Raw genomic sequence first — 502,902 nt, forward strand, 5'->3', positions numbered from 1 at the left:
TTCTGGCAGAAACCAGTGGTCTCTCTTCTGCTGGTTGATTAGAAATGGGACTCTGAGGCTGCACCTCTTAGCTAATGTCTTATGACCACGAGGAAAATAACCTGGAGCTGCTGGGGTGACACCACATGGAGCTTGTGGATAAAGCAGGCAGAGAGATGGCAAGGAATTGGGCCTGGCTTCCCTGGTGGCTCAGTGGTAAAGAACCCGCCTGCAATGCAGGAGCCTCAGGAGACCTGTGTTCAGTCAGGAAATTCCCCTGGGGAAGGGTACGGAAACACACTGGTATTCTCGCCTGGAGAATCCCATGGACAGAGGAGCCTGGCAGAGTACAGTCCATAAGGTCACAAAGAGTCGGACACCACTGAAGAGACTTGGCAGGCATGCGTGACACTGACTCAGCAATTTCCCTGCAAAGTCAGTCCTACCCGTCTAGACTTTTTTCAGTTTGATGAAAATGGGTTCATGCCAATTTGAATTGGCTTTATTACTTGCCACTGAAAGAATTCCAACTGATGCAAACTTGAACCATGCTAAAGGGTCTGACAGTTAAGATAACCGAGTAGGAATCATCACAGGTTTCTAAGCTGGGGAGTGTTAACCTGGGAAGTTCAGATGTGTTAACCTCTGGGGGCTGCCGGGAAGTGGGGGGTATGAGGGTGGTGGTGAAAGACTAGAGACCAGTTGGAAAGCCACTAAAATGAACTATCAAGTATGAGGTACTGTAGTGCCAGTGCTTGGGTAGCAGTGATATGGAGAAAATCCTTAAATATTCAGGAGGTAGAAGTGATAAGAGTTGGTAAGATTGAATGTGGGGTGTGAGGAACAGAAAAGTCAAGGTTCACTCTGATTTTAACTCAGCAAAAGGTGATGTTCTTAACTAAAACAAAATAAGAAAAGACAGACTTAGGAGTGGAGAGGAAGATCACATGTTTATTTTGGGCATGTGTTTGCAGAAACTATACTTGACCCTTGAACAATGGGGATAAGGGAGTTAAGAGGACTAACCCTCCATGCATTCAAAACTTCATATAGAACTTTATACTCAGGTCTCAGCTCTCTGTATCTGTGGTTCAACCAACCTCAGATGGTGTACTGCAATATGCATTTACTGGGGGAAAAAAAAAAAAAAGACAAGTATAGGTGGAGCCATGCAGTTCAAACCCAAACTGTTCAAAGGTCAAATGTATAGGAAAATAGTCTAGAAGTCATTTGGCACTGTGGTTAGAACTATAGAATTATGAAGAGAACACAGCTGAAAATAATAGAGTTATGAATACTCAGGTGATAGTTGGAGACACACAGTAAATGAAATCATCTAGGAAGAAAATGTCTATCAAAAAGTGAAGACGGCTGAAACCACATCAAAAGTTCTGAAAAGACAGGTAGACAGAGGAAGTTACCAAAGAGACAAGTAGAAGTCAGAGAGATGTAGATGGAGGAATTTACCAAAGGGACAAGTAGAAGTCAGAGAGAGTAATCCATAGGTTCATTTAAGATGATAATACATTTCTCATTGGCGAATAAAAGGAGAATAAAGAATTAAGAAGGATGGTGTATTCAATATTAAATATTACAAAAAGGGTAAGGAGCATGAGGATTAATGAGAAGCTACTAAATATGGATACCAGTAACTCTCTGATCATTAAGATCAACAGAGATGGGTCAGTGAGATAATTAAAAGATCACTTTCTTAGTATGTTTTAAGCATCTAAGGTATACATTCATCAGTATATATTCATTATATATGATGAATATATATATTCATACTTCCACTCATCAGTGTGCTGTGGCATTTGATTAACTTTACTGTGCCATTTCTATTTGAAAGGACACTAAGCTGTTCCAAGCTCAAGCATAAAAGACAAACATTAAAAGACTGCCATTTGTTGTTTTTTTTAAATTCAACTAACAAACAATGAATCACTCTAAATTAAACTTATATGATGTAGCAAGAGCAGTTCTTAGAGGGATATTCATGGCAATAAATGCCTATCTTAATAAAAAAGAAGTCTCAAGTAACTTCATTTCACACCTCAAGGAACTAGAAAAAGAAGAACAAATGAAGCCCAAATTTAGTAGAAGAAAGAAAAAAAAAAAATAGAGCACAGATAAAGGAAACAGAGGCTAAAAAAATAAAACTATAGGAAAGGTGAATGAAACTAATAGCTGATTCTTTGAAAAGACAAACTAAATTAACAAACCTTTACCTAGACTCACCTCCCAAAAAAAGAGACAGAGAAAACACAAATAAATAAGATCAGAAATGAAATAGGGAATGTTACAATTGATATCACAGAAATAAAAAAGGATCACAAGAGACTACTATGAACAACACCAACAACTGGATAATCTAGAATAAATAAATTCCTAGAAATGTACAAAGCCCCAAGACTGAATAATGAAGAAATAGAAAATCTGAACAGACCCATTATTAGTAAGGAGGTTGAATTAATATTCAAAAACCTCCCAACAAAAAATATCCAGGACCAGACAGCTTCACAGTGAATTCTACCAAACACTCCATGGAGAATTTATATCAATCCTTCTAAAACTCCTCCAAAATTAGAAGAGGAAGAAACTCTTCCAAACTCATTTTACAAAGCCAGCATGACCCTGACACTAAACCAGACAAGAATGACACTAGAAAATTACAGATCTATATCACTGATAAACATAGATACAAAAATCATCAACAAAATATTAGCAAACCAAACTCAGTAATACATTAAAAGGATTACATGCCACAACTGAGTGGGATTTATCCCAGGCATTCAAGGATGGTTCAACATCTACAAATTAGTCTACGTGATACACCATACATCAACAAAATGTATGGATAAAAACTGGATGATCATCTCAATAGATGCAGAAAAGCATCTGACAAAATTCAACATCCACTTACGATAATAACTCTCAACAAAGTGGATATAAAGGGATCATACCTCAATGTAATAACATATATGACAATACAGAGCTAACATCATATGCAACGGTAGAAAGCTGTAAAGCTTTTCCTATAAGACTAGGAACAAGACAAGGATGCCCACTCTTTCCACTTTTAATCAGCACAGTGTTAAAATTACTAACCAAAGTAATTAGGCAATAAAATAAGTAAAAGTCATCCAAATTAGAAAGGAAGATATAAAACTGTCACTATTTTCAGAGGCTGTTATTGTTGTCCAGTTGCTAGGTCATGTCTGACTCTTTGCAACCCCATGGACGGTAGCACGCCTGGCTCCTCTGTCCTCCACTATCTCCCAGAGTTGGGCTCAAATTTATGCCCACTGAATCAGGGATGCTAGCTAACCACGTCATCCTCTGCTACTCCCTTCTCCTTTTGCCTTCAATGCCAAGGACATGATATTATATTTAGAAAACCCTGAAGACTCTATACAAAAACATTAGAACTAATAAATGAATTCAGCAAGATAACAGGATACAAGATTAATATACATAAATCTGTGCATTTCTTCACAGTAACAATGAAATATCAGAAAGAGAAAGTAAAAAAAAAAAATCTCATTTAAAAATCACTTTAAACAAAAAATCTATGAATAAACCTAACCAGGGTGGTGGAAAGAACTATACAATGAGAACTTAAAAAACACTGATAAAGGAAATTGAAGATGATACAAAGAAATGGCAAGATAATCCATGCTCTTGGAGTGGAAGAATTAATATTGTTAAAATGAATATACAATGCAAAGCAATCTGCAGATTCAACGTGATCCCTTGCAAATTGTCCATGACATTTTTTTTTAACAGAGTTAGAACATATAATGCAAAAATATACATAGAATCACAATAAAAAGACCCAGAACTGCCAAAGCAACCCTGAGGAAAAAGAGCAATGCTTGAGGAATAACCCTCCCAGACTTCAGATCATACTACAAAGCCACAGTAATCAAAATGGCATGGGATTAGCACAAAAACAGATACACAGAGCAATGGAACAGAACAGACAGCCCAGAAATAAACCCACACACCTATGGTCAATTAATCTTCAACAAAAGAGGCAAGAATATACAATGGAGAAAAGATAGTCTCTTCAGTAAGTGGTATTACAAAAGCTAGACAGATGCATGTAAATCAATGAAGTTAGAGACTCCCTCATACCATACACAAAAATCAACTCAAAAAAGCTTAAAGGTTTAAATATAAGACAAAAAACCACAAAGCTCCTAGAAGAGAACACAGGCAAACATCCTCAGACATAAATCACAATGATATCTTCTTAGCCCAAACTCCCAGGGCAATAGAAATAAAAGCAAAAATAAATAAGTGGAACCTAATCAAATTTATAAGCCTATGCACAGCAAAGGAAACCATAAACAAAACAAGAAGACAACCTATGGACTGGGAGAAAATATTTGCAAACAATGCAAACAACAAGGTTTACTTTCCAAAATATATAAATAGCTCATATAACTCAATATCAAAAAAACAAAAACAAACAATCCAATAAAAAAATGGAGAGAAGACCTAAATAGACATCTCTCCAGAGAAGAAATATAAATGGTCAATAAGCACATGAAATGATACTCAACATCACTAATTACTAAAGAAATGAAAATCAAAATGACAATGAGGTATCACTTCACACCAGTCTGCATGGCCAACATCAAAAAGTCTACAAATAATAAATGCTGGAGAGGGTGTGGAGAAAAGAGAACTCTCATAAACTACTGGAAGGTAAATTGGTGCAGCCACTATGGAAAATAGTATGGAGGTTCCTTTAAAAACTAAAAATAGAGTTTCCATATGATTGAGCAATACCATTCCTGGGGATATATATGGGAAAGATGAAAACTCTAATTGGAAAAGATACATACACCCCCAACATTCATAGCAGCACTATTTACAATAGCCAAGACAAGGCAGTGACCTAAATGTCAATCAACAGATTAATGGATAAAGAAGCTGTGGAGCACACACACACACAGTGGAATACTACACAGTCATAGAAAAGAATGAAATATTGTCATTTGCAGCAACATGTATGGACTCAGAGATTATCATACTAAGTGAAGGAAGACAAACATTATATAATATCATTTACATGTAGAATCTAAAAAATACTACAAATCAGCTTATTTATAAACTAGAAATAGACTCACAGACACAGAAAATAAACTTATGGTTACCAAAGGGGGAAGGGGAGGGAGAGAGAAATTAGGAGTATGGGATTAACAGACATACACTACTATATATAGAATAGACCAACAACAAGGATTTACCATATAGCATAGGGAACTGTGGGGTTCTCTGGTAAAGAGAACTTGTTCTCTGAACAAGTGGTTCAGTGGTAAAGAATCCACCTGCCAATGCAGGTGATACAGGTTTGATCCCTGGATCAGGAAGATTTCCTGGAGGAGGAAATGGCAACCCATGCCAGTATTCTTATTTGCAAAATCCCATGGAAAGAAGAGCCTGGTGGGCTACAGTCCATGGGGTCACAGAGTCAGACACGACTGACCAACTGAGAACACAAACGGAACTATATTCAATATATTGTAAAAGCCCATAAAGAAAAAGAATCTAAAGCTGTACACCTAAAACTAAATCAATATTGTACATCAGTTCAGTTCAGTTCAGTCATTCAGTTGTGTCTGACTCTTTGCAAACCCATGGACTGCAGCACGCCAGGCCTCCCTGTCCATCACCAACTCCCAGAGTCTACCCAAACTCATGTCCATTGAGTCGTCAATGCCATCCAATCATCTCATCCTCTGTCGTCCCCTTCTCCTCCTGTCCTCAATCTTTCCCAGCATCAGGGTCTTCTCAAATGAGTCAGCCCTTTCCATCAAGTGGCCAAAGTATTGGAGTTTCAGCTTCAACATCAGTCCTTCCAATGAACACCAGGACTGATCTCCTTTAGAATGGACTAGGTGGATCTCCTTGCAGTCCAAGGGACTCTCAACAGTTTTCACCAACAGCACAGTTCAAAAGCATCAATTCTTCAGCACTCAGCTTTCTTTATAGTCCAATTCTCACATCCATACATGACCACTGGAAAAACCATAGCCTTGACTAGACGGACCTTTGTTGGCAAAGTAATGTCTCTGCTTTTTAATATGCTGTCTAGGTTGGTCATAACTTTCTTTCCAAGGAGTAAGCATTTTTTTCATGGCTGCAGTCACCATAAGCAGTGATTTTGGAGCCCCCCAAAATAAAGTGAGCCACTGTTTCCCCATCTATTTGCAATGAAGTGATGGGACTGGATGCCATGATCTTAGTTTTCTGAATGTTGAGCTTTAGGCCAACTTTTTCACTATCCTCTTTCACTTTCATTAAGAGCCTCTTTAGTTCTTCACTTTCTGCCATAAGGGTGGTGTCATCTGCATATCTGAGGTTATTGATATTTATCCCAGCAATCTTGATTCCAGCTTGTGCTTCATCCAGCCAAGCGTTTCTCATGATGTACTCTGCATGTAAATTAAATAAGCAGAATTAAATACTTGACACACTCCTTTTCTAATTGGGAACCAGTCTGTTGTTCCATGTCCAGTTCTAACTGTTGCTTCCTGACCTGCATATAGCTTTCTCAAGAGGCAGGTCAGGTATTCTGGCATTCCCATCTCTTTCAGAATTTTCCACAGTTTATTGTGATCCACACAGTCAAAGACTTTGGCATAGTCAATAAAGCAGAAGTAGATGTTTTTCTGGAACTCTCTTGCTTTTCTGATGATCCAGCAGATGTTGACAATTTGATCTCTGGTTCCTCTGACTTTACTAAAACCAGCTTGAACAACTGGAAGTTCACGTATTGCTGAAGCCTGGCTTGGAGAATTTTGAGCATTACTTTACTAGCGTGTGAGATGAGTGCAATTGTGTGGTAGTTTGAGCATTCTTTGGCATTGCCTTTCTTTGGGACTGGAATGAAAACTTACCATTTCCAGTCCTGTGGTCACTGCTGAATTTTCCAAATTTGCTGACATATTGAGTGTAGCACTTTCACAGCATCATTTTTTGAATATGAAATAGTTCAACTGGAATTCCATCACCTCTACCAGCTTTGTTCGTAGTGATGCTACCTAAGGCCCACTTGACTTCACATTCCAGGATGTCTGGCTCTAGGTGAGTGATCACACCATCATGATTATCTGAGTCATGAAGATCTTTTTTGTACAGTTCTTCTGTGTATTCTTGCCACCTCTTCTTAATATCTTCTGCTTCTGTTAGGTCCATACCATTTCTGTCCTTTATTGAGCTGAGCCTATCTTTGCATGAAATGGTCCCTTGGTATCTTTAATTTTCTTGAAGAGATCTCTAGTCTTTCTCATTCTATTGTTTTCCTCTATTTCTTTGCATTGATCACTGAGGAAGGCTTTCTTATCTCTCCTTGCTATTTTTGGAACTCTGCACTCAAATGGGTATATATCTTTCCTTTTCTCCTTTGCTTTTTGCTTCTCTTCTTTTCACAGTTATCTGTAAGGCCTCCTCAGACAGCCATTTTGCTTTCTTGCATTTGTTTTTCTTGGGGATGGTCTTGATTCATGTCTCCTGTACAATGTCATGAACCTCTGTCCACAGTTTGCGAATGGTTTGCCTTGGAAACGAACAGAGATCATTCTGTCGTTTTTGAGATTGCATCCAAGTACTGTATTTTGGACTCTTTTGACTATGATGGTTACTCCATTTCTTCTAAGGGATTCCTGCCCACAGTGGTAAATTCACCCATTCCAGTCCATTTTAGTTCACTGATTCCTAGAATATCTACGTTCACTCTTGCCATCTCCTGTTTGACCACTTCCAATTTGCCTTGATTCATGGACCTAACATTCCAGGTTCCTATGCAATATTGCTCTTTACAGCATCAGACCTTGCTTCTAACACCAGTCACATCCACAACTGGGTGTTGTTTTTGCTTTGGCTCCATCCCTTCATTCTTTCTGGAGTTATTTCTCCACTGATCTCCAGTAGCATATTAGGCACCTACCAACCTAGGGAGTTCATCTTTCAGTGTCCTATCTTTTTGCCTTTTCATACTGTTCATGGGGTTCTCAAGGCAAGAATACTGAAGTGGTTTGCCATTCCCTTCTCCAGTGGACCACATTTTGTCAGAACTCTCCACTATGATGCATCCATCTTGGGTGACCCTACACAGCATGGCTTATTTTCTCTGAGTTAGACAAGGCTGTGGTCCATGTGATCAGATTGGCTAGCTTTCTGTGATTCAGGTTTCAGTCTGTCTGCCCTCTGATACCCTCTCTCAGAGCCTGCCGTCTTACTGTTTTGTAAGTAGTTGATACTGTAAATCAACTACTGCTAAATTTTTAAAGAAAATCTGTAAACACACAAAGACCTTTATCTTGCCTTAAAATGGAACTCTATTATATAGCAAAGTATGAAAATGAGTATAAATATGAAAATTCATGTTAAAATTGGGGTATCAATAAATCAGAGAAGAAAACAATACAGTGTAAAAGACACCAAAGTAGCCTCTACTCATTTAATTTTCCTTACAACTTATAAATGCTATCACAATTCTAAAGAGACTGGACTTGGGTGAAAATTTTTTATTATGAAGACATCGGTCTAAGGACAGAAGGATAAACATGTGCCCAGCTTACAATTCCTTGTAAAAATAATAACAAGAAAAATTAGTAGAAAATAAAAATCTGAAAGTTATCTGGATTCTGAAAATGTTAAGCAATTCTCCCTGTACCTTAATTTTGATCATTTTTGCTGGATTATTTCTGCATATTTAGGCTAAGAGAGTATTTAATTTTTCTGTTGTAATTAATAACGTAGCACATCCTTCAGAGCTTGGCATAGTCTTTAAGAATCATCTGGAGCTTCTGGCTCAGCAAGATATTCCCTCTGGCCTTCAGCCTGCCACTAAAGAACGCCTGGAAAGGAGAAAGGGAAAGAATACCAACCTTTGTTACATCACAGTTTCTATCTTTTTAAAAAAGATCATTGTTAAGACTGACTACAATTGAGTTAATAACTCTGGACAACAAAGGCAACTTTTATCTAGCAATGATAGTTTAATGATTATAAATAGCACCCAATTTTTAGATATCTAAGAAAAAATAAAGATGGCTTGTATATTTTAGAAAACCATAGAATAGAAAGATTTGGTGCCTCTGCTTCAACCTATGCTTCTGGCTTTAATCCATGTTCTTAAATGTGAATTTGAGACCATATGAATAAAAAGGCTTTACTGTATTACTAACAATAAAAACATTCAATTCAGAACTTTTAAAAATAGATTTAAAATATTTATTATATCTTCATGAAACAGAAGGCCATATATTGGCAAAATAAGATAGTCCAACAAAGCGGTACATAGATCCTAAGCTGTAGCATCAGAATGCCTGGGTTAAAATTTAGGCTCTGCCACTAAATGGAAGGTGAGCGTGGACAAGTGACTTAACCTCTCTGAGCTCTGGCATCCTTATCTATAAAGAATATGACAATAGCACCTAAATAGCAGCTTTGTTGTATGAGTTAAATGAAACAGTGTGCAAAGTTCTTTGCTTAGCGCCTGACATACAGAAGTAGGTATTAAGCTCATTATTACAAGTAAAAGGCTGTCATGTTACAACACTAAGAGCTCCAGTTCTTTTCTGACCTGACAAAAGAAATGTGTGCAATTTCTCCCCCACTGTCAAGTTCTCTAACAGTAAAATAAAACTGATAAAACACATACAGCTTACTAAGAAAACAAGATATGGAATATGAAGTGAAAAGAAGTCTCTAGATTTTTAGCTAGATTGAAAAAAATAGTAATATCCACGTATACTTAACATTACAAAGAAGCCCCGCAAATAAAATTTCACTTGGGAAGCACAGCCATCAACCTGGACTGGGCATACTAGCAAAAGAGATGTTCAGAAAGCTTGAAAACATGCTCGAGACCATAGTGCCAATTCGGGTACTCTCTGCTTAACAGTCTCTCCTGATCATTAACTAGCAGCAACTTAATCTCAGCACCAAATCCTCACCACCTGGAGGAAAAGCAAAAACTAGTCAAACTTTTCATCCCAAAATTAATACAAGATAATTTCATTCAATCAGGATCAAGTGCTAAGCTTTCAAACTGGACACTGGAATTTTAAAACTAAGACTGCTTTCACTGAGCAGCTACAGACGTGATGGTCTGCAACTCCCGCAGAGAGTAACTACTGAGACCTGCTTGCCAGGAGCTACGATCTGAGAGGGACTTAACAAGCAATAAGAACACCTATTTCCTTGAAGTAAATACACCAATATGTGGTGGTTGTTATCGAGTAGAAGAATTTTGTAAAGAAATCTCTGTTCCTATTTAACTGTTTTCTTAGGACAGGTTCCTAGAAGAAGAATTACTGAATCACGGCATTTAGATTTTCTTGACCATACTTCCATTATTATGGTTTTCAAACTTTGTTCCTCACTGCACTAGGGCACTGCAGTGAACTCAAACACACTTTGGAGTATTTAAAGTTTTTGAAGAAAATACAGTGACATTGGTCAAAGACAACACAAAAAACTACTCTTGTTTAGATCTAACTGTTTAACAAACTGAACCATTAGATATTTCTTTTGGCTGAGCAATGCCATACAAACTTTTTTTTATTGAACTGTAAGTTGCCATAAAAGAAGTCAGTGAAACTCTCACAGTGCTTTCCAGAAAGACTGTATCAAATGAAGACTCCTTCTAGCTACGTGTGAATTCTCTTATCCCAACCTTAATAATACTATTTCTCCAATCTTTGAAAATCTGAGGCAAAAATGACATGCTTTAATTTGCATGTTTTAGATACTGGGGAAAAATTAGTAATTGTTCTTATGTATGTTAGTCATTTCCCTCTCTCATTAATTATTGTTTTATGTCTTTTGCTCATTTTTTTTACACTGAGGTCTTATTGTTGCCCATAGTTTTTTTAGGTTATTGACCCCAATATACTATGTACCATCATTTCCCCCCATCCCAGGTTTATGGAATGTCTTATAGAGGGAGCCTGACAAGCAGAAGTTTTACATTTCTACACAGCCTAAACTACTATTATTGAACTTACATTCCTTATTTCTATCCTTGCTTTAATCTATTCTAGTATTAATTAAGCATCTAAAGTACCCTAGGCAATATATTATGCTAGAAAAGAAACATCTCTCCCTGTTCTCAGGGTGCTAACATTACAATAGTTAAGTCAAAAAACAAAATGTGAACAAGTAATTAAAGACATAAATGCTATTAAGGAGGTTATGAAAAAATGTAACAGGAGGGAACTACTCTTGATAAAACAAAGCCAGTCCTGCAAAAAGATAGGGATTGAAATTCCAGAAAAGGCAAATAAATAGACATTGAAGGAATAAAAATTGATGGGAAGGAACTAAGAGGAAAGGCAATGTAAACTTATTTAGTATAAGGGATGCGGCAAGCAGGGAAGATGGGCAAGGGAAGCGTCACAAACAATATGATAACAGGTAGTTTAGATTTTATCTAAGTGCAAAAGAAAATCTTGGAGGTTTTTATCAAGAGGAATAACCGATAATCTGATTTCATTCTTAAGAGATTATTCTGGCTCCTGTGTGAACAGATTGGTGGAAAGGCAAGACTAAATGTAGTAAGACCAGTCAGGAAGCCAGGTGAGAGATGATGGAAACTTAGGTCATGATGATATTCCTAGTAATGAAGAGAAGAAAATGAATACTAAAGACAGATTTTGGAGAAATAACAAACAGGATTAAGGATAGAAAGGATACAAAGGTAACAAAAGACGCCAAGACAATTCTTGTATTATTGAGCATACTAATTTCAGTAGACAGATCATTGTGCCATTTCCTGAAAAAAGACTTGGGGGAGAAAATTAAATCACAAGTTCTAAATGGGACATAATAAAGTATCCCATCAGAGATGCAAGTAGAGAGATGGTTATATCACTGTGGAACTCAGAGAAGATGACTGAGTGAGACAATTAAATCTGTAAGATGACAACATATAGATGGCTCTAAGTACCACAGGATAAATGGACTCACTTAAGAAGAGTATTATTTAGAGAAGAGTCCTGAAATGAGCTCTCAGAAATACCAAAACCCAATGGCTGGGGGTAAAAGAAGAAGACACCACGGGAGATTAAGAACAGCCAAAGGTGGAAAAAGCAAAATAGGAGAATAAGGTGTCATAAAAGCCAATGGATGAAATTATCTCAAAAAGTTGGTGGTTAACTGAGTTAAATGCTACTAAAAGGCTGAGAAAGACCTAGACAGAGAAATATTCACTGGATTTATGAGTTTTATGGTGTCATGTCTTATGTTTAAGTCTTCAAGTCCTTTAGAGTTTATTTTTAACCTTTTTTTAAAATGTATCCGCTAGATAATTTCTGATTACATGTGTGGCTCATATTATTATATGGGGCTTCACCTCTTGGCTCAGATGGTAAAGAATCTGCCTGCAATGCAGGAGACCCAGGTTCAATCCTTGAGTCGGGAAGATCTCCTGAAGAAGGGAAGGGCTACCCACTCCAGTATTCTTGCCTGGAGAATCCCATGGTTTTAATCACATATGTAGCTCACACTGTATGTCTAACATGTGTCTAATATTAAAACCAGGACAGCACTGGTTTAGACAATTCTTTTGTGAAAAGGAAAAAGATTTGATACGGCATGCTGGATGGGGATTGCTTTAAGATCAGTGTTAGCTTGCCTCTGTGCCATCATGAAATGAGAGAGAATGATGTAGAAAAAAGCAGAAGGAGAGCAGCAATGACTTTGAGTAGATACCTGGATGAGAAATGAAGATGTCTTTGACAGAAAGAGGGAGACTTCCTTCAACATAATATACAGGAAGTAAAGAAGATGGACGCAGATGCTGATGGGACTCTCTGCCGGCTCAGATGGTAAAGAATCCGCCTGTGATGTGGGAGACCCAGGTTTGATCCCTGGGTTGGGAAGATCCCCTGGAGAAGGGATGGCTACCCATTCCAGTATTCTTGCCTGGAGAATTCCATGGATAGAAGAGACTGGCAAGCTATAGTTCATGGGGTCACAAAGAGTCAGATACGACTGAGCAACTAATACACACACATGCAGATGCCAATAGAATAGATCTAGTGATGGGAAGGCAAGTATTTTCATCTGAGGTCTTTCTTTTCTCCCCAAAGAAGCATGAAGAAAGGTCATCAGCTGAAGACAAATATGAAAAACACATCTCAGACAACAGGAATGGAAGCTTAGTGGAAAATCATGGTAAGACTGCTAGACAGTGCTTAAAGACCATTTGAGATTTGTAATCAAAATCTGAGACTTCCCTGGTGGCTCAGTGATAAAGAACCCACTGGCCAATGCAGGAGACGCAGGTCCAATTCCTGGGTCATAAAGATTCCCCTGAAGAAGGAAATGGCAACCCACTCGAGTATTCTTGCCTGGACAATCCCATGGACAAAGGAACCTGGTGGGTTACAGTCCATGGAGTCGCAAAGGAGTTGGACATGGCTTAGCAAATAAACAACAAAAATCAAAATTTTAAAGGGAATCCAACTTGTCTAGTGGTACAGTTTTCCTCCTAACTCCTTCATGTATTCTGGTACAGATAGAAAGATGGCAGAGAGTAGAGTTAAAATAGGGTGGAATTTTCCACACAAGTAAGATGAGAGACATACAGGGAGATGATATTTTCAAGGGAGCTATTATGATGGACCACAAAATCTAAGCTAAACAAGAAGAGATGAAAAGATAGAAGGGCGTTGACAGACAGAAAGTGGTGGTGTCAACAAACTGGAGGCCTCTCAAGTTCAACAGCAGTAGTAAGAATCACAAAACAAAAACAAGCAAGGGATGGTAATGGGAAATGGTGATGTTTTGAAACAGATATTTGAATTTATACATTTTATGCTTCCAATAAAGACAAAAGCTGATACAGAATGGACTGAAAGACAATTTGAAACAATATCAATAAACTAAAGAGTCATCTGGTTAGAGAAGTCGTTTTTATGAATGCTGAAGGAAGCCACCAAGGTTGACAAGAGTTGGTGCAGAGAGAGACTGTACGCTAGGATATACGGTGTTTGACAGCTGAAGAACCGGGGTGAGAGCACCAAGGTGGGGCAGAACATAATTGAGCCCAATAAGTTTAGAAAACCTCTAGTATTAATTAGAACTTCTCTAAGGACTAGATCTTTGAGAATAATAAACAGCTACGTTTGCATCAAGTTTTGCCTCTGCTTTAATTTTTTCACACTTAATTCCATTCTGTCTGGTATTGACAGAATGGTACACAGAATGACACAAACCACTATCGTTTACTATGCAGCTTCCCAGTATCATTTACCCCCAAAGACCTGATATTCCTAATGATTGTATAAATGTTACATAAAGGTTTCCCTAAATCCTACATTTAATCCTTTAAAGGCATCTCAAGTAAATCTTACAAAAGAACTCTTAGTTACTCACTCAGCAGCCATAATGACCTTTAAAAATCAGATGTCAATCCAGAGCTCAACAGTTTCCTATCATATACAAGATCTAAACTCCTCACCAACATCTGCAAGGTCCAGTATGATTAACCCGTGCCTACTTCTCCCTTTTCCCCTCCTGTCTCTCTCCCCACTGCTCATTTTGTTGGCCTCCTCACAGTTATATCCAATAAGCAGAGCTACTGGTGCCTCCAGCCTTTGCACTGGTTGTTTCTTTAGCCTTACGGTTCATTCCCTCATCCTCACTTTGCTCAGGTCTCTATCAAGTCGTTTTGGACAACCCTATCTAAAATAGTGCCTCTAGACTGTCACACTCTAATCCAGGGGTTGGCAAACTGCAGCCCAAAGGCCAAAACCAGTCTGCTGCATATTTTCATTCATAAACACATTTGAGTGGAAGTCAGTCACACCCAGTGGTATATATATTATCCATGGCTACTTTATAAATGGCAGAACCAAGTAGGTGCATCAGAGACCATCTGACCTGCAACAGAGACCATCTGACCTGCAAAGTTTACGGGACGCTTTACAGAAAAAGTTTGCCAACCACTACTGTAACCCGTAACTCTGACTTATTTTTCTCCATACCTGAAATTATATTTCTTTTCCATTTCCCTCCAGAAATAAGCTCTGCCCAGAAGGGGCACTGTCTTCTTTAGCCACATCAGGCACCCAAATAAAAGGAGGTACTAAATAAATTCCTGGGAAAGAATTAACTGAGAGCTCACTCAGTACCTCACATTATAGTAACACTTCATGTGTATTAGTGAATTTAGTTATCGTCCATTTAGTTCTTTGGGACTATCATTATTCATTTTACAATGACAAAATTAAGGTTTAGAGAGTAGGTGGCAGAGCTAAGATTCAAACTCAGGTTTATCTGGTGCCAAAGGAATGTATTTTTAACCACGATACAACTTTATAATTCTTTTTAGTCTTTCTATCCAGGGAAATTGAACATTTTCTCCTTTATTCAAATTGTTCTGTAACTTGTAAAGTTGTATTGTTTTCTGCAAATAAGCACTGTGCCTTTCTTATTTTGGTAGTCATTGGTTCTTGGAAGTTTGGGCAGTTATTATAAACAAATTTTTTAAATTACATCTTCTAGTTGGTGTTGCTGCTATGTGAAAGCTATTTTTAAATTATTACTGTGCATTCAACCATTTGTTTGAACTCCTCTGATCTAAGAATCATCTGATCTTCTTGGGATTTCTAGCTACATAATCATGATTCAAAAATTACAAAATTTCCTCCTCTCTTCTAGTTGCTACATCAGTTACTTTAATTTTGTGTGTCTGTGGTTACCCACAGGTTTCAGAACAATATTAACTTATAATGGCCAGTGAAGGTACTCCTGTTTTAATCATAATTTTCTACTGAAATGTCTCTACCCTCAGAAAGATACTGGCTATTATATTCCATCTTTCTATTTCCAGTTTACAGTGATGATTAAGACAAATTCTTAATCTTATATATCAGGGAAGAATGTCTAATTTTATGAAATATCATATGTTTTTTACCTCTGAACTAATGATGATAAATTAAAAGGTCTAGATATGAGTTTTATATTGTTTATCTGCTGAAGAAGCATTTCACTCAAAACTTTATTTTTAACAAGTTATTGGCTGAAAAACTCTATTAGAAAAATATATGATGTGTCAACTTGAAAACTGCTATCAACTCTGCCTTTCTTCAGAGTTGTATGAAATCTGTCAAAACTAGAATTTTGGAGTCAGCCAAAAACTGCAACTGTAAAATAGGAAGCAACAATGACAAATAAATAAACATTTTAAGAACTTTACCTTCTGAGGATCAAGCTTGCCCAAGACTACTTCCATGAAATCATCATCTGAAAGTGTGATGGTTACATCAGCAGAGCCTTTTGCAGGGCCTTGATATACTTTTCCAGAACCAGTTTTCAGGTCAATAGCTGGGAAAAACAGGAAGAAACCAATATCAGTCGTTTATATCTTTACAACATGAAAATAAAATGAACCAAATAAATGCAGATTTTTTTCATAGTTTCAGAGTTACTGTGGTGTTTATTATACATTATATATTACCTATCACTTAGGAAAAAAAATGTAAATCCTTTATTTTTTGAGATGTCCTTTTTATAAAGAATATGATTTTCAAAAGAATCAAATCAATAAATTTTTCTTCATTGAAGAAGTTTACACAATAGAGAGATTTGAAAAGTGAATCAATGTAGAATAACATAATAAAGTTAAGAGGTTGGAAGTTATATGGTTAAGGTCTTTAGATTCAAATAAAGACTCTACAGTCAACAAAGGTAAAAGAGAATTTTAAAACAATTGCATATTGGTTGGGGTCGGGGAAGGGAATGCACACTCATCACCTTTCAATAACTTGAATTCATCAAAGGTTCTGCCATATGAATTAAATGATAGTAAAATTAAATTTTTAAAAGTATTTCAATTAGTCATTTATTTATAAAATGCTTATTGCCCTAACTGTTGTGAATAAAGGTTAAAATTAAAATCTTTTCCTTTAACTGTTTTGGACAGCAGGATTAAGTGTTCCAGAAACAGGCTGGGTAACTGGAAAAGCTATTAAAAATTTACCTATAGCACAGAGCTTTATGTTAACGTTACATTTCAGAAAGTTTTCACTGTCACACATGTGACCAAGACCACTCATCCAGGAAGGCCAATTCCACACATCCAGCTTTAGCCTCTTGAATGTGCTTTCTCTACTACTGCAAAGAAGCTATGATCACATCACTCTCCCTAAGAGTATGTAGGGAACTCCCAACTTAGGATCAAGAAAAGACACACACATGTAAGAAAAATTATATAGACTTGTTAGCCAAGTTCTTCTGCAAAAACAGAATTAAATCACGTACACTGTCCACAGAAGATAAATTTGCCAACTAAATTAAAAAAATATAAATAAATGACATGACTACCTACGGTTACCTTGGGGAAGAGAAAGACTAAGAAAGGAAACTTTTTGCTTTGTTTCATTCACTCATTTCATTGTTTCATTTCTTCTATGGTTCTCAGACATTATGCAAGATACTAGGAATAAGGCATGAAGAACAAAGGCTCTGTTCTTCCTGGTACATACATTATTACAAACATGTTTTTCCGTGTTATTTGCGTAGTTAAAAACAAGAGTAGAATAAGAGAAGGAGGAAGGCAGGCAGGGAGGGAGCCGGGAGAGAATATTGGGAGGGGGTCAGAGGGTAGAAAGGAAAGACTAAAGAAAAGCAAACCTCTGACATTCAACACATACTGTTTTAATTCTTCACAAGTGAGTCTAAGGCCCGCTGTATGCACTAGTCTTGCTCGGGAATAAAACTGGACTCACACACACACAAAAAAAACTGGACTCACACAATCTTAATACTTCAGTGTGGAGTAAGTCTCTCAGCTAATGAAGGCCCTTCTAATGAAGTGCTATCGACCTGCCGTCTCACTCACTCGGTTTTACCTGCTGCTTCACAGCCAGATTCTTATAAAGCAATACAACTTTTTTCTGTGGAAAGCTAATAACTAGTGCTGATAAACGAAAAGAGGGCTAAAAAGGGGAAAGTTCTTAGCAAGAAGACTAGCCCCATCAGACCACGTCAGCCCAACAGGGCAGAGACCACACTGGTCCTCGCTCAGGCAGCCGTCCAGCTCCTACGTGACCAAGCACCACAGGCCTCAGAGCGGCCGAACCTTGAAAGACACAACGAAGATGCCTCCTACTCCACGGCCAAAGCCAAGCCTGATGCCAGAACTCTCCTCGTTCTCTTTAGACTCACACTAACTTGATTGTTAAAAATCCCAACACACACACACCTCTGCCCAGCGATTCACTGTTGGTGTGTCTGGATGGAGAGATACAGGAAGGAGCAGGGAAGATGGGCGCAGTGCACGATCTCCAGGTTGGAATGCATCTTTCAGGCCACTGAGCCCAAATCCCTTGGCTCCGAGACTTGCTCAAGGGTAGGCACTCTGTATAACCCCAGTTCCACAGGTGAACAAAGTAGCTGAGCTTGTTCTCTCTAAACAGGTTTGCGTCTGCCATAATGTGAACAAGGCTGGGCCAACTAAAATGTTTAGAAGAACGTTTTTAAAACAGCTTGCAAAAAAAAAAAAATATTAGGTATTCCCTAAGTCAAGGTACTGAATCACCTATTTTATGTCATTACGCACCAAGATGCAAAAAAGAGATGCCAATGTGGAATCATCTTCTAAAAAACATCATAAGCCAAAAATCTTAGGTACTTTCTACTGGTGCCAGCTCTGATTTAGCTCAGGGACACAGACGGTGAGAAACAATTAGAATTGAAAAAAGATACACACAGCTTAGAATCAAATCAAACAAGAGACACACAGATAACTAAAGAGAATAATGAACACTTTCAGAGAAAGTATTCAAGCTTCAAGATTCAATTTGATTGTTAGCCCTGATAAATTAGGACCTGTGGAAGATACAGTAAAACAAACAAAAACCACAGGCATCAATTATAAGTAAGTATTAACAGGATTCAAATATTCCCATTTTGGAGTGGAAATATAAGAAAAAACCCTTTGCCTAGGTTAATAAAAGGCAATTACTAAATGTAAGCACATTTTCTAATACTGTCTACAAGGCAAGTGACACTAAGATAAGGTGAAAATATTAGTTGGTTATTGACACTATATTGAAGAAAATTATCCTATTTGTCAGAATGAATCACTTGTATATTTTATAAATCTCTACAGAGTTCTATTCTACCAACTGTGAGACACACAATTCCAGCAACTTTTCTCACTGATCTCATTCCTTTCCATGACCAGTATCTTCAAAAATTCCGTGCTTTATATTTATAACTCAACTTCTAATATAGTTTCATCTATAGGGAAAAGGTAGAATTCCATCATTCATAGACAGAAGTAAGGACAGAACAAAGAAAGAATGGCGAGTGATGATACCTACATTTCACTGTTAATCGATAAAGATTTTTAGAAAAAAAAATAGACACTGAAATTTGGGGAACTAAATACATATTACATGTTTAGCTTCCTTTATCCCCTTCTGAATTAACTTCCTATGAGCACAAATGTCTTCCAGAAGGACAAACACCAAAAATGTTAACTGTGAGTAGTGGGATTATACATCAGTATTTTCCACTTTATACTTATATACACCAAAATTTATATAATGAAAATACAGTCCCTTAAAGAAATAGCAATTGTCATGTTAAAAAGAAACTTGTATGAAACCAAAATCAATTGAATTCAAAATGTTTTCTAGGAATATGTAATAGAAGATGGTCTCAAAAAGTTTCAGCTGATTTAGAGATACATTTTAAATGTTTTAGTATTAACAAGCATTTACAGTGATCTTTGGTTGTAATAAGGAATAAAACAATCTGATTTACATGGTACTTAAACAGGCACTCTAAAACAGTAATCTTAGAATAAAAACAATAAAAATCTACGAAAGAGTACTTCCTGCTGTGCAAGTAAAATGCTAAACCTAAAGATTTTTTCCTTAAAAAAAAGTCTGTATAGACACATTATCTGCATGATATGTAGTGTACAAATAATGAATGAAGATGGTTCATGACATCAGCTGTGGGACTTGCAGAAGCACCGCCTACAATCCTTGCTTTCAGGTACCACCATGGTATACTACTATGAGTATATATTATAGTATGCTATGAGGAGGATTACAACCAGGCTTGAGATGGGCCTGAAAGTTCACATGGTCCTAGAGCATAAATAAGCCAATCACAGGCCACTTCGTGGAGCTCCTCAGCATTCCAGGGGCTCTTAGCCCATCTTAACTACACGAGATCTCACTGTAATAGTTCACGATTATGAAGGAAGCAGAAAATCCTTGAGCTAGAAACTATTCTGAATGCTCCCTATACCACATCAGAAGATAGATGCTTGACTACAAATGAAAGGATCCTGTCACTTGGGACTTCAAGACAAAAAACATGAAAATCCAAAAATTTTCAGGGAACATTCACTGGGATACCATATTTCTCCAGCATCTCTAGAGATTAGAATATTCTACAAAATAAACATATAGTTAGAATATAAAGAAAGAACGCTCTACAGATCAAAGTAGGGCTAGAGTACTCTATAATATAAAGGTAAAGAAACGATGGTGAAAGTTCATTAATAGCATGTTTCATGACTCAAAATATGAATGGCTGTCAGCTATGGAATGAATATTCGTATTCCTCCAAAATTCATATGTTGAAGCCCTAATCTCCAAACAATGATGATATTTAGAAACAGAAAAAAAAAAGAAAGAAAGAAACAGAGCCTTTGGGAGGTGATTAGGTTTATATGAGGTGGTGAGAGTAGAGCCTCCATAATGGGATTAGTGTCTCTCTCTTGAAGAGACATGAGGGAGATGATCCTTCTCTCTGCCTTGTGGGGAAACAGTGGGGAGGCAACCATCTGCAAACAGGAAGAGGGTTCTCACCAGAACCCAACCCTGCTGGGACCCTCACACTGGACCTTCCAGCCTCCTCACTGCGAGAAAATAAGTTTCTGCTGTTTAACCTACCCAGTCGATAGTATATTTGTTACAGCAGCCTGAACTAAGATACTCTCATTGTTAGAAGCAGTGGCTTCTCAGTCTGTATGATTGATGATGAGAAACAGAATGGATGTATACTCACTTCACTGTCCTTTCGCCTATAGAGAAACACAGGGAAATCTGAAAAAGTTACGCATTTTTCTGTCACAACATACAGACACTGGATACTTAAAAACGTGCTAACAGATCTGGCTGACTAGCAAAGTCAGTCCACAAAGGTGTTAGTGCTTTTATTATGTTGACATAAAAAAAGAGAAAATTTTCTAATCTAGAAAAAAATTTTTACTCATCTTTAGTAATTTCATCTTACCTTCCCCAACTTTAAGAATTAAATTAAAATTTGACCCTGCAGTCTCTTAATAGGCCACAGAACAGAAAATCTGTGCTATGATTAAGAATGCAGTTACACAACAGATACAAAAGATATGGTAAAAAAAATTTCTTCTCCCTTTCTCTTTTTATCACCTAATTCTTCTTTCTTCATAAAATGGTAGTAAGGTTCTTTTGGAGCTCCATGTAAGTGAATGGAAGCATGACTGCTTTCTCGCTGCAGAAAGAGAGAAAGAGCCAACTTGGCTCATATTGGATACCTTGCCAGGTTGCTAATGGCACTCTGATAGATAATTTTCCTAGATTAAATAAAATTAGTACCTTTGATTGCCAGTTTTATACACTGAGAAAATAATTATGATTTTTTTTCATTTATTTTTATTAGATAATTATGATTTTATACTGATAAATAAGGTGATAATCCAAAATGTTAATTTGGGGGGGAGGAGGAAAAGTGATTTTAAATCTGTTAAAATATAATGATAATTACTCAACACTTTAAAATATTTCATTTAATTTGATGTACTTTCTTTATGTTTAAGAGGAATTTGAAGATTAAAGAAGCATAGAGCTAAGGCAACCGTTTAAAATACTAATTTCAAGTGTTACAATGAAATCTTCAAAACAGATTATTTTCATTTTAATTGATTCTTTTCATCTCTAAAAAACATACATGTCTGCGTGCCATTAAACCCGTTGAACGTGAAAGTCGCTCAGTCATGTCCGATTCTTTGCAACCCCATGGACTATACAGTCCACGGAATTCTCCAGGGCAGAATACTGGAGTGGGTAGCCTTTCCCTCTTCCAGGGGATCTTTCCAACCCAGGGATCAAACCCAGGTTTCCCACATTGCAGGCGGATTTGTTTTACCAGCTGAGCCACAAGGGAAGCCCATGAAACCCATTATTTCCCATTAAAAACAAAAAACAACACCTTACTGAAGAAGGTAAGATTTACCTACCTTCAAAGAGACAGGCTTTAGTTATAACAAGGATACTTTATTTCTATTGACTAAGAGTTATCTTAGAATATTATAGGGACAGGACTTACTCCACTTGGCTGCAATATTTTCACCTTTAGTGATATGCCACTCAAACACAGCACCGACTTTCTTTACCACCTCTTGCCCAATATTCTGAAGGCGGCGACCTATTTCCTCAAACACAAGGGTACTCTGAAGCCCCGCACCCTAGCAAAACAGAAAAGATAATCATTTCATTTTAAAAGATATGTAAAAATGACTCAAGGGGAAAAACTAGCACAAAATCAATGTGCAATAGGGTAATTTTTTTAAAAACCTGCACATAAATAAGGCAAACTAGTTTTTGTTACACTAGTCTTCTTTCACACCTTTCTATTTATTTATGTCATCCAGAACCTCGATCCCCTAATAAAAGAATTTTACTTTTATCAGAATTCAGAAATAATATTTTACAAGTAGACTAGGAACTAACTTAACAACTTATATCCTAACAGACTTCAGCAGGAAGATACTCGACAAATTAATCAACTTCTGTCATCTCATTTCTTCATTTGTAAAATGAGACTAAATTACATGAAACTTGAATTTCTTTCTAGCTCTAAAATTTCTTAAGTTTTTGATCTTAGATTCTTTTTAAAGAGATTTTAATTTTCATTCAGTTATGTGATAATATGGCTAAACACAAATATCATGGATTTGAAAACTTCAACATTACAAAGTTAATATTCTGGAGACAGAATATAAATACTTTTATTAATTTCAGCATGTTAATAGACAGTAATACAAATATTTTAATAAATAATATATGCTACTGCTTTTATATATGCACTGAATGCTTTATACAAATTTTTAAATCAAGAAAAAGGTACATGATATTTAACTTTTTAACCTTTCTCCAAAATACTATTTACTTAAGATTTCTTATTAAACAAGTGATTTATTTACTTTAAAACTAGAAAATTAATTATATTCTCTTAAAAGATACCCTAGTATCACCACAAAAAAAGTTTTCTAGAAATTCATAATTTTCAAAATATTCCTTTTCTTCCAGGCAGTTTTGAATTCATGGTCTCTAGTTCAAGAATTCAGAATCCTTCATAGCTCTGAATTTTCTAAAGTAGACTGGACACTCTTAAAGTGATCTCAACTGAAATTCATAAACCAGGCTATTACTTGGATGCTGTGCTGTGCTTCCTCAGTCCTGCCAGACTCTTTGTGACCCCGCGGACTGTAGCCTGCCAGGCTCCTCTGTCCATGCGGATTCTCGAGGGCTGCCATGCCCTCCTCCAGGGGATCTTCCCAACCCAAGGGATCACACCCAGGTGTCCTGCGCTGGAGGTGGATTCTTTCTGTCTGGGCCACGAGTGAAGCCCAAGAATACTGGAGTGAGCAGCCTATCCCTTCTCCAGGGGATCCTTCCTAACCCCAGAATCAAACCAGGGCCTCCTGCGTTGCAGGTGGATTCCTTACCAGCTGAGCTACCAGAGAAGGCCATGACTTGGATATCAGTGGTTATAACCTACCTCAGATGGTGTCTTCGCTGGAGCAGCAGACACTGGCACAAGATCCACATATGCATTTGAAATGACGATGTCTCCAGTTCCTTGGACCTTATAAACCGTATGAGAGGGGGGAAAAAAACCAGCTCACTCTATAAGACCAATGAAAATGAAATTTTATTGTGAAACGCTATAAAGTCTTTTAAAAGAAATTTACCTTTTTCTTCATATGAAAGAAAATCATCCAAATTAAATAAATAGTTCATAAGTTAAATGTCAACAGGAATAAACATGAAAGTTTATGACTTACTAAAATTGTAATTAACCCTAACCATAGAATCAACTGAAGCCTTTCTCAAAAATACTTATGACCAGGTCCCATCTCCAAAGATTCCTATTTAAATGGTCTGAGTCTGAGCATTGGTATTTAGAGGATTTATTTTGCAATATAAATATGTCTAGTGGGGAGCCAGGATGAGAATTGCTTAATTCTTATAAATAGTAAAAGGCATGGCACAAAATCCACATGAGGCAGGGTACTCAAAGTATTATTTGCTTGGTTAATATACAACAAAACTGGATAGGAACAGACCTTCTATTTCAAGTAGGAACTATACACAGTACAAAGTAAACACTTGAATAGCCTTTTTTCAGAATATTCATTAAAAGAACTCAATTCTAATTCCTAATATGGCACCTAAAATTATTTCAATAGTATTCTTTTGTAAAATTATGGTATTGCTACAAATGTATAGGATAATGTCTAAAACTTAAGGGTAGCATTTATTAAAACTGATTTTTAAGAATCAGGAAGATCATTCTCCCTTGACTATTTTCCATTATACTTCAGAAAAATAGATCTTCCAAACAATTTCTTCATTTTATTTCAAATTATATACAGTAGAAAGAATGAAAGGAAACAATTAATGAGCAAAATGCACTTTAGAAAATTACTCTCTTGTAACTAAGGAAGGGAAAGGATTCCCACAAATAGCTAATAGAAAAAGAATACCTCTAATAACTGGGGGGAATAATAGCAAATATACTGAATAGATAAGAAGATGTGCTTAGAATTTATCAAAATGACAAGAATGTATTATATTTAGACATTAAACTATTACTCAACTCTTTTTTTATTTATATGAATTATTTCTATACTGTTCATGATGAGAAAATAGAGCCCATAATTGTTTTCATGGTCCTTAATTCTTTCAGAGTTCATAATTTTATTCAAAACATAAACTTACATGAAATAGTTAGAAAATAAGAGGGTTTGGGAATATGTGGTACAAACATTTATTCCAAGAGGATTTCAGAGGAAAGCCAGGATGTGTGTTTGTATGAATGGGGGAAAGGGGAGTAGTAAGGGAATGCCTCTGAGAACAAAGCAGAGCTTCAACTGATGCTGAAAAGACAAAGGAAATTTGAAAAGTGAAATAAACTGTGCATAAATGAATCAGGAAAATGATACTGAGAGCAGCAGGAAGTAATAAGAAGTAAGGCAGCCATACAAAGAACAGTTCTGGAAAGTTATTTATGTATGAAAGAAATCATGGTACAGTTTTTAAAAGAAAAGTTAGGACCTAGGAATTGAGTGCTGAGCCAGGCAGACCAAGGTGTATATCCCAGCTCTACCACTTTCTATGCAACCATGAGCAAATTATTTAAAAGATCTGAAACTAGATTTTCCCAAATTAAATGTAGAGTTGTTATGCATTGTAGAGATAATGAGATAGGCTGCTCATAGGTACTCAGTAAATATAAGCTGCTATTACTGTTGGTAGTGTTATTTAAATTGCTCAACACAAGACATTTAAGTAGTACAAATGATCAGGCCAAAAGGTAGCAGCCTGGTAGATGTGTTAACAAAAATTATCTATAAAAAACCTACAAACGGAGGATTGTATGTCCTTTTAGTATTTTACTGGAGCACTGCTAACAGCCTCACCCCCAAAAGCACTTAACTCTATAGGGAGATATAATTTAATTTGTCTTGTTACTTACTATGGATTAAGCTCAGATTCTGTGACATAAAATGTTAATTTGTGGGTTTTTGTGTGATCAAGATGTATATGATTTCTGTCTAGTAGAAAATATAACCATAAAGGATATGGTTTTATTGTTCTACAGAACAATTAACTTGTTTTGTCTCTTAACTCAGTAAAATTACTTTAGAATGCTTTCCCCATTGGACTACATAAACCCTATTGTTCTACTTCTCCTTTGAACCAGATTTATCATCTTGCTAGACCCTCATTAAGGAATTAAAGTTTCATCACATTTTCATTTTATATCTATCTATGAATCATTCCTTCAATTTTCTGAAGACTATATTCTGACAACTTGAATGCTAAGTTGAGCCAAAAAGATATGGCTGATTGGATTTTCAGAAATGTTATGTTAACAGGCAACAATTTAGTTGAGAATAAAACCTAAAATAAAAAACAAAGTACAGAGTCATCTTATTTTCAATTGAAAATTACCACTGTATAAACGTGAACCCCAAACAACAAACTAAATGGCAACGGGACCATACCTATCAATAATTACCTTAAATGTAAATGGGTTGAATGCCCCAACCAAAAGACAAAGGCTGGCTGAATGGATACAAAAACAAGACCCCTATATATGCTGTCTATAAGAGACCCACCTCAAAACAAGGGACACATACAGACTAAAAGTGAAGGGCTGGAAAAAAATATTCCACGCAAACGGAGACCAAAAGAAAGCAGGAGTCGCAATACTCATATCAGATAAAACTTTCAAATAAAGGCTGTGAAAAGAGACAAAGATGGACACTACATAATGATCAAAGAATCAATCCAAGAAGAAGATATAACAATTATAAATATATATACACCCAACATAGGAGCACCGCAATATGTAAGGCAAACGCTAACAAGTATGAAAGAGGAAATTAATAGTAACACAATAATAGTGGGAGACTTTAATACCCCACTCACAACTATGGATAGATCAACTAAACAGAAAATGAACAAGGAAACACAAACTTTAAAGGACACAATGGACCAGCTAGACCTAATTGACATCTATAGGACATTTTACCCCAAAACAATCAACTTCACCTTTTTCTCAAGTGCACACGGAACCTTCTCCAGAATAGATCACATCCTGGGCCATAAATCTAGTCTTGGTAAATTCAAAAAATTTGAAATCATTCCAGTCATCTTTTCTGACCACAGTGCAGTAAGATTAGATCTCAATTACAGGAAAAAAATTATTAAAAATTCAAACATATGGAGGCTAAACAACACGCTTCTGAATAACCAACAAATCATAGAAGAAATCAAAATATGCATAGAAATGAATGAAAATGAAAACACAACAACCCAAAACCTATGGGACACTGTAAAAGCAGTGCTAAGGGGAAGATTCATAGCATTACAGGCCTACCTCAAGAAACAAGAAAAAAGTCAAATAAATAACCTAACTCTACACCTAGAGCAACTAGAGAAGGAAGAAATGAAGAACCCCAGGGTTAGTAGAAGGAAAGAAATCTTAAAAATTAGGGCAGAAATAAATGCAAAAGAAACTAAAGAGACCACAGCAAAAATCAACAAAGCTAAAAGCTGGTTTTTTGAAAAAATCAACAAAATTGACAAACCATTAGCAAGACTCATTAAGAAACAAAGGGAGAAGAACCAAATTAACAAAATTAGAAACGAAAATGGAGAGATGACAACAGACAACACTGAAATACAAAGGATCATAAGAGACTACTACCGGCAGCTCCATGCCAATAAAAAGGACAACTTGGAAGAAATGGACAAGTTCTTAGAGAAGTATAACTTTCCAAAACTGAACCAGGAAGAAATAGAAGATCTTAACAAACCCATCACAAGCAAGGAAATCGAAACTGTAATCAGAAATCTTCCAGCAAACAAAAGCCCAGGACAGGATGGTTTCATAGCTGAATTCTACCAAAAATTTAGAGAAGAGCTAACACCTATCTTACTCAAACTCTTCCAGAAAATTGCAGAAGATGGTAAACTTCCAAACTCATTCTATGAGGCCACCATCACCCTAATTCCAAAACCAGACAAAGATGCCACAAAAAAAGAAAACTACAGGCCAATATCACTGAGGAACATAGATGCAAAAATCCTTAACAAAATTCTAGCAAACAGAATCCAACAACATATTAAAAAAATCATACACCATGACCAAGTGGGCTTTATCCCAGGAATGCAAGGATTCTTTAATATCCGCAAATCAATCAATGTCATACACCACATTAACAAATTGAAAGATAAAAACCATATGATTATCTCAATAGATGCAGAAAAAGCCTTTGACAAAATTCAACATCAAATTATGATTAAAACTCTCCAGAAAGTAGGAATAGAAGGAATATACCTCAACATAATAAAAGCTATATATGACAAACCCACAGAAAGCAGGAATAGAAGGAACATACCTCAACATAATAAGAGCTATATATGACAAACCCATAGCAAGCATCACCCTCAATGGTGAAAAATTGAACGCATTTCCCCTGAAATCAGGAACAAGACAAGGGTGCCCACTCTCACCACTACTATTCAACATAGTTTTGGAAGTGTTGGCCACAGCAATCAGAGCAGAAAAAGAAGTAAAAGGAATCCAGATAGGAAAAGAAGAAGTGAAACTCTCTCTGTTTGCAGATGACATGATCCTCTACATAGAAAACCCTAAAGACTCTACCAGAAAATTACTAGAGCTAATCAACAAATACAGTAAAGTTGCAGGATATAAAATTAACACACAGAAATCTCTTGCATTCCTATACACTAACAATGAGAAAACAGAGAGAGAAATTAAGGAAACAACACCATTCACCATTGCAACAAAAAGAATAAAATACTTAGGAGTATATCTACCTAAAGAAACAAAAGACCTACACATAGAAAACTATAAAACACTGATGAAAGAAATCAAAGAGGACACAAACAGATGGAGAAATATACCGTGTTCATGGACTGGAAGAATCAATATTGTCAAAATGGCTATACTACCCAAAGCAATCTATAGATTCAATGCAATCCCTATCAAGCTACCAACGGTATTTTTCATAGAACTAGAACAAATAATTTCACAATTTGTATGGAAATACAAAAAACCTCAAATAGCCAAAGTAATCTTGAGAAAGAAGAATGGAACTGGAGGAATCAACCTGCCTGACTTCAGACTATACTACAAAGCCACAGTCATTAAGACAGTATGATATTGGCACAAAGACAGAAATATAGATCAATGGAACAGAATAGAAAGCCCAGAGATAAATCCACGAACCTATGGTCACCTTATCTTCGACAAAGGAGGCAAGGATATACAATGCAAAAAAGACAACCTCTTTAACAAGTGGTGCTGGGAAAACTGGTCAACTACCTATAAAAGAATGAAACTAGAACACTTTCTAACACCATACACAAAAATAAACTCAAAATGGATTAAAGATCTAAATGTAAGACCAGAAACTATAAAACTCCTAGAGGAGAACATAGGCAAAACACTCTCCGACATAAATCACAGCAGGATCCTCTATGACCCACATCCCAGAATTTTAGAAACAAAAGCAAAAATAAACAAATGGGACCTAATGAAACTTAAAAGCTTTTGCACAACAAAGGAAACTATAAGCAAGGTGAAAAGACAGCCCTCAGATTGGGAGAAAATAATAGCAAACGAAGCAACAGACAAAGGATTAATCTCAAAAATATACAAGCAACTCCTCCAGCTCAACTCCAGAAAAATAAATGACCCAATCAAAAAATGGGCCAAAGAACTAAACAGACATTTCTCTAAGGAAGACATACAGATGGCTAACAAACACATGAAAAGATGCTCAACATCACTCATTATCAGAGAAATGCAAATCAAAACCACAATGAGGTACCATTATACGCCAGTCAGGATGGCTGCTATCCAAAAGTCTACAAGCAATAAATGCTGGAGAGGGTGTGGAGAAAAGGGAACCCTCTTACACTGTTGGTGGGAATGCAAATTAGTACAGCCACTATGGAAAACAGTGTGGAGATTTCTTAAAAAGCTGGAAATAGAACTGCCATATGACCCAGCAATCCCACTTTTGGGCATACACACCGAGGAAACCAGATCTGAAAGAGACACGTGCACCCCAATGTTCATTGCAGCCCTGTTTATAATAGCCAGGACATGGAAGCAACCCAGATGCCCATCAGCAGACGAATGGATGAGGAAGCTGTGGTACATATACACCATGGAATATTACTCAGCCATTAAAAAGAATTCATTTGAATCAGTTCTAATGAGATGGATGAAACTGGAGCCCATTGTACAGAGTGAAATAAGCCAGAAAGATAAAGACCATTACAGTATACTAACACATATATATGGAATTTAGAAAGATGGTAACGATAACCCTATATGCAAAACAGAAAAAGAGACTCAGATGTATAGAACAGACTTTTGGACTCTGTGGGAGAAGGCGAGGGTGGGATGTTTCAAGAGAACAGCATCGAAACATGTATATTATCTAGGGTGAAACAGATCACCAGCCCAGGTTGGATGTATGAGACAAGTGCTCGGGCCTGGTGCACTGGGAAGACCCAGAGGGATCGGGTGGAGAGGGAGGTGGGAGGGGGGACCGGGATGGGGAATACATGTAAATCCATGGCTAATTCATTTCAATGTATGACAAAAACCACTGCAATATTATAAAGTAATTAACCTCCAACTAATAAAAATAAATGAAAAAAAAAAAAAAAGAAAATTACCACTGATTTTTTTTAATCCCTAAGTTTTATTTCATATCCATACTTATTAACCAAACGAATGCTAGGACAGAACATAAATTACAGGATATGGTGAAGAAGGTAACGAAACAATATACCTCTAACCACCTCACTCATACCTTGGTTTGGAAATGGATTCTATTTCCTTCCTTCCACATCTCAGTCTGCAAAGTCTGTCCCGGGTATACTGGTTTAGCAAAACGAACCTTTAAAAGAACATGTGTTTAAGGGTTAAAAATGTTTTAATATAAAGTTTTTCCATTTGGGGAGGGGGGTAGTTTCGGGTGGAGGTTGGAGAGCATAAAAGGAAGAAATAGGCTTGACCATACTTAAATTCACAAAAACAGTAATATGATAAAATTAGTAAAGAAAGGTTATAGTTAGTATAAGTTAATTGTCTTTCTAAGCATAGAATCAATAAATAGTTCACTCTTGACAAATCAAGACATAGAAGAATAACCATATTAAGCAAAGTTATACGGGCAACCATTAGTACAACTAAAAAAAAAGCAATTAAAAGTGGTACTAATTAAGTCTGGGGAATAAGACCTGGGGTTGGCATATAGGAAAGAATAATTCTACCTTTTATTTCCTAATTTTCTATACGATTTTATTTGTTCTGTGTACATATTATTGGAAAATAATAAAAACTATTTATAATAATCACTATAAAATAGTTTTAATAATGAGAATAATCAGTGTTACCAAAGACAAGACATCAGAAAATAAATTTCCACTGCTGCATGGAGCACAAACTGATAAAAGTTTTTAGAGTTTTTTGACACTGTCTTAATGACTTTTTTTTAAAGTGTATGTCTTGATACTGTGCAGATACTGTGCAGGGGGAGTTTTTTTGTAATTTATAATGGATTAAAACTTGAAGCTAACATACTGATATAGGTTTATGTTTGCTGCTGCTGCTGCTAAATCACTTCAGTCTGTCCGACTCTGTGCAACCCCACAGACGTCAGCTCACCAGGCTCCCCCATCCCTGGGAAACTCCAGGCAAGAACACTGGAGTGAGTTGCCATTTCCTTCTCCAATGCATGAAAGTGAAAAGTGAAAGTGAAGTCGCTCAGTCGTGTCCGACTCCTAGCGACCCCATGGACTGCAGCCTACCAGGCTCCTCCGTCCATGGGATTTTCCAGAGTACTAGAGTGGGTTGCCATTGCCTTCTCCAGGTTTATGTTTATTAAAGTTCAAATGCAGCCAGTTAACATTTTTAACTAAATTAAGGTAAATTATAAAATATTAAAACAAAATAATAACAATAATTTCTTAAAGGTATACCATAAGTTTTCGTTAAGGCATACACACTGACATATGTATGCTCTTAACTATTTGATAACTTATAAAATAATCAATCTGCTAAAAATATAATTGTATATAATAGTCTTTATGATACATGTGTATTAGAGGTATTTATAGCTATGAAAAGAAAACTTGAATACCAAGTCAATGAAATAATAAAAATAATAATTTCAGTACAGTACTTCCTTTAAATGAAGTCACTAAGACTCCTTCTTAGTTACATATAATATATATTTATATATATATATAATTAATGTAGACTAAGCATTATTATAAAAAACAGAGACATTACTTTGTCAACAAAGGTCCGTCTAGTTAAGGCTATGGTTTTTCCAGTGGTCATGTATGGATGTGAGAGTTGGACTATAAAGAAAGCTGAGCGCAGAAGAATTGATGCTTTTGAACTGTGGTGTTGGAGAAGACTCTTGAGAGTCCCTTGGACTGCAAGGAGATCCAACCAGTCCATCCTAAAGGAGATCAGTCCTGGGTGTTCATTGGAAGGACTGATGCTGAAGCTGAAACTCCAATACTTTGGCCACCTGATGCAAAGAGCTGACTCATTTGAAAAGACCCTGATGCTGGGAAAGATTGAGGGAAGGAGGAGAAGGGGACGACAGAGGATGAGATGGTTGGATAGCATCACCGACTCGATGGACATGGGTTTGGGTGGACTCCAGGAAATGGTGATGGACAGGGAGGCCTGGAGTGCTGCGGTTCATGGGGTCACAAAGAGTCAGACATGACTGAGCGACTGAACTGAACTGAACTGAAGACTGCTTCTCTTCTCTAACACTAAAAAGGAACAAATATTTAAATTAATAATTTACATATACCTTAATTGCCTTGAATCTCGACACGTCATTATCTGCAAACTGCTGTAAAACATGCCTGGCAGAAAATCCAAATGTACATAATCCATGTAATATAGGCTTATCAAAACCTAAAAATAAGAGAGATAATTTAAAGACACAGTTCATGTTTAAAAACCAACAACAGTTAATTCAGAACTTCCAAAGATAATTTTTAAACTTCATTAACCTGAATCATACCATGTATTTTAAGAAACATGAAAACTATTCTATAAATAATGCTACCTGGGGAAAAAATTATGAAATAAACAAAGAAAGAAAAAAAAAATCCAAGAAAGGAGTGTCAGAGATCTGGGGACACAAAGAATTATTTTATTAGGTTTGCCTGTAACCATGAAATCATCCATGGTGATTTCAACATCCATGCATGCAGACGGTTCTTCCTCAACCTGTCAGTTCTCTGCTTTCCCCTCCAATTACCTTGCCCTTCATACTCTGTCCTTCACGATAACTCAGATCTTCATCCCCATGGTCCTATCACAGACCTTGCACTAGCAGGAGCTACCTTCCACCATAATCTGAATTTCAAGAACACCATTTTCTGAACACTACTTCCTACCTTTCCACTGCCTTTGCATAAACATATTAGGAAAGGGCTATTTTTTAAATGTCACCAGTTAAACTGCCAGTCAGAAGTAGCAATGTCTTTATTGTTTAGATAACTGAGCTAATATTTTCATTGGCACATATTACTAGCAACTCACCTGCTAAGCTAGCAAAGTTAGAATCAATGTGTAAGGGATTCCAGTCTCCACTGAGCCGGTACAAAGCAGCCTGTGGAGAGAGAATTATAAAAGTAACTAGCATATCAGTGCTTTCTGTGAATACATTAAAATAAAAACAGAAAATATGACTGGTTATTGCACGAGAAATGCATCATAATATACCCAACTCTGCTGCTGCTAAGTCACTTCAGTCGTGTCCAACTCTGTGCAACCCCATAGACGTCAGCCCACCAGGCTCCCCCATCCCTGGGATTCTCCAGGCAAGAACACTGGAGTGGGTTGCCATTTCTTTCTCCAATGCATGAAAGTGAAAAGTGAACAAGAAGTCGCTCAGTCGTGTCTGACTCTTAGCGACCCCATGGACCACAACCTACCAGGCTCCTCCATCCATGGGATTTTCCAGGCAAGAGTACTGGTGTGGGGTGCCACTGCCTTCTCTGTACCCAACTCTAGCTTTGATTAAAAAATAACTATTTCGAACAAAAAAAAGGTTAAGCGTAAATCAAATGCTTTTTGTAACACCTGCCGCTGAAATCAGTTGGGAAGGGATGAGGACTATGCAAAAATAGCAATGGGAACCAAAAACTACATCTGGGAATAACACTGGTTACCACTGCCTAAGGAGAAATTCACAAAGAGGAATTAATCAATCTACTCTCATTAAAACACAATGAAGACAAGGTGTAAATGAAAGCCTCTTCTAAGCAAGCAAAATTTATGCCAACTTTCTTGTGGGGTGTTTTAAATTGAAGCCTATAACCCAATACTAGACACATAAACATCACACACTTCTAATAAACTTTCAATCGACTGAGTGCACTAAATTCTGAGATCAGCTCATCCTACAAAAAAAAAAAAAAGAGAGAGAGAGAGACTAGTAGCTTGCCTTTAAGATTACATTTCTGCTTAGTCCAGATCCTCACATCACTTCCACACTTAGACAAGGCAGGGTTAGCAAAAAGAGTTAACAATAGGGCCTCCCAGGTGGCACAGTGAAAAAGACCCCGCTGGCAACACAGAAGATGAGGGTTCCATCCCTGGGTCAGGAGGATTCCCCTGGAGGAGGGCATGGCAACCTGTTCCTGCGTTCTTGCCTGGAGAAGCCCACGGACTGAGGAGCCTGGAGGGCCACAGGCCACAGAGAAGCAGAGTCAGACGTGACTGAAGCGGCCGCAGATATGCACAAAGGTAACAGCAGGATCAGAAATTCACTATACTTGTCAGCATTTCAGTTGTGCACCGGTCAAACGAAAAAAAAGTACTTCTCAGTACTGAAAGAAAATTCAAAAAAAAGCTAAGAGTAAGTATTTTAATGTATCTGTGTATTAACTTTGAGTCTGCTTCAAGAACTTTATCAATTGCTATGCTAAGCTTTCCAAGACTATTAAAATGTTGTGCAAAGGCTAGCCATGTCAGCATACCTGATTTTCTTAAGTGTTTTGTGTTATTTTTAATTATTGATTATTCTTTTTAAATAAACTTTATGTACAGAAAATAACATTTCCTACAATTCACAGGAAAATATCATTTACTTTTTAATATGTTTTATATAATTTCAAAAAACTTTTTTCTTTCCCATCACTCCATATGCTGGATTTCTAAATTATTCACTTTTTCAATGAATCAGTGTTTTTTCCCTTTATGTCGCTTCTAAAATAATTAAATCAAATCAACAATTATCAAATAGATGTGATTTACAAGATTCTGTATAAGCTGTAGAGGGTTAAATGATAAATTTTAGAAAGCATTTAAAAAAAACAAAACACTAGGCAAATATACATCATCATGTTACATACAAACAGAAAAAATTACAAACTTCAAACCCTAAATCCAGAGCTGGATTTGAACCTCAGTCTGTTTGATGCCAAAACCAATAATCTGTTCAGTGTCTGACACCCTCTCCTTTGGTAATTTAATAAAGAATTACATTTTAATGGATAGTATAACCAATATTCCAAAGATTAACTTTATTTAACAAAGATGATAGCTAAAATTCTAATTGTTAGAATAAGTAGTATAAGATATATAACTGGGGAAACTAAAGATATTTGTTTTCTTTCTTCCCAAATACAAAGTCTGACATCTGTTACCTTCCTATTCTTTGGTCTTTCTAGGTTATTGGGGATGAATTTTCTCTTTATTAATTAAGACAAACCATGAACCATACTTGTAATATCATACCAATTTGAAGATCAAGAAATTCTCCTAAAGAAATGAAAAACAAAATATTCCAGAAGTGACACTGGTACAGCTAAAACTATGATTGCCAGTTTTCTTACTGACTAAAAAACGACTCATTTAATTTAAATACCTGGAAAAAAGTTTATGCTATAGTGGCATAATCCATTCCATTCCCACTTCTCCTTAAAGATCTGTTCATCCATAATCACCTCCCGCCACTCTCCAATGTGAATTCTCTAATTCTTACTCCTTGTACATATATCAAGCTCTTATCTGTTATCATTATTAAGTTCTTATCCCCGTCCAGGCCATACTGCAAGCTTTACATCTCTGGTAAGGGAATACACCAGTTTAGTTCAGAAGTCACATTTTTCCTACCAAACTCTTGTGTATCATTCTCTAATAAGTAACACTTCTCTGAATGTCTTACAGCACTTATTCTATAATTTGAAACTTTGTCTTTAATCATTCATTGCTTAGAATAGATGCTCTAGTTATTAAGACATCTACACATTATTTCTAAGAGTACTTTCAGTTCCTTGTCAATAGATCACACTTCTTGATTTGTGTCTCCTACAGTACAGATCTAATTTAAAACAGCTCACAAATCCCCTGAACTTTATGTAAAATTTCATGCAAAATGTTTTGAAAGAAATTGTACATAGTTTTTCATCACATTCTCAAATGACCATGTGATACAAATGGCCAGGAACCTCTGTGAAATGATGGGTGCCCATTATTCATACAAAAAAGATCTGTTAACTTATAAACTCTTCTTTGTCACACAGCAAAGTACTCAAGTTGGCTAAAGGCCAAGGAAAAGTTCTATTCGCCTGAAAAGCCAGAAAAAGAAAATCTTTCTGCTTACTGTATAAAGAAACTCAAGTTATGGGAACTATTCGGCTTTCCTTATCTACAGCAGATACATTTTATTATTTCAGAAACCCAAGAATAATAATGGAGCATTGCCGGGCTTTCTGAACCATGAAACCACAGTCTTTTCTGTTCTTCAGTGCCATAATAAAATTAATTTCACTATGAAGCTTTAAACATAAATATGAGTGTTTTCTTAAGAAATTGATAAGAAATAGGGATGGGAAGAACATTTAAAGGCAAAAACTAATCTGAGATGAAAAGTATTATTCTATCACCCAATTATATAGCATTGAAAAAAACACGATCACTATGTTTCAAACTTAATTCTTTCTCACTCATGAAATTATATTTCTATTTGTTAGCAAACATAAATCCTGCAGAAGTTCTCATATCAATATGTCAAAATTAGTATCAAAAAATAAGTGAATTTTATAATCTGCTGTCATTACCTGTTTATTCACTGCATTACTTCACAGCTTTATGTATTCTGTTCTATATCTGCACGATTAGTATTCTGGCCATCTTAGAGAAGAACCTTCATAACTCTCAAAAACAAAGTTGCTTTTTTCATCTTCAAGGTCACCTTTTGTTTATTAAATAAATCTTTGCATGCTTACAGAATCTGTTAACTGACAGGGTAATTTTATCTTCTTCATCAGAAAACATACTATTCATGCCAAACAGAACAGATTAAATCACCTGCTCCTTCTAAGATGCTTTATTGTACCTGTCCACTAAAGTTGGCATAAAATAATCTGTCTCTACGCAGTGCAGCTCAGCTTTCTTTTCCAACAGAAGAGAGGATAACTGAAATCTACCCTTTACTTTATCCTGTTCTCTAAAGTTTTAATGAAATTCTTCACAAAGCTAGGCAATCTTTTTAAGGCAAGCAATCCGCGCCAACAAAATATGATGCTGTCTCAACTGACTTGTGAAAACCACTTTATATTTTCTTTTGATATCTAGTGGAGAAAAACAACCACTAAGTAAAAATTCACAAAGAACAAATTTCAACTACAGAAATATGCCGTTATTTCTATTATGTAGAATTCTTTTGAATTCTTAGGACTACTGTTGAATTCATAGGATTTACAGGGTATCAAGGGTTACAAGTTAAAGTGCCAGGAGCCAGATGGCTTTACCACTTTTCAAAAACACCTTGTTACCTGATTAAGTGAGGTGGTATCTGTAAGTACAGCATCAGGAGGTCTATCAGGTATGGCTACAGCTGCCTGAATTTAAAAAAAAAAAAAAAAGAAACACGACATGTTAAATAGTTAACAAAATAATTGCTAGTCTCTTTACTGAAATTGGTATTTGACAAACAACCATGTTTCAATGTACAGTTATTTCTCGGTATCCAGGACACCAAAGTTTGCAGATGCTCAAGTCCCTTATACAAAATGGGGCAGTATTTGCATATAACCTATGCACATCCTCCCATACACTTTAAATCATCTCAAGATTACTTGTAATACCCAAATACAATGTAAATACTGTGCATATAGTCTGAAAACTTTCTAGAAATTTTTTATGGGTATTTTTGATCCACGGTTAGTTTAATCTGCAGATGCAAAACCCGTGGATGCGGAACCCATGGATATGGAGGCTGACTGTAATGAAATCTGTAAGCTGGATAAAAAGAAGCTTTTTTTAATACATTCAGCACATAATGACCTTTAAAATTCTGTAACTGTGAGCTCTGTCTACATTAAGAGTTCACTGAAATGACTCTGTATAATGAAAGGAATTACATAACCAGGTCTATTCTCTAGGCAACAAACATAGATAGGGACTGTTCCCAATGCAAAAGAATACTTCTTTCCAGGGGAGGTCTTTGAGGTCAGTCTTTGAGATTTGACCAACTCAGTGGACATGAATTTGAGCAAACTCCAGGAGAGAGTGGAAGACAGAAGAGCCTGGCATCCTGCAGTCCGTGGAATTTCAAGAGTCGGACATGATTTAACAACTGAACAACAACAAAAATGATCCCATGACAACGCTTCTTAGCTGTTTCCTTGCATGGTTCTCTAGCAAACTTCGAGTTGGACTAGTTTACTTACTGCTTCCATGGAGCTACCAGACTCCTCATGAGTATCACTAAAGTAACTTTGTTTTTAAAACCATCCTTACTTTTGGTTCCAATTATTTGGTTCCAAAATGAGTCCGTTTCCTTGGGAAGAGCTTCAGAGCTCTCTATTTTTAGAGCCTGCCTTGGCCCCAGGCAAAACCTCTGCGCTACTGCAACAGAGATGAGGGCAAGGACACTGGCCCACTTCTCTCCAAGTGACATCCTCATTTACAAGAAGGGTACTGAGCAGGAGTAGGAGCTTCTGGTCTTCTCGGCTTATCTCTAGCAGCAGGGAGCCCTCACCCTATGAGCAGGCTGGGGCCAGAGTTATCTCAGCCCTAGTATTCTTAACATGCCATCGCAGAACAGAACTCTCCACACTACAAGTGGGGGCTAGGTGGGGGAAGAGAACCCCATAACTCTCGGCCACTTTCACCTGGAATAGAGCTTCTGCCACACAAGTTAGGGAAGGTAGGAGTGGGAAATAAGAAAAATGAGTGGCCTGCTCTGCCCAGGAAGATAGCGTGGCCCTATTCTGAGAGCTGAGGGCAGAAGTGAAGGTCGGGTTAAACTGGAATAAAATCCAAATTACAAAATATTTTTAGGAAAAATATGGTTTGGGGCAGATTTTGAGAACCCAACAGTAATTTGAATTGTTTTATATATAAGAAATATTCTAGACATTTAATGAGTGAAGATTTTCATTTACATCAGGATCTCTTGTACATGTTAGGTTTTTCTAAAGAGTTTTGGGTGCAGGCAAAGTTTGTATAAGTAAAGATATTCTAGTAATTATCTCATGTACATTACACTTACCTCAGCTTGTAACACATATAACATGTTATATATTAAAATATACAAATATAAACAGTACTTCAAATCCAAGAACATATTCTGATTCAAGGAAGTTTAGATTACTAAAGCCCTACTCTGTGAAATTATACATATAGTAACTTCAAAATACAGATAAGCATCCTTAATGACACACGTGTGTCGTTTATGAAGTCATAGCCTACCTTGGCTTTGTCTGATGTCCGTTTTCCACCAAAGCCTCCAGAACCAACAACAAAGACGGAGAACTGATTGTAACATATAAGTTCCTCCCCAGAGTAAGAGTAGACTGAAAAGTAAATGAAAGAAGAAAGAAAAGAATTTATCATCAAAAGATATAACCAGTTAACCAATACATGATCAGCAATCCCTGTAAATGTTTCAGAAACAGATCGCCAGTCCAGGTTGGATGCATGAGACAAGTGCTCGGGGCTGGTGCACTGGGATGACCCAGAGGGATGGGATGGGGACTCAGGATGGGGAACACATAAATTCATGGCTGATTCATGTCAACGTACGGCAAAAACCACAATACTGTAAAGTAATTAGCCTCCAACTAATAAAAATAAATGAAAAAAAAAAATCCAATTACTAAAAGGTTTTGCAATTTAAAGACACCCAAGTTTGGGTTACAGAGCACTCATTTTAATCATACACACTACCAGTCTCTAGAAGGCAGAGAAAGGAAGATCTTGACAAATCCTTTCATAACTATGAAACAGCGGTTCTTCTACCTTCTTCTAAAACTCCCCAACTGCCCTTCATATTTCAGTTTTCTCCTTCTCAAACTTTTCGGACAATTCCACTATAAAAAGCAAACTAACACACATGAAAAGACTTTTTTTATCACTACTAATTATCAGAGAAATGCAAATCTAAACTATGAGGGAGTACCTCACACTGGTCAAAATGGCCATCACTAAAAAGCCTACAAATAACAAATGCTAGACCGGGAGCAGAGAAAGGGGAACCCTCCTACACTGTTGGTAGGAATGTAAATTGGTACAGCCACTATGGAAAACAGTATAGAGGTTCCTCAAAAAACTAAAAATAGAATTGCCATATAATCCAGCAACCCTACTCCTGGGCATATATCCAGACAAAACTATAATTCAAAAATACACACGGACCCCTATGTTCACAGCAGCACTATTTACAATAGCCGTAACATGGAAACAACCAAAATATCCACCAACAGATAAATCGATGAAGAAGATGTGAGATACACACACATATACACAAAATGTGTGTGTACACACAAAACGGAATGCCACACAGCCATAACAAAAATGAAATAATGCCATCTGAGCAACAGGGACGCACCCAGAGATTATCATACAAAGCGAAGTTAAGTCAGAGAGAGACAAACAAATGTCATATGGTATCACTTATATGTGGAATCTGAAATACAAAACAAATGAATGTATCTACAAAACAGAAACACATTCAGAGATACAGAGAACAGACTTGTGGTTGCCTAGGGAGACAGGGGGTGGTGAAGGGAGGGATTAGGAGTTTGGGATTAGCAGATGCTTCCTATATACAGGATGGATAAACAAGGTCATACTGTATAGCACAGGGAACCATATTCAACATCTTGTGATAAACCATAATGGAAAAGAAGATGAAAAAGAATGTATATATGTATAACTGAATCACTTTTCTGTACAAGAGAAATTAACACAACATTGCAAACCCACTAAAATTCAGTACGATTAAAAATTAAAATGCAGATAACCACACTCTGAAATTTTCAAACATTCTGCTGAAGCCCTCAATAGAGCCTGAAATATAAAAGAGGAAATAGCAAGAATGAAGGTATAAGCTTCTGGAAGGCAGGATCATGACTCTTTTGCTCATATCATACTCTCAGCAATTAGAATAGTACCTGGGACAGAAAAAGCACCTAATAAATATGTATTAATTAATAAATCAATGAACAAACAACATGAGTGAGCACGTTAATGAATAAGTAAGCAAGTAATAAATGAAAGATAGCTGTTCCTCTTTCTACTGACTACTATCCTTGTGGGAGTTTGAGCAGCATCTAAATCTCCAGCTCTGTAAAATTAGAAATATGCTTCTGAATAACATAAGGAAAAATATAATTATGACAAAAATAAGAAAAGCCATGGTTATTTATACTTAAAATAAGACATTCATCTTTATTACACAGAAAATTGGATACCTAATGTCATCTATGTTTTATCTACAAATTCTAATACATTATTATCCATTGTCAAGCTATAGGTAAATAAATGGAGGAGATCAAGAAACAGAGTAAAAACTAAAGCTAAAATTACAACAAAACTTCAGAGTGGTACGTTACTTTTGGTAGAATGGTGAGAAGATTAAAAGAAAACTGGGAGAACTGTAGCCAAATGTTAGCCAACATTTGAAATGACAAGAAAATACAAATATCTAAAAAAAAAGAGGGAGAAGGAAGAGGAAAAGGATAAAGAAAAGATTCATGTTCTATGTGCCTATGGTGAAATTTTTAAAAAACGTGTAATAGAAAAATACTTAAAAGCATTAAAAATGTTCTAAATATATTATTAAGTAAAAACAAGGCAAGTTCCAAAACAACATATTCAGTATAACCTCAGGTATATATTAGAACAAAATGATAAAACCTACATTCCAAATACCAGATTAATATTAAACCTTCCACTGATACTTCCAAAATTTTTGATACTCTTTCTTGTTTTTGTTCTTAAACTTTATAAGATAAATTTTAAGCAAGGTGTCTTTGGCTTATGTTTAATTATTAGTATTTCAATATCTATTAAACTACTATAATCTTTTTTTCCACCGCAAATAAAATGTGGCTATGGTGTTAGAACCATATTATGAGTTCAATACGTCTGAATGTGCAAGGTTAAAAACCTAACTACCACTTATAAGAATGATTCAGGGGTCAAATAGGTTCCCAGTACCAAAGAGCTAACATACGAAAGAATATTTACAACATAGCCTAATTATCAACTGAGGGTTGTCTTTGTATTCATTCCTGCTAAAACACACCCCAGGAAGCATAATTCCCCACTGTGTTCACTAGACCAGCCACAATTCCCATCTCTGCTTTGGTTATGTTGTCACAAATCCCCTGAAATGTCCCACTCTCCTAACCCCTTATTTTCTAAAAGAGTTCGTAAATTTTTAGAATGCTAATCTTGCTTTCTCACAAATTGGAAGGTAAATAGAAACTTATTGATCAACTTCTATGTAAAGTATTATGCTGCATACAAAGGCTATCGATTTAACAATAGTATTATAAGAACTGGAAATCAGTTACCATCCAGGAGAACCACTAAACCGGATCCTTTATCCATGATATCAGCAACAACTGTTTCGCATCTTAATTTTCCTAAAATGTAAAGTAAAAATAATAAATGCATAACAAATAAATGAGACAGTTTAAAAGCCATGAATAATATATTATATGAAGACATGAGAGAATTTAACGTAACTTCCACTGGAAGTTCAGCAAAACTAAAAAAAGGCATGGTTTAGAACAATTTTCAATATGATGCTGAGTCATAAACATGAAAAGCAATCATAATGCCTGAGTTAGCAAATTTGATATATTAGTAATTCTGATAAATTAGGTGGTAAAAAGTTAACAATTTTCAATCATTCAATGAACATTTCTTAAGCAAACAATCAACACCATTTACTCCATTCCTTATGGAACCTCTATTGGCTTCAATGAGACAATGTCTCCTTCTAACCACTTTGTTCTTTCAGGGACTCTTCTTCCCATCATTTAATTGGTGACCTTTTGATGGATTATCCTTTTTTTCCAACCTGTTTCTCTCTTTTGTTCCCTACATGAATGAATGGTACTATCCACCCAATTGCCATGGCAGAAACTTCAGCATGATGCCTGCCTCATAAATTAGTGTCTAAATATATGACAAGACTTGAGTAGGCAGACATTAAGAGAAGTCCGAAGATACAAAAAGTTTTTCACTTCATCCTGAAGTCTACCAATAGCCATCTGAGCTTTTTAATAGGTAAGTGACAAATACACTTACATTTCAGAAATAATATTCTGGCTATGGTGAGATGAACAGATCTGAGGGGAGCAAGAATGGAGGCAGAGTATCTATCTCACTTGGATAGTGAGAGATAATGGTGATCGAAATGTGGTAGACAGAAATAGGATCCTAAGTGCACCGAAGGGAGAAAATCAAAGATCTTGGTACCTGCCTGGGTATGAAAGATGATTGAAAAAAATAAAATAATGCTGATGTTAACTAGGTTGCTGTCACTTTCATCTCCTAAGCTGCTTCTGATTCTTCCACTTCTATCTCTCCACCGCCACCTTTGCCTAAGCTACCATCATTTTATTTCAACTACCACAACAGACTTCTAACTAGTTACCTGCACATTCACTCTGACCAACTTTAACACATGCTCCATATTATGTCTGAAGCTATTTTTTCCCAGAGGCAACCTGATTATGCCAAATCCTTCTATTTTAAGTCCTAATGGTATCAAGTATGTTTCATCTGTAATTTTTATCACATATAGTTGTAATTATACATTTATTTGTGTGCGGTTTTTTTTTTTATTATAGGCTGCCCTCCCCAACAACTAGGTTATATGCTCTAAAAGGACACAGTCCAGATTTGTTTCATTTTCCATTTATTTGTAACCCTAACAGAAAGCCTTAGATGTTAGGAAGCAACTGATAAATAATTGTCAAATTGCAGATGATAACCCAAGATAATCAACTCCACATTTAAACAAATACCAAGCCTACTTCTTTTATATCCCTACAGTTTCTCCACTTATATCCCTACTGATGCCTACAATCCTCGTCAATCAACCACATTCTCTAACCTAGATTATTACAAAAGTCTCTTACAAAAATCTCCTTCCCTCTGTCTCATTCCCTTATCAATCCAAGCACTACAAACAGGAACCAGAGCTGATGCTTTCTAAAACCCAACATTTGATCATATAATTCTCTCCTTACAGTCCTTCAGTAGTTATCTATTGTCTTTAAAATAAAAGTCAAACTTCCTCACATAACCACACACTGCACACTGCCTCAGATAAAAGGAACTGTGTAAAAACAGGCTGATTTTTAATACCAAACTGAAGACTCAAATTGAGATGGCAGAGTAGGAGGACACAGAATCCACCTCCCGCACAAACTCATCAAAAATACGCCTCCACTGAAAATTAAGTGGAGACCAACAGAAAGACTCCTATACAACCAAGACTACAAAAAAGACCCACAGGTAATCAGGTAGGAACTGAAGAAAAGCAATCAGGTAAGGACCGGTGGGAGAGGATCAAAGGAAAAGGGAGATGGTGGAGGGTGAGACCTTCCTGGGGGACTGAGCAATTTAAGCCACATATTGGGTGTCCAACAAAGGAGGACAAGCTCCCATGGCTGGCTGGAAGGCCACTGGGACAAGAGCGTTATGGGAAGCCTAGACTCCAGGAGTGAGTGAATACTCACTTACTCTCAAGGCAGGGCAGAGAGGGCAGGCAGGGCAGAGAGGGTGTACTGAAACCACCTGGGTGGCTGACTGCTTTTCTACAAAAAGTAAAATTCTCTGGTTCCCAGCCTGAGCCGAGGGAACACTCCATCACCACACATCACATCACAGCTCCACAGTCTAGGCTGCCATGATCAAGGAAAAGCCTCAGCTATAAGATGCTAAGGAGGTCCAAGCCCTAAGCGGCATCTGAACAGGGAGGGGACAGCCATTACTGGCGACTGTGCAGAGGGCCCAGATCTCTGATGGCGGCCAGGCCAACAAAGCCCATGCTCCACCCCTCACTGAAATACCCATACCAGCCACTCCTCTACTGAACCACTCGGGGGCAAGGGTGTCGGTGCTTGAAGTGGGAAGAGCACACACCTAAAGGGAACTGAACCAGCTCAGACCCAACCCTCAGGGCTTCTGCCCCAGCAATTAGAGAGCTGCCCCTGCCCCTAATTGGGGGGGTGGGGGTGGGGGTGGGTGGGGGGGACAGCAACTAAGCTGAGAAGCCCCACCTAACATCTGACTCTACTCTTCCATCTCCAGCCCCACCTCCTACAAAGGTGATAGCTGTCAGCACACCCTGAGGAAAGACCTAAACTGTGCTCACATCAAATCCAGCCCTCCCATCAAAGCCACTGGGCACCTGCAGACTGTACAGGGGCACACCCACAAAAGAAAAACCGTAATAATTGTTTCACCTGATTTCAATAGATAAAGAAATAGATAAGCAAAGTGAAAATACAGAGGAGTCTGTTTCAATTGAAAGAGCAAGAGAAAATTCCTGAAAAAAACAACAAACGAAACAGAAACAAATAATTTACCAGATAAAGAATTCAAAGCATTAGTAATAAGAACACTAACTGAATTAGGAAAAAGAATAGACAAATACAATGAGAGCTTTAACAGGGAACTAGAAATTTTTAAAAAAGAACCAATCAGAGCTGAAGAATATAGACTAACTGAAAAGAAAAATGTACTAAAAGGGATTAACAGCACACCACCCTTATGGCAGAAAGCAAAGAAGAACTAAACAGTCTCTTGATGAAAGTTAAAGAGGAGAGTGAAAAAGTTGGCTTAAAACTCAACATTTAGAAAACTAAGATCATGGCATCTGGTCCCATCACTTCATGGCAAATAAATGGGGAAACAATGGAAACAGTGACAGACTTTATTTTGGGGGGCTCCAAAATCACTGCAAATGGTGAGTACAGTCATGAAATTAAAAGATGCTTGCTCCTTGGAAGAAAAGCTATGACAAATCTAGACAGCATATTAAAAAGCAGAGACATCACTTTGCCAACAAAAGGTCCATCTAGTCAAAGCTATGGTTTTTCCAGTAGTCATGTATGGATGTGAGAGTTGGACTATAAAGAAAGCTGAGAGCCAAAGAATTGATGCTTTTGAGCTATGGTGTTGGAGAAGACTCTTGAAAGTCCCTTGGACTGCAAGGAGATCCAACCAGTCCATCCTAAAGGCAATCAGTCCTGAATATTCACTGGAAGGACTGATGCTGAAGCTGGACCTCTAAGACTTTGGCCACCTGATGCAAAGAACTGACTCACTGGAAAAGACTCTGATGCTGGGAAAGACAGAAGGCAGGAGGAGAAGGGGACAACAGAGGATGAGATGGTTGGATGGCATCACTGACTCAGTGGACATGAGTCCAGGCAAGCTCTGGGAGTTGGTGATGGACAGGGAAGCCTGGCATGCTGCAGTCCCTGGAGTTGCAAAGAGTCAGACACGACTGAGTGACTGAAGGGAGCTGAACTCAGGTGATACAGAAAAACACGTACATGATCTAGAAGATAGAATACTGGAACTCACTTAATCAGAACAGTGAAAAGTAAAAAGTAGAGAACATTTTAAGGGATCTTTGGGTAATATCATACACATCAACATTCCATTATAGGGGTCCCAGAAGAAAAACAGAGTAAAAATTTATTTGATGAAATTTGGCTGAAAACTTCCCAAGCCTAAAGAAGGAAACAGATGTCTAGGTACAGGAAGCACAGAAGATCCTAAAGAAGATAAATACAAACAGACCCACACCAAGACATACCATAATTAAAATGGAAAAAGCTAAAGAGAGAATTTTAAAGGTAGCAAAAAGAAAAAGAGAGGGTCATATACAAAAGAATCTCCCCAAGGCTATCAGCTGATTTTTCTGCAGAAACTTTGCAGGCCAGAAAGGAGTGGCATAATGTATTTACAGTGCCAAAAGGGAAATCTACAACCTAGGCTACTCTTTCCAGCAAGATTATCCTTCAGAATTGTAGGAGATATGAAGAACTTTTTGGATAAGCAAAAATTATGAGTTCATCAATACTAACCAACCCTAAAATAAATGTTAAAGGGTTTTCTCTAAATAGAAAAGGAAAGGATATAACAAGAATTAAGTATAGAAAAGGAAAAATCCCACTAGTAAAAGCAAATATATAGGAAAGACAGAGGCTCAAATACTTAAATAAGCTAGTACAAAGATTAAGAAATAAAAACCTGTAAAATCAAGTATGACTACAACAATAAGTAAAGAGATAAACATGAAGATGTAAACTATGACATCAAAAACACGAAGTGTGGGGGAAGGGAGCAAAAAGTGTAGCTCTTTTAGAATGTGTCTGAACTTAAAAGGACTACTTGGAAAAAAAAAAAAGGACTACCTGGCTTAAAACAAATATAGTTATAGATCAACGTATATGAATTCCATGGTAACTGCAAATCAAAAACCTACCACAGATACCCAAAAACAAAACAGAAAGGAACACAAGCAAAAGAAAAGAACAAAACCACAAAGTAAGAAACTAAAAAGAAAAACAAAAACAGGGACGACTACAAGAATAACCAGAAACAAGTAACGCCAACACTGAAATAGAACTAGTCAGAAAAAAAAAAAAAAAAAAAAAGAACTAGTCGGCCTTAAGCAATCAGAATCTTATAATGTTTAATAAAATAATGTTGTTTAGTCGCTAAGTCACATTCGACTCTTTGTGACCCCGTGGACTATAGGCCACCAGGCTCCTCTGTCCGTGGGATTCTACAGGCAAGAATACTGGAGTGGGTTGCCATTTCCTTCTCCAAAATAAAATACAAAGATTTAGAAAAAAATTAAAGTACAATTCTAGCTACTGGCTAACCTCTACATTACATAATATGACAGACTTTTTTTGTGTTTTACCACCTTTTACGGTCAGCATATAAATATTCTGACATCAGAGTAGCAACACAAAACAAATACATCAAATTAAAGTGAAAAAATGAGAAGCTCTACTGAACAAGTAAGATATTACTGAGAAAAATAAACTGATTATTAAGACAGACGTGATTTTACTTACTCTAAAAGAAAATAGGAAAAAGTTAATTACAAGACATTCTAAAAAAAAAAAAAAAAGACATCCTGTATCTTTTAGCATTCTTTGCTTTATGAAAATCAGTACCAACACAAATACCTGAGAAAAGAACAAAGAATCACATCCATGGGACTGATTATACACAATCACTAAGTTTAAGATATACACAGAAAATGCTCCTTTCAGTTGTTGATCAGATTTTAAGTAGTTTGTTGAAGTAATTTATTAAATAAAACTATTCGAATAGGATGATATTTAAGTAACCAAAATAAGGACTAGTCAAAATCGACATGGGGATTCCTGGTGGCTCAGCAGGAGAGAATCCACCTGCTAATGCAGGAGACGCAGGTTCAATCCCTGGGTCAGGAAGATCCCTGAGAGAAGGAAATGGCAACCCACTCCAGTATTCTTGCCTGGGAAACCCCATGACACAGGAGCCTGGGGGGCTAAAGTCCTTGTGGTTGCAAAGAATTAGACATAGTGACTAAACAAAAAACATCAATATACACTAATGGCTGACATGCACACAAATAACTTACAATAGAATTTATTTAGTCACTTCTCTGCCAGTTTAACACACTGACACAGTTTGGAAGGTTAGTCAGAACATAAAATTACATATGATCAAGAACTCACCTGCTCTGGGAATTGGTTTATATAACTCCAAGTACTGCTCCCCATGAAGAATCTACATTAAGGTAAGCAAAATTTGGTCAGTAGACTTCCTTTCTCCATAGGCTCTTCTGTGAATACTGCTAATCCTAAGTGGCATTTCACTGCCCACTTGTTCACATGACTACTTCCCCCAATCTATCTATCTCAGTTTGGCTCTTATTCCTTAACTATATTATTCAGAAATCATCAGTCCCCCAATTTAAAGACTATTGGCTCTCTGGAACAGAGAAGATACACTGTCTTCTTTCTTGACATTCTTAATCCTTGCTGAGTGATAATCGTGTATTATTTGCCATGGAGACACTAAACTCAGTATATTCCCAGGGCTTATCACCATGCTTGGAACACACTGGGTATCCACTACATATCTACTGTATAAAAATAAACAAACTAGTCAGTACTAGTAATTTCAGGTGATACCTGGCAAATACAAATGACTCAACCAAAACACAAAGATAAATATTAAAGCCATGGTTAGAGTAAAAGCACTATCAATGTCAACATTTCCTTAGTGTTATATCTTACAAATTACCTACAAAGAGTAAATACCAAAGACCTTGTGTAATTTCACAGCCACATTAACCTCAATTTATCAAAACAATATAAGAATATAATACAGGAAAACAAGTGAACAATAATAAAAAAAAAAAAAAAAACCTGACCACATATCCGAATGACCACATTCCACTGCTATGGGACAGTTTAATTCCCAGTCTTCCTCAGAACCCAGAAAGGAAACAGAATGGGGAGGAGGATAGTGACGAGAGGACAAATGAAGGATGGCCTCAATATCATGTCTTGAAACTCAAGGCTGGGAAGACTGGGATTCAAATCCCAAGATGGCTATCATTTCCAGTCACAGATTTTGAATACCACTCATGATGTCCAATCCCTTTCAACTCCAAGGAAGAATTCTGAAATATCAGCTTTAATTGTTTACAAGGACATTATCCAAACAGGAAAACTGTATGCAACAAATGCCATGGGAGAATGACTGAAACAACAAACTTCTTGGCATCTATTTCTTGCCTCCCTCCCAACTTCATCAAATAATAAAATAAGTGTAGATTCTCATGGACTCAGAGAAGCAATGAACTAACGATTCTCTAGTAAATGGGTTCTCCAATCAATCAAAATCACAGAAATCAGTTTAAGGGTTTACAATTCAACAGTTATCAACTGGGTCTATGACCTGAACCTTACTTCAAGAAATAAAATATATCCTACCTCAGAAACCTTCTCACAATTGTTTGCTCCTTCCTTCTTGAAACACCTTATTCATTCTGCTTCTCAAATACCACATTCTCCTGACATTCCTCATATTTCACCCAGTCTCTGTCTTCCCAGTCTCTCCTTCTTCCCAGTCTCATTCCTCCCATACCTTCCTTTTCATTCATTCCTTCCATCTCATTCCTTCCCAGTCTCCCTTATTAACTTCTCCTCATCTTGTAAACCTCAATTCACCACAGGATTCCCAAATTCAGGGTTTTCGTTACCTATATTCATATACTGGTGATTTCACATAGTATCATGTCTTTAAATCTCACTTAAATGCTAAGAATCCCAGGAGGACCATCCCCCAACCTCTAAACTCATATATTCAACTGCCCACTTTGTATCTCCACCAAAACCAACTCCTGATCATCCCCACCTTAAAGTAACTGCACACATCTATTTTATTATACATAATAATATGTCATATGTAACTACCATACATATTAAATATATTGTGTATAATTAATTATAAATCATACATAGATATATATGCATATACATCATCCCAGTTAACCAGACCAAAAACCTTCATCCTTGACTCCTCTTTCTTTCCATGTACATCAAGCCTTGTGCTAGAATTACTATAATAGACTCCAAACTGGTTTCCCTGCTTCCATGCTTGGCCCCCATATAATCTATTCTCTATAGAGAAGCAAAAATGAGACTGTGAGTGAACACAGCCGGATCATATCACTCCTCTGTTCAAAGCACTACAAATGGCCTCCCATATTAATCAGAGTGAGCTGAAATTCTCAAGTAACTACAAGGCCCTGTTCTCCTATCACTGCCCCCTTGCTCATTTATGGCTAGCTGTATTGACCTCCCTGCTGTTCTAAAAATAAGCTAAGTATGCACCTGCCTTGGGCCTTTTTCACCTGTTCTCTCTGTTTCATATACTCTTTCCTCTTGCTCCTTCATCACTATGATCAGGTAACAATTATCATATGGAACTTACATATAAGGAAACTGAAGCTTAGAGAAGCTATTTACTCTTGGTCAAATAGCAACTAATGACACAGAGAGAATTAATAACATTATGCCAAGGTTGCAGGACTGTACATAATTGTTGTTTTCTTCTTTTTGCTTGCCTTTTCAGCTGCCTACCCTTCTGTTCTTAAAAAGAAAAATCAAAAGACATGTTAAATCTTTATTCCTGAATCAACCAGTACATACTGTTGCATTAATTCACCACACACACACTAATGTGACATTTACCAATCATATTTAAAGAAACAGAAAAACAAAGATTTCTTATTATGCATACCTTTGCTAAGTTGATTGAAAGCCCAGGAATCTCTGCTAATCCTCCACCCATTATAGATTTCTGAGCAAGAATAACTCCGAAGGTTGGCAAACAGGAGAAATCAGAACTCCCTTCATAAATAAACTTCATATCTTTTGGCTCCTTGACTGATGCTCCCACTCCAAGGGCATACATAATAGTGTCCAGTTCCGCATAAGAAGCATGAAATGGAGGAAGTTTATGACCAATAGCTCCAGCCTGTGGACCAATTGTAGAAAATTATTTTTTCACTGATATTCTTATCAAATCTTTAAATTGTTAACTTTTCAAAACTATTAACTGTTACATATTTAGTTTCATAAACAGAATGGTATTTTAGTGAATTTGAATGGAATATGTTTCATTACATTTGATTTTTAAATAAAGACAATTAAAAACGTGGAAAAAGACTTCATTTACAAATAAGTACTTTTTTATTGCCTGCTTCTTGCTAACAGATAGGATATTTCATTTTCAACCTTCCTGTCTCTGACGATGGAAGACCCTATTAATTCAGTGATTGTGAGCTACTCAAAATTATTAATAATAAATTTATTATAAATAGGATAGTGAATGGCTCTGTAAGCTCTATTATATAAAAGTCAGTATAAACAGATGAGCAAAACGCTGCTAGTGCTTATTATAAATTAGACTCCCTCATAATAGTTTGAGTTAAAATTAGATTTTTACCTTAAGATGTTACCCAGAACTGTTCTTTATCTAACTGGATATTGTATTTTTCTACTTAGTGATGACCTGCCTAGCTAATTTGTGAAGCATATTAGGTTATAAAAGAATGATGTCCATTTTGGATCACTTTCATTTTAAGCAGGAGTCAACAAACAACAGCCGAGACTTAAGAATGATTTTTTACATCTTCTAAGAGTGGTCTAACAAAAGAAAAATAAGATTATGTGTCAGAAACAGTGTGTGGTCCATCTAGCCTAAAATATTTTCTATCTGGCCCTTAACCAAAAAGTGGGCCAACAGAGTAAAATCACATTTATAAACTGATCATATTCTCAGGGTTAAAATTAGATTATTTATTTTATCACTATGTCTGCCGTGACTCACAAAACACCACAACTGAATGTGTCAAATGATTTATTTTTTATTTATGCACTACAATTAAAAAAAAAAAAGGAGACACACCAGAGGTAGTTAATCAGCAAACTTCACAAGAGCTATAACCAGACTTCTATTAGACTTTCTGACACAGTGGGAGACTTTTTACTTGCAGCCATGTTGACATATTTCCAAAATACAATCTGTCAATGCTTTCTCTTAAAAGACATGACTCAAAAGAGGCACTAAACTAAATATCCTTTTCTAAAAAGTTAGAAAGTGACCAAAGTATGATAATCAAAATGCTCCAAAAAACAGAAGACACACTGAAGAAGAATAAAAGTTACATTTAATATTTTAACCTTAATTCCATTCAAATTTTATACATATTTAGTGCATGTTTTATAAAGTTTTACAGTCATTTATCTTTCCTATTTAACAATAAATTAATAGCTTGGAAAACCACTTTTTGTATGAAAGAAATTTAGAGAAAGGAAAAAAGGAAAGAAAAGAAGAAATCTTTAGAGAAGGCAGAGTTTTAGGTTTTCTCCTCCACTTACAAATCCAGATGTGTCTGCTGATGTTGCATGACTGGTCTGATTTGCTGAAACTCCTTCACCTGAATTTATTTTATTTAGAGCTTCAACTATACTGCCAATGGACTCTAGAAAAAAAAAAGAAAAGGATAATAAATAATAATAATAATGCTTTTTATCCATTGATGGATGAATGGATAAAGATGTGGTACACATATATAATAGAACATTACTCAGCCATAAAAAGAACTGAAATAATGTTAAATAAAGACATGGGTGGACCCAGAGATTGTCATACTGAGTGAAGTAAGTCAGAAAGAGAAAGACAAATACCTGTGATATCACTTATATATAGAATCTAAAAAAATGGTACAAATGAACTTATTTATAAAACAGAGTTAGAGGTGTAGCAAGCAAACCTGTGTGACCAAGGGAGGAGAGGAGAGGGGAAGGGATAAACTGGGAAACTGTAACTGATATATATACACGGCTACACAGAAAACACATATCTAATAAGTACCTACTGTTAGCACAGGGAATTCTACGCAGTACTCCATAATGACTAAATGGGAGATGAACCCAAAAAAGAGTGGATACATGTATATGTATAACTGATTCACTTTGCTGTACACTAACACAACATTGTAAATCAACTATACTCCAATAAAAATTAATTTTTAAAAAATCACTCCAAGGTCGATGAACCTAGAGCCTGTTATGCAGTGAGGTAAGTCAGAAAGAGAAAAGTAAATATCGTATGTGTTGTGCTAAGTCACTTCAGTCATGTCTGACTCTTTGCGACCCTATGAACTGGAGCCCACCAGGCTTCTCTGTCCATGGGATTCTCCAAGCAAGAGCATTGAAGAGGTTTGCCATGGCATCCTCCAGGGGATCTTCCCAACTCAGGGATCAAACCCACGTCTCTTACATCTCCTGCACTGGCAGACAGGTTCTTTACCACTAGCACCACCTGGGAAGCCCAAATATCATATATGAATGCATATATGATATATATGCATATATATCCGTATATATGCATATACGGAATCTAGGAAAACAGTACTGATGAACCTATTTGCAGGACAGGAATGGAGATGGAGACATAGAGAATGGACTTGTGGACACAACAGGGGAAGGCCAGGGGACGAAACAGGAGAGTAGCATCAACATATATACGCTAGCCATGTGTGAAATAGACAGTTAGTGGGAAGCTGCTACATAGCACAAGGAACTCAGCTTGCTTCTCTGTGATGACAGGGAGGGAAGGGGTCCAGGGAGAGGGAAGGTGGAAGAGAGGCTCAAGAGAGAAGGGATATATGTATACTTAGAGCTGATTCACGTTGTTGTATAGCAGAAACCAATACATTATAAAGCAATTGTCCTCCAATTAAAAATAAATTTAAAAACACCACTCCCTCTAAGGTATGGGAAAAACATTTGCACATGTGAAACACCTAGCCAATTATTGCACACTGCCATTTAAATAGTGGTATACCGAAAAAAAAAAACAGTGACATACATGACAAACTTCCAGATTTTTCTTATATAGAACTATATTTCATTTATACTGAAAAAAATTTTCAGTCATGAAATTCAAGTCCCTCAATGCAGGATAACTAAAGCACAAACTGAATTTTCTCTTTAGGATTACTGGAATTTAAATAAGACAGGGTGCTTTGGTAAACCTATTACATAAAGATCACAAAAGCATCATCTTTCAAGAGTCATAAAGAGCTAATGTTCCCCTGGTAAAATCCAAATAAATGTAAGCTATTTCCACATACACACACACACACACACACACACACACGCACAAAATGCTTTTGTTACAGATGTGACTGAGAAAAAATACAATGCTTTAGATAATCATGCCTGTAATATCCAGCAAACCTACTACAGAAACTTCACTTGTGTTCATGAACTGACTATATGATGTCAGGCTATTATTACAGGAAAAAAATGTGAAAGATTGAGCAGATGAAAGATAACTGGGTGTTTCCATAGACTCTTCAGGTTAAGATTCTAAGCAGGCTCGGAGTTTTGCAAAGTCTCTGAGAAATTTTACAATTCTGTAAAGTGGGACCCTTGTACATCCACAGACGTACAATTCCAAGATAGTGGAGGGAAAGCTAATTTCCCTTCTTTCCCCACCATCACCACCCCCGCTCCAGGATGCAACAATGTCAAGATTACCCCCCCGGGCCTCTATACAGGTAACCTCAGAAAATATTACTGAAAATTCTTCCACAGAAAACCACCCATTATGACCAATGACTCCAGAGAGAGTTCAGAAGCTGCTATTCTGAGGTCTAAAAGGTTAATAAAAGAGACTCATGGAGCATCATGAGTAACATGTGCCCTAAGATTTATCAGGGCTTCCCTGGTGGCACAGTGGTAAAGAACCCATAAGATCCCTGAGTCAGGAAATGGAGAAGGAAATGGCAACGCACTTCAGTGTTCTTGCCTGGGAAATCCCATGGACAGAGGAGCCTCTCCTGGAGCTGGATACAACTCCGTGACTAAACAACAACCACCACCTTGGTATAGACTTGACAGTACTGAACTCACAGACAGACCATCTGAATTAACTCTTGGCTCAAACACTGAGAAAGTATGGCCCACTTATTCAACTTTTCTGGAATTCAGTTCCATCATCTGTAAAATGAGAACACTGATATGGGTGCTTGGAAAGTCTCGATTTTACAAACAATGTAAGGTTTTTTTCCCTAACTGTACTTCAAATACTAGGGGTATCTTTTCATTTATAAATATATAATTCATTAGTTAGCTTTTTCTTTATATTAGTCTAATACTTTTTAAAATTAATTTATCTATTTTAATTGGAGGCTAATTACTGTACAATATTGTACAATACTGTACAATATTGTGATTTTTGCCATACATTGACATGAATCAGCCACAGGTGTACATGTGTCCGCCATCCCGAACCTCCCTCCCACCTCCCCCCATCCCATCCCTCTGGGTTGTCCCAGGGCACCAGCTTTGAGTGCCCTGTTTCATGCATCAAACTTGGACTGGTGATCTATTTCACATATGGTAATATACATGTTTCAATGCTATTCTCTCAAATCAACCTACCCTCACCTTCTCCCACAGAGCTCAAAAGTCTGTTCTTTATGTCTCTTTTGTTGTCTCGCATATAGAGTTGTCATTACTATCTTTCTAAATTCCATATATATGTGCTAATATACTATATTGGTGTTTTTCTTTCTGACTTACTTCACTCTGTATAATAGGCTCCGTTTCATCTACCTCATTAGAACTGATCCAAATGTGTTCTTTTTAATAGATGAATAATATTCCATGGTGTATATGTACCACAGCCTTCTTATCCATTCGTCTGCTGATGGACATCTAGGTTGCTTCCATGTCCTGGCTATTATAAACAGTGCTGCGATGAACATTGGGGTGCACGTGTCTCTTTCAGATCTGGTTTCCTCAGTGTGTATGCCTAGCAGTGGGATTGCTGGGTCATATGGCAGTTCTATTTCCAGTTTTTTAAGGAATCTCCACACTGTTCTCCATAGTGGCTGTACTAGTTTGCATTCCCACCAACAGTGTAAGAGGGTTCCCTCTTCTCCACACCCTCTCCTGCATTTATTGCTTGTAGACTTTTGGATAGCAGCCATCCTGACCGGCGTGACATGGTACCTCATTGTAGTTTTGATTTGCATTTCTCTGATTATGAGTGATGTTGAGCATCTTTTCATGTGTTTGGTAGCCATCTGTATATATTCTTTGGAGAAATGTCTGTTTAGTTCTTTGGCCCATTTTTTGATTGGGTCGTTTATTTTTCTGGTAATGAGCTGCATGAGTTGTTTGTATATTTTTGAGATTAACTATAAAACTCCTAGAGGAAAACATAGGCAAAACACTCTCTGACATAAATCACAGTAAGATCCTCTATGACCCACCTTCCAGAGTAACGGAAATAAAAGCAAAAATAAACAAATGGGACCTAATTAAACTTAAAAACTTTTGTACAATGAAAGAAACTATAAGCAAGGTGAAAAGACAGCCTTCAGAGTGGGAGAAAATAATAGCAAACGAAGCAACTGGCAAAGAATTAGTCTAATACTTTTAAGGCAATGAAGTGGAATTCTGACATCTGAGAAAAATTTTTTTAAGATATTTCTTCCTTTTTCCTTTTCTTCATTTTCATTGATAGGTGACTGCTATTCATAGACTAAACTTACCTCAAATACTAAAAAAAAAAAAAAGAATACAGAAAATGATACTTCTAATGACATAATAATCATACCCTGATTGAGAAAAGTATAAGAAAAATTTCAGCAAGTGTACCAGCAGACAGGGAAGCATCATTAGGATAAAAAGAAAAATAGCAGGCTAGTCATTTTTCAGATATATTCTTCTATTGAACATTAAATATAATGCTGGGGGGAAAATAATTTTCCTGCAAAATAATTTCAATTCATTATCTTTCCTAGACAGGCCTTTAAATTTCATGTACTATAAACATATGTGAATTATACTAGAAAAAAACAATATAATTTTTATTGGTCATTTCCTGTGGCATATCATAGACGATTCAATAACTCACAATAACAAGCATTTACTAAATGCTTTCTATGAGTTCAGCACTACCCTAGCACCAAATACAAAAGAAGGACACACAAGATACAGTCTCTACCTCCAAAGGAACTCTCCAGTTAAGAAACCACCTTATGAAAAAAAGTAGTGGAAAGCAGTCGTGATTAGATGCTCAAGCGGAAGAGTTCAGCTAAGAGAGAGATCCATGAAACCCAGAATATCTGGGAAGATTTTGTTGAACATCTAGGGCTTGAGTTTTTCTGAAGAAGCATTGAGATTAGCAGAGGCGATAAAAGGAGTAAGGAATATCTTAGAAAGGCAGAGAAACAGTAACAAGGACAAAGTGCTAAAACAAAGCAAAATCTATTCACTAGATAGAAAAGCCCTAAGCCTAAATAAAATAGACCTAAATAAACTTTTGAGGAAATTTAAAAAAAAAAAATCAAGTCAGATAAGGAGCATGTGATTAGATACGGCAAGACTGAAATCAACCATCAGATGGGGAACAGATGCATTGAGCACAAATGGGTAAACACTTTCTACCATCCCCCAATCACACACACATGTACTGAAAAACTAGGATCATAAGAAAACTGGAAAAACTAGACTTCCCTGGTGGCGCAGGTGATAAGAATCTGCCAGCTAATGCAGGTGACATGGGTTTGGTACTTGATCCAGGAAGATTCCACATACCAAGGGGCAACTAAGTTCGCATGCCACAACTCCTGAAGCCCTTGTGCTCTAGGGCCCACAAGCTGCAACTACTGGGCCTGTGTGCTGCAACTACTGAAACCCACCTGCTCTAGAGCCTGTGTTCTGAAACAAAAGAAGCCACTGCAATAAGAAGGCCCCGCAATGCAACAAAGAGTAGCCAGTCCCAGCTCTCTGCAGCTAGAGAAAGCCCATGCAAAAGCAAGAAGATCCAACGCAATTATAAATAAATAAAAAGACCCACTGGATGCTCATATTTTTAAAATAAATAAAAAGAGGCTTGAAAAAAAAAATGTAACAAGACAAAAAAAAAGAAAATTGATAAACTGACAGTGGGAGTAACATACATATCTGAAATTGGAGAGTTCTAATACCTACTGGAGCAGAAAATGTACTGTGGATGACTCGAGCATCTAAGTTAGCACAGTTAAGAAGACAGTTCCATAAGAGAAGAGAACGCTTTATTGCCTCTGATCCCCCAGGCAGGACTGAACTCACTTCTCTTTACCTTGAATACTCCGAGGCTTGGTGGCATTATCGAAATCACAGATCTTTGTCCAGTTAGCCTTCACTGCCTCAGGAGTCATTGGCTGAGTCTTCTGTCTCACAAGGGCTCCAAGGCTCCGCTCCCATCGTACTGGTTATAGAAACAAAACTGAGATGCTGAACACATAGACAGAAAGTAGAATTCATGAGTCTGATGAATTTTTTTTTTTTAACTTCAAGAAAGATGGAATTTGGAAAAAAGATTCTAACTTCTAAAGACTTTTACTACAAGCCTTAAATGGCATTTTATTCTTCAAACCCACTAAGATAGTATTAAATTTTTTTTTAAATATTTAAAGCTGAAGCAAAAAACCTCTTTCTCCTCTGCCTATGCCAGATACTACTAAAGGTAGGATGAATTACTGAATCAGAAGTTAAATTATATATAATCACACAGAAAAACTGACTTCATCACCACAGATCACTTAGATACTCCACTTTAAGGTAACAGAACAGAATAGAGCGTTGCTGGATAGGAAACTGAAATGGTAACAGGTCAAAGACTCCATATAATCAAATTAATGTATCGGACAGCCCCAAATAATTCTCCCTTTTCCTCCTTTTGCTCTTCCTCTCTATCCAGGGGAAGTCAACTTGATTGCCCAGATTCACAAAAATCATTGCTGCATAAGTTCCAAGATTTTTAACATTGTTTCTTTTTTAAAAGGCCTCAGAAATAAATAATCACTAGTAACCTTATTTAAACATAATGGTCAGATTTTGACAATGACTAAAGTGAAGATTTGTCTTGGGGAATGACAGAAGCCTCTAGAGATTTCCTGCTGATGAAGTTCCACATATGGCTTTTATTGCAATACCTACCCTTTCTTTCTTAAAGATATCACAAGATACTTAAAAAAGTTTGAATGTTACTTCATAACTAGAGAGATCATTAATATTACTCTATTGTAACAATGTCATCCACTCATGGCAGACTATTAAATAATTCAATTAATTTTGATACCAACATCCAACTGAAAACTTGAACTGGGATACTGGTATGTTCACAACATTTTTTTAAATGCCGTAAAGTAATTATCCAGTTTGGAGCTCACAGCATTTAAGAACTGGGGGAAGAAAGGGTTGAAGCCAGACGAATTTACTATTGGGCTGAAGAAGAATAGCGCCAAGGAAGAAAAGAGTCCATGAGAGAAGTAGAGAACCTGCCAGTCGCGCCATCTAGGACACAGCTTCTCCCAACTTTCCAACAGACGCCCTCCCTCCCACTCACTCCTCTGCTGAACAGCCACGTGGGGTGTGTCAGAGACATGGACAGACGGACATCGATATAGGTACTGTGCTGTCTGAAGAAACAGCCAGCTCTGAAGAAGACAGGACAAATGCTGAGTAAGGACTGCCAACAGGAAAAAAACTGAAAAGATCCCAGAACATGGCACAGGTGTGCACGACAACTTCCTTTATTTAGAAGACGTCTTTGCTATAACAATGTTTGAGTTTGATTATGCGTGCACTAGATCCCACGGTTAGACATTTGACAGCTCTAACTGGATATACAGGTTTAAAAAAATGGAAATAATGTACAGCAAAACAAAAATCAAAAGACACTTACATTTTCCAATCCATCCTGCTCCAACCTACCAAAAAGAGGGGGGGAAAAGTTATACCATCTAATGTGGAACTACTAATAGAATTTTCAAAGTTTAAAAAAAAAAACAGCTATTTAAGAGTATCGGAATGCTAGATGACAAAGGATGAAAAAAATGCTAAATCTACTAAAAACACTAAATCTACTAAACCTACAGATCTACTAAAGCCCACTGGCCCACATGACTTTGCACTATTTATGCTATCAAAGCAGAAAACTTAAGCAGCACCTACAGTAGCAACATACATAGTAAGCATGACTCTATAAGGTGATACCAGTTCTTCTATTGACTAGCTGTGCAATCCTGGTCAAACTATTTGACTTCCCTATACCCAAGATTCCACTTATGTAAAATTAGGATAATAATACACTCTTGATGAGGCAACCATGAAGGTTAAACAATATAAAAACCAAATGTGCCCAGCATATCACTTGAAATACATAACCCTCTACAAAGACTTAATGAACAAAAATAAACAAATAAAATAACAAAAGACAAAACCAGCATTTGACTTAATGAACTACATAGTCATTTTAATGAAACACCTTTATATATAGATAAGACAAATGACCAAATACATTAATCACCATGCAGAAAGATGATATTTTTTCCAAAAGTCATTCAAGGAAATCCTCAGAAGAAAATGTCTGATGGAAGAAAACCTTTTTGTCCTATCTTCAAACACCACAACTACAGTGTTCCAATGCATATAAGAGAAGAAGATATATCAACAAACAACACACTTTTCAGTGGCTCTAGGTTCAAGAGTGTGACTTTTAATCACCCTTTCCTTTATATATATCTTAATAGGCCAATCAGCCTTGATGCTGTCAGTGGCATGGCATTGATGGCAAGAAAAACATCATCTTTTAACATATTTGGGGAGTGAAGCCACAAGCTGCAAACTCGTCTCAGATGCTAAGAAACAATAGCTCCAATTGACCCAAAAATCTCTGCCATTCTAGATATTTATCAAAGCTTTATAAACAAAGTGGCAACTTATGTTCGAGGTTTAAGTCAGGATATTACACACCTCTCTTACTGCATTTTGTACTCAATTTTGCATACCCAGTGTCCCTTGCTAAAAATGTCCACAATGTAGTGAAATAAAGCAATAACATACGAAACTTCACTTAGCATTATCCTAATTATCTGTGTATGAATAAGTGTGTGTGTACATATCTAAAAAGAGAGACTACTCGTGTAAAATGCACATTTAATAAAAGACTGGGAGAGAATACACATAAAAATATGAATAGGAATAATCTCTGGATAGTAGTAATGTGGAAGATTTTATTTTCTTCTATATATTCCCCTGCATATTTGAAGTTTTCTAAAAAAAAAAAGCAGACATTATTTTTGTTCACAGAATTAATAACAAATGTAAACGTAAAAGACAAATAGATTTTTAAAACTCCCTTAATAAGATATTAAGACATGCAGGCCAAATCTGGAGCGCCACATGGCTTCATATTATTAAATCTCATCTTCTATAAACCTAGAGTCATAAGGTTCTTTCCACCTTTAATTTTCACAATTCACAATCAATTGTGACTGTGATTAAGAGAGTAGATGTACCTACCTCTGCTTAGGCCTGTATAGACTGCTTTTCACTAGTAAGTGAAACAGCTTTTTATTCAAATAAATCAGACTAATATATCATTAATTTCAAACTGAGCCAGGTTATTCTTCTACCAAGAAATAGCTCTGAAGTCATGTATTTCCATATACAATAGGTTTATTATTATATTACCACAGAGAATCAAACAAAGGAGGATGACCGAAAACATAACAGTTCATGCTAGAAAAGAAAAAAGATCAAACTCAAACGAGGACTCAAAAATACAGGGACTTCTCTGACAGACCAGTGGTTAAGACATTGCACTCCCAATGCAGGGGGCATGGGGTCAATCCCTGGTCAGGGAACTAAGATCCTATACACTGCAAGAACAGCCAAAAAAAAAAAAAAAAATATATATATATATATATATATACACACACACATATATACACACACACATATATATATTTATTTATTTACGTAGCAGCATAAAGAAATCTGAAGGGATTTTGACTATAAAATGAAAACTGGATCTCACTGGATGGTGTGGTTATGTGTGGTTTTTATTTCTATAACATTTATAAAGCTTTGCAACAGGGAAAAACAGAAAAGTTTCTTTTTAAAGTCAATACAACTAATAAGTTGTGTTTACTGATCTATCATACCCAGACTGAATTCCTGCTATACTGATATAATAGTTAAAATTAAAGAGTGACTGCTATGTATACTAAGAGTTTAAAAATATGATTTCCAGTTCTCACAGCAAAACCCCAAGAAAACTAAACTCAGGGAGATTAATCTGTACACTACTCCAGAGAGTCAGCAATTACCAGAGCAAGAAACCAAAATACAACCTGGCTGACCTTAAACCATCAGTTCTACCCTTTCACTTTACTACTCAATATCTCAATATCAAAATTACTCAATATCTCAGTATCAAAAAAAATAAGATTTTCTGTATGACTAAATGCATCATACCAATCACAATCTTTCATCTGACAATAATATCAGAAATAAATAACTAGGGAAAAACAGAATTTACAAGTTGCTGTTACTTTCTCAAAAAAGGATATGTCATACTTGTTCCTTAATTATAACATAGACATAATATTAAAAAAACACATAAGTGATATCAACTGATACAGATTTTTACAGGCATAAACAATTGAAAAATATGAATTTTTGAATTTTTTTATATTTTATTAAACAAATATTGCTTTGGGAGAAAACAGAAAGGTACAGAATACCTCAAACAAGCCACCATTTTCTTCACAACTCTCATGGCAAAGCCAAAGGACCAGGGGTGCCACGTAATCCGGCTTTAGGGATTCCAGAAGATCTGAAATACATAGCAAAAAAGACCCTTACAAACAAGAATATATACATACTCAATCAATTACTTTACTTTCCAAAAATTCCTTACTTATAGATTCAGAGACTTTTTAAGTAAGAAAAAAATCAAATATACAAAATTAATTAGTATTAACATCCAAGGCTTTTAGAAGAATCTTTTCATCCCAATGGAGACTTTCAGCTTTCTAACACAGAAAGCATCAGACATACCTTTCCAAGGTCAGTAACGTTCTGTTTAGAAGACAAGTTAAAGCTGTCTCAGCAAAGACTGGTGAACAAAGGCATACACAACATAAGGAATTTAGATGCCAGCTGTTCACAAAACTATTTTGCTCTCCCAGGAGCTAGACAACTATAAAAGAGCCTTGACAAGTGTCATGACAGTAAGATAATGATATAAAATGGACCATGCAGCCATTACTGATGAGCCACAGAGTGTAGGAAATATCTTCCTGTTGCATACCTTCTGTGAGCAACTTAACAGGCAGAAATGTACTACACAGGGAGCATGAACACCTGTACGTTACTGCCAGCCCTGCCACACAGGCAACTCAGGGCACTGAGAACATCACTCAGCTCTCAAGGGCGTGTGTCTGCATCTGTGAGATGGCAGTCAAAATGCTCTGCCTGCCCATTCTACCAAGTTGTCCCAAGGTTCAAAGGAGATGTAATTTGTTAACACAGCTTATAAACTTTAAAGAATCAAATAAATGTAAATTTTAATTGTGAAATGACAAAATACAGTTTTATATTCTGAAGTGACACAGATGACATTTACAGTCCCTGTAAATGAAAGAGCAGCTCTAAAAACCTTTCACTTTATGGTATTCCTGATCTCAGAAACTGTGAGATAATATATACTTGTTTTAATCCACAAAACTTGAAGTAATGTATTACAAAGCAGTAAATAAATAATACAACTTGAAAGTTCATAGGTATTCATCCTAAGATTATGTCTCATTTCATGCAACAAACATGTAAGTTTCATATATGACTTTCCATTGATCAAATATATCTCAAAGGGGAAAATGAAATTACAGATGTCTCCACACACTACTCAGAACACCTGGTTCTCTAACAAATAATTCCTTTGATAGCCTGTAAGTGAATATTTCAGAAGAAGAGAAGAAAAACACTGAGGCAAAATAAATTTTTGGCTTTTTTTAAACTATAAAAAAGTAATCAATATCAAAATTTGAAATAACAAAAATTGAGAATCTAAAGTGTCTTTTTAAAATGACCTACAATAATTCTCTTCTTTTACAGAAGAGAAAACAGCTCTAGAAAGATTAAGCTATTTGTCTAAAGTAGATCTTATTCTCCCAATATCTTTCAGTAGAGTTTGGTGGAGGTAAAGACACTACATTAGACATTGACTTAACTTCTCCAGAGGCACAGACCTGTCCAAATTAATGCAAATTACATTCGCAAAGGAAAGCAAATTTAAAAGCTATATTTTTCAATATTTTCTTGAAGACTTGCTGCTTTCCCAAGATCTACAGATGATGGCAAAAAGTGACCAAGGTAGAAATCTAGCAAAGAAATGATAAGCATAAAAATCTAAATAGTGGTTATCTCTTGGCATGAAGCAGAGGAATAGAAGGTATAAAGTTAGATGCAAGTAATGCTTCAGTTCTTGGGTTGAGCAGCAAGTTCATGACTGTGATTACATTTTGATGCTTTATTTCTTACCAGTAACCTAAGCTGTTATGCATATGTATGTAGCTGTTGTGTGTATATGCATACACACACACACACACACACACTTAAAAGGGAGAAAAAAGTGAATTATATCTCTTCTTCATATAATCTAGTTCTTTAACAAGAATTCCTTCAATAAGATATGAGAGTATAGAGTCTTTAAAATAAGGGACTTTTTTAAATGGCCATGTTGACAAGAAAAAGGAAAAAAATTAGATCTCAGGTACAAATAACTATTCAACACTAAAGCAAACTGGTTAGGCACAGCTCTTAGAAAAATCCAGCAAGTTCTAAAACAAATGGTAGCTCAAATGCAGAAAGTAAAATGGTACTGTGAATAAGCATTTGTATTCCATGAAGGGATAGGCTACCCATTCCAGTATTCTTGGGCTTCCCTTATGGTTCAGCTGGTAAAGAATCCACCTGCAATGCGGGAGACTTGGGTTTGATCCCTGGGTTGGGAAGATCCCCTGGAGAAGGGAAAGGCTACCCACTCCAGTATTCTGGCCTGGAGAATTCCATGGACTGTATAATCCATGGGGTGGCAAAGAGTCGGACACAACCAAGCAACTTTCACTTTCACTTTCATTCCATGAAGCAGCTAATTTTAAAATAATTTCACTCATCAATTGTTTTGTACTGTTTCACAGAATCTACTTTTAAAGTATTATAGATACTTTCTTTTTAAACATATGTTAAAGCCAGGAGTATCAGAAACTAAACACAGTTTTGTACCAGTCAAGTATTCTCTTTATTATATAACCAAATAAATCAGCATTTATTGAAGATTGAAGGTGGGAGGTGGAAAGATTGAAGGTGGGAAAGATTGAAGGCAGGATAAGAAAGGGATGACAGAGGATGAGATGGTTGGATGGCATCACTGACTCAATGGACATGAGTTTGGGTAAACTCCAGGAGTTGGTGATGGACAGGGATACCTGGCATGCTGCAGTCCATGGAGGTGCAAAGAGTCAGACACAACTGAACGACTGAACTGAACTGAACTGAACTGACTGAAATCAGCATTGGCTCTTGATCATACATTTAAATTTTTTAATTTAAAACAGAAAAAGAGACTCAGATGTATAGAACAGACTTATGGACTCTGGGAGAAGGCGAGGGTGGGATGTTTCAAGAGAACAGCATTGAAACATGTATATTGTTTCAAGAGAACAGCATTGAAACATGTATATTATCTAGGGTGAAACAGATCACCAGCCCAGGTTGGGTGCATGAGACAAATGCTCGGGCCTGGTGCACTGGGAAGACCCAGAGGGATCGGGTGGAGAGGGAGGTGGGAGAGGGGGACCGGGATGGGGAATACATGTAAATCCATGGCTAATTCATTTCAATGTATGACAAAAACTACTGTAATGATGTAAAGTAATTAGCCTCCAACTAATAAAAATAAATGGAAAAAAAAAAAAAAAATAAAAAATAAAAAAATAAAAAATAAAAATTTATGTTTCATGTTTTCAAAAAATAAAGTTGGCAGACTCCCATTACCTGATTTCAAGACTTACTCTAAAACTATAGTAATCAAAACATCATGGTATTAGTAAAAGGATAGGCCCAGAGATCAACACAGCAGAGCAGAGAATCCAGAAATAGACTTACACATTTGTGATCAGCTGATTTTTGAGAGAAGAGCAAAGGCAATTCATAATCAAGAATGAGGAACAGTCTATAGAATAGGTGAACTGGTAGTTCCTTCAACAAAAAATTGGCACTTTTTTAAAAAGGAGAATGAACTATTATGTTATTATGTTAAATGAAACTTAAGAGATACAGTAACAAAATGCCTATGGGCTCTGTTTAGATCCTTTGGATCTAAACTAACTCTAAAAAGATCTGCCTGCCAATGCTAGAGACACAAGAGATGTGGGCTCTATCCTTGGGTCAGGAAGATTCCCTGGAATAAGAAATGGCAACCCACTCCAGGACTCTTGCCTAGAAAACTCCAAGGACAGAGGAGCCTGGTGGGCTACAGTCCATGGGGTCACAAAGGGTCAGACAGGACTGAGTGACTGAACGCACACACACACACAGACACTCACAGTAACCAAATGCCTGTGGGCTTTGTTTAGGTTCTTGGAAAATGAACCAACTCTACAAAGATACTTTTTAGGTAACTAGGAAGCTTTAATACAAACTTAGTATTAGACAATGTTAATGAATTATTTTAGTGTGTTATTGGCATTGTGGTTATAATGTCCGTATCTGTTGGAGAGACACATTTCCAAGCATATATTAGGTGAGAAGTAATGCCTGAGATTTGCTTTGAAATATCACAGAGAAAATGGGAGAGGGTAACAAAATAAGTCAATAAAATAAAATCATTTTGAAATATGCCCAGAGCATTCTGTTCTCCTTAACAAAGGCCTATCCTTAAGAGAAATTACCAGAGCTTCAATTAGACAAGTGAAGCCCCTCTAGTCTCCTGTCTCAAATAAGGGGGGTGGGGGAAAGGCTAAGAAACTCTTCTAAAAGTCAGCGTAAAGGGGCTCTGATCTTCTAAAAAAGTGGAGATGTAATTACCATATTAGAGAGCACACTCCCTTCCATTAACTTACAGTCACTTCAACAGGGCTCCAGTGTAACAACAGCAGATTACAACTGAGAGTGCTGCAACATACACGCTCTGTAACAAAGAGTATCTAAGGAAACCCAAAGACAGCAGGGTACCCAAAAGCAAGGACAGAGAGGAAAATGTCATTTCTGACACCAACATCTGCAGCAACCAGTAAACACAATCTAACTCCTGGCCAGACAAACATAAAACCTCACAATCAAGTTCAATACACCACAGTTTCTATCTACTCCCTCAACACATCATGCTCAGTTTTCAACAACAATTTCAAAGCCTGCTAAAAGACAAGAAAAGCACAGGCTGAAGAGACAAAGCAAGCATGAGAACCAGCCACAACAGACTTCCTTGGCAGTTCAGTGGTTAAGACTCTGCACTTTCATGATAGAAGGCATGAGTTCAGTCCCTGATTAGGGAACCAAGATCCCACACGCCACACAGTGCAGCCAAAAAACAAAGCAAAACAGAACAACAAACCCGAGATATAGCCTCAAATATAGCAGAGATTTTGGAATTATCAAACCAGGAATTTAAAATAACTGTAATTAACATGTTGAGGGCTCTAAGGGAAAAAAGTAGGCAATTTATAAGGGACAGATGACTTATTAGAAACAGACAGAAGGAAATGCTTTGGGAAAAAAAATCAAAAGGAAAGGCTAAAAAACAATGTAACATTCTAAAATGAAAAGAAGAATCAGTAAGCCTGAATGTATGTTAACAGAAACTTCCCAAACTGAAATGAAACACAAAGAGAAAAAAGAAGGAAAAAAAGAAGGGTAACAGAATATCAAAGAACTGTGGCATTGTATAATTATGATAAAAAGGCACATAATGAGAATACCAGAAATGGAAGGAAAAATGAAAAAAAAAGGAAGAAGAAATAGTTGAACCACTGATGTTTGAGAATTTTCCAAAGTTAATGACAGATACTAACCATATATCCAGGAAGCTCAGAGGATATCAAGTAGCATATAGCCAAAAATCTACACCTATTATTATGCATACTATATTCAAACTGCAGAAAAACAAGGAGAAAATCTTGGAGGAATAGAGGGGAAAAAATAGACTTTATGCATAAAGAAACAAGGAAAGAATTATGTCAAACTCTCCTTCAAAAACAATGTTAGCAATAGAAGAGTGGAGTGAAATATTTCAAGGGCTGAAAGAAAAAAATTACCAACCCAGAATTCTGTAGCAGTGAAATTATGCTTCAAAAGTGAAAGAGATTAAGAGAATTTAAAAAACATGTTAGAGATTGGGAAAAAATATTTTGCAAAACACTTACATGATTAAGAACTTGTTTCCAAAATCTGCAGGGAACTCTCACAACTCAACAATAAGAAAACAAAGAGTCCAATTTAAAAATGAGCAAAAGATATGAACAGATACATCACCAAAAAAGACAAACAAATGGCAAAGAAGCACAGGAAAAAATGTACATCGTGTGTCATTAGGGAACTGAAAATTAAAACAATGAAATACCATACATACCTATTAGAAGAACTAAAATGCAAAAGACTAACAATAATAAATGCTGGCCAAGATGTGGAGCAACAAGATCTCTCACAGACAGTCAGTGGCAATGAAGCATGATACAGTCATTTTGGAAGACGCTTGAAAATTTCTTACTAAGCGAGACTTACCATACAATCCAGCAATTATCCTCCTTAATATTTAACAAAATGAGTTGAAAACTTCACCCACACAAAAACCTGCACATGAATGTTCACAGAAGCTTTACTCATAATTGTCAAAAATTGGAAATAATCAAAATATTCCTTGACAGGTGAATGAATAAACAAACTGAGGCACCTCCATACCATGTAATATTATTTAGTGATAAAAAGAAACTAGCTTCAATCATCTCAGACATTGGGGAGAAAGAGGAGAGGGATGAAGAGATGGAACACAGGGGATTTTCCAGGAAGTGAAACCATTCTATATGATCTGTGATGGTGGGTGCATAACATTACACATTTGTGAAAACCCATGTGATTGGACAACCTAAAGAATGAGCCCTAAAAAAAAAAAAAAAAAAAAAAAGAATGAGCCCTAAACTATGAACTGTAGGTAACATTGCGTTGGCCAAGAAGTTCACTCTGGTTTCTCCATCAGATGGTATAGAAAAACCGAAACAATTACTTTTTGGCCAACCCAGTAAGAAGGGATAAGTACTGGTTCATCAGTTGTTAACAAACGTAGCACACTGAAGTAGGATGTTAAAAATACAGGTAACTGTGTGGGAGAAGGAGTACATGAGCACTCTTTACTATCTGATCAATTCTTCTACAAATCCTTTTAAAAAACAATCTGTTAATTTTTACATTAATTTTTAAAAATAATTATTACAGAACAGTAAGAATGCTTTTACCTCATTCTGTTAAAAAAATACGTATGTCTACCTACACAAAGAAAAAGTTTACCTCAGTGTGTTAGAATTATGGGTCATTTTTTTTACTTTTCCTGTTTGTGCTTTCCTAAATTGTACATAATGAATGTAAATTACACATCATGCTTTTTTAAACTGTAAGGAAATTTTTTAGTTACTCAAAAAATTAAACACTTTGGCAAAGTTCACTCCACACAGATATGTGGAGAGCAGCACTGAAAAATTTAAACTTACCTTCAGGCAAAATGTTTTGGGTCATCCGTGATCCAGCAGTAGGGGCAATAGTGTTACAGTGAATGTTGTTTTTCTTGCCTTCCACTGCAAGACAATTTGAAAGGCCCAGAAGACCCAGTTTTGCAGCACAATAATTTGCTTGGCCAAAGTTGCCATATATCCCTGAAGCTGATGAAGTCATGATGATTCTAAAAAGAAAAATCAATCTCTCAATCTTTTCTGTTTTAATAATGTTGCGGCTCTAAGCACTTTTTTTTCTTTTTCATTACTATTATACCTGTCAAAAGAAACTCTGTATACCAGCATTAGGTTCTTAAAGTCATAATTCATATACCTAAATTAATAACAAAAGTAATCTCTCAAAATTCAACTATAAGATTTTATTGTTTTAAAAAGAATCCCTGGAGGGGAAAAAAAAAAAGATCCCTGGTTAGGAACAAATGAATTCAAGTGTAAAAATATATATTCATTATCTACTGAAAACAACAATAAGTATTTACAAACAAAAAATAAACTGCCAATTGACAAGTCAAAATCTTAGTAAGAAATATTAGATCCTGAAATCCTAATTCTTTAGTCCTCATCACTTTGCTCCTTTCCCTGTCTGGATAATATTAAACGCCTCATATTAAAACAATACCATCTGAAAATCTTACCTAATCTTACTTACTCTACGTAGTAGAACAAGTAAAGTAAATCATATCATCTACTTTCAGAAACTGCTAATATCAGGATACACCAGAACTCTCCAATAAGAAAATACATCACAAGCAATTTACTTCTAGTAGATGTATGTGAACCCTAAGTTAATAAGAACAGCCTTAAAAAAAAAATAAGAATAGCCTTTACATTAGAGTACATGCAGCCACTTACTAGGTCTGCCACATCTGAGTCACACAGATGCAACTGTAAGGGTCCTACTATTCCTGGTCAATAAAGACTAACTCATGTCTGAGCAGAGCCAGCTGGTAGAAAACAACATTCATCTCTCCCCAGGTGGTCACTGGACACACAAAATGATATTTTAGTTAGAGAATAAAGCAGAGCTGAATCCTCAATGCTTGTACTGCTAAAATATCTGAGAATGGCAGGAAAATCATTAATAATGAAAAGTAGGAGGTAAAAAGAAATACAAAGTTGTCCAGCTCGGCTGATCCATGACTGATGCCAATTTAATGGGGAAGCTTGTGCCAAAACTATATTTAAAAAGCCTGTGCATATCTGGAGGTGTATTTTTCCATATCAAAGCAATTCTTCTCCTCTATACACAAGAACACACATACAACATCTCTAATCTCCCTTGACACCCACATACAACTCTACCTTCCAAAGTTCTGTTTCTTCATGTGATCCCATGCTGCCCGGGTCACCAGGAATGAGCCCCGCAAATGAACTCTCTGGATTATATCTAAAACAAGAAATCTTTATCATGAATGTTGTAAAAAATTAGATAGACTTATATCAGAATCAACATTAGCAATGATTTACTTATACAAAGATGTTCTTTTTTATACCTAGCATTCCAACTACTGTTACATTATACTCGGAGTAATCATTTTTGCTTTAGTTCCAATTATATATCCAATCAATAATTCATATCTATTTTGCCTATAAATTATGATTATTGCAACTTTATAACAAATACAATGCCATCTAAATATGATGCTTGTACACACATCTAAATACAATGTCATCTTTAATATATGCCTATTTTATATAAAAATTCATTAATACAAATACCCAAGAAATCTACATGTGTAATTGGGACTCAACACAAACATCAATTAGAGCATAATCAAAAATCATTCACATTATCATCAAGAAATGTTTATAAAATGTTCATAATATCCCTTAATCCCTATTTTTACCAGGGTTTACTAAATGAGTTAAGAGTTGGGGAGAGGAGTAGAAGAAATGGAGGAAATAGGGGGAGGCAAAGTGGGAAAAAGAGAAACAGATGCCTGCTTTTAGAAATGGCAATCTAATGAACAGAAAACTTGGAGGATGATTCAGAGAGACAACTCTAGATTTAATTTTATCCTGATGAAGCCACTGCAGCCCCATCAGAGCTCAAAGCAAAGCACCAAGGTAAGTCTCCTTTGCCAACAAAGCTTATCTTTCTCAGCTTCTCTTTTACTCAGTTATTACAAGGGAAGAGAAAACTAAAAGCCTGTCTTTGCTTAATTCTATGTCACAGAGATGGCTTGCTTCTTCCAAAAGGACTTTTGATAATCTTTCCCAGAAACACACTCTATAAACAACAACATAATTCATCTCAGTTACTACGTCTGCCACTGTCTCTGATTGTTTTAGTTCTGGTAGCTAATGAAGTAAGGGCAAAAAAGAGCAAATATGGAAAAACATTTTCATAACAGTGACTGTTCACTATCTAAACTCAATTTTTCCAACATGACATTCCTAACAAAAAATTTTCCTACTTATTAGAAGTTTCAAAATTATATCTAGACTTTTCTCACACAGTTCTCAGATTTCCATCCTTTTTAGTGCCTTAGACACTCTTCCACAGCCTCTCATGCTGTTGAAATAACAATTATACAGCCAGACAAACACATAAAAAGCTGTTAAAAATACTGCAAGAAAATGCTGACAATCTCTCAGAAACAAACAAAAAAAAAGATGAAAAGCACAAAAACCTTTTAGATAACTTTCACCAACAGATTTTAATTTTTTTTAAATTTTTCGAAGGTTTAAAAAAAGGTTACTCCCAAAATGTTCATCATTTTCAGTCATAAAGCTTATTCATCACTTACATTAGTAGAAAGAAGAATAGGTAGAAGCAAGATTTTCCTTAAGTGTGTAAGTACATCAAGTATCAGACAGCTAAATAGATAAGTATGTTCCATAGAGAATATTAAAACATCTTACCCCAGTCTCCATCACTTATTCTACTAAATGAACGGTCCCTCAGAATCCTAAAAATTGACATTATATTTGTTGAGATGAGAAACATGAGAGATACAAAAAAAAAAAAAAAAAACTTTGCAAATACATTACTTTATTGGAAATGAAAAAAGAAATACTCACCCAGCATTGTTGATCACAATATCTACAATATAAAAACATCCAAGTCACATATATAAAAGCAACCACATTAATTTGCATTTGCTTAAAACTCATATTTCTTTCAAAAGTGTTTTTCTCCCCATGGAATAGTAGATATAATAAGCAACAAGTGCTAGCAAAACAAAATTTTATACCTATAGCAAAAAAAACCTGATTCACAAAAGCATAAGAATCACATTATATTAGTGCTTTCTTTCAAACCTGCATATCTAAAAATTTTTTACATTTTTCCATCTCTACCTTCTGCCAAAATTCTATGAACTTATTTACAGAATTAGCAGTCACATAACTTAAGTTCTTAGAACTCAGCAGTAGCCGTAAGCCATCCCTCAGGCAACTTCAAAATTCACAGGGAAAGTTAAAAGTTTAAAAAAATTTTCCTTGCCAATGAAAAGTCAAAAGCCCAGAAAGGAAACCATTAGAATCAGAAACTGACAGTCTATATGAATACACAATTGCCTCCTCACTATAAAAAGAACGGGATTGTTTTTAAGGTTCAACCACCATCTTGTGGCTATCTTCATTTTATGACTTCAAACCTTTAGGGCTTCCATCCCTGTGTCAGACAATATGTGAACATGTCTCTCACAAACTCAACCAAATATAGCTAGAAAAAATACACATGGTAGACCAGAAAAAAGGGAGTGTGAACACATTAAAACTATAAAAATCAACATTTTTCTGACTAGAAACATGTTGGGCTTTTCCTCCAGTAATGCAGTAACCTGTTACAATGTATGGGATTAAATTAGGACGATTAAAAAATATATCGAAATACTTCTCAAAAATGAACTTTTATATAATTCATCTTAATCTGCAAGATACGGAATCACTTTAACCTGGATAATTATAATTATCCAAAATATTCCACTGAGTCCTCTATTGCCAAAATACTGATTTTTTATTTTTCTAAATATAAAATTTAGGATTTAACTTTATAAAAGTATATGAATTTTATAATTTATAAATTTGGAACACAGGAGACGTCTGTTCAACAGGAGAGCCCCTCTCCATGGTGCCGCGGCCCGAGATGCGCGAGCAGGGAGTGGAGACCCACAGGGACGCGCAGGGTCACGCTGGGCCGGCAGCCTGGAGGGGAACCCGGGTACCAGCTCAGGAAGCAGCTCGGCGCCCAAGGGCACATCCGGGGCCCCGCACGCCCCCTAGCGCCGGGTCCACGGGTGGGCGGGGCAACGGGGGCGGAGCTGCGGAGCCGGGGAAGAGTCCCCGGTGCCCGTGGCCCGCCTTCCCCCGACGTCTGTCCCACCCGGGCGCCTGTCTGAGCACTTGCAATGCAGGAAGCACTCACTGCAACTGAGAAGTCCACATGCCACAAGGAAGACCCCATGAGCCACATCTAACATCCAATGCAGCCAAAAATAATAAATATACACATATTATTTTATATAATTATTAATTATAATTATTTAATAACTATTAATAAATAGTGTTAGTTGACCAGTCGTGTCTGACCCTTTGTGACCCCATGGACTGTAGCCCACCAGGCTCCTCTGTCCATGGAATTCTCCAGGCAAGAGTACTGTACTGGTTGCCATTCCCTTCTCCAGGGCATCTTTCTGACTCAGGGATTAAACCCAATCTGCATTGCAGGCAGATGCTTTACCATCTGAATCACCAGGGAAGCCCATAGTTATAATTACTTAGTAACTATTAAATAAGCATTATAATAATTTAATCATACCTCTGCTATACATGCCTGGAAAATCCCATGGATGGAGGAGCCTGGTAGGCTATAGTCCATGGGGTCACAAAGAGTTGGACACAACTGAGCGACTTCTCTTTCATTCTTTCGTTCTTTCTTTCTGATATACATATATAATCATACCCCCAATATGTATATTGGGGGTATGATTAAATTATATAATATCTTTAATAGTTATTAAATAATTATAACTATATAATCATGTAAATTATCATATATTATATATGTCTTTTTATATATTGGGGATATGATTAAATTACTATAAAAAGGAAACTTAGAGAAATGCTTTTAAGTTTTTCTAAAGACCCTTAAAATACAAAAAACAACCAACCAATTCAACACATACATGCATACAAACTGTCACCTCAAGCCCTTTGTGGAATAAGATTAGGGTTTGTTAAAAAAATTAAATTTTAAAATAAATCTAAAAATTTGATTACCAAGAGTTTTTAGCAAACAAATTAAAATAAGAAATAATTCATTAGAAAGGTAGAAGCTGCTCTGTAAGTACCATAAATGCAAAGAAACATTACCTATTCTTCCAAAAGCATCCAGTGCTGTCTTCACAATCTTCTCTCCTTCTTCCACTGAATCTGAAGGAAACGGAAATTAGGGCAAAACTTCAGTAATAATCCTCACAAATGACTTCTAAATTCTGTGGATCAGAGTACATGACAGATACAATTCATTCAACAGAATTCATTTCCAGGAAAAATACATTTACATTGTAGGCACCTAACAAACTAAAATATAGATGATCTATGTTACAAAAGAAATTTAGTCCCTAAGACAATTCTTTAACCTACAAAAAAAAAAAAAAAAAAAAAAAGGAGCTGGGTAAATAACAAGCATTTGACAAATAATATCAAAGATAGCACTGTCTAATAGAATTTTGTCTTATGAAAATGAAAATGTCCCTATTTCTGTACTGTCTAATTCAGTAGCCATGAACCACATGTGGCTACTGGGCACTTGAAATGTGGCTAGGATGACAAATTGATTATTATTTCATTTCTATTGAATTTTAAGTTGTCACATAGGACTTCTCCTTAAGGGTGCAAATGAGAATTTGAGAGGGAGGGAAAGAGGAGTGTATTTAATTTGAAAAAACATGGTCAAGTCTATATAACTACATTTGGAAAACAAACCTATTGTTTTTATAATGTTGTTGCTTAGAGGCTAAGTTGTGTCTCACTCTTGAGACCCCATGGACTGCAGCCTACTAGGCTCCTCTGTCCATGAGATTTCCCAGCCAAGAAAACTGGAGTAGGTTGCCATTTCCTCCTCCATGGGATCTTCCCGACCCAGGTATCAATCCCATGTCTCATGCATTGCAGGTGGATTCTTTAACACTGAGCCACCAAGGAAGTCCATTTTTATAATATACTAACCATAAAAAGCAAAGCTCAATGAAATATTATGGCCTTGTTATTTCCTGCTAATCAGCCTAGGAGAAGGGCTGATATCACCACAGCTGTGTGTCAAATGGTCAGCTGTCAACTCAACATCTCTCTTTCTACTTTCTCTGCAGTCACAGGAGGAGCCAGGGCCCTTCTCTGAGGCCCATACAGTCCTGAGTTAGGTCTTCCAAAAAGAGATACTCACTTAAAAGGCAGAAAAGTAGGAGACTGCAGGGGCAGGCAGTCTCATGAGCAGGCTGCAGCCATGACCTGGCAGCACATGCAGGCAGGCTCTTGAGAACCACCTGCCACAGGCTGGGATGGCCTCCTACAGTCTCACTGACATGCGCCAGCCCAGACCTTCCAATGCTAAGTCTCTATCTCTGTATAAACCCCCTCACTCTGGGAAAACCAAGAGGGGCTTCTGTTTTCCTGACTGAATCCTGACTAATGTACTTTGCATATCAAAACTGAGGGGCAGAGAGGAGAGTCTGAAATTTTCATCTTTAAAAATTAGGTTCTAAAACCCAAGAATTTTTTTCTAAAGATGAAAACACTTTTCTAGACTCTCAAAGAAGAAATAAGATACTAAAATATCTGTCTCATTATTCCTTTGAGTACGCAAAACAAATCATATCCTATCTTCTTCCCTCTAAAATTTCAAAATAAAGTCACAGGCAATTTAATTTTCTCCCTGGCCCACAAAAGCAATCTCATTTGCAGAAAAGTCACTAGCTTTTTAAAAGTAAATCTATTCAAGAAGATACCTTACAAATACTATTAGAATCAGGCGGTCCTAAGATGGCAGAGGAATAGGACAGGGAGACCACTTTCTCCCCCACAAATTCATCAAAAAAAATAATTTGAACGCTGAGCAAATTCCACAAAACAACTTCTGAACGCTGGCAGAGGACATCAGGTACCCAGAAAGGCAGCCCACTGTCTTCAAAAGGAGGTAGGACAAAATATAAAAGAGAAAAAAAGAGACAAAAGAGTAGGGACATAGAACCGTCCCAGGGAGGGAGTCGTGAAAGAGGAGAAGTTTCCAAACACCAGGAAACCCTCTCATTGGCGGGTCTGTGGGGAGTTCTGGAATCTCAGAGGGCAACATAATCAGGAGGTAAAATAAATAAACAAATAAAACCCACAGATTACGTGCCTAACTGCAACTCCCAGCAGAGAAGTAGCCCAGAGGCTCGCATCCGCCACCAGCAAGCGGGTACTGAACAGGGGGCACAGGCTGCATTGCTTAGGGTCAGGACCGGGCCTGAATGCCCTGAGGACAGTCTGAGGGGAGCTAACGTGAGAAAGCAACCCAAACTGTGGGATAGCCAGAGAGAGAGGCAAAAACAGAGAGAGAACTTTTCCGCGAAAAGCTCTAACCTAAGGCACTGCCAGCCCGCTCACAGAACAAAGGACGGAGAGAATACCAGAGGAGGGCTAGCCTGCTGCAGACAGGCCCATTCCCCGCCAGAGGCAGAGAGGCAGGTGACAGCCAGAGCCTTAAAAGGGCAATCTTGGCCCCAGAGACGGCATCCGCTACCAAACTGCGAGCAGGCTCCCAGTTGTTAACCAAGTCTTCCTGGGCTCCTGGACAGCTGACATCCATCAGGAGGGTCACAGCCGAGATCGGCTCCCCAGAGGAGACACACGGCACACCTGCTGAGATTCCTGCTGCGCACCTGGGACACCGAGCGGCTGGAACGGGACGTGATAAGATGCACCGCACACCCGGGGAGAGTGCACTTCCCAAGCACCTGGTCGCCTGCGCTGCTCGGACCTGTGAGGGCACAAAACGCAGGCCCAACCGAGTCTGCGCCTTCGTGGAGCACCCGAGAACCTGAACCTGAGCGGCTTAGACCTGGGAAGGGCCCGCTATAGACAGTTCCTGGCAGAGCAACCTGGAGCCTGAGCAGTGTGTAGACCAGGAAGGCACACACGCCCTGAGCGGGGGCAAACCCAGTGTGGCCGAGACGCTGCGAGCACTCCCCACACACGCCAGTGATGTTTGTTTACACTGTCCCTCCCTCCCCGCAGCACAACTGAACAAGTGAGCCTATAAGTGATCACCATCGCCCCCCTGTGTCAGGGAAGAAATTAGACACTGAAGAGACTTGCAAACAGAGGAAGCCAAAATAAACAGAGGTAACCGCTTTGGAAGCGACAGGTGCAATAGATTAACACCCTGTAGTTAGCACTGACTACATTAGAAGGGGCCTATAGACCTTGAGAAGTGTAAGCTGGAACAAGGAACTATCTGAAACTGAACTGACCCCACACTGCCTGCAACAGCTCCAGGGAAATTTCTAGATATATTTTACTATTATCATTTTTTAAATTAAAATGACTTTTTATCTTTAACTCCTTTATTACTCATTTAATTTTCATTTTTATAACCTATTACCCTGCAAAAAAAAAAAAAACTATTTTTAAAGCAAATTTTATATATTTTTTTTATAATTTTTGTGATTTTGGTTTTTTTTTAATATTGTATTTTTGAGAGTCTAACCTCTACTCTAGATTTTTAATCTTTGCTTTCTGGTATTTTTATCAAGTTTGTACCTTTAACAGTCCAATTTTCAGTACCCATTTTTACTTAGGACTGTGATTACTGGCTGGATTGCCCTCTCCCTTTGACTCTCCTTTTTCTCCCCCAGGTCACCTCTGTCTCCTCCTTCCCCTTTCTCTTCTCTACCCAACTCTGTGAACCTCTTTGGGTATTCTGGGCTGTGAAGAACACAGGGAAATGATTACTGGCTAGATCTGTCTCTCTCCTTTTGACTCCCCCTATTCTCTTCCTGGTCACCTCTATCTCCTTCCTCCATCTTCTCTTCTCAATGTAACTCCATGAACCTCTCTGGGTGTTCCAGGCTGTGAAGAGCACATAGGGATTTGATTACTGGCTAGATTGCTCTTTCCCCTTTTGATTCCCCCTCTTCTCCTCCTGGTCACCTCTATCTCCCTCCTCCCTCTTCTCTTCTCCATGTAACTTTCTGAACCTCTCTGGGTGTCCCTCACTGTGGAGAATCTTTTCTCCATTAACCTAGATGTTTTATCATCAGTGCTGTATGGATGGAGAAGTCTTGAGGCTACTGTAAGAATAAGACTGAAAACAAGAGGCAGGAGGCTTAAATCTAAAACCTGAGAACACCAGAAAACTCCTGACTCCGGGGAACATTAATCAATAAGAGTTCAGCAAAAAGCCTCCATACCTATACTGAAACCAAGCCCCACCCAAAAGCCAACAAGTTCCAGAGCAAGACATACCACGCTAATTCTCTAGCAACACAGGGACATAGCCCTGAGCTTTAATAGACAGGCTGCAAAAAGTCACACCAAACCCATAGATACCTCAAAACTCACTACTGGACACTTCACTGCACTCAGAGAGAAAAGATCCAGCTCCACCCACCAGAACACCAATGCAAGCTTCCCTAACCAGGAAACACCAATGCAAGCTTCCCTAACCAGGAAACCTTTACAAGCCACTCATCCAACCCCACCCACATGGGGGAACCTCCACAATAAAGAGGAACCACAAACTTCCAGCATACAGAAAGGCCACCCCAAATACAGCAATCTAAACAAGATGAAAAGGCAGAGAACTACTCAGCAGGTAAAGGAACATGATAGATGCCTGCTAAACCAAACAAAAGAGGAGGAGATAAGGAGTCTACCTAAAAAAGAATTCAGAATAATGATAGTAAAAATGATCCAAAATCTTGAAAACAAAATGGAGTTACAGATAAATAGCCTGGAGACAAGGATTGAGAAGATGCAAGAAATGTTTAACAAGGACCTAGAAGTAATAAAAAAAAAACAGTCAATCAATAATGTATAATGCAATAACAGATCAAAAACACTCTGGAGGGAACCAACAGTAGAATAACTGAGGCAGAAGTAGGATAAGTGAGGTGGAAGATAGAATGGTGGAAATAAATGAAGCAGAGAGGAAAAAAGAAAAAATAATTAAAAGAAATGAGGACAACCTCAGAGACCTCTGGGACAATGTCAAACGCCCCAACATTCGAATCACAGGAGTCCCAGAAGAAGAAGACAAAAAGAAAAGGCCATGAGAAAATACTTGAGATAATAGTTGAAAATTTTCCTAAAATGCAGAAGGAAATAGCCACCCAAATCCAAGAAACTCAGAGAGTCCCAAACGGGATAAGCCCAAGGCAAAAAACCACAAGATAATTTCTTAATCAAATTAACAAAGATCAAACACAAGGAACAAATATTAAAAGCAGCAAGGGAAAAAAAAAAACACCACACAAGGGGATTCCCATAAGAATTACAGCTGATCTTTCAATAGAAACTCTTCAGGCCAGAAGGGAATGGCAGGACATGCTTAAAGTGATAAAAGAGAAAAACCTACAACTCAGATTACTGTACCCAGCAAGGATCTCATTCAGATATGAAGGAGAATTCCAAAGCTTTAGAGACAAGCAAAAGCTGAGAAAAATCAGCACCACCAAACCAGCTCTTCAACAAATGCTAAAGGATCTTCTCTAGACAGGAAACACAGAAAAGGTTTATAAACTCAAACCCAAAACAAAAAAGTAAATGGCAATAGGATCATACTTATCAATAATTACTTTAAATGTAAATGGGTTGAATGCCCCAACCAAAAGACAAAGACTGGCTGAATAGATACAAAAACAAGACCCCTATATTTGCTGTCTACATGAGACCCACCTCAAAACAAGGGACACATACAGACTGAAAGTGAAGGGCTGGAAAAAAGATATTTCATGCAAATGGAGACCAAAAGCAGGAGTAGCAATACTCACATCAGATAAAATAGACTTTGAAATAAAGGCTGTGAAAAGAGGCAAAGAAGGACACTACATAATGATTGAAGGATCAATCCAAGAAGAAGATAGCACCCAACACAGGAGTACCACAATATGTAAGGCAAATGCTAACATGTACAAAAGGGGAAACTAACAGTAACACAATAATAGTGGAAGACTTTAATACCCCACTCACACCTATGGATAGATCAACTAAACAGAAAATTAGCAAGGAAACACAAACTTTAAATGAAACAATGGACCAGTTAGACCTAATTGATATCTATAGGACATTTCACCCCAAAACAATGAATTTCACCTTTTTCTCAAGTGCACACGAAACCTTCTCCAGGATAGATCACATCCTGGGCTGTAAGTCTAGCCTTGGTAAATTCAAGAAAATTGAAATCATTCCAAGCATCTTTTCTGATCACCATGCAGTTAAAATCAGATGTCAACTACAGGGAAAAAAAACTATTAAAAATACCAACATATGGAGGTTAAACAACATGCTTCTGAATAACCAACAAATCACAGAAGAAATAAAAATATGCATAGAAACGAATGAAAATGAAAACAACAACCCAAAACCTATGGGACTCAGTAAAAGCAGTGCTAAGGGGAAGGTTCATAGCAATACAAGCTTACCTCAAGAAACAAGAGAAAAATCAAACAAATAACCTAACTCTACACCTAAAGCAACTAGAAAAGGAAAAAATGAAGAACCCCAGGGTTATTAGAAGGAAAGAAATCTTGAAAATTAGGGCAGAAGTAAATGCAAAAGAAACAAAGGAGACCATAGCAAAAATCAACAAAGCTAAAAGCTGGTTATTTGAGAAGATAAAAAAAATAGACAAACCATTAGCCAGGCTCACCAAGAAAAAAAGGGAGAAGAATCAAATCAGCAAAACTAGAAGTGAAAATGGAGAAATCACAACAGACAACACAGAAATACAAAGGATCATAGGAGACTACTATCAGCAACTATATGCCAATAAAATGACAACTTGGAAAATGGACAAATTCTTAGAAAAGTATAACTTTCCAAACTGAACCAGGAAGACATAGAAAATCTTAACAGACCCATCACAAGCACAAAAATAGAAACTGTAATCAGAAATCTTCCAGCAAACAAAAGCCCAGGACCAGACGGCTTCACAGCTGAATTCCACCAAAAGTTTAGAGAAGAGCTAACACCTATCCTACTCAAACTTTTCCACAAAATTTCAGAGGAAGGTAAACTTCCAAACTCATTCTATGAGGCCACCATCACCCTAATACCAAAACCAGAGATGCCACAAAAAAAGAAAACTACAGGCCAATATCACTGATGAACACAGATGCAAAAATCCTTAACAAAATTCTAGCAAACAGAATCCAACAACATATTAAAAAGATCATACATCATGACCAAGTGGGCTTTATCCCAGGATTCTTTAATATCCACAAATCAATCAATGTGATATAATACACACTAACAAACTGAAAGATAAAAACCATATGACTATCTCAACAGATGCAGAGAAAGCCTTTGACAAAATTCAAATATCAAAATCCATTTATGATAAAGCAAGAATAGAAGGAACATACCTCAACATAATAAAAGCCATATATGATAAACCCACAGCAAACATTATCCTCAATGGTAAAAAATTGAAAGCATTTCCCCTAAAGTAAGGAACAAGACAAGGCTGCCCACTCTCACCACTACTATTCAACATAGTTTTGGAAGTTTTAGCCACAGTAATCAGAGAAGAAAAAAAATAAAAGGAATCCAGATTGGAAAAGAAGTACAGCTATTGCTGTTTGCAGATGACATGATCCTCTACATAGAAAACCCTAAAGACTCCACCAGAAAATTACTAGAGCTAGTCAAGGAATATAGTAAAGTTGCAGGATATAAAATTAATACACAGAAATCCCTTGCATTCCTATACATTAACAATGAGAAAACAGAAAGAGAAATTAAGGAAACAATTCCATTCACCATTGCAACAAAAAGAATAAAATACTTAGGAATAAATCTACCTAAAGAAACAAAAGACCTATATATAGAAAACTATAAAACACTGAGGAAAGAAATAAAAAATGACACAATAGATGGAGAAATATACCATGTTCCTGAATCGGAAGAATCAATATTGTGAAAATGAGTATACTACCCAAAGCAATCTATAGATTCAATGCAATCCCTATCAAGCTACCAATGGTATTTTTCAGAGAACTAGAACAAATAATTTCACAATTTGTATGGAAATACAAAAAACCTCAAATAGCCAAAGCAATCTTGAGAAAGAAGAATGGAACTGAAAGAATCAACCTGCCTGACTTCAGACTATACTACAAAGCTACAGTCATCAAGACAGTATGGTATTGGCACAAAGACAGAAATATAGATCAATGGAACAAAATAGAAAGTCCAGATATAAATCCATGCACCTATGGACACCTTATCTTTGACAAAGGAGGCAAGAATACACAATGGAGAAAAGTCAATCTCGTTAACAAGTGGTTCTGGGAAAACTGGTCAACCACTTGTAAAAAAATGAAACTAGAACACTTTCTAACACCATACACAAAAATAAACTCAAAATGAATTAAAGGTCTAAATGTAAGACCAGAAACTATAAAACTCCTAGAGGAGAACATAGGCAAGACACTCTCCGACATAAATCACTGCAGGATCCTCTAAGAACCACCTCCCAGAGTAATGGAAATAAAAGCAAAACTAAACAAATGGGACATAATTAAACTTAAAAGCTTTTGTACAACAAAGGAAACTATAAGCAAGGTGAAGACAGCCTTCAGAATGGGAGAAAATAATAGCAAACGAAGCAATTGACAATTAATCTCAAAAATATACAAGCAGCTCCTGCAGCTCAATTCCAGAAAAATAAACGACCCAATCAAAAAATGGGCCAAAGAACTAAACAGATATCTCTCCAAAGAAGACATACAGATGGCTAACAAACACATGAAAAGATGCTCAACATGACTCATTATCAGAGAAATTCAAATCAAAATCACAATGAGGTACCATCTCATGTCAGTCAAAATGGCTGCTATCAAAAAGTCTACATGCTGGAGAGGGTGTGGAGAAAAGGGAACCCTCTTACACTGTTGGTGGGAATACAAACTGGTACAGCCACTATGGAGAACAGTGTGGAGAATCCTTACAAAACTGGAAATAGAACTGCCATATGACCCAGCAATCCCACTGCTGGGCATACACACTGAGGAAACCAGAACTGAAAGAGACACGTGTACCCCAGTGTTCATCACAACACTGTTTATAATAGCCAGGACATGGAAGCAACCTAGATGTCCATCAGCAGACGAATGGATAAGAAATCTGTGGTACATATACACAATGGAATATTACTCAGCCATTAAAGAGAATGCATTTGAATCCATTCCAGTGAGGTGGATGAAACTGGAGCCTATTATACAGAGTGAAGTAAGTCAGAAAGAAAAACACCAATACAGTATACTAACACATATATATGGAATTTAGAAAGATGGTAACAATGACCCTATATGCGAGACGGCAAGAGAGACAGATGTATAGAAAAGTCTTTTGGACTCTGGGAGAAGGCGAGGGTGAGAGGATTTGAGAGAATAGCATTGAAACATGTATATTATCATATGTGAAACAGATCACCAGTCCAGGTTCAATGCATGAGACAGGGTGCTCAGGGCTGGTGCATCAGGATGACCCTAAGGGATGGGATGGGGAGGGAGGTGGAAGGGGGGGTTCAGGATGGGGAATACATGTACACCTGTGGTTGATTCAATGTATGGCAATGGTTGTCATATGTTTGGCATATGTCATATGTATGACAACCATTCGTGGTTATCAATGTATGGCAAAAACCACTACAATACTGTAAAGTAATTAGCCTCCAATTAAAATAAATAAATTAATTTAAAAACAAAACAAATGCTATTAGAATCAATGTATCAAAGATAAAGGCTGTATTGGCTGTTTTTCATTATTTTTGCTTTATTCTTAATGCCTACTTTTGACTTTTACATTTTTACAAAGATAAGAAAGTTACATATAGCAATGATTTCCTATGCAGAATGAAATATGAAAGCTGGGTACAGAAATGGGGCATTTCACTTCTTACACTATATTACTTTAAGAAATATAAAGAAAAAATTTTTTAAGAATTTAATGTAATTCTGTAGAAGTATAAGAGATCTTTTAGCTTTTAAGAACAAGAGTAAGGACTTCCCTAGGGGTCCAGTGGCTAAGACTCCGAGCTCCCAATGCAGGAGACCCAGGTTCAATCCCTGGTCAGGAAACAAGGTCCCACAAGTTGCAACTAAGACCCAGTGCAGTCACAAGAGCATATTCATATCCACATTTACAGTAAGGTACTGGTTATATCACATGCTCATTACTAAAAACACTAAATAAACAACTGAATAAAATTTAGACCTATGAAATAATCTACATCAAAAAAAAATCTCACATATAAAACCTGTTGCTAAACATCTTTGGCAGCCTTAGATAAAATCTAATTTCACAATTACACTGGAATGCTGAGATATTTGCTCAGTGGTTTATTAACATGAGAAATAGCATTAGTTGAGGAAAAATAAAAGAAACAGTATAATTTTCTCAAATACTGTACCATAGTTAGCCACTGCTTTTCCACCTTTCCTCCTTATTTCTTCAACAACCTTATCAGCAGCTAAGGAGCTTTTGCCAACTCCTGTGGAGTCCCCTCCTAGGTCATTCACTGCAATGCAAAAATAAACAAAAAAGAATTCAGTTCTAGACCTCAAAAGTACAAGGTGAAATGAAATTACATTATTAGCATATGTTTTCAGTCATCTTCCTAATTCCCTCCTACTGTATTTCTATACTACTGAAGACACCATGATACATGTACTTTCAAAACACGTCTCTTTGTTTTTAAATATAGATATGAAGCAGTGAAAATATTTAAACACAGGTTCATGCCATGAAATTTTCAACTGTGCAATGCTTCCTTTTTAGAAAGCAAAAGATTGATTCAACCCATTTTTAGGAAAAAAAAAAAAGGAAAAGAAAAAAAATCACTTTTAAGAGTAAACACAAAGGAAAACAGTATGGACATCCTTCACAAAAAATTAAAAATAAAACTGTCATATGATCTGGCAATCCCACTTCCATGTATTTATTCAAAAGAACTGAAACCAAGAACTAAAGAGATAACAGAACTCCAGTGTTCAATGCAGCACTATTCACGATAGCCAAGATGTGCAAACAATCTACATATTAATTGACAGACAAAATGGATAAAGAAAAAGTGGCCAATGCGCTATTATTTAGGCTTTAAAAAAAAGAAGGAAATTTTGCAATATGTAACAACATGGATAAACCCTGAAGATAATAAGGTAACCCAGTCACAGAAGGCCAAATACTACATGATTGTATCTAAAATGGTCAAATTCATAGAATCAGAGAGTAGAATAGTGGTTGCAGAGATTAGCAGGAGGAGAAAATGGGAAGTTGCTAATCGGTGGGCATAAAATTTCAATAATGCAAGATGAAAATGTTCTAGAGATCTTATCTGCTGTACAACATAATGCCTGTAGTTAATAATACTCTATTGTACATTTAAAAATTTGTTAAAAGGGTAGATCTCATATTAAGAGTTTTTATCACAACTGAAAAAAGAAAAGAAAGGTTAAATAACATAATGTGACATCTTCTCCATGTCAAGAAAGCCATTTACAGCAACGGTGATAAAGAACAAGCATATTAAATTCACAGTGGTGAATTTTTGTAAAACATAATATGTCATGGTCTACCAAAAAAGAAATAAAACTATTTATTGAAAAAGGTCAAAAACTACACACACGACTAACATGTGTTCAGTCACTAATTTATACTAAAATATATGTAATTTATGTTTCCCTAGTGGCTCAGATGGTAAAGAATCTGCCTGCAATGCAGGAGAACAGTTTCAATCCCAGGGTTGGAAAGATCTCCTGGAGAAGAGAATGGCTACCCACTCCAGTATTCTTGCCTGGAGAATTCCATGGACAGAGGAGCCTAGCCAGCTACAGTCCATGGAGTCACGAAGAGTTGGACACAATTAAGTGACTTTCATTACATTTTTACATCTTCCTATGTATATAGATACAAACATTAACTGAACATTTACTATTTGCAAGGAAATCTACAGATGTATAAGAATGGTGCCTATCCTCAAAGAGTTTATAATATACTGAAAGTTAAGTATGTGGTAATGTCTGGATGTGAGAATTGGACTGTGAGGAAAGCTGAGCACCGAAACATTGATGCTTTTGAACTTTGGTGTTGGAGAAGACTCTTGAGAGTCCCTTGGACTGCAAGGAGATCCAACCAGTCCATCCTAAAGGAGATCAGTCCTGGTTGTTCATTGGAAGGACTGATGCTGAAGCTGAAACTCCAATACTTTGGCTACCTCATGTGAAGAGTTGACTCATTAGAAAAGACCCTGATGCTGGGAGGGACTGAGGGCAGGAGAAGGGGATGACAGAGGATGAGATAGCTGGATGGCATCACTGATTCGATGGGCATGAGTTTGAGTGAACTCCAGGAGTTGGTGATGGACAGTGAGGCCTGGCGTGCTGCGATTCATGGAGTCAGAAATAGTCAGACATGGCTAAGCGACTGAACTGAACTATACTAATGCATTAATTGTATCATAAAGTATATAAAGGCAACACAACTAAATAATATGATAACAAAGGTAATTTACACAATCATTCAAGGTTGAATTTACAAAATAACAGGCAAAAACAAATGAAAAGATAAATAATGTGTCAGTCACTCAGTCATGTCCGACTCTTTGCGACTCCATGGACTGTAGCCTACCAGGCTCCTCTGTCCATGGAATTCTCCAGCCAAGAATACTGGAGTGGGTTGCCATTCCCTTCTCCAGCGGGTCTTCCTGACCCAGGGATAAAACCTGGGTCTCCCTCACTGCAGGCAGATTCTCTACCATCTGAGCCACAATAGATCGATGCCAAACATCTTGGTAAAAACAGAATTTAAGGCAAATACTGAGGACAAAGAATTAACTTGCATTGCAAAGTGATCATTTCTGTTGGGTTACTGCATAAACTGTGAGGAATATAATAATTTAAAAATTACTAATTAAAAAAGGCATAGAGATATATGCTAAAATTTAAACCCTCTTAATATGATCAAATTGATGATTATCATACCTGAAAAAAAATGCACAAGATCTTTTTTTATTTTGAAGTATAACTCTCTTATGGGGGAATGGGGGTGAGGGTTGCAACTGGGATAGAGTAGTAAAAGGAGATAAAGGGATGACTCAGAGAAAAACTAGTCAAATGTATTTTTGTGCTTAAAGGAAATTAGTTTTTCAAAATGTGGACTGAGGTATATTTTTTCTAACAATATAGTCTTATCAGTCTTATTGCAAATAAAAAAAGCTACAAAGACAAAAAATAATGGGGGAAAGGCTGACATTATCCCTCAGAGACTTTTTTTTTAATGTTAAGATTCTCAAGACTAAACTCCTATTAACTATTCATTATTTGAGTACAGTTACTTAAATAACAGGAAATAAACAATAAAAAAAAAATCAAGATTTTGAAACACATAACTGACAGTCTTCTAAGACTCTTTTTACCCAAGCAAGGGAAAGTTCAAAAGCAAATTGACAAAGACAATACTGAAGTAAAGAAAGAAATGTTCAATTGTGAAATGAAACACTACCGCAGGTGCAAACTATTCCAAGTGCAATCAAAGGTAAACATTGAAGCCTGAATAAATAATTACTGAGATCAATGATAAATGCAGTGAAACAGTATCAAAACAGTATCAAAACAGTATCAAGACAAGTATTCACCTCAGAGAGGACAAATTTAACACTGACCTTACTCAGTTACCCTTCCAGAGCTAATTCACAGGGGTTACAATCTTAACTAGAAAAGCACTGATTATACACTGACGGGCTTAGCCAGCAGCAACATTAAAAGATTGTTTGTAAACAAAGAGCAATGTATTTATACTATGTGACCCTGTCATCACTTTATATATATATGACTAATATTCCATTTATAACAATATTTTAAAATATCCCTACCGCCTACTGTTAAAGACACATCTGGAGGAGAAGGGGACGACAGAGGATGAGATGGTTGGATGACATCATTGACTCAATTAGACATGAGTTTGAGTAAACTCCAGGAGTTGGCAATGGATAGGGAGGCCTGGCATGCTAAAGTCCATGGGGTTGCAAAGAGTCAGACATGACTGAGCAACTGAACTGAACTGACTGAATATTCCAATTATAACAATATTTTAAAATATCCCTACCACCTACTGTTAAAGACACAACTTTGTACATTACTGCATTTGAGCTCCATACAGTTTTCTAGGAGTTTGGCAGGAACACTTGTTCCTATTTTTACAGAAGAGGAAAGAGTTTAGGAAAAGTTAGGTAACTTATTCCAGGCTCCAAGGCTGTATGAAATAGCAAAATTCAGACAAGAACCTGGACCCACCACAATATCACTCTGCTCCTCTAATGCTGTGAACAAGTTTCTTTTATTCTAATTATTTCCACTTTAAAAAAAAAAGTCATGTTTGCTTGGAGAGAATACAGAAGAAACAACCTCTCTCAAACAAACAGCTTCAAAATACAGTATTTTTACTACCTATTGGTAAGATTATGATAGTTAAGGGATAGAGTCTTTTCAGCTTAAACCATCAAAATATCCCCAAAAGTGATATATTTGTAAATCCTCCATATAAAATCCAGCTTATAGCTCTGAAGAGCTTCTTTTTTTTTAAGATGTAAAATCTTTTGCCTATTTCCATAATTTTAAATAAATTAATGACTTGGATAGTCTATTAAAGACTATGTAAGTTTTTTTAATTAAAAATGCACTCTGAGTTTTTATTAAACACCTACTTACTATACACTAACCACTAGAGTAGGGACATAAGGATCCAGAGAATTATAAACACACTTGGAGCCTATAAAAGTATCCTATAAATAGGAAAACGGATACCTAAACACAAAGCCTGAAAACAGAACCAGTTTGTGAGAACGGCTGTTTCCCCATATCCTCCCAACACAAGACATTATCATTCTTTTCAGTATAACAGTTAAATGATTATAAATTGTAGCCCGTTATTTTAGCACTAGTAAGGTTATATTATTTTCACAGGCTTGTCACTTATATTTCTGTTGACTGTTTTGTCTGCTTAAATAACATTTCATTTGGGGTGCCTTTTTTTCATACAGATGTGTACATGTTGCAAGCATGCATGCTTGTCACTTCAGTCATGTCCGACTCTACGGAACCCTGGGGACTGTAGCCCACACGGCTCCTCTGTCCATGGGAGTCTCCAGGCAAGAATACTGGAGTGGGTTGTCATGCCCTCCTGCAGGGGATCTTCCCAACCCAGGGATCTAACCCTGGTCTCCTGTGTCTTCTGCATAGCAGGTGGATTCTGAGCCACCAGGGAAGCCCCATGTACATGTCACTTATTTCTATAGATTTTAATTTTTTATCATATACAAATTATAAATTCTTTTATTGAAATGTTGAAAGAGAAACAGCAGAGCATTAATATTATTTGATAGTATTACATACATTGTTTTTTAACATTTTGTTACATAAACCAGATTGAGAAATCTGGATGTGTCTTTAGCAATCCTATTTGTGTACAGGGCTTGGCTCTCAGAAATTGGTTTTCCTGTTCTCTCATGCTGTTCTTCAGCCCTGATTACTGGCCCCAAAGACTAGAGCAAGAAACATGTTTTGGGTCTCCTGATATCAGGGCTGCTAAACCAACTGAGGCAACATATATCACTTTTAGTGTGTTGGGGAAAAAAAAAAAGTGAATCAAACTGATTATCATCTTCCTCAAACTGTCCCACCCTCTCAGCAGCACTTTGCTGGCTAAGTCATTTCCCAGGTATTCTCTCTTTACTCCCATTTCTGAACAGAACATGCCACCAAGCTATCAAGGCGTGACATCCATTTCATTATGATTCTTCAAATACTCACCCTGTTCATACTCTGTATCCAGCACTGGGCTTGGTGCTTTGAGCTTGGGAGGTAGACAGTTTGTGTGCTGAGGAGTTTCCAGTTCTTCTGAGGAACCAATTATTGCCACTTCTTTCCTGTTCTATCATTTCATGCCCAGACTACTCTAAGTGCCCCCCTAGTGGCCTTTTCCCTCCCATCTTAATCATTCCAGGCTGCTAGCAGCCAGTGGCTGGGTAATGGCCCTACAACAGCCTTAAACTAAGTCATTCCCCCACTGAAAACCTGCAGTAGAACCCTACTATTCACTGCCTAACTTCCAAGATCCCTTAAAGTCAGACCTCACTTTACTGTTTCACCTTAGTATAATTAGTTTCTCCTCTCTGGGAAATTGCTTATATAGCAATTTCTAAGTTCCCACTTAATTATCAGGAGTAATAATGTTACAATGCTCTGTATCTGAAGAGTGCTCTATAACTGTGCTTACACATATTCCTGTTCACATATTTATTCAATCCAAGGATTTGACACTAGCTAAGTCATATCTATGACCAAAGACATATCTATAAACTACTTTTATTTCCAAAGTAAAATGGTGCTTCCAAATCTACAAAATTGAAATAACTTTTATATGCATTGATTTTGCACGTGACATGCTTTACAATGAGCAATCTGAGAAGTGTATAAAAAGATGACAAAGGCAATATTATACTACAAGTGTACTTATTTTTTGGAGAGGTTATTTACTTTTTTTTAATGCTTTTAAGAAATTCAAACACTACAGATTCAAAAAGCCCTTTCTAACCCGTGTCTTATCCCAGAGGTAACTGCTATTAACCATTTTTGAGATGTCCTTCCAGGCATTTCTGTTTCCTATGTTGATGCCTTTTCTCCCATTCTGAAAAGTTTCTGATAGCAAACAATAGCGTTAAGAATCATTTCATTGATATAGTGGGCCCAGTGGGGATTTCCTCCTGTATTCTGTTTATGTCTTGACTGCTACCAAAAAGTATTTAAAGTGCCTTAAATATAAAAGGCATGTGCAAGAACTATTAAAAAATGGAAAAATTAAGAAAATGTCACATCAGAGAAACAGAAGCCTACTCAAAGCATAGGCTAATGGTTGTTACCCTAGTTGAAGACAGTGTCAGGTTTACCCTTAAGCTTCCTGACAGTCAAAGAAAAAGTGCAAAACACAGAGCTGCCGTTATATTTTCATTGCTTGGCAGAAAGATACCATCACCCTAGTTCATCAGGAGTCTTTTCCAGAATGGCCATAAATGTATCTAAATATTTGAAGGCCTCCAAAATGTGGTAACAGTTTAGAAAGCAGTATATTAAGTGAGGCCCCCTTAATTTAAGGGACTTAATCTGTCTCAACAACAAGAAGGCATCAAGGGTCTCTTTAAAGGAAGAAGTTGAAAATGAGCAGCTGAATCCTCCTGGGACTCCATCTCCTGTCTATCTGCACTCACCACCTAGGTAATCTGATCCAGTCTCCTGGCTTTAAATCCCACCTGGGAACTGAAAATAGATTTATATAGCTTCAATGTTCCCCCAACTATAGAGTCCTATGTCCCACTGCCTACTTACTATCCTCATCTGAAAGTCTACAGGAATGTCCCCTCTCTGGGAATCTGGCCCTCCTCCAGTCTTTTCCATCTCACTCTATCCTCTCTCCTTTTCAACCCACATCGGCAAATAACCAAATCCTGCCATACCTACCTTCCAAATATATCCAGAATTTAACCTCCTTGTACCGCCTCCATCCCTACCAACTGTCTGAATCAACCCCTTCTCTTTTACAGATTATTGCAATAACCTGACAGATCTCTCTGCTTCCACTTCTTTTTTTAATGAAAAATTGTAAGTACAGACAATAAGAGTTCATATGACAATAAACCCCAACAGGCTCAACATCCTCCTCCACTTCTATCCTTACTCCTCCAGAACTTATTCCTCAGATAGCAAGCAGAATGATCAATTTAAACCTTAAAGCGGGTCAGGAAAGTAGGTTCTCATTAGAAATCTAGAAAAATAGTATACACGATCTTATTTGCAAAACAGAAATAGAGACACAGATGTAGAACACAAACATATGAACACCAAGTAGGTAAAGATGGTGACATAGGAATTGGGGTGTTGGTATTGACGTATATACACTATTGATACTATGTATGAAACAGATAACTAATGAGAACCTACTGTATAGCTCAGGGAACTTTACCGAGTGCTCTGTGGTGACCTAAAGTGGCAGGAAATCAAAAAAAGAGGGGCTACATGAACACAGACAGCTGACTCAGGTTGCTGTACCGCAGAAACCAACACGACACTGTAAAGCAACTATACTCCAATAAAAATTAATTTAAAAAAGAAAAACAATCCGGCTAAAAGCCAGTCCTTCTGAACTAAATGGTCCTACATGATCTGACCTCCTGTCCCCTCTCATCTCTCATCTTCATTCCCCTAGATGACATTACTCCAACCTGGGATGCCCCCGAAGCTCACTTTGATATAATCCTGAGCACGCCCAGGACATGGTAGGCAGTCACTAATACTGTTTTTTCCCCCTTTACAAAAGAACTTAATGCTTGGTGTCATTTAATCCCCACCATAATCCTGGCAGTTATTAGGTAAGGTGGCTACTAATATTCAGACAAGTCATGTAGCTGGACAGCACAGCCAGGATTCAAAGCCTGACCTAACTTCAGAGACAGTTCACTTTCCCACACTGAAGTTCACCTTCTGGCTGTCAGAATCACACAACAGCTAAAAACACAGGCTCTGGCATCTGACAACAGGAACTTAGTAAACTCATCTTTACCAGTTGTCATGTGACTTCAGCACAGAAAAGAAATCGTGCCGATCTTTAAAAGACTTCAACTTAAATTAACCCTAAGTGCTACTCCTCCAGTTGAAGAACAGAAAGCGTTTTGCCTTTCTTACTGTCAAAGAAGAGGTTCTGCTTGCTGGAACACTTCAATCTTCTTTGTGTTCAAGCCCTCAGGATAAAAGTTACTATTCAGAGAACTTGATATGGCTCACCAACTGAGGAAACCTCAGACCTATTCCATTCCCAACATTTTCTTCAGATATGCACACACATTTCTTCAAAGATGTAATCTGTACAAAAACAAATGTCCCTTATTGTAATTATCAGCCAAAGGCTTAGCAGTTCTTACACTCAGACTTAAATCTCCCATAATGGTTGATATTATGGAACATAAAACATAGCAATCATATTAACAGGAAGCTAGAGAATATCTTAAGTGATACCCTTAACTTTGGGCTTGGCCAGGTGATTTCCTGTGGCCAGTGAAATGTGGGGAGAAGTGCCATGCCACTTCTAAACAGAAGCTTTAAGTAGCACCGTGGGGAACAGCGATGATGAGAGTCACGCCTTCAGCTGGGATCCTGAAATTATTAAGACACACAGAGCAGACAGACAACTGACCAGAAGGTGAAGCATCAGGTAAGTGTGAAACTACCCTTTATTATCATAAATCAAGAGATTTGTTTGCTGACTCAGCATAACCAAGCAAAAGCTCTCTCACATGAGAAACAAGCTACTCCATGTCTTAAGGTATTACTTCTTACTGGCCTCTGAGCTAGTCATAAGGTTAACGGGTCAGTAATTTTACCACGAACAAGCTCAGTTCAGTTCAGTCGCTCAGTCGTGTCCGATTCTTTGTGACCCCATGAATCGCAGCACACCAGGCCTCACTGTCCATCACCAACTCCTGGAGTTTACTCAAACTCATGTCCATCGAGTCAGTGATGCCATCCAGCCATCTCATCCTCTGTCGTCCCCTTCCTCTCCTGCCCCCAATCCCTCCCAGCATCAGGGTCTTTTCCAATGAGTCAACTCTGCATGAGGTGGCCAAAGTATTGGAGTTTCAGCTTCAGCATCAGTCCTTCCAATGAACACCCAGGACTTATCTGCCTTAGGATGGACTGGGTGGATCTCCTTGCAGTCCAAGGGACTCTCAAGAGTCTTCTCCAACACCACAGTTCAAAAGCATCAATTCTTTAGCGCTTAGCTTTCTTCACAGTCCAACTCTCACATCCATACACGACCACTGGAAAAACCATAGCCTTGACTAGACGGACTTTTGTTGGCAAAGTAATGTCTCTGCTTTTTAATGTGCTATCTAGGTTGGTCATAACTTTCCTTCCAAGGAGTAAGCGTCTTTTAGTTTCATGGCTGCAATCACCATTTGCACTGATTTTGGAGCCCCCAAAAATAAAGTCTGACACTGTTTCCACTGTTTCCCCATCTATTTCCCATAAAGTGATGAGACCAGATGCCATGATCTTAGTTTTCTGAATGTTGAGCTTTAAGCCAATTTTTTCACTCTCCTCTTTCACTTTCATCAAGAGGCTTTCTAGTTGCTCTTCACTTTCTGCCATAAGGGTGGTGTCATCTGCATATCTGAGATTACTGATATTTCTCCTGGCAATCTTGATTCCAGCTTGTGTTTCATCTAACCCAGCGTTTCTCATGATGTACTCTGCATATAAGTTAAATAAGCAGGGTGACAATATACAGCCTTGACGTACTCCTTTTCCTATCTGGAACCAATCTGCTGTTTCATGTCCAATTCTAACTGTTGCTTCCTGACCTGCATACAGGTTTCTCAAGAGGCAGGTCAGGTGGTCTGGTATTCCCATCTCTTTCAGAATTTTGATCCACACAGTCAAAGGCTTTGGCATAGTCAGTAAAGCAGAAATATATGTTTTTCTGGACTATCTTGCTTTTTCGATGATCCAGCAAATGTTGGCAATTTGATCTCTGTTTCCTCTGCCATTTCGAAAACCAGCTTGAACATCTGGAAGTTCACGGTTCACGTATTGCTAAAGCCTGGCTTGGAGAATTTTGAGCATTACTTTACTAGCGTGTGAGATGAGTGCAATTGTGCGGTAGTTTGAGCATTCTTTGGGGTTGCCTTTCTTTGGGATTGGAATGAAAACTGACCTTTTCCAGTCCTGTGGCCACTGCTGAGTTTTCCAAATTTGCTACTCTGTCGTAAATCCTACATGTGCTTACTCCTGTTTCCTATTTTTTGATTCTTGGGTAAAAATATGCTGAGCAGAACAAAACAAAACAAAACAAAAAAATATGCTGAGCAGAACAAAATTAACTCAGGAGAAAGCAGTGCACATAAGACAGTCTGGAAGCAGGGCATCTATGTTTTAAAAAGTTACAGCACAGGGTAGTGTCGGTTAGAACGAAAACCATTGGTAGCCTAGAGAATTCATAGCCAGGTCACAGGCTAACAAGTGGTAGAAAAATTCTGCACTTTCACATAAACTAAACTATATCTGGTTCTCCAGCCAAGTTTGGTAAATAATTTTCCAAAAACACGAACTTTCTACCTTTTTAGACTTTAACAAGCACCTGGTGCAATACCATCCCTGGGTCAATGACAAGAGACACATCATCCCTGTTTATCATTTCCTTAGAATTGAAAAAGTCCAACCTGAGTTCAACAAACTCAAAAGTAATAGATACAGGAATTCTGATCCAGACAAACACATATTGCTGCAAAGGTTTTACAAAATAAATTTATAAACTAAGATTATAACTCAGCCACAACCAAAAAAGTAGAAATTTACTCAACTAATCTCAAAGGCACACCAACCACTCCCCACCCCACCCCATCCCCAAAAAAGGGCTACAACAATAAAAGAACCAATGAATAAAGTCCTTTCTTTACAAAAGGCAATATTTTAGGTCCTTTTTGAGATACAAAAGATAAAAAGAGACCCTAGCATTTATGGAACTGAGTGCAAAGATGTAAATAAAAAGTTAGGAGTAAAAATATTAATAAATGAATAGCAATATCTTTTTAAAGAAAGTAAAGAAAAAACAGGCCGTGACATGACACATTCTTGGGACAATCTAGCAGAAAAAAAAAAGGTCTGAACTATACACACCTGACAAAATATCACAGTGTTAAAATGTGTTGACATACTGTTCTTCTTCTTGCTGCAAGAAGCAGACTGGATTAACACACTGTGGTTATGACCTTAAACAACATCCAAGATTTCTGTGTACCTTCCATAAAGATAAGCTACACATCCACACTGAGGTAAAAAGAATCAATATCCTGCTTAGGTCTTCTCGATTTAGAGAAACTTTCTGCTTGTTAAGTCTTCTGTTACACACATCTTCATAAACAAATTGGGAGAAATCTCTCTCTGTATTCCCTAGTAAGACGTAAGAAAACTGCGATTGGGAGGCCAAAGCCCAGGAAAGATATTAATAAATATTGGGGCATACAACTGCCCTACCTGGCACCGAAAATCCATTTAGTTACTCCCCACAAAGACGTGGCTGTAGACAAACCCACTTCTATGACCACACCAACTGCCAATCACACCAGGAAAACCACTGAGTGACTAAAACCTCCCACATTGAGTATGTTCTCAAATACCCCATCCTCCAACTGAATCCCCACAGTAAAATTCATGTAAATGTCCCTTCAATTAAAATTTTTTTAACTGTTATAAAAGCTCCCGTTTGAAACATTTTGATGAAAGAAATTAAAAAACAAACAAAAAAAAATCATACTTTGGATTTCCTGATTTCAAACTTCCAGTTATGAAAATGCACTTACTTCTTTCCTTACCAATATATTTACACTTACAGGGATTCATCTTCTACCAGTCTGCTACAAGAAAAAATTACAGCCCACAATATACCAAACTCAAGAATTTTACAATGAACACCTGCTTATCTTTCTCAATTCTATTGAGTTGCAAATTCTAGTCTACTTTAAAAAGTAAGTTACAGGGGGTCGAGGGTTTCGATTAGTTGTTGCTGCCGCTGGGGAAGGTAGAGCGGTGACGGCGGCCTCAGGAGCTGTGGGGTCCCCGACTGGAGACCACCAGGTTCCGGTTCATTAAAAGAGCAACAAGTGGCTCCTGAAAAGGGACTTGGTACACGTGGCTTCAGATGGAGTGACCCCCAGGGCCTATTGAAGCCGGTCATAAAATGGACGGAGAAAAGACCCAGCGAATCAACCAATGATTCCACCCATATGCCCCCTCCCTGGAACCCACACACCCTGGGGAGGAGGGAAAACTAATTAACATTTCTTTAGGTTATTAAGTCCTTCCTTTGTGTATGGGCCCAGCAAAATTATGCATAAATGTCGGCGGACAAACTTGGGCTTTCGTCCTACCTCCAAAAGAAGACTTGCGCGGACATTGCTGCCCTTTTTCTGTCTGTGAACCGTGTTTTCTACTAAAACTTTAGGGAAAGAGTTAGGGAAAGAACAAAAAAGATTATGTAAAAGGTTACTAACACTATGTTGAAACATTACCATGACAAAGAACTTCTTGGCTGGCTTGACTGTGGAATGACACCCTCCTCCTCCACCCTCAATAAACAAATTGGGCCTGAACTATAGGCATATAAAACATATGGAAACTTGCTGCCAGCACCAGAGAACTTGGGACTCGGACCGGACATTTCACAGGGGCCAGTCGTGGTCATAGTAACTATTTCTTGTGCTATAATCAGTCGTACAGGCCTGTGTCCCACTTGCTTTTGTGATAGCCATAAGGAATTTACAATTTAATAAGACTTTATGTGCTGTAACTTGTATTAATTGCCAATTTTGTGTTACTCCTGTTCAATTCAATCATAGTACCTACAGCTGGGAACAAATCAAATTTCATTTACATGATAATGACTCTCTGAATGTACAATTACTGCAAAAGAAAATCTTTGAAACTTTTTCTAAACATCTGCCCTCTTCCACTAATTTGGAAACTTTAGCTGAACAAATTATCCGGGCTAGACCCACAAGGATGGTTTCAAAGTATTACCCACAGCATCGGATCTAAAACTGTAACTTTGATTTGCATTTCTCTGATGGTGAGTGATGTTGAGCATCTTTTCATGTGTTTGTTGGCCATCTGTATGTCTTCTTTGGAGAGGTGTCTGTTTGGTTCTTTGGCCCATTTTTTGATTGGGTCATTGGAGCCCATTATACAGAGTGAAGTAAGCCAGAAAGATAAAGAACATTACAGCATACTAACACATATATATGGAATTTAGAAAGATGGTAATGATAACCCTATATGCAAAACAGAAAAAGAGACACAGATGTACAGAACAGACTTTTGGACTCTGTGGGAGACGGTGAGGGTGGGATGTTTTGAGAGAACAGCATGTATATTATCTAGGGTGAAACAGATCACCAGCCCAGGTGGTATGCATGAGACAAGTGCTCGGGCCTGGTGCACTGGGAAGACCCAGAGGAATCGGGTGGAGAAGGAGGTGGGAGGGGGGATCGGGATGGGGAATACATGTAACTCCACGGCTGATTCATGTCAATGTATGACAAAACCCACTGCAATGTTGTGAAATAATTAGCCTCCAACTAATAAAAATAAATGAAAAAAAAAAAAAAGTAAGTTACAAAATGAATAAATAAATAAATAAAAAGTAAGTTACAAAATCAGCCTCAATGGGGAAACGATTTTGCTGGCAGAAGAAAAAAAACTGGTGATAAAATTTGACCTTGACAAGTTATTTGATGTAAATACAAAGGTGTCTGTCTTGTGAAGACTGTATTTTAGTTCCTAGGTACTAAATGAAAAGAAAAATTTATCAACTTACCAACAACTGATGCACCTCTTTCTGCAAAAGCCAGGGCATAGGCTCGGCCCAGTCCTATTGAATAAAAAGAAAAAAAAATCATAAAGTTGAGCAAATATTAGAATAATTTTTTTGGTCTACTCAATCCAATCCCTATTGAAAAGCAACTGATGTGCAATTAATTACAAGAGTAGGCTTCACTGGTACTCTCAGCCTCTACTGTACCTATTTCTACTTTTAGGAGTTGGAAAACTCAAAACTATACTTTACACCCATTTCACCTACCATATCCTATTCTACCTAGCTTCTAGGATACTAGAGGTGATCTGTGTTCCACCGTTAAACGCATGTGCATGAAAATGCACGCGAAATGAAATTTGGAAGGAGGTAATGAGGAAGAAGTCACAGTACGGTGACAACTGGCCAGTGCTGCTGGTTAGAAAGCCAACTTCTTGAAGCTTTCTAGGTATTAAGTGGATATACTGGCAGCTTCTAGATCAAGCTCCCTAATCTCTGGATGGCAACTGCCATTCTCTAGGTTGTTAGAGCCAGAGAGTATTTTGGCAGTGGCAGTTCCAAGGGCAGCCTCAGAGATAGTGGCTCCACTAATGGACCAGTTTTAGAAAAGCCAACTGCCTCTACTGAGTCCTCTCCTGTTTCAAATATCGAACAGTTTCTACATTCTGCTTTGAACCTTGACTAAATAATCACCACATACACAAACAAAATACTTAATTCAGATTCAAAGCTATAGGGCATAAATTTATACATCCAAAAATGGATACATGCCTATGTAAACTTTATAGGCAGAAAATATCCTAGGAAGACTATAAGAGACTGGGAATTAGTGGTTCACCTCTGAGTAACAGAACTGTGTGATTAGCAACAAAGAGTGGAAAGCTTACTTCTGTATTTTTTCAATCATTTTAACATGTACATATTTTTAAAAATTGAACTGATAAACGTACTGGTAGTTTATCTTGCCTTGAGAAGCCCATGAACAATATGAAAAGGCAAAAAGATAGAACACTGAAGGATGAACTCCCCAGACTGGTAGGTGCCAAATATGTTACTGGAGATCAGTGGAGAAATAACTCCAGAAAGAATGAAGGAATGGAGCCAAAGCATAAGCAACACCCAGTTGCGGATGTGACTGGTGATAGAAGCAAGGTCCGATGCTGTAAAGAGCAATATTGCATAGGAACCTGGAATGTTAGGTCCATGAATCAAGGCAAATTGGAAGTGGTCAAACAGGAGATGGCAAGAGTGAACGTCAACATTCTAGGAATCAGCGAACTAAAATGGACTGGAATGGGTGAATTTAACTCAGATGACCATTATATCTACTACTGTGGGCAAGAATCCCTTAGAAGAAATGGAGTAGCCATAATAGTCAACAAAAGAGTTCAAAATGCAGTACTTGGATGCAATCTCAAAAATGACAGAATGATCTCTGTTCATTTCCAAGGCAAACCATTCAATATCACGGTAATTCAAGTCTATGCCCCAACCAGTAACGCTGAAGAAGCTGAAGCTGAACGGTTCTATGAAGACCTGCAAGACCTTTTAGAACTAACACCCAAAAGAGATGTCCTTTTCATTATGGGGGGCTGAAATGCAAAAGTATGAAATCAAGAAATACCTGGAGTAACATGCAAATTTGGCCTTGGAGTATGGAATGAAGCAGGGCAAAGGCTAATAGAGTTTTGCTAAGAGAACACACTGGTCATAGCAAACACCCTCTTCCAACAACACAAGAGAAGACTCTACACATGGACATCACCAGATAGCCAACACAGAAATCAGATGGACTATATTCTTTGCAGCCAAAGATGGAGAAGCTCTATACAGTCAGCAAAAACAAGACCGGGAGCTGACTGGCTCAGATCACGAACTCCTTATTGCCAAATTCAGACTTAAATTGAAGAAAGTGAAGAAAACCAACAGATTATTCAGGTATAACCTAAATCAAATCCCTTATGATTATACAGTGGAAGTGAGAAATAGATTTAAGGGATTAGATCTGATAGAGTGCCTGATGACCTATGGACGGAGGTTTGTGACATTGTACAGGAGACAGGGATCGAGACCATCTCCAAGAAAAAGAAATGCAAAAAGGCAAAATGGCTGTCTGAGGAGGCCTTACAGATAACTGTGAAAAGAAGAGAAGCAAAAAGCAAAGGAAAAAAGGAAAGATATAACCATCTGAATGCAGAGTTCCAAAGAGTAGCAAGGAGAGGTAAGAAAGCCTTCCTCAGCAATCAATGCAAAGAAATAGAGGAAAACAACAGAATGGGAAAGACTAGAGATCTCTTCAAGAAAATTAGAGATACCAAGGGAACATGTCATGCAAAGATAGGCTCAAAAAAGGACAAAAATGGTATGGACCTAACAGAAGCAGAAGATATTAAGAATATGTGGCAAAAATACATAGAACTGTACAAAAAAGATCTTCATGACCAAGATAATCATGATGGTATGATCACTCACCTAGAGCCAGACATCCTGGAATGCAAAGTCAAGTGGACCTTAGAAAGCATCACTATGAACAAAGCTAGTGGAGGTGACGGAATTCCAGTTGAGCTATTTCAAATCCTGAAAGATGATGCTCTGAAAGTGCTGTACTCAATATGCCAGCAAATTTGGAAAGCTCAGCAGTGACCACAGGACTGGAAAAGGTCAATTCTGTCCAATCCCAAAGAAAGGCAATGCCACAGACTGCTCAAACTACCACACAATTGCACTCACCTCACACGCTAGTAAAGTAATGCTCAAAATTCTCCAAGCCAGTCTTCAGCAATATGTGAACCATGAATTTCCAGATGTTCAAGCTAGTTTTCAAAAAGGCAGAGGAAGCAGAGATTAAATTGCCAACATCTGCTGGATCATCGAAAAAGCAAGATAGTCCAGAAAAACATATATTTCTGCCTTATTGACTATGCCAAAGCCTTTGACTACGTGGATCAAAATAAACTGTGGAAAATTCTGAAAGAGATGGAAATACCAGACCATCTGACCTGCCTCTTGAGAAACCTATATGCAGGTCAGGAAGCAACAGTTAGAACTGGACATGGAACAGCAGACTGGTTCCAAATAGGAAAAGGAGTATGTCAAGGCGGCATATTGTCTCCCTGCTTATTTAACTTATTTGCAGAGTATATCATGTGAAACCCGGGGCTGGATGAGGCACAAGCTGGAATCAAAATTGCCAGGAGAAATATCAGTAATTTCAGATATGCAGATGACACCACTCTTACAGCAGAAAGTGAAGAAGAACTAAAGAGCTTCTTGATGAAAGTGAAAGAGTAGAGTGAAAAAGTTGGCTTAAAGCTCAACATTCAGAAAACTTAAGATCATGGCATCTGGTCCCATCACTTCAAGGCAAATAGATGGGAAACAGTGGCTGACTTTATTTTTTGGGGCTCCAAAATCAGTGCAGATGGTGATTGCAGCCATGAAACTAAAAGACACTTACTCCTTGGAAGGAAAGTTATGACCAACCTAGACAGCATATTAAAAAGCAGAGACATTACTTTGTCAACAAAAGTCCATCTAGTCAAGGCTATGGTTTTTCCACTAGTCATGTATGGATGTGAGAGTTGGACTATAAAGAAAGCTGAGTGCTGAAGAATTGATGCTTTTGAACTATGGTGTTGGAGAAGACTCTTGAGAGCCCCTTGGACTGCAAGGAGATCCAACCAGTCCATCCTAAAGGAGACCAGTCCCGGGTGTTCATTGGAAGGACTGATGTTGAAGCTGAAACTCCAACACTTTGGCCACCTGATGCGAAGAGCCGACTCATTGGAAAAGACCCTGATGCTGGGAAAGATTGAGGACAGAAAGAGAAGGGGACAACAAAGCATGAGATGGTTGGATGGCATCACTGACTCACTGGACATGAGTTTGGGTAAACTCCAGGAGTTGGTGATGGACAGGGAGGCCTGTCATGCTGCAGTTCATGGGGTCGCAAAGAGTCAGACACGACTGAGCGACTGAACTGAACTGAATTTAATTTAAATTAATTCATAAACAAGTAAACAGATAACAAAAGGAAACAGCTAAATTATCAAGCTCTTCTATAAAGAACCCAAATTATAAATTTTTCCAAAACTAAAAGATCACCAAATAATTTACTTTAAAATTTAATCTACTCTAAATGGATGAACAAGAACCCAGCCAATACAGTAACTGAAGCCTCTTCATATTTTATCAGATCAAGGCTGAAGCACTAGATTTAAACATGAGGTTTTCAACGAAATCAGTACTCATGACCAGAATGCAAAAAATGCTAACAAAGTAGAAAATCATCAGATGAAAGGAATGGGACACATCTCTAGTAGAGACTGATCTCAGTTAATCAGAGTATTATCTCAAAACCAAGCTATAGCATTCTCTGAAAAGGTATGTGAGTAATCTACTTTTATTATAATGGCCCAAGCAAACTGTACACAAATCTGTACATAAAGTTAAAAGTGGAATTCTCTTTCCTGTTTCTAACACCACCACTAGTCCATTAACAGATTCACTCTGTCCTCCCATGTTTGTATATCTATGCCTATATAAACATCATTTAAATACTTTATGTGTTAGTCTGTCTCCCCAAATAAACTAGGGGGTTCTTAAAGGATGAGATTTATGTCATTCTTTCACATTTCCCACAATGACCAGCACAACTGTAGAGTCAAAATGCAAAAAAAAATTAAATTCAAGAGCCTCTCTTTTCTCTTAATCCTCTTTCAAAGCCTCTCTTAACTTTCTCCTGCACCTAAGTTCACTGTCAACCATCCTCTCTTCCCTATTTCTCTTCTGACCTTAACTTCTTTCACAGTGTCAAAAATCAGTTGATTCTTTTCTCACAGTGCTTGTTCAGTGCTCCTCTCAGTGGGTTTGACTGCCCTCTGCTTCAAGTTAACAGAGTCTCTGAGACTAGCTTCCTGGACTATTTCACTTTCTAGGTTTACCCAAAGGAAGTCAAACAGCTTCAAAGTCCCTCCTGACTTCAGAATTTCCAACTACTCACACACTTCTTACTATCTCCAGGTCTACAGCTTGCTATTTTATAACCATCTCAAATTCACAATGGCCAGACTCCCTCTTCCACCCAATTCCACCACTCTCACATTTCCATCCCCAGCAACCGCTACTACCATCTGCTAATAAATACAACTTCCTGTTACACCACCCATCGTGCCAAAATTGTTTACCGGCTAGACAATTCTGACAGAGAAGGCAATGGCACCCCACTCCAGTACTCTTGCCTGGAAAAATCCCATGGATGGAGGAGCCTGGTAGGCTGGGGTCCATGGGGTCACGAAGAGTCCGACACGACTGAGCGACTTCACTTTCACTTTCATGCACTGGAGGAGGAAATGGCAATCCACTCCAGTGTTCTTGCCTGGAGAATCCCAGGGACGGCGGAGCCTGGTGGGCTGCCGTCTATGGGGTGGCACAGAGTTGGACATGACTGAAGCGACTTAGCAGCAACAGCAGCAGACAATTCTGAAACTTCTTCCAAGTCACCCAATAAACTCTTCAATATTCCAAGCTAAACAACAGCACCTCAATAGTGCCAAGATATTTCTTTTCATTTCAGAATATGAGTGAGCTGGAGTCAGACTAATTCCCAGACACAGGCCTGGCAAGCATTCACAGCCATCCTCCTGGGATGTTCGGCAGAGACGCAGTTCTACAGATTCATATCCTTAAAGGAGAATGCCAAGGCCTCAAGGGCAACAGTCCATGTTCTGGGACTGCAATTAGATCTCAATCTTTCTTTTCTAACAACCGAATGTAAGTCTCAACTTTCCCACATGTATCTGCTCCAGATCAGTATTCAAATTTAATGACTAGTAACTGTAACATAATCTAGGTTCTTTAAGATATGGATCAGTTTATAAACAAGAGGCGCTAAATCCAGAATTGTCTAGTAACAACTCATTAGTTCAGTTGTTATTCAGTCGTGTCCAACTCTTTGCAACCCATGGACTCAGCACACCAGGCTTCCTGTCCATCACCAACTCCTGGAGCTTGCTCAGCCTCATGTCCACCAAGTCGGTGATTTCTCCACTCTTCTCCAGTAGTATATTGGACACCTACCAACCTAGGGAGTTCATCTTTCAGTGTCGTATCTTTTTTCCTTTTCATACTGTTCATAGGGTTCTCAAGGCAAGAATACTGAAGTGGTTTGCCATTCCCTTCTCCAGTGGACCACGTTTCATCAAAATTCTCCACCATGACCTGTTCGTTTTGGGTGGCCCTACATAGCATGGCTCATAGTTTCCCTGAGTTAGACAAGGCTGTGGTCCATGTGAACAACTCATTAATACTTCACAAAATCAATTTAGTGTGTTGTAATCTGTATTTACTTAATGAAACAGAATAGAAAAGTTTAAAGTGCACTGCATGTATTATGTTTCAAATACAGACTGTGTGTGTGTGTGTCTGTCTGTGTGTGTATACTGGGTATTGGCAAATAACTGTTACTTCATACTGTGAATCACTCACTGTCAAAAAATGGCTTCAAATATGAGTCATTATTTATTTTCAACAAAAACTAAGTGTAAACAAAATGTTTTCCCCGAAACATATGATCATTTCAGAATGAAAATAGCTATGGATATAAAACATTTGGCCACTAATTAATACTAAAGACATTTCCTAAAAGGAAGCATGAGAATCCATTTTATAAATGAAAATATGAAAATATGTATGATTTAACCCTGGTGGCGCAGAGCGTAAAGAGTCTGCCTTCAAGGCAGGAGACCCAGCTTTAATCCCTGAGTGGGGAAGATCCCCTGGAGAAGAAAATGGAAACCCACTCCAGTATTCTTGTCTGGGAAATCCCATGGACAGAGGAGCCTGGCAAGACCAGGTTAATGGGGTCACAAAGAGTTGGACATGACTGAGCGACTGACTTCACTTCAACTGTCAGAACTCCATTGTGACTTTTACTATATAATTTAAATTAATTCTGCATTAGGTCCATTCTTGGTATAAGGCACTACCAGTGGGTAATCAAAGGCCCATAAGGTCAAGATTCTTGCACTTCAGTTCACTTCAATTCAGTCACTCAGTCGTGTCAGACTCTTTGAGACCCCATGGACTGACGCATGACAGGCTTCCCTGTCCATCACCAACTCTGGGAGCTTACTCAAACTCACGTCCATGGAGTCGGTGATGCCATCCAACCATCTCAAATAAGTCAGTTCACATTAGGTGGCCAAAATATTGGAGTTTCAGCTTCAGCAGCAGTCCCTCCAATGAACATTCAGGACTGATTTCCTTTAAGATTCACTGGTTGGATCTCCTTGCAGTTCAAGGGACTCTCAAGAGTCTTCTCCAACACCACAGTTCAAAAGCACCAATTCTTCAGCACCCAGCTTTCTTTATAGTCCAATTCTCACATCCATACATGACTAGTGGAAAAATCATAGCTTTGACTAAACTGACCTCTGCACTTGGAATCGTGTAAATCTCACTGCAAAGAATCCATGTAGGTATAAGTAGTTTGTCTTAATTTTTGTCCTTTAAAAATAGAGCTATTTCACATAACAAATCTACACTTTGCTTCTGAAATACAGGAAGGTCGGGCCCACTTCAGAAAGACCTTTGCTCTCCAGTTCCTAATGCCCCACCCCACACTCACTTTACTCCTCTATCTCCTGCCTGAGTCCAGCAGTCACTTGAGTTTGCAACTCCATGCCAAGACTCCAGTGGACTTGACAGTACTGTGCTTGGCTTGATGCGCATACAAAGTCCAAAAAGGAGAACTCTAACCAGATGCCTTTTTTAAAAAGAAGGCCCTCTTAAGAGCATAAAAATCATACGACAGCGGAAGAGACAACTGACTTTTCAAAAGCAAGGGGCTGACATCTCTACTACTGGGGACAAGGGGTGGGAAGCGATTCCAATCACCAGATGGCTTTTCTGCCATGTTTAAAAGGCTAGACAGAGGCCTAGAGAGTCTATTGACAGGAAGAGTTGCAATTGATACGCACAGATGAGCGCCGGAATGAACTTTCACCTAGTCACGCAGCCCAGCCTGGCCTCTGTCCTCTCCAGATCCGAAGCCTTGAGGGGCGGGGGTAGAGGTGGGGAGAGCTGCACCAGGAGTTTCTGGGTCCCCACTCAAGGCTGGCCAGCCCCACCTCTCCACCCTCAGGAGATTCGGCGACCTGAGAAGAGTCATTGTCTGTCCTCCACTCCCACCCCCACGCCCACCAAGTCCAATCAGTCGCTCCCCAAGCCGCCTAATCACCGCGGCCCGCAGCCCAGATGCTGGGACCGCAGCTATAGCTGCTTGCGTAACCCCGACCAAAGGAAAAAAACAAACAAAAAAAGTTGGGGCGGGGGGTTCCCAGCAGGACAGTGAGCAGGACACCCGCCCTCCAGCCTTCACATACTCACCTCCCCCCGCGCCGGTAACCAGTACCACCCTCCCGTTGAACCTCAACATCGAGGCCATAAGTCCAGTCTGCAGCGGCACACACGCACACTAGCAGAAGTAGTGCGGAGTGGAGTTCAGACTGCGAGGCAGGCAAGACGGAGGCAGTGACGGGGGCAGGATGGTAGCGACCTGCCAGCTTCTGAGACGGAGAGGGACGCCGTAGTTTTCCAAGCGCGCCTGCGCGGAGATCTCTTGGAACTCTGGGAAATGTAGTCCAACATGACTGCAGTCGCGGCCCTGGTCAAGAGACTTTGCTCAAAAGGACCAGCTCTGCGTAGCAAGTAATGGGAGCTCGTTAGATCTATTTGGTAAAATGGCTGACTCTGCTCAGTTTATTTATCCTCTAATCCATGGTTTTGTCATTCACTCAGCAAGTGTTTCCTAGATTTAGGCGAGATTGCAGCTCCTCTCTGGTGACAGCTTTCAGAAATAGCCCCTTAGAAGTAAAGGCACACTCACCAATAGATAAAAGATTTCTGGAAATCTAATCCCTGGACCTCTAGGGAAGCAAGTACAGTCAATTGACACTATTGAAATTTGGGGACAGATAATTTTTTGTTCATTGGAAGGACTAAAGCTGAAGCTTAAGTTCCAACACTTTGGCCACCTGATGCAAAGAGCCAAGTTATTGGAAAAGACACTGATGCTGGGAAAGATTGAAGGTTGAAGGCAAAAGGAGAAGAGGGCAGCGGAGGGTGAGATGGTTAAATAGTATCACCCACTCAATAGACATGAGCTTGAGCAAACTCTTGGAGACAGTGAAGGACAGGGAAGGCTGGCGTGCTGGAATCCATGGGGTCACAAAGAGTCGGACACGGCTCACCAACTGAACAACAATTTTTGCCATGTGGGGTTGTTCCATGGATTGTAAGATGTCTAGCAACATCCCTGACTTCTGCCCACTAGTAGTACCCCCCAATTCAAAAAAATCAAAATTTCCTCTAGACTGCCAAATGTCCTCAGTTGGAGCGGGGTGGGGATAACCCCGGAATAAGAGCACTAGTTTATACTAAGGTAAAGTAAGCTTCAGAACTAACACTTTTGAAAACATAATTTTACTAGGAAAATTAAACTTTATATTTGCCAAGGTGTAAACAATGCTTTCTAAATAGTTACTAAATAGCTTCAATATTGTCCAATTATCAAGCATCAAATTTCATTTGGGGTATTTTCATGCACCTTAACATAGCTGAATTGAACACATGAATCCTCATGTACTGTCTCATAAGCCAATATCTTAGGGAAAGAGGAATTTGAACCCTTTTAAATAATGGCTATGTCGGGTTTCTGATTAAGGGGTCTCCATTTGTTCACTCTCAACACATTATCTCTGTCTGAAACACAGTGAAAATAAATAAAATATAAAAAGAGAATTATAAAGCTAGGATCAAACATAAGATAAAAATCTTTGTATTCTCAGAGAGAATGTGGCTATACTCTCAGATCTGTCCTCACGACTCACTGGAATCCAAATGCAGAAGCAGAAAAAGTATAGCTGAAAGTTAACTGTGATAAGAGAAATTGGAGCTTGGCTCAGTGAGAAGTCATCAGGTAGCGTCCTTCTGTTTAATACTTTTTTTTTTTTTAGATAGCCATTCTGAAACTCTGTCTGGGGCTCAGAGTATGTATATTACAGAAAGAAACTTCTCCTGTGAATGTCAGACATTCCTTATGAGATCATTTACTTCTTCCTAAAATTTATCCTTTGGAAAAGAGCTTCCCAGATGAAGTGTCAGGAATGAGTTACAGATGTGCATACATATTGATACCTTCAACCCTTACAGTTGCTATGGGGAACAGAATAGCTCGAACCCCTTAGCTGATCTCTGGCCCATGACCATTTTTATCTAGAGTTGACCCTTGAACAACATGGGTTTGAACTGTGCTAGTAAACTTATGGGTGAATTTTTTATCAATAGTAAATACAACAATATTATAAGATCTGAGGTAAGCTAAACCCATGGTGTGGCACCACAGATATGAAGGACCAACTATAAATTATATTTGTGAGAGAGTCAGTTCCTAGGCAGGTTGATAAGAAGTCTAGGGGTCCCCAAGGAGAGAGAAGTATGGAATATTCAAGGAGGAAGAAAGGACAAACTTTTTTTACTTTTTTTCCTCTACATTCCTTAGGATTATATAACAATAATGTATCCTGCCTGAGGACAGTCCCTGGCTAATTCTGTTATCTTAAAACATAAATTATGGGAGTAGGTCTGGTCTTTACAAGGATGTATCCTGCCTGAGGACAATCTTTGGATTAAACCTTCTAGCCAACTCTGTTATCTTAAAATGAAAATATGGGAGTGGGTCTGGTGAGGTCTTTGCAACCTCCAGACATTCTTTGGATTCATTGGAGAGTATATAACTCCATTGCTAATACTAGCAAAAGGGGTACTCTTTTGCCCCCTTCTGATGCCTATGTCAGAAGCTTTCCCTATCTCCTTTATACTTTAATAAAACTTTATTACACAAAAGCTCTGAGCGATCCAGCCTCGTCTCTGGCCCCGGATTGAATTCGTCTCCTCTGGAGGCCAAGAATCCCGCGTCTAATCGTTCAGCAACAACCTTTCATCTTGGGGGCTCGTCCGGGATCCTTCAAGACAAGGTAAGGATGCTTGGAGCTCTAGTTCTTTGTTCTCCTAGCAAACATGTTTTCTGCTGTACTTTACTAACTCTTCAGTGTGCTTGTGTGAATGAATGAAACGCCCTCGCGAAGCAAATGAGGAGCCCTGCTCTGCGGTTCCGCGGCGACCTCATAAGGCTTATGGCAAAAACCTGTCGGGGTTTATACTGACCTGCCAATTCCAAGAGGCAACCAATGTCTTTTTCAAGAACCAACCAGAAACGGGCAAAGCGTGTGGACCGAACTCTCCTTTCTCGGTCAACTTTTCGGTCTCTTTGACCATTTCATAACTCCTTGGGAATTAAAAGTACTAACCTAATCTATCGGATCATAGGTTTTCAAGGGACTTGTAATCTATGTTGCTACTGTACTGTGGCCTAGGTCTCAAACTTGGATTGGTGGTCAGGAAGCGCCTAGCCTCGCTAGGCATGGAAAGTTCGGAAGCTAGATGGAGCTCTAACTCCCAGAGCATCTCTGAGGTTAAAGGTGACTCAGATTGGAGCTGCAGTGGCTTTCTTTCCTTTGGCTCTTAGTGGACCAGAGGAGGCTCTTATACCGGTGTGGTAACACTTGGAAGGAACCTCTCAGTTTCATGTTTGTATCGGTCTTGCTGTGGTCAAGAATATACTTAGGGTCGTGCACAGGCACTCAGGTGACAAATGTTTCCCCCAGAGGTCTTAGCTTGGGAAGCATTCTGGAAAGTTACTCTGATTGCACCCCGGGTGGCATCAGAGGCAAGCGAGGTGAAGGGCTAGACGTCAGTCAGGGATGCCGTCAGGTCTACCCCTGGTGCATCCCCACCCCGTCTCGGTGGTAGAACCGGGAGGGACGAGTGTGACGCCTGCGTCGGTAAGGGACAGACTAAGTCCGACCAGGAAGGAAAAGCTTTTGGTGTAAAGTCTGTCTACACCCCCATCTAGAGCAGGGAGGGACGCCTCCGGTAGAAAAAATGGCGCTGGTCGCTTTTTTTCTCTCTTACAGATGGGAGCTAATAATTCCAGCCTCACTCCTTTGAACTGTATCCTGAAAAACTGGGATAGATTTGATCCCCAGGGCTTAAAGTAAAAACACCTGGTCTTCCTATGTGATACTGCATGGCCACGGTACCCACTGGAGGACGGCGAACGGTGGCCAGTTGGAGGGTCTCTTAAGTATAATACTGTTTTACAATTAGACCGGTTCTGTAAAAAGCAAGGGAAATGGGTAGAAGTAGCGTATGTGTTGCCCTTTTTCTCTCTGCGAAATATGCCAGACTTATGTCCTAAGGGTGTAGATTTGGGTGTAAAACCTTCCGCTCCCCCCTGTCCTCCTACTTTGCCCCCGTATCCGGGGCTCCAAACTGAGACTCAAACTGCTTTGGTCTCAGTGAAAACACAAACTGAGACTCAAACTGCTTTGGTCTCAGTGGAAGCACAAACTGAGACTCAAACTGTTTTGGTCTCAGTAGAAACCCAAATTGAGATTCGAACTGCTCACTTAGAGGTCCAAACAACTCCTGTCTCAGTACGACTTCAGACTACTCTGATTTCAGTAGAAACTCAGACCATTAAAGTAAGAGATAAAGAAAGGCAGGTTTCTCCAATCTATCCCTGGGATATGTGCAGGGCAGCCAGAGAGACTGAGGGACAGCCACTCATGCTGTTGCCCCTTCATGAAATACCCACTGGGAAAAATTATCAGTCTATGAGAGTTAATAAGCCTTTCTCTTATCAAGAGATACAAAGAATCAAGGAGGATCTGAGAGACTATTTAGAGGACCCAGAAAAATACATTAAAGCTTTTAAAGGTGTTACTCTGCATTATGACCTTACTTGGAAAGATGTGATGTATATCTTGGGACAAACGTTGACTCCCGACTCAAAAGCTCGAGTTTTGGGAAAAGCGGTTGCTTATAGAGATAAATGGCTTGGTAATAAATCAGTGAGAAAGAGAGAGGACGAGATAACTGCCCTCCCCACTGGGAGTCAGGCGGTCCCAGCTACAGAACCAGACTGAGACTATAACACTGCTAAAGAAAGATGAGATCAGAGTCATTTTGTCAGATGTATTCTTGAAGGACTCAAACAGGCGCGTTCTAAGCCTTTAAACTATGGCAAACTGACAAACATAAAACAGGGGGAAAAGGAAGCTCCTGGTAAATTCCTAGACAGATTGAGAGAAGCCCTTCGCAGATTCACTGAGATTGATCCCGAAAGTGAAGAGGGAAAAGTGATCTTAAAGGATAGATTTCTCATTCAGTCGGCTCCAGATATTCGCCGTAAGTTAGCAAAACGGGCGCATGGACCAAATCAGTCTTTAGATAATCTGTTACAACTGGCTCAGACAGTCTATTATAAAAGAGAATATAAAAAAAAGAAAGAAAGACAGAGAAAGACGAAGAAAAAGGCGGAAGCTCTCGCAATGGCCATGAAAACCGTTCTTAAGCAGCCTGAAAAAAATGCCCAGAGGGACTCAGGTGAAAAGGGATGGGCTTGCTATTGCTGTGGAAAGGAGGGGCATCTCAAGCGAGATTGCCCTCAGGCATCTAAGCCGCCCCCGGCTCCCTGTCCGGTCTGCAAGGGACCACACTGGAGGAGAGACTGCCCCCAGAGGCGTAGGTCTCAGGGGTCTGACTCTCAAGACCACCAGGACTGAAGGTGCCCGGGGGTCCCCACACAAGCCCCCGTCCTAATTACACCTGAGGAGCCCCGGGTATTGATAACGGTGGGAGGCCAATCCGTCAATTTCCTTTTAGATACTGGGGCAACTTACTCCGTGCTTAATGAAGCCCCTGGCCCACTTTCTTCCCGATCCGCTTCCGTAATGAGACTGTCTGGACGAGCCAAAAGGTATTATTTCAGTTATTCTTTATCGTGCAACTGGGATTCTGTGCTATTTTCACACGAGTTTCTTATCATGCCAGAATCACCCTCACCCCTTTTGGGAAGGGATATACTGAGCAAAGTCCATGCCTCTGTTTTCATGAATATGGAGCCCTCCCTTTCTCTCCCTTTAGTTGAACAAAATGTAAATCTTAGAGTATGGGCTGATGGAAAATCTGTGGGTCGAGCACAGAATGCTATTCCTGTAGTTGTCAAGCTCAAAGACCCACACTTATTCCCACATAAGAAGCAGTATCCACTGAAACCTGAGGTTAAAAAAGGGTTAAAACCCATCATTGAAAATTTAAAAGAGCAGGGACTGTTAGTTCCCTGTAACAGTCCATGCAACACTCCTATTTTGGGTATAAAAAAATCAAACGGTAAATGGAGACTAGTTCAAGATTTGCAAATAATAAATGAGGCTGTGGTTCCTTTACACCCTGTGGTGCCTAATCCTTATACTCTATTGTCTGAAATTCCTGAACGAGCCAAATATTTCTCAGTAATTGATTTGAAAGATGCCTTCTATTCAGTGCCTTTGGCGGAAGAAAGTCAATTTCTATTTGCCTTTGAAGACCCCACACAGCCAGCTTCTCAGTTAACCTGGACAGTTTTGCCCCAGGGATTTCGTGACAGTCCTCACTTATTTGGACAAAGTTTGTCACGGGATCTACAAAACTTTAATAGCTCTGAAGCGGTAGTGTTACAATATGTAGATGATATTTTGCTCTGTGCTGAAGCAGAGGAAGCTTGTTCACGAGCCTCAGAAGATTTCTTAAACTTTCTGGCAGGCTGCGGTTACAAGGCTTCAAGAGAAAAGGCTCAGCTTTGTCAACAATCTGTTAGATATCTGGGCCTAATCATATCAGAAGGGACTAGGGCCATAGGTCCTGAGAGAATTAAACCTATACTAAACCATCCCCTACCTATGACTTTAAGGCAATTGAGAAGATTTTTGGGAATCACAGGCTACTGTCGTATTTGGATTCCGGGCTATGGGGAACTTGCCCGGCCTTTATATAAACTTATAGCTAAAACTCAGCAGGCCCAAACCGACAAACTGGTTTGGTCTCCAGATACTCAAAAGGCTTTTAAGGTTCTTCAGACTGCCCTCCTACAAGCTCCGGCTTTGAGTTTGCCCACAGGGTCAGAATTTAACTTGTTTGTCACTGAAAGAAAAGGTATGGCCTTGGGAGTTTTGACACAACCCCGAGGGCCTCATCAGCAACCTATTGCTTATCTAAGCAAAGAATTAGATGTAATTGCACGTGGGTGGCCCCACTGCCTAAGAGTAATTGGGGCCACGGCTTTATTAGCACCTAAAGCTTTAAAAATAATTAATGGACGAAACCTTACTGTACTGACTTCTCATGATGTGAGTGGAATCTTGAATTCTAAAGTTAATATTTGGATGACAGACAGTAGGCTTCTTAAATATCAGTCACTATTGTTAGAAGGACCAGTAACTAAGCTTAAAGTTTGTGGAAATTTAAATCCTGCTACTTTCCTTCCTGAGAAAGAAAATGAAAAACCTGATCATGATTGCTCTCAATTTTTAACTTTAAACTATGCAGCTCGGGAAGATCTAATGGATACCCCATTAGACAATCCTGACATGGAAATATTTACAGATGGCAGTTCTTTTGTTCTGGATAGAAAGCGTAAAGCAGGTTATGCTGTGGTGACTGCTGAACAGGTTTTAAAAGCAAAATCTCTCCCCCAGGGAACCAGTGCCCAGCTAGCAGAGCTTGTGGCCCTGACCCGAGCTCTAGAGTTAAGCAAAGGACAACGTGTGTTGGGTAGATACTTTTACTGGATGGATTGAGGCTTTCCCCTGTCGTAGTGAACAAGCTAAGGAGGTTATAAAGATTTTAATCCATAAAATTATCCCCAGGTTTGGATTGCCACAGAGGTTTCAGAGTGACAATGGTTCTGCCTTTGAAGCTGCTGTAACTCAGGGGCTGTCTAAAGCTCTAGGAATAGAATATCACTTACACTGTTCCTGGAGACCCCAATCCTCAGGGAAGGTTAAAAAAGCTAATGACATTATCAAAAGACATCTGCGCAAATTAACTCAAGAAACGCAGGACAACTGGATTAAAGTCCTACCCATAGCTTTAATGAGGGCTCGAACTGCCCCCAAAAAGGAGGGGCTGTCCCCCTTTGAATGTATTTATGGAAGGCCTTTCTTACGCACAGACATTGTTATAGATCCTGAAGCCTTAGAGTTAACTAATTATGTAACTCAGCTCTCAGCTTTTCAACAGGCATTAACAGAACTCCAGCAGACGACTCCTGACCCAGCCTCTGAATCCAGCAAGCCTCTATTTGAGCCAGGAACTGAGGTCCTTATAAAAACATTGGGATCTGGGGGCTCATCCCTCGAGCCCCTCTGGGAAGGCCCTTACCAGGTTATTCTTTCTTCTCCCACAGCTGTCAAAGTGCCAGGAATTGATTCATGGGTGCATCACACTCGAGTCAAGAGATGGCACCCTGACCAAAACTAAGTGATGTCATTTTACGTCTTTACTTTCTATGCTCTGGCTTTATACGTTTCAGATGGGCCTGATAATCTATGTGAGCCTACTTCTGCTGACTCCAAAAATCCTGAGTCTGCCATTTGATCCTCAAGACAATGCCTTCCTGTCCTGGGCTCACTCCTATGCTGCATTCCACAATCGGTCTAACTGCTGGGTCTGCGGAGCACTCCCCACTTCATCAGTGGAAGGCTTCCCGTGGTGGACATCTCCACTTCAAGGAAAAGACTTTCTCCAAGTCTGCGAATACCTTCAACAACAATCACGTGTGATGCCTCTTCTTCGTCTGGTGACATCTAACAACCCTAGAATGGACTGGTGTAATACTCTATACCTTAACTATGGACATAATGTGACTTTTAATTTTGATTATACACTGTCTCAGTTTAATGACTATTTTGCTGCACATAAGACCAACAGGTCTAGATCTGATGGTTTTTTACCTGATGTTTATCAAATATGAGATGAGGTTATTTGGTTAACTCCTGAAAAAGGACGTCTAATATCTACTGCCCCTATATGCTGGGAACAAACTGAGCCATCCCCTAAGGTTAGCCAACAACTTAATTACAATGATTAGAAACAATTGGGATTTTTGCCTCAAGAAATATGTAACGTAATCATTCCCGTGTTTTCCAACCCCAGTTCAGGACCTCCCTTTGCCTGGCCAGGCACTAATTGAGACTGGATATCTCAGTCACGCTGGCTTGCTCCAAACGGGACTTATTAGATATGTGGCTCTTACCTATGGGCTTGGCTTCCCCCTGGCTGGATAGGGAGATGCACCCTGGGTCTAGCATTTACTCATGGCTTTATATTTTCAGAGCTTCCAAAAAAGCCTGCTAATTTACCTCACCTTAAAACTCGGTGGGCAAGGTCTGTATTTCACTGGTATGATTATTTGGCTGCAGTGTTTGTCCCCTCTTTGGGAACTACAGATGTTATGCTACGAGTAGATGCTTTGACTAATTTTACTCAACAGACATTACAAGATTCTCAAAAAGCTATTTCAGCTCTTAATGCTAAACAAACACAAATTAGAAAGGTGGTTTTACAAAATAGATTGGCTTTAGATATTCTGACAGCTGCACAAAGAAAAACTTGTGCCATTATTCATACCCACATATAATGAACATATATACCTGCTGTACATATATACCTGATATGAACACTAATGTTACTCATTTTACTAAACACATGAACAAGATGATTAGGGCCATAGATACTCCTGAAGCCTCTATTGCCTCACTTTGAGATATGTTAACTAGTTCCCCATGGTGGAAAACTAACTTAGTTCCTATAATTCTGATTGTTTTGTTTTTGTTGTTTGCTCCCTGCATCTGTAACTGTGTAACTGGATTTGTTTCTAGTCGCATGAAAGCTTTTAAGTTACAAATGGTTGCTCAAATTCCTGCTATCACTGTAGCTTCTCCCGACTACTATTTGGGGCCCCTGGATCAGACATCCTCACTATGAGGATTAGGAGAATATGTTGCCTCACCAATTTAGGGACAACGCCCCTTGTCAGCTCTGAAACAGTTATGGAATGAGAACGACGCCCCTTTTCCCTAGGCAACATAATTCTCCTAAAAGGAAAGGGGGGAATGAGAGAGTCAGTTCCTAGGCAGGTTGATAAGAAGTCTAGGGGTCCCCAAGGAGAGAGAAGTATGGAATATTCAAGGAGGAAGAAAGGACAAACTTTTTTTACTTTTTTTCCTCTACATTCCTTAGGATTATATAACAATAATGTATCCTGCCTGAGGACAGTCCCTGGCTAATTCTGTTATCTTAAAACATAAATTATGGGAGTAGGTCTGGTCTTTACAAGGATGTATCCTGCCTGAGGACAATCTTTGGATTAAACCTTCTAGCCAACTCTGTTATCTTAAAACGAAAATATGGGAGTGGGTCTGGTGAGGTCTTTGCAACCTCCAGACAGTCTTTGGATTCATTGGAGAGTATATAACTCCATTGCTAATACTAGCAAAAGGGGTACTCTTTTGCCCCCTTCTGATGCCTATGTCAGAAGCTTTCCCTATCTCCTTTATACTTTAATAAAACTTTATTACACAAAAGCTCTGAGCGATCCAGCCTCGTCTCTGGCCCCGGATTAAATTCGTCTCCTCCGGAGGCCAAGAATCCCGCGTCTAATCGTTCAGCAACAACCTTTCATTTGGACTTTCAGCTACACAGAGGGTCAGTTCCCTTAAGCCCTGTGTTGTTCAAGGGCCAACTGTACTTCAGTCAGCATACTGCAGAAATATTTCATACCTTTGCTCTGACTTGAAAATATTTGGGAATTAAAGTATCAGTACTTTTCTTTTTTTAATTTGGCTGCACTGGGTCTTAGTTGCAGCACATAGGATCTTTGATCTTCATTGCAGCGTTCAGGATCTTTAGTTGTGGAATACAAATTCTTAGTTATGGTATAAGAACCCTTAGTTGCAGCATGTGGGATCCAGTTCTCCAAGCAGGGGTTGAACCCAGTCCCCCTGCATTGAGAGCACAGAGTCTTAGCCACTGGACCATGAGGGAAGTCCCCAGTAATTGCTACAAGAGGCTTCATTAGCTTGCTAGAGATGCCATAACAAAGACCACAGACTAATGGCTTAAAAAACAGAAATTTATTTTCTCACAGTTGCAGAGGTTGGAAGTTTAAGGTCAAGGTGTCAACTGGTTGAGGACGAGATGGTTGGATGGCATCACCAACTCAATGGACATGAGTGTGAGCAAGCTCTGGGAGTTGGTGATGGACAGGGAAGCCCTGGCATGCTGCAGTCCATGGGGTTGCAGAGAGTCGGACACAACTGAGTGACTGAAATGTCAAATGGTTTGGTTTCTTCTGCAGCCTTTCCTAATGGCTGCAGATGACTGTCTTTTCATTGTGTCTTCACGTGGTCTTCTCTTGCAGCAGATACTTCTGGTGTCCCTTTGTATTTCCAAATTTCCTCTTCTCACACAGTCACCAGTGACATTATTAGGGCCCACTCTTAGAGCCTCATTTTAACTTAATCTTCCTTTTCAAGGCTCTATTGATACAAATACAAAGGATAGTTACACGGGCAGCTGTAGAAGTCCCAGTAAGGGACTACAGCTAGAGAGGGAAACTCTGGGAGGCCACTGTAAGTTAAGGATCTCTCAAGAAATCAGTTGAAATGTTGTGGAATGAAGCAGGTTTGCTTAACTATAAACCTGTAAATTAAAGCCTGAGTTATGCCCCAGGCCATTAGGTGAAAGAAAAATGTCACAAGGCTTCTACTGATTTGAATAAGTGCCATAATATTTGTGTGTTATTTGCTCAGTCATGTCCAACTATGTGATCTCATGGTCTGTAGCCTGCCAGGCTCATCTGTCCAGTAAATTCTCTAGGCAAAAATACTGGAGTGAGTGCCCATTCACTTCTCCAGGGGATCTTCCCAATTCAGGGGTTGAACCCTGATCTCCTGCATTACAAGCAAATTCTTTACTGTCTGAGCCACCAGAAAAGCCAAAGCATTATGACAATCCTAGTTTAGCCTCATGGGGTCAGACACTCTCCTGCCTGGTAGGAAGGCAGGGCTGGTGATATAAGCCTGACATCTACTCAAGACAGGCAATCGTTTCCCCTCCCCCACTTTACTTTGACCATGAAATTGTAGCCCACTTAATCCTCAAGCAGAGCTTCCTTGCCAGGCTACTTGCATTGTTGTAGCCATGGGTTTCGGGAAGCACTCACTCAGAAGGACAATGCAGATAGTGGAGTGCAGTTTATTACACCGGTGGGCCCAAGGCAGAGTCTCTTCTTAGCCAAGGACCCAGACCAGTTTTTGTGAAAACCTTATATACCCTAAGTGTACGTGCTCAAACCCATCTCCCCAAATTCTCTGAAACTAGTCTGAACAAAGGAAAAAAAAAGATACAATCCAAGTTAACCCGTGATTTGTATGCTTTAAGCCTAGGTAGTTAACAGTGGACAATTATCAATAGGCCTGTGGTCATACCCCAATAAGCATAATAGAATTTATGATTCTATTTGGTTACACAGTAATTAGGGTATTCTTCAGGTGTCAGAGGGTCTAGATGTGGGCCCTGGGGCTCTTCCATCCTGGGAGTCTGGTTTTCCAGTTGGTATGAAGTTTCCATAGATACTGGCATAGAGCTCAAAGTCCACAGTCCAGCCCAAGATGGAGTCCTGCTTTCAAGGTGGAGCCTGTTCTGTCTGTTTCCTCCTTTATTTCCCACTCTTGATGCTCTTGACTCATAGTATGGGCATCACTCAGGGATACATTGCACCCTGGCTCTCCGACCACCAATTTGAGAGAACGACACCAACCTTTGGGCTACAAAGTTCATAATACATTATAAAATGCAGGGTCCACCAAGCAGAACTATCAAGGCAACTGTAACAATGGTAAATATAGTTTTCCACCAATCACCCCTCACCCAGGATAGGACCGAAGTCCAGAAAGGAATCTTTTCATTTGACATTGCTTTTACCTGGTTTTTCATGTCATCTAAACAGCTGATACCTTGCCACAACATTCAACCTTAATTATAGCACAGGTCCCTCCTTGAGCAGCTGTGAGCATGTCCAAAGCCATTCTATTTTGAATTACTGCTTTTATCATTTGGATTTTTCTTCATTTAAGGTTTGGATGGCTTTAGCACCATCTAGGAGGGCTTGTTTTGTGAAACTAGTCAAGGCCTCTACTTTAATCATATCTGTTGTCCCTATAGAAGGTACAAATAAGGCAGCAATATACTCATACCATTGGAACACAGTCCTTGTCCACCTAGCATGTAAATAAGGTAGATTTACCAGGGCTTGTGGTAGGTTAGGCTTTATGCTGCCGTGGGCAAAAGTGAATCCCAGTGTGCAGCGGCCTGCCCAGCCGTTTGGTAACCAAGGCCAAAGGTTAGGCCCACAAAGTCAATGGGTTACATTGGGCACCATCCAGCAGATTCCAGGGTTATATTTCCAATCAGAGCGTGGCCAATGGATGGACTGGTTGGGGTGGTATGTGACCTCGAATGTTCATTTACATTGTTCGGGGGGTAGGTACCCAATATATTTTAGTTCTTTGGGGCCTAATGGAGGTCACCAAACCCTACCCTTTGTTTCCTTTAGTTCCCAGCATATAGAGGCACGAGTAATTAATTGACCCTTTTCTGGAGTCATCCAGAAATATTCATCCCAGACTTGGTAGAATTGTTCCACATACCTAGAGGACTGTCCTCCCTTGCTAGTCAGGGAGCTTTTTTCCTTTTTGTTCTTTAAATATGAGGTATAGGCTTTTGTTACTCCTATGAAACTGGTGTTTACCTCAAATGTAACCCCATGACCTGAGTCTATTGACTGTAGGTCTGGCTTACACCAAGAGAGCAGGGAGAGATTATGATTGACAAGAGAAAGGAAAGTCTCTTTTTGTTGTTCAGAGAAGAGCAGAGTGGTTTAAAATCTCCTTGGCGGAGCAGTGACACCCACCAAGCAAGTCTATCCATCACAGACAGAGGCATAGCCCCACATAGCCAGCAGCTGGAGGTGTTGTGGAAGTCCGCAAAGATATGTGCCTATGAGATGGAAACATTGTCTTGAGTTGAAACGAAGTTAAATTCAAAATCCCATTGATGAAGCCCAGCAGCAGGAGTTGATTATGCGGCTTCATCCTGAAGGGGCTCATCCCAGATCTTCTTCTCCTTCTTCTTCTTAAGGATGATCTTAGTCTCTTGAGGGTCAGTGGGGTCCCTCTGCGCATCCCACTCAGCGCTTTCTGGGTCTGCGTGGTATGTTCTCTTCATCCTCATGTGGATCCAGGGAGTGACACCTGCAACTTTAACTGTCGCAGGGGTGGTTAGAACAACAGTGTATGGACCCTTCCAATGTGGGGCCAAGGAGTCGTGTTTCCAGTCCTTGACACAAATCCCTGGTCACACATTTGTGAATCTGTTCCCCTAGGGGGAACGGCACCCTTTCTTGTACAAAGTTAGTTATGGATTTATTACCTTACCAGTTGTTCCATCTGCAGTGAAATCTCACCTCCCCTTACCTGAGGCAGATTTGTTGACACCTGTTTTATTATGGGAGGGGGGCCCCATACACAGTTTCATACGGAGAATAGCCTTGGGACCGTGGGGTCATCCTGAGTCCGAGCAGAGCCGTCGGAAACAGGTCCACCCAGGAGCAGTTAGTCTCTGTGACCCCCTTAGAGAGTCTCTTTAAGTGTCCACTTGGGTCCTTCCACCATCCCAGAACTCTGGGGCCTATATGCTGTATATAATTTCCACATGATGTTTAAAGTTTTGCTTACTTGTTGTACTAAATCAACTATGAAAGCTGGGCCACTGTCCAATCCGATGCAGGTAGAAAATCCAAATCTGGGAACTATCTCCCTAAACAGGCACCAGGCTATTTCTGATGCTCTTTCAGTCCAGGTAGGAAAAGCTTCTACCCATCCTGAGAACGTACATACCATGACCAGCAGGTAACGGTAGTGTCGGTGAGGTTTCATTTCAGTGAAGCCCACTTCCAGGTGTCCAAAGGGCATCGTGCTTTGTAGCTGAATCCCCGGAGGTTTCTGTCTGTGCTGGGAGGCAGCACTGGCCTGGGAGCAGGCCGTGAGTTCTGAGATTCTGTCCTGCATAGGGAAGAGAGGCAGGGAACCAAGAAACATTTTCGAATTAGCCCTTCCAGGTTATCATGGTGGGTCGCTTGGTGTGTTTGGCTTACCAGAGTGGGTGCCAGCTCCTCTGGTACCAATAATTTGCCACTTGGCAATCCCCACCACCCGTTTTCAGTCTCGATGGCCCCTTCCACTTTGGCTAGGTGGTTTTGGGCTTCAGTGTATTTTGGAGAGTCCAGCGTTAGCTCAGGCAGCTCCACCAACATGAGAGCTTTAATAGGGGCTTCACTTGTCACCCCAAGCCCTCTGCTGCTTGTTTAGTGGTCTTATCTGCCAGTCTGTTTCCCCGAGCCCAGGGGGTATCCTCTTTTTGATGTCCTCAGCAGTGTATGACTGCAACCCTTTCTGGTTCCCAGGCAGCATCTAATAGGTCTTAATTTCTTCCTTATGTCTAATATCTTTTTCACTAGCTGTCAAAGGCCTCTCTCCTTACACAGAGCCCCATATACATGTATTGTGGCAGAAGCATGCCTGGAGTCTGTGTAAATGTTTGTCTTCTTACCTTTTGACAGCTGGAGGGCCCGGATTAGAGCATAGAGTTCAGCCCGTTGAGCGGACCAGTGTGAAGGCAGAGAGCTAGCCTCAACGATGGTTTCTTCCACGACTACTGCATATCCCGACAGTCGTTGTCCTTGTTTCACCAGGCTGGTGCCATTTGCCCAGACCAGATCTGGGTCTGGGATTGGCTGGTCTCTCAAGTCAGGTCTGCTGGCATATTTCCTTGCAACCATGTGAGGGCCCACCTTCTCCCACAGGAAAGAGAGTGGCCGGATTCAGGGCCTGACGAGGTTCAATGGTAACATGGGGTTCTCACATAACAGTCCCTGGTACTGAGTAATCTGGGATGTCAACAGCCATTTATGGGACCCCTCACAGGAGAGTGTTGACCTCATGCGGGACGTTCATGATCAAACCTTGGCCCAAAGTCAGCTTGGTTGCCTCCCGAACCAGTAAGGCAACTGCAGCAATTGCCTGCAAGCATAGTGGCCACCCAGTGGCAACACTGTCCAGCGGTTTGGGGAGATAAGCCACGGGTCTGTCCCACGTCCCCAGAGTCTGGGACAACACTCCCATAGCCAACTTGTCCTTTTCAGTCACGTAGAGTAAACAGCTTAGCAAGTTCTGGTAGGCCCAAGGTGTGTGCTGATGTGATCCTACTGGGTTTGAGTTCTATTACCACTGGGACTAGTTTTGCAACCTAGGGGGGAGTGTCTTCAGCCTGGGCCTCAGGGAATTGTTGAGTTAACTTTCTTCTCTCGACTGTTTAGCCCGTCCGGTTTCCCTTCCGGGAGATCGTGCAACCTCCATTCCTCTTGAGAGGTTACCGAGAGGGAGAGTAAATAGGTGGTTGAGCCCACTTGAAGATGGCTCTTTCGTGGGGGGAAGGTCACTTGTGCCCCCAATTTAGACAGCAAATCTCTTCCCAACAAAGGTACTGGGCATTCAGGGAAGTATAAAAACTCATGAGTCACTTGGAGTCCCCCCATCTGATGTTTTCAGGGTAGGCTTGAGATACAAAGGCTGCATTTGTCACCATCTGAGACCCAGCAGGCTCTGGATCTATTGGCGTATGAAGTCTTCAGGCCTCGCACAGTCTTTCCTAGAACTCAGAGGGTGATTCGCTTTCCCTTTGAATCACTTTGGAGGGCTTTGCCCTACTCAGAGGTTCTCAGGCCCCCCTGGAGACCTTGTAAAGTAGCCCCCCGATATCTCCAGGTGGCCCCGCCCTTCCGCTGTGTCACAGTCCCAATCCGGCCCTCATCGGGGGCGGCTAGCTCTGCCCCCGCCGCGGCTTTGCAGTGCCCCCAGGTGCCAGTTCTCTGAACCACTTTCTGGCCTCAGTTAGGATCCTGTGTGTTTCTTCAGGGCTGAGAAGGGAGACGAGTAGTTGGATTGTGTCATCCCACGTAGGGCGGTGGGTTTGAAAAATAGTCTCCATTAGCCTAATCATGGCTTGTGGCTCCCCCGAGTACAGAGGCGTGTGTCTCTGACAGTTTAATACATCCATAGAGGAAAATGGCTGGTAATAATAGGCTACAGGGGGCTGATGGTAATGCCCACATGCTTCCTGAACCGGAGGCTGTTGTAGCTCTCTGAGGGGCATCTGTAGTGGGGTTCTTTCCTCCTGTTCCTTGGCGGAGCGCAGCCTCTGTCTAATTCCTGTGTTTTCTTCCCCCTTCCCATCAGTACTCACCGGGAGAGGGGGATACAATCTAGGAGGTCTGGCTGAGGTGGAATTCTGGGGGCATTGACCAGAGGTCTCCATCGCTGGGATCGGAGCCTGCTAAAACGGCGGCTCTACAATCTCTGGGAGAGCTGCCCGAGGAGCAGCGGCTGCGGCAGGAACTTCACCTCGCCCTGGATCAGGCATTACGGCGGCCTCCGGGCCTGATGGAGCACTTGGAGACGGGCACATCTTTATCCAGTATGGGGGAGGGTTCAAGTCATCCCCATCCAAATCCTGCAGAATTTCCTTTTTTATCATCAGTCAATTCTTTTTTTTTTTTTTCATTTATTTTTATTAGTTGGAGGCTAATTACTTTACATCATTACAGTAGTTTTTGTCATACATTGAAATGAATTAGCCATGGATTTACATGTATTCCCCATCCCGGTCCCCCCTCCCACCTCCTTCTCCACCCGATCCCTCTGGGTCTTCCCAGTGCACCAGGCCCGAGCACTTGTCTCATGCACCCAACCTGGGCTGGTGATCCATCAGTCAATTCTTGTGCCATTATTATTTTTCCCTTTCCCTTCTGGATACAGAACCTTGTCCAAGTAGGAGGGTCTTGAGCTAACCCTAGCCATGAGGCAATATATGGATACTGATCCGGGTGTCCTGGCTCTCCTGTGACTACTGTGTAGACGCTTCCACTATTTTTAAGTTCATGGTGTTCTCTGGTGGCCATCCTACTCCCATAGAGGGCCACTCGACCTCACAGAGTGTGTGGAGGCGGTTAGACGTCATCTGTACGCATAGTCTCCTCCAAATCCCTTCTTTAAATTTTTAATCATGCATTCCAATACAGCTGCCTTAGATTCACTTCCTCCCATCTTGTTTACCTTCTTGGACCTTCTTCTACTTTTCAATCTGTCTATGAAGTTCTCAGTACCCTATGTACTTCTGATATTTCCACTCAATGAAATACTTAACTTGCCATTCCTCCTCCTTCCTAATTGGGTTAGAAGAACCTTCCCTGCCAGATCCCAGAGGGAGAAGGGGGATCGGTGTGTCTTCACCTGCCGGTCAGCACAGCCGAACCAGAACACCACATGATCCAAGACTGTTTCTCCCTTAACTTTTAAAGTCCATTCTACTTCGGTGGGCTTGATCAAGTGCGGATGAAAAACACAGACGGGTTAAATATCCCACGTCCCAGGCTGTCTCCAGAAAAGCCAATTCATACTCACTTTTGTATCCCCCTCCTTCTAGCCTGACAATTCTGAGGGGGTCAAGAATTTCACAGGAGGTGGGATACCTGCAGAATACAAGCATCCAAAGACCAAGTTTCTTCTCCTAACAATCCCCTGGTGACTGCTTGGTAATAATTTTGCCCAAGACAGCGTGGACACCACCTCTAAATGACATTCACAAATTTCCTTCCTAAGCCCTAACACGCTCGTCAACCTGTGTACCGAGCAATCGCTGCCACCTGCCTATTCCAGGCTCCTGTGGGTCCGTGCCCCTTCTAGTCCCTCCCAGGGGGGTGATCAGGCCCCCCTCTTCCACCTGCTGGGTGGGTTCCTCCTCACCTGAGCACTCAGTTCCCCTGCTGCTGTCCACTACCTGCTAACGTGAAAGGTCCACGCATTGAGAAGCAGAATCCTTCCAGAAGTGTGAGGCACATTCCCCCCTCTAGAAGGTTCGAGCCGCAAGACCTCAGAGTAGTCCCAAATGGGACTTGTCTCCTTAAAGTGAGGAGTTTCTTGGCCAATGCACCAAATGTTGTAGCTACACGTTCTGGGAAACAAACTCACTCAGAAGGACAATGCAGATAGTGGAGTGCAATTTATTACACCAGTGGGCCCAAGGCAGAGTCTTCTCTTAGCCAAGGACCCCAACCAGTTTTTGTTAAAATCTTATATACCCTAAGTGTATGTACTCAAACCTACTTCCCCAAATTCTCTGAAACTAGTCTGAACAAAGGAAAAGAAAGAAACAATCCAAATTAACCCATGATTCCTATGCTTTAAACCTAGGTAGTAAACAGTGGACAATTATCAATAGGCCTGTGTTCATACCCCAATAAGCATAATAGAATTTATGATTCTATTTGATTACACAGATAATTATGGTATTCTTTTAGGCATCAGAGGGTCTAGGTATGAGCCCTAGGGATTTTCCATCCTGAGGGTCTGGTTTTCCAGTTGGTGTGTCATTTCCATAGATACTAGGCATATAGCTCAAAGTCCACAGTCTCGCCCAAGATGGAGTCCTGCTTTCAAGGTGGAGCCTGTTCTGTTTGTTTCCTCCTTCATTATCTGGAGCCTGTTCTGTTTGTTTCCTCCTTCATTATCTCTTACAAGAATCCCCTATTAATAAACCCATTTCTTTCCTCTTACTTTGTGTCTTGCTGAATTACTTCTGTGCTGAGACTCAAAAACCTGAGCTTCTGTAAATCCAGATATCAGATATCTGGATATCAGATATCAGGTGAGAGATTCTAGTTAAAAGACCATGGGTTCAAGTCCCAAGAAGGCTTTGACTGGGTCCAAGTTCCATGTGGATTAGAGTCCCAAACTGGGTTTCAGCCAGGTTGGAGTCCAGGTCACACGGGCTAGAGTTCCAAGCAGCGTTTTGGCCGGATTTGAGTCCTGGCACATGGGTTCAAGTCCCAATCTGAGGTGAATAATTTCACTATCACTAAATATACTCACATTCTCTGGTACTGGGGATAGGATTTCAACCAAAGAATTTTGAGGGGATACAGTTCACTACTGACATGGTTTGCTGTTGATAAACTCTTACTGTTTTTACTTGAAAAAATATTCATTTCAGCCTCAGTATTAAGTGATAATTTGACTATAATAATGTTGATCATACACCATGATCAAGTGGGATTTATTCCAGGGATGCAAGGATTTTTCAATATCTTCAAACTGTAACAGGAAAGAGCAAATTCTAATTCCTTGTTGGATCTATTTCTTCAACTTTAACCTTTGCTTTTCATTGCTTTTGTTATTATAATCACTATCTATAGCTATCCCACTTCAACTTGTTCAATCATGTCTGACTCCTTATGACCCCATGGACTATACAGTCCATGGAATTCTCCAGGCCAGAATACTGGAGTGGGTAGCCTTTCCCTTCTCCAGGAAGTCTTCCCAACCCAGGGATCAAACCCAGGTCTTCTGCATTGTGGGTGGATTCTTTACTAGCTGAGCCACAAAGGTAGCTATATATAATGGCTTGCCACAGGAAATCCTACCCCTCTGGGCTTTGTTCAGCTCATAGAGAGACAATCTGACCCTGCTCACCTGTGAATGGCTACAGAAAATAAGAAATTAACATATCCCCTCCCCAAAGATGGCCATTCTAGGAGATATTTGCAAGACTTATGACCTTTTTACTTTACTTCCTCACCTCCTCCCCCTCTTTGTTCTATAGAAGAATCTGGCCTCTAGACCCTGATAAGATGGTGATTTTGAGATATCAGTCTGCCATCTTCTTAGTCTTCTGGCTTTCTGAATAAAGTTGTATTTCTTGCTACAATACCTCATCTCCAATTTATTAACCTATATTGTGGCAAACAAAGTGAACTTGGGCTCAGTAACAAATTCAATCAATGTGATAGACCGTGTTAACAAACTGGAGAATATAAACCATATGATCATCTCAGTGGATGCAGAAAAATCTTTTAATAAAATTCAACATCTATCTACGATTAAAAAAACAATTCAGAGAGGAAGAAAAAGGGATTATACCTCAACATATAAAGGCCATATACGACAAATCCATAGCTAACACCATATTCAACAGTGAAAAGCTGAAAGCATTTCCACTAAGATCAAGAACAAGACAAGAATGACCATTCTCACCACTTTTATTCAACATAGTTTTGGGAATCTTAGCCACAGCAATCAAAGAAGAAAAAGAAATTTTAAAAATTGGAAGAGGTAAAACTGTCACTGTTTGCAGATGGCATGATGCTATACATAGGACATCCTAAAGAGTCTTCCAGAAAATTACTAGAGCTCATCAATGAATTTGATAAAGCTATTGGATACAAAACTAATATACTGAAATCTGTTGCATTTCTATGCACTAACAACAAAGTATCAGAAAGAGAAATTAAGGAAACAGTCTCATTTACCATCACATCAAAAAGAAATAATAAATAGGAATAAACCTAAGGAAACAAAAGACCTATGCTCAAAAAAAAACTATAAGATGCTGATGAAAGAAATTGAAGATCACACAAACAGATAGATATACCCTGGTTTTTTATTTGAAAGATCCAATATTGTTAAAATGACCATATTACACAGGCAGTCTACAGATTGAGTGCAATCCATATCAAACTATCAATGGCATATTTTCACAGAACTGGAACCAAAAAAAACATTTTTTAACTTGTATGAAGACACAAAAGAATAGCCAAAACAATCCTGAGAAAGACTGGAGCTTGAGGGATAATGCTCCTTGACTTTAGATGATACTGCAAAGCTATGGTAATCAAACCAATATGGCGCTTGCATATAAACAGACATATAGATTAATAGATCAGGACAGAAAGCTCTGAGGCAAATTCATGCACTATAGTCAATTAATGTATGATGAATAAGGTAAGAATACACAATGGAGAAAAGATAGTCTCTTTGGTAAGTGGTACCGGGAAAACTGGACAGCTACATTTAAAAGCTTGAAATTAGAACATGGTCTAACACTATGTACAAGAATAAACTCAAACTGGACCAAAGAACCTAATGAAAGATTGGATACTATAAACTCCTAGAGGAAAACATAGGCAGAACAATTTTTGACATAAGTTGCAGCAATGCTTTTTTGGGATTTGTCTCCTATAGTAACATTTAGAAACAAAAACAAAAATAAACAAATGAAACCTAATTAAACTTGAAAGTTGTTTCACAACAAAGGAAATCATAAACAAAATGAAAAGACCATCTACTGACTTGGAGAAAACGTTTTCAAAGGATGCTGCCAACAAGGAATTCATTTCCAAAATATACAAGCAGTTCAATATTAAAAAAAAAAAGAAAAAAGAAAAACAGGAAGAAGACTCAATAAATATTTCTCCAAACAGACATACAGATAGCCAACAGACTCATGAAAAGATGCTCAATATTGCTAATTATATTAAGTCCCCTACAGCTGAATAATTTCCAATTCCGATTACACATCTGTAAGTCCAATTTGTTCATAAGTCCAACATAGTTTAGCCTAGGTACCCAACTAACACTTCACTGGGTGTTAGGTATAACAATATAAATAGGTTTATAATACATTTCACACAAATAGTACATTAAAAAAATTTTTTTGTAATCTGACAGTACAGTAATCTTGGGCTTCCCAGGCAGCTCTGTGGTTAAGAATCACTTGCCAAGCAGTAGCCGTGGGTTCACTCCCTGGGTCAGGAAAATCCCCTAGACAAGAAAATGGCAACCCACTCCTGTATTCTTGCTGGGAAAATCCCTTGGACAGAGGAGCCTGGCAGGCTACAGTCCATGGGGTCAGAAAAGAGTCAGACGTGACTTAGTGACTAAACAACAACAACAATAATCTTACAGACACATGTGGCATATATATCTAATGGAATACTACTCAGCCATAAAAAATATGATATCACTTATATGAAATCTAAAATGTGACACAAATGAAGCTATCTATGAAACAGAAATAGAAAACAGACTTGTTGCAAAGAGAGTGGGGGGTGGGGGAGGGATGAATTGGGAGTTTGGGGTTAGTAGATGTAAAATATAATCAATAGAATGTATAAACAACAAGGTTCTACTATATGGCATTGAGAACTACATTCAGTACTATACAGGCAACAGAAGTACTAGCTGGATGGGGGTAGAGGGTAAGAGCATGAAAGTAAGCAGAGTCAGGGCGCATTTGGGTGTTTGAATTTTGTGCTTAAAATATTTTAAGCAGGATTACGCCAGAAAAATGTTTACATGGTGGAAAAATCACTCTGCCTCATTATTGAGAATTGCTTGTAGGTGGACAAGGGGAACAGATAGAAATCTATTGGGAAAAGTCATTGAGACCAGAAGTAACGCAGAGGAAATGTTGATGCATGGGTAATTTGGAGATTTTTAAAAATCAACTTTTGTTGGAGTATATACTCCAACTTTTTGTTGGGGTAAATGTTGATTTACAATGTTTTTTAGTTTCTGCTGTACAGTAAGCAAATCAGTTATACATATATCCACTCTTTTTTGGGGTTTCTTTTCCCGGTCATTATAGAGTATTGAGTAGAGTTCTCTCTGCTATACAGTAGGTTCTTATTAGTTATCTACCTTTGGAAACGGAGTCAACAGGCGTTTGTGATTAATTGGACTTGGATGTATTAAGAATCCGACAGAAATAACCCCCATATTTCTAGCTGAAGAATCTGGGTTATGGTGGGCCACTCATCACAATAAGCAATAGAGGGAGAATATCAGCTCTCGGTGGGAACATGATTTCAATTTTGGGCAAACTGCCTACAGTAAGGGAAGTGAAGCTATGACCGGAGATGCCAAGTGGACACCGATGGCTCTACAACTCTGAGAGTTTGGTTTCAACTCTTAAGCAGAACAGGAAAAGTCGCTCTGTAATTCAAGCCTGAACTTCCAAGGAGCAGGCCTGTCGCTGAAAGCTTGCTCCTACACCAGCCCCTTGCCCTCTCTCTGTCCACGTCTGCCTTTTGACCGCTGGACACTGCTGCTCACCGAAATGCAGTAAGGCTAGCTTTCTTGGCGCTCAAAGATAAGAAAGCCCTTGTTGCAGGAAAGCTCAATCCTAGGCTTTAAGCCAGGACACCACCGGCCCGGTGCTGCCTCCCACCGCGGGGCTGGTTCCTGAACGCGGCGCTCTCTTCTCAGCGGGGTGGGGGTGTGAGGTGGGGGAGGGGAGGGGATGGGGGGGCTGGTACACCTGACAGCCTGCCCCCCACTCCCTACAAAGGCGCGCATACCCCTGACCCATATCAGGGGAACCCTATCCTAGCATCAGGCCAACGGCGAGCTTCTTTGCTTATCGCGCACAAGGAAGTCTAGGGCATTTGGAATGTAGACTCGGACCAGGATGCACCCTCACCATCAGGGTTAAGCCGGCGGGACAACTCAATGAACTGTGGTCTCCACACTTAAGGCGAAAGCTACGGCAACGGAGTAGCGCCAAACCTCCTCAAACGAAATCTCACTAGGAAGCCTAGCGAGCTGAGTAGCACCTCCTTCGCCAGGCTCCACGTGGTACAAGTGCGCAGATCTTCATGCTGGGTGTCTGTTTCAGTCTTGTGTTGCCGTCTTTTTTGCTTCATCCAGTAACCCCGTTCTTCTGTTTAAAATAACAACAATAAAAAGAAGCCACCTCAAAAAGAACAAAAGAAAGAAAGAAAGGCTGGGTGCATTATTCTTACTTTCAGAAAGGTAAGTGCAAGACCAACCCAACTGTGATCTTCATGAGGTGTACTCAGCCTCAGGCCCACAACAAGACTGAGAATGAAGGCTTTCTCAACCACTGCTGGGAAGCCAATAGCCACTTCTCACACTCACAGTGGCTCTGGCCAGTTGCAGAGTGAGGTATAGAATACAGTACCAAGGAGGGTTGCTTTATTGGTGTGTCCCTCTCTAATTCTTGTTCTCAAGTCCTCATTCATTGGCTGGGGTGGGGGTGAGGGGGTGGTTGTGCAAAAGAAGGGACTTAAATTCACCAGTTAAAGGTAATGGTCTATTTGGGGTAAACGCAATCTTTCAGGATTTCTCCCTCCTCCCTTTTCTAGACTAAAGGTCACATCATAGAGGAAAGGTTTGGCAGGGGTAGGAGTGGTCCTTAAAGTCATGCTGGCCCCTGCTGCTCCTGCAAGCTACTGATAAAGCATGTGGCAGATAAAAGTTCCTTCAACAAAACAAAGCAGTCTCAGTGATCCTCAACCTACCTGCACTTGGTCCCAGCTCAAGTCTATGCAGCCTCTGAATCCTGTTTACATCAGTGCATATGTTCAGGTATTCCTAGAATCTGCTGTGCATTATTTCTTACTCGAAATTATTTTAGCAACTTCTTTGTGAGTCTAAATTATTTCAAATGGTTAAAATATTCAAATAAATGTTTAAAGCAAACAAAAATGAATCTCTTCCGTGCTAGCCAGGAGCCAAGGGAAACAGGAACAGGACCTTAAGCTCACTATTGAATAAAGCAACAAGGCAATTAACCTTCTGGCAGTCACTTCATGATTATTCAGAGTCACTTGCATAGCAGTGTCTTCTCAGTCAATATCGGTCTGGTGCGTCTATCCTCGTCACTCCCCCATCCCTTCAGACCCTGGGCAGGGAAGGGTGTTGGGTACCTGAAAACCCCATACCAACCCCACACCCTGTTATCTACCCTCCTAATCTTTCTCCCTTTCCCAGGGAGAATTCTTAGTCTTTTCTTAAGAGGAGCCCAAACTCCTCCTTTGGAGAAGGCAATGGCACCCCACTCCAGTACTCTTGCCTGGAAAATCCCATGGACGGAGGAGCCTGGTAGACTGTAGTCCCTGGGGTCACTGCGAGTCAGACACGACTGAGTGGCTTCCCTTTCACTTTTCACTTTCATGCATTGGAGAAGGAAAGGGCAACCCACTCCAGTGTTCTTGCCTGGAGAATCCCAGGGACAGGGGAGCCTGGTGGGCTGCCATCTATGGGGTCGCACAGAGTCGGACACGACTGAAGTGGCTTAGCAGCAGCAAACTCCTCCTAAATTAGTCTTTTTTCTAAGGGGGCTTCCCTGGTAGCTCAAATGCTAAAGAATCTGCCTGCAGTGCAGAAGACCTAGGCTCTATTCCCCCACCCCCCCACCCCCCCCCCCCCCCCCAGAGAAGAGCATGGTAACCCACTCCAGTATTCTTGCCTGGAGAATCTCATGGACAGAGGAGCCTGGCAGGCTACAGTCCATGGGGTCGCAAAGATAGGACATGACTGAGCAACTAACACTTTCACTCTTACAAGGGAGACACTAGGCTTTGTAACTTAGTCCTGATGGCGTGTGGAGAGCTGGGAGATCATGAAGAGCCATTACAGGGAAACAGCAATTTTTTCTCTCTTGCTGCTCAATCTCCGAACCTGCTTCCTATTGTTGGAGAATGCCTCCACTCATTTCCCACCTCAGAGGCTGAATATAAGAGATACCTTCCCAGCCCCCTTGCAAGCAGGCATAGCACATATTCTAAGTTCTGCCAATCAGATACTTCCTCCCAAGGCTTTGAATTGGGATGAAAAGAATGACAAACTCTACAGACTCCATCCTGGTGAGAAGTGGTAGAAACAGCACTGGTATTCTCGTGGCAGTGGGCAAGGTTCAATGGCAGCGGTGTCAGAGGGGTGAGTGGTGGCATCGAATAACTGCAAGCAAAATGGGGTCTTCCCTAGACCAACTTGGGACGTAGCTCCTGGCTGGAGGGCCCTTGACCTCACTGGCTAGCCCTCCTGGATATTTGGTCAGCTGTCCCTGAGTTGCAGCTGGTTTGAGACCGCAGCTGTGCAGAGTGATTTAACACTTGGAGACCACAGTAGCCAAGTTTAATATGAAAATAGATTCATTGGGGAACCAACACAGGCTTTCCAGGAACTCAGATTGCCTAAGTCAAGATCAAGTCCTGGATGGAGATAGAATTTTTTTCCCCCTGGAATCACAAGTTCTCTAGGGGACCCTATACTATAAAGTCAGCCCTAATGTGCCTGAACTTAAGACCCATTGATTTATTCTGTACACACTATTATATATAAAATGGGTACCCAACAAGAACCTGCCGTATAGCACAGAGAACTATACTCAGCGTTCTGTAATAACCCATAAGGGAAAAGAATCATTTAAAATATATATATATATATATATATACATGTGTATATATATATATATATGTACATACATATGTATATATATACATACTATATATGTATATACATGTACATGTATATATATATAGCTGTATAATTGAATCACTTTGTTGTACACCTGAAACTAATCCAACATTGTAAACCAATTATAGCTTTTTAAAAAATAAAGACCCATTAATAACACCAGGAACGAAGCACCTCAGACCTGACTTTTTCTCAAGTTCAACTTAGTATATAGCAATCTAATGGATTTTTTGCTAATTTTTTTTTCTTTTATCTTGTTTCCTATTTTGGGGTAGATGACCCAATGTGGACCTAATGCAGAAAGAAAATACTTTCAAGGGAAAAAAAGAGAGAATACCTACAGGAAAGAAATCTTTTTTTAATGCATCTTTCAGAGTAGGAAAGTTTATGCCCATGTGGCCTTCCTGTACCTCTGAAGCATGGTCTCTGCACCACAGTGGGAGAAAACTTGGGTTTCTGCTAGATAAGCACAGGAAAGCACCCCTAACCAGGTTGGGAAGATCCCCTGGAGGAGGGCATGGCAACCCGCTCCAGTATTCTTGCCTGGAGAATCCCATGGAGAGAGGAGCCTGGTGGGCTACAGTGTGTGGGGTCGCAAAGAGTCAGACAACTGAACAACTTTCACTTTTCAACCTCTCAATAGAAGATTTCTCCCAACAGAGTTTAGGTTCACAGACCCTGGCCAACCAGGAAGGTATGACTGGTAACCTGACAAGCTCTGACAAGAAGTTCTCTTTCCTCCACACTGCAGATAATCTTAAATAAGTTGGCTGGCAACCGCAGTAAAGATCTAGATTGGAACTGTTGGAATCTGGGAATGTCAGTTTTGCTTGTGATGACTGCTGCAAATGTTTTCGTAAATATCCTGGGGGTGAGGCTGCTGCTACACTGACTTTTTGTAGGCGGTACTCTTTGTTATTTATTTTGTTTTTGTTTGTTTGTTTTTCAGCAACAAAGACATCAATGGTTCAATGATGGGATATCTCACACATGTAAAGCAAGGTCCTGGAATGACACTCCACCACATGCAAAAGACAGCAGGCAGGACATGGTGGCAGTCTTTGTTCTATTGTGCTCTTTGGAAAAGTAAGACACAAGAGAGAATTGCAGTTGGGTTAAGCCTACTGTGGAGTTTAGAGGAGTTACATCCATTTCTAGTATCACAGAGCAAGATATGGTGATCACACTTAACAGTGGCCAGTGTATAAAAGTTAAAAGCTTTTAATAAAAGCAGGACCATGTTTTCCATTTTAAACTTATCTCTGGTACACTCAGAACCCTATGCAGGAGGTAAGACCTGAACATTCATGCATTCAGTCTTTACTTATTAAGGGTGCATGAGTCAGGCACTGTTCTTGGCCTAAGAACAGAACGGACAGGTTCCCTGCACTTAATAGATCTTACATTCTAGAGAAGAGAGAAGATAAACAACACATAAGTAATTTCCTATCATTGCAAGTGCTAAGGAAAAACTGCTATCAATTTATCAAACTGAGCTCGATATATTCGAAGCACTGTTAGTGTTTTACAAATATTAACTCATAACAACCTAAAAAGTAGGTACATAATTATCCTCATTTTTTAGATGAGAAACGTAAAGCACAAAAAGGTGAAGTAATTTAGCAAGCATGTAGTGAAGAGAGGATGCCAAGCCCAGAAGTAGAACTCTGTTGCCTGAATGAAACAAGGTAACAGAATTCAAAAGAAGGAGGTACTGATTTCGATAGGGCATCTAGGAAAGGCTTACCAGGAGGTGAATTTAGAGCTGAGATTTGAAAGTTGAGAAGAAGCAGTCAAGCAAGGATTGGAACAGAACTCTCCAAGCAGCATGAACAGTACATGCGAAGGCCCTGTGGGAAGAACACCTTCACACCTCCCGGCACTAGGGAGGCAGGGACCTGTTTGTGCGGAGTCTTGGAGGCCACAGTGGGGAGTATGGATTTTATTCATATAAAATAGAATATTTTAGATACTCTATGTTATAGATAGATATCTATATCTAATATCTATTTAGGTATTAGATAGAATGGGGAGCGCTTCAGAAGCAGGAGAGTAAAATGGTCCACTGTGCAAAACTACATAGTCCCCACTACACTTAAAAGAATGTAAATGTGTAGGAAAAAAGCCTTTGAGATCATACCAGCTGATTAAGTGATTAATTCTAGGCATGCTTTGAGACCGTGACAATGATCAAGGGAACTCTGGCTTTACCTGTCTTTTACCTGAAAAGCTACTTTTGTAATTATACAAATGAACAACTTTTAAAAATAATTTAAGCTCCATAAAATCCCATATGGGTTGTGTAGCTTGAAACCTACTCAGTTACAAGCAGTTGCATCACTCTGAATTAAACACGTATTTGTGGGATTTGCGAAGTCTACTTCAGACACAAACTGAATTACAGTGTGTGTATCTCCCTTAGGGAAACCACAAGCTGTCATGTGTATCACGGAGTGAGCAGAATGCCTTAGGGAGAAGTTGGTAAGACTGAGAAGAGGCAAGATAAGGAAAGCTGATTGTGAGGAAAACCCAAAATAGAAATAGACTCACAGACATAGAAGACAAACTTTTGGTTACCAAAGGGGATGGGAGGCACAAAAATTAGGAGTTGAGGCTAACAGATACATACTACTATACATAAAATAAACAGTGAGGGCTTACTGTATAGCACAGGGAGCTATATTCAATATCCTGTAATAACATATAATGGAAAAGAATCTGAAACAGGATAATGAGTAACTGAATCACTTTGTTATGTACCTGAAACAAAATATTGTAGATTAACTATTGTTATATTGTTGTTGTTTAGTCGCCTAGTTGTGTCCGACTCTTTGCAACCCCATGGACTGCAGCACACCAGGCCTCTTTGTCCCTCAACATTTCCCAAAGTTTGCCCAAGTTCATGACCATTGCATAGGTGATGCCATCCAGCCATGTCATCCTCTGATGCTCTCATCTTTCCCAGCATCAGGGACATTTCCAATGAGTCAGCTATTCGCATCAGATGGCCGAAATATTGGAGCTTCGGCTTCAGCATACTTGAATTAAAAAAAAAAAAAAAAGAGTAAGAACTTGGCTGGCTTCTTCCAGTAGGAAGCAACGGATAATTCTATGCATTGTCTAAACTATGAAAACCATTTTTAGTATATAGTGAGCTACTGCCAATTTTTATCTTTCTTTGTAGAATGTACCTGATGAAATGTTTTTTAGAAGAAACCTGGCTTATCTCCGACACCTACTCCCATGACACTTGAGCCCCTTGGGATTTACTGTACACTGTCATATCTCACTGCTTTCACTCTTCCTCCTCCCTATTCACAGTCTCTCACATGGTTTGTGTTTTGATGTGTGACTCTTTACTGCATCTCCTTTCATTCTGCTTGGAGACTCCAGAACCTCCTGTCCAGTTGCTTAATGCCTTCACTTCCAGTGACTTTTCTATCCAGTCAGTTTTGGTGATTGCCTTCCATTGTCATACCCTGAACACAGGTTACCAGACACCAGTTCTGCAATTTACACCCAAACATTCTGAGTTTGGGCTCAGGTACTCATGTTGCAGAATCCTTTCCTATCATGCGACCTCTATCACATCACTTATATCTCTCTCTTGACACGCAGAGCCTCTTTCTGTCATCTTCTCTGTCTTGCTTAGACTCCATGACTCATTATAACCCACAATCTTCACTTTTCCTGCTAAAAAAAAACCTCTTTTTTACTCCTAGAAAACTTTGAAACTTTCCAGCTTAACATGTTTTCTAATTTCTTTGATCATTTCTTTCTTGATGCATGAGTTCTTTACAGGTATATTTTTCAATACCAAATACAAGGGGATTTCCTAGTAATCTTTTTGTTGATGATTTTGAGCTGAATGCCTTATTACCAGACAACACACTCTGGTTTCATTCCTTTTAAATATATTGGCTATCTGTCACTACACAACGTATTACTACAAAACCTAAAGAATTAAAATTCACAAATATTTATTGATTACTTCCATTTCTATGAGTCAGAAATCTGGACATGGTTTAATTGGGTACCTCCAACTCAGAGTCTCTCAAAATGTCTCTCACAAGGCTGTGATCAAGGTCTCGACGAGCTGCAGTCATCTCAAGGCCCATTTGGGGAGGACCCACTCTGAGCCCACTCCTGTGGCCACTGGCAGGCCTCCGGTCATTACTGGTTATTGGCTGGAGACATCGGTTCCTTGCCCTGTGGGCCTCTCTCCATAAAGCTACTCACAACTCAGCAGCTGGCCTCCCTCAGAGTGAGCAAATAAAGGCATCTAAACAGAAGTCATGGTCTTTTTTAAAAAACAACAACAACGACAAAAACCAGACTTCATCTTTTAGAGCAGTTTTAGGTTCACAGCAAAATTAAGCACACAGTACAGAGTTTTTTACACACTCCCTTCCCCTACACATGTTAACCACCCATACCACTGACATCTCCCACCAGAGTGGTGCATTTCTTACAATTGATGAGCCTACATTGACACACCCTTATCACCCCAAGTCCATATTTTACATCAGGGTTCAGTCTTGGTGATATACATTTTATTGCTTTTGACTAATGTGTACTGACAGGTAGCCTCCATTACGGAAACACACAGAACAGTTTCACTGCCTTAAAAATCCTCTGGGCTTTCCCTGTTCATCCCTCCCTCTCCTCTGTGGAAACCACAGATCTTTTACTGTCTCCATTGCTTTTTTCTTTTCCAGAATATCATATACAGCAGGTAACTTTTATTGGTTCCTGTCATTAAAAAATATGCATTTAGGTTTCCTCCGTGTCCATGACTTGATAGCTCACTTGCTTTTAGCACTAATATTCCATTGTCTGGATTTACCTTTTCATCTATTGAAGGGCATCTTGGTTGCTACCAAGTCTTGGCAAGCCATAGTCTTTTTGTCATCTAATCTTAGAAATAACAACCCATTACTTTTGTGGCATTCAGTTTATTGGAAGCAAATCAGTAAGTCCAGTCCACACTCAAAAGGGAGAGATTACACAAGGGTGTGGGTATCAAGATGGGGGAGGGGTGGATCATGAACTCTATCTCAGAGGTTGCCTGCCACACCAGAGGAGATAAAGGTTTAGAGCTAACTTGAGCATGCCTAAGCAACCACGCCCGTTAAAGCCCTGCTTTTATGGAGTTTGTGGCTGAAAAGAGGCGACTTTTGTTTTGCTGTAGCATAATTTACCGAAGTACTAAGAGCTACTGAGAAACACAATGAATGCGCTTGGCCCTGTTGAGAATGATCCTGAAGCCCGTACAGCGCTGTAAAATTTGCTGCCAGCTCAGTTTTACTGGAAAAATAGAATCTTCTTCTGGCACATTTTCTTGTACAACTGCCCATTCCATTCAAGTTTCTAAAAAATGGACCTCCCAATTAAACAGTGCCATTTATTACAATACTGCCTGTGCTGCAAAATGGAGTCTATAATAGAAGACAAAATATCCAATGAGTAAGAGGACTCCAGTATTATTGCATATATTATATCACATATATCTACTTATACATCTGTACAGAAGTGACGATGAACGGAATATCCGGTTTCACAAAGTAGGCATCTGCTTGCTAAAGGTTCGGATGTAATGTTAAACAATAACATAGAAAATTTTAAATAAAGAATATTTACCAATACTCATAGCAAAATACATATATTTGTGACATTTTATATATAAATCAATAAAATACCACTGAAATGTATATGTGAAATCAGATTCTTCATTTTTTTTTGTAGGGAAGCTTTATACTATTTACCTTCAGTTGGTATGGAAGGGTGATATATGGTGCTTTTTTCCTTCCTCAGATCCTAAAATCCCCCAACTAGTCCAACAGTTGGTGGAAAAAGTATTTGTTAAACCATCTCTCGGTGGGAACAGTGGATCCACATGCTTGACAACTTTTAACAGATGAATCCCTTAACTCCCACACGCAGCACAGAACGTCTTCTCATTGCCTTATTGGATAGTTACATCCAACCTAAGTATGTTCTCATGTTAAATGATGAGTGATCTCTGACTCAGGTGGAAACAGAAAGCTCCGGGATAGCTAGAAAACAGTGGCACCACCTCACCACAAGAGGGAGTCAAGAGCCACAAAAGCATCTCGTTCAGTATTTTTAGAGCTAGGCTCTAGCGCTCTGGAGAAAACAGAAGTTTGGCTGTTTCTATTTCCCTCACCCTCTTTCCTGGTCTAATAATCCAGAGACTTTCTTCTGACCAAAGACGGGGCCAGTACCCTCAGATCCCTCTACAGAGAGGCGGAAGCAGCTTACTTCTCCCGTGCCGTCCTAGGCTGACTTTCCAAGGAGCCCTCCCCACACGGATTCACACAGAATTGAAACAGGTTCCTGTCTCAGTGCTGAAGACACCACCCTTCAGTGCCTGCCCCTGCTCTCCAATTTTCTGCCTGAGCCCAAATATCTGGTTTCTGAGTAAACATTCCATGTTCGGTGATTCAAGTAATCCTTGAATTAACTTATCACTGTAACTAGGTGATACAGTGGTCAATGAGTAACTTTCAAAGGCCAAAAGTAAGGACTCAATAAGCAGAGAAAAGTCCAACTCAGAGCCTAGGAAAACACATCTTTCCCGGAATGACATAAATAGAGATCTTCTGTTACAATCCACAATCGTTTCTGAGTCCTTTGCGCCTGGGGAAGTTCTAAAACACTCAACCCCATAAGTGGTAGCACATTCATTCTCAGTTAAGCATATGGGGTGTTTGGGGATTTTTTTTTTTTTTCATTGCTAGCACAGCCTGGGGAAAAAAAATGATGAACAGAGCTGAGTAAGATAGTTTCCCTTCAGCAGAGTTAGTCAGATGCTGTAGGCAGAATGTCAGGCAAAAAATACAGGGAGGAGTAAACACAATGGGAGATAACTTATGACAACAGAAATATGATTCCTTGAGTACTGACTAATGCTTATGAGTACACACAGATTCAATACGGCAGTTTTCCAAACTACAGTTTAAAATTTTTTTTAATGATCAAATTATTGTCCCAAGAGTTCACTCTTTTACTAGATTTCTATGATAACTCTTCTCCAAAGAGTTCAAAGCCTTGTACTAAATAGAAATGTTCCTTTTTAAAAAACACTGTCAGAGGCAAAGCTTAATCTATTTATTATGTGCTGGGAGAAAAGATGGGAAAACCATAAGCAAGATGCCGTAAAGAGTGATGATGATTCTAGATGGCTGAAGAAAGAGTGTTGGTGGAGTCTTCGGACCTGACAACTTTCAGCTAAGCTAAAGGAACTAAAGGAACAAGAATACGACCATAGCCATGTGCCATAGCCACCTCAAAAGCTTGGGGGAGCTGACTGCAACTTGGGAGACACATTGCATTTTGAATCTTGTAATCTTCCAACAGATTTCAGATCCAGAACTTCTCATGAGGCAGTTCCCCAGACTCTTCTCCCTGATACTCTTCTGCTGTGAACACTGGTCCCTATTCTAAAACACTCATTTATTATGGAGAAATCTATGCCTCTGTCTCATTACAAACTTGTATTCCTGCCATTGTTATCCATGTTTCTTCCTAGCTTCAGATTTGCTCAGATCAAAACAGTTTTACATTTGGGCTCCAAAAGCTCAGAAATTTCTCAGGAGCAGGCCAGCCTGTACTCAGGCTAAGTCTCTCTGTCAGGCTCTATCTCAGAAGCTTCAACCAAGGAATGTGAGTCCCAGTGGCTTGTCATGACCCGTCTCTGCAGTCAGGGGAAGATGACTGGTCAGACCTGGGTCACAGGTACCTTTATAGCTGGGGGTGAAATTAGCTCCACCTACATTCGGAGTAGGAGAAGAGGAGATTCCCAGTTAAAGTGAGGAGCTATTAGAAATAGGGTAACTGAACTCTGAGCAGCCAAGAAGCCACACATGTGCACCTCCACCACGTTTCAGCCCTTCCCTCTCCATCACATCCGAGCACAGTCCCCTTTGGCTTCTAAGGAATCTGGGATGTCTGAATCTGGTGCAAATGGGCCCTTGATGTTGTGCAGTGAGTGTGGTGGGCCTGACTCTTTGAGAACACACACCTGGTCTTTGCTATGTGATGAGGGTCACTAGTATTCATTTGTTCAATGCTGTTTCAGTCTCTGCTCATACCTTTTGTTAATTTGTATTGTCACCAAGTGATACCACCCCCCCTCCCACACACACACACATGCACACACACACCCCACAGGGAGACAAGGCAAGCCAATAATAACATCTAACAGTAACAACAGACCTCAGATAACAGCCATCACTGTGATAGGGGACACTTCAAAGATGGGAAGGGTGATGGAAGGTGCTCATTACCACTGTTTTAAATTCATCTTATAAATAAATTCACCATAGAGCAAGGCATGTCATCTATACAAAAATTCATGTGAAATAAATCATTTGTTTCAAATAAACATCTCTATTTCCCCCTTTTCAGCATTAAAAAAAAGAGTAGGTACATTTACCTACATCTGGTTTCTATATTAACTACATATAATCAAATCAGTTATTGAGAAGTTGACTAGGAGTGGTTGTCCTTCCACAGTGAGACATCTTCTCCAAATTTTCAGAGCAGCAGGCAGATGTAATGAGAATAGAACAATTCTTCCCAGGAAAGACATCTTTTTTCCTCAGAGTGATCCAGCTCTGCTCCCACAGTCTGTAGTTTGCTAGTGGAAAATCCCACTACCAGCCTTTCAGATGGCCGTGGGGGAACTAACTCTTAGGAACGAGGCCTGCTGATGCTCTCAGACCTATACTGAACACATGTGGGCTCAGGAGCCGGAGGGTGGGGACTTCACCCTGCTGGACTGGAGAGTTCGTAGGCAAGGGGCGGAACATGCGGTGGCTAAGAGGGGAGCCACCATCCCAGCTACACCACCTACCAGCTATGTGTTCCTCAACAGTCCTTCCTTTCTGGGACTGCGTTTCCTCACCTATAAAATGGAGATAAGAGTTCCTACCCTTAGTACTAAGTAAAGAAACTGAATGTGATGAGGGTTTGGATTTGTGCTGTGGTTTTTGTTTTTCATTGTGTTTTTAAGTGCCCAGGAGGTCAAGCTGGGTCTGAACTCTTAATTCCATCAGGAGAAGGACTGTCATCAACAACTTAGAGCAGCAAGAGGAACAATCGTTAGACAACTTTGTCCTTCACTTAATAGACGAAAACAACCAGTGCTTAGATTTCCCTTTACTTATCAACTTGGAAGAGCTAGCAAACAAATCCTAGTTAGCCTAAGGAATATTTAAAAACCCTAATATCTTCTTTCTGAAGAGCTTGTACTTCTAGTTTACACTATTTTGACTCTTAGTTCTGGTTCAGAGATATAATATGATGCATCGCACAATCCCAAGAGAAAAGTTCAGAGCATTATTAATAGTGATCGCTTATATTTATTGAGGAGGCATTAGACATTCTGTTCGCTGTACCTTAATGATTAATTGAGACAGGCACTCTGGATATGCCCATTATACAGATGAGGAAACTGTTGTGTCTGACACTTTCTGACCCTGTGGACTGTAGCCTGCCAGGCTCCTCTGTCCACGGGATTTTCCAGGGAAGAATACTGGGGCAGGTTGCCATTTCCTTCCCCAGGAGATCTTCCCCACCCAGGGGTCATACCTACATCTCCTGCATTGGCAGGAAGATACTTTACCACTGAGCCACCAGCCCCCAAAATACTTGAAATGATCACAGGTGCTTAAAAATAGTATATATTTAATTTGAATTAATATATTCTCATGATAGTTTAAGACAGACTTTAATTCTGAATTCTAGCTGGTCTGCCTCCCTTGACCAGGCCAGGTGCCCACTAGTTTGTTTCTAGGCAAAATTTCCTGGCACTAAGTTTTCTTAGATTCCCTCTCCCTTCTCTAAAAGAGCAAGAATTTTCCACATGGAATATGAAACCAACCTAGCAATCATCTAGTATCAATCAGAACTCTTTCAGTTATAGAAAAGAAATGACTCAAACTGGCTTAAGCCAAAAAAAAAAAAAAACTAAAAACTAAATATATCAGCTCTTGAAACTGAAGAAGTCCTGGAAGAAGTGCCCACAGGTGTGACCGGAAGTACTGCCTCAGATGATAGCATCACAACTCACCTTATCTCCATCTCTCTGCTTCTCAGGGAAGCACACTTCTTGCCAGATGCTCCAGACTCAGAGCCTCACAGTTTCAAGTCCAGTGAGGAGAGAGGATGATTCTTGGCCTGTGTCTCAAGCAAACGTGCTAGGTTGATTTACAGTTGAGCCTCATTGCCAAGGTGTATTATATATTCAACCTTGAATCAATCATTGCTGCAAAAGGGAGGACATGCTCTGGCCAGACCCAGGTCATGTGCCCAGCTATCATCAGAGGGGCCATCAGCATCTGGAAAGAGAGTTGGGGAAAGGTGGTACCCCTGACCTACAGAGGAACCCAGATGTTGTTAACAGAAAGAGAATGGAACTGAGGAGCAGAATGTAAATGATCACAACCTAAACGGTGATAGGTTCTAATACCCTATAAGCCCAGGGATTTGACTACATGTATTCTTAACTCAGCTCTGGGCCAGTGAATGACAGCAAGACATAACATTAGAAGTCAGAACAATTCCTGAAACCCTGGCCAGATAATGATCACCAACATATGGACAGAGGTCCTATGTTCTGGCAAAGTACAGATTTAAACAGCTAACATAAAGCATCTCTCACTCAACAATTAAATTTTGCCAGAGTCAATACCTGTGAATCCAGAGCACTGTAACAAGTGTCAACCACCCCTGTTCCTCCACACTCATTTTGTGATGACCTTGGAAATTCCAGGATTTAGAACAAACGAGCCATAACAGAGACTGAAGGGGCCAGAGGCAAGCAGGCTCAGAAGGTTTCAGCTTAGCGCTGAAAAGCTAACAGAGAAGAAAGACTCTTCTCAGATGGTGTCCATATGGTTACATATAGGGCACATGAGATTTAAGTCAAATCTACAGCCAGGGACAAGGACGATGCAGAAGGAACCAACCAATCACCTTTCTTAGAGCTGGAACCCTCCGAGAATACGGCCTCAGCCGAGCACCAGGAATGAGAGGGGTCATTGTTGAAGGAGCTGGCGGACTGGTAAGACGGAATGTGGTTCTGGTTGGATGGAACTGTTAGCACAGCCCTGGTAGGCTTGGTTGAATATGTTATTCTATTTCAAAAGTAAAGAGAAAGGGGCAACACAATAGCTAGTGAATATTTTCAAAATGAGTATTAATATTTATCTCCAAAAAGGAATCTTCCTCAAATATAAATTGTTCACTTTAAATGCCCCAAGGATTAACCAAGTCTCCTAAATAAATTTGGTGCATCGGAATCCTTCTTCATTAAACAGCCTGAATGATGAAAGCTTGTTCAAATATAAGATTCGGCAACTAGCAGTAACTGCCTTCTTAGCCAAGGCAGTTACTAACTACAGAGGTATCTTCGCCCAGCAACCCAGCCTCAGGTCACACTCCAAACCACCCCATCACCTTCACATCCTTGTCCACATTCTCCAGGAAACAGTGATGATGATGACAATGGGAGCTAAAAAGAACCAAGCCCTTACTATCTGCTAAATACTCTTTACCCAAGGGCTTTACATCAGTTATTTAAGTGTTACAATTATTTTCTATATTGCTGTATGTAAAATAGATGAGTGCAAGTTCAATGAGTGAAGCAGGGAAACCAAAGCCAGTGCTCTGGGACAACCCAGAGGGATGGGGTGGGGAGGGAGGTGGGAGGGGGTTCAGGATGGTGGGGACACATGTATACCTGTGGCCAATGCATGTTGATGTATGGCAAAAAACCATTACAATATCATAATTATCCCCCAATCAAAATAAATTGAAAACAAATTAATTAAAAAAATATTATCTTGACTTAACATACGAAAGTAACAAAAGATGGAAAAAACAGTAACCTACACAGCAAGTGGGTTCCCTCACCCACATGTTTAAGCCAGTTATCTGATTTGTGGACATGATAGTATGGATCTCAATTTTCTTGCTTTCAATAATAAGCTGGTCGTTACTTCTAATAATTGTCAGCACTTGAATTTGGGTGTGTACAAACAAGCATCACATATAGGTAAGGACAGGACTAAGGTGATTGTTTAACAACGACTTTCTGTGACCTATCACAGAACATTCTGCCACTGAACACCAGATTCAACTCAGCCACCGACCCATTTTCTGGAAGCTGTGGCAGGCAGGATAGACAGTAGGCTCTCAGCGTTGATCCTGGGTTCAAGACCTGGCTCTACCACTTACCACTGAGTCACTGGGAAATTTTCTTATCTTTTCAGGGTTAGTTCCTCTTCTATAAAACAGAGAACATCGTATACCTCCCAGTGAGAAAGTACAATACAGAACAGCTATGTTATGTTGTGTGTGTGCATGCGTGCTCACTCAGTCATATCCGACTCTTTGCGACTCCATGGACCATAGCCCACCAGGCTCCTCTGTCCATGGGATTCTCCAAGCAAGAATACTGGAGTGGGTCACCATTTCCTACTCCAAGTGATCTTCCTGACCCAGGGATTGAAGCCATGTTTCCTACACTGGTAGGAGGATTCTTTACCACTGAGCCACCTGGCATGTTAGCCCCAGCAAATGCTTCATGACAGCATCATATTCAGTGTGGGAAAGTCTGAATCCCAAGATGATCAATAGATGATATCTGCAAAAGGAACAGAAAATTCACAAGAATACAGGAAAGGATTAAATTCAGAGATAGCCATCCTGTCTCCGTAAGAACTAATCTTGACGGAAATAACCCTCAATGTGCCACTTCCTCTTTTCTGGAGCAAAGAACAATTTTATCATCTGTGAGAATGTCCATCAACATATCCCTGATCCACTCTTACTTGTATGTAGGGTTTTCAAATTATAACCACAGCAGCAGTTCTGTTAAAGGAGAGGAAAGGTGGGGGAGAGGGTTGTAGGCACAATTGACCACCACCTTTAGGGGTGCCTCTTGTGGTACCAAGAAGCTGATGGTGATGGTTCATCATCACTCAAGGCTATGATCCCTGCTCCAACTCATTAGTCTTGCTTCTTGGTAATATCTGCTTCCCCCTACCAAAACTATTCCTCCATAAAAGCAACTGTTATTTCCTTGAAAAGATGGACTAAGAAGGAGAGGGTAGGAGTTTGATACACAGTAGTACATATTTCAGAACTTACGTAGGTCGCAGCATCATCCTCATCCTCATCCCAAAGTATTATTTGGTCATTGATGTTTGTTAGACATCAGAACTGTTATTGGTTGGCAGCTGACATTAGGCCATATCTAACTATGACATACCTTGGAGAGTATCCACATTGGTATTTGCTTCCTAAAGTTGGCAGTCAGTCACTCTTAGAGATGGTTCAAGAGAATACTTGATGAATCTTACAAGAGAAGACAAATATGAAAGAGTATATACTGAATGATTCCATTTATATGAAGTTCAAAAACAGGCAAAACTAATCTAGTACTAGAAGTCAAAATACTGGATGCCTTGCGTGGGGGACTTCTGGGTAGTACTTGTGTTTTTTGTTTTGTTTTGGTACATCACATGGCTTGTGGGATCATAGTTCCCCGACGAGGGGTTGAACCCAGGTCAATGGCAGTGAAAGCCCTGAGTCTTAACCACTGGACCACCAGGGAATTCCCAAAATATCCTTTTTCTTAGCCAGAGTGCTGCTTAGCAGGTGTGTTCCCTTTGTGAGAAATTTATAGCACTGTACCCTTATAATTTTCCACATGTATGTTACACTTCAGTAAGTTTACTGAGAAGAGGAGGAAGTAAAGAAGGAGGAAAGAATGAAACAAAATAAAGAAAAAAGGACATGAATGAAAATGTAAATCAACCCAGAAGTCATTCAATGGGTGAAAGGTTGAGTAGACTCTAATGCATCCATACAATGGAATACTACTCAGCAATAAAGGGAATGAGTTATTGATACATGCAAGAGGTCCAATATGTTAGTGAAAAAGATGTCAGTCTCAAATGTATGACAAAACCCACTGAAATGTTGTGAAGTAATTAGCCTCCAACTAATAAAAATAAATGAAAAAAAAAACCATTCTCAAAGAGATAAAACTAGAGGTGGAGAACAGATGATTGGTTACTAGGGATGAATGGAATGGGAACAGATATGAGTACAGAGCAAGCCTAATGAGTTGGAGCAGGTAGCATGAGAGAATTCTTTTGTGGTTCTGTATCGTGATTATGGTGGTGGTTACACGAATCTATACATGGGATAAAATTACATAGAACTCTACACACACACACACACACACACGAATGCATATCAGAAAAAATGAACCTTATTTAGTGAAAACTAAATAAAGTCACTATCTAGTACCAATGTCAATTCCTGGTTTTGGAGTTGTACTATACCTATACAACAGGTCACCATAGACCAAGCTGGATAAAAGGTACAAAGGACTCTCTGCACTATCTTTACAATGCTTTATGACTACAAATATTTTAAAATGAAAAGCTTAAAAGCCAAAAATTTTTAAAAAGTCTTTGACCCTATCCAGTTTCGATTATTCCCATACATATTTGCAAAAGCTGCCCCCTTCAGGAAAGGTTGTGACCCTGGATTCCTACCTTAGTGTCAAGCACTGTCAGATGAAAACATACAATCCTCACATGGAAGTACATCTACAGAAAATACCCTCAAATGGTGAGGGAAAAGAACAACAAAACTGTGCGTTCAGGCTCACTGGTTTCTCTCTCGTATGATTTGCATTAACAGTTTTCACACCAGTTTAGAGTTTCAGGTTCCTTTCACAGAACTATATTCTTCACATACGTGTTGAACGATTTTCTTAAATATTATGGGAACCTCTAGAGCAACTATTCTCCAATAAAATTAATTATAAAAAATATGAGAACCAAACAGAATTTTAAAGGTAAGCCCTTAAGGTATCTATATTGATACCACCATTGCAACATGATTGAAAAGTTTAGATTGTCTCAGATTCCAAATTCATTTTCTACTGACAGTGACCAGGAAGTGAGAGTCTCTCACCAAGACGGCTGCTTTCCTTTCCCTGACACTAAAAGAAACAGGAGCCAACGTACCATCAATGAAATTGCTGCTTTTAAAGTCTCGGAGAGGAGAGCATGGCAAACTCGATTTTAATGCGTATTAGAGATGCCATTGTCCTTCTCGGCCTGCTAATGAATAAAAGCCAAACTTTTAGAACATAGTTCAAAACAAAGGATAGGTTTTTCAGCCATCGGTCATGTTTGCATTGTATTTATTCTTGGTTGAATTTGTGTGGTTAGTCAAAGGATAGATAAAACAAACTAAAACTTCAAAGACCATACTTTGTAATCAGCAGAAATTTAAATATTCTGTCGCATTAGCAAGTATTGGGAAGTGTGATTTACCCAAATAGGACTTTGAACACCAACTCTCTGAATGTAACCCAATGAAAAGGAAAAGACCTCTACCTTGTCTAGAGCCACAGGAAAACCACTGGTGATGGAACAGTCAGCGTCTAAACCCCACCCAGGGTTTCATCCTCAGGCTGTGTTCCTGGGCCTGCTCCATTCCTTTGACAGTAAGAGCACATGCTGTTTGTCAATGTTTCTTCTCCCAGACTCAAGGATCTCAGGGTAGTGATTAGTGATAAGAGAGCAGACAGAACCAAATGATGGGCAGGACCCATGAGATCTGGTTCAGTGGCGTGGCTGGAAAGAAACATGGAAGGGTCATCCTCTTTGGGTCAGTTCAATCATATATTTCTGTGTCCTGGCCTGAGGCCTCAAGGGACATAGATATACATCACATTTTCACATGGGCAACAACTTGAGCCCATTTCATTATATTATTTCATTCTATAGACATATAAATATATATAATTATATAAATAAAATGTATATAAATGTGTATATATATGTATATATTGTTTCCAGTTAAACTATGCCATGAAGAAATCCAGATTCCCTATATACTCTGTGGAGCCATGGGGGGACAATAACGATACGGTACCTAATCTCCAAAGATGGCTCTCACCATCATTCATCCTAAGATCCATGCCCTTGTGTAGTCCTTCCTAGACTAAATTGGAGTTGGGCCCATACATAATGAAGGGATAACTCAGCAGGCTTGGGATGGTCAGGTTCTGTACTTTTTAAGGAGAGGACGATCTCTGACTAGCTCCTGGGAGGTAATCTCTAAGACCTTGGCATATTCTGTCTGATAAGAGTCCCTGTGCATATCCAGTGCCTTAAGTCATAACCATAGTTCATGTTAACTATGTGATTGATGGTAAACACCTGTTTTTGTTCATCTGGGACTCTGAACCCATGTGTATCAGTTTGACCTCTGGAGGATAGGGAGACCGAGTAACTCTGGTCCGTCATGTGGGCATTCCACGTTTATGAGACTGACCCTTAATAGAAACCTTGGACAAGGCTCAGGTGAGCTCCCTGGCTGGCCACACTTTGTATGTGTTATCACACATCAGTGCTGAGACAATTACGTGTTATCTGTAAAACTCCACTGGCGAAGCACAGCTGGAAGTTTGCACTTGGTTTCTCCTGGACTCTGCTCTATGCTCCTGTTTCATTTGCTGATTTTAATCTGTGCTCTTTCACTGGAGTAAATCTTCACTGTGAGTGTGACAGCATTTATGAGTTCTTTTCTTCTAGAGAAGCTGCAGTCCTGACGGCAGTCTTGAGGACCCTACACGTAGCCTGTAACTTGCTTCAACCAGCAGAATGAAGCTGAAGTGACACTGTGCCTATTCTGGGTATACACCTTAAGAAGGCCTAGAAACCTCTGCTCCTGCAGTTAGGGAATGTCCTGAGTAATAGTAACTAGAGACCTCAGGAAGAGAAGAGGCTCAGCCACTCCAGCAGCAGTCAAATCTCTCAAGACATCAGTCTCAGCGACCAGCTGACTGCAACCATGTAAGATCCCATCAAAGACAACTGCCCAGTTAACCCAAAGAATCATGAGCCGTAACAAAATTGTTGTTTTAAAACACTACATTTTGCAGTTGCTTGTTAGGTAGCATCTGGTAACTAAAACCAGCAGAATGATAAAATAATTGAAGACATTCAGAATTTAATTGGCTAAGAGATCACATGTGTCACAAATGATTAATAATTCAACTCAAAACAATTTTCCTAAATTGAAAGCAAGAAACATTTTTTAAAGAGGACTTGGATTTAATAAAATTCTCTCAGGCTGCAGAAGTCTGTTGTATATTTTGTTTTAGGCTCCAGACTTATTTTCATAGCTTAGGTAAACAATACCTCACACAGGAATAGTCTATAGGAGGTTTCAAAGCTCTTCTTGTTTTGTTTAATTTTATTCTTAAAATGAAACTATGAGGTAGTTATTTCATCCAAAATTTAAAGATAAGGAAAGAGGGCTCCCTGGCAGACAAGGAGCTGGTAACACTGGTTTCAACTGCTCCAGACATGCCCTCTGGACACTGCTGGGCTCCCCTGGCCACCCTACAATGAGTCCCCAGGAGGAAAAGATGCCAAGCTCAGACACATAATGTCTGAAAATACTATGGCACGTTTCTACTCATGAATTTCACTGCACGTTGTTCAGTGACAATTTCAGCAAGTTAAAAATGTGCCTCTTCAGTCATGAAAGCACAAAGTCCATATGACTGGGGAACAGCAATAATGCTGGCCCTTTTATCTAATCATCAGCAAGTCTTCTTCTAGGACATTAGATGTCTTATAAATATTTGCAAATTTGCTTGGCAAGTATTTACCCTTTAGTGAAAACAAGCGGTCTTAGAAGAGAGCTAACAAGTCACTTAGGACGGGTGAGAGCTGGCTGATAAAAGCCCACTTCCAGGAAAATGAAACCTGAGCTTCTTATAAAATGTCAATCATCCCAGATAATGGTGACCATTTAGGTAGGTAAACTCAGAGTCTTCACTTCTCTGTCTTGTGTTTATACTTCACATCAGGCAGTTTCAAACGACTTCATGCATCTGGAAGCTTTTAAATGGAAAAACCAAAGTACAAAGAAGTATATTGTTTTGGATCATTCTGCAAATCAAAACTCATACTTTTAAAAATCAAATATTCTTTCCCTGTGTTAAGAACAAACCCCAAGTGCCTGATCAGCCAATTATTTCCACAAGGCAAAAATACAGTTATGCAGTTGTTGGTGGGGAAGGCAAAGAATTTCCTCAGCCACCCATGAAGGAAGATGAGGGACCTTACCCACTGGCTGGCTACCCTTACAAAGACTGCATGGAAATTTGGTGGGCACAGAGCACAATGCGCTGTACTTAAGAATATTTTCCGAGGCACAGATGTTTTTCTCTTAACTGTGAACGCTGGCTGACTTGTCTGTATCCTTTTTCAGGGCTCAGCAGACAGGATGTCTTTGGAGTAGCTTGTACCCCTATAACTTGGGGCTGATGTTTCTTGCTAGATGGAAAATACATCTTTGGCTAGACAGACATGAATCAATATTATACAAAAATGTTCCCATTTTGGGAAACTCCCAGAGATAAACCTGTCTTTATGGCTCTGGGCACATGCAATAACCAGCAGGACACCTCAGTGAAAGAGAAAATGGATTTCCAATAGTTTGCCACGATGGTGATATGTGATTATAAGCTCCTAAATATCTTCCTACTGTCCTGTTTTGGAAGCAAAAAGTTAACTCATTTTTCTGGTTAGTGACTCAGTGATTCATTAGGGGGTTTCTATAAAGTTTCTAAAACTGAATCACAGCAAGGAAAATTATCAGAGCTAGAATAAAATTGTATGTCATAAACAACACTGAGTACTAAAACCTGCTTTGAGCCGAACAAATAATATAGAGGCTTATGCCCACAGATGCAATAGATCAAGTAAAACAGATTTTTTTGAACACTGCGAAGTTTAACTAACTTAGATAATGCCAGTTTGGAAATGCAAGATTGGATAAAAATGTAAAAATAGTATAAATACTATTAACATGCTAATTTAGGATATTTTAATTTCCTAGCAGTTAAATAGTTCTTAACATTTCACTACAACTATTTCATCATATGGATGGGCACATTCATCTTACATTTTTTATCTGTATGCTAAATTATAACTTAGGTACTCTCATCAGGTACCTCAAGGATAAATTAAAATGCTCAGTAAGAATCCAATTGATATGTACAGAGTACAAAAAATGCAATTTTAGTCCTTTAATGGGGAGGAATCCACCAGAAAGTTTAAATTTTGTTTTTTTTAAGCAGTAACGTGGTGGGAGAAAAAAATCTAAACAAGAACTGGTTTATAAGACAAAAAAAGAAGCATTATTTCTGTGCCATTAAAGTTCCTAACATTTGGTCTTCTTTTTCACTAATTTTGAGTTCTATATGAAAGATATAGTAACCAGAAAAACACAAGGCTATTTTTAGGCTTACTTGCTCTGATGTTTCCAGTCTCTCAACCTGGAAAATAATGTTGAAGTTTTAAATCAATGCCATACCTTTTCTGGGGAATATAGTGGTGAACTTCTGCTTGCCTTAGTTGCGTGCACATAGAGTGCCATGTGTATCCACAGAAAGACCACCGGCGGGGAGAGGCATACCATACTTCAGGGGTCAATGTTCAAAGTTATTGTTAATTGGAAGCACCTTTAAGTTTCGGAAAGGGACTAAAAATTTGAACCATGAAATGCCCCCAAATTAGGAGCCATGTTGAAAACTTCATAAGACTTCTTTGCATAAAACCATACCCAGAATGGGTCAGATCTGTATGATTTAAATACCTTCTAAAACGCCACTATGTGAAAATCTATTTCAGAAGGACACTGCCCACTCCTCTCTGGACTAATGATGTTTCTAGGGCTGTTTTTTTCCCCTATATCATCATTAAATGAAAATAAGGTTTTATTAATATAAACTGGTTTTGACACCAGAGCTATGTGACCTCAGGCAAATCCCTTAGTGTCTCTTGCCTTAGTTTCCTCATCTGTAGAACAGTGAAGGTTGTGGTGGGCATTGAATGAGTTACTATGCCTGGCACGTAATATCTACTCTGTAATATCAGTTGTTAACAGTAGCATTATCACTCACCTAATAAATCAGCTCATAAAGTTTGCAGAGAAATTTTTAAAAAATCAATTATAATACAATTCATGATTTTTTTCCAAAATGTAATAAAAAGATTCAGTTTTTCATAAGACCCTAAAATGATTATGAACTTGGCTCAGAATTATCTATCCTAAGCATATCCGCATTCTTTCCAGCTTTCCACCTCAAATAAACTCATGCACAAAGGGAGTGCTGTTGCATCAGAAATGAACTTGCTGATGAAAACTGACAACTGATCCTTCTAAGTCATGCCTTCCAGGCACAGGATGAAGGAGAAGATGATGCTGAAACAGGGGAGCAAACAGGTTCCTCTGCTTCAAGATACTCCTCACTGCCTTCCTTCTGTGTGAAATTCAGGGCTGCTCTTCCCCTGCCCCGTGCGCATCTGACTGCCATCCTGAAGGTACAAGTTTATGATCCCAAGGTGTCCAGACTCATCTAAATTTATTCCTAGGTGTTCTCTCTCTCTGGTTGGTCCTGTTTATAGCTAGAGATGAGCAAGGGGCATCAGCCAACTGCCTGGGTACTCCATTTTCCACACTTCCTCTGCTGAGGGAATCCTGTAGAACACAGAATGCGCTAGGTCAGTAGCTTCCACATAACACACTCTTGGTTTTCCCAGAGTTGGTCAAGAAAGGCTGCTAAACTAAATTTATAAGCTACTTAGCAGTCTCTGAAGCTAGAGGGACCAATTCTGCAATCACTATGCTATTGCTATAACTTACAGTGGTCACCTACTGGCCCAGGGAAGGGAGGATGGTAATTTCAGTTCAAATTTTGGTGTCAGGATTTAATATCAAATAGGGAGAGATGCTTTTCCTCTGCTGTTTGACTCAGACAAGCACGTGAGGGTCCCAGAGAAAGCTACCATCTCCTTTAGCCTGTAGTAAATTTTAGTTGTAGGACCTTTGCTGGTAAGCTATTATTTTAACATAAATATTCTGGGAGGAAGGCAAATTCAAGGCAAAGGAGTACACTAAATCACAGACATAGTGACAATGCAAATATTTAGTGCTGGTGACCACATCTGTTATTTCCTAGGAGATAGAGTTAGCCAGCAGGTTTCTATTTCTTTTTCACAAAATAAGCAAATGCTTATTTATCATTCATACATATAAAATTATATATAAACAACAGACAAACAGCTTGGAATGCAAATATTCTTTGGTTTACTCATCAAAACAGCAAATAACAAAACAGCAAAATCTTATCAGTTAAATAAAAAAGTAACACTTTATTTACCTATCAAACCTTACTAAACATTGAAATGCATTCATTCTCATGTTCCTGTAGCAAGATTCGTTCTTCCCTTTTGCCTCTCCTCCTCCTAAATTAAATTATTCTGATGGGCTCACCACTAAAGTATAGATTGTTTTATCATTCTTAAAAGCATTTACTTTTTATAGTCCCAATATCAGGAATGATCTAGATTTTCTCTTTGTTTCTTACATTTAAAACAGACATGAAAAATGGAGATTCCATCAGCACATTTTCAAGATGACATACAAGTTAAGCCCTCAGCAAGCATTTCAAGGCAAATGGCATGTCATTTGGGGGAATTTTCATGTTTGAGGAAGTATTACTGTTGCTACTAAGAAACAGGACTTGATTCCAGAAGCATAGTCTTATGTTAGACTAAATTATTCATAATGTCAAATACAACTGATTTCTAGAATACTGATTTCAGAGAAGCAGTTTTCTATTTTTCTGAGGGTTCGACTGTCTTAAAACCGGAATGTCTTAATTAAGATGGAACTTTTGAATGTCAATGAGAAAGTCTTTAACAAAAGAATCTTTAACAAAAGGTAAACTTGAAAATGGAATTGCTTCAAAAGGAGAAATGACAGTAAGAGGGGGTTCTTGGCTTTTTAAAAGAGGTACACATATATAGTAAGGAATAAAGGTGAACCAAAATACACAACTCTGTACACGTTAGAAATATCCAATGTGCCACCAACACAACTGCCCTAAAAAAAAGATGTCTTTGAGGTTTGGAGCCACACGTATCTTTCTTTATATAACTCTGTATTTGCATCATGCAACCATACATCTTTCCCATGATCTGTTAACTGTTGAGAAGTTTTTAACCAGAATATTTGCCAATACATTTTTCTTCAAATAAAACAAGCCTCATAAAACATTACCATGAATGTCTGACAACTGAATTGGGCATAGTCTTTCTGAAATATGTGTAATCTTTTAAAACATTCTTCTTGTTTTTTCCTTCATAAATCAGCAGAGCTCCGTCTTCAAATAAATCATGAGCAGTCACAATCTCAACTCACATGCTCATATGTTCTCTTCATCCAACATTTTGTTGATACCATCACACAGTTTCTGTAAGTGGGGTTTGAAATTTCCAAAGGGATTATACAAGGCCGCCAAGAAATCACAATCTGAGAAGTGATCAAAGACGTTGTTAACCCGTCCGTGTGACTTGGCGGTGAGGTGGCGCTGGATGATCTGGTGCAGCATCTCTCTGCACTCGTTCAACAGCTTGGACAGCACGTTCCGGTCAAAGGTGAAGTCCACCTGGTGGAAGCTGACCACCGTCATAGCAAGCTGATGAACTTTCTTCTTAAACTTCTCCATCAGCGCCAGCTCGTCTTGGTTGAACTGGTTATTCCTGTAAAGGATGGCCAGCTTGATGACGGTTTTGATGAGGTTTTTGATGATCTTCTCTGCCTCCTTCTTGTTCTGGGTGTACTCCTTGGTCACCCTGTACAGCTCATCCAGCACTTCACTGCTTGTGTCGTCGATGAGGGTGGTTGCGATAGACTTGGACGCCATTTTGCCCAAGATCTTCTTTTGTGCCTGAACAGCCAGGTTTTTGGAATTAAAGACATCTGTAGCCACTGAAAACAAAGGGTGGGGGGGGAGATAAAAAATCAGTAAAGATCAGCGAGAGGAGCAAATTAAAAATCTCACCTGGAAGAGTATTTTCCTTCTGATGTTCACACTCTATGGTCTGCCTCCCCCCTACTAACGTTAGCTTTTGGTTCAGAAAGGAACCAAAATAATTTTCCTACATTTGGGGGGCAGAATTAGGTTCTCACTGGTGAAATTAATGGGTGGCTATGCCTAATCTTGAAGGTTTTTCTTGGCAATTCAAGTGTTTTATTCGTACCTTCTGCTTTATAAGCCAATACTTCGTTTAGAAGTTAAAGGGCTCTGGGGAGAGGGGGATGGGAGAAGGATAAGTAAGCAACTTCGGATTATCATACACACATTACTATATATAAAGTAGATAATTCAGGACTTACACACCAAATACCCTAGCATGGGGACCCCTACTCAATATTCTGTAATAATCCATACAGGAAAAACATCTGAAAAAGAATTAATATATGTGTATGTGTATAACTGAATCACTTTGCTATACACCAGAAACTAATACAATGCTGTCAATCAACTATACTCCAATAAAATTTTTAATAAGCTAAAATTAAAAAAAAAAAAAAGAAGTTAAAGGGCTCTGATTATAAAGACAGTATGTCTCACAAGGAGTAAGTTTTTATGCAATTTTTCCCTAGTTTAAATTTTATAAGAATCACATAAGGAATATAAAGTCAACTCCATAATTGTTCTCTGAGCAACAGTAATTGAGAACAATTTAAAGAAATACATTTAAATGTAAAAGGAAAAAAGTGACAGAGCCATGATACTGAGTAAATTGACAAATTCGATTTGGAAGCTAATCAAAAGGAAAACCTTGCTCTGTAGCCCAAAATTTGCAAAAAGTCAAATTTCCTGAGCCACTGGTCAGCACCTACCAGTTTGATCATCCTAACCACACTGAGTGTCAACTCTCCAGAGCGGAGTGTTGGAAAGAAATATTCTTTGGAGAACTCACTGTCACTTGCTATATCTAATGAATGGCCACTGTGCCCTTTAAATTTTTATATGATTTGAGAAAATAACCCTTCTGTATGAGCTAATGAAATGTGCCACATGAAGAACACACTTTGAAAAGGCAGATCCTTAGAGTTCACTTCTGGAATTATCATAACTTAACTGGACAGAGATTAAAGATACAATTAGAGTTGCATGTATTAAGTATTAATAAGACACTGTGATGTTCTCTATTTACAGCAAGTCAGTGAATATGCTCAATAAATGTTTATTACCCAAACCAAGTTTAGTTTTTCTCCTCTCCAAGATTCTCCCCCACTTGGTGCATGCTGTTCTGCTAAACCGCGCTTCCTCCCTCTTCTCCTAGGTGCCTGAGTGTTGGAAAGCAATCACTCAGTAATGAAAGATGAAAAGCTTAAAAATACAGATATGCAGGAATGAGTCAGGGCATCAGTGATATTATTAGAAATAATTAGGAAATTATTTCTAGCTTGAACATGTTAGCAACATTAGAAAACAAAAAGGTAGCCGCTCCCAAATCCAGGCTGGGAAGGGCTATAAGAAAGTAACCTCCTCGATGTGGAACTGCCATGTCAGATTTGAAATCAGGGCCAAAGTAGCTCATGGTATACAGTACAAATAGCTGTGAATTACCTAATTACCAGGATGTCATTCAGAACTTTAAATGGCCATACACCCTGAAAGAACATCTTGATTGAACTAGACATGGTCCTCTCACAAACGTTGACAGTTAAACCTGTGAAACATGAACTGAAACTGCAGAAGAAGAACTGAAATAGATTTTGAGAAAGAAATGGAAAGTTAAAAAGCACGAGAAATAGCCAACCTGTTGAAAATTTTCAGGCTTTTTAATACTTTGATCATTTAAGTAATAGTTCATTACTTATTTCTACTTTTCAATGCTTTGCAAGAGTGCATGGCCTCACACTAAAGAATGTATGTCAAAATGAATGTAGTTCATTCATGTAGTTAGTATTATCAAATTAATAAGACTAGGGACTATCTCCCATGACTGAACTTAAGACACAGATCTCTACAAATAATAAACCTGATTTATATAGGAAGGGATACCCCCAAATTTTCAGACACACTAGGATTTCAGGAATTTCTTTTATATAAAGTTGAAAGGTTATTCTGTTTCTCTTTGTGACCCCATGACTGAGGCCTGCCAGGCTCCTCTGTCCATGGGATTCTATTTGCAAGAATACTGGAATAGATTGCCATTCCCTTCTCCAGGGGATCTTCCTGACCCAGGAATCAAATCTGGGTCTCCTGCATTGCAGGCAGATTCTTTACTGTCTGAGTTACCAGGGAAGCTCATACCCTAAATAAGAAGGGATACTCCCAAATTTTCAGGTACACAGCAACTAATTAGGATTTCAGCAATTTGTTTTATATAAATTTGAAAGGTTATTCTGTTTTTAATTGATTAGAATGTGGCACAGTCTACAAACATCCCATCAGGAATTTACTGCAATGCCTATGAAATGGCAACACAGTACATTATGAAATAACTGAAACCAGACAGAGAGTTCTAAAGACTCCTCTGTGCTCCTCTTTCCAAGGCTGGACTTGCAAGTTTCTACCTCTTATAGGCTACTTTTAAAAATTAAATCTAAATGTCCCATTTAATTTCAAAAAAAAAAGACAATAATAACTCTCTGGTGTAGCACATTTAACTTCTTGCAAAAGAAAGGCTGTTGCCCATGAGGCAAGATCGTTCCTCATTTACTGAGAACCAAACCTGAACCAGGACAGAGAAGTTGATCTCTGAGGCTTTCACATTCGTTTCAGAGGAACTTCAAACCCTGCTCCAGAAATACAGCAGCAGCTTCACACTTGCATTTTATCCTCTGGATTATATCCAGTACAGTCATCGTTGAAAATGAGGATGAAGCTGCTGCTCCCTGCTCCGTGGGGAAGACATGCATGCAGTACATTTCTTTCCATTAGTGAAGGCCTTTTCAGAGCCAGCTGGGAGTTGTGGCTGAGAGTTGCTGGCCAGGATTGTTGGTCTGTGATCATGAAATATGATTGCTTTTTTTTTAATTGCAAATTAACCGCCTTTAGCCATTCCTGCTCAGGCGTGTCTGTCAGTGCTACATCCTCCACTAGATCGATGGAATGTCTGGTGTATCTCACAGCTAAGTCCTGGACCACATTTTTCTCCTTCACAATCCTCGTCCGAGTGATCTCATCCACTTCCATGGCTTCAGATATCACCCACAGGCCAATGACTCCCACCGTTACCACTCGGCCCTGACCTCCTTTCCAGACTCATTTTGCAAACACACTCAAGGTTTTTCTTTTCCTTGGCTATTTTGCAGGCATCTCAAATGTACCATGTCCAAAACTGAATCTTTGATTCCTTCCTGTCCCCAGATTGCTACTCCTGCACTCTTTACTATCTAAATTAACAGCACCCCTTCTATCCATGTGCTCAAGTCAGAGACCTGGGAGTTGTCCACCATACCATCCCCTCCCTTACCTAGTCCAGTACCAAGTTCTTTCCATTCCACCTTCCTCCTGTATTCAAATTCTCTGCTAACCATCATACTTCCTTGTTCTTGAAATCTTCATCATTTGCTTACATCTTCATTGTCTGTCTTACTTTACTAGAATACGCACTTTGAGAGCAGAACTTGTATATCTTGTTCACTGTGTCGTCCTCTAGGCCTACGAGGGTACCTGGTACCTGACACTTCTGACAGAGGCAGAAGTTAACTGCCTCTCTCTCCACTATATTTAAACACTTCTCCATGAAAACATGCTGACCTGAAAAATGAGAGCCCTAAATACATATGTGGGTGCTTTGTTGTAAAAGCTAGAGAAACAGATATCTTCTTTACCTGGTTAAATATGTGGTTTTCTTCTTTTGAAGCACCTCAGACTGTGGTTTCTCTTATTGTCATCAATCAGTTCTTTTGAAGAGCAAGATTTAGCAATTTAAGTATCCATCAACAGAGGAATGGCTAAAGAAGATGTGGTACATATATGCAATGGAATATTACTCAACCATAAAGAAGAAACACTGCCATCTGCATCAACATGGATGGACCCAGAGATTATCATACTAGGTGATATGATATCATTCATATGTGTGGAGTCTAAAAAAATTATATAAATGAACTTATTTACAAAACAGAAACAGACTCACAGTCATAGAAAATAAACTTATGGCTACCAGAGAGGATGAGGGAGGGAACAAATTAGGAGCTTGAGATAAACATATACATGTATGAGTGTGCTTAGTCACTCAGTCATGGCTGACTTTTTGGGACCTTGTGGACTGTACCTGCCAGGCTACTCTGTCCATGGAATTTTTCATGGCAAGAATACTGGAGTGGGTTGCTATTTTCTACTCTGGGGGATCTTCCCAACCCAGGGATCGAGCTCATGTTTCCCGCATCTCCTGCATTGGCAGGTGGATTCTTTACCACTGTGCCACCTGGGAAGCCTCTAATATATATATACTACCTACTGTATAGCACAGAGAACTATATTCACTGTCTCATAACAAGCTATAATGGAAAATAATCTGAAAATAGATAATTGAATATATGTCACTCGACTGTACATGTGAAGCTAATACAACTTTGCAGATTAACTATAATTTTAAAAAACGTAAACATAAAAAAATAAAGGGGAAAGACTTATTTTGTACAACGAGAAAACCTCAAACGACAATAATACAAATATTTAGTGTAAAACCAGGGTGTAAAGCCACTTGAACTACAGTGGAAGATTAAACATACACCCACCTTTCACTCTGTCTGGATCTGTGATGAAACATATAATCAAAGGTATACCCGGGAAGCAAGTGAGATATATGAATAAATGCTCTCAAAGAAGAAAGTGCTGGAAGTACTGATTTACTTGTGTTTGAGAATACACATGTTATGTTATTGACTAATGAGAAACATATAATCAAAGGTATACCTGGGAAGCAAGTGAGATATATGAATAAATGCTCTCAAAGAAGAAAGTGCTGGAAGTACTGATTTACTTGTGTTTGAGAATACACATGTATGTTATTGACTAATGAGAAATAATGCTTTATATATATATATAAAGGATTACCACAACATCAAAACTATTCAAGATAGTTTACAGAAATAGGTATGACTGCTATTTGAGATTCCCCAGTGGCTTAGAGGGTAAATCGTCTGCCTGCAATGCGGGAGACACGGGTTCAATCCCTCAGTCAGGAAGATCCCCTGGAGAAGGAAATGGCAACCTACTCCAATATTCTTGCCTGGAAAATCCCATGGATGGAGGAGCCTGAGAGGCTGCAGTCCATGGGGTCGCAAAGAGTCGGACACGACTAAGCGACTTCACTTCACTTATCTCACTGACTCTCCTCTATGTCTTTACATCTCCTTTCTAAGCTTAATCAAATGTCTATTTCAGCAATGTTTGTTGTAAGGCAAACTGATTTTTAGGGAATACTGGTTTTAGTATCAACAATTATAAATTTGGAGATCAACATTGATGTCAAAACTATAACGACCCCTTTATACAAGAAAAAAAAAAGTGCTCAGAAGGGAGAAAAAACCCCAAACTTTTTCATGACACTGATGAATGAAAAACTATAGTTTTATGAAATTAACAAAAGTTACCCATAACATTAAAAAAAACTAAGATCATGGAATCCAGTTTCATCACTTAATGGCAAATAGATGGGAAAACAATGGAAACAGTGACAGACTTTATTTTCTTGGGCTCCAAAATCACTGCAGATGGTGACTGCAGCCATGAAATTAAAAGATGCTTCCTCCTTGGAAGAAAAGCTATGACAAACCTAGACAGCATATTAAAAAAGCAGAGACATTACTTTGCTGACAAAGGTTCATCTAGTCAAAACTATGGTTTTTCCAGTAGTCATGTATGGATGTGAGAGTTGGACAATAAAGAAGGCTGAGCACCAAGAATTGATGCTTTTGAACTGTGGTGTCGGAGAAGACCCTTGAGAGTCCCTTGGACTGCAAAGAGATCAAACCAGTCAATTCTGAAGAAAATCAGTCCTGAATATTCATTGGAAGGACTGATTCTGAAGCTAAAGCTCCAATTCTTTGACCATCTGATGTGAAGAGCCAACTTATTAGAAAAAACCCTGATGCCGGGAAAGACTGAAGGCAAGAGGAGAAGGATATGACAGAGGATGAGATGGTTGGATAGCATCACCAATTCAATGGACATGAGTTTGAGCAAGCTCTGGGAGGTGGTGAAGGACAGGGAAGCCTGGCATGCTGCAGTTCATGGGCTCACCAAAAGTCGGACATGACTACGTGACTGAACAACAACAAAACCCATAACACTGGCTTCCCATGTGGCTCAGTGGTGAAGAATCCACCTGCAATGCATGAGACACAAGAGATGTGGGTTTGATCCCTGGGTTGGAAAGATCCCCTGGAGGAGGGCATGGCAACCCACTCCAGTATTCTTGCCTGGAGAATCCCAAGGACTGAGGAGACTGGCAGGCTATAGTCTACAAGGTCGCAAAGATTCAGACATCACTGAAGCGACTGAACACACACAAACACACACACACACACACACACACACACACACACACACATAACGTTATGCCAATTAAGAAATTGCTAATATAGAGAAGTACTCAAGTCACTTTCTTAATAACCTCACCTGCAAACACATAATTTCTTTACCCATGAAATTTGTTATACTTGGAACTTTGAAATGGTGACCACAGATGCATGTATATGACATTACTAATTCTTGCCTAGTTAAAATTTGATCCAGTGGGCCCAGTATAAGGAAGGATGGAAAAGAAAACAATCTGGACAGCATGTCTGGCTGCTGTGGTCTGTTAACAGAAGTTCTTTAAATTAACGTGTAAAACCTTAGCTCTCTTGCATTTGAATTATTCCAAATCTAAATAGGGCTTAGTAAAAAAGACTGCTTTGGGGATATACAAGTGGCCATAACCAACAGGAAACACTTCACAAGAAGTCAAATGGCTAAGAGCTGACCCCCTATATCAGGATTTGATTGCACTCTAGGAGAAGAGAAAGGAATTGTTGAGCCCCTGGTGATGTATCTGTGACACCAGCCTCCACGCAAACATTCCAGGGTGGAAAATTCAACAGGATAGAGAAGAAACAACAAAAGAAAGAAAGAAAAAGAGAGTGTGGGATGGGGAGAGGGCCACAGCCAGCAGAAGCAGCAGAGATTCAAACTGTGAGAGGGGCTGACCCTGGAAGGGTCAGAAGCAATGACCATGGCAGCAAGCAGAGGCAATGCTATCCAGAGAGAAAAGACAAGTGCCAGGAACCTTAATCCCTTATCACCTTCAGGTCACACAGATGGAGACCCTAACACAAAAGAACACAGTCTTGGGAAAATCAATACATCTAAGGTTCTTAACCTGATGTTGAATGCAAATTTGGGGGAGCATGCATTTTGCTGACCCCAAGTGCTTGAAAACCAGTGGTGTGCCTCATCACAGGGACAAGCTAAGTCATTCACTCTGTGTCTCCTACCACCTTTAGAAAAGCACATGCTCATTTTCAAGGGCAACATATTAAAGAAGACAAATGTCAGGGAAGACAGCGACTTTAAAGGGGGGCAAAAGAAAAAAAAAAAGAAATCACTGAATGATTTTTAATGCAGTCCTGGAAATAGTAAAGCACCCCCTTGCAGATTCCTTTTCTTGTTCTGCATACAGCTGAGTCATAGCTCTTTAGTAGCAAATCTAGTAGCTCCTGGCCACAGAGCTACAGACAAATTCTGTCTACTGGAGGTGCAACTGCTTCCTCATTTTCTTGTCTGCCTGTGTGGCACTTAGCAGTCTCCTTTGAAACGATCATCAGACTTACTGATTCCTCATTAATGAATGAGTTAAGCAATATCTTTGGCATGTCCATTTTGTATTTTTGAGTCACAAATTGATCTTCTTAAAAATACACCCTTTAACACATAATAGAATTTTTCCCTCAAAACCATGTGAAGTAAAAACAAAACAAAACTGCAGTACATATCATTCTTTAGAGAGAACTCATACACATTTTGGAGAAGGCAATGACAACCCACTCAGCACTCGTGCCTGGAAAACCCCATGGACGGAGGAGCCTAGTAGGCTGCAGTCCACGGGTTCGTGAAGAATCGGACACGACTGAGCGACTTCACTTTCACTTTTCACTTTCATGCATTGGAGGAGGAAATGGCAACCCACTCCAGTGTTCTTGCCTGGAGAATCCCAGGGACGGCGGAGCCTGGTGGGCTGCCGTCTATGGGGTCGCACAGAGTCGGACACGACTGAAGCAACTTAGCAGCAGCAGCAGCAGCAGTATACGTATTTCCTATGGCAACTAATTTTCCCAGGGTCCTGGAAGAGTGTGTTAATAAAAGTCCAATATTCTGTAGCTAACTGTTCCATGAAGCCATGGCGCTTAGGGATACGATGGGCTTCCCAGGTGACTCAGTGGTAAAGATCCTGCCTGCCAGTACAGGCAGACAGAGGAGACAAGGGTTCAATCCCTGGATAGTGAAGGTCGCCTGGAGGAGGAAATGGCAACCTACTCCAATATTCTTGCCTGGAAAATCCTGTGGACAGAGGAACCTGGCAGGCTACAGTCCACGGGATTGCAAAGAGTTGGACACAACTGAGTGATGGAGCTCACACGCTCAGGGATATTACTGAGACTCAACTTTCCTATCTACAAGTTGGGGCTAATGATCCCCACCTCTTGGAGTTGTTGCAAAGATAAATGGACATGGACCACAAAGGAGGATCTCACAGAATACCTGGCACAGAAGTTTTCACCACAGGTTTGCTTAAAGAAGTCAACAAATTAAACTTCAAATACCTTCTGAGGCTCTCCAGTACTGAATAACATTTGGTGAAAATCAATCAACTTCTTCTGAACTCAATACAGAAATGTAAAATGCCTGATGACTGTTATAAATACAAAGATTTCACATACTTTAGTGAATAAGGAGTTATAGAACCTTTTCCATGATGACCTTAAAAAAACTAACATATATTAAATTTTCCTTTATCAGGGAATTTCTCTTTTAACACAAGTATATTTTGTCTAGGGAAAACTGGCCCATGGAGAACAGAATCAAACCCTGAGGGGAGGAAAAAAGACAAACAGTATCAACATCCACACAAAGCTGTGTGATAGTGAGTAAAATGTAAAGGAAATGGATCAAATATAAAGCCAAAGTGAAAACCCACAGCAGACAACAAGATTACTCCATAAAGTCACCCCCAGACTTTCCAAAGCTTTCCAGAGAACCAGAGACCCAAAGGCAGAGCTTCCTGCCAGGTAAGAACAGCATGGATGGAAACAAGAGATCAAGGTCAAGAGTCCTGGGTTTTAAACTTGGGTGCAATTTAATTTCTTCATGTTTGTTTTCTCATCTACTAAGTGGGGCATTATTTCAAGGTGGTCTGGCTTAAGTTAGATTTGTATGCGTGTGTGCTAAGTCACTCAGTCGTGTCTGACTCTTTGCAACCTCATGGACTGTAGCCGCTCCTCTGTCTGTAGGATTCTCCAGGCAAGAATAATGGAGTGGGTTGCCATTTCCTTCTCCAGGGGATCTTCCCAATCCAGCAATTGAACCTGGTTCTCTTACATGTCCTGCATTGGCTGGTGGGTTCTTTACCACTAAAAGTCAAAAAACTCCAGCAGTGTGCTTCTGGGCTCATGACTACAGATCACAAACACACACTGAGTTTTGCTTCCTTATTTAATACACTTGAGGTAGAGAAGCAGGAATTCAAATCCAATACCTGTACACACTGTGTTCTTTCTACTCGTTTCTCCTTATATCTTCTATTTTCCAAGTTTGTGGACAAGAGAAATTAGGTCCTGAAGAAAATACTGTGAAGCTTTTCCCCTGTGTGATCTTGAGCTGTTTTTGTTGCTTTAATTCTGGAATCTTTTCATTTTGATTTTGGGTTCAATTGTATGTTTTTGATGGCTGTGGCTTAATTTTGTGATGATTTTGAAATTGAAAATGTCATTTCCTAAGTTTCAATACCATTAACTCCATATTAGACTCCATCTCTGATTTTTTGTTGTTGTTTTCTTTTTTCCAGTTAATTTGCTGCATAAATCATGAGATGACTTGATTGCTTTCTGCTCCTGCTGCTGCTAAGTCACTTCAGTCGTGTCTGACTCTGTGTGATCCCATAGACGGCAGCCCACCAGGCTCCCCTGTCCCTGGGATTCTCCAGGCAAGAACACTGGAGTGGGTTGCCATTTCCTTCTCCAATGTGTGAAAGTGAAAAGTGAAAGTGAAGTTGCTCAGTCGAGTCCGACTCTTAGCGACCCCATGGACTGCAGCCTACCAGACTCCTCCATCCATGGGATTTTCCAGGCAAGAGTACTGGAGTGGCGTGCCATTGCCTTCTCCATGATTGCTTCTAGAAAGCATAAACTCTGACAAGATATGCCTGATGTGTCTAGATCCACTTATACCAACCAGGGTTGGAAGAAAGTTTGATGATACCTATATGAAGGGGTATGGTTTCATCCCATGGGATGTCAGTCTTGTAAATATTAGAACGGAGATTACAGGAATAGAAATGGATTTTGTGGCTACTCAGAGTGAGAGGTTAACAGTCATGAGAACCCACTGGCTAGTCACTGTATTTTGAACTTAACACCACATTATCCCCAGAACTGCCTAGAATCTGCACTATCTTACTGAAGTTTCACAACAATCTCAGGAGGGAGGCAATTATCCCCATTTAGAGATATGTCAAATGAGGCCCAGAGAAATTAAGTTGCTTTCTCAAGGTCGTACAGTCAGTAAGTGGAAGAGATGAACTTGATCCTAGATATGTCCAACTCCAACCCATTCTCTGAAGAGTTCTGCTATACCATACAAGCATAAAAACAAAACAAAACAACAACAACAAAAAAACTCTCTCTTGAAATATGGGAACGGGAAGACCTAATAATATTTGACAAAAGTGAAATGAAATAAAAATAAAAAAAGATACCAGGTTTCCCTGGAGGTAAGAAATGGACTCAATAAAATAGATCAATCCAGCTGGGTTTGAAACAGCCTGTATTTCTAGGGAAAACCTAGACTAGTTTCAAAATATTTTAAAATGAAATTAAAAAAAAATAATATGCTTAGATTACTCAAAAGCCATAATATAAATATTTAAAGTGAGAAGTCTCACTTTCAGCTTTGCTAACCACTGCGCAATCCTGACCCTGACCACTGCTTTCCAGAGACAACTATTCCTTTGGTATCCTTTCAGAGTTGCTGTATTCTCTGCACAGATGAGCATATATTAGACAGATACTGAGCAGGGTGAAGAGGTTTTTGTTGTTGTTCGGTCACTAAGGTGTGTCTGACTCTTTGTGACCCCATGGATTGCAGCATGCCAGGCTTCCATTCCTTCACTATCTCCCAGAGTTTGCTCAAATTCATATCCACTGAGTTGGTGATGCTATCTAACCATCTCATCCTCTGTCTCTCCTTTCTCCTGTTGCCTTCAATCTTTCCCAGGATCAGGGTCTTTTCCAATGAGTCGGTTCTTCACATCAGGTAGCCAAAGTATTGGAGCTTCAGCTTCAGTATCAGTTCTTCCAGTAAGTATTCAGGGTTGATTTCCTTTAGGATTGGCTGGTTTGATCTCCTTGCTGTCCAGGGGATTCCTAAGAGTTTTCTCCAGAACCACAATTCGAAAGCATCACTTTTTTAGTGCTCAGCTTTCTTTATACCCCAACTCTCACATCCATATATGATTACCAGGAAAACCATAGCTTTTGACTATATAGACTTCTGCCATCGGCAAAGTGATGTCTTTGCTTTTTAATATGCTATCTAGGTTTGTTATAGCTTTCCTTCCAAAGAGCAAGCGTCTTTTAACTTCATGGTTGCAGTCACTGTCCACAGTGATTTTTGAATCCGAAAAAATAAAATCCATCACTGCTTCCACTGTTTCCCCTTCTATTTGCCATGAAGTGATGGGACCAAATCCCACGATCTTAGTTTTTTGAACGTTGAGTTTTAAGCCAGCTTTGTCACTCTCCTCTTTCATCCTCATCAAGAGGCATTAAGAAGTCTTATAGGTCTTGTAATTCTTATTAATCCTACTTTTGAGTGATGAGAGACTAAACCGAGTAATTCCAGTTTATGAAATCCTGTAATTCCCTGCACGACTAGGACATAAAATGGTGAGATGCCAGAGGCACATGGCTGTTATCTTTAGTCCCATTCACGTGATAGCAATGAGAGTCCTTCAGTGAGTGGTGAGAAGGTAGCAAGGTTGAAACAGAGGTCTTTACTTAACTGGGGCAGGGGGAGGTTATGATTAGAGAAGTTGTGCAGTTGATCATCCTAATGGGACCCCTCTGAAAAGGGTACTATTAGCAATTACGCTCTGACAACAAATCTGTGCCTCTTCCAGCAGGTAAATATAAGTGGTCACTAAAGACTACTTAAGTACTGAAGCACTAAAGGCACTCAAGACTAAATAAGAAAGGGTCAAAAGTCAGGGTCACCCAAATATTTAGGACCTGAGAAATTTCTTGGAACCCCACATGAGCACTAGCCAGGTTTTATTCTGAATTATGTTAAAAACAAAAACCCAATTCTTCAAGAAGTTAAGAGTCTTAAGCGAGGGGTGAGGGGTAATTCCCTCTAGCTAAATAAGTTTGGGAAACAGTGTATATGAGGGACAAGGGTCCCATTTGAGTGGCAAAAAATGTACTAATAATACTAAAGGTCTTGAGGATTAGTGGAGTAAAGGAACATTTTAATTTTACTTACTCAGGTTTTTCAAACTACACAGATGACCCATTAATAAATTTGTAGGCTAAGATCAGTGAAAATTATTGGCTAACGAATGGACTTGAGTTCTTGCTATTCCTCTGGAACGGATTCATAATTGTCTCCTGTAAATAGGGGAGGGCAGGACAGGCAGCCAGGCAAAAAGACAAGCAAGGTGGTGACTGTGAGCCTGGGATACAGAGGCTCACTGTCTGGGTCAGAACCCTAGTTTGGCTATTGAGTGCTGGGTCTCTGGGGCTAGTTATCTAACTTCTCTGTGCCTTAGTTTCCCCACATGCAAATGAGGATACCTGAGGTTTTTATGATGATTAAACAGGAATAACCCATACAAAGTGCTTAGGGGAGCGCCAGGTGTGAAAAAATAACATCAATTAATGTGAACTATTATTACTATTGTCATTAATGTTGTTATCACTATTATTAAAGTAGGTAGGTATTGTTGACATTCAACTGGTATGGGATGATAAGAGTCTTGTGATCATGACTTGTGAAACAGGAGTGAGGAGAGATGACAGGACATTAACCCAAAGACGTGAATCATTCAACAAAACTTCTGAGTGTTCATAATGTATCAGATACTGCGGTTTCAGAGATAAACAACCTATCCTTTCTGTCCAGACACTCAAGTCTAAGGTGGAGTGGGGGCAGGAAGCAGATGGTTACACAGCTCAGCAGAATCTTGAAAGCAATGGTAGCAAAGAGAAGGAACAATAATTTTGCTGAAATGGAAGGAAATTAGGTTTGAGGAAGGTTTCACAAATAGAGACTGACCCAAGAGGCAGCCTTGGAAGATAAAGAAGATTCTGCCTTAACAGCAATAAATGTGACTGCATTCCAGAGCTGACCTACAGATTCCTACAAGAGAGTTAGGAATGAAAAAGTCTGCCCAGCAGCGTACCTATATGTGAGAAACCCAAGGAGGCATGTGGGTCCTATGGATTTTAGAGAAACTTTTTAATTTTTGATTGAAGGATAAGTGCTTTACAGTGTGGTGTTGGTTTGTGAATCAGCTATAAGTATATATATATCCCCTCTGTCTTGAGCCTCCCTTTCACTCTGTGCCCCCCACCACCATCTCACCCCAGTAGGTCATCATTTTAGAGAAACCTTAATCACAAACTACGTATAATTTGTTGTCAAGGCCTGGAAAATTTACTACAATGGTACTCAGTTTCTGAGAAAACTTTGGGAGGGAAAAAAAGATACAGCAGGAAATGGGCAGCAATCTCTTTGGCAAGGGCTATGTGTATCAGAAGGTCTGGTGCTTTCTAGAAATTCGTGGTTGGACTTACTGAATCAGAATCCTCAGGACTACAGTCTAAGCAGCTGTATTTAGAGGAAGCACTCTGATGGATGGTTCTGATGGAGGGTAATGGTGGAAGATCCCTACTCTGAGGTGTACTTCTACAACATAAAACTTTACAATTTTCAACAGACATACTTTGGCCAATAAGACATGCTGTAAATAGCCTATGAACAGATATAAGTGAAAGTGAAAGTGTTAGTCCCTCAGTCATGTCCAACTCTTTGCAACCCCATGGACTGTAGCTTGCCAGGCTCCTCTGTCCATGGGATTCTCCAGGCAAGAACACTGGAGTGGGTTGCCATGCCCTTCTCCAGAAGGATCTTCCTGACCCAGGGATCGAACTCTGGTCTCCGGCATTACAGGCAGATTTTTTTACCATCTGAGCCACTAGCGAAGCCTATGAACAGATGTAACTCCTCAAATTTTTTTTCACCTAAAACTAGATGTGAGTTTGCACACACAATCCAGAGAAAATATTTTCACAATAGAGCTTATTCTATTCAAGCCTCAAAGAGAACAGAAAAGTTACCCTCTTTATGTGATACTTTAATCAAAACTTGAACAGGACCTAACTATCACTAGGCTTCACATGAGTTTGAAATTAAATAAGAATATCCTACAAGTGTTTATATCAAACTGACTTTAGTGAGCTATTCTTTTTCTTTTTAAATTAAATGAAATCTTCCTTATTTATTATATGGGATTAGGATACTTTATGTTTTTCTTAAAGATTTTTCAATTAAGCTGGATTTATTTACATACCTTCTTGAGGACATGAGGCCTTTCCATTGTTGATATAAGCCAAGCTTCTACCAGACTATAGAGGAAAGTCCTCTAAACAAGCCCCATGATGTTCTATACTTTTCCACCCCCAAGTTCTCCCATCCTGCCAGAGGCCCTGGCTCCTCACGAATATTTATATTCATTCCTGTGCTACGAAAACCAGTAACAGACTTAAAATGCCAACACACTAGACTGCAGTTTAGCTACTGAGCCAGCCCCTAAAACTGGAATCGGTGATCAGCACAGCCTTTCAGGTCTCCTCAGGCTGCTCCTGGCTATATAATACAGACAACCAGACAACCAAATTACAGCTGACATTTGCGTGGTCTGCAAAATATTTTTTACAATAACACTTTCATGTATTTATGAAAGGCTTTGTTCTGGTTTGGCCCTCTTACTAGTATAACCTGAGGGTTAGTATTAGTAACCCTGAGGGAGCAGATGAGAGGATTGAGGCTCAACAGTCAAGGGACTTGTCCAAGGGCATTTAGCAAGGGGCGTAGTTAGGGTCCATGGCAGTCAATAATGGTGCGTGGCTGCTCTGTAAGAAAAGTGAAATTAAGAGAATGTATACTCTTCATGAATTTTCTATCAAATGTATAATGGCTGAGCCATTATACAGTGGCTGAGCCAGCTGTATAATCTCATTTCATAGAGCTTATCTACTCTCCAAGATAATGCAACTCCTTGAACTTAAAAAAAAAACAAACAAACAAAGAGGCTAGGTCTTACACATCAGGAGAAAAAAAAGGAAAGCAAAATGATGTGTTCACCCTGTTTCACTCCTGAAGGCTCAGTTTAAATACCACCTCTTCCAAGACATTTTTCCAAAATCCAGTGGCAAAGTAATCTAAATCCAAAGGAAAGAATAAAACGTTCCCTCTTCCAGTATATTTTCTGCCTTGTGGGTGAGTTAACTTTCTGTCTTAGCTTACTTGATTACAATCCTTGACAACTAAGGGACCATTCTGTCTATGCATCTCTCTCTTCTCCAAAGTGCTTAATACGTGCCTTCCAGCTTCCATGAAGTGAGACAAGTCCACTGTTCCCATCTGCCTCGCTGGAACCTATCACTATCTTTACCAGTAATTCATCAAGACATGTAAGGGAATCAACTCCACTTCACATATCTGGAGCTTAACAAATGGATTTACTTATACTCAATGGACAAAAACATAGTCCCAACTGTGGGATGTTAAATACCTTTTGTTTTAAAGAAGAATAATCTATATAAAAGATACGCATTTTCATTTCTTTTCTCTCTCTTTTTTTTGTCTACTGCTTTTCTCTCTTGTCTTTTGCCAAAACATACAGAATAACCAGACACTTATATTTGGTGAGGTGACCATATTTAGCTAACTGAATCCGTACTGCAAATGTTCTGGCATCTTCCATGAAAATATCCCAAACCCATCTGTTTGAGTATTTTAGGAGCAGTAACCTCTTGGCCTCAACTTGGGCATCTCTCAAATATGCCTCTTGGCACAGCCTCCCAACATTCTTGTCAAAACCTTTCCCCAATAGCTGTATGATAAGGTTAAGCCAGTCAAGCATTTTAGAGCCATGTCAAGTCCTAAGAGGCTAGATTCTATTAAAGGTAAGCAAACGGTAAGATGAGATTTGCTGGGTCTTAAAGTAAATTATCTCATTCCAAATATCAAGATATACTGAAGCTCTAAAATTACAGGGTATAACCTTGAAAGAAAAAAAAAAAAAAAAGACCCTCGTGGTTTACAGAAGCAACGTGCTTACCGCTGGCTGCCTCCAGAGTGGCACTTAGGTTCTCTGTGAAGTGATTTCTACCCCTCTTTCTAACCCTTTCCCCGCTCTCAATGCTCAGGTATCCTCCATTGTTTTATTTAGATTAGGATGCCTTATAGAGGTTGCAACCTAGATACTCTGTTGTTTGGCCCATATAGTGTTATTCTTTTTTTTTAAATTAATTTACTTATTTTAACTGGAGGCTAATTACTGTTACAATATTATGGTGGCTTTTGCCATACATTGACATGAATCAGCCACGGGTGTACATGTGTCCCCCCATCCTGAACCCCCCCACCTCCCTCCCCACCCCATCTCTCTGGGTTATCCCAAAGCACCGGCTTTGAGTGCCCTGCTTCATGCATCAAACTTGCACTGGTCATCTATTTACATATGGTACTTGTATTCTTAGAATTAGTGGGTCATGTTTTTAAAAAATTGAAAAACGTAGCCTCAAATTCTATGCTTCTGATTTTTCTTTTGGCTAATCATAAGGTCTGACCAAAACGGGCCCACATGCCCACATGGCAACCATGGTCTTGAGGTAAACTGTGGCTGTCTGCCTTTAGAAGGAGATATCCTTCCTGGTTTACCACAGGCCTTCCCTGGCCATCTTCACACAGGTACGTTCAGCTTCCAGGCTCTGTGGCCATTTTAAAATATGAATAGGGACGTCTCTGGTTAAGGTAAGTGGTTAAGACACAGTGCTTCCACTGCAAGGGGCATGGGTTTGATCTCTGGCCAGTGAAATGAGATCCTACATGCTGCATGGTGTGGTCAAAAAATAGGGGAAAAAGAAAAAAAGAAAGAAAGAAATGTGACAACATTTCAGAGCTAACCTATAGAATTCCTACTGGCTTTTAAGAAATTAGAATTCTGCCCAGCAGAGTCTGTATGTCCGAAACCAAAGGACATGTGAGTTTAAATTAGAAATCATTTAAACCTAAATTATGAGTAGTTAGTGAATGTTTACGGAAAGTTTGCTTGGGAAAAAGGTAGGAAGGTTAAGAGTAATAAGAAATTGTTTTCATAACACTTGCTATTTAGTTACAGGCATCAAAATCTCTCCTTAATTTCTACAGTATGTGTTCACTGGGTCTCAGAGAGGTGGTGAATGTGCCAAATTTATAAATATCCTGGGAGAAAGTTGAACTTGGATTTTCCATACAGTTTGGAGCTCTAACAGTAAACAGACTTTTAACAGAAAACCTTCTCCCAGCCAGTTACTCATTCATTCACTCAACACATGTTTTACTGAGCACCAAAGTGCCTGCTCTCAAGAAGCACAGATTCTAGTAGAGGGAGACCCTAAGACAGAAATTAACAAATGTGTATATACATATGTCAAACAGTGACAGGGATTAGAAAAAAATAAGGGAAGCATTGCGCAGTGGCAGTATTGTAGCCAATGAGGTTTATTCGAGGCACGATTATTGCTAATAGAAAAAAATAAGGGGATTTTGTGTGTTGGTGGGGGTGGAGAGGATGGGGAAACAGTAGGGGTGGTGGAGAGACTATTTTCTCCAGGGTAGTTGGTGAAGGCCTTTATGGAAAGGTGGCATTTGAGCAGAAACTTGATGGAAACAAGGGAGAGCCACCTTGGGTGAAATTCTATCCATTCCTCAATGATGCTTTCCAAATATCATCTCTTCCTTGAAGTGTTTATTGAATAATCCTGTCAAAAACTTTCTTTTTGCAAACTACTTTGTATAATTATTTGCTTCCATTTTCCCTGAAAGGGAAATTTTTGGGGTTGGTTATAATTATTTATTCCTATCCATAATAAATTTGCTGGCATATTGAGTGCAGCACTTTCACAGCATCATCTTTCAGATTTGAAATAACTCAACTGGAATTCCATAACCTCCACTAGCTTTGTTCGTAGTGATGCTTTCTAAGGCCCACCTGACTTCACATTCCAGGATGACTGGCTCTAGGTGAGTGATCACACCATCGTGATCATCTGGGTCTTGAAGATCTTTTCTGTACAGTTCTTCTGTGTGTTCTTGCCACCTCTTCTTAATATCTTCTGCTTGTGTCAGGTCCATACCATTTTTTGTCCTTTATCGAACCCATCTTTGCATGAAATGTTCCCTTGGTATCTCTAATTTTCTTGAAGAGATCTCTAGTCTTTCCCATTCTATTGTTTTCCTCTATTTCTTTGCACTGATCGCTGAGGAAGGCTTTCTTATCTCTCCTTGCTACTCTTTGGAACTCTGCATTCAAATGGGAATATCTTTCCTTTTCTCTTTTGCTTTTCGCTTCTCTTCTATTCACAGCTATTTGTAAGGCCTCCTCAGACAACCATTTTGCCTTTTTGCATTTCTTTTCCATGGGGATGGTCTTGATCCCTGTCTCCTGTACAATGTCACGAACCTCCATCCATAGTTCATCAGGCACTCTATCAGATCTAGTCCCTTAAATCTATTTCTCATTTCCACTGTATAGTCAGATATGCAGATGACACCACCCTTATGGCAGAAAGTGAAGAGGAACTAAAAAGCCTCTTGATGAAAGTGAAAGAGGAGAGTGAAAAAGTTGGCTTAAAGCTCAACATTCAGAAAACTAAGATCATGGCATCTGGTCCCATCACTTCATGGCAAATAGATGGGGAAACAGTGGAAGCAGTGTCAGACTTTATTTTTCTGGGCTCCAAAATCACTGCAGATGGTGACTGCAGCCATGAAATTAAAAGACACTTACTCCTTGGAAGAGAAAGTTATGACCAACCTAGACAGCATATTAAAAAGCAGAGACATTACTTTGCCAACAAAGGTCTGTCTAGTCAAGGCTGTGATTTTTCCAGTGGTCATGTATGGATGTGAGAGCTGGACTGCGAAGAAAGCTGAGCACCGAAAAATTGATGCTTTTGAACTGTGGTGTTGGAGAAGACTCTTGAGAGTCCCTTGGACTGCAAGGAGATCCACCCAGTCCATCCTAAAGGAGATCAGTCCTGGGTGTTCATTGGAAGGACTGATGCTGAAGCTGAAACTCCAATACTTTGGCCACCTCATGCGAAGAGTTGACTCATTGGAAAAGACCCTGATGCTGGGAGGGGGTGGGGGCAGGAGGAGAAGGGGACGACAGAGGATGAGATGGCTGGCATCACCGACTTGATGGACATGAGTTTGAGTAAACTCCGGGAGTTGGTGATGGACAGGGAGGCCTGGCAATCCATCGCAGGAGTGCTGTGATTCATGGGGTCTCAAAGAGTCAGACATGAGTGAGCAACTGAACTGAACTGATCCATAATAAATGTTCAGTTAATCTTTAAAATGCATCTGCTGGGTCAAAAGAAATTCCCAGGTTGTTCTGGGGGAGAAGGAAGCCAAGGGAGGAATGGGAAAACAGTACTGGTTTTTAAAATAAGATATAATGACATAAGAAACTATAAGTTAATTACATTATTTTAATTAGGTATTATATCTAAAATATCATATCTCAAATTTACCTAAGAAACAAATATTGCAATATAGTCCTTTGGAAAAAGTTTATTCTAAACAGGTCAATTCATAACTAAAGATAGGCATCCGGAAAAAAAAAAATCATCTTTTGATAACATTTGAAACTGGTAAAAATTATTGAATAACCCAAACTCTGCAGAGATAAGACAATTCTGTTTTAAGGACAGATGCTGCTTTTTTTAAGACTAAGAAAGTATTTTTTTAAGGATAAATTCATAAGAAACTGGAAATTTAAAAAGGCATAAACTTCACCTTTCTTCACTAGTTTGTTAAGAAAGAAAAAGTTGAAAATTAAGTTAGGGTTATAACATAAAAATCTTTTCTATTTTGCCCTTATTGAAGCTGGCTAACTTAGAGTTAAAAATAATAAAGCCAAATAGTTTTGTTAAAATAATCATAATCCTTTTATGTTGAGTCATACTTGGTATATTAAACTCATTTTTCAGTTAAGAAAATAACTAAAAAAGGCCATTATAGTCGATCTCTTTTAAGAACTAAAAAACGTTTCCCTAAGTACATTAACTTGCTGTCTGAGAGATGGATTACTTCCCTAATGGTAGATATTTGGGTAACATAAACTTTGGCAAATAAAATAACCAATCAATTTTACCACTAGCTGCCAAATAACAACAAAATAAATCACTTCTCTGAAACACTTTGGCAGCCCCCACCTTTCTGAAGCTTTGCCTCTCCGCCCACTCACCCAGTCCTTCAGGATTTAAGCCACCATCTCATCTCTCCTCATGTCTGCTGCCAGTCCTACTTTTAGAGATGGAAGAAGCCATGGAGCCCACAGGCAAAGAAAGAGGCCCAGAGGTTAATGCAAATTTACAACGTGACCCTCATTAACTCCTGGTCTCTGGCTCCCCAGTGAGAAGGTACTTTATATTGGGATTCTAAATTTTGCTAAATGTAGCAGAGAGTAATTCCTTCATTTAAAACAGAGCTTACAAACTTTGGGCTGGCAACATGCTTCGGTTGGGCCCCCATAATTTTTTTAAATTGAGATAAAATTCATATCATATAAAAATGACCATTGTAACCATCTAAAAAGGGTACAGCTCTGTGATTTATTATATTCACAACAGGTGACAATCATCACTATCTAATTCCAGAATACTTTCATCAACCCCAAAATGGGCCCTCACAATGCTTTAATTTTGTTTTTCTAATTAGTAAAAAGATGTAAAAATTGGGAGCACTGACCCAAAAATTCACACTTCCCATTTCTCAAGAAAAATCTGACCTTCTTGTAACATCTCAAGAAAAATCTGCAGAGGGTGCAAGGGGATAAGAAACAGGTTTTGTTCAGTTTACCATCTGTCACAGGCCCACAGGGGCCAGGAAATTAGCTAAGACATTTGAGTTAACCACCCTGCTTTAGAGGTTTAGGGACTCAAACCTTTCTGAGTTACTTTTCAGACCTGGAAGTGACTCCAAGAGTGAGTGCAGTCTCAACCCTCTGTTCCTCTGGCTGGCAATCAGGTTGAGTAAGAAGGCTCCCTAGTTCTGACTTGTCAACACATCTCCAGGCTTCTACCACCTTCTAGACTCACCTTTCCCTCAAAATGCCTTGCATTTTCCACCTCAGCATACTTGCTGAAAAATCTCTCTCTTCATCCTAGAAGCTATCCTGTATTTACCTAAGCAACAATCTAAATGCTTGTTCTTTGAGCACCACCAACACAACTTGCCTCTGTTTTATTAAAAAATATTTAAAATAATTTTTATCCTATTTAAAAGGTTACTTCCCACTTATAGTTGTTACAAAATATTGGCTATCTTCTCCATGTTGTACAATAAATCCTTGAACCTGTTTTATACCCAACAGTTTGTACCTCCCACTTCCCCACCACTGTATTGTCCCCTCAATTAGTAACCACTAGTTTGTTCTCTGTATCTGTAAGTCTGCTTCTTTTGCATTATATACACTACTTGTTGTATTTTTTAGATTCTATGTATAAGTGATGTCATATAGTATTTGTCTTTCTCTGATTTATTTCATTTAGCAAAATGGCCTCCAAGTCCAGCCATGTTAATGCCTGTCTTTGTTTTCCACTGACTATCTGTATTTTGTTTCCCTCTGGTTATTTAAAATGCTATTAAAAAAAAAATATTTTAAAAGGAACCAATAAAAACAATGTGGATGAAAAGTGGTACTCTTCCCCTAAATATACCATAAGCATAAAAATCATTCAAATTTTTTTAAATCATAAAAATTATTTCAATGAGAAGAAAATCCCCAGTACTATTCATTTCTAGCCAGACATTGCTGACTGCCAAAGGCCATGAGCCCCAAGTCTACCTGCATGGTACAAAAGGTGTGAGTCAGTGTGAGTAAGGTGGCAAAGGTCACACAACCCCAAACATAGGCATTCTCTGGGAATGATGCAATGGATTCCAAGGGAGTTGAAAGGGACTAATGGCCTTATAAAGTTACTGAAGACTGTCTAGCTCTGTGCCTTAGGCCTCCTAAAATCATGTACTGTACCACCACCAATGGTCTAGGCACTGTAGTTCCAGAAATCCTATCCAATCCTGTCCAAACCTTCTTACCAATGCTACTCATCTCAACAATTGTGCCTCAGGTATCCCAGTCACAGACAGCCCTTCCTGAACCTCTCTAACTCAAATGTGGCATCCCCTTGCATGTACTTCTTCATACACACATCTGATATCTCCTCTGGACTGAAAGCTCCTCAAGGGCAGAGATGGGTCTTCTGTTTTGCAGCATCTTCTCTGGTGACAGCTACTGGCATTAACTTACACCTGGTCAGTCCTGGCATATGCCTGTCTTGACAACCCCTGTGAGAGAGCTTTCCAGGAACTTTCAGCAATTGCAAACTAGTTTCTAAATGAACTGAAACATGTTCTAATAGGTAAAGTGTCCAATATGGTGAAAGACACAGGGACACATAACTGTACACTGCTGCTCTTTCTTAAATTTGAGGATATTATAAAGAACTGAAAACAGTGACCATGAGTGTGTTAAGTAACAGCTATCCTATTTAGGTCAGGTTGAGAAGTGAGTATGTCTAGCAGGTTGGGAAGCGGGCGGGGACAAGTGACTAGGCTTTGTTTCTGGGGTGGGCAGAGGTGCTGAGCACCTTCTGGGATGACTCCAGATGTCACATACACCCAGGAAGAATCAGTTCACACTATTTGGCTCAATTTGGTAAAAGACACAGGACAAAGATTTCCACAAGCATATAAAAGCAGTGTTTCATATATTTTTAATATTAGTTTAGTAAATACTGCTATTACGTTTGTGGCAATCTACCTTTATTGATTTTTTTTTTCATATGATTTGTAATATTCTCATTGCTGCAAAAATAGAACATATCTTAGAAAAATAGTGTTGCATTTATCTCTAAGACATGAGACAATGTATATTGTAAAGATAAGATGATTAGAAAAAAGTTGAATCAAATCTTTAGAGTGTATGATTTGAGTCAGTTTCTGAAGCTGAAAATTAAATCTACCCTACCTGGACAGTTTTCCCCTTGAACTAATCTCTTGTTAATTTTCAGTTGATGTCATTCAATCTACTCTTGCCTTGAAAAGGATGGTGAGGGGAGTGAAAAAATTTGGCAAAAAGAAGGGCCTTTTTTCCTCTTTTCAGCATCCATCTTTAATGCCATCTGTTAATCTCAGAATTAAGGAAACAGATGCTACTGTAGGACATGAAATGTCATCCCATACAGTATTTTTAAGCTGTCAGCTGTATGGTTAGTCTTTATATAGGCAATGGACAAATGCTTCTCTGTACCTTTAATTCCCTGAAACATACAAATATAAAAATGTCAGAACTCCACCCACATTCCAAAGCAGGGCACATTCTGTAGCAAACACCCAAAATGAATACTACCACATTCTTCCTGTTGATGAATTAAAATGAAATCTTTTTCCACTATATCATACAGAATAAAAAAAAAACCATATATATCATACTGACCCCCCTCTTCCCGAAACTTAGAAACCACGTTTAAATGAATGTTTAAACCATGTTCAGAGACTCTAGCTAATGAAAAGAAAGTTAATTACTGAATAGCAAATTTCTAACATCTTGAATATTTTTCTCCCATTAAATTGGTATTATCACAAAATAGAGCAACCTTAGATACAGGCCAAAGTGGGGAGAAAAAAAAAGAGGATGTTTTAGAATTCTTGGATTAAGATTCCAAATGTTAGCCTAAATAATGCCTGGGGTCTTCAAGGTTTTAATGGCGCCTTATAAAGTACCAAGGGGTCAGGGGTTGGGTCATCTTTTCTTGAGCTGACTTACAGCTCACTGCATTCTGATGGAGGAAAAAGAATCTGAAATATTTTAATACAGTATTTTTTTCATCATGAAGGATTGCTGCAAAGATGTCTGCAACAGTAGTTGGAGGCTGGTGTTGGGTCAGTATCCTTTTGTCTTTGGGCTCAAGGCAAAGTGGTGGCCATTGTGGGGGCCCTTCTGGTTTTAGAGACAAGCTTTTCTTTTTAGGCACAGTTCACATCATTCTGGTTAGCAGTTTACCATCATTAGTTGATAGAACTTCCGAGCATGTATATGCACGATTAAAGAGGGCTGAGGCCTTTAATTTGCTGTCAAAGTCTGATTAAGTTCATTTCTTATCTGCCAGGTATAAACCAAACAAGTGAGAGCTAAGATTTTAGTTTCTAAAAGGCTTCATGGAGCCCCAAAGAGTTTTACCTCTGGATCTACCCACTGTTTCTCTCTCCCTCAATCAACATCTTTTTCTTCTCTAATCTTTCTTCTAAAATTTCTTTTTATTTTAAATAAAATCTAACTAGTAATAAGCTACAATGGCTGGAACTCAGGAAGAACTCCACAGATCAGCAATTCCAATGAACTGAAATGGAGAGGTGCTTTTGTGGCACAGTGAACAACAACTAAAAACTAGTTTAAAAAAAAAAAAGAAGGCATTTCAAACACAAGAGTTGCCTAAAACACTCCCTTTTCCATGGCCCCACAAGATGTACCAAAAAACGCTCTGATAATAGAGACTGACTGACCCAAATTTGAAAGACAACTCTCCAGTTTCCATTTTTTGATAAAGTAGTAAGTTTGCCTGTAACATCCTCCATCAACCTGGACAGATTTGAGCTGGTTAAAGTCTACCACGGCTTTGTGCTAAACCTAAGCATGACCACCATGATTCAAAACACTAGCTAAGAGACTGGTTATCACCTCCACGGCCTCAAAAGAACCAGCAAAAAGAAGGTCCGAACAGGGCTTCTTAAATGCCCCTCATCTGCAGAGTACATTCTGAATGTCCATCTTGGTTTCTGCTGATAGTTGGCACCATGGATGGTAAACTACCTACAGAGCACAGTGCCCTCTTGTACCTAAAAATCAGATAGAAGGTCAGATGATGGCTCATTATCAATGTTTGGATGATCCATCAATCTCATGAAACAGCAGAGGTTTAAGTTCTGCAAAATATTTTACCCTCTAGACCATATCTACCCTTATCTTCACTGATTATCAAGCATTTTCCGTTTGCCTACAACGTGTCCAATATCACAAAAACTAGAAGAGTCTTGGCCACAGAGTCTTGGCTACACAACAAGATTACAAAGGTAGTGTAGTCTTCACACACACAAAAAAAGGTAGAGAAGATTAACATTTTAAATCAGGGAATCACCACAGCAGAGGCCTAATTTATGAGTAATACCCTGCTGTGACAAACACAAAAGAAGACTGTTTATTCTTATGAAGAGAGACTGAGCAGCTGCAGGAAAAGATAGATGGGGCAAATGCCAGAAATGAAATAAAAATAAAAAAATATCACCCTGCCAATGCCTGCAATGTTCTAATTCTATGCGTTCAACATTCAAGCGATAAATTATAAGATACTCAAGTTAAAAAAAAAAAAAAAACAACTCAGGGGAATCATTTTATTCAATGAAAGTTTGGCTTGTATACACAGTTCCCTCTTGCCCCTGAAAACATCTTGCTAGAACAGGTATAGGTTATTTGGAGCACAGGATACCTATATTTTCAATAAACTTGATTTTTATCAAGTTCTAATCCAAGACATAGCAGGGACTATCTTACTCTTTCTTGCCTCACTCCTGAAAACAGAGGAGGTGGTAAGGAGGAGCACAGGAGAAGCATCACTTCAGGGTCACAGCCACATTCAGCTCAAATATAGTGACTATAACCCCATTATTTACAAATTTATGATTTATTTCTAACTTTGGCAAATAAATCTGAGTTGTCCCAAAGAATCATTACTGACCTCACCCTAACCCAAACTAAAAATATTTGCATGCATTTTGTATTTTAAATCATCATTCTCTGGCATAGTTTCTGATATGAAAAACAAATAGAAGCTCAGAGACAAATACTTGTACAGAGTTAAGTGAAACACCTTGCTGCTGTTGTTATAGACACTCTCAGCTAATAAATGTTGTATCTAATTTAACATTTCCACAAAACATGGTTTTTACACTTCTTAAATCCCTAAGACAAAAAAAAAAAAACCCACAAACTAAACAGCTGTTTAGAATAAGAAAGGAGAGAAAAACTTGTATTAAGAGAGGGAAAATGACATTATTTAGGGAGACAGCAAGGCAAAATAAAATATTAAATTAATCTTTGAAGTCCTGAAATAATAACTGTAGGTAGAGAGATGCTGAAAAACCTTTGGGGACCTGTCAAAATAGTATAAATTCTTCCTGACAAAAGAAATCTTAAGAATCACAAAAATGATTGGAAGTAACTTTTGGGGAAAAAGTAATGCTTCGAATGATCCTTAGATTCAAGAAGACAAGTCTTGAGAATACAGTGTTGTAGCATGTCCTTGATGCTTTGAGTTTAAGCTGCTACCTAGGCAGATAAAGGTTATTTTTCCCCATCACCTGCCTCAGGAGGGTGATGATTTAAAATAAGCTAAAAATAAAAGAAGTAACAAGGAGAGAATACTGACTGTAGCTGATTCTCACGACTCTTCAAATGTCCTCTTACTTTGTTTAACACAAAACAAAACCCACCAAACACCATAAAGTAAGTTTCGATCTGTATAACAGAAAATGTCAGGTGAAGTGCTGGCCTGGAAAAAGTGAGAAAGTAAAGCCGCTGCCATGAGCTTCAGATTTGTCAGGCATGTTGAACTGGGTGACAAAGACTTATTCTGTCCAGAAATCCCCCACTTTATTTTTAAGCCTGGAAACTGGTTAGTCATATCTATACTGAACACTTCCTGTCCAGGGGCATGACGATGGCAACAAACTGCCAAGTTTAGTAGCTGCTACATTCAGTCAATTGAGTCATTCATGGAATAAAAAACAGCATCAAATATTTTTTTAAAAAATCTGGCTGACTGGAGCTGTAAAAGATATACAGTGAAAACAGGTTTGACTATTTCACAGAATAAGGATAGATGCTGGTATGAAAACAGAACAGAAAGACAACAATGTTACTCTAAGAGACCATTTCCTGGTAATTTCTGTGATATTCCAGTATTCCTACCAAATATAACCGTTCTCCCACTCCCCCTTTGGATTAACTAGTCCAACTGACATTCCACATCTTCATTTACAGAAAAGCCTGAAGATGCAGAAGGCCTCAAGAAACTAAGCAACAACAGAATCAAGTTATTTTTTCTGTCTTTTAATTTCATTCTAATTATATTTCACATGAAGGGCTGCCTGAGAATTTTAAGGAAACAAATGCAAAGGACTGAACTACAGATCAGGAATGTCTTCACCCACTGGTGTAACACCATGTGAAAATGTGCAAGTCTTAGCTGCTCAGTCGTGTCTGACTCTGCAACCACGTGGACTGTAGCCCTCCAGGCTCCTCTGTCCCTGGGATTCTAACACCATGAAACTGAAAGTGAAAGTCACTTAGTCATGTCCGACTCTTCATGACCCCATGGACTGTAGCCCACCAGGTTCCTCTGTCCATGGGGATTCTCCAGGCAAGAATCCTGGAGCGGGTTACCATGCCCTTCTCCAGGGGATCTTCCCAACCCAAGGATTGAACGTGGGTCTCCCACACTGCAGGCAGACTCTTTACTGAGTCAACTGGGAAGACCTGTCCATGGGATTCTAATACCATAATGTTACATTAAAAGCCCATCTTTGAGAATGAGAGGAAAACAACTGAGGACTATAAGAATGACCCCTTCCCTAGAACTCTGAGGAATGCGTCAGCATTAAAAACCCATCTTTGAGAATGAGAGGAAAACAATTGAGGACTATAAGAATGACCCCTTCCCTAGAACTCGGAGGAATGCGTCAGGCTTCAGCTAGGCTGCCTCTCTCAGCAGCAATTACACTTAGCCGATTAACCCTTACACGTGTTGAGACAGGCACGCTAAAGTTCCACTGCCGAGAAGCAGGGGAACACCTCCCCTCCTCACGCCCCAAGAGTTGGCGCAGAAGGGCAGCCCCAGAGCTCGCCGGGACGGACAGCGTCATCAGGAATGCCGAGAACCACCCACATGTCTGAGGTTCTCACCTTGATCATCAAGTCAGACCAATGGTCGAGTGAGCCAAATAATTCACACCAGCTCAGCCCATTGAAAACCCTCGTCCTGAAATTCTTCAGTGAGCCTGCTAACCGTCAGACTGTTTAGTAAGTGAACCCCTCAGAAACTGGGTGCAGCTTCACTGAGACACAGGGTGATAGCTCTCTGCTCCTCCAGCTCCATTCACCAGAAGTCCCACTGGCCTTCCATCCAATGGGTGGCACAGTACAGCTGACAGCTTCGACATGCCTCCCCAGGGCTGGCATTACTGCTTTTCTAATTCATCATCTGCCACTGGCAAGCTTTTTGAGGAAATCGTTTTTATAACTCAGTAAGAAAGTCGGTAGGAATCCAAGCCAGCACAACACAGCCCTTGATTCTGACAGGCCCCCATTTGGCTGAAAACATCAGCATTCCTCAACGTCATGTCCTTGTTTATGGGCCTCAGCGTTAATCCAGCCTGAGAAGAACTGGGGAGCTTGTGTGTCCTCTGAACACCACTATTTCATGGGCTCCAAGTGGGTACCACGCTTTGCAGACCAGCACCCTTCCATACCAGCCCCCGCCCCCGTTAACTGCACCAGCAAACAAAATAAACAGACTGCCGAAATGTCTCCCCTCAGTCATAGTGGTCTCTTGTCTATACTGCTGCTCACTTCTCTGGTTTTGCATACAGTACTTTTCTTTCCCCCCACCGCCCCATTTTTAAGTTATTTCCTTACTCCTCCCTTCCTCTCTCTCCCCTTGGAGGCTCTGCATCAGGCCTGGGTCCACCCGGTGCTTGCCACTGCCTGCCACTCCCCCTCGCTCAGTATTTCTTCCTCATTGTTCCCTTGCAATGTTAAAACCTGCCAGAAAGCCACTCCCTTGACTTCCTTCACTGCTCTGGTTTCCCAGTAGTTCTTCTCCTCTCTTTTATTAGTGCTGCTGGCCCCTGAATTCTACCTTCCCGGAAACTCTCTGGAGAAAGGGTCTTTTTCTTTTTTAATTTTTAATTAAAAAAAAATTTTTTTTTTAACAGAGACTCCTTCTTTAATTGTCTCCTTTCTCTGAAAAACTTGAGTCCAGTTTTTACACTTGTGATATTGAGGAGGGGTGCATTTTCATTCTAGCTGTTTTGTAACTGACTTAATTGTGATACTAAACCCCAAAGTGAAAATGGTTTTGTATGTGCTTTATAGTAAGGAGAACAGACAGTGCACTTTTATCAGATAACTTTACAAAAGGAAAATGTTCCTTGGAGCAAGCCCATCCTTGACTGCTTTTTACAGGATAGGAAATAATACTTCTCAACCACATAAATATCACAGGCAGGCCCCAGTTGGTTTTGTCTCTGTGATTATGTGCTGTGCTTAGTCAATCAGTCATGTCTGACTCTTTGCGACCCTATGGACTGTAGCCCGCCAGGTTCCTCTGTCCACTGGGACTCTCCAGGCAAGAATACTGGAGCGGGTTGTCATTCCCTTCTCCAGGGGACCTTCCTGACCCAGGGATCGAACCCAGGTCTCCTGCATTGCAGGAAGCCACCAGGGAAATCTCCTTATTTATCCAGCACCTCCTGGGTGAAGCTGTCTAATCACCAACAAAAGCCTTACCTCATTGGTTCTTACCTCAGGGGAAATTAAAAATTCCTCAGGATGGCTCAGTTTACTAGCCTGGCCCAAATTCTATTTAACATGGATAAGACCAAAACCCTCAGAGCTTCGTATTACATGTCAGATCTAGGGTATCCCTGGCAGAAGCATCAGTGGTTTTCCAAGACATGTGTTCCTGTCACAGGAAGAAAAGAGTTCAGCAGACAGGAAGTGAAGGTGAAAGGGAAGAGAGAAAAACTCTCTAATTCTCAGACTGGCCCCAACTTTTTCCTAGTAGGTTGCTGTTGTCGTTGTTCAGTCACTAAGTCATCTCTGACTTTTTGCAACCCCATGGACTGCAGCACACCAAGCTCTCCTATCCTTCACTAACTCCAGGACTTTGCTCAAACTCATGTCCTTGGAGTCAGTGAGGCTATTGACCCATCTCGTCCTCTGTTGTCCCCTTCTCCGCCTGCCTTCAATGTTGCCCAGCATCAGGATCTTTTCCAGTGAGCTGGCTCTTTGCATCAGGTGGCCAAAGGATTGGAGCTTCAGCTTTAGCATCAGTCCTTCCAATGAATATTCAGGGTTGATTTCTTTAGGATTGACTGGTTTGATCTCTCTGCTCTCCAACGGACTCTCAAAAGTCTTCTCCAGCACCACAATTCGAAAGCATCAGTTCTTCAGCAATCAGCCTTCCTTATGGTCCAACTCTCACATCCACACACGACTGCTAGAAAAACCATAGCTTTGACTATACGGACTTTTATTGGCAAGTAATGTCTCTGCTTTTTAATATGCTGTCTAGGTTTGTCATGGCTTTCCTTCCGAGGAGCAAGCATCTTTTAATTTCATGGCTGCAGTTACAAAGAACTAGATTAAATTTTACACCTACATTCACTTCTTACCCTCATGTACCAGGGCTGATTTTGTGCAACGCCACAGGGAGAGGTCAGAGGTGAAGGGGGAGGAGATCAGGAAGGAAACTGCAGGCAACTAGGACTTGAAAGGTCCTGGATAATCAAAGTCTTCCTTCCTCAGGAGCTTGAGCACCTGCTCACAGCTGAGGCAGCCGTCCCCTGGGCCCCAAATGTGTGTGTGTGCTCAGTCATGTCTGACTCTTTGCAATCCCATGGACTGTAGCCTGCTAGGCTTCTCTGTCTGTGGAATTTTCCAGGCAAGAATTACTGGAGTGGGTTGCCATTTCCTACTCCAGGGAATCTTTCCAACCCAGGATCGAACCCATGTCTCCTGCATCTCCTGCATTGGCAGGGGGATTCTTTACCACTGTGCCACCTGGGTTGCCCCCACTTCCCATCTACTTAAATGGTGAAGATGGTAAATTTTATGTTGTGTCTCTGTACACTAAATATTGATTGAACACTCATGAGGGGTTCTCAGCAGACGAGCTCTTCAAACACAGGATCCCAGCTTTTACTGAGGCCCAAGGAAAAAACAGCAAAGCTATTTTCTACAGCACCCCTCCTCAGACATAGCTGACTACCGCCTCCATGGGGCTCTCAATCTCCTGGCTTCCAAAGCCCTGTTCTCTCTCTGATTTCCTCCTATTTACCGAGTGTATCCATTTCTATTTACTTTACTGGATGTATCTACCTCTTTCCCTTGTAAAAGTGGGTATTCTCAGACACTAACTCCACAGACCAGCCCTCACCTCTCTCTTCAATCCTTCCCTCACAGCTCATATCAGGGAAACCTATTCTCCGCCTCTGACTGAAGATGCACACACTGTTCTGCCTGGGCTTGTTTACCCTGGCTCAGCTGGTCCTCCAGACCAATCTAGGATTCTCATCTGCTTCAGGTCAGTTCAGCCGCTCAGTCCTGTCCAACCCTTTGCAACCCCATGGACTGCAGCACACAGGCCACTCTGTCCATCACCAACTCCCGGAGCTTACTCAAACTCATGTCCATTGAGTCAGTGATACCATCCAACCATCTCATCCTCTATCATCCCCTTCTGCTGCCTTCAATCTTGCCCAGCATCAGGGTCTTTTCCAATGAGTCAGTTCTTCATATCAGGTGGCCAAAGTATTGGAGTTTCAGCTTCAGCATCAGTCCTTCCAATGAATATTCAGGACTGATTTTCTTTAGGATGGACTGGTTGGATCTCCTTGCAGTCCAAGGGACTCAAGAGTCTCCTCCAACACCACAGTTCAAAAGCATCAATTCTTTGGTGCTCAGCTTTCTTTAGAGTCCAACTCTCACATCCATACATGACTACTGGAAAAACCATAGCTTTGACTAGACGGACCTTTATTGGTAAAGTAATGTCTGCTTTTTAATATGCTGTCTATGTTGGTCATAAATTTTCTTCCAAGGAGCAAGTATCTTTTAATTTCATGGCTGCAGTTATCATCTGCAGTCATTTTGGAGCCCCCCAAAGTAAAGTCAGTTATTGTTTTCATTGTTTCCCCATCTATTTGCTATAAACTGATGGGACTGTACACCATGATCTTAGTTTTCTTAATGTTGAGTTTTAAGCCAACTTTTTCACTCTCCTCTTTCACTTTCATCAAGAGGCTCTTTAGTTCTTCTTCACTTCCTGATCACATGGACCACAGCCTTGTCTAATTCAATGAAACTATGAGCCATGCCATGTAGGGCCACCCAAGACGGATGGATCATGGCAGAGAGTTCTGACAAAATGTGGTCCACTGGAAAAGGGAATGGCAAACCACTTCAGTATTCTTGTCTTGAGAATCCCATGAACTATGAAAATGCAAAAAGATACGACATTCATCTGCTTCATATTCCTAAAACACTACTTTGCACCTGCCATGTTCCAGTTCAAATCCCACAGTTTCTTACAATAATTTTGTTTGTCTCCTATGGTATATGGGGCATTTGTTGTTCAGTCACTAAGTCATGTCTGATTCTGCAACCCCAAGGGCTGAAGCACACCAGGCTTCCCTTTTCTTCACTATACAGGGCATGCTTTAGTACTGTCAATGCCTGCACTTTTCTAATGAGGAAGGCTGAAGTTCAGAGAGACTCATCAGTGACTGAAAGTTGCACAGACAACCAAGGGCAAAGTCAGGAGGAGAACTGGTCTCCTGACGCCCAGTGCCTTGTCGGCTACATCATGTCCCTCTGGGCAGCTTGGCTTCCAGGCTGGTGCCATGTACTGCTGCAATATGCTCCACCAAGGCTTGCCATGAACCCTCCACTCCATGGTGCTCTAAACCTTCTTCTTCCACTCTTCTTTCCACTCATCTTCCCTAAAGGGTCTCACTGAAGTCCCAGCTAACCCCCCTGAGAAGGCACCACTGCCTGTGATGTCTGGTGAAAACACTCTCCTCTAGATTCTACATTGTCCTCTGGCCTGTACTCAACCTAAACCCCCATCATGTATTTTGTACTATGAATGCACACGTGCTGCATATGATGCCCTGAACCAGGAGTTCTTTGAGGGCGGGGCTCTCTACACACACAGAAGTAGTACTAACTCAGCCAACATTTGCTGCTGTGAGTATCCAAGGCCCAGAGAAGGTGGCAGTGATGGAGGGAGAGAGGCTGAACCCAAGAAATAGGACTGTCCATGGTGAGCAGAACAGCCTGTGCTCTGGGGACACCTCTGAACCCCAGCTCCTCAACCTAAAGGAGGGGGCCACATGAAAACACATACATGGGCCAGGTGAACTGACAGCTAGATACATGGCAGGTCACGATGGAAGGAAAGTTCATAAATTGCTTGTTCTCTTCCTGACAGGCAACCCTGGTGAGGGCACATGAGGTCTTAAGGCTTCAGGCCTCAAGCTGACATGGTCACCTAGGGCACTCAGCTTAGTGGCCTCTTTGCTTCCGCATTTCCTTGGAAGAAAGTTTATTCCCAGTTATTTATACAATTAAATCTTGGTTGTCATGAAGCTGGAGACTGTATTCCCATGTAAGTCCACGGACAGTGCTATATACACAAACACAAGTCCCCATACATCTTCAAAACCATAAATATCATAAGGCACAACCTAACAACGCAGGAGTTTCCCAGAGCAACCCACTCACAGTCATTCACTCACACACCCCAGCTCCATACCTAACTCTCCCTCAAGGTTCTGAAGCCCTTGGGACAAAATTTAAGGTACATGATAAATATAACTGACGCTGCTATATGCTATACATACAAGTTTTTAAGAGAGTGAATCCTAAGAGCTCTCATCACAAGGAAAAAAAAATTTTTTTGTTTCTTTAATTTTGAACCTATATGAGATGACAGATTTCCCCTAAATTCATTGTGATAATCATTTCATGATGTATGTACATCAAATCATTATGCCATACACCTTAAACTTACACAGCACGGCATGTCAATTATATCTTAACACAACTGGACGATAAAAGGTCTGAGCAGTTGGTCTTTCAGGAATCTTGACCAGTGGCTGGGGGAACACTGAGCTGCTTCTCAGAAAACGAGTTCTGACCCCCAGCATGCACAGGGCTCCCAGGGCTCTGGGGAAAATCTGGTGGTGAGCCACCCACCGGCTCCTGCAACTGCATGTCTGGCGTCCGAATACCCTCCCACTCCTGGCCACATACAGGCAAACCTTCTCCCCAAGAAGGACACCCCTGCCCAATCAGCAGCTATTGAGCTAATTTTCCTGAACCATGTTCTCAAAGGAATGAAAACAAGTGAGCTCATTCTTAACCACCTTTCACTGAGTCTACCACTTTTAAAACCAGGGATCTTGAAGGCTCTATTGCAGAGCGAAATTTTATTTCACGGTACCTCCTCATCTTTCACTTTCCCGAGGAACACATAAGAGAAGGTGAAATCGTCAATCTATGTTTGTTCAACCATTCCATTTAGGTTTGGAAAATTCCCCCCAAAAGGCAGTCTAGGACACCCAGAAACAAATGAGGTTGCCCTGCTTCCAGGAGATCTCATGCAAAAATCCGAGATGCTTGTGTAATTTCTCGTTTGCCAAACAGGCTCAAGGTGGACAGAAAGGACCTAAACATCACCTCTCTAGGCCTTGGTTCCTCATCTCTAAATAAAGAAGTTAGACGAAAGGACCTTCGGAGTTGCTTTTAACTCTCAGCCATGAGGATTCTACTTATATTCATAGGGGGAATCAATTTCATTACAAAAAGCTTTTCACTGTGGACCTTCCTTAAATATTAAACATAAATATAATGATTTGATTTTTTAAAAAAATTTCAGCTTATACTATCTTCTAAGGTACAATGTACTGAATGAAGAGAAGTATACAGCCATGTTCACCTCACTGTCTCCCAAGCTGTTAGCATCTTTCTCATATGGAAGAAAATGTTGACAAATAAACGGATTGTGGCAACTCTAGGATTATTCTGTATTATTAATGAAATGATGTGCTGCATTATTCTGAAATGAAATCACTGGGTCCCGAGACTTTGTCTCACCCTACTGCATTTTCTTGCTACTTCCTGGATTATCAACTGCCAGGAGTGGGGAATTTAATCAGCCATGTTATCCTGATTCTCCCAAGGGCATCCTCATGCAAGGACAAGAAAGGTGTGATGCAAATTCAGTCTGATGAAAATTTCAGAAGTGAGGAAGAAAAAGGCCCCAGGCTAACTAAGCTTACAGAGCTGGGGTGGGGGTCAGGCAACACCAGGTTGCCAGTGAGGCACCCTGAAGGAGACAGCATGGCATGGATCTCTAAATGGACTTTCCATTTTTAGTCCTTGTCAGCACACCGCATTCCAAGGCTAATGACTATATAAAAGGAAACATAATCACATCAAAGTCCGGTGTTTTAAAGCACGGGCTACACCTTCTACATTATATATGACATCAAGGTCAGCTGTACCAAGGGCTATGGATTTCATCAGAGCTGAACTACAGCTTCACCTCTGAACTCATCACTCTCTGGGCAAGGCAGGGCTGGGGAAAGCGGGGAGAGCAAACACTGGTAAAGTGATGCTTAGCAATGAACTTGATTTATAAGCAGCCACAGCACGTGAGGTTAAAACAGGGAAGGCACCCCGGTGTGGCAGCTTGTATGATACCATTGAGTTTTTTGATTATAGAAGATATTAATAAACCACCACCATGGAACAAACAAGCTTTTCTATGATCAATACTCTGACAGATATTGGTCCCCTTCTTTGTAGTGGAAGTCTCTACTTTTGGAAGAGTTAAAATTTCTGGAAGATGGGGTGATGCCGAACATGAGGTTCCCAGAAGTTTCTGCAAGGCTGCCCATTGGCATGCGTGCTGGGGGGCAAAGCTCAGACATACTTTGTCCTGGCATTTGACTGATCTCAGTCGTTTGACTGCAAGCTTGTGATCCAGACCGGCTTCCTAAAAATCCACCAGGAATCCGAACCCCAGCTCTGGCAGATTCTGGTGAGAGGGACTCAAGGCAACCTGGAGCTCAGAGAAACCACAGCAGAAGCACTGAGGAACAAGTTAGGCACCTGTTAAGTGTCACTAACACTGAGGAGGGCTACAATTGAGTATAAACGCCCAACAAGTTAACATGTCATCAGGAGAGATGACGAATTGAGTGAGTGGAACAACTCTGCTGAGAATCACTCACCCGTATCTATACAACTTGCAGATTTTAAAGAAACTGGAGACTCAGTGGATGCTACAAAGTCACCCTGTTGTAATAACACAACACACACATCCCCAGTGACCTGGGAAGTCCAAACTCTCCATTCTCAAGCTGTCCTCTGGTTCAGAAAGTGAGGTCCCTTCTCCTGTCTCATAGGTACTCTGTCTCTCTTGCTGGCATAGGCTCCAGAACCTCCCACCCAGCCCTGCTGGGTTCCTAGATCTCCTGCATCAGGGATAGAAGGATGCACTCAAGACTCCCTGCCCATGTGCCTGGGCTCTTCTCTTTCTCCTCCAAGATACCTCGTCTCTCCACTCCTGTCTTCTCAGAAATGGGGTACAAGTAGACCCAGGACCCACAGACAGCATCCTCCTGAGTGTCAAAATTACTTGAGGATGGGGGAGAGCCCTAGAAGTACCACATCACATCAGGGTCTATGGATAGACGGCTTCCATTCAAATCTTGATTCTACCTTTTCTGGTTTTGTGGTTTCAGGCATGGTTTTTAACCTCTCTGAACCTCAGTTTTCTTAATCATTATGCAGAACTAAAACAAAGTGTTATTAGACAAGTATTAAATGAGATAACATACATAATCAGATGCTTAGTTAGCACTGTGCCTAACACAGGAAAGCACTCAATACACTTTAGTTTCAAAATCACTTCTTTGGTCCTCACAATCTGAGATGCTCGCAAGCCATCTTGGGCCCCAATGCCCGTGACTAAAGACACATGCTTGTTTTGCCTCTGCCATTAAAAGTACTCTAGTGGAGAATTTAAGAAACACTATATAGATTTGTTCTCTAGGTTTGGAAGGCACTATTTGTATAAAACCAAGGCTGGATGATCTCTAAGCAGTGCTCTAAAAAGTTTCATCATGTCACGTAATCTCATTTTTAAACTGATTAACTTGACAATGCTTTTTAGGCCCTCCTAAATAGAGGTCCTAGGTCAGGCAAAAACAAAACTTGCACAAATCTTGCTTTCTGAAGAGAAAAAAGCAAAAACTCATAACGAAGAGGAGGCGAAGGAAAAGAAGACTAATAGCCGTAATGCATGAAAACAAGTAGGGGGTATTATGGGAACGCTGTGAAAGATCCTCGACTCCAGACTGAGTCCTGCTGGACACATTACCCACTTGAGGAGGGGCAAGAGAGTGAGCCCAACAAAGGAAACGTCTGCTGAGGGAACAAGGAAGTAAGTAGGCAGGGTAGCACTAGGCTCAAATGGACCAGTCCCATGGGGTGGTAGATGTCTGTTGCTGTTTTGGTGATCCACATCAGAAGTCCCTTCCTAATTCTGAAGAAACCCTCATTTTGCAAGTGGTTGTAGCAAAGCTGGAACCAGAGGATATCTCTCCCACAAGCAGCAACGGCAAGGACACAACCTAGCACTGATACATCAGCTGGCTTATTTCTGAGACTTTTTAATGTGGAGCATGACTAAATATTCAGGCACATCTGGAGTCCTATCTGAGACGGAACTGAAAAATATACAGGAGGCCAAGGCCATCGTGAGGTCCTAACCAGGAGATTCTTGGCTGCATTTCCTGATGTATCTTTCAGAGGCTAATTCTTTCTGGGGATGTGTGAACTAACCCAAAATACTTTCAAGACATTCTTCATTTCAATCCATTCCTCATGATAGCAGGAATCAATTTCCATTTCTTGCAACCAAGAACCCTGATGACAGAGGTAGTTATTGTATTCGTGAAGGTACAAATACTGAGGACCTGAAGCAAGGCAGGGTCCAGGAAAATGAAGAGAAGGAGATGCATTCAACAGATAATGAGGAGGAGGAAGTGCCAGGTGGAAGCTGAAGATAGAGGAGAGGGCGGGATTAAGGACAACTAGCAGATTTCAGTTTGGAAGCTGAAAAGAGTGCTGTATGATGACACAAAAGGAGGATGAGATTTGTGAAAAGTAGGAAATGACAGGCTCAGAGCAGATCTGTTGAATGTGAGATACCCACATGACAGTCAAAGCATGGTGTTTACTGGGACTCACAGACATAGAAAACAAGCTTATGGTCACCAAAGCGGAAAGGGGATGGGAGGGAGAAATTAGGAGCTTGGTATAAACTACTATATATAAAATAGATAACCAGCAGGGTCCTACTGTATAGCACAGGGAGTTATATTCAAAATCCTACAAGAAACTATAGTGGAAAAGAATATTATATACATATATATACACCACATACACACATATAGAATCACTTTGCTCTACACCTGAAACTAACACAATACTGCAAACCAGCTATACTTCACTCAAAAAAAAAGCATGGTGTTTACCAGGCAGCTGGCTGTACAGGTTAACTTTTAGAAAAGCCTAAGCTGGAGTCTAGGAGATTAGAAAAACAGCTAGAGCGAGTAGAGGCGTAGGACCTAAGGGAGGAATTTCGGACTGCCAGGACACTGGTCTTCTAGTGTCAAGCACTGCAAAACCAAGTCAAGGAAGATCAGGACAAAATATGACTGCTGGGTCACTGGTGGTTTTAGGACCTGGGAAGTCACTGGTGATTTGGGCAATTTCAGTGGAGTAATGGAGAAAAAGACAGACTTAAGTGGAAGAAGGATGATGAAGAGTGAGAAAGTAGGCATCATGCAGAAGGTAAAAAAGAAAAAAAAAAAAAGGTTCATTTTAAAGGAGAAATACATGCCTAAAATTAACAAAGTACCGAGGATTACCTCTAAAGAATGAAAATCATCCATTCATTTTATAAATACTGAATCATCACCTCTCAATGCATAGGTCTTGGAGACCCAGTGGGGACTAAAACAGACATGGTCTTGCCCTCAAGAGCTTGCAGTCTAGAGAAAGATGCTAAACAATGTGGTATCCGCCACAAAAAGGTTAGGTGTTCTGGGAGACTGCAGTAAGGGATTTTAATTTAAGCTGGAGGTTCAGAAAGAGCCTCTCCAACCCAGAAACCTGACCAGGGAAAGGGGGTCAGGTGGGGAGAAGAATTTCAGGCAGAAAGACCATCACGTGCCAACACCCCCAAAGTAGAGAGCTTGGGCCCATCTATACACAGAAAGGAAGGTGCCAGGAAAGACGTGAGGCCAACTGGTGCAGTGAGGAGCCACAGCAGGAGTGGCCTCCTTCCACTCCTTCCAGCAGGAACCACGCCTGCTCCACAGACACTGGGAGGATGGGTGTGGGTGAAGGTGAATCTGTCAGTCTGGAAGCAGGAAGTCAGGGAGTGGTCTAATGGTTACTGTTTCCTTTGTGAAATAGCAGTCCTGGTGAGGAGTGAGAGAACTAGGTGAGGCTGGGCAGGAAGTGCTATTATGGGCAAGAGAGGAGGAGGCGGAGCTCACTCACAGCTCGGCCCTCCCAAAGCAACTCCTCCTTAATAGTGGCTTCCTCATTTTTTGGTACCAAAGCTTCAATAACCAAGTCAGAGGCGCCCCAGATCCCTTGATGTTTAGCACGAGAAAGATCTGCAGAGATCTTAACTGCGATTCATTTCTCCTACCTTATAATTAAGTAATTTATTCAACAGGAATCAATTAAATGCCAAAAATATGGCCATCAACGCATCTCCTCAGGAAGCCCCCATCCACGGGAAACTGCTGATATTCTTTTTAAAACAGTCTTCCCCTGTTTAATAAAGTAGGTTTCTCCCTCCCTTCCTCTTGCTTTCCTATTCATATTATGCCAGGATATCTTAAACTCACTCAGCTTCTAATCAAGCAAGGTCTGAGTTCTTTTTCTCTGTTTAATACTCAAGCACAATCACCTATTCATTTGTAAGCAGGCAAAATTAAATTGATTCTTTAGGAGGTGGCTTTTGACTGAGGATGGAGGTTCAGCACTTCTGGCACAGAGTCAAGTTTGTCCTAAGCTATGGTGGCTTAACAATATCCCCAGTCATTTGCTTCTACATTCACTCATATACACAAACATGTTAGCCTCCAAGGATTTCTGAATTCAACTTGATATTTTGTTTCATATTCAACCCTAAACAAAGTATACTAGTCTCTCACTGCGGTTCAGACTAATGATTTAAAGTATCTCCCATTATGGCAAATCAGGCATGAAGCATCCCAAGGCAATTTGCTTGCAATGCAGACATTGTGAAGAGCTTGTGGTGATCTCACACTAAATGGGATACATAAATCCACAAGGAGAAAAAGAGAAGCTAAAGACAAGGGATGGAATTAGTAAGGATAGACAATAAAGATAACTGAGCTATTTAAACAGCACTGAGGGACTTCCCTGGTGGTCCAGTGGTTAGACTTCACTTTCGAATGCAGAGGGTGAGGGTTTGATCCCTGGAAGGGGAGCTAAGATCCCACATGCCTTGGGGCTAAAAAACCAAAACATAAAACAGAAGCAAAATTGTAACAAATTTTATAAAGACTTTATAATGGTCCACATCAAAAAATCTTTTTAAAAAAATAAAAACAAACAGCATTGCTCCTTTCTGAGTGGTGGTACCTAAACAGAGGATTCTAGATCACAGGCAATAACCAATCTTGTCAGAACTGCCTGGGACACACATGCATACACATACACACACACACAAATACACATATACACACATTAGTCCTTTATTTCCTGGTAGAAGCTACTATGATTCCATTTGTTAATAAAGTGTGTGCTCAATCTCCCTCAAGAGTTATTCTACATCCTATTCTAACTGCCATCAATTTAAAACTCAAGCACCTCATATTATATAAAAAGAAACATGTTGAACATTCAGTAAAAAACAGAGGGAGGGTAATTTGCTACAGATTTGCAGAATGTAAGTGATGGCAAGGGGAAGGGAAAGGTTAGGAACAAGGGGGTGTGCATTAAGGCACCTCTTCACCTCCAGTTTTCAGGCTTGCAATGGGTGAATTGAGCTGGAGAGAAGAATGTGGGTGCTAGCTGAAAGAATGTATCCCAAAGAATATGCTTTGGGATACTGTTTTCCCACTTTCTCCTCACTGTTTTGTTTTGTTTCCCCAAAAGAAAAAGACATGCCTGGGAGAAAAATACCAGTGTAAGTGCTACTTGTAATTCATATAAAAGTTCACTATTGGCTTCTCTCAGTCCATGTGCCTTCAACCCCACTTGTGACTTACTATACATCGCTGTTTAAAAGAAAAGCCTCCAACAGCAAAGCTCCATCAGTACAGACTCCACGGCAGCAAGGAAACATTAATCCCCCAAGCTCCCACATCAAGCTCAAAAACAATGCTCCTGGCTGTCATTTTTCGTTCACACCAGTCCCATATTTCTATTAAACAAGACTGTTTTTAATTCACTGCTTCCCTCACACAGCACAATAAAGGAAATGTCAGCCCACAGAGACCACATCTTGAAACACAGGGCTTAACTGTGGGGATGGAAATCAGGAAAAGAAGAGGACAAATTTCCAGGGCTCCCTGACTACCAAACCGAGAAACGATGGGGTTCCTTTCTGCTCCTCAGGCTCCCTGTGCTATGACTGACTCGAAATTTACCCGTTTCCCAAGAGACTACTTAAAAAGAAAGAAATTTCACAATCTTGCACAGTCGCTCTCTTACTCTCTCATTTCCCCTACTTCTACCTCAACTTACAAGAGGACTTTTGTATACATAAGTTTCAGGAAACAAAGCGTACAAACACTCACACACAAATAAACTCCCCGAACTAACACCAGCGTATAATTGTGTTTTGGTTGGAGCTTTTCCAGCCCTGTCACCCGCTCTGTTAGGAGTAAATGGAAACCCTTTGCTTTGGCAAAGTTAGAAACAGACAAACTCGTCTCAGTTTCAAGTTGCACAAGTTCTTCCTCATATCTCTCAGCCCCCTTATAAAGCCCCCCAACAAAATAAATTCACTACTGAAAAGACAGCAGGGATAAAAGAAAGAAAGAAATAAATACCTATTCCCCAAATAAAGATCTTTCACTTCTCCCCCGCACGCAGCTTCCCCCTTTAGCCGGAAACACACAAAAGTTTCCCATTTCTGAAACCCCTTTTCAAGGGACCCTGGACTCTTAGAGCTCTTCCAAGGGATCCAGCTTTCGACTGTCCCGACTGCAGGCAGGCAGTGCTCTTCTAAGCACATTTCGCATTCTTGGAGTCAATACTGGGGCTGTTTCGTTTCCAGAAAGATCTAGAAAGCAGCGTTTAGTGGGCTGGCAGAGCCAGGTCTGACTCTTCCTCCCTCCCCTTTGAACGGCCGCGGGGTGAGAATGCATTCGGCACAGTCGCCCTGAAACCGGCAGAGAAGGCGCAGACAAAGTGCCCATCGCTCACTTTTAAACTCCTATCTGGTCCACTACCCCGCCGCCCTACTTCCACATTCCTCCGCAGAACTTGGCGGGGCCCCCTCAGCCAAATCCAAACCGTACCTTCCTTGGATTCTTCTGCCTCGAAGTGCATGGTGTCCGGGTAGGCGGCTGCAGGAGCGACGACCGCGGACATGTACTCGCACGAGCTGGCAGCCAAACCCAGCACACGGAAAATAAAAGGAAGCGAAGCCACTAAAATCAAAACCTCCGTGGGGCGGGAGGGCTGGTTCTGGTGCAGGGATTTTCAGGGGGAAAGTTCTGCAAGAGTGACGAATCGCGTCTCAGCTGGGCGGCGGGGGTCCGCCCCCGGGGCCGCGCGCCCCAGCCCGTCGCAGGCGGGCGACCTGGCGGCTCGTGGCCGGGCGCACGCAGGTGGGGCTGATCCGCGGAGGGGCCCGGCAGAGGGGCGCCGCCGCCGGGACCCAGGATGGGCCAGGCCTGGGAAATCGATGTGCAGGGAAGAAAAGAAAGGCACATCTCTGCTGTTTTACATAAATCACAAGTGCAGACGCGGTCAAAGACATGAACCTCCATCTTTAGGTTCCATTTTTCGACGCCCATTTAACTTTCTGTGTCTTAAGGTCTTAAACGCCCAAAATGAAGGATTTTAAAGCTGCTGGGTGTTGTACATTATTTTTTGCAGCAAAGTAACGTGGATATTGGTCCATAAGGCTGGAAGGACCTGTGGCACAAGCCCAGGAATGGGGCATTTTGAAGAAAGGTGGGGGTAGGGGGGAACTCCACCCCTTACCTTTGCAGAGGAAAAGCAGACCAGAAGGCTTAGTCATTCAGTATGACCCTGATGACTTACTCAAACCCCAACCTGGGTACACTGACTGCTCTGCAGTTACCCCAAAGGGCCATTCCCAGACGGAGGGGGCGCCACTCTCTTCTTCGAAGGATGTAAGGGAAAGGCGGGGGGCGGGGGTGGGGGGCGGGGAGGTATTCAGGCTTTTGAAACGCTGATAGAATAAAGAGGCTGGAGAGTGCTTAGAGATCTCAATTCTGCCCCATGGCCGAGTCCACCAGAAGAGAGGAAGACGTCTTAGGTTTGTGAAGCCTTAGTTTTTCCTTTGGAGAAGGGGGACCGAGAGCTGCCACCGACATAGCTGTCTTAATGGAGGAATTTGCAGAGCACTAGTTTTATTACAGATAGAAGGCACCGGGTCCTCAAATAACATACCTGAAAGATCCATTAGGAAACTGTGAGAAAAGTTACATTCTTTTAATAAATTTATTTTCCAGCTGCTTTCCTTTCCATCATTTCCCTCATTTTATACGGGCAAAAAACAAGGAGAGGCTCTATAGTAAATTTAGTGAACAGGCTCTATAGTAAATATAAATTTAATGATAAGAATATACAAAAGATACAGATGTAAAGAGTCTGAATTAAGATTTAGTTCTGCCATTTATTATTTGTATGACCTGGAGTGAATTATTTAACTTCTCTGGGCCTCCCTTTCCTTATCTGGAAAAAGAGAGTTTAAAGAGTATTAATTACTCCCCTGATTTATGCTGGGGATTAAATAAGGCAATATAAGCAGAAAGTGCTTTGAAAATCATAAACTCCTACACAGATTATTACAAACTACTGCAGCATTAAAAGTAATTTTTTGTAAAAGATACTCTAGCATTTTATTCCAATATTGGGTTTGAACAGGAAAAAAAAAAGTGTTTATGCGAGTCACAAGCAGTGAAGACTATTATAAATATTGATATAAGATATTAAATCACTTCCTACTGCTGAGTGATTCTATCACGCCTAAGACACCAGGCAGTATTTCATCTCAATTCCCTGAAAGGGAAGATGAGAGGAATGATGAGAGGAAGATATAGCCGGGCAGAAAGGAGAAAAGAGGAGAAACATCTGGAAAGTATCAGTATTGTGGAGTCTTCCGGAAGCTGACCTCACCAGGCTGCACCCTTCTGAAATTCCCAGTTAACTGCTGAGGTCCCCAGTGCCACATATCCTGAGCTGCTAAGATGCAGTAACTTAGTAACTTCAGCCTTACGGAGGAGACATGAAGGTCATTCTGAGACGTGCTTCCTCACTAGTCAGAAGCGACCTTTCATGTCTTGTCTAAGGAATCATTCTGGAAGCCCCCCACCCCATCCCATGCACACCATCTGTCCTTTGCCCTCCCCCATAGCAGCCCAGACTTCCACAGATGTCCGCCGGGAGCCCAGCAGCATCTCACCAGGGCTGTGAACTTCACAAAGACAGCTTCCATTCATCTATAATTGGAGTAAGATGCAACACCTTTTCAAGGTGATGATTATGCAAATTCACACAACCCAAAGTCTGGTCTCATCAGTCACGGGAAGGGCTCACTTTTACCCTCTTCCTTCAGAAAGTGCCCCCATAAGAATGATTTATAAAAGGTCCTTCTGCAAGTCCAATTATGTTCAAATCACACAAGGTGTGTTAAAGTACATGTCCTTAACGTCCGACTTGTTTTTACGCTGGGTTTACAAAAAGGCCCTCAGCTTTGCTCAGGTTAGCCAAGGAGAACTGCTGAATGAACAGTTCAAGCACTGCTGTGTCAGCCTCTTAATCCAATTTAGAACATTTTAGCAGCTAGGTTGATCTTTGACTTTCACTGGGGTCCTCAAGAAACCTGGCAAGAAACTTTTGTATTTAAATGTAGCCCAGCAGGCACTTTGAGGAACAATGTCCCAGTCTAGCTCCAGTGCAAGGCAGACTCGGTTTATTTTGTGAGCGTATCATAGCCTCTCTCCATCTAGTCCTATCCTCCTCCAAAACCACTCTCCTTTAGGATCCAAATTTCCAGATATTCTATGACTTCCCCATGTTAAAGCATCTGCGTCCTTCTCAGAAGTTTTATAGACCTGTTTTAGTGTTTGGAAGTATTTATTTCTTTGTTTTGTGGTTAACTGCAAATTTATCTAAATTTCCTTAACCACCTAAAAGAGAAACCAGCTGACTGTATTAGTAAAATAGGTATGAGTTCAGAGTCTGCCTCTAATTAACTCTTTCTGACTTCTCACATCACTCCTCTGAACTACAACTGTATAATACATAACATCAGGATGTCAGTTAAAATGATGTATGTATTTTGTACATGTTCTATGAAATCATCAGAAAAACTGTCCATTGCTTTCTATGTTTATTTTTTTCATAACACTCTCTGTATAGTAGCCTAAAAATAGTAGCTTACCTACATTCATGTAGGTAAGAGCTTAGTTACTTAGTCATGTCTGACTCTCTGCAGCCCCATGGACTGTAGCCAACCAGGCTCCACCGTCCATGGAACTTTCCAGGCAAGAATACTGGAGTGGGTTGCCATTTCTTCCTCCAGGGGATCTTCCCAACCCAGGGATCGAACCCACATCTCCTATGTCTCCTGCGTTGGCAGGCGGATTCTTTACCACTAGCACACCACCTGAATTAAAATGCAGGCTAAGAATCTGAGATCCCTGGGTCAGGAAGATCTTCGGGAGGAGGAAATGGCAACCCATTCCAGTATTCTTGCCTGGGAGATCCCAGGCAAGAGGAAAGAGCCTGGTGGGCTACAGTCCTTTGGGGCGCAAGAGTCAGACGGGACTTAGCAGCTAAACCATCACCACAAAGATACTGGTGTTTTGTTTGTTTGTTTGTTTCTTTTCCGTCAGTCATTACCAAACATATTTACATGTGTCACATGTAAAAGAATTCTGCTCACCTGGAGCTTATTGGCAAATTTTGGTAATTTTGATCACAGACTTGGGAGTTCAATCTTCCAAGTGACCTCGGTTCTAAGGAAGATATTAACACCACCTCTCAACTGAACTTTATCATAGAACAGCAGAAACATCTTCTCTTAAATTATGCATCAATAAAGCTGCTGGAAAAATGCCTGGGCTTTGGGCCTTTTCCTTACAGCCGCCCAGATGTCTGCCAAGAACAGGGGAGGTCAGCAAGTGTTCAGACTTAGAAGAGAAGACCAGCAGAATTGGGAAGAGAAGGTACAATTCAATCAGAAGGAACCACACTCTGCTCACATTAGAGAATGTGGTAAGTTCTCTGCAGTGAAAAGACTAAGCATCTCTGTCAATCTGTTATAGACCTATAGCTTCCAGCCCTGGAGAAGGGGATGGCTAGTATTCCAGTATTCTGGCCTGGAGAATTCCATAGACTATATAGTCCATGGTCGCAGAGAGTCAAACATAAATGAATGACTTTCACTTAGAGCTTCTAGGTCTAAAAATTCCATGCCACAAAAAATGGTAATTTCATCAATATTTTTATTTCTGCCTTGCTGACAGGCTGAATATATACAAACAACATTTAAGTCAGTGGGGGGGAGGTGAAGAAGTTGTTTACTTAGTATAAAAAGTGGCTTTCTCCTATTTGACTTTGAAGCTTTCCTCATCTTTTCTTGTATTATTTATGTCTACACCCTTGAGAGTCTTTACAGGCTTCCATGCTCTCTATATAAAGTTGGCTTTCAGTCCCTCTCCTCACTGAGGAACCTGTGTTCTTGGCCTCACCTGGTTGTGACTACAGGCTGTGCATCCTTCTTATCCTCCTTAGACATCTTGCACTTAACCTTCCAAAAGAGGAGTGGGGCTAATTGGGTATCTCACTGGAGTCCCTGCCTAGCCCAGGTGATCTCACTCTTCATGCCTTAAGAAAGTTTGATTTACCAAAAGTGGAGAAAGGGCCACTCAAATGACAGTGGAAATCTCTCACATACCTTCTGAGGAGCCCAAGCCCTGAGGCTCAAGTGGCCTCTTGCTTACGCATTGCTGGTACTGGGATGAGGCAGGGGAGGCTGGGAGGCAGGACAGAAGTGCTGTGAGTCAAGGAAGAAGGCTGAGGATGAGTGCTGACCCAAAGGATGGGGAAAGCTGCCTCCCAGGGGCCCTGCCTGGGAGTCGGAGGTTTGTTCTGGGTAAACCCTCTCTTCAGTCTTCCCTATGGCTTTTTCCGTAAATCCTCCAGGCTCACTACTGCTCTGGGTGTGAGTGGATAATTCTGAGGAAATGAGAAGTGCTGACATCTGGGGTGAGCATACATGGGGAGAAAACAGTACATCTGGGAGGCAGTTGTTTCCTAGGCTCTCATTGTTTGCTTCTTTTTCTCCTAAGAAATCTTTCTTAGGAGGAAAAGTAAAAACTTTTAGCAGATGATGAAACACACACACTCAAAATCAGGTCTGAAAATATTACCAGAAGAATTTATGACTTTGGATCTTTCTTTTGTAATACTTAGCTAGGATGCCTTGCATTTACATAGGCTCTACGCAGACGTCCCAGTTAGCTCCCTTGGATCATCATACTCATTTCACAGACATGTAATTAAAGAAAGGGAGGTTATACAATTTGCTCAAGGTCACAAAACTAAGTAATAATGTTCCTGAGACTACGGTAAATGCAGACCAAGCCTCCTGTCTTCTATATCCAGACTTTCTCACTCTATTAAACTATTTGTGTAAAATTCGAGATCTTTATTTTGCAGAGGAATAATTCAAAGTTTGCTATACTGGGAGATTCCCAAAGAGTTTGAATTGGTCATGATTCTAGGATGGAATGCTCAGATGGTTCTGTTCACAGGCTTAGATCACAGCCTCAAATCAAAACATCCCATTCCTGATATTCAATGCTTTAAATAAGCCATAAGTTTAATAGCTTCTATTTATTCAGCTACATGAAAATACAAATCCTTTTTTTTTTTTTTTAATTAAAAGTTCAGTCAAGACCCCAACTAAACCTCCTTGGATGTAAGGCTGCCAGAAGGAGGGCAAAGAACGCCAGACTCAGTTTGGGAGACCTGGGCCTGATTACCATAAACCCAGTAAGCACTGTCTCATTGACAATAGGATTTTATTTTTCTATTCATTCTTCTATCACTTTTCTTCTAAAATTTGCAAGCCATTAACCCCTCTGAGCTTCTGTTTGCCCATCTGTAAAATGGGAATAATGCCACTTATTCCACAATGTAGTAAAAATAAAAATGAGTCATGAATGTGATGAAGCACTGAAAATTATGAAATCCCCCAAATCACTTTCATGAATAAGGCCAGATTATTTTAGGTGGTGGAGCATCCATTTGGAAGCCATAAATGCTGACTGCACAGAAGTTCCACATAGGTGTGGGCAATTTAATGTGTGTGGTCCAGCACTGGGATGTGAAAATAAAAGGCCCAAACCTCACTGTACCTTGATTAATGGGGTCAAGCAGGGATAACCTGAGCGAGGCTACAAAGGAATTCACCAGAAAGAAGAGAGGCGGGGCTGAGACTGGGCCCAGAAGGTGGTGCCACAACTGGTCTATACATCCCTGACTTACCTTCAGAAAAGGAACAGGAGGAAAAAGTGATCAATGATCATAGTCACAGAACCGCAGACTTGGAAGTAAACTTACAGGTCACTTATTCTAATCCTCTATTGGCTGTGAAGCCATCTCCTAGACACATCACAGGCAGCAAGCCTTCATCCAGACTCTCCTTGATTACTTCTATTAACAGAGACTCACTGCCTTAACAAAGCCCCACTTCCTCTCTAGTCATTAGAAAGTTCCTCCTTATCATGAACTGAAATTCATGTTTAAGGGCAGTGATATTCAAATTACTTCCACCCTAACCACTGCTTTTACCACTTACAGCAAGGAAATAACTTTATGATAAGATAAACAAAAATTTTCTTTTTCAGCTGCCTAATGGAGACCCCCTCATGTTGGCTAGCGATTGCAGTTGAATGCAACGTGAGACAGTTATGCAGCTTTCCAGGGCTGGCCACACATCTGCTATTGATTATCATGAAGAATTCAGAAGTAAGCAGCTTTGCTTAAGGCAGCAGCAGTGACAATTTCTTTCTCTCCTGTGTGTCCACTCTACTCCAAGAAGGTAGAAAAGGCGGCCAAGACAAGGAGGGTAATGGCCCTGCTTGATCCCATCAGAGGAGTTATGAACTCTATTCGGGTTTCTGAACAACATTTGAAATCCACAAGAAAACAGAAGTAGTGCTCATATGTGGAATCTGGACCACAGACTCCTGTTCGGATATCTGTTTGAAAGTCTAACCTACTCCAAGTTGTCATATTTGGATTTTAACAGTGAGTTTCTGACATGGGTAGAACCTCTGTCAAGTTAATATTTGTGCCAACTCATCACTGCTTAAGAGACAGAAAACAACAGGAGATGAAGCTACAGGGCTAGACAGGCTTGCCCGCTGAAAGCAGCCAAGGTTAAAACTCAGCCGGCAAACTCAGCAGGAGGTAAAAACGTGAACCAAAACAGAACTTATCCAAACAGTGTTTCAGGGGGAAAGGGAAAGCTGTTTTGCAGGTAGCACTGAAAGGCACGGATTAGAAGTCTGTCCTTTTGAATGGGTCAGCTTACAAACTTAAGTTATTCAGCTTCTCTTTAAAGAAGAGTTATACAGAAACATGTATCAATTATGATTCACAAAATTGTTAAACATCATCAAAATGAATATATCTTCTGGGAAACCAGTAACATGAACAGTATGCCTGCCTACCTACCTAAGAAAAGTCCTATTAAGTCCACCCATTTTCTAGGACTTCCCTGGTGGCTCAGATGGTAAAGTGTCTGCCTATAATGCGGGAGACCCAGGTTCAATCCCTGGGTCAGAAAGATCTGAGCGACTTCACTTTCACTTGTCTTTATTTTCTAGTAGAAACAGAAAAGTGAAAGTGTCAAGTTCCTTAGTCCTGTCCGATTCTTTGCAACCCCATGGACTATAGCCTGCCAGGCTCCTCTGTCCATGGGATTCTCCAGGCAAGAATACTGGAGTGGGTAGCCATTCCCTTCTCCAGGGGATCTTTCTGACCCAGGGATCGAACTCAGGTCTCCTGCATTGCAGGCAGACTCTTTACCATCTGAGCTATCAGGAAGCCAAAAGCTTTAAAAAAAAAAAAAAAAAACACTAACTTTTTAACATTCTTCCGTTATGGCTCAGCTGGTAAAGAATCTACCTGCAACGTGGGAGACCTAGGTTTGATCCCTTGGTTGGGAAGATCCCCTGGAGGAAGGAAAGACTACCCACTCCAGTATTCTGACCTGGAGAATTCCACAGATTCTATAGTCCATGGGGTTGCAAAGAGTCAGACAGGACTGAGTGACTTTCACTCACATACATACATACATAACTATCTCAATAGAATTTTTACTATTGAATTCAGCAAAGTCCTCTTGAATGGCATTCAACTTTCTCAATTTCAACTATGTACCATCAGCCCAAGACAGACAGACGAGGAGAGGAAGTAACAACCTAAATGGTGCAACAGCCACCAGTAAGTAATTTTATGCTGCAGAGTAAGCGTGGGATAGAGCTAGGACTTTGCTGTTCCCTTCCCGAGTCTTGTCTCTGCATTGCCTCTTACACTGTGAGCATCTTATACATATTGATGATGAATGCTATAGCTAAGGCTATGGATTTTTTCACATCAAAGTGCCTCTGAAGGCAAGGCAACTATCTCATCCAGTCCTAAAGAAACAGGAACCTGCTCCAATGCTAGAGGAAACACTTACAGTAAGTCCTATACTTACTGGAAGACAGTATGTTATTCTCCAATCTGGTAACTTCCTAAAAGATCTTCTGAAGTAATACTGACCCTGTACAATTTTTACACGACACATGACTCTTCTGTACTCTTAAGCAAATCAGTACCTTAGATTCTCATATATGAGAGTGATGTGGTCAGAGTTGGTGAAAGAGTCTCACATTTTTAGCCCTGAGATCTTCAAATTGTGCCATGGTGCCTGAGAGCACTAGAGCAAACTCACAGGGGTGTTACAGGATGCTTTAAATGTTTGAGGAAGACGTAGCATTATTCAATGTCTCTCAGACACTGCGTAAGCTACTAGTTCAAGCCAGTTCATTGCGTAATATTAGACTGTGATATATGTCTTTTGATGTCATTTCTTTGCAAAGCTAGGTTGTTGGCAGCTGCTATATTAAAAAGCAAATATGTGAAGAGTAACATGAAAGGAAAAATGAGGGTGGTGGATCCAATTTGATTTCAAGGTTTAAGAAGTCATGAGGTGGCCAGTTATCAATTTATTGTCTCGCGGCTCTAATTCACCTTTCATTCATGCATGCATGCTCAGTCCTGTCTGACTGTTTGAGATCCCATGGACTGTAGCCCACCAGGCTCCTCTGTCCATGGGATTCTCCAGGTAAGAGTACTGGAGTGGGCTGCCATTTCCTCCATCAGGGGATCTTCCTGACCCTGGGATTGAACCGGCGTCTCCTGTATCTCCTGGATTGGCAGGTAGATTCTTTACCACTGAGCCACCTTCCCTGCTCCGAAAAAATAAAGAGGAGACTTTAGGTATTTTTTATTTTGCCAGCTGGTGCTATCCTAAGCTTTGTCACTGGAGTGCCATGGAGACACATTACAGGAAGAAGAGCTTTTGCTTCCAGGTTCTGGTGAGCTCTGGCTGCGAGCTGCCACAAGCATGCATGACTTCTCCAGCCCCCAGTTCCTGTAAGGCAGGCACCTTCTTCAACAACTGGCTCCTGCTGCACGTGGCGGTCAGCAACAACCAGCCCCCAGCAGCTTCTGCTGGCACTCCCCCTTAGGAGGGGACAGAGCACCTTTAGTGGAAAACCTCCCCATGAGCAGATTTCCTCAGCATCCCAGAGGATGGATTTCCAGCAAGTTCTCCCCGCCCGGCACTGCTGTGACTTCTCTGCCACTCAAGGAGCCAAAGCCAGCCACCTTTCCTCCAACAAGGTCTAGAGTAGAAGAGAGAGAAAGTTTGGGTTTGGTGCCCTGCTTCAAGCCCACGGGAAGGGGCTGCTTTTTATATTTGTTATTCCCTATTCTTTAGAGTTCTCTTCCTAACAGCCAGACCTCAGCAAAATTAATTTATTTAACATTTTTTTCTTTCTTATTACTATTTTCAATTGTGGTAAAATGCACATCATATAAAAGTACCACCCTCTTGATCACTTTTTAGCTATACAGTTCAGTAGGATTAAGTACACATACATTGTTGTTCCAGTCTCACCACCAACCATCTCCAGAATGCTTTTCATCTTGAAAATGGAAACTCTATGCTCATTAAACACTAACTCCACATTCTCCCCTCTCCTCAGCTCTTGGCAATCATCATCCTATGTTTTCTTTCTGAATCTGACTACTCTAGGTATTTCATATGTATGGAATTACACAGTATTTGTCTTTTTTGTGACTGGTTTATTTAACTTAGTTAATATCCTCAAGATTCATCCATGTTGGAGCATGTGTCAGAATTTCCTTTGTTTTTAAAACTGAATGATACTCCATTGTGTGTATATACCATGATTTGTTTTTTTCCCTTCAACCATCAGTGGACACTTGGATTGCTTCTACCTTTTGGTTATTGTGAATAATGCTGCTATAAACATTGGTATACAAATACATGCTCAAGTCCCTGCTTTCCATCCTTTTGGGTGCATATCCAGAAGTGGAATTGTTTGGTCATAATGGCAGCTCAGTAGTAAAGAATCCTCCTGCCAAGCAGGAGATGCAGGTTCGATCCCTGGGTCGGGAAGATACCCTGGAGAAGGAAATGGCAACCCACTGCAGTATTCTTGCCTGGGAAATCCCATGGACAGAGGGGCCTGGCAGGCTACAGTCCATAGCGTCACAAACAGTTAAGACACGACTTACCAAATAAACAAGAAGAAGATGGTAATTCTACTTTTAAGTTTTTAGGAGCTGCCATACTGTTTCACTAGCTAGCATTTCTTTATATTACACGTTCCTACTCAAATTATCATGTGGTTTATCTCCTGATTGGATCCTGACTGAAACATGCAAGGCCCAACAGATGCACCCATTCCATCAGTAACTAACTGGTAAAGAGTGAAATAAAAATATTATTTTTGAACATTTCAATTTATGTATATTTTCACATGCTTACAAAGTTATTAGTACATGAATACTTATTAAGTTATTGGGACCTAACCCGTCACAAGTGAAACTGTTAGGTTCCTCTTGTGTCCTGGGAATGACATGAAAACATTCTTGAGGCACCGTGGGTTCCACAAGTGAAGCTGTTGGGAACCTTTGCTCCCACCTATGTGTTTCTAGCTGCCCTCAGCAACTGTCTGCCTGGAAGGTTCCTTAGGCTCACCTTAGAAGGATACTTATCTAGGGAGAAGCCTTATACTTGAAGGCATAGATAGATCCCTTCCCTACCCCCAACATCTTGGTTTTCTTCAGAGTATTACATTTGTTCTTACTTAGACAATGGTAGCTAGAAACTTACGACTATCAGTGACTTCTGCTGCATTGTGGCCCCTTCTTTCTTTTCTTAAAAAAGTATTTACTTGTTTATTTTTGGCTGTGCTGGGTCTTCCCTGCAGCACGCAGGCTTTCTTTAGTTGTGGCGAGTGGACAGCACTCCAGCTCTAGTGCTTGGACTTCTCCTTGCAGTAGCCTCTCCGGCTGCAGTGCCCGGGCCCTGGAGCACATAGGCTCAGGAGTTGCGGAGCGTGGGCTTCGTTGCCCCGTGGCATGAGGGAGCTTAACATCGGCAGGTGGATTCGTAACCACTGGACCTCCGTGGAAGTCCCTCTTCTTTCTTTCTTTCTTCTTTTTTACTGTTCTCTTATTTCTCATTTCACTATGTCCTACCATCTAAATGTTTCCTGAAGAGGCCTTTCCCCCTTCTGTTCCCACAGCTGGTAGTATGTCATCTCGAACTAGTATCATCTAACAGACTCAAGCTGGTCTCCCTTAAATGAGACCGTGGGTTGAAAATTCAAATGCCCACTGAGGCTAGAAATAGAATAATCTGTACCTGCCACAGTCCCTGCCCCATGAAGGCAGCTGAGCTAAGCAGGCTGTGAGCCAGGTGCCCCAGGATACAGCTGGAACACTGACCTCTCTCTTACAAAGAAAGCACAGGCGATGCAAATGAATGGAAATGACACTACTAGTGGCAAAATCCTGATCACCGCCCCCTAAACACAAACAGATATGAATGACTGGAAAAGTAAGTAATCATTCAGAAACTCAGACGCTTGTTTTCATTAACTGGAAATTACTGGAAACAAACCTTAGGACACATTGTGACATCGTGTGCAGCCATGCTATGGGAACAAGGCTGCAGGTCTACTTTTTCTGCTCTGTTAAACTTTTTTTCTTTTTTTTACCCCAAAGCCTAGCTCAGGTCTCAATCCCTCCATAAAGCTTCAGTAGGAGCCCACTGTGAACTTAACTTTCACTGTGAACTTCTAACACAAAGTCAATGTCAGTTGTCTCTGAGGCAGATGTGTAAGCTATTTGGAACAGAAGAGTGTATCTTGTGGGCTTTTTTTTTTTTCCTTTCTAGAGAGTAGAATATGTTGGATTCTATGAATGCACTATATAACTAATGAAACTATCATTTCATAATATTGAATTATGACAACATATAGGAATAAGCCTAATTTCTCCTTATCTTAAAAGTACATTACAAAGAACTGTATACATAAGTATGTTATCTTCAAAGACAGAAAACAAGAAAATTTGCACTGCATCTGGAGAACTGAGGCTGATAATCTGCAACAATCCAAAACTCTACCAGATAAGGAGCCAAGAAGAAAATAATTCTGACATCTGCAAGCCTTCTGTTTTACAACATGCACAGAATGGATGTGCTTCCTCTTAACATTCTCATAAACAGAGAGTGCTGAGCAAATGCAAACAGCCCCAGAAGAAGCCACTGGAGTGTCGGCTTCAACTAATGGATTGTTCTTATCTTTACAGAGGCAACCTCACTAGCCCCCTGTCAAACCCACCACAGTTGTCCTTGAGCCATGAATAAGATGGATTGAACAAAATTCCACTTCAGGTGATGGAATGTCCAGGGCCAGCAAAGTACAGGCAGAAGCTGCCCACTTGCAAAGAGCCGCAGCCTTACCTTCTTCAGAGTGGGAACACTGTTTTCTTTAAGAACTAACATCCGGCACCGGGCCACCTGAATATATATACTAATAAAGCCAGATGGAAATTCCAGACACCTCTTTTACTCGAGGCATGAACTCCTCGCAGGCGATCAACATTCTATTAAGCAAGCCTCTTAAGGACAAGCTTTCCCTCAGAGGCTGTTTGCATTTACAACATGCTACATTTTCTAAGGCCAATTTTGGATCCATGGTTGCACAATATGTAATTAATTTTGTCACCTGTTTTCTTAATGGATCAAACTTGCCCATGAATGAAAGGGCAGCACCTTGGTGGTTCCAAATACCCTGTTACCTGGACCAGAGGAAGGAGAGTATATCCTCCTTGGCCATAGACCCAAATTCGGAACCAGCAATGCAGTTTAGTACCAAGCAATTTATGTGTTTAAATGAAGCTTATGTCTTAATATCATTAGCTAATAAGTGTAGTTTATTAAGCACCTACAATGTGCTAGGTATTACGCCATGCTCATGACAGAGCATATCTCTGCTCTTACTGCATCTCAGTAGGGTGAAATTTTCTAGCTCTTGAAGTGCTTCTGCATACATCATCATTGATCCTCATAATAATCCTGTAAGGAAGGAATCTTCTGATGAAGATGTTGTTGTTGTTGTTGTTCAGTTGCCAAGTCAGGTCTGACTCTTTGCGACCCCACGGACTGCAGCATGCCAGGCTTCCCTGTCCCTCACCATCTCCCAGAGTCTGCCCAAGTTCATGTTCATTGAGTCAGTGATGCTATCCAACCATGAGCACACAGATCCTCAGAGAAAGGAAGCAGCTGGCCCTAGGTCACTTAGCTGGGACTGAATGTGAACTGAGACTGGAATGAGGGTCCTCTGACCTCATCCCAGGCTATTTTTCTCCATCCTAGGATGTGTCTGAATGAGCAGAGCACAAATCATTATAATTCAAGGCAAATAGGCCACATGCCCCCAAAGAAGAAAGATGCAGAGAGATCAGACAGCAGAGACGATTCAGAGGTTCAGAGCCTGCCTGACTTGGAGGAAGAGGGAGCCAGACATGAACAGCAAAGGAGAAGTCCAGAGGTGGAACAGGTGTGATAGTGGGGATGCGTCCACTCACACATCTGAGTCTGAGGTCCGAGCAGGACAACTGAAGTGGGGATGCGTTCTTCTATCAGACCAGTCTCCCAGATGACCAAGGCTCTTCAGGGAGTGCTGCTGCTCCTTCAGACCTCAGAGCCTTTGAGGACAAAATGTCTACAACAGATTGCATAAGATCTCTCCTCTTCATGGAACAAAGGGTATGGGACATACTTTTTTTCCCCCCCTAAAAAATCAACTAGTGTTAATCACACTCTTCTGTAATACAGGCAAGAGCCTACGTTTTCTCACTAAATCTTCACTCATAAATCTGTCTTTTTTTCATTGTTTTTACACCTGGTCAACAATTCTTACCCAATTTCAAGAGACAAGAAGAAACGTGATCAAGATTTCACATTCTTCTTAATTGCTCTACAAAGCCTGTCCCAACACACAGACCTACACACAAATGTGATGCTCTGAACATAGGAGAATGATGTTTTCAGAGGTGAGAGGAGGGACACTGGGTTCTAAAATCAGTAAGATGAAATTGCAAGCAGTTAAAATGATCTTGAAAATTTCTTAAATAACCTGGAAAGTACAATACTATCTACATAATACTTATCAGTTCCTCTCTCAGTCTGTTTCTCTACTGTTGCCAATCAGACATTAAGTTCTTCCTTCATACTGATGATAAAATCATCACAACCGACTTGCCTGGTCTCCTGAAAAATGTGTTTCCCATTCTGCTGGTGATCAGAATCCTTAAAACTCATTCTTTTCACTGGTTTCAACAACAGGTGGCCATGACTTGTTCATCATAAGCAACACAGAGAATTGCTGCCTGGTCATGAGTGGTTAAATGGGAATGGTAAGGATTTCCTGAGACCTCTCTTTTTCTTTAGGGTCAGATGCTACATTTTATTGACAGCATCTAACAACTCCTCAACATCTTCTAATTGGAGGTCCAGGGACATAGGGAGAACCAAAGGGTGATAAAGAAAATCAGGGGCTCATCATCTATTCTAGAGGAAGCTGAAGTCTTTGCTGTTCAGATGTCATCTTCATTTCTGTAGTTCTTCATGCTGCAAATATTTATTGAGCACCTACCATGTTTAGATATAAGGCAAAGCCCACAGTACAGTGGGGAGGGGAGTACAGAGGGGAGGACACTAATTAAAATACAGTAGGACAAGTGAATAGCACAAAAGTATGGGTGCTATGAAGACTCAAAGGACAAATACCTAAATTGGACCTGGAGGAGGGAGTCATCAAGGAAGGCTTCCTGAGAGAAGTGATTTCTAAACTAAGATCTGAAGGTCAAAGAATTAGCCAAAGAAAGGGAGGTTAAGAGAGAAAAGGAGGAAGAGTTCCAGGTAGAGCTAACAGCATGTATAAGGGCCTACAGAGGCAAGAACAAAGGGTCAGAAAGGAAAGTTAAAGAGAAGACCAATGGATATGATAATCATTTGGCCACTGGGATCTTTGAGAGAGACTGTTTAGTAACAGAATTAGAGATAAAAGCCAAATTGCAAGGACTTGCAGAATAAAGTGGTGTTAAGGTAGTAGAGAGGCTTCCCAGATGGTGCTAGTAGTAAAGAACCCACCTGTCAATGTAGCAGACATAAGAGATGCAGGTTTGATCCCTGGGTCGGGAAGATCCCCTTGAGGAGGGCATGGCAACTTACTCCAGTATTCTTGCCTGGAGAATCCCATGGACAGAGGAGACTGGTGGGCTAAAGTCCACAGGGTCACAAAGAGTCAGACACAACTGAAGTGACTTAGCATGCATGCACGCATGTAAGGTAGTAGAGAAAGGATTGGTGGACTATTCACTTACGGAATCCCACTGGAAAGAGTAAGTCGAGAGAGTACTCTGAGGAGAAAACACTATCAGAAGAACACAGTTTTAGCACAACTTGATTTCAGTGGTTTTGCTGAAGGAATATTTAAAGTCACAGTCTCCCACTATGGCCAACACCAGACACAGGGAAGCAGGGTGCCATCGATCTCTTACAAAAACACATTGGCAATAATGTGCATGGACTCTCACAAGTTTCAATTATTCAGATAAAAAAGAATCAAGTCAAACCCCCCTCTCCAGGCTCAGTGGCTGATGCTAGCCCAGCAGGTCTTACCTGAAGCAGAGCAACATAATATGTTACCTAGAAGGCGCCTGGGAGGCTCCCAAGCCCCAAATTATGTTCTTAGCATTACAGGAAACACTCTCATTAGAGAGGCGGTACTTTGCACTAAACTTTGCCCTGTTTTCTGTTCTACCATTCAAGTTCTTTTAAAAATACAAACATCCCTTGGAGGAGAGCCCTGTGGATGACCAATATCTAAAAGTAAATGAAGGACTTCCCTGGTGGTCCAGTGGTTAATACTCTGTGCTTCCACTGCAGGAGGCATGTCTTTGATCCCTGGTCAGGGAAGTTCTGCATGCTGCATGGTGTGGCCAAAAAAAAAGTAAATGAATTCACCAATTTCTCTGTTCCTTCACAGGGCATCCCAGGTGGTAGCAGGAATGCAGACATTAAGAGTGTGGGGAGGCTTGGAGGGTTGGGAAAAGTGAATGCAAGCTGATCCCACCCCCAACTCCACCCAGCTCACTAACCTCCTGCCTGCCTCATACCAGAAAAAGGCAAAGAGGAATAAAACCCAGCAGACAACTTGCCAGACAGGTGTATGACTTTCAAATGCTTTTAGTGATACAAATTCTTCTAATGAGGTAAAATATTCAGCATTGTTTTGACTGAGATTTCTACCTCTGCTTCTCTAAATTGATTCAGTCTCCCAAGGCTATTGAACAAAAGAAATTCTTTTTATCGAGGACATGGTTTCTTTTGGAGTATGTGCAATTTGCGGGTTAAAATCATGGTGGCCCACTTTACTCCAATGATAGTTTTCTAATCTAAGGTAAAAAGGTAAAGTCTACTACAAAAATGAAAATACACAAGGCTCACATCAAGAAAATCTGGCCTCTCTGAAGCTCAGCAAACCTATCAATGACAACTGAAGCTAGGTGGCCTATAGCCCAAGAATCACAAACTGGTAGCCTTAAGACTGAATCCAACTCACAGTTTTCTTGGGTCACGTAAGTTTTTTATCTGAACTTTAATGTCTTTAGATAAGAACTGTTCTCTGCAAGGCTGCCACAGGCCTCAAGGTTTCCAACTGTTCATATAAAGCACGGTGTGTGCGTGTGTGAAAGTGAAAGTAGTTCAGCAGTGCTCGACTCTTTGCAATCCCATGGACTACACAGTCCATGAAATTCTCCAGGCCAGAATGCTGGAGTGAATAGCCTTTCCCTTTTCCAGGGGATCTTCCTAACCCAGGGATCAAACTCAGGTCTCCCACATGGCAGGTGGATTCTTTACCAGCTAAGTGTACGTGTACTGAGTCGCTTTAGTCATGTCCGACACTGTGAGACCCCATGGACTATAGCCCACCAGGCTCCTCTGTCCATGGGATTCTCCAGGCAAGAATACTAGAGTGGCTTGCCATGCCCTCCTCCAGGGAATCTCCCCGACCCAGGGATCGAATCTGTGTCTCATATAGTCTCCTGCATTTAGCACTAATGCCACCTGGGAAGATCACATAAAGAACCACTTTCACGTTTATATTTCTTGCCTAGTTCTTGTACACATTTGAGTTTGGGACCACTGGTTTATACAGACTGATGTTAAAAACAAACTACCTGTCCTACTAAGGCAGAGCTCAGGGCTTAACATTTCAGAGCAGAGCATGCAGGGGTTATTGAGCAACAGGATCACTAAAAATCAATAAACCACAACAGTGTGCAGCACCCTTTGCAATCAGACTCTTAACAAAACAGGAGACTAGAACACCAGTGGGAATCACTCATCCCAGGATAAGCCACGGGCCCATGGCTTTGAAACCACTTTAGAACAGAAGCATCTGCCACCAGTCACCATCTGTTCTTACTGCTCCCACAAGATCCCTGACATCTGGATGTCCCGGAACACAAGCCTGGCAGCCAAAATACAAGCCTGGCTTGGCATAGGAAACAATCCCACTATTCAGTGAGCTGTGGCTATACCGCAGCATCTGTAGGATCCAACGAACAACACTCAATTTGGAGCAATTCACACCTGGCGCTCAGCCAGTCGAGCCACTTGGTGGCTATTTAAGACATTGATCACATGTAATACAGAAACTCTGCCATCCCTTGTCTGTATGCAAGTGCAGGCAAAGAGGAGTTAGGTCCTCATCCCTAAACTCACCTCAGTTCCACACGGCACTTCCCAGGCATAGAATCCAAGAATCAGAAAGCTAGTGCTCAAAGAAGCCTTTGAGGGCCTCTCGATCTCTTCATTCCTCCAACTTCTTCACAAATGAGAAGTTAGGTCCAGTAAGTTGATATGACTAGTCCAAAGGCTCATCACACAAGCATCTTAAAAAGGACTGGAACACAGATCTCTGAGACCTCCACCGTGGGGGTGTCCTCTCTGTGACCAGCCCCTCGAGGCAGCCTCCATGTCCTTCTGCAGCCCAGCGCAGGGTTCCTGGATTCGATTTTGGTGACCTATGTGGGCAGCCTAGTTGGAGGTCATCACTAGGATTTGGGTCAAAGCTCTCTGGTAATAAAGGGGTTCCCCTGCTTTGATAGGCCCTCGGTACATAGATTCCCTTGGGATATGGCAGGGAACACTGGCTGGTTGGGGACTGAAATGCTATACCCTAGCCACAGAGCTCATCTACAAAGACAAGCTGGTACCTCTTTTATTCCAACTTACTCATCACAAAAGTGGTGTTATCTCTATATCCCCGTGACTTTCACTCTCTCAAGAGCCCTCTGAATATTGCCCCAGCCCCATAACCTGCCCTAGACAGCCATTCTCCTGGAGCTGTCATCTAGAGTAAACTAAATGAAACTCCTTATAATCAATTGTCCTATTTTGTTACTTGAGTGCAGCTTCAAAGTCTTTACATTATCCAGAGTCCAGTAATATTAATTAAAATAGATAAAATAATCAAATATGACAACTAAGCTCCTATTTGAAAAGTGTAGGGTATTCTTTACAGGAATATATGGATTTATTACACTGCCTTTTTTAAAGGATTAATGTATTTATTCAAACACATGTATTGACACATGGTTTATGGTGGCAAGAGAATATGCCTAAGGAGGAACAGATGAACAAAATATCCATCATGAAATACCAAGCAGCTATTTAAAAGATGGTAACAACAGCAATTAACTTTGAGGGGCATTCCATGAAATATTTTCATTGGCATGTACATGATGCACAAAAGTGTATTACATTGATTTAAAAAAAAATTTATATTGGACTCCAGTGTCCTGTGGGGGCCTATAATTACTATAGATTGAAGGGTTGCCTGTAATTAATTTTCTCTGTTCTTATTCTCACTGTTCAGGTCTGCGGGTGAGATCTTCCCTCTCTGACGGGCAGTGCTGTTACGGTTCATGGAGTCTGCATCCTTGTTCTCCCTGAGAGCATATATCTCATTTGTCATTGGGGGAACAGGTTGGTAAGCCAATACGCAGGGCTCCATTTGCTGTATTAGACCACAGTCAGTCACCAAATAAGAAGCAATGGGGAATAAAGAAAAAACACAGTGAAAGGAAGCCCGTGTAGGAGACACTGTGGCTGACTAGCCACAGTGTTACTTCCATCCCTCCATCCTTGTGGAGCAGCATGCTGTTTCAGGGAGAAACTGACCCCAGCCCCCAGCTCTCAGGTTCAGCCCTGACCATTTCCCCCCAGTCTAGTAATCCCATCCCCCTCACCACAAAAAACTGGTTTAGGCAACCCAAGCCTAAACCAATCAACACAGCACATTTCTTAGTTGATAAACTGGTTTAAGATTGGGCACCTGGCTCAGTTTGGGTCAGTGAGACATCACACATATGCTGGGGGCTTCTGGGAAAGGTCACCCAGATAGAATTTCCAAAAGCCAGTTCTGGGTGAGTGGATTGTGGGCACGCAGTTAGGCTTGCTGTGGACATTTAACCAGCATGAGAGAAGTCAGCTGAGGATGAGACCCAACCACAGGAGGCAGATTGGGGAAAAAAATAGTGGGTTCTAGATATCACAGGACTACTAAATCAAATCTCATTCCAGTTATGTAGCTAATAAAAAATCCAGTTTGTTATAAGCCAATCTAATCTAGGGTTTCTTTTTTGCACAAGAAGAACCATAATGGATATAAAATTCTGGGCAGTAAATGAGGAGCATGCTCATTGACAGACAACACACACAAGTGAACATATGAAATTACCATGTTTGGCAAAAAGAGAGAGACAAAGTGAAAGAGAAAGTACTATGGAAACAAATATAAATGCAAAATAAGATGGTGCTATAAATTTCACACTACCTATAATGGGAGCTTCGTTTTAGAAGGAAAGAAATGAAAGAAGGGGGACAGAGTTAGGGATGAATTAGTTCCCTCCACAAGACGGCACAACCTTATGTTCTATGCATAAGATACAGGCCACATGTGATGAAAGGACACAAGATGACACAGACAACAGCACAAAGCCATTCTCCTCTAGACTTAGCACTAGCCCAACCTTCATCAGAAAATGCGATTAGAGGACTTGGCCTGCGTCCAGAGGACAACTGTCATGAGGTCTAAAGGAGACAGAAGAAGAGGGAGGGGAAAGTTTTGAATTAGCTCATAGCAAAGCAAGAATGTTGGGCAAAATTAGTTCAACTCAGACTGTATTTGACAATAAGCCATTTACTCTCTTCAGCTGGTAATCCTGTTTTCAAATTCATCTTAAGTAACATGATATTCAATCTTACTAACTTTAATGGTGAGCAGTGATGCTGAGAACTGGGATCAAACACTTGGGAATACAGAAATTGTCTCTTAACTCTATCCAATTACTTAGAAATAAATATAGGGGAAGCTTTACAAGATTGTAGATTCTTGAGTTTAACCACTGGGAAAATCTGAAGGATTTCTCTCTACACTCAGGCATTTTTAGCAGAGGACTCTTCTGAGTTAAGAGGCCTGATCTTTCTTGTGTTTGCTGTGGGTCCTCTATAGGTAGGTAATTCATGCTGTGGGAAAAACGAAACACTTGCTGGAGGAGCCAGCAGCACTTGGCTTCCTCATAGACCACTGCACTTGGAAGTCTGGGCCTGTGTGCGCCTGTGCACCCCACCTGGGCAGGCAGGGGCGTTAGGAGGCAGGCTCCCATCCCGGCTTTGGCAGTATGATGCTGGATAGCCATGGATACCTGATTTGATTTCTTGGTCCTAAATTTCATCTATAAAATGAAAATATTAGACTAAATTAAGCAGCTTCTCATCTTTTGCTTAGTGAAAGTCAAATTCATTATAACTGTCCACAGAGTGCTGAGTGCTAAGTTGGTTCAGTCATGTCCAACTCTTTGTGACCCTATCTGAAGCCCTCCAGGCTCCTCTGTCCATGGGATTCTCCAGGCAAGAATACTGGAGTGGGTTGCCATGCCCTCCTCCAGGGGACCTCCCTGATCCAACCAACATCTCCTGCGTTGGTAGGCAGACTCTTCACCACTACCACCACCTGGGAAGCCCCTAATTGTCCACAACATGCCACCGAATCTGGCCCTTCACCATCTCTCTGTCTTCTCTCTTGCCCTTTTCCTTATCAGCACTTTAGCTCTTTCTGGAATACTGTGCCCACTGCCCATTAGGACCTCTGCATATGCTTGCCCTCTGTCTGGGATACTCTTCCCCAGGATATTCACCCAAAAGTCTCCTCACAACTTTCAAGTGAGTCTAATATCACATTCTCTGTGATGACACACAATTGCAAATCCTACACACACCCCCAATCTTTATCCTCCTATTCAGCTTAATTTTTTTTCTTCCTGAGCACTTAATAGTATCCCACCTACTGTGTATTTAACTTGTTTATCTCACTGTCTGCCTCTCCCAGGAGAATGTCTGTTCTCCAAGGGCAGGGATTTCTCTCTGCTTTGTTCACTGGTGCACGCCTGGTACCTGGAAGGGCCCCCGATACAGAAAAGAAGTTGAGTAAGTTTCTCTGAACAGATGGCTGGAAGGGAGGGAGGGAGGAGGAGGACAGCTCTGCGCCAGCTCTGAGGTCTGTGGGCTGCGGTGTCCACAATCAGAGGGCTCCCCTCTGTCGCCCCGTACCTGAAACAACAAGCGGCCCAGAGCCGCGTGGGTGCGCGTTCACTCAGCTGGAGACCCTCTCAAGTGCTGCTTCCCGCATGTCCCACGCTCCGAGCTGAAGGGCCGTGGACGCCACTCGCCGCAAGACCACAGCCTCCACCGTATTGTGTATAAAGCAGATAGCTAATGAGAACCTAGTGTGTAGTGCAAGGAACTCTCAGTGCTCTGTGGAGACCTAAACGGGAACGAAATCCAAAAACGAGGGGATATATGTGTATGTATGGCTGCTTCACTTCGCTGTACAGAGAGACTAACACGACATTGTCAAGCAACTCGACTGCTGTGAAAATTAATTTTAAAAAGAGATCACAGCGTTCAAACGCTGTCTATGGGAAATTCTTTATATTGGCACTCAGCTCCATGTTCTAGAGTCAAAACTAATACCGTTTGAGGAAGCATACTGGTATCCATCTCCTTTCTCGAATTCTTCACCTAAAATCCCCAGGGGGGAGAAAAATGAGCTTCTCTGCGGTCAAGAAATCACATTGCTCATTTCACCGGCAGTGAGGAGAGGCAGTAATTTCAGCCAGTTCCGCTAGATGGCAGCGTGGTCTGGAGTGCCGGTATCCAACGCTGACATTTACCAGCCACATGGCCTACAGAAGCTCCCACACACCCCCTCCTGTTCTCTTCCACACTTATCTCCTTGCCGCCTCTTAACTTTTTAGCCTGGCTATTTTCAACCAGTAATTTACAATCTTCTCCTAAATGGTTCATGCTTAATCATGAATGCATTTAACTCCAGCCTTGGAATCGTTATGTCTGCTTCTTTCTGCCAAAGTATTAATATATTACGTAGCCCAACTTCCCTCTCCAAAAAAAAACCAAAACAAAACCCTCACTTCTCCCACAAAACTTTCCCAACCAAGCCTGGCTCTGATTCCAACTGTATATATGCGCTGCGACATAGTCAGACACATAACCATTTTTATATACTGGATAGAATGTGTGTGTATACATATATAAAGTTGACAGAGAATCACATGCATAGCTCTGGGCATCTGGAAGGCAAATGTACATTTTACATATATGATCTGCAGGTGACCACATTCCATATAACAGGAGTAGTCATGGCTCTATGAAATAGCATGGCTGCCAGAGGTTCAAATCATAGGTCAAGAAACTAGATATATTAACATTCATCTATGTCTTCCAAGTTTGAATTCCTTCCTAGTATTCAATTTAAGGTCTAGAAAGTCTTCTGAGCCAAAAAATTTCAGATAAACCTCAACAAAATATGATATATAGACTTGAACAAGAGTGTGTAAATACCAACATAACTTTTAAAGCTATTTTGAAATGCTCTCTGTATTTCAATCCTTAAAAACTTTTCCAATCTACCAGAAAAATAAAATGAAGTCTACTTGTAGAAGTATTAAGTAAGGCTAAAAACAAGACTAAGGTGGATTTTAAAGTACAAAAGGCCTTGTTTGTGAGTTCCAATTGCTTACTGGCTGTTAGAGGAAATGGCAGTGTCAATATTCTGACAAACCCTACATAATGGGAGAACACAAATAAACACCGCTGGGTTTGCAGGTCTCTACAAGGTGTTCCTGCCAGTAGCAGATGACTGGGATCCAGAGACGTCTGAGAGTTAGCAAACACACAGAAACGGTGAGAAGGAGAAACTTCATGTGCGAGTGTTCTCCATTGGTTCAGAGCCCCATTTCTAAAAAATTTCAATCCTTCATCCGTTTAGAGATGAAAACTGTCTACATGCAAACTCCAGATGCCACCTTTTCCACCCACAGTCCTCAAACAGCCCTTAGCCTCCTAACGCTCCTCCACACCCAGAGTCCCTGCAAAAGAAAAGCAGTGATTTTTCTGAACACAACCACTTGAAAGCTGTGACCAAAGGTTATTTCCCTGTAGACAGCAACACCATGGTGCTTAGTCATCCGAACATCCTGCCAGATTCCGACGAAGGTGTTACAACCAAATTAGTCTGAGCACTTTGTAACTCACCTAGTTTCGGCATTTTCCCCCGTATCAATCAGAAGGACAGCTTCCCAGAGTCTCAGCAGTCACAGAGATCAGAGGAACATACATAGCCACCCTGCTGATGTCTTTCTCACAGCATCTGTACTGCCTTCAGGGAGTCAGTCCTCCCTGAGAATAATTCAAAGAATTTGTCCAATCCTTTCAAAAAACCAACCATAGCATACCAAACCCATGCACGGAAGGGACTGGTCAACAACAGTCATGTAAAAGTTGTCTTGCTTGTTATTCTGGAAGCCGGGTTTCGTCACCTGTAGTGGAACGCATTGTGTAGCTTTTCATTGTGAATCCAGAGAGGTCTTCACGTCCACAGCAGGGACGGACTGGTTGCTGCCTGTACTTGCTACCCGTAAACTACAACTACACAGAGACACAGATTACCTGTGATAGGAGGACAGGAGATAGTTTCAAAATCAAGCAGAAACAGGAAGTCTAATGTTTCCACATGCTAGAAAAGAGGAGCAGACGCTTAAAAAAAAGGGGGGGGGGAGCAGCCCTAATCATAGATGCCCGGAAAAAATTTAAAAACAACTCATTCCTACCTGGCCTGTATAAACATGAATGTCTATTAATAGTAAGTGTTGCTTAAAGGTGTTCCGGTTCTCAGGAGAGCTAGAGAACAGAGTTTGGACAACTTTGCCACTTAAAATCGTTGGCCTTTGGCTTTTGAAGAGAATATAAGGTCTTTATAAAGAATTTATGTATGCCTGCATCCATGCGCATGCAATATGCACAGGTACATACATAGAGATACAGGCACATGTACGTTCTAATAGTCTGTTTAGAAGCTTATTTATTAACTTGGGCATTTGACAGTTATCATCACCCACAAATCTTTCCCTCATCCATCCCCCCAGGCAAGGTTTGGCCAGTCCCACAAGACCCACTTCACATGCACCTCCTCTGTGAATCCTTTTCCTAAAAGTCACCCACAAATCTTTCCCTCATCCATCCCCCCAGTCAAGGTTTGGCCAGTCCCACAAGACCCACTTCACATGCACCTCCTCTGTGAATCCTTTTCCTAAAAGTCCCAAATGGGTGTTAGGATCTCAGCCTCTTCCTTTAATCCCCACAGCACCTCAACTGAGCTTCCTTTCTGGGATCTTCTCACAGCTGTGCTTATGTGATCTATGGTGATCTATCTTTTCTTCAACTCCATGGTAAGTTTTTTTACTTTATTCTTATCTTCTGCATCTATAACACTCTGCTTTGAGCCTGTTTCTGCACACAGCAGAAACCATACGAAGTGGAAGGCAATGGACAAATAAATGCTTTAGAGTCTGCTAGGTCAGGTTCAAATTTCAGCCATGCCACTTCCTAGTTTTGTAGACTTGCAAGTTACTTCACCTTCTGAACAATTTTGCTCTCTGTCCAATGAGAATAATATCGTCTACCTCATAGAACAGCTATCAAGACGTAAAAAGAACCATGTGATGCAAATAACATATTGCCTGACACATAATCACTGCTAAAATAGCAATAAGCATTATATTGTTGACCTGAATTAAAACTGAATGCCTACTATTAATTCAGGGAGGAGGCGGAAAAAAATACCAATTCAACCCCAACTGATGAACATATTACACATTTCTTTGTAGCCTGCATCATCATGTGACTAACTCGCAGCAGAGGTTTGAAGTTTATACTTTAGAAAACACCCTTTTGTGTTCCTTTGTGTTACTTCTCCAAATTCTGACTGGACCCTTGATGCTATGACAACTTCAACAGGGATTAAGGGTCAAAGATGCCAAGAGAAAACTCCTCCTGGAAACAGGGTTCTAAATCATAAAGACTTCCCAAACTCTGATTCACTGTCAAGTCTAAGGGTAAATTACCAAATGTAAAGAACAGAAATGCTACATCTAAACACAGGAACAGGCTCTCACATTTCCTTACAATGTGGCCTTGGTGGTAGCTGCATGTCTAGGTGGCTACCAGGAACCAGTCTGTCCACTGCCGCGGGGAGAGGATGGGGCAGCATGGTGAAGCCGCCGGCAGGGACAGCAGGAGGGAAAACCGCACAGCATCACAGAAGACAGCGGCCAGCATGGCACCACAGCCCAAGCCTGGGCTCCAAACACAGGGACCAAGGCAGCGATGCGGCCCGACCTGTGAGAGGCAAGGGCAGAGGGGGCTGCAAGCCTTAAGAGTCTCGTGCATCAGCTGGGTACCTCCACACCCAGAGACCAATCCTTGATTTTGGAAAGAGCACTCCAACAACAGGAGAATATAAAGTAACAGAATAAACAGCTACGGAATCCCCTGGAGGTTCAGTGGTTAGGACTCAGCACTCTCACTGCTGGGGCCAGGGGATCGATCCCTGGTCAGGGAACTAAGATCATGCAAGCCCTATGGTGCAGCCAAAAAGAAAGTAGCACATCTGGATGGGCTGCAGATAAGGCAGGAAGTCAGGAGACCTCCTTCCTCTTTTAGAGGAAGACCTCCTCTTCCTCTTCATCTGAGACCAGAATGCCCAGGTCTTACATGTTCAAAGCTATTAAAAGTTTGCCTGTTTTAAGCAGTCCCAGCAGTTATAATTTTAAATTCTACTCATCCTACATCCAACTTCATTTGGGAAGAAAGAAGAATTATAGACAGAGGCTAAAGACAGGGAACTCGTAGAGCAGTCCAAATTCAGAGAACAGCTTTATGTAACGTATCTAACTCACTTCAGTCGCCTTTGGAGATATGAAAGTAGCTCTCCTATGCTTCTCTAGGACTTTAACTAGGAAATCAGGACGTTCTTGACAGATTTAAGAATCGACAGTTGTGACAGATACCCAACGCCGGAGCATCATGCTTGCTCTGAGACAGGAAAGGAGGAAGCAGCCGCGACTTCTAGCCCTAGAAATAGCATGACGGCTTGGCAGCGGAGGAACCTGTCCAATCCAGCCTTACAAAGGCGACTGGTGCTCAGATGCAGGCGTGGCTCTCTATCTCTTTCTGGTGAGCTCAGCTCTGCAGCTGAAGCAAGGTACTGCACAGCACCCCAACACCCCCAGGCCCCACCCCAGGAGTGTGAGTGGCATTACTGGTGATGGACGCACCCCGGAGCTTCGCAGTGACAGTACATAAGCCGTTTCATTAGGGAAGTGTGGGTGCATCGTATCTCGTATTTCTCCTCTATCTATCTGTAAGCACATGACAGGAGCTTTCAGAAAACCAGCTTCTCCTCTTGAGCGCACATGCGCTCCACGTTATCTGTGCATCTCACAGCAAGGCACTATCACTTCAATCATTTCACTGTCCCCACGCCCAGGGAAACCAGGTGACAAGAACAATTTCAAAGAGGTTAAGCAGATTATTCAACAAGGCCCTGCAAGCTGGGGCAGGAGAGAAGCCATGAGACCCAGAACCATCTCCAAACACAGGCGCTCTCTCTGGCCTAGTTTCATTGACTGCTTATTACACACCCCAAGAAAGACATTTCCTCTATGGCCACCCACATCCTTATCAGCAGTACATGCGACAAAATCACCACAAAGATAACGCAATTTATGGCTGCATGAAAATGTGCACCATTTGTTTATTTCAACAGACACTATAGTCTCCAGGACAGAACTGGAAATGTCTGCGAAACACCTTGACCTTCATGCCTCAGCATTCCCAATCTGCTCCCTAGTCCCTAGGGCATGATCTGGTGACTGCCAAGAGTACTGCTATCTTCTTTTCATTCAACCCTCCCCTCTTACCATCAATCCTATCTAGACCCTCCTTTTCAGTCTTATTCCTGCCACCGCAGCCCTCTCAATGGCCTCCCTAAAACCAGTGCCACAAACAGGGCCTCCTCTTTGATGCGACTCGATTCCCTTTGTCCCTCGGCTCTTCTTCCAGGAGGAAGGAGTCACTGGCGAGGGAAGAAGGCAGGCTGAGGGGGGGCATTCCAGGGCCTGAGTCTGGTAAAGTGCTCCAGAAGCACTTTCTGAATGCTATCACAGAGACAGCGAACGGTCACCTCTTACCTGGAAAGGCTTGTGCCAACAGGAGCGCATGCTTCATGCCTGGAGGAGAGCAGAGAAACCCTACCAGATGCCGAGCAGCGTGTGTGACTTCCCTGCGTCCGCTCGCTCTCCCTGAAACCCTGGGAGGTGGGCACCATGATCCCTGAATTGTAGCTGACGAAACCAAGCTCCATAAATGTAACATACTTGCTCAGCGCAAGGCCAGCACGGGTACACAGGATCTCTTATTCCAAATTGGTTGGCTCTTTTCTTGTCATATCATATCACGAAAGGGTGTTCTGGTTCACCAGAGAGCACACATAGGGTACTGTCTGGAAAATAAAGAGAACACCTGGCAACCCACCTTTTAAGGCCAGGCAGAGCAGTGAGTTCACCAGTGTGAACTGCAGCTGCTGCGGGCCAGCGCTGGCCTCAGGGACAAGGCAGGAGGGTTGGGGGGCAGATTGCTCAAGCCCATCCTCACACTGATTGCCCTTCACAGCCTCCCCACAATGGGCTGCATAAAAAAAAAATAAGTGTGGGAAGGCAGATTTTTCTATCACATAGTATTTCTAAGTTTCAAGTATAAGTTTTATAAAATGTTACTCGGACGCAGGTGAACAAACAAATGAATAAATAAACTGCCAGCTGCCAGTACAGTGATGTCAACAACCAGATCTTTGGACTCTAGAACGAGCATTTATGTCTGTCATCCTAGGAGGTTCAAATCTCCCTTCACACTCACACCACCAACGAAAACACTAAAGCAGACTTTACGAAGCACAGAAACACTGAGTGCCTGTTGCAATAAATATGCTGGCACTTGAACGTGGTTTATTTTCTGCTGAGCTGAGGATAAACAGAGTCCTGACATTTTATAGCATTCTTGCATTGCAAGCCTTCGTGTGAAACTGAACATGAGCCCTCATAATAAAATACTCAAGTAATTAAACTCTAAATTTGCCAAGAAAAACTCTCCAATGGTAGAGTAAATTTCTCTATAAATTTCAAGAATTTCTTGTGAATATGCAACACACAGTATTCCCCAATTTGAATTTCTCATCTCCTTCTGTCACCAAACTTGATCATTTTCCTGTCTGTTTTAACCTCTCTGGATCCCATCATCTCCCAGTCATCGCTGATTCCTTTCTTGCTTTGGACAGTCTCTCCTTCACCAAGTTCTGCTGTCTTTCCATCTGTGCTGCTCCCATTCTCATTTGGATTTTGTTAAAACCTGTGCATTCAAGGGGGCAGAAGATGTTTTCTGGAAAAGACAGCTTTCCAGAGAAGACCATTAAAGCAGTTCTACTTTTTATCCCCCTTTAGATGACAGTGAGCTTTGTCATTCTGTAGTTTTACCCACGTGGCTACTTTGAAACCTATATTAAAAGAAAAAAACCCAACTTTCAGAAATGGTTCAGTTTAGCGAGCCATCAGGAATTATACCCTGTCTTGAGTAAGGTTTCTCCTTGATTTTTGGCCCGTAGGAAACACATACACACAACAGTTTTGACCATTTGCAGGGGAAGGATGATCACCCAGTTCGGGGCCTTATCCCATTGGTACCCAGAGCCCCGCGCTCAGGCAGACAGCAATCAGCACTTGTCTTCTGCCCCATCCTCCTCAGTCTCACAACTGAGCAAACTGACTGAATGACAGGCTGACATCAAACAAGCTCCTGCCACACAGTGACTGAGGAGCAGACATCGCCAAGCACACCACCTCTCACCCCTGGAGAGATGTGAGAGCCCTGTATTCCTGTCCCACTGAGTGGTCCTATTCTTCCAGATAAGGAGTGGCCACAGGAGCCCAGAGTTTCCTGTCCTGTGCTACATTTCTGTCTCCCCACTTCTAGCCTCTCATCACCCAAAGTCTTCCAGGACAAAGGAGGAAACGTGGGCTAGTTTCATCCAGAAAATGCCCCCTGATACAGTAAAAGGATGGGCTAGAACTAAATTCATATGATTCATCCCCAAAGAGCTTCTCTTCTGCACTGCATATCTCATCTTCCCACCAGCCATTCAGACTTGAAGCCTCAGTGTCATGATGGGTCTCCCTCTGCCCCTTCCAGGCACCAAGCTCTCACGTCTCCCCAACCTTGCAGAGTGCCTCTGCCTTCCTTTGATTCAACCCCAAAGCCCCATCCTATCTCAGGCCTCAGCTTCCTGCTCCTTTCACTTACTTGCCCTCATGGCACATCTTCTCAAAGCACATCATCATCTGTGCCTAGAATTGAGTTGAAAATCTTCACTTAACCATGTCACTCTCCGATGAAGAATGTGCAGCACTTCCCAGCTGCTCATGGATCAGAGTCCACACTGTCAGCAAAGGATTAAAGATGCTCACTAGCCCTGCCCCCACCAGCTTAGCGCTGTTCTACTTCTGGGTCCCTGTTCACCCACTTTCCTTGGCCTCTGGGGTCCATTCCACCATAATCAGCTACAAAATACTGCCAGTCTCCCAAGGCTCCGTTCACACAAGGCCATTATGATGCCTGTGTTGCTGTTGTTTAGTTGCTAAGTCGTGTCTGACTCTTTGTGCCCCCACTGATTGTAGCTCGAGAGGCTCCTCTGTCCAGGGGATTTCCCAGGCAAGAATACTGGAATGGGTTGCCATCTCCTCCTCCGGTGGATCTTCCCAACCCAAGGATTGAACCTGCATCTCCTGCACTGCAGGTGGATTTGTTACCACTGAGCCACCAGGAAGCCCATTACGATGCCTGAAGCCAGCTCCTCTTCCTCTGTCTCCCTATGCGACTTGGAAGCTTCCTTAAAACCTTTAGCCCATTTTGCTCTAAGGGAGAGGCACTGTTATACACTTCTCATCATTCCATGACACTGCACATTCCTAGGTGACAAGGAGATTGCTTCATTCATTCAAGAAAATGAACTCGCATTTATTCAGAACCTACTGAACATCAGGTACTGACTTAGGTGCTGGGCTTATTGTGGGAAATAAAATACAAGATGTGGCAGTCAAGTTAAATACATGAATAACTAAAGGGCAGATTTCAAGAGGAGCTGGGATGGAAATGAACAGGAGGTTCTGATGGCGACTGTGCTGGCAGAGGTGGCCTCGGAGGCCAAGCTCCAGAAGAACAACAGGAAAAGCAGCAAGAAGACAGGCACTCCAGGCTGAGACAGGACAAGCTTGGCCCACTCCAGGGAGAGGAGAGGAGAGGGGGCCAGGATGGATGCACAAGGAACAAGCTGCTGGGAGTCAGGGAAAGGCCCACGGAGGTAAGGCCGTACAGAGCATGGTCAGAAGTTTCTGTGACGTGCTGGGAATGGAAAGCAGGACAAATGTCTGGAAAGCAAAGTGGCAATAAAGATCAAAACCTTCAAACTCCACATGTCCTTTGAACCACTTCCAGGAACACATCCAGTGAAACAGAGACAAGTGTGGACAGCTGCTAAAAGCAAGGCAGTTGTGCGGTGTTATGACAGTGGTAAAGATTAAAAACAGTTCACCTACCCAAATGGGAGATTGGTGAAGTGAATTATGACATAGCTATATAATGGCACATAATACGGTCTTTAAAAATGATTTTGGGGAGTAATTAGTAACATGCAAACTATTCACAAAGGCTACAAAGCAATCTATAAAAGAAAGCATATGAACTACTATACAATTTTTATAGAGAAAACTATAGGCATACAGAAACCAACCTGGAGTTATAGTCACAAAATATTTTCTTCTGAGTGCTGAAGTGAAGGAGCACCTTTTTATTTTTTTGTCACTTTTCACTTTTTTGTCAAATTATAATTGGTAAATATACTACACTACCATGTGATGCTTTTGTTATAAGGGGGAAAAGGTTTTCAAAAACCTGTTAGTGGGGTGTCCCTGGCGGCTCAGTGGTAAAGAATCCACCTCCCAATGCAGGAGACACAGGTTCAATCCCTGATCTAGGGAGATCCCACATGTTGTGGAGTGACTAAGCTCGTGCGCCACAACTACTGAGCCTCAGCTCTAGAGTCCGGAAGCCTCAACTACTGAGCCTGCGGGCCACAGCTGATGAAGCCTGCGCGCCCTATGCTCCATAACAAGAGAAGTCGCTGCAATGAGAAGTCCGCACACCGCAACTAGAGAAAAGTCAGAGCAGCAATGAAGACCCAGCACAGCCATAAATAAATAAACAAAATTATTAAACAAGAACACCCAAACCTGTTGGTAACAAGAAGGTATAGCAGAGTAGATTTCCTAGGCTGCTGATCCAGAGATGGCCAGGGCAGTCTTCTGTCTTTTCAGGGAATCTCCAGAGCAAAACAGAAAAACAAAACAACAAAACAAAACTCCCTAGAACTTCAGGCAGGAAGCATGTCATTCCTTTCTCGCTGATCCCTCTGACTCAGTCCTGACTGTCAGGCCCCTCTGGTCCTCACAGCGAAGAAGCTGGAGACAGGTGTTCTGACAGGATGGAGAGCTGGAAAGCCTCCTGGCAGCTCCCAGCCCTGGGGCTGAAGTCTGAAATGCCAACCTGGACCTTCTAAGGGAAAAGCCTTTCCCCATTCTCCTTGAGATTCATTACAACTGAGTCAAACACTCTCATTTATATTATTACAGATTAAACATGATTACCTTTTTGTCTCTTTCTTTTAAATAAGATTTACTGTGCAAGCCCCAAACACACTGTGGTGTGTAAGCTTTCTTCCCAAACAGGTTTGAAAATGTAATAAATGATTCAGACAAGTGCCAACAAGTCTCAGGTATTTTGATGCCAGCTTAGGAATGCCCAAGGTGAAAAATGTTCACTGCAAAGGCCCATTCAGCCAGCATGCCTCCCTGCTGGCCCCTGGGTCACAGAGGTGGTTTGGTTCGCTGTCCTATTTGGCAGCCTTCTAAGCTCAGCACTTAACGGCCACTCAAAGAGCATAGGTTGAAAATGATTTGCTAGCAGAATCCCACATACTTCTTTTAGTTCTGTTTTTAATAATCCTCTGGAAGCCACAGAGCTGAGGGAAATATATACATGGGATTGTACATGAAAGCAGATTTTTTTGTTTACTCTGGAAACCTTAAAATTTTTAAGAAAAATTAAATCAGAGATGGAGGACACTGACAGTTACTATCCAGGGCCTCTGTCTTCCCACATTCATTCAACAAATATTTATTGAAGCCTTCCTGTGCCCCCAGTAGCCCCTAGAATGAATAATAAACAAAGGGGCCAGAGGAGGTAAATGAAGGACTGTGGAGGGGGGATGAGCGGAATGACGGAAGGGAGGAAAGGAGACAATTACTTCCAAGATATTCTAACAGCCATGATCAGTTTGAGAACAGGTTATTAAGGATCTTATAAGACCTATGTAAAAATTTAGACTTTCTCAAAACTCTAATTAGGCATCTTAAGCAGGGGATGACACAATCAGGTGGCTATTTTGTAAAGACCAATAGGAGCACAGGAAGTCAGACTGGTACGGAGGCGGGGGCATGTGGCATGTCAAGTGTGCTTGAAGGAATCTAGGTAAGAGATGATAGTGGCGCCCTGGTCTCAAGTTGGTGGCAGCAGGCTGGGACAGGCAGTGTGCAGTTTCTACAGCTATTGAGTGGGAGAACTGGTAATACTGGCAATTGACTGATATAGAGGAGGATGTCCGCGGTTAGATCACTACTGAGAGGAAAATGCAAAGAGAAGGTAAGTTCAGCTGACTTCCCGTCACATTTGAGTTGCCTGTGAGATGTCTAAGGATTGATAAACACTTTACAACTGGACAGACAAGTCTAGGTTAGGCTTGAAATATACCTTTGACTGTCATTACCATGTAGAAATTCTGATATCCCAGGAATGGATGGGGTAATCAAGGGAAAGAGTGGAATAAGCAGGGCACAGAGGGACTTCCCTGGTGGTCCACTGGTCAAAACCCCACGCTTCCACTGCAGGGGGCCTGGGTTCAATCCCTGGTTGGGAAACTAAGGTCCCACAGGCTGCATGGCATGGCCAAAAGAAAGAGAGGACAGCAGAGAACCCAGACAAAACCCTAAGAAACACTGACATTTAAGGGATGGACAAAGAAGAGGAAGGAGCCTGCAGTGGAGACTGAGAAGGGACAGACAGAAGAGAAGGAAATCAGGAGGGTGGATGGTCAAGGAGAGGACTGCATATAGAAAACAGGAGCAGTGGGTCCACCAGACCATTCTCTATGCCTGCATCTCCACTTCTCTGTAAACAGGTTCATCAGTACTAATTTTCTAGATTCCATATGTATGCATTAATATGTGATATTTGCTTTCCTCTTTCTGACTTACTTCACTTGGTATATATAATCATGACTGATTCGTGTTGATGTATGGCAGAGACCACCACAACATTGTAAAGCCATTATCCTCCAATACAAAAAAAAAAAAGAAGAAGAAAACAAGAGCAGTAGGGATCTGCACTGAGCAGTCAAGAAGGAAGTGAACGGTGGCTGTGCACCCATCATTAAAGTGCCAGCTGCTGCTCCCCTTCTTCCCCACCCGTGACATTTCTGGAGTCGGCTGTGAGCAGGCAGGGGCTAAACAGGAGGAGGCAGAAGAAAGAAGGTTCTGAGATAAACAAGGTAGGAGATCCTGGACATAAGCCAGGGTGATCTGATCAGGGGCTGGAAAAGGGGCCAAAGGCCAGAGAAGTCACAAAACATGAAGTTACACAGGTAGCATTCTGTTGGTCTGTCAGAAGTATTTACGGTGGGTGCAAGGGCTCTGAGGCAGGATCAAGTCTGGAAAGTCTGAGGAAGCAGCACGGCAATGTGGGCCAACAGGAGAGGAGGAGTGGGGATGGTAAGGGATGACATGGGAGAGTGGGGCCGGGGGCCAGGTCAGGGAGCCCCACGGCTCAGGGCACGGAGGGTGGACTTCACTGCTTGTGACGGGAAGGCACAGGAGGGTTTAGAGCAAGGCAGGGACACAGTCCGCTGGGTTTCCTGAGAGTACTCAGACGACCTGCGAAGTAGATGGGGCGAGGGGTGCCAGGAGCGCAGGAGGCATGGAGGCCGCTGAGGCCATCCAGATGGGAAACAGCGGTGGCCGGGGAAGGGGAGAGGGCTGAGACGGGCATGTATGCAAGAGAAAAGAATGGGACTGGCTGCTGGACTAGCTGTGGAATGATGAGGGGTCAAGATGCCACCTAAGCTTTTAGCCTAAAAGCTGAGTATATAAATATGCTGACAGAGAAGAACAAAGCCAGGGGAGGAGAAGTTTGCTTAGAAGAATGGCTGTGGAATCAAGATGTCTACTCCTATAAAGACAATGTGGCACGTATATACAATGGAATATTACTCAGCCATTAAACTTTTAAAGAATGAAATAGTGCCATTTACATCAATGTGGATGGACTTAGAGTTTATCATACTAAGTGAAGTCAGACATAGAAAAGACAAATTTCATATGATATCCCTTATATGTGGAACTGTAAAAAATGATATGAATGAACTTATAAAACAGAAACAGACTCACAGACTTAGAGAACAAACTTATGGTTATCAAAGGGGAAAGGAGAGGCAGGGATAAATCAGGCGTTTGGAATTAAAATATACCCACCACTTTTCATTCCAAAATCCCAAAGAAGGGCAATGCCAAAGAATATCCAAACTACCACACAGTTGCACTTATTTCACATGCTAGCAAAGTAATGCTCAAAATCTTTCAAGCTACTCTTCAACAGTATATGAACCGAGAACTTCCAGATGTACAAGCTGGATTTAGAAATGGCAGAGGAACTAGAGATCAAATTGCCAACATCTGCTGGATCATAGAAAAAACAAGAGAGTTCCAGAAAAACATCTACTTCTGCTTCATTGACTACGTTAAAGCCTTTGACCGTGTAGATCACAACAAACTGTGGGAATTTCTTCAAGAGATGGGAATACCAGACCACCCTACCTGCCTCCTGCAAAATCTACATGCAAGTAAAGAAGCAACAGTTAGAACCCGACAAGGAACAACAGACTGGTTCCAAATTGGGAAAGGAGTACATCAAGGCTGAATATTGTCACCCTGCTAATTTAACTGATATGCAGAGTACATCACGAGAAACACTGGGCTGGAAGAAGCACAAGCTGGAATCAAGATTGCTGGGAGAAATATCAATAACCTCAGATATGCAGATGACACTACCCTTACAGCAGAAAGTGAAGAGGAATTAAAGAGCCTCTTGGCGAAGGTGAAAGAGGAGAGTAGAGTGAAAAAGCTGGCTTAAAACTCAATATTCCAAAAACAGTCCCATCACTTCATGGCAAATAGATGGGGAAACAATGGCAACAGTGACAGACTTTATTTTCTTGGGCTCCAAAATCACTGTGGATGGTGACTGCAGCCATGAAATTAAAAGACGCTTGCTCCTTGGAAGAAAAACTATGACAAACCAAGACAGTGTATTAAAAAGTAGAGACATTACTTTTCTAACAAAGGTCCATAGAGTCAAAGATATGATTTTTCCAGCAGTCAGGTACGGATAAGAGAGCTGGACAATAAACAAGGCTGAATGCTGAAGGATTGATGCCTTCGAACTGTGGTGCTGGCGAACTCTTTACGAGTCCTTTGGACAGGAAGGAGATCAAACCAGTCAATTGTAAAGGAAATCAACCCTGAATATTCATTGGAAGGACTGATGCTGAAGCTGAAGCTCCAAATACTCTGGTCACCTGATGTGAAGAGCCCACTCACTGGAAAAGACCCTGACACTGGGAAGGATTGAGGGCAGGAGGAGAAGGGGATGACAGAGGATGAGATGGTTGGATGGCATCACTGATTCAATGGACAAGAGTTTGAGCAAGCTCTGGGATATGCTTGAAGGACAGGGAAGCCTGGGGTGCTGCAGTCCATGGGGTCACAAAGTGTTGGACATGGCTGAGCAACTGAACAACAACATATATAAAAGAGATAACCAACAAGGACCTATTGAATAGCACAGGGAACTATATTCAGTATCTTATAATAATGTATAATGGAAAAGAATCTGAAAAATGGCTTGATCCCACAGCCATTCTTCTAACCCAAACCTTCTCCTACCCTGGCTTTGTTCTTCTCTGTCAGCATATTTGTATACTGAACTTTCAGGCTAAAAGCTTAGGTGGCATCTTGACCCCCTCATCATTCCACAGCTAGTCCAACAGCCTGTCTTGTTCGTTTCTCTTCCAAATACGCAGTGATTCAGAATCCAAACTGAATCACTTTGCTGAAACTAACAACACACCATTGTAAAATCAACTATATTTCAATAAAATTAATAAAAAAGAAAAAACTGGTGCCCATGAGTCTTCCCCAGAGATTCTAAGTTAATCAGACTTGAGTGAGACCTGGCCCTTCTTTCACTTTTCTACCCATGTCAGGTAAAGAAGCACTGCTCAGAGAGTGTGAGGACAGCAAAGGTCTTTGGAAGGAGAAGTTAAGGACGTAGGATAAAAGGTGGTTGTGATGCCCGGGAAGCCAAGTCTAGAAAGTGTTCCAGGAAGAGGGAGGGATGAAGGATGCTGAATCTGCTGAGGCTGCGGGTGGAAGGGATGAAGAAGTGGCCACAGGGTTCACTAAAACAGAGGTTTCTGGAAATTCTTTGGTGGTCCAGTGGTTAAGACTGCATTTCCAATGCAGGGTACGTGGGATACATCCCAAGGTTGGGGGAACTAAGATCCCATAATCCATGTGGTGTGATCTACCCCCTGCCACAAAAAAATAGAGGTCTCTGCTGACCTTAACAGGAGCAGTTTTGGAGGAGGGGAACAGTGAAGAGGGCAGTAAGAAGGGGAGATCACATGCGGAGATACTTCCATGGGAAAGTTCCACTGGAATCCAGAGCAGAGAAGTAGGGTGACAGTTAGAAGGTTACTTCAGATTGAGGAAGTTTCGTTTCATTTGTTTTTCTGAGTCTCAATGTGCTAACATTTTTGGCACAAGTGCATTCTTCTCTGCGTCATTTGCTTTCATCTGCTTTTTAAGATGAGTGACAAAAAGGCATATTCTGATACTGATGAGGATTGTTCCCACATGGAGAAAGAAAAGGATGTTGTACAAGAGGGGGTTAGTTGCAGGAGGACTTGCACAGGGTAGAGAGGAAAAGCCATTAATAATAGGACCCTGAATCTAAAATTCCCCTTCAAATGCCAGGTGTCTTCATTTTTCACTACTCAGGGGAGGTAATATGTCCAAAAATCACAGAATGGCTAGACAATATTTAGTAAATGAATAGATTGCATTACGTGGAGTAAAAGGGCCCCCCCAACCCCAAAGAAGAGAAAAACTGAAAAACTATTATAGACATAACCCCCGATTCATAAACATGAATTTAACTTTAGTACAAAAGGCTGATGTAGAACATTAAAGGTACTACTTAAAATTTCTTGAAATCTCTGTAAAGAGACAAAAATTTTTAAAAACTTGGTAGTCAACCACTTGCATAAGAATCAATGAATTCAGAGCTACTTCAAGAGCTTTAACTATTCATTTTCATAGGTTTTTAGAAACACAGTTTTGAGTATATTCAGTATATTATGTTTATATTTAATATTGAATTTCACTGCTTCAATTAAATTTGACAAGTGTACCCAGGAAAATTCAACTTGTTTATGCCAAATATCTTTTATGTGTGTTATGCTCTGGAAAACTGGGTATGTGCAGAAGGAGATAAAGTTCATTAAATTAATTATACAATATAATAAATATAGACAAAAGAAACTGCTAGAAAAGTATTTCTGAGTGTCTCAGAATTAGAGCAAATGATAACTGCACTAAAATTAAAAGTGCCTTTCCTACCTTCCTCATATCCAGTCAAAAGGAAAGAAGAGAAAATAAAGCTCTATAGCACATAAAATCATATTTCTTATAGCCCATGTATAACCACTTTCACATGATTCACTCTCTGATTTTAGAAAACTTTATATATAAAAACAACCAATTCAAAAGCTTACTTAAAAATTATTTATTTTGGCTAATTTACATAGGTTTAATTTTCCTAACTTCAGTTTTCTTCCAAGCCATTCAAATGTAATAAACTCAGAGAACCACAAGTAGACAGCCTGTCCAAAAAATCAGATCCAGGAGATGCTCCAGCTACAAGGACAGGCCAGGAACATACCATCAGACCCCTGTGATGGCAGGCACAGTAGAGGCATTTGCTGAGCCACTCCCTTCCCTCATCTTGCTGGGAGGCCAAAAATGTAAACTTCTTCATGCTAGGCTTTCATCACAATGGCCTTACCCATTGATCTGACATATCTCATTTCTTAAGCCTGATTATTCTAGAGCGCTGTTTCCCAACCTCAGTACTATTGACATTTTCTGCGTGATGATTTTTTGTTATGGTAGAGCTGTCTGTGAACTGCAGGTTGTTTAGCTGCATCTCTGGTTTTTACCCAGTAGATGCCAGGAAGCAAGACCCCTCCCCTAGTTGTGACAATCAAAGGTGTATCCAGACATTGCTAATGATCCTTGGGGGGTGGGGGGGACATAAAACTGTTCCTGGTTGAGAGACACTGTTCTAGAGCACTGGTTCTTAGCTACACATTGGAAGGACCTGAGGACTTTTGAAAAATACTGATTCCAAGTCCCATCCACCTGCCCCCACCACCATCTCCACATGAGATTTTGATTTAATTCATTTGGGCTGAGGGCTGGGCATCTGAATTTTTGAAAGCCAGGAGATTCTAAATTATGCAGCCAAGTGTGTGGATATCTGCCCTAGAGTTATCAATGATATCAAGGAAGTCATTGAACCAATTTAAGGCCACACAAAAATGCATTATATTCCTCCAAATTATTTTCTTATGTTGTTATTAGAATCTATACAATTATAGGAAACCAGTAGGGGAAATGAAAAAAAGGTTGACTGTAGTCCTGATCTGACAACTTCTTTTCCCTTTTGATTAGACAGGAACGAGAGCAAAAAGACTTGCTTGAATCTTAATGCTGTATCTTCAAACAGAGATGGGGTGATTTAGAAACCAAGCTTCATAGACAGAAAAACAGAACTATGTCCTCATAGGGTGAAAACACCAGCTCTACAATGAAAAAACTCTGGAGCTGCCATCTCTTTAATGAGCACCACTAAACTGGACTTGGAGAAAAGCAGAGTTCATTAAAAATAATACACAAGCAAACAATCTGTGGGCTGGAAAGACACTCAAAGAACCCACATGGGAACTGAAATCAAGGCCTTTCCGGTGGGATCATGCTTGTAATAGATGACATTACCAGGGACCTACCTGGAGCTGACAGCAAAGTTGAAGGCCCTGCACAAAAGCTTCATGGCCACAAACAACCCCAATTCTTCTCTTCCTCACTTATACCTCTGTATCCTCTGCCAGCCTCAGTATGTTCAACTCTAGGCTTAGTTCCAACTTTTGCAGAGAATGGCATGACACTTCCCCAGAAGGCACTGTTCCCCTAACTGCCTGGTCTCTGGCTGTGGCTTTCTGGTCAACCATGTGCCAACCGATCAGCTGGGCTGACAGACTGACTGCTGTTCTTTAAGTTGGAAAAACAGCAAGTAGATACATGCATACAAACATGAAAGTGATTCTTCTGCCAGTTCAGCAAGGGCACTAACCAGCAATTTGTACTGAGTATTTATGATGTGTACATCAGTACTTTGCTAGGAACTGTATATGCATTATCTCACTGACTCCTGACAGTACTATAAAGGAGATGCTAGTACTGTCTCCATTTGGTAGAAAAATTTATTGAGGCTTATGCAATTTAAGAAACTTATCCAAGGCCAAGCCAGGACTTGGATGCATTTCTCTGTGGCATCAAAGCCCCTGGTCTTAACCACCACATAATCCTGCCTCCCATGGTTCTTGAACTTGGACTTAAACTCCACCAACTATTAATGTTTCAAGTTCTCATTGATTTGGGTTAGAAATCCTAGGATAGGAGAAAACTTCCCAGATACAGAAAAGATGTGTGATACCCAGTTTCATCCTAGACTGCAGCAACAAGATCACAGGACATTGTACATGTCTTTGAACTTGCCTTGAATTAATCCAGGAGTTCAGCTTTGACTCCTCACACTCAGCATGCTTACCGACTCTTCTTTCAAGTCTCTCCCTAAAATTCTATTGTTCGTGCTAAGATTCTCTCATTTCGCACTCTTGGATTTGAAAGTGCCTCTGAAATGGCTTGTACCAGCTCACATAACTGCAACCCATCTTGCACACAGATGTCAAATCTTTCAGTGCTGCTTTCAAGTTTTCTCTCTTCTGCTAAAAAATGTGCAGGAGTTCCCTCTTTGAGATACCCACAACTTTTCTGCACACCTCTGAAGGCTCCTACCATCCAGAATTCTCCTCACTATTTCTCAGTACAAAATCTTAAAACTCTAGGGACTTCCCTGGTGGTCCAGTGGCTAGGACTGGTGCTCCCTATGCAGGGGGCTGGGGTTTGATCCTTGGTCAGGGAACTGTATCTCACATGCTACAACTAAGACCTGGAGCAGCCAAACAAATAAATATTCAAAAACTAAAATTAAAAAACGAAAACTCTAAGTCGGACCAACTTCTAGTACCTCCCCAAAACACTGTCTGTGATACCAACCTTTGTGACCTGCCACTGAGAGTCCCATTCTTCATGTCTGAATCAAGACCCACTTTGCTCACTTCGAATTCTTTATTGTATTCATTTACTCATAGACATATCAGTAGATAGATGGATAGATGTCTAAGGCAAAACTACCTTACTGAGACACTCCCATCTTTGGATGTGGCATGCTCTCCTTCCTTCCTCAAAATTTATTAAGCAGCTTCAAGCACTGTTTTGGGTGTGGAGACAGACCAGACAGTATAAGAGCTAAGTTCCCTGTACTCCTGGCATTGTTCCTTCTTTAAACCTCCTAGGACTTTTATGGCCAAATCCACCTCTCCCAGGGGCTGCCTGGATGGCTCAGCAGTAAAGAATCCACCCGCAATGCAGGAGATGCAGAGATGCATCTGACCCCTGGGTTGGGAAGATCCCCTGCAGGAGGAAGTGGCAATCCCATCCAGTATGCTTGCCTAGAAAATCCCATGAACAGAGGAGCCTGGCAGGCTACAGTCTATAGGGTCACAAAGAGTAGGACATCACCGAGTGACTGAACATGCACGTAAGCCACATCTCCCAGGACCATACACACTAACGTTCAAATGAATTTAGTAAATGCTGTGTGCTATAGCCAGCACCCTCTTGAGGAATGAACATGAGAAGTCCTGCAGAACAGAGTTAGGTTACTTGCTTCAACCTAGTAGTCATCAAAGAAACCTGCTTGTGTTCATGAGAGAGAGAAAGAAAAAAGAAAAATCCTACAGGATATATCTCCAGGGAAAAACTGCTTTGACCACTAGTTTGTAAATTCCCAAAGGGCATGGACTATTGCTATGAGCATTAATTCAATCCACAGCTATTACTGAATGGTTACTATGAAACAGTTCCTATCCCACTTGCTAGAGATTAATGGGTGAACAAAACAGATATAAGCTATTCTTAATCACTAGGCTACACTGCCTCCACTAAAGTATCTGCTAATTGCATTTGACCAAATTATTCAACAGTGTGGAGTAATTTTTATTATTCTAGGATAATATTAAAATAATTATTCTTTAGTGTGGGCTCCCCTGGTGGCTCAGTGGTAAAAAATCTCCTGCCAATGCAGGAGACACAGGTTTGATCTCTGGGTCAGGAAGAATTCCTTGGAAAAGGAAGTGGCAACCCTCTCCAATATTCTTGCCTGGGAAATCCCATAGACAGAGGAGCCTAGTGGGCTATAGTTCATGAAGTCGCAAAGAGTCAGACACAACCTAGCAACTCAACAACAACACATTCCACAGTGTAGAAAACAAAATTTTGTTCTTGACTTTAACCCCAACCTGATATACAAATACCTAGCACATACTAAGCACTCACATATTTGTTAAATAAATGAATCAGCCAATATTATACAAGTTAGCACATAATTTACAAACTAAGCTAGATGTATGAAAATGTTTCATGTGCCTTAACTTTTGTCTTCCCAGAGTATAAACCTCTTAAGCACAAGGATCATGTTCTATTTATTTGTACCAAGTGAAACCATCCCATCTTAAGGCTGTTTCATAAAATATAAACTCAGAACTTAAAAGAAGCATACATGTCTCTGTTTGTAGATAACATGATCCTTAATATAAGATTCCACTGAAAGACTGTTAGAACTAATAAATTCAGTAAAGTTGCAGGATACACAGTCAATATACAAAAATCACTTGCATTTCTAAACACTAACAATGAACTATACAAAACAGAATTTAAGAAAACATTTATTATAGCATCAAAAAATAAACTTAAGAAATAAACTTAACCAAAGAAATGAGAGAACTCTACACTGAAAACTATAAGTCACTGATGAAAGAAATTAAAGACACAAATAAATGGCAAGATATCCTGTACTCAGAGAATGGAAGAATTAAAAGTGTTAAAATCTCCATATTACCCAAAGCCATCTATAGATTCAATGCAATCACTATAAAGATTCCAGTGGCATTTTTAAAAACAGAAATAGGAAAAATCAATCCTAAAATTCATATGGAATACACACACACACACACACACACACACACCAAATTGCTAGAGAAAGAAAACAAAGCTGGAGGCATCACACTTCCTGGTTTCAAAATATATTACAAAACTATAGTAATCAAAACAGTATGGTACTGGCATAAAAACAGACACACAGATCAATGGAACAGAATAGAGAGCCCAGAAATGAACTCATGCATACAGTCAACTAATATTTGACAAGGACGCCAAAAAGATTCAATGACAAAGCTTTTAAATTTGACAATGTCTCCAATAAATGGTGCTGGAAATTGAATAAACACATGCAAAAGAATAAAACTGGACTGCTGTCTTACACCACTCACAAAATGGATTAAATGTAAGATTTAAAACTTTAAACTCCTAGAAAAAAAAATCCATAAAATAAAATCTCCTTAACATTGACCTTAGAAATAATCTCATGGATATGACACCAAAAGCACAAGCAACAAAAGCAAAAATAAACAAGTGGGACTATGTCAAATTTTAAAACTTCTGCACAGCAAAAGAAATGATCAACAAAATGAAAAGATAACATATGGAATGGAAGAAAATATCTGCTATTTGCAAACCATATATCTGATAAGTTTGACCCATATACAAACATATATACATACATAACTCCTGCAACTTAATAAAAACAATAATATGAGTTTTAAATGGGCAAAGGAATTGAATAACCATTTTTCTAAAGAAGATATTTAGATGGCCAACAGGTACATGAAAAAATGCTCAATATCACTAATCATCAGGAAACTGCAAATCAAAATCACAATAAAAGATTACCTCCCACCTATCAAAATGGTTGTCATCAAAACGAGAAGATATTGCTGACAGAATATGCAGAAAAGGGAAGTCTTGTGCACTGTTGGTCAGACTATAAACTGGTGCAGCCACTATAGAAAACAGTATGAAGGTTTCTCAAAAAATTAAAAATAAAACTACTATATGATCCACTTCTGAGCTATAGCCAAGGGGAATGAAATTACCTTGAAGAGCTCTCTACACCTCCATGTTTGCAACATTATCTACAATGGTCGAAATCTAAGTGGATGAATGGGTGAACAAAATGATTCAAACTTGAAAAAGAAAATCCTTCCATTTGAAGCACTGTGAAAGAAACTCAAGGGCATTAAGCTAATGAAATAAGTCAGACAGAGAAAGACAAATACTGTATGACATCACTTTGCACAGAATCCAAAAAAAAACCCCCAAACTCAGAAACAAAGAGCAGACTGGTGGTGGCCAGAGGGGAGGGGGTGGAGGAGAGAATAAGTGCAGGTAATCAAAAGGTATAAATCTACAGTGACAAGATGAATGAATCATGGTGATGTAACATACAGCATGGTGACTAAATTTAACAATACTGTGTTGGATGTTTGAGAGAGTAGACCTTAAAAGTTTTCATCACAGCGAAAAAAATTATAACTATGTGACATTATGAATGCATTATCTAAGCTTATCATGGCAATCATTTTGCAATGCATACATATATAAAATCAGTATGCTGAACACCATAAATTTACAGTCTTACATACCAATTATATCTCAGTAAAACTGGGAAAAAATAAAAAAAGAAAAATAGCATACACTGTCTGTACTTTAATGAAGTTATTAAAGGTGTTGAGAATTCTATTAATCAACCAGAGGCTAATAAGGCAGCTATCACATTCTACAGTGTATTAAACTTCAGCAAATGTACCCTCCCCTATTGTAGGACACCTAAGGAATAAAACAAAACAGTAAAACCTGTGCCTACTACGAGATCCTTCAGGAAGCCTCAGCACCCTGGCAGGTCTGGCCATGGTTATCTCCCTGCTCTCTGCCTGCCTTCCAACCTCACCTTGATCCAGATGACATTCATGCCAAGCCTTGTACAATTTAAAAGCTGAGCACTCTGAGACTCCCAATGGTCTCTAAGGTTTTCATGAAAATCCTTCCAGACTGTGGCTAATTTTTTTTTTTAAGTAGACTTTTAAAATAAGTGGAAAATAATTTTCTTTGAAATTTTTGAATAATCTTAAAGTCAAATCTAAATTCTCAGGCTTGAACTAATTATCAGTGACAAAAATGACAAATACAAAGCTCTCACCTCTTATCCAATTGTTATGGAAAATTTCTGGAGTATTGTCAATCGTTTTTTACCTTATATAATATCCTTTCAACATATTTAACCCCTTTTAATATTGAAGCCAAAGATTATATGACAATCAAAACAAGTATTTATCCTAGTTTTTATTGAATAGTTTTTTTTTCCCCCAAGTACAGACTGTTCCAATTAACTTTAACTTCTCTTTTAAAGACTTATATCCTATTTAGCGTTTACAGAACTTTACCCATTTGCCTTTAGGTTCTCTCTGCCCTTTGATATTCTTTCACATTCGGATTTCACAAAGCTGACAAGTTCTTACTCTACCCTGTTAACAAATCTGTCCCCTTTGGCAGTTACATTCTAGTTCCTGAGAATATTACTTAAGCTTCTAAACCAAACTACCACTTCCCACGAAATAGCTTTCCTTTCTCTGCAATGAAAGAAGTAACATATTTTCTTTACAAAAATTACAATAGGCTGAACACTTACTATATATTATGTGCCAAGTGTTGAACTAAGCATTTTTTTTTTCATCTGATTTTTAGTCCTCACAAAATGAGATCAGAGCCACGATGAGTTCCATGGCCCAGAGGAAGACAGGTTAAGCACGATGTCAAAGTCACAACTCTAGGAAAGAGCAGGGCCATGATATGTGAATCCAGATCCCTGTTTTCAAAGCCTGGCTCAAATAACAAATAGTTTAAAAAACAAAACAAACAAACAAATACAGACTCTAGCTCAAGCTGCTGTGCCAAACCAGAGCATTCTTCCCAATCTTTCCCCAGTTAGAATCACTGATAACATTTTTCTCCTTCTAAAATTTTCCCTCAGCTTTATTGATATATAATTGATATATACATTGTACTACATTAAGATGTACAACATACTGATTTCATAAATGTGCAGATTACAAGATGATTACCACAATAAGGTTACTTAACACATTCATCACCTCACACAGTTACATTTTTTTTTTAATGGTGGGAACTTCTTAAATCTAGTCTCTTAGCAACTTTCAGACACACAATACAGTATTGTTAACTACAGTCACCATGATGTGTACTTCACATCCCCAGAATTTATTCATCTGATAACTGGAAGTTTGTTCCTTTGACCACCTTCATGGGTTTCACCTACCTCCCTCTTTCCAAATTTTAAATGCTAAACAAACATGTCTACTCCTTGCCTCAATGCCTTTACTCTTACCTAAAACATATCATACACATTAGTTTGGAATTCAATAAGATATTATGAGTATCTTTCAAAGTGAATATATAGGTCTTTTTTCTTCTTGTCATGGCTCAACACTAGTTGACCAAGTGGAAGTTTCATAACTAATTTAACTCACCAGGCTCCTCTGTCCATGGGATTCTCCAGGCAAGAATACTTAGAGGGTTGCCATTTTCTTTTCCAGAGGATCTTCCCAACCCAGGGATCAAACCCAGGTCTCCTGCACTGCAGGCAGATACTTCACTACCTGAGCCACAGGTGAAGCCCTTTAGTTAAACTAGGTTTGGTTAGTCATCATTTAGGCTGCTTCCAATTCTTTTCTGTCACATATACTACTGCATTGGATATCATAAGAATACATTTGAGCCTAACATATTTCTGCATGTGTCCAATTGTTACCTTAGAATGAATTCTTAGGAAAAAAAAAAAAGAATGAATTCCTAGGAGTGGGATGGCAGGGTCAAGGGTATACATATTTCAAATTTTGATACATATCGCCAGACTGTTCCCCAGAAAGTTGTAATTTGCAATCTTATAAATAGTATTTGAGAAATGTATAAATAGTATTTGAAAAATTCCCATGTTTGCCCACTTGTCCTCCAACTCTGGGTCTTATCAAACTCTGCCTATCAGATAAGTAGGAAGTAACATCCCAAAGCACACAGATCTAGGACTTCGATTTCCCCCTTGATAAACCTAATGCCTGGGTTCCCACTGAAAATGTTCTAGATAAGAAATCAGTTTACACCAATTCTGAGTTATAAGGTTATTGTCAAGTGCTATGTTCAACAGTCCATACTATGAGGCTAAATCTATTTTGCAAAAACACAACAAAAAGAGTCCAGAAAAGAAAGAAATACAAAGGATGCAGAAGAAAGAGAATTCAAAGAGGTAAGAAGTGGTTCAAGGATATGACGGATGAAGACTCAATCAATACTTTGCAAGGAGGAAGCCAGTTCCATACTTTGCAATCATCCTGAAGAAACAACTGATGTAGCATTCTGCTGAACCTCAAAAGGACCACAAGTCTGTAGGTATTTTTGTTGTTTGTATGTGCTCACTCAGTTGTGTCAGACTCTTTCCGATCCTATGAACTGCAGCCCACCAGGTTCCTCTGTCCATGGGATTTTCCAGGCAAGAATATTGGAGTGGGTTGCTATTTCCTCCTCCAGATAGATATTTTTATTCCTCTGATGAACACTCAAACTCCACAAACCTGAACTTCATTCCTCCTTCTTGAATGAACACTCACAAGGCCCTTTCATCTGCATTCCTTACTAATTTTACTCCAGTTTTGCTAGTCACCTTATTTCTGCCTCACATTGATATAAAAGTGTTCATGCATTAGGGTCATACTCATTTAATCTTTGAAGATTGATGCTGCCATTTCCTCCTTTGTTGTTGTTCGGTCGCTATGTCTAACTCTTTGCGACCCCATGGACTGCAGCACACCAGGCTTCCCTATCCTTCACTGTCTCCTGGAGTGCTCAAACTCATGTCCATTGAGTCGGTAATGTCGTCAAACTATTTCATCTGCTGTCACCCCCTTCTCCTCCTTTAATTCCCTTTAAAATGAACACCAAACAAAGCTAGGAATATTTAAGATTTGGGGGTATAGAGTTTTTTGGTCTTGAAGAAAAGGGTAAGGAAAAGGAGAAGGAAGGGAAAGACAAAGCCCTGCTCTCGGAGCAGTCATCAGCTTTAATTCCAGTCTTTGGCCCAGGCCAGGTTCATCTCTCTGCCTTCTCCAAGCTTTCTGAGACCTGCCTTCCCTCCACTGTGGAGAGTTGTCCTGGAATCCTCTAGGGGGGCGCTGTCCTGCCTTACCTTCCCCATCAGCGTGTCTCCCACTGGTGTTACTGTCCTAGAGGGAGGTTCCATTTTGGTCAATGAGCACTGTGCTCCCTCCCCCCTGCCCTCAGGGTCCTCTGAGGATGGCCCCTCTGCCTTACTGGTCTAGGTGCAGTGCCCCCACTGGTGTCTTTGGTGGCGGGGGGTGGGGGGTGGGGAGAGGATGGGGGAGCGGGGTGGGGGGTCGAAGAGTGACATCCATTTCCCAACCTCTGCAAAGGCATTGGAGCTCTGAGAGCAGCCTCAGTACAGCTAGTGATTTCTGTTACTCTGTGAAATCTTCTTCCTTAGGGAAGAAAACTCCCCACAAAAGAAACCAAAGATGGATGGAGAAAGAGAAAAGAAGAGCCACCAGCTGAATGTGGCAGGTGCTTTACTCACGGCATCCCTGGTAGGCCTCCCACCATCCCGTGTGCCTGGTTTTACTTCTTCCCACTTTTAGTGGGAAAACAGTGACTTCAAAGAAGTGAAGTAACTTGACTGGCAGGGCCTCACACCTGCGAAGCATGAGCTGAAATTCAGGTAATGCCCCCCCACCCCTAGGTTTCCTGGACCCAAGAAAGTCAATCCCATCAAGCCTGAGAGCAGAAGGTCCCAACCTGAGGCCTGCAGACCCCTAAGAGACCCTGAGCGGGCTCTGGGGTCATCAGAATGTCCTGAGAGTGGGGTGCTTGCCTTTTGTGGGAGGGTCACCAAATGCGCCCCTTGATGTCCTTTCCTCCTCCATTAGTCTGAACACTGATGCTTCCGTCATGTGTAGAACTACCCACCCCTGCTCTGACTAATTCCTCTACTGTGATCTTTTCATTATCCTGAGGAGTCATCTTGTTAACATATTATTTAAACAATTGAAAGGGAATGACTTTCAGAGAAGTGCTGAAATGAACCATAGCTGTCCTGAGCTACCAAGCCTCACCCACCTCAAGCTTTTATCAGATGTTCAGAAGGGTCCATAACCAGAAAAAGATTGAAAATTAGTGAGACACACCCCCATAAAGTCTTTCTCCCTGGAAGAAATAAAAACAAAATATACTTCTTCATAGACCTCTAAATGTGTTGCAAGGGCATCCATTCATAAATACAGGGGCACCCACAGATGAAGTGGCCACATGTCATCTTGGTCCAACAAAACTATTATCTGCCACTCAAGGTGAGAAAGTCTAATTCTAATGCATGTTACCAAGGCTTTTAATACAGAGGAAGGAAGTTGTGGTTTAAGTAGAAGAGGAAACTGCAGAAGAGGTCTTTGATCTTTGTTTCACAAAAAGCAACTGAAAATGTAAATAACCGTCTCCTTCCATACCAGGCGACAGATAACAAGAAATCAGTTTTAACAATTTTATTATACACGTGCAAGATTGCTTTTGCCTTTTGACTAGGTAAATGATCAATGGCTGGAAAGAAAATAAGTCAACTTCTATGGGGCACAGAGAAGTACACTGGCTCAGATACCCTGCCAGTGCACTACTGGAATGGTCTTAAGAGAGACCAAAAAAAAAGCTAAGACAATCAACAACATTTATTAAGTGCCAACTGTTTAAGACCTACTCAGAGCGCCACTTCTGATGTACTGGAAATCTTCTGGCACCAAAAGTCAGGAGAGGGTAGCCTGTATGATATACTGCACACCAGCTGGGAAACTAAAAAAATAAAGGTGGAGGAAGAGTGCTACACAGAAAAATACAGGAGATTTATATGAATTAAGCAGAAAGTGACAAACAAGTGTGAGGGGCCAGGCTCACCAAAGCCAAGCTCCTGAGAAATGACACAGATTACCCTGAAAAAAGTTTGCAGGTAGAATATTTGTGAGTATGTCAGGAGGATAGGAGGGAAGGCTGTCATTTGCACCAAAGCTGTCATTTCATGACTCAAGTGTGCCTGCAAGCTCTGTCGTATTCACTTAATAATATTCTTTTACTGTCAATTATCAGTTGGGCAAGATGCCCAAGTTACCATGTGTTAAGTCATGTGTTTCCTCCTCTCTGTAAATTAAGGAGGTTGGAATCAGCTTCTAAATGCTTTAACTCTAAGTAAAATGGTATTAACATTTCTCAAGGTGCTGTTTGTGATTTGATTTTTCCTTGAAAAGGTATTCTTCAGTAAATGAATGTTTTTAAATTACACGTGCAGACTCTAAAGGAGGGGAATAGCTGATGCTAGATAAACACAGTGTAGCTGTAAAACTCTGGTTAGTGGCAAGACTGCTTCAGTGGGAAAATAACTACATTTTCATTATTAAATTAGAATAAGAATCATTTCCAAGTAAGTCCTGAAGTGCATCTACATATGTATATTACACACACACTAAAATACACCATATTTTGATTCAGTTGATTGTTAAGATACACAATTTAATAGCAGGAGTTTTAGGGGAAGGACTACAACATTATAACACATTTCCAATTAGAATTGTTAAAAATGAAAAACAGGCACCTCAGAATGAAAGACTACAGTGAAAGTGAAAAAAAAGTGAAAGTGTTAGTGCTCAGTCTGTGTTTGACTGTTTGTGACTGCATGGATTGTGGTCTGCCAGGCTCCTCTGTTCATGGGATTTCCCAGGCAAGAATACTGGAGAGGGTAGCCATTCCCTTTTCCAGGGACCCAGGGATTGAACCTGGGTCTCCTGCGTTGCAGGATGATTCTTTACCATCTGAGCCACCAAGGAAGCCCATGAATGGACGAATATAGATGCTTAATTAGACGTGTCTATCCATCTTTCCAGATTTCCTTGACAGGGGATCACTAGCAGAAGCTATGCATCAGGGTGTTTGACTCCTTCCTCACATTGAAAACACAGAAGCTATTTAAAGAATTTTATAAAAGTTGCAGTAAATAAAAGTATAATGAAGGTGCACACCTTTTGATCCAACAATTTACTTTGAGAAACTTATAACTGCTTGAATACAGTGACATATAAACAAGGAGGTTTACTGTAGCATTAATTGGAATGTAAAAACCTATATTCCACTGCATGATACCATTTATATGTGGAATCTAAAAGATACAACAAACTAGTGTATAAAACAAAAAAGAAGCAGACCCACTGATATAGAGAACTAGTGGTTACCAGCGGGGAGAGGTGAGGGGAGGGGCAATATAAAGGTGGAGGGATAGTTATGGGATTATATGAAATCATGTGAGTGAAACTTTTGAAACGTGTAAAACACTATAGAATTTAAAGACTCTTTCATTTAATTAAAAAATAAAAATAAAGAATCTATGTTTCTATAAAAACTGATATAGAAAACCTGTAAAACCGTGAATGTTCAACAATAAGAAAATTCTTAAATCATGATACAGTTGTGGATTTGAAATGTGGAATATATATTTGAATGGGCTTCCCAGGTGGCTTAGTGGTAAAGAATCTGCCTACAATGTAGGAGACACAGGTTTGATCCCTGGGTCAGGGAGATCCCCTGGAGGAAGAAATGGCAACCCACTCTATTATTCTTGCCTAGAGGATCCCATGGACAGAAGAGCCTGACAGGCTGCAGCCCATAGGGTTGCAAAGAGTCGGACACAACTTAGCACACATACGCACATGTGTATTTGAATATAGATTGGGAATGTAGAATACCACGACATAAAAAAACGAAGTAGATGTCACTGCTAATATGGACTGATGCTGGAGATATTAAATATGTGTGAAAAAAGGTCTCAGTTTTAAGAGTAATATTCTTTATCTTATTGACTGTAAAACATTTCTTCGTGTCTTAACATCTGGGAAATTGGTGTACAAGCAATGGCATCTTAGAATCCATGAAATAGAGTGGAACAATACAATTTCTGTACATATTAATACACATGCTTGAACATGCATAACAATTTTCTGGAAAATTACTTCTCATTATAACACAAGGGAAGCAAAACATTTCATTTGTTTTATTTTACTCTATCCTACATTCTTTCCTAAGGTTTGAGGTGTTTCCTGAAACACATATTATTTCCAAATAAAAACAAAACAAACCACCTATAAGTAGATGCAGGTTCCTAAAAAGTAGTGGCTTGGACAACCATTGGGACAGGTTATTCCTTTCAGGGAAACCACCCCCAGGAGATTTTTTATTTTACAAGAAATGAAAAGCAAGGATAGAAGAAGAGGGAAGTTCACTAAGAAATCCTGAGCGCATAGCAATGTCTCTTCCTTTCTGATCACTGAGGCCAAGTACTGCCAAAAGCTCTAGCCCGTCTTCATGCTGGAAGACTGGAGGGGGCAGGGCGGGCGGGGGCGGTGTGGGGGAAAGGGTGGGAACTCAGAGGAAGTCTTGCCCTCTGGGAAGATAGAGCCGCGAAGCAGAGGAAGTGTTCTCAGAGGGAGAAAGCAGCGGCTGTGGGGGTGGGAGACAGAGTCTGGCCACAGCCGACACCAGCAGAGGATGGCAACGGGTCCTGAGCACAGGGACGCTAGGTCCCTGCGGATCCCTCAGAAGGTGAAACTTCGGGGCAGTGATTCTCACCTTAAGGTCCTCCGTCCTCAGAGTTACTAAGGTGGCCGGGGTTGGGGGGGAGGGCAGTAATCCTCTGGCCTACCCAGGTCTAAGGCAAAGAAATCTCCAAGCAGTCCAGAGAGGCCTGAGCTACTATGACCTGAATATTTTCACATAAGGTGGGTATCCTTTATAACACATAAAAAATAGAAGTATCACAGTTTAAAAATTTTGTTCCATTCAAGATTAGAATTGAAAAGAAAAAAGGGAAACCAAAAAAAAATAAATAAATAAAAGCAAAATGAAACAGAAAAATAAGAATTGATAATACCATTCTGAGATGAAGGTCCTAAATCTTTTGAGATTAAGACCTTAATATTCTAACATTTGTTATAAAGCGAAGCAAACATTCAGAAATTTCATTCCCTGATGACAAAGTATACTCTCCCCCTACCCAATATAATCAAGTAAGAAAATGGCCACTTGAAAACGAAGTTCATTTTTTGGGGGGGAACTCCTAAAATGATGATCAAAAAATTATTTTAAATACTCTATATTTCCTCAGACCTTCCATTTTCTTTTGCAAATCAGCTTACCTAAATTCTGCTCATAGGGGGAGCCTGTACCTGAGTGGCCCACAGTGTCAGAACTTACACTTCAAATGCCTCCATCTCTGTTGTCACAGTTTGGAATGTAAAGATTTACGTTTACTGCCCCCTCCCTTTAAGCAACGTGGCATTATTTTTCTCTTTATATCATGATAGAAGGCATATTACACTGAGTTACTGGTAAATGACTTAATTATATGTACTCTTTTAATGATAATTTTTGCCTCCCCTTTCCTTTGGGACTTCTTTGTTCTGGTGCAGTGCAGTTTCCAACACCGGGTTAGATGTTAGGAAAAGGTATCACTTAAATCAATTTGTATTAAACAGAGATGTGTTGTCTTGCTTCTGGAAACATCCAAAGGGGAAACGTGTGCTGCAAGATTGGTACAGAAGATCATTTAAAGTAATTTCTAAAAGGATACTATCAGTTTGCTGAAAGAAAATTATAAGAAAACAGGGATAGTTAAGTGGGTTGCATCTGAGAAAAATGGGATCCTGTAATCAGGGTCTTTGATTTCACAACATCGCCAGTAAGATGGTAACAGTGTTGACTGCAGACTGGACTCAGATCATGACAAGGATTCCGAAGTTCAGGCTCTGGGGACTTGGGCTACACCACGAAGGGTCTCCCTGTGGGCCAGGGAGGGCCACAAGTTTACAAAAGGCCACCACTGTCTTCTGCAGCAGTCATCATTCTAGCGCCTCCTCACAAGCTCTTTTCCCTAGCCAGTTCTATCTGTGTATAAACAGGATGACAATAAGAATGGAAAAAGCCAATAAGACAATAAGCAGTGGAAATGGTCAGTTTTCATTCCAATCCCTAAGAAAGGCAATGCCAAAGAATGCTCAAACTACTGCACAATTGCACTCATCTCACACGCTAGCAAAGTGACACTCAAAATTCTCCAGGCCAGGCTTCAGCAGTACGTGAACTGTGAACGTCCACATGTTCAAGCTGGTTTTAGAAAAGGCAGAGGAACCAGAGATCAAATTGCCAACATCCACTGGATCATCAAAAAAGCAAGAGAGTTCCAGAAAAATATCTATTTCTGCTTTACTGATTATGCCAAAGCCTTTGACTATGTGGATCAAAATAAACTGTGGAAAATTCTGAAAGAGATGGGCATACCAGACCACCTGACATGCCTCTTGAGAAATCTGTATGCAGGTCAGGAAGCAACAGTTAGAACTGGACATGGAACAACAGACTGGTTCCAAATAGGAAAAGGAGTACCTCAAGGCTGTATATTGTCACCCTGCTTATTTAACTTATATGCAGAGTACATCATGAGAAATGCTGGGCTGGAGGAAGCACAAGCTGGAATCAAGATTGCTGGGAGAAATATCAGTAACCTCAGATATGCAGATAACACCACCCTTATGGCAGAAGGTGAAGAAGAACTAAAGAGTCTCTTGATGAGAGTGAAAGATGAGAGTGAAAGAGGAGAGTGAAAAAGTTGGCTTAAAGCTCAACATTCAGAAAACTAAGATCACGGCATCTGGTCCCATCACTTCATGGCAAGTAGATGGAGAAACAGTGGAAACAGTGACAGACTTTATTTTGGGGGGCTCCAAAATCACTGCAGATGGTGACTGCAGCCATGAAATAAAAAGACGCTTACTCCTTGGAAGAAAAGTTATGACCAACCTAGACAGCATATTAAAAAGCAGAGACATTACTTTGCCAACAAAGGTCCACCTATTCAAGGCAATGGTTTTTCCAGTAGTCTTGTATGGATATGAGAGTTGGACTATGAAGATAGCTGAGCGCTGAAGAATTGATGCTTTTGAACTGTGGTGTTGGAGAAGACTCTTGAGAGTCCCTTGGACTGCAAGGAGATCCATCCAGTCCATCCTAAAGGAAATTAGTCCTGAATATTCATTGGAAGGACTGATGTTGAAGCTGAAACGCCAATACTTTGGTCACCTGATGCGAAGAGCTGATTCATTTGAACAGACCCTCATGCTGGGAAAGATTGAAGGCAAGAGGAGAAGGGGAAGACAGAGGATGAGATAGTTGGATGGCATCACTGACACAACGGACATGAGTTTGAGTAAACTCTGGGAGTTGGTGATGGACAGGGAGGCCTGGCGTGCTGCGATTCATGGGGTCACAAAGAGTCGGACATGACTGAGTGACTGAACTGACTGAAGGTAAGATTAGCAGGGATCACATCAAAAACCGACAACCAACAAGGAGGAGGCAGTCAAGCTAAACAGAAGATGTTTAAATGACAATCTGGTAGATCTACGTTTTAGACCAACTGGCCTCTGTAAGCTCAGTGCATCACTGCATTCACTCATTCCTTTGTTATCTAAACACAGCGTGACCACTGCATTCCCTAATGAGGGGTGCAGTCGCTACAGACAGGCAGCGGGTGGAGTGATTCAGGCTGTGGAGCCAATGTGCTTGGGATGAAATCTTACCTCAGGGCTTCCCCGGTAGTCCAGTCGTTAAGACTCTTCCTTGCAATGCAGGGGACACAGGTTCAATCCCTGGTCCAGGAAGCGTCCTGCCTGCTGTGGAGCAACTAGGCCCCTGGGCCACAACTACTGAGCCCCTGTGGTGCACAGCACAGGCTCTGCATCAAGAGAAGCCACCGCAGTGAGCAGCCCATGAATCACGACTAGACAGTAGCACCCACTTGATGCAAATAGAGAAAGCCCCCGTGCAGCAACAAAGACCCAGCATAGCAAAAAATAAGAAATAAATTAATTTTTTTTAAATGTTGTAACTAAAACAGTTCAAAATAAAATGGCTAAAAAGCCTTTTAAAAAGATCCTACTTCTATCAACAGTAGCAGCAAGACTGTGGGTGAGTTGTACAGTGTCCTGTGACTCAATTTACTCCTCCTTAAAATAGAGAAAATAATAGCACCTATTGAAAAATGTTGCTATAAAGATGAAACGAGTTAATACATATTAAACTCTTAGAAAAGCGCCTAGTATTTAGTAACTGCTCACTAAATGCTATAATCACCATTGTTGGAGAGGCAGGCCAGTAGACCCACAGTTACAGTACAGTAATCTGTGATAAAACACCCTGGGGGAATCCAGATGGGCATCATCCTATTTATGTGGGGGAGTCAGGGCTGAGAAGAGGAGAATACACCTAGGAGCATCTCACATCAGGAATGCAGATCAATAAGGCAGGGGGCACTCCATGCAGAAAGAACAATATGTGTGAAAGCTTAAATTCAACTAACTGTAAGAAGGGCTTCAGATGGTTAGGAATCTGCATGCAATGCAGAAGACCTGGGTTCAATCCCTGGGTCGGGAAGATCCCCTGAAGGGGATGGCAACTCACACCAGTAGTCTTACCTGGGAAATCCCATGGACAGAGAAGCCTGGCGGGCTACAGTCCATGGGGATGCAAAGAGTCAGACAGGACTCAGTGACTAGGCACGCATAACATACGTAAGTGTAAGAAATAGTTCAGAATGGCTGAAGTACAGAATGCCTCTGGAAAGGGGGAAGGAAATGAGACTTGAGAGCTGGAGCAGAACCAGTTAATGAGGCCTTTCATATTTAAGTGAAGGGAGTTTGAACTTGATCCTGAAAGCAGGGGGACCAATTTCTAGCATTTGAAGCTTGGGTGAGACAGGATGGGATTCATGTCTGAGAAAGAGCCTGCAGGAGGCAGAAACACGGAGGGCAGTCTCTCCTCAGTTTATACTCAGAAGACCGAGGGCAGAAAGGTAGAGAACATTTCCATTCCAGCTGGTTGAAATGTTGACAGGTGGAAACCACTTGCCTGGTAAATTTACTTAGGTGAAATATTTCACCCCCAAACAATGGTGGGAAACTATTACACAAGGTGATAGAAACTGTTATTTTCTATTTACTTCTCACTGTTGGGTTCACTTACACAATGTGAAGGGCGAGAACTTACGGGCAGGGTGACCATCTCAGGAATGCCTGTGCCAGGGCTGGAACAGGCTCACCCTTTCCTCCCATTGCTTCCTGTTCTGCCCATGGTTATTCTGGTTCCTGCATGGACCTTCTACTGAATTCAACTTGTTTTTCCTCTCAAGTTTTTTTTCTCTGAAGCAAGCATTCACCGAGCCTTCTGCCTTTGTGTTTCAGGGGTAAAGAATCTGCCTGCAATGCAGGAGACCTGGGTTTGAGCCCTGGATCGGGAAGATCCCCTGGAGAAGGAAATGGAAACCCACTCCAGTATTCTTGCCTGGAGAATCCCATGGACAGAGAAGCCTGGCAGGCTACACTCCATGGGGTTGCAAAGAGTCAGACATGACTAAGCAACTAACACAACACATACAACTTCTTGGATTTACTTCACTCTCGCACCCACAGGATAATGGGAGAGAAAGCCCTGTCTCCTATCTTTGAGGGCTTGTGAGATTCGAGTCAAGATACACAGTGGTGCTGGCCCTCCAGAGAACAGGTCCATCTACCCAAGCCCACCCCGCAGCCTTCCCCACTCTGTACACGGCAAGAGAGGGCAGAGGGAGGAGGAAGGCGGCCAAGTGTTTTCTGCGTAACTTTTCATCAGCAGCAAAACATTAACTGGGACCCAGTCCTCTGGCTTCTGAACTCTGAGCATTTTCTACCAAGCAATACACACTTTAAACAAAACACGACGCTCATTAAAGTAACCATACTCTTTATGACCTCACTGGCGTGGGTAATGGAAAACCCAGTAGTTATCTCTACCAAAGTGGAATGTTTATTCTGGCTGCAGAGCTGTTCCCCTAAAGGAGCTCGCCCAGAAACCAGGCCCCAGTTCCCCAATTTTTCCCGATTTTGTGGTTTCTGCTCTGCAGGGCTCTAGGGCACAGAAACAGTCTTTTTCAGAGAAGAGAAGCAGAGTAGGATATGGCCGGCATGACAGGTAGATCTTCCCATGCAAAGTTCTAAAACATAATAAAAATCAAATGAATGAAGGCAGAAATTATAGTTTTAATGGCTCAAAGTACAACAATGTACAATATCAAATATGAAACGAGAAGTGGGAAATCCAACTAGGAAGTCTCTCTCCTTCAAGGGTGATGCAAAAGGAGGGCAGGGAGAAAGTTCAGAGTTATTTTCTCCCCAGCACATGACAGGAAACCTGCTTTGCTTTGCAGTGTGGCATTTTCATTTGTTTTTGTAGGTGAACTGTCTTAGCTCATATGCTTCAAGTGTTAATTAAGAATGGAGATTAATGCACTGAGCCAGCTAACCCAGATGAAAAGATGATGGTCAGGAGAGCAACACCCTCCAAGTGAGCTCATAAAATGTCCACTAAACGATGATGGGAAAAAGGGGGGGGGGGGCACTGTGGAAAACCAGATGCTCTCCTACTCGATATGGATGAATAATTTGACAGTTCTGCAAACCAGTTTTCAAGGGAAACAGAAATCATTTTCAGCTCATCCTTCCCAAAGAAAGGTGAATTTTCTTTTAACACTTACCCAGTGACTAGCAGGAAACATACTAGAAGCAGAGGAGGGAAAAAAACTGTTCAAGTTCTCTAGAAATTACTTTCTCTCATAAAAAGATTCCATGTTTCTAGACTGTCACCCTTGAAATATAAATCTATTGGGGATTATCACCATGAAAGCATAGGAATCTTCTTGTCCATAAAATACTGGTAAGCAGTCACACAAACTATAGCTTACAACCAAATGATCTGAACATACGGATGGTTCAAACAGATGGTTTGAAGGTCAAGTTCAAAGAACCGGCCAGTCTGACCCCAAATAGGTCACCACATATGGTCCTATGATTCAAAATATCTAGCGAGTGATTAACCAAAATTTCCTTTCTATTACTTGCTAAAAGATGGAGACTAAAACAACTAAAAATATTTCAGAGTTTGATGGGATCTTGAAAGTGAAAGTGAAGTCGCTCAGTCTTGTCCGACTCTTTGTGACCCCACAGACTGTAGCCTATCAGGCTCCGTCCATCCATGGGATTTTCCAGGTGAGAGTACTGGAGTGGGCTGCCATTTCCTTCTCCAGAGGATCTTCCTAACCCAGGGATCGAACCTGGGTCTACCCGCATTGTAGGCAGATGCTATGGGACCTTAGAAATTATTTAATGTAAGTGGTGTCTTCTTTCCTATGATAAACTGGAAAATTCCTAGGAACACCTATCTCATCCCTGTCCAGTACCTGGACTCTCATTTGACTACACCTTCCCCCACAAAAAACAGATGAGACACTGGAGGGGGGGAGAGGGCACAGTGGGAATATTAGCATCCTGGTTGATACTTGGAATGTATTTTACCTTAAGGAATAGGACTGTATTTCTGATACATTGTAAGTATCTTATCTTGATACTTCCAGGCCAGTTCCCATTTCTTTTCCACGTAAAGACAATTTGTTAGAAGTCTTTAAAACGTGTAAATCAGATTTCTGTGGAAAAATTAGTTCTACCGACATTCCCTGAGGGCCTAGTAAATGCCAGACATAGAACTGGGTGATAAGACACAAAGATGGGGCTACCAGGTCTCCAGCCTGAAGGAGCTGAGGCACATACATAAGTACAAAAATCACATGTAACTGATGTGTGTAGAGAGTATCATGAAGATCCAGAGAAGGAAGAGTCTATTGCTAATGAGGGAAAAATCAGAGAAGGCTTCCCATAGGAGATAAGGCTTCACTGGGGCTTTGAAGGCTGAGTAGGGGCTGGCCGAGTAGAGAAGGGGGAATCAGGGAATGATAGTCAGTAGGAACAAAACAATACACAAAGGCATACAAACAGTGGAATATACCAGATGTCATGGGCATAGGGTATCTGATGGGAAACAGTGGGAGGGAGGGTAGAAGACAGGGTGAAGCAAACTATGGGGAGCTCTGAACATTAAAGATTTCAGACTTTACTCTGTAGCCAGTGAGGTTTATTAATTGATGGTTTTTTATACATGGAAGTAACACAGCTGGGTGGCAAGTTCAAGAATGGACTGGAAGCCAAGAGACAAGTGAGAAATAATAATCATGGGATTGTATTATATTAATTATGTAGGGATCTGACTTTCAGGCAATTGTCTCCATAACGTTCAAATCAAAGCTCAGGAATCATCTGTAACATTTTTAGCATGAGGCAGCCTAAACCTGCCACGAGGATGGTCGCTGCCATAACAGGGATTGACATGTACAGTATCTCACCCCAGAAGAAGGCCTCCTCCTCTTTCTCATCCACCTCACGTCCACTCCACTAAGGGAGTGCGCCACATAAGTCAGCCTGAGGTTTGTGGCAGAAAGGCCTCTGACATAAAATATGTTCCAATACAACCACAAGAATAAAACCAATGAGAGCACAATCTATAGAGTCTCAGGTGGTCCCAGCCCAAACATTAACCAGCTGCTTGATCGCAGGCAAGTTATTCAGCTTCCTTGGCCTCAACTTTTCTCATCATAAAATAAGCACAAAAAAGCGATCTTCTTCAGAATGTTGATATGTTTAAAAATAGATCCTTGTACAAGTATACAGTGGGCTTCCCAGGTGGCTCAGTGGGTAAGGAATCTGCCTGCAATGCAGGAGACACAGGAGACATGGGTTTGATCCATGGGTTAGAAAGATCCCCTGGAGAAGGAAATGACAACCCACTCCAGTATTCTTGCCTGGAGAATCTCATGGACTGTGGAGCCTGGCAGGCTACAGTCCATAGGGTCACAAAGAGTTGGTCATGAGTGAAGTGACTAAGCACAAGTATACAGTAAACAAGAAAAATAATACTCATTCTTATACCCACTTTTGACAACAGACAGCCTCTGCAATGGGATATTGCTTCTAAGTTTCAAGTATAAAAAAAATCTAGCTATTGACAACTATTCCAAATGACATGGTTTTAGATGGTCTACTTTTCTAAGATGGAGGGTTCCCTGTAAAGCCGGAAAGCCTATTTTAACTTTATCCTCTCTAAAATGTGTAAAACTTACTTAAACAGAACATGCTGATAAAAATGGAACCTTCTTTCTGATGATGTGGTCACCATGCTTTTCTCAAGTGCCTGCTGAAGTAAAAGGAAGGGCTACCACATTAAAAATGACTTAATAGAAATAGAGCCCCCAAATATGATGAGTCTTAAGTGAACTAGAACCTTTAAAAATTGCAAATCACTATATAAGTACACCTGTAACTTATATAATACTGTACATCTAGTACATCAATAATATCTCCATTTTTTTAAGTTAAAAAAGAAAAAACGGGGACTTGCTATACTACAGATTTGCTGTCAATGGGGTTTAACTTATATCTAAGCATGTCTATAACATTCCCTGCTATCACATGTAAAATACATATCACAAGTGTTACCTGACACCCACAGAATAGGCTTGTGGTTGCCTTTTTTCCTTATTCTTATATCTTTATACTTTTTTATTATGTAAAATTTCAAACATACACAGAAGTAGAAAGAAAAATATAACGAGCCCTCACTATCCATCACTCACCCTCAACAATAATTAGCATGTTGCCAATCTTGAGTCACTTACACCTCTCCATCCCTTACCCTTTGTTGGCTGGTTATCTTTTCTTCTTTACAGCTTCATTGGGGTATAATTTATAATGATAAATGTACAATGCAATGAGTTTTGGTAGATTTAGAACGTTCTACAACCATTACCACAAGCCAGTTTTGGAAAATTTCATCATCCCACAAGTGCCTATTTGCCCTTAATCCCCATTCTCACATCAGCTTCAGACAACCATGGATCTATTTTCTACCTTTACATATTTGCCTTTTCTGGACATTGCATATAAAGGCAATCTTACAATACAGGCTTTTGTATCTGGTTTCTTGCACTTAGCATAATATTTTCAAGGTTCATCCATGTTGTAACATATATAGTACCTTCTTTTTAATTGCTAAATAGTATTCCATTGTATAAATATTTTACATTTTCTTAAATTTTTACCAACTGATGGATATTTAAGCTGTTTTCAGTTTGGGGCTCTTATGTATAATGCTTCTACAAATATTTTCTTAGATGTATTTGTGTGAATATCTTTTTGTTTCTCTTTGGCAGATGCCTAGAAGTGGAACTACTGGGGTTTTATTGCCTTCTACCCAACATCATGTCAAAATATCAAGAGTTTGAATGGACCTTAAATATCGCATGTTCTAACCTTTTATTTAACAAAAGAGGAATCTGAAGACCAGAGACATTAACTGATTTGCTTTATTCATAGTTCACTGGTGGTAGAGACAGGATTTAAACCCAGACTTCCATTTCCTTCTTTTTTAGTCGATTTCATTGTTCACCCTGGATACATCCCTCATGGAGCCCTCTTCGCTCTGCCCCATTCTGCATTGGTCATTCTCTCTGTTCCAGAGCTGCTATTGAAGAACTTCTCTCCTTCGTCAGTGTAGGATGCCCTTACTCCTCTTGTCAACTCTCACATCCTCCCCACAAACATCCTAAGGCCTTCTGTCTCACCCCTGGGGAATTGGGAACTTCTTTCTAAGCCTTCCTGGGATTCTGTGAGTATATCAGTGACTTCTGGTCCTCTCTCCCCACTCTCCCACAAGCATTTTATTCTTGGCCAACTCTCTCTGCAGACTCATTTGCCATCACTTAATCTGCTTTCCGTCTTCAAGTTCTGTGTGGTTTGGGGTTATAGACATCTCCTAGGTTTATAAGAATAGAGTATGCAGAAAATATTCCTGATCTTTTGCCTTTTTCAATTGTTTGGGGGGGTTTTCAAGAGAAGAAAGCAAATTGTCTTTGATAGCTTGGAAGCAGAAGTCTCCAACAATCATGAGACTGTGATGAAACACTCGGTAAATGAAATTACAGGGACAATGAAAATTTCATTCAAATTAGGGAAAGGGGAAGGAGAGAAAACCCTGCCCCAAATCCCAAACAAGAGTTTCATTCCATCAGCATCTTTACATGTGCACGAAAAAAGGCTGCCTTTCACTATTCAAAGAGTCAAGCAGCCCTGACCTCACTCTGTGGCTGGTTATTACTCCATTTGCCTAATTTAGGCAAAATAAGAACTCTGTTTGAAGCTAAAAATAATCCATGGGATTTTAAAAATAAAAGGATTATCTTAAGTTTCCTAAAAATATGTTGGCAAACACCAAGATCACAAAACTGATTCTGAATATTTCTTTTTTTTTAACCTACATAAATCAAATCCACTAGGCTTGCTCTCTCTCTTGAAAAATGTTTAGCTGTAAATTATGCCCCACAGGAAGGAAGCTGTGGCTGTACTTACATACAGTAATTGGCTGCTATTATCCAATCAGCAAATATTTATTGGACACCCAGTGCCCTAGGCACAGCAGGGGAAATAGATATGGCCCTTATGACCCTTATAATCTACTTGTGATAAGACAAAAGCATGAAAAGTTAAACAGTACAAGGAAGTATGTGATTAAGGGGCATGGGGAGAAGTGTTAAAGAATTTTAGAAATTACAGAGCTGACAACTTGGATAATACCAAGGAAGAAAAGGGAAATAAGGGCACAAAACCCTAAAGCTCACACACAGACTAAAACTGAACTGTGACAATGATTATGCCATTTGCCTGCTCAAAAATTCTCCCGGTTCTTATCACAAAGAATCAAAGAAAATTCCACACTTCCCAGCTTCACCTTCATGACCTCACAGGCCCTGCCCCTTTCGCCTTGCCAGGCTTTGTCCAGCTGCACGTTCCTTGAACACACAAATACCTAAAGCTGTTCCATCCCCTCTAGGCTCCTGATGTTCTGTCCTTCAACACCTTTTCCCACTATCTCAGCCACTGAAAATCCATCAGCTTTACATGCCATCTCCTTCCCTGGAGCACCTCCAACACTGTTTTTTGCATTACTACACAAGATCTTTGCCTCTTGAGATAACCAGTCTCCTCTTGCCAGGATGCCAGGAATACAGGGAGATCTTGCCTCATCTCTACCTCAGAACTTGTCTCTCACCCTGACATTCCTACCTTATCCCAGGGCAAGAGCAGCTTCATAATGTCACAGGTGATACATAAACAGTGGGAGAGAGCAGGAGTCAGGCATGGGATAGGAGTGGGGTTTGGGGGAGGAGACTGGAAATAATAAACAGTAACTGCTTACAGGGTTTACTGTTGGTCAGCCATGTCTAAGAAGTCTAAATCTGGTAGAACCCCCAGAACCAAAGGTATTTCATAGGTTTCTCATTGAGAAGATTTCTTCTGAATCCTCTGATATTTTAGAGACCTTGCCCAGTGCAAGTTGTCACTGGAATTCAGACTAACTTATAGTCTAACAGAGTTGTTGCAGGTCTTCTTGGGACTCACTGTAGCTGGTCCAGGTGACTAATAGGACTGAATACCTCTCTTGAGGCCATACATGAAAGTAGAAAAAAAAAAATACAGGACCAACCTTTTGTGGGTCCTCTTATAGATCAAGCCATAGAAAACCACACAAGGATACAGTCACTCCTTTGGAAAACAAATCCAATCATCATCCCTGTGCTAAATTACAGGAGGTTATGGGCTTTCTGGGTGGTGCCAGTGGTAAAGAACCTGCCTGCCAATGCAGGATACATAAGAGATGCAGGTTTGATCCCTGGGTTGGGAAGATGCCCTGCAGGAAGGCACGGCAACCCACTCCAGTATTCTTGCCTGGAGAATCCCCATGGGCAGAGAAGCCTGGCGGGCTACAGTCCATAGCATCACAGAGTCGAACACGACTCAAGTGACTCGGCACCCATGCACAATCAGCAGAGTAAAGCAAGGATACAGATTTTTCTTGACTTACAATGGGGTTCCTGATCCACCACAAGTTGAAAATGCATTTAATACACCAATGTACAGAACATCATAGCTTAGCCTAGCCTACCTTAAGTGTGTGTAGAACTCCTACATTAGTTGAATAAAATCATCTAACATAAAGACTTTTGCATAATTGTTAGGTGATATCTCATGTAATTTATGGAATATTGTGCATGCATGCATGCTAAGTCGCTTCAGTCCTGTCTGACTCTTTGAGACCCTATGGACTGTAGCCCACCAAGCTCCTCTGTCCATGGGGATTCTCCCAGCAAGAATACTGGAGTGGGTTGCCATGCCCTCCTCCAGGGGATCTTTCTGATCCAGAAATTGAACCCTTGTCTCCAGCATCTCCTGCATTGCCAGGCAGGTTTTTCTTTACCACTAGCACCACCTGGGAAGCCCATGGAATATTGTACTTAAAGTGAAGACCAGAATGGTTGTGTGAATGCAGCGTGGTTCTAAGTATATGGGTAGTTTACAATTGTGATCACATGGCTGACTGAGGGCTTCACTGCAAAGCATCACAAAAAAGTATGCACAATCTGTCATTAACCCAGAAAAAGATCAGAATTCAAAATTCAAACCACAGTTTTTACAGAATGCACATGGCCTTCTCAACCTATTCATAGAGTGAAAAAATCTTAAGTCGAGCCATCGTAAATCAGGGACCATCTGAAATAATAAAATATACCAATCCCTAACAGGAGAGCTGGCCCAGAGGGTAAGCTTACCTTTAACTGACATTTATATGAGTGATTCTGACAGATGATAGAAATAGCAAAATAATTAAGAACCTCCCTATAGGAAAGCTACAAAATCACACTAAAGGGCAGTTGGTTCTCATTGCAGAAAGGAGTGAATGTGGCTTAAAAACAACAAAGGGAGTAAAAATCTAGTCAATTTAGCCTGGGGCCAAAGACAGAGGATTAGTTCCAAGAATGAGTATATAGTGCTTGTTAGAATTCTGTACAGTTTGGTTTTAAATGCCTCTCTCTCTCTCTCTTTAGACTATATCCACAGACCTCAAAGAGATTCTGGTATTTAGCCTAATGATTTCCACATGTTAAACACACCTCATTGCCTACAGGCACCAGTCAAATTAATTTCTTCTGAAAAAGGAGGCTAGGGTTTGATTCTTCTATGTAAAATTATTCCGTTCTATTAGTTGTGGGAGACCTGGACTTCATTAGCAAACAACTTGAAGCTAGTTACACAAACCTGCTGATAAGAAAAGGCTGCCTTCCAGCTGTTCCCCACACTCTTTTGTGAATAAAGAGCCATTGCTTGGGCAAAAGTCTGTCTAATCTCTTAAAGATGCTGTATTTCCATTTAATAAAACATTTTAAAGTGGCTCACAATCTTAATCTCATTTATTGTGCTGTAAGCTTTAATCAAATCGTTTGATAATATTTGTGCTCCAGTATATCTCAGCAGTATCAGAATAAGATCACATCTTTTAAAAATACACAATGCTGACATTTCCTCCGGCTACATCTTTGATTTAGTGTCTCCATTCCTTACTCAAGAAAGGTATCAACTAAACTCCAATCCTTTCACTGAGAAATCAGAGTCAAAACGCCCATAAAAACAGAGGAAACTGTGTAGGAAATCATGTTAAGAGAAGAGCAGAACATTAAACTGTGTATACGCTATGGTCATAGCTATACTGTATAACTAACAACAAGAATGGAAAGAAATATGAAAAATGAAATGTTTTCTCACACACATCTAAAACCTATGTGTTTTTTTATTCTTTCTAATCTCCTTTATTTCTGCTAGGAGCTATCTTACAGTGGGTGTAGTTTGTTTGCTTTTAAAATTATCAGGATAAGATCTGACCTCATCAGACGGGATCTCCTGAGCCAGTGACTCAAGGACAGTGACTGCCTGGGCCACCCCAGACAGAGGGCTCTTTTCCTGAACATTCTTCAGCAATAGCAACTCTACAATTTCCAAGATTAATCCCGGAAGGGGGAAAGAAACTCTGTCTAACCTGCTGTTGGGAGAGGATTTCAAGAACACATCCTCAACCTGGGCCCCCTGCAATGAGAGCATGGAGTCTTAGCCACTGGACCACCAAGGAAGTCCCATATTACTTTTTTTATGAATAAAAAAATTCACAAGAGAAAAAAAAAAAAAAAGAACACATCCTCATTTTTAGTTTCATACTAATCTTTAAATGGGCTTTCCTTGTGGCTCAGATGGTAAAGAATCCGCCTGCAATGCAGGAGACCTGGGTTTGATCCCTGGGTTGGGAAGATCCCCTGGAGAAGGGAAAGGCTACCCACTCCAGTATTCTGGCCTGGAGAATTCCATGGACTGTATAGTCCATGGGGTCACAAAGAGTCAGACACGACTGAGTGATTTTCACTTCACTTCAATCTTTAAATGGGCTTTCCTCATAGCTCAGTCGATACAGACTCTGCCTGCAGTGCAGGAGACCAGGGGTCGATTTCTGGGTCAGGAAGATCCCCTGGAGAAGGAAATGGCAACCCACTCCAGTATTCTTGCCTGGAGAATCCTGTGGGCAGAGGAGCATGGCAGGCTACAGCCCATGGGGTCCTAAGAGTCGGACATGACTTAGCGACTAAACCACCATCAATATTTTAAAGAAAAGTAAACATGATATTTGGATAACCATAAAAATGAAGTCATTCATATTTTCTGAGAACATGGAGACACACAGATGACTTCTAGACATGAACAAAACTTAGTTACTGCTCTCAGGAAAGATATCTAGTACGGGGCAGACAGTTGCCAATTAAGGTGCGGTGTCATAAGTGATAATATAAATGACATAAAGATAGGGAGACCAGAATGAGCTATTCAAATTCTTAAGAGGAAGACATTACTCTTGGACTCTTTTCCTGTTAAAGAACAGGACCAGGAAAAGTTGCATAGAGGAGGCAACATATGAACCAGATCCTGAAGCATAGTCTTTGCCCAGGAAAGAGAAGAGATGGGCATGCAAGCAAGGTGGGTATAACCAGCAAAAATGAAAGCAAGGAATAGTCGGTTGTGTGCTGGAACAATGCACAGTTTAGGAACAGGAACCAAAGGAACCACGCAGGAGAGTAGTGGGGATCAGACTTGGCTTTCAATACAGAGAGAAGGGTGAGGCAAGCAAGCAAATATTGTCTTTTGGGGCCTGGGCAAGGAGTCTTGCATTTGCTTTTCTATTTAATCCCAACAATTTGTTTTACAAGTGAGAAGATTGAGGCTCCAAGAAGTCATATACAGTTTCTGAAAAGCACACCCATCACCTACACATCCTGGAACTAGCATTGTATCCTTTCCCCAGCAAAAAAAGAAAGAAAGTGAAGTCACTCAGTCATGTCCGACTTTGCGACCCCATGGACACCAGGCTCCTCCGTCCATGGGATTTTCTAGGCAAGAGCACTGGAGTAGGTTGCCATTTCCTTCTCCAGGGAATCTTCCCGACCCAGGGATCGAACCCAGGTCTCCCACATTGTAGACAGATGCTTTACGGTCTGAGGCACCAGGGAAGTCCCCAGCAGGTCCTCGACAAATACTGCCGAATGCGTGGATGATGAACCAGCAGGCCCATGAGCTGCTGGTCCACAATAATGCACTTCCAGACTTGTTTAGACAGACAATGGGAGCCGCTGACAATTTGGGGTTAGAGGATATGTAATCTGAAAGCTATGTGTTAAGAAGAGGACAGTAAAGGCTGGGGACGCAGGGGGTTATCTAATACTGGGAGACTAGTGTTTACTGACAACACCTTGCTTTGCTCAGTATGCTTTGTTTATAAAGACTTTTCTAAGAAAGTACTGGGCTTCCCTGGTGGTTCAGATGGTGAAGAGTCTGCCTGCAGTGCAGGAGACCTAGGTTCAGTCACTGGGTCTGGAAGATCCCCTGGAGAAGGAAATGGCTACCCACTCCAGTATTCTTGCCTGGAGAATCCCATGGACAGAGGAGCCTGACAGGTTCATGGTATTGCAAACAGTCATACACAACTGAGCAACTAACACTAAAGGAAATATTAGACTACCTCAAAAACTCAACTGAAATCTAAATTCTCTCCTTTACCAAATGTATTTTTATTATGCAATTTAAGAATAATAGAAGGTATAAAATGAAGTTAAACTCCTTTTTCTCCTTCAAATCCAAATTCCACTATTAATCCAGTGTATTGTTCATTCTTTTAAAAAGCTTATACACTCATAAACACATAATATGCCTTTTTAAAAACATAATGAGATCATTATTTTGCTTTTCTATTTAATCTGTCCTAGAGATCTTTCCACATCAGTACGCACAGACCAACCTTGTTCTAAAGTTGCATGATGTTTCATGTCATGAAAGTACTGTAATGTATATAAGCTGTTTGTGCATATTTAAGTTGTTTAAAGTTTTCATTTTGTTTATTATTAAATACAACATTGCAACAAACTCTTTTAGTCTCAAACCTGAATTCTCTTGTGGTCACTCGTACCAGTTTCCTGTATAGTCACAGATGGGCTCTCTGGTATAAGACATAATTTAGCAAATTTCTTCAGATATTCATATAGTTAGCAGTCATATATCTTAGCAATGAAGGGGAACACAAAGATAACTTAAAAACAAATTAACTCACAGGAGTATCTCATTTTAGTGTTGGAGCCTACAGGAAAAACTCAGGGCCAGAGTTGTAGCTTTCCACCCTGAGCCTCTGGTATGGAATTCCTCATCCCACGCTGAGGCAGGGTGGCATTCCTTCAGGAGAAATCCAGGGCTCTACCTTTCTGCTCTACCAGTGGCTTGGTTTCCATGCTTAAAGTGGCAATGAAAAATTCAGATGACAACAGTCGACAATCAGAATCACAGAATTTCAGAGCTGAAGGGATTGGAGATTATCCAGTCTATACCTTACAGTTCTCAGATGTGGTGATTACGACCCAGAGGGGAGACTATCTCAGCAAACTCACCTAGCAAGTCACCACACAGCCCACCTTCCACACACCTATCTAGAGCTTTCTCCATTATACAGTACGAAAAAACATCTGTGTGCTAAGTCGCTTCAGTCGTGTCCGACTCTTTGCGATCCTATGGACGGTAGCCTGTCAGGCTCCTCTGTCCTTGGGATTCTGCGGGCAAGAGCATTGGAGTGGGTTGCTGTGCCCTCCTTCAGGGGAATCTTCCCAACCCAGGGTTGAACCCGTGTCTCTTAAATCTACCTGCACTGGTAGGCAGGTTCTTTACCACTAGTACCACCTGAGAAGCCCCAAAATATCCGCATCCTCTGCTAAATCATTTCAAAAATACCACATAAGCAAAGTATGTCTATAATATTTCTCTGGATAGAAACAATTATGCTTAAAAAAATTATGAGAGCATACATAGAGATAGCACAGATAAATCTTATTTTAGATAATTTAAAACCCTTTCTCCACCAAAGTCACTACTAGAATGTCTACCGAGTGTCAATACTGACACATTCAAGTGTCCCCTTCCTTCTCCCACCCCTTGTGTTAACAAGCAAGTGCTGCTAACACTGCTGGGCTGTTATCAGCAAGATAAGCAGCGCTCAGGTTGTCTGCAGGCCTCACAATGGATTTTCAAATCTGACTACCCCACGCTGTGAGACTCTGGAGCCATATTTCTGTTACTCCCCACTCCCCCTCCCATTCATGCTGCACAGTCCAAATCAACGGGGAACAGCTCTGACAGAAGTCTGTTCAAGAACTAAACATCATAGAGCTGTCAGCTCCACCCTCCAACCCCTGGAGCCCAGCAAGGTCACCGACCTCGGGCAAGACCTACAAACTGCCTCGGTAACGCCTGTGTTTCTTTCATGATGGCAACCCACTCCAGTATTCTTGCCTGGAGAATCCCATGGACAGAGAAGCCTGGTGGGCTATAGTCCACAGGGTTGCAAAGAGTCGGACACGACTGAGCGACTTCACTTACTTATAGGTGATTTACACTGTTTCAGGTTACAGAAAATTGACTCAGCTATACATGTATATACATTTTTTCTTTTTTCAGATTCTTTCCCATTATATGCTATTATAAGATGTTGAATATAGTTCCCTGTGCTATACGGAAGGTCCTTGCAGAGCCTATTACTTCTTGATGAGGAAGTACAGCAATATGATTAAGAACCAAAGGATGTGAATGTCAGCTTTGGTTTTGGCCTTAGGTGAGGATTTAAACTCTCATGGTCTCAGTTTCCTCATCTTTAAGATGGAAATAATAACAAAAGAACCAAGGATTTGGTAGAGGCTCAACATTTATTGAGTCTAGTACAATGCCTGGCACATAGTAAGCGCTTGATGAATACTGAGGGTCTACCACCACAGCTGGTTTACCACCAGCCAACCAGAGGCCAAAGACAGAAACACAGGCACCTGGGCACAGAAAAAGAAGACAAAGCCTCCAGCAGGATTTCTGCTAAATTAACAAAAGAGGAATAAAAAATAGCTACATTTTTATACAAGTTCATATTTGCCTATGGAGATTCTTTGGAGCAATACACTCATTTCAAGGACTGTCTCAACTGAGACTTGAAACGTTAGGTCTGGATTGGTGCAGCCCCTATGGGAAACAGTATGGCGGTTCCTCAAATAAATACAGAACTACCATATGACCCAGCCATTCCTCTTCTGGGTATTTATTTGAAGAAAGTGAAAACATTAATTCAGAAAGATATATGCACCACTGTGTTCACTGCAACATTATTTACAATAACAAATATATGGAAACAACCACATCCATTGACAGTCAAATGGATAAAGAAGATATATATATATATAATGGAATATTTGTTGTTTTCTAGTTGCTAAGACGTGTCCTACTTTTTTGTGATCTCATGGACTGTAACCCACCAGGCTCCTCTGTCCATGGGATTTTGCAGGCAAGAATACTGGAGTGGGTTGCCATTTCCTTCTCCAGGGGATCTTCCTGACCCAGGGATCAAACTGGTGTCTGCTATATTGGCAGGTGGATTCTTGACCACTGAACCACCAGAGAAGCCTTATAATGGAATATTACTCAGTCATAAGAGAATGAAATCTTGATGTTTGTGACAACATGATGGATCCTGAGGGCATTATGCTCAGTGAAACAGGTCAAAGAAAGACAAATACTATATGATTTCACTTATATATGGGATGTAAGAAACAAAACAAATGAACAGACAGAATAAAACTAAACTCATAGATATAGAGAATGGAATGGTGGTCGCCAGGCGGGAGGAGGGTTGGGGGGTGGACAAAATGGATAAAGGGGGTAGGGGGTCAAGAGGTACAAATGTCCACTTATAAAATAAACAAGTCATGGGGATGTAATGTACAACATGGTGACTATAGTTAATAATATTGTAGTATGTGGCCTTCCTCGATGGCTCAGCAGCAAAGAATCTGCCTACAATGCAGGAGACTTCATTTTTTTTTTTTATTATTTTTTTATTGAAGGATAATTGCTTTAAAGAATTTTGCTGTTTTCTGTCAAACCTCAACATGAATCAGCTACAGGTATACATATATCCCCTCCCTTTTGAAACTCCCTTCCAACTCCCTCCCTACCCCACCCCTCTAGGTTAATACAGAGCCCCTGTTTGAGTTTTCTGAGCCATACAGCAGATTCCCGTTGGCTATCTATTTACAGATGGTAATGTAAGTTTCCATGTTACTCTTTCCATACATCTCACCCTCTCCTCCCCTCTCCCCATGTCCATAAGTCTGTTCTCTATGTCTGTTTCTCCATTTTTGCCCTGTAAATAAACTCAGTTTTGATCCCTGGGTTGAAAAGATCCCCTGGAGGAGGAAATGGCAACCTACTCCAGTATTCTTGCCTGAGGAATCCTACGGACAGAGAAGCCTGGTGGCCTATAGTCCAAAGGGTCAAAAAGCGTAGGACACAACTGAGCAATTGAGCACATTGTAGTATATATTTGGAAGTTGCCAAGAACATAAATCTTCAAAGTTCTCATCACACAAAAAAAAAAAAAAAATGCAGGTGAATGTTTTTAAAAGCCATGTACCACAATACTTTTTTTTTTTCTTTTTTGAATCACATGGACATAAGGTACTGCAGGACTTCCCTCATAGCTCAGTTGGTAAAGAATCTGCCTGCAAGGCAGGAGACCCTGGAGGTTCTCCAGAAGAAAGAAAAAGAAAAAAAAAATCACAACCACAGGCCAGAACCTGACAAGGAGAGCCAGGGCAGGGACATCTCTGGACCACAGTGCAGGCCAGGATAAAATCGGGCAGGGTCGTACCCATGTGACAGTGCTCAGAGAATTATGAGGTAACAGAGGTCAAAGGCCACAAACTCAACTGATAAACAGAATGTGTGGCTGACCCAAGTAATAAAGAAGCAAGCAGCAGGGGCTTTGGCCAATGTGGTATCAATGCTGACCAACTGGCATTTCCACTTCGAAAACTAAAGAACGTGTTTGCGTATCAGAAAATCAAGGACCATGTCTGGGCAAGGGCTCCTCCCATTATGATGTCCTGCCACTGGTTCTGGTGATCAAAAAGGGAAGAGGAAAAAGGTCAGCCAGGAAAGCAAAGGGCAGGCACCCTCAGAGATGCAGGGGTCTGGGCCCCACATGCTAGGGGCCTGGGTCATGACACTCACAGTGAGAAACAAAGTACTGACCACTGGGAGGGCACGTGGGTGCGGGGGCCACGGGGAGGGCACACGGGTGTGGGGGCCACGATGGTCTGGTGTGGAGCCAACACTCTGTGAGCCAGGGATCCCTAGTGCTCATCTTGAGAAAGCAGTACCATGAGAACATGGTGTAACAACTCGATGCAGTGAGGATGGGGACAAGGTCCCGCAGGTGCAGTGCCCACATACCTGCTCAGAGAAGGGCCTGCCATGGGGAGCACAGCTGAGTCTGAGGCAAGGGTGCACCTGACTGGAGGAAAAGAGCCAGAGGGGTGGGGCAGTTCTGAACAGGCTAAAGGAAAGGGGAAAAAACACATCTTTCCAATTCATTTATTTCTTGAAAAGGGATGTATTTAGTGCTAACTCTTTATCCATTACAAGGTACAGTTGAGGTTACAAAAATAAAACTATAGTTACTGGGAGCAAGTGGCTCATCATTCTAGGTTAACGAGAAGGGGAGACTGTTTGGCACCAGGGTTGACCAAGTCATAAACTTTGACTTGGTAACATACTAGCTCACTAAGCACTGTGCTGGAAGGCTAGACAAATAGCAGATTGAAGGGGAAAGATGTGCAATGGATGCTCTCAAAAGCAACTATAGAGGCTAATTAAATTAAATTACCATCATCATCAGACTTTTGGCAATGATACTTTGTCCAAAGAAAGTGGAGTAACAAATTTAAGATTCTCAAGGAAAGAAAATGTGAGCCAAGTAGATTATACCCAGCAAAACTGACCTTTAATACAAAGGTCATGATTTTATCAAGAAATTATGAGGAAAAAAGAAATTATAGAATACTATTCCCATGAGCATACCTAAGGAATTCACTAGAGAAACAGCTTCAGTAAAAATTTGTAGAGATAGTGATATGAGGACTGATGATAAGCATGACATACATAGTTACCTGTAGAGATATTACTGAATGAGCACTGAAAGGGATCTATTTTAGTATATAATGGCTATATTATCTGACTGTGTCCATTTAAAAAATTGGGGAAGAATGAGTAGGAACATGCCAAACAAATTACTTTTACTGTTTTCATTAATCATAGCTGATTATTTGGAGACTCATGTATGTGTAATACAGGATAATAAATGGGTAATTAAAAGATATTCTATCTCCCTTGAGACTAAAAAGCAAAGATTCTAGGTATGAAAGAAAGGAAATACAACTGCAACATAGAAGAGATTAAACAAAACCCCACAGTCTTGAATTTGAACTGGAAATATCAATATGAATTCACAAAGTATTTCATCTTTATATGTGTATATATGTTTGTATATAAATGTATATGTATTTTCTCAGCTCTGACCAATGAAAGAGCCTATAAACAATGACCATTCCAGTGAGTGAACATCCCTAGTGCCAGGGATCCTAAAATACCATTCTCATTAAAAGAAACCAGAGACTCTTAAAGAAACGGTTGAATCCAAGTCTCGGCAAAAAATGTACAAGACAACCCTGGATCACCTTAATACTAGATATTATGGAAGCTAAGATCACGTCAGAAGGACTCAGGAGCCAAGTTGAAGAAGTTCCCACTAGTCAAAGATGGGACAATTTGAGCCTTATTAAGTATTTTTAATCCCATGATCATGGTAATTTTTAAAAAACACCCTAATTAGTCACCTCCTGAGAATGACAGGAAACCAATTAATTCTCAAGAACCGAATAAGTCAAAGGAAAAAATTGAGCATTTATCCTGTTTTTTTCCCCTATGTAAGCTGCACGCTGTGTAATCAAATAACAGATTGAAGGGATATCTATCTTTATAAAATTATTCCAGCTAATAAAGTAAAGGAAAATGGTAGAATGAGAATATCACCATTTTGCAATCTCCAGAGAATTAATAGGTCAAGACTAAGGATCAACAGCTTCTAAAGGCGAAAAAAGAGTGGAAAAATCAGATGTTGTGCGTCTTCCAGTGAAAGAATCCAACAGCACCTCTCATCTGGGCAAGAGAATCAAACCTAGGTCTGATCAATCCTCTGGATCCAGACACAGGAAATAGAGGTCAAAGGCATAACCTGAAGTGTGCCAAGAGGGCACTTGTTAATAAGACTGTGAGAAGGACATCCCTTTTGGTCCAGTGGCTAAGACACCACACTTCCAATGTGGAGGTGTGGGGCCTGGGCTCGATACCTGGTCAGGGAACTAGATTCCACATGCCACAGCTAAGAGTTCATATGCTGCAACTAAAGATCCTGCATGCCACAACAAAGACTGAAGTTCCCATGTGCCACAACTAAGACCTGGTGCAGTCAAATAAAGTAAAATAAATGCTAAACAAAACAAAAAATCTCTACACGTCAAACAGTCCAGATCCTTCAACAACAAAAAAATTCTTTTAAGTGAGGGAGGATGTTAAAGAAATCTATAGATTAAAAGAGACTTCTCTGTGGTACAGTGGTTAAGAGCACCCCTGCCAATGCAGGGAACTTGCGTTTGACCCCTGGTCTAGGAAGATCCCACATGCCTCACAGAAACTAATCCTGTGCTCCACAACAACTAAGCCTGTGCTCTAGAGCCTGAGAGCCGAAACTACTGAAGGCTGCATGCCCTAGAACCTGTGCTCCGGAACAAGAGAATCCACAGCAATGAGAAGCCCATCACCACAACTAGAGAGTAGCCCCTGCTCACTGCAACCAGAGAAAAGACCAGCACAAATATAAATAAATAAGAGACTTAAAACACACACATTTTTAAAAATAGGCAAGACTAAATTGCAGTGTATCAGGCTGTCCACTTGGGTGATAAAACCATAAAGTGATGCAAGGAAGTGATTACTATAAAGGTTAGGATGGCATTTACTTTTGGAGGGATGAAGGCAAATGTGATTAGGGAGGGTGCTTAAAGGCACTTTTGGGAAAGTTGGCAAAGTTCTATTTCTTGACCTGAGTGACAGTTGTATGAGTATCTTATAATAATTAAGGTTTTGTTTCATGAGGGTTTTTTTTGGTTATTTGTGCTTTATTTTATAATAAAAGGTGTTAAAAGTATTAAGAAAATCTAACATTTCCTCCATATCATATAAAAAAAAAACTCAAAATGGATTTAAGATATAAACCTAAGAGTGGAAACCATAAAACTAGAAGGAAACATAGGTAATCTTTGACATAAATTGTAGCAACATTTTTTTGGATCTATTTCCTAAGGCAAAGGAAACAAAGTCAAAAAAATAAACAAATGGGATCTAATTAAACTCATAAAGGAAACCATCTATAAAACTAAAAGACAGCCTGCTGAATGAGAGAAAATATTTGCAAATGATGTGACCTATATAACAGGTTAATATCCAAAATATGCAAACTGCTCATATAATTCAATATCAAAAAAGAAAAAAAAAATCAAAATATGGGCAGACAATCTGAATACACATTTATCCAGAGAAGACATACAGATGGCCAACAGGCTCATGAAAAGATGCTTAATGTCGTTACTCATCAGAGGAGTACAAATCAAAACCACAATGAGATATCACCTCACACCTGTCAGAATGGTTATCACCAAAAAGACCACAAATACCAAATCCTGGCAAGAATGTGGAGGAAAAGGAAACCCTTACCCACTGTTATGGGAGTGTAACTTGGTGCAGCCACTATGGAAAACAATATGGGGGTTCCTCACAAAACTAAAAATAGAACTACCATGTGATGCAGGGCTCCCCAGGTGGCACCAGTGATAAAGAACTGTCTGCCAATGCAGGAGACCTAAGAGACATGGGTTCCATCCCTGGATCGGAAAGATGCCCTGGAGGAGGGAATGGCAACCCATTCCAGTATTCTTGCCTGGAAAATCCCATGGACAAAGAAGCAACCTCAGTGCTGACTGACAGACCAGTGGATGAAGAAGTGGTGTGTATTTATATACACATAGAATATTACTCAGTCATAAACATTTTTTTTTATCATTTTAACAACATGGATGGAACTGAGTATTATGCTTAGTAAGACAAGTCAGACAGAGAAAGATAAATATTGTATTTATTGCTTATACGTGGAATCTAATAACACAAATGAATGAGTATAACAAAGCAGAAATAAACAGATACAGAGAGAACAAACTAGCGACTGCAGTCACCACTGAGGAGAGGAAAGAGGGAAGGGGAAAGATGAAGGGAAGGGTAATAAGAAGTACAAACTACTATATACAAAATAAATAAGCTATAAGGATATATATACTGTATAGCACAGGGAATATAACTAATATTTTATAATAACTTTAAATGGAATATAATCTACAAAAATATTGAATCACTATGCTGTATTAATATAAATCAACTATACTTCCTTTAAAGAAAAAGAAATAAAGTAACTTTTTTTTTTAAGTTAAAAAAAGAAAAAGAAAATCTAGACTTGTCAGCACAGTAAGAGCCAACTGGTAGAAAACCCAGCAGGTAACAGAGAAGCAGCCAGTCAGCTTGGAGCCAGTGTCTTATGAAGGCCTTCTGTCTCAATGAACTGCTCATGGTGACATTAAAGGATTTCTTTTTGTTCTTTTTTAAGTCCTGCCACATAGCATGTGGGAGGTTTAATTCCCAGACAAGGGATCCAACCTGTGCCCCCTGCAGTGGAAGCTCACAGTCTTAACCACTGGGCCACCAGGGAAGTCCCTGATTTCATTTATACTGTTATAATGAACATTTGCCTTGTAACACTTCAAATCATGTTTTAAAGCATATGGCAAATAGTGTACTCCAAAATATCTCAAAGGTGCGCTCAATTCAAAACGATCTCTTGGATGCCTAACTGGAATTGCAAATAACTGTTGGGTGTTGATTTCTCACAAACATAAGATTAATCACTTGACTCAAACTTGTAGCATTCAGCATACCAATGTAGGGCAGCTTTGAGTTCCCAGAATTAGAGAAGAACCTCACACCCCTTACTCCCCTACTCAGCTCTAGATGCAAATTAGTAGCAATAGTCTATTTTAAAAAAGCAAATGAGAGAAAAAATTTTCCCCAGACTTTAAACATCATTCTAAAGTTTGAGTGAACTGCCCCACACAAGATGTTATTACAGCTTTGGCAAGTGAGTTCAGGACTAAGAGAAGAGACACGGGCTCCCCAGGTCTGCACTGAACTCTGCAGACAGGACCTGGAGCAGCAATTGCATTGCATCCCTGGATCAGAGGTACCAAATGAGAAGCATACTTAGCCCTGCATCTGCTGAGACCAACTCCCAGCTGCCAAGTGTTCTGCAAGGTGCAGTCTCTGCTCAATGACCATCAAGAAGTTTTCCTAGGACTTTCTGGATGACACAGTGGAGAAGAATCCACCTGCCAATGCAGGGGACACAAGTTCGATCCCTAGCCTGGGAAGATCCTGCATGCCTCGAAGCAACTAAGCCTATTTGTCACAACTACTGAAATGCACGCACTCAAGGGCCCGTGAGCCACAACTACTGAAGCCTGTGTACCTAGAGCCCAGGCTCCGCAACAAGAGAAGTCACAGCAATGAGAAGCCCGTGCACAGCAACGAAGAGTAGCCTACAGGTGCTGCATCTAGAGAAAGCCCTCGCAAAGCAACAAAAGACTCAGCACAGCCAAAAATAGACCAAAAAAAATTAATTTAAGAAGAGTTTTCCCAGCTTATACTGAATTTGCCTCACACTAAGATTCTCTAACCTGAGCACAAATTTCCCATCTCAGACTGGCACTCTTCTGTACAAGCCAGTAATGAAACACACATTCCCCTGGGTTATGGAAATCGTCCAACTTCTTCCCAATACAAAAGAGGAGATAAATGTTATTTTCTATTTGGGAAGCGCAGCACCATTGATCTTGAACTTCCACATCCTTACTCTGAAATACATTGGTGAACTACATCTGAAATAAACATAGGACTTTAGTATCATCTGCAATGGCAAAGGTCTGTGAATGACAGACCCTAAATGCCTGGACATGGCCTCGCAGACTCAGTCTTTGCCTGCATCTCGCTGAGGAGACAGAGGTGGCTTGTTGAAGGTCACCGGGTGAGTTAGTACCAGTCGAGCACACTCTCAAGGTTCATCTTTCTACTACTAAAAACACCACATGTCGATTCTATCTCAATCTTAAAATGTGAAGAATAAAATGGGACATAAACTGTGCTGTAGACTCCGACTGGCTGGAGGAGTCTAGAGCAGTTTTATTGAGGGGTAATATCCCGCAGCCGTTCAGAGTCCGAGGATGGGATGAAGCCGAGGGCGTGACTCCCTGCTCAGCCACGCGTCTGTGGCAGGTCAGTTAACCTCCCAGAGCCTCAGTCAAGATTAACAACAATTCCTTTCTCATAGGTCTGTTAGGAAGATGAATTTAACAATGTGTATAAAGCATTTAGCACAGTGCCAGCCTCATTGTAAGTACTCAAAAAGTACCGTTGTTGGATTGGGGTTGTAAACATTTCTATAAACATACAGAACTCTCTGTTTGATGAACATCTGTTGGGTTTCAATGCAGCCTACTGTCTCCAAAGTGGTGCTATTTTTATAAACCCACAACATTAAAAAGTCATTACTAACAGTGCTTAAGTATATATGTGTGATTAATACCTTCCACATCTCTGCTTTGTTTTTTTTCCCCAGCTACTCATCCTGGGTGGATAATTTTAATTCCAATAAAATCTTGGATTATTATTATCAGTAATAGTGATGGCTTAGCTAGAGAGCTTCCAGAGCTTGGGAGCCTAGGGCTGGCACAGATGCAGATATTATTTGTCTGCCCAATAATCATGCCTCTCTCCCTTGTTCCCATTAGTACTGCCAACCTCCCACAGTAGAAATTTTTCCCTTACTATCCACTACTTACTTTCACAGTTTCCGTGGCAGCTGTGACTCAGTTCTGGCCACTGAGGCCTGAGGAGGCTTCAGGAAGGATTTATCCTCTGATGAAAAGAGATGGGGACTTCCCTGGTGGTCCAGTGGTTAAGACTCCACACTTCCAATGCAGGAACTTCAGGTTTGATCCCTGGTCAGGATGGCTTAAGCGGTAAAAAATCCACCTACATTGCAGGAGACACAGAAGACATGGGTTCAATCCTCAGGTCAGGAAGATCCCCTGGAGGAAGACACGGTAACCCACTCCCGTATTCTTGCCTGAAAAATCCTATGGACGGATGAGCCTGGAAGTCCATAGGGCCATAAAGAGTTGGACACAATTGAGCACACACATGCAAAACAATGACACACACATGGAAGATCCCACAGGCTCCGCAGCATGGCCCAGCCTGGCCCCAAAATAAAAATAAATAACTAAGTAAAAAGAAAAAAGACAGACACTACAGGAGAACAGATTTATCACTGCCCTCTCTGTGTCCATCCCTCCCCCCATATCCACCAGCTCCTCCCGCCTTTGAATGAGTTTGGAGACACTTGTGATACCCATCACAGAAGAAGTTATTTTCTGTCTATGAGGTCGCAGGTCTGCAATTTAAAAAAACATAACATACTAAGAATGGGAGAAGAGAAGGATGGATGGAACCTGGTTCCTGATGATACAGCTTGAGGCACTGGGTTGAGGCTTGAGGCACCAACTCTGGGTTGGTACACGTCACATAAGATAATTGAATGTCTTTACTGCTCAAACTACTGTTACCTGCTGCCTAAAGCATTCTAATTATGGGCTGAATTGTGCCCCCACCCCCACCCCATCCTAATTGGTATGGGATAAATTGTGCCCCCTGTGGTCTGTCTCTGTCTCAACCTCCTCTATCTGCCTCTTTTCCCAAATTGTGAGGCTGGAAAACCCCCGATGTGCCGGACTCAAGGGCAGCAAACCTGGAGGATGGCTGGCTAGAGAGGAAGGCTGAAGCAAGACTCAAATCATTCACACTTGTGGGTCCCTGGTCAGAGGAAAAAAATCGTGGTTCCACTAAAACTAGAGAGATTTTCACTTTCATATATTGAATTTCTCACCCCCACTACCTCAAAATGGGACTATATTTGGAGATATGGTCTTTAAAAAGTTTGATTCAAGTGTACTGAGTCTTCTTGGGTGGCCCTAATGCAATCTCACTGGTGTACTTATAAGAAGAAGAGATTTGGACAGACAGACATGAGGGGCACATTTACAAAGAACCCTGAGAGAATTAGTTGCCAGCAGCTCTGGAATGCAGTAATATTAAAGGAAGTTCCTCAAGGCTGAAGGATTGAAAGATACGTGATGAAAGTGGATCTACACTAAAGAATGAAGAGCCTCAAATAAGTAGATAAATATAAAAAACTTTTCCCCCTGTTTTAATTTCTTCAAAAGATCATTGTTTAAAGTGAAAACTAATAACCACTGATTTCTGAGGATTACATCTGTAGACATAAACCATATGATAATAACAAAAAGGCTATTATTTGGAATACCTCCCTCCCCCTTTTTTTTGACCATGCTGTATGACTTATATGTAGATGTAAACCACATAATAACACAAAGGATATTATTTGTAATACCCCCTCACTTTCTTGGGGGGCCATTCTGTATAACTTTCAGGACCTTAGTTCCTCAATCAGGGATTGAACCCAGGCCACTGCAGTGAAAGTGCCCTGTCCTAACCACTGGACTGCCAGGGAACTCTCTGCAATAACCTTTACAAAAGAGATTGTTATAGATAAAACTTCTGCCCCCTCCCCCCAAATTCATATGGTGAAGCCCTAACCCCAGGGTGAGAGAGGGCCTTTTAAAAAGTAATAAAGGTTAAATGAGGTCAAAAGGGTAGGACTCTAATCCAACATGAATGCTGTCCTTATAAAGAGAAAGAGACCACAGATGCATGCACACTGAGAAAAGACCATGTAAAGAAACAAGAAGAAGGTGATCACCTTCAAACCTAGGAGAGAAGCCTCGGGAGAAATCACACCTGTCAACAACTTGATCTTGGTTTTCCAGCCTCCAGAACTGTGAGAAATAAATTTCTAATAAATAGAAATTTCTAAATTTCTATTAACTGTGAGAAATAATAAATTTCTAAAAGCCACGCCGTCTGCAGTATGTTGTTATGATAGCCCCAGGAAACTGTTACAGGGATCTAGTATACTATTTATTATCATGAATATACAAATACTAGGGAAACCACAAAAGGGAACAGAACTTACAAAGACTGACCGAAGGGTAAACTTTCAGGTAGACATGTTTATAAGGAACTCAGAGCCCAGGTATGCACCAGGAAGACCATGGTGATTCACTCTCTGCCCTGTGGTCTGTCTCTGCAAGTCACTGCCCAGCCTCCTCCATCTGTCCCGTTTCTCAAATTGTGAGGCTGGAAAGCCCCTGGTGCAGCAAACCCAGAGGATGGCTGGCTAGAGGGGAAGCCTTAGGCAAGACTCAAATCATCCATACTTGTGGGTCCCTAGTCAGATATTTAAACCTAGAGAAAAAAATCGTGGTTCTACGAAAATCAGTTTTATGTATCATCAGTAGTGGGCTTCCCCGGTGGCTCAGCGGTAACGAATCTGCCTACCAGTGCAGTAGATTTGGGTTCGATCCCTGGGTTGGGAAGATCCCCTGGAGAAGGAAATGGTAACCCACTGCAGTATTCTTCCTTGGAAAAGCCCACAAGCATAGGAGCCTGGCCGGCTACAGTCCACGGAGATTACAAAGTGTCAGACACGACTGAGCGATTAAACAACAATCATCAGTAGCAGACCATTGTTATTCTGTCTACTCCTCTGTCCAGAGGTCCTTGGCACCTCCAGGCATCGATCCTGTTCCGAAGGTGCCCTTCTCATGTTGTAATTGGTGAGCAGGAGAAAATGGAGAGCAATTTTCTAAGAATAATGGAGACCATTATTCTTCAGACCATTATTATTCTAGGCCGCTATCAGAACGATCAATTAAAAACTGACCAGAATTTAGAAATAGGGAAGAAAGTCTCAAGTACTGACACAACTCGAAATGCAAAATAAAGCAAAAGGGGGAGGAGGAAGAAGAAAAGGAAGAGGAAGTGGAGGAGGGGAGAGGGAGGAGGAAGTTAGAAGCAAGACCATTAGAAAGAAAACTGTTCTCCATTTTCTACTGCTCACCAATTACAACATGAGAAGGGCACCTTCAGAACAGGATCGATGCCTGGAGGTGCCAGGACCTCTGGAAAGAGGCGTAGACACAAGGAAGAGAAAACAGGCCACTTGGCAACTCAAGAGTCTTGAGCCTGGGGCTCCTCCCAACAGGTCCCGCTCACCCAGGTCAGTGATCAAAGAGACATGAGGTATCAAGTCAGCAGCACACTAAGGGATGAGGTCAGCACTGCCAGTGATTCGAAATCTAGATTGTGAACAAATGTACACGGGGCAGGCTCCCTGGTAGCCCTCTTTCATGGCTTTCAATTCCTGAGTCTATTTGCGGGACGCCACAAGTGGTTTTGGTTGTTATTTTTTGTTCCTGACCCGGCTGTTGGTCAACATTTTTCAACCCGGGGAGGATCTACTTATCTAAACTTCGTTATTTCTTAGGATGGGTACACAGGTGTTCATTTGAGGCATGCTCCTGTCAATCATCTTTAAACTTTAAAGCTACTCTATTACTTTCAAGAGATTTGCACATTCAACAGCCAAAAAACACAGAACACCTACAGATACCTGCTGAATGAATTATCTTTAGAGACCAGGACATTAAAACTATTCTCCCAGACTAGGGGTTTTCAATTGGCTGGGCGTCAGTCCCTGGGGATAGGGTGGGAGGGCTGTGAGGTTTGTTAGGAATGCAGATTCCCAGGCACCACTTTGTGATAACACAGTAGGTAGGGCCCAGGAATCTGCACCTTTTGGATCAGGCTTCCCAGATGATTCTAATTTGCAGTCATTTTGAGAGCTATGCCCCCAGATAACCCTAAAATAGGGCAACATGTGGGACAAATTCAAAGTTTCATTTGAGAGATCACCTCTGTGGCTGCTCATTTAGTCGCATCCTCAAGTCAGCCCACTCAGGGCACCGAGGGCAGGGACCCAGGAAGTTCCTTATCAACACAGAGTCTCTCACCTGAACAAGAAGAGCAGCGGCTTTTTCAAGAACCTTCATGTGTTCCAGGCCATAAAAAGCAAAGGAGCAAAACGGCTACACAGAGGCCATCGCTGAAGGCCAGGAGAGGTCTGAGTTCACCACCTCTCCCAGGTATATTCTGTGAGTCACCGGGGCCTATCTCTGCACTAAGGCAGACAGAATTTCATCACTGAGTCTGGACTGCTCTACCCTTCCAGGGCGGGGATAGTATTGAAACAAACACCAGCCATTTCCCAGAAAACTACTTCATCTTTTTAAAGAGAGAAGAAGGGGGAAGGGAAAAGGAGTTTTTTGCTGATCACAGAGGGATGGAATCAGGTATTGGATTTATTTCTTAAAGGTCCGAGTCATCAAAGATTGTTCTGAACTTTGCAACCTCTGGCCAACACTGGACCGGCATTTTTTCTCAGAGGACAGTAGCATTTCTATAGAATTCCCCTGTTGCATTTCTATAAAATTCCCTTGTTCCCATCTATGTGTGTATGACAGAGCCTACACACAATTCAGGAAGCCGGAGATGGGAAAAGATGAGGACAGTGAGGGCTCCACAAGCGCACACACAACCTCTGTCTCTTTCACTTTGGTTGACAGTGATGTTATTTGCTGCTGTTCAGTCAGTCGGTTGGGTCTAACTCTTTGCGACCCCATGGACTGCAGCACGCCAGGCTTCCCTGTCCTTCCCTGTTTCCCAGAATTTGCTCAGATTTGTGTCCATTGAGTTGATGATGCCATTTATAAGTCATGTTTTAAGGAACGTTTTTTTGGGGGGGTTACATCACACAACACATGGGATCCAGTTCCCTGACCCGGGATTAAACCTGTGCCCCCTTCGTTGGAAGCACAGGGTCTTAACCACTGAAACGCCAGGGAAGACCCAAGGAACTCATTTATTGAAATAAAATAACAGTCAGGAGTGGAGAAGGCTTGAACTAGGTGCATTTGGCTTGAAGGAATAAGAATCAGGCTTAAACAAGGTATTGGCCAGGTGGCTCCCTTCAAATGTTCACGGTGTCCTGTGTGCCCTGCAGAGTGCTGTGATCCCGGGAGAGTTAGCTCCAGGGGACAGCCCTGGAGGTAGCGTCCCTGCTTTCTACAGCTGAGAACTCTCACAACTTTCCCTGAGGACAGCCGAGGCAACTTTGAGACACCAAGGGCAGCAGAGACATCATTTCCTGTCTGGCTTGGAATATCTGGTTTCATCCATTACCTGTTTCAAATAAGAGCCCCCACAGGTGAAAGGGCAACCCATTGCTCACAAATGAACTGTAACAAATCTTTTAAAAATTTCCCTCATGTACAGGAAGGGTTACTGGATACCACGGCTCTTCTGCCCAGACACATAAAACCCAGGTGCCTTGCTCTGGTTCATTTATCTCCAGCAGCAGCAGCAAGATTTGCCTATATAATCACATGGTCCTGCAGCTGGGAATCACTGCATGCATGCTTAGTTGTGTCTGACTCTTTGTGACTATGGACTGTAGCCCACCAGGCTCCTTAGTCCACGGGATTTTCCAGGCAAGAATACTGGAATGGGTTGCCATTTCCTACTCCAGGGGATCTTCCCCACTCAGGGATGGAACCCAAGTCTCTTATATCTCCTGCATTAGCAGGTGGATTCTTTACCACTTTGCCGCCTGGGAAGCCCAAGAATCAGTGAAGCTGTGCTACATGCCTGTTCTTCTCTGGGCTTCTCTGGCATCATCAGAGGCAAAAAAGGAAAGTTCATGTTAAAAGCACATGTGGCACAAGTCACCACTCTTCCTCTCTGCCCCACTATGTACTAACACCATCATCTTGAAATGAGAGTAATTTGGCCAATCCAACAAAGTTGACCACTTGCTTTGGCACATTGGATATAAAGAGAGGAATATCCTGCTTAACTGACAACAATTCTGTAGTAGAAATATATATCCCCACTTTCTAGATAAAGCAATGGGTTCAAAGCTTAAGTAGATTATCCCAAGTTACTCAGCCAGTAGTAGCCGATATGAACAGCTGATTCCATCAGTATCCTGTGAACCAATCACTTTTTGACTAAACTAGAAGTCATCTTAATTCCCAATGTTAAGGAAATGACAAGTGGAAATGTGGACTTAATTCCATACTCTGTTATTAAAGAAAGAAACTCCAGTGTATTTATAAGTTAGCTTGGGTTGATCCAGGGAAGGCCCATTCCAGTGATCTCTCACCCATTTTTTTATTTCTTTTTGGTGTAGAAGATGGCTGCATGCCTACCACTCAGTCACCTCGAGTGAAATATCTTCATGTTTGACCAGCAAGAGAACAATCACCCATCTTATTCTATGTAAAAAAGCACAATACAGAAATTCCCTTGTGACCCAGTGGTTAGGACTGGGCACTTTCACTGCTGAGGGCTCGGGTTTGATCCCTGATCAGGGAACTAAGATCCCACAAGCCTTGCGGGTGGCCAAAAAAAAAAAAAAAAATCCTGGGAAAACAAACTTAGTGATGTCCACCCAGCTTTGCAGCTGGCTCTGGTGGCTCAGCAGTAAAGAATCCATCTGCAATGCAGGAGATGCAGGTAGACAAGCATTAGATCCCTGGGTTGGGAAGATCCCCTGGAGAAGGAAATAGCAACCCACTTCAGTATCCTTGCCTGGGAAATCCCATGGACAGAGGAGCTCGGAGAGCTAGAGTCCACCGGACTGCGAAGAGTTGGACATAACTGAGAGCACACACACACACACAGTGAATCTTCGCTACCTTGGTTCCGAACCAAAAACACTTGTTTCCGAACCAAAAACACTTGTTTCCAGAGAAAAAGCAACGGCTCTCTAAAAGGATGGGTGGATGTTGTTTGATTATTGTGGAGCATGTGACACTTTAAAACAAGTTTCTCAGGTAACTTCCATGCTTCACATGCAAGACCAAGAAAACAAAACCTGTGGACTCAGGTTTACTGCAATTATGCCTCTGGTCATTTGAAATAGACATCAGAAGTAAGATGCTTATTTCAGCTTCTTATTATTGAGAAAATATTTTGAAAATGGTTCATCTACTGTGCTAAGGAAGTGCCTTAACTTTGCTTTGTGAAACTCAGAATTGTGAACCCATCTTTGCACTATCAATTTACCTTCAGGGACCTGTTCAAATATTTGTGTGCGTGTCACCGGTCATCTTGGATCCCAAGCCCTGGTGGGAACATAAGACGGTTGCACAGTGCCATTCACACAGTAGGAGCTCAATAATACCTGCTGCCTGAATGAATGGAGCCCTGGCAAGCCGGATGGAGGGGATGCGCCTCTCAACTTGTATAAGGGCCAGTGCTGCAATCTAAGACTCATGGGCCAGGTGGTCCCTAAGGTGCCACTTGCCTCTCATTCTAGAATCATCTATGCACTACTGGCCCCTCATTTCCTCCTCTTAAGGCCAAAATGCAGAATTCAAATTGACATTCACTGGTACTACTTAATCTCATTTACATTTTGCAGCAAGGTTCACTGATTCTTTTTCTTTTTTACCCTTAACGACTTATCCATTTTTAGCTATTGGGAAGACCCACTGATGGACAGAAGTCTAGAAACTACAACTGGCTCAGACCCCTAGGCCAAAGTTATCAAAACTAGGACGGGTGGGGTGGGGGGGTTCGGGGAGCAGGAAGTAAACTGTTTCTCTCTCACAGGGAGACATGAAGGCTGAGGTGTTAAAAGCTCCTTTTTGGTGTTTGCTGAGTTCTTACTGTGTGCATTTGGTATTAAAGGCAGGATGTGGGCAGCATGAGGCAAGTTGAGGTGACAGAAGTTTATCTGGCACCACACAGTGCCTTCTCTTACACTCTGCAGTGGAGCCGATTCTGTGAATGCCAAACTGCGGGAGGCTCTCGCCATTTATCCAGGTTGGCCTCTGGGTCAGTGTCCATGGCACTGGGGTTGCACTAATGCTCCTTCCATCTCCATGAGAAAACAGGTGGCCTTTATCTACTATCACCCACCCTCCCCTGCCTCCGAGAGGTCACCCCATGCTCAACCCCCTCAATTTGTACCATGCAAAAACAGAGGGGGTAGAGAATGGACTCTTCTGCAAGGTGTGGAAGCAAAGCTAAATTCTGACTGAGGACAAACGAAATCTCCAAGAAGGAAATGTGTTCATTCCAAAGGGCTGATCCAAGCAGACGAGGATTAATTTAATCAACCAACTATGAGGTCTCTCGAATGCCTGGCATTAAGGCAGTCTCAGCTTCAAGGATCTCCTATTCGAAGTTCCCTAAGTCATAAACCACCCAGAAACTGCTCCTCCCCCCACATAGCATTTCCTAATGGGTACTGTTGGGATGCAATCATTTCTCTCCACACACCCTTTCCTCCAATTTCAACAGAATAACGAATTGCAGAGAACAGGTCTCATAAAATGCTCTGTTCCTGGCCCCTGCAGTGTGAGTGCACACCCTCAGTTTCTGCCATTCTGTAGGGCTCCCAGAATAGCCTGTCCACAGCACTCACTACACAGAGGAAGACTATATCCAGTAACATAGAAAGAGAAAATTGAGACAACAAAGATAAGTAGATTTTCTAGCTCACGCCACCCCTTTTCTCACTAGATTTACACAGAACACAAGGCACTAAGATTAAAGTCTCCTTTAAAGAAAAAAATTTAAGGGCGCATCTGTGTAGAATTACTACATTTCGGGGGAACCTTCTTATATTCAGTACTTTATTGATCATTCTTAAATTAGCAGCTAATCTAGATGGATATAATGGCTTAGAAGGCTTATTTCTGTCAATGCAAATACCTTAATACCAAACATTCAACGTCTAAGGTATCCATATTTCACAGGGAGATAGGTGGTAGTCCATTTTCTTAAACTTTATTTACTCAAATTATAGGTATAAACTCAAAAGCCGAGCCAAGAAGTGGCAGAGGCAAGTGGTATATATGGGGCAAACTGGCGCTCGCAAAAAAATCTACAAAAAAGCCAGTTGTGTCACCATAACTTGCTGACTTAACTCCCCACAACATATCTAATTAGAAGGTGGCAATAAATCTTTCCAGGTGTTTAATTAAGTGTGATAATTATTTCTTTCCTTAAAGACAGATGGAATCATATGTTTACATTTCAAAGCATAATGTTTCCTTAGTTAAAACACTGTGGAAATACTTTTGTGTAACACAGGATTCAAACCAGGATAAAAATATCTGCTGTGATAAGCAGCACTTAAAGTGATTTATCAGCTCTAAGCTTCATATGCCAGGGGCACAATGGCAACTTCAAGTCTGCTCTGTTCTGGTCATTTCCTTTAGCTATATAGTTTTGTTTTCCTTATGCCTCAGTTAATAATTCTACTCAATATGCCATTTTCCTGCCAGCATCCCATAAATGAACTCTTATCAAGAAAGTGGGAAAACTTTATGGGCATCTCTACTTTCACAGCATGGCAAGAATAAACCGAGAATCACAAGAATTCAGAGACAGTTATAATTGGATGGGACCTCAGCAACCAAGGAATCATTTTACAAGTGGATTAGAGTACTGTCCTGCTATCAATTAAATATGTTTTTTAGGGCAGAAATACACCCTACATTGAAAAATTATGTATAGATGGGTCGAATTATCAGTCTTAAGTAGCTCAAGGATTTCTGTTGTTTCAACATTGAACACCCAACTATCTCCTTCCTCCCTTGCTTCTCTCAAGGTACTGCTCCTCCTACCCAGTGCTGTGTTTTAGGAAGTCAACTGGCTTTAGCAATACGGTGTTACTGAATCAATGAAGATCTTTTGGCCCCTAAATCCTGTTGGTCAACCTGGTCTTGGACTTGCCTACCAGATGCCCAGGTTCTGAAGGCGCTCAAGTGTTCTTGCATCAGGTGCTGAGCACGCAAAGACACGAACTAGCACACACACACACACACACACATACACACACACACACACATTTTCTTCCTCAAAGGAAGTCTCCACCGAACGGTCTCAAGGCAAAATCCAGTCTCTGCCCATTTTACAATGCAGGGTTAGATTACAATCTCAGGCAAGCATCTCGGTCTGCAATCTGGGACATTCTGATAACCGAGGCGGTCCTTTCAACAGCAGGAGCTGTGACCAGGAGGGCGTGACACGTAGCGGGGCCCCCATCTGCAGAAGGAACGGTAAGCGGCTCAGGGCAGGAGGGTGGAAGTTAAGGGGTCATCAGCTCGAGTCGGTAAAGGCTCACCGCTGGAGGTCTCAGATTATCTCGGCGACACAGGAACTGGGTAAAAACTCCGGGGAGTTTCCGGAGCTGTGCGCGCCTGCACACACACACACACACACACACAGGCTCAGACGCACTCACTCACACCCACTCACATTTACTTCAGAAACTCCCTGTGAACTGAAAGCGTGCCCCCAGGAGCACCCCTCAGCCCAGCGGCCGGGGAAGTCCTGTGAGGGTGTATGCGGGACCGGCGCGCCCGGGAGGCACTTACTCTGAAGAGGGGCCCGGTGGCGCGGGGACGCTAAGAGGCGAGCTGGGCGAGGTGACCGCGCGGAGCTGCCTAGCCGCTTGAACGCTCGCGGGCTCCCGCGGACTCACCAGCAGAGCGCGGGGCAGAGACGGCGGGAGAAAAGGGGCCAGGGGCGGGGCAAAAGAGGCAGGGGGCGGGGACACGGGGAGGTGCTAAAGAGCCAGGGGCGGGGCGGGAGGAGGATTTAGGAGGCTGGGGGCGGAGCTAACCGAGGAGGAGGAGCCGGAGGTCGGGGGCGGAGCGTGCGCGGAGGAGTTAAGGGCAGGGCGGGGAGGAGAACCCGGGTTTCAGAGGTAGTGCCTGGCACTGGGAGTCAGGAGTGGCCAGGGCTCGGGGAAATGCGGAGGAGGGCTGGACAGTGGCCGAGGAGCTGGACTTGAGCTGCAAGGCAAGACCTTTGGGCTCACGGAGCCAGGACCGGCTTGGGAGATACGCAGGAGAAGAAGTTATCTTTCAGGTCTCTCGGTTTCTTCAGCTATGAAAGTGAGATACCGGCTTTAAGTCTATTGAGTCTCTTAAGTGAGTTCATGCCAGGCACCTAACAAGTACCCATTTAATATCTAGTATCTGTTGCTGTTATCTTCGTCGACGACATCATTTTCCGTATAAGCCCCTAAATCCCGCCTGCCCTTAATTTTTTTTTCCTTTTCTTTTCAGCCTTTACTGGCCTCAAGTCTACCCGGCGATAGCTGATGCGTAAGTGATTTCCTAAGTTTCCATTCGCGAGGGATGCAAGGTTTCTTTTTAAGAGTTAAAGGGTCATTGGATCCCAGCAAGTCAGTCTGGTCTCAGCCACCCCTGCGAACTTCAGTGACTGCCCCTGCGGACAGAGTCTGTTGCTGCTGCTAAGTCGCTTCAGTCGTGTCCGACTCCGTGAGACCCCATAGACGGCAGCCCACCAGGCTCTGCCGTCCTTGGGATTCTCCAGGCAAGAACACTGGAGTGGGTTGCCATTTCCTTCTCCAATGTATGAAAGGGAAAAGTGAAAGTGAAGTCGCTCAGTCGTGTCCGACTCTTCGCGACCCCATGGACTGCAGCCTACCAGGCTCCGCTGTCCATGGGATTTTCCAGGCAAGAGTACTGGAGTGGGTTGCCATTGCCTTCTCCCCGACAGAGTCTAAGAGTGGCTATTTACCAGAATGGGGCAGATTCTGGGCCCTGAACCCAAGGTAGTCATTCTCAAGGGCAAATGTTGCCCTTCTGTGGACTGTGATGAATCCATCCTCCATTAAGCACCTACTATATGATGGTTCTGTACAGAGGGCTGGAAATATTAGTAACTCTAGCAAAACTTCGTATGTGCTGGTCACTGTTATAATCCTCATTAACAACTTATAGATGCTATAGCTACCTTAGTTTCAAAGAACTGAAATCATGGCTTCTGGTCTCATCACCTCATGGCACATAGATGGGGAAAAAAATGAAACAGTGACAGGCTTTATTTTCTTGAGCTTCAAAATCACTGCAAACGGTGACTGCAGCCATGAAATTAAAAGGTGCTTGCTTTTTGGAAGAAAAGCTATGACAAACCTAGACAACATATTAAAAACCAGAGACATCTCTCAGAGACATCACTTTGCCAACAAAGGTCCCTATAGTTAAAGTTATGGTTTTTCCAGTAGTCATGTATGGATGTGAGAGTTGAACCATAAAGAAGGCTGAGTGATGAAGAACTGATGCTTTCAAATTGTGGTGCTGGAGAAGACTTTTGAGAATTGTTTGGACAGCAAGGAGATCAAACCAGTCAATCCTAAAGAAATCAACCCTGAATATTCATTGGAAGGACTGATGCTGAAGCTGAAGCTCCAATCCTTTGGCCACCTGATGTGAAAAGCTGACTCACTGGAAAAGACCATGATGCTGGAAAATATTGAGGGCAGGAGGAGAAGGGTGCGACAGAGGATGAGATGGTTGGATGGCATTATCAATTCAATGAACATGAGTTTGAGCAAATTCCGGGAGATAGTGAAGGACAGGCAAGGCTGGTGTGCTGCAGTCCATGGGGTTGCAAAGAGTTAGACGTGACTGAGCAACTGAACAACATAGCTACCTTAGTTTTACAAAGGAAAAGGGAGGCATAGTGAAATAAAATAATCTACCAACATTTCACATTTAGTAAGTGGCAGAGTATGGTTGGGACACAGGAAAGTAAACACATTCGGGTTTAATGCCCACAATAGGAATATACAGAAGGTTCAGAGATGTTTAAGACACGGTCCTGTGGGGAGGGGAGAGTCAGGAAGATTTTTCTGAAGGAGATAATGTCTGAGCTCAATTTAGAGAAAGGAATGGGAGTTTCCTTCTTCTAAGGAAGGACATGGTAAACATTTTTCAAGCATTAAGAAGGGTTGGTGAAGAAGTGGAGATTGGAATGAGGCTAAAACAATAGAAAAAGACCAAATCTAAGTGTTTTCTTCCTGTAGGAGTTGAAGGATATTAATTTGACCTTTGGTAAGTAGAAAGTCAGAAGGATTTTAAGCATGGGAGACATATCAAATGTTCTAGAAATGTTTCTCTGAAAACAGCGTAGAAAACATCAGAGCTGCAAAACTTGCTTATGAAGTTATTGCAAGGATGGATCAGTTAGGATACAGCTCAGTCGTGTCTCTTTGTGACCCCATGGACTGTAGCCCACCAGGCTTCTCTGTCCATGCGTATTCTCCGGGCAAGAATAGTGGAGTGGGTTGCCATGCCCTCCTCCAGGGGATCTTCCCGACCCAGAGACTGAACCCAGGTCTCCTGCATTGCAGGCGGATTCTTTACTGCCTGAGCCACCAGGGGAGCCCTAGCATATAGCAGTAGGCAAAATACGAATTTCAGAAAAGATGTCACCACCTGAATCCCCAGAACCTGTGAATATGTTACCTTACATGGCTAAAAGGACTTGGCAGGTGTGATTAAGGTTAAAGAGAATGAGATGGGGAGATTATCTTGGATTATTTGGGTGGATCTAATCTAATTATATGATTCCCATAAAGAGGATGGATGAGTCAGAGAGAGTCAAAGTATGAGAAGAACTTGACCTGGGTCAGGAGCCAAGGAATATGGGTGGCCTCCAGAAGCTGGGAATGGACCTCAGCCAACAACAACAAAAAATGGGAATTTCATTCTAACACTATAAGGAAATGGATCCTCCCTTAGAGCCTCCAGAAAGGAATTCAGCTCGATTGACACTTGGAGTTTATCCTGGTGAGACCCCCCACTACTGGAGTTCTGACCAGAAATGTAAAACTGTAAAGTAATAGATGTATGTTGTTTTAAACTCCTAAATTGGTGTTAATTTGTTTTGTCAGTAATAGGAAATAATTATAGACGCTGAATGCTTAAACTAAGTTGATGGAAAGATGGATTCAACACTTACAAGGCCCTGGAGATTGATGGGATGTGGGGGCTGAAGGAAGGAGATTAATCTAGGTCGATTTACAGAGTTTCTGGGTTGGCAGGCTGTCTTTGGTGATGCCACCCAGTGGAGGAAAGGACAAAGACAGGTCTTCTTAGGATTAAAAAGGTTTACACACTCGCAGGCCTTCCCTACTCCTTAAAATCATTAGGAACAGTCCCCGAAAGTCCATGGGCAGTGATATTTGTTACCACCTAGAGTTCTAGAAATGGATCTACTCTGTGTAAGCTGGATGACTTTGGACAGAGCACAGTGCATCAGTGAAGCTTGGCTTCTTCTACCGTGTGGGATAGGAGGAGCGCCATCTGCATGATTCCTGGGTCAGCCAGGATGTCCTGGCGTCTGTAACCTCAACCCAGTAACTTTCACCATTACTTCATTTCAGTCTCCCTTGTCTTAAGCTGTGTGTCTCAAGCAGCACTCTCCAGGGATACTTCTATTTAGATGTAAAGATTCTTTAGTCTTTCTCTTTATCATTCCACACCCTTACTATGGACTCTCATCCTTGGTCTTCACATGCTTTCTTTACCTCTTGCAGACCTGCATTTCTATTGACTTCCCTTCCTACCAGCCTAACCCAAAGAGCCAGCACCTCAGTCACTCACTGCTAATGCCTCTCATTGCTTTACTCCATCCTTCTTTCCTTCTCTTATTTGGCACATCTTTCTATCCAATCCATATATTCGTATGTGCTACTTAAGAACCAAAAGATATGAAACCTGATGCTCTGCAGATTTATGATCTCTGATTTGTTAAATCCTCAAGCAGGCTGGATTTTCTCTTGCAACACTGATGGAAAGAAGGGAGTTCAATCTTTATCCCTTTCCTCAAGACATCTTTCACACCCCTAATCCTTCCTACACTTGATATACAATCTTACCTATTTCAAAGAAAATATACAGATCATCAATACAAAATTTTCTCTACTTAGCCCAGCTAACAAAGATGCCATTTACATCCACAATCACCTTGACTTCCTTTCCTCTGATCCTGGTGGGTCAGAGCAAACCCATTCATCAGCTTTCAGGGTCCCCAAGGAGTCCTCCCTTCTATTTTTACAGAGACTGTATTCTGTTGAATATCCATTCTCTTTTATCTTCAACCTCTCAATTTCTATACTTTCCCCACAGAAGATTTTAAAAAATGCTAAAATAATAAAATTTAAATATCACCAGGGATCCTACCACCTTCTCTGACCTCTTTACTAGGGCCATCTAGACCTGACAGTAGAAACGATGTAGAGTGACCAGTGCCTCAGGGCTTCCTTTAGGAGACCTGGGGGGGAATCTCTACAATTCCAGGAAATGTGTGTCACTGTCATCAAAGAACAACCAGTCTTGCTTCTCTTGAATAAAGACATAGGATTCCACCTTGCTTCATAGTGTGATGATATTTAGAAATTAACAAGATAATGACCTTTTCTACCTTACATGGGCCAAAAGATACTTGGAACATTTCTTTTTCCAACTAGTACTTGCATATTTCCATTTGGATTGATAAAAAAAAAAAAAAACCAAACCAAAACAAACAAAAACAGTATCTAGGAAGCTCCTAATAACTAGACCATCATTCAATGGCTAATTATATTTTGAAATAATTACAGCTGTATCTGGAATAACTGAATCCTCTCAGATCACCTACCCCCAAGAAAAGACCCCAAGCCCTATAAATCACATAAAGTGGACATAGCTGTAAGTAGAGCTGCATGCCAGAAATACCTCCGTACATACCTTCTATTTTTACTTCTGCCCAGTTGAAGATATAGTAACTAATATCAGACAGTAGTAGAGTCTCAAAAAATCTTTTGATTTCTCTTGTACTTTTCACTTGCCTCAAGCATCTACTCTACTTACACAGTACCAGCCTCCTCTTTCAGAGTGAAAAGGAAATAACTACATGACACCGTGAAATGTGTAATAAAAGTGTATGCACTGGGAGGAGAGTGGAGATGATTCACATTCCTTGGGGGAATGGAGATTTCACAGAGGCTCCATCGAACCAAGTCGAAAAGGATGAACTCAAGCTGGTCAGGCAGAGAGAAGGGCACTCCAGGTGTTGTGGAGAGAGAAGATACGCATATAATATTTGCTACAGGCTAAAAGCACGGAAGCAAGGCTTCATACCTATGGGCTATAGACCTCAAATATAGCCCACAAAAGTACCTATGCAGCCACTGTGCTTTAACTAGTTTCATGGGAATATATCAGTAACATGCCAGATTCAAAACACGGCTATAAATTCACCATCCTCCAAGATTATTATCTGATTGTCTACTCCTTCAACTCTTCCCAGTTCTATTTCTTTTCAGAGCTTTATCATAACCTGTCCTTAAAGTAACAGGTTATGTTACAGTAAAGAAATGAGTATGGTAGAGTATATTTTTCCTAATAGGAGTCAAGGTGCAGATTGGGTAGGGTAGCACAATTATTTAATATCACACCTAGTAGAAACTCAGAACAGTTTTAACACAGCAGCCTCACAGGGGGCCCAAGGTAGAGCTTGTATCAGAAATAAAATATGGATGTGGCTTTTATCCAATGAATGGATTATAATTTAATACTATTATAATATAAAAACAAGGAAACCACAACATTTTAAAAAGCAATGTAACTAGACTGAACCATAAGGGACAGGAACAGTAAAAAATGTAAAGAGGTCTTTGCATGCTCAAACTTTTCTAGCCAGGAAAATAGGGTGAGAAAACTACAGTTAAAAACATGAGCCACTTTTTTAGAAAAAGAATAACTTCAGTTCAGTTCTGTCGTGTCCAACTCTTTGTGACCCCATGGACTACAGCACGCCAGGCTTCCCTGTCCATCACCAACTCCTGGAGCTTGCTCAAACTCATGTCCATCGAGTTGGTAATGCCATCCAACCATCTCATCCTCTGTCATCCCTTCTCCCACCTTCAATCTTTCCCAGCATCAGGATCTTTTCCAAAGAGTCAGTTCTTCACATCAAGTGGCCAAAGTATTCGAGTTTCAGCTTCAGCATCGATCCCTCCAATGAATATTCAGGACTGATTTCCTTTAGGATGGACTGGTTGGATCTCCTTGCTGTCCAAGGGACTCTCAAGAGTCTTCTCCAACACCACTGTCCAAAATCATCAATTCTTCGGCGCTCAGCTTTCTTTATAGTCCAACTCTCACATTCATACATGACTACTGGAAAAACCAAAGCTTTGACTAGACAGACCTTTGCTGGGAAAGGAATGTCTCTGCTTTTTAATATGCTGTTTAGGTTGATCATAGCTTTTCTTCCAAGGAGCACGCATCTTTTAAATTTATGGCTGCAGTCACCATCTGCAGTGATTTTGGAGCCCCCAAAAATAAAGTCTCTCACTGTTTCCATTGTTTCCTCATCTATTTGCCAAGAAGTGATGGGACTGGATGCCATGATCTTAGTTTTCTTAATGTTGAGTTTTAAGCCAACTTTTTTACTCTCCTCTTTCACTTTCATCAAGAGGATCTTCAGTTCTTTCTTACTTTCTGCCATAAGGGTGGTGTCATCTGTGTATCTGAGGTTATTGATATTTCTCCCAGCAATCTCGATTCCAGCTTGTGCTTCATTTAGCCTGGCATTTTGCATGATATACTCTGCAGAGAAGTTAAATGAGCAGGGTGACAACATACAGCCTTGATGTACTCCTTTAAGCAATTTGAAGCCAGTCTGTTGTTGCATGTCCCGTTCTAACTGTTGCTTCTTGACCAGCATACAGATTTATGAGGAGGCAGGTCAGGTGGTCTGGTATTCCCATCTCTTTCAGAATTTTCCACAGTTTGTTGTGATCCACACAATCAAAGGCTTTGGCATAGTCAATAAAGCAGAAATAGATGTTTTTCTGGAACTCTCTTGCTTTTTTGATGACCCAGAGGATGTTGGCAATTTGATCTCTGGTTCCTCCGCTTTTTCTAAATCCAGCTTGATCATCTGGAAGTTCACGGTTCACGTACTGTTGAAGCCTGGCTTGGAGAATTTTGCACATTACTTTGCTAGCATGTGAGATGAGTGCAATTGTGCAGTAGTTTGAACATTCTTCGGCATTGCCTTTCATTGGGATTGGAATGAAAACTGACCTTTTCCAGTCCTGTGGCCACTGCTGAGTTTTCCAGATTTCCTGGCATCTTGAGTGCAGCACTTTCACAGCATCATCTTTTAAGATTTGAAATAGCTCAACTAGAATTCCATCACCTCCACTAGCTTTGTTCGTAGTGATGCTTCCTAAGGCCCACTTGACTTCACATTCCAGGATGTCTGTCTCCAGTTGAGTGATCACACCATCGTGATTATCTGGGTCGTGAAGATCTTTTTTGTACAGTTCTTCTGTGTATTCTTGCTTGCTGCTTCAAGATGGAGGAGGAATAGGATGGGGAGACCACTTTCTCCCCCCCCAAAATTCATCAAAAGGTCATTTGAATGCTGAGCAACTTCCATAAAACAACTTCTGAACACTGGCAGAGGATACCAGACACCCAGAAAGGCACCCCATTCTCTTCAAAAGGAGGTAGGACAAAATATAAAAGACAAAAAGAGAGAGAAATGAGTTAGGGACAGAGACCTGTCCTGGGGAGGTGTCGTGAAGGAGAAGTTTCCACACAGTAGGAAACCCTTTAACAGGTGGCTCTGTGGGCAGTTTTGTAATCTCAGAGGGCAACATAACCAGGGGAGAAAAAAAAAACAAAACAAAAAACCACAGAATACACGCCTAACCGCAACTGCAGAAAAGAGAACTTTTCCGCAAAAGGCTCTAACCTAAAAACCTAAGGCGCAGCCTGGTCTGCTCACAGAACAAAGGATTGAGTGGATGCCAAAGGAGAGCCAGCCAGCTGCATACCAGCCCCTCCCCGCCCAGAGGCAGAGAGGCAGGCTTGCGACAGCCAGAGCCGGAAGGCAAGGGGGCTACTACAATCTCAGTCCTAGAGAAGGCACCTTCCAGCAAACGTGAGCAGGCTCCCAGCTTCTACACACGTCATCCAGAGATCACGGATGGTTGACACCCACCAGAAGGGCCGCAGCCTGAGATCAGCTCTCCAGAGGAGACTCACAGCACACCTGAGACCGCAGCCGAGCGGCCAGGACCAGGGAGGTGATTAAGACGCAGGGTCCACCTGGCACAGTGTGCTTGCGAAGCACCTGGCCGCCTGAGCTGCTCAGCCCTGGGAAGGGCACAAAAGGCATGCCCAGCTCAGAGAGACCGAGCCAGAACTGTGTCTGAGCGTCTCCTGAGGAGGTACGGGTCAGCAGTGGCCTGCCACAGGGGCTCCGGGTGCAAACCTGGGTATGGCATAGCCCTTTTGGAGGAGGTCGCCATTAACCTCACCACAGAACCACCAGAACTTACACAGGCCTGGGGAAACAGACTCTTGGCGCGCACAGACAAAACCTTGTAAGCACCAGGACCCAGGAGAAAGGAGCAGTGACCCTCACAGGAAACTGACCCAGACTTGCTTGTGAGTGTCCAGGAGTCTCTGGTGGAGGCATGGGTCAGGGGTGGCCTGCTTCAGAGTCAGAGACACTGAGGGAAGCAGTGTGTGCATGGGACCTTTTGAAGGAAGTTGCCATTATCTTCATCACCTCCACCATAGTTTGGCCTCAGGTCAAGCAACAGGGAGGGAACACAGCCCCACCCATCAACAGAAAATTAAAAATTTACTGAGCACGGCCCCGCCCATCAGAACAAGACCCAGTTTCCCTTTCAGTCAGTCTCTCCCATCAAGAAGCTTCCACAAGCCTCTTATTCTTATCCATCAGAGGGCAGACAGAGAAAACCACAGTCACAGAAAACTAACCAAACTGATCACACGACTACAGCCTTGTCTAGCTCAATGAAACTATGAGTCATGCAAAAGTGCAGAGCCACCCAAGATGGACAGGTAATGGTGTAGAGCTCTGACAAAATGTGGTCCATGGGAGAAGGGAATGGCAAACCATTTCAGCATTCCTACCTTGAGAACACAATGAACAGTATGAAAAGGCAAAAAGGTATGACACTGAAAGATGAACTCCCCAGGTCAGTAGGTGCCCAATAAGCTACTGGAGAAGAGTGGAGAGAGAACTCCAGAAAGAATGAAGAGATGGAGCCAAAGCAAAAATAGCACCCAGTTGTGGATGTGACGCGTGATGGAAGTAAAGTTCAATGCTGTAAAGACCAATATTGCATAGGAACCTGGAATGTTAGGTCCATGAAGGCAAATTGGAAGTGGTCAAACAGGAGATGGCAAGCGTGAACATAGACATTTTAGGAATCAGTGAACTAAAATGGACTGGAATGGGTGAATTTTAATCAGATGACCATTATATCTACTACTGTGGGCAAGAATCCCTTAGAAGAAATGGAGTAGCCATCATAGTCAACAAGAGTCCAAAATGTGGTACTTGGATGCAATCTGAAAAATGACAGGATGATCTTTGTTCATTTCTAAGGCAAACCATTCAATATCACAGTAATCCAAGTCTATGCCCCAACCAGTAATGCTGAAGAAGCTGAAGTTGAGCGTTCTATGAAGACCTATAAGACCTTCTAGAACACCCAAAAAAGATGTCCTTTTCATCATAGGGAACTGGAATGCAAAAGTGGGAACTCAAAAAATACCTGGAGTAACAGACAAATTTGGTCTTGGAGTACAGAATGAAGCAGGGCAAATGCTAATAGAGTTTTGCCAATAGAACATACTGGTCATAGCAAACACCCTCTTCCAACAACACATGGATAGTACCAGATGGTCAATACTAAAATCAGATTGATTATATTCTTTGCAGTCAAAGATGGAGAAGCTCTCTACAGTCAGCAAAAAGAAGACCGAGAGCCAAGTGTGGCTCATATCATGAACTCCTTATTGCCAAATTCAGACTTAAACTGAAGAAAGTAAGGGAAACCACTAGACCATTCAGGTATGACCTAAATCAAATCCCTTACAATTATACAGTGGAAGTGACAAACAGATTCAAGGGATTAGATCTGATAGAGTGCCTGAAGAACTATGGATAGAGGTTTGTGACATTGTACAGGAGGCAGTGATCAAGACCATCCCCAAGAAAAAGAAGGCAAAATGGTTGTCTGAGGAAGTGTTACAAACAGCTGAGAAAAGAAGAGAAGCAAAAGGCAAACGAGAAAAGGAAAGATATACAAATTTGAATGCAGAGTTCCAAAGAATAGCAAGGAAAGGTAAGAAAGCCCTCCTCAGCGATCAATGCAAAGAAATAGAGGAAAACAACAGAATGGGAAAAGACGAGAGATCTCTTCAAGAAAATTAGACATACCAAGGGAACATTTCATGCAAAGATGAGCACAATAAAGGACAGAAATATTATGGACCTAACAGAAGCAAAAGATAGTAAGAAGAGGTGGCAAGAATAACTTAGAGGTAGGGGAAAAAAACCAGCCCAGAAGGTGGAGCCAAGAGCTCTGGAGAAATACGTGCAGGGGACAGGATTACTTAAGAAATTGGTGACAGGTACCCACCTAAATTTCAGAATCCTTCTGGACCAGAGAGCATCATATGTCTGTTACTTCTCATCTTTTAGAATGGGAGATGGCTACTCTCTCTGTCTTACCATTGTATGTTTCACAGGCAGGAGGCCTGTAACTTGCCTTATTACTTCATGGGTCTTTAAACTGAGAAGTACTATACTTAAGGAAACTCATGTAAGGAGCCACATATATACCTGAACCTGATTTAGATGAGACCTTGGGGTTCAAAAGCCTACCCCTGATGCAATAACAGGATAAAAACACTGCGGAGTTTATCGGTGGGGGGATGAGCATTTTGCATGTGGGAGGAATATAGATTTTAAAACTTTAAAAACACATATCCTGGGATGATAACATTGTACTGCTTAGATTCTGTTACAAAGGTCATACCTACACACCGAGCAATCAATTGTACAGGAGAAAGGGTTGCAAATGAAGGAAATGGTAACCCACTCCAGTATTCTTGCCTGGAGAATTCCATGGACAGAGGAACCTGGTGGGCTACAGGCCATGGGGTCACAAAGAGTCAGACACGACTGAGTGACTAACACACACACACACACACACACAAGGGTCGAAAAGAGTTAGAAATGACTGAAGTGACTTAGCATGACACACGGTAGGGCATTCCCACTGTGGAAAGAAACGGGTTGTAACACCAAATTTTTCTATCTCCCATCCTATTTGCAGTGAGAGAACATTAAGAAACTTTTCCTGTTCTAAGGAACCTTGTGAAATAATGTCATACTCCAACTGTGCATTAGCTCCCTGAATTATAGACCACAGATGTTCAGGCGACAACCAAGCAAGCAGAAGGGGGAAAAAAAGTCATGAAAAACTCCAAACGTTTAGCTTTGAAAATAACTAGCAAAAGCCATGCCCATTTTTAAGGCTGACAGGTACATTTAAGTAATCTATATTCAACTTTTTTCAAGTACTCTAAAGGAGAACATTGTAACCTTTCTACTAAAGTAACCTCAAGCACCAAAAATATCTTTCAACAATTCAAAGAGGAATATTCCTAACACAAGACCACTTCACTCAACAAAATCAGTTATCAAAGTCCTATCTGGTATGAAAATACAGCTTTCCTTCACCAACACATACACAACTCTTTCTGCTATCATGTTACCAAGCAGGGTTTAAAGGCATTTAGAAAAGTATTATCTCCTTCTTCCTTCCATGTTAGAGTCTTGCTTCACATGCATTCTTCCATACATATTTCTATGTCCCTATAATACATACTAAAACTAAAGACTAAAAAAGTCTGAAACAACATAGGATATAACACCTTTTACTTTGAAATTTTTTTCTCACCAACTTTTTTTCAGATGAACAGATACAGTTCTAACAATTTTTTGAGCAGAGAGAATATTCTGTTGTATGGATTACCAAAATTTATGCCACAATTTACCCATGAATTAACATTTAATTTCCAGTTTTCTTGCTCCACTTGATGTCTCAATAAACATCTGTATACATATATTTTTATGCATAGGTATTTTTATTGTAAAGGATAATCTCTCAAAAGATTGCTCAGTGAAGGTATGTTTTTCAGTCTTAATATATCATGACTCTGTAGCAGCTTAGTTCTGCCAGCAATGTTTCACTGTGCTCACTTCCTTGCATCTTCACCAAACTGAAGCCACTGTTTTGACTTTATACTAATTTGATGGATGAACAGTGGTATCACATAGTTTTTTTTCCTTAACATTCTTAACTCTTAGTGAGGATGAAAGTATTTGTGCTTGGTGTGGTTATTTTTCCATTATTTGCTTATCATTTTAAAATTCTCTTTGTATTAGGAGCATTCAATTTTCCCTATATAATATACATATACTTCTTATCTAGCTGTTCTTTGGATTGTGGTCTCTTGCAATAAAACATTTAAACTTTTTGTTTAGTAATATATATCTTTCTGGGTTGCCAACACTGTTATGAAAAGATTATCACCACTCTAATGTTGTATAAGGATTTTCTTTAATTAAGAATATCTCTGTACTTTGTTCTGATCGTTGAGACCAGTTGGAGGAATTCTGCAATGGTTTTATAAAAAAAATTTTTTAAAGGAGAAATGAATTGGGGCAAGACAGAGAGCAAGAAAGGATGATAGAATTGACTGTCCCATGAGTTTACATTAAAAAAAAAAAAAAAAACCTACATTTTTGAAAATGAGGCTCGAAGTGTGGTTAATTCTTCTACCATTACAAAGCCTCATTCTCAGAAAGCACACAATTTAAAAACTGTAATTTGTTGTATCCACTCCATTAATGTGGATGAAAATTTACATATATGTACACCATTTTTTACTTAAGCATACATTCCAACTACCTTTACCATTTTATTCTCACCTTTTTTGCATAATGCTTACTCATTAAGTTAAAAAGACTATAGAAAAGGAACAACAGGGAATCTGGGAAAATTATGTAATTCTTCCTACATTAACCAAATACAAATACAGAAATTCTCCTATTTAAAATGTCACATATACTGAAATCAACTAAAGTGGCATAACTATTACTTAAAACAATAGCATGCTTAAAAAAAAAAGTCACTGCATGATTGTTTATTTAAAATATTATGACTCTGATGTAAATACATATGGGCTTACATAATTTATTATTCATATAAACCCTCAATTAAAATGCTTAATTCTTCATCCACAATGTCTTTTTCCTAATAAGCATAACAATAAATTTTCTATCTCACTGAAAGTGTTTAAATTTAAAGCCTTTTGAATCTTGATTCATGAAGAAATTGCTGAAGAATAATTTAAGATTAACTACATCAAACAATAGTATCATTTCCAATGCTGTCACAGATTTCTCCATGGCAAAATAGTCACATATCATTATTGCACAATTTATAGGTACAGGTTATTATGTGCACATAAACTCTCTACGCAATAACAGTGTCTTCATCGCAACTTGCTTAACACATTTAAAATTATGAATTTACAAAATCTTTTAACAATATACTTTTAAAAGTATCCTGAGGATATTACAAAATTCATTTTACCAGCCCTTCATTTCTTTGCTTCATTTGACTCTTTAATTTCCAAGATAATAGTTGTTCATATTTTGTTACATAAAAATGTTCTATTAATGCTCCTATTAACAAAATATATTTAAGCTAAGTAGTATATAGTTGTTGCTTAAACACTTAGTCCCATTTGCCTCCAGTCTCCTTGGTTAAAATCAAGTATTATCAAGTTTTCTATAATTCTGAATCAGAAAAGGTAGAGCACAAAACAGACAGAAAGAGGGTTAGCACATTTAAGTTAAAAGCATTGTGCATTTTTAATATTTTGGTCATACTTTTATAATAAAATAATATATTTTGGCAAAAAATAATAAAATATAAGGTTTAGTTTATTATCTATTAACGGTAGATCTGGCAGGTATTTTACATTTGTAAATACTATCTATTTTAATTTTACTTTTCACATTTGTTTCTAAAAACACTGCTGTAAGTTTTTCAGAACTTTGAGACTAAAAGCACCTAAAAATAAGAAATAAAATAAAATTTAAGTAAAATGTATGGTGCCCAAAAATCCTTTGACAAATTTGTAAGCTTAAGTGTTTCATATACGCCACCACAGAAACATTATTGCCTGCTAAATCTAATCTGACTCAATGCAATCTTAATAATCTTGGAAGTTTTCCTGAAATTTATTTGAAAATTATGATGCAAATTAAAAAAAAAAAAAGATGAAAAAAACCAGTTGCAAAAAAAAAGTTGTTATTCTGGTGGCAGTGCTGTTATGGCACAAAAACAAATGAAAAGACTTGCAGTTTTCTCTTATATACACACATACACACACACACACACACACACACTTCAAATAAGATGTGTAAGGTATATTACATATATACAGACGCCACACACACACAACTTGGGCTCCAGAGGGAAAATTGATGAAAACTTTACATATGGAGCCATTTGACTCGTTTATCACTAAGTCCCAATGACAGTGTTAATGGAGATATTCATTATTTTTTGACTCTTGCCCAAATATCATTCTATCATTAATTAAGAGAGGAGTCTGAGATGTGAAAGTCTGGAAAAGGAAGTGAGAATGTGGTGAATTAAGTGATGACTGAGGTGCAACTGCCTTTACATAAAGGGTATTTTTACTGTGAAACAATGCAGAGATGTCTGCAGAAGAACTTATCAACAAAACAAAACTCCTTTAACATAATGATATACTCACTATAACATACTATAAATATGTATTATTACAGCATTACTTAAACATTCTACTTTAGGCAATGTAGTCTAATTCTGAATGACCTTGTTAATTTTTAAGGCATCAGTGCATCAAGGGCAAAGCTCCATAAAATAAATATGAAAACAAGAAAGCATTAGCTTATTTGTGGTATAGAGAATGATCACCGTACATCATATGTGTTGGCCACTTCAAGGAATAGGTAATAAATTATACATCTTATTGTTAAATGTTACAGCATAAATTTCACATCATTTTTCAACACTTCATTTAATGGGCTAAACTGATCCGGTAGTATTCTCATTTTCATTGTTCCATCAGCTCCACATGAAAAAATGTGATTTGCAGGCCCCGTCTCAATTTGCATCACTCCGGTTCCAATATTTCTGAAAATGGATTGCCGAGCATGTTCATTGATAAAGGTGTGAAGAAGACTAAAGGTAGAGAGACTCCAAATCTGAAATTACATCAAGGACAAAATAAAAATTGGGGTTGACGATTACCTTAAAAATCCAAGCAAAAGATTTAGGCATGTCTTTGTGTACAAATAAGGAATTTCTACAACAAAAATGGAGAAAAATCTGTGCAGGGCTACAGTTACAACATTTTGATTCTTATATAGAGTGTTGCAATTTTCTAAATCTGTGATATTACATTCTTCAAAAGTTAATCCAGCAAGACATGTAAGTATTTTAAACCCTTCATTAGAGATGAGAAAACTTAAGATATGTGAAGGTTAGGTATGCAATGCAACAGAAACTTGTAATACTGTAGGAACTACAATGAAGATTTTCTCTCTCAGCAAAGATTCTGTGCGTAGCTGTATAAGTAGGGTAATTTTTTTCTCCATAATGCACAGTATCCACCAGGGGATCAGAACCACTGAAAAGAGGAAAGTGCCAAACAACTAGAGGTCTTCAGATCAGGCAAAACTATATTCCAGTGGCAAGATAAATTATTACAATTTTCTGATGTTTTGACATCTCATTAAAAAAAAAATATTTCTTTCTTTTCCTGGAGAAATTCATTAATTCACACTACTCTAGACATGAGTGTTAAAACTGTAACTCCTGAATACAACCTGGTATATTATGAAATCTTTTAACTTGATTAAATAATCAAACTCAGAATGAAAATACATACTAAAGAACTAATCTAACATCTAGCACAACTTATTCTAAACTGAGCAAAGTTCAAATAAGAAACTAGCTTCAAACAAACCAAAAAGAATTTTGTATGATAACTGGTATATATTTTTGATTTTAAGAAACACCTTTTTGAAATTCTACAATTCTAGTTAATTTTTTCTGGCTGAGAATTATGAAAACAGTATGTAAGTCCTAACAAAGTAACATAGTCCAACTTATTTGTACTAAGTAGTTTCACTAGCATTTAAATTAATGGATTCTAAGAAACTAGACTCCCCCAGTGAGTTACTGACCATTAGAATAACCTGTTGACTAGTCTTACCCCTACAGATCCTTCAAACTGAAGACAGGGAACCCTTCATTAAAACTACTATATCCGTGTTATAAAAATGCACACTCCTGAGCCCTGGACTTACCAACTGGGTATTATGGGGATGCAATCTAGCAACAGTATTTCTGGAGTGGGATTCATTTTTTTAACAAGGTGCTTAACATTTTTAAAAAGCTGCTTAACATTCAAACTTCTAAGTTTGAAACGGTGGAGTTTCAGAAAGACTGTTATAAGCAGAGCTTATCCAGGTACATCAGAATTCTTTAATCAGGCACTAAGTGATTGGCTGCTGATACTATGAATGACAAAATGGGGAGAAATCTGGGATAAGGGAAAATGTCAGTATATTTCACAGCACCTGAAACTGAATTCAGTAACTCTGAACATGGAGTCAAGACTAATGTCTGAAATATGTTCATATCCATATCCACAGAAAATCCAGTTCGTTTGCATGTATTAGTTAAGCACATTTGAAAAAAACAGGAAAACGGGCAATTTTCAAGTTAAATGTTATTTTATTTTATTCATTAAAAGAGTTATTAAATAGCAATTAACCTTGTGGACTACAAAGGACTCAATATTTCTATTATTTAAAGAGACAGGTGTCTTCAATATGATTAAAGATCCAAGATTTCCAGAAATTTCCTTTCACATTGGAGATACTGTGGCATTACTATAATTACCTTTATGTTGCCTTCGGCAGATCCTGTAACAAAGTACTCCTCAGTAGGATCAATAGCGATGGCTTTAACAGGAGAATCATGGCTCTGGAAAAGTTGCCTCTGCTGTCGTTGCCGAAGGTCAAATACACACGTATAACCTTTTCTGCCACCTGATATTAGTAGCTGATGTTTTGGAGCATATGCCAAAACAGTGGCTCCACTATCATGACATGCAAAAGCTGAAAATTAAATAAAAATAAAAACTATGTAACAGCATAAGAAACATACTCCCTGGCTTTTGGCCAAGGTGGAATGCTAGACTCTATTTACTCTCCTGCCTAAAACAATGAAAATATCAAATGATACATGAGAAACAATGGTATAAGACATTGGAAACTAAGCATTGAAGAACAATGATCTCTGAGAAATGAGAAACAAACTAGGTGAGCCACACTACTGACCCAGCTTACAGCTTAGGATTTTCTGGTCAAGCATAAGAAAGGGGAATCCAGGTTGATTTCTGTTCCTGTTTTTACCAGCCAGAGTGGGGGAAAAAACCTTTTAATTCAGAAGGCATTGTACAGAGTACTGAGAAGGGTACTGACTCAATGGGGTGTGTGTGTGTGTGTGTGTGTGTGTGTGTGTGTGCACATGTGTGTGCAAAACTTGCCCTGTACCAAATGTGGCTTTGATTCTGTTTAACACAGTTCCCATCTCCACCCTCAACAAATCTGTTTCCAAGTGACTCAGTCCCAGAGAAAACCTCAAAAATATTTAAACAATACAAAAATAATAGTACCTAAAATTTATAAAATTCACAATATATCTAATAAAAAATGACCAGGCATGCAAAGAAGTACGCATAAATACAAGAAAATCCATCAACTGAAACTAACCCAGAAATAACATAGATGACAGAAATACTAAATAAGGAAACTAAAAACCAATATAACTGTATTCCCCAAATCCTGGATTTTGTCTGGATTTAAATGTATACCTTAGGCGAATTATTTAACTGAGACTTATCTCAGTTTCATGATTTGTAAAAGAGACGTCAATACCACCTGCCTAACAGTTAAGTATGAGGATGAAAATAATTAATCTATTCAAAGCATATGCATTACCTGGCAAATACTAAGTACTCAACAAAATGTTATTAGTATTGTAAGAATCTAGATAAAACTAATCATAAGAGGTTTTTTTTTAAACTTTTCCAGCACTTTGAGATATAAACTTGCATAGAGTAAAATGCACAAATTCTAAGTGTTCACCCTTGATGAGCTTTGACAAATGGATACCTTTGTGTAAGCATTACTCAGATCAAAACAAAGAATGTGTTCATCATTCCAAAAAGCACCCTCAGGCCTTTCCTTTTCCCTCAAAAGCAATCATAATTCTGATTTCTATCCAATTAGTTTCACCAGTTCTTAAACTTCATATAAATGGAATTTTATAGTATATACTCTTTTGTTCCTGCTTCTTTTCCTTTCAACATACATTTTAGGTGTTAACCTATGTTGTTCCATGTATCAGTGGGTCATGTATTTTAGTTCTGAATAGTATTCTATTACATAAATATACCATGTTATCCTGTTGGACATTTGTGTTATTTCCAGTTTTTGGCTATTATAAATAAAGCTTCTAATAATATTCCCATACCAGTTTATTTGTGGACATGTGTTTTCATCTTTTGTGTAAAAATATATACTACTAGGTCATGTTAGGTGCATGTGTAATTTTATTAAGAAATTGCTAAACAGTTTTCCAAAGAAGTTGTACTATTTCATACTTCTATCAGCAAACCATGAAGGTTCTAGTTTTCCCATATCCTCACCAACACTTAGTATTCTAGAACTTTAATTTTGGCCATTTCAGTGTGCAAAATAGTAAGATAAATTATGGTGACTTTAGTTTGCATTTCCCTGATGACTACAGATATTGAGCATCTTCTATATGATTATTTGCTCTTCAGATATTGAGCAAAATGATAACTTTAAAAGTCTGGAATATATCATTTCTTTACTGGATTGTGTTTTTGTGGTTGTATCTAAATCTCATTACCAAAACCAAGGTCACCTAGATTTTCTCCTATATTTCCTTCTAGAAGTTTTACAGTTTTGTTTTTACATGTAGGCCTATGATTCATTTTGAGCAAATTTTTGTGAAAGGGGTAAGATTTGTACCCATGTTCATTATTCCACATAAAAGCACCCAAATGTTATAGCACTTTTTGTTGAAAAGCCTATGTGTTTCCATTAAATTACCTTTATGCCATTATTAATGATGAGTCTACTAATAATGTGCAGGTCTATTTCTAGGCTCCCTAATGTGTTTATTCTTAAGCCAATACCACAATGGCTTGATTATTGTAGCTTTATAGTGATTCCTGAAATCAGGCAATATGAATACTTCAAGTTTCCAAGTATTCTAGGTCTGTTGCCCCTCTACATAAACTTTAGAGCCAGTTTGTTGACACGTACAAAATAGACTGATGGGGGCTTAATTAGAATTGCACTGAATCTATAAAGTTGGGAGGAAGTAACAACAATATGAAGTTTTACAGTTTGTGAACACAGACTATCTCTCCATTATTTAGGTCTTTTATTTTTTTACCTTTTTTGTAGCTTTTCCCAACAGATACTATACATAGATTTATGCTTCAGAATTACATTATTTTGGGTGCTATTTTAAATGGTGATTTTTTTTTAAATTGCAACTTCCAATTGTTCATTGTTGGTGTAAAGGAAAGCAACTGATTTTAGTATACTGATCTGGCATCCTGTGAATCTGTTATACCTGTACATTAGTTCCAGAAGTTTTTTTTCCCCTATACTTTTTGGAGTTTTCTACACCAACATATAATATGTGAATAAACATGGTTTTATTTCTTCCCTTCCAATATGTATACCTTTTATTTCCTCTTCTTGTCTTATTGCTTTAGTTGTAACTTCAAGTATGAAGTTGAATAACGGTGGTGTGAGAGGATATAATACTATAACTGATATTCACAATGATGACCTATGGTTAATAGATTCAAAGTAAAAACAATTTTTATATTATCTATGTTCCACTGTCCTTCACTAAAGTACACTGAAGAGTTAATTACACATAGTAAACTTTTCTGCTTTCATACTTTGCCACCATGAGCAAAATAAATCTCACAAACTACTAAATGTGTCATTTAAAAAAATCCAATTAAAAATCACTTTTATAAAATGCTTTAAAAACTTACCATGGACTAAACTATTGGCAGGTGCTACAAGAGTGTCCCACAAACATATGTTTCTGGAAAGAAAAAAAGATTACTTCTTAAGTGACATAAAAAGTTGACAACACAATAAAAATGTTTCACATTATATAATGATAAAGGGATCAATACAAAAGGAAAATTATACATATGAACATATACACACCCAGTAGAGGAGCAGCTATATAAAGTAAACAATAATAAAAAATACATAAGGGAAGAAATTGATAATAATACAGTTAACAGTATGGGACTTTAACACCCCACTGACATTAATGAACAAATAATCCAGAAAGAAAGTCAGTAAGGCAATAGTGGTATTAAATGACAATAGATCAGTTGAACTTAAATGGTATGTATAGGATATTACATCCAAGAACAGCAGAATGCACATTCTTTTCAGGCACACATGGAACGTTCTCTAGAATACGTCACATACTAGGTCACAAAACAAGTGCCAACAAATTTAAGAGAATAGAAATTGTATCAAGCATTTTTTTTTTTTACCAATCACAAAGGTACAAAGCTACAAATAAACTCCAGAGAGAAAAATAGGAAAAACAAACAAACATGCAGACCAAACAACATGCTACTAAAAATGCAATGGGTCAATAACGAAATCAAAGTGTAAATCAGAAAAGACCTTGAGACAAATGAAAATGGAAACATAATTTCCCATCTATGGGATGCAGAAAGCAATTCTGCGAGGGAAGTTCACAGCAATACAGGCATTCTCAAATAAACAACCCAACCTACCATCTACTTTTTCTTTTAGAAAAAGAAGAACAAACAAAGCCCAAAGTCAGTAGAAGGAAGGAACTTTAACCAAGATTAGAGAGGAAATAAAATAGAGATTAAAAAATCCAATAGAAACAATTGATGAAAACAAGGGCTGATTTTCTGAAAAGAAAACAAAATCAACAGACTTATTCAGGTTCATCAAGAAGATGACAGAGGAACCAAATAAACAGTACAAGAAATGAAAGAGGAGAAATAACAACTGATGCCACAAAGATACAAAGAATCACAATACTATGAACAGTTATATGCCCACAGACTGGACAACCTAGAAGAAATGGACCAGTTTCTAGAAATATACAGCCTGCCAAGAATCAATCAAGAAGAAACAGAAAATTTAAACAGACTGATCACTAGAACTGAAAATCAATCTGGAAGGGCAAACAAAAAACAGCTTGCAGGTAACTGAGCACCCAGGACCAGACATGGGAATTCTACTAAATATATGAAGAACTAATACTTATCCTTCTTAAACTATTCCAAAATATTGAAGAGGAGGGAACACTCCCAAATTCATTCTACAAGGCCACCACCCTGATTATCTTGATACCAAAACCAGACAAAACACTTTTATAAAAAAAAATTACAGGCCAATATCTTTGATAACTACAGATACAAAAATCCCCAACAAAATATATTAACAAATCAAATTCAGCATGATCAAGCTGAATTAATTCTAAGGTCAGAAGGATGGTTAGACATTTGCAAATCAAAAAATATAATACATCACATAAACAAAAAGAAAGATAAATATCAGATGATTATCTCAAAAGACACAGAAACTCTCTATTGAGTTGCCCATTCATGATAAAACCTTTCATCAAAGTGTGTAAAGAGGAAACAGTTCTTAACATAATTAAAGGCCACTTAAGACAAATTCACAACCAACATCATACTCAACAGTGAAAAGCTGGAAGCCTGCCACTAAATTCAGAAACAAGACACAGATGTTCATTCTCTCCACTTTTATTTAACATGTTACTGGAAATCCCAGCTATAGCAAATGAGAAAAAGAAATCAAAGGTATCCAAACTGGAAAGGAAAAGGGAAAACTGCCACTATTTGCAGATGACATGATACTTTATATAGAAAACCCTAAAATCTTCACTCCCCCAAATTTAGAACTAAAAAATAAATTCAGCAAGGTTGTAAGATATAAGATTATATATAAAAAATATGCTACGCTTTCATATACTACTAATGAAATATCAGAAAAATAAGGTAAAACACAACCCTACTTAAGATCACATCAATAAGAATAAATATTTTGGAATAAACATAACCAAGGAGGTGATAGACCTATACTCTGAAAACTATACATCACTGATGAAGGAAACTGAAGATGATACAAAGAAATGGTAAGATATCCTGTGCTCTTGAATTGGAAGAATTAATATTGTTAAAATGACCACACTACTCAAATCAATGAAAACCCTATCAAAATATTCATGACATTTTCCACAGAATTAGAACAAAATAACTACAAAAGACCCTGAGTTGTCAGAGTAATCTTTAGATACCAGACTAGAGCTGGAGGAATCACATGCCCTGACTTCAGACTACGTTACAAAGCTACAGTCATCAAAACAGTGTGATACTGAGTTCCCAACTCACTGTGGCAAGCCGCTGTTGACCTACACCTCACAGGAGACCCTCCAACACTAGCAGGAGCCCCACCCTTTGGTCCACAAGTATGTATAACTAAATTCACATAGTTTTAAATCCCTCTACTGAAAGAGGCATCCAGATATAGAAGACTCATCTAGTAGTCAAAACCCTCAGGGAATATGGAGAGAGGCTTGGAAATCACTTGCTCTGTAGGAAAACCAGCTGCTATGTCATAAGGTCACTCAAGCAGCCCTTTAGAGAGACTCAAGTGGCAAGAAGCTGAGGTCTCCTTACAAGAGTCAGGGAAAAAGTTCTTGCCAAGAGCCCTGTGAATAAGCAACCTTGGAAGAAGACTTGCCAGCTCCAGTCAAAACTTTCAGATCATTACAGCCCCACTGACATCTTCACTGCAGTTTTAAGGAAAAGCCACTCTGCTAAGCCATTCCCAAATTCCTGTTCCACAGAGACTGTAAAACAATAAAACTGTGTTTGCAAATATCTTATCCCATTATGTGGCTTGTCTTTTCATTTTAAGATGTATTTTCTTTTTTAATAAACTGAAGTTCTTAATGTAAAAAACAAAAACAAAAAACAAACCAGTGTGGTACTGACACAAAAACTTGACACATAGGTCAATGGAACAGAATAGAGACCCCAGAAATAAACCCAAGACTTATGGTCAATTAATCTATGACAGAGAAGTCAAGGATATACAATGGAGGAAAGACAGTCTTTTCAACAAGTGGTGGTGGAAAAACTGGGCAGCAACGTGTAAAATAATGAGATTAGAACATTCCTCTTTACCATATACAAAAATAAACTCAAGATTGTAAAGTCCTAAATGGAACAGAAAATCATAAAACTTCTAGAAGAGAATACAGGCAGTACACTCTTTTACATAAATCATAGCTATATTTTCTTGGATCAGTCTTCTTAGGCAAAAAAGAAATAAAAATAAACCAATGGGACCTAATTAAACATAAAGCATTTGCAGAGCAAAGAAAATCATCAACAAAATGAAAAGATAATCTACTAAATGGGAGAAAAAGCAAATGACATGACTGACAAGGAGTTAACACTTAAAATAGATACACAGTTCATACAGCTCAATATAAAAAAAAAACTAATTAAAAAAAAGGGGCAGAACAGGACTTTCCTGGTGGCTTAGTGTCTAAGATTCTGCGCTCCCAATGCAGGGGGCACAAGTTCAATCTCTGGTTGAGAACTGAGATCCTGCATGCAGCACAGTACAGCCAAAAACAAACAAAACCAAAACACAAAGCCACCAAAACAAACAAACAAAAAAACCCCCAAATATCAATCACAGCTGGGTATCTTAACTGGTTTCTGATTCAACCTGTTAAAAAAAAAAAAAATGGACAGAGTAACTCAATGGACAATTTCCCAAAGAAGACATATAGATGCCTAAGAGGCATATGAAAAGATGCTCAATATCACTAATTATTAGAGAAATGCAGATCAAAACAACAAGGAGCAATCACCTCACACCTGTTAGAGTGGTTATCAAAAAGTCTCCAACAAAAAAATGTTAGAGAGGGGCTTCCTTGGTGGTCCAGTGGTTAGGAATCTGCCTGCCAATGCAGAGGACCTGGGCTTGATTCCTGGTACAGGAGGATCCCACATGCTCTGGGGCAACGGAGCCTGTGTGCCACATCTACTTACCCCAGACACCTAGAGACCATTTCTGCAACAAAAGAAGCCACAGCAAAGAGAAGCTCATGCACTGCAACTAGAGAGCAGACCCTGCCCACTCCAACTAGAGAAAGCCCATGCACAGCAACAAAGACCCAGCACAGTCAAAAAGTACACAAATATAAAAAAAAATGTCGGAGAGGACGTAGAGGAAAGGGAAACCTTGCACACTGTGGGTGAAAATGTAAACTGGTATATCCACTATGGAAAACAGTATGGAGGTTCCTCAGAAAATTAAAAATAGAACTACCATATGATCCACCAATTGCACTCATGGATATATATCTAGAAAAAAATGAAAATACTCTTTCGAAAAGATATATGCACCCCAACTTTCACAGCAGTATTTTATAATAGCCAAGACATGGAAGCAACCCAAGTGCCCATCAACAGAACACTGGATTAAGATGTGAGACACACACACACAATATTACTCAGCCATAAAAAAGAATGAAATACTGCCATTTGCAGCAGTGTGGATGGGCCTAGAGACTATCATGCTCAGTAAAGTAAGTTAGACAGAAAAAGACAAATAGTATATGATATCATAACATGCAATCTAAAAAATAATACAAATAGTCATGACTATGTATACAAAACAAAACAGACTCACAGATATAGAAAACAAACTTGTTACCAAAGAGGAGAAGATAGGGGAGTGACAAATTAGGAATATGGAATTAATAGATACAAACAAACAAAAAATAGATACAAACTACCATATATATTATAAAATAGATAAGAAACAAGGATACACTGTATATAGCACAGGGAATTATAACAATTATCTTGTAAAAACCTATGATGAAGTATAATCTGCAAAAATACTGAATAATGATACATATGCCTCTAACTAACATAATGTTGTAAATCAAGTATACTTCAATTAAAAAAACAGTATGTCTCATTATAGCTCATCTGAATCTCACTCACACAGAAAGTTATTAAATTTATAAGGCACCAGATACAAGTAACCAATACATTTATATATGATTAATTTTTAGACAAAAATTTAAAAGACAAAGAGCTTCCAAGATGAAAAACTTCAGATTAACATGTAATTACAAGGAAGTAATTACAATGAAGTCTGAATATAGAAACTATTTTTTGTATTCATTGATTTTCTAATCTAAACAGTTTGACTGACATAAAGAAAGGACACAAGGAATCTTCTTGAGCAAAAAGAAAACTTATTCCTACTATGAAAGGGAACAGCTTCTACTCCATTCTGTGAGTTACAAAGGAGGCATAAATATATATAAGAATTTCTACGAAAGATGGGTTGAAAACTCCATATTCCTAAAATTCCCACTTTGAGTGCAAAGAAAGGTCTCAGGACAAATATAAAAAGCTCAGCAACTTTAGAAGGCCTTAATCTCAAACTCAGCTGTATGAGGGAAGTCAAAAGTGTGCATGGACATGGAGAAATGAGAAGATTTTTTTTTCCCCCCACATTTAAGCTTTTTGGGGAGATGGGGACAGGGTGCCACTTAGTAGTTATTATACAACTAACATGTCTTTTGGAATTTCTTGTGTTCTGATTATGAAACTGATAATATCGGTCTCATAAGGCTATGGCAAGGGTTTTACTAAACAGCGTGGCCAATAAACAATACTTTTTTTTTTTTGCCTCAAGCTTTCTTAACACACAGAAAATAATATGGAGAAAAACTCTTAGCAAAATCAAATTCTTTTCTCCTACACTGAAGTGTTAACATTATTAATAGAATGCCAAAAATCCAGAAGGAATGGATTTTGTGTTTAATGTCGCCAGAATTTCCTTAGCTTTACAATTAAAACATTAAAAGTGCTCTAAGAAACAAGTCTCTGTAATAAAAATATTTAAAGGTGTAAGTGTGAAAACACTGAGATATAAGGACATCAAGCAATTTAAAAATAAAGCTTAGCTACATACACCACGAATTTCAATTTCAATTACAATCTCTTACCTATTGTCAGTTGAAAGACCAGCTGTAGCTATTAGAGAGGAAGAACTAACGAAGACAAAATCATTGGCTGTTTTGTTATGACACTGCCAAGTCTGGAATGGTTATAAACAACAAATGTTATTGCTATCACAAACAACTTTATAAGCAGGTAGATGCATTAATCAAAAAGTGATCTGTAATTTGTGGCTCACTTAATCCTTGTGTTCTTTCCCCTACAAACTTGAGAAACGTTTTAAGAGTAATACAGAGAACTCTCATATACCCCTCACCCCAGTTCACCAAGGTTCCCCATTTTGGCACATTTGTAAATTTGCCACTCCACTCTCTCTTCTCCGCACCCCCCCCCACCCCGCCTCCTCCTCACACACACACACACACACACACACTTTTCCTGAGCTACTTAAATAAGATGCATACATTATGAGCCTTTACGAGGCCCTCTGCTTTTGTTCAATCAAAAGTTCAAGGGGAAACAAAGAGGTTAAGCTCACATATTTTTCTTAGAAAACTTGTGAAAATATTTGTCTTAGAAGACAAAAACTAGAATTTCAGATGATCTCAGACTGAATTATTTATTTTCAGAAATACACTTTTAAATAGTCTTTTAAATATGTTAAATAAAAACATAATACTAATAGTCAACAAATTAGAAAACTGACAATATTTCTCAACATTCCATCAAATAATAACAAACTATTATGAGAGATTTAGTCAATTATAAAGGTTTCCAAGTTATTTCTGTTCAGACATTTCTCCTCAACAAAAAATGAATTTTTAAAACATGTCAAAATCATCACATAAAAAAATTTTCCTTTCAGTCACTCCCCATTGCCCTCAACCACCACTACAGCTGGGCTAGATGATATGTCTTTAAAACAAAATCTACTTTAATCTCCAAAAGCAAATATTGTTCATTTTTAAACGAATTTGTCTTTTTGGAAATTTTAAAAAAAAAGGTAGCCCCTTTAGGAACATAAACTTGTACAGTTCACCCTTGAACAACATGGTTTGAACTATACGGGTTTAAACTACATGCGTCCACTTATACACAGATTTTTTTTGTTATTTTCAATAAATACATTATAGAGTACTACATGATCCAAGGTTGGTTCAATCTGTAGATGTAGGACCACAGATATGAAAGGCTGCCTGCAAAGTTTTATTGAGATTTTCAACTTGAGGTGGGAGGGTGTCCAGTGCCCCTAATCCCTGTGTTGTTCAAAGGCCACCTGTATATTTAATCTGCTGGCTGAATGAAAATATGAGGAAAAAATAGTTTCAAAGTACCCTCACCAACACTCCCTTGCTTGCTTTCACTTAGATCAGTACTTTCTTCTAGCACTTAACCTAGGGTGAACTACCAGAATCAACCCATATTCTTAATTTTTTTCTTGATAGATATTGCTTAGTCCTACAAAGCGCTTCACTGAAGAATCTATTAAATGTAAATTCACAGTTCTGTGAGGTTGTGGAAGGTTCATTAGGTTTTTATGGTCCTGAATAGAGATATTATCAATTTTTTTTAAGAGATGGGCAAGAAAATAGCACCAGCTATAGGATATCTTTTCTGCTTTGTTCATAAGGTATAAATTTACTGCAGAAAAACAAGTAGATGCACTAGTCTGTTTATCATCCTTTTTAGGTATCATAGCCAACTGCAGTTTAGAGAGGCTAGAAAGGTATTTGAGTAACCTATGGTTGCATGGGTCTCCAGAGGTACCATGTTGGTTCTATAAAGGTTTCTTTTCTTTTTTAAAAATTAACCCCTTAACTAATTATTACATTTTAAATCAATTTTACTATTTTGGTCTTTATCAAGTGACTGATCCACTATTCTTATTATTTATTTATATTTTCTGGTGAGTTTTTTTAACTTTTCTATTTTTTGTTTTCTTTCAGTTTGAAGAAATGATTAACACGCAGCACTCTGTAAGTTTAAGCAGTACAGCATAATGTTCTGTCTTACACACATCATGAAATGATTGCCACAATAAGTTTAGCAATATCACCACCTCACAGATATAAAAGAAAAATAAAAAATACTTTTCCTTTGATGAGAACTCAGAATTTACTCACTTGGCAACTTTCACATATAACATATAACAATACTGAAGATGTTAATCATGTTGTACACAACATCCCAGGCACTAACTTATAACTCCAAGTCTGTACCTTTTGAACTGCCTCCATCCAACTTCCCCTGCCTCTAGTAACCATATATCTGATTTCCCCTTGCCATCAGAACCAGGCATTTTACAGGTTTATTTTCCAAGTTACGGGAGACTAAGGATTTTTATACCTCAAAGAGTAATTTTAACATAATACAGACAGAAACTTACAGTAGTATGACTGAATACATAGGACTAGACAGACTTTACATTTTGGCTTTGATACTTAAGTATATATTCTTGATTTCTTTAAAATAAAAATTAAAAAATTTTAAAGGTAGGAAATCTTGGCTTACCAGGTATGGCTTAGGTATACTTCCAGTAACTGGACAACATTTCCAGTTTGTTTGATACAAACTTAAATACCCATCAGCGTCAACTATTCCAAACTTAAGAGAAAAAAAAAGTTTAGCATTTAGTACAAATAAAAGGCACATATTTACCTTTACCCTCACTGTGAATTTCGTATTATAAATTTTAAAACATCTGAGTCATAAATTGTTTGACTTCTCATTTCACCTATCCATGGATCTAGTCCAGATAAACATTTAGCTACTGCTTTTAAAAAAATTCTAGGGCAGAGAAAAGTAAACTAACATCAGACCCCCAATTTATTATAGTAACCAATAGATTAGTCTGTATATTCTCTGTAGGTACTCCAAAAATGGGATACTGGAGTTACACGTTAAGCCATGTGACAAAATTTTAGTACATACAGGATAAAACACGGTTCATTTTGAAAAAGATTCCCAGAGATATACAATAAGGAAAATGTGGTAAACAACAGTAGAAAGTAAAATGAAACAAAATTTATTATACTAAAAGAATTCTTGATGGAAACTCAGAGCATTTTGATTGGAAAGATGATAAAATAATACAGTAAGGGAGTATTAAGATACAGATCTTAAATGTCTAATTTCGACTCCTGCCTTCTCCCATCTACAGATATAACAATCACTAATAATCGGATGTGTTTTCATTCAGATTTATTCTGTGAATATTCAAACACTTGTACATATAAGATTTTTAAAATGAAATTAAGATAATAATATACAGTTCTAAAATTATATTTTTTACTTATTATAGCCATTTTTCCACATTGGTACATATAAATTTACCTCTTTCTTGTGCTGAGTAGTATTGCACTGTATAGTTGTACTGTAACTTTTTTTAGAAGCTTTTCTCTACAGAATTTCCATTTTTTTCCTATAATAAAAATGCTGCTTTGAACATTCTTGCATACATACCTCTGAGTATTTATATAGGACAGACATCCAAAAAGAAAAAAAATCTGTCAAAGGGCATCATTTAAAATTGGAAAGTGAAGCCAAAATTAAATCCTAAGTGACAATATCAGTTTACACACCCATTTTTCCTTACACATTAGTCAACACTGCATACTACAAAATTTTACTATTTGTCAATTAACAGAAAAGTCTCATTTTAATGCTCATTTCTTCAGTTATTAGTGAGGGTTATTGATCATGAATAAGGTTTTGTTTTTTGGTCAACTGCTCACATTCTTTGTTGTCTTTTTCATTGTCTTGTTACAAAATTGATTGACAGGGCTGACAGTAGGAATATTAACCCATATCCTTTCTGTGGTTTATTCTATGTTTTCTAGAGTAAGTTTAGGTACGTTTTTCAGAAAGGGTATATGGAATGTGCTAATTCTCTGCATACTTAAAAATGTGTATATTTTGCCATTAAACTTGCATGAGTTTGGACAGATATTGGCCCTATTCCTTATTCATCAGAATTTTGTGAATACTGTTCTACTGTCTATTCTAAATAGAGGTTACGACCTCTATTTTCGAGGAGGCAAATGTCATTATTTTAGATAGGAAGGTGGAGGGGTTGTAGGTAAACATTTCTACCCCTACTCCTTCCACAAGCTCTCTTTATCCTTCAATTAAAAAACAAAAAACAAAAATCAAATAATCAGGTTGTGCTGAGGCATGTGTTGCTTCTCATTACTTCTGGTCTAGTATTTGGTAGGCTCTTCTTTTTCTAAAAATCCATTTTTTGCTGTGGGGAAATTTTTATTTTATTATTCCTTTTAATACAACGTTTCCTCTTTAAATCACTTTACTTTTTCTTCTTCTGCTATATCTTTTAAAGGTCTTCTATGCATTTTCCTAGATCTTTGACTCAATTTACTTCTTGCGTTTTTTCATGATGGGATAAATTCCTAATTTGTACTTCCTGGTCACAAACTTGATTTTCAAATAATTCCATTCTGCTATTCAGTCCTTGTAATCAGCAGTTCCTCTACTCTCCTAATTTTGGGGAATCACATGTTTTTAATTTCTAAAACTTCTTTACTGTTCTACTGCCTTTAGTTCATAGAATCCTGTTCTTGTTATACAGTGTAAGATCTTCCTGAATCTGAGGAATTATTCCTCACAGGTCATTTTTTCCCTGCTAAATGATCCCTTTTATCTCCTGGTCTTTCTGCAATGTCCAATGACTTCTGACAAAATGATCAGCATTATTGCGAAGTAGTGTGAGCTATCTGTTCCATTTACTCAGCAGCCTTCCCTACTAAGGGAGATAGCATGGTAGGGTGTTGTGCTTTTGGGTACCATCATGGCAAAGGTGAATTAACAGTAAGCTGACTAGAATGGCTGCTATCCACAAGTCTACAAGCAATAAATGCTGCAGAGGGTGTGGAGGAAAGGGAACCCTCTTACACTGCTGGTGGGAATGCAAATTAGTACAGCCACTATGGAGAACAGTGTGGAGATTCCTTAAAAAACTGGAAATAGAACTGCCATATGACCCAACAATCCCACTCCTGGGCATACACACTGAGGAAACCAGATCTGAAAGAGACACGTGCATCCCAATGTTCATCGCAGCACTGTTTATAAAAGCCAGGACATGGAAGCAACCTAGATGTCCATCAGCAGATGAATGGATAAGGAAGCTGTGGTACATATACACAATGGAATATGACTCAGCCATTAAAAAGAATTCATTTGAATCAGTTCTAATGAGATGGATGAAACTGGAGCCCATTATACAGAGTGAAGTGAGCCAGAAAGATAAAGACCAATACAGTATACTAACGCATATATATGGAATTTTAGAAAGATGGTAACGATAACCCTATATGCAAAACAGAAAAAGAGACACAGATGTACAGAACAGACTTTTGGACTCTGTGGGAGAAGGCAAGGGTGTGATGTTCTGAGAAAACAGCATCGAAACATGTATATATCAAGAGTGAAACAGATCACCAGCCCAGGTTGTATGCATGAGACAAGTGCTCGGGGCTGCTGCACTGGGAAGACCCAGAGGGATGGGGTGGGGAGGGGGAGGTGGGAGGGGGGATCGGGATGGGGAATACATGTAAATCCATGGCTGACTCATGTCAATGTATGGCAAAAACCACTACAATATTGTAAAGTAATTAGCCTCCAACTAATAAAAATAAATGGAAAAAAAATAAAGTATTAATTGATTCCAAAAAAAACACAGTAAGCTGACTGCCTGTTAAAGATACCTGGGCAGATAATAAAGAAGAGTTTGTTGTGCCTTTAAAAAGCCCATATAGGAGCCTATTGTTGTGTTAGTTACTCAGTTGTGTCCCACTCTTTACAACCCCATGGATGGTAGCCCACCAGGCTCTTCTTTCCATGAAATGCTCTACACAAGAATACTGGAGTGGGTAGCCATTCCCTTCTCCAGGGCATCTTCCCAACCCAGGGATCGAATCCAGGTCAGTCAGAATGTTAAATCTATAAAATAACTCTGAGTGTAGAAGGACTTGAATGTCACAATTAAGAATATGAACTTTTAGATACAATGAGGAGACTGTGGGCTCTTGAAAAGGACAACATGATTTCACCTATTGTATATATGTATAATGCTATTTTTTTTTTCATTTTTAATCTTTTTTGGCCATGCTGCGAGGCTTGTGGGATCTTAGCTCCCCAACCAGGGATCGAACTCGGGCCCTAGCAGTGAAAGCACAGAGTCCTAACCACTGGACGGCTAGGGAACTCCCTATGCTATTTGTTACATAACTTTGTTGGCCACATGAAGGATGCATTAGAGAGATTAGTTAGGAACAATACGTAACACTGACAAAATGGAAAAACATGAGTATATAAATGATATTCTTATATGCTCACGTTTCTAGATTAAAAGGTTTCTAGATTAAATTCCTTTAATTTCCCATTAAGGAGCAAAGAGTGTTGCTAATTACTATTAAGAAATTATACGCTCTCAATTCTGTTTCATAAATACATGAAAAAATTGTTGACTTTAGTGAAATGCTAAGAGCCATCTAATAAATATTGCAGGCAAAAAGGTTGCAACATACCATGATACAAATAACATGTGAGGATGGTGGAAGGTTTGGAGGTTGACAGAAAATGAAAGGCAAGATGTACTATCAGAACGGCCCCTGTGAATGTTTTTAGTGTTGCATGGTCCTAAAGACAAAAAGAAGGCTGATTTCCCCTTTGGTAGCTGTTTGAAGTGCTAGTAAGACAGGGGGGGCAGAGAGAGACAGTTTTAGGAAGGAAGATTACAGGAAGTGAAGACAGTAAGAGCCAGGTTGGCAAATTTTTATTAAAAGGCCCATAGAGTAAATAAGGCTTGCTAGGTATAAAGTCTTTGCTCCCCTGAACTCTGCTGCTGTACTGAGAAAATAATCAAGGAAAACAAATAATGAATTGGTTAGCTGTGTTCAAATATAACTTTATGTTCAAAATAGGTGGTCCAGGCCATAGTCTGCCCACATCCTGTTCTAGAGCAGGTGTTCCTCAGACTTTAATCGTACACATCAAAGGAGCATCTGGCTAAAAAACAGATGGTGATTTGATAGATCTGGAGTCAATAATCTGCATTTCTAATAGGCTCTCAGATGTCAGCTACTGCTTGGTACCTGACCATATTCTGACCAGGTTCCAGAGGCTAAAGAAAGCAGAAGTATTTTGAAGATGGTCCTATAATCATTTGGTCCTTAAGCATCACATAAAAGAATTTTGATGGACACGTATATAATGTCTTTACAGCAATAACCAAGTGAATTTAAGTTTTCAGAGGAATTTTTTGAAAAGAATTCATATAGATGGATTAATACTTTACCAGTAGATCAGTGAACTGTTCTTTTCAGAAGCCCAAATAAGAAATATCCATAAACTTTTAACAAAATCAAACCATTACCCCTATTTACACTTTTAAGTATTACCTTATTTCCTTGATAGTTAAATCTCATTCTTGTAACTCTTGAATTGCCACCAGAGCGGAAACAGGTTATTTGTTGAGAATGGCCCCATTCGAACATTCTGACACTTCCATCTTGAGCTCCTGTCAGATCTGCATTATAAGAGGGAAAAAAACTACAAATTTATTTCAGGAATCTTTGGAAAATTTATTTTTTAACCCAATGTGAAAATATGGAAGAAATACCTAAGAAATGAGTCATAGTCAATTTAGATGAATTCACCCTTGTATGAAACTTCACTTGAATACTCTCAATCTCAAAAACAGATAATTACATAAGGTTCTTTCACCTGAGAACATATCCTCTCACAAAACAACTGAAGCAATTGAATCAGATCTCTATAAACTTTATTTTCTTTTGAAATTATCTCAATTATGTTTTAATAGCCTTTAGTAGATAATGTTTTTGATAAAGAGTTAGAATCTTAGGATTCTTTAACTTTGTATGGTGACTGGACTTATCATGGTGATCATTTTGCAATGTATAAAAATACTGACTCACTGTTGGACACCTGAGATAAACACAATAGTTCAAGTCGACTATATTAAAAAGATCATCTTGGGACTACTAACAGTCAATTCTTATCAGTCATACTAATAATGTTTAAATACCTGCATTTTTCTCTGACAAAACAATTGGAGGTGGTCTTGAAAGTCATGCTAAAAAATCAATCATTTCTAATAATTTTATTATGATTGATCTGATATCTCAAATACAGTATCCATTTCACTAAGAAATATGAACAAACTAAATATTATTAAGTCTTTGCTTTACCATTTACTAATTGTATGTTACCAGGAAGCTTACACAATCCCCCTGCTCTATTTTCTTTTTGTAAAAGGTATATGAAAGTGAAAGTGTTAGTCGTTCAGTTGAGTCCAAATCTCTGTGACCCCACGGAGTGTGGCCCTCCAGGATCCTCCATCCATGGGGATTCTCCAGGTGAAAACACTGGGGTGGGTTGCCATTCCCTTCTCCAGGGGAACTTTCTGACCCAGGGATTGAACCCAGGTCTCCTGCATTACAGCAGATTCTTTACCATCTGCGCCACCAGGGAAGCCAAAAAGGTATATAAGTCACTATTATAATGATATATAGTATATCATTAATGACATATAACTCACTGTACAGTTCTGAGAAGCAAATGAGATAATTTATATAAATCATTTGGAAATATGCCTAACATACAGAGCTAACCTGACATTAAGAATATGGTACAGAGGTAGTGAAAAATTATGTTAATGTACATAAAGCATCTAGAAAATTTCTAGTCATATATGAGTTAACTTTCCTTTCTTCCTTTCCAAGTATTTAAAATAAAGGAACTTCAACTGTTATGACATGTTTTAACACTGGGCAGGGATACAAGAGTGGTTACAATCTCTTGCGACTATGAATGTTAGTAGTAGGGCCACCTGATGTGAAGAGCTGACTCATTGGAAAAGACCTTGATGCTGGGAAAGACTGAAGGCAGGAGGAGAAGAGGGGGGGAGCGACATAGGATGAGTCAGTTGGATGGCATCACGAACTTAACGGACACGAGTTTGAACAAACTCTAGGAAACAGTGAAGGACAGGGAAACTTGGTGTGGTATAGTTCATGTGGTTGCAGAGTCAGACATGACTTAGTGACTAAACAAGAACAAAGGATGTTAACTGTTTCCCCCCTCTATAGTTTTGTCTAGCTTAATCACAGACATAAATTGGACTAGATGCATTAACAAAAATCACTCAAATTTTTGTCTTATTCATGGGTTTCATTTATTTGGAAAAATCCCTATTAGTAGCTTACATGAAAATGAAATACTCTCTTAAAACTTTATAAAGTTAAAAAAAAGAACAAAAGGTTCCTATAACCAAGCTGTCTGAGTAAATATACCTCATTAGTAACTGGAGAGTGTTATGCTACATAGGTGTAGAAAGAGTTAAATGCAACCTTAAAAATTTTAACATACTCATTATATAATTTTTTTTAAATGGAACTTTCTTTTTAAGACTTACCTTTCTATTTCAATTCAACTCATCAGATTAACTTCTACAAAATTTTCCTTAAGTTCAAAAATATTGGTTTATAATGACTAAGATCTTTTAAAAATCTGTTCCAAGGAAAAAAGGAACTGTTTTGAGGTATCAGCAATTCAGTCAAATTTTTAAAAAACCTATTTCAGGGCTTCCCTGGTGGTTCAATGGCAAAGACTTCACCTGCCAATGCAGGAGACATGGGTTCAATCCCTGGTTCGGGAGGATCCCACACGCCACAGAGTACCTTAGCCCGTGTACCACAACTATTCAGCGTGTGCTCTAGAGCTGGGAGCCACAACTACTGAGCCCATGCTCCCTAGGGCCTCTGCTCCACAACAAGAGAAACCACTGCAATTAGAAGCCACACACTGCAATGGGAAAAGCTCAAGCAGCAACAAAGACACAGCATGACAAAAAAAAAAATTATAAAAATTAAAAATAAAACAAAAAACTCATTTCAAAACTTTTCCAGTTCATGAAAGGAGCCCACTGTTGAACTAAATTACTATCTGTGAGAATTATTCATGATATGAAACAATATATTGCAAAAAAAATTTCAGTGATTAATTAGCATTTAATTTTTCAACTCTCTTATCTGTCAGTTACAGTAGTTCTCTGAATGGAGAAAGTACTTACCCCAAGACAGAAGTTACATGATATTACCTAAGAACTATGAAAATAAGTCCATTAATTGTCTTTGAATCCAGGAATTATTTTATTTAAATCTACAGGCTTGAGGCAGAGCCTATTTATATAAGCTAGTCAATTATCATCACACAAGCTTTAGGGCTGAGAAATAATGAAATCCCTTCAATATTTCAGGGAACCTCTAAACCCTACTGCAAAGAGTAAGGATAGGTTTTAAGCAATGCCAAATTTTCTTGCTGTGGGATGCACATTATCTACACTTTATATATAAAACACTTTTGACTCCTTCCTGTCTAAACAATCTCATGATTGTTTTTAGTTCATGTTTTACATTAGACTTATGGATAGAAAACATACACTTCTAGTACTGAATACATTCAACATAGTGAAAAATCGACTAAAGTTTTCAGTATTATTTTATATCTCTAGCATAAGTAACTGGAGAAAGCAATGGCACACCACTCCAGTACTCTTGCCTGGAGAATCCCAGGGACTGGGGAGCCTGGTGGGCTTCCGTCTATGGGGTCGCACAGAGTCGGACACGACTGAGCGACTTAGCAGCAGCAGCATAAGTAACAGAAGCTACCTATTCATCTTAAATATATGGCTCTCTTGAACCCTTTCATTAGACATTGGTATACAACTTTGATAACACATGCTTACAGCACTTGTGATCATTAAGTAAAAAAAGAACATTGGTTCTGTCACTCATATTTTATCAGAATATTTCTCATAAAAAAGGTGGTACAATTTTTTATAGGCTATTAAATTGGAGGGACATGAGTACCTTTTAATTAACATGCACTATTTTTACTATTTTTGTTACTGTGCATGGTAGGACAACTTGATGAAGGGCACAGCTTAAAAATCATATTAAAAAAAACTTGTACTCACATGCCAATATGAATACTGATTCCAACCCAACAGTTAATTTTAAAGTTGTCTCTGTTATTATTTCTGTTTCAATACTTCCAATAATTCCCCATTAATTAAGTTCTTTGTTAAAGGAAGAAAAACTTTTGAGATTCCTAGGAAGATTAACTGAAAATAAATATATCCTGCCTTAGAATGTATACCATTTCCTATACTTACTATTAGTGTGTCTGATAAAAGATAAACTGACAAATATTAAAAGAAATACAAACTGATTATGATGAGGCTCCAAATGACCAAGATATGGTTCTGATCTATATAATAAAAGATGAGAGTTATCCAATTATTAAAACAATAATTGTCAGCTACAATTTAACACTATAAAGAGTACAGAAATGTACAAAAATAAAATGTGCTAAGAAATATGCAGCAAAAATGCTAAAAATTTACACATTGTTAATCTTTATTAATTCAGGAAAATTGTTTTCTCTATTTTTACTCAATTTTGAGGTGATTTTACTTGCCAGAAAACATTCTCAACAAAAAAAATAAATGTTGACTACTTTTGATTAAAACTAGAATTTTCCTTTAAATTCTGTACGATAATGGCTTATTATCAACTTACAGTAAGGAAGAGTTGGATGAGAAGTCATTCTTCTGACATTATTAATGGCTTTCTTAATCATCTGTTAACAAAGAAAAATCATTCTTTTACACTTTTAATAAAAAGCAGCATTAAAATTTTATACTGTGAGAGGAAATTCAAGTAACATTTATTTTTGTGTGATTCCATAACTATCATAATGGGTGCTAAAAATACTAAATATTGGTAACAGAAATAAAATTTAACAGCTCAGCTAACATTTTAAGTGTACATACATTTTCTGCATCATTGCCTAGGATCTAAGAACAAATTCACCTCAAGAATTTAGTCTTACCTCCTTTCTTGCCAATTCTTTTCTGATCCCATTAAATTTATTGGAATAATCCTGAATAGGATAAGGTTAAAAAGACAGGCAGAAGCATGTGAAAAAAAAAAGAGGTAAACAGAAAACTGTATAAATTTTTAACTGATAGTTTGGAACTATTTATTTACCCATTTTAAAATTATGCTTTGAATGGTTTAAGTAGCCTGTCATACAAGAGTAAACTAAGTACTTGAAATTAAAGGGATAATTTTAACTTACAGAATATATCCTACTTATAGACTGTAACTACAGTTATAGATGATCCTAAGTTTGTAGCACTAGTCTCACACACATTTTTTTGTTATTGTTCTTTTGGATTTTAAATTGTTCAATTAGCCCAAAGCCATAAGTAAAGTGGGGATGTAACAAGGAGGGACGGAACTAGGTCAGCAGAATCAAGGAGGAACAGAAACACTGAAAGACATGTTTGGATACAGCTATACTCCAAAAGAGCAGAAATTGGTCGTAACTAGTATTCCTTTTCATTAGTATTCATAATTTAATAAAATAATAGGGTTAGAAAATATCTGATCAAATTCTCTACCCACAAAAACCGAAAGCCTTCTGAATGTTATTTCTGTTTAATAAACATTATGTTTAAATCTCTAGTCTCAATTAAGAAAAAAAGCCTAAAGATTCTTGATTTTTCTTTTAATTATTTTTTTCTAGTAACAGTATCAAAGAAAAGAAAATCATGAATAAAAAATACAAAGAGTTAAGTTTCTGAAAGCATATGTAGACTAGTACAAGGTGAAGAAATCACTGATTATTTTATAAGATCTATATAAAAGGAACCACCTTATTATATTGGTCTTTTTCCTGAAGATGGAGTGGGGTAATCCCAATACTTCTGTTTACAAACCACAATGATACCAACTTTTTAAAAAGATGTTATAACATTTAAATAGGAAGAAAATTCAGTCCTAAGAGGAATGACAAAGGTAAATTTCCATATAAAAATGCTCTGGAGAATAAGCAAATATCTTCTGAGCATCAACTAAATGTTAAGCACATTCTACTTAGAGATCACTAGTGTGTATAAAGCAGGTACAGAAAAAACTCTCAAAGAGCTTACATTCAGAAGGGTATAAAAAAATACAACCAAATAATAATAAATAGATAATTTATAAATTGATAAAAGCTATAAAGATGATAAAATGGGATAATATGACAACCAAATGAGAAAACAGGGTAACTGGGAGTAGAGGAGGGAGGAGCAGATACCTTTGCTAGGGAAACAAGAGAAATCTCTGGGAATCTGAGTTGAGATCTGAATGGTAAACAGAAAGTATTGTAAGTAGAAAACAAGGCAGACACTCTAAGCCTGATGTGTTCAAGTGGTAGAAAGGTCACTGCAACTAGAGAGAGCAAAGAGAATCCAGTGGGGAAAAAGGGAGATGCTGCTGCGGAGGCTGGCTGAGTTTAAGTCACACGGAGCCTTAGAGGCCATGTGAAGGACTTGTTTTAAAGCAATACTGGGAAAGCTTAGTTTTACGCATGGAAGTGATAACCTGAATGATGTTTTAAAAAAGAGAAACTCTGCCTGCTGTGTAACAGACAGATGGAGCAGTTGGAGAAGCAGAGACCAGAAAGAAAACTGTTACAGGAAGAACTGTATTATATTCTCTGAAAATAGAGCTGGAAAAAATGCTTATTATTTCTTTTAATATATTTTGCATATTCTAAGTTCTCCTTTAAAAGATAACATCGTTAAGTTTTACAAATGGATTTTAATGTTTCTGTACACTGGAAAAAATTAACTATTAATGACCAAGTCTTTTCTTTTGAATAATCACTAGACTGTTTTTCAAATTCTTCAATACTTTGGTCCTCCATGAAATCAATGAGTGAAGAGGAATGAAGGGCTTTAACAGAAGCTCTACCACAAATTGGAGACAGTGACCTGAGTTAAATTCCTTGACCTTTCTTGATCTCAAGCTTCATCTAAAGAACGGTTAAGTGGAGTAATGTAACAGCTACAACAGATATTTCAAAAAATAATAAGGTTATATGATTGGTAAAGGAACTGCATTAAGTATAAAATATTATCAGGTATTAGTAAAGATAATCAAGCTTTATTTAAATAATTATCCTCGCTAATTAGTAAAAAAATTGGGGGGGGCAAAGGCAGAATTCTACAGGACTTAAGGAACTGTGGGAAAAAAAAAACACCTACCACCTAGCAAGTCACTGAAAAATTGCTGTTGCTAGGTTTCTTTGGTTCTGTGTATTGACTTCTATATCCTAAGTGTCAACAAAGAATCTCATGTAGATACAGCTATGGATCATATCCTAGGTAATCAGGGCTCAAGAAAATCCTCCATTACTACAGAAAAATACTTTTTCAGTTCATCTGCATATTATATTTTGCTTAAATTTTTAAAAAATTTGTATCATTTTTATTTTTTCATGAAAAGAAAAATATATTTGTCTCAGCATCAACTAAGAGTTGTTAGTTGATAACCATTTTAAAATATTATCTAGACTAGGGGTTGGCAAATCTTTTTTGAAAAGAACTAGATAAATAAATGTTTGGTACTTTATGGGCATATAGTCTCTGTCTCAGATACTCAATCTTACCATTGTAATGTGAAAGCATCCATAAACAAAATGCTAAAAAAATGTGTGGCTATGTTCTAGTAAAACTTTATTTATACACAATAAAATCTAAATTCCATTTAATTTTCACGTGTCACAAAATACCATACTCATTTTTATTTTTTTTAATGGCTTAAAAATATAAATTCTTAGCATGTTCTTGACACAAAAACAGGTGGTAGGCAGATCTGACCCACAGGATGTAGTTTGCTGAGGCCTAATTTGGAACAGTAAGTTTCAAATAATTATTACTTAAAATACAGCTCTTTGTATTTCCATTTATTTAAAATAATTTTTGTTATCAAATGAAAACCTATTATTCTTTAAACAAAAAATTAGAATTTCCAAAAAGTATGACTTACTAAAAAAAGTAAAAATTTTAAAAAACATGTACATCATCCTTTATCTTATTAACTTAGAGGGAAAAAGCAGACATTTATACACAAACACTTTTAACTTTACATACCACAGAAGCTCCTCTGCCAGTCTGTGTACTACCAAGCCACGGCATGTTAATCGGAGTGCCGGGATTGCTATGTGTATATGGGGTGGTACCTTGCACAGCTGTTAAATCATCACGAGCATGTATAACCAAGAAATCTTCTGATCTACAAAGGAATGTTAGCCAGAATGAATCAACCCATCAGGTCTTCATTTCTTGTTATACCTGAAAGCTCTAACATATGACTCTGCATTTCTCTTTAAAATTAATTTTCTTCAGCTCAACTCCTAACTCACAGCCAATAATTACATGCATGAACAATTTCAGATCCCTCTCTTATTCCCTTCCAACCCTCAACCCACTTTTTTAAAGTTCCAGCCATCCCACTTCTTTATTCTTTAGCAGATCAACTTTCATTTTGCTTACAATCTAGGAATATTCCTTTAAAAAAATAAATTGAAAGGTATAGTTCTGTGCATATCATCATTCATACTGCAACATCACCATTTAAAAACAAAGTAAAAGGGTACCCTTTGGTTTCCATTTCTACATCATCATCTACCCAAGTATAGATCTGTGTAGCCAGAATTCCAGAAACATCTAGTTCTTGCACATCATGGCTCGAAGCAATTGCTATGCAATTTCTATTCGCCTGAAAAATAAATCATATAATAATTTTTAAATAAAAAGAGCATAATGTGTATATGGGCTACTTTTGAAAATGGAGAATACAAAAACAGCCTCTAGAAATGATAACTTTAGGTATAGAATGAATATTATTTTCACAAATAAATATTATAATAATTAAACTTTGAGTGAGATAACCATCAGGATGAGTTTGGAGATATGTTTATATTTTGAGAATTTCACAGCATTCATAGAAGGCCAGCTACAAATGGAAATGCAAGTGCCACTTCACTTCTTCTGCCAGTAGCACTGTCTCTCTAGTCTACTAGAATGGTACTATATCCCTAAAATCTGCACCATTCAGAAATGTGAAGTGAGATATTTTAAAATATAGGCGCCCTGGAAGGTAAACAAAGGTAAGGGAGATAAGAACTTCAAACTGAAGAAATAATGGTGAATTATTCAAATAAGATGGTATTGCTTTTTCCTAAAGCCTTTCAATCTTAGGCAAGACAAACAGAATTTGGGAAGGGGTCACCAAGAAAAGGTGATGAAATAAGTATTTCAGAAAAAAATTATCAGTGAAAAGCTGGTCAGATTAAATGACAAAACTTTCAACATCTACAAATTTTAAAAGTGTATCTTTAAAGAAAAAAAGGAAGATTATTGATAGCAAAGAGAAAACAGGACTAGTATTTCAATTATGCAAAATTCTAATACAAACTGAGACTGAAAAAAATTGAGACTCCAGAGATACGTGGAAAAAAGGAAATTAACTACACTGCCGGAAGGTAATTCTCCATGTGACTCTCTACTTCTGTGTGTCTTGTGAGTTAGTCAATGACTGTCTTTGTTTCACAGTATTATTATCAGGATGCCTATATAGCTACAGTCTCTCCCTCCAGATCAAAAGGCAGATATGCATACTGTCCATTAGAAAAGATTTGGGTTCCCTGAACTCACTGTTCTCTGCCTGTAATGCAACACACTTTGTTTGGGTATCATCTGGCCCTCTTGCTGTCACTGTGGGAATTGCACCTTAGGGAACCAGAGCTAAAACGCTGATGTTCTAACTTTTGCTTTTGTTGTTAGTAATAAACTATACTTTGTCTCTGGTCCTGGAGTCTTCTGTCTTATAACAGTATCCATTAAACTGTGAAAGCTAAGTTGTTAGACTAAATGCAGTGGAGTATCTCAGATCCTTCACAGTGCTTGACACAGATAATCCACAACTACACAAATGAGGAAAAGTTCAATCTTATCAGCATTTTTAATTATTGCAATTTAAAGCAAGACATTATTTCTTAGCTACAAATTTAGCAAAGATGTAAAAATTTAACAAAATAACTGGAGAAATAAAAATTAAACAAGTACACCCTTACAGAGTCAACAGAAGACTCTGTATTACTATTATGAGGATGACCAACTAGTTACATAAATTCAAGTAAGAGAAAAAAGCTAGTCTGTTTTATAACACAAAATATTAAAATCTTATTTTCTTCAGTAGAAAGAAGGTATTAGTTGTGTATAGATAATAATTTTATATTTGTATTTCACATGTATATATCATATTATTTAAATAGCACATCATGAGAACTGCCTGGCTAAGGGGCTAATTCCAACTTGCCTGCTATGAACAGAACTAGTCATTGATCAGGAGAGTCTAGGAGGAAATGAGACAAGGAACCCAGGCAAAGATGAGGAAAGAATGACAAAGGAACTATCTAGATAAAATTAAAGAAAAGACAGACAAGCATAGGACGATGAAGAACCAATTGGTGAATGATTATTGAATGGGTAATGCCATAGGATCTGATCTAAATAATATTTTGAAGTTATGAATACATGAAAAAGTGTGTGTGTGTATATATATATATATATATTTATGTATCGAAGGCAGGAGAAGAGGACGACAGAGGATGAGATGGTTGGATGGCATCACCGACTCAATGGACCTGACTTTGAGTAAACTCCCGGAGTTGGTGATTGGCCATGGAGGCCTGGAGTGCTGCAGTCCATGGGGTCACACAGAGTCAGACAGGACTGAGTGACTGAACTGAACTGATACATATACACACACATATCTAGATATATATCTCCTTTATGCTAATGGTAGTAAAAGGAAATGAGTAACTAGAAGCTTTTATACATTTTTTAGTAATGCAGTTAGGCGAGATAGGAGGGGAAAAGGCTAAGACAAATTTCAACCATGGACCACTGTACCTAAGGCTACCTCTTCTATAAGTAGCTTATAGACATCTCTATGGAGGATGCTGTGTAGAAGGATAAGGGATACAAAGCAAACACTCTAGTTGGGTAGCTATTATAGCTGAAAGCTAAAGAGGAAGACTTTCTGTGAGTCACATTTAAGCTTAATTTTGATCTAAGAATCACATTCAACATATTCATATAAGAAAGACAGAAAACATTTTCTTTGGATTAATTGGATGTGTTGTATAAATTGTAAAGGCAGGGGACTTAACCTGGTGGTCCAGTGGTTAAGAATCCATGTTTCCACTGCAGAGGGTGTGAGTTCGATCCCTAAATAGGGAACTAAGATTCCACATGCCCTGCTGCATGGCCAAAAAATAAAAATAAGATACAACAATTCTCAAGGCAACTGCATGTGTAAATACTTGAGACTTCCCTCTGTTTAGTAATAAAGCATTTTATCTGCTATATATCCAAAGTCAAATAAATTATCAAGCAATATAATCTTACATAATAAAAATTTACTCAGGTTGCAATTTAGGGACTAGAAAAATAGCTTTGAGAAAGGGAAACAATGCTACTAGATAAACTGACAGAATAGGAGACATTCTCTAACTATGAATACTTAATTTTTAAAAAAGTCAATGTACTTACTTTATTAACAGCAAAGGCAGTAATGATATCAGATTCCTTATGAATAATTCTTGCTTTACCTCCAGGATATCCCAAATCTGCTTCTATCTACATGGAGGGAAAAAAGATACAATTTTAGTAATATGAAAAAGAAATACGCCGGTCTTTCATGTAATACTTGCACAAATTAAGAAGCTTTTTAGAGAATTCAAATCTAAAGGTACTAATTTACATGCTAATTATTTCTGAAACAAAATTTGGCAAGGGGAAATGACATCTTTACAAGTTTGCTTTTTCACATATAGAAACATAATTGATAAACAACTCCAGTAACCACTTATATTCTTAAGGTGCAATAAGATAATTTAAGACATTCTAATTATTAAAATAAAATAAATTTACCACACTTCTTAAGTTTATAATCCTTTGATAATATTTTAGAAGTATAAAAAAGCCAGAGGATAAATATTTGAGGTTTTGCAGACCAATAGAGTCATGCTGCATATTCTTTTTTTAAAAAACCTTTCAAAAATATAAAAACCATTCTTAGCTCATGATCTACAGAAGAACAGGCAGGACACAGCCAGCTGAATATATTTTACTGACTCTGTCCTAAAATAACTTTCTAGTTATAAAATAAACCTGAAACCCTGAAAGGCATAATAATTTACCCAAGTTAGTAATCATTTTAATAGCTGAATAGACCATAATCCAATATACGTTAGATGAGGGAAACGTATTTGACCTTTTGCTTATACCACAGAAGGCAAATACATCTTTCAACTTAGAAGAGAGTATTGTATAAAATTAAAATTTACTAAAATAATCAGAGGTAAAATGAAGAGGCAATTGTTAAGAGTTGGAGATGTTACTTATTGCACTATGATTCATTTTATTCTCCCTAATCTTCAATCTTTAAAATGAATTACTATAAAATGTTTTATAACTCATTGTGAAGTACAGAAGTTATTAATTTGAAATTAGAAAACAAATTTAATTCCTGGAAAATTTAAATAAAATATCACCAATCCCCATCCACTGTTTGACCACAGAACTGAGTAGGGTTAGCAGTATTTTTAAAAATGGCAACTAAGATGACAGTTCATTTACAAAGTTGAAAGAGACTTATAATTAAACCAAAATAACTATATGCAATCAAAATTCACAGTCACTGGATTGAAAAATGTCAAATATAACCTTAAATGCAACTGGCTAACAAATATAAACTTCACTGCTCATACAAACATTTTGGTTGATCTGAAGGTCAACTTCTTTTCTAAATAAAGTCTTACCTGTCTGAGGCCCATCATCCAGTAACAATGTCTAAGTCAAATTTTGTAATTCCATGACTAAAATTCCAAATTAACTACCTATTTGCCTGGTATGCAAAGTATACTAAGTGTTTACTATTGGGCTTTTTAAGAAATTACATATAAAGACAAATAGTATTTCCATGGAATAGAGCAATATGCTATTTGCTGGTAAGGAGTGGATGGGTGGGTACTGTCACCAGCAGAACAGTCTTCAAACTTCACTGTCATGGAGAGAAAAGCAAGAAGTTCAAAAAAAGCTTCTTTGGTATGGAAATACATTCCTGTCCTCTCATTATCTAGATTTACCAAAATATTGTTTCTCAGTAGTGTGGTCCCAAGATGACCTGCATGAGAATCAACTACAGGGGGTGGAGTGGAATAGGGGAAATGGTGTTTAGCATTAAGAGTTTATGCATATTTAATTTTGAGAACAATCACAAGTTGTAGGAGATGAGTTTGGAGAAGCAGCAGGTTTGGTTTGTACAGAGCCTTAAAAGCCATAATAAAGAATCCAGTTTTCACTTTAAAGCTAGAAAAACACTGGAAGGTTTTGGTAATTCTGGATGTTGTAGGGCAAAACACAAAGGGTAAGAGATTGGCTGCTAGGAAATGAGTTAAGAGGCTACTACAATAGCTGAAGTGAGAGGCAGTGTGGATTTGTTTAGGGTAGTAGAATAGTGGTAGTGATTAAGTGGTTAGAATTAAGATAAATTTTCTCAATGGGCTGAAACTGCAGTATGAGTATTAGAGGAAGCAAGGATGACTCCTCGTTTTCAGATCTGTCTCAATAAAGGATACTGGTTGAAAGTGAAGGAAAGAGTGGGTTTAGGCTGGAATTAGGGGGAGACAGAAAATTCTGTGTTTTGACATTCAGGGGGAGGCAACTATTAGGTTATATATGCAAGTCTGGAATTCATGAAATGAGTAGGAATACTTAGGAATTATCAATAATTATTATCATAATTACTGATAATAGTTATCAGTAATTCCTAAGTATTCCTACTCATTATTCCTAAATATTAGGAATAATTAAGATTATCAGCCAATGGATGATATTTAAGCTATCAGATAAGCCAAAGAAAAAGTAAAGATAGGAAGAGAGAAGGTTAGAGAAGTCCTTCAATATTCCACATCTCAAAGGTATGAAAAATAGACTGGGCATTTCAGGACTGGGAAATAGCACTGGGAAAGAGAAATACTGACAGTGAATACACTGACAGAACAGGAAACATTCTCAAACTATGACTACTTGGTAATCAAAGATGACATTATGGGAACCAAGAGTTTCAAAAAAGTAGCTGAGATTAACACTACCAAAGGATACTAAAAAGTTGAATTTTATAAAGACAGAGAATTGACTACTGCCATCAGCGTAGTCACACACTAGGACAATCACAGTGGAGCAGGCTAAAGATAACACCTAACTAGGGTAGAGGAACACGTGGCATATGGTGAACAGGGAAGGAAGTCCACTGGGGGATGTTCATAGGGGCATTCAACTGAGTGGATAATGTTTTATTTCTGAAACTGGGTAGTTCCTACATGGCACCTGCAATATTACTCTTTAAGTTTCATTCTTGAATGACTTTACAGGCAACTCTATAAATGAATTTTCCTAGATAAAGGCTTAGAGAAATAAGGTGATAGACTCAAAGATAGATTTTTTTTTGGTTTTCATATTAAAGACAATAAAATATATTTACTTATGTTGAGAATAACTTAGGTAAAAATTTATCATGGTGGTGAGATGAGGAATGAATACCGAAGCAAAGTTCTTGGGGAGGTAAGAGCAGACAGAATCAGTGCACAAGTGGAAGATTTGGCTTTGGATAAAACAGTATCAGATCATCTATTATGAGAGAAGGTGGAACAAAATATCTGCATATAGAACAGAAGTGAGATCTGGTGATGGGACAATATGATGGGCTAAATCTCTGCTGACTGTACTTATTTTGACAGAAAAACGAAGTCATCCATGGAAAGTAGTAAAGAAATACTGGAAAGCTGAGATAAAAGGGAAAAAGTAGGGACAATGAAAAGAGAGTGAAGAAAAAATTATGGTAGGATAGTTTAATTTGAGATTTGTGACTATAAATTTTAAATAAGGCAAGTCCCCATGGTTTGTGCTTTTACTTCATCCATGTTCAGCTACTTGGGTGCAGACATAGAGTAGATTGAGAGCTAGGTTTAAACAGGTTTGGGAATTTTGAAGGCAAGTACAGTGTAGAGAGAAAAGGGCAAAAAGGTTGAGGAGGTCTGCAAGGGATTGATCATAATGAGAGAGCTTCCCTGGTGGCTCAGATGGTGAGGGCTCATGGAATCAAAGCTGGGAAAGGAAGGAAGTGGGGACATGACATGAAGTGAAGTGAAGAGAAGAGAAGTCACTCAGTCGTGTCCAACTCTTTGCGACCCCGTGGACTGTAGCCTACCAGGCTCCTCTGTCCATGGGATTTTCCAGGCATGAATACTGAAGTGGGTTGCCATTTCTTTCTCCAGGGGATTTTTCCGACCCAGGGATCGAACCTGGGTCTCCTGCATTGTAGGCAGACACTTTACCGTCCAAGCTACCAGGGACATGATACTAGCAAATAAAAATATGGAACTCGTGTGTGCTACAAACATTAAAAGTCATACAACATAAAATCAGAGTAAAAAAATCACAATGAATATGATCTTAAAGGTCTTCTTAAATAAGGTTTCAAGTCATGCTTATAAAATGTGATTGGGCTGGATATATGAGGGGGAAATCCAAGTATTAGTGCTAAAAGAGATTTTATGAGATTATGCAGATAAAAAAGTTAACCAAAGAATTACCATATGATCCAGCAATTCCACTCCTCAGTATCCACACAAAGAAATGAAAGCAGAGACTGGAAGAGATCTTTGCATACCAATGCTCACAGCAGTACTACCCAGAATAGCCAAAAGATGGGATACAACCCAAATGCTCATTAACAGATGAACAGATGAACAGAATATGCTATATATACACAATAGGATATTATTAACCTTGAAAAGAAACAAAGTTCTGATATATGCTGCGACATGGATGAACCTTGAAGATGTTAGACTAAATGAAATAAGCCAGTCACAAAAGGACAAATATTCTATGATTCCAAGTATAATGGGTACTGAGGGTAGTAAAATCCTGGGGCTGGAGCACTGTTTAACAGGTAAAGAGCTTCATTTTAGGAAAATGAAGAAGTTCTAGGGATGGATGTCATGATGATTGCACTACCATATTTAGTGTACTTAATGTCACTGAACTGTATACTGAAAACAATTAAAATGGTAAATGTTATACACATATTTTATCACAATTTTTTTAAAAAAGAAATTTTATGCAGAAACTGATCTGAATAGTATTTGGGTTCCACAAGGCTTTCTGTAGGAATTGGAGAAGAAGGAAAACCTCTAACAGACTAAATCCAGGACTCTACTGCTATTTCAATTAAAGCAGCAGCATGTTTAAAACTATCAACTCTCATTTTTACAAGTTGAAGCCTTAGTAAATGAGACTTCAAGAGTGGAATGACCTCAGTGTCACACAACAGATCTATGGAAAGTTCTCATTAGTGGTTTTCAATTACTACAACCTGCAATATAAAGCTGTATGCCCACAGTACTTCAGCACTACCCTAATGATTTAATAAAACAAACATGAAGATGAGCTCTAAAAAAAATCAAAGGCATAACAGAAGGAAATGGAAGCAACTGGATGAATATAAAATGACATCAATACTCAAAGAATTAGGGAATATAAATATTAAGAAATAATTTTGTTTTCAAGATTATAGCAGAGAAATGAGAGATAATATCACCACAGATTCTACTGTGTATTAAAAAGATATGGGAAAACTATTAATAACTTTAACCAATAAATTTCACAACTGAAATGAAGCACAAAAATTTTTTAAAACGTATGGACTAAGAAAGTTCACTCAAGAAGAAATAGATAGCTTGAACTACCCTGTATCTGTTAAAAAACAGAAGCTGTAGATTTAAAAACTCCAGGCCCAGATAATTTCCCTGGTGAATTCTATCACACACACAGTTATTCAATATTCTTTGCCTGGTAATCATTAAAAACACCTGGGAGTTATTTTATGATTGTACAAAGTCTCACCCTATCTGCTCTTGTTCTCAAGTACCTTGAGTACCTACTATGCATAAGGCAATGTGCTATATGCTACTGGTACTAGTAAAATAAATGCTGTGTGTATGTTAGTTACTCAGCAGTGTTCAACTCCTTGTGACCCCATGGACTGCAGCCCGCCAGGCTCCTATGTCCATGGAATTCTGCAGGCAAGAATACTGAAGTGGAATATTGCCATTCCCTTCTCCAGTGGATCTTTCCAACCCAGGGATTGAACCTGGGTCTCCTGCACTGCAGCCGGAGTCTTTACCATCTGAGCCAAAATAAATGCTACATAATATTATTTTATATATTTTAAGTAATCACAATCACAGAAGAGAATTTTAACTTCAAAAGTGATACTTGGAGAAATAGAACAATACTACTATAATTCTATAATACCTGCTATAATTATGTTTTATTGAGAACTTTAGTTTTATTTACTCATAAATTTGTAGCCAAAACAGGATACATTCAACTCTGTTTAAAATTGCATTCTCTTAAAAACAAAACAGAACATTTTCTTATGGTTATAATTTTTAACCTGTTAAAAAAAAGTAATTTGAGTAATTAATTACTTTAAAAAGTAATGCAACAATTTAATTGCATTGGAAACAAAGTCCAGTCCAGAACTAAAATGCAAACACTTTGTTTTTCTCATTAAAGAATGCAATTTCTAATTTCAGTTGAATGATATTTTGTACCTTATTGATGTTTGGCTCCTCCATCATAGAATTTTTGATGGTTTCACAGTTGTCCTCTAATGACTTCATCAAGAAAGAATAATCATATGACAAAGAGTAAAGATGAGATGTAACATGTAAAATACTGGGGATATTTCTTTTTATTTTTAACCAAATTTACTATAAAACAATACTGAACTCTCTTTTAAAATCTCACACTTTAAACGAAGTATGTGTGGAGAGGCATGATTGGGGGTTGGAGAAACAATCACTATAAATTTTATTCTATTTCCTAAGAAATTTTTACTCACTTCACTCATTTGAAATGTTGACACTAAAGCAAGATTAAGTCCAGAGTACTTTACACTACAAATTTCAGAGCTACTAGTGCCAGAGCATTATCAAATGAAAATTGAAGTCAAACTGTTCTCTTACACACTATTAAGTCTTGTCTCCATTATGATATCTCATTCCTCAAGGAAAATCTCCTCATCAGAAACTTTGATTTCAAGATTTCTAACTCCTTCTATTGACTTAGCCAGAAATAGTCAATAAAATGCTTGGAACCACATATTTAAAGAGGATATTAGCACTTGTTAAAGAAGGAGATGGTTCAGGACCTTAAGTTCTTAGAAAATGAAACAAAACAAAAAAAGAAACTGAGGATCAAGATGACAGCTGTCAAGCATTTTTTGGGGGTTGGGACTGATTATGATATAGTCTATTTGCAGCTATCTATATTTGTATTTTACTTTTAAATAAGTACAAACAGTGAAGGACTTCTCTTTTTAAAACGTATGTGCCAGCAATATATATTATATAGGAAAAGAAAAGATCTGAGGATACACCAGAACTTTCATGTCAGATGAAGGAAATTTCATCTCCAAACACATATAGGAATAAAGAAACAGCAGCACCCTCAGAATACTCTCCAACTTCTACTGTAAATACAGGGCCTGTCATGTATCTATTTTCTAACCATCTGAGAAGTCACGGAGACTTGGGCTCAACCATTTAAGTATAATCATCATTTTATAAAACAGAGAGATGGAAGGTAATTTTGAAAATACTATATGAAGCCAGTCAACTTTCCAGTAAAGATTAAATAATTTTGTACCAACTCTATAAAGTTAATATTTTATTTAATTCCATTTAATATATATTTTACTAGGTAAAATTTTTCTTCTCATATTTCCTTCATGAAAATGTAATTATCACTGTTTAGAAAAAAACAATAAAGCAGTAACAATAAATTTCTCATAACTGCCATTAATCATGCTAGGTTTTAAGTAAGTTAAATCTGCTAATCAAATACTGAAAAGTGTATTATATTTATTTTAGAGATTATAAAAACTAAAACCAGAGAAAATATTTAGCTAAATAACTAAAATCTTTTATAGTCTAGCATCCATATTCATGATTTTTATAAAATAATTATGATACAAAAATAACTAAAATTTTCTTAAGATATTATGAAACTCCTAAGAAAGCTAAGAATAAAACAGCAGATGAATTTAACAGGTACATCTATATTCATTTGTCATTACCATTCCTTATGCATTCTGGCTTAGTTATGCTCTATTCCCTTAATGATTCTATTTCCTGATTCAACTAGACAATCTAGTAGTAAACTAGTTTTTTGTTTTGAGAATGATTTCATTTCCCAAATGCACTAAATATATCAGTAGTGGAGAAATGTTTTTACTTTCACAACTATATTTATCAAATATGGCAATGGTTTTTAAAAAAATAATTTTGTACTTGAAATTACTATGCTAAATTTGCATGTTCATATTACAAGGTGCATCAAAGAAATCAAAGTAGTAATAACAAACATAGTAAAACATACTTTTTATTCAGGATGCAGCAGTGCTTTGTATATCATTACCAGGAAGCTTTACCTTGCAATATATTATTTTAGTCAAAGGTACATTTAAAATAAGAAACATTACCTTACCAGTAAACACATTCTAATTACTCCGACACTCTTATATAGCACAACTTTCAATTTTATTTATCCAAATATTTTCTTCAACTGTTTTAAAGTAATACATATATTAAATATTTAAGATATGTCTCAGCAAAGGTTAAAAAGAAATATGTTAACTTGTGCTATATTTAATTGTATCTATTGTTTGACTAGACATGTATCAAAAGTCTTCTAAGTTAGCAAGAATACTATGTATTTTGTTTCCTGACTTGGCTAATTCAAATATATTTATATAATCAGGCAAACAGTAAATAACAACACACGCCGTCGCCTCGAACAAATTAGTTATTAAACTGACAGGCAAGACATAAGTAATTTTCCTTTTCCAATAAGGTTAGATGTCATCTTGCTTTTTGCTAACTTGTCTTTAAGAAGCCATTCTATTTCCTCATTTTTCCAACTGAAATGTCTTCCTTTTTTCCTCTCACTTCAAAAACTGAAAAGCCTGCTTTCAAATTAGTTCACAGCTTCTCAAAGTGTGATCCACAAACCAGCCACCAATCTTGAACTCTCTGTTACCGATACATGAGAAAATAAGCAATTAACTACATCACTAAACCCACTGCTTAATTTATACAATACTTCTTAATAGAAAAATTATTTCAAAGAAGGAAGCAATATGTTAATTTATATTCCACTACAAGTTCCCCATATCAAATTGGACTTATGAGTAGCACTGAACTAAATGAGATAAATAATCTGTATTATAATACTAGGGTACAATCAACCAATTGCAGTATAATTATAAACTGAGATTATAAAATTGTACTAAGTATAATCAATATAATAAAAAGAAAATGTACATATTTGATATGTTTTCAGTATAAAAACCCAGCTTCAATGAAATTTCTAAGATAAACTTTATCACATGAAAAGGATGGGAAATTTCCCCTTTGTCTCAAATGGTAGTCATGACAACTCAAAATCAGAAAACAAGATACAGAATTCTAAGTTAAACAGTATCTTTTGGGGGGGGAAAAAGTCCCAACTACATCTGAATTAGCTACTTTAAACTAGTGAGGAAAATACCAACTCTCTCTATGCATTAACATACATGTTTATGACATAAAAAATGAATTTTTATAAAAGTCTGTAAAATACAACCTACTTTTTATAGTTAAAAAAACAAGCCATTAATAAAACAGCAAACGAGTTTTATTTATACAGACCTCATTCAGACACCTCTTCTTTGTGAATATATTTCTGATAAAGGTCTCTTGAGTTTCTTCCTGCTTCACCAAGTACTGCCAAAGTCTCTTCACAGAGAGTGCCAGACGGTGTTTAGACCTACAGAGAAGCAATGTATCACTGTGCACTTCAGAGCCTTCTGAGTAACCTGATTACATGTCCTTGGTGCAATATGAATGATTATAATAAGAAGTTATCTAGAATCAGACCACATCATCTAGGGTAGCAATCAGTAATATTTTTCTTAAAAGAAGAGACAGTAAATATTTCAGGCTTTGTGGGCCATATGTTCTCTCCGACAACTACATAACTTCACCACTGAAGTGGGAAAGCATCCATAGGTAATACTAAAATGAAAGGGTGTGGCTATAAACCATAAACCTTTATTGACAACACAGAAAGAGGTGTGGATTTGGCCCCATGGTTTGCAGTTTGCTGACCTTTAACCTAAGAATGTAAGATCTAGCAAAAGAGGTATGCTTCCTAGAAGGGATCCAGAAACAAAGCCACTCAAAGTGCTGTCTGTGAACATGTACTAGCCCATGAACTCTGTTACTAATGAGCAATGAGGGGAAGAGCCTGTGAAAGAATGGAAATCAACTATGTCACTAAGCCACAAAGTACACTGCTTATTCAGTTAACATTTCTGTAGTAATTTTCTTAAGGAAGCAAGCACTGCACTGATTTATCTTTTGGTGCAAATGCTTTATTTCTTCATGTACAGTAAAAAAAGTTTGCTAAAAAACTATTCCAAATAGCTCTGTTCCGAAGTAAGTGTCAGGAAACACTGGCCGACAGTTCAAATCCAGCCTACCTTTCATATTCAAAAATAAAGTTTATTGACTCCATTATATTTAGAATAGATAAGCAACAAGGACCCACTGTATAGCAAAGGGAACTGTGCTATAGCACATGGCTCAATATTCTGTAATAACCTAAATAAGAAAACAATTTTACAAAGTAATGGATACTTGTATGGGTATAAGTGAATTACTATGCTGTACATCTATAACTAACAGAGCATTGTTAATCAATCATACTCCTATATAAAACTTAAAAATATTTATTGGATCACAGCTATGCCCATTCACTTATTGTTTATGGTTGCTTTCACTCTCCAATGGCAGGGTTGAACAGCTCCAACAAGGACTGTAGGGCCAGCAAAGCCTAAAATATTTACTATATAAACCTTTGTCAGAAATGTTTGCTAACATCCAGACTACAATATTCATCACACAAAGACATAGATATGAGCCCAGAACAGCAAATTAAATGTAAGAAGCACTAAAACATTTTCTTCTTGAAATACCACTAACATTCTGACTTAGTAAAACTCAGAATAGTATCCATATGAAAACCTACTTGAAAGGAGTGTTTGTAGGTTCCAGCAAAGCTTTGTGGCGGAGAATTGCAGGACCTGCAGAAACACTCTCTTCAGAGGTATGACTGGCAATATAGTTTTGAGGTGGCCCCCCATGGATTTCAAGTCGTCGGAGAAGAACTTGTTCCCAGCACTGAAGAGTTTTTAGAACGGCATGACAAAGTGGTGAACTAACTGGAAGCTCTAAAAAGAGAAAATTGACCCACATTTATCTTCTGCAATAAAATGCTATATTCAGTCTTAAAAATGACTAAAATAAGATATACACATATTGGCAGAGGAGACATGAAAGAGAGGTGAGCACAGAAATCCGGAGGACTGAAAAGAAGGATGCTGTAAATCTGTACAGCATTTCAACATAATTAGTGGCCTAGGATAACAGAAAAAGGGCAATCTAGGTCAAAATTACATCATACCTTTATCACTAGAACTTGAAATAACATTTGCGACTTGTGATTTAAATAACTGCTATAGGAATTACTGCATCTGAGTTTAATTTCATATGAAAAAAATGTACCCGAGTATTATAAAAATATGTCTGGAAGGAAAATCAGTTGCTTTAAACCTTTGTATCAGCCCAATTTCTGTACAGCATATAACTTAGACTTCTTTTGAGAATTAAAATAATACGCAAGGTAAAAAAAAAAAGTGAAATAATACTTAATACAATACTGAACACTTTATATTCTACATTTCCATACTCCTAAGTCCTGATCCTACTTTCAGTCTTTAGCTGTTCCTGCTTTTTACCTTCAAAAATCTAAATAGTATGCTTACTGCAAATGCTTGAGTTTTTTCAAGTTTAGAAGTGATCTACTGATTTACTACTATGGAATATAAGAATAAACTCCCCCCCTCCATCAATCCAATATAGTCCATAATTTTTGGTTAAATTAGTATTTTAGCATCTACCTTGTATTATATATATGTGTATGTGTATATATATACATATATATACATATACACACACACACACACACACACACACACATATACATATAAAAGTACAGATCACAGCTAAACTACCTGGTATACTGCCATTAATTACTACATTTTTGGTTTTGTTTAGTCTCCTTTGTGTCTACAACTAGGAAATACCCAACTCTTTGGCCAGAGCTATAAACCCAGTCTCGGTGCAGTTAATCACATCAGCTTCACATTCCCTGCTTCCTTGGACCCTGTCTTTCTAACAGCAACTAACAATATGACAGACTCATTTATAGATGGTTGCTTTGGTTAAAAGAACCCAATCTTCTACCAGCAGGAAGTTACTAAACTTTTTCTCCACTACGTGAAAAAAATACAAAACAGTAAATCAAAAGCAATGGCAATATTAGTTCACGTCAAGGTATGTATTACCTGCAAGATCATGACCTGCGAAAGGATAGAAAGTCTTCAAATTGCTGAGCACCAGCTGCACCATTGCCAAACGCATCAATGACCAACTATAAATAAAGCAATAAATGTGTTAAAAATTTACTTAGGGATTGAGAAGACTACACTACTCTTTGTCCCAATAATTCACTACTAGGAATCTACCTTGAAAATATACCTCCACAAAAACAAAACAATATGCACATGCAATAACTCATGTCAGCATTATCTACAATAGCAAAAGAGTAGACACAACCGAATTATCCATCAGGAGAGTAATGACTGAATAACTAGCTTTGAATCATGGAATCTTTTAGGGTAGCCATAAAAAAAGAACAAAAAAGGATCTCTAAAAGTTAATATGAAGAGAACTTTAGCATGTATTAATAAATAAAAAGCAAGTTATAAACATTACATATAATACGGTACCTACTGCCCTCTGTGTAAGAAAGCAGCAGGAATAAGATTTTACATACACACAAGCTTATTTTTGAAAACAGAAGGATAAATCAGAAACTCATGAGTGTCTGTATATGGCATAAAGGAAGACTCAGCTGGAAGAGATCTGCTTCAGATTTGCTTTTTTTTTTTTTAATTAAACGAAGACATTTTTGCTTCTTTTTTTTCCGAGTGAAAAATTTACTCCTTAGAGTACTGGTTTTTATTACTCTAAATTGTCAAAAGTACACAATCAAAAATTAACTATGGAATTACTGTTATGGAAGGGAACTTAACAATTCAGATCTAGGTTATAACACATTATAATACACTAACCTACTAATTTCATATGCATTATTTTCAAAATTAAAAAATAAATTTTTTAAAGATTAAAATTAAATATTCCTTTGTCTGTTGCTTTGTTTGTTATTATTTTCTCTCATTCTGAAGGCTGTCTTTTCACCTTGCTTATAGTTTCCTTTGTTATGCAAAAGCTTTTAAGTTTCATTAGGTCCCATGTGTTTAATTTTGCTTTTACTTCCAATATTCTGGGAGGTGGGGCATAGAGGATCCTGCTGTGATTTATATAGGAGAGTGTTTTGCCTATGTTCTCCTCCAGGAGTTTTATAGTTTCTGGTCTTACATTTAGATCTTTAATCCATTTTGAGTTTATTTTTGTGTATGGTGTTAGAAAGTGTTCTAGTTTCATTCTTTTACAAGTGGTTGACCAGTTTTCCCAGCACCACTTGTTAAAGAGGTTGTCTTTTTTCCATTGTATATCCTTGCCTCCTTTGTCGAAGATAAGGCGTCCACAGGTATGTGGATTTATCTCTGGGCTTTCTATTCTGTTCCACTGATCTATATTTCTGTCTTTGTCCCAGTACCATACTGTCTTGAGGACTGTGGCTTTGCAGTAGAGCCTGAAGTCAGGCAGGTTGATTCCTCCAGTTCCATTCTTCTTTCTCAAGATTGCTTTGGCTATTTGAGGTTTTTTGTATTTCCATACAAATTGTGAAACTATTTGTTCTAGTTCTGTGAAGAATACTGTTGGAAGCTTGATAGGGATTGCATTGAATCTATACATTGCTTTGGGTAGTATACTCATTTTCACAATATTGATTCTTCCAATCCATGAACACAGTATATTTCTCCATCTATTTGTGTCCTCTTCGATTTCTTTCATCAGTATTTTATAGTTTTCTATGTATAGGTCTTTTATTTCTTTAGGTAGATATACTCCTAAATATTTTATTCTTTTTGTTGCAATGGTGAATGGTATTGTTTCCTTAATTTCTCTTTCTGTTTTCTCATTGTTAGTGTATAGGAATGCAAGGGATTTCTGTGTGTTAATTTTATATCCTGCCACTTTACTATATTCATTGATTAGCTCTAGTAATTTTCTGGTAGAGTCTTTAGGGTTTTCTATGTAGAGGATCATGTCATCTGCAAACAGGGAGAGTTTTACTTCTTCTTTTCCTATCTGGATTCCTTTTATTTCTTTTTCTGCTCTGATTGCTATGGCCAACACTTCCAAAACTATGTTGAACAGTAGTGGTGAGAGTGGGCACCCTTGTCTTGTTCCTGATTTTAGGGGAAATGCTTTCAATTTTTCACCATTGAGGGTGATGCTTGCTGTGGGTTTGTCATATATAGCTTTTATTATGTTGAGGTATGTTCCTTCTATTCCTGCTTTCTGGAGAGTTTTAATCATAAATGGATGTTGAATTTTGTCAAAGGCTTTTTCTGCATCTATTGAGATAATCATATGATTTTTATCTTTTAATTTGTTAATGTGGTGTATTACATTGATTGATTTGAGGATATTAAAGAATCCTTGCATTCCTTGGATAAAGCCCACTTGGTCATGATGTATGATTTTTTTTAATATGTTCTTGGATTCTGTTTGCCAGAATTTTGTTAAGGATTTTTGCATATATGTTCATCAGTAATATTGGCCTGTAGTTTTCTTTTTTTGTAGCATCTTTGATTAATCTCAAAAATATACAAGCAACTCCTGCAGCTCAATTTCAGAAAGATAAATGACCCAATCAAAAAACGGGCCAAAGAACTAAACAGACATTTCTCCAAAGAAGACATACAGATGGCTAACAAATACATGGAAAGATGCTCAACATCACTCATTATCAGAGAAATGCAAATCAAAATCACAATGAGATACCATTACACTCCAGTCAGGATGGCTGCTATCCAAAAGTCTACAAGCAATAAATGCTGGAGAGGGTGTGGAGAAAAGAGAACCCTCTTACACTGTTGGTGGGAATGCAAACTAGTACAGCCACTATGGAGAACAGTGTGGAGATTCCTTAAAAAACTGGAAATAGAACTGCCATATGACCCAACAATCCCACTCCTGGACATACACACAGAGGAAACCAGATCTGAAAGAGACACGTGCACCGCAATGTTCATCGCAGCACTGTTTATAATAGCCAGGACATGGAAGCAACCTAGATGCCCATCAGCAGATGAATGGATAAGGAAGCTGTGGTACATACACACCATGGAATATTACTCAGCCATTAAAAAGAATTCATTTGAATCAGTTCTAATGAGATGGATGAAACTGGAGCCCATTATACAGAGTGAAGTGAGCCAGAAAGATAAAGACCAATACAGTATACTAACGCATATATATGGAATTTAGAAAGATGGTAATGATAACCCTATATGCAAAACAGAAAAAGAGACACAGATGTACAGAACAGACTTTTGGACTCTGTGGGAGAAGGCAAGGGTGTGATGTTCTGAGAGAACAGCATCGAAACATGTATATTATCAAGAGTGAAACAGATCACCAGCCCAGGTTGGATGCATGAGACAAGTGCTCAGGGCTGCTGCACTGGGAAGACCCAGAGGGATGGGGTGGGGAGGGAGGCGGGAGGGGAGATCAGGATGGGGAATACATGTAAATCCATGGCTGACTCATGTCAATGTATGGCAAAAACCACTACAATATTGTAAAGTAATTAGCCTCCAACTAATAAAAATAAATGGAAAAAAAATGCAGTTACATAAAACAAACAAAAAATAAATAAATAAAATTAAATATTCCATACCTATATGAATTTGAGTTAGAATGTTCCTGGAGATGGAAATCTGAAGCTAAAACATCATCATCATCATCATCATCATCATCATCACTTTCCAGACTCTCCTCTGAATCATATTCAGCTCTACCTTGGGAAGCAGGTAGAAATGGCTAAAAGAAAAAAGTTATAGAATTTATTATCCAACTATATGACTTAATACATGCAATTATATAGCTTAGTATCAGCAATTTATCCCATTTTTGAGTACTTCATTATAAGAAAGTAAAGTAGCAAGTAATTGGCTGTTTCTTTTTTGACAGTCTATGCCTTCAATACCACTTCAGTTGGTTTCCTTATTTAGTCATCATATCAATAAAAAATTTATTCAGCATTCACGATGTATCAAAAGTATACTCAATATTAGAAAATTTAAGACATATACACAGTCACTGGTCTCACGTAACATATTTTAGTGGGGAAAAAAATAGGCAAATAATAGAAAACTAAATATAAATTGAATTTAGCTGTTATAAAGAAAAAAACAGCACTGGGAATAACAATATTAAAAAGAGTTGAGATAAGCTAACCATGAAAGGCCTCTTTAAAAGTGTAATTTAAGTGAGACTTAAAAGGACAAGAAGGAATAATCATATAATGAGAGGGAAGAAAAGCAGTTTAGGCAGTAGTAATAGTATGTAAAACGGCTTTAATAAAGGAAAAAAGTTTGGCATGGGAAAAAAGAAATTTGGCTGAAGGCTGCTAAAGCAAGAGGATAGTGTTGGCAAAAAAATAGACAAGAATAGCATGTAACAGATCAGGTAGGGTTTTTGAACAACACAGTAAAGAGTGTAATGGAATGCCAGCAATGAGTTTTAAGTAGAGTACAGGTATTGATATTTATACTTTTAAGAGTATCACTATGGCAGCCTTTTTTAGAGAAAAGTCAAATGGGAAGAGTAGAAGCGGGAGACATCAGAAACTAAGGCAAGAGCTGGCAGTCTGGATACAGGTGTCAGTCACGGAGATGAAGATAAATAACACATTCACAGTGTACTTGGGGGAATGCATTGATAGATTTACTGATCAATTTGGAAAGCAAGGGAAAGAGAAAGAGAAGACAATTTCTGGGTTTCTGCTTGAGCAACTACATGGATGAAGATGCTAATTACTAAAATGGGAAGACTCTAGTTGTGACAGGGGAAGTACTGAAGAAAATCAAAAACCCAAATCTTAAAGACCAAGATTCACAGGTCAGGTAGAAAAGGAAGGATAAAGAAAGAACATTTCAAAGGAATAAAGAGCAAATTTAGGAAGTAAACTAGAAGAGACTGGTATCAAGAGAATGAGATAAAAGTAATTCAAAATGGAGGAAATGGTCACGTGGTTGAACACTGCCAAGAGGTCAAGTAAGATGATGATAAAGAGGTTTCCATTACATTTGATAACAGATGGGTGCCACTTGAATCTTAGTAACAGCAGTTTCAGGGGGCAGTTGTGTCAGAAGTCATACAATGACTAAAAGTGAAGGGGACCTGTGGTAGTAAGAGAGATAATATGTGTACACTTTTGAAAAGTTGAAGGAGAATGAGCAGCAGAAAAATGGGATAACAGCTGGAAAAAACTGGGGGATCAAAGCAGAATTTGGGATGTGAGACAGCAGAGCACAATTCTGTTCTGATGGGAAAAGACAATAGAGAAGACAAGAGGCTAGAGAAGAAAAGCAAGGACAGGATTCAGACTAGCACTGGAGCCTTTGATAGGAAAGATGTTTCCTCAATAGTAAATAAGAGGAGAGAATAAGATGGGAGATTCATGACAGAGTGATGAAAGAATTTTGTCTGATTTTTTTTTTTTTTAATGACTTATGAGGTCATCAGTTGAGTGAGGATGAAAAGAAGAAATGTGGGAAATTTGAGAAGAAAACAAAATCTTGGATTCAAGGAAGCCCAATAAAGAAACACAGCAGGAGAAGCAGAACTTCTGGAAGAGCTGAGTGAATAGCTTGGTAGTCCTCTGCACAAAAAGAAGTAATGTGCTGCACGATGCTTAGTCGCTCAGTCATGTCTGATTCTTTGTGACCCCATGACTGTACCCTGCCAGGCTCCTCTGTACATGGGGATTCTCCAGGCAAGAATACTGGAGTGGGTTGCCTTTCCATTCTCCAGGGAATCTTCCCCACCCAGGGATCGATTCCCAGGTCTCCCGCACTGCAGGTGGATTCTTTACCATCTGAGCCACCAGGGAAACCCAAAAAAGTTGTCAAAAAACCATTTAAAGATACTGGAAACTGATCAAACACACAGAGAAGTATTTATTCAAGAAAAACTTCTGAGGGACTTGCATGGTGTTCCAGTAGTTAAGATTCTGCACTTCCACCTGCAGGGGTGCAGGTTCGATCCCTGGCTCAGGGAACTAGGATCCCGCATGTTGTGTGGCCAGGAGAAACAACAACAACAAAAACTCCTCAAGCTCTGGTAAAAGTGAGCACCTAGCATTTTGGCCAGGGGCTATTTCTAGCCTGACCCCTGCCCTCTGTGACTCATTTGTTCTATCAGTCTGTGAAGACAAAGAACTCTGCTGCCTGGCCAGAGAGGGCTGTCTTTAATAAGAATTCCATGCCCATAAAACCAGAGACAACTACAATTAGGAAGGATACATGCACCCCAATGTTCACTGCAGCACCATTTACAATAGCCAGGACATAGAAACAATCTAAGTAGTGTCTATCAGTAGATGAATAAATTAAAAAGATGTGGGGTATGTATGTGTGTGTATATATATAGAGAGAGCATGGAATTCTCAGTCATAAAAAAGAATGAAATAATGCTGAAGATGGACCTAGAGATTATCATAAGTGAAGTCAGAAAGAGAAAGACAGATACCATATGATATTACTCATAGGTGAAACCTAAAATATGATATAAATGAACTTATCCGTGAAACACAAATAGACTCAGACATAGAAAATAGACTTGTGGTTACCAAGATGGAGGTGGAGTGGGGAATGGGACTTTAGGATTAGTGGATGGAAACTATTATATAGAGAATGGGTAAACAAGGTCCTACTATATGGCACAGGGAACTATTAATATATTTAATATTCTGTGATTAAACCATAACCAAAAACATGAAAAAGAATGTAATATAACTGGATAACCTTGCTATAAAACAGAAATTAACACAACCTTGTAAATCAACTATACTTCAATAAATTAAAAAAAAAAAATTCTGTGCCCAGCAGCATTGTCAAAAACAAGAGTCTTCAGCAGCAAACAATTAGGGAAGGCCAGCCTGGAAAATCCCATGGATGGAGGAGCCTGGTAGGGTGCAGTCCATGGGGTCGCAAAGAGTCAGACACGACTGAGCAACTTCACTTTCACTTTTCACTTTCATGCACTGGAGAAGGAAATGGCAACCCACTCCAGTGTTCTTGCCTGGAGAATCCCAGGGACGGCAGAGCCTGGTGGGCTGCCGTCTATGGGGTTGCACAGAATCAGACACGACTGAAGTGACTTAGCAGCAGCAGCAACATCTCAGACAGGAAAGTATCTGCCTGTAATGAAGGAGACCTGGGTTCGCTCCCTGGGTGGGGAAGATCCCCTGGAGAAGAGAATGGCAACCCACTCCAGTTGCATCTGTTATTCTTGTCTGCAGAATTCCATGGATAGAGGAGCCTGCTGGGTAATAGTCCATGGGGTCACAAAGAATTGGACAGAACTGAGTAGACTAACACTTTCATATCTCAATTAGCCTGTGTTACACACTGGAACAAAGGCAGACCAGCCAGAAAATTAACCAAATCCAGGAACAAGACAACTAAAGAAGACCTTGCTAATCAAGAATCATATACCCAGCAAAAGGAAGTATGCTTCAAAAATGAAGATGAAATATACTCCAATATAAATAAAGCATATAATAAACATTTGTTGAATGAATCAATGCCTGCAAAAGGCAATGTGAAACAAGGTGATATAAATGCCCTTCTTTACCCTGAAGCATGTTGGATATGAGAAAAACAAAATCTACTGCCTAACAGGCCTCAGGGATTGGTGTCATTAGGAAATAGTGAGGAGTCAATTAACACAAGGTAGTAAGGAAAAAATCTAGAAGTTCAGAATGTGAGGAATTTGGCTGTCAACAGAAGAAGAAGAGGATATATACAAGAAGTTCTTGCTAGGCACAGTAGGACAAGAATGTAAAACTACAAATACAAGTTGAAACCATGCAAAGCAATGAAAAAACTACAAGTGTTCTGTGACTATTAACAAATTCATCAAAACACTAGAAACTCTTACAGTCAACTATAAATGTATAGGAAAAAGAAAATAGTAAAAACAATATTTATTTAGTATACTGTAACTGCAAAATTAGAATCAGTGAGAATTAAAGTGTTTTATTTCTTTGTAAAAAATTTATCAAGAAAACTTTGAATAGTGCTGGCCTTCTAACTTTATAAAACCCAGAATACAAAGCAAGTATCTTTTCTAATTGTTAGCAAATTGTCATATTCCTTTCTAACTTTGTATCAATATCCAACTTTTTATTGCACTTTTGATGTTGTGAAATATTACCCAGGGTTCTTGTACTGTGAAGGTTTTTTTGGTTTTTTTTTTCCAATTTCAGTATCTCTTGGTCATCTACATCCTTTTGTCAAACTTTCCTCATTTATGTTGATAAGCTAGTCTTCACTAATTTCCCTTGGTTGTACATCTAAAGTCTCTCAAATGACAGCAATGTTAAATCCCAAAGTTAGCTATTTTTGCTAAAACTTTATTTATATTTGATTTGAATTTTCTTTCCAGTATTCACTTTTCATTTCCAGTTGCACTTGACTTTGTCAGCTAATTTCCTATTCTGATTAGCCAGTTTTGTAAAACGTCACTTGCATTTATTATGGGAGGTAGGGAGGCAAGACAACTAACTACATGCTTTTCTGTGTATGAAATGAATACTGAATAAAAGGTACTAAATGACCAATCACCAACAGACTTCGAAAGAATTGTTGTGATTGGTCACTGATCAAGAGTTGCATCTGTTGTTTATACAGTGATTTGTGGACTAAGAGCTAGCAGGAAAGTCTGTACTTTATGCAATTACTCATATTGAATAAATTGTGGTAACTTTAAACTTGAACAATATTGTTGAGGGACTGATGTTATTTAACTAAAAACTGAAATCTGAGTACATCAGGACAATGCAGGACTATAGTATAGAAAAGGAATTAAGAGTTTGGATGGCACTTTGACTTCTGGCAGTCTTGATTCCTTAATCACTACCAAGTACATTACCATTTGGAGAAGGGAAAGATAAACCACTCCAGTATTCTTACCTGGAGAGTCCTATGGACAGAGGAACCTAGTTGGCTATGGTCCATGGGGTTGCAAAAGAGTCAGACAAGACTGAGCGACTAACATACACACATTAGCATTAACGTGCTAGCCAATTTATCTTTCCATCTTCCTAAGAATGTTGCATTGTTTAAAATGCAAAAATCTTAATTGATACCAGAATTGCCTTAAAAATAGTTGAAATATGCCCAAAATATTTTAGGATATATTCTGTGCTAATTTATCCTGATAAAATGAACATTTTCTAAACCTGTGTGGAAAAATATTTGGAAACACCAACAATTATACTTATTTTAAACATTTTTATTTCTGTTTAACTATACAAATCATCATTTGGATAACACTTGTATTACCTTGGCAATGAAATAATCCCAGATACTAAGCTCAGGTGGAATGAACTTCTCTTTAACAATCAGTGTCTCCTGGCTTACTGGTGGTGAGGAAGAGGTCACTGAGGCAGATTCTCTGCAAGACATTTTTGATGGCCTAAAACGTTTGTTCTGTTTCTCTCCTTCTTCCACTAGTGAAGAAACTAATAAGAACAAGACAAAGTATTACTAAAATAAGCACAATTTTCATTGCACTGACTTCATCTATTTTTACATAAGACCTAAGGTTAACTACAAGTAAGTACATACACAAAACTGAGATTACTATGACAGTAAGGTAAGTGGAGGAAGTGAGACAAACATCATCTTGTATAGCCATCTTTGTTTTTATCTCATCTTGTCCCTTACTCTCTGAATGTTCATTTATTTATTGTATATGTAAATTTTATATGGAATAGGATGTAATATATTCCTATAAATGAGTCCATAATTTAGCTAAGACCATGACAAAAGTATCTACATCTTTTTTTTTTAATTAAGAATTTCATGGGTGGGGGCAGGGAAAACAGTATCATGAGATGTCACTATTAATTAAAGACAACAATTCTAAGATTCTTCAGTAATCACTACTACTTTTTCATTGAAAATATTAAAAAGTTCAAACACCACTGCTACTTACTAAGCTGATTCAGACTTTTAGAAATGGTTAGAGATAGAATTTTCCAGTCAATGGAATACAAAGAAGAGGAAGAAAATGCAGTTTTTATTGTTTTAACATCTAAACACTTTAGAGTCAATATTCCCTTATTATTTTACCTTAGAATATTAAGGGCATAAGCAAAGAAAAACAAGTTATACAAATCTTTAATCAAGACTAAGTCACAAGATGCAAATCACCAGTAGAAAATCAAGGATCTCCTGGACACAGGCATGGCCTAATAGATAGGTAAACAACTCCATATTAAGGCAAACCAATATTCTTCTTCAATGATTCCAGCAAGAAGTTACTCACCTTCCAAGGAATACAAGTATTTGTGCTGTAATACAATTTTGCTTTATTGCTTGAAGCTACTCAGCTTGCATAAATAGCATGCTCATGCATTATATAAAGTTACAGCCAAGCTGACTCTAACAGAATAATTTAGTCATTTCAGAAAAAAATAAAATGCATAAAATTAGTATACTAAGAGACTGCTAAAAAGTGTTATGATTATTATATAATCTTTCAAATGAATTTAAAAAGAACCATCATATCAATGTGTAATTTTTTCTCTCTGATCTTATAAACAATTGATAAATCAACAATCATGTTTCTAATATATCTGTTGCATACATTTATATACATTCTAAAACTTAAACAATGGTTTTAGCAAATTCTCACTGAGTAAAAAATTTAGAATTTAAAGGTATTTTTTATCTGTCAAAAATTAATGCTGTGTTCCAAGATAAATGTCATTTGACTCCAATATTACTATTCTGTTTATTTTGTTTTTAGAGTATAAGAAGGCATATGATGTGAACATAGATGTTTAGGGAAAAATACTACGAGGCTAAATTCATAGTTTTACCAAGTTTGCTATGTGATAAAAATAAGTAGAGTTTTTAAAGCAAAACAAAGTTTTGTTTTGTTCTCAGTTTTTTAAAAGGGAGAAAAACATTTCAAAGTATAGTGTGTGAACCCAGACACATGACATGAAAATGAAATTAACAACACTATGGGGAAATGTTTAAAATTACAGACTTCAATTTCAGAAGGAAAAAACTTATCAAACACTTCTGATGAACAAGGAGAACGGGGGAAATGACAAACAGGTTCACAGTACTGGATGATAAGTTATGGAAAATGCTACAAGTAAAAAGACTTAGTGATTATCTCCTAGGAAACAAGAAATGACTTGAAGCTTGTCATTTAGAGTAGATGCACCCACTTTTCCCTCAAACTGCAGCAAGACCCAAGACAATTTTATGGCTTAAATCATGTTGGGTTCAGGTAGTCATGAAGCTCAGGGGCACTACAATAGAGACTATATATTCTGCTGCTGGGTGCATCACCATTTGTTTTTGAAAAAAGCTAATAATAAAATATCATGCCATATGCATGCCACTCTGTGGATACAAACTGACTGTACTGTTCCATTATTAAGGTAGTAAATGGCTACTCTAATAGTAATAAAAGAAAAATCAGCATTAGGGAGAAATGAAAAGGAATTTGGATATAGAGAGACTTTGTGAATTATAAGGGGCATGAAGAAGCTAGAAAGTGGGTTAACAAAAACTAAGATATGCATGGGAATTAATGACAATTCTCTCATCTGCAAGTATTATGAAACACAACAAAAATTCTTAAAATATTTTGCTTTGCTTTATAAATGCAATAAAAAGCAAAAGTATGGATTTCTAACTGTTAACAGAAAAAAAAATAATTTTTCAAAAACTGCTACTGCTCAACTATCTACTTTAAAAGTTTACCATAATAACAAAATACACCCAGACTAGTTTTAATTAATTAGAAAAAAGTAAATTCCATATTAACATATGTGGAAATCACAAAGTAAATTGTTCGATTAAAAAATACTGATTTATGTACATTAACATTTTTGTTAAGATTCTGAACTGCCAAGCTAGTCTAATAAAAATCATCTATCATTTTCTCACATTACAAAGCTTAAGTCATATTTAAATTTTATGTTATTAACAGTACATTAACTATATAATAGACTTGTAGAGAGAAAAATAATTTAGTTCATAAGACCATTTTTGTAAAGTATTCTAAAATCAGAATTTATACCAGAACAAGGAAAACAGTGACTTCTAAAAACTTCACAGTACTAAGTGTATGAAAAAACTTTAAAAAATATTTTCAAGGGTTATAAGGAAAGTATTTCATCTTCAATATACAATACATTGATATTGAATAGCTGAACAGGTTGTCAGGAAAATGAAATGTTCTAGACTTATTCATTTTTATTTTGCTATACTTAAAACAAAAAACATAAGTATATATATTATTTTTTGCTGAATTCAGATCAACTTTTCTAACACATCTTTTTATTCCCTTGGTCAACAATGTATACTGAATATTATCTAACACAATTACACTCCTGGGACATCATGATTACATTTAATAGTAACTCAAACACGCAAGGCTACTTACTTACAACTGAAAATTTATCAAGCTGCTGTGCTGCTTTAGTTGGTGTGCTTTCAGAACAACATAAAGCCTTCAAAAACTGAGATTTCAGAACTTTGCCTTACACTGAAAGTCACTGCTGCTTGTCCCTATGCCAATTTTCTGTTCTCAGATTTTGTCTCTCCAACTGTCAGTTTATCTGCCTCACAGGACTGCTACTTCTAATTACTATTATGGCCTTTGCGATTTACTATCTTCACTTCTTCCCTTTTTTCTGTTTTCCTATTTTTTTCTACCAGCTCCTTTACAAACTAAATCAGCTTTAGTAACAGCAAGCCTTGGCTTCATCATTAAATGAGTGTACTCTTTCTCTTCTGGTTAGCAAACTGATGAATCATATCATGCACGTTTTCTGTAAATATTCTTTCAGTTACATCCATGACGGATTGTATTCAAAATAGTTTCTGGGTTCTTATCGACAGATGAGTATCACAAAATTTATATGTGGCTATACCCAGCCTCACCACTGAGTAAACCATATGTTTTAAGTATCCTGTATTATTTGGATACCATGTCCCAATCTAAGAGGTTAAATATATACATGCAGATAATTTTTATCACTTTGATTATTTAGGATTTGATAAGTGGTGAGATAAGAGTTTATTATATGGTATTTGCAACTACAAACAGCTAAATCTGAGTGGTTAAACGAAGAACAACCTGGACTTCAAGTAAAGCTGTTTATGGATCTGTGCTCAGAAATGTTCTAGAAATGTTAAAATTGAGACTTGATGACTGGCTAGTAAGAGCATTATTTTTAATTTTTCAAAAGTGTGTGGACATTCTATTTCAAGAATTTATCCCCTTTATAACATTTTACATTAACAAAATCACAGTTTTCACTTTCAGTAAGCCTATAAACTGTACTTCCTCTTAGACTTTGAAAGTTCTTTAAATGAATTCAAATATCTGAAGTCAAGTATATATTCCAATGTGAATTTCATGTTAGTCTATTTTCATCCACATAAAAAATAAAGCACTGGAAATTACTCTAAAAATTTCAAAGGAGATGTTATTGAAATTAAAATATCATTTAAAATTTGAAAGCCAAGATTATCATATATGGGCTAATAAATCACAAAAAGAAAACAAAGGCAGAAAACATCATGAAGATTTTTTTCTGGTCAAAAAGATTGTTTCAATCTTTAAATAAATATATATAGTTTTAACACCAGAAAGTTTAGAAAAGATAATAGAATTGTTTAAAATATTTACTTTACATGATATTATGAACACTTAGAAATCCAAAATCTCTAATGGCCAGAATCATGATATGCAAACATAAAGCAGCCTTATTTGAAATGTTTTTCCAGTCACTTCAAGCCATAGTCTGATTTACCACGATTAGCACTGACATTTCTTTATTTCTACCCATTTAAAAATACATTAAAGTCTAAGGAATAGAAAACATCAACGTGAAGAACTAAAGCAGAATTAAAAGAAGCAGGGATGGTTTTCTAAAATGCTAATCATTGTTTTAAATCAAAAATATGACTTGATTAATGGAAAATTTTCAATTTTCTAAGTGCCAAACAAAATAAAATCGGCCCACTGTATCCCAACCCTTCCAAAACAACACAAAGCAAGCTGAACTGTAAAAGCCTATTTCTAAAGCTAGTATCTTGCCTGCAAGATTGGGAGGGCTATGAGAACTGATGGTTGAAAGAGCTTTGGAAAAGCCCACACACTCCATGGAGAATACCACTACCTGGTGGGGGCTAGGCATAGCAAAGTACCTTCCTGCCAAAGAAAGAAGAGAGAGTCTGTATTTGGGATAGAAAAAAAAACCAGTGTTACAGCATTTTTCAAAACAAATGAAAATTTCAATAGTAAAAGATTTTAAATTACATTAGATAGCTCTAATCACTGGTGTACCAGTATCTTAAAGTTTAATAATTACACCAGAAACTTCATACTGTATATTTTCCATAAAATTATTTATTCACGCTCTAAGAAAATGGTCTGTATCATAACTTCCTGTGAATAAATTAACATGTAATTACATTTAACAAAGTTATCATTCAGATGAATAAAATGGCAGCCTTCAAAAATAAAATAAAACAGATAAAAAACTAACTAACCAGGTAAAGCTTTTGAGTGTGCTTGTTCTTTGCTGGGAACACGCGCACCTCCACCAAATACAGCAGACCACATTTTTTCATTTAGAGGGTGGGCCACAATCCGAAATAGTTCGTTACTAGAATGTGTTGCCAAGCCATGGATGAAGAGACTAAGATACACTGCTGTGAGAATCTCACAAAGCAAGATCGTAAGTCCTGACTGGGCTTCCTCCCCAGAAGAATTCAAAAGTTGAACTAAAGAAGTTATTCCTAGGAGAAAGAACAAATATAGCTATCATCAGCTACCACTGACAATAAATTTAATAAATAAAAAATTAACTACAGTTCCTAACTTGTGAAAAAATGTTATAGCAGCAGGATAAAAATATTTTCTTCCACAGTTTCATAGACCACTAGAAGTTACTGCAGTTAATGCATAAGTGTTGAGCTATCTGTTCAATTTATATAGACACTGGAAATAACAATGTTTTTCTATTACAACAAAAGCAAAAGTATAAAAAAATGATATGACAAAACATTTATTTTAGTATTATGATAAAGGAAAAACTAATGTTATATAACTGGATAATTTGTAGTAAATGACGAATAATGAATTGGAATCAATTCTAACAATACTTAACAATGATTATCACACAGCAAAACCAAACCAGACCTACTTTTTTCTCATCTGATTAAGTTCAATAAAGCTAAGAAAAAACTTGTGTGTGTATATATATATATACATATAACTTTTTATACCTGGCCATTGAGCTGGTGATGTATTGGGAGTTATGGCTTCATCTAAGCTTCCTGTTTTCAAGGAATGTCGATGGGGAAGCAGTACTGTCTGATACACCATTCCAGTAAACTGATTTGTTTGAAATGAACTGAGAGAAAAAAAAATTAAATAATAACTATCTATAGTGACCTCCAATTGCAATAAAACAATAATAATAACAAAGAATGACCTAAAATGAATTTCACATTTAATATTTCTATGTTTGAGATCTACATTTACAGTAACTTAAATACAAACTTTTGTGTATTAGTTATATTGCTTTATATCTTAAGTACTATACTGTATATTCTAGTACTATAATAAAACAAAGTGTCCTTTAAATTTTCTAAATTAAAATAGATATGATAGCTTTTAAATATATTTACTGAAAGTCATAAAATACATACAAATGAGAAAACTATTATTGACCACAAATAGGAAGCTTATATATCACAAAGGTATATAATTTATATATATCAATAACAAAGTTGAAAACAAAGTCAGTTTAGGTTCAATTTGATATTTAATGGCTAGTCTACCCTACATCAGGGTAGGCTATATCAGGTATATGCATCGGATAGCAGGAGTTTAATGAAAAACATGGAAGAGGGACTTCCCTGGTGGTCCAGTGGTTTATCTGCCTGCTAGTGCCAGGGACATGGGTTCAATCCCTGGGCTGGGATGATCCCACATGCCACAGGACACCTAAGCCCGAGGGCCCTAGAGCCCATGGTCCACAAGAGAAGCTATTGCAGTGAGCAGCCCACTCCCCACAACAATAGCCCCCGCTCGCCATGAGTAGAGAAAGCCCACATGAAGCCATGAAGATGCATAGCAGCCAAAAATAAATTAATAAACTTAAAAAAAAAAAGAAAGAAAAACATGGAAGAATGAATTAGTGTCTGGAAACTGAAGCTAAGATTTCTTCTGAAATGAAGGAAAAATAAAATAAATAAATAGATCATTTAAAAGGAAAGCTAAAAGAAAAAGAAGGGATCCACAAGTTCCAATATTTGTCTCATAAAAGGAAAGAGAAGAGAGAAGATAAAATACTTGAAGAAATAGAATAAGAGAATTGCAAAGAAAGATATAACCCCACAGTGTCAAACAATATGCTTCAAAAGCCTAGAAAAATTACAGTGAAACCTTAGGACATAGAGAAGAAAATCATAAACATCAAGGACAATGTAAAATTTTTCTCAGTTCCAAGCCAGTCACTCCCTCCTCTGTGTTCCCTGAGCATTTTACTGTCTATCATCTTAGAGGATATACCATTTAAGTATGATGTCATATTACATATCATTTATCAGTTTATATGCTTGTCTCTAGCTAGCATGACCTTAAGGAAGGAGATCTTATTCCAGTGATATCACAATGTCTAGCATTAGGCAGTGATCAATAAAAGGCAGTTAAATAAGTTAACTGTAAAGAGTTTAACTTGAGATGCATTTGCCATAAAGACAAATGCTAAAATTGCAAAGATGAAAAAAAATGACTCAACATTTCTCCATATGCTTTTTGCATTAGCTAAAGTGGACTGCTGTATACGTATTCCTAAAGCAGGAGCATACAAATTCTCAAACCTCAGCAGTTACTACAAACATTCTTAAATTTCACAAGAAGATATTTACCTGTAATTATGACCACCACAAAGGCACTGATAGATACAAGCAGAAAGTGAGGCTGCTAAAGTATGCATTACATATACCTGGGGGGGAAAAAACACAAAATTAATTTATAACTTTTAAAAAACTGAATCTTTTTCAAGGCCTAATATAATCAGCATTTTTAAAAAAGACGAAAAAACTATTTTGCCCTAAAACTATTTCCTTTTTTTCCTTAATACTCATTTCTGTCTGGAGACATCTCGTTATAAATACACACACAGACACAAATAAAACCTGAGGCCTCTGGCAGAAATTATAAAATACACAACTGCTACCTAATTTCTATTTTCAGGGCAAACAAGAACAGATGTTAGCTATTCAGCAGAGCAGTGAGCCATGTGTTAAAAGCAAGCCCTCCAAGACTCAACCTGTTCCCTCCTCAACCAAAACGTAAAGCCTTGCCTGATAATGACAGTTCATTTATGAACTATTCAAGTTACTACAGAAAACAATTTGAAGAGAGTGAAATTTTTGAGAAAGGAAAAGGTATGAAAGACAGAAACTGAAGGAAAATGCTTGTATTAAGGAAGACAGAGCTCTAAACATGGCATGACTCAAGAAGTAACAGAAGTAGATCCGAGGATGAAGGAGAAACTTAATCTAGGCAAGAAAGTACACTAGAGTATTCAAAAAACCAGGTTCCTGATCTAATTATGAAGTATGATACTCTCTTTTGCAGATTAAAATCTAACTGCTATTTTTCCTTCCATTATCAATAGACATGTGACATGAATTAAAGTCAAGGATAGCATCATATAAAGAAAGACAGCAAAGACCACATATGGGAGACAGCAAAAATGATAATATTTTCTAGCTTCTCTAACCAAAAGGCAAAGTCTGTCTCTCCACTTAATCAGTTTGGGCTTACTTTGTGACTTGGTTTGTGCAAGAGGACACAGCAAAAGTGATGTGTTATTTCTGAACCTAGTTCTCTAAAAGCCTTGCAAATTCTACTCTGGCTCTTTAAACCCCTGAAACCACTATATGAAATAACCCAGGTGAAATGTTAACTTTATGTGTCCATCTGACTGGGCCAAGGGGTGATTAGACATTAGGTCAAATGTTATTCTAGGTTTGTCTGTTAGGGTGATTTTGGATGAGATTAACATTTGAATTGGTAGTCTATGAATGGGCCTTACCCAATCAATTGAAGTACCGGAATAGAACAAAAAGGCTGAGTATGAGGGAACTTCTGCTTGGCTGCACTGAGCTGGGACACTGGTGGTCTTCTCCTACTTTCAGACAAGAACTGAAACAGTGGTTCTTCTTGCATCTCAGGCTTGCTGGCATTTGGACTGGAACTTATCCTGTCAGTTACCCTGGCTCTCAGGCCTTTGGACTCAGACTGGAACTACATGATCTGTTCTCCTGGGTCTCCAGCATGCTGACAGAAGATCTTGAGACTTCTCACCCTCCATAATGAAGTGAGTAAATTGCTTAAAATAAGCCTCTTTCTATAAAACACACACTCACACCCCCTTTTGATTCTATTTCTTTGGAGAACACAGCCTAATACTCTAAGTATGCCTACTGGCAGCTGAGATACATCTCAGAGTCTCTGGTCATCCTAACATCTCCTGACAATCTTGCAGATGGCCCACCAACCACCAGAAAGTAAATAAGGCCATCTTAGGTCATCCAGAATCCAGCCAACCTGCTTGCTGACCAAAGACAAATGAGGTATCCAGCTATCAATCCAGCTAGCCCAAACTAGAATAACTGATGAGCCAACCCATAGAATCATGAGCAAAATAAATCATAGCTATTTTTAGCTATTAATATTAATGTTTAAGGGTGGTTTTTAAGCAGCAGAAGGTGATACATCAGGGATATGTTTATTATTAAAGTTAAATATGGAATGAAATTTGCTTAAAATTAGCATAACCTGAAGAAAATTAAATTCCTAATTCTATAATATGCAATGTGGGCATTTATTCTACTGGGCAGTACAAGAAATAAAGTGGCAAAATTAATTTATAAGGGTTAGGTTATCCAGGAGGGTAAAACTGTAAGAGACGCTTACCATTAAACAAGAAGAAAACGGAAACAGAATGATATCACAGCTTGTGATACTTACATACTAGTTCTTTAACACAATATTGTTTCTGTCTCTAAAAAACAATCAGGGCTTGGTTTTTTTTTTTTTTTGCTAAGTGTACACTAAAGAATTACTCATAAAAGCACACATACATACAATTATTCTTACCTAAATGAAACGGTTAAATAAGATAAAATAAAAGTTAAAAAATGAAGTACCCTTTGGGTAAATAATACAGGTAAAATAAGCCTGACCTACAGTCAAGTTTTCTTTGATCAAAATCAATACAAACTTGGCTATGTAACAATCACTAAGCATAGGATGTTTAAAATCATTTATAAAAAGCCTTAACACTTACCTCTTTGCTTTATGATAGCATATAGGTTAATTAAACGTTTGAAACCAAACATACTTACTTTATTGCTCTGGATATCAGGATGGGGTGGTGAATCAAAGTTAATTATGGCATGCAGAATATCATGTGTTAGATTACTAAGGTGCAACAGTGGATTGGCAACAACTGTTTTGGCACTGGCTGTACGAGCAAAGAGGAGAGGTACTGAGGTCTGCTCTGAAAGAGGGCTAGGAAATATTGGTTCTGCTGTTTCCTTAAAAACAAAGGGAGAAAAGGTTGATCAACTACTTACAGTTATAATCCATTACTTAAGTAAGTCAGGGGTCTCTTTGAAAAACTTCAGAACGATTAAAAATTAAAAGCAAGACAGAAACTCTTACAGAGTTAAAAGGGACCTGAGGTGGTCAACCTTCCACCGATTATAATGAATAATGATGGGACAATACTCTCTTATTATCACCTCGCAAAGCCTTCATATAATACTATTTAATATGAACTAAGTAGACCTTAGGGTCTGACATCAAACTGTTCTTAAGCCACAATACATTTACAACTCTAGAAATTCACAATATGAAGTGCCACAGAAAAGCAGCATTCCTTAAAGTAACCATAATTAAGAAAATCAACAATTTGAATATTTAAAAACTAAAAAAAGCAATCTCAAAAACTGTTTTTCATAAAAGTATTATCTTGACTGGTTATCATTTAAGTTACATACCTGCTGAGATTCTTGTAAAAGCAAAATCAATTCCATTCTCACAGATGCAAGACCCCCACCATGGGATCCATGAAGTATGCAGTAACTAAGAAACATCCTCAAGAGAGACTGATATTTCAAAAGCCACTGTCTTTTTTCCTGAAAATTTTCTCTAAGTTGTTTCACTTTTGTTTGCTGAAGCAAATCTTCAGGATCCTCATTTAGTTCAATTGCATCTCCATTTTCGCCAAATGCAGACTGTACTTCCTCAGGATCTGAACAATAGTCACAAGTTCTCTGAAGGGCTATCACCTCTTTTTCAAGCCAGTGGTATAGCTGATATCGCAGTTTTCCACCATCTATTTCATAGCCAGTAGATAAAGTACGAAGTTCTACTGTGAGAATCTTTAAACAGGCTCTAAATTTTAACTGAACTGCAATTACATCTTCTGATGGATTTAAAATGTCATTTTCATCTACTGTGCTGAGAGATTCTGTATAATTAGAACTTGTTTCATCCATTTTTTCCCCAATTTTTCCCTCAGAAGGTTTTAGTTCTTTCATTGAAAGTGGGACATCCTCATTTTCTTCATCGTTATCACTGTCCCATTTTAATTCTAAAGAGTCATCCTGAAATACAATACTTGGTTGGCTCCAGTCAAAAGAAAGAGTGGAGTTTGATTGCTTCTCTGAGGAACCCTCTGAAGAAGATCCAAAACCATTCATTAGTGACTGTGACCAATCAATCGCTGAAGACTTATCTTCCCTTGCATCCAATTTTAATGGAGAAGAAGGAGAACAGTCTTTACTAGTATCCAAAAAACTAGACATTCTACAAAAAGGTTTTGTTTTCTTGATGACTTTTGGCATCTTTGATAACACCTCCAAAGCCAGCATAGGGCAGCCAGCTTTTAAATGAGCACTGGCAGTAGTAAAAAATAATCTTCTTTCACTTAAATTAATTGTTCCTGCTAGTCCACTTTTTCCTGTTAAACTCATGTGTGTGGAAAATGCATCAGATGATCCAAAATGACGTCTCAGCAAAAGAGGATGTGTTCTTAGGTAATTGTAGAAATTAAAAACTGCAGGATTGCAGGCTGACATCATGACTTGATCTGAAAGTAAATTCATTTCATGAGCCAAGAAAAATTCTTCAGGAGTTGTGTGTGTGGCCCTTTTTCTCTATCATGATACCAGTATCTACCTGGTCTTATGAGAAAAATTTAGAAGACCACACTAATACATAGCATTGAATAGACAAGAACACATTTGTAATGCAAGTGTTCTAACACAGTAGGAAAACAAAGGTTTGCTGATTTCACATCTCTTCAAGTAATAATGTGAGATATTTTAAAACATAGTTATTTTCCCCCTCCTTTCCTGGATACAACTTCTCAGTCAGTCTGCTTTGCTAGATCTTCCTCACCTTCTCTGCTTTGAAATGCTGAGTGTCCAAGAGTTCAGTACTTGACTTCTTCTCTATCTACATTCCCTGGTTGAACACCTACAGCCCCATGGCTTTAAATATTACCTCTATGGGATAACCTGCACATCACTATTTCTAGTCCCAACTCCAACCTGTGAATCTAGAACATTATATCCAAAGGCCTATATTATATTGCCACTTACACGTAAATAATCTTGCCTCAAGGCCTTTTTATTTACTGTGCCCTTGGCCTAAAAATCACTCTTTACTCAGATGTCTGCACTGGCTGATTACTCACTCATTTCAATTAGATTTGATGTCAAAGGTCACCTTATCTGAGAAGCCTTTTCTATCTAAAGCAACACTCCCTAAGAACTGCTCCTAGCCTTCCCAATATCATTTACCCACTGCTCAAACTAAAAATTCAGGGGTTAAATTTGACTCTCATTCCCTTTAAATTCCATCTCCAATTCAGTCCTATCTAGTCAACATTAAAATTATAGTCCAAATCCAGCCACTTTTCTTTCACTGTATATCACTATTTTCTTCAAAACATTTATATTCAATGTTGATAACATCTATGTTCAATACACTGATTTCATAAAAACAGAAAATCCAAAGCCCTTGGCTTTCAAAGGATTTGACTTTCTGGGAGGGCAGGAGGCGGGTAATAAACTGTATACGTAACTCTGTGTCCCCAACTAAACCATAAAGTCTTAGATCATTTATGTCTTCAATTTGCTTTGCATTATCCTTAGCATCCAACAGTGTGTTCTGAACCTGGTAAACTCTTAATAATTAAGATGTTAGAAGTGTAGCTTACCATCATCCTTTGTGACAGGTTGCTTTATTAATGTCTCCAGAGCACTACTATAATCTTCTAAAATCCAATATGCCATACTTCGAAGGAAAGGATCATAATGCATATTTATATTCAACAAATTGAGTTCACTGACAGGAGAATCAATTCCCAAAATTTTTTTACGTAAAATAGATTTATATGTTGCAGATGTATCAAATTCAGACTCATAGAGTCTTGCTATTACAAGAGCCAACTGAATGTCATTCAGTTTCTCAAGACATACCTTCAAAAAGAAGAAATACTGTTTATAAATAAGGGTATTTTTTAAGGTAAAAGACTCAAACTGACTCATTAATAACTACATGAACATAAAGCTTTAATAATATCTGAAATTAGTGAACAAGGACAATAAGTAAAACATGCCGCTTACTTTAGCAAATCCACCCGACAACACTTATGCTAGTTTAACTGGTAGTACTAAGTGGTGGTGGTGGTTTAGGTAGTACTAAGTATATATTTGCAAAAAGAGTCTGACGGAAAAATACTGAATAATTCTTACCAACATCAATTTAAATGACATTTTGTTTTATCCTTGAGTTTTCACTCTTTCCCATCCACCTCAGCAGACTAATGTTTCCAAATCAAAAAGCTGTTTTAAATCATTTGTATGAAACTCTGAGCAAAAGGGCAATTTGAGATAGAAATGTTATATTTAAAATATTTATAACTTTTTATAAGGTTTACTAAGGCATAATCAATTAAAAATTTGCTAAGGTTCATCAGCTAACACAGAGCCAAATATAGGTCCAAATATATTGAAAGTGATGAGGTTTCCCCAGTAGCTTCATCAGTAAAGAATCCGCCTGCAACGCAGGAGACTCATGTTTGATCCCTGGGTGGGGAAGATCTCCTGGAGAAGGAAATGGCAACCCACTCCAGTGTTCTTGCCTGGAGAATCCCATGGACAGAGGAGCCTGGTGGGTTACAGTCCATACATTCACACATGACTTAAGCAACTCAGCACACACACACATGTTAAAAATGATAGGACAAATTTTTTCTTTTTTTAACCTGTTCATAAATATTCTTAGGAGGCAGATCAACTCCCTATCTCAACCTACACAACCTGGTTAATTTTAATTCTGTATAAATATCATTCAAGCTAAATGACAAAATTTTAAAGTCACTATTAAGTAATACCAGTTACTTTATGCATTAAGCCTTGTGTTAGTTCCATTATACTTAAGTTGAAATTAAAAGAAAAAAAATTTAAACCATAAAGAGCTTAAAAGGATGACAATGATATTTTTTTAAAAAAATCACTCATACCTCAATTGCATCTCTGAGGCAACCAGCTAATAGAAAAAATGCTGCTGAATGTTCAAATCGTTGTTTTCCTAACAAAGAAAAAGCATTCTTTAAAGCGGCTTTACGCCATCTCTCATCCTCAAAATTGTGTCCAAAAAACTGTGTCATCTTGGAGTCTTTTTGGGATCTATAAAGAAAAATAAAGTATGAAAATTTTGGAACATAAAGTTTCTATATGAGAACCAACTTTATGAAGTTAGCAACTTAGAAGTTAAAACTCAAAAGAAACAATTACCAGTTCATAAATTACTACACATCTGTTTCTTTTCTGAGCAAAAAGAACATTTATGGTAAACATTTACTTTTTCACATAAATTCCAGAGATTACTGAAAAAAAAATTCTTTTAAATTACAAAGAAAACTGCATTAGCAGCAGTTTGAGAAATTATTTTGAAATCTATACAAGATTTATAATTTATATTAAATTCTGTGCTACTTTACCTTTTAATCAATTGCCTGTATGTACCCCCAACTGCCCAGCTGAGAATGACTTTGATGATAAAAATCATCACCAAGGAATCTGTCCTGAAGTAAAACTTCTCAGAGGCTAAAATCTAGTCTCTGAGAAAACTGACTGATACACGATTTTCACCAAAGGTTACTGTTCATATGGATACACCTAGACTGAATCCCAAACAAAGAGTGAACTATTTATGGCCATCACATTCACCAAGCTTAGCTGAGGACAAGTGAATGAGAAAAATTCTAAATGACCCTAGCTCAAGAAAGGGGTCAGGGCCCTTAGGAAAAGAGTGGTTTGGAAGGTTAAGTCTGGTCCAAGAGCTCCTGACATGGCAGAGGATAGATGCATTTTCAAAACTCCACCAATTCATCTTCTTCCCCATTCTAGATAGAAGTTTCTGTTTAGTTCTTTGTCCTACCAGAGCATCATAAGACGTTATTAAAATAAGCAAAAAGATGTTTTTCTGGACTGATAAACTGAAAAAAAAAACGAATGTAACCTCATCAACATTCTTTTGCTTTGGTAGACACCTGGGCTTCTTTCACATGAAGTCTGCTAAACACAAAAATAACTAACAATCTTTGCCTGGAGAATCCCAGGGACGGAGGAGCCTGGTGGGCTGCCGTCTATGGGGTCGCAGAGTCGGACACGCTTCGACTGAAGCGACTTAGCAGCAGCTGCAGCTAGTAGCTCAGAGGTGGAGAGTCTGTCTGCCAATGCAGGAGACACAGGTTTGATCCCCTGATCTAGGAAGATCCTGCATGCCACAGAGCAACAAAGCCCATGTGCCACAACTATTGAGCCTGTGCTCCAGAGCCTGGGAGTCACATGCCAGCTTCAGCAGTTGGAGCGCGTGGGCTCAGGAGCTGCAGGCCCCAGGCTCTAGGGCGCACAGTCTCAGCAGTTGTTGCTTGAGGGCCCTAGAGCTCATGGCAGTAGTTGTGGCACTCGGGCTTAGTTGCCCCATATGGAATCCATGGCCCCTGCATAGGCAGGTGGATTCTTAACCACTGCACCACCAGGGAAGCCCCACCATTAGAGATTTTAAAAGAAGATTGGGCTTTTCTCTTTGTACCCAGAAATGATAGCTGAATTTTTGAGTTAGGAACCAACCTCATCTTAAATGTTATATAATCTTGGCATTGGTAGGTTTAATGTTTGTGGTGTCAGCTATTTGGGACAGACTCCAAATTTCTATAATATAAGAATTTGTGATTTTTTTGAGGTATAAAATGGAATTCCATACCATGCTAGTGTATTACTAAGCAGTAAGTAGATCTAGCCACCTATCCAATATCTACAAATCAAAATATCTTTGAATAGTTCATATTTATCCTTATGTAGGCATATAAGAAGGAAATTATATGCTAATGGTGTTCACTAAATTAAAGATATAAGTCTCCTTCTTCAAAGTTGAGGCTATTGTATTCTTTTTCATGTGAAGATTGGTTGTTACCATGATTCATTTACCTGGTCAAATCTTTTGCACCCACTGCTTTCTGTTTTGCCCCCATCCTCCGTCAAACCTCAATTTCCCTCATTTATTTGAATACCTGTTTTGAATTTTAACTATTCGCTTGGAGAGAGTCAAATCTACACCTGCCAACTCATTGTTTTCACCTTCCCCCCACCAATCTATGCTGCTGACATCTCAAAGAAGCCCATGGTAGTCTTTTTTGGGTTATGACACATTATATAATTACCACTTACTAAATTAGCAGCTTAAAATAAAAAAACTTTCCACTATTTAGTTTTCTAAACATAGTTTCTTATTATTCAAATATAATTTCAAGTAATAATGATCACTTGAAAAATTACATGAATGATTACACATATTAGGGAAAAGTCATTAAAATCATTCCCTGGTATTTTACAGTTTACTTTTAATGACAATGAAATATATTAATATGTTGGTATTATTAAAACAGCAATAATATTTTCTTGTTTTGAATGAAGTTTACTATTTTCTACATCATGTTTCATAATTAGAAATGGAATGAATTGGTGTTTGCTAATGCATAATTATTTGGTTATTTGTATTCATTCTTATCATTTAGATAATACTGATTCTCATTCCCTGACACATACATCAGGATAAAGATCCACATACATTAGAGATATAAGATATAGAGAAAAACATTTTTCCTTCCTTTTCAGAGAGGGTTTTTGTTCCTTCACTCCGTTTCTTTCCCTGTTTAGGTCGAGGTGTTATGTTAGTTGGAATAGGCTAGTCTACATTGTAATAATATATCAGTCACATTCATTTTCTCAAACATTGGAATAATATCAAAATAAATATGCCTAATGACTGTATTATTTAATGCTATATTAAAAAAAAGAATAGCTATAAAAAAAAAATAACAATCTACATGAACCACACTAACAAGCACAATAAATCTTTACTTCATACTCTTTATGGAAAGTTTTCCATTTTGAAGTTTTTTCACCTACCTATATAATCCCCAAATCACAGCTTTCTTTTTCATTGCTAGGTAAAAAATGGCAGCATCTAAAGGATCACTCTTTTTATAAAAGGCTGCTTTGGCTACCTGTAATTACAAAGTACTGGTCAAAAAAAAAAGTATTGGTCAAAATTTCACAGAAACAGTTTTTAAGTAAACAAATACTTTCCTTTATGTATAAACTGTCATACATTCTCTACTTAAATGTTCAATAAATTAAAAAAATATAATGTGAATGAACACATGTATATTTATATGTAAATTTATTTTTATAATTACAAAAGTAATCAAGGTCACAAAGAGGTGGAAACAGGACTATGCTTTCCATGACAACCTCTTGAGTACGGCTTTATTTTCCTAAATGTGCATATATACTATTTGTAAAAGACAGGTATATACTACTAAATAAATATATCAACTAGCAATTTAAGAATTAGAATATAAATTTTTAAAAATTACATTAACATGCTATCCTGAAATATAAAGACTACTTAAAAGGATTTTACTGCTTAAAGAGTAACAGGAGAGTAAATATGGAATATCATTTCAATAAACATGCAATACATATTATTTCATTTTTACACCAAAATAAAACACTCACCTTTTCTATGCACTTGCGTAAGATGCGGGTATTCCGGACCCACCACCCCACACCCATAGCTCTAAGTTCAGACCACGTGGGATCGTCTTTTTGCATCGCTGGCAACATGTTCAGTAGTTCTTCTTCTGCTACTGAATGAAATGCCCAGGCAAAATGACTAGTAGAGAGGCCTGAAGAAATATAAAAAATAATGTTTATAAGAAATATGACTATATAATTATGATCAGAAACAAATGCTCATATTTGCAACAGAAATGCCTAAAAGTTTATATGTAAGACTTACAGAGTTGTAACAATTAAATATTTGAGGTTGGAGGGAATATGTGTTGGTTTTTTATCTTGCTTCTCCAAATAACTTGATCACATCAATATTTTCTACAATGAGCATGTATTGTCTATAATTAAAATATATTTTTTAAAAAAGGTAAAAAATGCTTATGGACAAATGCCACTGTGCTGAGTCTTTCTATTCTCTAGTATGTTTGATCTCCTTTGGTCAATATGTGTCATGTGGATTTAATTCCATGGAATTAAAAATGCATCAAGACAGTACAGATGGTGAACAGAATTTAAGACTGCAAAAACTCTGGAGTCAAAAATGCATAAATTAAATTCCAGCTCCATCCTAACTAACTATGTAACTATGGGTAAGTTACTTAGTCTCCTGATTCCTCAACTTCCTTATTTACAAGATGTGAATAACTATGGCACCTACCTCATTACATTCTTGTGAGGATTAGAAGAAAAAATATAGTTTAAGCATTTGGGATAGCACCTAGCACACAGTAACTTTTACTACCTCATATCACTATATTAATAAGATACTTTCATATTTATAAAGTATCATTTACACCAGCAAGTCTCTCAATCTATTTATTGGCTCACACATGTGGTGTTAATGATTCAGTTTCTATTTTGTCTCTTCAAATTACATTTTGTTTAGCATTACTGAATGAAGTAAATGGTTAATTATAAGATTTGGCTTTGACGTATACAAACATATGAACTCAAATTTTTAATGTAATATACAGTGACAAGGAATCTGAATTGCCCACAATACCCAAGTCTTTGGAAATAAAGAAACTGTAAATAAAAAACAAATAAACATCTCTACTGTGAATGGACTGTTGTTCTAAATTATTTTTAGATTCCCTAATATCTCTCAACCAAGTTCAATAATTTTTCATAAATAAATAAATATCTGACTTAGAATTTTAGCTTCTCTTCTCTAAGACTAAATGCAAAATGAAAGGGAGGAGGAAGCAGAGAAGAGACAAGAGACAGAGACCAATGAGCAAAGGTCAAGCTGTAGAGTTCCAACAATACTGCTTAAACTTCTAGATCCAAAATCCGAGAAGCTGGCTCTGTTTCTTAAACCTGGGGGTACTGACTCAATAAATGCTTGTTTTGTTTAAGTTACCTTAAATTTAAGTAAAGCATTTCTGTTACTTTGGAGTCCTAACTAATAATACAAAAGGATTTGAAATGTCATTAAACTAATATCTGAAATACATATTAATGTTAATAGCAGTTTTGGGAGTAGAAAGATTTTTCTTTTCTATGTTCTGTATTCTTTCTTTGTAAAACAATTAAAATTGAGTATATATCAGTTCTCTATTCAAATTATCTCAAATTTGGGGGGAAAATGAATTTAGATGGATGTCAATCAAAAAGGAGAATAAAGAAAATTTAAAGAAATTAAAGAGAATGAAACAATACTAAATGGCCTATAATGTATAATGCATTTGAAAACATATGATATAATATTCAATTGTCCAAAATCCATTTCTTCACTAAATCTACAAAAAAAATTTCAGTATTTTAAAGCAAAGAAGATGAGGTGAAAGCCAATGTTTTTAACACAAATTAAGGAAATTCAGAATGTATCAAACTTGTCATGATCATATCCAGACAAAGAAAACTTAAATGTTTTTAAACCTCTCTTTCACTTGGCTTACTTCCTTTTATTAGATTACTACCAAATCACCTTGGCGAAGGAGTTGAGCTCGATAAGCTGGAAGAGAAGTTGTAAGAAAAGTATGAAGTCGAACAGCCAGAAGAAATTTTAAGCCACATTCATCAAGAGTTTCTCCACCTATAAAACAGAAAAAAAAAGTATTTTTACCTATAAAAACCTATCTCAAGAGCAAAACACAAGTAAGTGTTAATAATTCTGGCAAGCAAGGCATGTCATGGCACCAAACACAGGGTAAAACATTGTGAAACTGACAAAAGCGATCAATCTAAATATTATCTTTCTTTTTTCCTATATAATTATACATTACAGGAAAAGCTGTATAGTTAAATAATTAAAAAACTAATAAAGAGAACAAATTGACTCAGGATCTCTGATATTTTTTTAATAATATAATCTCCTCTGACATGAATATTTAAACTAAAATCTGACAGAATTTTAAAAAACTTTAACCTCTGTGGTACATGGTACAATATTTTCCACACTGATCCAAGTCATATGCCCCATCCAGTAACTGTTAACACTAGAAGAAATGGCTACATGGTAGCAGGACCTGATTTTTACTTTACACGTAGAAAAACAAACAGTTGTAAAATAGTCAGATCAAGAAATAATATCTACTAGTAATATTTAATATTGTAACTCACAACCAATTTTTCTTAAAGTTTTAATTTTTATTATTGTTATTCTTTTTTCTTAAAATTACCCCACATTTTCCTTTCAAGCAAAGTTCAAAGTGTGCATCCTACTGACCTATATCTGGTACTTAAGGCTAGACTGCTAATTTCAGATCTTACTTGAAATCTGATGGGAATTTTATAAATTTTGTTCATAACTCAGGAAATTAAAAATAAAAAATGCTGAGTGAGGGGAAGACCTAATTTTAGTAGGCCTGTTTGTTATTCAAGGAAGGCGTGTACATTAATGTTAGTTTTTAAAAACCTCAATATTCAAAAACCCAAATTAATAGTGAATTGCCATGATGTGAGAAATAAAGAAAACACTTTTTATTTTGGGGTATCTAAGATATTTATTAAGACTGTTAACTTTTACTAAACTCAAAAACAATGGATCACTGGATTTTTGTTATTAAGTAGACAGCTAAAAATGAATTGGCATAATGAATCTCTGTGCACTTTCTCAGAGTACTGTAACTTATGGGATAAAGAACATATATTCAAGTTAAAACTATTGTGAAGGCAATGATGATGATGTAACAAACCTTTATGGTGATCATTTTTACAAAAATTATTTAAGATTATTTTCTGTGAAAAAATAAATAAAAATATTATCATCAGTTTTTCCTCTAATCCTGTATCCAATTTAGTTTTACCTTGGCTTCGGTCTCTGCTTTCTCCAATATCAGTGCTGGTAGTTGCAATTGTATCTGCTAAAGCCATCAAAGACATCTGCTCCATCCGGCTGAGTCCTGGTAAACTAGAATGAAGTAAGTGGCCAGAAAGCACCTGAGCATGCTCAGGACCAAAGTAAGTTGGACTGTATTGTGAAAGGTCAATAACCACAGGCTCTGTATTTTCTTCATCTGTCTCTAACACATGACGATCAGTCACTAAAGCTGGAATCTGAAAAAGCTCATCATAATTTTCTTTTGACAACTGGTTTGAGTTATTTAAGGTACTCTGATTACTAGGTTTCTCTAAGGATGAGTAACAGCTATCATCATCTGCTGCAAGTAAGGCATATAAAGGAAGTGGAGGGACGGAATCAATTTCTGTGTAGTCTGTATTTTCACTTTTGTTGAATGCCTGGGGGTCTCTAGTAGTACTTCCACTAGCGCTGATGGTGAGAGACCTAAGGCGGCGCTCATGATTAGATTCGGCTTCATTCAGAGCCACGACTTCCCCGGCAATGCACTTGACAAGATGTGACAAGATGGCCTTTGCTCTCCGAACTTTGCCAAGATCCATGAGTTCCAGAAGTTGCAAAGGATGGTACTGAGGTAAAGTTGGGGAAAGAACATGAGCTGCTTCAAAAAGACCCGAATCTTCCATATCCACAGAAGGATCAAGAGCAGTTTTCTTCCCACAGATCTTCTGTGCAAGACTGGTCATGGATCGAGTCAGAGTTTTCTTTGGAGGATGTAATCCAGAACTTGATGAGTTACTCTGTTTTATTAAACTCGTTATAGATGGAGTGCTCCCATTATATGAATCTGTTGTAACAGGTTCTTGTTTAGAAGATGGCTGCCACTGGGAATACACATGCATTTCACAATCCATTCCTACCACCAGGATGCCATCTCGGACCCAAGATAAGGAAACAGGGAAAGGTGGAGAGCCTTCTACAGAAGAAACCAAGTCCACACTTCGTAACAGTACAAACTGAGAAAGGGGCACAACTTTAGTACTTTCCCAGAGAGGAAACGCCAGGCTTTCCTTACCAGTCTGTTCCTGTACTTTGCCAGACAGGGGTCCATACATAAAAAGTTTTGATCCAATTCCTACAGTCAGAATATGAGAACCATCCTCTCTAGACATCCAATCTAAGTGAACTAAATGCTTTGTGTTTGATGTGACACTTTCTTTACTAGATAAATAGACCTCTTGCTTATTATAGGCCACTAAATTGCTATCAATACTAATGCCAGAATCCAACACTGTATTTAACTCATCTAAATGAATTGTCTGCTCAAGGACCCAACATGAACCTCCTGTAGACTCACATTCAAAAATACTTACATGCATCACAAAGTCCTGAGAAGATCTACTATTAGACATAGGCTGCTTATATGCTACTGCTAAACGATTTGTGTGTGCACAGCTGACTTCTATAGGCCTACCAGGTACAGTTATACTGCTATTGCTCTGTAGTCCATCTTCAATTAGTAATGGCCATTCTTCCCAAATGTATGTAAGATCTGTTTCTCCATTCTTTGATGTGGCAGATTCTCCATCTGTTACTCTACATCTCCAGAATCTCACTTTCTCATCTGAGCATGAAGTTGCCAGTAAATAAGGTGCACTGCATATGGGATATATGGAAGAAGAACTCAGATGTCCTAAAATAAAAATAACCCATTAACAAAATGTCAAGTGATGTCAAAACAATCCATTAATAAAATGTTGAATTTGGTTCAATACATCTCTCTTCTTGTACTAAAGGTTTTAGTTTTTTGCATGAACTAGCCTTAACAACATGACAGCCAACATTTAGCTTAAGGATCAACAAGATCAGTAAGCAGCTTTTAATGACATCAAAATGGTATACAAAAATGACATTACTATCAAAACCTTGAGCCAAAAGAGAACTCAGATAATTTACAGCTAAGGACTCTTTGACTAGATGTGTATCTTATGCCTATACAAAATAGCTAGACTAAGGCAGAATTAGAAAACCTAAATTCTAGTCCTGGTTTTCAATCCAGCATTCTGTTCACAGCTCTTTACTAGCATTATATATTATTATAAATCTAATTTTAAAGATATCAATACATTTAAAAAAATTCATCAATATTCACTGGCTACTTCTCTATTTTTTAATATAATTGTGTGAATGGCTGACAATTATTTAAGTACTAAAAGGGCCTTCCATGACTGAAGCTGTATTTCAAGGAAATGATACTGAGAAGATTCCCAGGTGGGACATACATTTGCTTGGGTTTAATGTAATTAAATACACAATTTCCTGAATCAAGCGTTGGCAAACTTTTCTTAAAGGGCCAAAGTATACCTAGGCTCTGCCAGTCACAGAGTCTCTGCTGCAGCTACTCGACTCTGCCACTGTAGAACAAAAGCCGCCTTACACAAAAGCAGACAAGCAGGTGTGGTTATGTTCCAAGTAGAAACAAGTAGGTGACCCACAGTTTGTCAAGCCCTATCCTTCACTATTAAATATAAAATCATAATGTAGATGTTATATGGAACATTTATTATATTTTAAAAGCATATTTCAACATATTGTTAGTAAGTTGTTTTAAAGCCCTCAAGGACTTAGCAGCACCGCAAAAGGACACAAAACATTGTCCAGGAGTCTCTCTGAGCTAAACAGATAATAAGGAGTTTAGTGGTGGTTGAGTCACTGCTAAGTGTGTCTGACTCTTGAAGCCCCATGGACTGTAGCCTACCAGGCTCCTCTGTCCATTGGACTTCCTAGGCAAGAATCCTGGAATGCTGTTTCCTTCCCCAGGAGATCTTTCTAACCCAGGGATCTAACCTGTATTTCCTGCACTGCAGGTGGATTCTCTACTGCTGAGCTACCAAGGAAGCCAGCCCTTCCCAAAAGTCTCAGTTTAAAAAAAAAACTGTTAAGACTAGAAAAAAAGCTTTTATCATACGCTACTGTTTTTGTCAAACAAAAGAAATTTCTTCTCCTGCTCTAGGACTTTTTTCTTCTAAACTCAATGTGCACCAAAGATTATTTTTAGAAACATCTTCAGTTTCTCTTACATTTTCTATTAAAAATTTTTATTAGAGTTAAGTAGTGAAGAGTATACTGTTTTGGCTAAGGATAACAGCTCTTAAAATTGCATCAGTACAAAAGCCATTTTTTTCAAACTTTAACTTTCCTTGCACTGATGCCTCTTTTATTAAAATATACCCCCCCAAAAAATTACACAATGTTTAAAAAAATTTATCATGACACTGTAATACTCCTGCTAACTTCACCAATTACAAAAGATTAAGTGCTTGATTACATGGCAAACTGAAGCGCATTCAAAGTAACTAGACAAAAGTGATAAGATAAGTAAAGAAGACCAAAAATCCACACTGTGACTATGAAAATGAAAGAACTAGGTGATTAAAAAGATGGATCTTTGTCTTGGTTTTCATGATACCCTTGATACCTTGAAATTCTGTACACTGGAATGACCTGAAGGTTTGTCAAAACAAGACTGCTGGGTCCCACCCCAGAGTTTATGATTCAGTAAGTCTAGGGTATGACCCAAGAATTTTTATTTTTAACAACTTCCCAAACAATGCTGATGCTGCTGGTCTGGGGACCACATTTTGAGAACCACTGCCCTAAGAATGAGGATGATAAATATTTATCAGGAACTACACACTTAAGAGTCCTTCACAGTACAGAGCTCCTGGCCGCCATTACCAATATTATCAGTTGGCAAATAAGGTGCAACTCCATTCAGTCTGCCCTGGAAACTTTCACTTCGTCTTTACAAAAGGATAATAAAAATTTGTCTAGGAAATCAATATTTAAGACCATAACTGGCTGACAAACGCCAGAGTAATCTGAAAACATAATGAGAAATTTTAAATTTTTAATTGAGGGTATTGAAAGGTATTCTTTCCATTTCTGCTTCTGTGTGAATTTAAAAAGTGGGAGTTGCACCTATTTTTAAATACACAGTAAACCTTCATGCACTGCCAAATTTATCAGTCTCTTTTTACAAAATTTACACACCTGCTGATGGCTTAACACTTATTATCTCAACTCCTTCTGGCAAATGCAACTCTTGGCTATAAACCATTTCTGAAGACAGAGTCAACTTGCTGGTACTCTGGAGATTTGCTCTGCAAGCCTGATACTTCTGTGAAAAGGGGGATAGGATCTTCTCTGGAGAAGAAGAATAATGTTCTTCTGGCTGCCAAGCTGCTTCAGATATTTTTGTATCTACTTTTTCATCTATAAAACATAAAAAAAAAAAAAACTGGGAGGGAACTCCTGTAAACATTAAAATTGCTACATTTTATAATCCAAAATTGCCTTATAAAAGATAAAAATGTAAACATATTCCTATGATTCTTTATGACAAGAAAACTGAGAAACTGTTTTTTCCTTAATTAACAGAATGAACTACAATTATCCTGTCAATAAAAAACAGCTTAAAAAAATATCCACCAATCTAGCTATACATACTTTGTTAATCTAAGTCTACTAATAGGAAAAAAAAACTCACCCAACGAGACAGGAATGGATTTTAAATGCAAATTCCACATGTGTAACAATGAACGGTTGTCTTGGGTGCACTCTATTACAATTAGGTAGAATTTTTCAGAAAATCCATTAGGTGAGCTGCCTGTTGGTATTAATGATATATTTCACTATTAACATAGACAGCTATTAACATTTTAATATGAAAAATGAAAAACAAGAACATTCTGTTGATATAAATAACCCTTTACATCTATATTTCTCATTTTCAGCACCATCATTGTATTTAAAGGTTACAAAAGCACTACAAACATTTTTGCAAAGTTCAAAATTCTCAGGGAAAATGATAGAAGACTAAGCAGTGGTAAGAAATTAGACATTCAACATAAAGGTGTAGAATTCAAAAAGGTACTTCTCAAAGGAGAAAAAAAATGGAAAAAGGGTAAAGAAATGATGTACAATAAAAATAACCTGAAACAAATACAGAATGCAGTTATTATTATAACTTGAGTCTTGATAATAGACTTTTAGAGCAACAGGCACACACTGTACAGTTAAAGTAAAGTTATTTTTGAGTTTGGTTTGGCTCTGTAATCAAAACTAATAACCAAGATATTTTAGCTTTATTTTCCTGTTTTTATTTAAAATAACAGCTAATACTAGGAGGATGAATTTAATATTATTTAAAAAACTGCTTAATTATAAAAGTATTAATTAAAACCACCTATATAAGTTTTAAGTTTGTAGCTAATGCTTTAACTTGTAGATTTTTAAAGGGACAGGTGCCAGTATCATTCAAATTGTTAGGGCAGGACTCCTCCCATGCAAAGAGCACTCACACATTAATGATAAAGAACATGTCTATGATACTTTTTTGAAAACATAATTTATGTGAGTTCCCTGGAAATCCTGTGGTTAGGGCCCTGCACTCTAACTGCCAAGGGTCTGGGTTTGATCCCTAGTTGAGGAACTAAGACCCTGCAGGCCAGGCAGCATGGCTAAATATAGATTAATTAATTCAAGTATTTTAAAATACCATAACTGACAAACTCCTTTAATTTTTTCATTATTATTGCCTTGTTAAGAATAAAAAGATACTGATATTTATGATAAATATTATCACAAATGTACATATGAAAAATTTAAACTCAGACATGAAACACTATATCAACTTATCTTTATTAACTGCCTAACATACTGTACATTTTATATCTCATTACATAAAAAATTCTTCTTTACCTGCATCAGATAATATTCTGTCTTTTCCCAGTCTTTTCTTCTCAAGATTATTCAAAATGAAGTCTTCTTGAAAAACATGAAGCAGTTGGGTTTTTCTGCCTTGCTGAATGTAAGCAAATACCAACATAAGTTGACATACATACTATTTATTAAAGCTAAGTGGCCAGAAAAATAATACTTACAAGTTTGGTAATGGGATCTAATGCGATAATGCATCCTGGCCTGGCTGTTGACTGTTGACTTACGATGTTAAACACTTCACCAACATATTTCTGTTTTTGAAAAAATGGATATCTCCTTTATTAAACAATTAAATTTAAAAAACAATAAAAAATGATGTAAAATTTGAATTATAACAGACAAACACTAAATAAGTTCAGGTGAGACTAAGTAAGTCCACAAGTCCCTTTTATTATAAACATTCTGGGATTTTACCAGGCAATTACAAAGAAATGAACAGAGTTATATAGCTCAGTTGGTGCAGAGAAAAACAAAAGCAATGTTTGGTAATCGTTTACGAGAAAAAGTGTTTTATATTTTTAACTATGAAAGACTGACTTCAATCTCATGGAAATGTTCCAAGAATCAAAGCTTCTGGGCATTAACTTTGACAAACAAAGCTAAATAAACAAGTTAACATACTATTTATAAACAGTGATTTCTTGAGCCACATCATCTCCTGACTGCTCTTGTCAAGGTCATATGGTTAAATTCAATCTTCATCATGCCTGATCTATCAGCATATGAATCTGTTGATTATTTCTTCCTCCTGGAAATGTCTTCATTTTGGCTTCCTTTATACACCACACTCACTCCACTTTTAACAATGGAATGCCCCAGGGTACAATCTTCCTATCATTTCTACTTTCCAACTATAGCCTCTCCCTCACAGATCTCATTCAGCATCACAACTTTATATTCTAACAGGTACTTATTCTCTATCTTCGGACGAGGCCTCCCTCTAAACTCCAGACACTAGCCTACTAGATCTCTTGGATATCAAACAGGCATTTCAAAATCAACACATCCAAAGTCAGGCTCTTGAGTCCTCCCTGCACCTCAAAACCTATTTACACATTCTTCACATCTCAAGGCAAACCTTAGGAGTCATCCTCTTTTTCTCACACTAACCCCATATCCAGTCCAATCCTTATAGTCAATGTTCAAAACACATCCAGATTTGACCAACTGTTATCCTCTTTATTATCACACCACTTGCTACCATTCTAAACCCCTTTCACTCTTTCCTAAACTACTGTAATAGCTTCCTGAATTGGTCTCTCTGATAACACTTCGGCTTCCCATGTCTAATCTATATAGCAAACAGAGTGATATTTTAAAGCCTAAGTCAGATCATAACACTGTCATTCTTTACACCAGTTTCTATGTCATTAAGAGTAAAATTCAAAGTAACTACAATGGCTTATGAGGTCTTTTACTGCAAAGGCCAGGCTAACTTTTTAACTTTATTTTTGATTGCTTTCCACCTCATTTATCCTACACCAGCCACAACAGCCTCCTTGATGATCCTTACCTACCAAACATGCTCTGGTCTGAGGATCTTTACCCTGGCTTTCCTGAAATGCTTTTCCCTCTAAATATCCACACAGGCAGCTCCCTCATCTCCTTCAGGTCTTTGCTCAAACTGCACCACTTCTGTGAGGCCTTCCCTGACCAGCACCTTACTTGGCACTCCCTACTACTTCTGCAACATTGTTTCTCTCCAAAGTATTTATTAATATATTTTGACTTTTTTCTATATTCCTTCACTGGATGTAAGCTGAGATTTTGGTCTGTTTTGTTTACATCTAAATTCCCAGCACTTAAAAACAATTCCTGAAAAATAGATGGCCCTCAAGAAATATGTTGCTACTATAACACTACATGTTTTTTAAAAAAACTTTGTCTTCTGTAAAATAACTTAGGGGAGAAAAAAAAAAGATGGGAGCAGACCACTGTTAACCTGCGCAATTCTGTAACCAGAGCATTAACAGACATAAATTGGTAGTTGAGGAGACAGCTTGAATCTCATAAACAAGTTCAGTATGGCTGAAAGTTACCTCAAGGCATACTTAAAAACACCTAAACCAAAAGAATGGAAATACTGGCTTGCTGGAGGTGCTAAGGCAATGCAGATGGGGGTTTGCTATCAGTTAGGAACAGGAGGAAGTGCCTTCTATTTTAAGACAAAAGCTTTGCAATGATATCGAAAGAACTCCTGCCTGTAGTGCAACCAAACTGAAGGCTTTTTTTTCTCTTAAGATTAAAATGCCACTCTTATTTCAGCCTCCCCTCTTCAGAAATAACCTACAGATGAACCAACATGATTCAGCAATATACTGTCAGAAGTCCCCATATATATCCGAGCCAGGAAGCACTATGGGACTTCCCTGGTGGCTCAGTGGTAAAGACTCTGTCTGCCAATGCAGGAGATATGGGTTGGGAAGATCCCCTGGAGAAGGAAATGGCAACCCACTCCAGTATTCCTGCTAGAAATCCCACACACTGCGGAGCCTGCACAGCCCATGAGGTTACAAAGGAGTCAGACATGACTTGCAGCTGAACAACAAAAGGAAGTACTACATATTGTTGAACATTAGATTCTACTTTTAGAATGAATGAAAGACATGGCTTCTTTTTAAGGGATTGGGATCACTATAAGACCATCACTAAGGCTATGATGTAAATGTGCAAAAAATAACTAAAAATACATTCAATTATAAATTTTATATTACAATCTTAGAAATTGCTCAATAAGTATAAATTAACTATTTAAAAAACATCATATTTTATTCTTAGTTTCAAAAGTCATTTACTTACAGAAATTTCAGGATTGGAAAGCTCATATAGAAGCTTTTTGGCATCAATAACTGCTTCATATAATCTCAGATACTGTCCATCACTTGCTACAAAGCACGCACTAGGAGAGTTGCAATATGCACCTAGATGTGTTTAAAAAACATTTAAAATTTAACCGTTAAGCAACAATGCCAGAAAATCTAAAAGTTCTTAAGTAAAAATCAGAATGCTTACCTAGACAATAACTGGGTATAAGAGTGGGCAGCCATGCCACATTGGAAAATGCAGAAACGTGAAGAGAATTAATCCGGGCAAGCTCAGAAACACCTCCAGAGAAAGACAATGGCCCAACTGGATCAACTCTCCAAAGAATAAGCTCACTGTAAACTGCATTGGGATCCTGAAAGGCCATGTCAATAGTGCTTTTATTCTCTTGTGCCAAAGAACATTCTTCAATATTCACAGCATCATCAGGTTGCTTTTGGTTATCAACATCTGGTGTCCTTAACGCATTATGGTGTGACGTTGTCAATAATAATGGTAATACTGAGTGACAAGCTAAATCATTTAGATGAAAACGATGACCACAATATCTGGATTTGTGGGAAATACTGAGAACTGTAGAAAAGGCAGATTCTTCGGCAAAACTGACAAGCCATTGATTCAGGGAGCCATCAGCATGCTTTGAAATCATCATAACATTAGGGGTAAAAATACTTAATTTTAAACTATTAGTTGATTTACTGTGACCAGAAGAGATAAGCATTGACGTGGAACGTGTCAGGCTGGAAGGTTTTTGTTTCCCTTGCTGAATAGCCAAGTCAACATTCTTGGTACAGGCATACATCACTATGCTTTTACAGAGAGAGTTTGCATCACCTGTGGGAAAAGCTACAGGAATTCTGGAAACAAAGGACACCTGGAATTAAGAACATGAGCATTAGAAGGCATGAAACTATATAAAGAGGTTTTACAAAACAGTACCCACATTTAACAAAAAGCAGCTCTCCAGAGATCATAAAAATAATACCTGTACTTGACGAAACATACCAGGCTGGTATTCGTCCAGCCAATCCACATGCCAAACCAGCAAAGAACCATCCATGGGATGAATACTGAATAGCATGTCTGCATTTTTACTCCATTCAGACAGAAGTACTTCAATCTGATGATCAATGGCAGATGATGGCAATGGTGCAAAACTTGAATTTGGTACCAATTTATCACCACCCAATTCCTTCTTTTCATGATTTATTTTCAGATCATCAACACTGTCATCGATCTCTATAAGCAAAAGAGTTCATGAACCATATAAATACAATCAAGCTACTACTCTAAATTAAGAAATGCATTCTTAATCTACCTTTACAAATGCATTCAAAATGAAAAACATAAGTTTTCATATAAATAGGAAATGGGGTTCCCTTTAAAACTAATTTTACTCCAGGAATATAAGGCCACTGGACTTAACTCAGTAATCAGAAGGCCCAAAGGGCTGAGTCACTGGATTATCAGTAGAAGGACTAATACTGACTAGAAAATAGGTAAAGGGGGCACAAAGAGTCAGACACAACTGAGCGATTAACACTTACTTACTTAAAGGGAGCATAAACTTGTAAAACATTACTGGGGGGGGGTGCAATTTGGCAAAAGTTATTGAAATTTAAAAATGCTTACACAATATGCTAATTCCCTATCTAGGGATCCACCTTATAGAAAAATTCACACAAAGATGAAGAGACGCGTGATTGTACCATTATCAGAATATATAGTGAGAAACAACTGAAATCAATTAAAATGTCTATCAACAAAGAAAATGCTTAAGTTTTCTTTTGAGTCTCCTGACTCAGGAAATGTGAAAAATAATGAGCAAGAAAAGTGCTGAATACTGAATTTAAGCAAGCAACAGAACACTATGTTCATTTAAAAATGAAATCCCATAGTACAATTAAAAAGAAATTACCTTTATACATACTTGCATGAGCATAGAAAAAAATAAAATCTGGAAGAATGCTCATCAAATTTAACAATATGGAAACTTTGTACATGATGGTACTGTTTAATTTTTTTTAAAGGGAACATGTAAATTTGTAATTTAAAAAACACTTTTGATTTCTCTCTCTCTACTGGACTGAGGCTGAACAAATAGAAGCTGAATGTAGAGCTTAAGCCCTAAGTGCACTGTTTCTCAAACTTTAATATACATACAACTCATTTGGGAATTTCACTAAATTGCAGATTCTTGTTTAGCAGCCCGAGGTGGAGCATGAGATTGTGCATTCCTAACAATGCCGATGCTACTAGTCTGCAGATAGTCCTCTGAGCAGCAAGACCCTAGTGGCCCACAGAAGCGTAAGTATGGAGAATTCTAAATCCCTACATCATCATCAGGAAGTAAGACACTGGAACAAAAACATCTATACTGGATTATTATATGAGCTAGTCAAATGTGCATTATGCCACTGAAATCTGAAGGTTATTTCTAACAGTAGCTGGTGCTACCCTATATAAAAATCTTCATTATTTTAAACAAAACGTCATAGTTTTTACCCTTCTTAAAGCTTTACCTTCATCAGATTTTACATCTGCCTGATTAGAATCTTCTACACTGGTCTCAGAAGATGGTTGCTCAAAACTTTTTCTAAGTTGTTGCAAAAAGACTTCCATGGACAAAGAAAAATGCAACTCTTTATTGTTTAGCCAGTGTACGACAAAAGGTCCACTCTTCTCTTCATTTTCACTTAGACTCAGAGAGGTAATAGAAGGAAGAAGTGGAATGTCTACAAAGAACAACAAGAAAAAATCAAAATTATAATTTCTATCATGCTAGCACATAAAACACATTTTATTTAATCTCTAAGACTCACAATATAATGGTTGCCACAATTATTACTAATGAAAAAACACACTTAAATGGTGTATTTAATATACTTATTGTAAAGGACAGAAAAGTATACATTCTAAGTCACATACCATAACTTACTTATATACACACACATATGTATTTTTATACAATTATAAAATGTTCTCATAAAGAAACATGTCTATAATTTGTAAACATGTTAATAGTGTTCTTAATTTATACAGAAACTTGTTAGAAACATATTCTAACCTGATCTACCATTAAAAATGTCATCAAGTTGTCAAAGGAAACAGTGATATGTTTACCTCAATAGCAACAACTTTCTTTAAGAGACTGACATATTAACTTTTTTCATAACTTACCTATCTAATCCTAAAATAGATACTGCGATATATACTGTTTATTTATTAGCATCAAGATTGAAATCAGATCGTATGAAACTAAGGTTCCCTTCTTATGTTCAAGAAAATCATTCAAGACAAGCCAACTCAGCTAAAAAACAAAGCAAAATCTGGTCCCTTGGTATTACTTTTGAAATCATTGCTAAGTGAAGTACATTGAAGTACAAATTCAGAGTAAATTGTAAAAAATGACAATTCTTACTTAATAGAGGTAAAGAAAGATTTGTCTATTATTAAAGTCCAAATCTAAATCATGCTGGTGTCTGCTGAACAATACAGGCTGGAATAGATTCAGGGAAGGTTAATAATTTTCTCCAGAACAAATCTGCTGATTTTTAAAAATAGGAAATAATTTGAATTATTTGTTCAAACACTGTCTATTGCTGGACACCAACAGAAACAGTATTAAAGGGGATAAAGGAAAGGATAAATGAATCTTTCCCCACCCCATCTATTGGAAGTGTTTCTAAGAGTTGATGGATATTATCTAATTCAAGAGCTCTGTTTATAACTATATGTTCATTAGTATAATTGTTTAATTAGTATTTATCTATCTCCTATCTGGTTATAAGCTTCATATGAGCAAAGATCAATAATGCTTTGATCATTACTCGATCTCCAGTTCCTATACGGCACCACACACAATAAAAGCCTTGAGGGACTGTACTGCCAATCCCATTGCTGCCAGGTGGACACACAACACTGTCAGGAGAAATAATCATGGAGAGGGTATAAGAGATAGAACTAAGAGAACATACTATTATGAACTTCTTTCCTGTATCTATTTCTACTGAGGAACAAATAAGTGAAGCCAAATCTGAATTGGGCCTTGCAGAAAGGTCATTCTGACAGACCCAATTTAAGGAAAGAAATTCTCCACAGAATCTAATATAGTTCCTAAAGTTATTATTTTTATTTGATTTGCCCTAAATGTATGAACTTTTCTTGGGGACCTACAATCTGAAGAAAGGTTTGAGTTTTCCTTATTGTAAGGTAGTTAAGAAGATGCTACATTGTAACTTAGGATTTCTTTTTCCATAATACCTCAGCCTTTTCTATTAAAGTGAGAATTCAAGCTTTCTTTATTCTCAAATACTGTCCTTTACTCACAAAGACTTTCAAAATTATTCCACTGACCTCAGAGCTTCCTCTGGATACTATAAGCACTGACAATATATCTTTTTTGATAAGGTAATAATATAATTTTCAATAAAAATCATTCAATATTCTCGCATTTACATTTTCTCGACTCATCGATTCTTTTAGTGCTGGGACTGTTATTAACCAAATAAAACTGAAAAAAAAAATAGGCAAATACACTTTATTCCTACCACAGGTATCTCCGCACTTTTAACTTATCAAAGTACTTCTCACTTTGATTCAAGTAACTAATGGACTGTATTCATTCTATGTTTCTTGAAGAATGTAATACTGCAAATACAGTGTGTTATATGGATATAGGTTGTGCTTAATTTATGTTTAAGAATATCTCCAGACTTCCCTGGTGGTCCAGGGGCTAAGACTCTGCCCTTTCAATACAGAGGGCCTGGATTCAATCCCTGGTCAGGGAACTAGATCCCGCATGCCAACTAAGCGTTTTCATGCTGCAATGAAGATCTGGTGCAGCAAAACAAACAAACAAAAGAATATCTCAAAATACACAAAGATTAATTAGACTGGTTACCTTCTGAGGAGGAAGACTAGGGTGGAATAGATGTGAAGGGAGGTTAACTTTGTATTTCCTGTATAGATGGTATTTATTATGTGCAAATATTATTTTTAACTTTTTCCCAGCAATATTTTAAGGTTCTATCTCAAATGCCCAACTGTGACCACCTGGTTTTTAAACTAACATAAAATATTTACTATAATGATAAGCACTTCAGTCTTCAAATTCATGCATAAATCCAGGTATTCTAGATCTTTCAATCTATCTCAAAGTACATATCTGACCACAAAACAAGGTATCTTAATTCTTCCATTTACAACTTCCACAATATTTCCACCCTACTTCTGAAATAGCTCCAAAAGCTTAACTACAAAACAGACTGGTTTCATATGAGCAACTATACAGTAATTATAATTCTGAGGTGTTAACTTCTTTGTTAAGTATTAGTTCAAATCTCAACTTTTGAATAAACTAATACAGAACATCTCAATGACTTATCACGATCTAAAATTACAGACCAAATCACAGCCTTAAGAAGCAAGCAAGTAAACAAAAACTTTTTCTATCATCAGTGAACTGGCTATAATGAAAAGTTAGCTAAGAAAATCACCTACAATTTTTTACTTACTCAATAAGTATAGTATAACTTATTGGTCATAAAAATCAATCTACTTAATCTGAAAAACATGATCTGAACAGCACTTTATCACCTGTGGCTGGGTTGATGCTGGCTGCAATATGAAAGTGGCATAGTGCATTGGCGTGCAGTGGCGTGTTCCTGTGAACGTGGTGAGGGTCTTGTTGATGCGGCAGGTATCCAGTATGTGCTACAAGCGCAAGCGATCTCCGGCCTCTACGAAAAAATTTCAGATTTACCTATAAGAATAAAAACAATGTGAAACAATGCAAAACAAAGTAAAACTAACATCTGTTTTGTTATAAGCATATAGGTTATATAATGATTGTCAGACGCTCCTATTTCGGGTAAGCCTATATGTACAAGTACCTTACAGTGTTTTTGTACAACAAACGTGAAACCTGAAATAAGCTTTTAACTTTTAACTGCCCAACTCTTCTTTAAACCATCACACAATATGTTACATTATGATTTAATATTTTCTTAATTTAAAAAAAGTTTGCCATGCATCTGTGGAAAATGGCAGTTCTCTTTGTATCCACAGGTAACTCCCTATGACCACAAAGCACTGAATAATATTACCACCATTCATTAGGATGATATTTCATAGTTTACAAATCACTTTCACTGCGATCACCTCATTTGATCCATAAGACAGACAAAGCAAATACTGTTGTTCTCATATTTCATATGACACAATACTTTATACAGAACACAACATCACCTGAAAGTGATTTCTAGTCAAGGACTTCTTTCAACTATTATATATAACCATTGGTTGAGTCTCTATACAATACATACTTAATTATATTCTATGCCACTAGCAATATGATCTAAATTTGAGAAACAGTATTTCCATAAACATATAAAACATTCAAAGATAAATCAATTTTAGGTCACTTTCTTATTTTCAAGAATCCATGTTACTAGTCTATGTTTAATCAGCCCCAACATCAAAAACTGACTTTAGTTTTGGCATACAATAGTAATTCAAGTTCTTGGAGGTTTGAACGATAATAAACATAGAACACAATCTGATAAACTAATCATTCCTGTAATCATGACAGGACAAACACCCCAAGTCCTAAAGAAAGAAAAATAATAAATTATTTGTACAGTCAAATTTTTGCATTCTCAGATCTTAATTTACTTTATGTTATATCAGGTAAGTTAAGTATGATCATCCTTTTGATATCATCAGTTAACCTAAGGTTAACTTTGTAATTATAGGCAGTTTCACGCTAGACAAAAAAAAAAATACTGAAAATTTTCCGAGAACTGATTTCCTAAGACATATATTTTTTCATAGCTATCTGTGACTTTGAATATTAAGATGAATGTTACAAAAAGGCCTTGTACAAAAGATATTAAAACATACAGGAAAAACATCTAACAAAAACACTTACATCTGAAGCATTTTGAACTCGTTCTTTACTGGAAACGTTTCTCTTGATGTTATTTGTTAAATTAATTGGTTCAGTCCAATGGTTGCAGTCACCTCCGTAGAGCAAACAATCATTTGGTAAAAATGTCTCTACCCAAAGACGACATATGTTATCTTTGCAGCAAGTCAACAGTACATTACATACAGAAGCCCTAAGGAATAAAAGGATTTTAGAAGCAAAAATATAAATTTCCCACAGTATCATATTCCACAATGTTTCTATAATTATTTTTTTTTCTTTTTTTTTTCTTTTTTTTTTCCTATAATTATTTAAATGTAGACAACTAAGGTATCAATGAAAAAAATGTCAATGTACATTTATGCAACATAGGCAAAACCATTAAAACTGAGTAGGGTATTTGATTTCATCACTGCAAACACTTGCTAATCCATTTCTTTTCTGCCTAGAACTCAGTAGTTCCTGTTTCAGTAATCCAAGATTCTTACATCTAAAGAACAAAAACTGAGATCATATCATACTCCCTCAGTTAATAACAAGGAAAAAACCTGGCATCTTCTATTCAGATTTTCTGATTTATTCAGTGGATATTTATTTAAATTATTTCACAATGCTTCATTTTTACTTCCTGTAAAGGTATATGGATACTTGTCACTAACAAGCTATAGTAACTAGTACACTTACTGTGTCTTTGCCTAACATATGCCCAAAGCAGTCAAGTGCAAGAACAGAAAAATTCGTTAAGTATTAGCCATCTCCTTCCTCAGTCATTTTTGACTTTCAGTGAATTACTGTCTTGCCACCCCACAAAATAATAACAAAACAATTACATATATGTTAACAAATTCCATACGCATCGAGAGCTCAAAAGCTGGAATTCTATTAATGAAAACTACCTTTCTATTGACTGACAGTCTTTGTTAACTCAGCAAATTTTTCTTTTAAAGTTACAATATCCTGTAAAAGACACTTATTCAAACATATCTAACTGATTAAAAAAAGAAAAACCAGTAGAAGGTTTCTATCAAGTAACTTGGTAAGTTAAAGAAAAAGAAATTACATTAAAATATCCTATAGTAGTCACTTTTTAAAACATATCTATCCGATTTTATAAAAGAACAAAAGCACAGGGGAAGAGCCGGGAGAACAGCACGTTCTGTCTTGGCAGCTCTGGCCTTCAGATTCCTCCCCTGTCCTACACCCCCCTCCCTGCCCCTCCCCTTCTACCTCTACTCCCCTACTTCTTTCCCGTTTCCATCCACTCTCTGGGCTTCCCAGCCTCTGCCTGCTCCTACAATTCTCTGCTTCTTAGCCTCTCCAAACCACCCTCCCTTTCCACCTCTCCTACCTCTCATTGGTACCCTCCTCCTAGGGCCTCTTCTTATCTTTCCAAACTCTCTGTTTCTCCTTCCTTTTCTCACCATTGTGCCTCTCCCTCCTCTTTTTCCTTCAATTTTCTTCCCCTTTTTTCTCTGTCTCCCTCTGACCTTTTCCTGCTCTCCTTCTATTTCTCTCTAGTACATTTACATACACACAGACAGTGGCAGTAATATAAAATGTAACAGAAACAGAAGAAAATACAAAAAGGCAATATGGAAAGTGCAAGGTTCATAGTGACCCATCAGTAAATGGCAGAATGGGAGGCTTACAAAGAAAGAGCAGAAGATAGGAGACTAAAGAGTTGAACAGACAGCAATCAAGAGAGGCATACGAACTCAGACAAGACCAACAAAGCAAGCTAGAAAGGTGCACAACTCAGAAGCATGGACACGGATTCGACCACAGATGATGCTCTTCAGAACACCAAACCTTTACAAATAGTGTAAACAGCTGGCTGGTAATATAAGCATGGCATAGAAGAAATATCCTGATGTATCTGAGGCATTGCTCAGGCCATATCTCCCTTTCTCACTTCTTCATCAAGGTATCTTATTCTCTCTTCAATAAGCACATGATATTCAGGTACACCTCCCCCTCCACCCAAAAATTATATATACAGAGGAATGATCTTATACAGGGCAACGGTATGGTGGGTAAGTGTCTGCAACAGTGGTCCTAGCTTGAGGCAACAAGAGGCTAAGATGGTTCTAAAGCTTGTTATGTAAAACCAACTTCTGAAGGTTTTGTGGGAAAAATAACCAAATCTCCCAATCTGTCCTACATTCATCATTTTTAATTAACAGGGAAGTGCTTGTATATGCTCATTACAAGCACGTCCCCATTTTTCCTCCCAAGCTAGCAGACACTTTGTGTGAAGAATCATCATTTGGTTGAACATCTTAATTTTAAGATGCCGGATCAGAAAGGACAATGGTCTTTGATGGCATCTCTTTCACTCTGATGAGAAAGGGTCAGCCTTCCTACTATAAATCTTCAGGCAGCTGGTGAAAGAAACATGAAAACTAAAAGAACTAAAGGAGATTAGTTTGTTTTTTAATAGATCTGAAAGTGAAATTCTGGAAACCTTGCCAAGAAACCACAACTAACAGAAAAGTCTCGTTCTACACCACAGTTCCTTATGCTGTAGAATTTAGTTGATAAAAGAGATAAAATAAGTAGGGGGGGAAATTAATATGTTTTTTGCTGTCAAGTATTCTTAACGCCCCAGTTTAAGGTACCTGCCTCTGCCTCCACCATGATCACTTTTGCCAACAGTGAGTAAACTGTGTCAGAAGCAGATGTGACTGTCCTCTCTCAAAATATACAATATTTCATAATTCTTAGTATTCTGGTGCTCTTATTAGCTGCATGTGAAAATACCTGGAATATCGTAAGAACTCAACCTTCAGAATACTGCAAACTTCTGATAGCTCTAAAGGGTTAACGGTTTGTGAAGACAGCTCTTTTTACTTTACGTATGTCATAGCTCGGGGCTTCCCCACTGGCTCAGTGGTAAAGAATACATCTGCAGTGTAGGAGACACGGGTTCAATCCCGGGGTTGGAAAGATGTCCTGGAGAAAGAAATGGCAACCCATTCCAGTATTCTTGCCTGGAAAATCCTATAGATAGAGGAGCCTAGTGGGCTACAGTCCCTGGAGTCGCAAAGAGTCAGACACAACTGAGCACACACACATCATGGCTCATTCTATTCTAGACACATATTTATACGTGTGGGCAATGGTCTCAGAAGTACTAAAGTAATAGTTCTCAAAGTAAAGGTGGACTGAGGGTGCTTCTGCTAACAATATAGATTGTCCACACCACTCTCCTTTAGCTCAAAACAGTGAAACACACTTCTAACAGAAGAACCATGCATGTACCGAGAGTGTCCTACTCTCATGCTCTGTTAGACTGGAGGAGAGAGGTAAGAAGAATGGTAACTATCACACTAAAAAACTGTTCAAAAGATCTAGGTATAACAATGATGTATGTATGCTGTCATACATACATTATATGTGGATCTGTGTCCAAATCTACAGAATGTACAACACCAAGAGTGAATCACAATGTAAATTATGGACTTTAGGTGACAATAATGTGTTGATGTAAGCATCAACTGTAACAAATGAACCACTCTGGTGGAGGATATTGATAAAGCAGGTGGTTGTGCATGTGTGGAAAAAAGGCTTATATGGAAAATCTCTGTACCCTCCCCTCAACTTTGCTATAAAGCTTAAACTTCTCTAAAAAGAATGTTTAATATAAAATAATTTTTTTTAAAAGTCTAGGTTTACTCTGCTGGCTCAGAAGAGCAAAACTAAAGTTAACAAATGATCTAAGTATGATATAATGGATCAGCTTAAGACATTCTCAGATGACAAAAAGATAAGGGGAAAACTGTATTGATCCATAGTGTGGCCAAATTGAAGATGGCCATGTGGAACGAAAAGGGATTTCTACCTATAATTAAGTAATACAATACCTCTGTAACTTACTAAGTATATGCAAAATTCAACAGGATATCAAGTCTGGCAAAGACTATAGGAAACAAATGAAGTACTAACAGGTTTGTTTGTGCATGCATGTGTAGGTTAAATTAATACCTAGTTTAGGACATCATAATCTATTAGTCCATGTACTTTTCCTCAAAGATGCTGCAGGCAGTTAAAGAAATATTTGAGATCTCATGGTATACACTCTCAATAAAGCTTGTTTTGTTTTTAGTTACAAAAAAAAAAAAAAAACACAGTGGATACACGTAGAAAGGGACAAGATAAAGACAGTGAAATGTGAAAAAGTTGATGCAAACAGAAATTTGGAGAATGATTAAAAGATGAAAGAAATGAAAGAAAAAGATGCACAACTCTGGCACTTTAAGATATTTGATCTAAAGGTAAATTATCCTTTCACATGGCTCTCCTCTTAAGTATCATATATAGTTAACTCACAGCCATAGTCTTGCAGTCCAGGAGCTATCTAGTACTACTTGAATCTTCATGGGCAAAAACCCTATAGCAATGGATTCTCAAAATGAGAAAAGTTGTCAAAGTCACAAAGATGACGTTCTCTTAATACATGGGAAAAATGACTAATCCACTGACCTAGGCATATATTTGCTTGTTTTACGCCAGGAAAATCCATTTACAGCTCGAGGATGGGCCAGATATACAAAAGAAAAGTCAGTTTCTCCTTCAGATTGTTTTTCTGAATTTTTATCTGGAGAGGTAACAGATGTCCGCCAGTTTTCTACATTATACCATACCTTTAAAAGACAGTCATCCTAAGAGGGTGGAAAAACAGAAACAGAAAAACATCCAGATCAGAATTAAAGGTTAAATCAAATACCAAAGGTAAGATTTTTCTTCCCAAATAAAGGAACCTAGGGATATGAGGAGGGGTTGGGCATGGAAAAATTAAGAAAATCTCTGATTCTGATACTTTTCTAACCAGCATTCCTTAACTGTTCTTTGAGAATTACGGTATGTGAATGTGTGTATTTTGCAAAGGTTGGTTCAAGGAAAATGCTAGCTACCATTTGATATGGAAAATAGAGTCATTCAGGAAAGACCTAAAGATGAAGGGTTCATTTTCTCACTTAGCCAAATATTAAATAAGAAAGCATTACCATTAGTAGACTTCAAAATACTGCTAATTTTATAAAACATTTTTTATAGATTGTCATATGAATGTTCAAACAAAAAGATAATAACTAGTTAGCAACTACCACTATATAAAATATTCTAAGCACAATCAAAATTGCATCTCCTAATCTGGGAAGGAAAGCAAGAATGAGACATTAGCATGTACCAGGCTCTGCTCTTAAGCTACTAATTACATTCCTGACACTGACTGAAGTCAATCAGACTAAACAGTTCTAGTTTCCTCCTAAAACAATTTTAGGAGAAAATACCTCACTAGGAATTTAAGACATATCTCGTATTCTTAGTCTGCAGAGTTGAGTCATGGGAACAGTAACTTCAGACTATTAGTTTTATGTAAAGTGCTCTGTGAACCAATGATTTAAAATAATTAAAATTTAAGGGAATTCACTGTTCTGAAATCAACAGGTAATAACAAAGAAAAGTTACAAATGTCCTTCTAGAAAGTCTGTAAATTCTTTGACTATAAATACAGTCTAATACAGCTGTCAGCTAGAAGATAACATAAATAACAGTTATAGTTTATTACTGACAGTATACTATATCCAAGATACTGTGCCACTTTATATACACTGTCTATAAACTAACCCGATGATCCATGACCTATGAAGTAGGTATTATCATCCTTAGTCTATACATGAGAAAACCAAGGATCAAAGTAATTAACTACTTGCTAAAGATCAAAAAGTTGATAAATGGCAAACATACCCAGATCTACCTTTGACCTAAGCTGTTTCAATTATATCATATTGCCCTTTGACATAATACTATTTAGCCAATTTTGGCTTTTTAACATATTTAACAGAAAATGTTTGCAACATAAATAATGAAGCAAGTTAATTTTTTTTGATATTTCAAAATACACCATAAACACAACTTGATAATAGTATTTTCACAAATTACCTTCCCAGCAGTGGCAAAAAATTCTCCATCTGGTGAAAATTTCATTAAATGAACTTGGGAAGCAGTTCTGTAAATTAAATAGACAAGGCATAATTTTCAAGGAAAATTAAACGAGAGAACGCAACATTACTTCTCTAAACTATATTCAGTAATCTGCTTTAAATACAAAATATGATAACATAAGTTTGACACTTACTTTTAAGTATATCTCATAAATTAGAAATAGAAAACAATATTAAATATAAAAATTTTCAATGTAAAAATATCTATGCATAAGAATCATATAAGGTATGACTTGTCATTCTTTAAAGCTTAAGACAGAAGAAGTGCTCGGGCCTGGTGCACTGGGAAGACCCAGAGGGATCAGGCGGAGAGGGAGGTGGGAGGGGGGATCGGGATGGGGAACACATGTAAATCCATGGCTGATTCATGTCAATGTATGACAAAGCCCACTACAATATTGTAAAGTAATTGGCCTCCAACTAATTAAAAAAAAAAAAAGACAGAAGAGTCATAGGTCTCATTCCTTTAGAATATGAGAAAGAAGAGTTTCATTTTTTAACCTGGAAATCTAATTTTTGGAGCTATGGATACTTACATTCCAACATACATTTACAAGAACAATAAATCAGTATTTTATAATGAATTCTGCCTTAAGGCAGCATTTGCACAGTTGAAGATTATGTGTGTGTTAATGAGAGACTTCCAACCACTATGGATTCGGCCTTCCAATTTCATCAACATACTTGGTGCATATTTGTCTTTCCTTCCTCAAGGAGTTTCAGCTCATTTCCCTCATCACCTTTCCTTCTGCCTTTCAGGAAATACTGATCTCAAGATATTTCTCACTAACATTACTTTCCTTTTTTTTACCCAAGTTCATGCTTAGATAGAGTCACACTAAACTTGTTTGTAAAGCAAGCCAAAGAGGAATTCCGTCATAGTTCAATTTCAAATAAAAAAAACTTCTTCACTCTGACTTTATTATAAATACCAAACAGAAAATAATGATATAAATGGCTGAAAAGAAGAAAATAAAATCATCTATAGCTTCACCAAAACCACAACAACCATTTCCATGCAAAATCACTAGTAACATGTTAATACGCTGACTTCCAGATCTCTTTCCACTCTACCTCTCCGTCTACTTTCTGTGGGAGGTTGTGGGGAAGAAGATGGAAACTTTTTACAATTTGCTCTGTAATATTTATTTTAAAATATGTCATGAACATTAAGTTCTGATACTTTGAAACTCCAATACTTGGCCACCTGATGCGAAGAGCTGACTCATATGAAAAGACCCTGATGCTGGGAAAGATTGAGGGCAGGAGGAGAAGGGGATGACAGAGGATGAGATGGTTGGATGGTATCACTGACTCAATGGGCATGGGTTTGGGTGGACTCCAGGAGTTGGTGATGGACAGGGAGGCCTGGCGTGCTGTGGTTCATGGGGTCGCAAAGAGTCAGACATGCCTGAGTGATTGAACTGAACTGAATATTAAGTGGTACAGTGAACAGTTTTGAACACACATTTTTATGTATCTGGTTAATCTTAAAGATATCTTTAAAACAAATAATTAAAAGTGCTTGGTCTTACACTGCTATATTTAAAGCAGTTAACCAACAAGAACCTACTATATGGCACATGGAACTCTGCTCAATGTTGTATGGCAGCCTGGATGGGAGCGGAGTTAGGGGGAGAATGGATACATGTATTTGTATGGCTGAGTCCCTTCACTGTTCACCTGAAACTATCATGACATGGTTTGTTAATCAGCTATACCCCAATACAAAAAAAAAGTTAAAAAAAAATTCCTGGTCTTCATGATTGTGACTGTGTTGCCCCAAAAGTTTTTTCTTAAAGCAATATCTAAAGCAATACTCTTAAATGGGAATCAGATTTCACGCTCTGCTCAAAACCCTCAACAGCTTCCAAACTCACTCAAAATTAAAATGCAAAAGCCTCACAATAACCTATAAGCTGCCTTCTGACTCTTGATCATTTCTCCATCACTCCTCACTATGTTCACTTTCCTCCAGCCACAAGGTGACATGCAGTTTTACCTCAGGGTCTTGCACTAGTTTCCTCCTCCAAAAGATATGCACACATAACTTACTTCCTTCATATCTATACTCAACGTCAGCTCTACTCCTCTTCTCCCATCCTACTTATTCTCTATCGTACCTATTAGTCTTCATCTAACAGGTATAAGTAGATTTTTTAAATGTACCACAAATGAACTATAATCAAGCTCAACTTTTAAATGTATTCCAGTTAGTGTAAATTTCAGTTGTTCAGTTCAGTTCAGTTGCTCAGTCATGTCCGACTCTTCGCAACCCCATGAACTGCAGCACTCCAGGCCTCCCTGTCCATCATCAACTCCCGGAGTTTACCCAAACTCATGTCCATTGAGTCGGTGATGCCATCCAACCATCTCATCCTCTGTCGTTCCCTTCTCCTTCTGCCCTAAGTCTTTCCCAGGGTCTTTTCAAAAAAGTCAGCTCTTCCCATGAGGTAGCCAAACTATTGGGGAGTTTCAGCTTCAACATCAGTCCTTCCAATGAACACTCAGGACTGATCTCCTTTAGGATGGACTGGTTGGACCTCCTTGCAGTCCAAGGGACTCTCAAGAGTCTTCTCCAACACCACAGTTCAAAAGCATCAATTCTTCAGTGCTCATCTTTCTTTATAGTCCAACTCTCACATCCATATATGACTACGGGAAAAACCACAGCATCGACTAGACAGACCTTTGTTGACAAAGTAATGTCTCTGCTTTAAATATGCTATCTAGGTTGGTCATAACTTTCCTTCCAAGGAGGAAGCATCTTTTAATTTCATGGCTGCAGTCACCATCTGCAGTGATTTAGGAGCCCCCAAAAATAAAGTTAGCCACTGTTTCCCCATCTATTTGCCATGAAGTAATGGGACCAAATGCCATGATCTTAGTGTTCTGAATGTTGAGCTTTAAGCCAGCTTTTTCATTCTCCTCTTTCAACTTCATCAAGAGCCTCTTTAGTTCTTCTTCACTTTCTGCCATAAGGGTGGTGTCATCTGCGTATCAGGTTATTGATATTTCTCCCAGCAATCTTGATTCCAGCTTGTACTTCTTCCACCCCAGCATTTCTCATGATGTACTCTGCATATAAGTTAAATAAGCAGGGTGACAAAATACAATCTTGACAAACTCCTTTTCCTATTTGGAACCAGTCTGTAGTTCCACGTCCAGATCTAACTGTTGCTTCCTGACCTGCATACATACTGGTTTCTCAAGAGGCAGGTCAGGTGGTTTGGTATGCCGATCTCTTTCAGAATGTTCCAGTTTACTGTGATCCACACAGTCAAAGGCTTTGGCATAGTCAATAAAGAGGAAGTAGATGTTTTTCTGGAACTCACTTGCCTTTTCAATGATACACTGGACGTTGGCAATTTGATCTCTGGTTCCTCTGCTGTTTCTAAAACCAACTTGAACATCTGGAAGTTCACAGTTCACATATTGCTGAAGCCTGGCTTGGAGAACTTTAAGCATTACTGTACTAGCATATGAGATGAGTGCAATTGTGTGGAAGTTTGAGCATTCTTTGGCATTGCCTTTCTTTGGAACTGGAATGAAAACTGACCTTTTCCAGGCTTGTGGCCACTGCTGAGTTTTCCAGATTTTCTGGCATATTGAGTGCAGCACTTTCACAGCATCATCCTTTAGTGTCTGAAATAGCTCAACTGGAATTCCATCACCTCTACTAGCTTTGTTCATAGTGATGCTTCCTAAGGCCCACTTGACTTTACATTCCAGGATGTCTGACTCTAGGTGAGTGATCACACCATTGTGATTATCTGGGTGGTGAAGATCTTTTTTGTACAGTTCTTCTGTGTATTCTTGCCACCTTTTTTTAATATCTTCTGCTTCTGTTAGGTCCATACCATTTCTTTCCTTTATTGAGCCCATCTTTGCATGAAATGTTCCCTTGGTATCTCTAATTTTCTTGAAGAGATCTCTAGTCTTTCCCATTCTATTGATTTCCTCTATTTCTTTGCATTGATCATGAGGAAGGCTTTCTTATCTCTCCTTGCTATTCTTTGGAACTCTGCATTCAAATGGGTATATCTTTCCTTTTCTCCTTTGCCTTTTGCTTCTCTTCTTTTCACAGCTATTTGTAAGGCATCCTCAGACAGCCATTTTGCTTTTTTGCATTTCTTTTTCTTGGGGATGGTCTTGATCCATGTTTCCTGTACAATGTTACAAACCTCCATCCATAGTTCATCAGACACTCTATCAGATCTAGTTCCTTAAATCTATCAGATCTAGTTCCTTTCTCACTTCCACTGTATAACCATAAGGGATTTGATTTAGATCATACTTGAATGGTATAGTGGTTTCCCCCACTTTCTTCAATTTAAGTCTGAATTTGGCAATAAGGAGTTCATGATCCAAGCCACAGTCAGCTCCCGGTCTTGTTTTTCCTGACTGTATAGAGCTTCTCCATCTTTGGCTGCAAAGAAAATAATCAATCTGATGTCAGTGTTAGCCATCTGGAGATGTCCATGTGTAGAGTCTTCTCTTGTGTTTTTGGAAGAGGGTGTTTGCTATGACCAGTGTGTTCTCTTGGCAAAACTATTAGCCTTTGCCCCGCTTCATTCTGTATTCCAAGGCCAAATTTGCCTGTTACTCCAGGTGCTTCTTGACTTCCTACTTATGCATTCCTGTCCCCTATAATGAAAAGGACATCTTTTTTGGGTGTTAGTTCTAAAAGGTCTTGTTGGTCTTCATAGAACCATTCAACTTCAGCTTCTTCAGCATTACTGGTTGGGGCATGGACTTGGATTACTGTGATACTGAATGGTTTGCCTTGGAAACGAACAGAGATCATTCTGTCGTTTTTGAGATTGCATCCAAGTACTGCATTTCGGACTCTTTTGTTGACTATGATGGCTATTCCATTTCTTCTAAGGAACAGTCTTCAGTTGATCCTAGAATAAAACTTGCATAGTTTCCAGTCCAAGGCTTAATTGTTTACTTAAATAATAAACTACTTCAAATAAATGAGTATGTCTAGTCCAAGTTACTAGGACTCTGTATAACTCTGTTTTTTAACTTAAGATTCTCTCCCTCTTCCAAATGTATGAAATACATTTCAAATTCTCAGTTCAACCCAAGAAGCTCCTTACCAGATCTGCAGTGACTGCACTACAGCACTTCTTTGCTCTTCTCTCCCTGCAATCTTATAAGCAAAGCCATAGCTCTTTCTAAAGAATTATCTTTTTTGCGAAATCCTATTTCCTCTCTATATTTAAACCCTTTTTAATACCCATGATCTGACTATGGGGTGCAAAAAAAAACATAGAACTAGCTCCTTTGAAATCTCCTTTGTAAATTCTATATACAGGAAATGTGCCTTACTCTGACTTTGGTATCTGATAGGTGACTCAGTGGTGAAGAATCCCTCTGCCAACGCAGAAGATACTGGGTTGGGAAGATCCCCTGGAGAAGTAAATGACAACCCACTCCAATATTCTTGCCTTGGAAATACCATAGACAGAGGAGCCTAGTGGGCTACAGTTCATGGGGTCTCAAGAAGAGATGGACACAACTCAGCAACTAAACAAGTGCTTCACATAAAACTGACTCAGGAAGAATGCCCTTCCTTATATCCTGTCATACCGATTTACTGGTATATTGTCTATCTCCAACCATCCGTTCATGGCTATATTCTAAGCACTTTTACCACTGCCTGGAATATGATAAGCACTCAACAAATATTTGTTGGAATGAAAGAAATTTGGACTTGCTATCTAAAGAACATAAGAAAAATTAAGCCAAATGACTCATACTTCCATAAAGTATAATACTAATTTTATGCTCTTATTAACAGTATATATTAATTATAGAGTATCTTTTCTCTACTCACTCACTAGTAATAGATATTATTAATTCTTTTCTTTATGGATATTTTGCATTTCATGATTTTTGAATGAGGTCAGTCAACTCAATATGCTGCTCTTTATTTGCATATAATACTTAAAAAAAATTTCTCAAAACATTTTTCTCATTGTCCATTTTTGTTTACTTCTGAAATATCTACTACCTTCGAATTAATTTTTAAAACCTCCTTTTAAAAATGGCATTAACCCAAAATTGCATATATTTCCCATTAAGGTTTTGGTTTTTTTTCCTTACAGTCTTTTTGCTTCACAAAAGATTTTTATTGATACCCAAAACTATTAATTTTTTCCTTTTCTTTTTGTGTGGTGTCATACTTAGAAAAATTTCCACAACTCTAAAATAGCACTTTTCATCCAATAGTGATAGCACACAAATGACAATAGCTCAATACACAATTTTTTTTCAATAGTGACATTTAAAAAAAGTAAAAGAAACAGGTGAAATTAATTATATTTTACTTAATCCAATATATCAAAAGCATTATCATTTCAGTATGTAATCAACTAAAACTCAGTATGACTTTCACATTCTTTTAAAACTTTTGAAATCCAGTGTGTATTTTATACTTTTAGGACATCTCAGTTCAGTCTAGCCATATTTCAAGTGCTCAAGTGAGATGTGGCTAGTTGCTATCATACCAGACACGGCAGTATTAAAATATGAAAATTTACTGATATTTTCATCTAAATGTTTTTTGCTGTATACATACTGCTTTTTCTTCCTTTTAAATTTGTTTTTGTGCCAAGTATGAAAGAGATTCTAACTTTGCTTTCTCCTCCACAGAGCTAGTAAGTTGCCTTACTGATGTAAAATGCCACCTTACATACTAAATCTCTGTGTACTTGGGTCTAACCCTGGATCCTAATCTATCCATTCCTGTATCAACAACAAACGGCTTGATCTGTTGTAGCTTTATAATTAGTTTTACTATATTGTATGTCTTCATTCTTCTTTCAGAATTTTCCTTTTCTTGCCGTATGTGTCCTTTTAAAATTCTGGACTCCACTCACAAGTAGAAATTCCAATGAGATTTTGATAAGAGTGATATTCAACATATAGATTAATTTGGGAAAAATTTACTTCTTCACAACAGGAAAATTCAGTCAAAAGTATGAAAGGTATCTTTGTCTTCCTTTTGTATACTTTAGAATGCTCTTATGGGCCTTACACATTTCTGTTTCTTCCTATGTGTTTTATTCAACAACTTAAAAAAAAAAAAAGCATCAGCAGAGCATGGGAAATGGTGACTGTTCTATATATAAGAAAAGGTATGCCATGATTATAAAAAAATCAATACTTTTTATGTTAGTATGCTTTTATACAAACTAAAATTCATTTATAATATAATAAGACCATATGAAATAGGTTTATTGGTTTAACCCCCTAATTAACTGCTTACTTGCACTGCCAAATGCATCTCCAATCCCCAAAGTTAAGATCTGTTTTATCTGGATTTGCATCTTCAGCTGGCTTCTCCAAGTTAGCATTGGACCAGAGTTGCAAACAGCTGGAACCAGTTAAAAGACGATTACCTGAAAAAATATGTATCATGCACCAATAATCATTTAGGTTAATTAGTGACTTAAGTTACATGCTCAAGAGTTTCATATAATACTATAAAGAATACAACTTTTTAAAAAAGTCAAATAAAAAGAGATTTGGGTTATGAGGGAGTAAGGCTATATTTTAACTTTATTGAAGAAGCTTAGACAGAAAGGGGAACAGATCTTGTAATCTCTCCTTCAACAAACATTTAATGAGCATCATCTTTGTAAGAGGCACTGTGCTAGGCACTGGCAATACAATGACAAATGAGACACTGTCCTTTTTCCTGATGGGTTCACATTCCAGTAGAGAAATGTTATGAACAGAACATGAAAACATGTGAGTTGAAATATATTCCAGAGAATGCTTCATAATCTCCTTATGGTTAAGGCATAAAGCACGTAGTAGACATAAGAAAAGAAGTAAGGTTGGGGGGAAAAAAAGCCATCATATTGTGAAGCATTTTTGAGGTTTGTAAGGAGTTTAGTTTGTTACAAGCAGCTGGGAGTTAAAAGATTTTATATGGAGGGATAGTTTGCAGAGTGGATCTGTATTCTACAAAAAGGGGTCTCAGCTGGGAGGGGGGTGTCAATAGATAGACGTGAAGAGGCATATAAACCTCCTCCAATAACATACATGCAAAAGTTATAGGTATACCATGTGCATTTTTCCAGAGATAACCCATAATTTTCACCATACTTTCAAAACCCCAATACACAAAGAAGGGTAAATATTCTCTATAATTCTAGAGACAGACAAGATTAGGAAAAATATAAGATGCTGGGAAACCTGGTTAAATGACTATAATACATATAGATGGGAAATCATGAGGAACTGAATCAAATATTAAAGTAATAAGCACGGATTTGAAAGCCATTTCAAAAAAACAGAATTTTCAAGGCTTGATACCAAAGAAAAATAGAGAGATACAAGAGCTTTCAAGGATAGATCCCAACTATACGACTTGGATAACCGGTTAGAAGATTGTTTTGTCAAACAAAGAAAACAAAAAGTACAAACTTTGGCCAAAAAGCTGACAATAAATAAGGCATTCATCTTGGCAACTGAAGACTACGGATTTGTATCTCTCTGGAAAGATCACTTTACTTAAAAAGCGAGTCTGTGGCAAAACCCTGACTTTAAACAGGAAATCCCTGTGTCCAAATGCCAACTAAGGTACTTAATTAGTTATGTGAATTGGGTCAAGTTGGGCAACTTCTGAGCCTCAGTTTTCTCACCTATAAAATTAGAAATTTATGTAGAGTTGTTGTAAGAATTAGCTATTATATATATAATGTATCTGGCACAGGCTAGGCACTTAGCAGAAGCTCAACAAACAGTAGCAATTAGGTGGAAAGTCTCATAGATGGATAAAAACAGCCCAGACAGTGCTAACAAGGCATTCCATTTAAATATGGTTATTATTCCACTGTTGAGCTTACCAACAAACACACCTGTTCTTTTTTTGCAGCGATATAATTGACATGTACCATTATATTACTTTCAGGTTATAACACAATGATTCAATATTTGTGTATAGTGTGAAATGACTACCACAGTAAGTCTAGTTAACATTCATCAACACATATGGTTACAATTTTTTTTTCTTGTGATGAGAACTTTTAAGATTTACTCTTTCTCTGCAACGGTTCAAATACACAGTACAGAACTAAGCATAGTTACCATGTCATGCATTACATACCAGGATTTATTTCATAACTCATAACCTTCACCTATTTCATCTACTCTCCCCAACCCCACCCTTCTCCACCCACTACCTCTGACTTCTCAGTATCTGTGAATTCAATTTTGATAAGTTTTCTTTAACATAAAAACTAAGGGTGAAATTAAGGTATTCCCCAAAATTAATAAATTAATATAGAATGCAAAATAATTCACTTTAGTTACAGAATGGAACAAAAGTAGGTAGGGTATATAGTATAATACATTGATTTGAATAGAAAGGACAGAGGTGTGGCTATCACAGGAGGAGAAAAAAAAGCATTAAGTCTAAAATAGTAAATCTTAGGATTTAAGCAAGATGCAATGGTGGGTCTGGTGGCAATACAAAGGTACTACAGTCAGTTTACTAGCATCACTTGAAAAATACTCTTTATATCCAGTGCCTGGCATATACTAATAAGGTATATTCATCAAAACTAAAATACTAATATTTCACTCAATATATTCTAAATCTGTTTATAAATAGTTACAAAGTTCATCTGAAAAAACAATAACAGCTCTCAAATATATATTACAATAATAACCCATTTCTGAACCAAACCTCTAAATTTTAAACTCTTGATTATAAAAAGAAAAATAAGAAAATTTGCTGTGAATTTTAACTAAATCATGATTTAAAAGATAACCATCATGAACTATTGGCAAGTCACTAGAAGATATGTTAAGAAAATAAGTAGTTATCTTCTAACAGAACTTTGTAACGATGATTTCAAAGGAACTAAAATACTATCAATATCAACAATAATATCAATACTACCTTCTGAAGCATTAGTACTTACAGACCACAGGTACAGAAATTCCAAGCAACTACTGAGTCATTACTAAAGAACACTCACTTCAAATAAAAAATGTGTTTATTATAGTTATTCATAAGAGACTTCCAGTATCCAGTTCACTTGCTAACAATATTTTTTATAGGTAAGTACTAAAATACCTTTTTATAGAAAGCATCAAGTACATTCATAGTTAACCATTCTTGATATGTTAAGTAATCTGCTCATGATCACAAAACTTCTACTCATATATATAAACATTTATTGACAGTTTAATATATGATGGGCCCCAGATAAATTACTGAATAAAATAGAATCTAAGACCTTGTCTAATAAAATAAATAATTACAATAAATTGTAGTGCTATCACAGAATAACCATATAATTTATCATCTAAACAGGAACACTTGTGAAAATAAAAGATGGCAGTATTAATAATTATATGAGGACAATAGACATAAACTGGACATGAGGAACCTTATACATAGTAGAGTTAAATAAATATAAAGTGCCCTACTAAATGCCAGATTTGAATCTAGGTTAAATTTTTACTCTTCTCACTATATGTATAAAATACACATACAAGATGCCAGCTAGCAAGCATTAACCTCATGAGATAAAATATTTTAAAACATTGTGAATTTTTAAAATCTGAAATAATCTCTTTATCTTCTAAAATAATTTCACAAGGTTCTGAACTTTGTATTCTAAATTAACACTTTCTTCTCAGCCATTTTACCTACTATACATAACTGCATCTCACATCTGTGTATTCCTTTCATCAGTCACTCACTATGAACTGAGCACCTACAATGATAAAGGCACTGAAACCAGTTATTTCTCATTCAGACGACTGTGAATGCACTTTGCAAAGGTAATTAAAATACAATATTTACCTTCCTGTTCCTCTTGTCTCTGATCATTCTAAGACACTGCTACCAGAAAAATCTGGCAAAATCATAAATCTTAGTTTGCCACTAGCCGCTTTCAAAAGCCTATACATTTTGTACAATTTAAAAGAATTAAGTTATTTAATTATTTACATGGCTGTAAAGGCCTTCCATCTGCTGTATTCTTATCTCTTCACCAGACTCACTCCAGGCACAATGAAGTACTAAGCAGTACCAGAACATATCCTACGCTTGCTTTCTCTGTTCCTTTGCTCACTCTGGTAAACTGGTAAAAACTGCTTGAGGACTGTCTTCATGCAGAAATAGATGCGTGACACATATACACGTTCTCTCTTCTTAGAACTCACTTGTTTTTTCCATCCTCAACCTATCCCTGCTGCCTGGTGGCTCAGATGGTCAAGAATCCGCCTGCAATGCAGGAGGCCAGGGTTCCGACTGGGTCGCAAAGATCCCCTGAAGAAGGGATAGCAACCCACTTCGGTATTCTTGCCTGGCGAACTCCATGGACAGAGGAGCTTGGCAGGCTACAGACCACAGGGTCACAAAGAATTGGACACAAAAGTGACTAACACTTTCACTTTCAACCTATCCCCACCCTATCAAAGTCCATCTACTCTCATGTCAAAAGGCTCCCCTTCAATGAATCTTTGATTCTCCAGAGACAATTAGTGTCTGCTTCCCAAAACAACACATATTCCTACAACAGCTGGACACTATTATGGTGCATATTTTCCTCATTTCAGTATAAGCTCTAAAACTGCACAACTTGTTTTACTTACTTTTGTGTTCTCTATCATTTCACACAAAGCAGAACTGAAATACATGAAAGTAAACAAAAAAGCAAGTATTATTTCAGTTAATCCTTCTTTTCTTACCTGCAGGATCCCAAGTTATATTGTGTGCTATGGAGTCCAGAAAAAATTGGCCACTTTTCTGCCACTGACTATATAATTCCTAAAATTTGAGAAAAAGGTCATTTAGTCTATTACTGGCATCTGTTCTGTCAAGTGTATACACTGACACTAATTATTTTTAATAATACATGTACTCATTCTTTGAGGTATAATTGAGCACTGAGTCATATTTGAAGAGAATAAAATGTTCAGTCTAGTCAAGAAAAATAAAGTGTATGTGATGGAGATCAATGAGAGCATATCCATTCCTGGAAGGTCCAAAAGTCTGTCTTTACTATATTTAGACAATCAATAAGTATCTGCCAACTAGGACAATATATGTATTAACCTCAAAATTTAAAGTTACTATTATTACTTTATTATTATTATAGCTACAAAGGTTTAATTTTAAATGTGTCTCTGCTATCTGAAGATTCCTCCTCTTTTAGTGTTTCACCTTTACCTGAGGGCATATGGTTAAGTGTGAAGATTCAGAATAAGAGAGGTTAACACTGCTCTTATATAAAGGTTTTTCATCCCTTAAAGCAGTATTTTTCAAACTTTTTTAACCCACAAACCAGTAAGAAATACACATTGCACTGTAACCCGGAACACACATATGCATACACATAAATGCAATCTAAGTGTACTCTTAATACATGTGATGAACTCTTAACATTTCTATTCTCTTCCATTTTCTTTTAAAGTCAGGTTGTGGCCTACTAAGTTGACTTCTCTAACCTCTACTAGATTGAGACTCATAAATACTCTCTGAGTGTAGTGGTTCCTATACTTTGGTATGAAAATAATGTGAGATGGTTTACTAAAAACTCAAGACTCTCAAGACCCATGTCCAAATGTTCAGATTCAAAAGGTCCAGGACTGGGCACAGGAATCTGTACTTTAAACCAACATCTCCAAGTGATTTTGATACAGGTGACCTGCTGTGGTCACCTGAAAAACTATGTGGGCTTCCCTGGTGCCTCAGACAGTAAAGAATTCACCTGCGATGCAGGAGACCTAGATTCAATCCCTGGGTTGGGAAGATTTCCTGGAAGAGGGCATGGCAACCCACTCCAGTATTCTTGCCTGGAGAATCACCATGGATAGAGCCTGGAGGGCTACAGTCCACAGGGTCACAAAGAGTCAGATACAACTGAGCAACTAAGCACATTTTGCAGGAATGGTTCTTAATCATCAGAAGACTCCCTCTACAACTAGATGTACAAGTATGCAGGCACAATCCCACAGGTACAGATTTACAATTCCCCAGAGGAGGACCTGGACACACTATCAACTAGTGATTCTGAAGCGCACCTCTTATGAAGAACTACCATCTTAACAGAATATTCCAGAATGTACAAATAAAATAATATTTTTATGAGGCTTTAAAGATTCTCTGATACTATATCTTGGAATTAAAGATTTTGAGAATCTTCAAGTTAACAATTTTTCCATTTGATCCAGTTTTCCCTTTATTCATCAGGCTTTTTTCCCTTGCCCTCTTTGCAAACTCAGAGTTGCTACCAATAAACCAGCCTCTTCTTATTGAATTTTTCAGATTATTATATTAAATGATTATAACTAGTACAAGGGTTATAACTGAAATTCAATTCTACTCTTATAAGTAAAGGCATTTTAACATAACAAACTGATTTTTTAAAGTCAGTTATTTCATTCAACAAATATTTATTGACTAGCATTTGAAATACAGTGGTTTAGAAGGAACAACTACCTATAAAATATGTTTTTAGTACTATTAACTACTAATTCCTAAGGGTATGAGAGCCTCTAACACTGGATTCATAGATGATAATATAAACACAAACAGAAACGAGAGAAGTGTGGATTCTCCTTCCATGAAAGTTTTAAATGGACATCAATTAACCTAGAGAAAATATTTTTCATTAACACAAGGTAAGGAAAAAGAATGCTCACACCTAGAGATCAAGACAACTAGTTTCACTCTTAGATCTATGGCTCAACTGCTGTTTCATTGCTCAAGTCACATATTTTTGAACCTCTGCTGCCTTATTTATAAAAAAGAAATAACAGCTGCCCAACTAAGTCAGAGGGAATTTGTAAGATATTAATAAGCTAAGTGAAAATGAAATGAAAACTATTAAAAAATATATAAGATAAATCTATTATTAACAGTTTAATTTTTCACATTTAACACATTCCCAGTCTTTGAAATCAAGAATAAATAGATGTTAAACAATTTTGGAATTGAGCAAAGAGCCTTTTAAGGCTGACTTGCTTAATATCAAACAGCTAAAGAGCAGCAGATAAATAAACCATTTCTATGACTCCTACTACAATGTTCGTTAGACCACACTATGCTGATCCTCTTTCACAGTTAAAATCAGTAGTTTAACCTTCAGTAGAGGTGAGTAAAATACCCTGGTCTGCTATATTTAAGGGTATCAAAACACACAAAAAATCTACAACATAACCTCAACATTTATAAACTATTGTTTTAAGCAACATTCAGAACTATTCCTTATAAAGAAAAAACATTCACTGACCCACTAACAATTATTACATGATTTAATAAGGGCAAGTAATTAAGTCCAAGGGGTATGTTAAGATTTTGCAATCAAAACTTGTCACTTTAAGAACAAAATATACAAAGAAAAAAGCTATACGAAAGAAGATCATACAAACAAAAAACAAGTGCCACATATGACTGGACAAAGATGTTTGCCACTATTAATAAAGTAACTGACAAATTTCAAGTTGTTGACTTCAAATACTTAATAAAAGAAAAAAAATGACAGACGGGGAAAAAAAAGCATTTAAAGATAATTTAGTAAGCACAATTTAGTATAATTCTACTTCAATGAAACATTTACACATTTTAAAGAAGGAAGCAGTATTTAGCATGTTGTCTTTAATTACAGTGTACAATTAATAACGATTTATGTGACAATCACTCTAATTTTATACTCTTAAAAATGTTCTTTTAATACACATTTCCATTTCTAATAGAAAAAGATAAATTACTGACCAAATTTTTCTTTTGCTTCGGTAGGTTAACTGGTTCAAAAACAGAAATAACATTTCCATAGGATGCTGCAATCTTTTAAAAAGAAAAAAGAAAGAAAACTTATAAATATGTTGTTACTTATGAATCAAAAGAGCAAAGGAAATGAATAGTGTAACTTACAAAATATTCAACACAAAATTTCTTTCACCAATACTTGAGAAAGTCAGTTTTGAGGGTCACCATATCTGGGTCAGAATCCCCAGCACTGTCACTTACTGTATACCAGCAAGGTAATCTCTTTGAACCTCAGTTTCCCTATCTATATTTACAATATGCATTACATTATCTTCCTAGTAGAACTGAGGGTTGAAGTAACATCTGTAAAGCATCTGGTAAAGAACACTAAGTGTTAATTCTCTTCCTCACATAAGAAAATGCATTGATGTATTCCTTATGGAATTTGATGACTTAAAATCAGTTTTTAGGTTATCTGTCCTCAAAAGTTCACAATTCTGTCATGTATATTTAACTTATTGGAGATAAAACTTAGATCCATTCCTTTGTTAACTCTTCAAGAAGTATACTTTTTCAATATTCTATTTTATTTGCGTATCTTTAAAATTTACCCCTTAATCAATGAAAAATAAACCTTGCTGGCTCTGTTTTATTAAGTAGCTACAACTGCAGCCTGAGTGAGTCACAAATGAAGAATATTAAAATATCAGAAATCAGATATATAGGTAGAATGAATGATCAGGAATAAAAATAAGAACATATAACCTAGTGAAGAAGAGTAAGAAATGAGGGTATAACATACATGTGGGAGTGGATATTTTTAAGTGTTCTGAGGAGTTCTGAGAATACAGAAATCATCTACACTGAGTTCATCCAGGAGTGTTTAGTTTGTGCCTTTATGTGTGGCTAGGATTTCGAACTGAATGAGTGTTCAATTTCAGAAACATCGCTTCTAAGCCTTTTGGCTAAGATCAAGTGCAATTTCAGAAACAGGGCACAGTATGAATACAAGTGTAAATATTAAAAGAAGAAAAGTATGTTGGGAGGTGACTGACCATCAGCCCAGCCAGAAAAGAGAATAACGAACATGAGACCAAAAAGGTAGGTGTGAGTGGGTTAAAGAAAGTCTCAAACCAAGGTGAACAACTTAAACTTTTCTAGAGTAATGGGAAATTAAGAACAGTTTAAAGCAAATGATAACAAGTCAAAGGCAGATAAATTTTCTTAGGAAAACTAATCTGGTAGTACTACAAAGATAAAAACAGTAATGATAAAATATTGATGCCTATGGTATCAAAGCACTTCCTTCTAAAAGTTAAACAGAAGTCCCAAACACCAAAACATATAAATTTTCATCTTGGTATCTTAAGGAATCATTTGATTATACTGATACTATCCGTAAAACAAAGGAAATGTACCCTTTATCAGAATGATTATACAACCAAATGACCTCTTTATTCTAACCTGGATTTCATGTAATATAGTAACCCACCAAGCTCCTCTGTCCGTGGAATTCTCCAGGCAAGAACACTGGAGTGGGTGGCCATCCCCTTCTCCAGCACATCTTCCTGATCCAGGGATTGAACCCAGGTCTCCCGCATTGTAGGCAGATTCTTTACCATCTCAGCCACCAGAGAAGCCCATAGTACAGCTTATTCCAAAATGATAATTCACATTGGAAATTACTAAAATTAGATTTCCAACATTAACAAGCCTCATGTGAATCTAGATGGTAGAAGTGAGCTTTCATACAATTAAGATTACAGAACTACAGAACTAGGAGATCAAGCAAAAATGAAGAGAAAGGAAAAAAGTTTCAGGGATTTTTGGCATTCCATAATAAAAATCATTTTTGTAGCATAGCAAGAATGAAAGACATGAACAAAAAAAAAAGACAGATAAGACACCTGCAACTCTACTGAAAGGAAGGGGTATATGAATAACAAAACAAAAACCAGCAGTGCAAAAAAACAGGCAGACTACAAGAGTTGAAATGACTTTATCATGAATATCTTTAAGCTAGGTCTGAAGACATAACTTTTCAGAATGGCAATTTTACTAGGAATGATTAGATTAAAAATAAGGTTGGGACCATTTTGATTTCTCACACAAAACGTTCTAACAGTATCACAGAGTCAAACAATATACTTTAAGTACCTAGCAAAAAAAATTACATTTGCCAAGTTCAGCCTAGTCTAGCTACAACTGTATCTAGGCTTGGTCAACTATGCCTATATGGTGCTATATTAAGCTCTATACTATACTGTTTATAAGTTATAACTCTCCCAACTCTGGTACTACATAGAAACCATATTTAACCTGATGTAAAATCATATAACCCATTTCTTTTGTTTTTGCTGCTGTTTCACTTTCAAGGTAATTTTTTTTCATATGTAAATAGCAGTTGATTAAATTTTTCACTTTTAAAGACTTGGAATAAATAACTTAAAAAATTATAGTGTTTATGTTGATTTTTTTTACAAGGTTTATCCCAAAGTTATAAGGAGATAACCACCTGTTTAAAGACAAAGTAGGACTCTAACAATAATTTCTTTTCAGGAGTTTATTTCTAAATAGACTGAAGTTTATTGTTATTCCTTTCCTTCATTCCAATAAATTTTGAAATAAGTAAGCTTTACATCTACTCCACAGGCAATAAATATTATATCTGGCAACTCATGGAGAAAATTGTGCTATTCAAGATTATACAAGAATAGAATTCTTGACAGTCTCTAAGATACATTTAATTCAGGAATTCTGTTCTCTAGGGTACATCTAGAGAGACAAAGAAATCTGTAGCTACATTATCTTGGAAACACAGTAAGTCTCTAATTCAAAAGGAAATGATACTTCAGAGACTATACTGACAAAAACCATACTCAAAACAAATCTCATATTACCACAAGATTACAAACCTTGCCTTGTTGCATTGAACAATCTACACATCCTACTTGAATATTTCCATGTTTAGCGCCTGGGATTATTTGCAGTCTTTCAAAATCACTTCCCAGTATAACAATGTCACATCCAGATGCATAAGCCTAAAAACAAAACAAAAAAGAACAAAATAAAACAAAAATGATAAAACTGTCAACAAAATATCTTATCATATAAAACACTGGTATTAAATATTATGTTTTAACAGACTAATTTTAAATATTATTTTTTTAAATCTTTATTATTTGAGAATATTTCCCTTACCTCCCATACACAGACCCATCAGTCAGTCCTATCTGCAAAATACATACCAGTTCCTTTCACTTCTTCCATCTTGATTGAATGCTACTGCACTTACCTAAACTAACATAATCTCTCTCCTACATGATTGCTTATACTCTGATCACTTCCATTCTTGCTCCCCTCTATAACTCCTTTCCACACAAAGACAAAAGTGATCTTTTAAAAGTGTTTATTATACCAAGTAATTTTCCCTGATATTAAGTCCCTTCAATAGTTTCCTCATGAACTTGGAACAAAATCTCAATTTCTTACCAATGTCAACGCCCTCAAACTCATCTCAAGCTAGTCTTTCATCCCTTCAAATGGCTCCTGCCCCTATATTACCCTTTTTTCTGTTCCTTGGGCATATCAATCTTTTTCCACCTCAGGGTGGTTTACCTTCCTTCTACCTGCCTGGTCTTTGTCTAACTTCTTTTCAACATTCAGATCTCAGTTCCTGAATATACTCATTTTCTTGCTCCCTCTCCTCTAAAGACTTTCTTTTTCTTCATAGCATATACCACAATTTGTAAATATCTTGCTTGTTTCCCATGTCCATTACTACAAGTGAAAGTCCATGACAAAAAGGCAGGGTTCAAGTTTATCTTGTTCTCTGATCTTAGATCACAGAAGTTCCTTCTATCTAAGAGTACATGACTGTTATCCTAGAATTTATATACAGCATAACTCTGAAAATAAATATCCATCACAAACTATTTTCCATCCTGGTAAATTCTGAAAATCTCAGTAATTCTCTACTTTTCCATCTCTTTTGCATAACACATATACATACACTTTACTTAATGCAAAAAATATTATACTTAATATATGTACTTTATGACCATAAACCCTACCAAGGCCAAAATGGTTCTGTATAAGCTACAAAAAAATATTTAGAAAAGGGATTTGAGAGAACATACAAATAAATCTGCTCACAGTATCAAAAAACTTAGGCCTAAATTGACAGCTTCCAGAGTGGGCTTAATTTTTGACTTCTGATCTAGCGTTCTGTCAGTGGTAGCACAGGAAGCTTAACTTCCTTAGTTAAGCATGCTTGCCTGGGATTTTCCTAAAAAGAATTAGGAGGAATCAAGTGCGGTTCTACTAGTGTCACACAGAGGAAAAAAGTGGCTCAGAAAACAAACAAAAAACCTCATGATGGTCTGCTCACCTCTGTATAAATACCCACGACAGGATCACAAGGCTTGTCACAAGATTATCCTCAAGGATAATTCCAAAAAGCAATTTAAGAAAACTTTTCAATAATGATCCTCTAAAATACCTTAATATTTTAGCAACTGATTTTCTCCTTAATTTTAAATTTTGATAAAATACTGTCACTGTTTACCAAAATATTATATTAAATGCAGAGTGTTTACAATTTAGATTTCCTTCTCACAACACAAATTTTTTTTCAATTTCCATTAGACAGGATATATACATACATATATATATACACACACACACATATAAATATATAAATTTTAATGTGTTCATAACCTCTGCCTTCATGTACTGCAGTTATCTACTTTTAGATATTGTGTTGTACCTATTTTTGTCAATCATGACTAAATTTTCCTGAATCAAGTCTACATTAATCCTGAAGTACCTCACAAAATTACTGCTTAATTAATTAATGTTTAATACAAGTATTGAACATCTTCAGACTTGATAATTGCAAAGTTATCTCAGAAATAGACACCTACCCAACAGAAAGATGCCAACTCATAATACAAATAAACCGTGATCATTCAAAGACTTATCCAGTCCTGGATTACCCTTGCTTTTTTCCTGCTACTGTATCATATTATCACTGCCTGTCAGTTAATTTTTCCTTAGTGACAGTACTAGAAGATGCAAAGCTATCTATTCCTAACTTTGGGAACCAGTGAACCAGTGAAGTTGCTCAGTCATGTCCAACTCTTTGCAACCCCATGGACTGTAGCCTACCAGGCTCCTCCATCCACGGAATTTTCCAGGCAAGAGTATTAGAATGAGTTGCCATTTCCTTCTCCAGGGGATCTTCCCGACCCAGGGATCGAACCCAGGACTCCCACATTACAGGCAGACACTTTACCATTTGAGCCACCAGGGAAGCCCAATTTTGGTAAACTTTTAAGTCAAATAAATGTTATTGATCTTCTCTAGAATATCTCTCTCATTCAGTCTGCCCTTTCTTCTTTCAGGGTTATAACTAGTGGATGGCAATAAACTGGTAAATGAAAACAACAAAAACAACAAAAAAAGAATATAACCAATTGTAGTCCACACTTCATGAGTTGACTATTATCCTTGGGGCTTTATAATTAAAAAAAACAAAAACTCCTGATTTTCTTGACTATAGAATTTTAATTTTTATAGTTTATTTGATAATGTAATTAATTAACCATAAAATGCATTGAAGATTCAAACTATATTTTCATTTTGTTCCGTTTCTCAATCATTTTCAAGAGTATGTAAGTATCTCCTTAAAAATTCTGCTGTGCACAGAATACTGGTTGAATAAACTATAGTACATAGGCACAATGGAGTATTATACAGATATAAAAAGAATGAGGAAGAAACCTATGAACTGACTTGGAGTGATTTCTAGGGGATAGTATTAAGTGAAAAATCAAAAAAACAAGTAGAAAAGGGCTGACTTACTTGTCTTTGCCAGACTTACTTCACTTAGCATAATACCCTCTAGATCCACATATTTTGTCACAAATGGCAAGATTTCACTCTTTTTTATGCTTAATATTCCATTGTGTGTGTATATGAATTGTGTGTACACATATATGGATGAAAATGAATGCATATGTGTATGTGTGTGTATACATGTACATATGTATACATGAAATATAATAATTTCGAAGATCATAACCAGCATCCATTGGTAGATGAATGAATAAAGAAGATGTATATATATACATGTATACACACACACACCTACACATCTTCTTTATTCATTCATCTACCAACGGATGCTAGTTATGATTTCTGAAACTTATTAACATCATAAATAAATCAATCAGAATGGGGGGGAAACAAATGAACTAACTAAATTACAAACAAATACTACATCTACACGGAAAGAAAGAAGGCAGGAAAGAGCTAAGTAATTTATAAACACAGAATTTGACTAACGTATTTTCAGCCTTGGAGAGTGAGAAGGAAAAAACATTGGCACCAAAGTTTTATATATACCAAAGCTATACAAGGACACTACAAGAAAACTACAGGCCAATTTCCCTGACAAATATAGATGCAAAAATCTTCAACAAAATACTAAAAGACTGATTTCAATAGCACACTAAAAAGATCATACACCATAATCAAGCGGTATTTATCTCTGAGATGCAGGATGGTTCCATAAAAGCCATATACAACAAGCTCACAGCTAACACAGTCAATGGTAAAAAGCTAAAAGCTTAGCTTTCCTCTAAGATCAGGAACAAGACAAGGATGCTCACACTTTTACCAATTCTATTCAACATAATATTGGAAGTCCCAGCCAGAGTAATCAGGCAAGAAACAGATAGAAAATGCATTTGAATCAGAAAGGAAGATACAATATTGTCTGTTTTCAGAATACAAGATACTACATATAGAAACCCTGAAGTCTTTACCAAAAAACTTTTAGAGCTAATAAAGTCAGCAAAGTTGCAGAATACAAAATCAACATAAAAAAACAACTGCATTTCTGTACACTAACAATAGACTATTCAAAAAAGAAATTAAGGAAACAATCCAATCTACAACAGCATCAAAAAGAATAAAATACTTTAGAATAACTTTAACCAGGTGAAAAGTCTTGAACACTGAAAACTATCAAGACATAGATTAAAGAAACTGAAGATGACACAAATAAATGAAAAGACGTCTTTTGCTATCAAACTAGAAGAGTTAATATTGTTACAATGTCCATATTACACAAAACCATTTATAGATTCAAAGTAATCTCTATCAAAATTCCAGTAGCATTTTTCACATAAGGAAAAAAAAACCCTAAAGTTCACATGGAACCACAAAAGACCCCAAATAGCCAAAGCAATCTTAAGGAATAACTAAGCTAGAATCACATTTCCTGATTTCAAACTATATCACAAAACTATAATAATCCAAACAACATGGTATCAGCATAAAACCAGACACAGAGACCTAGCAAACAGAGTCATAAGCCCAGACATAACCTACACATATATGGTCAACTAATTGTTGACAAAGGTGCCAAGAATATACAATAGAGAAAAGAGAGTTTCTTCAATAAGTTGACACGGAAAACTGGACATCCCTGTGCAAAAGAACAAAATTGAACCTGTGTCTTACATCACACACAAAAATAAACTCAAAAATGAATCAAAAAGTTAAACTTGAAAAATAAAACTGGAAACAACAAAACTCCTAGAAGAAAACATAGGGGGAAAGGCCCTTGACAATCAGTGATGATTAATTGAACACCAAAAGCACAAGCAACAAAAGCAGTAATAAATAAGACTACACTAAACTGCAAAGCTTCTGCACAGCAAAAGAAACCATCAACAAAATGAAAAGTAACCTTCAAAATGGGAGAAAGTATTTGCAAACCTTATGTGATAAAAAGTTACTATCTAAAATATATAAAGAACTCATAATTCAATAGCAAAAACAATCCAATTAAAAATGGGCAGGGGACTCAAACACACATTTTTCCAAAGAAGATGTACTGCTGTCCAATAGGTACATGAAAAGATGTTCAATATCACTAATCATCAGGGAAATGCCAATTAAAACTGGATGAGGTATCACTTCACACCCAATAGGATGCTATCATCAAAAAGATAAAAGATAAGTGTTGGTAAAAATGTGAAGAAAAGGAATCCTTGTGTACTCTAGGTGAGAATGTAAACTGGCATAGCCACTGTGAAAAACAATATGGAAGAGGACTTCCTTGGTGGTCCATTGGTTAAGAATCTGCCTGCCAATGCAGGAACACAGGTTCGATTCCCCGGTCCACACGATTCCACATATGGCGAAGCAACTAAGCCTGTGGGCCACAACTACTGAGCCTGTGGGCCACAACTACTGAAGCCCACACTCTAGAGTCCAAATGCCACAACTACTGAGACTGCGTGCTGCAACTACTGAAGCCCACGCACCCTAGAGCCCACGTCCACCGTAAGAGACGCCACTGCAATGAGAAGCACATGTACTGCAACTAGAGAGTAGTCCCCACTTGCTGCAAGTAGATAAAGCCCATGCACAGCAATGAAGACACAGCACAGGCAAAAGAAACAAAAACAAACAGCAAACAAAAACAGTACGGAAGGGTCCTGAAAAAATTAAAAGCAAAACTACCATATGATCCATCAGCTCAACTTCTAAGATTATGTCCAAAGATGATGATATCACTCTAAGAGATATCTGCACTTCCATATTCATTTCAGCATTGTTCATAAAAGGCAAGATACAGAAACAGCCTGTGTCCATCAGTGAATGAATGGATTTTAAAAAATATATTTTATACACATACACAGAAACAAAATATTATTCAGTCACACAAAAAAAAACCCTGCCACTTGTGACAACCTTGAAGGCGTTATGCTAAGTCAGAGAAAGACAAATATTGTACATATATATTCCACTTATATGTGGACTCTAAAACATTTTTACTAATAGAAATATTTTACTAACAAAATTGAATGGTGGTTGCCTGGGCTATGGGTGGGAAAATGGGAGATGCTGGTCAAAGGATACAAACTTTCAGTCATAAGATGAGTAAGTTCCAGGAATCTAATGTATAGCAGGGTGACTATGGCTAACAATACTATATTGTACAGTTGAAAGTTACTATTAGAATAAAGCTTTAATGTTTTCATCGTAACAACAAAGTGGTAATTATGTGAGGTAAAGGATACATTAACCTCATTGTGGTAAATATTTCATAATATGTATGTGTATCAAACCATAACTTTGTATACTTTACACAATGTTAATGCCAATTGTATCTCAATAAGGCTTAGGGGAAAATAAAGAGAGAGAGGTGAACCTATACAGATAATCCAAACTGGGTATCATGCAAAAATCACTTGAAATAGATGCATCTTCTTATGGATATTTTAAATAGATTATTAAAATTAATTCAATCACCAGAGTTTATACAGCATGACAAGTTAATAAGCATGTCAGTACACCAAACCAAACTGGGAAAACAAACTTATTTTAAAGTTCATAGCAGCACTGTTTACAACAGCCAAGACATGGAAGCAACCTAAGTGTCCATCAACAGGTAAATGTATAAAGAAGACATGATACATATATACAATGGAATATTTGTCATAAAAAGAATAAAACATTGTCATTTGTAGCGACATGAATGGATCTAGAGAATATCACACTAACTGAAGTCAGGGAGAAAAAAAGACAAATATTGTATGATAGTATTTATATGTGGAATTTAAAAAATTATACAAATGAATCTATATACAAAACACAAACAGACCCACAGATGAAGAAAACAAACTTAAGAGTCACCAAAAGGAAAAGGGAAGGGGACAAATGATAAATAGGAGGATGGGATTAACGGACACGAATGACTAAACATAAAACAGAAAAGCAACAAGGATTCACTGGATAATACAGGGAACAATATTCAATGTCTTATAATAGCCTATACTGGAAAAAGGATCATATATATACACATAAATAAATTCAGATCACTTCGCTGTAAACCTGAAAGTAACTCAACATTGTAAATCAATTACACTTCAATTTAAAAACTTAATGTATTAATAATTCACACATTAATAAAGAAAAAATAAACAAACTTGGGTATGTATGATTTTAAAATAACCCATCTCTTCTAACCTACCTGGCTTTAAATATACTATACATAATATTTTAAACCAAAATCTAAAGAGTTTCATAGATTTTTTTACAAAATAAATGGTTCTGAAAAATTCATTTCAAGGTCCCTTATTATTATTAAAACAATAATTAAAAGAACAGTACTGGTTTATCAAATAAATTGCCATGCTACCCAAGTTTCAAAAGTAATATGCATATATTACAATTGATACACTAGCTGCTTCTATCAACAGATCCGTAATCAGAATAACCTATTACTAAGCAATGAAAATTAAATTGACAAATGAAAGTCCTTTTATTAGGCACATGTAATATTACAATTACTAACTGAAGCTAAACAAGGTGCAAAGAAAAAACTGAGTTCATGTGCATGCTATTTAGCATACAACAAACATGATTTTTAATTTTAAATTTGGCAGACAACTGTCTCGAATATTCTAAATTTTAAAAATTACCCAAGGTCGCAACAGTCAGCATTCTAATATGGAAATCCTGTGATTTCTCTTAACAGTTGGATTTCCTGTTTTCACTGTTTTATTTTAACCAACCATACCAGGTAAATATCCCGAAGAATTTCTTCCTGGTATACTTCCTGGTTAAATGACTTATTTTTGACATACTGTAATTAATATTATTCTCATTTATTAAAACACAACATTAAGAATTCATATTACTTCAACAATTTTAAAGGTACCTTAAAACTATTTAAAATACAATATTTTAAAATAAACCAAATATTTAGTCTAATTTGTACCCATATGGCCTATGAGCACCACAAAAATCATTCTCTCTCCAGATACATACATTATCAAACTTTCCCCTCCTGTATTCTCTCCATTCACATGCTTCTCCAAAAAAAGAACTTTCTATAAAGGCTTCCCTACAGTGAACAAAGCAAAAATTTAAACTAAAGGATGCTTACTACTACAGAAAGTTGAAGGAGAATGCTAATTCAGCCTCCATTTCTCTACCAACATCCAGATAGCTGCAGTCAGTCTTTTGACTTCTAATCTGGGTCCCTTTGGTTGGGAACACTGAGTGGTCCAACACAAAAGACAGTCTGGAGCTATCATTTGTTTGCTATTCCTCATATAGCCAAGTATTTAAATTACAAACTAGAGACAGGAAGTCCTAAATATTAACACAATCTATCTCTTGAAAATTACCTCCCTTTCCATTTCAGTAAAACCACAATTTCAACACTAAGTACAGATAATCTATTACGCTTAAGCACATATCACTAGCATGCACAGAAATATTAGAAAACCAGATCTAACTATGCCTGTTTTTAACTATGAAAAACAAATAAATTTTTTTTTTTTTATAAAAACAAAAGTCATCAACAGATTAGGGCCAGGTGCTCATATACTTTTACTCTAAAGACTGCGGGAAATTAACAAGGAAAAGGGAATGAAGGAAAAATTCATGTAAATAAAGAAAAATTAAAGAATTTTTGCTAATATACCCAAAATTTCTCCTGCTTGTTCCTCTGATATTTAGGGTAAAATGCATAACTGATATTGAAAAAAAACTTTTTAACTTTAATTGAGGTATTTTATTTGAACTCAAATCTAAATGATTAAAAATACTTCTTAAAACTGAAAATTTTAATTACATAGCCATAAGACTTTATTATTATTCATTGATTTAATTAGTATTTAATCTAGGCACTATGAGTTTAGCCTTTATAATAACTGACATTTTTAAGAGTTTTACAGGTACCAAGCAATGAACTTAACAGTTTTTCATGTAACAACCCTATGAATACGCTTTCCTTAGCCTCATTTTACAGATAAGAAAAAAAAGAAACATAAAGAATGTAAAAGAATTTCCCCATGGATTTATCACTAACTGTAAGGACTAGGTTGGAAATCAAATTCAGATTATGATGCTAGTATTAGGTGACACCTGTACTTCAATCACTGTTCTAGGCACTAACAATGAAACTTTGGAAGACATACACAAGGCAACATAGGTTACTAATAAAATGAAAGTGCAAATAAAGTGCTTTGAAGTGTAACAGACACGGTCACTGCCTACTAGAAGTTTTCCTATTAACAGAAAAGTCAAAATAGTTGGATGCCAGTTTAAGTAGCAAAAAAAAGTGTCTCATATATACTAACTATATTAGAAATGTCATATTTTAAAATCTAGAATCCATGAGAAATGACACTCATTTTAATTTAAAGCCTGTCAGGCTATATTCAGAAAACAGGATCTCATCTCTTGTAATCTTTTAAAACAAGAACAAAGAAGTTATCTGCAAACATGCAAAGAGAGGAATTACAAACATTAAATCTGTCTTTAGAGAAGGTATACTTTAACAGGAGAAACAAAATAATTCTTCAAGTGGGCCCATAAGAGGAAGATTTCATGTCTCTAGGTGAAGTAAAACTGGAATTTAGGGAAAGATTTTTAGTCTGCACATACCATCTACCATTAATGTTTTCTCTCTATGGAAAAAAAAAGCCAAAATCAAAAGAGGTTAAAAACAAAATTCAAGGAGTAAACAAGAGGCTCTACTTTTTAGAAAAGAGGATAATTTCAAGAGAGATTAAATTTAAGATGAATATAGTAACCAAAAGACTGAGGGCAAGAAATCTAGTTTATAACGAATCAATTTAATGTTCAAGAGACAGGGTAGATTAGCTGCAAAGGAAAAAAGATGGTTGTTAATAAACTACCGTCAGAATTAGAGAAACCTGGGATCTCTTCATACTAAATAACAACAAAATGTTTATTTTCACCTTATTTACTGCACTGATTCCTGAGATCTGAGAGAAATCTACAGGAGGCTTGGCGGGAGGTGATTAAAGCTTGATCCATGGAAACACACTTTAAAATTCAGTAAACCTGAGCAGCAAGCTTCATGATGGCATAGGATGTTCTTATCTTGGACACATTAAGTCATCTCTCCTTTAAAATAACAGAAGCATTCCCCAAAATTTTATAAACACTTTGGCCACCTAGGTGCATAAATAAGTCAGCATACTGTATATACTTTGAAGTTCACACCACTGCTTACATACTAATAGATTCTGAATGCCTTCTCAGATAAAGTTGTTAACAATTTACATTAGAGGAGCATTCATATAACTTTAGGAGATGTCAGAGAATGAAATGTTACCATCCAAAAATCTCCCATTAGAAAAATTTCCTTAGGATAATCTGCATTTTCTGAACAGCAACAGCAGAAAGCAATGTTCAACTGCTGGGAGACTCCAGTGGCCTTCTACCACCCTGAGTTCACTCTCCTCTTTGAACACTGAAGCAAGGTTAACATTTAGAATTAGAATCTCTAGAACTCCTAGTGTCAAGTGCAATTTAAGGCATATATGAGTCACTCTACAGGGAAGGAACAGACTATTCAAAAGCAAAGTACTTGGTTGGCACTAAAAGCAAAATTCAGATACTAAATGACTACACCATATTAAATAATGATTACTGGGTTCTTTTCTATTATTTATTGACTGACAAATATGACAAAAAATAGTCAAGAGTGGATAAAAAGAAAACCTGGGGTATCTATTAAGCTGTTTAGTTTGCTTCACTGATACATGCAAAATTAAGTAACTTAACCACAACTATTAAGAGATAGCTTAATAACTATTCAAGTTGTAGCAAAAATCATGAGCCCGATAAGTATATTTAGATATGGACTATTATGTGCAATACTGACCTAAAGCTTGAAATAATAACTACAGAAAATTCTTTTAAAAATTAGTTAAGGAAGAAAATGTCAATATTCTGGTAAGATGCAAAAGTCTGGGGCCCTCCTTTCACTATTGGGGAAGACAAATGAAAAACACGACACTTCCATTTAAACTTTAACATGGAACTACTACTACAAATGAAAGAGGAGTTTTACTGGAAAACAGTAATGTAACTTGGTAATTAATACGAACAATCTAAAATAAATAAAAGTCTCCCAGGACTACTACACTCTTAAATACGGAGTGCAAGGATGGCAGGAGTGAACCATTAACAAAAACAGTTTTCTCTTTCCAAAGTTATTCCCAGTGAACTTAAAGAAAACTAAATGAAAAGCACTGTTTTCACTATATTTTTACTAAGCGCTAGTTGTTGACAGCAAACAATTAGTAACTTTTAACCTTTTTTTTTTAAGACACCCACTCTTTTTAACTACAAAAACTTGACCTTAACTCAGAGGAAGAAATGAAACTAATTCCAACTATTCCTAAACTTGACAAAGAGCCTATGGACGTGGGCAATAAACCACCCCCCCCCCAAACACACACACATATTACACAGCAACGACATTGTTAAACCACCCCAACCAAAAGATGTCAGATTAAAACTTGAAAAAATCCTACAAAACATTCTAGCTTCCGAGTGTAGTCTCTGTAAACATCAAGTAGCTCAGTGACCAAAGTGCTGTTGCCGCCTCCGTTCTCAAAGGCCAGGTCGGCCGACCCTAAAAAGTCGGGACCTCCCCCTGGAACGTGGGCGACCCCCGCAAGGGCGACGAGGTTTTCTGGGCCTCCGCCCGCTGCTCTGGGCCGAGACCGGCTGACTCAGGGGCGCGGACTCGCCACGGGCGACGAGGGAGCTTCCCTCACTCACCGTGAAGCGCTGGTCGCCGACGCTGCCCACCGAGAAGCAGTGATCGCCGGGATTCACGGCCCCGGTCAGCACCTGGTGCAGGTTCATGTCTGCGCCTCAGTCCAGCAACTGACGTCGTGTCCAGCTCATGCCCGGGGTCAGCGGTCGCTTCCCTCCCTCTTTCCTTCACGGGCGGCGGCCGTTCTGCAGCGACAGGCGCCAGAAGCCGGAGCCGCTCAGCTGCGGCCCGCAGCTCATCCCGAGCCCCGGCCTGCGAGGCCCGGAGGGGGCGGGCCAGCGAGCGGGCGGAGCGCCGCGCTCGGCCGCGCACCTGTCACTGTCCACGCGGGCCCAGGTGAAGCTCTGGGTCGACCCAGCGGCCGCGACCCCTGGCCGACTCACCGGCCAGGAGGGCCACGCCGTCCACAACACTTCCCTGAGGTCTGGGTGGCTGTCCCGGACCGAGCCCAAGTGTCGCAAGCAGCACACGATCGTCCTCCCCACCTGACCTGTCCCTTGCAGGCTCCGGTGCCCGCCACCCGCAATGGCCTCGGCGACTACCTACGCGTCGCTAGGTCCCTTTGGCCGAAATATCGCGAGATTCTCGGGGCGAAAAAGGACTACTGCGGTAAAGGGTTCACTTTTTTACCACGGCTGACAGAATAGCAAGAGGAAAACGCCTCTTCGAGGGAGATGTTGGCCAATCCCGAGCTCTAGCCCACCTAAGGCTCCACCCACTGCTGAGGATAGACCAATGTCTTAAAGGCTTGCGGGGGACGCTGTGTATTTGAATGTTCAACGTCAGGAGCCTAGTAAAAACATAAAGAACCTTGGATAAGGTTAAGGGCTGTCAAATTATGCTTTAGGTTACGGCTTATTCTGACTGTTGGACCAGAAAGCTTAAAAGGGAGAAGTGCATTATGAATACACTTGTGGTGGCCTCAGTCCCTGTGGGGACTACAACTCCCAACAAACACCGCTCTTGTGGGCGGCCCGAGAATACTAGTGAATGGGAACCCTGCGGCTTCTCTGACCTGCAAGGTAGTAACTCCGGCCGGACGCGCGTTTCCAGTTGGCTAAAAAGGAAAATAAACACTTGACAAGTGCTAAAATGAGGTGTTTTCACCAAAGTTCAACTTAACATTCGTTTTTAAGTTGTGGTAATAGTAATACTGCACCTGCCCTGCGTTGAGCTGGTGTTTCGGGAAAATTTTAAGAATTCCAAAGTGATTAGTGTCATAATCCCACCTGTGAGATTCAACTCAGTGTGTTTTGACAAACATCTGTTTTTGTCTCCGCCCATGTACCGTAAGCCTCTTAAGAGACAAGCTGTCGTGTATCCCAGTGTCTAGTGCAGAGTGCACTTTACGATCTAGGTGTTCAGTAAAGGGTAAAAGAGTGATGTAAATAAAAGAACTTCCCAGTAAAAAAGGTGGTCTCCTGATGCGAAGAACTGACTCATTGGAAAAGACCCTGATGCTGGGAAAGATTGAAGGCGGGAGGAGAAGGGGACGACAGAGGATGAGATGGTTGGATGGCATCACCGAGTCCATGAACATGAGTTTGAGTAAGCTCCAGGAGTTGGTGATGGACAGGGAGGCCTGGCATGCTGCAGTCCAGAGGGTCGCAAAGAGTGGGACACGACTGAGAGACTGAACTGAACTGAACTGAAAACAGTTTTGATTTTTATACCCTTTTCTGGTGGTAAAACAAACAAAAAACTCTTCACACTAGTAGTTGGATGAGGAGAGTACTGGTAATTTTATTTATTTTTTTGCTTTCCCTAAGTTTTTTCCAATGTACATATACTTTGTTTTGCCATTTTAAAAGTTTACTTTAAAAGTAAGTTTAAGAAAAAAAATATTTAAAAAGTAGATATATGTATTTATATAACTGATACACTTTGCCATAGGGCAGAAACTAATGCAACATTGTAAATCAACTATAGTAAAAAATATTTTTTTAAAAAGTCTAAAAGAGCCATCTCCCTTTTTTAAATTGGAAAGATGTAAATGAATTCCATTATTTATACCAGTCTCCTCATAAAAATGAAGGACTTAAAATTTAAATTGTCTTAAAAAATACTATCTTATTGAGGTGTAACATTTTGTTATTTAATTATTAATTCAGATTTTATTTAAAATGCCTTTAAGTTAATTTTATATTTTAGATCTTAAATCGAGATTTTTCTGTTTCATATAAATTCTGTATCTAGCCCAAAGTTTAGCACGTTTACTCGCTCTATTCTGCCTATCATCTGGTTTTAAAAGGCATACTTTAAAAAGTACATAATAAAAGATTAAAAGAATGAAATTAAGGGACCTAGTAGTTAGAAAATCTGAGATCTACTCTTGATCTCTCATTTGCTGTGTGACCATGGAAAATGTCTCGTTAACTTTAAGACCATTTTCCTCATCTGTAAAATTAGCAAGAGTAACTTGTTTATCAACAATATTTTGCCTGGCATTTTTATTCCTGATAAACATCTGTTAGTTTTTATTAAATTCCTTCATCCTTAGAAATAGATGGAATTTGACTCCTGCCGTAATTACTCATTTAGACGAGTAACTTAATCTCTCTGTGCTTTACTTTCCTTATCTGTAAAGTGGGGATATCAATACACCTTCTTCTTATGATTATCATGAAGATTAAATGAACACAGTGTTTAGTACATAGGCAGAATTTAATAGATGTTAGTTATTTTTAATATTTTTTAGATTTTTGACTATTTGAAAGCCTTTATTGATTTTGTTACAATACTGTTTGATGTTTTGGTATTTTGGCCATGAGGAGTCTTAGTTCCCCAACAGGGGATCAAACTCATGCACTGCAGTGGAAGGCTAAGTCTTTCCCCCACAGGGAAGTCCCTATTATTATTATTACTATTATTAAATAAACCTAACCTTTTGACATATTTTTTCTGAAGTGTTCCGTATAGTGTCAAACCTCAGTCCAAATCAAATTTTTCGGTGATGTCTGAAATGCCATAAATGTTCTGAGGCTATCTTGGCCTGTATCCAAACCTATGGGACTATAGTGCAACAACTAATGAAAAGTGAGGGTATTCCTTTGCCTCTTATTCAGAAAAAACCTGCCCATTAAACACCCTATCTTTGATGTACAGCAGATGAACTGTTTCAGTGAAACAGGTATATCCTTGTACTGTATTTATTCCACTACAACTAAGACCTACTGTCTGATTTTATACAGTCCTTGAACTGAGAATGTTTTTTACATTTTCTAATGGTTGAAAAAATTCATAGAATAAATATATTTCTTGATGCATAAAATTATATGAAATTCCTATGTTCCTAAGTAAAATTTTATTGGAACACAGCAATGCATAGGCATTGAGGTATGGTCTATGACTGCTTTCACACTACAACTGCAGAGCTGAATACTTTCAACAGAGATCATATATCCTGCCAAGCAAAATATTTACCATTTGGGCTCTTAGAGAGAAAGTTTGCCAACCCCTAATGTATAGGAAGGATCCTCTACTGCTCCATGATCTCTGAAAAAGTTTTTGCTGTCCGGAATGGTTGTTGTACTGAATGATAACTCAGCTTAATTAGTAAAACATTTCGTGTTGATGATTACACAAGCATCTTTAAATCCCTTGGTAAAGGAAATGGCAACCCACTCCAGTATTCTTGCCTGGAAAATTCCATGGACAGAGGAGTCTGGTGGGCTACAGTCCATGGGGTCACAGAAGAATTGGATACCACTGAGCAGCATGCACACACATTGTCTCCCTGGGTCCCCAGTATTTATCATAGCACAGAGTAGATACCACTAATAGTTGAACGCAAGAATGAATATAGACAGGATCTGACTTACATATATATATATATGTATAAGAGTCCCTAAAGACTACCTTGGAGAATTTTCCTAAGTAAGCTCTTTGCTTTCAAATTGCTGCTCTTCATAGATCACCCAGTAATGTCGCTCACCTCCCTTAACAAAGCTCTATTCAATCCAAAATCCAGTCCTAGCTTCTTATGCAACTTGAGCGTAACTCTGACCTTGTGACAAAATTAGTTAGATAAGGAAATGGAAGAATGGAAGAGATGAAGGTAAATTATGTATGTCTGCCTTTTATCCTCCCTTCGCTTTCCTCTTCTGCCCAGAGGCCCCAAATCCACCTCCTAACAAGAAGTCCAGGGGAATTCTTGAATCGAATTATTTCCTGAACCGTAATTGAATTTTCTCATTCTGTCCTTTGAATACTCAAAGGCTGTGTACCTTTATTTATTTATTTTTTCCCTTTAGTTCCTTTCACTCCTTTTCCCCCCTGTGATTTCTTTAGTTTTTTTTTTTTTTCTCCAGCTTTATTTCTAAGAAACAAAAGAGGAAGGATGCTTCTGAAAAGGGAAGTATTTCTTTAAAAAAAATTCTGCTTATTTTGCCTTATTGCTAGCAGCAGAATCTCTTAGAAAACCAAAGTACTGTGGTTTCAAGGACTGGCAGGCCGAAGAGGAGTCTATGCTCTCTTTAGTTCTAGTCTTAAAAGAACAGGAGGACTTCTATCAGACTTAAGGAGTGGTGACAGTGTAAAGAAAAGCAAACAGGCTAAACTCTGAGATTCTTGTGGGGGAAGGAAAGGAGCATATAGGAAGTGAGCTTGGATGGAGAAGTAATCATGCCTCTTTCTCACCAGCTTCTTTACTAAAATTCCTGTCATTCCCCTCCTCTCTGCCACCCTTATCCTCAGTTTAGTTCAGTCACCTCAGTCATGTCCGACTCTGCGACCCCATGGACTGCGTGCAGAACACCAGCTTTTCTGTCCATCACCAACTCCCAGAGCTTGCCCAAACTCATAGCCATCAAGTCAGTGATGCCATCCAACCATCTCATCCTCTGTCGTCCCCTTCTCCTCCTGCCTTCAGTCTTTCCCAGCATCCTAAACTCATCGATATAAATCTCTTTCCTCCTAGGACCCGTGCCATGGGAGCCGCCAAGAAAGTCTTCTATCCCATAGTCGACACCCAATAGATAAGGGTGTAAGGGTTAATATCTCTGTTTTACAAATGAAGAATCCTGAACTCAAATTAAATAACTTGCCGAGAGTCATATTAGATTTAGGTCATATTTCCATCCAAAGATTTGAACTCAGATCTCTTAGGCTACAAAGGCCCTCTAAATGTTCTCCAAAGCTCCCTGAAGCCCAGAGCGAGTTCAGTCAGGGTCTGCTATTCCTTAGCTGACAAGGCGAGAAGAGACAGGACTTTTTTTAAGTTTGGGTCTTCAGTGAGCCTTTGGTAGAAAGAACCATCTTCCCTGAATAGTTTTCTCCTCCCCTTCCTCAAGATGGAAGGAAAGCTTACCTCCCTACCTTGACCCAACACCCAGATTATAAAGGCCAGCTTTTGTTGAAAGGCAAAATATACAGGTCCAACTAGAAAACTCCTTGATACACAGCCAGTTTTAGATATTCACTTGGTGAAAAGAAAATACTTCTAGGAAGCTTTTGAAACTAGCAGTAAGTCATGTACATCAGGTCATGGCTCTTCTAACATCTACTGGAGTTTTCATTAGAAGGGAAGCAGAAGTCAAAAGATGTAATTTTGAAAGGGAAAGGAGAAGCCATGAGGAAGACAGCAGCAGGCAGTTTTGTTTAGCCAGGAGTAACTTGAAAGCATTTGACTCTGGGACAGAATGAAGTAGAGGGGCTATTCTAATCAAAATCCCAGCAAGTTATTCTGTGGGTATTGATAAGTTGACTCTAAATTTTTATGGGAGGCAAAATACTCAGAATAGCCAGAACAAAATTGAAAGAGAAAAACAAAGTTGAAGGACTGATGCTATCCGATTTCAAGACTTACTATAAAGCTCCAGTAAGCAAGACAGTGTGATTTTGGGGAAAGAACAGACAAATTGATCTGTGGAACAGAACAGGGAATGCAGAAACAGACTCTGATCTATATTCAACTGATTTTTGACAAAGAAGCAAAGGCAATACAATGGAGCAAAGATGGTGCTGGAAAAAATGGACAACTATGTGCAAAAAATTTGATGTAGACACAGACTTTCTACCCTTAACAAAATCTAATTCAAAATGGATCCAAGACCCAAAATTAGAACACAAAACTATAAAACTCCTAGGAAATAGCGCAGGAGAAACCTAGATGATCTTTGGTTTGATGCCTACTTCTAAGATATAATACCAAAGTCATGATCCATGAAAGAAATAGTGAATAAGCTGAATTTCAGTAAAGTAAAAAAACTTCTGGTTTGTGAAAGACATTGCCAAGAGAATAAGAAGACCACAAATCACAGACTGGGAAAAAATATTTGCAAAAGGTATTTCTGATAAAAGATTGTTATCCCAAATGACACAAAGATCTCTTAAAACTCAACAATAGGAAAACAAACAGCCTGATTGAAAAATGGGCCAAAGACATTAACAGACACATCCCCAAAGAAGATATACAGATGTCAGATAAGCATATAAAAAGATGCTCCATATCATGAGAGAATGCAAAACAACAATGAGATACTACTATATATCTATTAGAATGGCCAAAATCTGGAGCATTGGCAACACTAAAAGCCAGAGAGGATGGAGCGCAGCAGGAACACTTGTTCATTGCTGATGAGAGTCAAAATGATACAGTCACATTAGAAGACACTTAGACAGTTTCTTACAAAACTAAATATACTCGTACCATGTGATCCAGCAGTCATGCCCCTCAGAATTTATCCAAAGGAGTTGAAAACTATCTCCACACAAAAACTTGCACACAAATGTCTGTAACAGCTTTATTTACGCTTTCCAAGATTACAAGTAACACTATGTCTGTCAATAAGTTAATGGGTAAATAAATGGTAGTACATCAAGACTATGGAATATCATTCAGTGCTAGTAAGAGATGAGCTGTTAAACCATGATGAGTCATGGAGGAACCTTAAATGCATATTATTAAGTGGAAGAAGTAAACCTAAAAAGGCTACATACTGTATGATTCCAACTTTGTGACAGTCTCAAAGAAGCAAAATTATGGAGACAGTAAAGAGATCAGTCATTGCCAGAGGTTGGTGGTGGGAGATGACTAGGTGGAGCAGCGAGGCTTTTTAAAATGGTGTTGAAAATACTGTATATGATACTATCAGAGTGGATACATGTCATTCATCTGTCCAGACCATGAACTCAGTGACTATGATATGTCAGTGTAGGTCCATCAGTTGTAACAAATGTACTGCTCTGGTTAGGAGTGTTGGTAATAAGGAGTCTATTCACGTGTAAAGGCAGGAGTTTCTGGGAAATCTCTGCTTCTTCCTCTTGATTTTGTGGTGAACCTAAAATGTCTCTAAAAAAAAAAGTCTTTAAAAAAAAAAAAGGAAAGATGATTTGGTAAATCATCAAAGTTTACCACTTGCCGCTAGCCAAAACGGTGAGATGAGATAGAGAGCTAGATTAATGAACAGAAAATTTGGAAATGTTTCTCAACCATGGAAAGGGATAATTACAAAAGACTTTTATATTCAGAAAGCAAAGAAAAGAGAAGTTGTGTGCAGGAAGCGGGGAGGGGCTACCCAATTAGATTATGAACAAAGCTTATCAGGGACTGTGCATGCTTTCTTTCATATATGTTTAATGGAATAACTGGTGAGGCAGAACACAAAATTTACCAACAACAGAAACTGCCAGCCTCTTTTCTGCCTAGGACAACATAACAAATGCCCTTGAAGCAACCTATGTCTAGGGAGAGTCACTTGAGTGGCTCCTTTAATTATGCCATATAAACTGAGGTTACTTCTGCATAAAGATGGACTAGTGAAGTTCAGTCACACACTGTCTACCAATATCTAACTAAGTAATATAATATTATATATAATATATAGAAATAATAATATACACATATAAATAATAGACACATTTGTATATTTATGGGTATATAAAAATATATATTTTTTACCAGCAGAATTTTGTCAGTAACAACCATGTTAGGAAAGAAACAGATAAAGTGGGGTCAGCTAGAGTCAATACGCAAGTAGAAGGTTCTGCTGAAGCTTAGTATTGCTCTACTGTATTTCCCAGAAGCAATGCTTGAAAGCTAAGAACAAATCATCAGAGTTCCCATAGATATTCACAAACGTAGGGAGAAGTGAATTGAGTATATCCTTATTTTTCTCCACTTCTACCTAGGGAAGTAGAAATAGCTGCTATATAGGGAGGGATGAGAAGAGAAATGAACAAGCACAACCTGGGCTGTCTCTCACTGGTCAATGCTTAGGCTTCAGGCCCCTACACTGAGTTGGGGAAAAGGCAGTGGTAGTTCCCATGAAAATGGGATTATGAACCTGGCAAGTATCAGAGAGTACATTAAAAGGAAGGTACGTAAATCTGCAAAATTTCATTGGAGTACTTGCTCTTAACCACTAAACTCTACTGCCTCATTTGGGGTTCTCTGGCCATGGTAATTGACTCAGGGATGGACCCTGGGTCAATCAGAATCCTTCTCTGCAACTATCAGGGACAGCTTACATTTTTGAAAGAAAGGACCATCATCCCTGAACATAGATGATGTCTGAGTGTTTTAGAAGAGAATGAAGAGAAAAAAGTAAAGTTCATTTTTGAGTAAGAGTAAGAGGATATCATGATGTTACTTGAACCCTTGGTCCAGTCCTGTGTGATGCCTTTCCTACCCAATTATGTGAAGCCACAATAATTAATTATTGTTCAGTCACTCAGTCTTGTCCAACTCTTAGCAACCCCATGGACTGCAGCATGCCAGGCTTCCTGGTCCTTCACCATCTCCCAGAGTTTGCTCAAACTCGTGTCCATTGAGCCAGTGATGCCATTCAGCCAATTCATCCTCTGTCATCCCCTTCTCCTCCTGACTTCAATCTTTCCCAGCATCAGGGTCTTTTCTAATGAGTTGGCTCTTTGCATCAGTAGGCCAAAGTATTGGAGCTTCAGCTTCAGCATCAGTCCTTCCAATGAATATTCAGGGTTTCCTTTAGTATTGACTGGTTTGGTCCCCTTTCAGTCCAAGGGACTCTCAAGAGCCTTCTTCAGCACCACAGTTCAAAAGTATCAATTCTTCAGTGCTCAGCCGTTTTTATTGTCCAGTTTTCACATCCATACATGAGTACTGGAAAAACCATAATTCTGACTATACAGACCTTTGTAGGCAAAGTAATGTCTCTGGTTTTTAATATGCTGTCTAGGTTTGTCATAGCTTTTCTTCCAAGGAACAAGAGTCTTTTAATTTCATGGTTGTAGTCACCGTCCACAGTGATTTTGGAGCCCAAGAACATAGTGGTTTATATTCTGTCCAGCATGAGAGTTTCACTTTTCTTGAATCATTGTGGAATATTAGCATGTCAAGTAACAGAGGGAAGAGCAATAGATATAGGAGAAAGGCAATAATACCATTCCTAAAGTGTGCTTTGTACATAACTTCACATAACTGGTTCAATTGCTGTTGGTACAATTTTTAAAAATGAAAATATAGACACCATGTAGAAAACTAGTTCTACGGAAAAACATATACTAGAGCTCTGAGAAAGTAAAAAAAAAAAAAAAAAACTAGAGATGAGGAATGGATAAATGTTATTCTGATTTTACTTGCTGATTTTTCCTTTCCATATAGTAGCAGAAAGAAAAAGAGAACCCTCTTAAGAGGGAAATTCAGTAAGCAGCTTTTTTAAAAAGTCCTTTTCTCTGTAGCTGAAATTGCTAGAAATTCAAATGGCTACAATTTCCCTGTGTTCTATAAGAACACTGCTATTTACTCAGAGGCTTTTAATTATAGTTTCTGGATCAAAAGCACCCATAGAGAGAGGGCTCCAGGTTGTAAAGAGTGCTTCAATTAAAGTACATCAGTCTGAACCAATGATGGATTTTTAGTAAACAGGACTTTTTGCTTTCTAAACCTTAGGAGGTAGAGAGAGGTAAAAGAAATACCTTTTTGTTATACATGGAAAAGTCACTTTAACTGTATTTATTTCTGAAAAAATAATCTCATCCTCAAGTTTGTGTTTTTCAAAAATGAAATTAAAAAATTATAAGGATGATATTTTTACCTGTTTCTAACTTTCTCTTGTTGATAATGATGTATGGGGGTCTAACCTGGTACATTTGTTTGCTTAATGTTCTTCCTAGAAAGTTTTTATCCTGGAAAAGAAGGAGATAAAATTTTGAAAGTTTCTCATAAAAGGTTAGAAATGGAGACAGGCTGCTCATTAACAGTATTAGGTAACTGGCATTTTACTAATGTAGTGAAAAAATAAGGAGAATATGGTAGGACAAGCCATTTTGGGTAGGTAAGGCTAAGACTGACTTCAGTGCTTAAATTTGAAGTAATCATAGGACATCCATAGTAGCAGATACTTAGAGAAATGGGGTTGGAGCTCAGGAATCATTACAGAGTTAGTAATATGAAACCAAGAAACAGTCATTTAAAGTATCCAGAGTTGACCCTCAGGAAGAAAGGTGGTTTCTAAGGAGAGAAGGTGAAGAAAGCAAGCACTAAAGAACCAATAACTAAAGCTTAGTGCCCACCCAACAGTAGTAACAAGAGTCAACTCCTCTAATGTAGTCAGGCGAATGGGAGGGGCACCAAGGAAGCATATCAGGGTCTTCAAAAAGCACATTACTTAAAAAAAAAAAAAAGTATGCTTCTCAGAGTGTAAAAATAATTACAGTCCAAGAAGAGAGCATTGGATTTAGGATTTTAGGTAGTGGTGGTGGCGCTTTGGTTGCTAAGTCGTATCCGACTCTGGTCACCCTGTGGGCTGTAGCCTGCCAGGCTCCTCTGTCCATGTGATTTCCATGGACAAAAATACCGGAGGGGGTTGCCATTTCCTTCTCCAAAGATTCTTCCCAACCCAGGGATCAAACCCGAGTCTCCCGAGTCTACTGCATTGGCAGGTAGATTCTTTACTGCTGAGTCACCAGGGAAGCCAAGGATTTTAGGAAAGTGAAAGTGAAGTCACTCAGTCGTGTCCGACTTTTTGTGACCCTATGAACTGTAGCCTACCAGGCTTCTCCTTCCATGGGATTTTCCAGGCAAGAGTACTGGAGTGGGTTGCCATTTCCTTCTCCAGGGGATCTTCCCAACCCTGGGATTGAACCCAGGTCTCCCGCAGGCAGACACTTTACCCTCTGAGTCACAATTCTAAATGCACAAAAAGGAGATAAAGAGGAATTATCTGACAGCCATATCCATAAATTGTCTTTGCTTTTGTACTTAGTCAGTGTCCTCTTCTCAAGGTGGATATTGAAAGGAAAGCTGTTAAGAAAATTACAAGGTTCTGAAGAATTAGTCTACCATGAGAGACTCAAATGAGCTTCCCAGGTGGTGCTAGTGGTAAAGAACCTGCCTGCCAATGCAGGAGGCATAAGAGATTCAGTTTTGATCCCTGGGTCGGGAAGATCCCCTGGAGGAGGGAGGGCATGGCGACACACTCCAGTTTTCTTGCCTGGAGAATCCCATGGACAGAGGACCCTGGTGGGCTAGAGTCCATAGTGTTGCACAGAGTTGGACACCACTGAAGTGACTTATCATGCACAAGGGACTCCAGTCCTCCAGCTAAGCCTCAAATCTGACTTGAATACTGAGAGCTCTTGAATAGATGAAGACAGTATCTTTTCTTTTCTTTCCTTTATTCCTTTTTCTTTTGCCTTTCCTTCCTCCCATACTTCTTTTTAAAAATCTTTTTGTTTTAAATTTCCCCAATATCTAGAAGGCTCTGACAGAGAAAGGTGCTGACTGAAGAATTCTTAGACTGTAGTAGATAAGAAGGCAATGGTTTCCTAGGCATCAATCAGAGAACAAGTTCTTTCTAGCACTGGTCCACTGTCCTGAAGAGTCTAGTTAGTTTGCTTTTCTGACCTTGATTGCTACCTTTAAAAGATACCTTAAAGCCCGATGAGTCTCCTAAACTTGCCAAGCCCAGCTGACTCAGTCTAATCAGCAGTCTTGCCCTGGCCGGTCCTCTTGGTCTCTGACCACACTGTTTAGCTAACCCCATTTGGATCACACCCTACTGCTTATGCCTCCTTTGGAAATTTGCATCTAAGAACTAGCTTCCTTGGAGAAGGAAATGGCAACCCACTCCAGTATTCTTGCTTGGAAAATCCCATGGACAGAGGAAGCTGGCGGGCTACAGTCCATGGGATTGCAAAGTTGGACACGACAGAGCGAATGAGCATACACCTGCTGCTCCTGGTTTAAAATCCTGCCATGGCTCACCACTGCCCTCAGTACAACTTTTGGCCTACCCATTGGGTCCTCCAGCATCATGTTGGGACATTCCCATCTAGAACCCTCCCAACAGTCCTACTCAAAGACCCTGAGGCTGGGAAAGATTGAAGGCAGGAGGAGAAGGAGGCGACAGAGGATGAGATGGTTGGATGGCAGCACTGACTCAATGGACATGAGTTTGAGAAAACTCCTGGAGATAGTGAAGGACAGGGAAACCTGGTGTACTGCAGTCCATGGGGTCTCAAGGATTCAGATATGACCAACCGACTGAACAACAACAGTCCTACAGAGCCACTTGGAACTCCCTCATTTCCCCACACCTTTGTGCTTGTGACTTCCTGTTCCTGGGGGGCCCTCTCCTCCCTCATCTTTGGTGACAAACTCCAGTTATGTGGCAGTTCTGCTTTCCTTGCAAGGAAACACTGCCTCCTTTCATGTGCCCAAACTCGAGATTCAGTGCTGGAGGGACAGGTTCTCAGGGTCACAGGGTGGCAGGACAAAGTGTCTCTGTCACATCCTCTTTGGGATCTCTGGTGACCACGGAATGGTTGCCTACAGCTGTGGCCCAAGTCTGTGCACAAATGCCCAGCAAAGTGGACCCTGGCTGGATCTTTCCACAATGGCAAGCCGCTGGAAAGTAAACCCCTCCAAGTGGTGGGTCCTGATGCTGTCGCAGGAGCCCTCCCTCGCGCCCCTCCTGCTCCACTCTCCACTGGAGGGGTCTTTTCTGCAGCTCAAAGGCTGGCACACTGCCTCCTGATGGCAGTTCCTTTCCCTGCCCTTGACAGAGTGCACTTTACATCCTATCAGAGTCCCTGCATGAATTAATGAACTATCTGGCATCACCATGGCTGGTCTCCCTGTGCCCTTGCTGCCTTCATTCAGGGGGGATACCATCGACCTCTCAGGGGCACCCCTGGCACTTTGACGTCTCTGAGGTCAAGCCTTAGAGAGGCAGGCAGTCCATGTCCACTAGGTTCCGGCATGCCCGCCCCAGCAAAAGGCTCATCCCCTCACATGGCAGTCTTGCCCCGCCACACACGGCGAGCCCCTTCCTTCTCGGTGCTCCCACCACCCGTCCACTTCTCGTCCTTCTATGCCTGGCACTGATCACACTTGTGACGACAAGAATTCTCCCAGAAGCGAGAACCACAAGGGGTCCCCGCTAATCAGCCAAGGTGTGAAAGCGCACCGTGCCTGCTTTTATAGGCCCTGCTTTCAACTGATTGGGCACCTGACACAAGCCCACCCATTACTTGGTCGGCAGCCTATGGGGTGACTGAGGACAGAAGCTCTGGCCAATTAGGGAGGCCGGACCTGAACTGGCCAATCAGGTTTCTCTCAGTCGGCTTTTGAATACAGAGCAGGAGGGGAGCCTCTGGGAGCAGGTGCCACGTGGAACAGGGACAGGAGGGACCGAAAGGCTAGAGTGGAGTTAGCAGAGGGTGTCTGGGCTCCTAGTACGGATGCGCCTGCTCCACAGAGGACTGCTGCCTTCACTCAGGATACCTGTTGCTTTTATGTCGAAAATAAACTCCCCCTTTCCTGAGGACGTCTGAATCTTGGATCCTTACCACCGAATAGCTTAATTACCCGCCTGTAGAGAAACAGGCCTCCTGTCTTACAATGCTGTGTGTTCTGGACCGTGAGTCATCTATCTCAGTCCTGAGGAGAGCACCAGTCCCAAACTCAGTGCCTGCAGCTGTGCTGTGTGTCCTGGGGCAAACTAGGAAATCTCTCTGCAAGTGATTTTCCACTTTGCAAAATTCTACTAGAGGTTACATTTCTCAGGTCTTGATCATCATGTGAGATATATATATATATCTCACACAGGTGTATATGTTTGTGTATTTTAATGATCTGTGTGTATCATTATTGTTTACTTAGTATTTTTCTTGAAATCAGTTCAACTTTTGTTTCAATACTTTTATTTAAGGAAAAATCTTTATGTTGATTCTGTAAATGGAAAAACCAATATTCACTATAAATAAAAGGCAGTAGCACAAAGTAAAAAAAAAAAAAAAAAAAGAACTAGCTTCTTACAAAATAGAAAGACTATAAAGATTCTTGATGGAATAAAAAACCAAGGATGTAGGAATCCGGGGTAGAGGGGTTGGACTTGTCAATGGTGAGTGTAACCTTTGGTTACAGAAGATAGTGATGGGGCAAGAAAGGTTCAACTTGAGTGTCTTCATTTTTCTGAAAAATAGGATGAAAATCCTTTTCAAAGAGGAAGTATGAATTTTATTTTATAAAAAAATATTATTAATATTGAGAGTTGTGTCTCAATAATGCTATTCAAAAAAGGAGTGCACATAAGAGATGGGATAGGATTAGAAAACTATTGAGCTTTAACAGTCATATTCATATTAACATGGCAATTCCCAGTTATGGATCCCTTTAATGATGTTTCTTTAATACACAGAGTAGTTGCAATTGTCTCTATGTTCCTCTCTTCCTTTCTCATTGAAATATTAGATTGTGCCAAAGATTTCCACAGAATCTTTTTAACTTTCTGGTAGTCATTCCAGGCAAGAAACAAATGGAACATAATCATGTGTTTCCTAATCTGCAAATGTAAACATGAGAGATATAATAAATATTTTAATACATAAATAGTAGTATTTATATGGTCTGTTTTAGGCTATACACAACAGACTATGCAGCCAGTGGTGGCTTACATAATGAAGACACTTGACTGTGTCATACAATAAAAAGTGGTTCCAGGATGGTACAACAGAAAAATGTGGATTTCTCCTGATAGACACACATTGACTTCAACAGTTTCAGATTTTTCCTCACCAAACATAGAAAAGCAGGAAAGATGGAGAAGTTAAGAGACGTTCTCGTCACTTTCACCTTTCCTTTTCCCAGGGAGGAATATCTTCCTGGGAAGTTAACGAGCAAATTTCCTATTGTATCTCCATGACCCGAATTGGGTCACATTGGCAAACACCTAGCTTCTAGGGAGGCTGGAGAAGTGAGTGAATAACTGGCTTTATAGCCTCAGAGGGAGAAGGACAATAAAGGAAGGGGGTGGAAATGCATTTTAAGTAGGCTACCAAATGCTCTGCTACATTATTCACTGGGGGAAAAGTATAATACAACCAAACAATATTTGCTTGAGCAACTTCCAGTATGAGCAGATTTCATTGAAACTGATAAAACTCAAAGGCTGAGGATGAAAACTTGAGGAAATTTGCATGCTTGAAAAGTGAACAGAACTTCAGAAACCAAAACATGAGCATATGAAAATATGTTATGAAAATAAAACTGATTAAGATAGCTTTGTGTTTTGGATTCCAGTCAGTTTGGGAGGATTACAGATTTCTTGTAGTACAGCTAACTTTTCCTGGAATGGATATTTACCTAGGGAACAAAAGCCTGGATGTTTCTATCTCAAATAAGTGAGCCAAGAGTGTTTCTGACAACTATTCCTAATTATGATAATTATTTTTCTTTTCTTTCAGTTTTGCATTGGTCACATTTAGCATCTCTATACTTCTCAATGAGGTTTTAAGTAAATCACTGCAGATCCTAAGTATGGTACTAGAAGATGAAGAAAAGTGCTGATATTTGGGAAAATGTAACCCATTTTTAAGACCTGGGATCCCTACAAAATTAAAATACTTAGAAAAAGCAAAGCAACTGTTTTTCGTTCAGACTGTGACCATGTCATATGTTCTGAAAGAGTAGTACTGACTAGTAGCTTCTCAACTCAGAAGAATATTCCTTGTCCTGTGGATAAGGGTCTGCCGTATCAGTAAACAAAGGATGTTGTGACCACAAAGCCATCAGCCAGTGCAGCTGCCCCGACTGTGCACCGTGAGGGGATTCAGGATGGAGAAAAACAGGATACTAGCCCTAATCAAGAGGCATATGGAGGGAACAATTTCAACAAGACCAGACTCTTTTATCTTCCCGTTTATAGAAAAGTGTGAAATTCATTAACTTGAGATGCCTGGTTTTCTTTAATTAGCAGTAAACTTTTCATGTTCCAACTACCAGTTTTGTTTTGTTTTCAAAGCCTCCTATGTATCCTGACTCCATCCTTAGCTCTTTGTAACAATTCTCCAAATCTATTTGAGATCCTGTCTTCCAAGCTTAAGTCCTCAGTATGTCTGCCAAATAAATATAATTTTAGACTTTTAGATTGTTCAATATTTTTCAGTTGACAGTAACTTTTTATTATACAAACTGAGACAAGGAACCACACTGGCTTTTCAGTATTATTATTAAATGAAGAAATTGCTCATATATCTTAGCTTTAACAACTTTGACTACATTGATCTTTGGTTTTTATTTTTAAGAAGGAAATACAGAGCTGATTAAAAAGAGTATCCTATTCACTATTATGGGAGTCTATAGTATACAAAAAATAAAGTTATTTAGACATTCAAAATTTAGGCTTCAATTTCTATCTTTTACAGTGTATCACAGCTGACTCCTTCTAAGGATAAATAGGAAAAAGTATTACCAAATTCTGATTATAATTAATACTATACTTTTCAAAGACTGTACACAAAACACATTTAAAAAGAAAGAAAATTCACAAATAAGAGTCTATGGAGGTCTACTCAGAACCCCAGAGTTGGTATAAAGATTATTTTAAACTAAAGACATTGGAGATTCAACAGATGTAGAAAGAACCTGCTTTGGATCTTCCTTTATTAAAAGTAGAAATTTTGGGGAAATGAGGTTGCCATAAATTCCCTCCTCTGGCAGTTTTTACTCCCAGGAAGGAAGCCAGGAGTAAATCTATCATAAATCTCCTCTCTGGAGAAATTTATAACCTTGAAGAGGAAAAGCCACCGGTACCTTCTTAGACAAACATTATCACAAACTTCTTTTTCTCCTAAAATCCATTTGCCTCTCTTAAATAAACTTAAAATTCTTCCTGTAGAAGTCTTTTCTCCTCTCTCCTTTTCTCCTACTGTGTCAAGTATATAAACCTCTAACTTTAACCATTTAATGAGCTGGTTACTTTTTCTGTTAGTAGCTTCTTTTATACATACAAATAAACTGTATGCATAAAACTGCATGCAAATAAATCTGATTTTGTCACTTTAATTTGCAGGCCCCCAAATAGTACACAGAAGAGGGTAGAGGAAGTTTATTCCCTACCCAACAAATCTTCCAGTTTTCACAAATAATGTTGTTGGCATTTTTGATGGGACAGTGTTTTGTTGCATGGAACTGTCCCATAACTTCAGGACATTAAGTGTTCCTGGCCTCTGCTAACAGTATTCACACACCCCTCTCCCTCCCATCTCATGACATGTCAACCAAACATACCCTGCATATATCCTGAAAAGGATTGTCAGATATCATGTATTTTCAGAATAATTTTTATATAGGTATGTTCCAAATATTATATGGGATACGCATACTAAAATAATTTATTCTTTGTCTGAAATTCACATTTAACTGGGCTTCCTCTACTTTTTAATAGACTTTTTTCTTCTAGAGTAATTTTAGGTACACAGCAGAATTAGAAAAAAAGTACAGATTTCCCATATTCACTCATCCACCACACATACAAAGCCTCTCCCATTACCATTGTCTCCAACTAGAAAGTTACATTTCTTACAACTAATGCGCCTCCACTGATTCATCATTATTACCTCAAGACCATAGCTTACATTACCGTTCACTCTTGGAGTTGTACATTTAATGGGCTTGGACAAATGTATAATGACATGGGTTGACTAGTTCAATATCTGACAGAGTAGTTTCATTGCCATAAAAATCCTCTGTTCTCCAGCCCCCTAAATTTTTAAACTCTAGATCTGGTGATCCTAATCCCAAGGCTCCCTAAAGAGAAGGTACCACCATTCATGAGAACTACCTCCTTTCAGAAAGACGCTTGCCAACTTGCCTAACATTCAAGAGTTCAAAATATTGCAATCATTCATTCATTCAACCAATATTGACTTGTAACATTTTAAAGTGCTTCCTAGGTTTCTTAAGCTTCATCAGATACTGTAAAAAACAAAAATAAATGAGACAAAATCCCTAGTATTCAAGGACTGTCAAATAGTGGCTCCCTCACATTACCTAAACAACCTGTGGATACCACAAAGCTGAATTTATTGTTTATTGCAGCAAGTAAGAACACTGCCACAAAAATGTTTAAATGGTGTCTCCATCAGAGAAGGGCAAAGTTGGGGTATTTACTGAGATTTTGAACTTTGGTTCAAGCCAGGTCTTTTAACTCTAGGCAGGGAGGATTATGTTGATTCGGATTACATATGAATCAGAGCATGAATTACATGGATGTTATAGTTTAGAATTAATGGACCAGCAAGGTGAGGCTTTGAGGACAAGTTGCAGGATGTAAACTGTTGTTGATATCATTTATTGAAGGGTTGATGGTTCTCCCAGGAAATTCCACCACTTGATGTTTTCCTCTAGATCAAATAGTTAATGCTTGTTTGCCTTTTCCTGGGGAAATCAAGGTCTTGGACAGTTATGTTTAGAATTTCAGAGGTACACCATTTTTTAAAAGATTTTTTTTAATGTGGATAATTTTTTTTAAAGACTTTATTGAATTTGTTAAAATATTGCTTCTGTTTTATGTTTTGGTTTTTTGGTCATGAAGCATGTGGAATCTTAGCTCCCCAATCAGGGATCGAACTGGTACCCCCTGCCTTGAAAGGTGAAGTCTAAACCACTAGACCACCGGGGAAATATCTCAGAGGTACACTCTTGCTCCTCACAATTCAACAACCCCAACCTCAAAGATTGTCAATTTCTCTGTGATTCTGCCTGTAACCAAAATGTGGATGACCTTCTGTTGTGTTCTGAAAATGACCTAAGCCCTTAGACTGATTTTCTCTACTTGCTGTTTCAGTTCAGAAAGGCTATAAGTTTCTCAAAAGAGAATTTATAATTTTATCTAAGTAAAGTTCATTAGCTAGGACCGGATATATCCCCAGAAGATGAACTCTTTACTTCTGACAGACTATAGCCTGTTCAAAACTTTGCCAGGCCAGTAACTAAGACGCAATTAAGCAGAATCCTAGGTGGTGCTGGCTTTTTCAAGAAGTGGATTCCCAGTTCTGAAATAATAATGTCTTTGTATAACACCTTCCTTACCAAAGACTTTATGAATTAAGTCCTTGGTAAGGAAACCTCTTTGAATCTTAAACATGAACAGGCCTTTTGTGAGTTATAATCAGCTTCCCACTGTGATCTGTCTAACAATAGTCACAGCAACTAAACTAGTAGACACATTGATAACTTGTTTGGGGAGCCGCCTTTAAATCTGATGTTCCTTCATACTGTAAAATCTTTAATTCTCGCTGAAAATACACCACAGATCTTCATAAATACACATACCTCCTAAGAAATTCTATCACCTTTGCTATTACTTATTTGTGATCATTGTTATACTACTTAAATCCTGCAACTTTTCTTCCACTGCCTGAAGAAATTCACTCCAACCTCTGTTTGTAAAATCCAGGCCTGAAAGAGATTTATTAGAAATTTCATTAGAAAATGCAGACTGAATTTTCTTCTTGATGGGTCATATTTTAAAACAAAAATAGAAAATTATTAGGTAAAAATTTAAAAATAGGTTAAAAAAAAAACGACCTTCACCCCTAGAATGTAACCCTTTACAGAGAGGAAAATCTGCTCAGGTTGCAGAACTCACTGTGCTCACCAGAGCTTGCCAGCTAAATAAGAGCATTAACATTTACAAGGATAATGGGTAACTTCTGGGGGGTGTTCTGTGAAGTCGAAGTGCTCTGGAGACAAATAGGGTTCTTGACCTCAGAAGGAAGTCAATTAAACATGGCCAACAAATTAAAGAATTTTTAATGTTCTGTTCCTTGTTGCATGTGTGCATGCTCAGTTGTGTCCAACTCTTTGCGACCCCATGGACCATAGCCTGCCAGGCTCTTCTGTCTATGGGGTTTCCTGGCTAAGAATACTGGAGTGGATTGTCATTTCCTTTGCCTGGGGTTCTTCCTGACCCAAGGATCAAACCCACATCTCTTGTGTGTCCTACATTGATAAGCAGGTTCTTTACCAACTGTGCCACCAGCTATTGTAAAAGTAAGAACTCATATAAAACACTGAAGGAAATGCTCTGGCACTCATCCAAATCCTAGACTTCATGATACATCCAAAAAAAAATGTCTTTGGAGGGGTTCACAGAGTCTATTACAGAATGACAGGTTTCAACACAGTTTATAATCTAGCCAGATAGAGAAGCATGTAAGTAAATGCGATAAGGAGATGAGTAATGTGATAGAAGTAATAGAAGGGGAATGTGTGGGGAAGTGCCTGCGGAAGAAATGGTCACTTCTTAAACAAGGAAGGAGAATAGTCATGAATCTGGAGCAGTTTCTTAGGGGAGAGTATCTTGGAGATAAGTCTTTGTCATGTGAGGATGGGCAGGGAAAAGAGAGTGCTTTCCAGACAATGTGAACAGCTCAAGCAAAGGCTGTGAAACAGCTTGGCCAGTTCAGGGACTTGCATTTTGGTTGGCTAGAGCAACTGGGCAATAAAAAAAAGAGATGAGGAGTTTACTGTGGGAAATGTGGTCACCTTGATCCCTGCCTCAAATAAAAGCAATTTAAAGATTGTTATTATTCAGTCTCTTAGTCGTGTCCAACTCTTTGCAACCCCATAGGCTGCAGCACACCAGACTTCCCTGTCCTTCACCATCTCCCAGAACTTGGTAAACTCATGTCCATTGAATCAGTGATGCCATCCAACCATCTCATCATCTGTTACCCCTTCTCGTCCTGCCTTCAATCTTTCGCATTAGTCTTTCCCAATGAGTCGGCTCTTTGTATTAGATGGACAAAGTATTGAGGCTTCAGCTTCAGCATCCAGTCCTTCCAAAGAATATTCAGGACTGATTTCTTTAGGATTGACTGGCTTGATCTCCTTGCAGTCCAATGGACTCTAAGGAGTCTTCTCCAACACCACAGTTCGAAAGCATCAATTCTTCAGCACTCAGCCTTCTTTATGGTTCAACTCTCACATCCATACATGACTACTGGAAAAACCATAGCTTTGACTAAATAGACCTTTGTTGGCAAAGTGATGTCTTTAGTTTTTTAACATTCTGTCTAGGTTTTTCATAGCTTTTCTTCCAAGGAGCAAGCATCTTTTAATTTCCTGGTTGCAGTCACCATCCACAATGATTTTGGAGCCCAAGAAAATAAAGTCTTTCACTACTTCCATTGTTTACCCATCAATTTTGCCATGAAGTGATGAGACCAGATGCCACAATCTTAGTTTTTTGAATGTTGAGTTTTAAGCCAGCCTTTTCACTCTCTTCTTTCATTTTCATCAAGAGGCTCTTTAGCTCCTCTTTGCTTTCTGCCATGAGGGTGGTGTCGTCTGCTTATCTAAGGTCATTGATATTTCTCCCAGCAATCTTTATTTCAGCTTGTGCCAGAAAAAACATCAGTCAGTTCTGTTCAGTCACTCAGTTGTGTCCTACTCTTTGTGACCCCATGGACTGCAGCATGCCAGGCTTCCCTGTTCATCACCAACTCCCAGAGCTTACTCAAACTCATGTTTATTGAGTCGGTGATGCCATCCAACCATCTCATCCTCTGTCATCCCCTCCTCCTCCTCCTGCCTTCAGTCATTTCCAGCATCAAGGTCTTTTCAAATGAGTCAGTTCTTCACATCAGGTGGCCAAAGTATTGGAGTTTCAGCTTCAGGATCAGTCCTTCCAATGAACACCCAGGACTGATCTCCTTTAGGATGGACTGGCTGGATCTCCTTGCAGTCCAAGGGACTCTCAAGAGTCTTCTCCAACACCATAGTTCAAAAGCATCAATTCTTCAGTGCTCAGCTTTGTTTATAGTCCAACTCTCACATCCATACATGACTACTGGAAAAACCAAAGCTTTGACTAGACGGACCTTTTTCAGCAAAACAATGTCTCTGCTTTTTAATATGCTGTCTAGGTTGGTCATAACTTTTCTTCCAAGGAGCAAGCATACTTTAATTTCATAGATAAGCATAATTCTTGATTAATAAATAGGCTGTTTTACCTGAAAAGTTTACATTTTTACTATTATATTGGATGGGCCAAAAGTTTCACTTGGAGGTTTTCTGTTACATCTTACAGAAAAATCCGAACAAACTTTTTGGTCAATCCAATAAATATATCTTGATCCTGATAAATACTCATTTTTTAACTGTCCTAAGACTTAGCTTTAAAAAAAGAATTATGCCACACGTTCAGCCTTATTGATATACCTTCTCCTACTGCAATCTAGTTGCTGAAATTTTTGAAATCTTGTTTTGGATAAGCATAAATTTGTGCAAATGAACCTACTTTTAACCAGATGTTATTCAATTTGAAAAGCAGTCATATTCTAATAGAGTGCACAAAGCCATTTTTAGACATGGTCAATATTCTTATACCTGAATAACAAATACACATCTGTGTGTCTGTGTGTGTGCATGTCTGTATATGTGTACCCACAGTATTAATATCATTTCCAATTTTTGTAGTATCTTTCCACAACCCATAACCAATGTTTCCTGCTGTCACTTAATGATTTCCCAATTATCATTTTATGTTATTATATTCTTAATTATATACTTATTATTACATCATATATAATAATTTTATTATATTTATTAATTATATTATTATATTTATAATTATTAATTATTATATCATTCCTATTTATTATTCCTAGGTAGCATTGTTGTTAGTAAATAGTGTGGATGAAGAGAAGTATTATGGTAAACCAGTTGAGCCATGATTCAATGTCCTTAACCCAGTACGTTTTTATTTAAAACATAAGCAACATAGGACCTAATGACAGAAACAGGAACATTTTGTCCATGTTTTCTTTTATTTTGGACCTTAAGTTTAGAGGGTTAAGCTAATAACCATACTTCCTTGTTTTGGCATAGAGGTGCAATCCCTCCTCCTATCTTCTTACTTCTTAAAAAATTTTAGGTAAGGAGAACATTTTACACATTGAATTGATTGAATTGAAAGCTGCTCAGTCATGTCCAACTCTTTGTGACCCCATGGACTGTCCATGGAATTCTCCAGGCCGGAATACTGGAGTGGTTAGCTTCTCCAGGGTATCTCTCCAACCCAGGGATTGAACCCAGGTCTACTCGCACTGCAGGTGGATTCTTTATCTGCTGGACCACCAGGGAAGCCCAAGAATACTGGAGTTGGTAGCCTATCCCTTCTCCAGCGGATCATCCCAACTCAGGAATCGAACTGGGGTCTCCTGCATGGCAGGTGGATTCTTTACCAACTGAGCTCTCATGGAAGCTCATGGAATTCTCCAGGCCAGAATACTGGAGTGGTTAGCTTTTCCCTTCTCCAGGGGATCTTTCCAATCCAGGGATCAAATCCAGGTCTCCTGCATTGTAGGTGGATTCTTCACCATCTGGAGCCACTGTTTTACACATGCACTTTTATTCCCCAGGGCTTAGAGGGAAGTCCCAGGAGTCAGAGAGACCAGAGTTTGGATTCTGATTCTTGCCACTCAATGAGTGTGCAATCTTACGTAAATGATTTGGCTTCTCTGAGACTGTTTTCTCATCTGTAAAATGGGAGTAAAAATAACCTCCTCATCGGGTTGTTATGAGAACTGTATTATATACTTATAGTGCTCAGCACTGCAAGTTAAGTACATGTTACATTTTTCCTACTGTTAGATCATCAATGCCAATAAGAACTTTTGGTTAAAGAGTTATCCTGGCTAGGCATATTCACTCTCAGTATGCTGCATAACTTTAAGCAAGTCACTTTGCCAAACTGTTTTTCTGTTTTTGCAACTAAGAAATGGAACTGACATTGCAAATTGTGCATTGTAAATAAGATTGTGAAAATTTAAAGCACTAAATAAATGTTAATAACTTATACCACCTCATTAAAATCTATAGTTATATTTCTAATCCTGAAGAGAAGTACAATTAATATTCATTATTAGTAGTGTACTTTCCACTCAGACATCAATAAGACATTTCGAAGGGGAGCAAGCATAGAGCATTGAACCTACCTAGGGTTATGGACTCAGTAAGACAGGAGGAGCAATTAGAAGAGAAGAGAAATGTATGTTATCTGAAGATTTTCATATTTATTCTCAAACAGTGAACCTTACCAGCTTACTCTGTTAGGAAGTGGGTGATGCTGAGTGGGAGCTGATGCAGGGGGTCCCCAGGCCAATTAAATAGCTATGGCCATTCCTCTCCCTTCTCATGTCTACCTCTGACATAAAATTTAGCTTCCCAAAAGGGTTAGCAGCCAAGGAGAAAATGTTACGCTGTAAAATGATGAAACTCCTGGGCCACTTAAGGCACTCTGCTCCAACCCTCACTTCTCAAAGAACAAAATTCATTATTGTTACTGGCTTATTAACTCTTTCAGTTGCAGGCCTCTAGAGCAGTGACTTGGAGCCTTTGAACCAAACTGCCTGTGTTTGAATCCCAGCTCTTGTGTTCACAAGCAGGGTAGATATAACCCCTCAGGGCTTTAGTAGGGATGACAAAAATAACACCTACCTGAGAGCAGCACCTGGACCTTACTAACGACTCTATTAATAGTAGTTAATTAGTTTTACAGTCAAAACTGTATGTATACCCAACTGGAACGTGCTTCACCTAAAAGGTAAAATTATAGATGAAGTTGGCTTAAATTGAAATAGTTTATTTGAGCAGTTACCATCAAGGTATCAATGTGAACCACTTCATAGTGACATAAATAAGACCAGTTCTTTCCTCCTCATCACTAAAATTCCTAAAGTTAGTATAGCACAGAGGTTAAGTGTGAGCTTTTAAATCAGTCATGACACTTACTGTGTGTCAGTTACCGTAGTTTCCCTATCTGTAAAATGGTTTAAAATAGTACCTTATTCACTGAGTTGTTGTGAGTTTTAGATGAGATAATGCAAGCAAGGAGATTAGCATAGTTTCTGACAAACAGTAAATATGTAATTTGTAATTTCTAAATGTCGGGGTGGTTATTGATATTTTAAATAAAGTAATAATGCAAATAAGCCCCTTCTGATATTCCTAGGTTTAACTATGACTATCACATATTTAAATGTGTTCAGAAATGGGACTTGTCATTGTAGATGAGAAGATTTATATTTAGAAAGTGTTCTAGAACAACATATGCCTGGGCCATGGCAGGTACTTGCCCCTGTGAGTACAATGAATGCTTCCTTTTCCTCTGAAAACCTCGCATCTCAGTCTCTTAAGATTTTTTGCTTTGTTTTACCTTACTACTTAAGGTCATTTTAGCTGAGGGAGATTGTTTACACCATCACTAAACCTTGCAGTATCTAATCTAGTCTTGATCTGAATCTGTTAGAAGCAGCTAATGAAGCCGCAGCCAGCTGGCATTTTCTGAAAAGTATGAAGCATTTTTAAACAGTAATAGGAAAAGAATAGGACATTAGTTCCCTGGATTTAAAATGCCTTGCATATATGTTGAAATATGGATTACCTTTTCTATGGACTAACTCTGGCAAAACTTCAGTTAGCTTTTTCCCTCGTCCAGTTTACTCTGCTTAAATGTCATTATTGTCCCAATAGGCTAAGATTAATTTTAGCGTTAGCTCAAGAAATGTAACAAGAAAAGTGCATTCCAAAGCAAAACAGTAGTTTTTTACATTATGAGTTGCTCTCAAATATTCAAAGCACTGCCATTGATCATTTAAATAAACATTTTTAATTTAACAACTGTAATAATAAATTAACAAAAAATTTTAGCAGAAAAAAATTTTGCCTGTAATTGCCAAGAGGAAGCAGAGTTGAGCATACCTATTCATATACTTTCAATAGGTTTATGAAATTCTCTTTCCCTTATCACAGCTCTCAATCCAAACTTTATCTTCATTTGCAAAGATGTTGTGGCAACACTGGGACTCATGGCACTAGAATGTGGCCAGATTAGAATACATCAGAATCTGCATCTCCTTGTATGGTCATACCCCTGTCTATTTTTTTTTTTTTTTTATTGTTTGTGTACACATCCAAGAGATACCTCTTAGAATTCCTGCTGCCTGGAATAATGTCTCGTTAGAAGGAAGTAGGGAAGGAGAGAGGGAAGCGAGGGAGGGGTATAAGTATGGAGCTAGAGACAGAGAAGTGGGTCTAGGAAAAAGCTGTTGTCCTTATGTGCTACCACTTTCTGTATACCATTCTATGGGCTGCTCTTTTCTGTCTCTATCCAATTTCATGACGATTCTAGCCTTAAAGAGAAGTAATTCCAAGATCTTTTCTTTATTGTCATGAATGGATTCAGTAATTTTAATACTAATCAGTGGTAATAATATAGTCAATTAAGAGTATTTTTTTATTAGAGGATTTAAAATAAGCTACACTGAATAATTCACAGGTCTCTTATTTATGGTCTTGTCCATCCTCCTTTTTCGAAGTTCAGTTTATGTTTCTGTCAGCCCTGGGATCACTAAAAGCTTCTGAGGCAAAAAAAGAAAAAGAAAGTTCACATTGTTTTCCCTCTGTATTCTTTCTCTTTTATCGATAGCAGCTAAAAGTATTAGTTTGGAATCACGTTTATTTTTTGCCCTGAAGAGTATGTTAAATAATGTGTAATGACACTAAATGAAATACAATTGTTTAATTGGCTTTTGTGAGTACTGCTGTCTGTCACCAAAAGACACTTGATTGAGTGTATTCTTTATTTTTATTTTTTAGTGCATTCTCTATGATTTCAAGATAGCACAGCTCATTAACCTGAGGGATGGAGTGGCATTTGCTATTTATTTTACTGTTTTAAGGATAGGGTTTTCCAAAAAGATTATGTTGTCATTGGTCTTCATACTATAGGAGAAACATAATAACTTTTAAAATATTGTACTCCCTTCTTTAAATAGACGGTACAGTCATACTATGTAAAATTTAAAAGATACAAAAGGGTATATAGTGCGACGTCTCTTTCCTCCACTTGCCTCCCCGAAACCCAGTTCCTGGAAGTAACCACTGTGCTCTGGTCTGGGTTCTCTTCCGGACATGTTCTCATACTGATTTTTGACACATCTCATTTAATCTAAGCACCTACTCAGCTCAGTCTCAAAACATCAAATTCAGTTATTTTCCAAAGGAGATGCTTCTTCTCGCTGGCCATTTCCTATAAATTAATTCTCAAAATGAAAACATTCAGTTTAACTGAACTCCCATTTGAATGAAATTGATAGTATGTCACCATTCCTGGGGTTAATTTAAAGAAGGTTTCAAAGAAAACCAAGTGTGTAGGGGGGCTTCCCTGGTGGCTCAGAGGGTAAAGAATCCATCTGCAATGTGGGAGACCGGGTTTCTATCCTTAGATGTGAGTTTGAGCAAGCTCTGGGAGATGGTGAAGGACAGCTGAGCCTGGTGTGCTGAAGTCCACGGGGTCGCAAAGGGTCAGACACAACTTAGTGACTGAACAACAGCAACGAAGTGTTTTGGACTCCAGATGGACCTTAAAAAAATAATCCAGCAGTGTGTTTCTTGGCTTCCTCTGTCAGTTGAGTGGATGATTTGTGTAATAGGGAATTCTTTGTTGTTGTGGTTAGTGGATCTTGTCATGTGGGAGAATTTGAAGTTAGGCTTCAAATTCAGTAACACAGTACCCCTGTTTTATCTCTACCTGTTTCTGCATTTTTTTTTTTTAGCAGTAAACTTGTCCTTAGTTTATCCTGCCAACATTTGAGTTTTACACCTTTTTGAGTTTTACACTTTGTAAAGTTTACCCCATGTTTGCCTCACTTCTTGGTCCTTCTCCTCTCTTCTGTAGACTGTCAAAGTTCCAGTATGTAAAAACAGTTACAGCATGAAGAATTAATTCTAAAGTAGTCAGGTTGGATATACCCATGTCTGGAAATAGCATTTCTATATGGGGCTTTCCATTCATTACAATTTGTAGAACTATATCCCCTGCTTTACTAAACGTGTCATTTGCTTGGATACAGGAATCGGTTCATTAAACAGAAACTTGAGTTAAGCAGGGATTTAGAGAAATTGAATTTCTCTTGATGACGCAGGTCTATGCTAGTCTCCACTAGAGGTAATTATTTATGAGGTGATCATGAAGGAAGGTGCATGGTCTCATGGGGCCCTGAGAAGGGTGTTATGATGAGGATATAAGGTAAGGTATTCTCCTCAGTGTACATGTTTTGAGTCCACAATAAGATGACTTTGCAGTGAGGGTTTGTGGTTATTTCTTGGTGTTATTTCTACTTCCCTAGGACTCAACAAGTTCTTACAGTTCGGATAAGGTCTCAGCATTTTGTTAGTTGTGTCACTGTAAATTTATACTAACAGTACACATACCAACTGATAAGAACAGTGTTTTTATTTTTTCATTATCAAGTACCATAACTAGGCAACCAGGAATTTGATTAGAATCTGCTGCTCACTTGACATAGCAAATCTCATTGCCCTCAAGGCTTCCTCAACAATATTAGAGACACCTGTGACAATGTCAAGCCATTCAAGAATTACGGGATCATCTGTGTTGATGTATGTTTTCCCCAGTGTACTTCAGATCAAATATTTTTCTACTTGATATTTATTTAAGAGACCATACTGCTTTAAATGGATTACCTGAAATACAGTTTCTTACTAATGCAGGCTTGCACACGATCGATTGAAAACAAGCTTACTTGGGCTCAAACTACTTTTCAGTGTAGATGAGAACTAACTTTAATGAAAATTCAGAATCATTGGGCTTCCCTTGTAGCTCAGTCAGTAAAGAATCTGCCTGCAGTAGGACACCCAGGTTAGATCCATGGGCTGGGAAGATCCCCTGGAGAAGCAAATGGCAACCCACTCCAGCATCTTTGCCTGGAAAATCTCATGGACAGAGGAGCCTGGTGGGCTGCAGTCCATGGGGTCGCAGAGAGTCGGGTGCAACTGAGTGACTAACACTTACTTACCTACAGAATCATATGCAAAATACGGATGTTTTATTTCTGGCATATACTCTTTTTTTTTGTTGTTGTTGTTGTTTTTATTTCTGGCATATACTCTTATGAGAATCTTCACCACTCAAAGAAGGTACAGTGAGAAGTCTGTGGTCAGGTTTAAGGCATTCAAAAATTTCACATATATGTTTTCTAATACAGTTTTATTTATTGCATTACTTATAAGGTGGTTATTTCAGAACCAAGGATACTGAGACAGTAATGACAAAAGTAACAGATCACTATTGACTTGTCTTGACATACTCCTTTTCCTATTTGGAACCAGTCTGTTGCTCCATGTCCAGTTCTAGCTGTTGCTTCCTGACCTGCATATAGGTTTCTCAAGAGGCAGGTCACGTGGTTTGGTATTCCCATCTCTTTCAGAATTTTCCACAGTTTATTGTGATCCACACAGTCAAAGGCTTTGGCATAGTCAATAAAGCAGAAATAGATCTTTTTCTGGAACTCTCTTGCTTTTTTGATGATCCAGTGGATGTTGGCAATTTGATCTCTGGTTCCTCTGCCTTTTCTAAAACCAGCTTGAACGTTTGGAAGTTCACGGTTCACATATTGCTGAAGCCTGGCTTGGAGAATTTTGAGCATTACTTTACTAGCGTGTGAAATGAGTGCAATTGTGTGGTAGTTTGAGCATTTTTTGGCATTGCCTTTCTTTGGGATTGGAATGAAAACTGACCTTTTCCAGTCCTGTGGCCACTGCTGAGTTTTCCAAATTTGCTGGCATATTGAGTACAGCATTTTCACAGCATTATCTTTCAGGATCTGAAGTAGCTCAACTGAAATTCTATCACCTCCACTAGCTTTGTTCATAGTGATGCTTTCTATCACCCTGCTTATTTAACTGATATGCAGAGTACATCATGAGAAACACTGGGTTGGAAGAAGCACAAGCTGGAATCAAGATTGCCAGGAGAAGTATCAATAACCTCAGATATGCAGATGACACCACCGTTATGGCAGAAAGTGAAGAGGAACTAAAAAGCCTCTTGATGAAAGTGAAAGAGGAGAGTGAAAAAGTTGGCTTAAAGCTCAACATTCAGAAAACTAAGATCATGGCATCTTGTCCCATCACTTCATGGCAAATAGATGGGGAAACAGTGGAAACAGTGTCAGACTTTATTTTTGGGGGCTCCGAAATCACTGCAGATGGTGACTGCAGCCATGAAATTAAAAGACGCTTACTGCTTGGAAAGAAAGTTATGACCAACCTAGATAGCATATTAAAAAGCAGAGACAACTGCAATGATGTAAAGTAATTAGCCTCCAACTAATAAAAATAAATGGAAAAAAAAAGAAATTAAAAAAAAAATAAATAAAAATTAAAAAAATAAAAAATAAAAAAAAATAAAAAAATAAAAAGCAGAGACATTACTTTGCCAACAAAGGTCCGTGTGGTCAAAGCTATGGTTTTTCCAGTGGTCATGTATGGATGTGAGAGTTGGACTATAAACAAAGCTGAGCGCCGAAGAATTGATGCTTTTGAACTGTGGTGTTGGAGAAGACTCTTGAGAGTCCCTTGCACAGCAAGGAGCTCCAACCAGTCCGTCCTAAAGGAGATCAGTCCTGCGTGTTCATTGGAAGGACTGATGTTGAAGTTGAAACTCCAATACTTTGGCCACCTCATGCGAAGAGTTGACTCATTGGAAAAGACCCTGATGCTGGGAGGGATTGGGGGCAGGAGGAGAAGGGGACGACAGAGGATGAGATGGCTGGATGGCAACATTGACTCGATGGATATGAGTTTGGGTAAACTCTGGGAGTTGGTGAGGGACAGGGAGGCCTGTCGTGCTGCGATTCATGGGGTCGCAAAGAGTCGGACATGACTGAGTGACTGAACTGAACTGAACTGACTGAGCAACTGAACTGAACTGAACTGATTGACTTGTCTAATGTACTTCCTATATAAGCACAATAATAGAAAGAAGGGGTCTTAGAAAAGGATTTAACAGATAATAGTATAAAAGAAAATTTAAAGGTAAGAACAGTATTTTTTGCATTTTGGTTTAGTGGTATCTTACATATTCAGTTCAGTTCAGTTCAGTTGGAGTCCCCCAAATGTGTTCTCAAACAATCTACTGTTGAAAACTATTAAGAAAATGGCTTTTTATTCTATTTCCTTACTATGATTTCAGATGGTTTATGTTTAAATAATTCTCCTGAGAATTTATGACTGACAGGTAATGACTCAATGAAACAGCTCCATGTTTGACTCATGGAGAATCTGGCATTAAGTCATTTGACTAATATGCGTCTCTCGTTTAGGAAATATTTACTATAAATGTACCATAAGGTGCTTGTGAAATGCTTGAATGCACATATAAAAGGTGGTACGTGCATTCTAAGTCACTTCAGTTGTGTCCAATTCTTTGAGACCAAGTGGACCACAGTCTGCCAGGTTTCTCTGTCTATGGGATTCTCCAGGCAAAAATACTGGAGTGGGTTGCCATTTCCTTCTCCAATAAAAGGTGGTATCAAATGACAATATTAAAAAGTCTCATTTTCAAATATAGTTTTATAAAACTTCAAACATATGTTTTAGTTTCATTGGAGATCAATTCTGAGAAAACCTATTTATGTTGGGAAATAAACCCTCATCTCCTCTCCGAATAAAACATCTCATTAAAGGTATTTAACTTCTCTATACTTCTGAACATTTGGTTAAATAAAATAATTTGAAAGAAACAAACATTCAGTTCCAGATTTAACTGAAAATTTTTCCTAATTAAGTTAAAAAATTTACACAGTATTCAGAGTCTACAATAAATTAAATTCAGTTGCTTATTCCACTTTGGTTAAGTAGAATTAAACCTCTCTACAGTGTAATTTTTTTTAAGATTGACAAATGTCATTCTCCTAATACTATTCCCATTAAACAGAAAGTACAATGTAATATATAGATAATATGCTTTTATTTGAATAACTGGCAACTTTTTAAAATAATAAGCTTCATTTTTTTTTAGGACAGTTTAAGATTTGCAGAAAAATTGAGAAGATGGTTTAGAGAGTTACCATATATCTATCTGGTTTCCCCTATTTTCAATATCTTACATTATTGTGGTACACTTGCTATAATTAATGAACTGATATCAACACTTCGTTAATAAAGTCCGTGGTTTACTCAGATTTCTTAGTTTTACCCAGTGCCCTGTTTGTGTCCTGGGTTCCATTAAGTTACCACGTTACATTTAGTCATTATGTCCTTAGATTCCTCTTGGCTATGACACTTTCTCAGATATTTCCTAATTTTTGATGACTTTGAACATTTTGAGGACTACTGGTCAGGTCGTTTGAAAAATGTACCTCTGTTCTGGGCATACACACCGAGGAAACCAGATCTGAAAGAGACACATGCACCCCAATGTTCATCGCAGCACTGTTTATAATAGCCAAGACATGGAAGCAACCTAGATACCCATCAGCAGATGAATGGATAAGGAAGCTGTGGTACATATACACCATGGAATATTACTCAGCCATTAAAAAGAATTCATTTGAATCAGTTCTAATGAGATGGATGAAACTGGAGCCCATTATACAGAGTGAAGTAAGCCAGAAAGATAAAGACCAATACAGTATACTAACGCATATATATGGAATTTAGAAAGATGGTAACGATAACCCTCTATGCAAAACAGAAAAAGAGACACAGATGTATAGAACAGACTTTTGGACTCTGTGGGAGAAGACGAGGGTGGGATGTTTAGAGAGAACAGCATCGAAACATGTATATTATCAAGGGTGAAACAGATCACCAGCCCAGGTTGGATGCATTAGATAAGTGCTCAGGGCTGGTTCACTGGGAAGACCCAGAGGGATGGGGTGGGGAGGGAGGTGGGAGGGGGGATCGGGATGGGGAATACATGTAAATTCATGGCTGATTCATGTCAATGTATGGCAAAACCCACTACAATATTGTAAAGTAATTAGCCTCTAACTAATAAAAATAAAGGAAAAAAAAAAGAAAAGAAAAATGTTTCCCTGTTGGGATTTGTCTGATTTTTACTCCATTATTAGACTGAGACTATACCTTTTGGGGAAGAGACCACAAAGGTGAGGGCTTCCCAGGGGGCACTAGGGTAAAGAATCTATGTGCCAATGCAGGAGACATAAAAGACATGGGTTCCATCCCTGGGTCAGGAAGATCCCCTGCAGTAGGAAATGGCAACCCTCTCCAGTATTCTCGCCTGGATAATCCTGTGGACAGTGGAGCCTGACCAGTTACAGTCTATGGGGTCGCAAAGGGTCAGACGCGACTTAGCACTCACACGACAAAGATGCCATATCCATCATATCATGTTAAGGCTACACGTGTCTACTTGATTTATCACTGTTGATAATGACTTTGATCACCTGGCTGATGTGGTGTTTCTCTTTTTCCCACCTTCCCAATCTTATTCCCACCTTCCCATACTGTACTCTTTGGAAGGAATACACTATTCACAGAGAACACGTACAGAGTTCCCTTAACTCTGTAAGTCGAGAGTTACCCTCTCTCTCCCCAGGGTAGAGTTATCTACATAAATTATTCTTAATTCTTTTGCAGGAGAGATTCATCTCTTCTCCACCTACTTATGTATTCATTTGTTATATTAGTATATACTCATGGATTTTTACTTTATGTGTTGGTTTATAATCCCATGCTATTTATTTTGTGGCCCAGATTGTTTCAGCTTTTTGCCATTGGGAGTTCTTTCAGTTGACTCCTGTGTTGCTTTGATACACTACAGCATTTTTTTTTTTTAATGTTACTTTACTTCCCCTTCTCCTCCTGCCTTCAGTCTTTCCCAGCATCAGAGTCTTTTCCAATGAGTCAGTTCTTCACATCAGGTGGCCAAAGTATTGGAGCTTCAGCTCAGCATCAGTCCTTCCAATGAATATTCAAGACTGATTTCCTTTAGGATGGACTGGTTGGATCTCCTTGCAGTCCAAGGGACTCTCAAGAATCTTCTCCAGTACCACAGTTCAAAGCATCAGTTCTTCAGTGCTCAGCTTTCTTTATAGTCCAACTCTCACATCCATACATGACTACTGGAAAAACCATAGCTTTGACTAGATGGACCTTTGTTGGCAAAGTAATGTCTCTGCTTTATAATATTCTGTATAAGTTGGTCATAGCTTTTCTTTCAAGGGGCAAGCATCTTTTAATTTCATGGCTGCAGTCACTATCTGCAGTGATTTTGGAGCCCAAGAAATAAAGTCTGTCACTGTTTCCATTGTTTCTCCATCTATTTGCCATGAAGTGATGGGATCGGTGCCATGATCTTAGTTTTTTTCAATGTTGAGTTTTAAGCCAGCTTTTTTACTCTTTTCTTTCATTTTCATCAAAAGGCTCTTTAATAATTCTTCGCTTTCTGCCAAAAGGGTGGTGTCATCTGCATATATGAGGTTATTGATATTTCTCCCTGCAATCTTGATTCCAGCTTGTGCTTTTTCCAGGCTGGCAATTCACATGATGTACTCTGCATATAAGTTAAACAAACAGGGAGACAATATACAGTCTTGACTTATTCCTTTCCTAATTTTGAACCAGTCTGTTGTTCCATGTCTGGTTGTAACTGTTGCTTCTTGACCTGCATACAGATTTCTCGGGAGGCAGGTCAGGTGGTTCAGACTTTACTGACAAAAAGACATGGTTTATGTTGGCCTTGCAATGATCATTCATGTCAATTTATATGCATTGTTAGAATGACACATAAGTCTTCTGGGCTGCTGCCGCAGATGGCCTTCAGAGGCTACAGGATTACAGTGGCTAAAAGCAAACCAGTAAACAGAATGCTTCTCTTCCTGAAAAAGGCAAGATTTTCCCACTCCCTCAAATTTCTTGTTGATAGGATGAATAGCTTCCCTGGTGGCTCAGATGGTAAAGAATCTGCTTATTATGTGGAAGACCCAGGTTCAATCCCTGGGTCAGGAAGATCCCCTGGAGAAGGGAATGACAACCCACTCCAGTATTCTTGCCTGGAGAATTCCACGGACAGAGGAGCCTGGCGGGCTACTGTCCATGAGGTCACAAAGAGTTGGACATGCCCAAGTGACTAACACTTTATAACTTTTTTTTCTAGGATAAATAACAACCCTATTTAATACCCCAATTTTTGCTTTCATAAAAAAAATAGTCTTACATATTAAAAAGTAGCTGTATTTAAATACATTAAGCATAAAACTATCTGATGTATTCTTGCCCTATGTATTATTATTTTGTATTTATTATATATTATCTTATATAATACTTTTCTCTTACATGTTTTTCACAGTTCAAAGTATTATGGCCATTATGCAATTTAACCTTCACAAAAATGCAGAAAGGAAAGCAGAAAGGGTATCTTCCTTCATTTTACAGATTAGGAGAGAGGTTTAGAGTGGTAAAGAAATTTTCACAGAAAAAAAATCAGAACTGACTTTTTAAATTAAAACATTTTTTTAATTTATTGAATTATAGTTTATTTACAATGCTGTATTAGTTTCAAGTGTATAGCAGAGTGATTCAGTTATGTATGTTATTTTTCAGATTCTTTTCCTTATAAGTTATTACAAAATATTGAGTATAGTTCCCAGTATTATACAGTAGGTCCTTGTTGGTTATCTACTTTATACAAAGTAGGGTATATTTGTTAATATCATCCTCCTAGTTTATACCTCTCCCCCTTCCCCTTTGGTAACCATAAGTTTGCTTTATATGGAGGTGGGTTTATTTCTGTTTTGTAAATAATTTCATTTGCATGTTTTTTTTCAGATTTCATATATAAGCCATATTATATGATATTTGTCTTTCTCTGCCTGGCTTATTTCACACAGAGAACTGAATTTTGAGTCCCTTTTTTTTGTTGTTCAAAAGTCAGTGCTCTTTGCATGAAGTATATCAGTGTTTCCCACAATGAGAGGATTTTAGGTAGTAAGCATAGTAATATCTTTAAAAATATTTGTACATATAAGAATACAAATAGCACCTCAAGCTTATGATATCTTGGATATTATCTTAGGATGAGAGTAAACTAGGTATTGAATAAAAGTAAGTCGGTGTAAATAAAAATACTGAGTACTGAAATGCATGATTTGTGAATGTGGAAGAAATCCCAAATATGAATAACTAAAGTTGGAGAAACACTAAACTGTACTCAGCCTAGATCCTAAAAGAAATCAGGTTATTACTAAAGGAAATCAAACAGGAGACTATAAAGAAATAATAATAATAAATAATTTTTTAAAATGCATTATAATTTTATAATGGTCGGAAGAACTGTATGATAGCCTGCATTTGCCTGACCAGATAAGTTGTATATGATACATATTAGCTGTAAACATTTAAAAAGTAAAACATGTTATATAGCTGCTTAAGATTTAAAAATTTTTTTATCTCCCTTGTGGAATTTTAATTGTGGTGATAATTAGTGTTTCTCTTTATACTTTTATGATAACTAAATCAAATGTCACATGAATGCATCAACCAGCCACCTTTAATGCTCTAAAAGAAGTAAGAGATTGGTTTTCTTCAAGCAAAGGAAATTGATTTCTAGTTTAGAAAGTAAAAAACTCCAGGCAAGTAGGATTAATGCATATGGATTTTGATTTTCTGAAACAAAGAGGCAGTAAGATGTCCTACAAGGTGCGCTGGGCTGAGAATTACAAGTCCTGGGGTTCAGTCTTAGTTCTATGGCTTTAGGCAAATGACCTCTTAAAGAAAATCTTTATATAATAAAGAGGATTAAGGTTCCTAAGAGTCCTTTTAGTTCTGATTCTAAGTCATAAATTCATCCTAATCAATTTTCCACCCTATGGAGCAATTTTTATAAAATGAATTTGGAGTGGTGATCCAATTTGATTTCTGAGGGCATATTAGAATGGGACCCTCTCTCCAGCAATTCTCCTGTGTAGCCCCAAAATCCTTTGGGGATATCTCCTATGCCTCATAGTTAAAAGGGAAGAAGGTATGAAAGATACTTTTCTGCTGGCTCCATAATCACCTTTACTATTAATATTTAAAAATGCTTCTCATGTTATCTTTTACAACAATGATCTTGAAAACTACATGAATATCTAGTTTCATCTTATACCTCTCTACCCAGAACTCCAGTTTTTCTTTACCATTTCCAATCAAGATTAACTAAAGATCTATATTAATTACAACACAAAGATTATAAAGTATATTTTTTATTCAGAATTTATTTGTGCTATTGACACTTCTTCCTGTACTCATTTGCTAAGCCCTGGTCTCTCATCTCTGTTTATATTTTCCTATGTGCCCTGATTTACCCACTTCCGTGGCTAAGAATAAACCAAAAATTGATGCATGTTTTTTTCTTTTTCCTTTTTTTTTTTTTAATGTCATAGCAGCAACGCCTCAACTTACAACACAGCTGTTGGGACTCATAAAAGTCAGGACTACTGAGCCAACCAGAGTTCCTAAAACACAAAACTCTACTATTAATCAGCCTATACCACCAATAAGATTCCTAAAGGCACAAGCAGATCCAGATTTTAATAAGACATGAAAATTATACACTTCTGGAGGCCCTCTTAGAAAGAATAGACAAAAATAGTTTCCTTTCACAGATGAGGCCCTTGCAAATGAGAAGCACTGAAGCTGAAGTTTTGTTAGCTTCTTTTAAATCTGTCATTGCCAAGGAAATTTGTATGTATATATCTCCAAGCAGAAATCACTCAAAAAAAAAATGTGTTTGTGTATAAAACCAAAACAAAACAACCATAGGGACACTATTTCTATGTGGGGTTTTAGCTATTTTCTCCAACATAGAATATAATGAGTTTAATTGGACCAAATAAATGGCGAAAGTTGAAATTCAACTTTTATAAATCGTATAAAATGAAGTGTGGAGCAATGAAATGTGCTAGAATGCAAAAGAGAAAGATAGAGAACATAAAGTTCAGCAGGCCTGAATTACTAACACAGACACCTCCCTGGGTCAGTCTTGCTTCACCTGAACCTCCAAGAAGAGAGAACACCCAGAGGAAGATTATTCTTGTAGATTCTCTTTACCTTTGAAAGCATCTTCCTCATACAGTCAAGAGCATTTATCCTTCTTCTGGGCAAAGGGTCAGCCAGGAGCCCCTCCTGTGACACACAGCCATATAGCGGAGCAAAGAAGGAAGTTGGGTAAAAGGACATGGGAGCCAACCGAAGCAAACACACTCTCCTGCCTTCCTCATCTCCAGGCTTTAAAGTAATTCTTCTGGTTATCCATCAACACACGTGAAATTTAGAAACTACTGATATTTACTCTTTTGAAGTATTTGGATTGTTTGCTCTGTTTGATCAAGATGTTTCATTCACCTGCCCTTTATGTAGCGTTATTTTCAAAAAATCAAAAACCCTAATTAAGCAAGAGTGTAAAGAAGTTTCCTATAAAAATATATAGGCACTTATAATAGCTCTTCTGTCTCTCACGGGTCATAGTTTCTACTTCCCTCTTTGTTTCTGCTCATTATCTGTCTGGTGGCTAACTTCTGCTTACAGTTTCTGCTCCCTTTCTGCTTACACATGACTTGAACAAGGTGCTGGAAATCTAACAGTGAGTAAGATGGCCCTGACCCTGATGGGACTCACAGTATGGCAGGGACTAGTAGTCAGAGAGAAAGGAGGAGAGAGAGATAGAGAGAGCTTAAAACAAACAAAAGAACACACATGAAAGCACTGTGATATAAACTGCAGATCATGATTCATGAGCAGATCCTGAAACCAATCTAAGAGGCTTAAGACCAGTATTTTTAACAAAAAGAGTAACAGAAAATATCAGAGTAAATCACACATATTAATAATAAGCTAAGTATTATTTTGTGAATTTTTTGTTTCAGTTTATATTGTCAGTGAATAAATACAAAAATCCAGGTTTTGGGGGGTGTGTTTTCTAGGGGAAAGACAGATAGTAAGATCTAATTTAGTAAGGTATCGAATATATTGGAGTTTCCCAGATAGCAACTAGTGGTAAAGAACCCGCCTGCCAATGCAGGAGACATAAAAGATGCGGGTTCGATCCCTGGGTCAGAAAGATCCCCGGGAGGAGAGCATGGCAACCCACTCCAGTGTTCTCGCCTAGAGAATCCCTTAGAACAGAGGAGCCCGGAGGGCTACAGCCCATCAGCTCACAGAGGCAGACACAACTGGAGCGACTTAGCATCCATGCATAGAGTGTATTAGAAAGTGATGAAACTGGAAAACAAAAGGCAAGGCAGAATATATTCAATGTCAGGAGTATGGGTTGAAATTTTGGAACAGTAGTTAAAGAAGGCTTCCATGGGAAGGTGTCTTTTGGGTAAAGACCTCAAAGAACTGAGGGAGTAAGTCATGGATATTTGGAGAAGGAATGTTCTAGGCAGAAGGAATAGCCATCACAAAGCCATGGATTGTGCCTGGCCTGTTTGAGTTTGAAGAAAAGCAAGGCCAAAGTGAGTAAAGGCAAGTGAATGGGAGACATAGCAGGTTATGAGGAAAAAGGGCCAGCTGGGGTCTGGGGCAGGTAAGGCCTTCTAGTTCATTGAAGGGCCTTTGGTTTTGATTCTGTGTGAGATGTGAAGCCATCAGATGGTTTGAACATCCGAGTGACATGGTCTGACATGTTTTAAAAGGACGACTCTGGCTGCTAGACTGAAACTAGTTTTAAGAGAGGTAAAGGCACCAAGCTTCCCTGGTGGCTGAGTGGTGAGCGATCCACCTGCCGGTGCAGGAGATGCGGTTCGACCCTGGGTCAGGAAGATCCCCTGAAGAAGGAAATAGCAACCCACTCCAGTATTCTTGCCCGGGGCATCCCATGGACTGAGAAGTCTGGTGGGCTACGGTCCATGGGGTCATAAAAGAGTAGGATACAACTCAGTGACTGAACAACAGCAACGACAAAAGCAGAAGCAGGAAGAGCAGAATGCAAACTCTGTCAAGGTGAAAGTTTTTTTTTTGTGTGTGTGTGTGGTTTTTTTTAAGTGCAATAGTTTTTAACAATCCTATTCACTTTGTATCCCTAATGCTTTATAGTGACTGGCACATGTATTCAAGAATGAATATTTCCCTGTATGTGCACCAGACCATTACATGAAATATATTTCTTACTGAGACTCAAAGTCATAAGGATTAAAATCTCTCTTGGAGGAAATTAACCTAGTCTTGGTCAGAAAAAGAAACTTTGAAAATTGACATTTAGGATGAGAGCTGAAGAACTGGCAAGGGGAGGTACTGAATAAAGAGAAGAGAATGTTTCAGGAGTAGTAAATTTGGGAATCATCTGCACACGCATAGTATTTGAAGCCCCCTGTGGGTGTTTCTGTCTGTGTGAAAGCAAGCAGAAAAATTAAAGCAATTAATTTTTGCAATTTAAAATTGCAAAACACCACCACTTTCTGTTTCTTATTTTTTGTAATCATTTCTTGGAACATTTGCCCTTATGAAAAAAATAGCATATAGTAATCATTTCTTTTAAAAGTATAAATCTTTAAGGTAGTTTCCTGTGTCATTTAATAATAGGGAAAGTCAGTGAATTATAAATTTCATATTTAGGTTGCTTTATTTTTACCTAAAGTGTACATTGTGGTGATCTGATTTACACACACTGTAAAAGGGTTCCCCCATCTAGCTAATTAACACACCCACCACCTCACATATTTACCTTTTCCCTTTTTGTGTAGAATATTTAAGTTCTACTGTCTCAGCAATTTCAATTATAGAATGTTATTAGCTGCAGTCACCATATTTTATATTAGATCCTCAGACCTTACTAAACTCTTCTTATTTCCCCACCTCTCCTACTGAGCCCCTGGAAAGCACTTTTCTTTATTTCTATGAGTTTGACCTTCCCTCCCTTTCCCCCGCCACCTTAGTTTCTACATATAAGTAGAATCAGCAGTATTTGTCTTTCTTTGTCCGGATTATTTGTGTGACCCTTTGGACTGCAGCCTGCCAGGCTTCTCTGTCCATGGGATTCTCTAGGCAAGGTACTAGAGTGGGTTGCCATACCCTCCTTCAGGGGATATTCCTGACCCAGAGATCGAACCTGGGTCTCCTTCATCACAGGCATATTCTTTACTGCTGAGTCATGACCTCAACTTTTATCCATGTTGTTGCATATGGCAGGATTTCCTTCTTTAATATGGCTGAATAATATTCCATTGTGTGTATACATATCACCTCTTCTTTATCCACTCATGCAATGATCGACACTTAAGATTGTTTCCCTTTCTTGGCTATTGTGAATAATGCTGCAATGAACATGGAAATTCACATATTGCTTTGATATCCTGTTTCCACTTCCTTTGGATATATAAACAGAAGTGGAATTGCTGAATCATATGAGTAGTTATAGTTTTAATTTTTGGTGAAACTTGCATACTGTTTTTCCTGGTGGCTATACTAACTAACATTCCCACCAGGAGTATGTGAAGGTCCCTTTTGGTCTACATCCTCACCACCCTTATCACTTGTCTTTTTGATGATAGTCATTCTAATAGATGTGAGGTGAAAACACATTGGTTTTGATTTGCATTTCCCTGATGATTAGTGACACTGAGTACATTTTCATGTGTATGTTGACGATATGTATGCTCTCTTAGGAAAAATGTCTGTTCATTTCTTCTGCCTGTTTTTTATTCATGCTTTTATCCATGAAATGCACAAGCTTTTTATTTTGGTTATTAACCCCTTATTAAATGTATGATTTGAAATGTGTGTGTGTGCTCACTCAGTCGTGTCTGGCTCTGTGAACCCATGGACGATAGCCTGCCAACCTCCTCTGTCCATGAAATTTTCCAAGCAAGAAAACTAGAGTGGTTTGCCATTTCCTACTCCAGGGGATCTTCCCAATCCAGGGATCAAACCTGTGTCTCCTGTGTCTCCCGCACTGGCAGGCAGATTCTTTACTGGTAGGCCACCTGAGTTGATGCTATCTAACCATCTCATCCTCTGCCTCCCCTTCTTCTTTTGCCTTCAGTCTTTCCCAGCATCAGGGTTTTCCCCAGTTCATGCTTTCAAATTGTGGTGCTGGAGGAGATTCTTGAGAGTGAGGACTGCAAGGAGATCCAACTAGTTAATCCTGAAGAAAATCAACCCTGAATATTCACTGGAAGGACTGATGCTGAAGCTGAAGTTCCAATACTTTGATTTATAATTTGAAATAATTTCAGCTATTCTGAAAGTTGCCTTTTCATTCTGTTGATGGTTTTCTTTGCCACGCAGAAACTTTTTAGTTTTATATAGTCCCACTTGTGTGTTTTAGTTTTTGTTTCCTTTGCTTTTGGTGTCAAATAAAAAATAAATCCTTGCCAATATCAAGGAGCTCACCCTTGCATTCTCTTCTAAGGTTTTTCTTATGGTTTCTGGATTTACATTCAAGCCTTTAATCCACCTTGGGTTAATTTTTGTGTATACTGTAAGATAGAGGTCCAGTTTCATTCATTTTCATTCTGCTCCATTGACCTATGTGTCTGTTTTTATGCTAATATCATACTGTTTTGATTATTATAACTTTAAAAATGTAATCAGGAAGTGTGTGGGAATTTCCTAGCAGTCTACTGCTATCACTAGTCTAGACTCAGTGCCATAACTGCTGTGGGCCTAGGTTTGATTGTCAGGCGGGGAACTAAGATCCTGCAAACTGCACAGCACACTGAAAATTAAAAAGAAAAAAAAAGAAATCAGGAAGTGTGATGTCTTCAAATTCATGGATAGTTTAGATAGTCCACATTTTCTGAAGCTGTACCTTTTTGAGTCCATGCTTCAATTTTGAATAGTTAGCATGTGATTCCTCATTTAGGCACTGTTGTAGTTATAGCCTTCACCCAAGAGGTAGTAATATGTTTTTCTCCTGACTCTTCATGTACAGTGTTTGCAACATTGATTTCATTTTATTTTAGTTTGCTAAGGCAGCTTCTGCTGCTATGGTGATACACAGACACACACACACTATAATTTCAACAAATTTAAATCTAAAACTGTTCAGTTAAAGCAGGACTTTCTATCTAAGCACATGTTTGATATATTGGGTTGGCCAGAAAGTTCATTCCAGTTTTGAACAAACTTTCTGGCCAGCCCAATATTTTATTTTCTAAGGAAGTTCAGTGTTCTTCATTAACTTATGGTATTTCTTAAGTTGTAGAATAGAATTAAAATACATAAAAGCATATTGTTTAGAATAATATCAGAATTTAAACTATAATAGAATCTAATTCTAACTTTACTAATTAAAAATTTATAATATTTGACTTAATTAAAAATATAAAGAAAATATTTCACATTTTAAAGAACATTAATAATTATTTAAAATAACTTTTTGTCCTGAATTAGTCTCATAAAATAACTTTTCTTCTTATTATAAGGTAAAACATTGCCATTGCATAAAATATAGAAAACACATAAAAGTATAAAGAAGGAAACAAAGATCATCTGTAGTCATCATTCAGACATAATATCAATATTTACATTTTATAATATTTCCTTCCATTTTATATGCATACATTTAATGTGTACTTTTATTTTTTAGTAAACTATGATATACTAATAGTGGGTAGCATTTATTGAACACTTATGAGCTGACAAGGTGCTAAGTACTTTACATATATTATCTCATTTAATCTTACCAGGCCATTATGAAAGTATGTATTATTATTTATCCTCATTTTATAGATAAGCAAACTGAAACTCAGAAGGGTCTAGTATTGTGTTCAAGGTCACACGTTTAGAAAGTATTTGAGTCAACTCTAGAATGTAGGCTGTTCTGACTACAAAACCTAAAATGAGGCCGATAGCCCGTATTCTCTACCATTACCCTGACCTGCTTTTGTCATTTGCCATAAGACTGTGACTTTCTCCAAGTCACTAAGTGTTGTTTGTAGAATGATTTTAAGGGCTGTTAAGCTGTGTGTTTTGTCAGGCATACTGTAATCATTTAACCATGTCCCTTTGGGCATTTAGGTCGTTTCCAACTTTGAAGGTAAGGACCACATGTGAGTCATCTCTGTAGCCCCAGCATCAAGATGTCTGGCACTTTGTCTAGGCTCAAAATGTCAGCTGAACAACTAGTTAGAGAGAAGAAAAGGAACTTCATCTAAGGTAAATGGCATAAAAGATGGAAAACAGGTGGGAATAAGAGTGCCACATTTGTGGGAAGATGAAAAAAAAATCCTAGTTTACAGAAGCAGAATCCATTTTGGAGAGGTTGATTTTCTTTTCTTTTTTTCTTTTTTTTTTTTTTTTTTTGAGAGGTTGATTTTCATTAGGCTTTTTGAGTTGTAAAGAACAGAGAAACCCCTTCAGACTAACGTTTTTAAGATGGTAGTTATCAGTAAGGAAAATAATGATACCATAGCAATTTAAGTCTAGCACTACTATTGAAAGTGAAAGTGCTAGTCAGTCAGTCATGTCTGTCTCTTTGTGACCCCATGAACTGTAGCCCGCCATGCTCCTCTGTCCATGGGATTTTTCAGACAAGAATACTGGAGTGGGTTGCTTTCCTTCTCCAGGGGATCTTCCCAACCCAGGGGTGGAACCCGGGTCTATTATTTGCTCCCTCTTAATATATCTGTATTACTTTCTTTGACTCTGTTTCAGAGTGCCTATTTGCTTCTCCTCCAACTACCAACAGCTTCAGATACTCATTTTCCCTCTCATTTATTTTCTTTACCCCATGGATTAAGTCAGTATTTCAGCTCATTCACAGCTCATTATTGCCCATCTATCCTCTTTCTAACTTGTGATCTTTCTGATTTTGCTCCTGGAGCTGAATTGTCTAACATGAACTTAAAAAGCACAAAGACTGACATAACCAAGATAGTGGTTCTGGGAATGATGTTGGAAGGAGAGATGTGAACAGGCCATCATTAGCTCTTCACTATGGCCACAGCCCACAGTGTACAATTCTCTGTCCCTTTGAACATGCTGTTCCCTTGACTTGAAATCCACATCTTAAAAAAGCCACTTTTCTGTTCTCTCACAGTATCGTGTGTATACCTCTAGCATAATACTTATAATTCTTTGTTATAATTATTTCCTTTGTCATGCCTATGTAATAAACTTTTCAACAGCAAAGAGAATGGATGAATACATCAATCAAAATTTATTTATATTTATTTTATACTAGCATTCATTAATTCACTGATGCCATAATTTATTGAATATCTATGCTGATGTAGGTAGCAAGAATAAATAGAACAGGTCCTTCTAAATGTTACCCATGAGTAGACTCCAAACTGTTACACCTAGAACAAAAGCTCTCACCATGTCTCACATTAATATATTTTTAGACAGAAAAACACTTTGAGTCCCTAAGAGAAGGGGGAAAAGAGAGAAAACCGAAAGTAGTATGACCAGTAGTGATAAAGTTATCCTGCACCTAAAAAGTTCCAGACAGCTTGATCACCGGATTTGATAATAGTGGTACCTCTGATGTACCACATAGGAAGAACCGCAGGAGAGATTTAGAGTCATGATTAACATTTTTGCTACCGGCTTCCTGTGTGACACACTCCTTTAAGGACAGGAGAATGGTTTTTCATTGTTCTACAAAACTGGGATAATAATGAACACCTGACATATTATTTCATCTCTGTTTTTCTCATAGTGGTGAAGCAGTCAGCCCTAACATTTTTAAGTCTAGAATAGTCTTGAGCTAGGGCTATTTCATAAACAACTTTATAGAGCAAAAACAAAGAAAAGGGTGCTGGATTCTCTCATTTTATTATCTTCTTAATTTTTATTTTTCAATTTTTTTTTCATTCATTAGAAAGAAGGCACATAAGAAAGAAGGTATTACCTGATGTTCAGCACATTACATGCTCAAAACAAAACAGAAACACCAGCTGAATCACCAGGCTGTACCTTGCTGGAATGTACAATGTATTAATTTCTATGATATCATGAAAAGCTTGGGCTTTTTCTGTTTTTCACTGATATATTTTTCATGTTGGTTCTTGCTCTGAGGCATGTTCCTGTATAATCACAAGATGATATAAGATGATATCACATCAAGTTTAAGAAGAGGACTCATTTTCTTCCATTGGTCTATTATTATCAGCCAGGAGAAACTTCTGCTGGACATCCACTGGTAGATTTCCTATCATGTCTCATTGGCCAAAATTGCTTCACACACCCATGCCTAAACCATTTGTTGGCAAGGGGAATGGAATGACAATAATTGGCACCAATCAAGACCTCTGGGGTTGGGGAGAGGTCTAGTCTGCCTTAAATCTCAAGGCTATGCTAGACCTGAGGAATCAGGGGTTCTCTTAACAAGAAACAAATCTGGAGTGTGGGCTATAGAGAAGGATAGATGTAGAGAAGGATGGCCTAGGGAATCAATTGGTTCTGCTACACAAGTCTATGGCAGAGCAAAATAAGCACACAAACTCAAAAAGCACAATGATCTGTGATATTTAACATAAGGACAAATAGCCCCACATGCATGATTCATTTTGAGAGATTTACTATATGGCTGTCTGGGGGTGGCAAATAGGACATGAAATTTGAAATCAGACAAGGCTGATCACTTAGCAGTTATTTAACATGAGTGAAATTAACTTCTTTGCAATTTAACTTCCTCTTTTATAAGACAGGGATAACAGTACCTGCTTCTAAAAGCCATTATAAGGATTAAAGCTTAGGATGGACATTAATTGCCTATAACACTTCAGGCATTCAAATGTATATTTCTTCCCCCTTTATTTAAATCATAATAATTCATAATGTTGATTCCAGATCATCAATAAAACGTTAAATTTTGTTCTGTATTTTCTCTTTTAAAGCAGATATTTAATATATGGAATTAAATAAATATAATATTATTTAATAAATATTAAATATATTTAATATATTGGAAATATGTTGTTTAATCTTATTAAAATAAGAGATTCTAAGTTTCTATAATATAAAAACTCAGTTTTCCAAATGCCCAAAATGGCTCATTAACTACCGATGTTTGAGAACTTACTAGTTCTATGTACATTTATATACATTTTCTCATTTTTTAAATGGGGTGGTATATGTTGCTAGTGAAAGTGTTAGTCGCTCAGCTGTGTCCTACTCTTTGTGACCCAATGGACTATATAGTCTGCCAGGCTCTTCGGTCCATGGGATTCTCCATGCAAGAATACTGGAGTGGGTAGTCATTCCCTTCTCCAGGGGATCTTCCTGACCTAAGAATCAAACCCAGGTATTCTGCATTGCAGGTGAATTCTTCACTGTCTGAATTGGTATCAGTGGATAAAGATTAGGGATGCCTCTAAGCAGCCTACAATGCGCAGAACAGCTCCACATGACAGAATATATCAAAATTTACAATAAGTCTGTGAGTTAGGTGTTTTTACTATTACTTTGCAAATGAAGAAATTGACTTTCCAAGAGTCAATTGGAAAGTCAATTGACTTTCCAAGCCCCAAATCACATAGCTAGTACATAGAGTACCTGGTTTTATGTGACTCTAAATATCACGCTCTTTTAATTGTAATGCTTTGCTTAAATAGGGTGAGAGCATGTCAGTGAAGGTGTTATTAAAGATTTATAAGTTTGGAGTTGATAGATGCAAACTATCACATTTAGAATGGATAAACAGCAAGGTTCTACTGTATAGCAAAGGGAACTATATCCTATCTCTTGGGATAAACCCTTTTGGAAAAGGATATAAAAAAGAATGTAATAGATGTATAACTGAGTCAATTTGCTCTAAGGCAGAGATTGGAGCAACTTTGTAAATCAACTATACTTCAATTTAAGAAAAGATATAACAAAAATCCAGTTATAATATCTACAAAAGATATGATGTACTTGGGAATAAATAAGTTAAAATGTTATGTAAGTTTACTTTAAAGAGGGGGAAAAACTATTGAAATCTTTTGAAGGAGATATAAATAAATTAAACCAAATGGAATGTACAGTGTTCTTGGATATTGTATTGTTGTATTGTTTGAGAATATTCTACTACAAATGTAAAGAAATGAACTCAAAAAACTCTTTAGATGTGTAAGTATAGATAAGAAGTTATTTATACGTAGTGCATGAGTATGATAATAAAAAGGATGGAAGGACCAAGAGTTGCTTAATACTCATGAATCACAAAATACCTAAATACTCGTGATATACTAAATATGGTTAATATTTAGGATATGCTAAGTATATATAGTAAATGAAACCAGTCGATATTCATGAGGTCTTAATTCAAATTCCATCCATTTTGTGTACCCATGCTGGTCCCATGTATCTTCTACCCAGTTCATTTCAGTTCAGTTCAGTCACTCAATGGTTTCCGACTCTCTGAGACCCCATGAACTGCAGCACGCCAGGCCTCCCTGTCCATCACCAATTCCCAAAATCCACCCAAACCCATGTCCATTGTGTCGGTGATGCCATCCAATGATCCCATCCTCTGTTGTCCCAGTATCCTCCAGCCCTCAATCCTTCCCAGCATCAGGGTCTTTTCAAATGAATCAGCTCTTTGCATCAGGTGGCCAAAGTATTGGAGTTTCAGCTGCAGCATCAGTCCTTCCAATGAACACCCAGGACTGATCTCATTTAGGATGGACTGGTTGGATCTCCTTGCAGTCCAAGGGACCCTCAAGAGTCTTCAACACCACAGCTCAAAAGCATCAATTCTGCGTTCAGCTTTCTTTATAGTACAACTCTCACATCCATACATGACTACTGGAAAAACCATAGCCTTGACTAGATGGACATTTGTTGGCAAAGTAATGTCTCTGCTTTTTAATATGCTGTCTAGGTTGGTCATAACTTTCTTTCCAATGGCTGCAGTCACCATCTGCAGTGATTTTGAAGCCCAGAAAAATAAAGTCTGACACTGTTTCCACTGTTTCCCCATCTATTTCCCATGAAGTGATGGGACCAGATGCCATGATCTTAGTTTTATGAATGTTAAGCTTTAAGCCAACTTTTTCACTCTCCTCTTTCACTCTCATCAAGAGACTCTTTAGTTCTTCTTCACCTTCTGCCATAAGGGTGGTGTCATCTGCATATCTGAGGTTATTGATATTTCTCCCAGCAATCTTGATTCCAGCCTGTGCTTTCTCCAGCCCAGCATTTCTCATGATGTACTCTGCATATAAGTTAAATAAGCAGGGTGATAACATACAGCCTTGACATACTCCTTTTCCTATTTGGAACCAGTCTGTTGTTCCATGTCCAGTTCTAACTGTTGCTTCCTGACCTGCATACAGGTTTCTCAAAAGGCAGTTCAGGTGGTCTGGTATGCCCATCTCTTTCAGAATTTACCACAGTTTATTGTGATCCACACAGTCTAAGGCTTTGGCATAGTCAATAAAGCAGAAATAGATGTTTTTCTGGAACTCTCTTGTTTTTCAATGATCCAGCATTTGTTGGCAATTTGATCTCTGGTTTCTCTGCCTTTTCTAAAATCAGCTTGAACATCTGGAAGTTCAAATGCCCTTGGTAAGCACCAATTTGTCATTGAGAGGATCCTCCTCCTGGTCATAAACCCAACCATAGTTTGGGAGGCTTTTCATCAACATTTTGTCCCATGATGCTAAGAAATCTCATTCCAAATCTGGAGAAAATTTTGCTCATATGTCATTCAAAGTGCTATTATTGGACTAGGTCTTAATAGTCAAAGATCTCTGGACACCTGCCCTCTCGTTATAGTCCAGGAGAATATTCCCTCTTATTGCATCTTCCCATATCAGGCATTACACTATTACAATCATTGATCATATACAGAGCTACATATTTGATCAACTGCTTCAAGTCACCTAGTCATAATTATTTTCATTGGAGACTCAGTTACATATTTGGTAATTGCAAGAAAAAACAATCTTGTAAAGCAGGCAAATACAAATAACATAGTTAGCAGTATTACTAAAGTCATAAGTGAGAATTAAGCCAAGAACTTCAATTAGGTGTAGCCCAGTATATTCTTAGGTCATTTGACTTAGTCTATTCTGTACCAATATTTTTTTTTCTTTAGGGAAATTATATATTGGTACTGTCCATAAGGTTCTCAGCAACAATTTCCTCATGTTACTAGGCTGATTATCCTTAGTACAATTTAATTGCTCTCAAGATAAAGAGGCGGGGATTTAAAACTTCAATGACCACAACCTGGTGTCAACCACATAAATCTATCCTATAATTGTGGGAGGAATTATTCCTTAGTTGAAGTTGCTTATTTCTCTGATTGAACTTGAGAAACTTCAGAGGAAACTTCATATTTATGGCCAGGATCAGAACAGATATTATTAATTGGCCAGGTGAGCAGTTCCCACCTAGTAATATCGAGAGTACCTTAAACAGAAGTGAACTTTCTTTCTTCTAAATAAATTTCCTGAGGGCCATCCAGTTAGAGTCTTGGAGTTGAGAAATTCACCAAGGTAATTTAGAAGTACTAGACACAAACCCAACAATTGGATTGAGTTTTACAACCAGCATAGGATTGTGTCCACGATAGAAAACATTTGATTTGTATGCAAATAACCAAGAAGTCATAAACAATCATATGAATCAGGCCCAGCATGTTGGGTAGGCTGTCGACTTCTGATATTGTCTTCTCATCTTGGGATAGTGCAATTTCCTGATTAAAAGATTCTTCCATTGGATTGGAGAGTCCTTTCAATTATGTATTTTCCAGTATGGGTAATCCCCTGGTTGTTCACATGAACCTGAAATTCATTTAGCTTAATTTCTCTTGTATTTAGAATTGCTTGATTTATAAGCACTTAATTTTTCTTGGGCCAATGAGATTAGAGTTCATTTACAAATTGACCTCAGCAATATTATCCAAAGATAAAGACATATACTGAGATGTATGTTGGAATATAAAACTCACTAATTGTAAATAACACCTGGAATAAATTAGAACAAACTCCCATTTTTTTTCTCAGTATCAGAAATTAGGGATGGTCTAGATAAGATAAGTGATCCAGAGAGCTCTGGTCTCATGACAAAGGGACCAAAATCGGTTTCTCATTAGAGTTAATCCCTCAGAGTACCAATTCTAAAGAGATATTTTTTCCTTCAAGTTTTCTTTATTGTTTGGGAATTAAACTGGCTGGGGGTCTGCTGACCTTCAAGTAGCATTGTATACTTAATTGGTACAACTGAAGTTTTATAATTTTCATAGATACCCCCTTTTCTTTTTTTCTAATGGTTTTGAAAAGTTGGTCAAGTCAGTGTAACAAGGGAGTTGTGTGTAACTCAGACCAGCATAGGTTGTCTTTTTGACTAGAGTAGCCAAATTCGCATCTAAGTCTTCTAAAAGGTAGAGATAAGCAAAGGATCATTTTGGTCGTTGGAGAATGATTCCGGTGTCAAGACCAGAATATTCCTTAAAAATGATTTTTTCCCAATTTCCAGTAATAGTCTGGATTGATTCATCCAGTCCTTGCCTGCATTATTGAATCTTTGTCCAATTTATGGTTTTGGGAGAAAGCTCTAGGATAGGTTCAAGTAATTTCTAAGCTAATTCTTTGCATTCAGTGCAAACCTCTGGACTATGTGATTCAAAGTCATTAAGAGACTTTTCTATCCTGCTTTCCCTATTTATTCTTTTGCTTTGCTTTCAGAAACAAACAGCTGCATTAGTTGATACAGATCTGAAAACCCGGTCTTGTAGGTTCAGATGGTTAATTCAAATTCCTTAGCAAATCTCAATGGATCCTGGATTGGGAAATTCCTTAGATGTCTCTAACTTCTATTTGGGTCCCGGGTGTATAGGTAACCACTGAAGACAGTTCACTTGCCCTTGTAATAGGTTTCTCCTTCAGGGAGCTATAATCACTTTTAATTTTTTCCCCTTTGCTGGGGAGAGGGGAGTAACAGGAAGCAGAAGAGTTGGAAGAGAAAAAGCACTTGGGCTTGGCAGTTCAGATAGGAGAGGATACTTGAGTGGAGCAGAAGGAGAGGCAGAGAGTTCTAGCAGACTTTTTTAGTGATCTGATACAGTTTCAAGCAATTTCTTGTTGGTTTCCTGCAAAGAGGTTACTCTGTTGTTTTCTATTTTTGAAACTTCTAGATACCAATCAAAGTAAGCATTCCATTCAGTCTGTTTGAACTTATGGCTAGCTGTTTTAAACTGTGCATGCAAAAATATCGGTTAAATATGAGTTTTGGAATATAAAAGGAACCCCAATTTTTCCATTTTAAGTTGAGATCTACTTTAATATAATTTCCCCAATTAAGTAGGTACTTGCAAGTGTAAGTTACATATGCACACAACCCTTGCTGGGGTGTTAGTTAGGGGCTGCTTTCTGATGCTCCTTGTTTCTGTGTGTGAGAAGCTCTATTTTCATAGTGGCTCAGATGATAAAGAATCAGTCTGCAATGCTACAGACCTGGGTTCGATCCCTGGGTTGGGCAGATCCCCTGAGGATGACACAGCAACCCAATCAGTATTCTTGCCTGGAGAATCCCCACGGATAGAGGAGCCTGGTGGGCTAAAGTCCATGGGGTCACAAAGAGTTGGAGACGACTGAGTGACTAAGCACAGCACATTTCCCATTTTAAGTTGAATTTGTCAGGGATAAAACTTACTAGTTAAATTGTGTGGTTGACCTGTGTGCTGCTTATGAACTTCACTCCTCCAGGCATCACCCCAGAGTTGTTTCAGCTCTTCTTATGTATTTTGCTTTCTCCCTCCGGCAGTCTAGACAACTGTGGGTGTTCAGGTCGCTGAATGGCCAATTCTTATTCACTATCCCTGGTGAGCACGTATTTTAATTAATGAGTGGGATTTTCTATGGGACTACTACATAGCGTTAGGACTTTGCCTCCACCACTCCCATAAATTTCTCAGTCACCTGAGAAAACCATAACTGGCTGAGAGAAATCTTGTCTCTTTTCCTCAAAGCAAAGCTCTAGTGTAATATTGTCACTTTTCTATTAAGGCATCCGCATTGAGGAAAGCATCAGATGAGCCTCTTACCTAACTACTCAGCACAGACCACTCAAGTCTCCTACAACTGAGCAACTTTGGTGTCTTTCAACCAAGCCCCGGGTATTCCTCAGTATTTTTCAACTGAATCTCACCCAGTATCTTTCCACTGGGTGGGTATTCCCCTGGTATCCTTCAAACAGTTAGTTCCCTGCCCGCCCCCACCCCAGGGTCTTCTAACTGGGTGGATATTCCCCAATATCTTTCAACCAAGCTCAACTCAGTGAATGGGAATGCCCTGGTATCTTTCAATGGGGCACCTCCCCTGGTATGTTTCAGCTGGGAGGGTACAGGTACCTACTCCACCACCAAATAAAACTCAGGACTATCAACCCACATGGGAGATACAAGAACCAGGAGAACCTTACTCAAATATGTCTGGACTCTCTTGAGGAGGCAGATGGGCACAAGGGGCTCCTGCTGGTACCCAGATTCCAGTTCCTCATAGAGTTTAGGCAAAGAAGAGAAGCCCACTCCAGGCCCCTTTGTGGGTACCATAACTATCGACTTAAAAAAGAAGCACAGCATGAGAGCTGTGAGTTAAGTTCTATTTGGCGCAAAATGAGGACTGCAACTTGGGGGGACAGCGCATCAGAGAGCTCTGACAAACTGCTCCAAAGAAATGGGGTGGAAGGTCAATATATGTGATTTTGGTGAAGGAGGAGTTCATGCAATCAAGCACTTATCTTAAAAAAAAGGTTTTCTGCTAGTCACAAGGAGCTGATGTCACCATGAAGGGACTTAATGCTTTTCTAGGTATGAGGAGATACAAGGACTGGGCTCAAAAAATCATTCCTGGCAATAACTGTCTAAAGACCTGTTCTGCCAGTTTTCCTGGAGCCCAAAGAACTTCCTTTATCTTATCAATCCTGAACTCCCTTCAGGGCATGTTGAAGGTCAACACCTGCAGCGTCACAGGATTCAGTCCTGGCAGAGGCAGGTGGCGAATGCCCTTGGCAAGTGCCAATTTGTTGTTGACACCACCACTACATCAAGGTAATTTCCCACATGGCAGGAAGGTTCAATATATGAAAAAGTCAATAGATGCAATGACATTTTAATCCAAAACTCAATATAACATTTTTCTTGTAACTGACAAGCTGTTTTTAAATAAAAAAATTTTTAATGTATTTATTTACTTATTCTGGGCTGTGTTTATTTATTTATTTTTCATCTTCATTACTGCCCTAAGGCTTTCTCCAGTTGCGGTGAATGGGGGCTACTCTCTAGTTGCGGTGCATGGGCTTCTCATTGCAGTAGTTTCTCTTGTTGCAGAGAATGGGCTCTAGGGTGCTCAGGCTCCAGTAGCTGCGGTGCAAGGACCCAATAGGTGCGCTTCCCGGGCCCTAGAGCACAGGCTCAGTAGTTGTGGCGCCTGGGCTTAATTGCTCCGTGGCATGTAGGATCTTGCCTGACAAGGAGTCAAACTGTGTCTCCTGCATTGGCAGGTGGATTCTTTACCACTGAGCCACCAGGGAAGTCCAGACAAGCCGATTTTAGCTTATATCTAATATAGAGTAGCAAAGTCCAAGATCAGTCAAGGCATTCCTGAGCAAGTAATGGAAAAAGAGAAGGTAGGGTATGGTGGAAGCACTTGCTCTATCACATCAGACTTACAAAGCTGCATTTGTTGAGATCATGTAGTTTGTGCAAACAAGGGTGGATTTAATATCCACTAGCAGTGGTGACACTTTGAGAAGAAAAGTGGCAGGAGCCTTGAGTATCAGCAAGGGCAGATTTCATGATCTCAGTCAGCTGAAGCAGTAGTTCAGAAAAGTGATGGATACTACTGTGAGTACAAAAAACCCCCACAAAATCCACAGAACAACAGAATAGTCCACAGAGTACAGAAAAAGTCACCCACTCAGGACCTCAGAACAGTCTGGGAACGCCTTGAAGAGCTGTAGTTCCTGGAAAGTTGTTTGAGCCAGGTCAGGGAAGTACTGTTGTTGCATTGTAACTCTCAGTCCCAGGCTGATGAGGATGAAACTGCATAGACTATGTAAGTTTTTACATTTTTAAAAGACCCTTTGATATAAAGGGGCTTCTCAGGTGGTGCTACTAGTGAAGAATATGCCAGCCAATTCAGGAGATGTAAAAGATGTGGGTTCAATCCCTGGGTCAGGAAGATCCCCTGGAGAAGGAAATGGCAACCCATTCCAGTATTCTTGCTGGAAGAATCCCACGGACAGAGGAGCCTGGTGGGCTATGGTCCATGGGGTCACATGACAGAGGATGTTTTACATGTTAATTCTTATAATATTCTGCTATTGTTTGCATGATATTTTCCCCAAATATGTTGAAATCTTAACCCCTAGCATCTGTGAACGTGCTTTTGTTTGGAAATAGGGTCTTTGCAGATGATCAAGCTAAGATGAACTCATTAGCGGGTTTCCCTGTGGCTCAGCTGGTAACAAATCCACCTGCAATGCAGGAGACCTGGGTTCGATCCCTGGGTTGGGAAGATCCCCTGGAGAAGGGAACGGCTAACCACTTCAGTATTCTAGCTTGGAGAATTCCATGGACTATTCCATGGGGTTGCAAAGAGTTGGACATGACTGAGTGACTTTCACTCACTTCACTAATCCATTATGATTGTGGTCTTATAAAAAGGGGAATTTGGGCACAGTGACAGAGATGCAGAGAATGCCAGATGAAGCTGAAGTGAGGCTGCCACAAAGAACCACTGAAAGCTAGGAGAGAGGCATGCACAGGTCTTTCCCTAGTGCTTTTAGAAGGAACATGGCCCTGCCAATGCCTTCATCTCAGACTGCTAGCTCCACCACTATGAGATTGTAAATTTTTGTTGCTTTTGACTTAGTTTATGGGACTTTGTTATGGCGACCCTAGGAAACTGATACATATGCCAAGCATGCCTTGTTTGTTTTAGGACAGTTCTTTGGGATACAGACTCTGATACAAAGATTTGCATTCAAGCTGTCTATCAGGAGAACCTTTGGGAGAAATACCAGAACAGGATTGGGCAGTGAGAGAAGGCAAACTTCCATGTAGTTGCATGGGAAACATGTAGTTCCATGTGGTTGCATGTAGTTGTAGGGCTCCTACAGAACTCCTGGGAAACTGGGTCTGAGATGTTTCTTCTGAGTTGTGTTCAACTGAGTGTGGGATCTGGGCCTTTGTATTCCCATATGGACAGGTCACTGGAAGTTTCTCATCCCTGTCAAGAGAGTCTAAACTTGATCGAGGCAGGTCTGTTCAGATGAGGACAAGGCCCAGCAGGGGCTCTGCTGTGAGCCACCTGTAGCTCACACTGGTAGGTGGGAGAATGACTGCTGAAGTGGAGATCTGGGTGATGAACCAAAGCATGTACTTCATTGTCTGATCATTTTTTCTTACCAAGATAAAAAACAAAACAAAACCTCAACTTGGACTTCCCCGGTGGCATAGTGGATAAGAATCTGCTTGCCAATGCAGGGGACATAGGGTTGATCCCTGGTCTGGGAAGACTCCACATGCCAAAGAGCAACTCAGCCTGCGCGCCACAGCTACTGAGTCTGTGCATGTGTGCTGAGTCGCTCAGTTGTGTCTGATTCTTTGCGCCCCCATGGACTGTAGCCCGCCAGGCTCCTCTGTCGGTTGGATTTCCAGGCAAGAATACTGGAGTGGGTTTCCATTTCACCCTCCAGGGGATCTTCCCAAATGAATCTGAGTTCCCTATGTCTCCTAAATCGGCAGGCAGACTCCCTACCACTGAGCCCTCTGGGAAGCCCCAGTGCACCGCAGCTAATGAAGCCCGTGTACTTAGAGAACAAGAGAAGCCACTGCAATGAGAAGCCCGTGCACGGCGACGAAGTGCAGCCCCCACTCGCCAGAGCTAGAGAAAGCCTGAACACAGCAGTGAAGACCCAGTGCAACCAAAAAGAAAAGAAAATTAAAAATTCAAATCACAAATACATAATCGTAGATATAAAACTATTAAGTTTACCTTCAGTACTTAAAATAAATTGACATAGTGAGTTGCTTTTAGAATAAGCTAATATGACATTCATAAAGCTTAGTAGGCCTTGTTATATGTCACAAAGGAAAGAAATGTTCAATTTCTGTATGAAAAGGGGAAGTCACTTAAGGCACAGTAGTATAAATTGAGGTAAAGGTGCTGCAGGTTCTGGTCAGTTGAAAGCACTATGGAAGGAGAAAGAGGGTTGGTGTATAGAACTAGGAAAGAGTAATCTGAGATCAGGAAAAATAAAGGAAGTTAATTTTGTTTGTTTTTAGATCTTAATTTATGCATTGAGTATATTCTTTACTAAAAGTGGTATAAACAATATTGACTGGAGATGTTTATAAATGTGGAAAAGGGCTCTGGGAATAGTCAGGGAAGTGTTTAAAGAGGAGGTTGTACTTGAACTGAATTTTGCAGAATGACCAGAATTTCCATACGCAAAACATATTGGTTCCAAAATTTTCTCAGGGACCTAAAATGGGTTTTGAGAATCACTTTGAACAAAGTGTTTTCATGGTCTAACTTTTGATATCCTTTTACTTTCAATCTTTGTGTGTTTGCATCTAAGCATTTCTCCTGTAGTCATCAAATAATTGGATCTTGGTTTTTTTTTTTTGTTTTTTTTTTTTTTTTTAGAATCCAGTGGACAGTCCTTACCTTTGATTAGATTGCTTAGTGTATTCACATTTAATGCCATTACTGATAGTTGGATTTACATCTGCCAGTTGAGTTTTTGTTTTCTATATACCATGTTGGTTTGTTCCTCTGTTTTCCTTACTGCTTTCTTTTCATTAAGTGAATATTTTATAATGTAGCATTTTAATTTCATTAGTCTTTTTTCCCACTATTTTGGTTATTTCCTTAGTGGCTAATCTAGGGTTTACCATATACATCTCAATTTGTCAGCATCAACCAACTCTAGCCATATACTAATTTAATTTCAGTGAGATGTAGAAACATTACTTCTTGTTAGATTTACTCGACTTTCTCCTTTTTGTGTTATTATTGTTACACATATTTCACCTGTACATCTATAAATGTAAAAAAAACCCCAACAATACCTTGTTATAGTCATTAATTTATATAATTTTACTATATTTTTAAAGAAGATAAGGAGAAAAAGGAGACCAAGTATATATTGATATATAATATCAGTATATTCAGACTCTTAGCTACTTCATCCAGGAACTGATAAACAGCCGCAGAATAGAAGTGTTCCCAAATTTCAGATTCACTTTCTATTGTTCTGTCTTAGCCTGCATCTTGACCCAGTACCTCTTTATTAACTTGTTAGCTCATTGATGTCCATGAGCAGATGTTTCCTTGGAAGAAAAGCTATGACCAACCTAGACCGCATATTAAAAAGCGGAGACATTACTTTTCCGACAAAGGTCCGTATAGTCAAAGCTATGGTTTTTCCAGTAGTCACGTATGGATGTGAGAGTTGGACCATTAAGAAGGTTGAGCACTGAAGAATTGATGCTTTGCAACTGTGCTATTGGAGAAGACTCTTGAGAGTGACTTGGACAGCAAGGAGATCAAACCAGTCAGTGTGAAAGGAAATCAACCCTGAATATTCATTGGAAGGACTGATGCTGAAGCTGAAGCTCCAATATTTTGGCCACCTGATGTGAAAAACTGTCTCCTTGGAAAAGATCCTGATGCTGGAAAAGATTGAAGGTGGAAGGAGTAGGAGATGACAGAGGATGAGACGGTTGGATGGCATCACCAACTCAATGGACATGAGTTTGAGCAAACTCCGGGAGATGGTAAAGGACTGGGAAGCCTGGCATGCTGCAGTCCACAGGGTCGCAAGGAGTTGGACAGGACTGAGTGACTGAACAACAACAGAGATATAGTTGTCCTCAGCAAAAAAGTCCAAAGGAATTACCTTATCTGCCACTATGAATCAGCTAATCTCACTCTGTTTTTCTAACAAAGCATCATATCTTTTACTTAATGCGACTCTTTGTATTTTTAAAACCTTCTTATTTATCAAATATTTAGTTTGCATTCTTAGTCCCTTATATTTATTTTAACGAAATGAAGAAAAGTTATTTTTATTGCAAATATCCTGCTTTCTTGAACTAATGAAGGGAAAGGTGGCTTATTAGACAACGTTCTTATTAAAAAATGAAAAATACATCCAGTTTGTAGCAAAGAAGAGATCTAGATGGATATTGTCCAAAAAGAAAGGGAAAAGCCTTTCCCTTTGGATTCCCCTTTGGGAATTTTCTCATGTCCCTTCATAGAACTGGACATGGAACAACAGACTGGTTCCAAATAGGAAAAGGATATACATTGTAACCCTGGTTACTTAACTTATATGCAGAGTACATCATGAGAAATGCCAGGCTGGATGAAGCACAAGCTGGAATCAAGATTGCCGGGAGAAGTATCAATAACCTCAGATATGCAGATGACACCACCCTTATGGCAGAAAGAGAAGAACAAAAGAGCCTCTTGATGAAAGTGAAAGAGGAGAGTGAAAAAGTTGGCTTAAAGCTCAACATTCAGAAAACTAAGATCATGGCATCTGGTCCCACCACTTCATGGCAAATAGATGGGGAAACAGTGGAAACAGTGTCAGACTTTATTTTTGGGGGCTCCTAAATCACTGCAGATGGTGACTGCAGCCATGAAATTAAGACGCTTGCTTCTTGGAAGAAAAGTTATGACCAACCTAGACAGCATATTAAAAAGCAGAGACATTACTTTCCCAACAAAGGTCCATCTAGTCAAAGCTATGGTTTTTCCAGTAGTCATGTGTGGATGTGAGAGTTGGACTATAAAGAAAGCTGAGCACCAAAGAATTGACGCTTTTGAACTGTGGTGTTGGAGAAGACTCTTGAGAGTCCCTTGGACTGCAAGGACATCCAACCTGTCAATCCTAAAGGAAATCAGTCCTGAATATTCTTTGGAAGGACTGAATCTAAAGCTGAAACTGCAATACTTTGGCCACCTGATGAGGAGAACTGACTCACAGGAAAAGACCCTGATGCTGGGAAAGATTGAAGGAGGGAGGAGAAAGGGACAACAGAGGACGAAATAGTTGGTAGGCATCACCAACAGGATGGACATGAGTTTGAGTAGGCTCTGGGAGTTGGTGATGGACAGGGAAGCCTGGCATGCTGAAGTCCATGGGGTCACAAAGAGTTGGACATGACTGAGCAACTGAACTGAACCTTCAGGTAATTACCACCTGTCTTAGCTCCCTCAGGTATGGGTCCTTTCCTTTAATATGTTTAGTCAACCCACAGGCAAAATCTCATTATCCCAATAGATATGCCATCATTCTTTGTGTGTGTGATATGCTTTCTAAAAACTGAGTTTCTACTAGTACTGATGAAAAGTGAAAAAGCGTTGGTCAATTAGCTGTGTCCTACTCGTTGCGACCCCATGGACAGTAGCTCACCAAGCTCCTCTGTCCATGGAATTCTCCATGCAAGAATCCTGGAATGGGTTGCAGTTCCCTGCTCCAGGGGATCTTCCCAACCCAGGGATTCAACCCGGGTCTCCCGAATTGCAAGCAGATCAGCACCTTCTGAGCCACAATGGAAGCCCAATTTCAATCAAATATCCCTTGATCTTTCTTATCTTCCCTCATTCCAAGTTTTTAACCTGCTTTCTCCCTTAGGGAGAGCCCTGGCCCTTGGTGGTATGTAGTAAGTAGTAAAGTCGCTCAGTCGTGTCCGACTCCTTGTGACCCCATGAATCACAGCACGCCAGGCCTCCCTGTCCATCACAAACTCCCGGAGTTTATTCAAACCCATGGCAATCAAGTCGGTGATGCCATCCAGCCATCTCATCCTCTGTCGTCCCCTTCTCCTCCTGCCCCCCAATCCCTCCCAGCATCAGGGTCTTTTCCAATGAGTCAACTCTTTGCATCGAGGTGGCCAAAGTATTGGAGTTTCAACTCCAGCATCAGTCCTTCCAATGAACTCCCAGGACATCTCCTTCAGGATGGACTGGTTGGATCTCCTTGCAGTCCAACGGACTCTCAAGAGTCTTCTCCAATACCACAGTTCAAAAGCATCAATTTTTCAGCACTCAGCTTTCTTCACAGTCCAACTCTCACATCCATACATGACCACTGGAAAAACCATAGCTTTGACCAGATGGACCTTTGTTGGCAAAGTAATGTCTCTGCTTTTTAATATACTATCTAGGTTGGTCATAACTTTCCTTCCAAGCAGTAAGCGTCTTTTAATTTCATGGCTGCAGTCACCATCTGCAGTGATTTTGGAGCCCAGAAAAATAAAGTCTGACACTGTTTCCACTGTTTCCCCATCTATTTCCCATGAAATTGATGCCATGATCTTAGTTTTCTGAATGTTGAGCTTTAAGCCAACTTTTTCACTCTCCTCTTTCACTTTCATCAAGAGGCTTTTTAGTTCCTCTTCACTTTCTGTCATAAGGGTGGTGTCATCTGCATATCTGAGGTTATTGATACTTCTCCCGGCAATCTTGATTCCAGCTTGTGCTTCTTCCAGCCCAGCGTTTCTCATGATGTACTCTGCATATAAGTTAAATAAGCAGGGTGACAATATACAGTCTTGACGTACTCCTTTTCCTATTTGGAACCAGTCTATTGTCCTATGTCCAGTTCTAACTGTTGCTTCCTGACCTGCATATAGGTTTCTCAAGAGGCAAGTCAGGTGGTCTGGTATTCCCATCTGTTTCAAAATTTTCCAGTTTATTGTGATCCACACAGTCGAAGGCTTTGGCATAGTCAATAAAGCAGAAATAGATGTTTTTCTGGAACTCTCTTGCTTTTTTGATGACCCAGTGGATATTAGCAATTGATCTCTGGTTCCTCTGCCTTTCCTAAAACCAGCTTGAACATCTGGAAGTTCAGTTCACATATTGCTGAAGCCTGGCTTGGAGAATTTTGAGCATTACTTTACTAGCGTGTGCAATGAGTGCAATTGTGTGGTAGTTTGAGCATTCTTTGGGATTGCCTTTCTTAGGGACTGGAATGAAAACGGATCTTTTCAAGTCCTGTGGCCCACTGCTGAGTTTTCCAAATTTGCTGACATATTGAATGTAGCACTTTCAGAGCATCATTTTCAGGATTTGAAGTAGCTCAACTGGAATTTCATCACATCCACTAGCTTTGTTCGTAGTGATGCTTTTTAATGCCCACTTGACTTCACATTCCAGGATGTCTGGCTCTAGGTGAGTGATCACACCATCGTGATTATCTGGGTCATGAAGATCTTTTTTGTACAGCTCTTCTGTGTATTCTTGCCACCTCTTCTTAATATCTCCTGCTTCTGTTAGGTCCATACCATTTCAGTCCTTTATTGAGCCCATTTTTGCATGAAATGTTCCCTTGGTATCTCTAATTTTCTTGAAGATATCTCTAGTCTTTCCCATTCTGTTGTTTTCCTCTATTCCTTTGCATTGATCATGAGGAAGGCTTTCTTATCTCTCCTTGCTATTCTTTGGAACTCTGCATTCAAATGGGAATATCTTTCCTTTTCTCGTCTGCTTTTAGCTTATCTTCATTTCACAGCTATTTGTAAGGCCTCCTCAGACAACCATTTTGCCTTTTTGCATTTCTTTTCCATGGGGATGGTCTTGATCCCTGTCTCTTATACAATGTCACAAATCTCCGTTCATAGTTCTGATGAACAATGTCTGTCTGAACTATGTCTGAACTAGGCTCTCTGTCTATCATATCTAGTCCCTTAAATCTATTTCTCACTTCCACTGTATATTCATAAGGGATTTGATTCAGGTCATACCTGAATGGTCTAGTGGTTATCCCTACCTTCTTCAGTTAAGTCTGAATTTGGCAATAAGGAGTTCATGATCTGAGCCACAGTCAGTCCCAGACATGAGGCATTAGCAATTCCTGCCTATCTGCCATTGTTATGCAGCAGAATTGAGTCTCAGTTGCCCACAGCTATAATATGCTTAATAATAATGATGATGATTTTTGCTGCTCTTTTTACTTTTGCCTATCTCACTTCCCCATTCTTCTACTGGTGCTTCTGAGATTCACCTACCTCTGAAGTAAACTAGGGAAGTCCCTGAAGTAAACTACCTACACTCAAGTCCTTGTTTCAGACTATGCCCCAGGGAAACTCTGTCCAAGACAGACCCTACCCACCTACCCACTGACCTAAGTACCAGGGAATGGTCTTGCAAAACTATCAACATACAAGTTCAAAGCATGCATTGTGTTAACAATATAGTAAACTGTATGTTGAAAGTAAAATGTAAAATATTCATTATGAAAAATTTCACTTTCTCATGTTTATACTTAAAAGCTCAGTCTTCCCTTTATCATAAAATAGAATTTTATTATTAATATTAGGTTTATTTAAGAGTTAACTTTAACTTATACGCTAAAGGAAAGGTGAGAAGAAGAGAGGGGCAAAGAAGGAAGAAAGAAGGAAATAAAAAACAGGAAAAGAGAGAAAATAAGTCTATCTACAAGGTTCTATCTTTAAATGACCTTTGTGAATCAAGTACTTTAGCAATATGTCATTTGACCCACAGATCCATGCTTCCAAGGAGCAAATGTAGAAGTATATGGACACTGAAGTGCTGATCTAAACATTTTTTATTGAAGTATAGTTGATGTACAATATTATATGTTACAGGTGTACAATATAGTGATTCACAATTTTCAAAGGTTATACCCCATTTGTGTGTATTTAGTCACTCAGTTGTTTTTGATTCTTTGTGACCCCATGGACTGTAGTCCACCAGGCTTCTCTGTTCATGTGATTCTCCAGGCAAGAATACTGGAGTGGGTTACCATGTCCTTCTCCAGGGCATCTTCCTGACCCAGGGATAGAACATAGGTCTCCTGCATTGCAGGCAGATGCTTTACCATTTGATTCACTGCTGCTGCTGCTGCTAAGTCACTTCAGTCGTGTCTGACTCTGTGCGACCCCATAGATGGCAGCCCACTATGCTCTGCCGTCTCTCTTATTCTCCAGGCAAGAACACTGGAGTGGGTTGCCATTTCCTTCTCCAATGCATGAAAGTGAAAAGTGAAAGTGAAGTCGCTCAATTGTGTCCAACTCTGAGCGACCCCATGGACTGCAGCCCACCAGGCTCTTCTCCTCTGTCCATGGGATTTTCCAGGCAAGAGTCCTGGAGTGGGTTGCCATTGCCTTCTCCAATCCACTAGGGAAGCCCATACTCCATTTATAGTTATTATAAAATATTGGCTATATTCCTTCTGTAGTACAATATATCCTTGCAGCTTATTTTATACAGAAAAGTTTGTATTTATTGGCTGCTTATCCCTGTATTGATTTTTCTTCCCCTCCTGTCTCCCCACTGGTAACTGCTAATTTGTTCTCTGAAGCCCTGATTTCAATCTCAGGCAAAAAGGAGGCAAAATCACTTCACCAATTAGCTAATTGTTTTTTTTTTTAAAAGCCTATTATTCCTTGCCTGTCCTCTTTGGTTCAGTTTTAGAATAGAAAGTGTCATCTACGAATTGGCACTTACAAGAGCATTGCCAGTGACTGAACAACAAGGCATTTGCCGTCTGCCTCTACAGAGACTGAGCCCCACGCTGCTATAGCTGGTGACCTTCAACACCCCCCGAGGGAGGTCAGGGTGGACTGAGGCACTCTGTGCTCCAGGGAATCTGGTGGGACAGGTCTTGTAGATAGTTGGATATTTTTAGGAACAGATTTTATGATCTCAATCCTTGTATCTCCTCATATCTCTAGAGAAGCTCTAATCCCTTCATGGTGACATCAGATCCTCATGACTAACAAAAGACCTTTTGTAAATTGAGTGCTTCATGGTATTGGACTCCCCCTTCACCAAAACCTTATATGTTGACTTTCCCCACTGCTGCTTTGGAGCATCTCTCAGAGCTATCTGAGCTGCTGCCTCCCAGCCTGGAGTCCTCATTTTACCCCAAATAAAACTTAACTCACAACTCTCAAGTTGTACATCTTTTTTAGTCGACAAAAGGAGCAAGCACAGGTACACTCTCAGACCAGTCCTTGCTTAATAAGAATGGTTCTTCACAAGATAGAATGAAACATCTCTCAGCCTTTTAGAGAATAAAGAAAAATAAGTCTTTTACTCTAAATCTACTGTAGAGATAAAGTAAAAAAAAAATAATAGAGGAAATGGTAAACTCAGTATAGGAAAATATGTACTGAAAAATTAATTACAGTTAAAAAATTAATTGAAAATTAAAAAAAAATCGTGCAGTAGTTATTCACAAAACCTTCACAGTAAGACTCCTTACAATCTACTTCATTTTACTATCAAAAGTGATATAAATTAGTGGAAAAGATCCAATCCTCTTAAAGTAGAAATGTCACTTGATCTTCTGTATTTGTTTGTACAGAAAATTTTATCATAAAGAGACTTTGTGGTGAAGAACAGAGAGTACAGTTATTTATGGAGCTGTCTTCTAATTCAACCAATGAGTTTAATGGAAATGGTTTCCTATAGCTTCCTTTGTCAATGTGGTGCCCCTTTTCTCCTAACCGGAGACATCACCCTCCTCAAGTCCTTTAGCTGGTCTGGGATGTTACGAGTGACTCCATCACTTGGCACTAGGATGCTGGCATTTACCTGTTTGACTGTCTTCCATCTGAGCACCTGAGATCCCAAATAAGTCTTGTGGAACAGTTCTAAGCTCGCTGTAGCCACTGGATCTGGCTACTGTTTTCACTCAACTAAGGTTAGCTTTCCAACTTCTACCTGGATTCTAAAAACAAAAGACCATGGCTCAAGTCCTTGCTCTGTCACTATTTTTGGTGAATGAGTAAAGAGAAGTTGGGTTGTCAAAAAAATGGCCCTCGGATTTCTCTCTGGGATGTCTGGATGAACTAGCTGGGGCAGTGGCCCCTGCTTCGGTGGCTGAAACAGCTTCTGGTGGCACCTTTTTCAGTGATTTCCTTTCTCCCCATGGAAAGAGCTGCACCACAAACCGACTTCCCACAGGAGTTAACAGCTAGCGTTCACAGACAACTGGCAACCAAGCTCAGACCATTTAGTGCCCAAGCCCAGACTCTATGTCCCTTGCTTCTGAGTTCACTCTTATCTTGCTCTGTAAAAGACAGAGCAACAGGGGGTGGGATCCCTCTCATGAAGCACAGTGTCATTATGCATCCAGCTTCACCCTGGCCCTACCTAACTCACCCCTCTGCAACGTGCATAGAGAATGGGCGACTCTTGTGCCTAAGGCGTACACCAAGCGATTCTGTTGATGTTTGCAAAAATGGTTGACTTTTGGTATGGTATTTGACTTCTTTCACCTTTAGTTTCAGTATCTGTGAGAAAAGGAAAAAACAATACTCATCTCACAAGACTGTTTTGAAAGTTAAGTTGATCTATTCACCCATTTCCAAAGCACTGCTAAGTTAGCTCTTGTTAAAGAGAAAAACTATAGGCTCCCAGTGGCTTCACTTGTACTAAAGCCCATATACCAAATCTAGTTAAATACCTAATCTAATTGCAGTTTCTACCTTCACCAGAAATGTAATATGAATCAGCCAGCCTGGCATTTTCTGGTTAGCACCAACAAAATAATCTGTCACGGTGGCCCACTTTATCCGTCCCACCTCCCAGGGGAAAGAGGCAATTTTGATGATAAAACTCTTGCCTTTCCCTTCTCCCCCCTAAAAAATGTCCTGGCCCCAAAATAATCCTTTCTTTTGTTAATAGCTTCCTTGCCCCTCAATATAACCACCCCCTCCTTTTTTACAATCAATTTTACTCAGTTGAATTTGTAAAATTTTATTTATTTATTTAGCCATGTCATGTTTTGGTTGTGGCACACAGGATCTTCATTACTTCACGTGGGATCTTTTGATCTGGTGGTGCCAGCTCAGTCGTTGTGGCACATGGCCTGTGTAGTTGTGGTACGTGCTTAATTTGCCCTTTGGCAGGTGGGATCTGAGTTCCCTGACCAAAGACTCTTTACCATTGAACCACCTGGGAAATCCCTACTCAGTTGAATTTTGTTTTTGTTTTTGTTTTTTTAAATACTTTCATGTACATGCTTGCTGCATTGGTTAAAATAAATCACCATTGAGAAAGTTGTGGCATCTTGAAGAGGGTGTGGGCTTTTGAGTTAGACTTGGCTTTACAGTCTAAATTTGTTGTTTTGTTGAGTTAGACTTGACTTTACAGTCTAAATTTGTTGTTTTGTGCTCTTGTAACCCTGAATGCATCCTTAATTCTCTGAACTTAAGAGAGTGTGAATATTAAATGAAACTATGTGTATAAAAGGATTGAACACAATTGGTACCTAGTACATGCTCAATAAATTGTTAATTTGCCTTTCTGCTCCCTGCCTCCCTTTCTCCCTTTCTTTCTTCCTCCTTACTTCCACTCATGCTTGCTTGTTTCTTAGGCCATTCTGATTTCTCCTTCTTTGTTCCACTTATCCTAACTCTTTCCCACTCTAAATATTCCCCAGGTGGAGATGAAATGTTTTCCCAAATCCTACAAATTCCTAATATGCTGTGTATGGAATGCATGAGTGAATCCTTAGCTGATGTAGGCATAAGTCTGCGGGCAAGCAACTAACATCCATCTTCATGATAGTCATTTTTAGCTCATCAAAAAGTACACTGAATTCTCACATCAGTAGTGAGAATTTTCATTTTCATGCATATCAGGGCTGTTCTTTGCTTCTTCTTCTGCTGAGTTTCTTTTTAGATTTTTTTTTTCTAGAGTGCATCTGTAATTTGGAGGGATATAGCAGACAAGTCAGTAATTCCAGAGTAACATGCAAATGTCACCCCTTCCATCTCCTATTTTCCTGGCATCTGAGATGGCATTGTCATTTCACACAAGGGATTTCTTGAATCAGTGGAGCCAGAAAGACTAAGAAATCTTAAGACTTGGAATTAGACGTTCAGTTGATGTACTTCTGGGTAAACAGAGCCCAGATGGGATGATGATGAGAGCTCTGTTAGGCTATTGGAAGGGATCTCTCTCTAGAGGTCTACTTCCAATGGCTTCAAGTTTCAGGCAGATAAGAAAATTAATAATGGGGCTGTTGTAATACAATAGGAGCTTCCCTGGTGGCTTAGACAGAAAAGAATTTGCCTGCAATGCTGGAGTCCTGGGTTCAATCCCTGGGTTGGGAAGACCCCCTGGAGAATTCCGTGGACTGTATAGTCCTTGTGGTCACAAAGAGTCGGGCACAACTGAGTGATTTTCACTTTCTGTAATACAGTAGAGAGTGCTGGAGCCTTTAGCAAACTGGAGAACTTATCTTTGGCTTAGAGACATTCACCTTTTAAAATTTCAAATACTGATAATGCCAAATGAACTAATAGTGCCCTATGGGCCATCAGTTTGTTATCTCGCCAAGACTTAAGGGAACTTAGGCTCTAGGAGATGTGACAACATAAAATAGTGGTAAGCCAGAAAAGTGGTCACCATCAGAAGGGCTTAACCAGAGGTAAAAAGGGTAACCTGAGAGTGATATTATGGCAATCAGTATGAGGGAAATAGCCAGCAGTTAGTAGGTTTCAGGAATGAGTGTAGCAAGATGTAGGTTCAGTGAAGGTCTCTAAGCCCTCTGTGATAGTGGAGGGAACAAAACCTAGTCCTTGACCAGCAAGGCCTAGGGTCAAGAATGATGATCGTTAATGGGAATCAGAACTAGGATGCAGCAAATGGCAAGAACAGGTATCAAAAAAAAAAAAAAAAAAAAAGAACAGGTATCAGTTAACACTGAATCACTTGCATGTTGAGCTAGTAATCTTCAAATCCCTTAAAAATATTTTTATTGTTTCATAAGATATGATTTTTAAGCTGCTTATATATAGGATTTAGAAAATACACAAAAGCATAATAAAAAAAGGACTTTTGAATTACTGAAGGGAAGACAGCACTGTTTCCAAAGCACGGGGCCAGGCAGGGAATCAGGAGTTTCTGTCTTTGGGAAGAGGACTTGGGGATATGTGGGCAGAAAACTGGGAGAAGAGCTAGAAATGGGTTGACCAGGATTCATGAGTTATCTAGAGCAGAGCCAATTTTAAACTATTTCGGATAATTTTTATATGCTTTGTTTTTAAAATTTATTTTTCACTGGAAGATAATTGCTTTACAATGTTGTGTTGGCTTCTGCCATACATCAGTGTGAATCAGCCACAGGTATATCTTGTCCCCCCTCTCTTAAACCTCCCTCCCACCTCCAGCCCCATCCCACCCCTCTAGGTGGTCACAGAGCACCAGGCTGAACTCCCTGCACCATACAGCAACTTCCCATTAGCTAGCTACTTTATACATGGTAATTGTAATATATGTATGTTTATATTTCAATGCTACTCTCAGTTCATCCCACCCTCTCCTTCCCTCTCTGTGTCCATAAGTCTGTTCTATCTGTCTGAGTCTGTATTCCTACCCTGAAAATAGGTTCATCAGTACCATTTTTCTAGATTCCCTATATATGTGTTAATATATGATATTTGTTTTTCTCTTTCTGACTTGCTTCAACAGGCTCTAGCTTTATCCACCTCACTAGAACTGATTCAAATTTGTTCCTTTTAATGGCTGAGTAATATTCCACTATATATATGCACCACAACTTCTTTATTTATTCATCTGTTGACAGACCTCTAAGTTGCTTCTGTGCATGCATGCTAAGTCACTTCAGTTGTGTCTAACTTTCTGTGACCCTGTGGACTGTAGCCCACAAGGCTTCTCTGTCCATGGGGTTCTCCAGGCAAGAATACTGGAGTGGGTTGCCCTCCTCAAGTTGCTTCCATGTGGTGGCTATTGTAAATAGTGCTGCAATGAAGAGTGGGGTACATGTGTCTTTTTCAACTATGGTTTTCTCAGGATATATGCCCAGGAGTGGAATTGCTGGGTCATATGGTAATTTTGGAGAAGGAAAAGGCAAACCACTCCAGTGTTCTTGCCTGGAAAATCCCAGGGACAGCGGAGCCTGGTGGGCTGCTGTCTATGAGGTTGCACAGAGTCGGACATGACTGAAGCGACTTAGCATTAGCATGGTAGTTTTATTCCTAGGTTTTTTTTTTTAAGAAATCTCCATACTGTTCTCCATAGTGGCTGTATCAATTTACATTCTCACCAACAGTGCAAGAGGGTTCGCTTTTCTCTACTTCTCCAGTATTTCAGATAATTGATCATGATTTTTGGTTTGAAAATATTGTAGTTAAGAATCAGAATATAAAACTTAACTCCTGTCTAGTTAAGATGTTCAGTATTCATAATATAACAATATTTTTTAGAAGTTCTGAATTCCTAAGGTGTCAAATATTTATATTTACTAAAATGCATGTCCTAAATTCCTTTTTGAAGATTATGGACTATTTTGGATTATGTACACCACTGATGTCTCACATCATCAGATTATATTTGTCTTTGACTAATTTCAGTGTGGCCAAATATATGTATAGAAGAGTATGAGTTTTTTTTCGTCTTCAACTATTGGCCTGTTTTATGTAAGAGTTGGGAGTCAATGTAAGTATTTTTAGTATAGGAGTACATCCAGGGCAAGTAACAAGTCATTGAGACTGTATGTCTCAGGCCAAAATAAATTATTGTCAACTGATGTTACCATATCGAATTCTAATTCTGGAGTTTGTAAGCAAAAACTATTATTTGAATTCATGACAATAATGTGGTACAAAAAAAGAGATTAAAATCTAAAGATGAGAAACAATACTTAGAGGAGAAAACTTCAACTGGTGATTTTTTGGGCCAGTCTAACCTGCACTCACATCTCTTCTAAAATAAAGAACAAAAAATCATCCATCATATGCTCATATAATGGTATTAACTGAACAGGAGCTTTGTGTATAACATGTCTCAAAATGTATGTAAAGCATTAGATTTACCATATGGGACTGCCACAATGAATCCACTCAAGCATTCTAAAACATTACTTGTGCATTTCGTTTTTCTTTAAACTTCCTCTTTTTATTTTTTGCAATAGTCACATCTGCTTCAGTAACTTTGTGATTTTTCAACTTCCTTCTGCAAAGTTTTAAAAACATGAATTATCCCTTTGAAAACTTGTAAAAAATGTAGTAAAAATGGTCGGAAATTGAATTATAAGCATTCTTAAGGGAATTTATGCCAGATATTTTCTTGCTCATAGACTTTAACTTAAGATATTTATATAGTGGAAATGGTTTACAGTGGTAAACATCTCTAACTGAATCATCAATGAATGTGTAATGGATTAGTTAATATAAATTCTAATCTTAGCTCTTTCTTATATAATTTTGTGGTATCAAAGCATTCACTATTTCAGTTTTGTTTATTATGAAATTTGGGAAACTATTAATAACTATCTACTGAACAGTATGGAAAAAAGTAAAGAAGTTTTATGATATCACAGAAAGAAACAGCCCTAGAGTTAGAAGATCTGGCTTTTGAACACAATCTTGTCACTTAAAATAGCCACTTTAATTTAGACACACCAGTTCCTTTTCAGAGGCTGCCATTTTTCCTTATCTGTCAAAAAATAAATATCTTATATACACTGTAAGGCTGTAAGGAAAAACAAAATGAAATAATGTTGGTAAAAAGACTTCATAAATTGTAAAGCACTGTAAAATGAAAATTATAATTTCACAAATAACACCAGGGCTTCGCTATAGTATAATCTGCTTCAGCATGGAACTCAATATAATGCTGTTCTGTGTGAAACTGTACAAAAGTGTATGTCAGTGGCAGGGCTGTATCATGTTCCTCTTTGCAGGAATTTGGAGGTTGGTATTATAAAGAAATTTAAAAGACATTTATTTTAGAATTCTAGTTCTGTTAAATCATATATATTTTATTTCAATGATTTATACTTGTTTCGAGAAATACCATATTTCCCCCTCTTTATGTTTTCTCCATCCTTTTCACCACAGTCCTATTCCCATGAACAATAAACTGAAAACAGATACAGAAGCATCAGTGGTCACCTTCATGTTCCAGGCCTCTGGAAAATACAGAATACAATCAAAGGGACTGGAAAAGATCTATGGAGCTGACTGTAGTA

General features: G+C 38.8%; 3 protein-coding genes, 2 long non-coding RNA genes and 1 pseudogene across 15 annotated transcripts; 2 read left to right on the forward strand and 4 right to left on the reverse strand.

The window, feature by feature from the left end:
• Positions 1–8,504: 8,504 nt before the first annotated feature.
• HSD17B4 (hydroxysteroid 17-beta dehydrogenase 4) lies at positions 8,505–108,580 on the reverse strand. Of its 2 annotated transcripts, none has more exons than XM_070465128.1 (24): positions 108,389–108,580; positions 100,004–100,057; positions 85,998–86,105; positions 75,695–75,754; positions 73,400–73,421; positions 73,241–73,287; positions 71,678–71,762; positions 70,355–70,542; positions 63,338–63,429; positions 60,493–60,517; positions 58,885–59,013; positions 53,118–53,221; positions 51,475–51,711; positions 48,897–48,948; positions 42,702–42,773; positions 39,592–39,695; positions 37,671–37,736; positions 33,427–33,496; positions 32,687–32,793; positions 30,662–30,748; positions 23,794–23,880; positions 22,339–22,477; positions 16,205–16,332; positions 8,505–8,852 (listed from the first exon to the last, which is right to left on the reverse strand). In XM_070465128.1, the coding sequence occupies exons 1-24, from the start codon at positions 108,444–108,446 to the stop codon at positions 8,763–8,765; spliced, it is 2,211 nt and encodes a 736-aa protein (XP_070321229.1). In that variant the 5' UTR covers positions 108,447–108,580; the 3' UTR covers positions 8,505–8,762. The 2 variants fall into 2 exon arrangements, with proteins under 2 accessions (XP_070321229.1, XP_070321230.1); XM_070465129.1 differs by lacking the exon at positions 108,389–108,580 and adding an exon at positions 107,143–107,256.
• Positions 108,581–127,358: 18,778 nt separating this feature from the next.
• Positions 127,359–148,597, reverse strand: LOC139034356 (uncharacterized). The gene is made up of 5 exons (XR_011486803.1): positions 148,478–148,597; positions 147,580–147,850; positions 146,179–146,339; positions 145,274–145,541; positions 127,359–132,616 (listed from the first exon to the last, which is right to left on the reverse strand). It is a non-coding gene; the product is annotated as an uncharacterized lncRNA (long non-coding RNA).
• A 7,843-nt stretch (positions 148,598–156,440) lies between these two features.
• On the reverse strand, positions 156,441–292,687 carry TNFAIP8 (TNF alpha induced protein 8). 4 transcript variants are annotated; one of them, XM_070465138.1, is made up of 3 exons: positions 292,573–292,687; positions 281,980–282,172; positions 156,441–158,088 (listed from the first exon to the last, which is right to left on the reverse strand). In XM_070465138.1, coding segments are annotated over exons 2-3 (567 nt in total). In that variant the 5' UTR covers positions 281,981–282,172; positions 292,573–292,687; the 3' UTR covers positions 156,441–157,522. The 4 variants fall into 4 exon arrangements, with proteins under 4 accessions (XP_070321239.1, XP_020727214.1, XP_020727186.1 ...); XM_020871555.2 differs by lacking the exon at positions 281,980–282,172; XM_020871527.2 differs by lacking the exons at positions 281,980–282,172; positions 292,573–292,687 and adding an exon at positions 225,181–225,589.
• Positions 176,120–176,193, forward strand: LOC139034592 (U4 spliceosomal RNA; annotated as a pseudogene).
• On the forward strand, positions 292,054–321,639 carry LOC139034357 (uncharacterized). Its single transcript, XR_011486805.1, has 3 exons — positions 292,054–292,254; positions 293,269–293,307; positions 321,066–321,639. It is a non-coding gene; the product is annotated as an uncharacterized lncRNA (long non-coding RNA).
• On the reverse strand, positions 306,034–431,043 carry DMXL1 (Dmx like 1). Of its 7 annotated transcripts, XM_070465130.1 has the most exons (45): positions 430,952–431,043; positions 419,236–419,361; positions 416,327–416,398; positions 413,299–413,377; positions 408,851–408,983; positions 401,510–401,576; positions 400,049–400,227; positions 395,570–395,759; positions 394,237–394,402; positions 391,161–391,373; positions 389,624–389,877; positions 388,828–389,512; positions 388,615–388,736; positions 385,977–386,066; positions 385,795–385,897; positions 384,581–384,700; positions 384,085–384,306; positions 380,039–381,724; positions 378,718–378,825; positions 376,731–376,900; positions 376,119–376,216; positions 373,166–373,331; positions 371,858–372,119; positions 369,630–370,723; positions 368,973–369,164; positions 366,483–366,559; positions 364,833–364,960; positions 364,095–364,343; positions 358,848–359,026; positions 353,174–353,316; positions 349,644–349,729; positions 348,266–348,467; positions 346,885–347,002; positions 343,747–343,809; positions 337,616–337,702; positions 334,654–334,775; positions 334,148–334,289; positions 331,054–331,104; positions 330,741–330,801; positions 326,538–326,665; positions 321,631–321,723; positions 319,167–319,258; positions 313,084–313,136; positions 309,873–310,090; positions 306,034–308,167 (listed from the first exon to the last, which is right to left on the reverse strand). In XM_070465130.1, exons 1-45 carry the CDS (start codon positions 431,036–431,038, stop codon positions 307,943–307,945), a joined length of 9,201 nt encoding a protein of 3,066 aa, XP_070321231.1. In that variant the 5' UTR covers positions 431,039–431,043; the 3' UTR covers positions 306,034–307,942. The 7 variants fall into 7 exon arrangements, with proteins under 7 accessions (XP_070321231.1, XP_070321233.1, XP_070321232.1 ...); XM_070465132.1 differs by lacking the exon at positions 343,747–343,809; XM_070465131.1 differs by lacking the exon at positions 331,054–331,104.
• Positions 431,044–502,902: the final 71,859 nt, after the last annotated feature.

The sequence above is a fragment of the Odocoileus virginianus genome, chromosome 3 (assembly GCF_023699985.2).
Source record: "Odocoileus virginianus isolate 20LAN1187 ecotype Illinois chromosome 3, Ovbor_1.2, whole genome shotgun sequence".
Classification (NCBI taxonomy): domain Eukaryota; kingdom Metazoa; phylum Chordata; class Mammalia; order Artiodactyla; family Cervidae; genus Odocoileus; species Odocoileus virginianus.

Coding starts and splice junctions, on each gene's coding strand:
- HSD17B4 (XM_070465128.1), bottom strand. CDS start 108,446: ATGGCCTCGATGTTGAGGTTCAACGGGAGGGTGGTACTGGTTACCGGC. Junction 86,106..100,003: donor AAGAGGTGCATCAGTTGTTG/GTAAGTTGATAA, acceptor TTTGCATTGCAG/TGAATGACCTAGGAGGGGAC. Junction 53,222..58,884: donor CAAGCCTCGGAGTATTCAAG/GTAAAGAGAAGT, acceptor TTTTTTTTCTAG/AGTCCATTGGCAGTATAGTT.
- TNFAIP8 (XM_020871509.2), bottom strand. CDS start 201,221: ATGTCCGCGGTCGTCGCTCCTGCAGCCGCCTACCCGGACACCATGCAC. Junction 158,089..201,148: donor GGCAGAAGAATCCAAGGAAG/GTACGGTTTGGA, acceptor CTTTGTTTTCAG/TGGCTACAGATGTCTTTAAT.
- DMXL1 (XM_070465130.1), bottom strand. CDS start 431,038: ATGAACCTGCACCAGGTGCTGACCGGGGCCGTGAATCCCGGCGATCAC. Junction 384,701..385,794: donor CAGAATATTATCTGATGCAG/GTAAAGAAGAAT, acceptor TAATACCAACAG/GCAGCTCACCTAATGGATTT. Junction 366,560..368,972: donor CTGATATCCAGAGCAATAAA/GTAAGTATGTTT, acceptor TTTCCCCCCCAG/GTATATGTAATGCATACTTT.